The 576,716-nt window shown below is 38.6% G+C and overlaps 2 pseudogenes; both read right to left on the minus strand.

Annotated features, from left to right (window-relative positions):
* Positions 1-303,427: 303,427 nt before the first annotated feature.
* On the minus strand, positions 303,428-305,540 carry LOC123796414 (heat shock cognate 71 kDa protein pseudogene; annotated as a pseudogene).
* A 50,427-nt stretch (positions 305,541-355,967) lies between these two features.
* Positions 355,968-356,123, minus strand: LOC123796415 (small nucleolar RNA U3; annotated as a pseudogene).
* Positions 356,124-576,716: the final 220,593 nt, after the last annotated feature.

A 576,716-nucleotide genomic window follows, 5' to 3' on the forward strand; every position in this document is an offset into this window, starting at 1 on the left:
TCCTTTCTCTATTCTTTTGGATAAGCCTTGCCAGCAGTTTGTCAATTTTATTGATTCTCTCAAAGAACCAGCTTCTAGTTCTGTTGATCTGCTCTACTGTACTCCTGGTTTCTAATTCATTGATTTCTGCTCTAATGTTGGTCAACTGCTTCCTCGTGTGTGGATTAGGCCTGTCCCTCTGTTGCTGTTCCAGCTTCTTGAGGTGAGAATATAAAAACTGCATTTTAGATTTTTCTATTCTTTTGAGTGAGGCTTGGATGGCTATGTATTTCCCCCTTAGGACTGCCTTTGCAGTATCCCATAGGTTTTGGACCGTTGTGTTTTTATTCTCGTAGGTCTCCATAAATTGTTTAACTTGATTTTTGATTTCCTGGTTTATTGAATCATTCCTGAGCAGGATGGTTCTTAGTCTCCAAGTGTTAGAGTCTTCCAAATTTTTCCGTGTGGTTGAGTTCCAATTTCAGAGCGTTGTGGTCTGAGAATATGCAGGGAATAATTTCAGTCTTTTGGTATCGGTTGAGACCTGTTTTGTGTCCCAGCACATGGCCTATTCTTGAGAATGTTCCATGGGCATTAGAATAGAATGAGTATTCTTTGGTTCTGGGGTGTAGTGTTCTATATATATCTATGAGGTCCAACTCGTCAAGTAAGGCATTCAAAGCCTTTTTTTCCTTTCGAGTTTTTGCATGGGTGTTCTGACTATTTCTGATAGTGGGGTCTTGAGGTCCCCTACTATTAATGTATTTTTATCTATATGTCTCTTTATTCTGATTAAGGGTTAGCTTGTGTATCTTGCTGCTCCCCTTGTGGGGGCATAGATATTTATAATTGTCATATCCACTTGTTGGATACATCTTTTAAGAATAATATAGTGCCCTTCTGTGTCTCTAACTATAGTCTTTAGTTTAAAATCTAATCTATCTGATATAAGAATTGCTACCCCAGCTTTCTTTTGAGGTCCATTGGCAGGAAAGATTATATTCCATCCCTTTACTTTCAGTCTGAATGTATCCTTAGGTTCAAATGAGTCTCTTGTAGACAGCATATGGGTGGGTCATGTCTTTTTATCCAATCTGCAACCCTGTGTCATTGATGGAAGCATTTAGGCCATTTACATTGAGACTGAATATTGAGAGATATGATTTTAATGAAGCCATGTTGTCAGTAAAGTCTTTATTTCTATCGGTTGTGACTTTCTGTTCTGTATCACTCTTGGGGCCTTTTTACCTTTATAGAACCCCCCTTAATATCTTCTGTAGGGCTGGTTTCATGGTTATGAAATTGGTCAATGACTGGCGATTCTGGAAGGTCTTTATTTCTCCATCCATTCTGAATGACAGCCTTGCTGGATAAAGAATCCTTGGCTGCATGCTTTTCTCTGAAAGGGTTTTTAAAATGCCCCCCCCCCTTCTCTCATTCTAGGTCTGTGTAGACAGGTCTGACGTAATTCTGATACCTTTGCCTTGGTATGTGAGAAATTTCTTTCCCCTGGCTGTTTTCACTACTGTAATCTTGGATCTAATATTTGTGAATTGCACTATGACATGACGTGGCATAGGTTTGTCGTAGTTGAGCTTGGGAGGGGTCCTCTCTCCCTGTTGGACATGAATGTTTGTTTCCCTTGCTAGATTGGGGAAGTTTCTAGCTACAATTTGTTCAAATATCTCTTCTAGACCTGTTTTTCTCCACCCCCTCAGGGATGCTGATGATTCTGACATTGGAACGTTTCATTGAGTCAATAATCTCCTGTAACCTACATTCTCGAGATTGGATTCTTTTAAGTCCAGATTCTATTTTAGCTTTTTCTTCTACTAACCCATCCTCCAAATCACTGATATGTTCTTCTTCCTCATTCACCCTGGCCGTCAGAGCCTCTAGTTTTGACCACATTTGGCTCATAGAATTTTTAATTTCTGCCAGATTCACTCTCATTTCTGCCCTTAGAGATTCTATATTCTCATTAACATTTTAATTAATACTTTTTTCAAGTCTGCACATCATCTTGACCATTGTTACTCTGAATTCCATTTCTGATAATTTGGTTATATCCATATCCATGAGTTCTGTGGCAGAGGCCACAGACTCATTGTCTTTTCTTTGTTGGGGTGAGGGATTTCCCCTCATCATTCTGATGAGGAGAGGTTGCGGGGTTTTCCAAAACCCAAATTATTGACCAGGACCGAGGCCGTGCACCCTTGTTTTATAGGGACCTTAGGAGTGTGGGTTTCTTGATTTTTCAGCCTGCCTTCTGGGGGGGGGGCTGTCATGCCGATACTCAGGCAACCCTGTTTTGGTAGAGTCTCCATGTCCCCTGCGGGGGGGGATGGGGATGGGCACACTGTGAGCTGGTATTTCCAGGCGTTTGTTCTCTGACAGCTTTCCCTGGCAGTTTCTCTGCCTCTTCTGAGAGTCAGAGCAGCAGTGGCCAAATCTCAGCCTCTGTCTCAGAACAGAGGTATCGTGGACCATTCTCCACTGATGTTCTGGCCACTTTAACTCTGTTTCTGTTTATGCTGCTCAACCCTGCAGCATCCCGGGATGTGCGCCCCACACCTGGCGTCCCAGCCCTCACTTCCAGGGCCGGTGCATCTCTGTCCTTTGTGTTTCTAACACTGCCAGCCGCCAGCCACCAGCTGCCGCTGTGCACTCCTGGAGCTCCTGGTCTCAGTCTGGTTCCAGTGAGCGCACCAGAGTTCCATTTCAGTCTGGTGGCACGCATTCCCAGGCTCACTGTCTCAGTCTGCTCTCTCGCGTGTGCTGGTCTGTGAGTCTGCCCGCTCCCCTGTGCAGGTGGCTACTGCTTCCTGGTGCCTGAACACAGCAGCTCCCTCCCCCTTCCATTTATCTTCCGATATCTGTGCGTGGTTTCAGGGCTTCCTGCTTCATAACTCAATACTCAGCGCTGGAGATGTTCATTTGTAGAGATCCAGATGTATCTTCCTGCATCTCAGGCTGATTCTGTGGATGTTCAGGCTGGTCTGGTACCTATCCAACTTGACTCAGGGGCCCAGCTGTAGAAGGGGTCCCCTACTCCTCCACCATCTTAACCACCAATCCATTTTCATCTATTTAATTGCTCAAAAATTTGATTGCTTATTATAATGATGAGAGTATAGGAAAATCCATATTCCTTAAACTTTTAGTGAGAATAAAAGTTCTTATAACCCATTTTGAAAAAAAAAAAGGATAATATTTGTATCCTACATTGTTAGTTCTAAGAATTTTTCTACAGGTACATATATGTGAAAATATATGTATAAAATATTAATTTAAACAATGTTTAGGAGCAAAAATTGGAAACAAAAATAAATAAGATAGTCTTTTTTGTTTTAAAGAGATTTTATTTGACAGAAAGAAATAGAGAGCACACAAGCAAGGGGAGCAGCAGAGGGAGAGACAGAAGCAATCTCCCCACAGAGCAGGGGGAGTCCTATGTGGGACTCGATCCCAGGACCCTGGGATGATGACCTGAGCCAAAGGCAGATGCTTAACTGACTGAGTCACCCAGGTGCCCCAATAAGATATTCTTATAACAGAATATCATGCAGATATTAAAAAGAATAAAGTGAAGTTTTATGTATCCTCATAAATATAACAAAATCAAAATGCAGATCAATGAGAATATCATGGAACTAATAATGGAGGAAAAGGGAAAAAGTGAGATAGAAAGAGAGAGAATCTAGTATCTATCTTTGGAAGAACATAAAAAGTTGGTCGTGGTGGTCATTTTTATGGAAGAGAATAGGGAAATTGGGATTAGGGATAGGAAATCATCTTAATAGGAACACACTAAATTCCATTACACATTTGATTTTTTTGACTTATGCATGGATTACCTTAACATTTTTAATTGGAAAAAAATAGAGATTCAAGTATTGTATGGAAACATGGGTTGGCATCACTGGTGTGCCAAAAAAATTTCTTAATTTGTAAAATTCCAATGTGAATTAGTAGAGTACTGTGATTGCTAAAAATAGACAAAATTTAAATTTCTTTAACAGCAATTACACTTCCATACATATTAGACCATGGGAGGAAGTTTCTTGGCTTCCTTTTGTTAAGAGAGCTATGTTCATTTCTGGCATTTTATATGACAGATGTGGGAAACAAAGGCAAAAGAAAAATCTAAATTTCCTTACTACTTACAGTCCATTCCTTGAAACAGGCAGAGTAGCATTCCTATATGAGCGTGGCTGCCTCAATGTTAATACTTTGTTAAGGGCAAAACGCAATCTTAATCAGAACCCCAAGATCCTGTAAGTCTACTTAAAATAAAAAAAATTCCTTTGGAAACTTCCTTTATCTCTACCTTGCTAAAATACATGTTGGAAATCATCCCCCAAGCATACATCCCACCAATATACATCTGAAGGGGCTCATGACTAAGGTTTTATTAGACAGTAATAAATGACCTTTCCGTAACAATAGCTAGCCCCTCAAGGTCCAAGATGCCTAGCTCCCAAAATTCCTTAGAAACTGATGTTATCCCTAACCCCCTCCCAACTTAAAAGTATGTAACGAGCCACTCCTCATGACCCCAGTGCAGCAATTTCTGCCTATGGGTCATGTCCCCATGTTTTAATATAACCACCCTTTCACACCAAAGACAACACAAGAATTCTTTCTTGGCCAGCAGTTTCAAATCCTAACATCTTTCCTACATCATAATGAGAGTATAACAATTATTAAGCCTGGAAACTCAGGAAGAGCTACTTATGCATTTTCTCATTTAATCTACCCAACACCTCTAGTGGTGGGTACTATTATTTTGATTTTTAAAATGTAGAAATTTGTCACTGAAAATTTATTTATTTTTTTTAAAGATTTTATTTATTTATTTGACAGAGAGAGAGACAGCCAGCGAGAGAGGGAACACAAGCAGGGGAGTGGGAGAGGAAGAAGCAGGCTCCCAGCAGAGAAGCCTGATGTGGGGCTCGATCCCAGAATCCCGGGATCACGCCCTGAGCCGAAGGCAGACACTTAACAACTGCGCCACCCAGGGGCCCCTGTCACTGAAAATTTAAACAACTTGCTCAAAGTCACAAAGCTCAGTAGTAGGACAGGATTGCAGCCCACATCTTCCTGGAGCCAGAGCATGAGGGCTTCTAACCACTTTGCCACATTATATCCACAGTGGTACTGGCAAATGCTAGTTTTCCAGGTGATTGTGCTAGAAATAGTGAGGACCTGGAACCCAGAAGTGGTAGTGATGTCACAAAGACCTCCTTTTTAGCATTTAAAAGGTCATCTTTGATAATTGGGCTACATATGCTCTACTAGATCAAGGGGACAGAATTGGAGCTCATGGGGCCCCTAGATATTTTTCTGATAGAGGGCCCCTGGATTTTTGTCAGATTTATTCCCCACCCTCTGACATACAAATATCTTACCAATAAATCAAGAGCAGTAGCTACTCTGGTCACTAGGTCCATTGAGCATAATGTCATTAATGTAATGGACTAAGTTGATATCATGTGGGAGAGAAAGGTAATCAAGATTCCTGCAGACTAAATTATGGCAAAGGGCTAAAGAGTTGATATACCCCTGACATAAGACAGTAAAGGTGTATTTCTAGTTTTGGCAGCTAAAAGCAAAATGCTTCTGGTGGTCTATATTAACAGGTATGGAGGAAAAAAAGCATTTGTCAGAAATAATAGCTGCATACCAAGTACCAGGGGATGTGTTAATTTGCTCAAGCCATGAAAACACACCTGGTACAGCAGTTGCAATTGAATCATCACCTGGTTAAGCTTATGACAACCCACTTTCATTCTCTAAGATCTATTTGTTTTCTGCATGGGTCACACGGGGGGGGGTGAATGGGAATGTGGTGGGAATTAACATTCCTGCATCCTTTAAATCCTTGATGGTGGCATAATCTCCGAATCCCTCCAGAAATGCAGTATTGCATTTGGTTTATTATTCTCCTAGGTAGAGAGAGTTCTAGCAGCTTCAACTTTTTTTTTTTTTAATCTTAATAGTCCTCACAGGTTATATAACCAAAACAGGGATTCTGCTGGTTGCTAAGTATGTCCGGTCCAATCAGACATTCTGGAATTGGGGAAATAACCACAGGATGGGTTTGAGGACCTTTGGTCATGTGAAATGGACCTGAGTTAAAATTTCATTGATCATATGACCTCCAAAAACCCATTCTCTGACTGGTGGACCATGGTAACATTTTTAGTCTCCTAAAATTAGTGTCAGTATAGAGCCAGTGTCTGTAATACCCCCAAAGTGTGGTTATTTCATTTACCTCAATGCGGTCACCCTGGAAAAAGGCTGTAATCCACTGGGGAAAGGCTGAAAGAAAGATTAGCAGTAGACATTTCTGGCAGTGTCCCAGGATCCTTCTTTAAGGGGACCAGACTCCCTTTATTCAGGGGGTTCTTGACCTGCAAACTGTCACAATTCTGGGAATAGGTTGAGGGGTGGTGACTTTGCTTTTATAATTCAAGTTAGATTTTAGTTCTCTTGACCTAGACCTCTTCTACTTACATGGATTAAGTAAGAATTTACTAGACTGCCATAATTTTTACTTCTGAGGACACTATGATCATCTAGCCAATGCCACAAGTCTCTGTGAATCAGACTATTCTGAATACTATTTTAAATCTGCTATCCATTATAGTAACTGTGCCCACCTTTTCTTTAAGTGCCATCACTTGGTCCCTGCCACCCTGAGATCCAATTATCTCCATTATGTCTAGGTTTCTCGATTCAATAGCAGCAATTCTCATAATAATTTCTAGCCTATGGACAAGCACAGCCACAGAACTCTTCAAAGATTCTAGGACTCCCCTCACAATTTTATTTCTAACAGTCATGATGCAAGGTGTGTCCTCTGGACCCCTTTGGGGTGAGTGAGCATGTCTTAAATAATAAATCCATTCTATCATTCCACTATTCAAGACTTTGAATCCTTTTCTTTACTTTATACCAAGGCAAGTCACCACTTCTACTTCATTTAGTGTAGGCCACCTTTTGGTCCATGTTTCCATCAACCAATCAAGTGATTAGATATTTTCTAACCCCCCAAACTGCAGCATTAATCTAGAATCTCTGCTTAGTGGGCTCATTTATGCAAATTAGGCCTGATCTAACTTTATGTTCCTTTTGCTATTCCCCCACACTCTTTTTTTGTAAGTTTTTTTTAGTATAGTTGATACAATGTGGCATTAATTTCAGGTATGCAGCATAGTGATTCAACATCTCTATACGTTATGCTCACCACAAGTGTAGCTACTATCTGTCACCATAAAATACCATATGATATCACTGATTATGCTGCCCTTTTTATTCCTGTGACTTATCCATTCCCAAACTGGAAACCTGTACCTCTCACACTCATTTTGCCTGTCCTCCCACCCCCTTTTCTCTGGCAACCATTAATTTGTTCTCTGTATTTGTGGGTCTGATTCTGCTTTTTGTTTATTTCTTTTTTGGATTCTAACATATGAGTATATGTATTTCATGTGGTATTTGTTTTTTTCTGTCTAACTTATTTTAGTTAGCATAATACCCTCTAGGTCCATCCATTTGCAAATGGCAAGAACTCATCCTTTTTTATAGCTGTGCAATATTCCATCTCTCTCTCTCCCTCCCTCTCTCTTACACACACACACACACACACACACACACACACACACACACACACACACCTTTATCCACTCATCTATCAAAAGGTGCTTAGGTTGCTTTCATATTTTAGTTATTGTAAATACTCCTGCAAAACGTGGGAAAGCCTGTATCTTTTTGAACTACTGTTTTCACTTTCTTGGGTAAAGTGGAATTAATCAATCATATAGTGTTTATATTTTTAATTTTTTGAGGAACCTAAATACTGTTTTCCACACTGGCTGTACCAGTTTACATTTTCAATAGTGTATGAAAGATACTTTTCCCACACATCCTCACCACACCTGTCTTTGTGATTTTAGCCATTCTGACAGGTGTAAGGTCATGTCTCATTGTGGTTTTGATTTGCATTTCCCTGATGATAATTGATGTTGAGTATCTTTTCATGTGTCTATTGACCATTTGTATGTCTTGTTTGGAAAAAATTTCTATTCAGGGCCTCTACCCATTTTTTAAATTGGATATGTATGTGTGAGTGTGAGTGTGTTTGTGTTGAGTTGTGTAAGTTCTTTATATATTTTGGTTATTAAACTCTTATTGTATATATCACTTATAAATATCTCCTCTCACTCAATAGTTTGCCTTTTTGTTTTATTGATGGTTTCCTTTGCTGTGTAAAAGCTTTTTAATATTAAAATTTGTACGGAACCACAAAATACCCTGAATAGCCAAAACAATCTTGAGAAAGAAAAACAAATTGGAGGTATCACAATCTCAGATTTCATTATATGCTACAAACATTTAGTAATCAAAACAGTATGGGACTGGACCAAATACACATAGATCAATGGTATAAAGTAGAGAGTCCAGAAATAAACCCAGGCTTATATGGTCAATTAATCTATGACAAAGGAGGCAAGAATATACAATGCAGAAAAGTCTCTTTAATAAATGGTACTGGGAAAACTGGACAGCTACATGCAAAAAAATGAAGCTTTCTAACATCAAATAGAAAAATAAACTCAAAACGGATTAAAGGCTTAAATGTGAGACATGAAGCCATAAAAATCCTAGCAGAAAACATAGGCAGTAATCTCTTTGATATCAGTCATAGCAACATTTTTCTAGATATGTCTCCTAAGGCGAGAGAAACAAAAGCAAAAATTAGGACTACATTAACCCACAGTTTTAATAGTCATTCTCACATATTCCCCATATTTCTGCTGGTATAAATTGGAAACACCATGTAGTTCTTAAGGAGTGTGGTGTATCTCCTCATTGACCACACTTTTTACCTCATCTTTTAGAGCTTGCTAGGACTTAAGTCTAGTCTTGGATGTAGATCCAAAAATGAGAGGGAGTGGATGGGTTCTGAGGAAAGCCATCAGTGTCTTGGAAGACAAATATCTTAAAGGAGGCATTACAGTTTCCTCAGGCAAAGCAGGCTTAATCTCATACAGGGGTGGAGATGATGCTCTTACTGTCAAAGAAGACTCATTAGAATTTACACACTCCATGTCTCTAGCTTCATCAGTTTTCCTGCATTTCCTCATTCCAAGTTTCAGGATTCCATTCCTTCCCAATTAATGTACTCACTTTAAGACCAGATATCCAGAGTTGGGAGTTCAATTTGTGTTATAATTTAGCCATTTGCAGGATTAGACTCTCAGTTTGGTTTTCAGCAATGCCATCTCTGCAGCTGCAGGAGATGAGTTTCTTTCAGGGCATACATAGAAGCTTTCAGGTCATTTATGTGGTGCTTCAGCTGGGAATTGGAATCCCTGAGCTCATACTGTTTTTTTCCTCATTATGTTAGTATTCATTATGCTTGTTAATCTCATTATGCTTGTTAATTTGACAAAAAATGTTCTAAGTTATCAAATACATAGTTACTCAAAGTCTTGCTTCTCAAGAGTATTTGATTAGGATTATCCAATGGTGGTATTTTGTTCATTTCCTTTTCTAGAATTTCTATTTCCTTTATATATTTTAATGAAGATGTTACTTGAAAGAAGTTTATTTTGACACAGTGTAGTTTTAATGAGGTAAGCTTAAATCTTTCTCCATGCTTCTTTTTTTTTTTTCTCCAAATTTTTATTTAAACTCCAGTTAGTTAACATGCAGTGTAATGTTGGTTTCTGGTATAGAATTTAGTGATTCATCACTTACATATAACACCCAGTGCTCATCATGACAAGTATACGCCTTAATTCCCATTATCTATTTAACCCACTATTCCACCCATCTCCCCTCTAGGAACCATCAGTTTATTCTCCATAAGTAAGGGTCTGTTTCTTGGTTTGCCTCTCCTTCTTTTCCCCCTGTATGTTGATTTGTTTTGTTTCTTACATCCCACATATGAATGAAATCATATGGTATTTGTCTTTTTCTGACAGACATTTAGCTTCACACAATATTCTCCAGCTTCACCTATGTCATTGCAATTGTACTAATAGGCATTTAACAAAAGGATACAAATCACTAATTTGAAGGGACACAGGCACTCTGATGTTTACAGTAGCATTATCAACAATAGCCAAATTACGGAAAGAGCCCAAATGTCCATCAACAGATAAAAGGATAAAGAAGATGTGGTGTATTTTATATATATATATATATATATATAATTTTTATATAATATATATATAAAATACTATTCAGCCATAAAAAAAGAGTGAAATCTTGTCATGAACTACTTTTCATCTTTATGGTCCATACTCAGTATAAAAAAAGTGATGATCTATTATTTCTCCATGGAATTTTTTTCCCTAAAAAATCATTTCCCCCCAGTTTTATTGAGAAATAACTGACATACCTTACTGTATAAATTTAAGGCACCCCGGAACCATGGTTTGATTTACATACATTGTGAAATAATTACAATAGGTTCAACTAACACTTATCTTCTCATATGGATACAATAGAAAGAAAAGAAAGAAGAAAATAATAAAGAAAAATGTTTTCCCCTCATGATGAGAACTTTTGGGATTCACTGTCTTAACAACTTCCCTATATATCACATAGTAGTGTTTGCTGCATTCATCATGTTTTACATTACATTCATAGCGCTTATTTATCTTATAACTGAAAGTTTGTACTTTTGATCATTTTCCCCTAATTCCTCCTTTCCTTATCCACTCCTATGGTAACCACAAATCTGATCTCCTTTTCTTAGAGTTGTTTTATCTTCTCCAAGATTCCATATGTAAGTTAGATGATTGAGTATTTGTCTTTCTCTGACAAATTTATCTGACTTATTTCTCTTAGCATAATGCATTCAAGGTCCATTCATGTCACAAATTGCAGGATTTCTTTGTTTTTTTTTTAATTGCTGAATAATATTACACTGTATATGTATATACCAAGGTTTCCTTATCCATTCATCCATTAGTGGACACTTGGATTGCTTTCATATCTGGCTATTGTACATAATGCTGTCGTGAAATGTGGGTGCACATTTCCTTTGGGTTGATGTTTTGTTTTGCTTTCCTTTGGATAAATACTCAGAAATGGAGTTGCTGTATGTTAGTTCTCTTTTCTTTGTTTAATAAGAATGGTGAGAGTGGGCACCCTTATCTTGTTCCTGATCATAGAGGAAAATTTTCATTCTTTCACCACTGAGTATAATGTTGGCTGTGGACTTGTCGTATATGGCTCTATTATATTGTGATATGTTCCTTTTATGCTTAATTTGTTAAGACTTTTATCATGAATGGATGTTGAATTTTGCCCAATGCTTTTTAAAAAGATATGAAGATGATTGTATAATTCTTTTCATTCTATTAATGTGATGTATTACATTGATTTATTTGCATATGTTAAACCACACTTGCATCCCAAGAATGAATTCTACTTGATCATGGTGAATGATCCTTTTAATGTGCTGCTGAATTTGGTTTGCTAGTATTTTATCAAGAGTTTTTGCATCTATATTTATCAGGATATTGGCCTGTAGTTTTCTTTACTAGTATTTTACTTTTCTGATTTTTTTTTTAAATCAGGATATACCTGGCCTAATAAAGTGAGTTTGAAAGTATTCCTTCCTCTTTGATTTTTTTGGGAGAGTTTGAGAATGATTGGTGTTAATTCTTTAAATATTTGGTAAAATCACCCATGAAACTATATGGCCCGGGGCTTTTCTTCATTGGGGGATTTTTCATTATTTTTCATTACTGACTCAATCTCCTTATAGTAACTGATCTGTTCAGATTTTATTATTCTTCCTGAGTTAGTCTTGGTAAGTTGTATGTTTCTAACAATTTTTCTATTTTGCTGCTCCCTTAACAATTTTCTGGGTATCTATCCATTATTGAGAGTGGTGTATTAAAGTTCCCAATGACTATTTTATTATTGTTTATTTCACCTTTTAGCTCCATTTGTTTTTGCTTATATATTTGAGTGTTCAATGTTGGTAACATAAATATTCATATTTGTTATATCTTCTTGATGGATTGACCCCTTTATCATTAAATAATGACTTGTGTCTCTTTACCATTTTAGTTTAAAGTCTATTTTTTTCTGCAATAAGTAGCTCTCCTCCTCTTCCTCCTCCACCTCACTCCTCCCCTCCCTCCCCCCCTTCTCCTCCCCCCCTGCCCTCCTCCCCCTCCACCTCCCACTCCTCCTTCTCCTCATCTTCTTCTTTTTCTTCTTCGCCTTCTCCTTCCTCTTCTGGGAGTTACTATTTACTTAAAATGTCTTTTTCCATCCCTTCACTCTCAGTTTATGAGTGTCCTTAAAACTAAAGTGAGTCTCTTGTACTTGGAATTTTGTTGGATCTTGTTTGTATTTATTCCTTCAGTCATTCTATGACTTTTGATTGAAATATTTAATCCATTTATATTTAAAGTAACTATTGATAACTAAGCACTTACTATTGCAATTTAGTTAATTGTTTTCTGGTTATTTTGTATATCCATTTTTCCTTATTTCTTATCCTACTCTTTTTGGGTTTTAAATGTCTTTTGGTATCAGTATGTTTTAGGTTATTTATCATGTTGTTTTGTGTAATTACTACAAGTTTTTCCCTTGTGGTTACCATGAGGCTTACATTAAATATTTTAAACTTATAATACCTTATTTTAAATTGATAAAAACAACTCAATAGAATTCACATGCTTTATACTTTTACTTATTTCCCTCCTCACGTTTAGGTTATTACTGTTACAATTTCATTTTTTAATCTTGTATAACTAGTAACAAATTGTTGTATTTGTAGTTACTTTTGTTACATTATTTTTTTAACTTTTAAAATAAAGTTAAGTATGCTATATACCCCTCTTATCATATTGTCTAATCTAACTATGACTATTTATTTACCATTACCACTGAGATTTACTCTACCTTTTTATGTTCTTACTATGATAATTAGTGTTCCTTAATTTCCATTCAAAGAACTTCTTTTGTATCTTGTAAGGAAGGTCTGGTGGTAATGAACTCCTTCAGCTTCTGTTTGTTCAGAAAAGTTTATTTCTCCATTTTTGAAGGACAACTTCACTGAGTATAGAATTCTTGGTTGATTCCCCCCCTCAATATTTTGAATATGTTATCCTGTTGATTCTTGGCCTGAAAAGTTTCTGTTAAGAAATCTGCCAATTATCTTGTGGGGTTTCCCTTGTATGCTATTTCTTTTCTCTTGGTGCTCTTAAAATTCTTTTTTTGTCTTTGACTTTTGATAATTTAATTATAATGTGTCTTGATGTAGCCCTATTTGGGTTCAATCTATTTTGAATCCTTTGTATGTCCTGGATCTTGATTTCCATTTTTCTCCCCGGGTTCAGGAAGTTTTCAGCTGTTATTACTTAATTATCTATATCTATCTATCTATCTATCTATCTATCTATCTATCTATCTATCATCTATCTATCTATCATCTATCTATCTATTATCTATCTATCTATCATCTATCAATCATCTATCTATCTATCTATCTATCATCTATCATCTATCATCATCTATCATCTATCTATCTATCTATTTATCTATCTATCTATCTATCATCTATCATCTGAGATAGAGAGCGTGGATATAGGGGCATAGGGAGAGGGAGAGAGAGAATTTTAAGCAGGCTCCACTCCCAGTGCAGAGTCTAATGTGGGGCTCGATCTAATAAATCTGAGGTCACAACCTGAGCCAAAATCTACAGTCAGATGCTCAACTGACTGAGCCACCCAGGCACCCCCACTGTTATTGTTTCAAATATGCCTTTTCTGCTTTTCTCTTTCTCTACTGTCTGGAATTCCCATATGAATAGCATTTCTTTTCATTGTGTCTCAGAATTTCTGGAGGCTTTCTTTGCTCTTTTCATTCTTTTTTCTTTTTGTTTTTCTGACTGAATAACTCCTTCAGGTCACTGATTCTTTTGCATGGTCAAATCTATTTTTGAAACTCTCTATTGAATTCTTTAGTTCAGTTATTATATTTTTCAACTCTAGAATTTCTGTTTGGTTTTATTTGATGGTTTCTATTTTCTTGTCAAATATTGTTCTTGTTCAGATATTGTTTTCCTAATTTTGTTTAGTTGTCTTCCTTGTTTCCTCATAGTTCCCTAACTTCCTTAAGATAATTATTCTGAATTCTTTTCTAACAGTTCATAGAGCTCCACTTCTTTAGCATCAGTTAATAGAGCTTTTTTGGTTTCATTTGGTGGTGTCATATTAACCTGTTTTTTGTGCTCTTTGATTCCTTATGTTGGTATATGTACATTTGAATAATAGGTCCTTTTCCAGACTTTGCAGATTTCTTTGGCAGAGACAGCTCTTTACCAGTCAGATCATTTTGGGTTTCTGAGTGTGTCTGCTGGAAATTTCGTTAGGGAGGTGAGGCCTGCTATTATGGTCTATTTTAGGGTAAGGCAACTGTTTGAGCTCTGAGGATGGTGATGAGAAGTGTTCCACTGGCTGAGACTAGTTGGATCAGACTGCTGGCTTGGTTCCCTACCCATGTGAGACTGTAGCATGGGTTTCATGGTTGTGTGAATTCTCTGGTTAGGCTTACTGGGTGTTCTGGTTTGGGTACTATTTTCAGTAATAGATGGGGATATTAATTAGCTTCCCTACCCTGGCAGGGTGGCAGTCCAAAACCCAGGGCCTGCAAGCTCATTGTTTGGGGGCCCAAATAGGTCTGAGTGTCCATTAAATTTTTTGGTCAGGAAAGGCCACCAATTTTTCTCTGTAGCTGGGGGAAGCCATGAGCTATGATCTCTGTTCAATTGCCGTTGTACGTAGAACTGTTGAATGGGCTATACATCTTCCTGTGTACTCTGCTTAGATTCTCTGGTCATACAGGCTGAAGGTTGTGTTTAGCAATGATAGGAATTACAAAATAGATTCACTGCCCAGACAGTGGAAAAACAATTCTAAAACCAGTAAAGCTCTTTGTTGTCTTAACCCAAGCCAAAACACACTCCAACTTACTTGGCTAACCAGAGTCATTGGCTTTCCTCTGAAAACTATCTGCTATGTCTACTTTTCTCTGAGCTCAAACACTGCGGGTCCACACAACTTTGAGATGTTTTCACCAGCCTTTGTAGTAAGATAGGGCTAGAAGACACTCTCCACAGCAGGCAGAGGTATATCTCAACTACCTTGCCTAACATAGAGGAAGAGTGACCACTCAAGGCTACTCTCAATTTTACAAATAGGCTTTCCAGTTTGGAGTGGCTGGGAGCTACCCTTGGTCTTGTTTATAAATTAATCTCCTTTTCTGTGCATAGCATGGAAAGCCTCCACATCAAGTACTGATTTTATTCTAGGGACAATCAGCTCTGCCTTCCAACATTTTTGCTCAAGCAACACTGAGGCACGCTGCTTCCAGGAGTTGTTGCCAGCCCTTCTGGTCAGATGGGGCTGGAAGGCATTCTCTATAGTGGGTGGGGTTATGACTCAGCACCTTGCCTAGGCATGAGCAAGCTGGGGTCTAGAGCCAGCAAAACTCCTTGAGGATTCCAGTCAGACAGATCTGTACTCCACTGAGTTCACTGGTCAGAGTATGCCCCTGACTTCATTCTGTAGATGAGCAAAACCACTGGTTGGGATTACTACTTTAGTACCATAGGTATGAAGTTGGTCTTTTAGGATCTGTATGCTGGTTGTTGCAAGTTTCCCCCCACTACTCTGTTATAGAAAGATTCCTAGTGCCTGGGTACTATAGATTCCCCTGTAGTACCTGTGATGCAAGATTAGAGGAGGGGCTCCCACAAAGTGACACACATTTCTGGAGGAGACTGGTTTCCCCCCTAGGGTTCTCCTTTCCCATTGGGGAAATCAGAGACTCAGAGGAGGTATATCCACATGGTGCTACACTAGTTTAGGTACGGGCAATGTAGTAAACATTTAGCTGCTTCTCTTACCCTTCTAATGCAGTCTGTTTTGGTCTCTGTGGTGCAGAAAGGTGCTTCTGCATTACCCTGGTGTTCTAGGATCCCTCTCTTCCTTTTTTCTTGAATAGATGTTACTTATTCTTGTGAGGAGGAGTGAAGTTAGGAATAACCTATGTTATCATCTTGGTGGCATCACTTTATTTTGTGCATTTCTATTGCCACATTACACTGTAAGCTATTAGTGCTCTCTTTACTACTGGAAATAGATTAATTGATCTCTTTAAATCTAATCAAATTAGATAACCAACTCCAGTAGCCCTGGAACCAACTGAGACAATTCAGCCTTAAGATTCTCTTCTTCCAGAACCATTCCCAGTATCAAAATTTGTAGTAGTTGGATTCTCCAGAAAAACAGAACCAAAAGGGGATATATATGTATATGTATTTATATATCTCCTTTTGCTTCTCTCTCTCTCTTTTTTAAGGAATTTTCTCATGCAATTGTGGGAAATGACAAATCTAAAATCCATAGGGCAGGTCCATGGGCTAGAGATTTAGGTAAGAGTTGATGTTTTAGTTTTTAATCTAAATTCCAGAGGGCAGGAATCTGGAAAATCATGCAGGTCTTCTATGTTGCAATCTTGAGGATAACTTCTCCAGGAAGCCTCAGTCTTTGCCCTTAAGCTCTCCAAGTAATTAAATGAGACCCACGCACATTATGAAGGATAATCTGTTTACTCAGTTTACCAATGTAAATTTAATCACATATTAAAAATACCTTTACAGTAATATTTGGACTGATATTTGACCTGACAACTGGGCACAATAGACTAGTCAATTTGATACATAAAATTAACCACCACAAATAGGAAAATATATGTTTGTTATCTTTTCACTCAAAAAGTGTCTAGATGTAGTAGATATGAAAGAAATCTTCATTGTTAATTAATAAATAATCTGTTGCTTATCAATTTCATTAGAACATTGTAAAACAGACCAGGTATTTTCTGTTGCAATACTTCATTTCTGTAATTATGAAATGAGAACTAAAACACATTTAAAAATTATTTTTTAAGATTAATTTTATTTATTTTAGAGAGAGTCTGCAGTGGGGTGGGGCAGAGGGAGAGGGAAAGAGAAACACAAGCAGCTCTGTGCTGAGCACAGGGCTCAATCTCATGACCCTGAGATCAGGCCTGAGCCAAAACCAAGAGTCAGATGCTCAACTGACTGTGCCACCCAGGCACCCCATAGCTTAAGCACATTTTATCTTTAGAAAAAGTTTGTGACCACTGGTAACTAGATTATAAAGAACTTCTTTTCTTTATGGGATATGATAGTGCTGCTTCCCCCTCCCCCCTTCATTCCATATGTGCCAAAAACTTAAAAATTTTTATTAGAAAAGAGTATGAAGGAAGATGAAATAAGCAAATTTAGAAGCTAATGACAAGTTGATCTCAAGCCCCTCACCTGTCTAACTTCTTTTCTTAAGCAATCATATATGTTCCCTGTGGGAGCATATGCATGCAGTGTATGTCTTTTTCTTTCCCTGTACTTTATTTGAAAATCTGTCCAGAAGGAATGTTGGAATAGCAATGAGGAAGGAGCTGCCAAGTTTGGTGATTCATTTCTATGTAGCCTGAGGCCATTAGTATCTCCAGGAACCCCCATCATTTATGGCTGTTTTTTCATTTCTGTGCAGCTCTTTCTCCAGGAAACAGAGCCAGGGAAAATTTGGTGGAAAAGGTAATATGGAAAGGTAAGATTATAAGGAAAGCAAAGGGTCTCCTTTCTCTTCCTCCTCAAAAAACAAAACAAAACAAACAAACAAACAAACAAAATCCCACAACAACCCACTACATTCTGGTAAAGCAAGTCAGTTATTATAGGTTTTGTGAAAACTCTTGTAATCATGAAAACTTTTGTAGGCCCAAATTCCCCAATAAATACCAAAGGAGGCTGACAAGACAGCTTGTAACTGTGTGACTGGAAGACGGAGAGAAATATAAACACACAGATCAAAGACTTCCTTGGCTGGTTTGAAGGGAGGGGAAAATTCTCTTGTCTGTGTGTTCTGAGGAAGAATGAGTTGGCTACCATCAGGAAGTTGAATGGTGAGATTTAAGAGCTTATTAGCAGAAAGATAGAGAAGACATGGAAGTATATAAAAGTTATATCCTCTAGAATCATGTTTTCCAAACAGAATTGACATCTAATTTTGAATCCCAGGTCCCCTTCCCATCTAACTTCTTTTTTTTTTTTAACTTCTTGATCATGAAGTGGACTATGGGAAACATCCATGGGCTGAAAGTCCATGTGACTGGTTTCTAATTTGAGTTCTGACAGGAAAGTACTGTGAAACATGGCAAGATGGGAAGAACAAGTGGGAATGATTTTTGGCTCTCTGATCCTGAAAAAATTAGTGTCTTTCTATGCTGCAGCTTTTTCAGTTCCAAAGTTAGTAGTTAAGACCACATGAGTTTCAAGACTCCATGACCAGATCTCATCTATATGTATGATTCAACATTTGGAAGGGTCAGGCATCAGGGTGCTGGGCATTGTGTGTTGGTCCTTCAGGCCCATTCTCTATCCTTTTCTACTCTTCTTCAGTGGGTTGGACAAATCCTTGGGTGATCCCAAATAATTCTAACTTACTGTGCCCATGCCTTTGTGTTATTTCTTCCCTTTGATGTAGGTTTAACCTGTGACTTGCTTCTAACAAAAAGAGTATGGTAAATGTGATGGATTCTTCCTTCCATGAGTAGGTTGTGTTGTATAAGACTCCACATTAGCAGAATGGAGATAGAAACTCTCCTTTGCTAATGTTGGAGAAATAAGTTGCCATGTGATGGGAGGCTTGTGAAAGGTCATATGTGAGAGAACTCTAGTACTTGAGAAAGGACACTGTCCAACATCCAACAACACCCAGGGAAAGTAATTCAGCCAACAATCTGAAGGAAGTAAATATTTCTCTAGTCAAACCTTTGATGACAGCCCAGCCCTGGCTGACAGCTAAATGGCAGCCTGATGAGACCCTGAACCAGAGAATCCAGCTAACCTATGCCAAGGCTTGTGACCTGAAGAAAGTGTAAGTTAACAAATATATATTGTTTTAAGCTATTGGTGTGTGTTAGTTTATTATATAGCAAGACATTCAATACAGTCAGTTTTCTTTGTGCCTCACTTGGAATGGGCTCCTTTCTTTCTGGCTTCCAATTGGTTCAGTCAATGGGAGGCACCATGATCGCAGAAGATGATAGGTGAGTGAAGTTGGGGTGTTCATTCTCATTCATTCACTCCTCCCTTTTTTCACACAGAGCAAGCTGCCCTCAGGCTCCCCTCTTGGAGTCAGGAACCATTTACTACCTTTGCCCTGTCGGGTTCACCTGACTATTATTACTATCCCCCAGGGTATCTTACAATCCCTTGTGCTTTCCCTATACCATGACAACAATTTTGTAAATAGTCCCTTTACTAACTCTTTCCAAATAACCCAAATAGATAAGCCATCTGCTTCCTGATGTGTCTGACTGGTGTACAAAAACTTCAAGAACAACCATTCATGGGATTCCTTTCCTGTTCCCAACAAATACAATGAGGAAAAATGAAATTAAAGTATCCATAAGTATCCATGACAGATACCCATTGTGCTTATAGAATGGTGAATAATAAACTACTTTTTATGGACAACTCTGAAAAATTTCCTTGGGATTTGAAAATAGAGGCCCATGTCTTCCTGGAAAGGAGACTAAATTGGGCCATTCCACAAAAGAATCAATGACATAGAAACTTCTAAGTTAATGTGCCATTTACACTTGTGTAGTGAAAACTGGATACATGAGAGGTTTACACGACTTCCAGAAAAAGAGAAAAAGGGAAGAAGCTGACACTCATGGATTCTGTTTGGTGCTCTGTGGAAAATGAGCTCATTCAATGCCTGCCATTGTGTTGGGATGTCTCGTATTGTATTATCTTGGTTACTGCTGTCACTTATTGAGCAATTATGCATTCATAGTATGACACTACAGTACCTGTTTCATCCTCACATAGGTCTGTAGAGATGAGGTGGTTGAGATTCAGAGACGTGATTCAAGTTCACGAAGTGCATATTTGACAAAACCTCAATTTGAACTTACTTGTCTGACTCACACTTTGTGTTCAGTACCCTGAACCAACTTACATTGTTACAGATTTCATCCAAAGAAAGTGAGAGCTTAAATTAGGGCTTGAATCATATGGAAGATTATTATTTATTCATAAAGGCAATGGTCTAAATCCCAGCAGAAGCTAATTGAAAAAATAAAGTTCCTTTGCTAGAGAAGTATAAATAGGACCTTGGTTTATAAATAGGAACATACGCATCATTCTTTCCTGTTGCCTGAAATAAGCTAAGATCTGTGTGTCCTTTAGGCCTGTCATGTATATGAACAAAAAACATGCATTGAGCTCATTTTGTGTCCTTTTATTATGAGGCTTATTGACTCAAGGAGGAAATACTGCCTATTAAAAGTTTTACATTAATTAGAAACCCAATAACCCATTAAGAAATTATTTAGTTTTGCCACTGATTCCAATGGCAGAGTGTTTTGCTGTTATTTTGCTAATTTGTTTTTTATTTTTTTCTCCAATTGGATATCTACAATGAAACAAATGCTCTGAACTCTTTCATATGAAGTCTGAGAAAGACATAGCCCATACATCACAAGCACTCTGATATTTAAGTCATATGCTTAACTGTAGTGGCAAAAAGTTAATCCTACATTCATTCTAAATCCAGGAGTGATAATGTTTGTTTCTCTGTTATGCTTCCCACCTTCCCTTCTGTATCCCCAAAGAATGAGGCCCAATGGCATTGGTGTCATTTTTGGCATGCATGCCTGATGTTTACTCTATCATATTTGTTTGTCCCAACATGTATCAATGGATCCTGGAAGAATCTATGACACAGCTCTCTGGGAAAAGGGTATTTTGACTCCTGGCTCCCAGGAAAATTTCATCTAGGAATTTAGGGGCTCTGTTTTCCCTGAACACTGAGGACAAAGATAACACATACAGGCTTCCCTATAATATTTATAGTACGGCTTGAGGTAAAGGGTACAAGAGGTTAATTTATCAAAAAACTTCCCTCGATTTCCAGGGAAGATGACAGAGTTGGAAGAGCCTAGGCTCACCTCATCTCATGGACACAACAAGAGAACACTCAGGCAATGACCTGAAGACTGGCTGAATAAACCCCACAATTAAATATAGAGAAGAGGCCACAATGAAAAGGGTAGGAAGGGCATAGGCATGGTTGAGACCTAAATGGACTGACAGGACTGTCTACATGTAGGAGGGACACTCTGGGCATGGAAAGGGAGAGAAAGAGACTCCCACACCATGACGCCCACAAGGAGAAGATGAATCCCCCTAATGTTTGGCTCTGAAAACCAGAGGGGTCTGATTTTATGAGTTATTATAACCAGCAGGATGTAAAACCTGGAATTTATAAAAATCAATGGGCTCAGCTCTGGGAGAGCCAGTGGGTGAGAGGAAACTGAGTTTCCACCCATAAAAAGATAGCATAAAAAACAGCCCATGGAAATATAGCATATAAACAGCAGTCTGAAAGGTACCTGGGGCATACTGGGAAAGAGAGTTATTTACTAGCTCAGAGCGTATCCCAGAGGGACAGAAATCCCTGGGGAAACTCTTCCAGGAACAAAGGAACTGGCAGGCACCATTTCCTTTCCCTGCCTCCCAGCTTAAACATGACACCTAAGGGATGGCTACCTACTTGTTAACACTGCTGCACCACCCTCACAAGCTTCCTGATCCACCCCACTGGATATCCTGCCTCAGTTCCCTGTGGCAAGGTGCCTCCAGTGGAGGACTAACTGTGCTTCAGTCCTGGTGCTACAGGACTCCTCCAGAGGACCTGGGGTGTGCAAAGCTTGCTAGCACTGCCAACCCTCCCCACCCCATACTGTGCTTCCGAGGATCTACCCTTTAGATGGTGCCTCAGTCCCTGTGCTGCAGGGACCCAATCTTAGCACCCAAAGCTTGCTAGAACTGTTGCCCCTCTGCACCACCACTGCATCACTGTGCTTTGGGGGATCAACCCTTTCTAATACATCTTTGGCCTGAGCCCATGCAGGGCAGTGCTGTAGGCCTGGCAGTGTGCTAGCAGCTCCTACAGTGGCCAGCACCACTCCTTTCTCAGAGAGAGAGAAAGATAACCACACACACACCAGTCAGATAGAAGACCCAACAATGGGCTGGAAGCAGTCAACTGGTCTGACTGCAGGCCCCACCCACCAATGAAAGCTTCTCAGGGGACAACACAGGGAAAGCACCCTGCAGGTTGGTGTAACTGCATCTCTGGCAAATGCCTGGTCTGACTCATCTTAAGTCCCAGGTATTCCCAAACTGGCCCACTAACACCATGGGGACCAAACACTGCCCACAAAAGGCAAAAAGAGCCATTGTGGACCACTGGACTGAAGGAAAAAGCAGTTCAGTCACAGTAGCAGGGAGCATGCATCACACATGACAGACACCCCTGAGGTATTAGTTCTGGTGAAAAGGGGACACTACACATCAGGGCACTATAGGACTTCTTCTTCATAAGGCCACTATCTTCCAGTGCATGCAACATAGCTGTCTTTCCTGACACACAGAAGCAGACACAGAGAGATAGATAAAATGAGGAGATAGAGGAATATGTTCCAAATGAAAGAACAACAAAACAACATCAAGGGACCTAAGTGAGACGGATATAAGTAATATACCTGATAGAGAATTTAAAATAATGATCGAAAAGATACTGGATTTGAGAAAAGAGTGAAGGACATCAGTAAGACCCTTAACAGATGAAAAACATAAAAAAGAACCAATTAGAGATGAAGAACTCAATAAATGAAATTAATAATACACATTCCTTTCAAGTACAAATAGAATATTCTCTAGAATAGATCACATATTAGGCCACAACACAAGTCTCAACAAATTTAAAAAGATCAAGTTCATATCATACATCATCCATCTTTTCTGACCACAATGCTATGAAACTGGAAATCGATGACAAGAAAAAATTGAGAAAGAACACAAATACATAGAGATTAAATAACATGCTACTAAACAATAAATGGATCAGCCAAGGAATCAAAGAAGAAATAAAAAATACATGAAAACACAACAATTTAAGTCTGTGGAATGCAGCAAAAGTGGTTTGAAGAGGAAAGTTTATAGCAATATAGGCTTACTTCAAGAAGCAAGAAAAATCTCAAATAAACAACCTAGCTTTGCACCTAAAGAGCTAGAAAGAGAACAACAACAACAACAACAAAAAAAACTCAAACCAGAAAAAAGGAAATAATAAAGATTAGAGTAGAAATAAATGATATAGAGGCACCTTGGTGGCTCAGTCATTTGGGCATCTGACTCTTGATTTTGGCTCAGGTAATGATCTCAGAGTTGTGAGATTAACCCCTCATTGGGCTCTGCCCTCTGTATGGAGTCTGCTTGAGAATCTCTTTCTGCTCCGCCCCCTGCTTGTGCAGTCCCTCATTCTCTTTCACAAAAAAAAAAAAAAAAAAGAAAGAAAGAAAGAAAGAAAGAAAGAAAAGAAAAGAAAAGAAAAAAAGAAAGGATATAGAAAATAACAAAACAAAACAAAACAAACCCCCAGTAGAATAGATCAATGAAACCAGCAGGTGGTTCTCTGAAAAACTCAACAAAATTGATAAACCTCTAGACAGACTCATGAAGAAAAAAACATAAAGAGGAAGGAATCAAATAAACATAATCACGAATGAGAGCAGAGAAATAACAACAAACATCACAGAAATAGGAATAATTATAAAAGAATAATTAGAATACTAATATCATATTAATTAAAATTAATTCATAAAAATTATATGCCAACAAATTGGACAACCTAGAAGAAATGGATAAATTCCTAGAAACATATAATCTACAAAATTGAAGCAAGAAGAAATACAAAGTTTGAACAGACCTATTACTAGCAAGGGAATTGAATCAGTATTAAAGAAACACCCAACAAACAAAAGTCCAGGACCAGATGGCGTCACAGAAGAATTCTACCGAACATTCAAAGAAAATTTAATACCTATTCTTCAAACTATTCCAAAAATAGACAAGGAAGAAAAACCTTCAAATTCATTTTCTGAGGCCAGCAGTTAATGCTTTACCAAAACCAGATAAAGACAGTACAAAAAGAGAACTAAAGGGTAATATCTCTGATGAATATAGATGCAAAGATCCTCAACAAAATACTAGCAAACTGAATTCAACAATACATTAAACAACAACAACATTCACCAGAAGCAAGTGGAATTTCTTTTTTTAAAAATGATTTTTATTTTGTTATATTAGTCACCACACAGTACATTCCCAGTTTTTGATGCGATGTTCCATGATTCACTATTTGCATATAACAAACAGTGCACTATGCAATATGTGCCCTCCTTAATACCCATCACCCGCCTAGCCCAATCCCCCATGACCATACTCTCTTAAGCACTCAGTTCGTTTCCCAGAGTCCATTGTCTCTCATGGTTCATTCCCCCTTCTGTTTGCACCCCCTTCATTCTTCCCTTCCTTCTCCTATGGATCTTCCTATTTCTTATGTTCCATACATGAGTGAAACCATATGATAATTGTCTTTCTCTGCTTATTTCACTTAGCATAATCGCCACCAGTCCTGTCCATGTTGCTGCAAAAGTTAGGTAATCTTTCTTTCTGATAGCTGAGTAATATTCCATTGTATATATGGACCAAATCTTCTTCTTTTTTTTTTAAATGTTTTTTTTATTATATTATGTTAGTCACCATACAGTACATTCCTGGTTTTTGATGTAATTACCCATCACCATCCTATCCCATTCCCCCACTCCCCACCCCTCTGAAGCCCTCAGTTTGTTTCTCAGAGTCCATAGACTCTCATGCTTCATTCCCCCTTCTGATTACCCCCCTTTTCTTTTTCCCTTTCTTCCCCTACCAATCTTCCTAGTTCTTATGTTCCATAGATGAGAGAAACCATATGATAATTGTCTTTTTCTGCTTGACTTATTTCACTTAGCATTATCTCCTCCAGTGCCGTCCATGTTGCAGCAAATGTTGAGAACTCATTCTTTTTGATAGCTGAGTTATATTCCATTGTATATATGGACCATGACTTCTTAATCCAGTCATCTGTTGAAGGGCATCTCGGCTCATTCCATGATTTAGCTATTGTGGACAATGCTGCTATGAACTTTGGGGTGCATATGGCCCTTATCCTCACTGTGTCTGTATCTTAGTGGTAAATACCCAGTAGTGCAATGGCTGGATTAGAGGGTAGCTCAATTTTTAACTTTTTAAGGAACCTCCACACTGTTTTCCAAAGTGGCTGTACCAACTTGCATTCCCACCAACAGTGTAAGAGGGATCCCCTTTCTCCACATCCGCTCCAAAATTTGTTGTTTCCTGCCTTGTCAATTTTTGCCATTCTAATTAGTGTAAGGTGGTATCTCAGGGTGGTTTTGATTTGAATTTCCCTGATGGCTAATGATTTTGAATATTTTTTCATGTGTCTGTTAGCCATTTGTATGTCTTCATTGGAAAAGTGTCTGTTCATATCTTCTGCCCATTTTTTTTATTTGATCATTTTTTAAATGATTTTTTATTATATTATGTTAGTCACCATACAGTACATCCCCGGTTTCTGATATAAAGTTCGATGACTCATTAGTTGCGTGTAACACCTAGTGCAATACATGCCCTCCTTATTACCCATCACCGGTCTATCCCATATCCCCAACCCCCTCCCCTCTGAAGCCCTCAGTTTATTTCTCAGAGTCCATAGTCTCTCATGTTTAACTCCCCCTTCTGATTACCCCCCTTTCTTTATCCCTTTCTTCCCCTACTGATCATCTTATTTCTTATGTTCCATAGATGAGAGAAATCATATGATAATTGTCTTTCCCTGCTTGACTTATTTCACTTAGCATTATCTCTTCCAGTGCCGTCCATGTTGCAGCAAATGCTGAGAATTCGTTCTTTCTGATAGCTGAGTAATATTCCATTGTATATATGGACCCCAGCTTCTTAATCCAGTCATCTGTTGAAGGGCATCTCGGTTTCTTCCACAATTTAGCTATTGTGGACAATGCTGCAATGAACATTGGGGTGCATGTGGCCCTTCTCTTCACTACGTCTGTATCATTGGGGTAAATACCCAGTAGTGTGATGGCTGGGTCATAGGGTAGTTCAATTTATAACTTTTTAAGGGACATCCACACTGTTTTCCAAAGTGGCTGTACCAACTTGCATTCCCCCCAACAATGTAGGAGGGATCCCCTTTCTCCACATCCTCTCCAACAATTGTTGTTTCTTGCCTTGTCAATTTTTGCCATTCTTACTAGCGTAAGGTGGTATCTCAGGGTGGTTTTGATTTGAATTTCCCTGATGGCTAATGTTTTTGAACATTTTTTCATGTGTCTGTTAGCCATTTGTATGTCTTCATTGGAAAAGTGTCTGTTCATATCTTCTGCCTATAAACTACCAAGACTGAAAAAGGAAGAAATTGATTTCTTAAACAGGCCAATTAATTATGAAGAGATTGAGTCAGTGATTTGATTATTTGTTTCACGTGTACTGAGTTTGAGAAGTTCTTTGTAGATCTTGGATACCAGTCTTTTATCTGTAGAGTCATTTGCAAATATCTTCTCCCATTCAGTGGGCTACCTCTTAGTTTTTTTTGATGGTTTACTTGGCTGTGCAAAAGCTTTTTATCTTGATGAAGTCCCACAAGTTCATTTTTTCTTTTGCTTCTCTTGCCTTTGGAGATGTGTCATGAAAGAAGTTGCTGTGGCCGATGTCAAAGGGGTTCCAGCCTATGTTCTCCTCTAGGATTTTGGTGGATTCCTGTCTCACATTGAGGTCTTTCAACCATTTTGGGTTTATCTTTCTGTACTCTGTGAGAGAGTGGTCTAGTTTCATTCTTTGGCATATAGCTGTCCAATTTTCTCAGCACCATTTATTGAAGAGACTATATTTTTTCCACTGGATGTTTTTTTCTGCTTTGTCAAAGATTAGTTGCCCAAAGAGCCAAGGGTCCATTTCTGGAGTCTCTATTCTGTTCCATTGGTCTATGTGTCCTTTTTTTGTGCCAGTACCATGCTGTCTTTGTGATCACAGCTTTGTAGCAAAGCTTGAAATCTGTTAACGTGATGCCCCCACCTTTGTTTTTCCTTTTCAATAATTCCTTGGCAATTTGCGGTCTTTTCTGGTTCCACACAAATTTAAGGACTATTTGTTCTAGTTCTTTGAAAAATGTCATTGGTATTTTGATCAGGATGGCATTGAAAGTGTACATTGCTCTAGGTATCATAGACATTTTAACTATGATTATTCTTCCAATCCATGAGCATGGACTTTTTTTCCCCATCTTTTTTGTGTCTTCTTCAATGTCTTTGAAGAGTGATTTGTAATTTTTAGAATATAGATCCTTTACGTCTCTTGTTAATTCTGAGATAACGTATGATTTTTGGTGCTATTGGAAATAGAATGGATTCCCTAATTTCTCTTTCTTCAGTCTCATTGTTCGTGTACAGAAAGGCAACTGATATCTGAGCATTGATTTTGTATCCCGCCACATTACTGAATTGCTCTATAACTTCTAGTAGTTTGGGAGTCGATTCTTTTGGGTTTTCCATATAGAGTATCATGTCACCTGCGAAGAGAGACAGTTTGACTTCTTCTTTGCTGATTTGGATAACTTTTATCCCTTTTTGTTGTCTGATTGCAGTTGCAAGGAAGTCTAGTACTATGCTGAATAATAGTGGCGAGAGTGGGCATTCTTGTCGTGTTCCTGATATTAAGGGAAACACTTTCAGCTTTTCCCTTTTGAGAATGATATTCACTGTAGGCTTTTCATAAATGGTTTTTGTGAAATTGAGGTATGTACCCTCTATCCCTACACTCTGAAGTATTTTAATCAGGAAAGGATGCTTTATTTTGTCAAATACTTTTTCTGTATTGGTTGAGAGGATCATATGGTTCTTGACACTTGTCTTGTTGATGTGATCTATCACACTGATAAATTTGCGTAAGTTGAACTACCCTTGCGTCCCAGGGGTGAAACCCACTTGGTCTTGATGGATAATCCTTTTAATGTACTTTTGGTTCCTATTAGCTAGGATCTTGTTGAGAATTTTAGCATCCATATTTATGAGGGAAATAATTCTGTAATTCTTTTTGATGGGGTCTTTGCCTGGTTTGGGGATCAAGGTAATACTGGCCTCATCGAATGAGTTTGGTAGTTTTCCTACTGTTTCTATTTTTGGAAACAGCTTCAGGAGAATAGGTATTATTTCTTCTTTGAATGTTTGGTAGAATTCCCCGGGGAATCCGTCAGGCCCTGGACTCTTGTTTTTGAGGAGGTTTTTGATCACTGCTTCAATCTCTTCATAATTAATTGGTCTGTTTAAATAATCAATTTCTTCTTCTTTCATTCTTGGTTGTTTATAGGTTTCCAAGAAGGCATCCATTTCTTCCAGGTTGTTTAATTTATTGGCATAAGGCTGTTGATAAAAGTTTCTAATGATCCTTCCTATTTCATTGGTGTTGGTTGATTTGCTCTACTGTGCTCCTCGTTTCTAATTCATTGATCACTGCTCTAATCTTGATCAACTGCTTTCTTATGAGTGGTTTAGGCTGTTCTTCAGTTCCAGCCCAGCTTCTTGAGTTCAGAATATAAAAACTGCATTTTAGATTTTTCTATTCTTTTGAGTGATTCTTGGGTGGCTATGTATTTACCCTTAGGACAGCCTTTGCAGTTTCCCACAAGTTTTGGAACAATGTGTTTTCATTCTCATTGGTCTCCAGGAATTGTTTTAATTGATTTTTAATTTCCTGGTTTACCCAATCATTCTCGAGTGGGATGGTTCTTAGTTTCAAAGTGTTTGAATTTCTTCCAAATTTTTCCTTGTGATTGAGTTCCAGTTTAAAGAATTATGGTCTGAGAATATGCAGGGAATGATCTCAGTCTTTTGGTATTAGTTGAGACCTGTTTTGTGATCCAGTTTATGGTGTATTCTGGAGAAAGTTCCATGTGCATTAGAAAAGAATGTGTATTCTGTTGTTCTGGGGTGTAGTCTTCCATATATACTTATGAGGTCCATCTGGTTCAGTATGTCATTCAACACTCTTGTTTCTTTGTTGATTTTCTGCTTAGGTGATCTGTCTATTGCTGAGAGTGGAGTGTTGAGGTCCCCTGCTATTAACGTATTATTATCTATATGTCTTTTTATTCTGGTTAAGATTTGGCTTATGTATCTAGCTGCTCCTCTGTTGGGGACATAGATATTTATAATTTTCATATCCACTTGCTGGATACGTCCTTTAAGAATAATATAGTGTCCTTCTGTATCTCTAACTATAGTCTTTAGTTTAAAATCTAATCTGTCTGATATGAGATTTGCTATCCCAGCTTTCTTTTGAGGTCCCTTGGCATGAATAATGGTTTTCCATCCCTTTACTTTCAGTCTGGATGTATCTTTAGGTTCAAAATGAGTCTCTTGTAGACAGCAAATGGATGGGTCATGTCTTTTTATCCAATCTGCAAACCTGTGGTATTTTATGGGAGCATTTAGGCCATTCACATTGAGAGTGATTATTGAAAGAGATGATTTTAATGATGTCATGTTTCCTGTTAAGTCTTTGTTTCTATAGATTGTAAATTTCAGTTCTGTAACTATTGGGGCCTTTTTACTTTTATAGAACCCACCTTAATATCTCCTATAGAGCTGGTTTGGTGGTTATGAGTTCCTTCAGTTTCTGCCAATCCTGGAAGATCCTTATCTCTCCATCAATTCTGAAATACAGTCTTGCTGGATAAATGATCCTGGGCTCCATGTTCTTCTCAGATAGAGCTTTGAAAATACCCTGCCAACCCTTCCTAGCCTGCCAGGTCTTTGTAGACAGGTCTGATGTTATTCTGATATTTTTTCCCTCTGTACGTAAGGATTTTCTTCCCCCTGGCCACTTTCAATACTGTATCCTTGGATCTAATATTTCCAATTTACACTATGACGTGACGTGGTGTAGGTCTGTTCTCATTGACCTTGGGAGGGGTTCTCTCTGCTTCTTGGATACAAATGCTTGTTTCCTTTGTAGGGAAGTTCTCAGCTACATTTTGTTCAAATATCTCTTCTAGACCTCTCTCTTTCTCCACCCCCTCAGGGATGCCAATGATTTTGACACTGGAATGTTTCATTGAGTCAGTAATCTCCCGTAATCTACATTCTTGTGATTGGAATTTTTGAGCCAAGTTTCTGGTTTAACTTTCTCTTCTACCACCCATCCTCCAATTCACTAATTCATTCTTTTGCCTCATTTACCCTGACTGTCAGAGTGTCTAGTTTAGACTGCCTTTGATTCATGACATTTTTAATTTCTGCCAGACTTGCTCTCATTTCTGCCCTTAGAGATTCTATATTCTCATTAATATTTTCATTAATAGTTTTTTCAAGCCTACACATCATCTTTTTTTTAAGGTTTTACTTATTTGTTTTAGTTTTAGTTTTAATTTTTATTTTTTTGATGTAAAGTTCAATGATTCATTAGTTGCATATAACACCCAGTGCACCATGCAATACATGCCCTCCTTACTACCCACCACCTGCCTATCCCATTCTCCCATCCCCCTCCCCTCTGATGCCCTCAGTTTGTTTCTCAGTGTCCATAGTCTCTCAAGCCTACACATCGTGTTGACCATGGTTACTCTGAACTCCATTTCTGACAATTTGGTTATATCCATATCCATCGGTTCTGTGGTAGAGGCCACAGACTCGTTATCTTTTTTATTGTTGGGGGGAGGATTTCTCCTCCTCGTCATTCTGATGAGGAGAGGTTGCGGGCATGCCCAGAGACCAAATTATTGACCAGGACACAGGCAGTGTTCACTTGTTTTATCAGGACCTTAGGGATGTGGGCTTCTTGATTTTTCAGCCTGCCTTCTGGGGGAGAGGCCTGCCGTGCTGATATTCAGGCAACCCTGTTTGGATAGAATTGCTCCATCCCCTGTGAGAAGCGATTGGGATGGGCACAATGTGAGCTGGTGTTTCCAGGCTTTTGTTCTCCGGTGGCTTTCCCTGGCAGTTTTCTGTGCCTCTTCTGAGAGTCACAGCAGCAGTGGCTGTATGCTAGCCTCTGTCTCAGAACAGAGAGATCACTGTCCACTCTCCACTGAGCTCTTTTGGCCACTTTTACTCTGTTTCTGTCGATGCTGCTAAAAACCCTGCAGCATCCCGGGATGTGCACTCTACAGCAAGTGTCCCAGCCCTCACTTCCAGGGTTGGCCCATCTCTGTCCTTTGTGCTTCTAACACTGCCAGCCATCCCTGGTTCCTGTGCACGCTCCCGAGCTCCCTGTTTCAGTTTTGTTTGTGCACGCCCTGGAGCACCGGTTTTCAGTCTGGTCGTGCGCGCACACTCCCGAGCTCTCAGTTTCAGTCTAGTTTGAGTGTGTGCTCCGGAGCTCAGGTTTTCAGTTTGGACACGTATGCACTCCTGAGCTCCTGGTTTTAGTCTGGTACCAGTGAGCGCTCCGGAGCTCCAGTTTTCAGTCTGGTCACGTGCATTCCCAGGCTCTCGGTCTCAGTCGGCTCTCTCGCGGGTGCCGGTCCTCGAGTCTGGCCCGCTCCCCAGCGGAAGTGGCTACTGCTTCCTGGCGCCCAAGGCTGTGGGCTCCCTCCCCCTTCTGTTTATCTTCCAATATCTGTGCATGGATTCACAGCTCCCCTTTCGTACCTCAATATTCAGTGCTGGGGAAGTTCGTTTGTAGAGATCCAGGTGTATCTTCCTGCATCCCAGTCTGATTCTGTGGGTTTTCAGAATGGTAGGGTAGATATCCAGCTCAATTCAGGGGACCAGCTGAGAAAGGGTCTCCTACTCCTCCGCCATCTTTTCTCCTCCTTGCAGAAAGTGGTCGCTTTTCTGTTCATAGAGTTTCTGCTACTCTTTTCTTCATTCTCCAGTTGTGTTCATAGGTACTCAGAATGGTTTGTTAGCTCTCTAGCTGAATTCCTGGGACCAGATGAACTTTAGGTCTCCTGCTCCTCCACCATCTTGGAACTGCAAGTGGGATTTCTCTCCAAGATACAAAGGTGGTTCAAAATTTGCAAATAAATCAATGTGATACATCACATCAATAAGAAAAAGGATAAAAACCCTATGATCACTTCAATAGATGCAAAAAAAATCATTTGACAAAGTACAACATTCATTCATGCTAAAACTCAACAAAGTAGGTTTAGAGGGAACATATCTCAACATAATAAAGTTCACATATGAAAAAAACACAGCTAACATCATCCTAAATGAGGAAAACCTGAGACTTTTTTCCCTAAGGTCAGGAACAAGAGAAGGATATCCACTTTCAACACTTTTATTCAACAAAGCACTGGAAGTCCTAGTCACAGCAATCAGACAACAAAAAGAAAGAAAAGGCATCCAAATTGGTAATGAAGAAGTAAAATTTCTATTTGCAGATGACATGATAATATGTACAGAAACCCTAAAAATGTCACCAAAAATCTAAAACTGATAAATGAATTCAGTAAAGTTGCAAGATACAAAATAACTACAGAAATCTGTTGAATTTCTATACACCAGTAAAAATCAATTCCATTTACAATTGCACTAAAAATAATAAAGTACCTAGGAATATAGTACTTAACCAAAGAGGTGAAAGGCTCATACTCTGAAGACTGTAAAACACTGATGAAGGAAATTGAAAAAGATATAAGGAAATTGAAAGAACAAATATTGTTAAAATGTCTACACTACCCAAAGCAATCTACACATTCAATTCCCTCTCAATTGAAGTACCAAGAGCATTTTTCACAGAACTAGAAAAATAATCCTGAAATTTGCATGGAACCACACACACACACACACAAAACCACACAAAAAACCAACCCTGAATGGCAGAAGAAATCTTGAGAAAGAAAAACAAACCTGGAGGTATCACAATCCCAGTCTTCAAGTTAATTTACAAAACTGCAATAATTAAAACAGTATGTCACTGGCACAAAAATAGACACATAGATTAATGGAACAGAATAGAAAACCCAGAAATAAACCCACAATTACATGGTCAATCAGTCTTTGACAAAAGGGGGGAAATAGTCAATGGGAAAAAGTCAGTCTCTTCAATGAATTGTGTTGGGAAAACTGGACCACTTTCTTACAGTAAAAACAAAAATAAATTCAATATACATTAAAGACCTAAATATGAGACCTGAAACCCAAAAAATCCTAGAAGAGAGCACAGGAACTAATTTCTCTGACGTTGGTATTACCAAAATTTTTCTAGATATGTCTCCTAAGGCAAGGAAAACAAAACCAAAAATAAACTATTGGGACTACATCAAAATAAAAAGCTTCTGCACAGCAAAGGAAACAAAACTAAAGGCAACCTACTGAAAGGGAGTTTATATTTGCAAATGTCATATCTGATAAAGGGTTAGTATCCAAAATATATCAGGAACTTCTGCAACTCAATACCCCAAAACCAAATAATCCAATTAAAAATGGGACAGAAGACATAAACAGATATTTTTCCAAAGACATACAGATGGCCAACAGATACATGAAAAGATGCCCATTATTAATTATCATCAGGAAAATGCAAATCAAAACTACAATGAGATTGTTACTTATACCTGTCATAATGGCTAAAATTAAAAACACAAGAAACAACAAATGTTGGTGAGGATGTGGAAGAAGGAACCCTCGTGCACTATTAGTAGGAATGAAAACTGGTGCAGCCACTCTAGAAAACACTATGGAGTTTCCTTAAAATAGAACTACCTAAACTATCCTAAAAATAGAACTACCCTGTGATCCATTATTCATAATACTGGGTATTTATCCCCCAAATAAAAAAAACAACACTAATTCAGATGAGCTGAATGGGTGATGGGTATTAAGGAAGGCACTTCTGTTGAGTACTGGGTGTTATATGCAGTGATGAATCACTAAATTCTACTCCTGAAACCAGTATTACACTATATGTTAACTAACTAGAATTTAAATAAAAATTTGAAAAATAAACAGCAAAAAAAAAAAAAAAACCAAAAACACTAATTCAAAGGGATACATGCACTTCAATGTTTATAGCAGCATTATTTACAGTAGCTAAATTATGGACGCAGCCTGAGTGCCTGTTGATAGATAACTAGATAAAGAAGAGTTGTATATATATACAACGGAATATTATTCAGCCACAAAAGTGAATGAAATCTTGTCATTTGCAATTATACAGATGGAGCTAGAGAGCATTATGCTAAGCAACATAAATCAGTCAGAGAAAGTCAAATACCATATGAATTCATTCATGTGGAATTTAAGAAACAAAACAAATAAGCAAATGGAAAAAAAGAGAGGCATACCAAGAAACACTCTAAACTATAGAGAACAAAGCAATGGTTACCAGAAGGGATGTTGGTGGGGGGAATGGGTGAAATAGGTGATAGAGTTTAAGAAATGCACTTGTGATGAGAACTGAGTTATGTGTGGAATTATTGAATCACTATATGGTACACCTGAAACAAATATAACACTCTGTTAACTCTATCTGAATTAAAATAAAAACTTGAGTTAGAGTTTCTGACAATAAACAGAAAACACCTGCAAACCAAAACAACCAAACAAAATCAATCCATAAAATAGGAAATTCATCATATTCACAAACTCTACCAGTATTCTATGCAGCTTTGTTCATTTAACTATTTATGAAGTTAACAGGAACTCCCATTGTATGGATTGGTAAAATCCAATGGGGTGGGGGTGCTAAGGCCCCAGAGTGTGTGCACATACATTGTTCTCCCTTCACTCCATTTTTCACATTTCTGTCCCATCCCCTGTCCCTAAGTTTCCCTTGTCTGGCTCTCAGTTCCCTTTTTTATCCCTAAATTTCCCCTCTTTCTGTCATTTATACACTTCTCTCACTATTTGATTCTCATGATCTCCTTTCCCCTCATTATCAGTTATTTCCTAGAGTATAGTGTAGACTAGTGTAGGCATCTTAGTAGTACATAGGAATCCCTTTTATAGACCTACTTTGGAAAATAGATTTGATTTGGCCTTTGTGCTAATATTCATGCAAAAGTCTCAACATAATTAAGGGCTTCCTTGTTGCATTCAAAATTATACTTGGAAGGGGGATGTTTGACCTACAGTCTTAGTAAAATCATGAATAATAAGCAGAGGGATAGACTGGAGTATTTCTAATATTAGACAGAATGATTTATAGCAATTATGAAAAAAGGACTTTTATCTTATTAAAACATTTATTAAGTAGGATGATTTGAGCTCTGAGGAATAGAAATGTTTGATGACCTTGACTGCTTTAATAAGTACTGGTCAGGTATTTTGTATAATGTCCCTAAACTGGGAATTGTCTGGTGTGTGTGTGTGTGTGTGTGTGTGTGTGTGTGTGTGTGTGGTTAGACTGGTGTTGCAAGTTTGGGGAGGGAACCACAGAGGGAATGCCATTTTCATTACATCGTATCAAAGATACATGTTATCATGTGACTTATCACTGTGGATATTAACCTTGGTCACTTTACTGAAGTAGTGTTTGTTTGATTTCTCCACAATATTCCCCCTTTCTGCACTACACCTTCTGGAAGAAATTTACTGTATGTAGCCCACACTTAAAGAGCGGGGATATAGTCAACATCCTAGGGAACAGAGTATCTTCATAAGTTGTTTGGAATTCTGTTGTATGGGAGATTTTTTTAATTGTCACTATTTCATTCTGTTGGACTGAATTGTGCCCCCTATTCATATGTTGGAGACTTCATATCTAATGTGGTAGCATTTAGAGATGGGGTCTTTGGGAGGTAATTGGGTTTAGATGGGTCATGAAGATGGGGCTATCATGATAACATTTGTGTTCCTAATGGAATATTACTCAGCTATCAAAAAGAACGAATTCTCAACATTTGCTGCAACATGGACGGCACTGGAGGAGATAACGCTAAGTGAAATAAGTCAAGCAGAGGAAGACAATTATCATATGATTTCTCTCATCTGTGGAACATAAGAACTAGGAAGATCGGTAGGGGAAGAAAGGGATAAAGAAAGGGGGGTAATCAGAAGGGGGAATGAAGCATGAGAGACTATGGACTCTGAGAAACAAACTGAGGGCTTCAGAGGGGAGGGGAGGGGGGAATGGGATAGGCTGGTGATGGGTAGTAAGGAGGGCACGTATTGCATGGTGCACTGGGTGTTATACGCAACTAATGAATCATCGAACTTTACATCAAAAACCAGGGATGTACTGTATGGTGACTAACATAATATAATAATAATAATAAAAAGAAAGAACACCCAAAAAGATTTCTCTGCCATCTAAGAACATAGCAAGAAGGTGTCCATTTCCAAACCAGGGAGAGATCTTATCAGAACCGGACTCTGCTGGCATGCTGACCTTCAACTTCCCAGCATCAGAACTGTAAGAAATAAGCTTCTGTTGCTCAAGGACCCAGTTTACAGTATTTTGTTATGGCATCTTGAGTTGACTAAGACCTTTATATAAGAAGGGGTTCATAGGCTGGTGATGGGTATTAAGGAGGGCACGTATTGCATGGTGCACTGGGTGTTATATGCAAGTAATGAATCATGGAACTTTACATCAAAAACTAGGGATGTACTGTATGGTGACTAACATAATATAATAAAAAATAAATAAATAAAATAAAACTGTGAAAAAAAGAGGTTCATGAATATGTATTTTATATTTTACATTATAATCCAGTAATATTTTATTTATTTTATTCTTCACTTTGTTCCGGCTTTAGTCATTGGGCACTTTAATTTGGTTCATTTGTCCCCTTGATGTATTCCCATACTGTGTGTGTGCACACTTCCTCACTTCCTGACACTACAAGGTGCTCCAGGTTCCTGTTCCAGTCCTATAATCAGCCATTTCTACAAGGAACTTGGTTTCTTTTATTGGAGAATATTAGGAACCAAGATTTGGACATTAAGGGTGTTTGTTGCTATTCTTGAGATTTGTCATCAGTTTTAGTCTCTCTCAGCTAATAGAGCAAAGAAATACATACATGTATGTTACCCTACATATATGTATGCACTTATACATATCTATAAATATTTTAGGTGTATTCATCTGTGTCTATGTTAAGCTAGACACAACTTCATATCAATTTTCTAAACCTAATCCATTACCTGATACATGATTCTATTCCTCTCTGTTGATTATCTTAAAGCATCCACTCTAACAATGAGAAACCTGGCTCTAATCATCAGCCATTCCTTTACTTAACTGTTTAATTTTACTATACATACATAGCAGTTTCAGAATTGTTAAGCCGTGTCTTCACTGGAAACTATTTTTCTTTTTTTTTTAATGTTTTTTTATTATATTATGTTAGTCACCATACAGTACATCCTGGTTTCTGATGTAAAGTTCGATGATTCATTACTTGCGTATAACACCCAATGCACCATGCAATACGTGCCCTCCTTACTACCCATCACCAGCCTATCCCATTCCTCCACCCCCTCCCCTCTGAAGCCCTCAGTTTGTTTCTCAGAGTCCATATTTTCATACTAGATCAGGTGCTATGTTCAGTTTCTTTTGTCTATAATCTTACATATTCCATTCATACCCAAGTCAACATTTTATAACACCCTCCACAGTAAGGATGTTTTAAATATATGCAATGAAATTAGAGTCCTTTGTTACAGTTCTCATTACATCCTGGGAACCCTAGATTTCCAAAATATGGTTTTTTAAAAATGATATTATTTATTTATTTATTTATTTACTTATTTATTTATTTGAGAGAGAGAGAGAGTGAGGGTGGGCAGAGGGAGAGGGAGAATCTCAAGTAGACTCCACACTGAGCACAGAGCCCCATGCAGGGCTTGATCTCACAGCTCTGAGACCATGACCTGAACTGAAATCAAGAGTCAAACACTCAACAGACTGAGCATGAGGATTGCCCCCAAAATGCTTTTCTTCCCCCTTTAATTTGCCTACATTAAAGTTCATTCTTTCTGCTTTAACATTTTATGGATTTTGACAGTTGCAGTCATATAGAAAACTTTTCATTAAAATGTCATACAGAATACTTTCAGTGCTTGGAAAATTCTCCTGTGTTTACATATTTATCCCCATCCCCTGAACTGTAGCAACCACTGATCTGTTTACTGTCTGTATAGTTTTGTGTTTTCCAGACTGTCATATCACTAGAATCATGCAGCTTTTTTAGACTAGCTTCTTTCACTTAAAAATATATATTTTAGTCCACATCTTTGTACATTTTGACAGCTAATTCCTTTTCACTACTGAATAGTATTCCATTTTGCTTATTTATTTACCTGTTGAAGGACATCTCTATTTCTTCAAGTTTTTAGCAATAATAAAGCTGCTATAAATATTTACATGCAAGACTTTTTGTGGGGACATATTTTTTAAATCAGTGGGTGCATAACCAGTAGTGCTGGGTAGTATGGTAACACTATGCTTAGCTTTGAGAGAAACTATAAAACTATCTTTTGAAGTGGTTGTACATATTTGCATTCCCACCAGAAAGAGAGAGTTCCTATTGCACTACAACCTCACCAGCAATTGGTTTGGTCAGGTTTTAAAATTTTAGCCATTCTAATACGTGTGTAGTGGTATATACATGAGAAATGATGTTTAATATCTTTAATATGATTATTTGTCATGTGTAACATCCTCTTTGGTGAGGTATCTGTTTAGATCTGCTGTAAATTTTTAATCTGGTTGTTCATTTTCTCACCATTAAGTTTTAAGATTTTTTTTTTAGGTATAACTGATATACAACATTTTATTAGTTTCAAATGTGCAACATAATTATTCAATATTTGTGTGTATTATGAAATAATCACCACAATAAGTCTAATTAACATCTGTCACAATACATAGTTATATAATTTTTTTCTTGTGATGAGAACTTTTAAAATTTACTCTATTTTTTTTCTGGTATATTTATTGTGTCATATATTTATGTTAAAATTTATTTTGTTATTAATATTTTTTCATTATTTTTTATTTTTTTCTCTATGTTAATATCATTATCTTTTAATTTAAATTCAATTAATTAACATATAGTGCAATTGCTGGGTCATAGGGTAGTTCTATTTTCAACTTTTTGAGGAGCCTCCATGCCGTTTTCCAGAGTGGCTGCGCCAGCTTGCATTCCCTCCAACAGTGTAAGAGGGTTCCCCTTTCTCCGCATCTTCACCAACACCTGTTGTTTCCTCAAAATGGATGAAAGACCTAAATGTAAGAAAGGAATCCATCAAAATCCTAGAGGAGAACCCAAGTGGCAATCTCTGTGACCTCAGCCACAGCAACTTCTTCCTAGACATGTCTCCAAAGGCAAGGGAAACAAAGGCAAAAGAGAACTCTTGGAACTTCATCAAGATAAAAACTTTTGCACTGCAAAGGAAATAGTCCACAAAACCAAAAAACAACCAACAGTACAGGAGAAGGTATTTGCAAATATCTTACCAGATAAAAGGCTAGTATCCAAAATCTATAAAGAACTTAGCAAACAATCCAAATAAGAGCAAATAATCCAATCAAGAAATGGGCAGAAGACACGAACAGATATTTCTTCAAAGAAGACATCCAAATGGCCAACAAATACATGAAAAGATGCTCACCATCACTTGACATCAGGGAAATACAAGTCAAAACCACAATGAGATACCACCTCATACTGGTCAGAATGGCTAAAAATAAGAAGTCCTAACAACTTTCTAATATGAAGTATTATTAAATATAGTCACCACATTGTATATTACATCCCCATGGCTTATTTCATAACTGAAACTTTATAACTTTTGACCCTCTTCGCCCATTTCATCTACCCTAAATTCCATACTGCTATTTTATTGCCATTAATTACTCCCTTTATAGCTCTTAATATTTGCTTTATATGTTTAGGTGCTTCCATTGGGTGCATAGATATTTGCAAATGTTATATCCTGTTGTTGGATTGACTCCTTTATCATTATGCAATGCTTGTTTTTGTCTTTTATTACATTTTTTCTTTTAAAACCTATTTTGACTGATATGGGTATTACTTTCTTTCAGTTTCCATTTGCATGGAACATCTTTGCCCATTCCTTCGCTTTTAGTCTCTGTGTGTGATCTGCTGAAGTGAGTCTCTTGGAGGCAGCATATAGATGGGTCTTGTATTTTTATACACTCAGCCATTATATATTTTTGATTGGGAAATTTAGTCCATTTGAAAGTAAAATAAATATTGATAGGTATATACTTAATGCCATTTTGTTACTTGTTTTCTGTTTTGTACTTCCTCTGTCCCTTTCTTCCCTTGGTCTCTTCCCTCGGGGTTAGATGACTTTCTCTGGTGTGATGCTTAGATTCCATTCTCATTATCTTTTGAGTATGTACTATAGATTTTTGCTTTGTGGTTGCCATGAGGCTTACATATAAGAATTTACATTTATAACCATCTATGTTAAGTTGATCACAACATAAGTTTGAACATATTCTAAAGTTTGACATTTTTACTCTCCCCAACCATGTCTTATGTTTTTGATGTTGCATTTTACATCATTTCATCTTGTGTATCCCTTAAATAATTATTGTTGTTACAATGATTTTTTTTACTACATTTGTCTTAACCTTCATACTAGCTTAAAAAGTGATTAATCCACTACCTTTACTATATATTTGTCTTTATCAGGGACATTCATACTTTCATATATTTTCTTGTTACTAATTAGTGCCCTTATTTTCAGCTTAAAGAAGTCTCTTTAACATTTCTTGAAAGGCTAGTTTAGTAATGGTTAACTCCTTTAACTCTTGCTTGTCTGGAAAAACTATCTTTCCTTCAATTCTGAAGGATAACTTTGCTAGATAGAGTATTCTTCGTTGGAAGCGTTTTTTTTTTTCCCCCCAGCACTTGGAATATATTATACCATTCTCTTCTGACCTGCATAGTTCCTGCTAAAGAAAAAGAAAAATTCTATTCATAGTCTTATGCAGTTCTCTTGTATGCAACTGGTTGTTTTCCTCTTGATGCTTTAAAGATTCTCTCCTTGCCTTTAACTCTTTTTCACTTGACTTATAATGTGTGTTGGTGTGAGTCTCTTTGGGTTCATCTTATTTGGAACTGTATGGACTTCCTGGATCTGAATGTCTGTTTCCTTTCCAAGGTTAGGAAAGTTTTCAGCCACTATTTCTTCAAATAAGTTCTCTGCCCCTTTCTTTCTTTTCTCTCTGGGACTCTTATAAGGTGAATGTTGGTCTATTTGATGTTGTCCCATAAGTCATTTCAACCATTTTCACTTTGTTTTCATTTACTTCTAATTTTGCTACTCTGGTAGGGTGACTTTCTTTTTCATGTCTTTGTGTTAACTGATCCTTTTTTCTGTTTCATCTAGTCTGCTATTGAATCCCTCTTGTGTATTTTTCAGTTCAGTTACCTTATTCAACTCTGACTTTTGTTTGGTACTTTCCTATATTTTTTAATCTCTTTAGCGAAGTTCTAACTGCATTTATTCTTTCTTCTCCTGAACTTGGTGAGCATCTTTATGACTATTACTTTGAACTTTTTGTCATGGAAATTACTTATCTCTGTTTCATTAATTTTTCCCCCTGAGGTTTTATCTTATTCTTTCATTTGGAGTATATTCAGATGTTTCCTTATATCACTTGACTCTGTAATGATTTCTATGCATTAGATGAAATAGCCACCTCTCCTAGTCTTAAATGGCTGGCCTTGTGTAGGAGATGAATCTTATTGTTCAACACTGCCCTAGCTGTTGATTATCTCTCAGACCTTTATGGTTGTCCAAGCAGCCTATTTTATTTTTAATAACTCCTAGTCATTGAAAGTGTGCTAAGACCAGTTAGTGTTTCAAAAAGGAAGATTTAATAAAAAATTATGTTATGTTAGTCACCATACAGTACATCATTAGTTTTTGATGTAGTGTTCTATGATTCATTGTTTGCATAAAACACCCAGTGTTCCATGCAATATGTGCCCTTCTTAATACCCATCACCAGGCTAACCCATCCCCACCTCCCCTCTGAAGCCCTCAGTTTGTTTTCCAGAGTCCATAGTCTCTTGTGGTTCATTCCCCCTTCTGTTTAACCCCCCCTTCATTATTCCCTTCCTTCTCCTACCAATCTCCCTGCTATTACTTATGTTCCACAAATGAGTGAAACTATATGATAATTGTCTTTCTCTGCTTGACTTATCAAAAAGGAAGATTTGATTCTGCACATAGATGCAGGCTGATTAGAAGCCAGACCCTCAGGAAGCACCTTTAAAAAAAATACAAACATGTGCAGTCTTGTGGTGCAACAAATGTAAGTCCTATTGTCCATTAGAGCCAGAAAATCTGCATGTGTCCCTGGGTGGCAGTCATAAAAATCAGGGCTCCAGAAGAGTGTATATGCTCCTTCTGGGAGATGTGAATGAGCTATCATGAGGCAGAGGGAAAGTACAAAGATGGCATTTCCAGGCCCACATTCCTGAGAGAACTTCTGTAGACTGTAGATGTGTGCCAGATCTGAAGCCTGACCCTGAGGCCAAAGCTCCAGGGTTAGCAAGTAGACCTCTGTCAGAGAAAGGCTGGGGTGTGTTTCAGTCTGCTGTCTCTGCAGTGCTCTGGGCGTGCTGGCTTCCCAAGAACTGTCTATTTGATTGTTGTAATCCCATGGAACTCAAGAATTCAAGACCCCTTGACCACCAGAGCCAGGTGATCAAAAAAATAGAATATCAGATGTAAAAACTGGGATACTAAACATGTATAAATGCCTTCCTCTGAAAGATGCTGGTGCTCCAGTGCATGGCAGAGGGATAGAGCAAAGATAGTCCCCACCCTCTGAGGTCTCACAAAAGGCCAGACCTGAGATATGTGTTTAATTAAAAACCTGCCACTCAGGCTGCAGTTACGATGATAAGTTAATAGGTTCTTTCATGGAAAAATTGAGCTTCTGGGTCTGTTGCCTCTTGCTTTGCCCTAAGGGTGTAGCTATTTGAGAACTCTTTCTTCATTGGATATAGCCCTGTGGGACCCATGAACATAAGCCTGACAGGCCACAAGAACCAGGTGATATGGAGGTGTCCCTTCCAAAGTTGCTACAGAAATCAGGGCATGAGGCAAGGATATAGGCTCCTTTTTGGAAGATACCATTGAGCTGGAGCAGGCAGATGGATACACAAAGATTGCATTCACTGGTGTCCATTACCTGAAATCACCTTCTTAAGCTCTTACCTTCTTTGTCAAGCCAGATGCTTGCCCCTCAGGCCAAGCTCCTGGACAAGGAAATAGGACTCTTTGTCAGAAAGACTGGGAGTGTTTTGCTCTCTGCTGCCTGTGTAGTGCCCTGGGGATGGTAGTCTGCCAAGAACTGTCTTTCTACTGTTACAGTCTCAGGGGACCCAGCAACACAACATTCCTGGCCGCCAGGTAGACAAGGGTGTCCCCTAAATGGCAGCAACAAAAACCACGTTACCAGATATAAAAACCAGGCATTGAATGAATATATTAACTGCCCTCCAGGAGATACTAGCACTCTGGCACATGGCAGATGGAAAGCATGAAGATGTGCACACTGGTTGGAGGGAAGCAGAAGAGGTGCACAGGTGGCACCCTCCAGAGAGGGGGGGGGGGAGAGAGGGAGAGAGAGAGAAAGAAAAGAAAAAAGAATAAAAATTAAAAAAGAAAGAAAGAAAAAGATGGTGGTGCTGGTCCCTACTCCTCATACCAATGCTTTAAAATTAGCAAATAAATCTTTTTCATATAAATCCTGGGCAATTTTCAAAGGATTTCTTCTGTCCTGGGACTTAGGATCAGTGAGTCTGCATGCAGACCTCTTAAGATTTGTTCCTCAGTTTGCTACAGGCCTGTGGGCCTCATGGTGCAAGTCCTGTTGCTCTTCAAGGACAGATGTTTGGGGGGACTTATATTTTAGATGCTATTCTCAATTGTTGGGGTGCCCAATGTGGAGAATAAACCCTTTGCTCTTCAAAGAGAAGCTCAAATCTTTGACTTCTCTCTCAGTTGGGGGTCTCAGTTCTGGGGGTGATTTTTATGGTAAGATTTTTCTTAGCCTCTTCTATGCACTTCCATGGGTGTCCCCCTCATTTTATTTCTTTTCTCCCCCTCTCATTTTCTTGATGTGAGGGGGTAACTCTGTCTGACTTTTTTTTTTTTCCGGAGAAAATTGTTCATACAGAGCTGTAGGTTTGGTCTGTCCATGGGAGGAGATGAGTTCAGGATCTTTCTACATTGTCATCTTGAACTGGTACCAAAATATTTTTAACTAATTTTGGATACAAGTTCTTTATATGAGCTTTATAATTATCTTTATCCATGACTTGTCTTTTAGTTCTCCCTTTTTTTCATTTTTATAGTAATTTTTTATTATGTTATGTTAGTCACCATACAGTATATCCTTAGTTTTTGATGTAATGTTCCATGATTCATTATTTCATTCTCTTTTAGCAGTATCTTTCTCAATGCAGAAGTATTTTGTTAGTCCAGATTATCAATTTTTGTTTTTCGTTTTTGGGTGGTAATTTTCATGTTCTATTTGAAAACTAATTATCAAACTCAGGGTCACCTAGATTTTTCTCCTATATTTTCTTCTAAAATGTTTGTAAATTTGCATTTTATATTTAGACCTATGACCATTTTGAGTTAATTTTTATGTAAAGTGTCAGGGTCTAGGTACATTTAAAAAAAATATGGATCTCCAATTGCCTTACCAACGTTTGTTGAAAGACTCTCTTTTATCCATCTAATTGACTTTGTGCCATTGTCATCAATCAGTTGACTAATTTTGTGGGATTTCTGGGCTCTCTATTCTATTCCATTAGTATATGTGTTCCTTCTTTAACTAATACTACACTGTCTTTATTACTCAAGCTTTATAGAAAGCCTTGAAGTAGGCTAGTAAGTCTTCGAAGTTTATTTTTTATAGTAATTTGTTGACTATTATAAGACCTTTGTTTTCCATATATATTTAAACTAAGAGGCAGTCCACAGAATGGGAGAAGATATTTGCAAATGACACTACAGATAAAAGACTAGTATCCAAGATCTACAAAGCACTCCTCAAACTCAATACACGAGAAACAAATTATCAAATCAAAAAATTGGCAGAAGATAGGAACAGACACTTTTCCAATAAAGACATACAAATGGCTAATAGACACATGAAAAAATGTTCAAAATCATTAGCCATCAGGGAAATTCAAATCAAAACCACATTGAGATATCATCTTACACCAGTTAGAATGGCAAAAAATTGACAAGGCAGGAAACAACAAATGTTGGGGAGCATGTGGGGAAAGGGGATCCCTCCTACATTGTTGGTGGAAATGCAAGTAGGTATAGCCACTTTGGAAAACAGTGTGGAGGTCCCTTAAAAAGTTAAAAATTGAGCTGTCCTATGATCCAGCAATTGCACTACTGGGTATTTACCCCAAAGATACAGACGTAGTGAAGACAAGGGCCATATGCACCCCAATGTTCATAGCAGCATTTTCCACAATAGCTAAATTGTGGAAGGAGCTGAGATGCCCTTCAACAGATGACTGGATTAAGAAGATGTGGTCCATATATACAATGGAATATTACTCAGTCATCAGAAAGAACGATTACCCAACATTTGCAGCAACATGGACGGGACTGGAGGAGATAATGCTAAGTGAAATAAGTCAAGCAGAGAAAGACAATTATCATATGGTTTCACTCATTTATGGAACACAAGAAATAGGAAAATAGGTAGGAGAATGAAGGGAAGAATGAAGGGGGGGAAACCAAAGGGGGAATGAACCATGAGAGAGGGTGGACTCTGGGAAACAAACTGAGGACTTCAGAGGGGAGGGGAGTAGGGGACTAGTATAGGTCGGTGATGGGTATTAAGGAAGGCATTTATTGCATGGTGCACTGGGTGTCATATGCAAATAATGAATCATGGAACATTACATCAAAAACTAAGGATATACTGTATGGTGACTAACATAACAAAATAATTATTATTGTAAAAAAAGCTACATAAAGTTTATAATCAGGTAAACTAAAAATATAGCATATTTGTAAAAAAGTGGTTCAAGACAATAATCTGACCAGAATTTAAACCAGTTTGAAAGAATATGTACTTTATGTAACCTAAATAATATCTAAGAATTTAATATATAAAAATATTAATCATACATGGAGTATTTCTATACAATGGAGTTAAAACAGCTCCTTATGATTTAAAAAATTTAATTTAGGGGCGCCTGGGTGGCACAGCGGTTAAGCGTCTGCCTTCGGCTCAGGGCGTGATCCCGGTGATCTGGGATCGAGCCCCACATCAGGCTCTTCGGCTATGAGCCTGCTTCTTCCTCTCCCACTCCCCCTGCTTGTGTTCCCTCTCTCGATGCCTGTCTCTATCTCTGTCAAATAAATAAATAAAATCTTTAAAAAAAAATAAAAAAAAATAAAAAATAAAAAATTTAATTTGTAGATCTACTCTCAGCAGATTTTTAAGTGTACAATACAGTATTGCTAACCACAGGCATGATGTTGTACAGCATATCTCTAGAACTTATTCATCTTGAATAACTGAATCTTCATACCCATTGACTGGCACCTCCCCATTTCCCCCTTCCCCCAGTCCCTGGAAACCACCATTCTACTTTCTGTTTATGAGTTTGACTATTTTAGATAATTCCTATAAATAAAATCATGCAGTATATGTTCTTCAGTAACTGGCTTATTTCACTTAGCATAATGTCATCAAGTTTCATCCACGTTGTATATTGCAGGATTTCCTTCTTTTTAAGTAATTAATAATATTCTATTATCTGTATATAGATGCATTTTCTTTATCCATTCATCTGTTGATAAATATTTAGGTCGTTTCATCTTGGTTTTTGTAAATAGTGCTGAAAATGGACATAAGGGCTCTAATATTTCCTTGGGATCATGATTTCAATTATTTTGTGTAAATATCCAGAGGTGGGATGCTGTATCATATTCATATGGTATATATATATATATATATATATATATATATATATATATATATCCCATATATCTGTTTATATGTATATGGTGTGTGTATATCTATTTATTGTTTGGTTTGGTAGTTTGGTTTAAAGTTGTTTGGTTTAAAGATTTTATTTATTTATTTGAGAGAGACAGAGAGAGACCAAGAGAGCACAAGCAGGGGGAGAGGCAGAGGGAGAGGGAGAAGCAGACTGCCCGCTGAGCTGGGATCCCAACAAGGGGCTCAGTCCCAGGACCTGGAGACCATGACCTGTGCCACAGGCAGACTTAACCATTTGAGCCACCCAGACATCCCTGGCAGTTATTTTTTTTTTTTTAAGATTTTATTTATTTGACAGAGAGAGACAGCCGGAGAGAGAGGGAACACAAGCAGGGGGAGTGGGAGAGGAAGAAGCAGGCTCCCAGGAGAGGAGCCTGACATGGGGCTTGATCCCGGGATTCTGGGATCACGCCCTGAGCCGAAGGCAGACGCTTAACGACTGCACCACCCAGGTGCCCCATGGCAGTTATATTTTTAATTTTGGGGTAATTGCCATACTTCCCACAGTTGCTGCACTATTTTATATTACTGCCAATTCTATACAAGGATTTCAATTTCCCCATATACTTGACAATAATTTTTTTTTTAAAACTAATAGCCATCCTAGCTCGTGTGAGGTGATATCTCATTGTAGTTTTGATTTGTATTTCCTTGATTATTAGTAACATTCAGCATCTTTTTATATACTTGTTGGCTATTTGTATATCTTCTTTGGAGAAATGTCTATTGAAGTCTGTAGCTCATTTTTCAATCAGGATATTAACTGTTGTTTTTATTGTTTTGCTATTGATTTGTAGGAGTTCCTTACATATGTTGGAAATTAACCCCTTATCAGATATATCGCAAATATTTTCTCCTAGATGATAGGTTGCATTTTCACACTGTTAATTTTTTCCTTAACTATGCAGAACCTTATTAGTTTGTCTGTTTTTATTTTATTTGCTTGTGTTTTTGGTTTAATATCCATGAAGTCATTGCTCAGACCAATGTCATGAAGCTTTTCCCCTATGTCTTTTTCTTTCTTATTTTTAAGATTTTATTTATTCATTTGAAGGAGAAAGTGAAAGAAAGAGACAGAGTCAGAGAGAGCACAAGTGGGGGGAGAGGCAAAGGGAGAGGAAGAAGCAGACTTCCTGCTGAGCTGGGAGCTCAACATGAGGCTCGATCCCAGAACCTGGAGATTATGACCTGAGCTGAAGACAGATGCTTAACCATCTGAGCCACCCAGGTGCCCCACCCCTATGTTCTTTTCTAGTAGTTTTATAGTTTTAGGTATTATGATGAAATCTTCATTTGTGTTGATTTTTTGTGCTTGGTGTAGCAAAGAGGTCCAATTTCATCTTTTGTATGTGGATATTCAGTTTTCTCAACTCTATTTGTTGATGAGCCCATCCTTTTTCTATTGTGTATTTTTAGCAATATTGTTAAAGATCAGTTGATTGTACATGTGTGAATTCCCCCCCTTTTTTGGGGATTTTCTTCTGCTGCATTGGTTTATATGTTTGTCTTTATACCAATACCGTATTGTTTTAATTATTGCAGCTTTGTAATATATTTTGAAATCAGGAATTGTGATGCCTCCAGGTTTGTTATTATTTCTAAAAATGTTTTGTCACTTATTCTCAATACTAAGGGAAGCATGATAACAGAACTGTGTGGTTTCAAAGCCCTTGATTTTAACCTTGGGCTCTAGCCACATTAGTAGATATTAGTGTGTTCCTATGGAATACTTGCACATATCAGAGTCAAAACCCTTTGCTAAGAGCATTGAATCTGAGCAACAGTAGGCAAGGGGCATAGTCAAGTTCACTCATTCAAAATGTTTATAGAGTGATGAGCATCATACCAGGTGCTGAGCAAGCAGCAGTGAATAAGACATGCCCTTGCTCTCAACAAGTTTACAGTCTAGGGATGCCTTTGGGGAATGAAATGAAGGAAGAAACTAGGCTGATTTTCCCAGGATTTCAGTTTGGGTGGCTTTGGATGGAAGTGTCATTCACCAACACAGACAATCCTAGAGCAATTTGATTTTAAATATGTGGGATGTGAGGTGCTCGTGGGATACTGAAATATGAAAGCAAGGTTCCCCAAAATATTAGGTCATGATGGGAGCAATGTGGGCATTGTTGGTATAAGACAGGTCATTGAGGCTATGAGAGTAGATTGCAATAAGGCAGTGTTTCATGGATGACACAAAGAAAAACTGAATTAGGAATATGCCCCCTAAGTAGTCCAAGACATTGTATCGATAGAGGAACAGGCTTTGAAAAGAATTAAAGCAAAACAAACTGCCAAGAACGCAACATGGGTGTTTAATGGGCAGACCTGGAGAAAGAAAATTAGAAACACTCTGAACTTCTTTATTAGCTCCCATAATATGTGTGTGTGTGTGTGTGTGTGTGTGTGTGTGTGTGTGTGTGTGTATTCCATGGGATTTTCTATTAATAAGATCATGTAATCTATAAATACAGACAATTTTACTTTTTCATTCTAAATTTGATGTATTATTTTTCTTTCTTACCAACTACTCTGGCTAGACCTCCAGTATAATGTTGAATAGAAATGATGAGAGGGGACACTATCGCTTTGTTTCCATTCTTAGCTCTAGGTTTTTCTAGCCCTTTTTTAGATTGAGGAAGTTCCTTTCTATTTCTGGTTTGTTGAATTTTGTTGTTGTTGTTAAATCTCAAAAGGATGTTAGATTTTGTCAAATGTTTTCACATGTCTATTGAGATAAACATATGGATTATGTCCTTTATTCTATCAATATCATTTTTTACATTAATTAATTTTCAGATGCTATACTAATCTGCATTTCTTGGATACATTGCACTTTTTAAATTATTGAAATATAGTTAACATACTTACATCCAATGTTACATCAGTTTCAGGTGTGCAACAAAGTGATTCAATAAGTCTATACATTATGTTATGCTCACCATCTGACACGACAGAACATGATTACAATACCATTGACTATATTCCTTTTATCATTGTGATTTATTTATTTCATAACTGGAAGCCTGTATCTTCCACTTCCTTGCACCCATTTTGCCCATCTCCCATCCCCATCCTCTGGCAACCATCAGTTTGTTCTCTTTATTTATGGGTCTGTTTCTGCTTTTTGTTTATTAATTTTTTTTTTTAGATTTCACATTTAAGTGAAATCATATAATATTTATCTTTTTCTGTCTGACTTATTTCAGTTAGCATAATACCTTCTAGGTCCATCCACATAGTCACAAATAGCAAGATCTTATCCTTTTTTGTGGTTGAGTAATATTCCTTCATCCATTCATTTATCAAAGTACACTTGGGTTGCTTCCATATCTTGGCCATTGTAAATAATGCTGCAATAAACATAGGGGGGCATATAGATTTTTGAATTGGTGTGTTTTGTTTTGTTTTTGTTTTTGTTTTGGATGGGGTCAAGGCCCAGTATTAGAATTACTGGATCATAGTATTTCTATCCTTAATTTTTTAAAAAGGAACCTCCATACTATTTTCCACAGTGGCTATACCAATTGAAATTCCCACCAACAGTGCATGAGGGTTTTCTTTTCACCACATGTTGCCAACACTTGTTATTACTTCTCTTTTTAGATTCCAGACATTTTGAAAATTGTAAGATGATATTTCATTGTGGTTTTGGTTTGTATCTCCTAATGTTAGTGATATTGAGCATCTCTTCACATGTCTATTGACTATATATATATGTCTTCTTTGGAAAATGTCTATTCAGGTCTTCTGCTCATTCTTAATCAGATTATTTATTATTATTATTATTATTATTACTTTATTATTTTGTGTGTTGAATTGTATAAGTCCTTTATATGTTTTGCATATTAGCTCCTTATTAGATATATCATTTGTGAATATCTGGTCCCATTCATGTGTTTCCTTTTTGTTTTATTGATGGTTTCCTTTGTTGACATTGCACTTGGTTAGTTTTTTTAATAATAATTTTTTATTATGTTATGTAGTCACCAAACAGTATATCCTTATTTCTAATGTAGTGTTCCATGATTCATTATTTGCATATAACACCCACTGCACCATGCAATATGTGCCCTCCTTAATGTCTATCACTGGCCTATCCCAATCCCCCAACCTCCTCCCCTATGAAGCCCTCAGTTTGTTTCCCAGAGTGCAAAGTCTCTCATGGTTCATTCCCCCTTCGGTTTACCCCCCATTCATTCCTCCCTTCATTCTACTATCAATCTTCCTATTTCTTGTTTTCCATAAATGAGTGAAACCATATGAAAATTGTCTTTCTCTGCTTGACTTATTTCACTTAACATTATCTCCTCTGGTCCCGTCCATGTTGCTGCAAATGTTGGGTAATCATTCTTTCTGATGACCGAGTAATATTCCATTGTATAAATGGACCACATCTTCTTAATCCAGTCATCTGTTGAAGTGCATCTCGGCTCCTTCCACAATTTAGCTATTGTGGACAATGCTGCTGTGAACATTGGGGTGCATATGGCCCTTGTCTTCACTACATCTGTATCTTTGGGGTAAATAACCAGTAATTCAATGGCTGGGTCATAGGGTAGCTCAATTTTTAAGTTTTTAAGGGACCTCCACACTGTTTTCCAGAGTGGCTGTACCAACTTGCATTCGCACCGGTAGTGTAAGAGGGATCCCCTTTCTCCACATCCTCTCCAACATTTGTTGTTTCCTGCCTTGTCCATTTTTGCCATTCTAACTGGCATAAGGTGGTATCTCAGTGTGGTTTTGATTTGAATTTCCCTGATAGCTAACGATTTTGAACATTTATTCATGTGTCTGTTAGTCATTTGTATGTCTTCATTGGAAAAGTGTCCGTTCATATCTTCTGTCCATTTTTTCATCTGATAATTTGTTTCATGTGTATTGAGTTTGAGAAGTTCTTTGTAGATATTAGATACTAGTCTTTTATCTGTAGTGTCATTTGCAAATATCTTTTCCCATTCCAAGGGCTACCTTTTAGTTTTTTTGACTATTTCCTTGGCTGTGTAGAAGCTTTTTGATACTCTATATGGAAACCCCAAAAGACTCCACCCCCAAACTACTAGAACTTACAGAGCAATTCAATAATGTGGCAGGATACAATATCAATGCTCAGAAATCAGTTGCATTTCCATACACAAACAATGAGACTGCAGAAAGAGAAATTAGGGAACCCATTCCATTTACACTAGCACCAAAAATCACAGGTTATCTTGGAATTAACTTAAGCAGAGACGTAAAGGATCTATATTCCAGAAACTACAAATCACTCTTGAAAGACATTGAAGAAGACACAAAAAGATGGAAAAATACTTCATGCTCATGGATCAGAAGAATAAACATAGTTAAAATGTCTATGCTACCCAAACTCATTCTATGAGGCCAATAGTACCATGATCCCCAAACCAGGCAAAGACCCCAACAAAAAGGAGAATTATAGACCGATTTCCCTAGTGAATATGGACGCCAAAACCCTCAACAAGATCCTGGCTAATAGAATGCAACTGTACATTAAAAGGATTATCCATCATGACCAAGTGGGATTCATTCCTGGGATGCAAGGGTGGTACAACATTTACAAATCTATAAGTGTCTTAGATTTTATCCAGAAACAAATTTGAGAAATCATATGATTCTCTCAACAGATGCAGAAAAAGCATTTGACAAAATATAGCATCCTTTCCTGATTAAAACCCTTCACAGTGTAGGAATAGAGGGTACATTTCTCAAGCTCATAAAAGCCAGCTATGAAAAGCTTACAGCAAATATTATTCTCAACAGGGAAAAGCTGGAAGCCTTTCCCTTAAGATCAGGAACACAACAAGGATGCCCACTCTCGCCACTATTATTCAACATAGTACTAGAAGTCCTTGCAACAGCAATCAGACAACAAAAAGAGATAAAATGTATCCAAATCAGCAGAGAAGAAGGCAAACTGTCTCTCTTTGCAGATAACATGAAACTCTATATGGAAAACCCAAAAGAATCCACTCCCAAACTATTAGAAGTTATAGAGCAATTCAGGAATGTGACAGGATACAAAATCAACGCTCAGAAATCAGTTGCATTTCTATACACAAATAAAGAGACTGAAGAAAGAGAAATTAGGGAATCCATCCCATTTACACTAGCACCAAAAACCATACATTACCTTGGAATTAACTTAACCGGAGATGTAAAGGATCTATATTCTAGAAACTATAAATCACTCTTGAAAGACATTGAGGAAGACACAAAAAGATGTAAAATATTCCATGCTCATGGATCAGAAGAATTAACATAGTTAAAATGTCCATGCTACCCAGAGCAATCTACACTTTCAATGCTATCATGATCAAAATACTGATGACATTTTTCAAGGAACTGGAACAAATAGTCCTTGAATTTGTATGGAACCAGAAAAGGCCCCAAATCTCCAAGGAACTGTTGAAAAGGAAAAACAAAGCTGGGGCATCACAAAGCCGGATTTCGAGCTGTACTACAAAGCTGTGATCACAAAGACAGCATGGTACTGGCACAAAAACAGACACATAGACAAATGGAACAGAATAGAGAACCCAGAAATGGACCCTCGGCTCTTTGGGCAACTAATCTTTGAGAAAGCAGGAAAAAATATCCAGTGCAAGCAGACAGTCTTTCAATAAATGGTGCTGTGAAAACTGGACAGCTACATGCAAAAGAATGAAACTTGACCACTCTCTCACACCATACACAAAGATAAACTCCAAATGGATGAAATACCTTGATGTGAGACAGGAAGCCATCAAAATCCTAGAGGAGAACATAGGCAGCAACCTCTACGACATCGGCAAAAGCAACATTTTTCATGACACATCTCCAAAGGCAAGAGAAACAAAAGAAAAAATGATCTTGTGGGGCTTCATCAAGATCAAAAGCTTCTGCACAGCCAAGGAAACAGTCCAAAAAACTAAGAGGCAGCCCATGGAATGGGAGAAGATATTGGCAAATGATGCTACACAGAAAAGACTGGTATCCAAGATCTACAAAGAACTTCTCAAACTCAATACACGAGAAACAAATAAACAAATCATAAAATGGCAGAAGATAAAAACAGACACTTTTCCAATGATGACATACAAATGGCCAACAGACACATGAAAAAATGTTCAAAATCATTAGCCGTCAGGGAAATTCAAATCAAAACCACACTAAGATACCACCTTACGCCAGTTAGAATGGCAAAAATTAACAAGGCAGGAAACAGCAATTGCTGGAGAGGATGTGGAGAAAGGTGATCCCTCCTACATTGTTGGTTGGAATGCAGGTTGGTGCAGCCACTCTGCGAAACAGTGTGGAGGTCCCTTAAAAACTTAAAAATTGAGCTACCCTATACCCCAGCCATTGAACTACTGGGTATTTACCCCAAAGATACAGACGTAGTGAAGACAAGGGCCATATGCACCCCAATGTTCATAGCAGCAATGTCCACAATAGCTAAATCGTGGAAGGAACCGAGATGCCCTTCAACAGATGACTGGATTAAGAAGTTGTGGTCCATATATACAATGGAATATTACTCAGCTATCAGAAAGAACGAGTTCTCAACATTTGCTACAACATGGATGGCACTGGAGGAGATAATGCTAAGTGAAATAAGTCAAGCAGAGAAAGACAATTATCATATGATTTCTCTCATCTATGGAACATAAGAACTAGGAAGATCGGTAGGGGAAGAAAGAGATAAAGAAAGGGGGGTAATCAGAAGGGGGAATGAAGCATGAGAGACTATAGACTCTGCCAAACAAACTGAGGGCTTCAGAGAGTAGAGGGGTGGGGGAATGGTATAGACTGGTTATGGGTAGTATTGCATGGTGCAGTGGGTGTTATACGCAACTAATGAATCATCGAACTTTACATCAGAAACCAGGGATGTACTGTATTATGACTAACATAATATAATAAAAAAACAATAAAAAATGTTTATGCTACCCAGAGCAATCTACACTTTCAATGCCATCCCAATCAAAATACCAATGACATTTTTCAAAGAACTGGTACAAACAGCCCTTATATTTTTGTGGAACTAGAAAAGGCTCTGAATTGCAAAGGAGTTGTTGAAAAGGAAAAAAAGAAGCCGGGGGCACCACGTTGCCGGATTTCAAGCTATACTACAAAGCTGGGATCACAAAGACAGCATGGTACTGGTACAAAAACGGACACACAGACCAATGGAACAGAATAGAGAACCCAGAAATGGACCCTCAGCTCTTTGGGCAACTAATCTTTGAGAAAGCAGGAAAAAACATCCAGTGGAAAAAATATAGTCTCTTCAATAAATGGTGCTGGGAAAATTGGACAGCTACATGCAAAAGAATGAAACTTGACCAATCTCTCACGTCATACACAAGGATAAACTCCAAATGGATGAAAGACCTCGATGTGAGACAGGAATCCATCAAAATCCTAGAGGAGAACATAGGCTGCAACCTCTTTGACATCGGCCACAGCAACTTTTTTCATGACACATCTCCAAAGGCAAGAGAAACAAAAGAAAAATGAACTTGTGGTTTTGATATATAATTCTTTTTATATATTGATGGACTTACTTTGCTACTATTTTCTTGAGGATATCTGCATTTGTATTTATAAGAGATATTATGTATAGTTTTCTGGTGACCTCTTTGTCTTGTTTTCATTTCAATTCTGGTCTTATTTTCTCCCTACTCTCATGTGTTATTATTGTTATACAACTCACATCTTTATAGAGCGTAAGTCAATCAATACAACAGTTTAATAATTGCCTCATGCTGAAATCTTCCAGCTTCTGCTGAGTTGCTCTCTGTGACTGTTGTATCACATATGAAACACTAAGATGGTTACAACTCTTTTGTTGTTCCCTATTTTGTTGTTCCCTAATTTCTCTTTCTTCAGTCTCATTGTTCGTGTATAGAAATGCAACTGCTTTCTGAGCATTGATGTTGTATCCCGCCACATCACTGAATTGCTCTATAAGTTCTAGCAGTTTGGGGGTGGAGTCTTTTGGGTTTTCTATATAGAGTATCATGTCATCTGCGAAGAAAGACAGTTTGACTTCTTCTTTGCCGATTTGGATACCTTTTATTCCTTTTTTTTTTGTCTGATTGCTGTTGCAAGGACTTCTAGTACTATGTTGAATAATAATGGCGAAAGCGGGCATCCTTGTCCTGTTCTGATCTTAACAGAAAGGCTTTCAGCTTTTCCCTGTTGGGAATGATATTCGCTGTAGCCTTTCCATAGATAGTTTTTATGAAATCGAGGAATATACCCTCTATCCCTATACTCTGAATCAGGAAGGGATGCTGTATTTTGTCAAAATGGACTTGTGGCACTTCGTCAAGATAAAAAGCTTCTGCACAGCCAAGGGAACAGTCAAAAACACTAAGAAGCAGCCCACAGAATGGGAGAAGATATTTGCAAATGACACTACAGATAAAAGACTAGTATCTAATGTCTACAAAGAACTTCTCAAACTCAATACACATGAAACAAATTATCAAATGAAAAAAAATGGGCAGAAGATATGAACAGACACTTTTCCAATAAAGACATACAAATGGCTAACAGACACATGAATAAATGTTCAAAATCGTTAGCCATCAGGGAAATTCAAATCAAAACCACATTGAGATACCACCTTATGCCAGTTAGAATGGCAAAAATGGACAAGGCAGGAAAGAACAAATGTTGGAGAGGATGTGGAGAAAGGGGATCCCTCTTACACTGTTGGTGGGAATGCAAGTTGGTACAGCCACTCTGGAAAACAGTGTGGAGGTCCCTTAAAAACTTAAAAATTGAGCTATCGTATGACCCAGACATTGCACTACTGGGTATTTACCCCAAAGATGCAGACACAATGAAGAGAGGGGCCATATGCACCCCAATGTTCACAGCAGCATTGTCCACAATAGCTAAATTGTGGAAGGAGCCTAGATGCCCTTCAGCAGATGACTGGATTAAGAAGATGTGGTCCATATATACAATGGAATATTACTCAGTCATCAGAAAGAACGATTACCCAACATTTGCAGCAACATGGACGGGACTGGAGGAGATAATGCTAAGTGAAATAAGTCAAGCAGAGAAAGACAATTATCATATGGTTTCACTCATTTATGGAACACAAGAAATAGGAAGATTTGTAGGAGAAGGAAGGGAGGAATGAAGGGGGGGTAAACTGAAGGGGGAATGAACCATGAGAGACTGTGGACTCTGGGAAACAAACTGAGGCCTTCAGAGGGTAGGAGGGATGGGGAATTGGGCTAGGCCAGTGATGGGTATTAAGGAGGGCACATATTGCGTGGTGCACTGGGTGTTATATGCAAATAATGAATCCTGTAACATTACATCAAAAACTAAGGATATACTGTATGGTGACTAACATAACAAAATAAAAATTAGTATAAGGAAAAATAAAGATAGTTTACAGCTCTACCTTAGCAATAGGTGAAAGATTAGGATCTTTCTCAGCTCCTACTCAGGCATGTTCACAGCCTTACTGAATCCTCAGGAATATATCATAACTCCTCAAAGCATATTTCACTTGCCTCCTGGTATCTTGTTTCTCAGATCATCTTTTTAATGTTTTGGCTAGGGTTTCATTTGCCCCAACTGGTATTGCAGCCTCAAGCAGTTGCGACATTAAGCAATTGTTATTAATGTTTTGATAAATGCTTTAGGAATGGGTTTTTTTTCATAGAGCTGTGGGATAGACCAAATAGTGACAATGCTCTGAGAATGGAACTTTTTCAGACACTCCAAATCCAATTTTACTCTAATAGTTCTGATGCTGCTGTTTTTCACTACAATTATAGTTGTGAAGCTCCTGGTTTTGGGGCTGCCCCTGAGCTCAGGAGAGGAGGATGAGGGTGTTACAAATCGCAAACCATAAGCCCCACTGTTTTTACTGAGGTTCATCAGTTTTTCTTGAAGAAATTCTCTTCAGATTGTTACAAGCTTTGGATTATTTCTGAGGTTCTGAAAAAGTTTATTCACATGATTTTCGATAATGCTTTTGTTGCTTTTATGGGAGGTTAGATTTACATAGGCTCCCAGTGTATCACCCCAGAATTCATGCTTTTTCTACATTGCTTTCTTTTCACTGCAACAGTGTTAGGTTCATCTAACCTAATGTTGTTGTTGATGAACATATTATGCCCCAAAGTGTGCTCAAGATCACACACCTAATGAATGACCTGGCTTTCAGCTGCCTGTCTTTCCTCCTTAAAACAAATGATCTGCCCTTCACAGACCAGGAGAATCCTGTGTCCTTTATCCAAGAGTCACAGACATCCCTTTAGATCCCTAATTCATTTCTGCCTGCTTTGGTGGTTTTGGTGACTATTAATCATGGGAAACCTCAGAAGCAGCATCACTGGCTCTTCCACTAATTCCATTCATGCTTTCTGGCTTGTTCTAGTGTTTTGGGTGACTTTTCTTATTTTTTTCCAATTGCTGAAAATGATGAAGTCAGCAGTCTAGCACAGCCATGCCTACAGCTAAAGGTGTAGAAATATTACCCACAACTCATCTAGTAAACACATATTTCATTTCACATCTGACCTTTAACTCCCAGGGAACAAAGTTTTAGTGATGCCATATTGCATATTCAGTGGAGTTCTGAGCTGTTCTCAGAGCATGCCTGCTTTTTACCAATAAGATTTGTGAAACTGACTGTATTTGTGGTATTCTTTAGGGAAGCTGCTCTGGATCCCTGCACTTAGGGGACTTTCCTGAACTCTAGTTGGTGTTTTTTTTTTTTTTTTTTTTTTTTTTTTTTTTTTTTTTTTGGTGGCAAGACAGACACCTGTGAGCTTGACTTGGGATTTTAACTCAGTGAGAAGACCAGAAGTTCCCTGACAAAACATGATTGTGATTTTTGTGGAGGCACAGATCAGGGCCACACTAAGTATGAACAGGATGTTGGGAAGTGATTTGTTTGGGATCCAGGAGGGTCAGGCTGACCTCTCTGCATCCATAGCTCAGTTTGTCTTTGCTGTTTTCTCCTCATTGTCAGGTGTGTTTGCATTCTGCTGATATTAAGTTTTATTTCAGTGGGCAGTGAGATTGGTATCATCTTTAGCCATGTCTGAGAATGAAGGGACTTGTGGGGATTTGGGCACCTATCCCTCTCAGCCTTTATAAGTTCTGTTCTTTTATGGTAATCTGATCAATGACAGTAGACTGAACTTCCCTTGTTTTATTTTATTTTATATTTTATTTATTTTATTCTAGTGCAGTTAACATAGTGTCTCATATATATATATATATATATATATATATACACACACATATATATATACACACACATATATATATACACACACATACATATACATTATATATATATAATCTTTAAAAGTATATATATATACTTATATATATATACTTATATGTATATATATTAAAAGTATATATATATATATATACTTTTAAAGATTTTACTTATTTATTTATTTGAGAGAAAGACAGAGCACAAACAGGGGGAGGGGCAGAGGGAGAAGGAGAAGCAGACTCCATGCTGAGCAGGGAGCCTGACGCAGGGTTTGATCCCAGGACCCTGGGATCGTGACTTGAGCCGAAAGCAGACATTTAACTGACTGAGCTACCCTGGTGCCCCAGTATCAGGCATTTTAGTAAGATGTGTTGCCCTGCTCCCTTCCTCCCTGTTTTTCTCTCTGTCTCCCTCTCCTCTTCCTTCCCTTCCTCTGTCTTTGAATTTTGAGTAATCACTGATCTGTGCAGGTCACTCTGCTTAATAATCAGGACACAAAGAACAGCAAAGGGATTGACATTAAGGAACTCTTTAGTCTCAGGGGAGAGAGGAGCAGGAAAACAGTTAATGGCAATGCAGTGGGGCGGAGACATGAGCACCATGAGGGCGGCCTGGGGTGAGACAGTACATGGAAGGGGGACCACACCTCATAGTCAGGGACAGAGGGTGTGGAGCCTTGGGAAAGACCTTGAGGTGGACCTGTAAGAAGGAACAGAGCCCATCATACAGACAAGAGGATAAGCAAGAATTAAGGCAGAGAGGACAGTGAAGTTCCAAAGAAGTGAGAACATGAGTTTAGGGAGATAGTAAGGTGACAAGGTGACCCAAGGTGGGCCTGGTGGGGAGAGAGGTCAAGATAAGACCTGAGACAATGAGACAATCACAGGCTGAAGAGTGTGTATTTCACCTGAGATCCAGAGGGGTCTCTGCATGGTGGAATGATCACTCCTTGTCAGTATGTGGGGTTATGGGAAGAGTTGCACATACAGGTGCTGAAATCAAAGGAGCTATGCCAGCACAGTACTGTGGATGCTAGAGACATCATTCAGCCAAGCAGGTGGCATGGGTCTCTTCAGTTTTCATCTGTTGCAATAATCCCCTCACTGGACTGAGAGCCAGTCTGCGGGCCTCGTGAGGGCAGGATGACCCCTGGTGAGCTTTGGTTTAGGGTGTGTGGGTATGGAGTAGAAAGGCCAACTGCCCAAGTAAGGAGGGATACAATGTGTTTCCCTCCTGATTGGAGTGGCTGCTTATGTTTTCCTTTATATCTGACCTGGGAATCTAGCATTCATTACCCAGGCTCTGCTCTGCTCTGTCTTTTCTCATAGGCCTCAGGTTCTACAAGGGCTTTTCTCTGGGAGGATTTATCACTTTGTTTAGAAAACAGTACTGGGGTTTTGAATTCAAACACTACCCATCCCTGAGGCTCAGTGAATGCAAGGGAGAAGGGTTCCAGCCTCTGTTTCAGAAAATGCCTATATGCACTGGAGGAGATAATGCTAAGTGAAATAAGTCAAGCAGAGAAAGACAACTATCATATGATTTCTCTCATCTATGGAACATAAGAACTAGGATGATCAGTAGGGGAAGAAAGGGATAAAGAAAGGGGGGGTAATCAGAAGGGGGAATGAAACATGAGAGACTATGGACTATGAGAAACAAACTGAGGACTACAGAGGGGAGGGGGGTGGGGGAATGGGATAGACCGGTGATGGGTAGTAAGGAGGGCACGTATTGCATGGTGCACTGGGTGTTATACACAACTAATGAATCATCGAGCCTTGCATCGGAAACCAGGGATGTACTGTATGGTGACTAACATAATATAATAAAAAATCATCAAAAAAAAAAAAAAAAAGAAAATGCCTATATGAAATAGAATAACCTAAACATGCCGAGGGAAAAATTAAACATGTCCATCTCTGTGGCTTAACAAAACAATAGCTTATTTGTCATTCATTTAAATTCTGATGGTTGACCAGGCAATATCACAGGCAAGCTGTCCTCCACACAGCTACGTAGAGACATAGTCTGTTCCATCATGTGGCCCTGCCGTGTTGACACACTACTTCTTTGTGGCAACAGTGGAAGAGAGTACAGGGACTCACTCCTACTGTGCTCCGTCTCTGCCTAGAGGTTGAAATTATTTTTCTTCCCAGTCTACTGGATAGAAGTCGCACAGCCCCATCTTGCAGCACAGCTAGCAGGACTAGTCTCTTCATGTGTTGAGGAAAGAGAGGTAAGCAGATATGGGTTAGCACAGAAGCTTTACCACACCCTTCATGGTTGCCCATAGCCTGGTCCCCTTTGCATTCAGCTCAGAATAACCATGGGGTTTAGCGTTACTTTTGCATTAGTTTTCCCCTGGGCATATTTTAGGCTATGTCAGATTTTTTTCCCTTCTTATTTCTTTATCAGTAAGATCATTTCTGCTTAGTATCTTCCAGGAATCTTAAAACAATTTGGTTTGCTAATGATTCCCTTATTTTTTGAGCAGTGTTATTGATCCAAGTAAAGTCAGCTGAGGGTCTTTTCTCTATTTTCTCATTTATGTTCTTAATTTTCAAGTGATTTGGACAGAAAGGGGAAGGAGTTCATTATGTTCTATAATTGTGTTTTTATTTTGAGGATTGCTAGGTGCCTTTGTTCTACCAAATTTTTAAGCTCCTAAGTGCATGGACCATGTCCATTTGGCTCAACATTTAAATAGGGCCTGACACAGGACCTGGAGCACAGCAGGTGCATGATGTCTATCAGCTGAATGACAGCTACTTGTGTCAGGAGCATTCTGGAAAGTTTCCTGAAAGAGACTGAGGAACTACACATGAGAGCTCTTTGTGCATTTGATTCCTCAGTGCTTCATTGCTAAAATTATGAACTCTTTTTACTTAAATAGACAGCTATGCACATATGTGGTCCTGTGCGCAAAAAAACTTGGGTAGTCAACCTACAAAGGGTTGGAGTTAAGAAGGAGTGACTGCATGGCAAATTGGACAAGGCCCAGGCCCCAGTTTTGCCTCACTTGTCATGTGGCCTTGAGGAACTCACCTGATTTCTTTGTATTCCATTTTCCTATTTGTGTAATAATTTCCTACTAATACCTCTCTATCTATCCTCACATGGGTGTTCTGATTATCAAAAACTGCACGTATTTGAGCAAGTTCCTTTACAAGCTAGAGTCTCTGAAAATCCAAGGCATTGCAGGGTACGTAGGTCTCTGCAAATATTAAGTCCCTATTCATGTTGGTTTGGGGGGAAATATTTTGTCACCAGCTCAACCTGCTGTCTGTCTAAACTGCTGTCTGAATCAGAAAAGTAAAAAGGTGTTTCTACAAAATTAGAATGAACTAGAATTAGCTGGTTTAGTTGTCAGTTCAGTTTCATTTAAGCTCAGTTGAATGAAGCTTTTAATGAAATTAATTCCTATAGTCTTAATGTCCCCTATGGGCACTTAAAGAGTATTATTATTCCAAGCAGAACCACTTGGAATGAAGAATAGACTGATGGCATTTTGGAATTGTGGGGAATAACTAGCATTGGAGACACTGAAAGAAAGTCAGAGTAAACCCAGGCAGAGTATCCTGGCTGGGCTGAGAAGGGAGAGAGAATTATGATGTTCTCAAAAGTTTGACAGCTCCAGGCCTAGGGAGTGGTTGTGACAGTGAGAGAGGTCAGGACTATTAGTCTCCAGGTCATAATAGTCTCCTTGTCTTATGTAGTAAACTAGAAACAAGGGGTTACTGAAAGGGCTTACTATCCATTATGCCATTCAGCTGGGCCTGAGCAGGGGTGGTTTTGGGGTGGCCAGGGGAGGATGAGTCCAGGTGCCATTTCCTTCACATTCACTAGACAGCTGGGGGACTCTATACACACAGAGGAGGTTCCCACCTCCTCTGCAGGCCCAGTGTGTATAGAGTCCCCCAGCTGAGCCTCTGGAGGGTTCTGGAATGTGTCTGCCACTTCATTGTCTGCTCAGCAAGGAGCCCCCACCCTCACTGGGTGATCCACTGGGAACCTTCTTTTCTTTTAAGGCCTGTCTCAGCCATCCTGTTCCCTGCAAATGCTCCCCCAAGTTCCCTAGGCAGAGGGCCACCGTGTTCTCTGTCATTCCATAGATGAGGAGATTGTGTCTTGAAGAAAGGAAGTAACTTTTCACCATCTCAAAGCTCATTCTCACGGAGCCAGCATTTATACTACCCAAACTCTAATGGACTCTAAAATCTGTAATCTTGGCTATAGACCTGGACAAGGGCTGCCCTCTTGCCCTTTTCCTTTGAGGATCCCACTTTGGCTTTGTTCCAGTTGTGCCCTCCCTATGGGTCTAAGGGCCTGTAGTCTGTTAAAAACAACAGATTAGGTCCCAAATGGAGTTGTTTGCATTAAGCCTTGTGTCACCAAGTTGTGACTTCACTTAATTACAGTGTGAGCTCTTCCAGAAATAGAATCTTAAAGCCAGTCAGTCAGTAATAACCTGATTAGCACTAGTTAGATAATCTGCCTGATAGACCCCTGCCCTCCATTAAAGGAAACTAACAGCAATAATCAGCCCACTCTTTTGCCAGTATAACTTCCTTGTTCCTGCTCCTTTCTGCCTATAAAAGTTTTTTACTTTGCACAGCTCCTTAGAGCTCCTTTCTATCTGCTAGATTGGATGCTACCTAATACAAATTGATTTTTGCTCAAATAAACTCTTAAAAATTTTGATATGCCTCAGTTTATCATTTAGTGGTTACAAGTTCATAAGACCATTTGGTATATCCTTCCTTCCAGATGTAGACTCAACACTTCTCTGCCCAAACAACTTTTGACCCCTTCCTAGATTGGGTATTTCTATTTCATATACTTTAAAAGGCTTTTCTTATATTACATTCTTAGGTCCCTGAGCACAAATGCCTGGTTTGCTGTGTATCCTCGCAACCAAGTCTGTTCTTGCTAGGTGTGGATGCTCCATACATTGTTTTACTACATGGAATAAGGCTTATGAGGGCCACAAGGCAGGGATTTTTGCTCTCTATCTTATGAGAATAATAAATAAAGAATGGAGCTCTTAAATATTCGCCTATGACCATGGGAGGAAAAATGACTTTGGATGGAAAAAAATGAAAAAGCCTGAGTTCTCAGAAGGTCCTTGACTTAAGCAAGCATGACCTCAGGCAGACATGGCTTGAAAGGGATGAGGCTGCACACCCTTGGTTAAAACAGATGTCCCATAGAACCTACTGCCTTTGGATATTTATGTACATACTTCCTTGAGCCCTGGTTTCCAGGTTTCCCCTTTGCCTCCAGACCCTCTGATGTTTAGGAAAGTGGTATCACCATTTCTCCCTGCCTGAACCAGAATGCAGAGCAGAACCCCACCCACTCTGGACAGCCCATGAGTCTGGCAGAGCTCACTGAAATGGTTGTGAAGTGGTTATGAGGAAGACTTTTGCTGCCCAGTGTTCTATTCCACCTTCTTCCTCATAATATTCATGCCTTCTGGATTGTCCAAATGACTTCAAATTACCCTCCTTCTCCATCTCCTCTGTCCACGCTTACACACCTGGCCCAGCTGCTCAAGGCCTTCCATGTAATCAGCTCCATCCTCTGCTGAAGGAGCTCTGGCTATAGACAGAAGATCTGTATCCTTTGTCTAACAAAGGTATGCTCATGGGACATCAAGCACTCAAAGGCACACTTGGGTGGCACTTGAAGGGAAGCAAAATATGGCACCCCAAAATATACCTTTTTGGCATAAAGATTATTGAGCTCATTATTTTTTAAACAGTAGACATAGGATGAGCTCTGAAAACTGACTAAAAGTTACCATTATCTAAGGGGAGCTTACATTTATGAGAAAATCTCCACTTGTAAGGGTGTTTCCCTTTCTGTACCAGGAATATTGTCAGGTGAACTGGGGAGACCCTGGGCCCTGGGGCCTTGACCCAGCCAGACCCTAAGGAGTCCCTGAAGAATCTCAGTCTTATCATGAGAAAGAACTCAAGGACAGACACGCAGCTGAATGGATGAGTAACAGAAGTGGGAAAGTTTATTAAAGTGAAAAATACACTTTCAAGGTATGAGAGCAGTGAGCTCAGACGAGAGCTGCACACCCTGGGACTGGGTTTCTATGTTTTATTGACAGTTATTAACTTGGGGAGATATTTATCACCTGGGGAAGGAAGCAGGGTTTCCCACTTCTTCTTCCTAAGTTGGTCAGGGGTTTCCTATCATGGTACCAGCCATCTTGGGACTGCCTGGTTTGATTCAGCTTTTTGTGGAGTGCTGCCAGGACAGGCCTCTGACTTTCCTGATAACTGGTCATGACTTCCTCGTTGCTGAACTCCAGGTATCGTGTTAGAGCCTAACTAACTGTCTATTCTAACAGGAAGACAAGGATGACTAAATCTCTAGAAACTCTGATCAATGGAAAAGGCAAGATCTCAAATCTATATAACAACTATATCTTTGTATTTCTGCTTTTCCTGGTAATCTTTCATAACTGGCTTTCCCTACACTTCCCCAACTCCTTTCTTTTGCTTTTAGCAGAGGTGGTAATTAGGAGATAGCTTAGGCCATTTTAGACAGTTGCTCAGTCTTCCTGGGTCTCTCCCACAGATATAGGAGACATACATGTTAAACTTCTGTTTGTTTTTCTCCCTTTAATCTTTTATTACAGGATGGCGGGGTCTCAGCCAAGAACCTAGAAGGGTGGAGGTGTTGTTGAAAACTGACCTCCATGCTTTGGAGCCAAAACACAATGTGAAGACAGAGTTTGGGATAAAAAGGATCAATAGCTTTATGCTTCGCTGGGCAAAGGAAGTTGTGGCAAGCCTGCCTGGAGGAAGGGACTGGGGGGGTTTATAGGGAAATAACAGAATCTAGCTGGTTTTAACAGGAATTATATATGTGCTACCAGTCTCATTAATCATGTTTTCAGTGATACCAGTTTCCTGAAACAAAAGGCCAAGAAAGGAGAAGGGGAAGCTTCCGGAAGAGAGGAAAAAATGTTACTTTAAAATCCGACTTCACTGAAGCATTAGTGTAGCCATTTTGATTTTTGTTCAACTTTATGCTTGTAAGTGGTTTCAGAGGAAAATCCATTTTTATTTTCCTACACACTTCTTGGCAGTTTTTCCCGTCTATATTTGTCACATAAATTTTGTGTTTATTGCATGTATCACAACACACTTTTACTCTGTTTCATGCCCAGTGCTGAGAACTTCACATCAATTACTGAATTTCATTTCCACAACAATCCTATAAGATATGTTCTACCATTACCCCCATATTGTAGGAGGAAAAACAGAGTCTCAGAAAGGTTAAAGAATATCACCTAAAGTTACCATAATTAATAAAAGGTGGGGCCAAGATTCAAGTGAATCCACACTTTTAATTACTGCCATACTGTGATATTGTGATTTATAAGAAATATGTATTTGGTCATTCAGATGATGAAATATATATTTCCCATATATATCTGGTCTTCCTCCATAGTTCCTTGCTCATAGCTCCCCAAACCCTTAGAATTTCCTGAATGACAAGAGCAATGGGAGCATCTTTTGTTATAATATGTAGTCTCTTGTCCTCAGTTCCTGAAAAGCTTCAGAGACATGAAGGTGAAATGGGTATCTTGTTATTCATAACAAGTCCCTTTCAAACACAACTGGACTTATGTTAATGAGGTGTCTTTTGGACAACCCCTGTGAGATGGGAGCTGGTTGCCAGGGAAACCAACCTTGAACAGATGGTTGAAATTTTCATTCCCACCCCCTGATATTGGGGAGAGAAAAGGGGCTGGAGACTGAGTCACCAATGGCCAATAGTTTAGTCATGTTTGTGTAACAAAGCCTCTATAAAAACTCAAAAGAAGGGGTTTGGGGGAGTTTTAGGTTAGTGGACACAGGGAGATTGGGAAAAAATGGCACCTGGAGTAGGCATGAAAGCCCTTCCCATACCACATCCTCTGCATGTCTCCCATCTGTCTGTTCCTGAGTTGTATCCTTCTATAATAAACCATTATCCTAAGTAAAATGTTCCTCTGAGTTCTGTCAGCCACTCTAGCAAATTAACCAAATCTAAGGAGAGGTTGTAGGAACGTGTGTATCTACCTGGTCAGAAGTATAGGTGATAACCCAGGCTTGTGACTGGCATTTGAAATATGTGTATTTTGAAAGGATTTCAACCTAGAATGAAACTGGAGGATATGAAATGGAAGATCTCATGCATGTGCCCTCAGAAGATAAAAACTTAATGAGAGACTGATTACCAATAAATGCCTGATTTATAGAAGACTGAGACTTATCTTCTGACAATCAAAAATCCACCAAAAATCTCCTCAAGCCAATGAATTTACTGCTTAGAATCTGCTGGATTTCCCCTTCTTCGTGCCTTTTTTTTTTTTTTAAGATTTTATCTATTTATTTATTTATTTGACAGAGAGAAGGACAGCCAGTGAGAGAGGGAACACAAGCAGGGGGAGCAGGAGAGGAAGAAGCAGGCTCCCAGCAGAGCAGGGAGCCTGACGTGGGGCTCGATCCCAGGATTCTGGGATCATGCCCTGAGATGGAGGCAGACGCTTAACGACTGAGCCCTTTGTGCTTCTTGCCTGTAAATACAGCCTGCCCCAAACCCTTAGTGGATTCACCTACAACTTGCTACAGCATCTGTTTCCCAAATTTCAGTTCCTCTGCTATTTCCAAATAAATTTAATTTCTGGCAATCTGGGCTTGCCTTGGCTTACCTCTCTATTTAAGTTGATAGTATGTGTGGGGAAAGCAGACTTATGAGACTGAGCTCTTAACCTGTGGAATCTGGTGCTATTTCCAGGTAGATAGTGCCAAAATTGAGTTGAATTGTAGGACACCAGAGTCATGTGAGAAGCCTCAAACTAACATACACATTTGAATTGGGTGCAGAATCATTAACTAGTGTCAGGACATTTACACACCTTGCCTTGAGTTCTCTTGAACTTTTTCTTTCTATTAATTCTCATATTTCAATTATAAATGAATTCTTGAAGTCTATACCTCTTGGAAGCTCATGTTAATTCCTCTCCCTTATCATATAGAAAATCAAAAATATTTGATTTGTTTTTATTTTTATTTTATTGTGTTAACAACTAATAGGTTAAAGGTATTTTTGATGACATAGTGGTACAAGAGGAAGAAATCTTCCAGCTACTTAGCTGCTATTTTGGGGTACATATGCATTTATCTGCCTCTCAAAAACACTGATGGAGATCATAGTGTAGTGAAGCTTTGTTGCAGGGATGCTCCCATGACCCTCAAGGACCTCCCAGGTTGGTGGATAAAGTACGTGTGCAATCAAACAAGGAAAAGTCATTCATGTTGATAAACAGCCCATTTAAAAGAAGGCTCCTGCTGCTGCCTCAGATGGATCTGTACTTGACAAAACTCTGCCTCTTGATGGCTATTTGACAATGGACAGGATTTTTAACCTTTTACTGATTTCATCCTCTCAAAAGACCATCATAAAACCTACTGTTCAGGCAATGCTAAGTTTATTAAACCTATTGTAAGAAGGGAGAACACAAGCTTGTGTGAATCTCAGCAGTCTCAGAAAGGGGAAGATTGGAGGAGGGTCCAGGCTGAGTCTCAAAAGGCAGGAAACTGTTTGGGATCAGGCAGAGTTAATGACATGGTAGCTTTGCATTGGTGTTAAGGGCCTGGATGACAAGCGAGCTCCCAGTTCTTGTTCCAGGAGTCAGCATTTCCTGGAACAAGTAGCTCAGTGACTTTTGCTTGTTTTCAGTACAGTTTCACAGAGGAACAAGGAAGATGCTCTGTATAGTTTAAGACAGAAAGTTCTTACTTTCTAAAATTTGCTCACTTAACAAAGAACCCTGCACATAGCAAGCTTGTGGTCAGGGGTGCCTATCATAGGTCATTACAATGCAAGGCATCATGTGTGACATACAAGCAGTGAAAGTGGACCATGGTGCACTTTAGGAGTGGGGCAGGTGGTAGAGTTTAGAGGTGTGTTCTGAGTGCACACCCTAGGTGGCGGGTATTGTGAGGGGCCATACTTCATAGTCTGAGAGGTGTGAGCTGTAGAAAAGGTGCAGAGTATCAAAAAATGAATTACTGACCAAGATTTTGAAAGACTTTTCCAGGTGGAAAAGAGGAAGAAAGACATACAAGACAGGAGGAATGGTTTGCTCAAAAGCACAGAGTGAAAACTAGGCTACTATGTATGGAAAGGATATTCTGACTAAATATAGCAAAAGGGCAGGCCAAGAATGTTGGCTTCTTACAATAGCTGTCAATCTTCACCTGTGGTCACTGGTGTGGCCTAAGCTGTTGAATCCAGAAGGCTTTTGCTGACATGCAGAAGTATAATATAGGAAAGGTAAGAAGCACATTTCTCCATTAGTACCCTTGGTGAGGACAGCCTTGCTCTTGAAGCCACTAGAACCCCCTGAGAGGACAGGACCCAGGGAGGGGAGGCTCAGCCCCATGTGCTCCCAGGGACTAAAGGAATGCTCTTAACCACACATGGGAAGGAGTAGAGATGAGGCAACAGCAAACTCTTCATGTGGAAACATCCTACAGGACCATATATTTTAGGATGGTCTGGTATGTTGAGGTATGTTCCCTCTATACACACTTTTGTTCAGAGCTTTTGTTATAAGTGGATATTAAATTTTGTCAAATGCTTTTTCTGCATCTGTTGATATATATATATATATATATATATATATATATATATATATATATATATATATATATATTTTAGGGAGAGAGAGAGAAAAAGCATGAGTGGGGGGAATGACAGAGGGAGAGGGGGAGAGCATCTTAAGCAGTCTCCATGCTCAGCATGGAGCCCATGTGGGGCTCAATCTCATGACCCTGAGATTGTGACCTGAGCCAAAATCAAGAGTTGATTGCTTAACTGACTGAGCCACCTGGGTGCCATTTATTCTTCATTTTGTTAATGTGATATATCACATTGATTTGTGGATGTTGAACCATCCTTGCAGCCCTGGAATAAGTTCCACTTGATCATACTCTATTATCCTTTTAGTATATTGTTGAATTTAGTTTGCTAATAATTAATGGAGATTTTTGCATCTATGTTCACCATAGATAGTGGACTGTAATATTCTTTTCTTGTGGTGTCCTTTTCTGGTTTGAAATTGAAGTAATTAGGATCTCATAAAATGAGATTGGAAGTGTTTTCTCCTCTTCTGTTTTTTTTGGAAGAGTTTGAGAAGTATTGGTATTAATATTAAACATTCTTGGAATGATTGGTAGAACTCTCAGGTGAAGCCTTCTTGTCCTGGACTTTTGTTTCTTCAGAAGTTTTTGATTACTGACTCAGTCTCCATACTAGTAGTTGGTCTATTCATATTTTTAATTTATTCATGGTTCAGTCTTGGTAGGTCGTATGTTTCTAAGAATTTATCCATTTCCTCTAGGTTGTCTGATTTGTTGGTGTATAATTTTTTTTTTAAAGATTTTATTTATTTTATTCGACAGAGAGAGACAGCGAGAGAGGGAACACAAGCAGGGGGAGTGGGAGAGGAAGAAGCAGGCTCATAGCTGAGGAGCCTGATGTGGGGCTCGATCCCGTAACGCCGGGATCACGCCCTGAGCCGGAGGCAGACGCTTTAACCGCTGTGCCACCCAGGCGCCCCTGTTGGTGTATAATTATTCATAGTAGTCTTTTATGATCCTTTGTGTTTTTGTGGTGTTGTAATATCATCTCTTTCATTTCTGATTTTATTTATTTGAGTCCTCTCTCTTTCTTTCTTGGTGAGTCTACCTAAGGGTTTGTCTAGGAAGCTGTCACATGAAATGAACAATAATAGGAAAGAACCAGGTCTGGTCAAACTGTCTCCTCCTGGGGGAAAGTTTAGGGGGTATCCGAGGACTTGAGCTAGGCAAAAGGATGAGGTATCAAAACAGTGACTGGGAGAAATAAAACAAAGAAGTGATCTTGAGCCTAAGAACTCAATACCTGCTCAGTTATTGACAACCTATTGTGTTTCCAACTGTTCAGTAGTGGTCAGAGTGAACAGTCTATGTGCTTAGGAACGCATGATCTGCCTATCCTACCTGATGAACAGCATTAAATGGAAGGAAACTCAGCACTGGAGATGGCAGACTCCACCTCTCAGGCTAGATAGAGAGAAGTTGTTTTTAAATGAAAGGCTTTGATTTGCAAGAGCTAGGATATTTTAGTTCCAAAATTCTAAGAATCAGAACATTAAGTCTGGCTTAACAGCATTCAGTAAATGCTGAGACAGTTTCCTTTGCTCAAAAAGATGCAATCATTCTAGCCTGAGAGACGTTTCTGGAGAGAAAAGACAGAGAGTGGAAGGGTTTCTGAAAAGGGCACCATCTCCATCAGAGGTTGAGACTCTGAGGCAGAGAAGTGAAATAACACAACTCCAGCAATTATTGGGATCTGTGAGTAAAGAAGCCCCGCATGGTGGCAATGTCTACATAGAAGCCCCTCAACCAGGGAAACACCATCTGAATGTTAGAAAGAACTGTCTACAAATACCTGTAGTACAAAGTCTCCATGTATCCCAGAGCCTGGGACATATAGGGCATTTTGGCTGTGGTGCATGTCCTTTTAGTGAGATTGATAATTCCCCTCATGTAAAAGTGGTAACTCTTTGTAGTTGCTTTCTTTGCTTGTTGCAAATCTATAAGAAGGAGAAAGCATTTACTAGCAAGGTCTGGAGGAAAGGAGAAAGATTGACTATAAATGCAGAGACTTTATTTAGGGCAGGGCTCAAAGGAGGAATGAAGGCCCATTATTGAATGGAGACCATTTGAGGGGATCCAGAAAATATCTGTGATGGGTATGTGCCTGATTCAGTGGCCAACATTGAGTGTGAGAAAGTTGTTAAGACTGTGGTGTGTTTTAGTCTACTGTCCTCCTCAGATAGCCTTTACTGTTTCTGGAAGCATTAATTTTGATGGGTGGGCCCCTTGGGACCCTCATCCTTACTGCTGTTCTCTGAGGTTTCCTTCAATGGAGACACAAAGAAGCCCAGACAAAGAACCCTGGGACATTGGTCTTTCCTCTTCTTTTTTTGTTGGAAGATAGAGAATAGCCTTGATTTAGGAACCCTAAGGGAGAGGAGGAAGCTCCATCTCAGGGGCCAGCAACCCCACATGTTGCTACAAAGATTCTTCCAAATGCTTCAGGCCCATGCCTAGACACTGCCCCATAGACATGATAAACATCAAACTCACTCTCCAATTCCCATCTTCATGGTGGGCTCCACAGGAAATTTGCAGCACAGCATGTGGGGACTTAGTTACATGCCCACATGCCCGTTGTTGCTGTTAATGGAAATGGCACAGCCAAATTTTCAGGTACCACTTTGAAACTAGCCTCCCTGGTGTTATGATAACATTATTTTCCATTACTTCTTAATGAGTACAGCAGAATGTCAAAGGAGGTAGGAGACTCCAGGAAGAGAGGTCTTTGCCTCTTCAAAAAAAAAAAAAAAGTGTTCACTTCGCATTGCCATAAACTCTTATATCTGATTTAATAAGCCTAAGTTGATTATGTACAGGCACACAAGATTTTTTAAAAAGTGCTGGAAATTATGATAGATAATACTGCTCATGACAATAAAACTTCCCTTCCTATCCCCTACTTTTACTTTCAAACCTGGAGGAGGGTGATGTCCCTGTTTTGGAAGGCAGCTTTTTGTTTTAATGCTGCTCCTTGGGGACAGTAATAACAGAAAGTTTGTTTCAAAAGCACCCTGCGGGTTCCTTCCTTCTTAATGAGTCTTGAAAGGAAAGGGTTCCAAATGGACTGGAGGATTGTGTGCCAATCAAAGGGCAGAGTTTCAAAAATGGCACAGGTGTGAGTTTGGGCAAATCCTTAAAAATGTCTTCTCTTCAAGAAAAAGCTAGTGGCATCATTTCTTTGGCCACAGAGTAGAAATTATTCAAGAGGCTGACATAGAGAGCCTTCTTTAGCAATAATTCTGCTATCCTATCAGGCTTGAGGAAAGAAGGAACTTTTCATATGGCCAGACTGTAGCTTGATGGGGTCTCTTATCCCTGGGAACTTCATATGGCTTCTTCCTGTAGCAATGTGTCTTGGAATGAGATGCTCTGTAGATTTCTCTGCTATAGTATCAGAGATGCCAAAACAGCATATGCAGTGAAGAAGCCAATCTGGTACAAAGCTATTTGCACCTTGTAGTGCTGTCTGACAACCCATAGGTCATGATCAATGAACTCTCAGTACTCTGTATCAGGCTCAAGCTCCTGAAAGGTACAGGACTTCCCCTACGCTGCCTTCCAACAGCCAGTAGCCAGTCTCTGAGAACCTGGTGTGGGAGTGCAAAGGTGAATGAATCAGAGTCTTTAAGACACTGAAACTAAAATTCACAGCCTGATGGAGAGTGTGCTATAATAGAGGTATGCATAAACATGTAGGGAGGGAAGGAGCAGATTGTGCTGGAAATGGCTACCAAAGGAATTGAAACTTGTTGTATTTCTCCTAAAATTATGATGATGAAACATTTATGTTTAGAAATCCCTTCTTAGTGTCTTTGCATTATTAAGGTTCAGGAAATGATTGAAGGGAAAATGTATTTTAGACAAGACAACATTTGGCATCTTATGTCTATCCCGGGGGTTTCACTTGGGCTCAGAATTGCTGCATTTGGAAAAGGCTCATTTGAATTCAGGAGAAACACTGAACATCTTGTGCCCATGTGCCACTGTGCCATCCTGTGCCCTTTCCCATGAGCTGTGTCTCATGTTTTTGGGGGAGGTAACATGATTAAACTGTGAGACCAGGACAATATCCATCCTTCACTTCTTTTTAAGGGGTAGGAATTTCTCCTGAACCTCTACCCCTTTGCAGTTGACCGGATCCAGGCCACCCTCAGAAGCTATGGGATCAGTTGTTGCCAGCATGTCGTCAGGGAATCTAACTCCAGTGCACCTATGTCATTATTACTCCATATCTTAGCTATAATTAAAATTACTTGAGATGCTCTGGGACAATGTATTTAAAATGAAAGTTGTATATTTCAGGGACATGAGAAGGTATGAGATGAAGAAACTATTACCAATCCACCTGTCCGTTTTGACATACGCGGTGAGTCTGAGACAGTAGTGGTGCTACTGGCAGAGCTGCAAAGGTAGAAGAGGAGAGGCCAAAATACTGGGAAATCCTATGTATTCCTGGTTTCATATGTTTGTTGATGGTTTTTATGTGGTTTCATCTTTAAATCTAGAATAAACATTCTAGTTTTGTGGATGTAACCAAACTGCACACAGATGTATTTAAGTAAATCTTTTACTTTAAGATAGTTTTCGATTTATAAAAAAGTGGCAAAAAATTTCCATATACCCTGCACCCAGCTTCCCTCATTAACATCACACATTAGTGGTAGTTTAGTCACAATTAGTGAACCAGTACAGATACGTTATTATCAGCTAGAGTACTTATTTTATTCAAGCTTCCCTAGTTTTAATTTAATGTCCTTTTTCTGTTTCAGAATCTCATTCAGGATGTAACATTTTGTTCTCATCTTGGCTACTCTGTGAAAATTTCTCATCTTTTCCTTATTTTTGATGATCTTAACAGTTTTGAGAAGTACTGGTCAGATATTTTATAGAATGTCCTTCAAATGGCATTTTTCTAAATTCTTTTCATGTTTAAACTGAGTGATGCATTTTGGGAAGAAAATCACAGAAGTAAATTGTAATTCTCATCGCATCATATCAAAAGAAAATACTACAGTAACATGACTTTAATGATGAGGTACTCTTCGACAGGATTTTTCACTGTAAAGTTCCTTTTATTCAACCATTTGCATACTGGCACTCTTTAAAAGGAAGTCCCTATCTAGAAACCACATGTAAGTGTTTGGGATTCATATCTATGTCTTTGAGCGGGAGTATCTATATAAATTATTTGGAATTATCTTGAATGGGAGATTTGTAAATAGTCACATATTTTTTTTATAATAATATTTTTGTATTATATTATGTTAGTCACCATTCAGTATATCCTTGGTTTTTGATGTAGTGTTCCATGATTAATTATTTGCATATAACACCCAGTGCACCATGCAATATGTGCCCTCCTTAATACCAATCACCAGCCTATCCCAGTCCCCCACTTCCTACCCTCTGAAGCTCTCAGTTTGTTTCCCAGAGTCCATAGTTTCTCATGGTTCATTCCCCCTTCTGTTTACCCCTCCTTCATTCTCCCCTTTCTTCTCCTAAGGATCTTCCTACTTCTTATGTTCCATAAATGAGTGAAATCATATGATAATTGTCTTTTTCTGCTTGACTTATTTCACTTAGCATTATCTCCTCCAGTCCCGTCCATGTTGCTGCAAATGTTGGGTAAGAATCATTTCTGATGGCTGAGTAATATTCCATTGTATATATGGACCACACCATCTTGGCTCCTTCCACAATTTAGCTATGGTGGACAATGCTGCTATGAACATTGGGGTGCATATGGCCCTTCTCTTCACTACATCTGTATCTTTGGAGCAAATACCCAGGAGTGCAATTGCTGGATCATAGGGTAGCTAAATTTTTATCTTTTTGAGGGACCTCCACACTGTTTTCCAAAGTGGCTGTACCAACTTGCATTCCTACCAACAGTGTAAGAACGATCCCCTTTCTCCACGTCCTCTCCAACATTTGTTGTTCCCTGCCTTGTCAATTTTCACTATTCTAAGTGGTGTAAGGTGGTATCTCAGGGTGGTTTTGATTTGAATTTCTCTGATGGCTAATGATTTCGAATATTTTTTCATGTCTGTTAGCCACTTGTATGTCTTCATTGGAAAAGTGTCTGTTCACATCTTCTGCCCATTTTTTGATATGATAATTTGTTTCATGTGTATTGAGTTTAAGAAGTAATTTGTACATCTTGGATACTAGTCTTTTATCTGTACTGTCATTTGCAAATATCTTCTCCCACTCTGTGGGCTTCCTCTATGTTTCTTTGACTGTTTCCTTGGCTGTGAAGAAGCTTTTTATCTTTTTTAATTTTTTATTTTATTTTATTTTAATGTTTTTTTTATTATATTATGTTAGTCACCATACAGTACCTCCCTGGTTTTTTCTGTAAATTTTGAAGATTCATTAGTTGCATATAAAACCCAGTGCACCATGCAATACGTGCCCTCCTTACTACCCATCACCAGCCTATCCCATTCCCCCACCCCCCTCCCCTCTGAGGCCCTCAGTTTGTTTCTCATAGTCCATAGTCTCTCATGTTTCATTCCCCCTTCTGATTACCCCTCCTTTCTTCATCCCTTTCTTCCCCTACTGATCATCCTAGTTCTCATGTTCCATAGATGAGAGAAATCATATGATAGTTGTCTTTCTCTGCTTGACTTATTTCACGTAGCGTTATCTCTCCAGTGCCGTCCATGTTGCAGCAAATGCTGAGAACTCGTTCTTTCTGATAGCTGAGTAATATTCCATTGTATATATGGACCACAACTTCTTAATCCAGTCATCTGTTGAAGGGCATCTCGGCTCCTTCCACGATTTAGCTATTGTGGACAATGCTGCTATGAACATTGGGGTGCATATGGCCCTTGTCTTCACTACGTCTGTATCTTTGGAGTAAATACCCAGGAGTGCAATGGCTGGGTCATAGGGTAGCTCAATTTTTATCTTTTTAAGGGACATCACACTTTTCCAGAGTGGCTGTACCAACTTGCATTCCCACCAACAATGTAGGAGGGATCCCCTTTCTCCACATACTCTCCAACAATTGTTGTTTCTTGCCTTGTCAATTTTTGCCGTTCTAAGTGGCGTAAGGTGGTATCTTAGTGTGGTTTTGATTTGAATTTCCCTGATGGCTAATGATTTTGAACATTTTTTGATGTGTCTGTTAGCCATTTGTATGTCTTCATTAGAAAAGTGTCTGTTCATATCTTCTGCCCATTTTATGATTTATTTGTTTCTCGTGCATTGAGTTTGAGAAGTTCTTTGTAGATCTTGGATACCAGTCTTTTATCTGTACTATCATTTGCAAATATATTCCCCCTTTCCGTGGGCTGCCTCTTAAATTTTTTTGACTGTTTCCTTGGCTGTGCAGAAGCTTTTTATCTTGATGAAGTCCCACAAGTTCATTTTATCTTTTGTTTCTCTTGCCTTTGGAGATGTGTCATGAAAAAAGTTGCTTTTGCTGATGTCTTAGAGTTTGCAGCCTATGTTCTCCTCTACGATTTTGATGGCTTCCTGTCTCACATCGAGGTCTTTCATCCATTTGGAGTTTATCTTTGCATATGGTGTGAGAGAGTGGTAAAGTTTCATTCTTTTGCATGTAGCTGTACAATGTTCCCAGCACCATTTATTGAAGAGACTGTCTTTTTTCCACTGGATGTTATTTCTTGCTTTCAAGGATTATTGCCCAAAGAGCTGAGGGTCCATTTCTGGGTTCTCTATTCTGTTCCATTGGTCTATGTGTCTGTTTTTGTGCCAGTACCATGCTGTATTTTGATCACAGCTTTGTAGTACAGCTTGAAATCCGGCATTGTGATGCCCCCAGCTTTGTTTTTACTTTCAACAATTCCTTGGCGATTCAGGGCCTTTTCTGGTTACACACCAATTTAAGGGCTGTTTTTTCCAGTTTTTTTAAATGTCATTGGTATTTTGATTGGGATGGCATTGAAAGTGTAGATTGCTCTGAGTAGCATGGACATTTTAACTATGTTAATTCTTCCGATCCATGAGCATGGAATTTTTTCCCATCTTTTTGTGTCTTCTTCAATGTCTTTCAAGAGTGAGTTGTAGTTTCTAGAATATAGATCATTTACATCTCTGGTTAAGTTAATTCCAAGGTAACGTATAATTTTTGGTGCTATTGTAATGGGATGGATTCCCTAATTTCTCTTAATTCAGTTTCATTGTTCGTGTATAGAAATGCAACTGATGTCTGAGCATTGATTTTGTATCCTGCCACATTACTGAATTGCTCTATAACTTCTAGTAGTTTTGGCGTCGATTCTTTTGGGTTTTCCATATACAGTATCATGTCATTTGTGAAGAGAGACAGTTTGACTTCTTCCTTGCAATTTGGATACTTTTATCCCTTCTTGTTGTCTGATTGCTGTTGCAAGGACTTCTAGTACTTTGTTGAGTAATAATGGCGAGAGTGGGCATCCTTGTTGTGTTCCTGATCTTAAGGGAAAGGCTTCCAGCTTTTCCCCATTGAGAATGATATTTGCTGTAGGCCTTTCATACATGGTTTTTATGAAATTGAGAAATATATCTTCTATCCCTAAAACTCTGAAGGGTTTTAATCAGGAAAGGATGCTGTATTTTGTCAAATGCTTTTTCTGTTACAATTGAGAGGATCATATGGTTCTTCTCTCTTTTCTTGTTGATATGATCTATCACACTGATTGATTTGTGAATGTTGAACCACCCTTGCATCCCAGGGATGAATCTCACTTGGTTATGATGGATAATCCTTTTAATGTACTGTTGGATTCTATTAGCAAGGATCTTGTTGAGAATTTTTGCGTCCATATTCATCAGGGAAATCTGTCTGTAATTCTCCTTTTTGATGGGTTCTTTGCCTAGTTTGGGGATCAAGGTGATATTGGCCTCATAGAATGAGTTTGGTAGCTTTCCTTCTGTTTCTATTTTTTGAAATAGCTTTAGGAGAATAGGTATTATTTCTTCTTTGTATGTTTGGTAGAATTACCTGGGAAATCCATCAGGCCCTGGCATTTTGTTTTTTGGAAGGTTTTTAATCACTGTTTTAATCTCTCCATAATTAATTGGTCTGTTTAAAAAATCAATTTCTTCCTGTTTCAGTCTTGGTAGTTTATACGTTTCCAGAAGTCCTCCATCTCTTCCAAATTGCTTAATTTATTGGCATAAAGCTGTTGATAAAAGTTTCTAATAATCCTTCCAATTTCATTGGTGTTGGTTGTGACCTCTCCCTTTTCATTCATAATTTTATTAATTTGGGTCCTTTCTCTATTCTTTTGAATAAGTCTTGACAGTCATTTGTCAATATTATTTATTCTTTCAAAGAACCAGCTTCTAGTTCTGTTGATCTGCTCTACTGTGCTCCTGGTTTCTAATTCATTGATCTCTGCTCTAATCTTGATCAACTGCTGTCTCGTGCATGGATTAGGCCTGTTCCTCTGTTGCTGTTCCAGCTTCTTGAGGTGAGAATATAAAAATGCATTTTAGATTTTTCTATTCTTTTGAGTGAGGCTTCGATAGCTATGTATTTCCCCCTTAGGACTGCCTTTGCAGTGTCCCATAGGTTTTGGACTGTTGTGTTTTCATTCTCGTTGGTCTCCATAAATTGTTTAAATTGATTTTTGATTTCCTGGTTTATCAAATCATTCTTGAGCAGGAGGGTTTTTAGTCTCCACGTGTTTGAGTTTCTTCCAAATTTTTCCTTGTGGTTGAGTTCCAATTTAAAGCGTGTGGTCTGAGAATATGCAGGCAATAATTTCAGTCTTTTGGTATCAGTTGAGACCTGTTTTGTGACCCAGAACATGGTCTATTCTTGAGAATGTTCCATGGGCATTAGAGTAGAATGACTATTCTTTGGTTCTGGGGTGTAGTGTTCTATATATATCTATGAGGTCTTTCTTTCTTCAATCATTTCCTTCTATCTGCCTGGATTCTTGGATTTTTGTTTAACACTTTGAGTTACAATCCAGTGCTACTTTATATTCTTGCTTAAACTCTTCCAGCTTTGACCATTCAGAGTTTTTTCAATTGACTCGTGGGTCCATTTGACATACTCCCATCATCGTTTTTTTTTCTTTTTCTTTTTCTTTTTTAAACTTCCTTACTTTCTGCCACTTCAAGATGACTGAGGCTCACTGCCCCCATCTCAGATTCAGCTGTTTCTCCAAAGATTCCTGTTAGAAACCAAGATCTAGTCACAAAGTGTACTGGTTGCTACTGGTATCTAGTTGCTTCTAGGCCTTCTCAGTTGCCAGAGCAAGGAAATATATGTATGTATATTGACCCACTTATATACATAACAGCAAATATTTCTAAATGTATCCATTTCTTTCTACACTAAGCTAAATGAGAGATCACATTCATGTCTCCATTACCATATGGTTCATTCTGGCTTTCCTCTTTGCTGTAACCTTTCCCACCAGTATTAACAAACTGAGCTCCCACCATCCATCAACCATTTATATGATAGTTTAATTCCAGTAGGTATGCATATAAATTTCAGAACTATTAACCTATAACCCTGTTAGCCTATACCCCATGTAAAAAATGTTATCAACAAGAGCATAGGGCTTATACATAGTGTCTTTTGCATTTAACCTCACAATGTCTACTCATTTCCAAAGTTACTTAGGTCAGAATCTTTTTTTTCCTCACCCCCTTTAGTAAGGTTATTTCATACACTTATAATAGCTTTTTTTGGTCATAGTCTACATTCCATACTGGGATTCCCTGACCTCCTGAGTAATATTTTTAAAAAATTGCATACATTATGGTTTCACTCATTTGTGGAACATAAGGAAGAGCAGGGAGATCGGTAGGAGAAAGAAGGGAATAATGGGGGGGGGGTAAATAGAAGGCGAAATGAACCACGAGAGCTATGGACTCTGGGAAACAAACTGAGGGTTTTAGAGGGGAGGGGGGTTGGGGGATGGGCTAGCCCAGTGATGGGTATTAAGGAGGGCACGTATTGCATGGAGCACTGGGTGTTATTGGCAAACAATGAATCATGGAACACTACATCAAGAACTAATGATGTACTGTAGCGGTTCAATAAAGTTGCAAAGGATTTTTAAAAAATTGCATACATTTTCACTCTTGTTCTGCAAGTTCTAGTTCAAAAACTTCAAACTTCTAAGGTTTTTGACAAATATATGTATATAAGCAATTTTGCATCATACAAAATAGTTGCACTGTCCTAAAAACCCCCCTGTGCTTTGGGGCATCTGGATGGCTCAGTCAGTTCAGCACCTGACTTTGACTTAGGTTGTGATCTCAGGGTCCTGGGATGGAATCCCCTGTTGGGCTCCATGTTCAGTGGGGAGTCCACTAGTCCTTGTCCCTCTGGCACTCCCTCTTGCTCATGCTCTCTCTCTGTCTCAAATAAATAAATAAAATATTTTTTAAAAACTCCCCTGTGCTTCACCTAGTCAACCCTCCCTTCTCCCCAAACCATGGCACTACTTATCTGTTTACTGCTTCTATAGTTTAGCCTTTTTTAGATTGTCATATAAATTGAATCATAAACTAAGTAGTCTTTTCAGAGACTAGTTTCTTTCACTTAACAACATGTATTTAGCATATATCCACGTCTTGGTATAGCTTTGGCTAGCTCATTCCTTTTTGTTGCTGTCTAGTACTCATTTATGAATGGAACCACATGTACAGATGTATCACAATTTGATTATCCATTCATCTGTTGAATTGTGGTGCTTTAAGTTATTGCAATTATTAATGATGCTACTGTAAATATTTACATACAAGTTTTTGGTGGACATAAGTTTTTAAATCATTTGGGTGAGTACTTCGTAGTGTGATTTTTGGATTTTATAGTAAGGAATTGTTTAGCTTTGCAAAAATGTACCAAACTGTCCTCCATTAAAGCTTGGAAATTTTGGAGGCTCATGGGTGGCTCAGTTGGCTAAGCATCCAACTCTATTTCTGCTCCAGTCATTGTCTCTGAGTGGTGGGATCAAACCTCCTGTCAGGCTCTCTGCTCAGTGTGAAGTCTGCTTGAATTTCTTTCTTTCAGACCGATCCCCTGCTCACGTGTGCTCTCCCTCTCTAAAATAAATAAATCTTAAAAAAAGAGAAAAGTTTGCAAATTTTGTATTCCCACATCAGTGATGAAAAAGAGTTTCTGTTACTTTGCATCCTTACCAGCAATTGATATTGCCAATTTAAACAATGATAACAATTTTCAAAATCAGTGAACAATACTAAACATGTTTTTCTCAAGTGCATATGAAATGTTCTCCAGGATAAACCAGATGCTAGGTCACAAAAAGGTAAATTTGAATAGATTAAAATAATATAAATAATAAATATCACTGTCTTTTTTTAATGTTTTTTTTATTATATTATGTTAGTCACCATACAGTACATCCCTGGTTTTTGATGTAAAGTTCGATGATTCATTAGTTGTGTATAACACCCAGTGCACCATGCAATACATGCCCTCCTTACTACCCATCATCAGCCTATCCCATTCCCCTACCCCCCTCCCCGGTGAAGCCCTCAGTTTGTTTCTCAGAGTCCATAGTCTCTCATGCTTCATTCCCCCTTCCGATTATCCCCCTTTCTTTATCCCTTTCTTCCCCTACCAATCTTCCTAGTTCTTATGTTCCATAGATGAGAGAAATCATATGATAATTGTCTTTCTCTGCTTGACTTATTTCACTTAGCATTATCTCCTCCAGTGCCATCCATGTTGCAGCAAATGTTGAGAATTCGTTCTTTTTGATAGCTGAGTAATATTCCATTGTATATATGGACCAGAACTTCTTAATCCAGTCAACTGTTGAAGGGCACCTCGGTTCCTTCCACGATTTAGCTATTGTGGACAATGCTGCTATGAACATTGGGGTGCATATGGCCCTTCTCTTCACTACGTCTGTATCTTTGGGTTAAATACCCAGTAGTGCAATGGCTGGGTCATAGGGTATCTCAATTTTCAACTTTTTAAGGGACCTCCATACTGTTTTACAAAGTGGCTGTACCAACTTGCATTCCCACCAACAATGTAGGAAGGATCCCCTTTCTCCATATCCTCTCCAGCAATTGTTGTTTCTTGCCTTGTCAATTTTTGCCATTCTAAGTGGCGTAAGGTGGTATCTTAGTGTGGTTTTGATTTGAATTTCCCTGATGGCAAATGATAAATATCACTGTCTTTAAAAAAATCCCCAAAGAAAATTTCCAATCTGAAGAATGAAACTAGATATCAGTCACTGAAGGAATCTGAAAATTCAGAATTTTCCAGAAATTAAACAACTCTTTTAAAAATAAAAATTGTAAATCCAAACAAACAAACCAAGAAAAAAAGAGACAAACACACGCACACACACACAAAGCCCAGACTCTTAAATACAGAAAACAAACTGCTGGTTATCCGAGGGTCGGAGGGGAGAGGGGTGGGGAATTGGGTACAATAGATCAAGGGGATCAAGAGTACATTTATCCTAATGAGCACTGAGAAAGGTATAAAATTGTTGAATCATTATATTGTACATCTGAAACTAATATAACACTGTATGTTAATTATACTTGAATAAAATTTTAAAAATAAAAAATGTTTAACATAAAATGAGTCATGAAATAAAAAAATAAAAATCATATATATTTAAAGTGTACATGTTTGGATATACATACATATGACAAAATGATTACACAATCTAATTAACATATCCATCACCTCACATAGTTACCACTCTTTCTTTGTCATGAGAGCACATGAAATCTATTCTTCTTTGCAAATTTCCAGTAAAATACGTTATAATATTAGCTATAGTCATCATGCTGTGCATTACCTAGAATTAGTCATCTTCTGTAATTGTAATTTTGTACTCTTTGACCAACATCTGCCCATTTCCCCCACTTTTCTTCCCTTGGTAACCACTGTTCTGTTCTATACTTCTAAAACAACACAACTTATTAAAAAATAATTATGTATTCATTTGAGAGAGAGACAGAGAGCATGAGCAGGGGAGAGAAGCAGAGGCAGAGAGAGGAGCTGGGAGCCTGATGTGGGGCTCAATCCCAGGACCCTGGAATCACAACCTGAGCTGAAGACAGACACTTAATAATCTGAGCCACCCAAAAATAACACACTTTTTAACAAACAACAAATCTAAGAAGAAATCACAAGGGTAATTAGAAAATAGCGAGAGACAAATGAAAATTAAAACAATAAAATCTTGTGGGATATAGTACAAGCAGTGTTAAGAAGGAAATTTACAGCTGTGAAGACATACACTTAAAAAAGGGGAAAGATCATAATCGCCTTCATCTAGAGTACACTTATTGAGATGGACACTGTGTAATGCATAAAATTTTTGAATCACTATATTGTATACCTGAAACCAATCAATATAGCACTGTATATTAATTATACTTTAATAACAGCACAAAAATAAACTAAATAAAATAAAGAAAGAAAGATGTTAAGTCAATGACCTAACTTTACATTTTAGGGAACTAGAAAAAGAAGAGCAAGCTAGACCACAAAACAAACAGAAGGAAGGAAATAATAGAGATTAGGGCAGAGATAAATAAAATAGAAATAGAAAAACAATAGAGAAAATCAATAAAATTAATAATTGGTGATTAGAGAAGCACAAGGTTGACAGACATTATACTGACTAAGGTAAAAAGAGAGCACTCAAATTACGAAAATCAGAAATGAAAGTGGGGTTGTTGCTAACAATATTACAGAATCAAAGATGATTATAAGAAAGTACTATAAACAGTGTACAACAAAACATTGGCTATCCTCAGCATTGTCCACAATAGCTAAATCATGGAAGGAACCGAGATGCCCTTCAACAGTTGACTGGATTAAGAAGTTGTGGTCCATATATACAATGGAATATTAGTCAGCTATCAGAAAGAACAAGTTCTCAACATTTGCTGCAACATGGATGGGACTGGAGGAGATAATGCTAAGTGAAATAAGTCAAGCAGAGAAAGACAATTATCATATGATTTCTCTCTATGGAACATAAGAACTAGGAAGATCGGTAGGGGAAAAAAGGGATAAAGAAATGGGGGGTAATCAGAAGGGGGAATGAAGCATGAGAGACTATGGACTATGAGAAACAAACTGAGGGCCTCAGAGGGGAGGGGGGTAGGGGAATGGGATAGGCTGGTGATGGGTAGTAAGGAGGGCATGTATTGCATGGTGCACTGGGTGTTATGTGCAACTAATGAATCATGGAACTTTACATCAGAAACCAGGGATGTACTGTATGGTGACTAACATAACATAATAAAAGAAATTTAAAAAAAATTGGCTATCCTATATGAAATGTGCAAATTCATAGAAACACACAACCTACCAACATTGAATCATGAAGTAGAAGATATGACTAAAACGATAACTAGTCAGGAGATTGATTCAGTAATAAAAATACAAACAAACAACTCCCAACAATAACAAAAAGCCCTGAAGAAGATGGCTTTGCTGGTAAATTCTACCAAATCAAAACTGCAGTGAGATACTGTTTCATACCCATTAACATGGCTTTAATTAATTAATTAATTAATTAGAGAATGTGGAGAAATTTGAACACTGGTTCATTTAATGTAAAATGGTGCAGCCATTGTGGAAAGCAGTTTGGCTGTTCCTCAAAAATTTCAACATAGAATTACCATATGAGCCAGTGATTTCATTGTTAGGTGTATACCCAAGATAACTGGAAGGAAGGTTTCAACCAGATACTTATATACCAATGTTCACAGTAGCATTATTCACAATGGCCAATAGCCAAAATGTGGAAACAACCCAAATACCCTTCAACAGTAGAATGGATAAACAAAATTTAGTATATACATACAATGGACTATTATTATTCAGCCTTAAAAAGGAATGCAATTCTGATAAATAAGACACATGGAAGAACCCTGAAAACATTATGCTAAGTAAAATAAGCAAGATACAAAAGGACAACACAGAGGTACCTAGAATAAGCAAATTTATACAGATAGGAAGTAAAATAGAGGTTACCAGAGTCTAGAAGGAGGGAGAATGGGGAGTTCCTATTATAATTACAGTTTCTGTAGAGAATGATGAAAAAGTTCTGGACATGGATAGTGATGATGGATGATTGCACAACATTGTGAATATACTTAATGCTGCTAAACTGAAAATGGTTAAAAGACTAATTTTTATGTTATGTATATTGAACACAATAAAAAAAATTGAGGGGAAGACCTTTAACTCCCCTAGGTGATGCTGAAGTGCACAAGGGCTGGTAACCTTGACCTTAGCTACCACTCCACCAGTAAGGAACACCCCTTGAAATGAGCCTCTTCACATTCCACCCTCAGGCTGGTGGTATAAATGCAGGCTTTAAATGAGCCCATGCACCTTGTATTTTATGCCGATGTACCTTGGGCACACTCCTTAACTTCCCTCCTCAATTCTCTCATCTGTAAAATCTGGATGTTCCACAAGTTGTGGGCTCCCCACCCCAACCTTTTTTTTTTTTTTAAATTAAGCAGGATACTTCATAGAGAGGACTTAGAATGGCATATGGTTCACATGGTGGTGATAACTATGATCACGATGATGGAGTTTTCCTAAGTCAAAATTTGGGGATGTGTGGGTAAAAATGGGTTAAAAACTGGATTCTCACATTTGAGCAGCATCAGAATCACATAGAGGGCTTGCTAAAATACATACTCATGTCTGTATCAGGGCCAGGGAATTTGCATTTCTAACAAGTAATGATCTCAGGTAATACTAATGTTGCTGGTCCAGGAGCCACACTTTGAGAACCATGAACTTAGAGCTATCAGTAAGATCGCTACCCACTGGACGTTCCAATGCTTTCTGGAAGTCCTTTGCTTCTAGAATATAATTTTTAAAAGGGTATCCTATCTAATAAGAGGCAATATTTCCTGGCCTACCAGACATATATAATCCTAACATTTATAATTCTCCAACCGTCTCAAAAATGCATATGTATTTTAAACAAAGTAGATAGGCTCTAAATTGTTTGAAACTGTACTAGATAAATTCACAATGGAGTTTCTGAAAACCTGGAGGATGATTTAGGCATATTTCAGGGAGAACAAGCCAGTAAGAAACCACATCTGAAAACTCTGGGTCTTGCTTTTGCTATTGGAATCTCTGCTACCTTTGATGCAGAGTGGGCATCTGCATTAGACTTTCTAACAGATGTCCTTCTCACAGCTTTCTGTCACACCAGCTTGGACTTTGAGAAATGCAATAAAACAAGCATGTATAGATGTGTTGGCATCAGAAACCACTGGGTAGAAGGACTCAAGCTCCTTCCTTGTAAAAGACAGAAGGAAAGTGTACTTGGGATTTGAAGCCTGGAATTCCTGCTTATGTACTGTAGGTACATTGACAAGTAATTTGATCTTTCATGGCATTTGTAGTCTCACATATAAGACGGGGAGAATAATTACTGTTTACTTTGAAGGGTTGGTATTCTACTTGGCACATGGTAGAAACCCAGGAAATGACTGTTGGTACTGTTATTAGTCGTTGTTGTTTGATGATCCCAAGAGTAGAGATTTAGTCTGAGCCTCCATGCTTGCTGGTCATGAAACAATAACACTGATTCCACTTTTCTTTCTCCTCTTCCTTCTCTTCCTGTTCCTTTGTCTCTTCTTCCTGCCTCCTTCTCTCTCATATTTCCAGGGAACAAACTTCTGTAGGAAAGTTTCCCAGCAGTTTTCTAGAGTGTGCTTGTATATTGCCCCCTCCTGCATTTCCCTTCCCTTATACCCAATTGAGAAAGACAGCATTCTAAAGAGTTTTCTGATTCCACTTGAGTATCTCCAAAATCATCTAAGCTGAGGCAAGATGAATCCTATGCAGCCTCATTGGTATGCCATTCCACTCAAGAGTGCTGGGCACTGGGGCGCCTGGGTGGCACAGCGGTTAAGCGTCTGCCTTCGGCTCAGGGCGTGATCCCGGCGTTATGGGATCGAGCCCCACATCAGGCTCCTCTGCTATGAGCCTGCTTCTTCCTCTCCCACTCCCCCTGCTTGTGTTCCCTCTCTCGCTGGCTGTCTCTGTCTCTGTCGAATAAATAAATAAAATCTTTAAAAAAAAAAGAGTGCTGGGCACTGTAAATGACACATGAATTATGTATCCTGGGGCTCAGTATAACATTTAGCATGCCTGAAGCACCATTTGCATTTTGAGAGAAGGTCATTTTGATTTTGTGATGTATTACACATCCACGTGCCTTGCAGGAGTCAGGGCCCTCATGCTGGTGTCTGAGAGCTTGCTGGCGTGAGCCCAGGGTATGGCTGCAGCTCCTCTTTTCCAGGTCCTGCGATCAGTGCACTCAAATCCTTGGCCCATGTGTTCCTCCCTCTGTGTCAGATCTTTAGATTTTAATCCTTTCTTTTGCCCTGAAGTGTGCTAACTTCTCAAGCTGTAAGCTGAAGTTCAATTAAATCTAGCTTCTCCCTCTATGCCTCCTGGTAAATGTCATCTTCACACGTCACTTTGCTCTGTGCACCACAGGGCTGAGACTGTCTCCAGTCCATCAGCAATGTCACTGCTACTCTGGGAGGGAATCCTCCTCTGCTCATGTGACCAAGCTTGTCTGCACAGGTGGGGACTTCAGTAGGGAACGTATCTGCAGACATGAACCAAGTCACTTCTGGATGACCTGTAACCCTGAGCACACCAAAGCACCCACTTGTGTACACACTTGTCCCTTTGCCAGGAATGCCATCTCTTCCCTGCATTACCTGAGAAAGCTTGGGCATTCTTTTCAGAGTCCATTTCAGATGAATCCTCTGTTAAGCTTTTCCTACTTCTCCTATCTCTCCTGCTCCCACGGCCACCACTCCAACGCCTCCCCAAAAGAGAAACACACAAAACAAAAACAACATCTCAGGTGCACATCCACCCTGCTTGGTAAGAACCAATTGTTGCACATACCACATTTCATTGTCATTGTTTTTCTCCCACTGCAGTACTAGTTTCTTGAGGCACAGAACTATGATCCCTTTTCATCTTTCATCAATAAGCCTCTAGCATCATGCCTGCTGCTAGGAAGTTGCACGGTAAACTATCATCTTGATTTTGTGAAAATGTGATCTATTCAAGAGATAATGCTTGCAAAAGTGGTGCACGGCTGGAGGCCATGGAAAGAACACAGACTTAAAATTTGAACATCTCAGGTTTAGTGCTGACTTTGTTAATGCTCTTACCAGATGAATTAACTTTGACAGCTGAACCCAAGCCCACCTGGCTTCCTTGGCCACAGAAAGGACCAAGTCAACATAGTTTAGGACATGAGACTCGCTTAATCCACAGAGTATATGTGAAGGGTTTGAACAGTCCACGTGTGTTACTTGAAAGAGTAGATTTACTTTCCAAAATATTTTTATTTGCTATTTCGTTTTAAGTGCCATAAGAATAGTTCTCAAAAAGTTAGATATAGTACCTGAGAACTACAATCAACAGGCTTCCTGCCTCCTGTGCTAAACAGTATTGGACCAAGCAAACATACCTTTGGAAAACACTTGCTCCTGGAAGGTAAGACTGAGGGTCACATAAAATAGCTTCCTTATCAAAACTAAATGCTTGACACAGCAATACTCACTTTAAGACCTTGACCTGTCTGTGACCACTGATCCTAATCCATTATGCAAAATCCTTTTCAGTTCCTACCAGTTCTTTTCCTTGAAAGGCCTGATTTAAAGTGATCTGGCTCATACCCTAAAAACCAATAACTACATTTTCCAGAGTCCCCTTTCTAAGATGCTATTAGAATTCTGTCAATTTGGTGTTCTTCTTTACTGTGGTAATTTAATAAACTGAGTTTTGCTTCATCAGAAGTTTTTCTAGAGGTCTTTTGTGGTGCTGTCGACCTATGGCCCAAATGCACAACAATGTCATACTCATTTGGATATCACAGGATCTGCTCAGCTCCCTGGAAAACAATGAAAATCAAAATGGTAACAACAACAACAACAACAAAACACCTCTAAGTAGAAAAAGCATTATAAGCTACATGCATCACATTTCATGTATTTTATTCACCATTTAGAGAATATCTTCATTCCTCCTCAAGACATTTGTTCTTGCATTCAATGTAATTCTGACAGCTTTCGTTGCCTAATACCTCAGGCTATATCAAATCAAAAACTGCTGAGTTTTTAAGAAACTGTGGAAATAGAGTCTCTGTTCAGAACCAGAGAGCAAGGGGCTGTATGCCTTGCATCTGGCCTTAGTGACCATCTGCACACTTCTGCGTGTGTCTGTGAGGGTGCCCCTGGAAGAGATTAGCATTGGAATCCTCAGACTGAGTAAAGAAGATCATCTCCACTAATGTGGCTGGACATCATCCAATCTGTTGAGGGCCCAAATAGAACAAAAAGCTAATTCCCTGTCTCTCTTGTTGATGTCCATCTTTTCCTGCCCTTGGACACTGGAACTCCTGTTTCTGTGGCCTTTGGTCTGGGACTGAATTACACCATCCGCAGCTAGAATTGCACTCTGTGCTAGAGGATGAAACATTAGCACCTGTGGTCACCCCATCCCAGGGCCCTCCAGGTCCCCATGCTCCTGCTGGGCCACACTGTCTGTACATCCTCAAACACTGAGATCATCACTTTCTCTTAATGTCTATTTTCTCTTTCCTTTTTTCCAACCTCACCATCTGTTAGATGTAGATCTGCTTCTGTGAGTGAAAGTTAAGCAAAAGGTCTCCTTCTCGGTAGTTTTTTTTGGTCCCTTTTTGGTATAGTGGACATGTTCCTCCCATGTTCCAGCCACATGTGTCAGATTTTGTTGTGGGCTCACCTGGGACACTAGAGGATATTTACCTGCTTCATGTGTCCAGCACATGATTGAGAGCCAGCTCCTTGTCAGGCCAGTACCAGTAATGACTGCCTGTTGTAGAAATGGTTGTCTAGTAAGGAAGATAGAAATTATGAAAAAAACAAAAAAAAATTGAGTGCAGTGTGCAAGGAAGGAAAGAAGCACCAGCAGTGCTCTGATTGAGAATGGGAGGGGTTATCTATGTAGGTGTGCTGTTTTCAGTGTTGCTGCAATGTTCCCCCAAACATTCAGGCAAGTGAAGAGACCAGGTTTGGTGGAAGCCAGGAGAGGAGATTCCTTTGTAGGTTGGCTGAAGGGACTCGTGAGGACCAGGGACCTAACACAGGTTTCAGAATAGTATCCAGCCTTAATTCTTGCATGATACCCAGCTATTTGGCTTTAATACCTTGTGTACTCAAGCTGTTTGGTGGAAAGCAGCAAAGAGCTGCTGTATGTTACCTCTTGACTGATGTAGTAGAAACAGTCACATACCTAAGGGTACCCAGGTGGCCTTGAAAACACCATGCCCTGGGCCAGGAAATCATGAAAAGGGCTCTAGCCCCACAGAGACTGGAGTGGGGCAGGTGGCATATTAGTGTCACTTGGTGCTCTGAAGACATCTGCACTTCCTCCACCATCGGGCTTGGTATGAACTCCAGGGCTGGGAGCACTGGCTGATGCCAAGTCACTGAAACCCTTATTTTACTTTTCATGCACATACCCTGTCTTTGTGTCTAGGTTGAACCCAGTGCGACACTTCTCCCACCTGTTCCAGGGCATGTCCCCAGCCAGATGGACCTCACAGAAGTCCACACAATCCAGCCCAAAGTCTGTCCCAGACGAGGAGGAGGCTCAGCCAGATTCTTTGTAGCCTGTGTCAAGTATGTCTTGTAGTTGAAGTAAGTGGCCAGAAGGAACAGCTGTTAGAATAGTGAGGTAAAACCTTTGATGTCAACCTGGCAATGGCACACAGACCAGTCTGTCTCTGGAAAGCTGCTTTCCCCACAAAGTGAATAGTCAGGCATCATTGAAATGTCATATTGACCACTGTATTCATCCCAGGAGGTCACGAGAGGGTAAATGTCTTTAGCAGATTAAATAATAGTCTACATGAGGAAATGAGGCCTTGGCCTGCCAGCATGAGTATGTTGAAAGAAGGGGGCCTCCCCACAGTCCTGGAGCTTTCAACCCCAACCTTGGCCCTGTGCTGCTGTGATGGGGCAGGCTACACATCTCCCTGATGGTCATGTTAGGTGGTCTTAGAAATTCAGTGAATGTGTAATTTTTTTGAAAACGAAAGAAGGCACGACTGATTTCTGGATCATTCTGCACATTCTGGAAAGAAGAAATAGCATGTGTCCACCTTCAATGATGGTGTCTTTGCTTCCACTCTTCAGGGAGGTGGTATGCATGGGTAAGGGGAGGGCAGGGGGAGCCCAAGGTGGCTGGTCCCTTGGGACAGTGTGAACATATCAGTAGAAACTTCTGTCTCAGCTTCAGGGCTAATTATGGACACTTGAGGCTGGCTGAGCCTGTATGCAGGGAGGACCTGAGTCAGGCTGGTAGAAGCCTACCCCATAATGTGAAAAGGGAGTGGCAGAAATTTGGAGGAGAGGGGAAAGACTGGCTAGGAAGGGGAAACTGGAGGGCTGGATGGCAGGCAGGTGTGTACTAGGAGACTGTGGGTGTGGAAGTAGGTAGAAAAGGCCAGAGATAGAAGAAACCCAGAGTGTGAACAGAGGAAGCAGCAAGAAGTGAAGAAGATGAATCAAACAATTCACACAGTGTGGCCTTAAGGAGGAGTTCGAGGGACACAGCTGCAAAGGGAGGGCAGCGGCTCCTCCAACCCAGTGTGGCTTCCTGGTACACTGATGCATGGGGGGGGGGGGCTAATGAAGCCCTTCTGGATGTGCTTGTTCTACCTGCCTATGAAAGTCTGAGCCCCAGTCTCTGGATGCCATGGGGAACTTCCTAGCCCTCAAGGTCTGCTCTCTTGTCATCTTGCTTCTCCAAGCCCTTCTGTCTCCCAGGCTCTATAGGCACATTTGGTCTGAACTTCTCCATGTGTAACTACAGCCTTCCTGAGATGACACCTGCATTTGGGCTTTCAGAATGGGTTGTACACCCCGTGTTGATTTTTCATCAAAGTCAGATGCCCAGAGTACTTCCAGTCTGATACCATTCATAGAACCTTGAAAAGTCCTATGTTCAGAGCATAAATGACCTGGAGATGCATAAAATATGGGAAACTATCCAACACAGAAATGAATATTCTCCTTTCTATGCCCCTCAGGAATGCATATTTTTCTTGGTCACAAGGGTAGACCATAAAAATCCCCAATGTGCTAAATGATTGAGGTATGCAACCTATTTATTCATCTATTCATTCATTTTACCAACATTACTAAATATCTATTACACATAGGAAAAGAAGTTGTCATTCTGGGTGACACGACAGTGATACCATCATGGACTCTGTCCCAAGGGCACTAACTAGTCAGAACCTGGGTGTTAACCTCTGTGACCTAGGGTTCAGCAGGAGGCACTTGGAGGGCTCCCTGGGAAAGCTTGTTGATGAATATCATCCTCTTTGAGGCCCTGAGACCTGAAGAACCTGTCTGACATATTGCTCTCCTTTTTACTTTTTCACGAATGATTAATAATACACCCATGTTGGAATGCCTCAAACCACTATGAAAGTTGCTAATTTCAATAACCAAACTGCCACACTATTTGCCAATGACAAGAGGGTGATAGCTGTTATGGGCAGTTTTTCTTTTTCCTTTAAATCATGCCATTCATAGCTGCTTTTTGTATGAACTGGTCAGTAATCTTTTGTATAATTAGCTTCTGGTTTAGACTATCAATAATCCAGAGAATAGGTAAGGTGGACCTGTTGATAGTGTTCCAGAATTCACCCAGTGTCACATGGATAGAAAGCCACTCCTAGACTGTCATCACTGTGGCAGTGCCCAGATCAGGGGAGGAAGCCTGAGGCTCTGGTGCCCATGATGTTTGGTTGCAGCACGTGCTCTGCAGGCTGCTACCCAACCTCCTCCTTTGTCCTGACATCATCAGAGAGTTAGGGACTCTGAATGAACAAGTTAGGGGTGTTGTCAGCATGGCTCTAGGACACAGGATGCAGGTTTCTTCAGTACTAGAATTTAGTCTGTTTATCATTACATTCCCAGACCACAACACAGAGCTTGGCACATGGAAGGGCCTAGAAACACAAATCAATCAATGAAGTACTTTGAGTCCTTTGAAGTCTATTGAAAAGTCCCTAGTACTACTCCTCAGAAGAGAATCAACCATGCAAGTCATTGAGGGTTAGGCTAATATCAACAATGACGCAATTGTTCTATGACTCCAAATTTGCATCAGACAAAACCAGGGAAATATGCCTGTGCTGTGGTCAGCGAGATGTTTCAGCTCTCTAATTTAATGTATAGAAGTTTGTTTGCAACTGTAAAACTTAGATTGAAGTAAATAAGTATCTTACCTTAGGTTTCTAAAAAGGAGAGTCTGAAACAAAAGTCTGAATGCACGTAGTTATTTGGGAAGGGAATTCATGCAGCAAGAGAGAGAAGCAGGAGGAGGCCAATGGGGGAATGCCAACATAAGGAAACACTATAAATTTGGCTATGGCCACCATCAACTTGGGCTCATTCCTGCACGTTTACTGAGTAAATGTACATTGTAACTGTCCCTGTGGGGGGACCACAAAGGGTCCATTGGTTCCCATCCCCCATTGGTGAGTATTCCAAGATACGTGAGTGCCACAGTACAAGAGCTTAAAGCTTGAATTCAAATTCTTCTTTTGAAAAATGACTTCAAATTCTTTATTCTCCACAATTTACTATCAACTCAGATGAGTTATTTAAAAGCTCTGTGTGTCCATTTCTTCATAGACAAATAGGCAGAATAATAGTATCTATTGATTTGATATGGAGATAAGACATAACCATGGTATAGAGCACTTGGAACCCTGCCCAGTAGGAGCTAAAGGCTTTTTTCCCTATTGAACTTGTCTGGTTGGTGTTTCCTGACCTTTCCTGAATACTCACCTGAGAGCTTGTTAGAAATTTAGATTCCTAGGCCTCTACCCTACTGAGGCCTTGAGATGGAAAGGCTCCTTAGAGCTATCTTTGCAGCCTTGCTTGGAAAGAGCTTGCTGTGGTGTGAGCATGTGTGTGACTTGCTGCTTTATCCTGAAGAGGGGAGGAGAAAACCCTTCAGGGAGGTTGAGATTGCCAGGATGTATTCATTCTGGTTTTTCAAAGTTCATCTATAATTCTTTCTCCAAGTAACACCTTCAGGAGGAACCCCAAGGTATAGAATGCCCAGGAATTTGGTCTCCAAAGCCAAGGGGGTCAGGAAGTGATGAATAAAATGTCAGGAAGTGATGGGTAATGGAAGAAGGAGAGGCTCAGCTGATGGGCAAAGTCAAAAGGATGAAAATGAAAGTAAATGTCTATCTGTTCCCAAATGAGGTGGTCTGGATAAGCACAGAGCCAATCTAGAACAAAAGATAACAGTTGAGGAAGAAATGACAGTGAATCACCAGGCATGTCCCTTCTCATGGGGATGGATGGGAACAGAGAGTGATTTCTCCTTGCCCCACATCTCCATGGTCAGCTCTGCCTGGTTTCTGGAGATCATAGATATGTTTCTTGATGTCTCCTCACCATGCCTAGAAAAGCCAGCACTTTTTTGGGAGGAATTTTTGAGAGAATGTGTAATTCCAACTGAAATGGTTGGGCAGCCTTCTGGATGTCTCAGGACCCCAAAGAAAAATAAGGCAGGACAGGCACCTGCAGAGGATGACCCTGTCCCAGGAAGGGAGGACAGGCTGTCCTCCCCTGAAGGACCTCAGTCCATTTTACACGGGTGGTGGGCAGGGAGCCGGGATGCAGGAGGCTGCTCCTTCCTCACTCATTTATAGCTCAAATAGTGGATGTGTCTCTTGCATCTATCCCTGCCTGAATCTTTCTTTCTTAAGTGTGCTCGTTGTCCTCCCCCACCTCCTCTGAACCTCCACACCTCCTCTGTCTCTTTCCCTCTCCTCCTCCTCAAATGTTCTTCCCATTCATCCTGCAGTGGGTACCTTGCTCCAACACCTTTCTCCTCACTGATACCCTTCTCAGGTCCACTGCGATCAACTCACACAGCCCTCCTTACCTGGGGAGCTCTCAGCTTAGCCTATGTTACTTACCTTGACCACCCACCCCTCCCAGGTCAGCTCCTTCTGATGTCTCCTGCCCAACTTGACCTGGACCTCATTCCTGAGCACATCTCTTTTCTAAGGAAGGTGGAGTGCCGGCATCCCCTTGGAGGATGTTGGGCTCACACGGGAGAACTGTAGGGCACATAGGAGCTGGGCTGGGCACACGAGCACCACTACAAGATGCTGGCAGTTCAAGTTACTGAATCAACAGGCCCCAGAACACATGGGAGTTGCCAAGGAGGCTGTCAGCCTCATGTGGAATAAAGCTTGCCATGTGTTCCCTAGAATAGGACTGGTAGAAATTGGACCCTGGGTCAGAGTGGGGGCTGCCAGACAGGACAGGTAAAATATAGAAGGCCTAGTTAAATTTGCATTTCATGTAAGCAGTGGATAAATTCTGGCATAATTATGCTTCATGCAATATTTGGGATATACTTATTGTGTATGATAGGCAGAATAAACCTCCTAAGGGAATGTCTTAATCCCAGAAACTATGAATGTATCACCTTATGTGGCAAAGGAGAATTAAGGCTGCTAATGAATCTAAGATAAGAGCATTGTCTGGATTATTTGAGTGAGTCCAATGGAATCAAAGGAATTTCAGTGTGGAAAAAGGAGCCTAATAGTATCAGAAGAATGCGGGATGAGAAAGACTGGCCAGTGCCTTGAAGATGAAGAAGGGGCCATGGGCCAAGGAATGGGGCTACATCTAGAATTTGGAAGGGAGCTGGACATGAATCCTGCCCTGGGGCCTCCAGAAAAGAATTTACACCTGCTGACACCTTCACTGTAGCCCAGTGAGGCCCTTTTCAGACTTCTGACCTCCAGAATTATGAGAATACATATGTACTGCTTTAAGCCACTAAGTCTGTGGTAACGTGGTACAGTAGCAATAGGAAACTGAGACACACACTTTTAAATAAGAGTTGTTCATTTGAAATGTAAATTTAGTTCAGTGACCTGCATTTTATCTGGCAACTTTAATCAAAGCCAAACTGAATTAGGGCCAGAAAACTGGTCAGAACTCCTTTCAGGGATACTAAGTTTGTGCAGCGGGGGCTAGGCAGGGGTCCCTGCATTCTTTTCTTGGTTTGCCTATGCTGCCTCATAGGTGTGGTGTGAGTATCCACTACAATAAATATTAGATCACCAGCACAGTTTCTGGCATGCAGTGAGTAGAAGAAATTGTTTGGTTCCTATGCCCTGTTAATGGTGAGAAGGGTCCTAATACCTGCCCAGGGCTTGGTTCTCTAGCATTTTCAGATGGGCACGGCCTGGTGGGATGCTAACAGGAGGCAGAGTGTGCTATGGGGGGTTACGGCATTTCTCTGAGTGTATCAGGCTGTGGGTACACCTCATATACAGAATTCTGTCAGGAGTAAATTATAGGCCATGCAGAACACCGTTATAGATCTTGAAGTATAAGACCTTGAGCCACAGCAGAGGCACAGGTGTGACTTCCGCCACTGAGGCTCACCTGACTCTGTGCTGTGGGCACACTGCCCTCAGAGCTCTTGCTGACTTTCTCTGAACCACATTTAGGAGGCCAAAGACTACCCATAGGCTGAGAGCACATCTGCTCCTAAACTTGCAATGGGCTTTGCAGGAAAGTGAGATTCCTTTGCCACAGATCCTACTGCTAGGAGACTTCTGAATGCAGAAACTAGAAACAGCTGCAGGCAAATGCTATCAAGGAACCATAAATAACATGCAGGAGGGAAAGGGGGCTTCTGGTTGTTGACTGGACTTCTGCTCTGCGGCAGTGAAGCTGGGCCACACTGCAAAGCACCTCTCCCTGCCCTCTGTCCTTGGGTCCCTGTGGTAATGGGTAGGGAATGGAGGCTGGACATATATACAAAATGGCTATTACAGCAAGAGCCGACTCTGGAAATCTAGCAGTGGTTTCAGGACACCACCTTAATGTGCCTGGGAGCAAATCTTCTTCACATAATTGAATGTAGGAGAGCCAGGCTGGCCCAGGGCCTCACACACCTGCTTGGAAACACTTAGAAGCCCTCCCCAGGCCTCCTCCATTAGCTTAGATTCCTCCAGACATAATAAAACAGATGCTAACACATTAAACAGAGGTGTTAATCTAATCCTGTCACTTTCAAGCTTAAAAGCTTTCCAAGGCTTCCACTGACCTTAATAAAGTGCCAGGATTCCTAATGCACCACGTTCAGGTGTCTGCCCCTCTCCTAGGTGCATCTCCTCCCTTCCCTGCACATGATCGCTCTGGCCTCACAAGCATGCCATCCCCTTTCTACCTGAGTGAGTGTGTGCAGCCGGTTCCCCCTGCTATGTACCTGGAATGCAGGTGTTTGCCCACTCCCAACCTCTCCCTGGCCCAGATTTTGCTCTGAGCTATGCTTCCTTCTGTTCATTTTTTTGGTCCTGACTGAGCTTTCAGGGATTCTGGGAAAAGGGGGCCTGTTCCTGTGGTCTCAGTTTTAGCACTGATCACCCCTTAGTGGGCTGGCATATTTCCTTGTTTGCCTGTTTCCTCTCCTCCCCCAACAATAAGCCGTTTGGGGTAAAGTATGCTCACTGCTGGTTCTCAGTTGAAGTCATATAGAATCACTGGAAGATTGCTCCTTCTGGTGGAACACGCCACCCCCAGAGGCCCAGAAAGGAAGGGGTGATCATTTAGACCACATGGAGTATCTGGCAAGTAAGGAGGATGATGTCCTTCTACAAAAAGTTGGTAAGTAGATGGTATGTAACATGACATCAGAGGCCTAGCTCATTGTTGTCTTTGGTCATCAGGTCTACCTCTGTTTGAAAATCCTCCAAATGAGGGCCACCAGGCACAGGTCCAGGGAGAGGAGCAGCAGTAACTGCATGCCCCACTCCGGGACCTCCAGCTTGACCTACCACAACCCATGCAGCCACAGGTATGCCCCCTGCCCTTTGTGACCTGCCTTTCCCAAGTTGCCCTCTCAGGACAGGGCTATCATCCCCTCCCCAACCCACTAGCCAAATACAAGGCCTAAAGCCATGCGTTGAAAGCCATGGGTTGGAAGGAATAAATGTAGAAAGAGCGTCCCATTACCCTGACATTTAGAGCTCAGAAAGAAGAGGGGAATGGACACAGGAAGCAGAGGAGGGGAGGGGACGGTGGGTGTTATGGGCTGAATTGTGTCCCCCCCAAGTTCATATGTTGAAGCTCTAACCTCAGAGTGTGACTACATTGGAGATAGGGCCTTTACAAAGGTGATTAAGGTTAAATGGGGTCACTTAACCTTAATAGGGCCCTGACCTAACCCTAACCCTAACCTTAGAAGGCTTAAGAAGAGGAGATTGGGACACACACTTGCACAGAGGAAAAGGCCATGTGAAGTCACAGGGAGAAGGTGGCCATCTGCAAGCCAGGGAGAGGGGCCTCAGGAAAAATCAACCTGCCAGCACCTTGATCTGGACTCCCAGCCTCTAGAACTGTGAGAAATACCTTTTTGTTGTTTAAGCTGCCCAGTCTGTGGTATTTGTTCTGGCAGCCTGAGCTGACTAATATGGATGGGGAGATGTGAAAAGGGGTGCAGCAGTCAACGGAGTAAAGGGGGCTTCACTTCACAGAGGAGGCAGTGGTTGGTACAAATCCCATGTGGGTCAGATATTACTAGTGAACCCCAAGGCATTCCCCTTTTCAGTGCCTACTTTCTCTTCCATTACACATTCTGTCCCTCCTCTTCACTCTTCGGTGTGTAGCAGGCAGCTATTAATCATTCCCACTGAGCAGCTGAGGGAACTGCGGCTCCTGGATTGTGTGACTAGCCTGTAATTTATAAACATTTAGGGCAAGTCTCCTGAACCTTCATCTTAAATCCCACATAGCAATTCTGCCAGACCACTCAACTCTAACTGCAGAGTTACTCTGGAACTTCAGAATCATTACAGGAGCTTGTCTGCAGCTGCTGCATTCATTGGGCCTGCGGGAAGCAAAGCCAAGTACAGGCTAGTGTCACAAACAGACACATGATCTTGTCTGCAGCTGGCTTGGCAATCCCTGCTGGCAAGTGCCTCTGATAAGTCCACTGAGGATGGCAGCATTAGGATGGAGCTCTGGTTCCTGGTGGTGAAAGCTGCTTCCCTGCCAACATGTCCTGGAGGCTAAGGAGAATAGGGTCCTCAGGAGAACCCAAGTGACTGAAGGAAGTTCATTACCCACAGGGTGTTGGTCCCTTGGCTGATGGGGAAAGCCCCTCAGCTTCCTTCTCCACCGAACCTTCAACAATTTGTGTATGACTCTCCAAAGTTTGGAACAACTGGGGTGTGTGTGTTTGTGTGTGTGTGTGTGTGTGTGTGTGTGTGTGTGTGGGCATGGTGCACCCGTGTTTAGAGGGAGGGATCCTGTAGCTGTCTGCCAAGCCCTTTCTTGGTGAAGACAGTGTCTTGGGGAGTCCGTTGACTCATGGGTGAGATCTGGGTTGAAACTTTTAAGTGAGTGGATGAGGAGGGCAAGAGTGTTTTGTGTGTGTTGGTTGGAGGTGGGGGGGTAGGTGGGTGACCACCTAGCCAGGGCATAGATGCACTGTTTGGGGACAACATTTTAATGACACAAACCCACTGACTCTGAAAGATGGCAATTTAAACGCATTATATTTGAAAAGAGAATATGTGCAAAAATAAGATAAGGACTTGAACCAGAAACAGGAAGAATTCTATGGGAGTTTTTCCTTCCAGAATTACCTATATAAACAATCTTTTTTTTTATATTACAAACTAGCATGGACACACAGCAACTTAATCGCGTATTTGTTATGACAAAGTGATTTCCATGACTGATAGAACTGCAGAGTTTAATTGGGGAGGGAGTATTGCACGGCAGCTGTGTCAAGCTGAATGAACACCCACTACAAATGCATGCCTCTGCCTAGGGAGAAGCTGCACTTCCAGCATTTAGCCTGAGGCTGGGTCACTGAGCCAGCAGAGCTCCCTCCTTCTTTCCTTCCAGCTGGCCCAAACCTCTGCCTGCTTTCCCCACACATGATGAGTGGAGGTCCTCCTCTTAGGCCCCAGTTCTGAAGCCTATCTGTAATGCTCCTTTGGGCTCTTCAAACTCTCCACACACTTTTCTAGACTTTTCTAGATTTTCTTCAGCTTCACCTACCTCTCTGGGGAGATATGACTAGCAGGGGGGCAGAGAGAGGGGCCTGCAGGCTCTTGCACTAGAATCCATACTTAACCACCTTGGGCAACATCAATTAACCTCATTTGCCCATCTCTAAAATGTGAAGAATAATGCTCATTCTAAGAGGTGATTTTAGTTTTAAATGAGTTTTATTTATTTTTATTTTTTATTGAATTTTGTAAGCTCTTTTATTTTTTATTTTTTTATTTTTTTTAATTTTGATTTTTTAATTTTTTAATAATATTTTTTATTATGTTAGTCACCATGCAGTACATCCCTAGTTTCTGATGTAAAGTTCCATGATTCATCAGTTGCGTATAACACCCAGTGCACCATGCAATACGTGCCCTCCTTACTACCCATCACCAGCCTATCCCATTCCCCCACCCCCCTCCCCTCTGAGGCCCTCAGTTTGTTTTTCATAGTCCATAGTCTCTCATGGTTTGTTCCCCCTTCTGATTACCCCCCCTTTCTTTACCCTTTCTTCCCCTACCGATCTTCCTAGTTCTTATGTTCCATAAATGAGAGAAACCATATGATAATGGTCTTTCTCTGCTTGACTTATTTTACTTAGCATTATCTCCTCCAGCACCGTCCAAGTTGCAGCAAATGTTGAGAAATCGTTCTTTTTGATGGCTGAGTAATATTCCATAAATAACAAAGTTCCTGGTGTGTAGACATCCATTCTTTTTATATAGCATTTGTGTTCATGTGCCGTATCATATCACTTATCCATTATTCAACACATTTATTTCATGTCTCCTGTTGGAAAGGCATGGTACTAGAGGCTAAATTGAAATGAGCTTATACATTTCTTTTTCTCCTTATGTATCCTCACAACACCAGAGGTCTTATTGTCCAGTTGATTTTAGTAGGCCTGGGCTAGCCATCCCATATAATTCCTCAATCCTCTTTAGACACGGCCTCACCCATCACTTAGCTTTGAGAAGCATTTGTTCTCTCTTATATATTGACCTCAGCATAGTGGGTTTACATGATGGATCCTAAAGCACACTTAACCTTCACCAGAGTGAATGCGAGTTCTTGACTTTGTGGGTGTCACAATCCAGGTATTTCCACGGTGGTCCTGGCTGGGTTTCTGGGGAGTGGGAAAGAAGTGACCCACCCTCCCTGAAGTTTTCTTGCTCATTCATTTGGCCTACAGCAAACATTTATGGATATTTAAAAATGCTAATCTCAGGTAAGTTAAACCCCTGGGTTGGCTGCAAGGAGCCCTGGGTCCTCACTGACTCACCACCTCCCCTCTGATGAGTATCTGCTTGTATACCATCCTGTGTACATTCCTTCTTATTCCTTAAAATGCTTCCTGTGAAATGAGGATGTCATTGTGCTCCCAAGGTGACTCTTTGTGCAAACCTTACCCTGTCTCAGTTTACTTAAACAGGACAAATGATCTGTGCTTTCCTCTAGACAAACATGGATTTTTCCTTCATGTATTTTGGTGACTTGTTTATTCCAAAGATATCCGTCCATATTTTTCCCCAAAAAACTTCAGATTTTACTTTCCTCGTGTATGTCTGATATTTGCCAACTATCCTAGCTTCATCTGCTGACCCAGCCCCATTCCATGGATTTGTAATAACACTACTGCTATATATCAAGTTTTTATATGTGTGAAAATCTATTTTTGGCCTCTCTATTTTATGCCACTGTTGCTTTTTCCAACTTTTACTACAATATTTTGTTTTAATGACTATTGCCATGTAATAAATCCTGAAACAAATATGGTGTGCAATATCATCTTATTCTTTTGTAAAAAAACTTCTTTGATATTCTTGGGCCTTTAAAATTCAGTATATATATATATTTTTTTAATAATAATTTTTTATTATGTTATGTTAGTCACCGTACAGTATATCATTAGTTTTTGATGTATGTTCCATGACTCATTATTTGCATGTAACACCCAGTGCACCATGCAATACATGCCCTCTTTAATACCCATCACCGTCCTATCCCAATCCCCCACCCCCCTCCCCTCTTAAGCCCTCAGTTTGTTTCCTGAAGTCCACAGTCTCTCATGGTTCATTCCCCCTTTGGTTAATCCCCCTTCCTTCTTCCCTTCCTTCTCCTAATCTTCCTATTTCTTATGTTCCATAAATGAGTGAAACCATATGATAATTGTCTTTCTCTGCTTGACTTATTTCACTTAGCATAATCTCCTCCAGTCTCGTCAAAGTTGCTGCAAATGTTGGGTAAGAATCATTTCTGATGGCTGAGTAATATTCCATTGTATATATGGACCACACCTTCTTAACCCAGTCATCTGTTGAACGGCATCTCAGCTCCTTCCACAATTTAGCTATGGTAGACGATGCTGCTATGAACATTGGGGTGCATATGGCCATTCTGTTCACTACGTCTGCATCTTTGGGGTAAATACCCAGGAGTGCAATTGCTGGATCATAGGGTAGCCCAATTTTTAACTTTTTAAGGGACCTCCACACTGTTTTCCAAAGTGGCTATACCAACTTGCATTCCCATCAACAGTGTAAGAGGGACCAACGTTCTCCACATGCTCTCCAACATTTGTTGTTTCCTGCGTTGTCCATTTTTGCCATTCTAACTGTCGTAAGATGGTATCTCAATGTGGTTTTGATTTGAATTTCCCTGATGGCTAATGATTTTGAATATTTTCTCATGTGTCTGTTAGGCATTTGCATGTCTTCATTGGAAAAGTGTCTGTTCATATCTTCTGCCCATTTTTTTGATTTGATTATTTGTTTCTCATGTATTGAGTTTGAGAAGTTCTTTGTAGATCTTGGGTACTAGTCTTTTATCTGTAGTGTCATTTGCAAATATCTTCTCCCATTCCATGGGCTGCCTCTTAGTTTCTCTGTTTCCTTGGCTGTGCAGAAGCTTTTTATCTTTTTTTTAAAGATTTTATTTATTTATTTGACAGAGAGAGACAGCCAGCGAGAGAGGGGGAACACAAGCAGGGGCAGTGGGAGAGGAAGAAGCAGGCTCTTAGTGGAGGAGCCTGATGTGGGGCTCGAACCCAGAATGCTGGGATCACACCCTGAGCTGAAGGCAGATGCTTAACCACTTTGCTACCCAGATGCCCCCAGAAGCTTTTTATCTTGATGAAGTCCCACAAGTTCATTTTTTCCTTTGCTTCTCTTGCCTTTGGAGATGTGTCATGAAAAAAGTTGCTGTGGCCAATGTCAAAGAGGTTGCTGCCTATGTTCTCCTCTAGGATTTTGATGGATTCCTGTCTCACATCGAGGTCTTTCATTCATTTGCAGTTTTTCTTTGTGTATGGTGTGAGAGAGTGGTCACTTTTCATTCTTTTGCATATAGCTGTCCAACTTTCCCAGCACTATTTATTGAAGAGATTGTCTTTTTTCCACTGGAGGTTTTTTCTGCTTTATCAAAGATTTGTTGCCCAAAGAGCCAAGGGTCCATTTCTGGGTTCTCTGTTCTGTTCCATTGCTCTATGTGTTTGTTTTTGTGCCAGTACCATGCTGTCTTTCTGATCACAGCTTTGTAGTACAGCTTGAAATCTGGCAACGTGATGCCCCCATCTTTATTTTTCCTTTCAACAATTCCTTGGTGATTCGGGGCCTTTTCTGGTTACACACCAATTTAAGGACTGTTTGTTCCAGTTCTTTGAAAAATGTCATTGGTATTTTGATCGGGATGGCATTGAAAGTGTAGATTGCTCTGGATAGCATAGACATTTTAACTACGTTAATTCTTCTGATCCATGATCATGGAATTTTTTTCCATCTTTTTGTGTCTTCTTCAATGTCTTTCAAGAGTGATCTGTAGTTTTTAGAATATAGATCATTTACATCTCTGCTTAAGTTAATTCCAAGATAACATATGATTTTTGGTTCTATTGAAAATGGAATGGGTTTCCTAATTTCTCTTTCTTCAGTCTCATTGTTTGTGTATAGTATTGCAATTGATTTCTGAGCATTGATGTTGGATCCCGCCACATTACTGAATTGCTCTATAACTTCTAATAGTTTGGGGGTGGAGTCTTTTGGATTTTCCATATAGAGTATCATGTCATCTCCAAAGAGAGAGAGTTTAACTTCTTCTTCGCCTATTTGGATACCTTTTATCCTTATTTGTTGTCTGATTGTTGTTGCAAGGACTTCTAGTATTATGTTGAATAATAATGGCAAGAGTGGGCATCCTTGTCGTGACCTGATCTTAAGGGAAAGGCTTTCAATTTTTCTCTATTGAGAATGATATTTGCTGTAGGCTTTTCATAGATGGTTTTTATGAAATTGAGGAATGTACCTTCTAACCCTACACTCTGAAGTGTTTTAATCAGGAAAGGATGATGTATTTTGTCAATTTTTTTCCCACAAATTGAGAGGGTCATATGGTTCTTGACTCTTTTCTTGTTGATATGATCTATCACACTGATTGATTTTTGAATGTGGAACCACCTTTGCATCCCAGGGATGAATCCCATCTGGTTTTGATGGATAATCCTTTAATGTACTCTTAGATCCTATTAGCTGGGACCTTGTTGAGTATTTTGGCCTCCATATTCATCAGGGAAATTGGTCTGTAATTCTCCTTTCTGATGGGTTCTTTGCCTGGATTGGGGATCTAGGTAATACTGGCGTCATAGAATGAGTTTGGTAGTTTTCTTTCTGTTTCTATTTTTTTAAACAGCTTCAGGAGAATAGGTATTATTTCTTCTTTGAATTTTTGGTAGAATTCCCCAAGGAATCCATCAGGCCCTGGACTCCTGTTTTGGGGGAGCTTTTTTTTTTTTAATCACTGCTTCAATCTCTTCATATTAATATTCCGTTTAAGTAATCAATTTCTTCCTGTTTCAGACTTGGTAGTTTATAGGGTTCTAGGAAGGCATCCATTTCTTCCAGATTATTTAATCTATTGACATATATCCATGGATAAAAATTTCTAATGATCCTTCCTATTTCATTGGTGTTGGTTCTGATATCTCCCCTTTCATTGATAATTTTATTAATTTGGGTCCTTAATTTGGATCCTTTATTCTTCTGAATAAGTCTGGCCTATGGCTTATCAATCTTATTTATTCTTTCAAAGAACCAGCTTCTAGTTCTGTTGATCTGCTCTGCTGTGCTTCTGGTTTCTAAATCATTGATCTCTGCTCTAATCTTGCTCAACTGCCTTCTCATGCATGGGTTAGGCCTGTTCTTCTGTTCTAGCTCCAGCTTCTTGAGAAGAGAATATAAGAACTGCTTTTAGATTTTTCTGTCCTTTTGAGTGAAGCTTTGATGGCTATATGTTTTCCCCTTAGGACTGCCTTTGCAGTGTCCCATAGGTTTTGGACCAATGTGTTTTCATTCTCATTGGACTCCAAAAATTGTTTAAATCGATTTTTAACTTCCTTGTTTACCCAATCATTCTCGAGTGGGATGGTTCTTAGCTTCCAAGTGTTTGAGTTTCTTCTAAATTTTTCTTGTGATTGAGTTCCAGTTTCAAAGCATTATAGTCTGAGAATATGCAGGGAATAATCTCAGTCTTTTGGTATTGGTTGAGACCTGTTTTGTGACCCAGTATATGGTCTATTCTGGAGAAAGTTCCATGTGCATGCAAAAAGAATGAGTATTCTGTTGTTCTGGGGTATAGTGCTTTATATATATTTATGAGGTCCATCTGGTCCAGTATGTTATTCAAAGCTCTTGTTTCCTCGTTGATTTTCTGCTTAGGTGATCATTCTATTCCTGAGAGCAGAGTGTTGAGGTCCCCTACTATTAACATATTATTATCTATATGTCTCTTTATTCTGGTTACAAGTTGGCTTGTGTATCTTGCTGCTCCCCTGTTGGGGGCATAGATATTTATAATTGTCATATCCACTTGTTGGATACATCCTTTAAGAATAATATAGTGTCCTTCTGTATCTCTAACCACAGTCTTTAGTTTAAAGTCTAATCTGTCTGATATGAGAATTGCTACCCCAGCTTTCTTTTGAGGTCCCTTGGCATGAAAAATGGTTTTCCATCCCTTCACTTTCAGTCTGGATGTATCTTTAGGTTCAAAATGAGTCTCTTGTAGACAGCAAATGGATGGGTCATGTCTTTTTATCCAATATGCAACCCTGTGGTATTTTATGGGAGCATTTAGGCCATTCACATTGAAAATGATTATTGAGACATATGATTTTAATGATGTCATGCTGCCTCTGAACTCTTTTTTCTATAGATTGTAAATTTCTGTTCTGTATCACTCTTGGGGCCTTTTTACTTTTACAGAACCCCCCTTAATATCTCCTGTAGGGCTGGTTTGGTGGTTATGAATTCCTTCAGTTTCTGCCGATTCTGGAAGGCCCTTATCTCTTCATCAATTCTGAATGACAGCCTTGCTGGATAAAGGATACTTGGTGGCATGTTTTTCTCAGATAAAGCTTTGAAAATACCCTGCCAAACCTTCCCGGCCTGCCAGGTCTCTGTAGACAGGTCTGATGTTATTCTGATGTTATTCCCTCTGTACATAAGGAGTTTCTTCCCCCTGGCCACTTTTAATACTGTATCCTCGGATCTAATATTTGCGAATTGCACTATGACGTGATATGGTGTAGGTCTGTTCTTATTGAACTCCAAATCCTCTTAGACACAAAGGCTGTTTCCTTTGCCAGATTAGGGAAGTTCTCAGATACAATTTGTTCAAATATCTCTTCTAGACCTCTCTCTTTTTCCACCCCTTCAGGGATGCCAATGATTCTGACACTGGAACTTTTCATTGAGTCAGTAATCTCCCGTAATCTACATTCTTGAGATTGGATTTTTTTGAGGCAACTTTCTGCTTTAACTTTCTCTTCTACCAACCCATCCTACAATTCACTAATTCATTCTTCTGCCTCATTTACCCTGGGCATCAGAGCATCTAGTTTAGACTGCATTTGATTCATAGCATTTTTAATTTCTACCAGATTCACTCTCATTTCTGCCCTTAGAGATTCTATATTCTCATTAATATTTTCACTAATATTTTTTTCAAGCCTACACATCATCTTGACCATTTTTACTCTGAACTCCATTTCTGACAATTTGATTATATCCATATCCATGAGTTTTGTGGCAAAGGCACAGATTCTGTTTCTTTTCTTTGTTGGGGGGGATTTCTCCTACTCGTCATTCTGACAAGGAGAGTTTGTGGGGATGGCCAGAGCCCAAATTATTGACCAGCACCCAGGCAGCGTGCACTTGTTTTATAGGGACCTTAGGGATGTGGGCTTTGGGACACTGCAAAGGCGGTCCTAAGGGGAAAATACATAGCCATCCAAGCCATCCAAAAACAGGCCTAACCCACCATGAGAAGGCAGGTGATCAAGATTAGGGCAGAGATCAATGAATTAGAAATCAGGAGTACAGAAGATGACATCAATAGAACTAGAAGGTTGTTCTTTAAAAGAATAAATCAGATCAATAAGCCACTGGTCAGACTTATTCAAAAGAATAGAGAAAGGATCCAAATTAATAAAATTATGAATGAAAAGGGAGAAGTCACAACCAATACCAATGAAATAGGAAGGATCATTAGAAACTTTTGTCAACAGCTTTATGCCAATAAATTTAACAACCTGGAAGAATTGGATGCCTTCCTGGAAACCTGTAAACTACCAAGACTGCAACAGGAAAAAATTGATGATTTAAACAGAGTGATTAATTATGAAGAGATTGAAGCAGTGATCAAAAGCCTCCCCAAAACAAGAGTCCAGGGCCTGATAGATTCCCTGGGGAATTCTACCAAGCATTCAAAGAAGAAATAATAGATATTCTCCTGAAGCTGTTTCCAAAAATAGAAACAGAAGGAAAACAACCAAGCTCCTTGTATGAGGCCACTATTACCTTGATCTCCAAACCAGAAAAAGACACCGAATTGCCAAGGAATTGCGGAAAAGGAAAAACAAAGCTCAGGGCATCACGTTGCCAGACTTCAAGCTATACTACAAAGCTGTGATCACAAAGACAGCATGGTACTGGCACAAAAACAGACACATCGACCAATGGAACAAAATAGAGGACCCAGAAGTGGACCCTCCCCTCTTTAGGCAACTAATCTTTGATAAAGCAGAAAATACATCCAGTGGAAAAAAGACAATCTCTTCAATATATGGTGCTGGGAAAGTTGGACAGCTATGTGCAAAAGAATGAAACATGACCACTCTCTCACACCATACACAAAGATAAACTGCAAATGGATGAAAGACCTCGATGTGAGACAGGAATCCATCAAAATCCTAGAGGAGAACATAGGCAGCAACCTCTTTGACATTGGCCACAGCAACTTTTTTCATGACACATCTCCAAAGGCAAGAGAAGCAAAGGAAAAAATGAACTTGTGGGACTTCATCAAGGTAAAAAGCTTCTGCACAGCCAAGGAAACAGTCAAAGAAAATAAGAGGCAGCCCATGGAATGGGAAAAGATATTTGCAAATGACACTACAGATAAAAGACTAGTACCCAAGATCTACAAAAAAACTTTTCAAACTCAATACACGAAAAAAAAAAAATCAAATAAAAAAAATGGGCAGAAGATATGAGCAGACACTTTTCCAATGAAGACATACAAATGGCTAACAGACACATGAAAAAATGTTCATAATCATTAGTCATCAGGGAAATTCAAAGTCACCTTTAGATACCACCTTATACCATTTAGAATGGCAAAAATGGACAAGGCAGGAAACAACAAATGTTGGAGAGCATGTGGAGAAAGGTGGTCCCTCTTACACTGTTGGTGGGAATGCAAGTTGGTACAGCCACTTTGGAAAACAGTGTGGAGGTCCCTTAAAAAGTTAAAAATTGGGCTACCCTATGATCCAGCAATTGCACTCCTGGGTATTTACCCCAAAGATGCAGACGTAGTGAACAGAATGGCCATATGCACCCCAATGTTCATAGCAGCATTGTCCACAATAGCTAGGTTGTAGAATGAGCCAAGATGCCCTTCAGCAGATGACTGGATTAATAAGATGTGGCCCATATATAAAATGGAATATTACTCAGCCATCAGAAATGATTGTTATCCAACATTTGCAGCAACATGGACGGGACTGGAGGAGGTTATGCTAAGTGAAATAAGTCAAGCAGAGAAACAGAATTATCATATGGTTTCACTCATTTATGGAACATAAGAAATAGGAAGTTTGGTAGGAGAAGGAAGGGAAGAATGAAGGGTGGGTAAACAGAAGGGGGAATGAACCATGAGAGACTGTGGATGGTGGGAAACAAACTGAGGGCTTCACAGGGGAGAGTGTGGGGCTTGGGATAGGCCGGTGATGGGTATCAAGGAGGGCAGATATTGCGTGGTGCACTGGGTGTTATATGCAAATAATGGATTATGGAACATTGCATCAAAAACTGGGGATATACTGTATGGTGACTAATATAAGAAGATAAAAATCATTTAAAAAATCCCCCAAGAAAGATAATGATTAGGTTTTATTCTTTTGCGTTAAATTTCATTCTTTTGAAAACTGTCCAGTTTTCTAATCACCATAATTTGAAGAGATTGTTCTTTCCTCGGTGTATATTTTTGGCTCTTTTGCCATAAATTAATTGAACATATATGCGTGGGTTTATTTCTAGGTTATTTTATTCCATTGATCTGTGTTAATTTTTGTGCTAATACCATACTCTGTTAATTACTATAGCTTTTTAATATTGTTTGTAATAAGGGAGCAGGGTGCCTTTGTTTAGAAATTCGTTTAGAAACAAATTTCTAAAATTTGTTTTGGTTATTTGGAGTCCTCTGTGATTCCACACAAATTTTAGGATTTTTTTTCTATTTTTGTGAAAAATGTCAATGGAATTTGATAAAGATTGCACTGAATATGTATATTGCTTTGGGTACTATGCACATTTTAATAATATTAATTCTTCCAATCCATGAGCATGAAATATCTGTGCATTTTTTTTTCTGTCTTCTTTATTTTTTCATCAATGTCTTAAAGTTTCCTATGTACATTCACCTCTTTGGTTAAATTTATCCCTAAGTATTTTATTTTTCTTACTCTTTTTTATACAATTGAAAATACAATTATTTTCTTAATTTCTATCTATTAAAAAAGACTTTTATTTATTTATTTATTTGAGAGAGAGCATGAGCTGGGGGGAGCGGTGGAAGGAGAGGGAAAAGCAGACTCCCTGCTGAGCAGGGAGCCCGATGTGGGGCTCAATCCCAGGACCCTGAGATCATGACCTGAGCTAAAAGCAGATGCTTAACCTACTGAACCACCTAGGCACTCCTTAATTTCATACACACACACACACACACACACACACACACACACACACACACAAATATATTCTTTTCCTTCTTGATTTGGATGAATTTTGTTTCTTTTTCTCGCCTTATTGCTCTGGCTAAAACTTCTAATACTATGTTGAATAAATGTGGCAAGAATGGGCATTCTTGTTTTGCTTCTGATCTTAGAGGAAAAGCTTTCAGCTTTTTATCATTGAGTATGATGTTAGCTGTGTACTTTTTACATATGGCCTTATCATGTGAAGTATGTTCTCTCTATACTTACTTTGTTCAGAGTTTTTCTTTTATCATAAATAGATATTGAATTTTATCAAATGTTTTTTTCTCTGCATCTATTGGGATGAATAAATTATTTTTATCCTCCATTTTGTTAATGTGGCATATGACATTGATTGATTTGTGGATGCTGACCTGTCTTTGCATCCCTGGAAGAAACTCTGCCCTCTCTTAATGTATTGTTGAATTCAGTTTCTAATGTTTTGTCGAAGATTTCTTTATCTGTGTTCATCAGGGATATTGGCCTATACATTGTGTGTGTGTGTGTGTGTGTGTGTGTGTGTGTGTGTGTGTGGTGTTCTTGTCTGGTTTTGATATCAGGGTAATACTGGCCTTGTGAAATGAGTTTGGCTTTATTCCCTCCTCTTCTATTTTTTTGAAAAGTTTGAGAAGGATTGGTATTAATGCTTTGAATGTTTGGAAGGATTTGCCAATGAAGTATTTGGTCCTGGACTTTTGTTTGTTGGGAGATTTTTGATTACTGATTGAATCTCCTCATGAGTTCTTGGTCTGTTCATATTTTCTATTTCTTCATGATTCAGTCTGTAAGAATTTATCTATTTCTTCTAGGTTGCCCGAATTGTTGTTGTATAATTATTTATAGTAGTCTCTTTGGATACTTTATTATTTCTGTAGTATCTGTTGTAATGTCTCCTCTTCTGTTTCTAATTTTATTTGGTTGAGTTCTCTCTTCTTGGTGAGTTTAGCTAAAGTCTTTGTCAGTTTCACTTGTCTTTTCAAAAAACCAACTATCCATTTCATATCTTCTGTTATTTTAGTCTATTTCATTTATTTCTGCTCTGATTTTTGTTATTCTCATACTTTTACTAACTTTGGGCTTTGTTCTTCTTTTTCTAGTTCCTTGAGTTGTAAAATTTCTTTGGAATATATTCTGTTTCTTTATTTTGCTTAACTTTCTGCGTAGTTTACTATGTATTATATAAAGCAGCAACCTCTCCGAACCTTGAAGGATTGATCTATGTAGAAGATGAATCTTATCGCCCAGTCCTGCTCTAGCTCTGGCTGTCTCTCAAACCTTTGTGATCATCTAAAGAGTCTTTTTTTTAGTGGTTTCCAGTAATTGAAGATGTACCAAGAACTGTCAGTGTCTCAAAGATGAGGATCTCAACACCAGTATTAAGTCTGAGTGGAAGTAAGACCCTCAGGCAGCAGCTTTGAAAGAGTGCAAATACATATAGCCCCGTGGGACCACAGATGTAAGTTACAGTGACTGCCAAAGGCAGGCAATCTAGGGGTGTCCTATGGGTGGCAGTCACCAAAATTAGGGCACCATACATAGGTACAATTTTCTTCCTGGTAGATGCCAGTGGCATGGAGTGAGGAAGAAAGAGAACATAAAGATGACATCAACTCATGTTCATTCCCAGGGTACATCTCAGTAGGCCTCTAGATGGGTACCAAACCAGATGCTTACTCCTCAGGCCAATGGTCCAGGACAAGCAAATAAGTGTCTTTCAAAGAAGATTGGATGTGTGATTCAGTCTGCTGTCTGCACAATGCACTGGGAGTGGTAGCTGGCCAAGAATTGTTACAGCCCCATGGGACACAAGAACACAAGCATTCTTGGCCACCAGAGTCAGGTGATCAAGGGGGTGTCTCCTGGGCAGTAAGCCACAAAACAACTGGATCATAAGACATAAAAAAAAAAAAAACAGACACATGTAAAAGCTCCCCTCTGGGAGATACTGGTGGTTTGGAATGTGGCAGAGGGAGAGCACAAAACAGTGCCTGACTTCTGAGGTCTCTGGAAAGAATTATAGTCAGCCTTTAGATGTGTGTTTAATTAGAAGCCTGCCTCTCAGGGTGCAGCTACGAAGATAAGCTAATAGGTCTTTTCCACAGTAAGATTGACCCGCTGGGTCAGTTGTGTCTTGCCCTACCCTGGGTTGGTAGCCACTTAAGAACTCTTTCTCCATTGATTATGGTACTGTAGGACCCATAAACATAAGTCCCACTGGTCTCCAGAGCCAGGCAATTTAATGGTTTTTCCTGGCAATAGCTGCCCAAATCAGAGAACCAGAGAACGGTAGAGACTATTTTCTGGGAGATACCAGTGAGCTGGTTAGAAGCAGAGGAGAGCACAAAGATTATGTCCACTAGCCTCTGTTCCTTGACAACACCTCCATATGTCTCTAAATGTGCCAAACCAGAGAGCTGCCCCTCAGGCCTGCCCTTGGACAAATAAACAGGTCTATTTCATAGAAAGACTGTGGACATGTTTTAGTCTGCTTTCTGTGCAGTGCCCTGTGGTAACCTGCCAAAAACCAGTTTATTGAATTGTTACAGTCTATGGGATACAGAAATGCAAACACCCTGGACACCAGAGTCAGGTGATCAAGAGGTTTCCCTGGGTAGTAGCCACAAAAACTGTGAAACCACCACCACATTCAGGAAACCTGACAGTTAACATCACTAAGCTACTCCTTCCTGCTATACGTTTAGGGACACACCTGCCCTAGTAATCCCCATCCCTAAGAAGTGACAACCACTACTCTGTTTACTATTGCCACAATTTTATTATTCTGGGATTGTTATATAAGTGGAATCATACAGTATGTGACATTTTGAGATTGGTTGTTCTTCCTCAGTGGAATTTCCTTGAGGTTCCTCCATGTAGTTGTGTGTATAAATAGTTCATCCCTTATTTTACTTTATTTTATTTTATTTTATTATTTTATTTATTTAATTTATTTCTATATAGTTTACCATGGTATAAATGTATCAAATTTGTTTAACCATGTATCCCTTGAAGAACATTTGAATTGTCAACAATTTTTGGCTATTATGAATAACACTGTTCTGAATATTCATGTAAAGGTTTTTGTGTGAATATGTTTTCACTTTTCTGGGATAAATGCCAAGGAATAAAGTTACATGACAGGTGCATGTTTAGTTTTTTAAAAATACTGCCAAACAATTTTCTGGGGTTTCTGTACTATTTGGCATTCCCTCCAGAAATGTATGAGTAGTCCAGTTTCTCTGCATGCTCACCAGCATTTGGTGTTCTCATTTTTTTAAGACACTGTGATTGATATGAAGAGATATCTCATTGTGGTTTTAATTTGCATTTCACTAATGGCTGATGATGCTGAACATCTTTTCATGTGCTTATTAGCCATCTGCATATCCTCTTTAGAGAGATGTCTCATCCTGTATTTATTCATTTTCTAGTTTTTCTTATTGGATTTTTTTCATTGTTTGGTTTTAAAAATTGTTTATATTGTCAATATACAAGACCTTTTCTGGGATATATGGCCTGAAAATATTTTCTCCCAGTCTGTAGCTTGTCTTTCATTACCATTACAAGTCCATTTAGAGACCAAATGTTTTTAAATTTGGAGAGATCCAATTTAACAATTTTTCTTTTAGTGTCAAATTTATTAACTCTAACCAGCCATAAGTCCCAAAGATTTCTTTTCTTTTTCTAAGAGAGTTTAGTTTCATGTATTATATTTAAACACATGTTCCCCCCATTCCCACCTCCCACCACATGTGCCTAATTTCTCTAGCACCATTTGCTGGAAAATCTATTTTTCCTCCATTTAACTGTACTTGAAATGTTATAAAAAAATTATGTGTGTACATTTGTATCTGCCTATTTCTGTTATTTGATTTGGGTCCATTAACCTATATGTATATCTCTCTTTCAATACCATACTTTCTTTTTTTTTTATGATGCCTACAAGAGACTCATTTTATTAGTTTTTATAAAGATTTTAATTAATTATTTTTATTTATTTAATATTTTTTATTATATTATGTTAGATATCATACAGTACATTGCTAGTTTTTGATGTAAAGTTCCATGATTCATTAATTGTCTATAACACCCAGTGCACCATGCAATACATGCCCTCCTTACTACCCACCACCAGCCTATCCCATTCCCCCACCCCTCTCCTCTCTGAAGCCCTCAGTTTGTTTCCCATAGTCCATAGTCTCTCACGGTTCATTCCCCCTTCTGTTTAACCCCCCCTTTTCTTCCCTTCCTTCTCCTACCAATCTTCCTACTTCTTATGTTCCATAAATGAGTGAAGCCATATGATAATTGTCTTTCTCTGCTTGACTTATTTCGCTTAGCATTATCTCCTCCAGTCCTGTCCACATTGCAGCAAATGTTGAGAAATCGTTCTTTTTGATTGCTGAGCAATATTCCATTGTATATGAACCACATCTTCTTAATCCAGTCATCTGTTGAAGGGCATCTCCACTCCCTTCACAATTTAGCTATGGTGGACAATGCTGCTATGAACATTTGGGGTGCATATAGCCCTTCTCTTCATTGTGTCTGTATCTTTGGGGTAAATACCCAGTAGTGCAATTGCTAGATTATAGGGTAGCTCAATTTTTAACTTTCTAAGGAACCTCCACACTGTTTTCCAAAGTGGCTGTACTAACTTGCATTCCCACCAACAGTGTAAGAGGGACCACCTTTCTCCACATGCTCTCCAACATTTATTGTTTCCTGCCTTGTCCATTTTAGCCATTCTAACTGGCGTAAGGTGGTATCTCAGGGTGGTTTTGATTTGAATTTCCCTGATGGCTAATGATTTTGAATATTTTTTCACGTGTCTGTTAGCCTTTTGTATGTCTTCATTGAAAAAGTGACTGTTCATATCTTCTGCCCATTTTTTGATTTGATTATTTGTTTCACATGTATTGAGTTTGAGAAGTTCTTTGTAGATCTTGGATACTAGTCTTTTATCTGTAGTGTCACTTGCAAATATCTTCTCCCATTCCATGGACTGCCTCTTAGTTTCTTTTTTTTTTTTTAAGATTTTATTTATTTATTTGACAGAGATAGAGATAGCCAGCGAGAGAGGGAACACAAGCAGGGGGAGTGGGAGAGGAAGAAGCAGGCTCATAGCAGAAGAGCCTGATGTGGGGCTCAATCCCATAACGCCGGGATCATGCCCTGAGATGAAGGCAGACGCTTAACTGCTGTGCCACCCAGGCGCCCCTGACTCTTAATTTCTTTGACTGTTTCCTTGGCTGTGCAGAAGCTTTTTATCTTGATGAAGTCCCAGTTCATTTTTTCTTTTGTTTCTCTTGCCTTTGGAGATGTGTCATGAAAGAAGTTGCTGTGGCCGATGTCAAAGAGGTTGCAACCTATGTTCTTCTCTAGGATTTTGATGGATTCCCATCTCACATCGAGGTCTTTCATCCATTTGGAGCTTATCTTTGTGTATGGTGTGAGAGAGTGGTCATGTTTCATTCTTTTGGATGTAGCTGTCCAATTTTCCCAGCATCCTTTATTGAAGGGACTGTCTTTTTTTCCACTGGATGTTTTTTCCTGCTTTGTCAAAGATTAGTTGCCCAAAGAGCTGAGGGTCCATTTCTGGGTTCTCTATTCTGTTCCATTGGTCTATGTGTCTGTTTTTGTGCCAGTACCATGTTATCTTTGTGATCACAGCTTTGTAGTACAGCTCGAAATCCGGCATTGTGATGCCCCCAGCTTTGTTTTTCCTTTTCAACAATACCCAAAAGACTCCACCCCCAAACTACTAGAACTTATAGAGCAATTCAGTAATGTGGCGGGATACAAAATCAATGCTCAGAAATCAGTTGCATTTTTATATACGAACAATGAGACTGAAGAAAGAGAAATTAGGGAATCCATTCCATTTACAATAGCACCAAAAATCATATGTTATCTCGGAATTAACTTAACCAGAGTCATAAAGGATCTATATTCTACAAACTACAAATCACTCTTGAAAGACATTGAAGAAGACACAAAAAGATGGAACAATATTCCATGCTCATGGATTGGAAGAATTAACATAGTTAAAATGTCTATGCTACCCACAGCACTGTACACTTTCAATACCATCCCAATCAAAATACCAAGGACATTTTTCAATGAACTAGAACAAACAGCCCTTAAATTTGTGTGAAACCAGAAAAGACCCCGAATCGCCAAGGAATACCATACTTTCTTGATTACTGTCACTATAAAGGAAGATTTAATATTGGCTTGGGAAACTCCTCCAATTTTATTCTTCTTTTTAAAAATGTTTTAACTATCATAGTTCCTTTTCATATGCATATAGTAATAAGCTTGTGTATGTCTACAAAAACCTTTGTGAGATTTCATAGGGATTTGTTGGATCTATAGGTCAACTTGTGATAATTGACATCTATAGTAAATTGATTTTCTAATCCATGAACATGGTATGTCTCCTCATTTATGTAGGTTATATAAATCTTATCTGATTTCCTTTTTAAACATTTAATAATTTCAGTATACTAATCTTGTTTTCAATTTTATTGATTTTGCTTCTATTATAGCATGTCATTCTTTCTACTTATCGTGGATTTATTTTGCTTTCCTTTTCTGATTTGTTCAAATGAGAATTTAGATTCTCAATTTGGACCTTTCCCATTTTCTACTACAAACATTTACTGTTATAAATTTCCCTTTCAGCATGGCATTAGCTGAATCCTCCAAATTGGCTATGTTATGTTTTGATTTTCATTTAGTTTTATGTATTTTTAAATTTCTTTTCATGGTTCATTGCCCATGAACCATGAGAGACTATAGACTCTGGGAAAAAACTGAGGGCTTCAGAGGGGAGAGGGGTGGGGGAATGGGATAGGCTGGTGATGGGTAGTAAGGAGGGCATGTATTGCATGGAGCACTGGGTGTTATACACAAGTAAAGAATCATGGAACTTTACATCAAAAACTTGGGATGTACTGTATGGTGGCTAACATAATATAATAAAAAATTATTAAAAAAAATAAATTTTTTTTCAGACTTCCTCTATCCAAGTGTTACATTTAAGTATGTCATTTAATTTTCAAGTGTTTAGAAAATTTCCTGTTATCTTCTCATTGTTGATTTGAGTTTGATTCCATTATGTTCAGAGAATATAATTTTTCAATTCTTTTAGGTTTTTTGAGGTTTGTTTTATGATCCAGAATGTGGCTTATCTTGGTGAATATTTCTTTGGTCATTAAAATGAACTTTACATCAAAAACTTGGGATGTACTGTATGGTGACTAACATAACATAATAAAAAATTATTATTAAAAAAACAAAGAATAAAAAAAGAGCACTGTTGTTGAATGAATGTTCTATAAATATCAATTAGATCCTATTGCTGATAATGCTTCTCTGTCATTTATCTTTGCTGAATTTTTATTAAGTTGATTTATTATTTTCTGAACATGAGACATTGAAGTCCTTAAGAATAATTGTGGTTTCCTTTATTTCTCTTTACATTTCTATCAGTTTTTGCTTCATATACTTTGAACCTCTATTTATGTATACATATTTAGGATTTTTTTTTGATCCTTTAATCACTGTAGAATGCCCATCTTTGTTTCTAGTAATTTTTTCCCTGAAATCTATTTTACATGATTTTAATATGGTCTCTATTTTTATTAATATTTAAATAATGTATTCTTCCATTATGTTACTTATGTATTAATGATTTTATGTTTGACATGAGTTGTACTGTAGATAAAATATATTTGAGTCATGCTTTTCATGCACTGCTAATCTGCCTTTGAATCAATGTATTTGGACCATTTACATTTAAGCTATTTATTAAGATATGATGGCTTATATCTACCATTTTCTTATTTGTTTTAGTTTATTTATTTTGTTTATCTTTCTTTTATTTAATGTTTCTTATTATTCTGTGGGTTTCTTGAATATATATTCATATATTCATAAATTCATATATATATGACTCATGTTGACATGTTTATAGTCCTTTTGAGTAAATCGTTTTGTGTAGTTTTCACTGTGTTTTCTGTAGGTATTACAGTCCATGTATATAAATTATTATAGTCTATTGGTTTTGATATTTTCCTCCTTCAAATGGAAGAAAGAAAGCTTAATCCAAGTTAGGTCTTTTCTGCTTCCCACTTTTTGTATGGAGAGTTTTCTTTAGTAATTTTTTAATGGATTTTTTTTCTAGCAACAAATTCTCTTCCTTTTCCTTTTTCTGAGACCATCTTTATGTCCTCTTCATGTATTTTTCTCTATTGTTTATTATTTTTGATATACTATCAATTCCACAATGAATTCCATTTTAAATTGTAAAAGCCAGTGTGTTTTTAAGTATATTCATGGATGCCCTTCACCAGAAGACTGGATTAAGAAGTTGTGGTCCATATATACAATGGAATATTACTCAGCTATCAAAAAGAACAATTTCTCAACATTTGCTGCAACATGGACGGCACTGGAGGAGATAATGCTAAGTGAAATAAGTCAAGCAGAGAAAGACCATTATCATATGGTTCCCCTCATCTATGGAACGTAAGAACTAGGAAGATCGGTAGGGGAAGAAAGGGATAAAGAAAGGGGGGTAATCAGAAGGGGGAATGAAGCATGAGAGACTATGGACTCTGAGAAACAAATTGAGGGCTTCAGAGGGGAGGGGGGTGGGGGAATGGGATAGGCTGGCGATGGGTGGTGGGGAGGGCACGTATTGCATGGTGCACTGGGTGTTATACGCAACTAATGAATCATCGAACTTTACATCAAAAACCAGGGATGTACTGTATGGTGACTAACATAATGTAATAAAAAAAATTAAAAAAAAAAGTATATTCATGGAGTTGCACAACCTCATCACTATCTAATTCCAGAATATTTTCATCACTTTCAAAAGAAACTCCCTAAACTTTATCAGTCACTACTCATTCCACCTTCTGCCCAGCCCCTGACAATCATTAATTCACATTCTAAAGATTGCGTTATTTTGACATTAAATACCATTGGAATTATAACGTGTGGCCTTTTTTATTTGACTTCTTTCACTTGACATATTTTTCAAGATTCTATCATGATTTATCATGTATCAGTAATATATTCCTTTTTTATGTCTGATTAATAGCCATTATATGAATAAAACACATTTTGTTTATCCATTCTTTAGTTGATGAACATTGGATTGTTTCCACTGTTTGTTTATTATAAATAATGATCCTATCATGTTTTTATATTAATATATATTCTCAGTTCTCTCAGTTTTATATCTAAGAGTGCAACTGATAGATCATATGGTAACTCTATATTTAACTTTTTGAGTAATGGTCAAAATGTTTTCCAAAGCATTTTACTTTCCTGCCTGCCATATATAAGGACTATAATTTCTCTATATTTTTACCAAGACTTATCTATTTATTTATTTTTAAGTTATACAAATGTTAAGGAATAAGAACTGATATCTCATGACTTTCATTTACATATTTCTAAGAACTAATGATGTTGAAAATGTTTTTCATGTGATTATTGACATTTGCATATTACCATTGGAGATGGTAATTTTATTATTTTATTGAAGTATATTTAGCATACAGTATGATATCAGTTTCAGGGTACAATATAATGATTCAACCATTTTATATGTTACTCAATGTTGATCACAATAAGTGCACTCTTAATCCCCTTTATCTCAACTATCCCCCTACCTACCTTCCCTCTGGCAACCACCAGTATGTTCTCTATATCTAAGATTCTGTTTTTTTGTCTCTTTTTTCTTAGTAAGTTCATTTTTTTTGTTTCTTAAGCTCTGCATGAATAAAATAATATGGTATTTGTCTTTCTCTGACTGATCTCACTTAGCATTACACTCTCTAGGTCTATGCATGTTGTTGAAAATGGCAAGATTTAATTCCTTGTTTATAGCTGAGTAATATTTATATAAACATGTATAATCACAACTCCTTTATCCATTCACTATGGATCCATATCTTGGCTATTGTAAATAATGCTGCAACAAAGATAGGGGTGCATATACCTTTTTTGAATACATGCTTTCATTTTCTTTGGGAAATACTTACTAGGGAATTAATGGATCATATGGTACTTCTATTTTTAATTTTTTCAAGACCCTCCCATACTGTTTTCCGTAGTGGCTGTACCACTGCATTCCTACCAACAGTGCACAAATGTTCCTTTTTCTCCACATTTTCACCAACACTTGTGATTTCTTGTCTTTTTGATTTTAGCCATTTTGAAAGGTGTGAAGTGATATCTCACGGTGGTTTAAATTTACATTTCCCTGAAAATTAGTCATGCTGAACATCTTTTTATCTGTCTGTTGGCCATCAATAGTACTCCTTGGAAAAAATGTCTATTCAAGTCCTCTCACACTTTTTATTGGGTTATTTGTTTGTTTGGTGTCGAATTGTATATGTTCTTTGTATATTTTTATGTTAACCCCTTGTTGGGTATATATTTACAAGTAATCTTCTCCCATCAGTAGGTTGCCTTTTTATTTTGTTGATAGTGGTTTTCTTTGGTGGTTTAAAAAGCTATGCAAATGCTCTTTATTTAGTTGTAGCCTCAATAGTTTAATTTTGCTTTTGTTTTCCTTTCCTGAGGAGACACATCTATAAAAGTGTTTCTATGGCCAATGTCAAAAAAATTACTGCATTTTTTCTTTTAGAAATATTATGATTTCAGGTCTCACATTTAAGTCTTTAATCTACTTTAAGTTAATTTTAATGTATGGTTTAAGAAAGTAGTCTAGCTTGGAAGGAGGAGAAAAATGGCAGAGGAGTAGGAGACCCTTTCTCAGCTGGTCCTGAGTCGAGCTGGATATTTACCAGACCATCCTGAAAACCCATGGAATTAGCCTGAGATGCAGGAAGATACATCTGGATCTCTACAAACGAACATCTCCAGTGCTGAATATTGAGGTATGAAATGGGGAGCTGTGAATCCGTGCACAGATATCAGAAGATAAATGGAAGAGGGAGGGAGCTGATACGCTTGGGCACCAGGAAGCAGTAGCCACTTGGACTGGGGAGTGGGCCTGACTCGAGGACAAACACCTGTGAGAAAGCAGACTGAGAACGTGGGTGAGCCTGGGAACACATGCGACCAGACTGAAAACTGGAGCTCCAGAGCGCTCACTGGAACCGGACTGATACTGGGATCTCAGGAGCATGCGCAGGAACTGGGGGCAGCTGGCGGTGTTAGAAGCACAAAGACGGAGATGTGCCAGCCCTACAAGTGAGGGCTGGGACACCAGCTGTGAGGTGCACATCCCGGGTGCTGCAGGGTTTTTTAGCTGCACTGAGACAAATGGAGTTAAAGTGGCCAAGAGAGCTCAGTGGAGAGCGGACTGCGATCTCTCTGTTCTGAGACAGAGGCTAGGATATGGCCACTGCTGCTCTGACTCTCAGAAGAGGAACAGAAAACCGCCAGGGAAAGCCACCAGAGAACAAAAGCCTGGAAATACCAGCTCATATTGTGCCCTTCCCCAACCCCCCTGGCAGGGGACACAGAGACTCTACCTAAACAGGGTTGCCTGAAGCAATGTCCACAATAGCTAAATCGTGGAAGGAGCCGAGATGCCCTTCAACAGATGACTGGATTAAGAAGTTGTGGTCCATATATACAATGGAATATTACTCAGCTATCAGAAAGAACGAGTTCTCAACATTTGCTACAACATGGACGGCACTGGAGGAGATAATGCTAAGTGAAATAAGTCAAGCAGAGAAAGACAACTATCATGATTTCTCTCATCTATGGAACATAAGAACTAGGATGATCAGTAGGGGAAGAAAGGGATAAAGAAAGGGGGAGTAATCAGAAGGGGGAATGAAACATGAGAGACTATGGACTATGAGAAACAAACTGAGGACTTTAGAGGGGAGGGGGTTGGGGGAATGGGATAGACCGGTGATGGGTAGTAAGGAGGGCATGTATTGCATGGTGCACTGGGTGTTATACACAACTAATGAATCATCGAGCCTTACATCGGAAACTGGGGATGTACTGTATGGTGACTAACATAATATAATAAAAAAATCATTAAAAAAAAAAACAAACAGGGTTGCCTGAGTATCAGTGTGGCAGGCCCCTCCCCAGAAGGCAGGCTGAAAAATCAAGAAGCCCACATCCCTAAGGTCCTATAAAACAAGAGCACACTGCCTGTGTCTTTGTCAATAATTTGGGCTCTGGGCATCCCCGCAAACTCTACTCATCAGAAGGCCGAGGAGGAGAAATGCCCTCCCCAGCAAAGAAAAGATAATGAATCTGTGGCCTCTGCCACAGAACTGATGGCTATGGATATAACCAAATTATCAGAAATGGAGTTCAGAGTAACAATGGTCAAGATGATGTGTAGGCTTGAAAAAAATATTAATGAAAATATTAATGAGAATATAGAATCTCTAAGGGCAGAAATGAGAGCGAGTATGGCAGAAATTAAAAATGCTATGAATCAAATGCAGTCTAAACTAGACACTCTGACAGCCAGGTAAATGAGGCAGAAGAACAAATTAGTGAATTGGAGGATGGGATAGTAGAAGAGAAAGTTAAACCAGAAACTTGCCTCAAAAAAAATTCCAATCTAAAGAATGTAGATTAAGGAGATTACTGACTCAATGAAACATTCCAATGTCAGAATCATCAGAACCCTCGAGGGAGTGGAGAAAGAGAGAGGTCTAGAAAAGATATTTGAACAAATTGTGGCTGAGAATTTCCCTAATCTGGCAAAGGAAACAAGCATTTGTGTCCAAGAAGCAGAGAGAACCCCTCCCAAGGTCAATGAGAACAGACCTACACCACGTCACATCATAGTGCAATTTGCAAATATTAGATCCAAGGATACAGTATTGAAAGAGGCCAGGGGGAAGAAAATCCTTATGTACAGAGGGAAAAATATCAGAAAAAATCAGACCTGTCTATAGAGACCTGGCAGGCTAGGAAGGGTTTGGCACGGTATTTTCAAATCTCTATCTGAGAAGAACATGCACCCAAGGACCCATTATCCAGCAAGGCTGTCATTCAGAATTGATGAAGAGATAAGGGCCTTCCAGAATCGGCAGAAACTGAAGGAATTCATAACCACCAAACCAGCCCTACAGGAGATATTAAGGGGGGTTCTATAAAAGTAAAAAGGCCCCAAGAGTGATACAGAACAGAAATTTACAATCTATAGAAACAAAGACTTCACAGGGAACATGACATCCTTAAAATCATATGTCTCAATAATCACTCTCAATGTGAAGGGCCTAAATGTTCCCATAATATACCACAGGGTTGCAGATTGGATAAAAAGACATGACCCATCCATTTGCTGTCTACAAGAGACTCATTTTGTACCTAAAGATACATCCAAAATGAAAGTGAAGGGATGGAAAACCATTTTTCATGCCAAGGGACCTCAAAAGAAAGCTGGGGTAGCAATTCTCATATCAGACAGATTAGATTTTAAACTAAAGACTGTGGTTAGAGATACAGAAGGACACTATATTATTCTTAAAGGATGTATCCAACAGGTGGATATGACAATTATAAATATCTATGTCCCCAACAGGGGAGCAGATAGATACACAAGCCAACTAGTAACCAGAATAAAGAGACATATAGATAATAATATGTTAATAGTAGGAGACCTCAACACTCCGCTCTCAGCAATAGACAGATCACCTAAGCAGAAAATCAACAAAGAAACAAGAGCTTTAAATAACTTACTGGACCAGATGGACCTCATAGATTATATATAAACACTATAACCCAGAAAAACAGAATACACATTCTTTTCGAATGCGCATGGAACTTTCTCCAGAATAGACCATAAACTGGGTCACAAAACAGGTCTCAACTGATACCAAAAGACTGAGGTTATTCCCTGCATATTCTCAGACCACAATGCTTTGAAACTGGAACTCAATCACAAGGAAAAATTTGGAAGAAACTCAAACACTTGGAAACTAAAAACCATCCTGCTCAAGAATGGGTAAACCAGGGAATTAAAAATCAGTTTAAACAATTTCTGGAGACCAATGAAAATGAAAACACATCGGTCCAAAACCTATGGGACACTGCAAAGGCAGTCTTAAGGGGAAAATACATAGCCATCCAAGCCTCACTCAAAAGAATAGAAAAATCTAAAATGCAGTTTTTGTATTCTCACCTTAAGAATCTGGAGCTGGAACAGAAGAACAGGCCTAACCCACAGACAAGAAGGCAGGTGATCAAGATTAGATCAGAGATCAATGAATTAGAAACCAGGAGCACAGTACAGCAGATCAACAGAACTAGAAGCTGGTTCTTTGAAAGAATAAATAAGATCTATAAGCCACTGGCCAGACTTACTCAAAAGAATAGAGAAAGGACCCAAATTAATAAAATTATGAATGAAAGGGGAGAGATACGACCAATACCAAGGGAATAGAAACGATCATTAGAAACTATTATCAACAACTAATACCAATAAATTAAACAACCTGGAAGAAACTGATGCCTTCCTGGAAACCTATAAATTACCAAGACTGAAATAGGAAGAATTTGATGATTTAAACAGACGAATTAATTATTAAGAATGAAGGAGGGATCAAAAACGTCCCTAAAAACAAGAGTCCAGGGCCTGACGTATTTCCTGGGGAATTCTTTTTTTTTTTTTTTTTTTTTTTTAACATGTCAACAGACTTTATTGAAGGCTTCAGGATAGCCCCTGGGAATTCTACCAAACATTCAAAGAAGAAATAATACCTGTTCTCCTGAAGCTGTTCAAAACATAGAAACAGACGGAAAACTACCAAACTCATTCTATGAGGCCAGTATTACCAAACCAGACAAAGACCCCATAAAAAAGGAGAATTACAGACCGATTTCCCTGATGAATATGGATGCCAAAATTCTCAACAAGATCCTAGCTAATAGGATCCAACAGTACATTAAAAGGATCATCCATCACAACCAAATGGGATTAATTCCTGGGATGCAAGGGTGGTTCAACATTCGCAAATTGATCAGTGTGATAGATCATATTAACAAGAAGAGTCAAGAACCATGTGATCCACTCAACTGATGCGGAAAAAGCATTTGACAAAATACAGCATCCTTTCCTGATTAAAACCATTCAGAGTGTAGGGATAGAGGGTACATTCCTACGTTTCATAGAAACCATGCATGAAAAGCCTACAGCGAATATCATTCTCAATGGGGAAAAGCTGAAAGGCTTTCCCTTATGATCAGGAACATGACAAGGATGCCCAGTCTCCACATTATTATTCAACATAGTACTAGAAATCCTTGCAACAACAATCAGACAAAAAAAGGGATAAAATGTATCCAAATCGGCAAAGATGACAAACTGTCTCTCTTTGCAGATGACATGATACTCTATATAGAAAACCCAAAAGACTCCACTCCCAAACTACTAGAACTTATAGAGCAATTCAGTAATCTGGCGGGGTACAAAAGCAATGCTCAGAAATCAGTTGCATTTCTATACACGAACAATGAGACTGAAGAAAGAGAAATTAGGGAATCCATTCCATTTACAATAGCACCAAAAATCATACGTTATATCAGAATTAACTTAATCAGAGACGTAAAGGACCTATATTCTAGAAACTACAAATCGCTCTTGAAAGACATTGAAGAAGACACATAAAGATGAAAAATTATTCCATGCTCATGAATCAGAAGAATAAACATAGTTAAAACGTCTATGCTATCCAGAGAAATCTACACTTTCAATGCCATCCCGATCAAAATACCAATGACATTTTTCAAAGAACTGGAACAAATAGCCCTTAAATTTGTGTGGAACTAGAAAAGACCCCGAATCGCCAAGGAATTGCTGAAAAGGAAAAACAAAACTGGCGGCATCACGTTGCCGGACTTCAAGCTTTACTACAAAGCTGTGATCACAAAGACAGCATGGTACTGGTACAAAAACAGACACATTGACCAATGGAACAGAATAGAGAACCCAGAAATGGACCCTCAGCTCTTTGGGCAACTAATCTTTGACAAAGCAGGAAAAAGCATCCAGTGGAAAAAAGACAGTCTCTTCGATAAATGGTGCTGGGAAAATTGGACAGCTACATGCAAAAGAATGATACTTGACCACTATCTCACACCATACACAAAGATAAACTCCAAATGGATGAAAGACCTCGATGTGAGACAGGAATCCATCAAAATCCTAGAGGAGAACATAGGCTGCAACCTCTTTGACATCAGCCACAGCAATTTTTTTCATGACACATCTCCAAAGGCAAGAGAAACAGAAAAAATGAACTTGTGGGACTTCATCAAGATAAAAAGCTTCTGCACAGCCAAGGAAACAGTCAAAAAAACCTTAGAGGCAGTCCACGAATGGGAGATGATATTTGCAAATGACACTACAGATAAAGGACTGGTATCCAAGATCTACAAAGAACTTCTCAAACTCAATACACATGAAAAAAAATAAATCAAATATGGACAGAAGATATGAACAGACACTTTTCCAATGAAGACATACACATGGCTAACAAACACATGAGAAAATATTCAAAATCATTAGCCATCAGGGAAATTCAAATCAAAACCACCCTGAGATACCACCTTACACCAGTTAGAATGGCAAAAATGGACAAGGCAGGAAACAACAAATGTTGGAGAGGACGTGGAGAAAGGGGATCTCTCTTACACTGTTGGTGAGAATGCAAGTTGGTACAGCCACTTTGGAAAACAGTGTGGAGGTCCCTTAAAAAGTTAAAAATTGGGCTACCCTATGATCCAGCAATTGCATTCCTAGGTATTTATCCCAAAGATACAGATGTAGTGAAGAGGAGGGCCATATGCACCCAATGATCATAGCAGCATTGTCCACCATAGCTAAATTGTGGAAGGAGCCAAGATGCCGTTCAACAGATGACTGGATTAAGAAGGTGTGGTCCATATATACAATGGAATATTACTCAGCCATCAGAAATAATGATTACCCAACTTTTGCAACAACATGGACAGGACTGGAGGAGATAATGCTAAGTGAAATAATTCAAGCAGAGAAAGTCAATTATCATATGGTTTCACTCATTTATGGAACATAAGAAATAGGAAGATACGTAGGAGAAGGAAGGGAAGAATGAAGTGGGGTAAACAGAAGGGGGAATGAACCATGAGTGACTGTGGATGCTGGAAAACAAACTGAGGTCTTCAGAGGGGAGGGGATGGGGGATTGGGATAGGCTAGTGATGGGTATTAAGGAGGGCACATATTGCACTGTGCACTGGTTTTTGTACACAAATAATGAATCATAGTACATTGCATCAAAACTGGGGATGTACTGTATGGTGACTAATTTAACATAATAAAAAGTATATATATTAAAAAGAATAGTCTAGCTTAATTCTTTTGCAAGTGGCTGCCCAGTTTTCTCAGCACCGTTTGTTGAAGAGACTGTCTTTTCCTCATTGTATATTCTTGCCTCCTTTGTCAAAGATTAATTGACTATGGAAATGTGTATTTATTACTGGACTCTCCAGTCTGTTCCATAGATCTTTGTGGCAATTTTTGTGACACTACTATACTATTTTTATTATTACAAAAAGCTTTGAGATTGTGATACCTCCAGCTTTGTTCTTCTTTTAAAAGATTTCTTTGGCTATTTGGGGTCTTTTGTGGTTCCATACACGTTTTAGAATTGTTTGCTCTAGCTCTGTAAAAAATGGTGTTTGTATTTTGGTAAGTATTGCATTAAACCAGTAGATTGCTTTGGGTAGTATAGACATTTTAATTATATTGGTTCTTCCAATCCACGAGTATAGAATATCTTTCCATTTGTTTGCATCCTCTTCAGTTTCTTTCATCATTATTTTATATTTTTGGGAGTATAGGTCTTTTACCTCCTTGGTTATGTTTATTCCTAGATATTTTATCATTTTTGGTGTAATTGTAAATGGGGTTTTCTTAATTTTTCTTCCTGCTACTTTCAACAGAAAGAAATGTTAATTGAAATTATTTTAATTTATGTGTTTATTGTCGCATTGTTAGAGATATTACATATTCTTACACTAAACTCTTCAAAAAATTTGCTCATAGTTTCTTCTATATCATGGGTTTTATAATTTTTTAAATTTATTTATTTATTTATTTAAAGATTTTATTTATTTATTTGAGAGAGAGAGAGAATGAGCATGGGGAGGGGCAGAGAGAGAGGGAGAAACAGACTCCTGTTGAGCAGGGAGCCTGACGTGGGTCTTGATTCCAGGACCCTGGGATCATGACCTGAGCCAAAGGCAGATGCTTAACCGACTGAGCCAGCCAGGCATCCCTGTAATCATTATTTTTTGGTGCTATTTTAGATGCACATTTTTTTCAATATTAGTGAAACCCTATTCATCCAGTTTTCTGCTTACTTGTATATTCATTGTAATATCTAAGAACCTGCTACATACATCAAGATTACAATGATTTATGCCTTATTTTGAGTGGTTTTATAATTTCAGTTCTTACATCTAGGACTTTGTTACAACTTGAGTTAATTTTTGAATATTTTGCAGTGTTGGGGTACAAATTCATTCTTTAGCATGTGGATATTCGGTTGTACCAGCACTATTTAAGGAAAAAATTACTCTTCCCTTTGAATAGTTGCGGCATACTTGTCAGTATCAATTGACCATAGTCATATGGATTTATTCGTGGGTACTTGATAACTTTATATTGATCTATATTTCCATCCTTATGCCAGCATCATATTTTCTATATTACTGTGGCTTTATAGGTTTTTAAATTGTGAAGTGTGATTCCTCCAACTTTGTTTTCCTTTTTCAAGATTGTTTTAATTATTATGGTTGTTTCCTTTCTCTTCCCTGGCTATTTTGTTATTCTCTTGCAATCTTATTTGAATTTTAGGAGTAGCTTTCCATTTTTTGTAAAAATAGTAGTTGAAATTTTAATAGCTATTGTGTCAGATCTTGATCAATTTGAGGAATATTAACAATTTTAAGTCTTTTAGTCTAGTGCATAAAAAATCATTGCATTTTTTTTTAGGTCTTGGTTAATTTCATTCAGAAATGTTTTGCAGTTTTTGGTGCACAAATCTTGCCTTTTTTTCTGAATCTGTCCCTAATTGTATCTTAAAAAATGTATTATGTATGAAATATTTTTCCAAATTTAATTTTTTGATTTTTTTTTATTGCTGATGCATGGAAATAAAAATGATTACATATGTTGATCTTGGGTCTTATAATCTCATTAAATTCACTTTTTAGCTTTATATTTTGGGGATACTTTAAAGGATTTTCTCTATAATCTCATGTCATTATAAATACAGATAGCCTCACCTTTTTTTCTCTTTACATTCTTAACAAATTTTATTTATTTTCTTGTTCAATAGGCCTGATTAGTATATGTCCCATAGATGTGGCCACAGTGGATATCGTTTACATTTTCTTAAATTTAGGGGAAATTTTTCAGTCCCTCATCATTATGTATGATATTAGTTGTGTTTTCTTCATGGATGCTCCTTTTCGGGTTGAGAAAGTTCCCTTCTACTTTTGCTTTTTTTTTTTTTTTTAAAGATTTTATTTATTTATTCGACAGAGATAGAGACAGCCAGCGAGAGAGGGAACACAAGCAGGGGGAGTGGGAGAGAAGGAAGCAGGCTCATAGCGGAAGAGCCTGATGTGGGGCTCGATCCCGTAACGCCGGGATCACGCCCTGAGCCGAAGGCAGACGCTTAACCGCTGGGCCACCCAGGCGCCCCTAGCTTTTTTTTTTTTTTTTGTATTTTTATTATTAAAGGATGCTGGGTTTTGTCAAATGACTTTTCTTTGTCTATTGAGATGATCCTGTGTTATTTTTCTTTATTCTATTAATGTAGTATATAACATTGATTGATTTTTATAAATTGTACCAACCTCGCATTCCTGGAGTTAATCCTAATTGGTCAAGGTGTATCAGTGTTTTTATATACTGCTAGATTTGACTTGATAATACTCTTTTAAGAATTTTATGTCACATGTATTGCATGGAGCACTGGGTGTTATATGTAAACAGTGAATCATGAACACTACATCAAAAACTAATGATGTACCATATGGTGACTAACATCATAATTTTAAAAAAAAGAATTTTATGTTGATATTCATAAGGGCTATTGGTCTATAGTTGTATTTTCTTTTTTTAAATTCTGTTATTATTTTTAAAGGTTTTATTTATTTATTTGAGAGAGAGCAAGACAGCAAGAGACTGAGAGTGACAGAGAGACATTATGAGTGGAGGGACAGAGGGAGAGGAAGAAGCAGACTCCCCACTGAGCAGAGAGCCTGGTGTGGGACTTGATCCCAGGACCCTGGGATCACAACCTGAGCCAAAGGCATATGCTTAACCAACTGAACCACTCAGGCACCCTATAGTTGTATTTTCTAAAGATATCTTTGGCTTTTTTGGTTATCAGAGTAATACTGACATTATAAATGGCATTAAGAAGTACTTCCTTCTCTCATTTTGTTTCAACTGAGGGCCTCAGAGGGGAGGGGGTGGGGGATTGGGATAGACCGGTGATGGGTAGTAAGGAGGGCACGTATTGTATGGTGCACTGGGTGTTATACGCAACTAATGAGTCATCGAACTTTACATCGGAAACCGGGGATGTACTGTATGGTGACTAACATAATATAATAAAAAATCATTTAAAAAAACATTAAAAAAATAAATAATAAAAATTCTTCCCTTAAAAAAAATAAGTACTTCCTTCTCTTTCATTTTTGGAAGAGTTTGTGAAAGATTGGAGTTATTTTTTCCCTTTATTCTTTAATAATGTATTGCATTTATTTTTTTAAATTTAAGTTTAATTAACATACAGTATTAGTTTCAGGTGTGCAATACAACGACTCAATAATTCTATATATTTCTCAGTGATTGTCGAGATAATTGTACTCTTAATCCCCTTTATCTTCTTTATTTTTTAAATTTTTTTAAAGATCTTATTTATTTGTTTGACAGAGGGAGATAGAGATAGCAAGAGAGAGAGCACAAGCAGGGGAACCTGCCAGCAGAGGGAGAGGCAGGCTCTCTGCTGAGCAAGGAGCCAGATGCTGGGCTTGATCCCAGGACCCCAGGATCCCAGGACCCCAGGATCATGACCTGAGCTGAGGGCAGACACTTAACCCACTGAGCTACCCCCCCCCCCCCATCTTCTTTAAATGTTTGTTAGAATTCTCCAGTGAGGTCGTCTTGTCTTGGGCTTTTACATGTGAGAAAATTTTTTGTTACTGATTCAATGTATGTTTGTTATAGATCTCTTTAGATTTTCTATGTCTCCCTGAATCATTTTTTGACAATGTGTGTCTTTCTAGAAATTTATCTATTTTATCTCAGTTATCTAAGTGGTTGTATTACTATTGTTCACAGTATTGTTTTGCAATTTCTGTAAAAATTATTTATTTCTGTAAGATTGGCAATATTGCCTCCTTTGTATCCTTCAAAAACTCATGGCTTATCAATTTTTTGATTTTTCCAAATAACTATTTTTGATTTTACTTGCTTCTCTACTGTTTTTTACTTCTATGTTGTTTATTTCTACTCTAATTTTTATTATTTCCTTCCTTTTGATTACCTCTGGGTTAGTTTGCTTTTCATTTTTTAGTTTTTTAAGATGGAAGGGTAGGCTAGTAATTGGAGATCTTTATTTTTGCTTCTCAATTCTTGAAAGATATTTTTGAGAATGTAGAATTCACAGTAAACAGTTCTTTGCTATAAACATTCGACAACTAACAAATATCATGCCACTTCATTGTGGCCTCCATGCTTTCAGATAAAATTAAATTAGTCACTTAAATTAGTGTTCTCTCATAGTAGGTAATTTATTTATGGCTCCTGCCATGATTTTTAAAATCCTTCGGTTTTCAGAATTTTAATTATGATATGTTTTGACATAGATTTTTTGTTCACATATGTGTTTATCCAATTTGGGGTTTGCTCAGGTAAAGCTATGGTAAATGTTCTCATGTTGGAAGGCGTTTTCAGAGTTTAAAACTTCCCCTGGACCCAGAAGGATCAGCTAGAATTTCTTGTCAGTTTTCCTAGTTGTGATGAACATAAGGAAGAAAGAGAGGTGGGCTTGCAAGATGTTAACAGTTAAACATCAAAAAAATGAAGTTAGACTTTTATTATAGCTATGGTGTGTTTTGTAACACTGAATGTGGTCTACCTTGGTGAAAGCTTAATGTGAGCTTGAGAGATATGTGAATTCTGTTATTGTTGAATGGTATAGCTTATACATTTTAATTAGATCCAGCTGATTGACTGTTTTAAGGCCAAGTTAATGTTTACTGATTTTCCGCCCTCAATCACTGAAAAAAGAGTGGTTGAAATCTCCAGCTGTAATAGTGAATTTGTCTCTTTCTGTTTGCAGTTCTATCAACATTTGCCTCATATATTTTGACACTCTGTTTTTAAGTGTACATATGGTAATGATTATAAGATCTTCTTAGAGAACTGACCCTTTTATAATGAAATGTTCCATTTTAAAACTAATAATGCTCCTTGTACCAAAGTCTGCCTTGTCTTAAATTAATATATCTACTTCAGCTTCCTTTTATTAGTGTTAGTGTGGTATATATTTCTCCACTCTTACTTTTAAACTATCTGTGCCTTTATTTTTAAAGGACTTTTCTTTTTATACACTACACATAGTTCTTTTACTTTTTTAATAATTTTTTATTATATTATGTTAGTCGCCATACTGTACATCCCCAGTTTTTGATGTAAAGTTCCATGATTCATTACTTGCGTATAACACCCAGCACACCAGATATAGTTCTTTTAAAAATGTTCTCTGACTTTCACTTTCTGTTCTTCAATTTGTGTATTTAGACTGTTCATATTTAAAGTACTTATTGATTTAGGTTAAATTAATATCTACTGTGTTGTAATCATTTTCTTCCCTGTCAGCTTTTAATCAAGTGTTTTATATGATTCCCTTTTCTTTTTTCTCTTAGAATATAAGTTATATTTCCATTAAGCATTGTTTTAGTGGTTGCCTTAGAATTTACAGTACATATACGTAGAGTTAAGCTAAGTCTACTTTCTATAATACCATTCTGTTTTATGGATAGTGTAGGTACCTTAAAACAAATTATTTTCAATTCTTCCCTCCTGTCCTTTACATCATTGCTATTATTTATTGATCTATATGAAGTGTTATGGGTTGAATTATGTTTCCCCTAAAAAGGTATGTTGAAGTCCTAACTAGGCCCACAATACGACCTTATTTGGAAATAGGGCCATTGCAGATTTATTGGTTAAGATGAGATCATACTGGTTTAGGGGAGGCCCTAAATCCAAAGTGAGTGGAGTTTTTATAAGAATATGACCTTGTGAAGACAGAAACACGGAGGAAGAATGACATGTGATGACAAAAGCAGAGACTGGAGTGTTGCACCTGCAAGCAGAAGAACACCAAAGACTTTGGCAAACCACCAAAAACTAGGAAGAGGCACAGATTTCCCTACAGGTTTCAGAGGGAGTATGGCCATGCAGACACCTTGATTTTGGACCTGTAGCTTCCAAAGTTGTGAGAGAATAAATTTCTGTTGTTTAAGCCACAGAGTTGTGGTACTTCATTACAGCAGCCTGAAGAGACTAATACATATCATAATTACATACTACATTGTTATTATTATTACTTTGAAGACACAGTTATATCTTATGCTAAGAATAAAGATTTTATTTTGTCTTTAGTTATTTGTTCTCTGATACTTTTTCTTTCTTTTGTAGATATGAGGTTATGACATATATAATTGTCCATCCCCTGAAGAACTTACTTTAACATTATTGCAGAACCAAATTTCTAGTGATAAATTCTCTAATTTTTGTTTGTTTGGGGATACTTTTGACTTCTCCTTCACTTTTGAAAAATACTTTTGTTCAATATAGAATTCGAGGTTTTTAAAAAAAAATTTTAAATTTTATCTTCAATCTCTATGTTTGTGATTTTTAGAAAGTTCACTGTAATCCTTTCTTCTTTCTTTCTTTCTTTCTTTCTTTCTTTCTTTCTTTCTTTCTTTCTTTCTTTCTTTCTCTTTCTTTCTTTCTTTCTTTCTTTCTTTCTCTCTCTCTCTTTCTTTCTTTCTTTCTTTCTTTCTTTTTCTTTCTATTTATTTATTGATTCACTCATTCATTCATTTGTTTGTTCATTTGTTTATTTTTAAAAGTAGGCTCCACAGCCCAGTGTTGAAAGCCTGAACTCAGGACCCTGCAATCAAGATCTGAGCTGAGATTAAGAATCAGACGCTTAACTGACTGAGCCACCCAGGCACTCTAAATTCACTGTAAAATTCTTAACTGTTATTCTCCATAGGTAAGGATCTTCATGGACTCCCTCTTCCAAATGATCTATCTAAAGTTTGAATAGGATATGCTTATATGTCTGTTTTTGTGCCAGTACCATGCTGTCTTTGTGATCACAGCTTTGTATTATAGCTTGAAATCCAGCAACGGGATGCCCCAGCTTTGTTTTTCCTTTTCAACAATTCCTTGTTGACTTGGGGCCTTTTCTGGTCCCACACAAATTTAAGGGCTGTTTGTTCCAGCTCATTGAAAAATGTCATTGATATTTTGATCAGGATGGCATTGAAAGTGTAGATTGCTCTGGATAGCATAGACATTTTAACTATGTTAATTCTTCCAAACCATGAGCATGGAATATTTTTCCATCTTTCTGTGTCTTCTTCAATGTGTTTCAAGAGTGATCTGTAGTTTCTAGAATATAGAACCTTTATGTCTCTGGTTAAGTTAATTCCGAGATAACATGATTTTTGGTGCTATTGTAAATGGAATGGTTTCCCTAATTTCTCTTAATTCAGTCTCATTGTTCGTGTATAGAAATGCAAATAATTTCTGAGCATTGATTTTGTATCCCGCCACATTACTGAATTGCTCTGTAAGTTCTAGTAATTTGGGCATGGAGTCTTTTGGGTTTTCCATATAGAGTATCATGTCATCTGTGAAGAGAGACAGTTTGACTCCTTCTTTGCCAATTCGGATACCTTTCATCCTCTTTTGTTGTCTGATTGCTGTTGCAAGGACTTCTAGTCCTTAGATCTAGTCCTAGATCTTAAGGGAAAGGCTTTCAGCTTTTCCCCATTGAGAATGATATTCGCTGTAGGCTTTCCATAGATGGTTTTTATGAAATTGAGGACTGTACCCTCTATCCCTACACTCTGAAGGATTTTAATCAGGAAAGGATACAGACAGGAAGTTCTGAAGATGGCGGAGGAGTAGGGGACCCCTTTTTCAGCCAGTCCCCTGAGTTGAGCTGGATAGGTACCAGACCAGTCTAAATAACCACGGAATCAGCCTGAGACGCAGGAAGATACATCTGGATCTATACAAATGAACATCTCCAGCGCTGAGTATTGAGGTACAAAGAGGGGAGCTGTAAAACCGCGCACAGATATCGGAAGATAAACGGAAGGGGGAGGGAGCCGCCGCGTTTGGGCGCCGGGAAGCAGCAGCCACCTGCACGGGGGAGTGAGCGGACTCATGGATGGCACCTCGAGAGAGCGGACTGAGACTGGTGAGCCGTGAACACGCGCCACCAGGCTTCTCACAGAACACCGGAATCCTGGTGTGCTCACGGGATCCAGACTGAGACTGGGAGCTCCCGGAGCGTGCGCGGGGCGGCTGGTGGCTGGCGGGCCACCTGCACGGGGGAGCGGGCGGACTCGCGGTCAGCACCCACGAAATAGCAGACTGAGACCCTGAACCGGGTGCGTGTGCCACCAGGCTTCTCACGGAACTCCGGAATGGCGGTGTGCTCACCGGGCATAGACTGAGACCGGGAGACCCGGGAGCGCGCAGGGCAGCCCATGGCTGGCGGCGTTAGAAACACAAAGGACAGAGACGCTCCCGCCATGGAAGTGAGGGCAGGGACACCGGGTGTGGGGCGCACATCCCGGGACGCTGCAGGGTTGAGCAGCACCAACAGTAACAGAGTTAAAGTGGCCAGAACATCAGTGGAGAACGGGCCGCAATCCCTCTGTTCTGTGACAATGCAGCCTCTGCTGCTCTGACTCTCAGAAGAGGCATAGCCGACCGCCAGGGAAAGCCGCCAGAGAACAAAAGCCTGGAAATACCAGCTCACAGCGTGCCCATCCCCAACCCCCCTCGCAGGGGACGCCGAGACTCTACCCAAACAGGGCTGCCTGAGTATCAGCGCGGCAGGCCCCTCCCCCAGAACACAGAAGGCAGGCTGAAAAATCAAGAAGCCCACAACCCGGGGTGCCTGGGTGGCGCAGTCATTGAGCGCCTTTCTCCGGCTTAGGGCGTGATCCCGGCATTCCGGAAAGGAGTCCCTCATCGGGCTCCTCTGCTGGGAGCCTGCTTCTTCCTCTCCCACTCCCCTGCTTCTGTTCCCGTTCTTGCTGACTGTCTGTCTCTCTCTCTCAGATAAATAAATAAATAAAATCTTTAAAGAAGAAGCCCACATCCCTAAGATCCCTATAAAACAAGGGGCACGGCCTGGGACCAAGTTAATAATTTGGGCTCTGGACAACCCCGCAACCTCTCCTCATCAGAATGACAAGAAGGAGAAGCCCCCCCCCCCCAGCAAAGAAAAGACAGTGAGTCTGTGGCCTCTGCCACAGAAATAATGGATATGGATGTAACCAAAGTATCAGAAATAGAATTCAGAGTAACGATGGTCAAAATGATGAGCAGAATTGAAAAAAGTATGAACGAAAAGGTTACTGAGAATATAGAATCTCTAAGGACAGAAATGAGAGTGAATTTGACAGAAATTAAAAATTCTATGAGCCAAATGCAGGCAAAACTAGAGGCTCTGACGGCCTGGGTCACCGAAGCAGAGGAAACGGTTAGTGAATTGGAGGATGGGTTAATAGAGGAAAAAATGAAAATAGAAGATGGTCTTAAAAAAATCCACGCCCACGAATGTAGGTTACGGGAGATTACTGACTCAATGAAATGATCCAATGTTAGAATCATTGGCATCCCCGAGGGGGTGGAGAAAAACAGAGGTCTAGAAGAGATATTTGAACAAATTGTAGTTGAAAACTTCCCTAATCTAGCAAGGGAAACAAACATTCATGTCCAAGAGGGAGAGAGGACCCCTCCCAAGCTCAACCTCGACAAACCTATGCCACGTCACATCATAGTGCATTTCGCAAATATTAGATCCAAGGATACAGTATTGAAAGTGGCCAGGGCAAAGAAATTTCTCACATATCAAGGCAAAGGCATCAGAATTATGTCAGACCTGTCTACACAGACCTGGAATGAGAGAAAGGGTTGGGGGAGCATATTTAAAGCTCTTTCAGAGAAAAACATGCAGCCAAGGATCCTTTATCCAGCAAGGCTGTCATTCAGAATTGATGGAGAAATAAAGACATTTCAGAATCGCCAGTCACTAACCAATTTCGTAACCATGAAACCAGCCCTACAGGAGATATTACGGGGGGTTCTGTAAAAGTAAAAAGGCCCCAAGAGTGATACAACACAGAAAGTCACAGCCAATACAAACAAAGACGTTACTGGCAACATGGCTTCATTAAAAGCATATCTCTCAGTACTCAGTCTTAATATTAATGGCTTAAATTCTCCCATAAATGCCACAGGGTTGCAGATTGGATAAAAAGAAATGACCCATCCATTTGCTGTCTACAAGAGACTCATTTCGAACCCAAAGATGCATTCAGACTGAGAGTAAGGGGATGGAGTACGATCTTTCATGCAAATGGACCTCAAAAGAAAGCTGGGGTAGCAATTCTCATATCAGATAAATTGGATTTTAAACTACAGACTATAGTTAGAGATGCAGAAGGGCACTATATTATTCTTAAAGGAAGTATTCAACAAGTGGATATGACAATTATAAATATATATGCCCCCAACAGGGGAGCAGCAAGATACACAAGCCAGCTCTTAACCAGAATAAAGAGACATATAAATAAAAATACATTAATAGTAGGGGACCTCAACACTCCACTCTCAGAAATAGACAGAACACCCTGGCAAAAACTAAGCAAAGAATCAAAGGCTTTAAATGCCATACTTGACAAGTTGGATCTCATAGATATATATAGAACACTACACCCCAGAACCAAAGAATACTCATTCTATTCTAATGCCCATGGAACATTCTCAAGAATAGACCATGTGCTGGGACACAAAACAGGTCTCAACCGATACCAAAAGATTGAAATATCCCCTGCATATTCTCAGACCACAACGCTCTGAAATTGGAACTCAACCACAAGGAAAAATTTGGAAGTAACTCAAACACTTGGAGACTAAGAACCATCCTGCTCAGGAATGACTCGATAAACCAGGAAATCAAAAAACAAATTAAACAATTTATGGAGACCAATGAGAATGAAAATACAACAGTCCAAAACCTATGGGATACTGCAAAGGCAGTCCTAAGGGGGAAATACATAGCCATCCAAGCCTCACTCAAAAGAATAGAAAAATCTAAAATGCAGTTTTTATATTCTCACCTCAAGAAGCTGGAACAGCAACAGAAGGACAGGTCTAATCCACGCACGAGGAAGCAGTTGACCAAAATTAGAGCTGAAATCAATCAAGCAGAAACTAGAAGTACAGTAGAGCAGATCAACAGGACTAGAAGCTGGTTCTTGAAGAGAATCAATAAAATTGACAGACCACTGGCAAGAGTTATCCAAAAGAAAAGAGAAAGGACCCAGATTATTAAAATTATGAATGAAAAAGGAGAGGTCACGACGAACACCATTGAAATTGGAAGGATTATTAGAAATTTTTATCAACAGCTATATGCCAATAAACTAAGCAATCTGGAAGAGATGGAATCCTTCCTGGAAACCTATAAACTACCAAGATTGAAACAGGAAGAAATTGATTCCTTAAACAGGCCAATTAATTATGAAGAAATTGAGTCAGTGATAAACAACCTTCCAAATAACAAAACTCCAGGCCCAGACGGTTTTCCTGGGGAATTCGACCAAACATTCAAAGAAGAAATAATACCTATTCTCCTAAAGCTATTTCAAAAAATAGAAACAGAAGGAAAGCTACCAAACTCACTCTATGAGGCCAATATTACCTTGATCCCCAAACCAGGCAAAGACCCCCTCAAAAAGGAGAATTACAGACCGATTTCCCTAATGAATATGGACGCCAAAATCCTCAACAAGATACTTGCTAATAAAATCCAATAGTTCATTAAAAGGATTATCCATCACGATCAAGTGGGATTCATACCTGGGATGCAAGCGTGGTTCAATATTCGCATATCAATCAGCGTGATACATCATATCAACAAGAAAAGACTCAGGAACCATATGATCCTCTCAATCGATGCCGAAAAAGCATTTGACAAAATACAGCATCCTTTCCTGATTAAAACTCTTCAGAGTGTAGGAATAGAAGGTACATTTCTCAATCTCATAAAAGCCATCTATGAAAAGCCTACTGCAAATATTATTCTCAATGGGGAAAAGCTGGAAGCCTTTCCCTTAAGATCAGGATCTCGACAAGGATGTCCACTCTCGCCACTATTATTCAACATAGTACTAGAAGTCCTTGCAACAGCAATCAGACAACAAAAAGGGATCAAAGGTATTCAAATTGAAAAGAAGAAGTCAAAATGTCTCTCTTCGCAGATGACATGATACTCTATATGGAAAACCCAAAAGAAGCCACTCCCAAACTATTAGAAGTTATAGAGCAATTCAGTAACGTGGCGGGATACAAAATCAATGCTCAGAAATCAGTTGCATTTCTGTACACGAGTAACGAGACCGAAGAAAGAGAAATTAGGGAATCCATCCCATTTACAATAGCACCAAAAGCCATACGTTACTTTGGAATTAACTTAACGAGAGACGTAAAGGACCTATATTCTAGAAGCTATAAATCACTCTTAAAAGACATTGAGGAAGATATAAAAAGATGGAAAGATATTCCATGCTCATAGATCGGAAGAATTAACATCGTTAAAATGTCAATGCTACCCAGAGCAATCTACACTTTCAATGCTATCCCGATCAAAATACCGAGGACATTTTTCAAAGAACTGGAACAAATAGTCCTTAAATTTATATGGAACCAAAAAAGGCCTCGAATCTCCAAGGAACTGTTGAAAAGGAAAAACAAAGCTGGGGGCATCACAATGCCGGATTTTGAGCTGTACTACAAAGCTGTGATCACAAAGACATCATGGTACTGGCACAAAAACAGACACATAGACCAATGGAACAGAATAGAGAGCCCAGAAATGGACCCTTGGCTCTTTGGGCAACTAATATTTGATAAAGCAGGAAAAAACATCCGGTGGGAAAAAGACAGTCTCTTCAATAAATGGTGCTGGGAAAATTGGACAGCTACATGCAAAAGAATGAAACTTGACCACTATCTCACACCATACACAAAAATAAACTCCAAATCTATGAAAGACCTCGATGTGAGACAGGAATCCATCAAAATTCTAGAGGAGAACATAGGCAGCAACCTCTACGACATTGGCCAAAGCAACCTTTTTCATGATACATCCCCAAAGGCAAGAGAAACAAAAGATAAAATGAATTTATGGGACTTCATCAAGATTAAAAGTTTCTGCACAGCCAAGGAAACAGTCAGAAAAACTAAGAGGCAGCCCACGGAATGGGAGAAGATATTTGCAAATGACACTACAGATAAAGGACTGGTATCCAAGATCTACAAAGAACTTCTCAAACTCAATACACGAGAAACAAATAAACAAATCAAAAAATGGGCAGAAGAAATGAACAGACACTTTTCCAATGAAGACATACAAATGGCTAACAGACACATGAAAAAATGTTCAATCATTAGCCATCAAGGAAATTCAAATCAAAACCACACTGAGATACCACCTTACGCCAGTTAGAATGGCAAAAATAGACAAGGCAAGAGACAACAATTGTTGGAGAGGATGTGGAGAAAGGGGATCCCTCCTACATTGTTGGTGGGAATGCAAGTTGGTACAGCCACTCTGGAAAACAGTGTGGAGGTCCCTTAAATGTTAAAAATTGAACTACCCTATGATCCAGCCATTGCACTACTGGATGTTTACCCCAAAGATACAGACGTAGTAAAGAGAAGTGCCATATGCACCCCAATGTTCATAGCAGCAATGTCCACAATAGCTAAATCATGGAAGGAGCCGAGATGCCCTTCAACAGATGACTGGATTAAGAAATTGTGGTCCATATATACAATGGAATATTACTCAGCTATCAGAAAGAACGAGTTCTCAACATTTGCTACAACATGGACGGCACTGGAGGAGATAATGCTAAGTGAAATAAGTCAAGCAGAGAAAGACAATTATATGATCTCTCTCATCTATGGAATATAAGAACTAGGATGATCGGTAGGGGAAGAAAGGGATAAAGAAAGGGGGGGTAATCAAAAGGGGGAATGAAACATGAGAGACTATGAACTATGAGAAACAAACTGAGGGCCTCAGAGGAGAGGGGGGTGAGGGAATGGAATAGGCCGGTGATGGGTAGTAAGAAAGGCACGTATTGCATGGTGCACTGGGTGTTATACACAACTAATGAATCATCGAGCCTTACATTGGAAACCGGGGATGTACTGTATGGTGACTAACATAATAAAATAAAAAATCATTATTAAAAAATAAAAAAAGGAAAGGATGTAGAAACATAGACAAATGGAACAGAATAGAGAACCCAGAAACGGACCCTTGGCTCTTTGGGCAACTAATTTTTGACAAAGCAGTTAAAAACATCCAGTGGAAAAAGGACAGTCCCTTCAATAAATGGTGCTGGGACCACTGGACAGCTGAATGCAAAAGAATGAAACATGACCACTCTCTCACACCATACGCAAAGATAAACTCCAAATGGGTGAAAGACCTCGATGTGAGATAGGAATCCATCAAAATCCTAGAGGAGAACATAGGCTACAACCTCTTTGACATCAGCCACAGCAACTTTTTTCATGACACATCTCCAAGGTCAAGAGAAACAAAAGAAAAAATGAACCTGTGGGACTTCATCAAGCTAAAAACCTTCTGCACAGCCAAGGAAACAGTCAAAGAAAATAAGAGGCAGCCCATGGAATGGGAGAAGATATTTGCAATTGACACTACAGATAAAAGACTAGTATCCAAGATCTACAAAGAACTTCTCAAACTCAATACATGTGAAACAAATTATCAAATCAAAAAATTGGCAGAAGATAGGAACAGACACTTTTCCAATAAAAACATACAAATGGCTAACAGACACATGAAAAAATGTTCAAAATCATTAGCCATCAGGGAAATTCAAATCAAAACCACCCTGAGATACCACCTTACACCACTTAGAATGGCAAAAATGGACAAGGCAGGAAACAACAAGTGTTGGAGAGGATGTGGAGAAAGGGGATCCCTCTTACACTGTTGGTGGGAATGCAAGTTGGTTCACCACTGTGGAAAACAGTGTGGAGGTCCCTTAAAAAATTAAAAATTTAGCTACCCTATGATCCAGCAATTGCGCTCCTGGGTATTTACCCCAAAGATACAGACGTAGTGAAGAGAATGGCCATATGCACCCCAATGTTCATAGCAGCATTATCCACCATAGCTAAATTGTGGAAGGAGCCAAGATGCCCTTCAACAGATGACTGGATTAAGAAGATGTGGCCCATATATACAGTGGAATATTACTCCGCCATCTGAAAGAACGATTACCCAACTTTTGCAGCAACATGGACGGGACTGGAGGGGATTATGCTAAGTGCAGTAAGTCAAGCAGAGAAAGACAATTATCATGTGTTTTCACTCATTTATGGAACATAAGAAATAGGAAGATAGGTAGGAGAAGGAAGGGATGAATGAGGGGGGTGGTAAACAGAAGGGGGAATGAACCATGAGAGACTTTGGACTCTGGGAAACAAACTGAGGGCTTCAGCCGGGAGAGGGGTGGGGCATTGGGATAGGCCGGTGATGGGTATTAAGGAGGGCACATATTCCATGGTGCACTGCGTGTTATATGCAAGTAATGAATCATGGAACATTGCATAAAGAACTGGGGTTGTACTGTATGGTGACTAATATAGCAAAATAAATATTATTTTAAAAAAGTTATAAATGAGTGAAACGATGAACTTCTGGCATGATTATTCCAGAATCATTATGGTGATTATATCTCCTGTCATCCCTGCCACCAGCCTAGCTCAGAAATTTTTCTGGATTGCAACAATCCCAGATTCTTTAGTTGACCATTGGAAATCTATCAGAACTTAGCCAAAACCTGTATTAAAAAACTTAACTTTTTACTTGCTAGTTTTTCAAAAAAAAACTTTTAATGTATCTACAGGAATCCTTGGCACCTTGCTAGATATTTGAGTCCAATTAGTTCAAGTTGACAGTGTTGCAACCATTTCAGAGCTCACTGCTTTATTCTCTATATATCTATGGCCAAATAGGACTATTCCTCTTCTCTTCGCACTTCTTCATTTAGCCTCTGTGTTGTTTTCCCCCATCCCTTACAAATCTCAACACTTCAATCACCTACTTCATAGAATGTTGAACTGGAATTGCTTCTAATATTCTATCTGAAGGGTGAGGAAATGGAGACTGTGTTAGGGAAAAAGAATGGTTTATGCTGATTAGTGCTAGCTTCAAGTTGCACCTTGCCATCATGTAGTCTTTCTCCCAAGGCCTGATATCTCCTCCAGACTTCCCTCCTGTTCTGTGTCTACATCCAACCTACTCTTCACTTTCTAGTTTGGATCCTATGTCTTCAATAATTTTTTTTTCTATTGCCATGATCTAAAGCACTTGCTCCATTCTCTAATCTCATCTAGTGACCACTGCCTGTAGTACAAAAAGTATGCCTTTCTTTACTGTCCTTTGTCACTAGCAAGCTTCTATTGTGTAATTGTATGTGGGTTTGTGAACTGTTTTCCAAGGATGCTGTAAGCTGCTCAAATTAGGAACAGCCTTCTCTACCCCTCCATATTCATATGTGTCCTGTAGGCACTAGATCACTATTTACCTTTTCATAGGTTCCTGCCTTGTCTTCTGCTTCTCACAGTGAGCTTTTGGGGAGCAGAGAGAGGAAAAGTCTTGGGTCTGGTTGTATTTTCCTAGCTCCTAGGTTAGCAGTCTGGACCTAGAAGTTGTGGCTACAGTAAATGTTTGTTGATTTGAGGAGCTAGGGCTATCCATTTCTTTCCTTTTCCTCCACTTCTGCATATAAACTGCTCTCTCTTCCCAAGGCACCTTATCTTCATTATGACTAGCATTTCACAGAAATGCTGCTCTTTCTATACCAATAGGACACAAAGACTTAGGGAAACCACATCAGGGATGAATATACCCAGTGACACTTCAAAATTGCTGTCTAAAATGTTTTAAACATTCTCCAAATTATTTATCAAGGATTGTAATTTTTTCATGCTTTACTTTCAATCGCCCACATAAACTGTATCCTTTCCTTAGTTGCTACTGAAGAAGTCTTCCCTGGTTCATTTGTGAGTCTGACATGCTTTGCATAGAAAATTGAGAGCTGGAGGTTTCTAAATAGTAGTCAAAATTAGAACTGTGTTTTACCATTTTCTTCCTTCCTCCTCTCCTGGCTTGAGTCATTTTGCCTTTTCCTCCAGCTCTGGAACTATACAAGCCTCTCCAAATGTAGCATCTGAATTATTAATGCTGCTCAGGCCATCAACCGTGCTCATGAAGCTTGTGCACAGCTCAATCTGAAAGGATGCACCAAATCATTAATTGCTGGCTTTCCAGTATAAACTCTAGGACCAAACCTGTCTAGACATGTTAATTTACTAAATTATTTCCCTACTGCCAGTTTTTAGATTACTTCAAGCTTGGTTCAATTAAGTTTATTTTAACACACATTTGTTAACCACCTACACTGTCCCAGGAGACCAAGTCAGCAGTTGTTTCTCAGCAGATCTCATAAATTGGTGTGGGAGAAACACACAAACAACAAGACTGGTGGAGGCACAAGTGGTATCAAATCAGAGGCAGGATCATTACCTCAGAGTATGGGTAGAGAAGACTCCACTGAGGAGAAAGAATTTTGTCCCATCCCTGAAAGATGAGGACTCAGAGAATGGTGGAGAAGGGTTGGACTAGAGGGCATTCAGAATAAGGGAAGGACATAAACAATGTAGTCCATGTGAGAACAATGAGGAAGATTAAACACGATACACAAAGTTACCAGGACAAGAGGGACATTTAATAGTGCAACACAGGACATAACATATTATTCTTTCCACCAGAAAGTGGATTCTCAGCTCAGAGCCATGAAGGGGGTTCCTTTAAATGTAAGAAAGTGACCAGGGTAAATACTTGCTTGCCACCATGAAAGACAAAACCGAATGTACAAGTAGGAAAACTCAGGACAAGAAACACTAGGATAAGTCAGGGCTGAGCACTCTAAAAGCAGCAAATATCCAGTTGTGGAGCTGTTTCTCAAGAGTGGTAGATGATGGACACAAGTCAGTCTTATTTCTGCAAGAGTCTGGGAAAAAGTAAAATATTGGCAACACAAGTATACACTTGAGAATTACTCTAAACTTAGATAACATTTATGACAGGAGACCAAGAAAAAAATATTTATATGTCTTACAAGAACTGTGTAAAATGGAAATGAAAACTCAATGGGGAGCTATGGGGAACAGCAGAACTGATGATACAAGAAGAAAAAGAACCAGAGCAGAGCCAGGCAGATCCTCCCTTAAGAGATACTTGGCTAAGAGCTTGTACCAATTTTTCCCTGAGGAGTGTTGGGAAGTGTTCATTAAAACACACTCTATGTCTTTGTCTTCAAAGCTTGGTTTTGAAAATCCCACTCAAACTGGATTGACTTCATTTGCTAGAATAACTGAAGAATCCAAAGTCAAGGCCTTGTTGTGTCTGGATAGGGCTCTATGACGGGTCAGGAAGTGTCCTCTTACCTGCCAGTTTCACTCTCCTGCAGTCCTCCCACCTTCCCCCAGAACTCCAGGTTGACATCCTCCCTTGTGCACATCCAGAAGAAAGAGAAGGTCTCTATTTCCAGTGATATCAGCATGAAGCCTAGGCATCATTCTCACTGGCCCTGATTGGGATGTGTGCCCACCCCAGCACCAACCACTGTGGTGAATGAAATGGACTGATGGGATAAAAGGGGGTTCTCAAGAGAAATTATTGTGTTTGGAGGGAAGAGAAGTGCTGGATTTCATGAACTCACCCAAGCAATGTATACTTACCAATGACATTGTCAGACCCAATTCAAATTTTACCTTATCTGAGAAAACTTCTCTGCCTTACTCAGTGTCTGCTTGTCCTGTAGCATTTCCCTCTCCATTTGTTACAATCCTACTTCCACAAACTCTGCACTCTTTCAGTGTCTGTATCCCATTTTGACAGGGCACCAAAAACAAGAAAGTTGTGCTGAGGCACAAATGAACAGGAATGGGGTGCAAACAGACATATTATAGACCTACAGAGACATGCATTATTGGTGATATTGCTGCATCAATTCTTTTTTTTTTCTTGAGGTATAATTGACATATTACATTATGTTAGTTGCAGATATACAACATAATGATTCAATATTTGTACCAGCATTGATTCTTTTGGGGTAAATATATAAACACTTCAATATTTTTACCAATATTTGTAATTTAGCTACAATTTATTGCAGGTAATATCATTTAATGAAAGTTCTTGAATCATAGAAGGTGCTCAATGAATAGTTTTTGGATGAATGAGTGAATAGCTGAGTGCAAGCCTCACATAATAATATTAATTAAGATAATAACTAATATTTACTTATTATCTGCTCAGTTCCAGCTACTATGGAAAGAGCTTTTTCTCTCTCATTTGTCACAAAAACTGCAAGATAGCCAGTATTTGCCTTATTTTCCAGCTAAGAAGAGTGAGGTTCTGGGAGGCTGCTTGATGTATGCTTGATGTCATGCAAGCCCATACCATAAATGGATAAGGGAGTTGAAATTCAAGCAAGTTTATCTGTGTCCAAAGTCAATTCTTTTGTCATTAAGCCAATGACAAGTATTCTGAGGTGCAATAACCTTTCTTAAATTCCAGCCTCATGTAGAACAGTTGAGGTCAAATGTGTTCTGGTTGGAGTAGCAGCATGGAGAGAGAGAAAGAGAGAGTGTGTCTATGTATGTCTGTGTGTGGTGGGGAGCCAGGGTGGGTTTTGGAGCCCCCATCCCTATAGCCATGCAGAGGTGCTCCGTAGAATAACCAGAGCTCTCTGAGACTGCTTGCAAGTCATGCCCACCTTCAAGCTGCTGCTGGCCTGATTTGAGGCCAGTCTCTTTGACTGCTAGTCTCTATACCATCCCCAGTTGTTGGTTATTTAGGCAGTTGTGGGTAGCTGGCTGGAAGAAAGAAGCAACACTCACCAGTTTCCTGGCTTTCCTAAAGGAAGCCTCACCTGCTTATCCTAGATCTCATAAGCTGGATCTTAGTGCCTCAGTGACTGAGGAGGGTGAGTTGCCTCTAGGACCTGGTGCACACCCACGCAAGTTATACCAAGGCATTGGGAGGCTTTACTTGTGGCAGTCCAGACAAGAAACCTAGATTAGTTGGGATCTTGATGCTCTTGGCCTGGTTATTTCATAATAAGAAATATTTCTAGTTAATATAATAATAATAATTAAAAAATAAAAGAGGAGTCGCATGTGTGCAGAGGACTGTGCCCATCTTTAAAATACTGTTGGACCTGGAGTTGGGAGCACATTGTTAAAAACCTTATCAGTGCAAATGTTGTGTAATTGTTCTTTCTGATGGCTGAGTAATATTCCATTGTATATATGGACCACATCTTCTTAATCCAGTCATCTGTTGAAGGGCATCTCAGCTCCTTCCACAATTTAGCTATTGTGGACGATGCTGCTATGAACACTGGGGTGCATACAGTAACATGGATGGGACTGGAGGAGATAATGCTAAGTGAAATAAGTCAAGCAGAGAAACACAATTATATGGTTTCACTCACTTATGGAACATGAGAAATAGCAGGAAGATGGGTAGGAAAAGGAAGGGAAGAATGAAGAGGGGGTAAACAGAAGGGGGAATGAACCATGAGAGATTGTGGATTCTGGGAAACAAACTGAGGGCTTCAGAGGGGAGAGGGTGGGGGATTGGGATAGGCCAGTTAAAAAAAAAACAACACCTTATCATTGAAGCCCACTGAGTACATAGCTGATGTGAATTATCAGAACATGTTTGATATTATAATCCCACACTATTCAGAATATATGCCCTCCTTGTCAGGGCAAAAACTGAGAAAATGCCTCTCTTAAAAGAAGAGGAACTGCCACAAGGAGTTCATATTCTTTCTTAAGGTGAGAGGAACACAATTAATAGAAGACCATGTTTTCAGATGGAAAACTGTGTTTTATTCTTACTTCTTTCTGCTCAGAGTATATGGGGCAAATTCATTACCAGGCAAACATATTTCTTTTCTAGAATTTTTGATGAATCATCAGATAAAGAGTGGGGTTCCTCGAAGGGTTCCACACCTCCAGCAGAGGGCTTGGCCTTGGGAAATGGAAATCTACTCTTGGCTCAGTTGTGTGCCTCTTTGTTCAATAAGCTAATGTTTTGGGTGCACACACCAGTTCTGAACTGAACATAAGTGGAAGTGGGGAGTGGTATTCTGGCCACTGGCTGGGACCCTGATATGAGACAAGGTCATTCATTTGGAACATCACTGCAGGAGAGCACAAAGGTGCTGGGCACAGCACCTTAAGTCTTGACAGATGATGGGGTGGAGAAGGCCCACATCAAGGGCAGAGGGGAAGCCATTGACTCATTATGTGTCCCCCCCCCACCTCTTTGACTATCTTTGAGCCTCCCAGGGTCTGGGTGAGGGTAAAGGGAGAGAACAAAATGCCAAGTGACAAGCTTTTCTCCTGACTGAGGAGGCTGGAGGCCAGCCTCCAAAAGAGCCTGAAGGATTTACATCAAATAACGTTTTCTGACATCTTGTGTTTAAATATAAAATTTTCTATGAAGTTTTTTCCACCACATGCTTGTATTAATAAAAAAGTTCTCTTAGAGCTAAGCAAAATTGACATGTCCCAGTAGCTCTGGGCCCATAGTGTATACTTGGAGGAAGGAAAACAACATATGATGAAAGGTGGGCTTATTTGAACTTCTTAGAAAGTTGTGGGATTGGGACACCAGAAAGATGCATTTGTCTCAGCCAGAGATGGATGCAACTTATCAAGGGAGCCCTCGTGGTCCATCCTATTCTGTACTGAGTCTCAACTGACCTTATTGCTCCCATCTTCTGTTTCTATAAAGCACACTGTACCTGTGTCTGGGAAGGCAGTTGTTTTTCCCTCCCAGAGCCTTTCCCCTTGTCATTTTCCACCATGACCATCCTTACATTACGCACTCACAAGACTTCAAACCTCACTTCCTCTCAGAAGCCTTCCTGGACTGTATTATACCATGTTGAGCCATGTAGCATTTATTATCTGAAGAACTGAATGTATTGCTTCATTATACACTGCTTTATTCTATAGCCACCTTACTCAGGGCTCATAAGCAGCAAGTGATAGACCAGATTCAAATCTGGATATGCCTGGCTGAGAGCCCATGCTTATTTTCTGTAGAGAGAAAGCCCCCACCTGTAACCTTCCTGTCTTACCTGGATGTCTGATCATCTCCTCAGCAAGTCTTCAGGTGCCCATGGCAATATTCTGTTATTTGTGGGTCTGGTCCTTAGAGGATATTCAGAAATACTCAAGAATTCATGGAATGGGCCTCCGAGACAATCTGATCTGACTTCCTGCTTTCAGAGAGGATACCAGGCACCACAGTGGGCCACAATATGAGCAGTGGCAGAGCTGGATGATAGCCCCATTTCCTTGCCTATGTTTCATGTTCAAGTGAGCCACAGAATCTCATGATGTAGTGAGGGCAGGGGTAGGGGAGACAAAGAAGGTCAGTGTTACAGGCAGCATGTCTCCCTCCATCCACTACTTTCAGAGAGTGGTAAGGCTTTCCCTGAGTCTTGCCTGCTGAGTCCTGCTCCATGTCCAAACACTGGCTTTGTGTCTTCCAGAAATTCAGTCCTCCCATTGACATGGTTTCTGGGCAGACACTCTTGACTTTATCTGCTCAAAATAACATGGTTAATTTAGTTCCATTTCCAAGTGCTCTTGAGAAAATGTCATTACTTCTGGTACACTGATAATGGTGACATCTGCACACTGATGAGGTTTGGCATCTTCCTTCCAGTACCCATTCCTGCTCCTAGCCTCCTCGTTTCTGCCTCATTCAGGGGTCAGCTCCTCTCAAGGTCCCCCACACCCATTCCCTCATCTTTTCTTCCTCCTGTTCCTCTGGACTCTCATTCTACCTGGATGTAGGATCATCTCCCAATTGCCCACCTCACTCAGTTCTCCTGAAACCCTTCACGCTGCGCACCAAAGTGAGGCCAACCATCATAAGACACAATTTTTATTTTATCATTTAATCTTCTTTATCAAAAATATTCAGGGGACACCTGGGTTGCTCAGTCAGTTAAGCTTGTTAAGCTTGGGTCATGATCCCAGGGTCCTAGGATCGAGTCCCATGTCTGGCTCCCTGCTCAGCAGGTAGCCTGCCTCTCCCTCTCCCTCTGCCTTTCCCCCATATTCTTGCCCTCTGTCTCTCTCTCTCTTTCTCATTCTCTCTCTCAAATAAATAGATAAATAAAAATTGTAAAAAAGATATTCAACTATTCTTTGTCATCTAAACTACGAAGTCCATCTTCCTAGCTTCCTACTTCTCACATATGCAGCATGGTGCAGTCCAGTTTGGATTCCGAGGGCCTGCCACTTGGGCTTCCTCCTGCAAGGTTGGGGTGGGGGGCCACAGGCTTTGGGGTAGGAATGCCTGCTTTGCTTCATTCATGCATGTGACCTGTGCAGGTCCCTTACATTTCTGGACCCTGTCTTCTTCTGCAACACTGCCCTTCTCACACAGTTGGTGGCTCTGAAGTGCCAGCATAGAGCTCTCACACACAGACAGCTCACCCCATAGCCATGAGGCTTCTCACTTCCCAACACAAAGTCTCTCTCTTTGCCCTTCCTCCATCCTCCGCCTTCACTTGCAGGTACCTCTTAGTTTTGTACTTTTTGGTTTGTTAGGCTGACTGTCTTAGTCTCCTATCTGAAACCTCTCACACACCAACTTCCATGTCCATGCATGTGTCCACCCTTGGTCACCCCAGGCCACAGGGGGTGACCTGCCAAGGTCCTGAAGGTAACACTCTCTGCCTCACCTCAAGGGATATGCCAGACTTACAACATCCTTGCTTAGGTTGCAAGTGCTAACATCAGCCTTGTCTTATCTCCCAAATCAGGAGTAGTGCCTCATTCATAAACAGGGGTAACCATTATCCCCACAGTGTGAGAACTCTGAAAGGAGAGGGTGCTCTGGTTTACATATATCCCCATGTCCGAGATGGTGCCTGGAGTACAGCGAATGCTCACTTGATGCATGATGAGTGAGCAGCATGTGGGTCAGTGGAAGGAGCCTGGGACTTTACAGACAGTGACTACAAACTCACCCTGTTTCCCCCAGCTGCAGATCATGGCAGGCTGTTAGGCAGCGCTTTGTGCCCCATTTGCCCCTTTCAAACAATAAGGAACTTTGCTATTATTTGGACTTCTGGGGAAGGGAGAAGGTGGATAATGAAATGACGTAAGCACTGAGCCCTGACAGCAACTCCTTTTCCCTTCAGGTTCTGCAGCTAGGTGGTCCTAGCCAAGTGGGGGTTCATGGAAAGGTCTGGGATATAGAGAAAGCTGGAGTGGTAATATGTGTGTTCGGAACCTGTATGTTCATTTCCTTCTAGAATAACAGCTTTGTAACAATACAGAATGGTGATGTTTTGTGGTTCTCCTCCTGGAGAGAGTGAAGGGGAGTCCCAGAAAGGCTCTGTCAGTGAGCATTCACTCCTGCTTTGCATCTGGGTCTCCAGTTTTGTGGTCTTGCCTTCCACAATGTCAGAACAAATTGCCCTGTTAACGACTTATGGGGAGGAGGGCCAAGATGGAAACTTGGTAGAGGAGACTGACAAAGAGATAGAAATTATTCACTTGCAACTAGTTGCTTTGGCATTTTGTAGACATAGCCTCGGGCTCATTCCCAGTATTGCAATCCACACCAGTCCATTAAGGAAGGGGATTTTTTGTGTAGATTATTAAATATTGATTGTCCATCTTCCTTAATATTTTAATTGCATTTCAGGGAACACTGAGCTGCAGTAAATGTGGAGCAGCCTGGTTTCCCTTTACCCCTAGGGGAACAGAGAATCTGGAGAAGCAAGAATGGAGAAAGCAACCTTATAAATAAACCAGAGGAATCATAGTGAGGACAGCTACACATGGCCTGATTGGCAGCAACAGTGTAAATCTGATTATGAAGAAATCTGGTTTCTTGGGTGTAGGAGAAAAAAAATCAAATCAGCTTTCTGGTGTGAAAATTCAAGGCATGTCTGAGCACTAAAGCTCAGTTTTGGCCAACCTAAAGATTTCTGCACTGCCAAATGCTATCCAGCCACTTCCTGCTGCTCTACCTGAACATAGGGTGGGTGGTAGTCTTGGATCCCAGGAGTTAGAGGTGGGATAGAACCCTTGAGAACTGGTCCCAGGATAATGGGGAAGCATACAAAGCATTTCTTTACTGTTGGGAGAAATTTGCTGGTGTGTGGGGAAATGGGGTTCACAGCCTATTCATCTGATAGGAGAGAAGAAGAATGCACTATGATCATGGAGACCTGAAGGCCAGGTGCAGACAGAGCTGGCTGTGCCTGCGTCCAGGAGCCCCTTCCATTCTTACACTATGTCAGTGCTATCCCTGGAGCTCAAAGGTCCTGGCTCAAAAAGGACTGCATTGATCCAGCAGAATGAGACTTGGCTTGTAAATTAAATAAAACTAAATGAAGCTCTTCCAGAAGCTTCCCCAAGACACCTTGCATTTAGAATGCTTCCCCAGCCCCTTCCAGGCTCTAGCTAAGAGCTGGAATTGCTGGCTCCATTTACTACTCATCTATGATTTTCTGCTTTGTGATTTATTTCCTGCTGGTATCTTAAATAGTTAACTTTTCATGAGTTGCACGTTTCATCTTTCTATCTGTGTGGCAAGTGCCTCAAAGTAGTGACTGCACCATATGCTTCAGAATGAACATTTGATCTCAATTCTGAAATATGCTCTTCTGCCCAAACTTAACTTTGCTGATGAAGAAATACCCTAATAGTTTAGATGAATCCCCAAGGCTACCTGGGGCATGAGGCCGGGCTGGGGCTGGACTGCAGAATCCCAATGACCGAGGGCAAAGATGAAGTGCCACTTGTCAACACTGGGCTGCAGGGGCACATCCAGCCTGGTTGCCACATGAAGTATACCATTTCTTTCCTTCCTCTGCTCAACAGAATTACTATCATTAATGATACTGTCATAGCCAGTGATACTATTTTCTTGAGTAGATTCAATTTTAAATATAGTATTATTTCAATAAAAGTATTTTATGTATGAAATAAATCTTTCACTTATCAAACAAAAGATATTATACCTTGCAATCTCTACTGTTTCACCATTTTAAAATTTCAACACAATGGAAACTCGATGGGGTCAGACAGAATTACAGAGTTGAAAGGACTCTAGTTTTGCGTGTTTGCCTTTATGCTACCACTGACGACTTTGAATGTATTGTTTAAATACAAGAATATGAGTACTTTCAGGGATGGAGTTGCAAACTGCACCCGAGGAGATGAAATTGTGATGAAAGTTTGAATGATTCCCACCTTATTGAATAAACACAGATAACGGAGTTGGTTGAGTTGGTGTGTGTTGGGGCATACTGTATAAAGGGAGGTCTCCGAATCACCTTCCATGTAGAATATAATCTTTACTTAAGGATAAGTCATAAAAATGTGCTAATTTGAGGCTAACATTTATATTATTAAAACTTAATAGCAAATAATGAATCATGAAACACTACATCAAAAACTAAGGATATATACTGTATGGTGACTAACATAACATAACAAAAATTATTATTAAAAAAATAAAACTCAATAGAAATCACAGCAATTGTTTAGAACTTAAGCCAACATAAGATTTTTCAGAGGAGAAGCATGTTATTACTGACATCTTCAGACTGGTGATAATAAAAAGCAGATCAATTTTGAGTAAGCTTTATTATTGTTTTAATCGTGTTTTAATATTTAATATTGTCCTCTACTGACGATGTACTAACTATTGCCTATACCCAGGTGGGCTGAGCCCCTACCCCACCCTTGGTTTGGTACTGTTGTTGATGACAACCATACTTTGCCAGAGCCATGGGTCCCAAAACATTCACTTTTTTCCTGGTCTAGCTATATTTACCCACCAGGGTCCATACAGAAGGGAACAGTTAGCAAATGAACACTTGCTTTGGGCTGTGGTCTAATACCCTCAATGGAATCACAGAGAGTATGGTTGGGCCACCTAGAGGCTTTCTGCCTAGAGCAGAGGGGCTCTAGATCCTAGAATGAGACTAGCTGAAAAAAGCAGTCTTTCAACTTGGCGCCAACTGGACATGTGTTACTCTAAGTTCTACCTGCAAGGAATATGTTGACATAAGCCAAGTAGTTCAGCTGTTGAGAAGAGTAAAAAATCAAAGAGAGGGAGATTACTAATCTGTTTGTGTATGGCAGCCCCGATTCCCAGATAACGCAGGTCACTGTGGCATCAGTGAACCACCAGATGCTGCCACCAGCATTGAAGAGGAGGTTGAAACAGAGAAGATAATAGGATAGCAACTGAGAGCTGGGGTGATATGAATGGAAAATATTTGTGAAATCTCTTACTCAAAGGTTGCAAATGTCACTGCTGTGAAAATATTCTTTACTTAAAAAAATGCTGTTTATTCAAGAAGAGGAAAAGTGGGAGACTTCTTTCTTCTTCACACAGTAACCAGTTGTTCTCAACCCCATATACACTGGATTCACTTCTTGGTAGACTCTGAGAAAAGCTAAACATCTGAACCAACTCCAGCTCAATTATATCAAATGCATGGCCTAGAGGCTGAGCGTCTATGTTTTTAAAGCACTCCTCAGGTGGTCTTAATGTGTAGTCTGGGTAGATATCCCTACTAGGCCCAACAGACCGTGGCCTCAGAAAACAGACAGCTTTTAGGGCCATTCCTGCATTCACTCCCACCACATGCACAACACGTTACTGAGGGGCTGGGTGTGTGGGCCATGTGCTTGAGGCAATTGTCAAGTTTCTACTTCCAAAGTCATCAACTAAATTCCTGCTTGTGGGCAAACAAATTAATAAATGATTGCAATTTCAGATAGTTTTAACAAGTCCAAGGCCATAAGAAGTCATACAGAGTGCTCAGCACCAAGTGAACCACACCAGCATGGGAGAGGCCCAGTTTGGAACATGGCCCATGATGGCATTAGTGGTGCTCCCAACAGTAGAGAAAACATCCTGCAATCACCGAGGCTATATCCTTTTTGGCAAATATACAGAAGTGAAGGTGATAGTATTACGCACTCTTTCAAACAGAGAATACATCTTGATTTATTTTTCTCATGTTGCAGAATATGGTTGATTCTAAATGAACCAGCTCTTGTCCTTTAATCTTCTGTTGAGATCACATGAAGCAAATCTTTTGATGCTGTAGGGGGATCACAAGGTTCACCATTTTTCTTGTGATCTCTTTAAAATCCCTGAAAGTCACTCGTAGCCGGGACGATTTGATTAATCACTTAAAGGAGACTTGCTTTTATGCCTTCTGCGATGCGTTGCAAGGTTTATGGAATTTAACAAGAACCTGCCTATGAGGCTCTGGCTTCTTCTTGTTCCCATGTTATTTTTGTGATTTCTGAGTACACAGACATCAACAGATGTTCCACTAATGTTTGAGGCATCTTTCCTTGGCACATAAATATACAACCCAGCAGGATACTTATGACAAAGGTGTATGATCAAACCTGTTTGATCTGACAGATGGCACTGCTTGCATTGTCCTGGTGAAAATAATCAGTAGCTTTTATGGTTAAAAATTGGAATTTGGAAATAACAGGTCACGGCAGGAGTCTTCATTGAGTTCTGTTCATCACCATCTTGCAAGAGATACAAAAATGATGAAAGCATGTTTAGCTTTATTTCTTCAACAGGGACAGAAAACCTCAGACAGTCTGTAATCATGACAGTAACCATCACAAGCTATATCCACGTTATCAGAACCACAGCTCTAACACATTTTCATTTGCATGTATGTGGAGAAACAGTTCCTCATGATAGTACCAATTCTGCTAGGAACATGCCATTCCAGGAAGCAGCTCTTATGTCTGGCTGGGCTCCACACATGAGCAGCACATGGTACCCACCAGCAGACATAGAACTATTTATTCTGTATTCTAAAATAAAAAGCATGCACAAACTATCTGCAGCCTGTAGTGTGAGGAAACCACAGCATGCAGTGTGACACACACTGGCCATTAGGCACCTGTGAGTGTACAGTGCTTTCCTTCGGTTGGGCTGTCATAGACCTACATGTGTGTGTGCCACATTTTCACTCTAAACCATGCTGCAAGATCATAGCTCCAGAAAAGATATCTTTCATTTTGTAAGCTACTGCCTCAGAGGTTGAGTAAAGACAAGGAGACAGGCTGGGAAGAAATAAAAGTAGGATCAGGCTGATGAGCACAGGACTTTGAAACCATGGGAATGAAAGCAGACTAGAGGAAAGCCTCATTCCATAAGATCCACTAACAGGAAATTCTGCATGCATCAATCAAGTGGAAAGTGCCAGCCTTCTTGGTGCGTATGTCTGGATGAAATTTGATTCCAGAGGAGACTGGCTTCCCTCCGGGGCTGTTGGCCGCTGTGAGTGATGTCACCATTTGGTTGGCAGTGAGGTGACAGTGTAAATCAGCTGCTAAACAGCAAGGACAAGCAGAGGCCAAGGATTAACCATGGGGATAAAAAAAGAGAGCTCAACCTGGGAGGCAGAGTGGGGAGGGGCAGCTGAGTCCTAGGAAGCAGATGGTGGACAGAGCCTTTGGCCACAGGGAGATTTCAACACAGTAGTATGGTGATACAGCTCCGTGCCTGGGACCACTTTGTGAAGAGAAGGGTCTGGAGAACCAGCCCTCTGCTCCATAGTTCCTCCTGCCCCTGGATGTTTTTTCATGAAGGCAAATCATGGGTTTTGGCCCTAAGGTGGTAGAAGATAATTTTGGTCTCATTCTTCTCAAATCTATTCTCTGCATCCTCCAGGTGGTAAAATGCCATTTCCCAGTGTGTGATACCTGAAAACTGACAGCAGACCTCAAACCTTACTTTGGTGCTGGAGCTCTCAGTAGCACAGCCCCTGCTCACCTCTTTGGCCTCCCCTCCAGCCCCTCTGCTCATCACACAATGATCGTTCATTCCCTTTCTATTTCTCTGGGTCCATGGGAGGCTTTTCCTCCCAAGCTCAGCTCTGTTTTCCCCTTGTATACCCCACTGCTATCCATTCCTCAACTCTGCTCAGCCCTTGGCCACTACACAAAGCTTTCCTTGACTTACTTGCCAGGGCCCTACCATCGAATTCTGGCTCTGGCTTCTCTCACCCTGTGGCCCCCAGACTATGAGATCCTGAGGAGAAGGTTAAGGTTTTGTTTTCTCATTTTCTCTAGCCCTTAGCATGTTTCATTGATGTTTAAATGTTTTCTTGTGACTCATGATCAAATTTAAGCTATATTTTTTTGGCAATTTGTTTTCCCTTTGTAGTGTGTGAGTCACTAAAAAAGGATCCTAGAGCCATTCATTGATCAGAGCACTAGCCACAAAGAAAAGTAGGAAAATGTGCCCACTGTGGCCTGTTATCAATACCAGCAGAAAAGTTGGAGCATTCTCTCTGCAGTTGTCATTTCTTCGTCTTCTAATCCTCAGTTTCACTTAGGACCGAGTTGGATGACATCCCTACAGGCATTAAAAAGTGTATGTGATACAAACATAGGTCCTCCAGGCTTCTATTCCAGGTGTGCAGCTGAGCTGAACAAAGAGATCCAACAAACTGTTCTGGAATCCATAAGCCAGGCCCCGGAAGTCAGTTTCTTCATTTCTGAAGGAACAAGGAAGAAGAGAGGGATGCTTTATTATTTATTGGTTGCATTCCTACACCTGGCTCACAGTCAGATTCAGGCATGGAGGGTAGCTAAGTTTTGCATTATAATTTATTGTTGCTTATTATAACCTTGGCATGGAATCCAGGCCTGGGAAGTAGAAGCTTTCCTTAGACTACAGGATGCAGGATTGATGCAGAGTTCTGGCCCTCTCCTTAGATGTGGACTAGAAATCTGCCTGCTCCCAACTTTTACAAGTGATGATGTGGAAAAAGAAGGTGCTTGAATTCACAATTACTTCTTCTTTGGCATTGATTACCTAATTATAGAGCTTGCCACATTCTCCTGGTGGGATGTATGTTTCCATCTAATTTGTCTCATCTGTTAGAATAAAGACAGGGGATGTATCTTATTCATCACTCTGTTCCTTTCCAATAGCAAAGGGTAGGTGTCTGAGAAATGGCAACTACATGAATGAATAAGTTAGATCATCCTCAATGATTTTTCAGGAATTCAATGCATAGTGATTATAGTTAAATGGCTGGCATTTGTGGGATAAAGTACAAAGTGTCTTACAAATGTCACTTTTACAACAGGAAGGAGGTATATTATTACCCCATTTCACAAATGAGGGCACATAAGGGGGCACACAACAGCATGTGGTGGGGTAGTGCTTTGTGTCCAGGCCAGGCCTGTCTGTGTGCTCATTATCCTCCTCCAAGCCTTGATTAACTCTTGTCTCCAGAGAAAATAGTCTGATTTTAGTATGCATGAAGACACTCATTCATACACTTATATATTCATAAGGTTGCACATCGCAGTGCATTGTGACTCATGGGTCTTGCTAGGTGGTGAGATCTTTGAAGACAGACCTGCTTCTACAGCTCCCGAATGGTCCTGGGTCAGCTCTGATTAGGGGACACGGGTAGGCTGGAGTTCCAGATGGAAGGGATTGCGGGTCCTGGAACTGTGGTCAGAAAGGAACACAGGAAGAACAGCGATGTGTGGGGATCTGGGAGTCTGGAATGGTCCTCAGGAGTGTGAACCTCAACAGGGAGAGGAGACAGAGCAACTCATATAGGCCACAATGTCTCAGAGACAAGATTGGCAGTGCTTGTTAAACAGTGACACAGTTCAGTTGGTCTCTCCAGGAAGTTTTATGAATCCTTGGCTTCTGGTGACAAAAGGTTTTACTTTCTACTTGCGGGAGGAGGGATTTTGTGACCAATCATAAAAATAATTTTGGAATTTGAAAAGCAGTGGGAGACATATAACTTTGAATAGAATTCCATGTAGCAAAAATGATTTGGTGGGAAACTGAGAATGACCAATTATGAGATTCACATCTTTAAACTGAAGACATTACTCTTGTGCAGTATGGCTAGTTTGTTTATTCAACATGAGTACAGAGAGTATCTCCTATTTGTGTAGTCCTGTTATACAAAAAAGTTATTAATAAAATTGTTCCTGAATATAGAAGACATTTTATAAGCATTATTTCTAGTTATTACTCAATCCTTGATCAATATTATCACCATTTGACAGCAAAAGAATCAGAGGCTGAACAAGGTTGCGTAACTTGCCTAGGTATCACAGAAAAGTGCACATACAATATATTTAAATTCAAGTCATTCTAAAGGTCAAACTCTAAACCTGTCTGCAATTTATGAAAGGAAGGAAAGGAGGGAGGGAGAGAGGGAAGAAGGAAGGAAGGAAGGAAGGAAGGAAGGAAGGAAGGAAGGAAGGAAGGAAAAAGAAAGAGAAGAAAGAAAAGAGAAAAGAAAAGAAAAGAAAAAGAAAAAAAGAAAGAAAGAAAGAAAGAAAGAAAGAAAGAAAGAAAGAAAGAAAGAGAAAAAGAAAAAAGGAAGGAAGGAGAACAACGTCAATGGACTTGGCATTCTGACTGAAGAGACAAAAATGAATATACTGCTAAGGCTCACCAGCAATGAGTCTGAGACCGGTGAAACTTGCTGTTGGGTAGAAAGCTATTTGAGCAGCCAGCACAGCGTGAGGACAAAGCCAGGGTATCTATGCAGTGATCCTAAGGAACATCTTGGAAGCCTTTAGAACCACACAGGGCCAAATCTGAGGAAACTCTATAAAGCCTCTCTTCTATCTGGTGGGGGCTGGGCCAGCACAGGGGGGCCTGGAAGTTGTGTTGGGGCTCAGGATGGGCCCTGGACCAAGCCTCAAGGGCCTGAAGTTGTAACAGATGAAAATAACATGTAGATGCCAGAGAGGCTCATGGGGAAAGCCACATGGTATGCCTTCCTTTTAAAGGATGAGCATAGTGGAGAAGCTAAGAAATAGATAATGAACGACAGAAATTGAATGGATAAAGGCAGATGGAAGGAGGCCTAGAAAGATTCTAGAGATGATATTGAGAATATTTATAGTATTTCACAGGAACAATGAGTAGGTCTGCTGGGGATGGTCTTTCAGATATAGAAGCTTGGACCATTCTGGACTTGGCAGGAGAGTCAGACACGAGCTCCTTTGAAATATAAAGCAGTGGAATGCACTTGACAGCTTTAGAGCAATCCTCGCCCCAGGCTCTCAGATGCATGGGGGAATGGGGAATGACTCTAGACACCAGATAGATGAGCATCTTGTAGGAGTGGGCTGCAGTTCTCATAGGTGCCTCAGGAATGTAGCTTCTACATTCAAGCAACCACGTGAAAACCACTGCTTTCCTTGTTTCTGTTTTCTTAAAATAATAATTAAAACAATGTAGTTGTTACTATTACCACTATATAAGAGATGCATCAACACAGAGTTACCTGTAAGATCTTTAAAAGAAATAAACCTGAAGTCCTTCAGGATCAAGATGGTATCCTAAGTGATAATGTTTAACATTTAAAGTTTAACATTTAAACATTTAACATTTAAACATTTCCTCTACCAATTTCCTGCAAAATAACTGAACTAATATAAAAGGCAAAATTCTACATCACAGTCAGTAGCCATGAAAAATTGAACACTGACCTGCAAAATCTCTGACAGAGCTCATCTTAACTCTCAGTATGAATGAAGCATGTGAATGTTTGCAAAGAGCAAGATCACAGAACCTAGGAAAACTATAATTCTCTAAGAACAGCACCAGTGCGAGCATTTAAAGCAAATGGTTTCCTGTCAAATAAAGTTTCCCCAGGAAGGAGAAATGAACAGTAAAAATGAACAGTAAAAAGAGAGAGGCAAGTGCTTCAACAATAACCACTCAAATTCTGACTCATATTTTTGAGAGATACAGGAAAGTTGGTTAATTGATGGAGCAGCAGTAGTTATGAAAAGCAGCAATCTCAAAAGGAGTTAAAAGATATTTAAAAAGAGGTGTGACTACTGAAAGAAGCAGCACATTGGAAATTAAGGAAAAGCAAACTACAATTAGAAAGGGATTCTCCTGCAACTCAATGAAAGAGATAAACAAAGGGAATATATGAGTCATAAAGAGAAGTAGAAAAGACTTTCAAGAGTCTTGATATATGTACATTAGGAATTCCAGAAGACAGGACTGAGCAGATGGAAGAGAGACCAAAACAATAGTTTCTCTGAACTAAAATAAAATAAAATAAAATAAATACATAAATAATGAATCTAAAATAAATATTATTAAATAGCAAAACATGCAAAAGTTAGGGTAATTTTGTATTACTGCCTTTAACATTCTTGTGAACCTTAATGCAGATGTTAGGAAAGAATTCTAAATTAGGTGTTAATTCAGGTGTTTACTATAGATAACATAATCTGTGGATTAAAATATACGTCTATAATAATTATTATTTTTATGATTACATTTTTGAAGTATTTATTTAAATTCCAATAAGTTAACATACAGAGTAATAATTTGTTTCAGGTGTATGAATAGTGATTCAACACTTCCGTACATCACCTGGTGCTCATCACAAGTGCACTTCTTAATCCCTAACACCTATTTCACCAATCCCCCCCCCCACCTTCCTTCTGGTAACCATCAATTTGTTCTCTGTAGTTAGGAATCCGTTTCTTGCTCTGCCTCTCTTTTCCTCTTTGCTCATTTGTTTTGTTCCTTAAATTCCACATGTGAGTGAAATCATATGGTATTTTTCTTTCTCTGACTGATTTATTTTGCTTAACATACTATCTAGCACCATCCACATCATTGCAAATAGCAAGATTTCATTCTTTTTATGGTTGAGTAATATTCCATTATACCACATCTTTATTCATTTGTCAGTCAAAGGACACTTGGGCTGTTTCCATAATTTGGCTATTGTAGATAATACTGCTATAAACATAGGGATGCATGTATCCTTTTGAATTAGTGTTTTTGTATTCTTTGTGTAAATACCTAGTAGTGCAATTGCTGGATCATAAGGCAGTATTTTTTTAAAGATTTTTATTTATTTATTTGAGAGAGAGAGGGCACAAGTGGAGTGGGGGAGGGGCAGAGGAAGAGGAGAAGGAGACACCCTGTTGAGCAGGGAGCCTGATGCAGGGCTCTATCCCAGGACCTGGAGAGCATGACTTGAGCCCAAGACAGATGCTTAACTGACTGAGCCACCCAGGTGCCCTGTGGGTAGTTTTATTTTTAACATTTTGAGGAGCCTCCATACTGTTTTCCAGAGTGGCTGTGATAGTTTGCATTCCCACCAATGGTGCAGGAGGGTTCCCCTTTCTCCAACCTCTTGTGTTGTTGATTTGAGCTACTCTGACAGGTGTGAGGTGATATCTCATTATAGTTTTGATATGCATTTCCCTGATGATGAGGGATATTGAACATCTTTTTGTGTGCCTGTTGGTCATCTGTATGTCTTCTTTGGAAGATTGTGTATTCATGTCTTTGGCTCATTTTTTTAAATTGGATTATTCGTTTTTTGGGTATTGAGTTTTATGTTATTTGTATATTTTGGATACTAACCCTTTATCAGATATGTCATTTGCAAATATCGTCTTTCATTCTGTAGGTTGCCTTTTAGTTTTGTTGTTTCCTTCACTGTGCAGAAGCTTTTTATTTTAATGTATTCCCAATAGTCTATTTTTGTTTTTGTTTCCCTTGCCTCGGGAGACATATCTAGAAAGAAGTTGCCATGACCAACGTCAGAGAAATTACTGCCTGTGCTCTCTTCTAGGATTTTTATGGTTTCAGGTCTCACCTTTAGGTCTTTAATGTATTTTGAATTTATTTTTGTGTATGGTGTAAAAAAAGTGGTCCAGTTTCATACTTTGCATATTGTTGTTCACTTTCCCAACACCATTTGTTGAAGAGATTGTCTTTTTCCCTTTGGATATTCTTCCCCGCTCTGTCAGAGATTAATTGGTCATATAGTTGTGGGTACATTTCTGGGTTTTCTATTCTGTTCTATTGATCTATGTGGCTATTTTTGTGCCAGTACCATATTGTTTTGACTACTACAACTTTGTAATATAACTTGAAGTCCAGAATTGTGATGCCTCCAGCTTTGCTTTTCTTTTTCAAGATTGCTTTGGCTATTCTGGGTCTTTTGTGGCTCTACACAAACTTTAGGATTGTTTGTTCTAGTTCTGTGAAAAATGCTGTTGGTATTTTTATAGGGATTGTGACAAATGTGTAGATTGCTTTGGGTAGAGTAGATATTTTAACAATATTTGTTCTTCTGATCTATAAATATAGAATGTCTTTCCACTTCTTTATGTCCCCTTCAATTCTTTCATAAGTGTTTTTTAGTTTTCAGAGCACAGGTCTTTCACCTCTTTGGTGAGGTTTAATTCCCAGGTATCTTGTTTTTGGTGCAATTGTAAATGGGACTGATTCCTTGATTTCTCTTTCTGCTACTTCATTATTGGTGTATAGAAATGCAACAGGTTTCCATACATTGATTTTGTATCCTGCAACTTTTCTGAGTTCATTGATCAGTCCTAACAGTTTTTTGGTGGAGCTTTCAAGTTTTCTATATGTAGTATCATGCTATCTATAAATAATGAAAGTTTGACTTCTTCCTTGTCAATCTGGATGCCTTTTATTTCTCTTTGTCTCTGATTGCTATGGCTAGGATTTCCAGTGCTATGTTAAATAACAGTGATGAGAGTGTACATCCCTGTCTTATTCTTGACTGCAGAGGAAAAGCTCTTAGTTTTTCCCCATTGAGGATGATATTAGTTGTGGGTTTTTCATAGATGGCCTTTATTATGTTGAAGTATGTTCCCTTTTTTTTTTTTTTAAAGATTTTATTTATTTATTTAACAGAGACAGAGACAGCCAGTGAGAGAGGGAACACAAGCAGGGGAGTGGGAGAGGAAGAAGCAGGCTCATAGCAGAGGAGCCTGATGTGGGGCTCGAACCCAGAACGCTGGGATCACGCCCTGAGCCGAAGGCAGACGCTTAACCGCTGTGCCACCCAGGCGCCCCTGAAGTATGTTCCCTTTAAGCCTACTTTCTTGAGAGCTTTTATCATGAATGGATGTTGTACTTTGTCAAATACTTTTTCTGCATCTATTGAAGTGATCATATGGTTCTTATCCTTTCTTTTATTAATGTGATACATCATGTTAATTGATTTGCTAATATTGAACAAACTTTGCAACCCAAGAATAAAACCACTTGATACTAGTGAATGATTTTTCTTTTTAATGTACTGTTGGATTCAATTTGCTAGTATTTCACTGAGAATTTTTGCATCTATGTTCATCAGGGATATTGGCCTATAGTTCTTTTTTTTTTTTTTAGTGGGGTCTTTAACTCATTTTGGTATCAGGGTAATGCTGGCCTCATAGAGTGACTTTGGGAGTTTTCCTTCCTTTTCTATTTTTTGGGGGACAGTTTTAGAAGAATAGGTACTAACTTTTAAAAATTTTGGTAGAATTCCCCTGGGAAGCCATCTGGCCCTGGACTTGTTGGGAGATTTTTTATTACTGATTTGATTTCTTTACTGGTTTTGGCTCCGCTCAAATTTTCTATTTCTTCCTTTTCCAGTTTTGGTAGTTTACATGTTTCTAGGAATTTATCCATTTCTTCCAGATTGTCCAATTTGTTATCATATAGTTTTTCATAATATTTTCTTATACTTGTCTGTATCTCTGTGGGGTTCATTGTTATTTCTCCCTTTCACTTATTATTTTATTTATTTGGGTCCTTTCTCTTTTCTTTTTGGTAACTCTGGTGAAAGGTTTATCATTCTATTAATTTTTTTTTTCAAAGAAGCAGCCACTGGTTTTATTGATCTGTTTTTTGTTTGTTTGTTTCTATATCATTTATTACTGTTCTAATCTTTATTATTTCTTTCCTTCTGCTGGCCTTAGGGTTCATTTATTATTTTTTTTCTAGCTCCCTCAGGTGTACGGGTAGGTTGTTTACTTGAGATTTTTCTTGCTTCTTGAGGTAGGCCTGTACTGCTATATACTTCCCTCTTATGACCACATAGGCTGTGTCCTATGTTTTGGACCCTTGTGCTTTCATTTTCATTTGTTTCCATGTATTTTTAAAAATTTCTTCTTTGAATTCCTGTTTGACCTATTCATTGTTTATTATTTTTTGAACCATTCATATTCATATATTCATAGCATATTGTTTAACCTCCATGTATTTATGGACTTCCCAGGTTTTTTCTTGTGGTTGACCTCTAGTTTCAAAGTGTTATTGTCAGAAAAGGTGCATGGTATGACTTCAATCTTCTTGCATTTGTTGAGACTTGTTTTGTGACCTAATGTGTGATCTATTCAAGAGATGTTGCATGTGCATTTGAAAAGAATATGCATTCTGCCACTTTAGGATGGAATGTTCTGAATATATCTGTTAAATCCATCCGGTCCAGTGTGTCATTCAAAGCCATTTTTCCCTACTCATTTTCTGTTTGGATGATCTATCAGTGGATAGATGTGTTAAAGTCCCCTATTATTATTGCATTACTATCAATTAGTCCTTTTATGTTTGTTATTAAGTGGTTTATGTATTTGGGTACTCCTATGTTGGGTGCCTTAATATTTAGAATTGTTATATCTTCTTGTTGGATTGTCCCATTTATATAGTGCCCTTCTTTGTCTCTTGTTATATATTTTATTTTAAAAGCAGTTTGTCTGAAAGAAGTATTGCCTCTCTGGCTTTCTTTTGACATCCATTTGCATGATATATGTTTCTCCAACCCCTTACTTTCAATCTGTAGGTGTCTTTAGGTCTATGAGTCTCTTATAGATGGGTCTTCTTATTTAATCCATTCTGACACACTATGTCTTTTTTTAAAATAAGATTTTATTTATTTATTTGAAAGTGAAGAGAGAGAGAGAGAGAGAGAGAGAGAGAGAGAGAGAGAGAGAGACTCTGCTGAGCAGGAAGCCAGATGTGGGGCTCTATCTCAGGACTTGGAGATCATGACCTAAGTTGGCAAATGCCTAACCGACTGAGCCACCCAGGCCCCCTACCCTATGTCTTTTGATTGGAGTATTTAGTTCATTTACATATAAACTAATTATTGATAGGTATGTATTTATTGCCATATTTTGTCATTGTTTCTGAAAGTTTTCTCTGATCTTTTCTTGTCTTTGCAAGATACTTATGATTGAAAGAACTCACTAAATGTTGATCAAGGTAATTTAAGACAGTACTAATAATTAGGCAGCTTCTCTTGACATTTCTAAATCTCACCTACACAGAAAAATGTTCTTTAACTAGTCAAAAGGGGGAAAGATTAATTAAAAATAATCTTCATGTGTCTGTTGGTCATTTGTATGATTCTTTTGAAAGAAATGTCTATTCAGATTTTCTCTCCATTTTTTAATTTGATTTTTTTTTGTTTGGTGTTGAGTTGTATATGTTTTTTTTTATATTTTGAATACTAAACACTTATCTAATATATCATTTACAATTATCTTTTCCCATTCAGTAGGTTATGTTTTTGTTTTGTTGATGATTTTCTCTGCTGCGCAAAAGCATTTTATTTTGATGTAGTCCAATAGTGTTTTGTTGTTGTTGTTGTTGTTGTGTTGCTTTTGTTTCCCTTGCCTTAGGAGACATATCTAACAAAAAAAAAGTTTCTACAGTTTATGTCAGAGAAATTACTGTCTGTGTTTTCTTCTAGGATTTTTATGGTTTCAAGTCTTACATTTAAGTCTTTTATTTATTTTGAGTTTGTTATTGTGTAAAGTGTTAAAAAGTGGTACAGCCACTGTGGAAAACTATATCAAGATTCCTAAAAAAATAGAAACACTGTATGATCCAATAATTCCAGCCCTGCATATTTTCCCAATGGAAATGAAAACACTAATTCAAAAAGGCATATGCAACCTTATATATTTTTGCAGGATTATTTACAATAACCAGAATATGGAAGCAGACCTTCTTTTGATAAATGAATGGATAGGAAAGATGTCAAATATCTATCTATCATCTATCTATCTATCTATCTATCTATCATCTATCTATCTATCATCTATCTATATTTATACACAATGGAATATTATGCATCCATAGGAAATCATGAAATTATACCATTGGCAACAACATGAATGGACGTAAGGGAAATAAGTCAATGCTAAGTGAAATAAGTCAGACTGAAAAAGACAAATACCATATGATTTTATTCATATGTGGAATCTAAAAAAAATTAATAAAAAATGAACAAAAAGCAGAATCAGACCTATAAATACAAACCGGTAGTCACCAGAGGGGAGGGAGATGGTCAAAATGGGTGAGGAGGAGTAGTTGGTATAGGCTTCCAGTTATGGAATGAATAAGTCATGGAAATAAAAGGCATGGCATAAGGAATATAGTAAATAGTATTGCAATAGCACTGCATGGTGACAGATGATGGCTACACCTGTGTTGAGCATAGCATGATATATAGAGAAATTGAATCACTGTGTTGTGCACCTGACACTAATGTGAAATTGTGTGTCAACTATAGTGAAGTAAAATTTTTTATAGTAAAAACAAACAAACCTCCCCAATATAACCATGCAATCTAGGAAGGAGCAATCATTCAATGGAGATGATGCCTTTCCTAACTAAAAGAAGAGAATGTGATAGTATTTACAGAGGTTTGAATGAAAATTATTAAGGGCTTGGAATTCTTTACTATTTATCACATATAAGGAAAAAACAATATTTACTGAGATGCAGTCTTAGAAAACTTCTTACCACTTGTCTATTTGTCTGGGTTGGGGATAGCAAATTCTCAAAGAAATCAGGCAAATGGAAATCAACATAGAATAGCTGAAAATAGGAAAAGATATTGTGTGGAACTGAGTTTCCCAAAGTGAGGTACTCATACTACTGGAAAACACAATAAAAATTTAAATTGTGGAGAGCGAAATATTTTTATTTTCTTAGCAATACATTTTTGCATGAATTCAAAAAAAAAGTTTCCAAACCCATTATTTCATAAGATGAAGCAAAATAAAAGAGGAACTTAACTTGAAGTAGATATAGAAAACAATACTTCACAATGACATGCGAATGTGGCAAACTGAAGTGTAAGAATCATTAGCATGAAATGAATAATGCTAAATAACAAAACCAGGAAGAGTTGGAGTAATATTAAATTACTGGTTTTAATGTTTTTGTGTAACTTGATGCAAATGTTAAGAAAGAATTCTCAAATCAAGTGTTGATTAAGGTCTTGCTTGTAAGCAACATAATCCAAAGGTTAAATGAAGTTAGAAATAGAGCTACCCTATGACCCAGCAATTACACTACTGGGTATTTACCCCAAAGATACAGATGTAGTGAAAAGAAAGGCCATATGCATCCCGATGTTCATAGCAGCAATGTCCACAATAGCTAAACTGTGGAATGAGCTGAGATGTCCTTTAACAGACAAATGGATAAAGAAGATGTGGTCCATATATACAATGGAATATTAGCCATCAGAAAGGTTGATTATACAACATTTGCATCAACATGGGTGGAACTGGAGATTATACTAAGTGAAATAAGTCAAGCAATGATTGATAAGTCAAGCAATGATTGATTTTTGAATGTTGAACCAGTTTTGCATTTCCATAATATGTGTCACTTAGTTGAGTATAATTCTCTTTTACATTGTTGGATTCAATTCACTAATAATTTTTTGAGGATTTTAACATGTGAGATATTGGTCTGTAGCTTTCTTTCCTTATATATTACCCAATTTTGGTATTAAAGTAATGTCAGCCTTATAGAATGAGTAGGCAATGATTCCTCTGCTTCTGTTTTATGGACATGATTATCAGGATTTGGTGATATTTCTTAAATGTTTGGCAGAATTCACCAGTGAAACCATCTTAGTTTGACAGCTGAACATAATAATTAATTAATTAATTAAAAAAATCAATCACTGCAAGCTGGGTGCTATCAGCAAGATGGCAGAGTAAGAAACACCAGCCTTTGTCCCTCTACCACAAAACAAACAAACAAACAAACAAATAAATGAACATCCAAAATATCCATGAACAAAACTTGTCCTGGGAAGGCCCAAGAGTCCAATTAAGAACATATAGCAATGTAGTGGAGAAAAAGAGAATAACCACAAAGAAAGAATCACTGGGGAGATTGACATAACTGAGATGTCTAAAGATGACCGATAAAAACATATGTGAGCACTATCTGTATCAGGCATGCAGCAGATGCCAATACAACCCACCTCTTTGGAGGATATTGGCAGCCTTTGCCAAGGACTTCAACAACTCCCATAACAGCTGTGGAGAATTCACAGCTTTCAAAGTAAAGAACCAGGTAGTTTTTATCAGTGTGTATCCCAGCAACTTATGCCATGAAACACACCAGCAGCTTTTACCCCTAGTAAAAAACAGCCTAAACTCCAGAGTTGGCTCAGCAGTGGCTCTGTACATACCCATGTTCCAATATTGAGCTCTATGGCTGCTCCATATGAACCTGTGTCTTGGATATGACTGATGCCATTTCTGCAGGCTATCCAATGTCCCAAATACCAAAGCCACTATCTCTCCATATGTAACAGGAGTTTGGACACTGCCTTTGACTGCTCAGTGTGCACCCTCATCACACAAGGATCCTTTTAGCCACAATATCTCCCATGGGAGGCAAAGAGATAAAGTGATTCCCAGGAGCCTTTGCCACTGAAGATGACAATAACCCTTACCAACACCATAGCCTATCTGCAGTTTTGGTCATTGAGGATCCCTGAAATATTTGTCAAAGCTGATTTCAGCTTATGAAGTGGCATGCAGACTATGCTGTTGGGTCTTCCTTGGGACTGTGAGTGCCACACTTCACCCAAACATTACCTTCACATACATCCACAGGTGAAAGCCTTTCCCTATAAAAGCCAGCCTGTAAAGACAGGAAGAGTTGTCTGTTCCATTATATGCATAGGCATCAATGAAAGGTTATAAGAAACATGAAAAATCAAGAGAACAAGACACCACTGAAGAAATACAATAACAAAGTAACAAACCCTAAAGGAATAAAGATTATGAGTTGTCAGACAAAGAATTCAAAATGATTGCTTTAAGGAAGCTCAGCAAGCTATAAGAAAACACAGATAGAACAACTCAACAAAATCAGGAAAACAATGAACAAAATGAGAAGTTCAACTAAGAAATAAAAATAATAAAAGAAATGAACAATGTCATAGAAAGCATTAACAGCAAAATTGATTGAGCAGAAAGAGAATCTGTGAACACAAAGACAAGTAATTTGAAATTATCCAGTCAGAGGAGAAAAAGAAAAACATTAAATAGTTTAAAGAAAGGCTACATGAATTGTGGGGTACCAACAAATAAAATAATATTTAAATTATAGGAGTCCCAAAAGTCAAAGAGGAGAAGGGGACAGAAAACTTATTTAAAGAAATAATGGCAGAGAGCACCTTAGTGGCTCAGTAAGTCAAGCATCTGCTTGGGCTCATGTCATGATCTCAGGGTCCTGGAATTGAACCCCGCATCAGGCTCCTTGCTCAGCAGGGAGTCTGCTTCTCCCTCTCCCTCTGCTCCTCCCCCCGTTTGTGTTCTCTCTCACTCTCTGTTTTTCAAATAAATAAGTAAAATCTTTAAAAGAGGAAGAAAGAATGGCTGTGGGGTGTGTGGGTGGCTCAGTTGGTTAGGCGTCCAACTCTTGATTTTGGCTCAGGTCATGATCTCGGGATCATGAAATTGAGCCCTGCATCAGGCTTTGCACTGGGCATGGAGTCTGCTTGGGATTCTCTCTGTCCTTCTGTCTCTCCCCCACCTCTCTAAAACTATACAAAATAAAACAAAAAAGAAAGAATGGCTGAACTGCCCAAATCTGGGAGGAGATATAGATTCCAGGTACATGAAGTTTATAGGTCCCCAAACAGATTCAACCCAAAGACATCACCAAGACACATTATAATCAAACTGACAAAAATCAAAGACAAAGAGAATGTCTTGAAAGCAGCAAGAGAAAAAAATCATCTCATACAAGAGAACTCTATAAAGCCATCAGTGGATTTCTCAGCAGAAATTTCCAGGCAAGAAGAGAGTAAGCTGATATATTCAAAGTGCCAAAAGAGTGAAAACAAACAAACAAACAACAAAACAAAACAAAACAAAAAATCCTGCCAACCTACGATACTTTACCCAGGAAAGTTCTCCTTCAAAAATGAAGAAAAGATAAATACATTCCCAGACAAACCAAAGCCAAGGGAATTCATCACTATTTGACCTGTTTTACCAGAAAAACTAAAAAGAGTTCTTCAAGTTAAAGCAAAAGGACACTAATTAGTAACAAGAAAACATTAAAGTATGAAACTCATTGATGGGTATATAGTCAAACTCAAGATTTTCTAATAGTATAATGGTAGTATGTAAACCACTTAACTCTAGTATAAAAGTTAAAAAACAAAAATTTTAAAACTAAGTATAGCTTCAACATTTGTTGATAGCTAAACAATATAAAAGGATGTGAATTTTGACATCAAAAACATAAAATATGGACAGAGAATAAAAGGGTGCAGTCTTTATATATAGTTGAAATTATCTGCTTAAAATAGATTTTTATAAGACAGTTTATGTAACTTTCATGGTAATAACAAAGCAAAAACCTGTGGTAGATACACAAAAGATAAAGAAAAGGAATCAAAGCATATCACTATAGAAATAATCAAATCACACACACACACACACACACACACACACACACAAAGACAGCAAAAGAGGAAAAAAGAAAGGAACTATGAAATAGAAAACAATTAATATGGGGGAATGAGTACTCACCTATCAATAATTACATTAAGTCAAATAGTTTAAATTATCCAATCAAAAGACTTAGCATGGGTGAGTGGAATTTTTTAAAAAGTCTCAACTACATGTTGCTTACAAGAGACTCACTTCAACTTTAGGGGCCCAACTTGAAGGGATGTAAATAATATTTCAAGCAAATGAAAACAAAATGAGAACAGGAGTGGCTATACTTATATTAGACAACATGAAATTTAAATTAAAAAATGAGACAAAAATATTATGATATAATGATAAAGATATCAAATCATCAAGAACTAAACAATTCTAAGTATGTATGCACTGAACATCACAGAACTTAAAGATATTAAGCAAATAACAATTTGAAGGAAGAAAAAGAAAACAACACAATAACAGGGAATCAATACCCCACTTTTGATGATTGGTAGATAATCCAGATAGAATATCAATGAGGAAATATTAGGTTTGGATATATTGGACAAAGTAATGGACTATACAGAACATTCCACATAACAGCAGCAGAATACACACTCTTCTCTTCCGTCTCCTACCAATCTCCCTGCTATTTCTTATGTTCCATAAATGAGTGAAACCATATGATAATTGTCTTTCTCTGCTTGACTTATTTCACTTAGCATAATCTCCTCCAGTCCTGTCCATGTTGCTGCAAATGTTGGGTTATCATTCTTTCTGATGGCTGAGTAATATTCCATTGTTATATGGACTACATCTTCTTTATCCATTTGTCTGTTAAAGGACATCTCGGCTCATTTCACAGTTTGACTATTTTGGACATTGCTGCTATGAACATCGGGATGCATATGGCCTTTCTTTTCACTACATCTGTATCTTTGGGGTAAATACCCAGTAGTGTAATTGCTGGGTCATAGGGTAGCTATTTTTAACTTCATATAACCTTTGGATTATGTTGCTTACAAGCAAGACCTTAATCAACACTTGATTTGAGAATTCTTTCTTAACACTTGCATCAAGTTACACAAAAACATTAAAACCAGTAATTTAATATTACTCCAACTCTTCCTGGTTTTGTTATTTAGCATTATTCATTTCATGCTAATGATTCTTACACTTCAGTTTGCCACATTCGCATGTCATTGTGAAGTATTGTTTTCTATATCTACTTCAAGTTAAGTTCCTCTTTTATTTTGCTTCATCTTATGAAATAATGGGTTTGGAAACTTTTTTTTTGAATTCATGCAAAAATGTATTGCTAAGAAAATAAAAATATTTCTCTCTCCACAATTTAAATTTCTCTTGTATTTTTAATGTACTGTTGGATCCTATTAGCTAGGATCTTGTTGAGAATTTTGGCATCCTTATTCATCAGGGATATTGGTCTGTAATTCTCCTTTTTTTTTTTAAATTATATTATGCTAGTCACCATACAGTACATCCCTGGTTTTTGATGTAAAGTTTGGTGATTCATTAGTTGCGTATAACACCAAGTGCACCATGCAATATGTGCCCTCCTTACTACCCATCACCAGCCTAATAATTCTCCTTTTTGATGGGGTCTTTGCCTGGTTTGGGGATCAAGGTAATACTGGCTTTATAGAATGAGTTTGGTAGTTTTCCTTCTGTTTCTATTTTTGGAAACAGCTTTGGGAAAATAGGTATTATTTCTTCTTTGAATGTTTGGTAGAATTCTCTAGGGAATCCAATAGGCCCTGGACTCTTGTTTTGGGGGAGGTTTTTGATCACTGCTTCAATCTCTTCATAATTAATTGGTCTGTTTAAATAATCAATTTCTTCCTGTTTAAGACTTGGTAGTTTATAGGTTTCCTGGAAGAGGCCAGAATAGAAGGGTTTGTGTAGTGAAGGCATGTTGAGAGATTGAGAACTCAATAAAAGTCTGCATGAAGATTGCTTTGGTCTCTTTGTTATAAGAACCTAACCAGTGACTTAAGGCATGATGAAATTATTCCTAATGGTCTTTTATGAGGAAGAGAAAAATCAGTTCCAATTATCCCTCTTTTCTGGATTGTTCTCTTGGATTGTTTAAGAGTGGTGCAGCATAATTGAATTATATGTCCTTCAGAATTAAATAACATCCCTTGAAAGTTACTTGGAAACTTCTAAAAGATGAATGTTCCTTCCTTGAGTCATGTATAATGAAGAAAAATTGGTCACACCAGTCTCCCAGCTCTGAAATTTCAGTTACCTAGTTCAAGAGATCTGGTGATGTCCACTAATTGTAATGACAATGTAATTCTCCCCGCTGTTCCTTTCTATGTAATGTTTCTTTTTCTTTAATCTGATTTTTAGATATCCTTAGTTTGAGCAGCAGTTTGACTAAGTTTTCCTTATCCTTCTCCAAGGATGGAAGTCTTCACTGATTCCCTTACATCAGAAAGAATGTATCTTTCTCTAGCACTTAAATGTAGGAGATTTTCCTGTCCCTCCCCCAGTATCCTAACCTAAGGTTTTTGCTTTGCAAGAGAAAAGTCAGTGTTTCATATGTCCCAGCAACAGCCAACCATCTACCACCTCCCTCCTATTCCACTAAAGAATGCTTTTTCTGGTCTCCTACCTGGCTTTCAATCTTTTCTGTGAGCCTGATGGAGGTTTTTTGAGAAGAAGAAAAAAAAAAAACTTGCAAGTAATTGAGAACTTCCATTGTGTCTAAGATTCTAATTATTTCAACTATTATGTTAATACATAGTTAAACTTTAAAACTGTTAAGATTTTTAGCTGAATGTTTTCTAACTCATTGTTATGGCAGCTACTTTTTCCTAATTTGTTTTGCCCAATATGAAAGAGTTCATGCGTCCTGTCTATTCTTGGAAACACTTTTCATTTCCTTAAAATCCAGTTCAGCTAATTGCCTTGTGTTTTCAGTCCTCTCTTGGGTCAAAAAGGTTATGATTTAATAGATTATACATCTTTGTCATGTTGCTAGGATCAGGGTGGCATTATCTTTTATTTTTTTCCTATTTTCAGCAGAAGTAGGACTTTCTTAACTGTAAGTTAGGTCAGAATAAAATATATGGAATAAAGGATTAATATTAAAAATATGTGGAAAACACAAAAGAGAGGGTAAAAAGCTAGGAGATACAATATGGTGGTATAAGTGTAATATAAGTTTTACCAGAAAAGTCAAGTGAGAATAGAGAAGAACAAAATTTGAAGATTATGGCTGTAAACATTTTCAAAACTAATAAATGGTACACTTGATATAATGAGCACTGGGTGTTATATGCAACTGATGAATCATTAAATTCTACCCCTGAAACTAATAATACTGTATATGTTAACTAAATTGAATTTAAATAAATTTTTTTCTTTTTTTTTAAGATTTTATTTATTCATTCGACAGACAGAGAGACAGCCAGCAAGAGAGGGAACGCAAGCAGGGGGAGTGGGAGAGGAAGAAGCAGGCTCCCAGCAGAAGAGCCCCATGTGGAGCTCAATTCCAGAACGCTGGGATCATGCCCTGAGCAGAAGGCAGATGCTTAACGACTGAGCCACCCAGGCACCCCAAAATAAAAAATTTTTTAAAGAAAAAAACACTAATAAATGGTAACAAGGCAAAAATTCAAAGTTCCGTACACTAAAGTAGAATAAAGTAAATCTAAGCTATTAAAAACAAAATAAAATGGAAAATATTAAAAGCTCTAAGAAACAAACTGAGGGCTTCAGAGGGGGGAGGTGGGGGAATGGGATAGGCTGGTGATGGGTAGTAAGGAGGGCATGTATTGCATGGTGAACTGGGTGTTCTATGCAACTAATGAAAAATCAGGTATGTACTGTATGGTGACTAACGTAATATAATAAAAAATATTATTATAATAAAAAAATACAAAGAACCAGAAAAAAAAAACTACTGGGGATGCATATTAACTTCAAAAAGAGAAATATTTAATTGCCCAAAGAGCCGAGGGTCCATTTCTGGGTTCTCTATTCTGTTCCATTGGTCTATGTGTCTGTTTTTGTGCCAGTACCATGCTGTTTTTGTGATCACAGCTTGAAATAGCTTGATGCCCCCCGCTTTGTTTTTCCTTTTCAACAATTCTGTGGCAATTCAGAGCCTTCCTATGGTTCCACACAAATTTTAGGGCTGTTAGTTCCAGCTCTTTGAAAAATATCACTGATATTTTGATCGGGATGTCATTGTAAGTGTAGATGGTTCTGGGTAGCATGGACATTTTACCTATGTTTATTCTTCTGATCCATGAGCATGGAATATTGTTCCATCTTTTTGTGTCTTCTTCAATGTCTTTCAAGAGTGATTTGTAGTTTCTAGGATATAGACACTTTACATCTCTGGTTAAGGTAATTCCGAGATAATGTATGATTTTTGGTACTATTGTAAATGGAATGGATTCCCTAATTTCTCTTTCTTCAGTCTTATTTTTGTGTATAGAAATGCAACTGATTTCTGAGCATTGATCTTCTATCCCACCACATTACTGAATTGCTCTATAAGTTCTAGTAGTTTGGGGATAGAGTCTTTTGGGTTTCCATAGAGAGTATCATGTCATCTGCTCTTTGGGTGACTAATCTTTGATAAAGCAGGAAAAAACATCTGCTGGAAAAAAGACATCTCTTCAATAAGTGGTGCTGGGAAAATTGGACAGCTACATGGAAAAGAATGAAACTTGACCACTCTCTCACACCATACACAAAGATAAACTCCAAATGGATGAAAGACCTCAGTGTGAGACAGGAATCCATCAAAATCCTAAAGGAGAACATAGGTTGCAACCTCTTTGACATCGGCCACAGCAACTTTTTTCATGACACATCTCTAAAGGCAAGAGAAACAAAAGATAAAATGAACTTGTGGGACTTCATCAAGATAAAAATCTTTTGCACAGCCCGGAAAACAGTCAAAAAAACTAAGAAGCAGCCCACAGAATGGGAGAAGATATTTGCAAATGACACTACAGATAAAAGACTAGTATCCAAGATCTACAAAGAACTTCTCAAATTCAATACACAAGAAACAAATAAACAAATAAAAAAATGGGCAGAAGATATGAACAGACACTTTTCCAATGAAGACATACAAATGGCTAACAGACACATGAAAAATATTCAAAATCATTAGCCATCAGGGAAATTCAAATCAAAACCACCCTGAGATACCACCTTACACCAGTTAGAATGGCAAAAATGGACAAGGCAGGAAACAATAAATGTTGGAGAGGATGTGGAGAAAGGGGATCCCTCTTTCATTGTTGGTGGGAATACAAGTTGGTACAGCCACTCTGGAAAACAGTGTGGAGGTCCCTTAAAAAGTTAAAAATTGAGCTACCCTATGATGCAGCAATTGCACTACTGGGTATTTACTCCAAAGATACAGATGTAGCGAAGACAAGACCATATGCACCCTAATGTTCATAGCGGCATTGTCCACCATAGCTAAATTGTGGAAGGAGCCGAGATGCCCTTTAACAGATGACTGGATTAAGAAGATGTGGTTCCTAGGGGCGCCTGGGTGGCACAGCGGTTAAGCGTCTGCCTTCGGCTCAGGGCGTGATCCTGGCGTTCTGGGATCGAGCCCCACATCAGGCTCCTCCACTGTGAGCCTGCTTCTTCCTCTCCCACTCTCCCTGCTTGTGTTCCCTCTCTCACTGGCTGTCTCTATCTCTGTCAAATAAATAAATAAAATCTTAAAAAAAAAAAAAAGAAGATGTGGTTCCTAAATACAATGGAATATTACTGAGCCATCAGAAAGAACGATTGCACAACATTTCAGCAACATGGATGGGACTGGAGGAGATAATGCTAAGCAATATAAGTCAAGGAAAGAAAGACAATTATCATATGGTTTCACTCATTTATGGAACATAAGAAGTAGGAAGATTGGTAGGAGAAGAAAGGGAAGAAGGAGGGGGGGTAAACAGAAGGGGGAATGAACCATGAGAGATTATGGACTCTGGGAAACAAACTGAGGGCTTTAGAGGGGGGGAGAGTGGGGGTTTGGGATAGGCCGGTGATGGGTATTAAGGAGGGCACTTATTGCATTGTGCACTGGGTGTTATATGCAAGTAATGAATCATGGAACTTTACATTAAAAACTTGAGATGTACTGTATGATGACCAGCATAGCATAATAAAAAATTATGATTAAAAAAATAAATAATTAGATTGTCAGTTGACTTCTCAACAAAAATGAGGGAATCCAAAAGAAAGTGGAGTGAGACTTTCAAAATAGTGAAATGTAGTAAATATTTTTCTATAATACAAAATCAAGGGGAAAAACCCTAAAAATAAAGATGAGATAAACTTCCAGTGGAAAGCAGGTCATGATAACAGGAGATTTATTGAATATTTAAAAATCAATTCCAAACAAATATAATGACGCCAGTGAAAATGGTGGAATAAGGACTTCCAAAAATTCACACTTCTATAAATTACATTTTTTAAATGGCAGAAATTGTCTCAATCAACTTATGAAGAGCTGTGGAAATTTACCTATAGCTTCTTATTTAAGAAAAACAGCTATCAGTAAGAACAGTGGTGTTTTAACATTCTCTAGCTCAGTGATACTCTTGAAAAATAAGAGCCCACGTTTCTGTGGAAGTTTCACAGACACTGCCGGAATAGTGTAACTGTTTCAAAACCTCATTCTTACAGAGTTGTCATTGGTTTCAACAAAGACCTGATTTCAGAAGGTGGCTCAAATGTCACCCAGTGTGAACAGCTATTTACTTGGGGGCTTCTGTTAAAGGATATTACAGGTAAGCGTTTTAACTTGGCAGCTGCCAGAAGTGATGGATAAGATTTGGGGAAAGCAATAGACTAACTAAAAAGCTTTATTTATTTATTTATTATTTATTTATTTATTTATTTATTTATTTATTTACATATAATGTATTATTTGTTTCAGGGGTACAGGTCTGTGATTCATCAGTCTTATAAAACCCAGTGCTCACCACAACATATACTGTTTTCAGTGTCTATCACCCAGCCACCCCATCCTCCCACCCTCTCCCCTCCAGCAGCCCTCAGTTTTCCACAATTAAGAGTCTTTTATGGTTTGCCTCCCTCTCTGATTTCATCTTGTTTCATTTTTTCCTCTCTTCCCCTATGATCCTCTGCCTTGTTTCTTAAATTCTGCATATCAGTGCAATCATATGATAATTGTCTTTCTCCGATTGACTTATTTCACTTAACATAATATCCTCTAGTTCCATCCACATCATTGCAAATGGCAAGATTTCATTTTTTTAATGGTGACTAACCAAAAAGCTTTTTAAAAAGTTGAAGAATGAGCTGTTCATAGGTCCTTTGAAAATCTCTGACATATTCTGAGATTCTGTTAGAACACACACATGGGTGGGGCTCTGTTCAAGCTCAGGAAAGATCTAAGAATGTCCTAAACTCATGTCTCTGAGCTTGAGACTCCACACCAGCAGGAAATGAAAGCTAAAGTGGAGGTGTAAATTGCTCAGTTGAGTGTTGAAAGCACACACAGAACACCTAGGCAAAAACGGGAAGATTTATTAGTTTTACGAACCCAAGAGATCTCTGTTCAATCTTTAGCTAAGCACTAAGCTAAGTACAGACTTCAAAGGACATGTGCAAAAAAAAAAAAAAAAAAAAGTACAGACTTTACAGAATTAGTTCTGAAAATTCACTAAACAAGCAAATCACAGCTGGAGTGAACAGCATCAATAACAAACCCTGGGGAGAGGAGAGAATTTTATTTCTGGAATTGGTGGATTAAAATGTATTCAATAACAAAGAATCATGAGACATGCAAATAAAAGGGAAGTATGACCCAGAGCCAGCGGGGGGCGGGGGGGATGAATGGAAATTGTCTCTGAGGAAGTCCAGCTATTACTCTTGCTAGACTTTAAAAATGTTATTTTTATCTATTTATTTGAGAGGGAGAGAGGGAGAGAGAGGACAGTGGGACTGGAAGAGGAACAGAAAGAGAGGGACAAGCAGATTCTGCACTGAGCATGGAGTGTGACATGGGACAGGATCTGATGACCCTGAGATCATGACCTGAGCTGAAATCAAGAGTCAGATGTTTAACCAACTGAGCCATCCAGGTGCCCCTCTTACTAGACTTTAAATTAGCTGTTTTAAATATGTTCAAATGACTAAGGGAAAGTGTGGGAATTATGTCTTACCAAATAGAGAATATCAATAAATAAATCAAAATTATAAAAGGGAAATTCTGGACTTGAAAGTACAATAATAGTTCTGCAGGAGAAATATATTTTTAAAGATTTTATTTATTTATTTATTATTGATTGATTGATTGATTGATCTATCTATCAGAGAGAGAGAGAGAGTGCACAAGCAGGAGTAACAGCAGGCAGAGGGAGAAGCAGGCTCCTTGCTGAGCAGGGAGTCTGCTGTGGGACTTGATCCCAGGACCCTGGGATCATGACCTGAGCTGAAGGCACATGCTAAACTGACTGAACCACCCAGGCATCCCTGAATGAGAAATATTAAAGGAAGTCATTCAGGCTTAAGTAAACGAACACAAGACACATTAAAAAAACAAAGAACCCCAGTAAAAATAACCACATAGGTAAATATGATAGATGGTATTAACACACAGTTTTCTGTTTTAAATCAAATAATTTAAAAGGTAACTACACAAATAATTACTGATTTATTTTAATGAGCACGTAATGAATAAAGTGGTATTAATTTGAAAATAACAGCATAAAGAGGGAGAAGGGATCTATATATGAGTAAAGTTATTATATACTACTGAAATTAAGTTGATACTAATCTGAATTAGATTATTACGAATTAAGATATTAGTTTCAATCCTCAAGGCACTGGTAAGAAATTAATCTAAAAATACAGAGTGAAAAAAAAAGGGATAAAAATGGTACAATAGAGAACATCTATTTAACACCAAATGACAATAATGGAGGTAGAGTAACAAAAATTACTTTATGGATAGAAAATAAATAGAGTACCAGATGTAAATCATATGTTATCACTAATTTCATTAAAAAAACTGGATTAAATTATCTATTTAAAAGGTATGGAATAGCAAAATGGATAGAAACATGTTAAAGTATATACTGTATACAAGAGACATACTTTAGTTTCAAAGACATAAATAGGTTGGAAGTAAAAGGATAGAGACATATATACCATGCCAGCAGCAACCAGAAGTGACCTAAAGTGTCCATGCTAACATTTGTCAAAATATACTTTAAGACTCATTAGTTGCATATATTTTGACAGATGTTAGCATGGAACTTTACATCAAAAACCAGGTATGTACTGTATGGTGACTAACATAATATAATAAAAAATACTATTATAACTAGAAGATATATACTTTAAGACAAAAATTCTTCCTAAGACAAAAAAAAAAAAGAAATGATAACGGGTTAGCATATCAAGATATAATGATTGAATGTATGTATTGTCTTCCTAGCAACAGGACATCAAAATACATGAAGCAAAAACTGACAGAATTTAAGGAGGAAGTAGACCATTCAAATAATAGTTGGAGACTTCAATAACACACTTTTGATAATGGATAGACAAACAAGAAATTTTATCATCAGGCAAATTGAATGCTTTAACAACAATATAAGCCAACTGGACATTAAAAGGCTACTTTATAGTACTACATCAAACAAGAGTAGAATATACATTCTTCTCAAGTTTACATGAAAAAATTCTCTGAAATAGATCAAACACCATGCAATAAAACAAGACTCAATAAATGTAAAATAACAACAATGGTATAAAATTAGAAAGCAATAAAAGGAGAACAATTGGTAAATTCACAAACATGTAGAAATTGAACAACACAGCCCTAAATAACCAATTGGTCAAAGAAGAAATCACAAACCTGGTTAGAAAACACTTCAAAAAAATGAAAACTGGAACACAATAGGCCAAAATTTACAGGATGCAGCAAAAGGAGTACTCATAGGGAAACTGATAGCTGTAAACACATATACTAAAAAGAAAAGACCTCAAGTCAATACCCTAACCTTCCACTTAAAGAAACTAGAAAAAAAGAGCAAAGCAAACTCAAAGCAACTAGAAGAAAAGAAATAGAGATTAGAGAGTTAAAAGGTAAACTGAAGCACATTATAATTTTCAAGTTTATTTGAACATATATTGATGTGGAAGCAAAGCCACAGATTAATTGTTTATAGCTTAAGCGACTATTTTTTGGGGAGGAAGCCTAGTTGGCTGTTTATAGTTGGTTATTCTTAGGTTTCATTTTTCTCAGATTTCATCACATTGACTCTAGCTTAGGTTTTGTTTATATAAGGAACATTACAGGGCATTAATGCCACCCCACCTCATTTAATCCTTTAACAATTTATCCTTTTTGATCATCCTTTCATACATAAGAGATTGACCAAAAATTCAGTATTAGCACCACTTTCAAGCACCATTAGGTTAAAATGTTCTTATCTTGTCATGAAACTCATTTGTCATGATGTTATATATGTAGAAGAATTATTTCTGCTGTTCATCTCATTGTTTATTTTGTTTCTGTTTCTCCAAGCACAGTGAGACCATCTGATATACTGCTGTTGGCTGCAGACACATACTTAAGACCCTTGAGAGAACCCAATGCACTAGGGAGAATGCAATGATGACTCTCAGGAGAACAATACCAAGAGACTGAAGTATGGTTCTTAGCCAGGGCCCCCATGAACCAAACCAATTGGTACCAAATAATCCCAAGAATGTACCTGACAAAGTATCAACCTGTTTTAGTCAAATGACTTGTTTGTTAAATTTTGTATATAAGTTTCTATAATACCAAATCCAGGTACAGCAGGAAGCAATTGCTATGGCACAGAATTCTCCTTGTATAGCCAACAAGTAATCTAAATTCTATTTTCTAAAACCAATTTATCAGCTCAAAACAATCCTTATGCTAAAGAGGCATATTTTGGGATGGCATATTTTGCTACCCTTTGTTCCCTGCCTGAAATTTCTTTAAGAAGTTTTATAGTCTAAGAAGTTGAATTAGCAGATTACTCCAAATAATTGAACCAGTTTCTTAGTCTTGAAAGTAGTTTTGGCACCATAAGAGGCTGGGGAAGTTAAGATGGCAGAGGAGTAGGGGACCCCTTTTTCAGCCGGTCCCCTGAGTCGAGCTGGATAGGTACCAGACCAGCCTAAATAACCACGGAATCAGCCTGAGATGCAGGATGATGCATTTGGATCTCTACAAATGAACATCTCCAGCGCTGAGTATTGAGGTACGAAGAGGGGAGCTGTAAACCGTGCACAGATATTGGAAGATAAACGGAAGGGGGAGGGAGCCGCCCCGTTTGGGCGCTGGGAAGCGGCTGTCACCTGCACGGGGGAGCTGGCGGACTCGCGGTCGGCACCCGCAAAACAGCAGACTGAGACCCTGAACCGGGTGCGCACGCCACCAGGCTTCTCACAAAACTCCGGAATCGAGGTGTGCTCACCGGGCATAGACTGAGACCGGGAGACCCGGGAGCGCGTGGGGCGGCCGGTGGCTGGCGGCATTAGAAACACAAAGGACAGAGACGCGCCGGCCCTGGAAGTGAGGGCAGGGATGCCGAATTGGTGCGCACATCCCGGGACGCTGCAGGGTTGAGCAGCACCAACAGTAACAGAGTTAAAGTGGCCAGAACATCAGTGGAGAACGGGCCGCAATCCCTCTGTTCTGTGACAATGCAGCCTCTGCTGCTCTGACCCTCAGAAGAGGCATAGCCGGCCGCCAGGGAAAGCCGCCAGAGAACAAAAGCCTGGAAATACCGGCTCAGAGAGTGCCCATCCCCATTCCCCCTCGCAGGGGACACGGAGACTCTAACCAAACAGGGTTGCCTGAGTATGGGCGCGGCAGGCCCCTCCCCCAGAACACAGAAGGCAGGCTGAAAAATCAAGAAGCCCACAACCCGAGGCGCCTGGGTGGCACAGTCATTGAGCGCCTGTCTCCGGCTTAGGGCGTGATCCCAGCGTTCCGGAAAGGAACCCCTCATTGGGCTCCTCCACTGGGAGCCTGCTTCTTCCTCTCTCACTCCCCTGCTTCTGTTCCATTCTTGCTGACTGTCTGTCTCCCTCTCTCAGATAAGTAAATAAATAAAATCTTTAAAGAAGAAGCCCACATCTCTAAGATCCCTATAAAACAAGGGGCAAGGCCAGGGACCCAGTCAATAATTTTGGGCTCTGGACAACCCCACAACCTCTCCTCATTAGAATGACAAGAAGGAGAAGCCCCCCCCCCCCCAGCAAAGAAAAAACAGTGAGTCTGTGGCCTCCGCCACAGAAGTAACGGATATGGATGTAACCAAATTATCAGAAATGGAATTCAGAGTAACAATGGTCAAGATAATGAGTAGACTTGAAAAAAGTATTCAGGAAAATGTTACCGAGAATATAGAATCCCTAAGGGCGGAAATGAGAGCGAATTTGACAGAAATTAAAAATTCTATGAGCCAAATGCAGGCAAAACTAGAGGCTCTGACAGCCAGGGTCACGGAAGCAGAGGAAAGGGTTAGTGAATTGGAGGATGGGTTAATAGAGGAAAAAATAAAAATAGAAGATGGTCTTAAAAAAATCCACACCCACGAATGTTGGCTACGGGAGATTACTGACTCAACGAAACGATCCAATGTTAGAATCATCGGCATCCCCGAGGAAGTGGAGAAAAACAGAGGTCTAGAAGAGATATTTGAACAAATCGTAGCTGAAAACTTCCCTAATCTAGCAAGGGAAACAAACATTCGTGTCCAAGAGGCAGAGAGGACCCCTCCCAAGCTCAACCATGACAGACCTACACCACGTCACGTCATAGTGCAACTCGCAAATATGAGATCCAAGGATACAGTATTGAAAGCGGCCAGGGCAAAGAAATTTCTCATGTACCAAGCAAAGGCATCAGAATTACGTCAGACCTGTCTACACAGACCTGGAATGAGAGAAAGGGTTGGGGGAGCATTTTTAAAGCTCTTTCAGAGAAAAACATGCAGCCAAGGATCCTTTAACCAGCAAGGCTGTCATTCAGAATTGATGGAGAAATAAAGACATTTCAGAATCGACAGTCACTAGCCAATTTCTTAACCACGAAACCAGCCCTACAGGAGGTATTACAGGGGGTTCTATAAAAGTAAAAAGGCCCCAAGAGTGATACAAGACAGAAAGTCACAGCCAATACAAACAAAGACTTTACTGACAACATGGCAGAATTAAAAGCATATCTCTCAGTACTCAGCCTTAACATTAATGGTTTAAATTCTTGCTTTAAACGCCACAGGGTTGCAGATTGGATAAAAAGAAATGACCCATCCATTTGCTGTCTACAAGAGACTCATTTCGAACCCAAAGATGCATTCAGACTGAGAGTAAAGGGATTGAGTACCATCTTTCACGCAAATGGACCTCAAAAGAAAGCTGGGGTAGCAATTCTCATATCAGATAAATTGGATTTTAAACTACAGACTATAGTTAGAGACGCAGAAGGGCACTATATTATTCTTAAAGGAAGTATTCAACAAGTGGATATGACAATTATAAATATATATGCCCCCAACAGGGGAGCAACAAGATACACAAGCCAACTCTTAACCAGAATAAAGAGACATATAAATAAAAATACATTAATAGTAGGGGACCTCAACACTCCACTCTCAGAAATAGACAGAACACCCTGGAAAAAACTAAGCAAAGAATCAAAGGCTTTGAATGCCATACTCGCCGAGTTGGACCTCTTAGATATATATAGAACACTACACCCCAGAACCAAAGAATACTCATTCTATTCTAATGCCCATGGCACATTTTCAAGAATAGACCATGTTCTGGGTCACAAAACAGGTCTCAACCGATACCAAAAGATTGAAATTATCCCCTGCATATTCTCAGACCACAACGCTCTGAAATTGGAACTCAACCACAAGGAAACATTTGGAAGAAACTCAAACACTTGGAGACTAAGAACCATCCTGCTCAGGAATGACTCGATAAACCAGGAAATCAAAAATCAAATTAAACAATTTATGGAGACCAATGAGAATGAAAATACAACAGTCCAAAACCTATGGGATACTGCAAAGGCAGTCCTAAGGGGGAAATACATAGCCATCCAAGCCTCACTCAAAAGAATAGAAAAATCTAAAATGCAGTTTTTATATTCTCACCTCAAGAAGCTGGAACAGCAACAGAGGGACAGGCCTAATCCACGCACGAGGAAGCAGTTGACCAAAATTAAAGCTGAAATCAATCAAGCAGAAACCAGAAGTACAGTAGAGCAGATCAACAGGACTAGAAGCTGGTTCTTGGAGAGAATCAATAAAATTGACAGACCACTGGCAAGACTTATCCAAAAGAAAAGAGAAAGGACCCAGATTATTAAAATTATGAATGAAAAAGGAAAGGTCACGACGAACACCATTGAAATTGGAAGGATTATTAGAAATTTTTATCAACAGCTATATGCCAATAAACTAAGCAATCTGGAAGAGATGGAATCCTTCCTGGAAACCTATAAACTACCAAGATTGAAACAGGAAGAAATTGATTTCTTAAACAGGCCAATTAATGATGAAGAAATTGAGTCAGTGATAAACAACCTTCCAAATAACAAAACTCCAGGCCCGGACGGTTTTCCTGGGGAATTCGACCAAACATTCAAAGAAGAAATAATACCTATTCTCCTAAAGCTATTTCAAAAAATAGAAACAGAAGGAAAGCTACCAAACTCATTCTATGAGGCCAATATTACCTTGATCCCCAAACCAGGCAAAGACCCCCTCAAAAAGGAGAACTACAGACGGATTTCCCAAATGAATATGGACGCCAAAATCCTCAACAAGATACTTGCTAATAGAATCCAACAGTTCATTAAAAGGATTATCCATCACGATCAAGTGGGATTCATACCTGGGATGCAAGCGTGGTTCAATATTCGCATATCAATCAGCGTGATACATCATATCAACAAGAAAAGACTCAGGAACCATATGATCCTCTCAATCGATGCCGAAAAAGCATTTGACAAAATACAGCATCCTTTCCTGATTAAAACCCTTCAGAGTGTAGGAATAGAAGGTACATTTCTCAATCTCATAAAAGCCATCTATGAAAAGCCTACTGCAAATATTATTCTCAATGGGGAAAAGCTGGAAGCCTTTCCCTTAAGATCAGGAACACGACAAGGATGCCCACTCTCGCCACTATTATTCAACATAGTACTAGAAGTCCTTGCAACAGCAATCAGACAACAAAAAGGGATCAAAGGTATTCAAATTGAAAAGAAGAAGTCAAAATGTCTCTCTTCGCAGATGACATGATATTCTATATGGAAAACCCAAAAGAAGCCACTCCCAAACTATTAGAAGTTATAGAGCAATTCAGTAACGTGGCGGGATACAAAATCAATGCTCAGAAATCAGTTGCATTTCTGTACACGAATAACGAGACCGAAGAAAGAGAAATTAGGGAATCCATCCCATTTACAATAGCACCAAAAACCATACGTTACCTTGGAATTAACTTAACCAGAGACGTAAAGGACCTTTATTCTAGAAACTATAAATCACTCTTAAAAGACATTGAGGAAGACATAAAAAGATGGAAAGATATTCCATGCTCATGGATCGGAAGAATTAACATCGTTAAAATGTCCATGCTACCCAGAGCAATCTACACTTTCAATGCTATCCCGATCAAAATACCGAGAACGTTTTTCAAAGAACTGGAACAAATAGTCCCTAAATTTGTATGGAACCAGAAAAGACCCCGAATCTCCAAGGAACTGTTGAAAAGGAAAAACAAAGCTGGGGGCATCACAATGCCGGACTTCGAGCTGTACTACAAAGCTGTGATCACAAAGACATCATGGTACTGGCACAAAAACAGATACATAGACCAATGGAACAGAATAGAGAGCCCAGAAATGGACCCTCAGCTCTTTGGGCAACTAATATTTGATAAAGCAGGAAAAAACATCCGGTGGGAAAAAGACAGTCTCTTCAATAAATGGTGCTGGGAAAATTGGACAGCTACATGCAAAAGAATGAAACTTGACCACTCTCTCACACCATACACAAAAATAAACTCCAAATCTATGAAAGACCTCGATGTGAGACAGGAATCCATCAAAATTCTAGAGGAGAGCATAGGCAGCAACCTCTACGACATCAGCCAAAGCAACCTTTTTCATGATACATCCCCAAAGGCAAGAGAAACAAAAGATAAAATGAATTTATGGGACTTCATCAAGATTAAAAGTTTCTGCACAGCCAAGGAAACAGTCAGAAAAACTAAGAGGCAGCCCACGGAATGGGAGAAGATATTTGCAAATGACACTACAGATAAAGGACTGGTATCCAAGATCTACAAAGAACTTCTCAAACTCAATACACGAGAAACAAATAAACAAATCAAAAAATGGGCAGAAGAAATGAACAGACATTTTTCCAATGAAGACATACAAATGGCTAACAGACACATGAAAAAATGTTCAAAATCATTAGCCATCAAGGAAATTCAAATCAAAACCACACTGAGATACCACCTTACGCCAGTTAGAATGGCAAAAATAGACAAGGCAAGAAACAACAATTGTTGGAGAGGATGTGGAGAAAGGGGATCCCTCCTACATTGTTGGTGGGAATGCAAGTTGGTACAGCCACTCTGGAAAACCGTGTGGAGGTCCCTTAAAAAGTTAAAAATTGAGCTACCCTATGATCCAGCCATTGCACTACTGGGTGTTTACCCCAAAGATACAGACGTAGTGAAGAGAAGGGCCATATGCACCCCAATGTTCATAGCAGCAATGTCCACAATAGCTAAATCATGGAAGGAACCGAGATGCCCTGCAACAGATGACTGGATTAAGAAGTTGTGGTCCATATATACAATGGAATATTACTCAGCAATCAGAAAGAATGAGTTCTCAACATTTGCTACAACATGGACGGCACTGGAGGAGATAATGCTAAGTGAAATAAGTCAAGCAGAGAAAGACAATTATCATATGATTTCTCTCATCTATGGAACATAAGAACTAGAATGATCAGTAGGGGAAGAAAGGGATAAAGAAAGGGGGGGTAATCAGAAGGGGGAATGAAACATGAGAGACTATGGACTATGAGAAACAAACTGAGGGCTACAGAGGGGAGGGGGGTGGGGGAATGGGATAGGCTGGTGATGGGTAGTAAGGAGGGCGCATATTGCATGGTGCACTGGGTGTTATACACAACTAATGAATCATCGAGCCTTACATCGAAAACCGGGGATGTACTGTATGGTGACTAACATAATATAATAAAAAATCATTATAAAAAAAAAAAAGAAAGTAGTTTTGGTCAGTTAAACAGTTGTTTCTCATTTCAGGAGATGGTGTTGCAGGTGGCTCCCAAAGTTAAGCCTGTATGGTGCAAGCAATCAGATATTTATTAAGAGGCATTGCTATGGAAACAAAATATATATGATTATGATTCTTATCCCTTACAAACTTTAATTTCCAGTGAAATCTAAGTAAAAAATTGTAGATTGTCCCAGTAGCATTCTGTAGATTGGCAACTTTGTGAATACATTTCATAATTTCTGGAAGTATACCCTTTCTCATAGTAAAATTTTCAATGTGTCACAAAACACGTTTATTAACAAACCTAAATATTTTTACTTTCTCTGTAATAAGAAGGCTAAAGTAGAGAAACCTATGATCAGTCATTAATGTTCTAATATTTTATCTTATTTAGAAACGTTGGAAATGCAGTTTTATGTATGCAGTCCTACAATCCCCACTCAACCATACTAGAATGGACCTTGGGTCTGGACTGCTTTCCCACCAGTCAAGATAGAGCCCACTCAGCCTGGGCCAGGATTATCACTTTGTGCGGGATTATCCCTCTCTGCATTAACTCTCTGAGTATTCCTTTGTTTCTTTCTAAAAAAAATTACTTATTTGAGAGAAAGAGAACACAGGAGTGGAGGCAGGGGCAGAGAGAGAGGGAGAGAAATCTTCAAACAGATTCCCCACAGAGTGAGGAATCCCAGGATCCTAAGATCATGACCTGAACCAAAACCAAAAACCAGACACTCAACTGACTGAGCCACCCAGGCACCCCTCCTTTGTTTCTTTATTAAGTATACACATCAGGTGACATTTGAGCAACCCACTGTTATACCTGCCCTCCGCTAGGAGAGGATGGGTTTCTCCACTGAATCAAGAAAAAGATGTAGTAACCCAATTGCCCTATGTTGACTGTTAAAAAAAGACTCAATGGCCAAGAGGGACCAATGCTTACTGTAAAAGCTAGCCTTGTTCTCTCTTTTAATGTAAATGCAAAATGTTCCATCCATTGTTTATGCTGTGTTTTTCTCGGTTATTCTGCTACCAAGATGCTGTGCGAATAAGGATTCAGAGTCCTTCCCTGGGATTGGCAACCGGTGAATGACATTTTATTCCATTGGGATTAGTAAAAAGAAGAAGTGGGCTTTGAATTGCTCCTACAGTCATATTTTTGCTCTTATAAAAACTTGATTTGTAAGACAAGAACAGTTGTTTTTAATTCCTCAGATAGGTTGCACCCTAAATGATATCAAGAGGCTGATTCACCTGTTCAACTACATTATCTTCTATTTGCCTTTTTATATCAGAAAGATTTCCAACTTAGATGGAAATCAAAAGATTGCTATGTTGTAGATTCAGAGCTATGGGGTTTTGGAATGCTATGGTGAATTGTTCCACAAAGGCTTTAGAATGTTCTCTTTACTCCTAGGTGCCTAGGAAAGGACTTAAAAATTTTCCCTATCAGGTTCTGAATATTAGTCTATAATTTGTCCAGGTTTTGAGCACAGAGCTTCTTTTAAAGAAAAAAAAATCTTTTTAAGTATTTTATTGTCAGATTTCAGCTGGGATAAGCAATATTCTTGGCAGTATTAAAGACTTAAAGAGAAAACTTTTGATTCATTTAGTCTTAGAAACTGCTGTATACCAATAAAATATGCATCTCCTTGCTTTTGGGAAGTTCAGGGCTCTTTTTTCTCTAGGCACCCATAAATGGGTAAGTTTATCTAGGTTAAAAGTTCCCCACCGTGGTCACTGTAATTCAAGATTATTTTTGGTAAAGTTAGCCCATTTGTTCAAACAAACATGGGTTTTGGAGCCATAAATTTTATACATATAGTTAGCCAGAGTCCTAAATGGAAGAGTCCAAGACTCTTTAGACTCAGAGGAGCCCACTTTCTTTTTTCTCCCCTTAAAATTTTACCTACCGGAGGCCTTAAACCAGATCCAGTCTAGTTTAAGTTGGATCTGTCCATTTTAAGTCAGACTGAGTCCAGACAAGAAAATGCTCAAATGAAGTCAGAGAACTCATAACTTAAAAGCTTCAAGACATTCAAGACAGACTTATAAACAACCTTTTGAATCAACAAAAAAGCAGTGAACACAAGGGATCACTGGGTACACGTGACTGGTTGCTCATTGCTCTTGTGGCTATCAGCGGTGTCCTTCCATTTCCGCTTCTGACACCTAAACTGCTAAAAGGTAAACTGAAGTTCATTAAAATGGACAAGAGTTTATTTGAACATGCATCAATTCAAATTGGGCAACACCAAACAAACAAACAAACAAACAAACAAACAAACAAAAAGGATTAAAAGCACTCCACTGGCAGGAGCTGGAGGAAAGATTTTTATGGGCAAGACATTGAAGTAAAGTAATTAGTCGATTGTTTATAGTTTAAGTGGTTGCTTTATTTAGAAAAGCCTGGTTGGCTATTTGTGGTTGGTTGTTCTTAAATTTTATTTTCTCAGTTTCAAGTGCAATGATTCTAGGTTAATTTTTGGTTTGCTTATGTAGGTTGCCAAAGCATTAGAGTCAGGCTAATGGCCTCCTTGTTTAGTTATTTTAACAAGCAGACATAAATTGAATAGATAACAGAAAACAATAGATAAAGTCAAGATAAAGTCAATGAAATAAAATTTCGATTCATGGAAGCACTGGGTGTTGTATGCAACTAAATTCTACCTCTGGAATTAATAATACAGTATATATTAGTTAAATTGAACTTAAATTAAAAACAAACAAACAAAAAGTACTGACTGACTCTGTAAAAAATGGATTTGTTGAAAGATCAACAAAGTAGACAAAACTTGAGCTAGACTGACAAAGGAAAGGGGGAAAATCAGAAATTACTAAAATCAGAAATAAAAAAGGAAATGCTTCCGTAGACTTTACAAAAAGAAAATAGGTCAAACAAGAATTTGTGACATTTATACATACAAAACTAGTAAGGCCAATAAAAGAGTCTTAAAAAGTTGCAGGTTATAAAACCAATATTCACAAATCAGTTGTATTTCCATACACTAACAATGAACAATCTGAGAACAAAATTAAGGAAACAACTATTTGCAATATCGTCAAAAAGAATCACATACTTAGGAATAGATTTGATACAATTCATGCATTACTTGTACACTGAACACAATAAAACAGTTTACTACAGTGGAATTAAATCATATATAAATAACAAAAAGCAATTTGGGAAATCCACAAAAAGGTGGGGAAATATGGAAACTAAATACCCTATTCTTAAATAACTAAGGGGTCAGAGCAGAAGTTACTTGGGAAATTAAAAAAAAAATACTTTGAGTTAAGTGAAAAACATACAACATACCAAAATTTAGGGGATGCAGCTAAAGCAGCACTTAAAAGGAATACTATGCAAAACTAAAAGGCAACTTATGGAATGGGAGAAGATATTTGAAAATGACATATTGGGGACACTGGGTGGCTCAGTCAGTTAAGCATCTGCCTTTGGTTCAGGCCACGATCCCAAGGTCCTGGGATCAAGCTCCACATCAGGTTCCTTGCTCAGTGGAGAGCTTGCTTCTCCCTCTCCCTCTGCCTGCTGCTCCCCGTGCTTGTGCAAATGAATGTATAAAATCTTTTTTTTTTTAAGAAAATGACATATTGGGAAAAGGGCTAGTATCCAAAACCTATAAATAACTTATCAAATTCAAAACCCCAAAATAAACAATCCAGTTAAGAAATGGGCAGAAATGAGGAGCCTGGGTGGCTTGGCCAGTGAAGCATCTGTCCTTAGCTCATGTAGTGATCCTGGAGTTCCACATAGGGCTCCTGCTCAGCGGAAAGCCTCTCTCTCTCTACCCCTCCCCACAATGTGTTCTTTCTCTCTCTCATACTCTCTCTCTCTCAAGTAAATAAATAAAATCTTTTAAAAAAAAAGAAATGGGCAGAAGACATGAACAGACATTTCTCCAAAGACATACAAATGGCCAACAGACACATGAAAAAATACTCAATATCAATCACGATCAGGGAAATATGAATTAAAACCACAGGAGATAGATACCACCTCACACAGGTCAGATGGCTAAAATGGACAATTCAGGTTGTTGGGGAGGATGCAGAGAAAACGGAATCCTCTTACACTGTTGGTGGAATGCAAACTGGGGCAATCACTCTGGAAAACAGTATGGAGATTCCTCAGAAAGTTAAGAATAAAGCTACCCTATGACCCAGCAATTGCACTACTAGGTATTTATCCAAAGGATACAAAAATACTGATTTGAAGGGGCACATGCACCCCAATGTTTATAGCAGCACTATCAACAATAGCCAAATTATAGAAAAAGCCAGCTCAACAGATGAATAAATAAAGAAGATGTGGTATATATACACAATGTAGTATTACTCAGCTTTCAAAAGAATGAAATTTTGCCATTTACAATGATGTGAATGGAACTAGTGTGTATTATGCTAAGCAAAATAAGTCAGAAAAAAAAACATCATATAATTTCACTCATATATGAAATTTAAGAAACAAAACAAAGGATCACCGGGGAAGGGATGGAAGAATAGGATAAGATAAAAACAGAGAAGGAGAAAAACCATAAGAGACTCTTAGATATCAAGAACAAACTGAGGGTTGCTAGAGGGGAGGTGGGTGGGGGATGGGCTAAATGGGTGATGGGTATTGAGGAGGGCACTTGTTGTGATGAGCACTAGGTGTTAAATGTGTTATATGTAAGTGATGAATCACTAAATTCTACTCCTGAAACCAGTACTGCATTATATATTAAGTAATCTGAATTTAAATTGGGAGAAAAAAGGGGAATACTATGAAAAATTTTAAGGCAACAATTTAGATTATCACAATGAAATGGACACGTTCCATGAAAGACACCAAGCGCAAACTTTGACTCAAGAAGAAAAAAAAATCTGAATGCCTATAAGAAGTAACGAGATTGAATTAGTAACTGAAAATCCATTGAAAAGGAAATCCCAGCTGCAGATAATTTCACTGGTGAATTCTACTAAGCTTTTTAAAGTAGAAATAACACTAATTTGTTACATTCCCCCCAAAAATAGAAGAGAGAATAATTCCCAACCTATTCTCTACAGACAGTATTACCCTGATACTAAAACTGAATAAAGGCATCAAAAGAAAATAAATTACAGACCAGTATAAACCACGTATGCAAAATAAATGTAAAAATTTCAACAAAATACTAGCAAATTGAGAACAGCAACACATTAAAAAGGTTATACACTATGAGTAAGTGGAATTTATTCTATACGTGCAAGTTTGATTTAATTTAGCAAAATCAATCAATTTTATATACTGTAATTATAGGACAAAAACGTACGATCATCTCAATAGACACAAAGCATTTTACAAACTCCCTCCATAATTAAAAAAAATTTAAATTAGAAATAGAGGGGTATTTCTTTAGCCTAGTGAAAGGAATGTACAAAAACTCCATAACTATCATCTAATGGTGAGACTCTGAATATTTCCCCCCTAAGATCAGGAACAAGACAAAGCTGTCTCCCCTCATGACTTGGAGTTTCTATCCAGGGTCGTTTGGGCAGAAAGTAAATAAATGGCATTCAGATTGGAAAAGGGAGTAAAACTCTCTATCAACCAAATACATAATACTGTTATATATAAAACTATAAGGAATCCACAAAAACAGTAGAACTAATAAAGAAGTCTAGCAAGGTTGTAGGGTAAAAGATTAATATGCAAAAATCAGTTGTATGCTATACACTATAAATAAAGGATCCAAAAATTAAATTAAGAAAACTATTTCACTTAAATTATTATAAAAAATAACAATTATGAATAAATTTAACAAAGATTGCAAGAGTTTTATACTCAAAAGTTGTAAAACATCATTAAAGGAAATTAAAGATCTAAATAAATAGAATGAAATACTAAGTCCATGGATATGAAATGCAATATTAATATGGAAATATACCCCAAATTGATCTAGAATTTAGTGTTGTAATCCTTAAGTTTTTGTGTTTGCGGAAATTAGGAAGTTTGTCCTAAAACCCATACAGCAGAAATGCAAAGGATCTAGAACAGCCATACAATTTTGAAATAGATAAATTTGCAGGAGTCACACATTCCTGATCTCAAAACTGACAATAAATCTACAGTTACTGAGACACTGCATTACTGGCAGAAGGACAGAAACAAAAATCAGTGTAGTAGACTTTAGAATTCAGAAATCCTTACATTATTGTCAATTGTTTTTTGACAAGAATGAAATAAGAAATGTGGAAAGAAGAGTCTTTTCAACAAATGGTGCTGGGATAAGTGGAAACACAAGCATAGAATGAATTTGAATCCCTACCTCACATTGAAAAAAAAAAAGCAAACAACCACAAATTAATCTTATACCTATAGTTCAGATCTTAAAGTATACAACTCTTAGAATAACATATAGAATTAAATCTTCATAACCTTGGGTTTGACATTTAAATTTTGATAAAACACCAAAGCAAAGGAAAAAAATTAAAAATGAGACTTCAACAAAACAAAACACTTTATGCTTCGATGGACACCACTAAAGGTTTGAAAAGATAACAAAAAGCATGGGGAAAATATCAACAAATTATACCTGACATAAGACTTCTGAAATATAATTCAATGATAATTTTCTGCTAATCATCAGTAACAAACCAAGACATTTTCTATGAAGGAGGGAAAACAAGCCATGGAGTGGAAGCCAAAGAGTGCTCAAAAGCTAAAGTCTTCCACATTGGCCACAGCAACTTCTTTCATGACACATCTTCAAAGGCAAGGGAAACAAAAGCAAAAATGAACCTTTGGGACTTCATCAAGATAAAAAACTTGGGCACAGCAAAGGAAGAAATCAACAAAACAAAGAGGTAACGCATGGAATGGGAGAAGATTTGCAAATGACACTACAGATAAAGGGCTGGTATCCAAGATCTATAAAGACCTTCTCAAACTCAACACCCAAAAAACAAATGATCAAATCAAAAAATGGGCAGAAGATAGGAACAGACACTTTTCCAATGAAGACATACAAATGGCTAACAGGCACATGGAAAAATGTTCAAAATCATTAGCCATCAGGAAAATTCAAATCAAAACCACATTGAGATACCACCTTACACCAGTTAGAAAGGTAAAAATGGACAAGGCAAGAAACAACAAATGTTGGAGAGGATGTGGAGAAAGGGGAACCCTCTTACACTCTTGGTGGGAATCCAAGTTGGTACAGCTACTTTGGAAAACAGTGTGGAGGTTCCTCAAAAAGTTAAAAATAGAGCTACCCTATAACCCAGCAATTGCACTACTGGGTATTTACCCCAAAGACAGATGTAGTGAAAAGAAGGGGCACATGCACCCCGATATTCATAGCAGCAATGTCCACAATAGCCAAACTGTGGAAGGAGCGAGATGCCCTTCAACAGATGAATGGAAAAAGAAGATGTGGTCCATATATACAAAGGAATATTACTCAGCCATCAGAAAGAATGATTACCCAACATTTGCATCAGCATGGATGGAAATGGAAGAGATCACGCTAAGTGAAATAAGTCAAGCAGAGAAAGATAATTATCATATGGTTTCACTTATTTGTGAAACATAAGGAATAGCAGGGAGAACATTTGGAGAAGGAAGGGAAAAATGGGGCTTCTGCTCCTTGAAGTTGAGCTCTCACAGCCAAGTGCAGGCAACTTCTATTAACCTTTTATATAATCAGCACTTTTTATTTAATTTTGCTGTAAATATACAAATTTTAAAAATTTGCAAATATTCGAATACACCTTTCTCCAAAACAGGTATACAAATGGTCAATAAGCATATGAAAAAATGATAATCATAATTAGTTGTCAGAGAAATGCAAATCAAAAACATGAGATTCTACTTGCATGTGCTAGGGTGGCTAAAATTAAAAAGGCAGATTATAACAAGTTTTGACAAGGATGTGGAGAAATTAGAGCACTCATGCACTGCTTTATGGAATTTAAAATGGTGCATTTATTTTGGAAAATAGTTTGGTAGTTCCTCAAAATATTAAAGATTGAATTACCGTATGACCCAGCAGTTCAAGTCCTGCATATATACCTGAAGGAAATAAAAGCATATGTCTACAAAAAATCTACACAAGTGTTTATAGCAACATTATTATAGCCCAAAATAGGGGAAAAAAAAAAAACTCCATCCACTGATCAATGGGTAAATAAAATGTGGCATATCCGTACTAAAAGTTTTGATTCTCCACACCACAAAGCAATGCTTCTATACCAGCTGGGTGTCCTACCACTCCACTCAATTCTGACACTTTATTTATTTTTATTTTTAAAAATTCTGACACTTTAGAAATAGCATAAGATCCCACAGGTTAAGGTCTTTGTCTAACAAGACTGCCCTTCACTTCAGATGCCAGTTACAAATCCAAGTAGTCACCTGTGCTTTTGATCAACCTGCTCTAGATTGGAAATTTCAATGACCTTCCCCTTTGGGTTCAATTAGTTTGCTAAAGCACATCACAGAATTCAGAGAAATGTTTTATGTACTAGACTATAAGTTTATTATAAAAGGATATAACTGAGAAACAACCAGATGGAAGAGATACATAGGGCAAGTCATATGGGAAGGACATGAACCTTCCATGCTCACTCTGAATGCACTACTCTTCCTAAATGTCCCTAAGTCCACCAACCTAGAGGCTCTCCAGACCTAGCCTTTAAAACAATTTTTTTTAAATGGAGGTTTCATTACATAAGCATGATTGATGAAATTATTGGCAATTTAACTCAATCTCTAGCCCCACTTAAGCCCTACTCATTCTTTAACCCCATTACATTCCCTGGAGGTCAGGGATATGGGACAAAAAGTACCAAGCCTCCAATTGCATGGTTGGTTTTCCCAGCAACCATCCTGAGATGTTTTCCAAAAGTCCCCTGAGTAACATAAAAAAAGACATCTTTATTGCTCTCATAACTTGGGAAATTCCAAAGACTTTAGGAGCTCTGTGCCAGAAATGGGCACAAAGACCAAATATATGTTTTGTATTATAAATCATAATATTATACATGCAATGAAACACTATCTGGCAAGGCAAGGGCATACAGTCCTCATGCATGCTATAACATGGATGAATCTCGAGAACATTATAATAAGTGAAAGAAGCCAGTTACAATAGAACACATATAGTATGAATTTGTTTACATGAATTTTATGTAATAGGCAAATCCATAAAGAAAAAAAAAAGTAGATTAGTGGTTTTCCTGGGCTAGAGAGAGAGAGATTTATAGGATATTTGCTGATGGGTTCAGAGTTTCCATACATCAAGGTGATGAGCCTCTTAATTATCTTCATCATTAAGTAGTGGTGACTTTGCACAATTCTGTATGCTAAAACCCACTAAGATGTACACTTTAAAATGGAGCATTTTGGCATATAAATACAGCTGCCATTTAAAAACATTGTCAATTTTTGGCATTTTTTTTGGTAATCTTTTTTATAGTAATTTTTTATTATGTTATGTTAGTCACCATACAGTATATCCTTAGTTTTTGACGTAATGTTCCATGATTCATTATTTGCATATAACACCCAGTGCACCATGCAGTATGTGCCCTCCTTAATACCCATCACTGGCCTATCCCAATCCGGGAAACAAATAATCAAATCAAAAAATGGGCAGAAGATATGAACAGACACTTTTCCAATGAAGACATACAAATGGCTAAGAGACACATGGAAAAATGTTCTAAATCATTAGCCATCAGGGAAATTCAAATCAAAACCACCCTGAGATACCGCCTTACACCAGTTAGAATGGCAAAAATGGACAAGGCAGGAAAGAACAAATGTTGGAGAGGATGTGGAGAAAGGGGATCCCTCTTACACTGTTGGTGGGAATGCAAGTTGGTACAGCCACTCTGGAAAACAGTGTGGAGGTCCTTTAAAAAGTTAAAAATTGGGCTACCCTATGATCCAGCAATTGCACTACTGGGTATTTACCCCAAAGATACAGACATAGTGAAGACAAGGGTCATATGCACCCCAATGTTCATAGCAGCATTGTCCACAATAGCTAAATCGTGGAAGGAGCCAAGATGCCCTTCAACAGATGATTGGATTAAGAAGATGTGGTCCATATATACAATGGAATATTACTCAGCCATCAGGAAGAGCGATTACACAACATTTGCAGCAACACGGATGGGACTGGAGGAGATTATGTTAATTGAAATAAGTCAAGCAGTGAAAGACAATGATCATTTTTGGCATTTAAATTCAATTTAAAATAAAGCCCAGGAAGACCCCCAAAATCATGACTTGAGGCTAGAGTCTGTCAAATGATCACCATTTTGTATCCTCTGGTAGATGATTATGGTTGTGGCCTTAATCTCAGAGACAGGTCTCTCCTAGGTGGCCTATCCTAGACTCTTAAGATCTACAAAGGCAGGGACCATGTCTTTTATATTTGCCATCCTGTACCTAGCACCTAGTGTAGTGTGAGGCACACAGAAGGTAGTCATATATATTTATTAAATAAATGATTTATCTCTCTCTCTCTCTATGCTGACCAATAGCAATCAGAATCATTTACCACACGGGTGAAAACAAACAAACAAATAAACTGAACCCCAGGGTGAAAGCCAGAGATAGTTTGGGAAACAAACTGAGGACTTCAGAGGGGAGGAGGGTGGGGGAATGTGATAGGCTGGTGATGGGTAGTAAGGAGGGCACGTACTGCATGGTGCACTGGGTGTTATACGCAAGCAATGAATCATGGAACTTTACATCGAAATCTAGGGATGTACTATATGGTGACAAACATAATATAATAAGAAATTATTTAAAAAAAAAGAGAGAAAGAAAGTAGAATGGTGGTTTCCAGGGGTGAGGAAAAGGGGAGAAAAGGGGATTACTGTTTAATGGGGACAGAGTTTTAGTTTTGCAAAATAAAAAGTTGTGCAGATGAAAAAAAAAAGAAGAAAAGAAAAAAAGAAATCTAAAGTCCTTTGGTGAGCCTTAGACCAAAGCAGGAGGAATGAGTCATAGATGAATTTATAGTGACTTTTGGTCCCTAGATTTGAACTACAGCAGCCAACCTAGGCCACTTCCATTAGCCCTTCATATAATCAGCACTTTTTACTTTATTTTGCTTTAAATATGCATATAAAGGCTGTTGCTTTGTGCTAGGTAAAGAAGGGAACTTACTTTTCCCTCTAGGCACTAAATAGTACCTGTTCATCCTTCCTGGGAAGAAGCAATTTAACATCCACTGGAAAGCCTTTTAATATCTGGTGCTGAGTTTTATTTTAACACCAATTAAGTTGCCAATTTATACTGCCAACAGTATTTTCAATCTCTTCAATTCTTGGACCAAATCAAACTGGGAGAAATTATCAATCTGACTCATTTGAGATACCAGTTGATATAGTTATTGTATTTTGTCAGTGCCCAGAATGTAAATAAAGAAGAACACATAAAATTGGCTCCTTGCAGTAAGTCCGCTGTTACTTATTACAGTAAAGAAAATGTAAGGAGGGTAACACAGAAGGAAGACATGGCAACATGGGAGGCTAAATGGGCAGTTCCTTAGCCCTGAAGCTTGCAGATATTTGGAGGAGGGGACATCCACTACCCGCTTTCCTGGAACCTCTCACATGCCCAGAGGTCCCCTTGGGGAAGGCCCGTCTTGGGTGTTTTGGGATACCTCACTTGCACAGCTACTCATATGGCTGTTATACATGGTGCTCAGCTTTCTTCCTCCCTCACCCTATTCTAATTCAGCTGTGTCCTAGCTTTCCCAAAGCACTTGTGGATGGCAGGTCTTTGTCTTTCTTCAAGAAAACCATCACATTTTATAGACGAGAACTCTTGTTGGGGTGCCTGGGTGGCTCAGTCATTAAGCGTCTGCCTTCGGCTCAGGGCGTGATCCCGGAGTCCTGGGATCGAGCCCCACCTCAGGCTCCTCTGCTGGAAGCCTGCTTCTTCCTCTCCCACTCCCCCTGCCTGTGTTCCCTCTCTCGCTGGCTGTCCCTCTCTCTGTCAAATAAATGAATAAAAAAAAACACTTAAAAAAAAAAACAACTATGGACGGTTATCAGAGGGAAGGCCTTAGCCCATTAAAAAAAAAAAAGAAAGAAAGAAAGAAAAAGAGAATTCTGTCACCTCTGACCACTGGGTGACTGTGTCGTAGCACTTGATGCCAACAGGATTTTGAGGGCCCGTTTGGAAAAGAAATGTGATTAATTAGTACTGTCTCTAAAGAGTGCTGGGATGTGAGGAATGTTTCATGTTCATCATCTCTGATGCAGTCCATCCCTCTCATTTAAAGCTGAGGGCATTTTAAACAGGTGGAGCCCCTTCACACACACCCCACCAGTCACAGTGGTACCTGTGGATTTGTAGACTGCTTTTCAGGCATCCAAGCAGCTCCTCGAAGACTGCAAGCACACTCTCAACCCAAGATTTTGCCCCGATGAGCCTCCTGCTTGCCCTTCTTTGTTCAAATATTAATTTTCAGTGAGGCCTTCCCTGCTGAATTGATTTGAAATGACATTATCTCTTCTTTTCCCTGCTTACTTCTTCTCCATAGTACTTATCATCAATAGATCCAACACACTACTGATTTAGTGATGTTGATGCTGTCATTCTACTGAGTGTGCCAACATTTCGAAGGCAGACATTTCCTACCCAGTGTGCCAACGTTTTGAGGACAGAGATGTGCCTTATTCTCTGCTATTTCTACAGTGCAGAATATTGTCTGCACAGAGAGGGTCCTTGACTGTCAAATTAGCTATCTTTTATGAAGTCCTTACCTTTATTTATTTGTTTTCTTATTTGGGGGTCTAATTTTTTTTTCAGTGACTTTTTTTGGGTTTCCTTTCCTTCTGCTTTTCTGACTTCTTGGGCCTTACTGATGTCTGTTACAGCAGGTACATTAACGGAATTGTCAGAATGTTTCCTATCCACATTCCCAAGGAGTACTGGTAGAACACTTCATAGAATGCCCTCAGTTGAACTTGTCTGATGTTTTCCTCATAATCGGACTGGAGAGTGATACTCCACATACTTGAGGAGGACAATTTACACGCAATTTTTTGGAATTTTTCTGCACGGGGTATTGGTCTCTCCTCCTGTGTGTTTATTCAAGAACTTATTTATGTGGGTAGGGACACATGGATATTTATTTTATACTTTGGACTAAAATCTTTCACTGCATTATTTATCGAGCTGCTCAAATATTCCAGCTTGGCCATTGAGAGATCTTTCAGTTGACTCCTGACTCCTGGTGCCCCTTTGACATACACCAAACAATGTGAGTTTACTTTTTTTTTTTTTTGAGTTCTTTCTTACTTCTGTCACTACAAGTTGTTTCAGGCATATTTTGTATATTCCCGCTTCAGCCCTAAAATCAGTCATTTCTCTGAAGAGTCCTGGTTTCTTTTAGTGGAGAATAACAGTACAGTAAATATCTGGACACTGAACGTGTTCATACAAATGGGGTAATGGCTGCTTCTAGGCTCTCTCAGCTGATATAGTAAGGCTTATATGTGCATATACTATTCCATGTATGTATGTATATCTATAATTTTCCTACAGGCACACATATGTACCTATATCAAGCTAAACATAAGTTGATACTGATATATTCAACTCCACTCAAGTGCCACACTAATGATTATAGTCCCTTGCTTATTTGTAACCTCCCACTCCAGCAGTGAGAAAACCAGCTCTCACCTCTGTCACTCATTTACTTTGTTTTTGTTTTTTAATAATATTTTTTATTATGTTAGTCACCATACAGTACATCCCCAGTTCTTGATGCAATGTTCCATGATTCATTATTTGTGTGTAACACCCAGTGCTCCATGCAATACATGCCCTCCTTACTACCCATCACCAGCCTATCCCATTCCCCCACCCCCTCCCCTCTGGAGCCCTCAGTTTGTTTCCCAGAGCCCATAGTCTCTCGTGGTTTGTTCCCCTTTCTGTTTACCCCCCTTCATTCTTCCCTTTGTTTTCCTACCAATCTCCCTGCTATTTCTTATGTTCCATAAATGAGTGAAACCGTATGATAATTGTCTTTCTCTGCTTGACTTATTTCACTGAGCATAATCTCCCCCGGTCCCCTCCATGTTGCTGCAAATGTTGGGTAATCATTCTTTCTGATGGCTGAGTAATATTCCATTGTATATATGGACCACATCTTCTTAATCCAGTCATCTGCTGAAGGGCATCTTGGCTCCTTCCACGATTTAGCTATTCTGGACAATGCTGCTATGAACATTTGGGGTGCATACGGCCCTTCTCTTCACTACGTCTGTATCTTTGCAGTAAATACCCAGTAGTGCAATTGCTGTATCATAGGGTAGCTCAATTTTTAACTTTTTAAGGGACCTCCACACTGTTTTCCAGAGTGGCTGTACCAACTTGCATTCCCACCAACTCATTTACTTTGATTCCAGTACGTATAGTAAAATGGTTCTGCTCTCAATTTCCAGTGTGTGTGTGTGTTCCCCCAGACCACTAAGTAATGCTGTAGACACCAGCTAGGTATTCTAGAATTCATCTCAATCCTAACACTATCTATCCAGAGACAGCATCAGATCCCAAAGGTTAAGGGCTCAGTCCTACAAGATTATCCCCTCTTTGACTTCAGATACCAAATGCAAGTCTAAGTTGTCCCCTGTGCTTCTCACCCACCCACTATACATTGGAGGTTCCAACAAACCCTTCCTTGGATTTAATTAATTTGTTACAGCAGCTCACAGAACTCAAAGAAACATTGCACTTACTAGGTGGCTGGTTTATTTTAAAAGAATATGGGAGAGATGCCTAGGGCGAAGTCTGTGGGAAGGTGTGGAGTTTCATGCCTTCTTCAGGTACTAATTTTGCAGAATCTCCACATGTTCATCAACACAGAAGCTCTACAAACACCATCCTTTGGGTTTGTATAGAGGTCTCATTACCATGCATGATTGATTAAATCATTGGACATTAGTGATTGAACTCAATCTTCCAACTCCTCTCCCCTCCCAGGAGGTTGGGCACGGGACTGACAGGTCCAACTCTCTAATCACATGCTGGTTCCAAAAATGGGCACAAGGACCAGATATGATTCTTATCCTAAATCACAATATCACACATGGTTAGAGGTTTCAGAATTGTTTACCTGTAGTCCAGGGGGAATCAACTTTACCAACTACAGTAGAGCACTTTATTGTACTGTGCCTTTCACCTTTGATATTACAGTGTCCATTTATTACTAAGTTATTTTTGTCAATACCTGTTCCTAAACTCCCTTCAATGAGAATATAGCACAGTTAGATTCTCTAGTCACTATCTGTATTCTGTCCTGGAACACCACAAACTCAAAAGTGATTTTTAAAAATTTGTATACATCAAGGTTCATTTTCTATGCTGCAACTTCTATGGGATTTAGCTACTGTATATTGTCATGCATTTATCCCCACAGTCTCATGCAGAATCATGCAGTATTATATTGTACAGTGCCAGACAGATGCTATGCAGATAGATATATGTGTTTTCTAAGTGTTTCTCCCAAGGAGTTACTTGTCCTACTTTAGCATCATTTTTTTTTAGCATTACATTTTAATTTTAATAATGTACAACCTATCTATCTATTATTTCATGGATCATGCTCTTAGAGTCTTATCTAAAAAACTCATTACCAAACCCTAAGTCACATAGATTTTTTTTTCCTATGTTTTATTCAAGACATTTTATAGTTTTGCATTTTGCTTTTAGGTTTATGATCCATTTTGATTCTATTTTTGCATAAAATTTCAGGTCTGGTCTAGGTGTATTTTACTGGGGTTTGTTTCCAGTTTTCTGTATATAGATCCCATGCATATTTTGCTAGATTTGTACTTGAGGTTTTTTTTTCCATTATTGTAAAATATACTCGTTGCTTGATTTCAAATTCCAGTTGTTTAATGTAGGTATATGGGGAAGTTATTAAATTTTGTATATTGACTTTGTACCCTACAATTTTGCTATACTCTCTTATTATTTCTGGGAATATAATAATATATTCATTTTGTCAGTTTCAGGAAAAGCCCTTCTAATCCTAGGTTTTTTAGAGTGTTTTTTATTATTATTTTTATTATGAATGCATGTTGAATTATGTTGCAGACTTTTCCTGCATCTATTGATATGATAATATGTTTGTGTCTTATTCAGTCTTTTAATAATATAATGGATCAGGCTGTTTTTTGATTTACAAGTATTGAAATAAACTTATATTCCTGGAATGAATCACACTTGGTCATGATGTATTTTATATATGTGTATGTATGTATATATGTGTGTGTGTGTGTGTGTGTGTGTGTGTGTGTGTGTGTGTGTGTATAGACTTTCCTTTCTTCAGAGTGTTTATGCTTTGTTCACTTTTCTCTGATTTCCTAATGTTGAAGCTCAGGTAATTGATGTTAGATCTTTCTCTTTCTTTCTTTCTTTCTCTTTCTTTCTTTCTTTCTTTCTTTCTTTCTTTCTTTCTTTCTTTCTTTCTTTCTTTCTTTCTTTCTTCTTTCTTTCTTTCTTTCTTATTATGTCCAGTTAGGCAACATATAGTAAATCATTAGTTTTTCATGTAGTGCTCAACAATTCTTTAGTTGTGTATAACACCCAGATATTTCTTTTTAAAAAACATATGCACTTAATGGTAAAAATATTCTTCTAAGCATTGCTTGAGCAGTTTAGCCATTTTGATAAATTGCATTTTCATTTTATTTCATTCACAATTTTAGCTTTCTCTGCAATATCTAGATTTTTCTTTTTGTTTAATGTTTGAGGTGTGTCACATAATCTCCAAGAACTGGGGAAATTTCCAGCTATATTTCTGCTATTGACTTCCAATTTATTTCCATTTCATCTAAGAATACACTTTTTATGATTTCTATTATTTAAATTTGTGTGTTTTTTATGGCCCAAAGTATGGTCTATCCTGGTGAATGTTCCATATTAGCTAGACAAGAATGTGCATTTTTCTGTAGATGTATGGACTATTCTGGTAAGTGTCCATTAGATTAATTGATTTACAGTGCTCTTCATCTACCCTTAATTTTTGCCTGTTTAACCTGTAAGTTATTGACAGAAGCTTGTTGAAATCATCAACTATTACAGTCAATTTGTTTGGTTCTCCTTTCACTTCTCTCAGTGATTGTTCACAACTTTTATGCTTTTTCTGTTAGATCTATACCCTTTATAATCAAGTAATGTCCCTTCTTTAACCCCAATAAGCCTCCTTGTTCTCAAGTCCACTTGCCTTGAATTAATGCAGCAACTTTCTCTTTATTTGTGTTAACAGGGCATACGCCTCACTATACCTTTATTTTTAAACTGGGTCCTTATATTTAAAATGGGATTCTTATAGTCAACATGTAATTGGGTGTCGTTTTTTAATCCATTCTGACAATCTCTATATTTTACTTGGTGTATTTAGATCATTCACATTTTAAATGATTATTGTTGTAGCTAGACTAATATCTTCCATCTTGCAACTATTTTTTTGGTCTATTGCATTTGTTCTTTGTTTCTTTTTTCCCCTCATTTTCTGCCTTCTTTTGTTTTAATTGAGCGTTTAATGTGAATCTGCTTTATCTCTTCTCAGCATATTATTTATACTTAAAAATAGTGATTGTTACAGAGTTTACTTTTTGTGTTTTTAACTAATCTAAACCCACTTTCAAATAGTACTATACTACTAAATATTTACTGTAGGTATCTTATATTCATAAATTTCCCCTCCCATCTCTTGTAATGTTATTGTCATTTATTTCACTTATTTATAGACTATAATCATCTAGTACATTATCATTATTATTACATTAAGCAATCAGTTATCTTTTAGATCAGTTAAGAACAATAAAATATTTTATTTTACCTTTATTCCTTCTCTGATGCTCTTTGTTTTATGTAGATCCAAAATCTGGTCTATATCATTTTAGAAAAGCTTATTAAATATTTTTTTCACACAACATCTGCCCTCTATGATTTTTTTCAGTTATCATTTGCTGAGAAAATATATTTTTCTCCTTCACTTTTGAAATATAATTTCACTGGATATAGAATCCTAGGATGGTATATCCCTCCTCCCCCACCCCCAGCATTTATTATTTATTTATTTATTTATTTATTTATTTATTTATTTATTTTTAAGTTTTTATTTAAATTCTAGTTCATTAACATACAATGTAATATCAGTTTTAGGTGTACAATATAGTGACTCAACACTTCATACAACACCCAGTGCTCATCACAAGTGTACTCCTTTATATTTTACTCCACTCTCTTCTTACTTATGTAGTTTCTTATGAGAAGTCTGATGTAATTTTTGCCCTTGTTTCTATAAAAATTTTTTTTCAGGCTTCTTTTGAGATTTCTCTGGGTTGTTAGAGTTCTCTGAGCTCCTGAACATGTATTTTAGTGTCTGTCATTAATTCTGGAAAATTCTTAGTCATCGTTATTTCAAGTGGCCTCCTTATGGCCTTCTTATGCCCCCTGTCTCTTCTCCATCTGGTATTTCAATTACATGAATTAACATTCATGTTACCTTTTAATATCATCCCAGAGTTCTTGGATTTCTCAGGGTTATTTTTTTATTCTTTTATATCATCGTGTTTAAGTTGGAAAGTTGCTATTGATTTTTCGTAAAATATGCTGATTCTTTTTGCTGAGTCTACTGACGAACCTATAAAAGGCATTCTTCATTATTGCTTCTGTGACTTTGATGCCAATGATTTTTTCCTTTTTTAAAAACATTTTATTTGTTATTTATTTATTTATTTACTTACTTATTTTAGAGAGAGAGAGAGAGAGCACGCACTAGGGGAGGGGCAGAGGTAGAGAGAGAATCTTAAGCATATCTTAACCAATGTAGGGTTCTATCTCATGACCCTGCAATCATGACCTGAGCTGAAACGAAGAGTCGGATACTTAACCTACTGAGCCATTCAGGCACTCCCAATGATTTCCTTTTGATTATTTTTTTTATAATTTCCATTTCCCTGCTGATATTTCTTCATATCTGATCTTGCATATTTTGTACTTTCTGCATTAGAGTCCTTAGCATGTTAATCATAATTATTTTACATTCCCTGATAATTTCAACATCTGTGTCACATGTGAATATGGCTTTGATACTTGCTTTGTCTCTTCAAACTGTTTGTTCTTGTTTTGGTGTGCTTTGTGATTTTTTGTTGCAAACAGACATGTTACCATGGGTAACTGATACTAAGGTAGCCTTCAGTGTGAGAATTTGTGCTGTTATTTCTAGGAGATAGATTGTGTTTAATTCTTGCTGTGGTTGTCAGTACCAGTGTCTTCAAAGTTCCATCTCTCATCTTGGCTTAGTGCTTTCCTATAAATGACTTCTCAAAGAAAAGTCTTGGAGCTCTTTCTGATGTAATTCACTGTTATGTTAGAGACTTAATGTGGGGATGGGAGCATTGTAGAATCTTTTGATGAAGACTCAGTCTTTAATTGGGCCTTCTCTCAAGCAGTGGACCTCAAACATCTCTCTCTCACTTCCCCCTCCCTCTGACTGTCCTCCCTGACTTCACCATTGCTGGCATCCAGCTGACTTTGTTTTTTTCTCTTCTTGTGTGAGAGAAGAAGGGTAGAGGGCACTGGAGTCAGGAAGAATACCATTTCCAGCTTGAATAAGGCTTCAGAATTCTGCCTTGGTAAAATCATTTCCCCTCGGAGGTAAGAGGAAGTAGGGGTTCTGGGTATGTTTCACAATTATTAATATTTCCTTTCCCCAACCAGTGGATTTTTCACAGTTCCTTATCATAAGAACGTTGTAAGAGAAAGAGCTTTGGAGGTGTGAGGGTCCCTAATACAGCAGCCTCCAGGGAATTTCTCATTCAGTTAGTCCATATTCAACCTATAGCAAGTTCTCAAAATGACTGTTTAAGTGTTTCTAGAAGTTTATGACTCCAGGGGATTAACTCCTATAAGCAACTCCAGGTAAGTAACTCTTGAGGTCTGGATCTCTCTGGATATGTGTCTCTCCAGATTTCAGGGTAGTTGTTTGCCCTGTGACCTCAGTTCTATGATGGGTTCAAGTTTATTCAGCTTTTCCTGGTAAGGATGGTAGTGATAACGAGATGAACATTGTTTCTTTTTAATGTTTTCTGTCTTACTACTCTGCCTTGAATTTTGGCTGGTATCTTAAGATGTTTATAGTACTATGATACTTAATCCCACTATTGTCTTTTGAATTCAGTAAAAATACATGTATATTTAAAACAAAAAACAACAAAAAAGAAAATATATATGTATTTTAGTTTTTAAAAGTTTTATTTAGTTTTTGTTTAAATCTTCCTGTTTAATGAACACTGCCTTTTCCTTATGATCTATAGTTATTCTTTTATCCCCTTTAATAGTTTTAAATATCCTTAAATTTAATTATATTGTTCTCCCTCTTCCTTGAGCATACACTCTGAGATGTGAACAGCAGGAGAGTGAGAAAGTGTAGTTCAGAGACTCCGCTCCAGACTGACCTGGTTCAAAATCCTCTTACCAGCACCTGCTAGTGGTGGTGTGATCTTGGGCAAGTTGCTTTGCCCCAAAATACAGTTGTCTCAGTTGTGAAATTGTAATAGTAATAATTGAGAATTTTATGGCAATGGAAAGTCTACTTCAGTGTCTAGCATACTTATTATAGACATGTTAATGCTGTTTACTTTCATATCTGCAATCATTGATGTTGTCTAGCTTATCAAGGATGACCCAATTCCCTAAGAAATAGATCCATAGGGCCCTTAGGCCCTTAATCCTTTCTTTAAGTATTCCTCTCAGCCTCAGAGATAGTGCTAATGGAAATGCTGGGATGGATGGTGCTCTTCCCACTGCCCCTGGGCTCTGATCCCCCTCTTGCAACAGTCATGTCCTTGTGTCAGTCCACTGGACTGCATCATTATCAATCTTTCCTCCCTCTTTCACATTTTTAGCTGAACCTGGATGCCGCCCATGGCAGCTGAGTGTTGATTTGCCTGGAATAGGCATTGCCAGTGATGACTGGAGGGAACTCAACTTCTGTGTTTGAGATACATTTCTAGATGCCAAGGGTACAGTAGATAGATGAGGGCCTTATACCCATATGGCTTATGTGCCAATAGGGGAAGTAGAACAGAGACACCTAAACCAGTTCATATACCAGATAACAAGAACCACCACTAAGAAGGTAAAGCTGGGCTATGTGGAGAGAGTGGTGAGTGGAATATTCTTTGGGTGGGTGGGGACAGTGTGAACCTGAGACTTGCAATATCAGACTCCGTTATCTTCTTCCCTTCTCTCCTCCATCCACACTTTCTCACCCTTCTGACCTCATTTTGCTTTGTTGTTTCCCAGGGACCTGCAGTGTAGAGCCCCATGAAGTACTAGTTGTTTTTCTTTTATTAAACCTCACAGACTCCAGCTGGATATAACTATCATGGCTAAATAAACTATCTTTACCACAATGTTAATGACTAAAAGTTGCAAACATGTTTCACTATAAGGGAGAATAACTTAAGAGACCCAGATATCAGTTCAAGGGAAAAATCATTATCTAATTCCAGACATTGCAAGGCAGGGTTGGAGAAAGATTTTGGTCATTATTATAGATAGGTAACCTTCCTCTTGCCTTTTCTCAAGAAATAGAAAATGTATGGGGTTTTTATTTGAGTCCAGTGACTAAATGAAAATGTCACTTATTTCCACACACTTGGTCACATTTTATTCACCTTTATGAAAGGCAAAGGATATTTCTGCCCAGTTCCAGAACAAGATGGTATAGATTAACTTTTTCTGACAGGTGATCTTGTCTGCTCTTCCTTACAAACACAACTAAATCTTGGAAATTATACAATAAACAACAAGATGGCTCTGAAAGCTAAAGAGAAGAAGGTAAAAGTCTAGGGACTTTAGGGCTTGAGTATAATAGTGCTGTGAGTTACCAGTGCTTCCTTTTTATCTCCCACATACTCTTGAAGCTAGGCATCATGGAGGCCTGAAACTCAATATCCTCCCTTAGCCTCAAGAAAAGACAAATGAAAAGTCTGCTCTCTCTGTCCATAAGATTGGGGAAGGAGTAGCCCAACCAGAACCAAGTGTGGAATCCCATTACTGCTTCACAAGGGGAGCTCCAGTGGGTGGTCATATCTGCCTTGCTCATTTCCCTTCATTCCATAACTAAGGCCCAAGGGCCCAATCCATACCAACATCAGCAAAGCTCTGGTTATCCCAGCCCACACCACACAACCAGTTCACTGGCAGGAGGACCAATCTACCCACAGTGACAGCAGGAAGAAAGCCTTGCACTCAGGGGCATAAGGAAACCCATGCCCAGTGGCTTCTGACCTTCCTTTTCCCCAGATTGTCATAGTGACAGTAGGTTGCCCAGGGACATGCCTTCCACCACTGCAGATGGCGTTGCAGGGAATGGGAGGAGAACCAGCAGCTGTTGAAGAATGAAGCAGAGAGGAACAAACTGGACAACTATCTACTAAAATAGAAGATTTAAATAGGATCAAAAGTCTTTTAATATAATAAACAAAATATATAGAATGCAATAAAAAATTACATGTCATAGAAAGAACTGGGAAACCACAAGTGGAATGAGAAAAGATAACCAAATCAAATATTGCCAATCTCAGAAAGAATCAGACGTTGAAATTATCTGGCAGGGATTTTAAAGATGCCATCATAAATATGCTTGAACAATCAATTAAAATCTCTTAAAACAGAAAAACCCAGAAAATATATAGATTTTATTAAAAAGAACCAAATGGAAATTATGAAACTGAAAATAAAATAACTAAAAAAAAATATGCTGGATGGAAAATACCACAGTCAAGGTAAAGACAAAAGAAACAGCAAGCTTGAAGATAGATCAGTAATATTCATTCAATTTCAACAACAGAGAGAAAATCAACCAAGAAAAATTAAATAGAGCCTCAATAACATGTGGAATAATTTAATAATAATAATAGTATCTAATATTTGTATCATCAGAGTTGCAGAAAGGGTACAAATTCATGGCTGAAAAGTATTTAATTAAATAATAATTTAAAAGAATCTCCAAATATGGCATCAGGCATAAACCTACAGATCTAAGTTGCTGAGAGAATTCAAAATAAGATAAACTCAAAAAAATGCCATGATACATCATATTTAAACTTCTGCAAACTGAAGACAAAGAAAAATATTCTAAAAGCAATGCTTTTCTTATAGGTGAAAACAATTTGAATGGTAGAAAATTTCTCATCTTAAACCATGGAGGTCGGAGGAAGTGATATAACATTTTTCAAGTGCTTAAAAGAAAGAACTATCACTCTTGACTCCTATACCAATGAAAACACCCTTTAGGAATGAAGAGAAATGAGGATATTCTCAGATGAAGAAAAGCTAAGAGAACTTGTTGAGAGCTGAGATCCTTAAAGAAGGACTGAAGGAAGAGTTCCCAAAAAAGCAGCAGCCTGGAAAATTCACGAAGGAAAAGATGAATAATTAAATGTGTAAAAGTAGAAGTAAACATAATAGTCTTTCTCCTTACGAGCTTTTTTTAATAATATAAGTTTGAGGCAAAAATTGAGACATCATCTGATGGAATACTCAATGAACAGAAAAGACTTAGGTAATTATATTTAACGAGTAGTGAGATAAAGGAGCCTAATGTAAGCAAAGTTTCTACACTTCATACAAAGTGGTAAAATGTGAACACCAGTAAGCTGTGATATTTTACATTTGTATATGGTAATATCTAAAGCAAACATTAAAAGCTATACAAAGCACTGTGCTCAAAATCATTGCAAATAACTCAAAATAAAATTCTCAAAATGTTCAAGTAACAGAAGCAAGAAAAAAAAGAGGTATGAGCAACAGAAGGATTAAACAAAATAATAAAATAGCAAAATAAAATAAAATAAAATAAATGTCTAAATATCAATAATTACTTCAAATATAAATGGTCTAAAAACAATTTAAAGAGATTGGATTAAAAAAAAAACAGGACTCAACTATACACTGTATATGAGAAATTTAAGACTTAACACCAATGCCTTAGATAGTTTGAGAGCAAAAGAATGGAAAAAAATATATAATGCAAATATTAATAAAAAATAACGGATGTGGCTGTACTTATATCAAATAAGATTTAAGATAAAAAAAAGATGTTCCTAAGGAGAAAGATGGACATTGCATCATAATAAAACTGACCAATCCACCAATAATATATAATAATGCTAAATGCATATGCACCAATAATGTCAGGAGACATAAATCCACGTCCATAGATGAGTACTTCAATACTGCACTGTCAGAAATTGTAGAACTTCTAGGGGTGCCTGGATGGCTCAGTTGTTCAAGCGTCTGCCTTGGCTCAGGTCATGATCCCAGGGTCCTGGGATTGAGCCCCGCATTAGGCTCGCTGTTCAGTGGGAAGCCTGCTTCTCCTTCTCCTGCTTCCCATGGTTGTGCTTGCTTTCTTTCTTCTCTCTTTCTCTCTCTGTCAAATAAATAAAATCATTTAAAAAAGAGAGAAAATTGTAGAACTTCTAGAGAGAACACCAGCAAGTACAGAAGGACTGAATGAACAACACTGAATCATCAAGACTGAATCAACATTTGGAGAGCCACAAAACAGCTATATAAGTTTCTGTTTCAAGATTAGAAGAAGAGAAAAAAAAGATGGCACAGGAATAGGGGACTTTTTTCAGCTGGTCCCCCAAATCGAGCTGGATATCTACAAGATCATCCTGAACACCCATGAAGTCAGCCTGAGAGGTAGGTAGATACATCTGGATCTCTACAAATGAGCATCTCTGGTGCTGAGTATTAAGGTATGAAGTGGGGAACCATGAATCTATGCACAGATATTGGAAGATAAACGAAATGGAGAGTGAGCTGCCATGCTCGGGCGCTGGGAAGCAGTAGCCACCTGCACTGGGGAGTAGGCCGGATGTGCAGACTGGTACCAGTGAGAAAGCAGACTGAGACTGGGAGCCCAGGATCACATGTGCGACCAGACTGAAAACCAAAGTTCCAGAGTGTGCACTCTATGAAACGGGGAGCTCAGGAGCGAGCGTGGGAACTGGGGGCGGCTGGCAGTGTTAGAAGCACAAAGGATAGAGTTGTGCTGGCCCTGGGAGTGAGGACTGGGAGAGTGGCTGTGGGGCACACAACCCTGGATGCTGTGGGGTTTTTAGCAGCACCGACAGAAACAGAGTTAAAGTGGCCAGGAGAGCTCAGTGGAGAGCAGTCTGCAATCTTTCTGCTCTGAGACAGAGGCTAGGATACAGCCACTGCAGCTCTGACTCTCAGAAGAGGCACAGAAAACCGCCAGGGAAAGCTGCCAAAGAACAAAAGCCTGGAAATACGGCTTTGCCTTGTGCCCATCCCCACCGCTTCTCACAGAGGATGGGGCAACTCCACCCAAACAGGGTTGCTTGAGTATCAGCATGGCAGGCCCCTCCCCCAGAAGGCAGGCTGAAAAATCAAAAAGCCCACATCCCTAAGGTCCCTATAAAACAAGTGCACTTTGCCTGGGTCCTGGTCAATAATTTGGGCTCTGTACATCCCCACGACCTCTCGTCATCAGAATGATAAGGGAGAGGAATCCCCAACAAAGAAAAGAAACAGAGACTGTGGCCTCTGCCACAGAACTAATGGATATGGATATAACCAAATTGTCAAAAATGGAGTTCAGAGTAACAATGGTAAAGATTATGTGCAGGCTTGAAAAAAAATATTAATGAATATATTAAAAAGAATATATAATCTCTAAGGGCAGAAATGAGAACAAAACTGGCAGAAATTAAAAATGCTATGAATCAAATGAAGTCTAAACTGGATGCTCTGACAGCCAGGGTAAATGAGGCAGAAGAATAAATTAGTGAATTGGAAGATGGGATGATAGAAAAGAAGGAAGAAATGGGAATTTGGCTCAAAAAAATCCAATCTCAAGAATGTAGATTATGGGAGATTACGGATTCAATGAAACGTTCCAATGTCAGAATCATCATCATCCCCGAGGGGGTGGAGAAAGAGAGAGGTCTAGAAGAGATATTTGAACAAATTGTAGCTGAGAACTTCCCTAATCTGGCAAAGGAAACAAGCATTTGTGTCCAAGAGGCAGAGAGGACCCCTCACAAGATCAATGAGAACAGACCAACACCACATTACATAATAGTACATTTTTCAAATCTTAGATCCAAAGATACAATCTTGAAAGCGGCCAGGTGGAAGAGAGAATCCTCACCTACAGAGGGAGGAATATCAGAATACCGTCAGACCTATCTACAGAGACCTGGCAAGCCAGAAAAAGCTGGCAATACATATTCAGAGCACTAAGGGAGAAGAACATGCAGCCAAGGATCCTTTATCCAGCAAGGCTCTCATTCAGAATTGATGGAGAGACAGACCTTCAAAGACCGGCAGAAACTGAAAGAATATGTTACCACCAAGCCAGCCCTACAAGAAATATTAAGGGGGTTCTATAAAAGTAAAAAGACACCAAGAGTGATACAGAAAAGAAATTTACAATCTATACAAACAAAGACTTCACAGGGAACATGACATCATTAAAATCATATCTCTCAATGTGAATGGCCTAAATGCTCCCATAAAATGCCACAGGGTTGCAGATTGGATAAAAAGACATGACCCATCCATATGCTGTCTACAAGAGACTCATTTTGAACCTAAAGATACATCCAAACTGAAAGTGAAGGGATGGGAAACCATTTTTCATGCCAAGGGACCTCAAAAGAAAGCTGGGGTAGCAATTCTCATACCAGACAGATTAGATTTTAAACTAAAGACTGTGGTTAGAGATACAGAAGGACACTATATTATTCTTAAAGGATGTATCCAACAAGTGGATATAACAATTATAAATACCTATGCCCCCAATAGGGGAGCAGCTAGATACACAAGCCAACTCTTAACCAGAATAAAGAAACATATAGATAATAATACGTTAATAGTAGGGGAACTCAGTGCTCCGCTCTCAGCAATAGACAGATCACCTAAACAGAAAATCAACAAAGAAACAAGAGCTTTGAATAACATACTGGACCAGATGGACCTCATAGATATATAAAGAACACTACACCCCAGAACAACAGAATACTCACTCTTTTCTAATGCACATGGAACTTTCTCCAGAATAGACCATATACTCAGTTACAAAACAGGTCTCAACTGATACCAAAAGACTGAGCTTATTCCCTGCATATTCTCAGACCACAATGCATTGAAACTGGAACCCAATCAGAAGGAAAAATTTGGAAGAAACTCAAACACTTGGAAACTAAGAGACATCCTGCTTAAGAATGATAGGGTAAACCAGGGAATTAAAGAAGAGCTTAGCAATTTATGGAAACCAATGAGAATGAAAACACATTGGTTCAAAACCTATGGGACACTGCAAAGGGAATCCTAAGGGGGAAATACATAGCCGTCCAAGCCTCACTCAAAAGAATAGAAAAATCTAAAGTGCAGTTTTTATATTCTCAATTCAAGAAGCTGGAGCTGGAACAGAAGAATAGGCCTAACCCATGCATGAGAAGGCAGTTGATTAATATTAGAGAAGAGATCAATGAATTAGAAACCAGCACAGTAGAGCAGATCAACAAAACTAGAAGCTGGTTCTTTGAAAGAATAAATTATATTGATAAGCCACCGGCCAGACTTATTCAAAATAATAGAGAAAGGACCCAGATTAATAAAATTATGAATGAAAGGGGAGAGATCACGACCAACACCAAGGAAATAGGAAGAATCATTAGAAACTATTATCAACAAATATATGCCAATACATTAAACTACCTGGAAGAAATGGATGCCTTCCTGAAAACCTATAAACTACCAAGTCTGAAACAGGAAGAAATTGATTATTTAAACACACCCATTAATTATGAAGAGATTGAAGCGGTGATCAAAACACTCCCACAAAACAAGATTCTAGGGCCTGATGGATTCCCCAGGGAATTCTACCAAACATTCAAAGAAGAAATAATACCTATTTTCCTGAAGCTGTTTCAAAAAAATAGAAACTACCAAACTCATTCTATGAGGCCAGTATTACCTTGATACCAAAACCAGCAAAGATCCCATCAAAAAGGAGAATTACAGACTGAAATCCCTGATGAATATGGATGCCAAAATTCTCAACAAGATACTACCTAATAGGATCCAACAGTAAAATAAAAGGATTATCCATCATGACCAAGTGGGATTCATCCCTGGGATGCAAGTGTAGTTCAACATTCACAAACTGATCAGTGTGATAGATAATATCAATAAGAAAAGAGTCAAGAACGATATGACCCTCTCAACCGATACAGAAAAAGCATTTGACAAAATACAGCATCCTTTCCTGATTAAAACCCTTCAGAGTGTAGGGATAGAGGGTACATTCCTCAATCTCATAAGAACCATCTATGAAAAGCCTAAAGCGAATGTCATTCTCAATGGGGAAAAGCTGGAAGCCTTTCCTTTAAGATCAGGAACACGACAAGGATGCCCACTCTTGCCATTATTGTTCAACATAGTGCTAGACGTCCTAGCAACAGCAATCAGACAACAAAAAGGAATAAAAGTTATGCAATTTGGCAAAGAAGAAGTTAAACTGTGTCTCTTCACAGATGACATGATACTCTGTATGGAAAACCCAAAAGACTCCACCCCAAATTACTAGAACTCATAGAACAATTCAGTACTGTGGTGGGATACAAAATCAATGCTCAGAAATCTGTTGCATTTCTGTACACGAACAATGAGACTGAAGAAAGAGAAATTAGGGTATCCATTCCATTTACAATAGCACCAAAAATCATACGATATCTCGGAATTAACTTAACCAGAGACGTACGGGATCTATATTCTAGAAACTACAGATCACTCTTGAAAGACATTGAAGAAGACACAAAAAGATGGAAGAACATTCCATGCTCATGTATTGGAAGAATCAACATAGTTAAGATGCCTATGCTACCCAGAGCAATATACATTTTCAACACCATCCCGATCAAATTACCAATGACATTTTTCAAAGAACTGGAACAAACAGCCCTTAAATTTGTGTGGAACCAGAAAAGGCCCCGAATCACCAAGGAAATGTTGAACAGGAAAAACAAAGCTGGGGGCATCACGTTGCCAGATTTCAAGCTATACTACAAAGCTGTGATCACAAAGACAGTATGGAACTAGCACAAAAACAGACACATAGACCAATGGAACAGAATAGAGACTCCAGAAATGGACCTTTGGCTCTGTGGTCAACTAATCTTTGACAAAGCAGGAAAAAACATCCAGTGGAAAAAAGTCTCTTCAATAAATGGTGCTGGGAAAATTGGACAGCTACATGCAAAATAATGAAACGTGACCACTTTCTTGAACCATACACAAAGATAAACTCCCAATGGATGAAAGACCTCGAAATGAGACAGGAATCCATCAAAATCCTAAAGGAGAACATAGGCTGCAACCTCTTTGACATAGGCCACAGCAACTTTTTTCATGACACATCTCCAAAGGCAAGAGAAACAAAAGAAAAAATGAACTTGTGGGTCTTCATCAAGATAAAAATCTTCTGCACAGCCCAGGAAACAGTAAAAAAAACTAAGAGGCAGCCCACAGAATGGGAGAAGATATTTGAAAATGACACTAAAGGTAAAAGACTGGTATCCAAGATCTACAAGGAACTTCTCAAACTCAATACACAAGAAACAAATAACCAAATAAAAAAATGGGCAGAAGATATGAACAGACAATTTTTGGGGAAATATTTTTTAAATCCAGTTTGTCCCTGAACTCACAGCTCAAAGAAGGCATCCCAAGAGAGCAGCAGGTATGAATAGACCCATGAGCTGGCAGTCCTCTGTCCTCACACGTCCCACCTTAGCCACCTCTTACTCTGTCTCCAGGTGTCTGAATCATCTGCAATGGGTAGATAACTGAGAACACAGAGGAAAAAAAATCAAGAATGTTTGCCATGGGGAAACCATAAAAGAGTTAACTTCAGAACTCGTTGAGAATTATTATGACAACCCACAGGGCAGGTGATTCTAGCTCTATTTTATAACTGAAAAGACTGATTTTTGGAAACACTAAGGTCACATAGCCAATAAAGGTCACACAGCAAAGTTGGGGCAGAGCTTGTCCACTCTGAAGTTCCTTTTTTTCCCCATAATGCTTCAGTGAGCCCATTATGGAACTTTACCTGTGTTCTGTAAGGCAAAGCTGGACATGTGGTCCTGAGATGTGTGAGTGGATGACATGTTTTCATTACACTCATAACATATGCAAACACTTTCTATTAAGTAAAGACAAAGAAGGATTTCTTTAGTCTATATAACAGGAAAGTAAATTTGCTCAACTTGTAGACCAAAGGATAAAAGATGGCACCATGCTTCTTAAAAGCAGGTACAGATGAGCAGAATGATATGGAATATAAAGGATAAATCCTTGGAAGCACAGTGACGTCCAATGATTAGATGCACACAGATCTTTGCATCTTACATGAGAAGAGCACACAGAAGTCCAGTATATTGTCACCAAATTAGGATCATCAAAGCCACCCAATGTTCACAATGTCAAGAAGCATAATGCTGCAGAACACATACGTCCTTTCAGCTTCCTTCTAACTCTGTGTTGGGAATGTGTGCCTCCTGCTGCACGTCTGACCCAGCTCTCACTAGAGTGACAGGCACATGGTGGATTTAATATTAGGATGAACTGGTGGTTAGGGTTCTCCTCTGCTCTGGCTCCAACTTCCTGCTAGCCACCTGACATCATTGCCCTCTTTATGATACTTCTTCTCTTCTGGGACATGAAGCTTTGCACCATTTCCTTAGATATAATTATTTTTTTGGTGATATAAATTGTTGCTAATTACCAATAACATAATTGCTATTTTGGGGGCACCTGGGTGGCTCAGTCGGTTAAGTATCTGCCTTCAGCTCAGGTCATGATCCCTGGGTCCCGGGATAGAGTCCCACACTGGGCTTCCTCCTCAGCAGGGAGTCTGCTTTTCCCTCTGCCCCACCCCTGTGCATGGTTGCTCACTCTCTCTCAAAAATAAAAAAAATAATAAAATCTTTAAAAATATTGCTATTTTTGCTTATGAGAGGCATAACTCTTATCCTTCCACTTTGTATTAGTCAGCTCGGGCTGCTATAACAAAATACCATAGACTAAGAGACTTAAAAAACAGAAATTTGTTTGTTAGTTCTGTAGGCTGGTAAGTCCAAGAAGAAGATGCTGACAGCTTCCAGTGAGGCCTCTATTCTTGGCTTGCAGCTGGCTTCTTTTTCACTGTATCATCAAGTGGTAGAGAGAAACAGAACAGGTTCTCTGGTGTCTCCTCTTATAAAGAAACTAAGGCTCCACCCTTATGACCTCATCTAATCTTAATTTTTTCTTAGGGTCCTATGCCTAAATACAGCCATACTGGGGGTTATGGCTTCATCAAATGAATTTTGGGGGTCATACAAATATTTAGTCCATAACACACTTTTTAAAAAATATTTTTTATTATATTATGTTAGTCACCATACAGTACATCCCTGTTTTTTTTTTTAAGATTTTATTTATTTATTTGACAGAGAGATAGCCAGTGAGAGAGGGAACACAGCAGGGGGAGTGGGAGAGGAAGAAGCAGGCTCCCAGTGGAGGAGCCCAATGTGGGACTCGATCCCGCAACGCCGGGATCACGCCCTGAGCCGAAGGCAGACGCTTAACGACTGTGCTACCCAGGCGCCCCCATCCCTGGTTTTTGATGTAAAGTTCGATGATTCATTAGTTGCGTATAACACCCAGTGAACCATGCGATGACACACTTTGGAGCACAGAGTCAGGAGCTCCATGGTTTGGTTTGAATTCCATCTCTTCCTCTTAAAGCTGGTGACCTTGGGCAAATCACTTAATTTTTGTAACCCTCAGTTTCTTATACTTGAGATGAGGATACTAGTAGTCCTACTTCTAGGATTGTTATGAGGAATAAGCTATTTAATTTATGCATAGTGTTTAGAATGGACCTGGCATATATGTTAGCTATTAGTATTATTCTTTATAATTGCATGTTATAAAATGCTATAAAATTATTAATGTGGGATTTATTCATCTACTATGGAACATTAATTAATAATACATATTAACTAAGAGAAATAATTTGGGGGCAATTATGATGACAATTAACAGTTGGTGAGGGTGCTGTGTGCTGACATCCTGGTGCTGCATCCTTAGTCATGATCCCACTTAATCTGCACAGCTTCTTAGATCCTATTCTTAGCTTTGTCTGACAGATGTGACAGCTGCAGTTAGAGTGGGCCAAGTGATTCCTTCAGCTGAAAAGGGAAAGATTTCTGATAAAATTCCCCTAAACCCATGCTTTTTGCTATGTCACTATGTTGTAATACAGTATAAGATTTGTTTTTTGTACAAAAAAGCTAATTTCAGTTCTTCCTGGTGAAAATTATGTCTGGTTTGTACCTACCCCTAGTCCCTAGTGTACTGTGTGGACATGCTCAGGTCAGGTACATTCTGGAGAGATCAGTGGAACCACAGAGTTACAAAGTGCCAAAGGCTCCAGAGAGTGAACTCCCTGTGGGTGTGAAGGACATAGGAGGCTATGTGGGGAGGGTCACTCTGACTGAGCCACAAAGAATATTTTGACCAGGATTGCTGAAGGGAGGCATTTGGAGGAAGCACTAGAACAGATGCTTTAGATGCATTATATGTTCTTTCTGTAGTACTTAATTCACTTAACATATGTTTTTAGTGCATCAGCCACATGCCAGGTAGTGTGCTAGATGTTGACAGTAAAACACAGACATGAGAAGATAGTCCACACAACTTTAGGAAAGGATAGTCCAGGGGGGAAGTAAACAGGTGGGCGTGATTAAAATATAAGGTGGGTGTAAATTGGGCCTGCCCCCAGGGCAGCCTGGAGGTGCCCACAGGCTTTAGACTTTTTGCTGAGCTGATTCTAGAGGGGGTAATGGGAGAGAGATGAGGAGGGACACAGGATGGGTACTTTCCAGGAAAGGATAACTAGGCTAGAGGTGGTTCACTGCTGAGCACATGGGGAAATCCCAGGGACTTTTGTGAGTATTTATTGTCTAGAGAAGAGAAGACCAGGACTGTGACCAGACATGGGAGAGGTACAGTACACCTGCATCTGTTTTTCAGCTTTGGTGGCTGAGAAGTGGCACCTGTCCCAAGAGCAGGAACACCAGGAAGGCCATCCGGGTGAAGCTACCAAAAATCAACTTCAGACAGGTTGTAGTTAGTTTTGTTAGGCATTTGAAAAGTTGAGATTGTAGAAATTATTTCAACTCAGAACTGTTTAGGCTTGTGTCCATTTCTTCGGGCTGCTGATAACCCTGTGGGTTTGGTATTGCATGGTGGACACTGACAGCTTAGCTCCTACCCTATGCAACCAGCTTCCACAAAAGTGGACATTTTAGGACATAGCCTGTCCCATGCTGCCCCACCTCCACCTGCCTCCACACCCTGCCTGCTGTAGCCAGTTGCTCCAAACACAAGGACCTGACCACAAATCCCTGTCTTGGCAGTTTGGACTTGAGAACCTGAAAGCCAGATCAATCCTCCCCTGAAGTGGAAACTGTGAGATATAACCTGGTGTTGTTAGCAGCTCTGTTTTTATATGTTTGGCCACGTGGAGAAAGGTGATCTCAAGTAAATGAAAATTAGGATGACATCCACAGACAGCAAAGAGGAGAGGCAGAACTGGAACATAACAATGTTTGTCCTAAGCTGAGACCTTAGGCTTGTCATCTCCCAGTGGAAAGCCCTCCCTGCTCTTTTTATGGCTTCCTTTTTGATGCTTCTTGGATTTTGTGAGCCAATTCCTCCCCTTTTCAGCTGAAGTTAATTAATGTGCCTTCTTTGTCTACTTATATATTATGTTCACAAATACGTATCATAATCCTGGTTGTATAGGCTCATAGGTGGTAAGTAGCTTGCCCAGGATCAAAGATAACATGGAAGAGACCAGATTCCGATTCAGATCAATCTGATCATATATTCACCAGCTTTGTTGTCACAGCTGTTGTAGCAGCCTACACATCTCCATGATTAATATCATAAAGTTGCTTTCTCACTCATGCAAAGTCCGATACGGGTGCTCCTAGACAGATAGCCCCTGCTCCTGGCTGCCTCCTCTGAGGACTCACCATTTTGTGATTTCTCTTGGCACCATCCAGCTGCTGGATGAGGAAGGCAGGATAGGACAGAGAATCTTTCACTCAATACTTAACAACTGCAGCCTGAGAATAATTCATAGGATTTCCACTGGCATTGCATTAGTAAGAACTAGTGATATGATCATACCTCAATGAAGACAGTTGGGAGGTCAGAGCTTGGCCAAGCAACCCTAGCCTTGCCATTGGAGGGGGGGGGCAATGATCCTTGGAATCGTTCCTGTCCCTGCCACAGATTCCAAGGCCCAGACCCTCTTGACTCCACCAAGGATCAAAAGAAAAATATAGGGGCTGTGGTACAAGTCTGAGTGACATCTGGTCATCATGTAGAAAGGAAAAAGCTGAACCCTATTACACTATAAGCATCTGGCCATAGACAAAGATGCTCTTTTCCATACACATGATCTTGGTTTTCATGGAGGACTAGTTGACAAGAATGTGGGGGCCACTGCACACCTTTGAGCACAGCCTAATTCCATGCTTTTTCCCTGCTGAAGTGAGTCAGGAAAGAAGCAATGAGAAGCAAATATTGGAAGAAACCAGTTACATGAACTCATAGAGCCCCTGCTCTATACAATGAAATATAAATTCTGCTCCAAAACCTGAGAGTGAGAATAAGAGGTCAGGGGTTGTTCTTTAATCTTCTGGCTTGTTGGCCCCTGTGATATCACCATAATGAAGCATGACTTTTTTTTTCCAATTAGAAACCTGCTTTATCTCATTTGTGGGACCTTAGAAGTGCTGTAGGAGCTCAGGGGAGTCATTGTAGGTATGACAGCAGCACAGGCTCTGCTATAAGCCTTCCAAGGCGGGATTAAATGGACTCACATAACCTTCAGAGAAGTCTTCCAAGACCTGGCACCTGCCCCCATCACACCCACTCACACATGTGAGTCCACATGTAAGCACTCTGCTGTCTGCTTTGGACCTCTGTAGATAGAACATCCTTGGCTCCTCGTGTCATAAAGATGCACCATAATATATGTGAAACTGAAATTAGTTTGCAAGGGCTTCTCTGAAAGGCTCATTTACTTTTTCATGCACAGAAGAATGGAGTGAATCCTGCTCTGATGATCTCTGAACAGTTCCTTTACCCTGAAACATTAAAGTCACTACTTTCTGAGAATCTTGGAGTCTGTTTACAATATAATTAGCATGATAATCAAAAGCAGTTAATGAAACATAAAAAACAATTATCTGTGGCTTTAAACTGTTTGTCATTAAATAATAAAACTATAGAAACAATGACAAATCCTGTTTTTCTAGTGAATTCTCAGGGACACTATCTTTTCTGAGGCTTTGAAGTAAGAAAAAAAATAATCAATTAATCTCTGTCTGAAACCTTAGCTTATACAACATCTGTTGATGGTGCAAAGCCAAGACTGCTATTACAAGGTTTCCACTAAAGCAAAGGCATTTTTCATGCTATTCCCAAGGAAGAAAGGTTGATTTATTTATTTCCGGGGTAAAGATCTATAATATATATATATATATATATATATATATATATATATATATATATATATATATATATATATATATATATATTTTTTTTTTTTCTTTCTGCCAGAGTTTAGCTTCTGAAGTGTTGTTCATAAAAATAACTGGCAGCATCCAGTTGAGAGGTGGTGGGGGTCTGTCTCTAGTGTCTCTGCAAGTGCTGGCTCTGGAGTGTGGACCAGGAAGGCATGACAGGTACGGGTGAGTAGCCAAAGCCTCTGCTGGTCCAGAGCTTCCATCATGGTGGGGCTAACAGGGTGGGTGAGCATATCTAGAACTACTCCTGCACAGGGTCATGAAGGGGCATGCAGGCTAATAAGGTAGGATGAGTGCACATGGCACTCACTCAGCTCTATGAAAAAAGGTAATGGCACCCATTTTTAAGCCTTGCTGTATGCTTCTCTCTGGAGAAAGTAGAATTGCTTTCAATTTTCAGATGAGAAGATACCCTCAGAGTGGTGAAGTGGGTTGCTAATGTAAAGTAAGATACTGACTGTACATACCATGCTCTTTCCACTGCACCAAGTACCCTCTGGAATGTGATCTGAGAATGCTGTTCTCCAAGATCGTTACCTTCTGGAGAACAGAGGCTGTCAACAATTCACCTCCATAGATAGCATTCATACCAAGAAAAATGTAACTCAAAAGTCTCTCTTTCACATGTGAGCCATCAAAGGATGGCAGTCACCATTTCCTAGTTTTAATTTTGATTTATCTACATTATTCCCCCCTTTTTGGATTAACTGTTCTAGTGTCCCCAAGCTCATCCCTTTTTAATACTATAGATGGAAGCCTCACTTGTAGTCAAGTTCATCATTCTACTGGCCATTTTCTGCTTTCCCACCTATAATGCAACATCCATGCTACTCTAAGAATATCATAATTACATCAACACCAATCACTTATTACTGAGCACTGGTTTTGTAAATGGAAGTGTTGGAGATAGGTAATCCAGATTTCCTGCTGTTCCTTCCACCAAAAAGATTGCCTACCTTATACCAGCACATCCAGCTTCACTGCATTAACACAACTCAGAGCTTGCATTTGCATTAATTTTAATTTACAAATTTAAACATACTATCTATATTCAACCATGGTAAACCAGAGATGGCTTTCCTTCCCTCACCCTGGAAAATAAAAACAAAATAAAATAGAAATTTCAATGATATTAGAAAGTACATTTTACGTGTATAAAGACAAATGGTTTTATTTTAAACTATTATCCTTAAGAAACTGGATGCATTGGAGAACTACATGCAAAAGAGTGAAATTGCACCACTTTATTGTGCCATATACAAAAATAAACTCAATGTGAAGTAAGGAATTTCATGTAAAACTAGAATCCATAAAATCCCTGGAAGAAAACAGAGGCAGTAGACTCTTGGACATGTTTTAGCAGTATTATTATGGATCTGTCGTCTCAGGTAAGGGCAACAAACGCACACTAAAACAAAACAAAACAAATGGACTACATCAAACTAAAAACTTTTGCACAGCAAAGGAAACCATCAACAAAATGAAAAGGACCCCTACTGAATGAGACAGGAGATTTGCAAAAGATATATCCAATAAGTGGTTATTATTCAAAATATATAAAGAACTCACACAACTGAATATAAAAAAAATCTAATTAAAAATGGGCAGAGGACCTGAATAGGTATTTCTTCAAAGAGGGCCAACATACACGTGAGAAGATGTACAATATCATTACTCATCAGTGGAGTTTCCCCAGAAAATTAAAAAATGGAACTACTGTATGATTCAGCAATTTCACCTCTGGGTATTCAACCAAATAAAATAAGAACACTAATTCAAAGTGATAAATACATACCTACATTCATTGCACCAGCATTTACAACAGTCAAGATATGAAAGCAGCTTAAGTGTCAATTCATAGATAAATGGATAAAGAAAATGCGGTATACATACACTGGAATATTATTTGGCTATTAAAAGGATGAGTTCTTGCCATTTGTGATGAGATGGTTGGACCTAGAGGGTAGTATGCCAAATGAAATAAGTCAAAGAAAGACAAATACCATGTGATTTCACTGATATGTGTAATCTAAAAACAACAAAGTAAGCAAACAAAACAAAACAAAAAAAGACTCAAAGATACAGAGAATAATCTGGTGGCTACCAGAGGTGAAGGTGGTGGGGCCATAGGTGAAATAGGGAAGGGGAATAAATGGTACAAACTTCTAGTTATAAAATAAATAAGACAGGGGATGCAATGTACAACACAGGGAATATAGTTAATAATATTGCAATGACTCTGTATGGTGATGGATGGTAGCTAGGTTTATTTTGGTGATTACTTCATAATATACGTAAGTGTTGAATCACATTCTCTCCACAATAATCCTATTAGTAGGTATTATTATTGAGGCACATGAGATATAGATGCTCAGAAAATTTAAAGACCACTTCAGTGTCATTCTCATTAAGTGTTGGTGAAAATTTAGGTGAAAAATGAGATATTTCCATGATCTACAAAATCCGTTTTTTCTGTCATATACTGAAGTTTAAAGCATAAAGCACAGGTCCTAGAACACAACAGGTACTTGGTCATTGCAAGTTTTAACAGTACTATTAGTCAATCTACTTGGCTGTGAAAGAATGTAAATATACCCATAAATCTCACTCTCATGTTCTCCCTAACTTGGTCCTCCCAAATTCCTTTTACTCTTTTGGTCTTAATCCTGAAATTCAGAAGTTTTTGAAAGAGCCTCCTCACACATCTCCTCATGTTTACCTATATCAGAGTGACAAAATACTACTGCTCTCTACCTTTTGTTAATATATGTTATTTCCTTCCTTAATCTATTCCCAAACACTTCTGGACACAGGTGTGCATGGGCTTTTATCCTGAACAAAGGGACATTCATCCTTTCTCTGATTTGGCAGCCCTGTGTATTCTTTTTTATTTTTTTTAACTTACATTTAACATTTATTTATTTTTATTTTTTTATAATTTTTTAAATTATGTTATGTTAGTCACCATACAGTATATCCTTAGTTTTTGTTGTAATGTTCCACGATTCATTATTTGTGTATAACACCCAGTGCACCATGCAATATGTGCCCTTCTTAATACCCATCACCAGCCTATCCCAATCCTCTACCTCCCCACCCCTGAAGCCCTCAGTTTGTGTATTCTTAATAAACTCAGTTTTATTTTCTTTTTCCCAAACCATTATGGTGAATGTGTTCATTATGTGGTGAGACAGAATGGCCTAGAGGGCAGTTTGTGTTTCACTTAATGAGGATAGAGGCAGACAAGAGTGCTCAGAAATTTATTCTCTGATTACTAAGGCAAAAAGGGTGCTTCTTCTGTCCAAAAGAGCAGGATAAGAGCAGAACAGCTAAAGGGGCTTAGAAGAACAATAAATGTGTATGTACCAAATAACAAGCTCTGAAATATATGAAGCAAAAACCGACAGCTGAAAGAAGAGATCAGCTAATGCATACTTGTAGCTGGGGGTTAAATACTGCTCTCTCTGCCGTCTATAGAACTACTAGAAAAAACCACAACAGCATTGCACAAAAGGGGCTAATTAGTATTTACAGAATATTCTAAATAACTATAGCAGAATCTACATTCTATTCAAGTGCTTATAGATCATGGGATTGTTCCCAGAGAAAGAAAAACTTATTTTCGTATAAAACTTTACACAAATATTTGTAGAAGTTTTATTAATAATGTAATACATCCCGAGTCATAAAACAAACCTTAACTAACTTAAAATAATGGAAATCATGTAGAGTATGTTTTATAAACAGAATGGAAACAAACTAGAAGTCTATCAAAGAAAGACAACAGAGACATCTTCAAACACATGGAATTTAAACAGCACAATTCTTTCTAAGTAATCCTTGGGTCAAAGAGAGTCTCAAAGGAGATAAACAAAAATATCTGACAGCTTTGTTCATAGAAGCCAAAACTGGAAATGATTCAGTTGTCCTTCATTGGGTACATGGTTAAGCAAACTGTATCTGAGATGCTTTTCAGCCACAAAAACAAGAAACTATTGATATGCAACTACTTGCATGAACTTCAAGGAATAATGTTAAGTGAAAAAAGCTAATCTCAAAAGTTATGTGCTGTATTATTGAGTTGATACACTATTTTTTAAAAAATTTCTTTGAAGTAGGCTCTATGCCCAGTGTGGAGCCCGATGCAGGACTTGAACGAATAACTCCGAGATCAAGACCTGAGCAGGGATCAAGAGTTGATGCTTAACCAACTGAGCCACCCAGCCATCCTCATACACTATTTTTTGAAATAACTAAATTATAGAGAAGAAAAGTAAATTAGTAGTTGTAGTATGTGCCAAAAGGGAGCTGTGGCCTCCCATCATACTTGTCTCTGTGTGCCCCTGGCCTGGCCCTGTGGTGAGTGCCTGGGAGCCATTTAGCAATGTTTGGCCCACCATCTGTGTTTGCTCCCGTGGAAATACCAGATTTGAGCATAGCGGAGACACAGCAAGGGGGCAAGGAGAAGAAGAGATGTATTTCCTTTAGAATGGGGAAAACATTTTATTGGAATGACTTATAGCCTTCTATTGTTCCTCCTAAGGACTCAAACTTTGTATGGTTGGCCTAAATTAATTTCATCTTTCCTTTGATTTCCATAGCGATGTACTTCATACCTCCTCTCATATTGCCAGAAGCAATTCTCTTAATGTTATATTTACCAAGTAATTTGTAAATATTTCCTGTCATTTTTTTTTTCTGGTCATATCTGGTCATATCAAAGAATACCACCACGTTGCAAAAAGAAAGGGTACATGGAACACATTCAGTGTTCAATGACTCCATGTGCATGTGGTTAATCAATGAGTAAATATGCAAATTCAAGCTCTATCTTCCTTATTCTTCTCCCCAAACATCATATAATTTAAGTTAAAAATCATACAACCAGCTCCTATAAGAAGATCCTTTGGGGACGTCTGGGTGGTTCAGTCGTTAAGCGTCTGCCTTTGGCCCAGGACGTGATCCCAGGGTCCTGGGATTGAGCCCCACATCTGGCTTCCTGATCTGCTGGGAGCCTGTTTCTCCCTCTCCCACTCCCCCTGCTTGTGTTCACTCTCTCGCTGGCTGTCTCTCTCTCTCTCTCTGTGTCAAATAAATAAATAAAATCTTTTTTTTTAAAAGAAGAAGATCCTTGTGGTATGTATGGATTTACAGAAATGCACAGGGAAGAGTGTGCATGTCCTTATAATCTGGATTGCATCCTTATAAGCTCTGCCAGAGAAACACACGGATGGCAAGCACAGAGAAGGGATATATTAGCCTGAGCAAGGAATGCTGTGTGTGTGTGTGTGTGTGTGTGTGTGTGTGTGTGTGTGTGTGTGTGTCATTTTGGGTTCCTGGACTCAATTCCAATGTGTGGGTGGGGGAGTTTCCCCACACAATCAAGTAATTCTTGGGACACCAGCTTTGTTTCCTAAAATTCAACTCAATTTTGACACTATTCACCTAGTTATAGCATCGGATTCTACAGTTGAGGGCTCAGTCCCACAAGACTGCCCTCCTCCCAATTCAGATGATGGTCGTAAGCCCCAGTTGTTACCTGTGCTTCTGACCTACATGTTACAGATCAGAGGCTCCCATTATACGTCTCCTTGGGTTTAACTGATTTTCTAGAAGGGCTTACAGAACTCAGAACATTTTGCTTACTAGATCACCAGATTATAATGCAAGGATATAACTCAGGAACAGCCAGATGGAAGATGAGTAGAGTGAGGTTGGGGAAAAGGGCATGGAACTTCCATGCCCTCCAGGTGCTGTACTCACTGAGCACCAACACATGGTCACCAAAACAGAAGCTCTCTGAACACAGTTGTTTTGGGTTTTTATAGAAGCTTCATTATATAGTATGAATGATTAAATCACTGGCCATTTGTCTCTGAACTCAATCTCAGACCCTCTCACTGCTCCTGAGGTAAGGTTGGGACTGAAGTTTTCAACTCTTTAATCACAGGGTTGGCTCTCCTGGGACCAGCACTCAACCAGTTCCAAAAGTCACTATTAACATAAGAAAAGACACCTTAGTCATTTTCAGCCCTTAGAAAATTCCGAGGGTTTTAGGAGCTCTGGGCCAGGAAGAGGATGAAGACTGAATGTATATTTCTTATTACAAATCACAATATCACTCGTGTGTGTGTGTGTGTGTGTGTGTGTGTGTAACTTGTTTGTGTGCTATGTGTGTGGTACGTATGTATAGTGTGTGTTGTGTGTGTATGTATAGCATGTGTGTGCATGTTATATGTGCATAGCATGTGTATGTGTGGTGTATAGTGTGTGCATGGATATAACACATGGTGTGTGAGTGGTGTGCATAGCATGTGTGGGGTATGTGTATGTAGCATATTTGTGGGATATGTGTGTATGTGTATCTGTGTGTTTGTGTGTAGAAAATAGCACAAGTCAAAAGGCAGGAGGCTGGGGGCAGTGGTTTCTCCTGGCCAGGGCAGTCCACATTCCTCATAGGGATGGGAGCTCATAGGTAGGTAACAGTTCTTCTGACCATGAGTCCAGCTACTCCTGTGACAGTAGAAAGGGCAAATGGGTTTGAGCTCTTCCTGTGTGCCGGGCATTCCTCCTAGCCTTGTACTTACATTCTCACTCTTTTTTTTTTTTTTTTTTTAAGATTTTATTTATTTATTTGACAGAGATAGAGACAGCCAGCGAGAGAGGGAACACAAGCAGGGGGAATGGGAGAGGAAGAAGCAGGCTCCTAGCGGAGGAGCCTGATGTGGGGCTCGATCCCATAACGCCGGGATCACGCCCTGAGCCGAAGGCAGACGCTTAACCGCTGTGCCACCCAGGCGCCCCTTACATTCTCACTCTTAACCTTGAGTGAAGCACTTCACCTCTCTGTTTCTTCATCTAAGATAACAATAGCTTCACTTCAGAGGCTCTGCTGAGGTGAAAGAGTTCATCTACGAAGAGCCCCGAGAGCGTGTCCAGCAAGAGCAAGCACCTGGAAAATGTTAACAGGTACGGTGCTAAGGTTGAGCATGAACATCCTTGGGAAACTGACATAGGAATGTTTATATAACCTACCTGAGAAACACAGATGATCATACTGGGGAGGCAGAGCCCCGAGTCTCCAAAGAGCTAAATGTGCAGCTGTGTGTATCTTAAATCCTCCTGCTTTCCTGAGAGCCAGACTATTGACGAGACAGCTCTGACCTCTCCCAGGTATTATCAGTAATAATAACTGCTGTTCACATTTATTTAGTACTTACAGTTTACACAGCACTTCCACATGTACTGCTGTCATGCTCATCCAATGGGAGTTGTTGGGTATTTCTGAATGGATGCCAAGGGGGTATTCAATAAAATACCCAATGCTGCTGTCCTAACCTCCAAGCTCAAGGCTGTAAATCTGGTCACATTCACTGGCATTAAGATCACCTGATGCATCCAGGTAAATAAGAGGAGTGGCAGGGTGGACTTTCTCTGCACGGCCCTCCACTGGCTCCAGGTGGCAGTGTCCAATATGCTACCAGAGGCGCAGTGAGATGCCCCAGGAGGGGTGGGGGTAGGACCACCTCATGTCTGTTCTTCCAGTACCTCCCTAGGCTCTGAAGTTGGAATAGATAACTGTTTTTATTCCCTTTCCTTTTTAAAAAGACATGATAAAGATTCTTGAGGAAATTGGTAGCCAAATACATTAATAAATAAAATAAACAATTCTAATTTTATAAAAACAGTAGGAAAGTCTGCTGAATAAGGGCCTTCATCCTTTATTCTCTGTTAAGAAATTATTCCTATGAAAAGCTAGCAGCTTGCATGGGAGGATGGGTGAATGTTCAGAGCCCTAGGGCTTTAGGGGAGGGATAGTACCCCTTATGCCTTTGTCTGAGATTCAAAGCAACTGACATGTGTTGGGAAGAGTCTGAAGGCCTGGGGTCACCCTGGGCAAATTCCAAGTGCATGGAGGTAAAAGAGCCCCCTGAAATAAAATCTTTGAGGTTTGAAAGAGATGAGAAGTTAGGCAGACTGCAGAGCTGGTCCAGAATCAAGAAGAACCAGCAGTGAGTCTGAGTCTGGGGTCTAGGTACTCATCATCATCTGTTTCCAGGGGACAGTCTACTCCTTGAAGCAGTGCCTCTGAGTGATTTAAAGAGTGGTGACACTGTGAGCAATCTTACTTGAACATCAAAGCTAGGCATGGGTGGATGTTAGTCTTTCTGGAGCTCTTGGGGCCTGGAGAGGCCATCATGTGGTGTGGCCACAAGAGGTGGAGGTCAGGTCTGGCTGTGTTGAAGGCCTCCTCATACTGCCTGAACTGGAGCTCCAAACCCAGCTTGCACAGACTCCAGCATTGTGGCAGTTGTGGCTCCTGGGGTGGAACACAGGAGTGACTGGAGTGCACTCCACTGTCCCAGCGGCAGTGGTCTCCATTGACCAGCAGAAGTTTCCTGGCACTGCCTGTGCTTTGTAACATGGTGAGTGGTGAGGGACTCTCCCCCATGTGTGCAGAGCGCTGGTCACTGCTGGGCAGTGAGGTTCCCTGACTGCAGTGATGTGACTGAGTTCTGACCCTTGAAACATTTGGAAGTTTGAAGAGCGCAGGGACTTACTGGGTGAGATCAGTTGGGGACAAGAAGGGTGTAACAGAGAGAAAGTTACTGAGGACTCACATATTTCACTTTGAGATGTTATAAGGAGTGCATTAATTATATCCAGAACTGAAAGTTGTACACTCCAGTTATGTGAGTTACCTTATTCATACATTCATTATTTGTTACCCACAAAAACTATATAAAGGACCTTTGGCAGCATGTATAATGTGGATTTAAAGATCAATTAGAGGGGCTCCTGGGTGGCTCAGTCGGTTAAGTATCTGCCTTCCGCTCAGGTCATGATCCCAGGGTCCTGGGATTGAGCCCGAATCAGGCTTCCTGCTCAGTGGGGAGCCTGCTTCTCCTTCTCCTGCTCCCCCTGCTTGTTCTCGCCTTCATTTGCTTTGTCTCTCTGTCAAATAAACAAAATCTTAAAAAAAATAAAAATCAATTAGACATGGTAGGATTCTAAAGGATCATACCACATATTAGGATTAACAATACATATTAATTCTATTTATTTAGTGTTTATACATACACTTTACTATAAAATTTATTCATTTGTTTGTTTACAGAACAGCTGTCCATAATCCCAATATCACTTGGGCACGCAGGGTAGGAATAATCACCTTTGCCTGCTTAATAATGCTGAAAGGAGCTCTGACATGAATCCAGTCAAACCCAGCACCACACCCTCTCTTTTCTCTCTCTCTTTTTTTAAAGATTTTATTTATTTCTTTGACAGAGATAGAGACAGCCAGCGAGAGAGGGAACACAAGCAGGGGGAGTGGGAGAGGAAGAAGCAGGCTCATAGCAGAAGAGCCAGATGTGGGGCTCGATCCCATAACGCCGGGATCACGCCCTGAGCCGAAGGCAGACGCTTAACCGCTGTGCCACCCAGGCGCTTCCCCCCCCTTTCTCTTAGTAGAATGTTAAATAAATTGCTTTCATTAACAGCTGTTTAATCTTCAAAGTTGAGAAGTCTACTGTGATACCCAGAACCTTCACATAGGTTCATAGGTAACACCTTGTCACATTGTTCCAGAGTGATCCTGACCTAACATTTCATGTTTGTGTACTCATTTCCTCATCCCTTGTTAATGTGACTTGTCCTAGTCTGGGGAGTCTATGAGGGCAGGTTCTGGGTCTCACTTAGTCACTGTCACGTTCCTAGGTATAGAACATGCCTGGCATGGTGTAGGCAGGTGGCACTGTTGAGTGAAGACAGAATAATGAACAACAAGTATCCTATGAGAACATTTAAGAGAAGCTGGTTGGGGAGGAGAAGCCTGCTGGATGCAGGAATCTCTATGCTGCAATCTGGTGAGGCCTGGATTTCCTCCCAGCAGGTATCATGATAATTATTCCTCCTAAAAGCCATCTGCTTCATTGCTGACAGTGGGCTCTTAACACTTAGGCTGAAGTTTTCTGCTTCTCCTATGCACCCACACTGGCCCTCCAGCACTCAGCAGAGCCCCCACTGGAGTTGCTCAGCTTCCAGCCATTCTTCCCCTCGAGGTTGCTCCTGCCCACACCATCGTTGTCCTTCCTGACTTCTGTGTCAGGCCATAGGGCATCACAGCCGTTCCCTGCACGCCGTAGGGACCACACTGCTGCCTCACTCCATCCGTGTTCCTCAGGCACTTATTTGTCTACAAAGTCTTTCACATAAAGACCAAAGTGAGTGTCACAGGTACATGATGACCAAAACCCAATATGCTCTATCTTTTTATAAACCCTGGTGTTCTCAGAGTCTCTTTCTCGATATAAACCATTTTACTTGCCAAGAACACTAAATGACCCAGTGAAGAGAAATGGCTAGAATGCTCCAGATTTCCACAACTTTTTCCCTTGGCTGCCACTGTCCCTGCCAGTTTCCTGAGGGTGGGTGGATAACGACCTACACATAACAACCTAGATACATAAGTATAAATGCAGATAGGTCACCAAACACACTTTAGAAAATGCACATTTGGATGGCCTCTTTAAATCGTGGGTCGGACTTCAAACTTTTTCCCCCAAAAACCCAGGCCCATGAACCTGTTTCCGCCTTCTCCGTATACCTCCATCTTAGTATTAGCCTATGGATTATATCTTTTCTTTTGTAAAGAAATACAGAAAGAAAGTAACAGAGAAACCACAAAACTCTTCTTTCCCAGCCCCCAATTCCGTCTCATTTTCCTTTCTTTCCAGGCTGGTCCTACTCCCTGCCACATCCTAGGAAGAATGCCTCACAGACAGGGCCTCTCTTGACCCATCAGTGCCTGCTATGTGAAGGATCCTGCACTTCCGGGGCAAAAGTGAAGGGTCAACCTTTTCAGACACCCTGATGGCTAGGAGGAGTGGAAGGATGTCTTAATAATCGATGGTGTTTCTATCAGGTTGAATTCTGAAACTATAATATTTAAATAATGATCCCCACCCAGGACATCCTGGGTAAAACACAACTTTACTTCTCTATAAAACCATTTTGTGTATAGAAAGATTACCAAGTATATTGTCCTCCAAATAAAACAGCAAGCCCCCTACCAGTCTGAGTAGTGCGTGATAATGGGAGCTGCTGGAAAACTGTTTTAACTATCCAAACACTAAATTCTTCAGGGCCACTTTATGGGGTTTTTTGGATGGCAATTGTAAAGTCATTAAAGATCTCCAACCCAAATCAAGCTGCATAACTTAGATGACTTATTTCAGGGATTCATTGATGCTGTGAAATACTGCAGCATGTGTGTGTGTGTGTCCCCAAATGCCACAAGGCTCACACATTTGTGTCACTGGCTGTCACTAGTAGCAATCCCCATGACAGCAACACCTAACAAGCAAAGAGGCCCAGAGTTTCAGAAGCATGCTTATCAAGGCACTGTCCCACATCAGTCTCCATGCTGGTGGGGACAAAACCAGACCAAGACGCAGAAGCAGAAAAACTGCTATGATGCCTACCCTTCTCCCTGCAGAGGTGTCTCCAGCTATGACATAATTTCCCCTGAACCCAGGCCATGCTGCCCTTTCCTGGTACTTTTTCCTCAACCCTATAACTAGGATGTCTTTGCCCACAGACCTCTCTTCACTTGGGTCTCAAGGTTACTCTCCTGCTGGTGGGTCCTCTCTTCTTTCCTGGGACATTCTCTCCCTTTTGCCCCACTGATTCCCAGAGGTAGTTCTCATGCACTCCTCCTCCAAGGCAGCTGGCACAGCAGCTGCAGTCCTTCAAGTGGGCTTCAGAAGAAGGACTGAGAGCTTCCTGCCTGCCTTCTCATATAACCAGGAATGTCACAAGCAAGACTCCCAGGTAAGCCCACTGCACAGGGGACATATGAGATACTCATAAATCCTACAAAGTCACTGTCATTGGCTGTGGTTGGTGGCCACCCCATAAATACTTCCTAGAGTAGTGCTATGGCAGAACACACTGTAGACACAGAGGGAATAACACAGGAATGCCCATGAACTCCTGGATGAGAGGGAAGAATGTCACCACCACTGCACTGCCATAACAGGGTTCTGGAGCTTGGGTTTTCCACAGTATAACCTCCCCTCAGGGAAGAGATGAAGGGTATAGGACCTGAATTAAAGCACATGCAGACCAAGCAGGACTGTTTAATTTATTGTTCTTTATAGTATGTGGTTCCAACAGATGTTTCTGTTTCTGTGTGTTCTTGGGAGTATATACAGAATCTAGATGGGGTCCACAACTGTGTTAAGAAGGTATCTATATAACAGTATTCCAAGCTAGATCCTAAAAGGATGACATGGATGAGCCAAGAGGAATCTATTGTCACAGTGACTGAGGTTGCTGGGGGAAGGAAGAAAGGGTCAGGGCACTGGGGGACAGTTCATGGGACAGGAATGCAGTACGTTAGATATCACCTGCCCATGCTCTCTGTGGACCTATATTTGGGTCTCATGTAGTGTGGCATCTGGATTAAAATTCATAAGGACATCAGGCCCTAAACAGTGAGACTCAGACCCTGCTGACAGAGGGAGAAATGTTCACCTCAGTACACTGAAGGCAACTCTGGATAGAAGACTGTGGTGCTTTGGGGTGAATGACATGCAAGCACATGTGAGACTCCTCCAGGGGACTCCTAGTGCTACATGAAGAGTGAGTGAAGGAAAAGTGAAGAGCAGTGAGCCTGGCCAACGCATGTGCGCAGTCTTCTTTGTGATGGTTAACAAATGACTAGTCCTTGAGAGGATTTTAGTGAACAGAACACAAACTTTCGATTATATAAACATGGTGCTTGATACCCCCTGCCATTTATTTAACTCTTTAGTTTCTTCATCTTTGAAAACAAAGATAATGATGAGGTACAGGTGAATATACGTGAGGTTCAGTGGGGTGGGGTCCGGAGCCACTGACCGAGAAAGAATTCTTGAGACATCTTTGGTGCAAAATGGTGGTTTATTAAAGCACGGGGACAGGACCCGTGGGCAGAAAGAGCTGCTGCCCTGGGGTTGTGAGGAATGGCCTATTATATACACTCAAGTGGAGAAGGGGTTAAGGATAGCTTAAGTCTCTAAGAAATTTTGGAAGCAAGGTTTCCAGGACCTTGAGGGGGCTAGCTGTTGTTGGGAAAAGGCCATTTATTACCGTCTAATAAAACCTTAGTCATGAGACCCTTCAGATGTATATCAGTGGGCCATAGGCTTGGGGGATGATTGACAATACGTATCTTGTGGGGGGCGGTTAGAGATAAAGGAAGTTTCCAAAGGAATTTTTATAGTTAAAGTAGACTTACAGGGTCTTGGTGGAGGGGAGGGGATCAGGCCAGGACTGCCTTTTGCCCTTAGCAAAGTATTAACATCGAGGCAGCTGAGTTCCTAGAGGAATGTCACCATGCCTGTTTCAAGGACTTGTCAATGGGCTGTAGGTAGTAAGGACTGTTTCTTTGTCCTTTAGCGCAACCAGGAGTGCCTGAGGAATGTTGCATACATTCCATGGGGGGGGGTTTGCAGGGTTTCAGCTTCTGCTTTGTCCTCAGCTTGCCTTCCCTTCCCTCATCAGATAACATCTGCCTTTCAAGGTAATTATAAGGAATGCAGGGTTCATGTACATGCAGCATTTAGCCCATCCCTTGACACTCATCATGTATTGAGTGAATGTTTATGGAAAATATATGAACACATCATGACCACATACTGACAAAATCTGTATTCTTTGAGGGACCTTATTTGCTTTACTAGGATTGATCTTGTTCATTTTGTACTGATATTACTATAATAAGACTCATGAACCTGACTTGGTCTCTGGGTATCAGGAAGTAAAATATCCTTATGGTCATTGTGAAGGGCCTCTTGATAATGCTTAGTTAGTTCAGAGTGGTAAGTCTCTGCCTAGAAGAGCTTTTCAGTGTACCTCCAATCACAGGTGGATGGCAGATACCTCTCAGATAGGTCATAAAACATAGTTACCTTTTATTAATTAAGATCATTTACATAAGGTTATCTCAACCATGATTTATCTGCCTGTCAGACCGTGTCAAAATTTCAGCTTAGGCAGTGAGCCATGCAGGATTTATTCTTGTATCTGATAGTTACTTATTGGTACTAATTTTGTACTGGGGATTGTAATGGTAGCTAGAGGTTGTGTGTTGAGTAAGCACCATTCTTGTCCTTTCTTCAAATGGTGGAGGCAGACAATTATACTACAGTGAGATGAATTCTATGATAGAGGGAATCACTGTGTGCTGATTCCAAACTACAGTCACAGTAGACTTCAAGAAGGGGGATGATACTTGAGGTCAGAAGGACAAGTAGGAATTAGCCATATGGAAAAAAGGGAGAGTGGAAAGTCTTCATTTGATAATTGTTAATTTGGTACCTCCTGTGCTGTCCTGTGCTCTGATTATAGAAGGATGAATAAAATAGAAGCTTTGACTAAGGAGGCAGTAAACATGGAGTAATAATTGTTTCCAGAGGGCTGGTGGAAATTGCTGAGGGGTAACCTTAATCTCTCTAACTTGGTGGACAGAGGCACAGTGGCTTGGATCAGGAAAGGCTGAAGGTGGGACTTGAATGCTTGGCAAGAGTTAGGTGGTATTGGACGGAAGAACATTTCAGAGAGAGGAAAAAGCATATGTGAAGCATCAGGCATTAGAAAAATTTGGGGACTTCCAAGGAAGTAAAAGAATGTTAATCTGTATAAAGCATGGATAGTGGAAGGAGAGATGAAAGTGGAGAGGTGAGAAGAGCCTGGTCATGCCAGCCATGTAACTGAGGTTACATTGTATGAGCAGTTGGAAGCATTTTAAAGATGGCCATGGCATTTAGATTTTTGATTTAGACGAACAATGCTTTTGGTTTCAGTATGGGGAATGAATTGAAGGTGAGGCTGGAATTAACTCTACTGCCTAGAACAGATCCGGTGGACCAAGGGAGCTGAGAATCCACTTAAGAGTCCACTTCAGTAATTCAGAGGATGGTGGTCTGAACATCAGTGGAGGAAGAGGAAACTGTAATTATGGGTGGATTATGGAGACAGTATGGCAGATGGCAACTGAAACATGCATATCAAAACTTCTTTTTCTTTCTTTTTTTTTTTTGGTGCAAAATTGGTGGTTTATTAAAGCATGGGGACAGGGGACAGGACCCCTGGGCAGAAAGAGCTGCTGCAACTGGGTTGTGAGGGGTGGCTGATTATTTACCATGGGGTTGGGGGAGGTAAGGAAAAAGGGAGGTTGAGAAAATACTTTCATATGTTAAAGAAGATTCACAGGATACCAGAGGCCTTGCCATTGTCAAGTAAAGGTTGTTTTTCCCTCTAGCAAGGTATTAACATTAAGATGGGAACATCCTTGAAACTTCTTTCTGATGGAAAGGGATAACCTTTTTTGATTTAACAGATTGCTTAATCCCAGGCTCTTGCAGAAAGAAGAGTGGCTGGTTTATCAGTCTTCCTGGACAAAGCAGGTAACAGTGGCACCAAATTGCCCACCCAGCACTTTTCCTGTCAATCCTGCTTCCATTGTAAGACTTTTCAGAGGCCTTAGATTTGTCCCTCAGCATGGTTGTAATCGTCAGTGGATGGTCTTAGACACAACTGTACTTGGCACCAGGTTTTAGTGGTGAGTTTCACAGAGCTCATAAGAAGTTAAATTATCTTCAAATACCATATGAGCTGTCAAAAGGTCCAACAAATCAGGTTTCTGTGTGGTTCTCTTTCCAGCTCCTGATAATCAGAAGAAGACTAGCACACCCGGATATCATATTCCAGAAGCTGCGGCAGCAAAAGCAAAGCTCATCCGTCTCTGCTTCATTTCTTTCTAAACCTTTGTCAAAGGAACAGAGAACCACAGTTTTATCTTATTAAAGATGATCAAATTTAATTAATGTTTAAATTTTTTTTGTTGTTTTTGTTTAGGACTTGATCAACTTAGACTTCTTTCTAATTAGTGTGTATCTTAAACCAAAACATATTTCTTACTCTGATGGAGACTGTTGGCACAACCAAATGTTCATTTCCCAGCCTCTATGGCAATTATCTGGGGCTGCATAACTGCGTTGTGGGCAGTGGTTTGTTGTTGCACATGATGTAAGCCACTTCCAGGTCTGGGCCTTAACTGTACCCTCTGAAACTCTAGGCCTCTCTTCTTCTTCTGTGATGATGAACCACCCTGGGATCCCTTTTTTGGGTGGCAGAGCTACAAAAAACAAGAATACCACCCAACTCCCTTGGACTTTCCTTGAGTGAGACAAAATCTTCCCTTTGTTAAAACAGTGGAATTGTGGCATTTATTTATTAATGTAGCATAACATAGCATATTTAGAGTAATGCACCTTGTAATTCTAAGTAGTATAAATCCTACTGCTTTTCCAAGGCAAAATAACACCATATTTGAAGATGCCCATATTCACGCTGCATCTGCTCTCTTTGCCTCATCGCAAAGGGCATGAGTATGAAGAAAACTGCGTAAACCCCTATAGGGGGCACCTGGGTGGCACAGTCATTAAGCGTCTGCCTTCAGCTCGGGGCGTGATCCCGGCATTCTGGGATCGAGTCCCACATCAGGCTCCTCCACTAGGAGCCTGCTTCTTCCTCTCCCACTCCCCCTGCTTGTGTTCCCTCTCTCGCTGGCTGTCTCTATCTCTGTCTAATAAATAAATAAAATCTTAAAAAAAAAATAAAACAAACCCCTATAGAACATTAAGAAGTACAGCAACAGTAGTTGATTTTTTTAATAATATTTTTTTATTATGTTATGTTAGTCACCATACTATATCCTTAGTTTTTGACGTAAAGTTCCATGATTCATTAGTTGTGTATAACACGCAGTGCTCCATGCAATATATACCCTCCTTAAACCCATCACCAGCCTATCCTAATCCCCCACCCCTTCTCCCCTCTGAAGCCCTCAGTTTGTTTCCCAGGGTTCATAGTCTCTCATGGTTCATTCCCCTTCTGTTTACCCCCCCTTTCTTCTTCCCTTTCGTCTCCTACCGATCTTCTTAATTCTTATGTTCCATAAATGAGTGAAACCATGTGATAATTGTCTTTCTCTGCTAGACTTATTTCACTTAGCATGATTTTTTTTTTTTAAGATGTGGGGATGGACACAGGCAGAGACAGTGGGAAGCTGCTAGATGGTAGTGTCTTCCCTGGAATGAGAGAAATCTGGAGGAAGAGTGCATTGTATTCTGATCTGCTTTGTTTTGCAGGAAGTGAGAAGAGATGATCAATGCCATTTTGGAACTGCTGATTATTATTATTTTTTAATCTAGATATAGGTACTTTATTTACAAATATTTAGATTAATAGTATTTTGTCACATCAAATGAAGACTATGACAATCTGAATATACCCTGTCCCAAAAACAATAAGACCCACCGTAACTAACTTTGGGAATCAAGGTATTGTACCTGAACAAGCCAAAATCTTTAGTTTGAGATTTCTACCTTGTATCCCAGTGGGTAGTTTGTTTTGTTTTGTAAATATATATACACCAGCAGGTCATGGTTCCTAAGTGAGTCCCCTGTGAGGCAACACTGCTAGGAAAATGATCACTCTAAGTCATTAACAGAATATACAAATCTATTCCAGGAAACTTGTTTTTTTAAAAAAAATGAACAGAGAGAAGTAAAAATGAGTTCACAAGTTAACCAAATCCTATAATCTGCACATTCCAGTTTTGGTTTTTATTTAACATTGACTACATAATACTCCAGTACTACCCATGTTTACAACCCATGTTTAAGGTTACCTGTGGACATCCAGGTTGAGAATCCAGGGAAATGTTGGATATATAGGATGGAACCATGTAAGAAAAATCTGTACTGGAACTCTAGATGTTTGAGTTATCACTGTAAATTAAAGCCATCATTACTCTTCATTTTTAAAATAATATTTTTATTATATTTAATAATATTTTTAATAATAATATTATTATTATATTATGTTAGTCACCATACCTAGTTTTTGATGTAAAGTTCCATGATTCATTACTTGCGCACAATTCCCTGTGCACCATGCAATACGTGCCCTCCTTAATACCTATCACCAGCCTATCCCATTCCCCACCTCCCTCCCCTCTGAAGCCTTCAGTTTGTTTCCCAGAGTCCATAGTCTCTCATGGGTCATTTCCCCTTCTCTTAACCCCCCCATCTTCTTCCCTTTCTTCTACTGATCTTCCTACTTCTTATGTTCCATAAATGAGTGAAACCATATGATAATTGTCTTTCTCTGCTTGACTTATTTCACTTAGCATTATCTCCTCCAGTCCTGTCCATGTTGCAGCAAATGTTGAGAAATTGTTCTTTTTGATGGCTGAGTAATATTCCATTGTATATATGGACCACATCTTCTTAATCCAGTCATCTGCTGAAGGGCATCTTGGCTCCTTCCACAATTTAGCTACTGTGGACAATGTTGCTATGCTTTATTACTACAACATAACAATGTTGATATGAACATTGGGGTGCATATGGACCATGTCTTCACAATGTAGGAGGGATCCCCTTTCTCCACATCCTCTCCAACATTTGCTGTTTCTTGCCTTGTGCGATTTTGGCATTCTAACTGGCGTAAGGTGGTATCTCAATGTGGTTTTGATTTGAATTTCCCTGACGGTTAATGATTTTGAACATTTTTTCATGTGTCTGTTAGCCATTTGTATGTCTTCATTGGAAAAGTGTCTGTTTAGATCTTCTGCCCATTTTTTAAAAATTTGTTTATTTGTTTCTTGTGTATTGAGTTTGAGAAGTTCTTTGTAGATCTTGGATACCAGTCTTTTATCTGTAGTGTCATTTGCAAATATCTTCTCCCATTCCATGGTCTGCTTCTTAGAATGTACTCACCCAGAGACAAGGTGAGAAGAAGAAAGACAAAATCCTAAGTCCCCACAGGGATACTCACATTGAGAAACAAGGTTCTATACAGAGGCTGTGAAGGGGGCAGAATGTGTGTGTGGAGAAACAAGCTGGTATAGTATCAAGGGCGGCATGGATAGTGGTGCTGACTAATGCTAAAGACTTGCTAGCATAGAGCCCAGAGATGTCTGTCAAACCTGGAAGTGAAGAAGCCAGCAGAACCCTGCTGATAAGCCACCTAAGCATAGTGATGGGGTGGATGGCCTGTGTTGAGGATGATTGGGAGGACATTAAGTGCACACAATGAGTGTGGAGAATCCCATGAGTTTGGGAAAGGAGCAAAAGGATCTATGACTGAGGTAGATTTTTTTTTTTTAACATAAGGTGAGTTAGGTTAACATCATGCTGGGAAAAAGTCAGAAGGAGGAGAAAGGAAGGATAATAGAGGACTGTTCCTGAAAATAAGCAAAAGGGGCACAGCAGAGGCCTCTTGTCTTAGGTTGGAGCAGGTCAAGGCTCTCATCTTACACACATCTATGATGAGTGTAGGAAGTTTGGGCAATTCCCTGTGAGTGGAGTGCGACTCTAGTGAAGAAGGAAATCTGCTGGGAGAGGGGATGAGATGAAAAGGGAACTATAGAAATTTGGTGAAGACTCTGTGGGGAATTGGGGAAGGCCTCTTTTAGGGAAATATAGGAGGCCTGTTCTCATGGCTTAGGTTGGATATCATGAATTTGTAGTGGCAGTGATCTGTAGAGTTTTCTGTTTTTTGTTTTGTTTTGTTTTATTTTGTTTTGTTTTTCCAAATGATGCTTAGTAACATGTTTGCAAAAGTGAACAATGGGAGACACTGAAGTGATCTAGGGTTGGAATTTTATAGAGTGGGTGTGATCGGTGTAAAGAAAGATAAGAAAGAACGAAGTTTCTGTAAAAATGCCTATGTATTTATTTTATTATGTATTGTTTACAGTGATGATCTCAGAGTCCAGGAAAGATAGAGAAGGGATTAAATATATGATTTTGCAAATAGATAGAAGGGAAATAGGGTAAGTGGTCTTAGTCTGTCAGCAGAGATGGGGGTCTTGGAAGGCAGTGCCTGACACTTTGAGTGCTGGTGGGCACGGCAGTCCAAGACAAAACTGGGCTGGGTGTTTTAGTTCTAAGTGACACCATCTCTTTCTCCCAAGATCTCACATTTGCAGCAGTCATTGGGTTCTTTGTTTCCTTTCTGATAAGAATTAAGCAGAATGATTTCTTTTTTCCCCTTCCTTATGGTTTAAGAGACAAATTTGATGTAATTAAAAAGTAAAATTCTTGAGAATCTCTGTTTTAATGGAAATTAGACTCTGACCCATTATCTGCCCATGCATTCATCTATCGATCCTTAATCCATCCTTAACATGACAGACTACCCTTCCTTCTTTAACCCCTAAGAGACTAGACATAAAGACCATGGGCCATGTGTTCTCCTGATGTTGTTACTGACTGTTTCTGGCCTCTGCTCTCTGGCCACACTAGTGTAGCATAACACTTATTGTCAAATGCCTGATTAGCCTCCAACACCCTTCCACAGTCACATGGCTTCACCTCCTCTTCCTCTCTGCATGTGTATATGTGTTTTTCACCACTTTTTATAAAGTCTGACTTTATAATGTCAAGTGGCTGCTAACAATCATTAGCAGATATTCTACATCAAATCATAGATAACATACTTTGTGATCAGTTGGTTTCTCCATAAAAATAAGCTCTCAATTAAAACAATGGAGCCTAAAGTTAAGTTTCTGCAAGAGTGCAGGGACATGTCTATTTTGTTGTATTCTGGCCAGTGGACCTGCACTGTGTTGATTACATGATAGGGAGCTACTCAATAAATATCTATAGGATAAATAGCTCATGGTTCACAACTATGGCTTATTCAAAAGACTTTAGAAGTGTCCAGAGTACTACACATAGACACATAAAATAGCAAGTTCCACAGTTTATAGTAATAAAGCATAACTAAATGAGTAGAAGATTGATTGGATCAGAAAGACTTTAAGATTCCTTGCAAATCTGGGGTTTTATGATTCTAGGATATCAGAGCAGGGTAAGATGGGAATAAGGGCAGGGATACTTGGATTTTGCATAGATTACTTAGGAAGCTCAAATAGGTACACATAGACAGCACTGCTGAACAACCTCTATTAGGGACTTTATGGGATATATTCCTCATAGCAAGCATAGAGTTCCATACTCCCGACTGTTGCTAGAAAGGCTGATGAGAAGTGAGGGTCTTTCTGTGATCAGAATCTAACCTCCTGACCTGGACACAGAGACACAGACTTGAATGACGCATTGTGGAAAACACACATTCTAGAGCTGCTGAGTTAGCTCATTTGGAAATCTACATTTACACCAAGACAACCTCTATACATGCTAGCATTTTAACCAATTGGTAGCTGCAGTATCACTGAGATCCTTCAGTGAGATGAGGAAGACCTGAGATTTGGGATCAGCTTGGTCATACCCACATGTGTGTGGTTTGGAATTTATCACCTAACTCCATTGAGACTTCTTTTATCTAGAGGACAATAAATATTGCTCTAACTTCTTATTCAGGATCTTTGGACTAATGAGGTAGAACATATGAAGGAATATTGAAAATTGGAGACTGTTGCTAAAATAACAAACCCCAGGTTAGGAGTAAGCCTTTGGTTGAGGTAAACAGGTGACTCTTTGTCCAAAATTTGAGGTAAATCTTTAGTTGGTATTGGGGATATCTAATGGCCAACTAACTTTCATGGCAACAAGGCCACTGCTAAGAAGCTTAAAGTGAGCTCCATCATTACAGTTTAGTGTTAGGGCTTTGGGGAAACAGCATTGCTACGCCAAGCAGTGAGTGGCCTGCCCCAGAGTAGAACCAGCTTCTGGGAGACTGAGACTCTTCCCTCACTGGATTAGTTAAGGCAGAGAGTAAACAATCTTCCTCAGGAAAGCTTGGAGGATTCTGGCTTTGCTTTGAAAGTCAGGCTGATGACGTCCAAGTTCCCCTCTAGTTTTATACGTTATCATTTTATGATCCTATAACTAAGCTAACCAGCCACAGACTGAGGCTGTTACTTTATATTATAATTTGCCATAAATACTTCAATGATAACCTCAGTGCATTAAAGAACTCTTAAACCATTCTTTAAATACAAATTCTACTGAGAATCACTAAGTTATAAGTTTTTATAGAGTCAAAAGGGGGGAAAAAGATGTTACCCTGAAAAACATGTAGTTTTCCTTTTAAGTCTTTTTGAAGAAGCTAATGTGACATTTCAAATCTGAGCCTTTTGTTTCCCCAAGACAGTTCCTGACATAGTACTCTGGATGATGGGAAGCCAGCAGTTCCAGCCTCACAGCAGACACCTACCAAAGAAGAGCAAAGTGGGGACAGGACTGGTGTAACAAGTCTAAATGAAGGTGTGGTCAGATCCATCAAGTTCTAGAGCTTGGCGATGTTGGAAGTTGTCTGGTCCTGTTGCAGAAGCCACTGGGGCCCAGAGATGAGAAGGGATAAGGTTTCAGTGACAGACCTGGTTGTTCAGTGTCTCTACATGGCCCCCTCTCATGAGAACCATGGAGGGACCCAGTGTGTTTCAAAGGTGACCATAAAGTGATTCTACCAAATTCAATATTCACCATTCATATCACAGCTGAAAGGACCTTCACTTTGCTTTGGAAATAAACAAGCCAATAAATTCAGGAAAAAAATGTTGGCTGTGCAGGAGGTATTGATCTTTCATATGCACCTGAAGCTTCATATCTAGTAGACAAAGAAAAAATGTGTTCCTGAAGGTGTATTTTGTGGTTCACTAAATCTGTGGAATATCGTAAGTGAAAAGTGAAGTTTCACAATCAAGTATATTTGGCAGAATTATTAGGGATTCTTTCTTGGAGAGTTTCTCATAACCTTTAATATGATAATGTAAAATAGGTCTTTGCAAGAAGAATAAGGGTACTTACCCAGTACTCTTTGGCTACACATCTCAAAGGATTAATGTTCTTTAGAATACGCTTTCTAACTTAGAGAAAAATACCAAGAAAAAAAACACTGAAATTCACTGAGATGTGACAGTGAGTAAACAGAAAGAATACATCTACCATATTTAATAAAACAACTTTCTTCAATACTTTAATCCAGGATAATAAAAGAAAATGAAAACCAAAAAATAAGTTGGTAATTTAAGTAATTCACTAGAATTTACTAAGCCTGAAGTTTTGTGTAATAATGGAACTTTGGAGGCATTTTGATATATACACAAAGAATCACAAAGAATAGAGTTCTTAGAATAGATTTCTTGCTGACAAAGAAAACCAAATTGATTTACTGGAAAACTAGGAATAGAGGAAAACTTGCCTCCCTTGACTGTATATATATCTATATATATAATATCATACTTATTGATGAGAAAATTTCCCCCAAATTAGGAACAAAGCAAGGATGTTCCTTCTTACCACTCCTATTCAGCATTGTACTGGAAGTCATAGCTAACACAATAGCAAAAGGAAATAAAAGACATATAGATTGAGAAGAGATAAATAAAACTGTACTTGTTCCCAGATGACATTATTTTTTTTTAAAGATTTTATTTATTTATTCAACAGGATAGAGACAGCCAGCAAGAGAGGGAACACAAGCAGGGGGAGTGGGAGAGGAAGAAGCAGGCTCATAGCGGAGGAGCCTGATGTGGGGCTCGATCCCACAATCCTGGGATCACGCCCTGAGCCGAAGGCAGATGCTTAACCGCTGTGCCACCCAGGCGCCCCCCAGATGACATTATTGTCTATGTAGAAAATAGAAAAACAAAACAAAACAAAAAATTTCCATAATTAATAAGTGGTTATACAGAGTTATAGGAGACAAGATTAATTTGCTTTCTTATATACCAGCAATGAATAATTGGAATTTGAAATTAAAAATATAAAAATATAATTACATATATTAGCACCAAAATGTGAAATACTAGGTATAACTATAACAACACACATAGAAGATCTATATGAGGAAAACTACAAAATTCTGATGAAAGAAATAAAAAAACTTGAATAAATGAAGAGGTAGTCCATGTTCATGGTTAGGAAGATTCCATATTGTCAAGATGTATTTTCTTCCCGTCCTGATCTACAGATTCAGTGAGATCCCAACCAAAATCTTAGCAAGTCATTTTGTGGGTATTAACAAACTTGTGGAGAAGCAAAACACCCAAAATGCCAACACAATACTGAAGGAGAATAGTTAGAGGACTGACACTACCTAACAACAATCAAGGCAGTGTGGTATTAGCAGAAGAATAGACAATAGATAAACGGAACAGATTAGAAAACCCAGAAATAGACCCACACAAAAATAGTCAACTGGTCTTTGACAAAGAAATAAAGGTAATGCAGGGATGCCTGGGTAGCGCAGTCGTTAAGCATCTGCCTTCGGCTCAGGGCGTGATCCCGGCGTTCTGGGATTGAGTCCCACATCCGGCTCCTTCGCTGGGAGCCTGCTTCTTCCTCTCCCACTCCCCTTGCTTGTGTTACCTTTCTCGCTGGCTATCTCTGTCAAATAAATAAATAAAAAATCTTTAAAAAAAAAAGAAAGAAATAAAGGTAATTCAATGGAGAAAAAAGTGTTTTCAATGAAAGGTGCTACAACAACTGGGAATCCCCATGCGGGGGAACAAAAAGAAAAAAAGAAAAGAAAAAAAGAAAGAAAGAAAGAAAGAAAGAAAGAAAGAAAGAAAGAAAGAAAGAAAGAAAAAAGAATCAGAGACAGAGTTTTTAATTTTCCCCAGAATGAACTCAGAATGGATCATGGATAGACCTAAATGTAGAACATACAACTACAAAGTCTAACATAGGAGATAAAATCTAGGTGATCTTGGGGTTGGTGATGACTTTTTAGATATAAAACCAAATCCATGAAAGAATAAAATGGATAATTTGGACACAACTAAAATTCAAAACTCCTAGTTGGCTGTTTGACATTTTTTCTGGGATATGAGTCAATTTATAGGAATTGATTCTGGCTTAGGTTTCAATTTGCTTAGGTAAGCTACCAAGACATTAGAGCTATTTACACTTAAGCTGGTGTGAACAGATAATTTCCCAGCTTTTCTTCTGCTCTGAGAAAGCCTTTCCCATCACTTCTGTCAGAGATGCACTCTTTATCATTTTCAGTTTGGTGCTGCCATATTTGAATCAATATTGCCTCAAACAAACTCTTGAAAAAAAAATGTTAAAAAACTCCTGATCTGTGAAAGAGATTGTTAAGAGGATGATCTGATAAAGGACTGGTACCCAAACATACAAACAACTCTTAAAACTCAATAATAAAACAAACAACCCAATTATAGAATGAGCAAATGATCTGGACAGACACTTCACCAAAGATAACCACACAGCAAGTAAACACATGGAGAGATGCTCAACATCATCTGTCATCAGAAAATTGCAAATTAAAATGATAATTTCATATTACTACACACCTATTAGATAGCTAAAATCCAAAATACTCCAACCCCAAATCCTGACAAGGATGTAGAGCAACAGTAACTTTGATTTATTACTGATGGGAATGAAAAATGGTATAGACACTTGGGAAGACAGTTTGTCAGGTTCCTAGAAAACTAAAGATACTCTTACCACATGATTGAGAAATTGAACTTTTTGGAACTTACCCAAGTAAGAGTAAAAAAAAGAAAAGAAAAACAACAACAACAAAAAGAAAAACACTCAGGTCTACAGAAAACATAAATGTTTATAGGGGCTCTATTCATAGCCAAGACATGGAATCACCCAAGATATCCTTCAATAGGTGAAGTGATAAACTGTGGAATATCCCAGCAATGGAATATTACTCAATGATAAAAAGAAATAAGCTATAAAGCCAGGAAAAGACATGGAGGAAACTTAAATGCAAGAAATGAAAGAAGCTAATCTGAAAATGTAGCATACTGATTCATGATTTCAAATACATGACATTTTGAAAAAGGTAAAAACAAGGTTTGGGGGAGGGAGGAAAAGATGAATAGTTGGAGAATAGGTGACTTTTAATGCAGTGAAACTATTCTGTGTGATACTGTAATGGTGGATACATATCATCATTCGTCAAATCCTATAGAATGTGCAAGATGAAGAGTGAACCCTAATGTAGCCTATGGGCTTTACTTAAAGATTATATATCAGTAGTAGCTTGTTGATTATACAAATGTACAATGCAAGATGTTGATAACGGAAGTCATGTGTTGGGGGTGACAAGATATATGGGAACTTTGTACTTTCTACTTAATTTCTGTCAACCTAAAACTGCTCTGAAAAACTCTGTTAATTAAACACATACAAGGAAAAAATATTGAAATTCACTGAGATGCAACAGGGAGTAAACAACATTTTTTCCCCCACATTTAATAGGTTGTAATTAGTGCTTCAATCAAAGAGGATAAAAACCAGAAAATAACTGGTAACTTGAGTAATTTGCTAGAATTTATCAAGCCCTAACTTTTGTGTAATGGATTTTGGGGGCATTTTGATACATACAGAATCACGGAAATAATGTAAGTTCATAAAATGGTTTGCCTACTAATTCATCAGTACTTAATACTTTAATTGGCCCTAAGTACTGTCATTTATGGAGGTCCTACTTCACAGCATACCTAAATAATTAAATATATTTTCTGTGGTAAAAACAAATAAATAAATTAAAAATAAATTTAAAAAAAAGACAAGATTAATTCAAATGGTTAAGTATGTTGACAAATATGTTCCCAGCATAGTGCTAACAAAGGGGCAGGCAGTTTGTGGTCCATGCTAAAAGTGGAATACAAAATGGATATAATAAGAATACAGAGAACTAAGACTGCATTGCAGTCTGAATTATTCAGGATTAGATTAAAGTTTGAGGTAATACTAAAACAAACAAAAAAGAAAATCTGATAGGAAAATAAAATAATTACAGGCAAAACCAAGGAGGGGCAATAACAGAGGGGTAGGAAGAAATATGTCATGAAAAGCAATGTGGAAGTATATCCCTCTTGGTTCTAGATCAGAAACATGGAGAGTTCTTGCCAAAAAAGGCAATAGTTCCAAGGAGCTCTCAACAATAAGATTCACGGATACGAATCAAGCAAGACCACCAGATGGAACAGAAGCAAGAGTGACCTGGAGAAAAGCAGGGCGGGGTTGGGAGGGTGGTTTAACAGTTCTTGTCTCCCAGCTGTCAGACGTGTAAGTGCATGGTAGTGACAGAACAGTGACTCAAAAGACAGTTGGGACTTCAAGGGAGACTAAACTTTTCAATACAGCCATCCCCTAAAGTTTTAAACACAGAAATAATAGTCAAAGTTTCTTCTTGGTAAATTTTATGATGTAGCCTGAAGGACATTTCCTAAGTTAAGAACAAAATGAGCAATAGTACATAAGTGTTAGGACATTACAGCAATTTCTTTATTTGGCAGTGTAAAATGACTTGAATAGCACTGCTGTTTTCATGGAAACTGTTTTTTTTTTTTAACAGCTTTAATAAAATACAATCCACATACCATAAAATTCATCCATTTAAAATACACAAGTCAATGATATTTTTACAGTATATTCATAGAGTTGTGCAAATGTCATGGAAATAAAATTTGGGGACATTTTCATCACCTCCAAAAGAAACCCTGTTCCATCAGCAGTCACTGCTCTTCACTCCAACCCCCAACCTAGGCAACCTCTAATCTACAGCATTTTATTCCTTTTTATTGCCAAATAATATCCAGCTGTGTGGATATACCACATTGTTTATGAGTTCTTAATTTGATGCACATTTGAGTTATTTCCAATTTTGTCTATTATGAATAGTGCTGTGATAAACATTCACTCCAAGTTTTTGTGTGAATATATGTTTTCATTTCTTTGGTATATACCTAGGAGAGAAATTTCTGGGTAATGTAGTTAATCTGTATTTAACTTTTGGAAGTTAAACCTTTCCAAGTGGCTGCACCATTATGCATCTATTTCTGAAATTCATCAGAATTCTGATTTCTCTACATCCTTGACAACAATTGTTACTGATCTTCATTGGATTACTCTCGATTTCGTATCTACAACACCATGTCATATGTAAGTAGAATAGTTTTACTTTCTCCTTTCCAATCTGAATGTTTTTTTTTTCCTTCCTGACTAAAGTCCCCAGAACAATGACAAATAAAAGAGTCCAGAGCAAAAATTATGTTCTCCTTGATCATAGATAGAAGGTATTCAACATTTCCCTATTAAATATGGCGTTGGATGTGGGTTTTTGTAGATGCCCTTTATCAGTTTGAGGAAATTTCATTCTTTTCCTAGATTTTTGTCATGAAAAGATGTTGGATGTTATAATTTTTCTGCATCTACAGAGATGGTCATTTTTTAAAATTTTATTTTATTTACATTGCATATAACGTTAATTAACTTTTGGATGAGAAATCAACCATGCATTCCTGGAAAGAATTCCATTTGGTCATGTCACATAAAAATGTTTATATGTTGCTGGTTTGTTAAATTTTTAAAAAGAATATCCATAAGAAATATTGCTCTACAGGGGCTTTTTTGTTAAACTTTAGAAATTTGATTTGAATTGAATTGCCATATAAAAGTAAGGGGCAGTAGGAGGCATGTTTCAAACACTATCATACCACTATGACAAAAAGAAAAACAAACAAAAACAAAAAAACAACTGATTAACAGGGAAGAAAACTATGACTATGCCTTTTTAAAATTAAGATAATTATGTATTCACATGCAGTTTTAAGAAATAATGCAGGGAGATTCCTTATAAACTGTGTCCAGATTGCCCAAAAGCAAAATTTTGCAAAACTATAGTATAATAACACAACCAAGATATTTACTTAGATTTAATTCACTGATATTATTCAGATTTCCCAGTCTTACTGCACTTGTGTGTGTACGTATGTATGCACGTGTGTATTTGTGTGTATTAAATACTTGTGTGTGCATGTGTGTATTAAATACTTTAATTTTACCACCTACATATGTTTGTATATCCATTACTACAGTCAAGATACGGAAGGGTTCCAATACCACAGTGGTCCCTCTTCTTGGATTTTTATAAACACACCTACCTCTGTCTCCATCCCTAGGCCATGACAATCACTAATTTATCCTCCCTTCTAAGAGCTTGTCATTTCAAAGGTATGTAAATTTTTATCACACATCATGTATCTTTTGGGAATTTTTTTTTCATTCAGCACAATCCATTGAATATTAGTCCATGTTATTCAATGTTATTTATAGTATCTTTTAACTGATGAGTGGTAGTTCATGTGTGTTTCACAGTTTGTGTGAATATCTACACGTTTAAAGACATCTGAGCTACTTCCAGGCTTTGGCTATTAAATATAAAGCTGCAATGAACATTTATGTGCAGCTTCATTTGTGGGAATATAAGATTTCATTTCTCTGGGATACATGCCCAGTAGTATAATTGCTTAGTTATATGGTAGTTTTGCAATTTTTTAAAAAAGATTTTATTGATTTATTTGACAGAGAGAGAGAGAGACAGCCAGCGAGAGAGGGAACACAAGCAAGGGGAGTGGGAGAGGAAGAAGCAGGCTCATAGTGGAAGAGCCTGATGTGGGGTTCGATGCCAGGACCCTAGGATCATGACCCAGGGTGAAGGCAGATGCTTAATGACTGAGCCACCCAGGTGCCCCTGATTGCCTCTTGATTTCTTTTCTGAAAAAAAAAAGTCTATTTGGGTCCTTTGCTCAATTTAAAATTTAAATTTATTATTATTATTAATTATTATTACAGTTATTTGCTACTGAGTTGAATGAATTTCTTATATTTTGTGGATATTAAGTCCTTATCAGATAGATGGTTTGCTCTCATTTCTCTCATTTCATGAGTTGCCTGTTTCGTTGATTGTTTCTTTTGCTATTCAGCCCCTTCTAAGTGATGTAGTCTAGTCATTAATTATTACTTTTGTTGTCATACCCAAAAAATTATTTCCAAAACCAATGTCAAGGATATTTTTCCTTATGTTTTTTTCTAGAATTTTTACAGTTTCAGGTCTCACATTTAAGTTCTTAACCCAGTCCTAGTTAACTTTTGTGAATGGTGTAAAATAGGGCTCAGTATTATTCTTTTGCTTATAAATATCCAGTTTTCCCAACACTACTTTTTAAAAACACTATTTTTTCCCCACAGCACATTCTTGGCTGTCGTGTAAAATATTAGTTACCCATATATTTATGGGTTTATATTGGGTCTCTCAATTCTATTTCCATTGGTCTATGTGCCTGTTTTTTTATGCCAGATTACTATAGTTTTTTTTATAATAATTTTTATTATGTTATGTTAGTCACCATACAGTATATCCTTAGTTTTTGATGTAGTGTCCCATGATTCATTATTTGCGTATAACACCCAGTGCACCATGCAATATGTGCCCTCCATAATACCCATCATAGGCCTATCCCAATCCCCCACCCCCCTCCCCTCTGAAGCCCTCAGTTTCCCAGAGTCCATAGTCTCTCATGGTTCATTCCCCCTTCTGTTTACTCCCCTTTCATTCTTCCCTTCCTTCTCCTACTGATCTTCCTGCTATTTCTTATGTCCCATAAATGAGGGAAACCATATGATAATTGTGTTTCTCTGCTTGACTTATTTCACTTAGCATAATCTCCTCCAGTCCCATTTATGTTGCAGCAAATGTTGAGAACTCGTTCCTTCTGATAGCTGAGTAATATTCCATTGTATATATGGACCACATCTTCTTAATCCAGTCATCTGATGAAGGGCATCTTGGCTCCCTCCACAATTTAGCTTGTGGACATTGCTGCTATGAACATTGGTGTGCATATGGCCCTTCTCTTCACTACGTCTGTATCTTTGGGGTAAATACTCAGTAGTGCAATTGCTGGATCATAGGGTAGCTCAATTTTTAACTTTTTTTTTTTACTTGTGACCTAAATGTTTATTTCAGAAGGTTTTATTTTTTATATTTTTTAATTTTTTATTAATAATATTTTTATTATATTATGTTAGTCATCATACACTACATCACTAGTTTTTGATGTAAAGTTCCATGATTCATTACTTGCGTATAACATCCACTGCACAATGCAATACGTGCCCTCCTTAATACATATCCATCACCAGCCTATCCCGTTCCCCCACCCCCATCCCCTTTGAAGCCCTCAGTTTGTTTCCCAGTGTCCATAGTCTCTCATGGATTGGAAGAATTAACATAGTTAAAATGTCTATGCTACCCAGAGCAATCTACACTTTCAATGCCATCCAGATCAAAATACCGATGACATTTTTCAAAGAACTGGAAGAAACAGCCTTTAAACTTGTGGGGAACCAGAAAAGGCCCCAAATCACCAAGGAATTATCGAAAAGGAAAAACAAAGCTGGGGCATCAAAAAGCCAGATTTTAAGATGTACTACAAAGCTGTGATCACAAAGACAGCATGGTACTGTCACAAAAACAGACACATAGACCAATGGAACCGGATAGAGAAACCAGAAATGGACCCTCGGCTCTTTGGGTGACTAATCTTTGACAAAGCAGGAAGAAACATCCAGTGAAAAAAAGGCAGTCTCTTCAATAAATGGTTCTGGGAAAATTGGACAGCTACATGCAAAAGAATGAAACTTGACCACTCTCTCACACCATACACAAAGATAAACTCCAAATGGACGAAAGACCTTGATGTGAGACAGGAATCCATCAAAATCATAGAGGAAATCATAGGCAGCAGCCTCTATGACACCAGCCAAAGCAACCTTTTTCATGACACATCTTCAAAAGGAAACAAAAGAAAAAATGAACTTGTGGGACTTCATCAAGATAAAAAGCTTCTGCACAGCTTCTACACAGCCAAGGAAATGGTTAAAAAAAACTAAGAGGCAGCCCACGGAATGGGGGAAGATATTTGCGAATGATACTACAGATAAAAGACTGGTATCCAAGATCTACAAAGAACTTCTCAAACTCAATACACAAGAAACAAATAAACAAATTTTAAAAAATGGGCAGAAGATCTGAACAGACATTTTTCCAATGAAGACATACAAATGGCTAACAGACACATGAAAAAATGTTCAAAATCATTAACCGTCAGGAAAATTCAAATCAAAACCACATTGAGATACCGCCTTACGCCAGTTAGAATGCCAAAAATGGACAAGTCAAGAAACAACAAATGTTGGAGAGGATGTGGAGAAAGGGGATCCCTCCTACATTGTTGGTGGGAATGCAAGTTGGTACAGCCACTCTGGAAAACAGTGTGGAGGTTCCTTAAAAAGTTAAAAATTGAGCTACCCTATGACCCAGCCATTGCACTACTGGGTATTTACCCCAAAGATACAGACGTAGTAAAGAGAAGGGCCATATGCACACCAATGTTCATAGCAGCATTGTCCACAATAGCTAAATCGTGGAAGGAACCGAGATGCCCTTCAACAGATGACTGGATTAAGAAGTTGTGGTCCATATATACAATGGAATATTACTCAGCTATCAGAAGGAACGAGTTCTCAACATTTGCTGCAACATGGGCGGCGTTGGAGGAGATTATGCTAAGTGAAATAAGTCAAGCAGAGAAAGACAATTACCATATTGATTTCTCTCATCTATGGCACATGAGAACTAGGAAGATCGGTAGGGGAAGAAAGGGATAAAGAAAGGGGGGTAATCAGAAGGGGGAATGAAGCATGAGAGACTATGGACTCTGAGAAAAAAATTGAGGGCTTCAGAGGGGAGGGGAGTAGGGGAATGGGATAGGCTGGTGATGGGAAGTAAGGAGGGCACATATTGCATGGTGCACTGGGTGTTATACGCAACTGATGAATCATCGAACTTTACATCAAAAACCAGGGATGTACTGTATGGTGACTAACATAATATAATAAAAAAAAACATTAAAAAAAAGTTAAAAATTGGGCTACCTTATGATCCAGTAATTGTAGTACTCAGTATTTACCCCAGAGATACAGAAGCAGTGAAGAGAAGGGCCATATGCACCCCAATGTTCATAGCAGCATTGTCCACAATAGCTGAATTGTGGAAGGAGCCGAGATGCCCTTCAACAGATGACTGGATTAAGAATATGTGGTCCATATATACAATGGAATATTACTCAGCCATCAAAATGAACTATTTCTCAACATTTGCTGCAACATGGACGGGACTGGAGGAGATAATGCTAAGCAAAATAAGTCAAGCAGAGTAAGGCAATTATCAATTTTTAACAACTTTTTAAGGGACCTCCACACTGTTTTCCAAAGTGGCTGTACCAACTTGCATTCCCACCAACAGTGTAAGAGGGATCCCCTTTTTCCACATCCTCTACAACATTCTTTGTTTCTTGCCTTATCCATTTTTGCCATTCTAACTGGTGTAAGGTGGAATCTCAATGTAGTATTGAATTGTAGTTTGAGATCAGAAAATATGATGCCTCTGACTTTGATTTTCTTTCTCAGAATTGCTTTGGCTATTTCAGTTTTTTTGTGGTTTCATACAAATTTGAGGGCATTTTTGCTATTTTTGTGAAAAATATCTTTGGAGTTTTGATAGTGATTGCATTGAGTCTATAGATGGCTTTGTATAGTATGTACATTTTAACAATATTAATTCTTCTAATCCACAAACATGGATATTATTTATTTATTTATTTGTGTCATATTTCTTTCATGAATGTCTTATAGTTTCCACTGTATAGATCTTTTACCTATTTGATTAAGTTTTTCCTTAGTATTTTGTTGTTTCTGATGCTATTATAAATGAGATTGTTATCCTTATTTCTCCTTTAGATATTTTGTTGTGGATGTATAGAAATGTAACTATTTTTGTATGTCTATTTTGTATTTGGTAACTTTACTGAGTTCATTTATTAGTTCAAACAGTTTTTTGGTGGAGTCTGTAGGATTTTCTTTTCTATTATTGTTATTATAATTTTTTTTGAAGAGAGAGAGAGCAAGTGGGGTGTCGGAGGACAGGAAGAGGAAGAGAAAGAATCTTAAGCAGGCTTCATGCTCAGTGCAGAGCCTGACACAGAGCTCAATCTCACAACCCTGAGATCATGACCTGAGCTGAAATCAAGAGTCAGACCCTTAATCGACTGAGTCATAGGTGCCCACATTCTGTAGGAATTTCTATAATCAAGATCATGTCATCATCAAACAGAAGCACTTTTACTTCTTCCTTTCTGATTTGGATGCCTTTTAGTTGTTTTTATTACCTAATTGTTCTGTCTAGTCCTTCTAGTACTATGTTAAATAGGAGTGGTGAGATTGGGCACCCTTGTCTTCATAATTTCTGAAAAAGTTTTCAGCTTTTTATTGTTGAATATAAAATTAGCTGTAGATTTGTCATATGTGGCCTTTATTTTGTTAAGGTATGTTAATTTTATACCCAATTTTTATCATGAAAAGGGATGGATTTTATCAAGTGCTTTTTCTGCATCTATTGAGAGAATCATGTAATTTTTATCTCTCATTCTGTTGGTGTTGTGTATCACATTTGTTGTTTTGTATATGTTGTTCAACATATTTGTATATGCTGTTCAACATTATTGCATCCCAGGGTTAAATCCCACTTGATCACAGTGTATGATCCTTTTAATGTGTTGCTGAATTTGGTTTACAGCATTTTGTTGAGAGTTTTGGCATTCATATTCTTAGGGCTATTGGCCTGTAGTACCCCACCCCCTTATAGTATCCTTACCTGGTTTTGATATCAGGATAACGCTGGTCTCATAAAATAAGTTTAAGTGTATTCCTTTCTCTTTAATTATTTGGAGAGTTTAAGCAGGATTGGCATTAATTCTTTAGATGTTTGGTAGAATTCAGGAGTGAATCAATCTGAGCCTGGATTTTTTTTTTTTTGTCAGAAAGTTTTTTAATTACTGCTTCAATCTCCTTAGTTGTTATTGGTCTGTTCAGATTTTTTAATTTCTTCATGATTTAGTCTTGGTGGGTTGTATTGCATTGTTCTAAAAATATGTCCATTTCTTCTAGGTTATCCAATTTGTTGGTGTATAATTGTTCATAGTCTTTTATGATCACTTGTATTTTTTTTGCTAAATTATAGGTACATTATAGTTATAATGTATCTTCTTTCATTTACAATTTTATTTGAATCTTTACTCATTTCTCTTGGTACATCTAGCTAAAGGTTCATCAATTTTTTTTATCTTTTCCAAAAGAGCAACTATTCATTTTTTAAAAAACCTTTTCCTATTTTGTTTTAGTCTTTATTTCATTTCTTTCTGCTCCAGTATTTGTTATTTTCTCCTCTTAACTTTGGCCTTAGTTTTTTCTTCTTTTTCTAATCCATTGAAGTGTAATGTTAGGTTGTTGAGATTTTTTTTTTTTAGAACTGCTTTTGCTGCATCCTGTAAGTTTTGCTATGTTGTGTTTTCATTTTTGTTTGTCTCAAGAAATTTTTTCATTTCCTTTTTATTTCTTTTTTGATCCATTGTTTGTTCAGGATAATGTTGTTTATTTTTCATATATTTTATATATTTGTGAATTTTAAAATTTTCTATTACTGATGTCTATTTTCATATTGTTCCAGTCAGAAAAAGATACTATATGATTTCAATCTTCTTAAATATGTTAAGGCTTGCTTAGTGGTCCAACATATGATCTATTCTGGAGAATGTTCCCTGTGCACCTGAAAAGAATGTGTATTCTGTGCATGCGCTGTTCTGTGTATATCTGTTAGGTCCATTTGGTCTATAGTATTATTCAGATTTGCAGTTTTTTAATTAGTTTTCTTTCTGGATGATCTATCTAAGTTTGAAAGTGGGATATTGAAGTTATCTACAATAATTTGTATTGCTGTCTATTTCTCCCTTCAGTTCTGTTAATATTCGCTTTAAATATTTAGTTACTCTAATGTTCGATATCCTCTTACAGTTCTATATACTCTTGATGAATTGACCCCTTTATAGTGACCTTCTGTGTCTCTTGTGATCAATTTTGACTGAGAGTCTATTTTATCTGCTACAAGTATAGCCACTCCTTCTCTCCTTTGATTACCATTTCATGGACTATCTTCACTTTCAAGCTATGTATGTATTTTAAATGAAAGTGGATCTCTTACGGAGAGCATATTGCTGGATCTTTTATTTTTTTAATGTATTTAGCCACTTTGTGTCTTTTAACTAGTTAATATAGTCTATTTACATTTAAAATAGTCGTTGATGGACAAGGAGTTACTGTTGCCATTTTATTCATTGTTTTATGACTTTTTTTTTAAGTTTCCTTCTTTCTCTCTTCCTTTGTGTTCATTTTTTTGTAGTGGTATGTCTTAATTCCTTTCTCTTTAACTTTTATATACCTATTATAGGTATTTTTTTCCTTTGTGGTTGCCATTAGGCTAACATAAAACATCTTACAGATATAACAGTCTGTGTTAAGCTTATAACAATTTCCTTCTATTATTTGTAAAAACTCTAGTTTTATTTATCTTCCACTCAAAATTTTCTGCTATCAATATCGCACATTACATCTTTTTATATTTTGAACCATCAACAAAATACTGTAACTGTAGTTATTTTAACATATACTTTTAACTTTTATACTAGTGATAAAAATGATTTCCATGGCACCATTACAGTATTAGAGTACTGTGAGTTTTACTTATATTTACCTTTATCAACGAGTTTTCTATTTGTTTTCATGTTATTACTGAGCATCCTTTCATTTCAACTTGAAGAATTCCTTAAGTACGTCTTGTAAGACAATTCTAATGGTTATAAACTACTTTAGCTCTTGCTTATCTGGGAATGTCTTTATCTTTCCTTCAGTATTGAAGGATAGTAAACTCTCAGTCTTAATAATGAGTTATTTCTCTCTTTGTTGGTCAATCTAACTAAAGGTTTGTCAATGTTGTTGATCTTTATAATGAATTAGCTTTTTATTTCATTGATAGTCACTCTTGTTTTTCAATTTTCTACTCCAGTTATTTCCATTTCCCTTTATTATTACCTTTTATGTGCTTTAATCAGGTTTTGTTTGCTCTTCTTTCCTAGTTTCTTAAGGTGAAAAGTTAGTTGAATGATTTGAAATCTTTCTTCCATTTATTTATTTTTTAAAGATGTATTTGTTTTAGAGAGAGAGAGAAAGAGAGCACACAAGCAGTGGGAGGGGCAGAAGGAGAGGGAGAGAATCTCAAGCAGACTCCCTGATGAGCATGGAGCCTGACACCAGGCTCAATCTCACAGCCCGAGATCATGACCTGAGCCTAAATCGAGTTGGCTGCTTAACCAACTGAGTCACCCAGGTGTCCATCTTTCTTCCTTTTTAATAAAGTCATTTGTAGTTGGAAGTTTCCCTGAAAGCACTGATTTATCTACATCCCATACATTTTGGTAAGTTGCATTTTAGTTTTTTTTTTTTATCTCTAAGTATTTTCTAATTTCCCTATAATTTCTTAATTGACCCATTGGTTATTTTTAAATAAGTTATTTAATGTCTACTAAGTTGTGAATTTCTCAAATTCCCTTTTGTTATTTATTTCTAATTCAAACCCATCAAGTTAGAAAACACATCTTATATGATTTCATCTTTTACAAGTATTGTTTTGTGGTAAATTACATGGTCTATCCTAGAAAATGCACCATGCGTACTTAGAAGGATATGCATTCTATTGCTATTGGATGGAGTTTTCTGTAGATATCTATTAGGTATAATTAGCTTATAGTATTGTACAATTCTTTTGTACCCTTGCTGATCTTCTGCCTAGTTATTCTAATCATTAATGAGTCTCATGATGAAGTCTCTGAGCATTAATGTTGAGTTATATATTCTTCCCTTTAATTTGGTCAGTTTTGTGGACTCTATTGTTGAATGCATGTATATTTTTCTGTTTTATTGAGAAAAATTGACATACATCACTGCAAGTTTGTCTTGCAGCATGATGGTTTGACTTATATATACATTGTAAAATGATCATTGCAATAAGTTTAGCTATCATTCATCATTTCATATGGGTACAATAAAAAGAAAAAAAGAAAGAAAATGAACAAACTTCTCCTTGTGATGGAACTCTTGGATTTACTCTCTTAATAACGTTCCTATATATCATACAGCAGTGTTAGCTGTAGTCATCATGTTTTACATTATATCCCTAGTACTCATTTAACTTACAACTGAAAATTCGTAACTTTTAACCACCTTTCTCCAATTTCTCTTCTCACCCTCCACCTTTCAAAAGCACATGTCTGATCTCTTTTTCTGTGAGTTTTTTTTTTTAATCCACAAATATGTGAGATCATATACCATTTGTCCTTCTCTGTCTGGCTTATTTCACTTCATATAATACTTTCAGGGTCCATCCATGTTATCATAAGTGGTAGGATTTTCTCTTTTTATGGCTGAATTAAATATATCTATATCTATATATCTACCATCTATCGTCTACCTATCATCTATCTATCTATCTATCTATCTATCTATCTATCATCTATCTATCTATCATCTATCTGTCTATCATCTATCATCTATCTATCATCTATCATCTATCTATCATCTATCTATCATTTATCATCTATCTAATCTATCTATCTAATTATAACTTCCTTATCCATATATTCATTGATGAACACTTAGGATATTTCTATGTCTTGGCTATTGTAAACAATGCTGTTATAAATGTGGAAGCACATATCCTTTTGAGTTAGTGTTTTCATTTCCTTTCAATAAATTACCAGAAGTGGTATTGCTGTATCATATGGTAGTGCTATTTTTAATTTTTTGAAGATCCTCTATATGGCTTTCCATAGTGTTTGTACTTAGTCCTAATCCCATCGAGAGTGTAAAGGGTTCCTCCTTTTCCACATTCGTGCCAGCATTTTTTGTCTCTTGTCTTTTTGACAGTAATCATTTTAGCAGGTCTGAAGTGATACTTCATTTGGCTTTACTTTGCATTTCCCTAATGACTAGTAATACTGAGCATTTTTTAATGTACCTGTTAGTCTTTCATATATCTTCTTTGGAGAAATGTCTATGCAGGTACTCTGCCGTTTTTTAAATTGGGTTATATGTTTTTTGTTTTTTTTGTATTGAGTTATATGAGTTCTTTATATATTTTAGATATTAACCCCTTATCAGATACATGGTTTGCAATTTTTTTTCCCATTCCACACATTGTCTTTTCGACTTGTTGATGATTTCTTTTGCTATACAGAAGCTTTCTGGCTTAAGGTAGTCCCACTTGTTAATTTTTTATTTTGTTGCTTGTGTTTATGATGCCATATCAATAAAATAATTAACAAGGTCCATGTCAAGGAAATTTGTACCTCTGCTTTCTTCTAAGAATTTCATGGTTTCAGCTGTTACATTTAAGTCTTATCCATTTCAATTTAATTTTTGTGAATAGTGTGAGAGGTTAAATTTAATTCTTTTACATATGAATATCCAATTATCTGTACACCTTTTATTGAAGAGACTATCTTTTCTCCATTGAGTATACTTGGCTCTCCTGTCAAGTATTACTGCAAATATATGTGATAGTTTATTTTTGGGCTCTCAATTCTGTTTCATTATTCTATTTGTCTGTTTTTATGTCATTAAAACACTGTTTTATACTATAGCTTTATGGTATAGCTTGAAACCAAGGAATGTGATGCCTCCTGCTTATTTTCTTTTTTTTTCAGGATTTCATTGGCTCTTCAGGGTCTTTTGTGGTTTCATATACATTTTAGAAGTATTTTTTTCTACTTCTGTAAATGCCATTAAAGTCTTGATAGGGATTGCATTGAATCTATAAATGGCTTTTGGAAATATTGACATTTTAATGGTATTATCAATGCATATGTCTCTATAATTTTTATCTTCCTGATGTATTTATTATCATTAATTGTCCTTCTTTACATGTAGTAACATTTCTTATTTGTTTTAAAGTCTATTTTCCCCTATATTTCTACAGCCACTTCAGCTCTCTTATGGTTACTATTTGGATGATATTTGTTTTCCCACCCTTTAATTTTTGCCTTATTTGTATATTTTAATCTAAAGTGTGTCTCCTACACAAATCGATGAAACAGAATAGAGAACTCAGAAATGAACCCTCAAATCTATAGTCAAATAATCTTGGACAAAGCAGGAAAGAATATTCAATGGAAAAAAGGTAGTTTCTTCAACAAATGGTGTTGGGGAAATTGGACAGCCACATGCAGAAGAATGAAACTAGACCACTTTCTTACACTATACACAAAAATAAACTCAAAATGGATGAAAGACTTAAATGTGAGACATGAATCCATCAAAATCCCAGAAGAGAACACAGGCAGCAACCTCTTTGACCTTGGCTGCAGCAAATTCTTGCTAGACATGTCTTCAAAGGCAAGGGAAACAAAAGCAAAAATCAACTGTTAGGACTTCATTAAGAAAAAAAAAGCTTTTGCACAGCAAAGGAAAGAGTTGACAAAAACAAAAGACACCTACTGAATGGGAGAAGATATTTGCAAATGTCTTATCAGATAAAAAGCTAGTATCTAAAATCTATAAATAACTTCTCAAAATCAACACCCTCCCCAGAAAAAAATCTAGTCAAGAAATGGGCAGAAGACATGAACGGATATTTATTCAAAGAAGACACACAAATGGCCAACAGACACATGAAAAAATGTTCCACATCCCTCAGCATCAGGAAAATACAAATCAAAACCACAATGAGATACCACTTCACACCAGTCTGAATGGCTAAAATGAACGACTCAGGAAATGACAGATGTTGTTAAGGATGTGGAGAAAGGGGAACCCTCTTACACTGTTGTTGAGAATGAAAGCTGGTACAGCCACTCTGGAAAACAGTACGGAGGCTCCTCAAGACTTTATAAACAGAGCTACCCTACAACCCAGCAGTTGTACTACTAGGTATTTACGCAAAGGATACAAACATAGTGATGTGAAGGGGAACCTGCACCCCAATATTTATAGCAGCAATGTCCACAATAGCCAAACAATGGAAAGAACCCAAATGTCCATCCACAGATGAATGTATATCTATCAGAGATAGATATAGATATATATATACATATTCAATGAACTAATACTCAGCCATCAAGAAGAATGAAATCTTGCCATTTGCAATGATGTGGATAGAACTAGAGGATATTATGCTAAGCGAAATGAGTCAATCAGAGAAAGATAATTATCACATGATTTCACTCATATGTTGAATTTAAGAAATAAAACAGGATCATAGGGGAAGGGAGCGAAAAAATAAAATGAATTCAGAGAAGGAGATAAACCATAAGAGACTCTTAACTGTAGGAAACAAACTGAGGGCTGCTGGAGGGGAGGTGGGTGGGATATGGGGTAACTGGGTGATGGGCATTAAGGAGAGCACTTGATGTAATGAGCACTGGGTGTTATCTGCAACTGATGAATCTCTAAATTCTACCTTTGAAACTAAAACAAAACAAAACAAAAGAAAAACAAAAATAAGAACACCCAAAGAGCCCCTATAAATCAATAAAGAAAAATACAAACAATATACCAGAAAAATAGGCAAATAATACAAATATGCAATTCACAGCAAAGGAAAGCTATTTTGCCTATAAACATTTGAAAACATGTTCAACCTCATTAGTAGAGAATAAATAAATATAATTTGCACTAAAAAAAATAAAGGATGTTTCCTGTGGACAGCATGTGGTTTGATCTTGTTTGTTAGCCTAGTCTGAAACTCTCTGTTTTTTATTGATTTTTCAATCCATTTACATTCAATGTTATCACCCATATGATTGCCTTTGCATATGCCATTTTGTTGTTTGCTTTCTATATGATTCATATATTTTTAAAATTCCTGTCCTCCTTTATTGCCTTATTTTGCATTAAGTGAATATTTTCTTGTGTAACACTTAAACTTCTTAATAAATTTTTACGTTAAAATTTTTAGTAATTTTTTAACAGTTGTACTAAGGCTTATGAGATATATCTTAACTAATCAGAATCTACCTCCAATTTCCATTAATTTAATTTCAGTTATTTAAAAAAACAAATTTTACTCTTATATAGCTCTATTAACTTTCTCCTTTTTTGTTCCTTTCTTGCTTAATCACTTTGTCTAATATATGTTATAAACTATTTAATACATAGTTATAATTATTATTGAATTTAATTTTATGTCTTTTAAAAGAAGGTGAGGAAATAAAAATAGATAGCAGATAGATACAACAGATAGATAGAGAACTCGTACTATTCTTTTCATTTCTTAATTAGGATTTGTGTTACATTTTCCTGGCTTTTCCTTCCTTCAATATACGTTTGGTCCCATCCCTCTTTTGTGTTGTTATTATCTAATATATTGTATTACTATATGATGTAGATACACAATGCAATAATATATATGTAGCTATATAAAGTTTTTTAAGATGTTAAGAAACAAAGGAGAAATATGAAATTATAATGAATTTTATAATTTTCTTCATAATAATCTTAAATGGCACTCTTTGCTTTTTGTTTGTTTTTTGTGGATTCAAATCACTCTCTTGTATCACTTGCTTTCAGCCTGAATAATTTTCTCTGTATTTCTCGTAAGGCACATATGTTAGCAACAAATCCTCTTGGAATTTGTTTACCTGGGGTATTAGTCATCTTGGTCTGCCATAACAAAATACCACAGACTGGGTGGCTAAAACAACAGCAATTTATTTTCTTACCTTTCTGGAGCCTAGAAGTCCCAGACCAAAGTCCAGCAGTATTGATTTCTGGTGATAACTTTCTGGCTTGCAGATGGTCACATTCTCACTGTGTCCTCACAAGGCAGAGAGACAGAAAGAGCTCTTAGGTGTCTCTTCTCATAAAGACACTAATCCTATAGATTTGGGGCCCAACCCTTATGACCTCATTTAACCTGAATTGTCTCCATAAATGTTATTGCCATATACAGTCACATTGGAGTTTGGGGAAAACACTGAATTTATAACATCTGGGAATGTCTTTATTTTGACATCATTTTAAAATGTAGTTTTCATGGATATAAGAGATTTGGTTGAGAGTTTTCTGTGCTCTGTTTTGTCTTGCTTTTTGCACTTTGCTATGTCACCATACTTCTTTCTGACCTCCATTGTGTCTGATTTGAAGTTAGCTGTTAATTGTACTGGGATTTTCTTGTTCATGATTCGCCATTTTCTCTTGGAGCTTTCAAGATGTCTCTTTGACTGTCGTGTGTCTTATGTTGATTTCTTTGTGTTGAGCTTTTTGAATGCATTAATTAATTGAATTTGTCATTTTCTTAGCAATTATTTCTTTGAACATTTTTAATTCTCTTTTCTTTTGTGTTCTGGTAGTCCATTATTTGTATGTTGTTATGCTTAATTATAACCAATATTTTGCTGAGTATCTGTTCATTTTCCTCCATTCTTATTTCTTTCTTGCATAATTTTTATAGCTTAGTCTTCAAATACTTTAATTCTTTATCTGCCAGCCCAAATCTAATGTTGAACCTCTCCAGTGAAATTCTTGTTATATTTTTCAACTGCAGAATTTCTATTTTTTTCTTCTATAGTTATATCTCTTTATTGACATCCTTTATTTGATAAGACACTGTCATCATAATTTCATTTAATTCATTATACATCGCTTTCTTTAATTCTCTGAATATAATTATGAAAATTACTTCTAAATCCTCTAGTGTGTGTTTTTTTTTCTTCTTCTTCTTCTTGTGTAGGAGCCACATTTTCTTCTTTTGTGTGTCTTGTAAGTTTTTGTTGAAAACAAAACTTTAAGAAATAAAGTACAGCAAGTTCAGATACCTATCTCTTCTTTCCAGCTTATTAATATGTTGCACTTCATTATATGATAATGATTCGGCTGTAGTACTGTGAAGTCTATTTTCTCTCAAGTGTTCTGACCGATGTTCTGCTCAAAGTTTTGCTCTTTTTTAAAAATCTTAAGCCTAGGGTCCTGGGGTCTGCCACTTGGTTAACACTGTTTATGCCAGCCACTGGTTTGTCAGAGGTTGTACTTAATGCCTTTGAACTAGCAAGGTTTATTTATTTTTTCCTTTTAACATTAGATCTGCAAGTGGCTTCAGGACTTATTTTGTTTTTGAGGGAGACTATGAGTTTTCTGCACATTATTCTAGAGACTTTTTTTCTCAAAAGTTCCCTTTCAGTCACTCCTTAGATGAAAGATCTTTGAATATACATAGCCTTCCTGACTGGCAGGGATGAGTAATTTGGGGGTTCTCTGACTCTCTTCCCTGATCTCCTGGATAAGTTTCTATTGGTATCACCTGTAGTTGTTAGGCTCCACTAATTGCTACCTGACTTTAGCAATACTCTGGGATACAGTGTGGTCCATAGTTGGATCCACTTAAGTCAGTCCTCCTACTAATAGAGGTGGGCTGTTGACAGTCTTGAGTATTGTTCTGACACTTTTCTGGGTGAAACCTCAGGTGCAACTTGCATAGGGCAGGTGCATTATGAGTGTATGTTATGAGTTATGGTGTACGTGTGCCAGGGGGAGGTGGAAACAGGTGTTAGCACTGAGATCCACCCGCTATGGATGTTCTGTAACTCCAGAATAAGATTTGGTGGTTTTTCAGCTTCCTAATCTATCCAAAATAGCTTTTTCATCTGAGGAAACTGGGGACAGATATTTGCCATTTTTCTGTCAACTTTGCTTGACAGAAGTTCTCCCATAATATAAAGCTATATGGACAAGGGGACAGAGCTCTTCACAAATTGCCATATCCAGATCCTCCCTACTTGTGGGAATTGGGGGTGGAAAAATGGTCATTACCACCTGAATGCTACCACACACTCAGTGTAGGCCTTTTGCAGCATGGACCTGTGGAAAATGTGATCTCTTCATGCTCACTGGCTTCTAGAGAGCTGCAGGGAGGAGATAAACGGCTACTTGGCTGTGAAGCCCACTGTCACAACTCATTGCCATGGAAGAGCTGGGGAAGGAGGTGAGTGTAGTCTTTAGCATGAATGCCATTGCCATCCACTGTTATGACTAAGTTGTCATAGATTTTGTTGAGTAAATATTTCTCAGTTTGCTGTAAGGCCTTTGATCAATCTTCAAAGACTTCGAATGATTGTCTTTCCTAATTTTTATGAGCTTAGTAGGTACCTCTCCCGGGCAGAATTTTCCCTGAGTTCTTTTTACCACCGTTTGGGATGCCTTCCTGCCATGAGGCTTCGAGCACTGTTCCATCTTACAAAATTAGAGAAAACAATATTTTATCTCCATGTATTATTGTGACTGTTACATTAAATTATTTTTCACAATCAGAACTTTTATCTTTATTTAACTATTATGCCAATATATTGATTTTTAGCACCAAATTTACTTTAACAAAAATCATTGTCAATAGGTAGAAACAGCAATTTCCGGTGACTTTGATCTTTGGCAATGCTGTAACTGGTCTACATGATACAACCAATTCATTGTATGTTATTTTATATGACAAACTTTATTCATTTTTCCCTCTTTCAATTCAATTATCATAAAGCTTTTGATGGAAAGCATATCAATATTCTGGAAATGTTAATATAAAAATGCCCTAGCTACTGGAGAAGCTGTTAAAAAAGCAATGCAGAATGTAAGCATGGTAGACATTGTCAGGATGGCAGCTTGGTAGGATGACAAAGGTTAGCTGAGAATCAGGAGCTTGCCTTGGTTTCGTTCCCCTTGCTCTGAGACCTAGAAATATTATTCAATCCCTGTGCCTAACTGTACCTTCCAGGTATCCAAGTAAAACCTTATATAATGATGGGATTTAGTGAGATCACCAAGGACCTGTTTAAATATATTCTTCTGGGTCAAGAAAGTTGGAATCAGAAGGAAGGGGTCACAAGAATAACAGAGGATAGATGATCAAAATAATGGGGTCTGAAAAATAGAAGAAATAATGATCATCTAGCACATTAGATTTCCAAATTTTCAACAGCAGTAACATGTTTTGAAAAGAAGAACTTAAGAAGATTCAGCTTCAATATACAAACATCAGTTCCCTAGTGGAAGTGGGGTTGGAGCAAGTCCTGCTGCAGTAACTTGTTCATATCTCCATCAGTGGGCCTGGACCCAATATTGCCAATTTCTGTTGGAATCCAGTGTGAAACTTGATCTGATCCCATCTTTCCTCTGTAACAATAAAATCTCATATGGTGGGGAGCACTAAAACTCATGAGGTAGCCCTAATGAAGATCATGTGGTAGAAGATACTCCATTCATTCTTAAGGTTTTATTGAGTCTTCCTAACTAAGGAGTCAGCTCCAGGACAAAACTCAATTTGTGATATTTCAGCCTTTAGCAGAGGAAGTCAAAAAGGCTTTACATAGGCCATTCTTTATCGATATATGAGAATTAGAAATTGAGCCTTTTGCTAGCATTCACATAGGTTATAGTCGGCTACATACCTCCTCTCCTGATACTTGAAAATCTAATTAGCTCTTAAAGAGGATGAGGTGTGTTAGAACATGAGAAGAGTCTCTTGGACGCATCTTTAAGCTCTGAGAGACTTTTAGCTGCCCTTTGCAAAGCTGGGGTACAGCCAAAGAAAGGGAGTACACCATGGTCTTACCATGTGTCCTCTGAATTTGCTGTAGCCCTCTCTCTGAAATACAACCATGTCTTGCTGTGGGATCCACTGAAGCTGAGGATTTGACCCTGCAGCAGAAGCTGGAGAGTGGTTCACCAAGGCAGCAAGCTGGAAGGAGGGGCTGGTGAGAAGTTGAAGTCTACAGCGGGTGAATACCCAGATGGAGCCAAAACAGCTAGGGAGACCCTTTTGGAGCACTATCTTGGCAGAGAAGTAGTCCACAAGTACACCCAGCTATAGCTGTATCATCAAAATTTATCAGGTCATACCAGGAAGAGGAGAACAAGGCATATCACTTAGAGACCATTTATCCCTTCCCCTTCCTCTTATCACCATGAAGATGTAGAAGTTCCCTGCCTTATAAACCTGAATACTTTCTCAGAGAAAGATTCACGAGGAGGGGAGAGGAACTGAGAGACTGAACATTTGTATTAAGAAAAATTAGACAGTCAGAGGGATAGCATAAATTAGCATGTTGCACTCAACCGTAAGTGGTGAGAAACTAAAAGTAACAGACATTTTATTAACTGGAAGGCTAACTGGAAGGCAGAGGCTTGTACTTTGGCCAGTAGAGGAGATGTCTGTCTTCAGAGCAGCCACACCTGTTCTGGCAAAGCAGTCAGGCCAGGGCCTGAGGCTCAGTGAGCATTGAGCAGGTATAGGCTAGGTAGGAAGACATTTGTAAAGCAGTGCTGCTGCCATCTCCATAAGGAAGTCAACCCAGTGAAGGCTAGAATCTCGTCAAGTTCCATGCTTATTCTTCTCACCCCATCCCACATTAGTTCAGAACTTTTTCTTGATGGAAAATCTGTGGAACAAATATGAAAGAGATTAAAGGCTGACATTTAAATAGTCAGTCAATATCTGTCTTCTTTCATCTTGTTCAGGGTAAATCTCTACCTTATGGAATGGTTCTCAGGAGTTGAAAACAGGGCCAAAAGCTTTTAAGTTTGAGAAGGATCCATTGGGCAGACTGAGCTAAAAGGGTCTAAATAGACAAAGAGACCCCACACCTTCAAGACATATAGATAAAGTCAAGTAACTGGGTCTAGGTCACATACTCAGTGGTAGATGGATACATGAATTATATTGTTATATTATCTTATCTTTGCCAACTGTCTGGACCCCGAGAATGAGAATATTCATTGAATACCTAAAACATGTCACTATCCTGTATCCATTTTTAAAAAATATTTTATTTTTGTATTTGAGAGAGAAATATATATATAGAGGGAGAGAGAGAGAGAGAGAGCGCTCACTAGCAAAGGGGAGAGGAGAAGCAGGCTTCCCGCTGAGCAGGGAACCTGATGCAGGGCTAGATCCCTGGGATAATGACCTGAACCAAAGGCAAATGCTTAACCAACTGAGCCAGTCAGGAGCCCCTGTATCCACTTTTTTTTTTAAGATTTTATTTATTTATGTGACAGAGAGACAGCCAGCGAGAGAGGGAACACAAGCAGGGGGAGTGGGAGAGGAAGAAGCAGGCTCATAGCGGAGGAGCCTGATGTGGGGCTCAAACCCGGAACGCCGGGATCATGCCCTGAGCCGAAGGCAGACGCCTAATGACTGCACTACCCAGGCGCCCCTTGTATCCACTTTTATAGATGAGAAAACTGAGGCTCAGAGACAAGAGCTCAATAGCCCAGGATGACAAGAGTGCAAGTAGCAGAGTTAAAATCATTGAGTTCTAGAAATGTTAACAGCGTGTCCTTTATATGATACAGTGTTAAACAAAACAGATGTGATCTTGCCCTTCATAAAAATTAGTGAAAATTAATATTACATTCAACTCTATTATGTCAGTGAAGCTTAATCTCATGAATTATTTAATTTATTTTAAGTGGATCAAGGAAGATGAATAAAGGCAGGAAATCATTCTTAAAAAAAAAAAAAAAAAAGGAAAAGAGACCAGCCTATGTAAAGGACATAACACAGCTTCTAACACAGTAATCTAAGAAGCAATGTTTGTTCTTTCCATTCTGTTCTAACGTTCACATAGGTTCTTTTTCAGTTATTTACTGTTTTATACCATGTGCTTTAATCCCCATTAGTTGTGCTTGTCCATGTAGTCGTTACCAGTGGGCCAGATAGCATACCTCTTTTTCATCCCTGTGGAATGTGGCACTAATCACTGCCGTTTTAACCAAAGTCATTTTATTGTGGTGGCTGAAGAGGATCTTTCCTAGACAAGTTGACTGGAATGAGACTAATCTATTTTTCTCTGCTTTTTTCCCTCAAAAATGGGGAAAATCCCACCAGGACCATCACAGATGACTTAAGAGAAGAGTCACTAGTAGTGCAAAAAAGCTGCACCTCCCAATTAAGCCAACACTGATTAGGAAGGAAACAGAACAGCAATAGGAGCTTGCCTTCACTAACTGATTTTTGTCTCAAGGTTTCCAAGGTGGTGATAAAAGTGGGAAGTGCAGGTTTTGAAATAAGACAGGTTTTGATTATTAATAGTAACTCTTCCCTTTAGTCTTTTGGCTTCTTCTATAGTTATAAAGTCTTCATATTAAAACAGTGAGTAACAATATGTACCTTATAGGTTACTGCAAGGATTGAGGTAATGCACCCAGCACAGTGCCTGGTTCCTGGTCAGGACCTGGTGATCTGGGGTCATTAACATTTAGCTGTGCCTTCCCTCTGTCCCTGCAGCCTCACCAGCCTTGGCGTCTTACCTCCATGGAACAGGAACACAGAGCTTGACCCTCACTTGTGCAGCAACTTCTGCTCCCTGTGCCTGTGCCATTTGAGTCTGTGCCACAAGACTGGCACACTGCTGGGTAGTTCCAGGTTCAGGTAGATGCTTTACTTCCTCATTAGCAAAGGCAGAGCTCTTGCTAAATCACTGGCAGAATGTCTCATTGCCTTTTATTCATTACTGGCTACTAATTATTTTAAATTGTTTCTTAATTAGATTCTGTCCACTGGAAAATGGATGTGAAATGAGCAGGACACAGGATGGACCTGCAGGGTGAAACAAACAGTGCATGGTTCCTCAAAGATGGTCATTGCCACCAGGAGAGGATACTTTACTTAAGGCTCCATTTCCTTGCCAGACTCTCCCAGGCCCACTTTTCCAGCCTTTGAGGAAAATATCTTCTCTCCAGGGCTCTCAGTAAGGACAGCCTATAGTCTGTCAGGAACAAATGTTTGCAGCAGACTTCAAGTCTTGAGTAGTAGGTCTCCCTTAAGGAAAGGTGAATAAAACCAGACGGAATCTGCCCTGGCAGTTTTGTCTCCTTGGCTATTCTCTGTTCCCATGGATCTGCTCCCAACCCCTCTGCAATCCAGAGCCTTCATCTTTCCTCCTCCCCTACCAGGCTATGACCCGAGAAAAGGCATTGCCCTTGGTTTCTTATCCTTCCCTTTATGTTACTGATTCTATTCTTGCCGGGGGACTAAAGATGCTTCTTATAAAGTCTCATCTCCAGCTGTAAATGAGTTATTTCTCTTACAGAAAGGCAAGCTATCAATTTGATAGTATGCAACAAAGATTTCAAAGTTTACAGTCTTTATTTCTGCTTTCAATAAATTAATCTAAGAAAATAATCACAAATGAAGACATAGCTCAAGCTGAAGGATGGTGTTATAGATTGAATGGTGTCCTTCCAAAGTTCATATGTTGGAGTCCTAACCCTCAGTACCAAGTACCTGACCTTGATTGGAGATAAGGTTTTTATAGAGGTAATTAAGTTAAAATGAGGTAATTAAGTGGGCCCCAACCCAAAGTAACTGAAGTCATTATGAAAAGGGGAAAGTTGGACAGAACTGTGTATAGAGAGAAGATGATGTGAAGACACTGGTAGAAGATGGCCATCTACAACTCAGGGAGAGAGGCCTGCAACAGAGTCTCCCTCACAACCTCGGAAGGAACCAACTCTGCCCACACCTTCATCTCAGACTTCCAACCTCCAGAACTGTGACAATGCCTTTCTGTTAAGTTGCCCAGTTTATGGCACTTTGTTATAGCGGTCCTATCAAACTAAAGCAGATGGACAAAGAGATATTGATAGCACGGAAAAAATAATCTAAGTGAGAAATAGGCTTAAAATTCACAGGCAGGAAGGTTACATACATATAAACCAGACAAAAAAAAACCCACGTAGAAAGGTCATTGAAGAAAATGTTCAATCATACTAGTAACCAAAGAGTGAAACTTTAAACAACAAAGAAATATATCTTTTTCCAACCAAACTGGATTTTTAAAATCAAACTATTTAATTCTGAGAAGGTCCAGAGAGATGTGTTTTCTCATATGCTGCTGAAGTGAGTGTGTGTTGGTATAACTTTCCTGGAAACCAAGTTGCCTAAAAATTGGAGAACTTTAACATTTTTTGTGCTTTATGGGCTAATATTTCAATTTCTAGGCATGTATTCTTAGAAAATAATCATGGTTTTGAAGAAAGGTTAAGATATAAAGATGATGCAGCATGATTCATAATAGGAAAACAAATAGAAGTAACAAAAATTCCCATAGTAAGAACCAATATGTAACTTCTGATATACTTGTGAAATTATGTATTATGAAGCAAAAGTGTTTGTAAGAATGTGTTTCATACTGTGAGAATGTGTTACCTGCTTTGTAAAATTAAAACCACTAAATGTATTTTTGAAAAAGTGACTAAGATTTTATACAAATTATCTTTCATCATAGGAGTGTGTGTTATTTCAAAATTATTTTATTATTCCATATATAATATAAAATTAAAATACATAATTATTTATGTATTTTGAATAATTTAATACTCTTTTTGAAAAAGAATTAAAAAGCATCATCAAGAAGATGTAATAATGTATAAGGAATCACTGGGTGTTATACGCAACTAATGAATCATGGAACTTTACATCAGAAACCAGGGAGGTACTGTATGGTGACTAACATAATATAATAAAAAAACATTAAATAAAAAAAAAGAAAAGCCGGACAAAACTAGCACAAAATGTAAATAACAAAAAAAATGTATAAGGAATGGGTGTGGACATGAAGTTTTCCAGTATTCCTAAAATCAGTTATGTACTTGACTGCATTTTATTGACCTTTCTGGACCCCAAGCAGAGATAAATAGTTAAGCAGTAAAACGACAGAGGTTTCACAGGGGGAAAAAGATTCTCAGGCAGGAGAGGCAAGACTATGTGATGGAGTGTAAACCCGGAAAGAGCAATGTGCTAATTGACCATGCTGGTGAGGCAGTAGGCAGACCGTGTCAATCAAAGACACACAGACAGCAGGTGGGCAGGCATCAGCTGTCAGGTTAGAACCAAAGTGTGGGACACAGCACTTGGACTAGGTAGATGGTAACTTCTCAGCACGTGGGAACAAACACTGCCAGCTCACTTTCAAGGAGGAATTAAAACAATTCTTCAAAGAAGCAGTTCTAAAGCTTTGGTCATAGGTTGCCTTCACTCCTTCAAAATTCCTGAGCACACCAAAGATCTTGTCTATCCATATTTGCTGTATTAGGATTATGTCTGACATATATCAATATACTTATTATTTATTTAGAAATAAGAAAAACCCATTTGATAGTAAAATAAATTCTGTTTTATAAAAATTAACTAAAATGTTCTTCAAAGAAAAAATGTAGTGAGAAAATTGGTATCAATTTGCTATTTTGCAAACCTCTTTAATGTGTAGCTTACTAGAAGGTGGATGAATTTCACTTGTTCTGCATGCAATCTATTGTGATATCACATGACAGCCTCTAGAAGACCCTACTGGACAGTTGTGAGAGAATGGCAGTGAAAAAAATGTATATATATATTTAAAAACACCTCTTCAGCATTATCATAAAAACGATTTTGAATTCTGGTTCCATGGAAAGTATTTGGGGGACCTTAAAGTTTCCTGGACCAAGCTTTGATAAACAATAGATACTGCCAGAGACAGGATAATAAGTAAATAGGAAACTGCCCAAAGACCAGACCTACATTGCACAGATGCTATTCAGCCATCCTTAAGAAAGCCTTCCTTCCTTTTTCCCAGCACTTGGAACCATTGAATCAGTGAGACCCCTGGAAAACAAAAAGCTGCTGCTGGCAAACAAGACATGAAAAACAGGACACAAATTGTATCTTACATATCAAAACATGCGTAAGAATCTAATTCCAACGTGCGAACACTGAGCAACTACCACAGAAGTGACAGAGATTATGGCTTAGAGCCAGTGACAGTGGTAAGTAGGAGGTAGGACAGATACCCTGAGAGTGTCTAGCTAGGTAGCTGGCATCCTCTGTAGAGAACCTGGGGACCACTGCAATTGCTCCACAGAACACTGAGATGTTGTGTGTGGGTTTGGTGAGTCAAGATTGTGGCTCGGGTAGGTGGTATCAACCCTGACATCAGGGGAGTCCCCACACCCAACAGAAAGCCTTCTGGCTGCCCTTGTCCAGCCTGTATATGCCTGCCAAACAATATCTGAAGACAGCGTGTTGCAGAGGGAACTGGTAAGTAAACACCGATGCTCAAATGCAAAGACCAACAGATATTCAAGAATCATCCAGCATTTGCATGAAACCATTCGAAGAAGCCAAATCTCCAAAGACAACCAGAAGTATTCATTTGTTCAACAAATACCTATCGATCAGCAATCAGGTGCCAATATGGATATAGTATGATTTATTTAACCATTCTTTCATGATAAGCAGATTTTAATTTTGTTGATTACTATAATCCCCATTAAAATTAACATGTTTGAAAAAATAAATATAGTAATTAACAAAGTATATTTGCAAAATCAGCCATTTTTTCAAATTGTTATACACATTTTCATTTATTTAAGTCTCATGGCTTTCTTTGATGTTGGTTTTATTATCAGTTATACATATTTGTGTAAATATATCTGTAAGGATCCTTGCTGTAAGCAGAAATGTTGTGAGTAAGAGACATGCAAATTTTAAGTTTTGATCAATTTGGCAAATTGTCTTCAAGTATTTGTATAAATTTACTCTTGTACAGAGTACATCACTTTTAACTTAAATCTACACTTCTGCCAAAAATAGGTAATAGCTCCAATTTTCCTGCCAATACTAAATTGGTATTACTATTCTTTTTGGTTTTTGCCTTTTGGGTCAAGAAAAAAATCCCGTTGCAGTTTAAATTTTTATTTAGATATTATTTAATTTAATTTAATTTAATAAAACTTAAATTTTATTTTTTTATAAAGTTGTATATTTTTAAATGTTTATTGATGATTTGTATTTGTAATATGTAAATTGCTCATTAATAGCCACTACCAAATCTTCTATTAATTTTTCTTTTTTCATTGCTATATAGGCACTTCCTACACACTATGAATACTCTTTGTCCATCACATAAATTTTCACTATTTTCCCCCACGTTGTCACTTAACAATTTATATGATGCCTTTGACAGTAGCCAAATTCTTTTTTTTTTTTTAATAATGATTTTTTATTATATTATGTTAGTCACCATACAGTACATCCCCGGTTTTCGATGTAAGGCTCGATGATTCATTAGTTGTGTATAACACCCAGTGCACCATGCAATATGTGCCCTCCTTACTACCCATCACCGGTATCCCATTCCCCCACCCCCCTCCCCTCTGTAGCCCTCAGTTTGTTTCTCATAGTCCATAGTCTCTCATGTTTCATTCCCCCTTCTGATTACCCCCCCTTTCTTTATCCCTTTCTTCCCCTACTGATCATTCTAGTTCTTATGTTCCATAGATGAGAGAAATCATATGATAGTTGTCTTTATCTGCTTGACTTATTTCACTAAGCATTATCTCCTCCAGTGCCGTCCATGTTGTAGCAAATGTTGAGAACTCGTTCTTTCTGATTGCTGAGTAATATTCCATTGTATATATGGACCACAACTTCTTAATCCAGTCATCTGTTGAAGGGCATCTCGGCTCCTTCCACGATTTAGCTATTGTGGACATTGCTGCTATGAACATTGGGGTGCATATGGCTTTATCTTCACTACGTCTGTATCTTTGGGGTAAACACCCAGTAGTGCAATGGCTGGATCATAGGGTAGCTCAATTTTTAACTTTTTAAGGGACCTCCACACGGTTTTCCAGAGTGGCTGTACCAACTTGCATTCCCACCAACAATGTAGGAGGGATCCCCTTTCTCCACATCCTCTCCAACAATTGTTGTTTCTTGCCTTGTCTATTTTTGCCATTCTAACTGGTGTAAGGTGGTATCTCAGTGTGGTTTTGATTTGAATTTCCTTGATGGCTAATGATTTTGAACATTTTTTCATGTGTCTGTTAGCCATTTGTATGTCTTCATTGGAAAAGTGTCTGTTCATTTCTTCTGCCCATTTTTTGATTTGTTTATTTGTTTCTCGTGTATTGAGTTTGAGAAGTTCTTTGTAGATCTTGGATACCAGTCCTTTATCTGTAGTGTCATTTGCAAATATCTTCTCCCATTCCGTGGGCTGCCTCTTAGTTTTTCTGACTGTTTCCTTGGCTGTGCAGAAACTTTTAATCTTGATGAAGTCCCATAAGTTCATTTTATCTTTTGTTTCTCTTGCCTTTGGGGATGTGTCATGAAAAAGGTTGCTTTGGCCGATGTCGTAGAGGTTGCTGCCTATGTTCTCCTCTAGAATTCTGATGGATTCCTGTCTCACATCGAGGTCTTTCATCCATTTGGAGTTTATTTTTGTGTATGGTGTGAGATAGTGGTCAAGTTTCATTCTTTTGCATGTAGCTGTCCAATTTTCCCAGCACCATTTATTGAAGAGACTGTCTTTTTCCCACCGGATGTTTTTTCCTGCTTTATCAAATATTAGTTGCCCAAAGAGCCGAGGGTCCATTTCTGGGCTCTCTATTCTGTTCCATTGGTCTATGTGTCTGTTTTTGTGCCAGTACCATGCTGTCTTTGTGATCACAGCTTTGTAGTACAGCTCGAAGTCCGGCATTGTGATGCCCCCAGCTTTGTTTTTCCTTTTCAACAGTTCCTTGGAGATTCGGGGTCTTTTCTGGTTCCATACAAATTTAAGGACTATTTGTTCCAGTTCTTTGAAAAACGTTCTCGGTATTTTGATCGGGATAGCATTGAAAGTGTAGATTGCTCTGGGTAGCATGGACATTTTAACGATGTTAATTCTTCCGATCCATGAGCATGGAATATCTTTCCATCTTTTTATGTCTTCCTCAATGTCTTTTAAGAGTGATTTATAGTTTCTAGAAAAAGGTCCTTTACGTCTCTGGTTAAGTTAATTCCAAGGTAACGTATGGTTTTTGGTGCTATTGTAAATGGGATGGATTCCCTAATTTCTCTTTCTTCGGTCTCGTTATTCGTGTACAGAAATGCAACTGATTTCTGAGCATTGATTTTGTATCCCACCACGTTAGTGAATTGCTCTATAACTTCTAATAGTTTGGGAGTGGCTTCTTTTGGGTTTTCCATATACAGTATCATGTCATCTGCGAAGAGAGACATTTTGACTTCTTCTTTGCCGATTTGAATACTTTTGATCCCTTTTTGTTGTCTGATTGCTGTTGCAAGGACTTCTAGTACTATGTTGAATAATAGTAGCGAGAGTGGGCATCCTTGTCGTGTTCCTGATCTTAAGGGAAAGGCTTCCAGCTTTTCCCCATTGAGAATAATATTTGCAGTAGGCTTTTCATAGATGGCTTTTATGAGATTGAGAAATGTACCTTCTATTCCTACACTCTGAAGGGTTTTAATCAGGAAAGGATGCTGTATTTTGTCAAATGCTTTTTCGGCATCGATTGAGAGGATCATATGGTTCTTGAGTCTTTTCTTGTTGATATGGTGTATCACGCTGATTGATTTGCGAATATTGAACCACGCTTGCATCTCAGGTATGAATCCCACTTGATCGTGGTGGATAATCCTTTTAATGAACTGTTGGATTCTATTAGCAAGTATCTTGTTGAGGATTTTGGCGTCCATATTCATTAGGGAAATCGGTCTGTAATTCTCCTTTTTGAGGGGGTCTTTGCCTGGTTTGGGGATCAAGGTAATATTGGCCTCATAGAATGAGTTTGGTAGCTTTCCTTCTGTTTCTATTTTTTGAAATAGCTTTAGGAGAATAGGTATTATTTCTTCTTTGAATGTTTGGTCGAATTCCCCAGGAAAACCGTCCGGGCCTGGAGTTTTGTTATTTGGAAGGTTGTTTATCACTGACTCAATTTCTTCATCATTAATTGGCCTGTTTAAGAAATCAACTTCTTCCTGTTTCAATCTTGGTAGTTTATAGGTTTCCAGGAAGGATTCCATCTCTTCCAGATTGCTTAGTTTATTGGCATATAGCTGTTGATAAAAATTTCTAATAATCCTTCCAATTCCAATGTTGTTCGTCGTGACCTTTCCTTTTTCATTCATAATTTTAATAATCTGGGTCCTTTCTCTTTTCTTTTGGATAAGTCTTGCCAGTGGTCTGTCAATTTTATTGATTCTCTCCAAGAACCAGCTTCTAGTCCTGTTGATCTGCTCTACTGTACTTCTGGTTTCTGCTTGATTGATTTCAGCTTTAATTTTGGTCAACTGCTTCCTTGTGCGTGGATTAGGCCTGTCCCTCTGTTGCTGTTCCAGCTTCTTGAGGTGAGAATATAAAAACTGCATTTTAGATTTTTCTATTCTTTTGAGTGAGGCTTGGATGGCTATGTATTTCCCCCTTAGGACTGCCTTTGCAGTATCCCATAGGTTTTGGACTGTTGTATTTTCATTCTCATTGGTCTCCATAAATTGTTTAATTTGATTTTTGATTTCCTGGTTTATCGAGTCATTCCTGAGCAGGATGGTTCTTAGTCTCCAAGTGTTTGAGTTTCTTCCAAATGTTTCCTTGTAGTTGAGTTCCAATTTCAGAGCGTTGTGGTCTGAGAATATGCAGGGGATAATTTCAATCTTTTGGTATCGGCTGAGACCTGTTTTGTGACCCAGAACATGGTCTATTCTTGAAAATGTTCCATGGGCATTAGAATAGAATGAGTATTCTTTGGTTCTGGGGTGTAGTGTTCTATATATATCTAAGAGGTCCAACTCGGCGAGTATGGCATTCAAAGCCTTTGATTCTTTGCTTAGTTTTTTCCAGGGTGTTCTGTCTATTTCTGAGAGTGGAGTGTTGAGGTCCCCTACTATTAATGTATTTTTATCTATATGTCTCTTTATTCTGGTTAAGAGCTGGCTTGTGTATCTTGCTGCTCCCCTGTTGGAGGCATAGATATTTATAATTGTCATATCCACTTGTTGAATACTTCCTTTAAGAATAATATAGTGCCCTTCTGCATCTCTAACTATAGTCTGTAGTTTAAAATCCAGTTTATCTGATATGAGAATTGCTACCCCAGCTTTCTTTTGAGGTCCATTTGCATGAAAGATCGTACTCCATCCCCTTACTCTCAGTCTGAATGCATCTTTGGGTTTGAAATGAGTCTCTTGTAGACAGCAAATGGATGGGTCATTTCTTTTTATCCAATCTGCAACCCTGGGGCGTTTAAAGCAAGAATTTAAGCCATTAATGTTAAGGCTGAGTACTGAGAGATATGCTTTTAATTCTGCCATGTTGTCAGTAAAGTCTTTGTATTGGCTGTGACTTTCTGCTCTGTATCACTCTTGGGGCCTTTTTACTTTTATAGAACCCCCTGTAATACCTCCTGTAGGGCTGGTTTCGTGGTTATGAAATTGGTTAGTGACTGTCGATTCTGAAATATCTTTATTTCTCCATCAATTCTGAATGACAGCCTTGCTGGATAAAGGATCCTTGGCTGCATGTTTTTCTCTGAAAGAGCTTTAAAAATGCTCCCCCAACCCTTTCTCTCATTCCAGGTCTGTGTAGACAGGTCTGACGTAATTCTGATGCCTTTGCCTTGGTACGTGAGAAATTTCTTTGCCCTGGCCGCTTTCAATACTGTATCTTTGGATCTCATATTTGCGAGTTGCACTATGACGTGACGTGGTGTAGGTCTGTCATGGTTGAGCTTGGGAGGGGTCCTCTCTGCCTCTTGGACACGAATTTTTGTTTCCCTTGCTAGATTAGGGAAGTTTTCAGCTACAATTTGTTCAAATATCTCTTCTAGACCTCTGTTTTTCTCCACCCCCTTGGGGATGCCAATGATTCTAACATTGGATCATTTCATTGAGTCAGTAATCTCCCGTAGCCAACATTCGTGGGCGTGGATTTTTTTAAGACCATCTTCTATTTTTATTTTTTCCTCTATTAACCCATCCTCCAATTCACTAACCCTTTCCTCTGCTTCGGTGACCCTGGCCGTCAGAGCCTCTAGTTTTGCCTGCATTTGGCTCATAGAATTTTTAATTTCTGTCAAATTCGCTCTCATTTCCGCCCTTAGGGATTCTATATTCTCAGTAACATTTTCCTGAATACTTTTTTCAAGTCTACTCATTATCTTGACCATTGTTACTCTGAATTCCATTTCTGATAATTTGGTTACATCCATATCCGTTACTTCTGTGGCAGTCGCCACTGACTCACTGTCCTTTCTTTGCTGGGGGGGGCTTCTCCTTCTTGTCATTCTGATGAGGGGAGGTTGGGGGGTTGTCCAGAGCCCAAAATTATTGACTGGGACCCAGGCCGTGCCCCTTGTTTTATAGGGATCTTAGAGATGTGGGCTTCTTCTTTAAAGATTTTATTTATTTACTTATCTGAGAGAGGGAGACAGACAGTCAGCAAGAACGGAACAGAAGCAGGGGAGTGAGAGAGGAAGAAGCAGGCTCCCAGCGGAGGAGCCCGATGAGGGACTCCTTTCCGGAACGCTGGGATCACGCCCTAAGCCGGAGACAGGCGCTCAATGACTGTGCCACCAAGGCACCTCTGGTTGTGGTCTTCTTGATTTTTCAGCCTGCCTTCTGGGGGAGGGGCCTGCCGCGCCCATACTCAGGCAACCCTGTTTGGTTTGAGTCTCCGTGTCCCCTGCGAGGGAGGATGGGGATGGGCGCTCTCTGGGCCGGTATTTCCAGGCTTTTTTTCTCTGGTGGCTTTCCCTGGCAGTCGGCTATGCCTCTTCTGAGGGTCAGAGCAGCAGAGGCTGCATTGTCACAGAACAGAGGTATTGCGGCCCGTTCTCCACTGATGTTCTGGCCACTTTAACTCTATTACTGTTGGTGCTGCTCAACCCTGCAGCGTCCCGGGATGTGCGCACCAACTCGGCGTCCCTGCCCTCACTTCCAGGGCCGGCGCGTCTCTGTCCTTTGTGTTTCTAATGCCGCCAGCCACCGGCCGACCCGCACGCTCCCGGGTCTCCCGGTCTCAGTCTATGCCCGGTGAGCACACCTCGATTCCGGAGTTTGTGAGAAGCCTGGTGGTGCACGCACCCGGTTCAGGGTCTCAGTCTGATATTTCGCGGGTGCTGACCGCGAGTCCGCCCGCTCCCCCGAGCAGGTGGCCCGCCAGCCGCCAGCCGCCCCGCGCGCGATCCAGGAGCTCCCGGTCTCAGTCTGGATCCCGTGAGCACACCGGGATTCCAGTGTTCCACGAGATGCCTGGTGGCGCGCGTTCACGGCTCACCGGTCTCAGTCCACTCTCTCGTGGGTGCGCTCTGTGAGTCCACCCACTCCCCCGTGCAGGTGGCTGCCGCTTCCTGGCACCCAAACGCGGCGGCTCCCTCCCCCTTCCGTTTATCTTCCGATATCTGTGCACGGTTTACAGCTCCCCTCTTGGTACCTCAATACTCAGCACTGGAGATGTTCATTTGTAGAGATCCAGATGCATCATCCTGCGTCTCAGGCTGATTCCGTGGTTATTTAGGCTGGTCTGGTACCTATCCAGCTCGACTCAGGGGACCGGCTGAAAAAGGGGTCCCCTACTCCTCCGCCATCTTAACTCCCTCCCTTCTGACAGTAGCCAAATTCTTCATATTTATTAAATTAAACCTTGAAGACTTTTTCCTCAATGGCTTCTGACTAGGGTCTATTTCATGTTTAGATTTTTGACATTGGAATTAATTTTAATTTTAATTTTTCCTTTTCTACAAAAAATAAGTCAGTGTTGTTTATAGCTGGAAAAATCCATAATTTAAACATTCACATGCCCAGATTCAGTGGGCCAAAATCATAGATCTCTTATATCAATAAGTCAGCCACCCATTGGACGAATAACTTCATGAGTCCATTGACAGCCCTTAAGAATCCTTTTTGTTGAAGATTGCCAGGCACAAAATGTTGGTTATACACCTATCCTTCTTCCACATAGCTGCTAGGAGAAAGGGCAGGGGTTCCCCAACCTCAGGTAAACACTATTATCTCCAAAGAAACATAATAAAGTATGGAGCAAAAACGTCTCTGCTCTTCTTCTCCTGCTCATGAGGGACTGTGTATTGGGGCAGAGGAGCACAGTTTGTGAACACATTATTCAAATTTCCCTCTAGCAGGGACTTGAGGAAAGATACTGAATTTAAGGTTCCATAGGCTCTAGGTATGATCCAGCCCAGAGCACTAGAGGAGACCGGTCAAGGTACCCCTGTGGGCATAATTCTTGAGAAACCAAGTGGAGGCTTTGGAATTGTGGCTAGCATTTTTTTTCCGTCAAAATGAATATAGTTTTGTTGTGTACTCATTGCTCTTACTGAAGGTATAGTGCATTTTCCCAGCCTTCACCTGGCCTTTTGAGACTTCCTGCACTTCCCATTATGGGACAGATAGCTCTTCAGCTAGAGGAACTTAGTGCCTCTCATAAGTCAGGAGATCTCATTGTTCAGCCTGTTCACAAATGGTATCATCAGGAGAAAATTCAAAGCAACTTAAGCCATTCCACCAAATGAGATTCCATTCTCAGAGGGCCTGCAGCATCAGCTAGGCATTTGGAAAGACAGTGAAATTTGGGATAAATGGACGTAATTTGCTTCCAAGAGATTTCCATCAACTGTACTGGAGTTAGAGGAAACTTTGCCCAAGTTATTTGTCTTAGCCTGAGGTCTGGAAATTTTATCATCTTGTTTACCTAGCAAGTGAGGCTGTTGTGGAACTGCAATAAAATACAGAACCAGAAGCCAATCAAAGTATAAGCTGAATTATGAATTTGGACCAGCAAAAGGTACCAGAAATATAGGGCCAGGGAAAAGATGTGGAGGTAAGGAGCATATTGAGAGAGAGAAAGATTAAATAGGGGGAATGGACCATGAGAGACTGTGGACTCTGTGGACTGAGGGCTTCGGAGGGCAGGGGGGTGGGGGACTGGGATAGGCTGGTGATGGGTTGTAAGGAGGGCACGTACTGCATGGTGCGCTGGGTGTTATACGCAAGTAATGAGTCATGGAACTTTACATCAGAAACCAGGATTGTGCTGTATGGTGACTAACATAATATAATAAAAAATATTATTAAAAAATAAAAAATAAAGATAGTTAAGACAGTAAATTAAAAAAATAGTGTTCTCTACCATTAATTTGCAATCAGTAGTCACTAGCTTACTTGTTTTTTCATTGTTTAACGTTATTTTATAATAATTTTGGATCTGCAGAAGAGTTGTGAAGGTAGCACAGGCAGTCCCTCTATGCCCTTCCTTCCCTTGCATCAGTGTCCTACCTAACTGTGGTACAGTTATCAGAACTAATAAACGCATACCACTATAACACTATAAGCTGAACTATAGACTTATTCAGATTTTACCAATTTTTGCACTGATATATATTTTTCTGTTACATGATCCAATCCAAGATACTGTTACATTTATTCATTATGTCTCCTAAGTTTTCTCTAATCTGTGATTTTTATCCCTCATTTTTTTCTTGTTTTTCACAACCTTGCCACTTTTGAAGAGTGCTTGTCAGATATATTTGCAGAAGCTACCTCAATTTGGGTTTGTCTGATACTTTCTAATATTAGACTGCCTTTCTCATCTCATCATATCAGGAAGTATCTGATGTCAACACAATTTGTCACTAGTGATATTAATGTTGATTGCTGAGTTCCAGTGGTTTTTGCCAGGTTTTCCCCTTTCTATACTCCATCTCAATGGTTCTCAACCAGTGGTGGTTTTGTGCCCTAGGAAATACTCAGGAATGTCTGGGGACATGTTTGTTTTTTACAGGTGAGAGAGGACTGTACTACTGGCATCTAGTGGGTGGAGGTGAGAGATGCTTCTGAGCATCTTCTATTGCACAGAGAAGCCCCTATAACAGAGAAGAGGGAGGGCCGAGAGACCCCGTTCTACCCATTAGTGGCCACAAACTGCCTTCAGCCCATACTCAACAGGAAGTGAAATGAGCTTTACCCTGTAGAAGGAGTAGCATCAAATAATTTATAAATCTATGTGAAAGCCAGCACAGTAATTAAATATTTTGCAGGAGATACTTTGAGGCTATGCAAACTCCTGTTTCTCCTTAATGTACCACCCACTAATTTTAGCATTCATCAATTGCCTGGAGCAATTATTACTATGCTATTCTAATGGTAATTTTCTATTTCCCTCATTGCTTTTGCATTTATTATTTCTGCCTTGCTTTTTAAATTAGCTTTTCATGTAACTATAATTTGAGTATAAAGAATTACATTTATTTCCTGTGTCACTAGTAGAATTGACCCCAAATATATTTTCCTGCCTTATTCACTTACATCCTCATTTATTTACCTATTCTTCTATTTATTCAACAAATATTTATTGAGCATTTACTGCATCCTGTGCATTGCTGTTCTAGGCCTTGAACATATAGTAGAAAATGAAATAAGCTTAATCCTTGTCATGTGGAACCTACCCTCAAACGAGGGAAGACACTGAAGTAGTGCAGAGGTCAGGGAAATGCTTTTGTGGAGGCAAATAATAATAAGTGTCTGTGCATCAGCCTCCAGAGATGCAAATCAGACAGCGAGGAGTGGAGAATGGGTCTGGGGGTGAGGAGAGGCAAATAGAAAAGCCAGAACAATCACGACAAAGGGGCACTAGCTGCAAGTGGCTTAACTAAGGCCTATGTGTAGGTGATTTTAGCTCTGAGGGACAGAGCTAACTACTCTAACATCGTAACCACTGAACCTCAGTCTGAGTGCTAAGGGATATCCCAGCCTTCTTAATCCCAGCCCTCTGGGCTGGGCATCATCCCTCAGGGCCAGTGCAGAAAGAACTCCTGCTTAAAATCAGATGGTTTCTAGACCCCTTTGTCTCTGAGTGGGTAGGGGTCTGAGGTTGCATCTCTCACTGAATAATGGATGGACTGTCTTGGGTAAGGGGCCTCCATAATCCCACATTTCAGAGAACCGTTGGGCATGATTCATGTAGAAAAGCACACACACACATCTCAAGCAATGGGATTCACTGGGTATGTGATTTTTTTTTCTATTTAATTCCTTATGAAAAATGCCTCTATGTGTGGCACAAGAGTACTCTTTAAAAATATATGTAACCATACTCTTGTTTTCTTTTTTTTTTTTTTAAAGATTTTATTTATTTTTGTGACAGAGAGACAGCCAGCGAGAGAGGGAACACAAGCAGGGGGAGTGGGAGAGGAAGAAGCAGGCTCCCAGCGGAGGAGCCTGATGTGGGACTCGATCCTGGTACTCTGGGATCACGCCCTGAGCCGAAGGCAGACGCTTTAACGACTGCGCTACCCAGGCGCCCCCATACTCTTGTTTTCTAACAGGAAACAAAAGATTGGGGATTCAAGCATCATCAATATTAAGGTCAATTATTTCACTCTTCTGTAAATACTGCGGGTTGTCTTGTTTTGGGGGAAAGCCCTGAAATGTTGCTTTCCTGAGAAACCAATTGATGTGATCTGGTTCTCTGCTTACTTGCCTCCCATTTCAGGCAGTGGGTTATCTCTTGTTTTATCAATGTATCTACTACGGTATGCAGGAAAAATAATTATGTCTGTATCTTTCTTTTTAATTTCCTCTTCATCCCTTTCCTTCTCCCTTACCCTCTCTTTCTTCACCCTCTCTCCTATCCTTGCTTATACTATTCCGAAACATGAAGTAAAAGGAGGCACTCATGAGATGATGCAGTTATCCAGTCACTAGATTCTGTTGGTTCAGAGCCTGCAACATCAGCACATAAGAGAATGTGTTCTCAGGTTTATGTTGCCCAGACCTGGAGGCATGGATTAGCCAGCCTCTGCTAGGTAGAGTTTATTAGGCATTCTCCAAATAAACTATTTTTACCAACATTTTAGCAAAATTGTATCAATATGGCAGACTCTGAATTAAAGTATACCAGTCCCTATGTATAGTTTTTGTTATTTTTTCTTAAAGTCTCTCCTAGATATGATATATGGAGTAAAATACATTTCAATCACATCTTGATTAATTATGCATGTGCTCTGGGGGAGGGAGTGACCAGTTCCCAGATGAAGGCAGAATGTTTCCTCTCCACAGAAAGTTCCCTCATGCCTCTTCCCGTCAATACTCACTGCCACCCTCCCTCTACAGTATGGATTATTACTTTCCAGCTTCCATCACACTGTACTTGTTGATATAAAAGTTTATAATTCATACATACTTTATATAAAAGGAATCAGTGTGCATGACCTCTTGGGTCTGGCTTATTTTGCTCTATTACAATACTCCCCCCTTAACCACGGTTTCGCTTTCCATTGTTTCAGTTACCTGAGGTCAACCATGGTCCAGAAACAGAGGATCCTTTCTGATGTGTTGTCAGAAGGTCAATAGTGGCTTCGCTGTACTTCAATGCCTGTGTAATTCACCTCACCTCATTTCATCACACAGGTATTTTATTATCTTGCATAATCACAGGAAGAAGTATGACTACAAGACAATAAGATATTTTGACAGAGAGAGACCACATTCATGTAACTTTTATTGCAGTGCCTAATTTATAAATTAAAATTTATCATAGGCTATACTATATACTATCATATAGTATATACAGGGTTTGGTACTATCTGCAGTTTCAGGCATCCATTGGAGGTCTTTGTCTTGGGAAGAAGGGGTTATGTATAACGTTTCTGAGATTCAGCCCTATTGTTAAGTGTAGTAATTGTTTTGTTTTGTTGTTTTAATCATTTGATATTCCATTGTATAAATGTATGACACTTTGTTGGTCCATTCTTTGTTGGACATTTGGTTTATTTTCAGTTTGGACTATTACGGATCAAACTGCTAGGAACAGGCTTATATGTGACTTGGTGAGCATAAGCATTCACTTCGTTGGGTGTTGCTATGGCTTGAATTGTGTTTTCCAAAATTCATATTGTTGAAGTCCTAACCTCCAGTATTTCAGAATTTGTCCTTATTTGGAATGGGGTTGTTGCATTTATAATTTGTTTAGATGAGGTCATAACTGGAGCAGGGTGGTGCCTACTCCTGTATGTCTGGTGTTCTTATAAAAATAGGGAGGGTTGGACATAGGTGCACAAATAGGGAGAAAGACACAAGACGCCTGAAGAGCTGCCGCAAGCCAAGGATCTACCAAACACTAGGACAGAGGCCTAAAGAGCTCCTTCCATTCTGCCTTCAGAGGGAGCATAGTTCTGCTAATAGCTTGGTCTTAGACTCCTAGCATCTGGGGCTCTGAAACAATACATTCTTGTTTATGCCACCCAATTTATCATATTTTGTTACGGCAGCTCCAGAAAACGAATATAGGTATTTGTCTAGCAGTAGAATTGTGGGAAGATAGGGTAAGAATTGGTTAAAGTTTATTTGAAACTGTCAATTTCCCAATGTTATTACACATTTTACAATCTGAAAAGCAGTATATGAGAGAGGTTCATTTGACTCATTGCCAGTATTTGGATTATTTAATTTTGGTCATTCCAATGAATGTGTAGTGATATACCATAATGTATTTTTTCTTTTGTTTTATTTTTCTTTCCTTTCTCTGATAATTATTATTTTTTTTAATAATGATTTTTTATTATATTATGTTAGTCACCATAGCGTACATCCCCGGTTTTCGATGTAAGGCTCGATGATTCATTAGTTGTGTATAACACCCAGTGCACCATGCAATATGTGCCCTCCTTATTACCCATCACCGGTCTATCCCATTCCCCCACCCCCCTCCCCTCTGTAGCCCTCAGTTTGTTTCTCATAGTCCATAGTCTCTCATGTTTCATTCCCCCTTCTGATTACCCCCCCTTTCTTTATCCCTTTCTTCCCCTACTGATCATTCTAGTTCTTATGTTCCATAGATGAGAGAAATCATATGATAGTTGTCTTTCTCTGCTTGACTTATTTCACTAAGCATTATCTCCTCCAGTGCTGTCCATGTTGTAGCAAATGTTGAGAACTCGTTCTTTCTGATTGCTGAGTAATATTCCATTGTATATATGGACCACAACTTCTTAATCCAGTCATCTGTTGAAGGGCATCTCGGCTCCTTCCACGATTTAGCTATTGTGGACATTGCTGCTGTGAACATTGGGGTGCATATGGCCCTTCTCTTCACTATGTCTGTATCTTTGGGGTAAACACCCAGTAGTGCAATGGCTGGATCATAGGGTAGCTCAATTTTTAACTTTTTAAGGGACCTCCACACTGTTTTCCAGAGTGGCTGTACCAACTTGCATTCCCACCAACAATGTAGGAGGGATCCCCTTTCTCCACATCCTCTCCAACAATTGTTGTTTCTTGCCTTGTCTATTTTTGCCACTCTAACTGGCGTAAGGTGGTATCTCAGTGTGGTTTTGATTTGAATTTCCTTGATGGCTAATGATTTTGAACATTTTTTCATGTGTCTGTTAGCCATTTGTATGTCTTCATTGGAAAAGTGTCTGTTCATTTCTTCTGCCCATTTTTTGATTTGTTTATTTGTTTCTCGTGTATTGAGTTTGAGAAGTTCTTTGTAGATCTTGGATACCAGTCCTTTATCTGTAGTGTCATTTGCAAATATCTTCTCCCATTCCGTGGGCTGCCTCTTAGTTTTTCTGACTGTTTCCTTGGCTGTGCAGAAACTTTTAATCTTGATGAAGTCCCATAAATTCATTTTATCTTTTGTTTCTCTTGCCTTTGGGGATGTATCATGAAAAAGGTTGCTTTGGCCGATGTCGGAGAGGTTGCTGCCTATGCTCTCCTCTAGAATTTTGATGGATTCCTGTCTCACATCGAGGTCTTTCATCCATTTGGAGTTTATTTTTGTGTATGGTGTGAGATAGTGGTCAAGTTTCATTCTTTTGCATGTAGCTGTCCAATTTTCCCAGCCCCATTTATTGAAGAGACTGTCTTTTTCCCACCGGATGTTTTTTCCTGCTTTATCAAATATTAGTTGCCCAAAGAGCCGAGGGTCCATTTCTGGGCTCTCTATTCTGTTCCATTGGTCTATGTGTCTGTTTTTGTGCCAGTACCATGCTGTCTTTGTGATCACAGCTTTGTAGTACAGCTCGAAGTCCGGCATTGTGATGCCCCCAGCTTTGTTTTTCCTTTTCAACAGTTCCTTGGAGATTCGGGGTCTTTTCTGGTTCCATACAAATTTAAGGACTATTTGTTCCAGTTCTTTGAAAAACGTTCTCAGTATTTTGATCGGGATAGCATTGAAAGTGTAGATTGCTCTGGGTAGCATGGACATTTAACGATGTTAATTCTTCCGATCCATGAGCATGGAATATCTTTCCATCTTTTTATGTCTTCCTCAATGTCTTTTAAGAGTGATTTATAGTTTCTAGAATAAAGGTCCTTTACGTCTCTGGTTAAGTTAATTCCAAGGTAACGTATGGTTTTTGGTGCTATTGTGAATGGGATGGATTCCCTAATTTCTCTTTCTTCGTTCTCGTTATTCGTGTACAGAAATGCAACTGATTTCTGAGCATTGATTTTGTATCCCGCCACGTTAGTGAATTGCTCTATAACTTCTAATAGTTTGGGAGTGGCTTCTTTTGGGTTTTCCATATAGAGTATCATGTCATCTGCGAAGAGAGACATTTTGACTTCTTCTTTGCCAATTTGAATACCTTTGATCCCTTTTTGTTGTCTGATTGCTGTTGCAAGGACTTCTAGTACTATGTTGAATAATAGTGGCGAGAGTGGGCATCCTTGTCGTGTTCCTGATCTTAAGGGAAAGGCTTCCAGCTTTTCCCCATTGAGAATAATATTTGCAGTAGGCTTTTCATAGATGGCTTTTATGAGATTGAGAAATGTACCTTCTATTCCTACACTCTGAAGGGTTTTAATCAGGAAAGGATGCTGTATTTTGTCAAATGCTTTTTCGGCATCGATTGAGAGGATCATATGGTTCTTGAGTCTTTTCTTGTTGATATGATGTATCACGCTGATTGATTTGCGAATATTGAACCACGCTTGCATCCCAGGTATGAATCCCACTTGATCGTGGTGGATAATCCTTTTAATGAACTGTTGGATTCTATTAGCAAGTATCTTGTTGAGGATTTTGGCGTCCATATTCATTAGGGAAATCGGTCTGTAATTCTCCTTTTTGAGGGGGTCTTTGCCTGGTTTGGGGATCAAGGTAATATTGGCCTCATAGAATGAGTTTGGTAGCTTTCCTTCTGTTTCTATTTTTTGAAATAGCTTTAGGAGAATAGGTATTATTTCTTCTTTGAATGTTTGGTCGAATTCCCCAGGAAAACCGTCCGGGCCTGGAGTTTTGTTATTTGGAAGGTTGTTTATCACTGACTCAATTTCTTCATCATTAATTGGCCTGTTTAAGAAATCAACTTCTTCCTGTTTCAATCTTGGTAGTTTATAGGTTTCCAGGAAGGATTCCATCTCTTCCAGATTGCTTAGTTTATTGGCATATAGCTGTTGATAAAAATTTCTAATAATCCTTCCAATTCCAATGTTGTTCGTCGTGACCTTTCCTTTTTCATTCATAATTTTAATAATCTGTGTCCTTTCTCTTTTCTTTTGGATAAGTCTTGCCAGTGGTCTGTCAATTTTATTGATTCTCTCCAAGAACCAGCTTCTAGTCCTGTTGATCTGCTCTACTGTACTTCTGGTTTCTGCTTGATTGATTTCAGCTTTAATTTTGGTCAACTGCTTCCTCGTGCGTGGATTAGGCCTGTCCCTCTGTTGCTGTTCCAGCTTCTTGAGGTGAGAATATAAAAACTGCATTTTAGATTTTTCTATTCTTTTGAGTGAGGCTTGGATGGCTATGTATTTCCCCCTTAGGACTGCCTTTGCAGTATCCCATAGGTTTTGGACTGTTGTATTTTCATTCTCATTGGTCTCCATAAATTGTTTAATTTGATTTTTGATTTCCTGGTTTATCGAGTCATTCCTGAGCAGGATGGTTCTTAGTCTCCAAGTGTTTGAGTTTCTTCCAAATGTTTCCTTGTGGTTGAGTTCCAATTTCAGAGCGTTGTGGTCTGAGAATATGCAGGGGATAATTTCAATCTTTTGGTATCGGCTGAGACCTGTTTTGTGACCCAGAACATGGCCTATTCTTGAAAATGTTCCATGGGCATTAGAATAGAATGAGTATTCTTTGGTTCTGGGGTGTAGTGTTCTATATATATCTAAGAGGTCCAACTCGGCGAGTATGGCATTCAAAGCCTTTGATTCTTTGCTTAGTTTTTTCCAGGGTGTTCTGTCTATTTCTGAGAGTGGAGTGTTGAGGTCCCCTACTATTAATGTATTTTTATCTATATGTCTCTTTATTCTGGTTAAGAGCTGGCTTGTGTATCTTGCTGCTCCCCTGTTGGAGGCATAGATATTTATAATTGTCATATCCACTTGTTGAATACTTCCTTTAAGAATAATATAGTGCCCTTCTGCATCTCTAACTATAGTCTGTAGTTTAAAATCCAGTTTATCTGATATGAGAATTGCTACCCCAGCTTTCTTTTGAGGTCCATTTGCATGAAAGATCGTACTCCATCCCCTTACTCTCAGTCTGAATGCATCTTTGGGTTTGAAATGAGTCTCTTGTAGACAGCAAACGGATGGGTCATTTCTTTTTATCCAATCTGCAACCCTGGGGCATTTAAAGCAAGAATTTAAGCCATTAATGTTAAGGCTGAGTACTGAGAGATATGCTTTTAATTCTGCCATGTTGTCAGTAAAGTCTTTGTTTGTATTGGCTGTGACTTTCTGTCTTGTATCACTCTTGGGGCCTTTTTACCTTTATAGAACCCCCTGTAATACCTCCTGTAGGGCTGGTTTCGTGGTTATGAAATTGGCTAGTGACTGTCGATTCTGAAATATCTTTATTTATCCATCAATTCTGAATGACAGCCTTGCTGGATAAAGGATCCTTGACTGCATGTTTTTCTCTGAAAGAGCTTTAAAAATGCTCCCCCAACCCTTTCTCTCATTCTAGGTCTGTGTAGACAGGTCTGATGTAATTCTGATGCCTTTGCCTTGGTACGTGAGAAATTTCTTTGCCCTGGCCGCTTTCAATACTGTATCTTTGGATCTCATATTTGCGAGTTGCACTATGACGTGACGTGGTGTAGGTCTGTCATGGTTGAGCTTGGGAGGGGTCCTCTCTGCCTCTTGGACACGAATTTTTGTTTCCCTTGCTAGATTAGGGAAGTTTTCAGCTACAATTTGTTCAAATATCTCTTCTAGACCTCTGTTTTTCTCCACCCCCTCGGGGATGCCAATGATTCTAACATTGGATCATTTCATTGAGTCAGTAATCTCCTGTAGCCAACATTCGTGGGCGTGGATTTTTTTAAGACCATCTTCTATTTTTATTTTTTCCTCTATTAACCCATCCTCCAATTCACTAACCCTTTCCTCTGCTTCGGTGACCCTGGCCGTCAGAGCCTCTAGTTTTGCCTGCATTTGGCTCATAGAATTTTTAATTTCTGTCAAATTCGCTCTCATTTCCGCCCTTAGAGATTCTATATTCTCAGTAACATTTTCCTGAATACTTTTTTCTAGTCTACTCATTATCTTGACCATTGTTACTCTGAATTCCATTTCTGATAATTTGGTTACATCCATATCCGTTACTTCTGTGGCAGAGGCCACTGACTCACTGTCTTTTTTTTGCTGGGGGGGGCTTCTCCTTCTTGTCATTCTAATGAGGGGAGGTTGCGGGGTTGTCCAGAGCCCAAAATTATTGACTGGGTCCCAGGCCGTGCCCCTTGTTTTATAGGGATCTTAGAGATGTGGGCTTCTTCTTTAAAGATTTTATTTATTTACTTATCTGAGAGAGGGAGACAGACAGTCAGCAAGAACGGAACAGAAGCAGGGGAGTGAGAGAGGAAGAAGCAGGCTCCCAGCGGAGGAGCCCGATGAGGGACTCCTTTCCGGAACACTGGGATCACGCCCTAAGCCGGAGACAGGCGCTCAATGACTGCGCCACCCAGGCGCCTCCGGTTGTGGGCTTCTTGATTTTTCAGCCTGCCTTCTGTGTTCTGGGGGAGGGGCCTGCCGCGCCCATACTCAGGCAACCCTGTTTGGTTAGAATCTCCGTGTCCCCTGCGAGGGAGGATGGGGATGGGCACTCTCTGAGCCGGTATTTCCAGGCTTTTGTTCTCTGGTGGCTTTCCCTGGCAGTCGGCTATGCCTCTTCTGAGGGTCAGAGCAACAGAGGCTGCATTGTCACAGAACAGAGGTATTGCGGCCCGTTCTCCACTGATGTTCTGGTCACTTTAACTCTATTACTGTTGGTGCTGCTCAACCCTGCAGCGTCCCGGGATGTGCGCACCAACCCGGCGTCCCTGCCCTCACTTCCAGGGCCGGCGCGTCTCTGTCCTTTGTGTTTCTAATGCTGCCAGCCACCGGCCGACCCGCACGCTCCCGGGTCTCCCGGTCTCAGTCTATGCCCGGTGAGCACACCTCGATTCCGGAGTTTGTGAGAAGCCTGGTGGTGCACGCACCCGGTTCAGGGTCTCAGTCTGCTGTTTCGCGGGTGCCGACCGCGAGTCCGCCCGCTCCCCCGAGCAGGTGGCCCGCCAGCCGCCAGCCGCCCTGCGCGCGATCCAGGAGCTCCCGGTCTCAGTCTGGATCCCGTGAGCACACCGGGATTCCAGTGTTCCACGAGATGCCTGGTGGCGCGTGTTCACGGCTCACCGGTCTCAGTCCGCTCTCTTGCGGGTGCCCACTGTGAGTCTGCCCACTCCCCCGTGCAGGTGGCTGCCGTTTCCTGGCGCCCAAACGCGGCGGCTCCCTCCCCCTTCCGTTTATCTTCCGATATCTGTGCACGGTTTATAGCTCCCCTCTTGGTACCTCAATACTTAGCGCTGGAGATGTTCATTTGTAGAGATCCAGATGCATCATCCTGCGTCTCAGGCTGATTCCGTGGTTATTTAGGCTGGTCTGGTACCTATCCAGCTCGACTCGGGGGACCGGCTGAAAAAGGGGCCCCCTACTCCTCCGCCATCTTCACTCCCTCCCTCCTTTCTCTGATAATTAATTCATGTGAACATCTAATTGTATATTTATTAACCTTACAGATATTTTCTTCTGTGAAGTGTCTGTTCAAGTTCTTTGTTAATTTTGGTATTCAGTTTTATGTTTTCATTGATTGTTGTACATTTTTACATATTATATATTTTTAAGATTTTATTTATTTATTTGAGAGTGAGAGCATGAGTTGCAGGAGGGGCACACGGAAAGGGAGAAGTGGACTCCCTGCTGATCAGGGAGCCCAACACTTGGGGCTCGATCCCAGGACTCTGGGATCATGACCTGAGCCAAAGGCAGATGCTTAACCAACTGAGACATCCAGGAGCACTCATATTTACATATTCTGAATAAAAGTTTTGTTAGATGTATTTATTGCAAACATTTTTTTCCTCAGTATATGCTTGTCTTTTTGCTTTTTTAATGGTGTATTTGACAAGTCAAATTTTAAATTTTGATGAAGTAAATTTTATTTTATTTATTTATTTATTTATTTATTTATTTATTTATTTATTTTTATAATGATTTTTTATTATATTATGTTAGTCACCATACAGTACATCCCCGGTTTTCGATGTAAGGCTCGATGATTCATTAGTTGTGTATAACACCCAGTGCACCATGCAATATGTGCCTTCCTTACTACCCATCACCGGTCTATCCCATTCCCCCACCTCCCTCCCCTCTGTAGCCCTCAGTTTGTTTCTCATAGTCCATAGTCTCTCATGTTTCATTCCCCCTTCTGATTACCCCCCCTTTCTTTATCCCTTTCTTCCCCTACTGATCATTCTAGTTCTTATGTTCCATAGATGAGAGAAATCATATGATAGTTGTCTTTCTCTGTTTGACTTATTTCACTAAGCATTATCTCCTCCAGTGCCGTCCATGTTGTAGCAAATGTTGAGAACTCATTCTTTCTGATTGCTGAGTAATATTCCATTGTATATATGGACCACAACTTCTTAATCCAGTCATCTGTTGCAGGGCATCTCGGTTCCTTCCATGATTTAGCTATTGTGGACATTGCTGCTATGAACATTGGGGTGCATATGGCCCTTCTCTTCACTACGTCTGTATCTTTGGGGTAAACACCCAGTAGTGCAATGGCTGGATCATAGGGTAGCTCAATTTTTAACTTTTTAAGGGACCTCCACACGGTTTTCCAGAGTGGCTGTACCAACTTGCATTCCCACCAACAATGATGAAGTAAATTTTATTTTTTCTTCTTTGATTAATGTTTTCCACACTTTTTCTAAGAAATTTTTGCCTACTCCCAAGACCATGAAGACATTTTCTTATGTCTATTTACAGAACTATGGTTTAACTTACTCAAAGATAACTTTAAAGTTAACTTCTGAGGATGGTTGAAGTGTCAAAGTTAGTATTTTTTGACATGAATATCCAGAGACATGAACAGCTGCCATTTAGCCAGGTTGGGTGACCTTGGGCTTGGCGAAAATACAGAAGGGCTTAGAGGGAGGGTGGAAGTGAATTAGGGGTTCTAAATCTGAGTTCCACTCAGAAGATCCACTTAAATTTAACCAAATGGGGGATGCAGAAATCAAGCTTATTTTAAAATCAGTGGCAGAGCATCAGTGCCACGTTCGGAACCACTTGAAGCATGTGGCTGGGCACACCTACATGTCCTTACTCTTGGCCACTCCTAGTGCCTCCACCCCCAACTCAGGGTGCACATCCTGCTGCAGCACACACACCCTGCCCTATCCATCCTTCTAGGTTGGAATTGAAATCATGAAGTAGTGAGAATCTGCATCTAAATTACCAGATGAAAACAGCCATCTGGGGAAGGTGTGTTAGCCATGCAGCTGCATGTGTGCATGGGGGCCAACGTGTGTGCATGCATGCATGTGGCTATGGGTACATATGTGCATGCACACATGAGGATGTGCATGCATGTGTGCATGTGCATGTGTGCTGTGTGTTCATGTGCACATGCACTCTCTAGAATGTGGATCTGGCCATAGTGTAGACTATACTCCCTGACAACTCCAGAACTTCTCTAGAAAAATGAACTATGTGTCCACCATGCATCCTCAAATTTGACATTTTCTTATGTATTTTATCTCCTCTTTTTTCAACAGTTTGTTTACTTTCCTTCATTTTATCTTTCAACTTTTTTGGGGGGTGGGGTGGGTGGGAAACTTCATTTAGAAACAAATCTCGAGTTCCTTCCTTCCATTCCTCCTTCCCTTCCTCTTCCTGTCTTCCTTCCTTTCTTTCTGTCTGCCTTTCTCTCTCTCTCTTCCTTTCTAGCTCACTCTCTTTCTCCCTCCCTCCCTTTCCATCCATCTTCCTTCCTCCCTCCTTCCCTTCCTCCCTTCTTTCCCTCCCTCCTTCTTTCTTTCCTCCTTCCTTTTGTTTATCTTACTTCTTTAATAGCCTGTTGCTGTTTTATGAGATGAATATCATTCCAAACCTCACCAAGGATACTATACTTCTTGTTTTATATGTTAATTTATTTTTCACTTCTTGAATTACATTTCCTCCACTGTCAGTTTTTGTTACTTTTCTTTCAGCCAGTCACTTATTTAGCAAATGTTCATTGAACATTTTCTACTGCAACCATGGTTTTCTGTCCCTTGGGGTACATCAGTGGTCTTTCCTTAAATGTCTGGTTTCCTTGGTTGTCATGTTTCATTCATATTTAAGAGTGTAAGCCTGGTTGGAAGTATGTGCACAGAAATAGGGATTGTCCACAGAAGGCCTTTACCTTGAAATGAGCTGGTTGGGGCTCAGTCAGCTTTATTGGGTGGAGAAGACAGCAGGGCCAGGTCATTGCATGCTTTTCTCAGGCCTTCTAACAGCTTCATAGGCACTCTAGTGCTGCCCCAGATTGTTCAAATTCTTTATATTCTTTATATTCTTTTCACCTTTCTGCCTGGAGAGAGCAGGTCTGTCTACTGAGACTCCTGTGTGTCTCTGTTGCTTATGGGTGGTGGTGTGGTGATGAGAACCTCTACTCCACACACAGAACTTAATTCTCTATTTTCCCTCCGTTAGACCTATAGCCACCAAATCCAAGACCTTTTGGTGTTGAGCAGGGCAGACTGGCACAATTTAGCAGTTCCATGTCTCTCCCAAGCTGTGAACATTCTTCTATCTTCCCTCTGTCTTGAACTTAGTTAAATTCTCTCTTTTTGCCAGTGTCTTCTTGCATCTTCTTACTTTGTTATCGTTTAAATGAAATCTTGAGAAGGAAAAGATATAAATGCATTTACTCATTCTACTATTTGAAACTAAAAGTCTGATTGGGATTTTCTGAATATGTGGGTTAAGTGGAGGAGAACCAATATTTTCATAATGTAGAGTTTTCCAGTCAAAATCATAGTATGACTTTCTGTTTGTTCAGATTATTTAATATTTGGTACATTTTTAAAAATTATCTTGATAGATGTATGAGGTTTGTTTTTCACATGTCTTTGTTTTTGCTTGTGTGAATGGGGAATATTTTTTTCTAGAGAAATTTATTATTGGTTTGTGCTGTTGCATCATAATTTTTATTATTAGTTTTTGATAATTTTGATTTAACCTCTTTAATTAAACTCATGTTCATTCATTAATTTTTCAACTGAATACCTTGTATGTTTAAAATAAACTGCCTACTATCTGCAAAAAAAAAAAGACAGTTTTGATTTTTCCTTTCTGATATTAAATTTTGGTTAGTTGCCTGGATATATTAGCAAGAGTTTTCAGTACAATAAGAATTATTAGCAATGAATGAATGAGTAGAAGAACAAATTCTTATCTTAAAACTGTCTCATGGGAATGCCCTGATATTTGGTCACTAATTATGATGTTTCCTTAGATTTCTTGGAGAAATTGTTTATAAGTTTATTCCTGGCTTACCTGCAGTTTAGGGTTTGTTGTTTTTTTCAGAAATGTAGGTTGAATTTTGGTAGTTATTTTTCACCCTCCATCATATGCTTGTGTTTTCTCTTTTTATTTTTTTTTTCAATTTTAAATACAGTTTTATTTAAGACATTACATTCCACTTACAATACAGTGCTTTTAAGTGCAATGTGTATTTCCTTTCCCTGTGCACATACATCATATTAAAATATCAACAATGTCCAGTTTTTTACTATAGCAGCTCAACTTTAAAACTTCCATGGAATTTGCTACAAATTTGGGTCCTTCAAATGTTTTGTGTGGAGAATGTTAGACCTATTCTCAGGTTGGTTTATTCAACCTTTTCAGTGGTGGGCCCAGAAGAGGCACCACCAGATGGAGGAGCTTCACCACCAGGGAAGTTCCCAGGCATCCTTCCTGACATGCCTCCTGCACTCTGGTACAGCTTGGTGATACTGGGGCTTCAGACTTTCTCCAGCTCTTTCTGCTCATGTTCAAATTCTTCCTTCTCTGCAGTCTGTCAAGTCAGTTGATGATTTCATTACACTTGTCAAGAAGCTTTTGATTGCCTTCATTGTTTTTTTGCCCTGAAGTTTTTCATCTTCAACATCTGCTTTTATGTTGGATGCATAAGATTCAAGTGAATTCTTGGAAGGCACCTTGTCCCACTGCTTCTCATTTTCAAGTTTGTAGTTCTCAGTTTCCTCAACCATCCCTCAATGTCTTCCTTGCTCAAGTGACCCTTGTCATTAGTGATGGTAATCTTGTTCTCTTTTCCTGAACTCTTATCCACAGCAGAGACCTTGAGAATGGAATTAGAATAAATATCAAAGTGACTTCAATCTGAGAAATGCCTTGCTAAGTAGGTTGTTATCCTTGGTCATGCCATGCTCACCTTCATAAACCTGATGAGCACACCAGGCTGGCTGTCAGAATGGGTAGTGAAGGTTTGCATCTGTTTGGTAGGAATGGTAGTATTGTACTGGATAAAGACAGTCATGACTCCTCCAGCAGTTTCAAAGCCGAGAGAAAATGAAGTGACATCCAACAGCAGCAAGTCTTGAACATTTTCAGATTTGTCTCCAGAAAGGATGGTGCCTGGATAGCTGCACCATTAGCAATAGCCTCATAAGGGTTGATGCTCTTATTTAGTTCCTTTTCACTGAAGAAGTCTTACAGAAGTTTCTGAATCTTAGCAATATGGGTAGAACCACCCACCAGGACAACACTGTGGATTTGACATTTGTATAGCTTGGCATCCTGAAGGGCTTTCTCTATGGGGTACAGGGTGCCATGGCACAGGTCAGCATTTAATTCTTCAAATTGGTCGTGAGTAATGAGGTATAGAAGTTGATTCCTTCATACAGAGAATCAATCTCAATACTGGCCTGGGTGCTGGAAGAAAGTGTATGCTTAGCATGTTCACAAGCAAACAGTACAGAGGTGTTGGACTGCCTTCTTGTTCTCTCAATGTCCTTCTTCTGGTGCACTTGAACTCTGCAATAGAATGGTTGATCATTAAGTCATCAAAGTCTTCTCCACCTAAGTTTGTATATCCAGGTGTAGATTTGACCTCAAAGATCCCATCTTTTTTTTTTAAGATTTTATTTTTTTATTTGACAGAGACAGACAGCAAGAGAGGGAACACAAGCAAAGGGAGTGTGAGAGGGAGAAGCAGGCCTCCCACTAAGCAGGGAGCCTGATGCGGGGCTCGATCCCAGGACCCTGGGATCATGACCTAAGCCAAAGGCAGACGCTTAATGGCTGAGCCACCCAGGTGCCCCAAGATCCCATCTTTAATAGTGAAGATTGACACATCAAAAGTGCCACATCCTAAGTCAAAAATCAACACATTCCTTTCAGCTCCAACTTTTTGTCTAACTCATAAGCAACAGAAGCAGCAGTTGGCTCAGTGGTGATTCTAAGTACATTTAGACTGCAATAATTCCAGCATCTTTGGTAGGCGGATGCTGAGAGTCATTAAAGTAAGCAGGTACTATGACAACTACATTGGTAGTAGTCTTCCCAAGGTAAGCCTCTGTGATTTCCTTCATCTTTGTCAAAACCATAGGGGACACCTCTGGATAGAAACTTTTTGTTTCTCCCTTGTATTCTACTTAAACTTTGGGTCTGCCATCATCACTCACACTATGAAGGGCCAAAGCTTCATATCAGATTGGACAACAGCATTGTCAAATCTACATCCATTCCGGCATTTGGCATCAAAACCTGTGTTGGTGGGGTTCATTGCAACGTGGTTCTTTGCAGTATCACTGATCAAGTGTTCAGTTTCAAAGGAGACATAACTTGGGGTGGTTCAGTTTCCCTCATCATTGGCAATTATTTTCACTTTCCTGTGCTGGAAAACACCCACATGAGTAGGTGGTGCCAAAATCAATGCCAACCGCAGGTCCTTTAGACAGTTGCTTCCATGTTCCATGCATGACTGCATGCTCAGCTTACAAAGAAACAGCAATCTGGAGAGCTAGTGCTGTGTTCAGTGAGTATTTTTTCTTTTTAATTTGCTGAATTGTACTTCTAGCCTATCTTTACAGTATCTTCAAAGTTAAATATTTAAATTTAGTCTTTCTTCTCAATCTTATTGGATCCCAATTGCTAATTTCATTTTCTTGATCTTCACAGAACCAGATTTTGGTTTTATTGATCAAATAGTATTATTTTTCTATTATTTGTTTTTTACTTTATTAAATTATGCTTGTTTACCGTTGAATAATTTATTAGTTTCTGGTGTGTCTTAGTTATTTTACTTTTGGTCTTCTTGTTTTCCCCTGGGTATTCCTTTAAGGAAGCTTGCAGGTTCTGACCTTCCCAACAGGACCTAACGAGGGAGCCCCAGGCTTTCTCACCAGATTTGGGGCAGAAGGCAAAAGGGGGGGGGGAAGCAGCACCATTTGGAAGCTGTCATCGCAGAGTTGGGCTCCTTAGTATACATGTGTAGATATTTATGTCTCAGGGATAAATGCCAAGTAGGGCAGTTGTTTATTATGTTTAGTTTTTTTAAGACGCTAAATATAAACTTTTTCAGAGTAGCTATAACATTTCAAATTCCAACCAACAGTATATGAGAAATATAGTTTCCTCACAGCCTCACCAGTATTTGTTATTGCCACTATGTTTTATTTTGACTGTTCTAATGGATGTTTACTGACATGTCATTGTGATCTTAATTTGCATTTCCCTAATGGTTAATGAGGTTGAACATCTTTTCCTGTGCTTATTTGTCATCTGAATATTCCCTTTAGTGAAATGTCTTTATGTATTTTTTGCCCATTTTCTAATTGGATAGGTTGTTTCTTTAATGTTGAGTTTTTTCATATATTTTCAATCTAAATCCTTTGCCAGATATGTGCTTTGCAAATATTCTCACCTAGTCTGTAGCTGGTCTTTTTTATCCTTTTAGTGACATTGTTCACAGTGGAAAAGTTTTAATTTTGAAGAAGTACAATTATTTGATATGAACAAAGACATCCCTATTTATTTTGATTTTGTTTGTATTTTTCACCAACATTTTATAATTTTCAGGATACAAGTCCTGCCTATGTTTTGATAGACTTACACCTAAATATTTCTTTCTTTTTTAAATCAAGTATAAATTATATTTTAAATTTTAGTTTCAATATGTTAATTTCAAATTTAAAAAATATAGTCAAAGTCTTAAAAGTTTTTATTTAAATTCCAGTTAGTTATTAGTTTCAGGTGCACAATGCAGTAATTCAACATTTCCATTTTTCACCCAGTGCTCACCAGAGCAAGTGCACTCCTTAATCCCCATCACCTATTTCACCCATCCCTCACCCACCTCCCCTGTGGTAACCATCAGTGTGTTTTCTATAGTTAAGAGTTTGTTTCTTCATTTGCATCTCTCTTTTTTCCCCTTTGCTTGTTTCATTTCTTAAATTCCACATATGAGGAAAATCATATGGTATTTGTATTTCTCTGACTTATTTCCCATTGTACGGAACCACAAAAGACCCTGAATAGCCAAAGCAATCTTGAAAAGGAAAAACAAAGATGAAGCATCACAATTCCAGACTTCAAGTAATATTACGAAGCTGTAACTATCAAAACAGTATGGTAGTGGCACAAAAAACAGACACATAGATCAATAGAACAGAATAGAAAACCCAGAAATAAACTCACAAGTATATGGTCTTTTAATCTTTGACCAAGCAGGAAACAATATCCAGTGAAAACAAGATAGTGTCTTCAACAAACGGTACTGAGAAAACTGGACCACAACATGCAAAAGAACTATGTATTTCTTACACATAGATAAAAATAAATTCAAAATTGATGAAAGACCTAAATGTCAGACAGGATACCATCAGAATCCTAGAAAGGAACATAGACATTAACTTCTTTGACATTGGCCATCGCAACTTCTTTCTAGGAATATTTCCTTAGGCAAGAGTAACAAAATCAAAAATAAACTATTGGAACTTCATCAAAATATAGTTAATTTTTATATGTTAATCTTGTGTTCTAACAACTTTTTGAGCTCATTTATTAGTTTCAATTTTGTTTGTTTGTAGAATCATTGGGATATTCTGTGTAGACCATCTTGTCATCTGCAAATAGAAACGGTTTAATTTTATTTTCTTTCCAAACTATATGTCTTTCATTTCCTTTTCCTGTCTTGTGCTGTTTGGAACTCCCAGTCCTGTGTTGAATTACAGTGGTGAGAGAAGGGATCCTTGCCTTGTTCTCAATTTAAGGGTGAAAGCACATTCAGTCTTTCACCATTAAATATGATGTAAGTTGTAGTTTTTCTACAGATGATCTTCATTAAGTTGAGGATGTTTCCCCCCTACTTCTAGTTTGCTGAGAATTTAAAAATCATAAATGGTTGTTAGATTTTGTAAAATATGCTCTTATTCACCAATTGATATTATTAAATAATTTCTCTTTAGCTTGTTAACATGGGGGATTGCATTGCTTGATTTTTGAGTCTTGAACCAGCTTCATATACTTCGAATAAAACCCAGCTCACATATTATATATATATTATAATAAAACCCAGTTCACATATTATATTTCTCACACGTGTTGGATTGGTTTTCTAATATTTTGTTGAAGAATTTTGCACATGAGTTCAAGAGAAATATTGGTGTGTGTTTTTCTTTTTCTTTCTTTCTCTCTTTTTTTTTCTTTCTTTCTTTCTTTCTTTCTTTCTTTCTTTCTTTCTTTCTTTCTTTCTTTCTTTCTTTCTTTCTCTTTCTTCTTTCTTTCTTTCTTCTGTCTGTCAGTTGGGAAGTGATATGTCTTATTCTCTTTTCAAAAAGGGATTTATCTTAAAATTAGTGTTAATAGTTTAGATGTTTGGTATACTTGGCCTTATAAAACCATAAAGGTCAAGAGTGGGTTTTTTTTACCCCCCCTAGAAAAATATTTTTGCTATAATTTCAGTTTTATTGATAGCTTCAAAGCTATATAGATTATTTCATTTTGGATGAATTGTGATCGTTTGAGTTAGATTTTGAGGAATTGGTCCATTTCACCTAAATTGTCAAATTTATGTGTATAGAATTCTTCATAGTATTCCCTGATTATCATTTTGAAGTCTTCAGAATCTTTAGAAATACCACCAGTTTCATTCCTGATATTGGTAATCAATGTGTTTTCTTTTTCTTTTTTTTTTTAATTGTTATGCTTGCTAGAAGTTTGTCAATTTTATTGATCCTTTTAAAGAACCAAACTTTAGGGGCTCCTTGGTGGTGCAGTCATTAAGCATCTGCTTTCGGCTCAGGGCGTGATCCCGGCATTTTGGGATTGAGCCCCAAATCAGGCTCCTCCGCTAGGAGCCTGCTTCTTCCTCTCACACTCCCCCTCCTGTGTTCCCTCTCTCACTGGATGTCTGTCAAATAAATAAAATCTTAAAAAAAAAATAAAGAACCAAACTTTAATCCATTGATTCTCTATTGTTTGCTTGCTTTAATTTTAATTGATGTGCTTTTACCTTTATCATTTCCTTTCTTCTCCTTGTTTTAGGTTTGCTTTGCTCTTTTTCTTCTAATGTCTAAGGAGATCAGTTCCTTGTTACTAACTTATGTATGATTTTCCAGGCCCAACCACAGGCAATTAAAAAGGCTTTACCTGCTCTCCCTACAGCAGACTTGGTGCATAACAAGTGCAGTGCATTCCCTAAAGGGAGTTGCATTCAGGACTCAGGGCCCCTAGGGGGCTGTGCTCTTACACACAGCTGCATTGCTAGCCTGCGGGCACTTCCACTCAGAGGCCTTTTGATCCGGGCCTTCAGCCAATGCCTTCCTCAAGTGCCACTTCTGAAACCTCCTTATCAGTGGAAGGAGAAAAAGAATTTTGAAGACACTTTTTCTCCACTCTAGCTCAGTACTTTTCCACTCCTAAGTGCCCCTTCAATCTTCCTTAGGCCCTTTGGTTTTGTAAAATGCAGAAGACTTTTGTTCAGGGCTCCCTTAGCAGTGAGAAACAAACTGAGGGCTTCAGAGGGGAGGGGGGTGGGGGGATGGGATAGGCTGGTGATGGGTAGTAAGGAGGGCACGTATTGCATGGTGCACTGGGTGTTATACGCAACTAATGAATCATCGAACTTTACATCAAAAAAAATTAAATTAAATTAAATTTTAAAAAAAGTAAATATTAAGCACTGTAAGTTTCTCTCTTAGCACTGCTTTATCTGTGATCTTCAAATTTTTATATGTTGTCTTTTTGTTTTCATTCAGCTCAATGTATTTTTGTATTTCTCTTGATACTCTATGAGCCATGAATTATCTAAAAGTGTGGTTTTCAGTTTCTAATCAGTTGGAGATTTTTCTCTTATTGTTCTCTTATTGATTTCTAGATCTATTGTCAGAAAACTTTATGATTTCAATTTTTTTACTTATTGAGTTTTGTTTTATGGCCAAAAATACTGTACACATTTATTAAATGTTCAGTGTATTATTTAAAAGAGTTTATTCTGCTTCTGGAGGATATCTTGTTCAATAAATGTTGATTAGTTCCTTTTGGTTGATGGTGTTACTGAGTTCATTTTTTTACTTGTAGATTTTCTCTCAATTGTTGAGAGGAAGGTGTTGAAGGTGATGGGTATTAAGGAGGGCACATATTGCATGGAGCACTGGGTGTTGTATGCAAACAGTGAATCATGGAACACATCAAAAACTAGGGATGTACTCTATGGTGACTAACATAACATAATAAAAAATTTAAAAAAAAAGAAGTCTCAAATTGTAATTGGGAATTTGCCTATTTCTTCTTTTATGTCTCAGTTTTTTTTTTCTTTGCATAATTTTCATCTTCATTATTTGGTGCATTTACTTTTAGGTTTACTATGACTTCTTAGTGTATTGATCTTCATCATTAGGTAATGCCACTTTCTGTGCATTTTTTTTGCTCTGAAATCAAAATTATATATTAATATTATCTCTCCTACTTTGACCGATGTTTGCATGGTAGCTTTTCCATCCTTTCAACCTACTGATATGTCTTGTAGGCAGCATACAAATAAATCATATTTTTGCTCTTGACACTCTATGTCTTTTAATTACTATATGTAGGCCATTTATATTTAATGTAATTATTGCCTTTTTTTAAAAATTTTATTTATTTATTTGACAAAGAGAGAGACAGCTAGCGAGAGACTAAGAGAGAGGAACACAAGCAGGGGGAGTGGGAGAGGAAGAAGCAGGCTCCCAGCAGAGCAGGGAGCCCGATGCAGGGCTCAATCCCAGGACCCTGGGATCATGCCCTGAGCTGAAGGCAGACACTTAACGATCGAGCCACCCAGGTGCCCCTAATTATTGCCATTTTAAGGCATACATATATCATTGAATTTTTTCTTTTGTTTGTTCTTAATGTTTTTTGCTCTATTTTCTTTTGTTGCCATCTTGTAGTTTATTTAAATATTTTTAAAAACAAAATTTTCATTTATGTACAGTGGTTTTAAGTGGTTTAAGTATGTCTCATAAATTTCTTTTTTATAAATGTATGTATATTGGTATTGTATTATAGATACATAACTTGTCAGAGTCTACTAATATTGACATTTTACCAGCTCAAATGGATTAGATGAAATTTATGTTCCTTTAAACCTCCCCCATTATAATATAGTCATATTAAATATTCTCTGTAAATATATTGAGAACCCATCAGATGATGTTAAAATTTTTCTTCAAACATCTAACACAATTTATAAAATTCAAGAAGGAAATTCAAAGAGAAAAAAAGTCTATTGTATTTACCCCTATCTTTACTCTTACTATCTTCCTTTTCTGATATGCTCATATTCCTGGTTTTTATCACTTCTTTTCTGTTTTGAGATCTTTCCTTAGCTATGCTTTTACAGTAGGTCTTCTCATGATAAGTTCTCTTATTCTCCCTTCATCTCATGATGTCTTGATGTCCCTTTCATTCCTGAAGCACATTTTTACTGAATATAGAAATCTGGATAGACAGTTTTCTTTTTTTTTTTTTTAAGTTTTTTTTTTTTTTTTTTTTTTTTTTTTAGAGAGAGACCACAAGCAGAGGGAGGGGCAGAGAAAGAGGGAGAAGCAGACTCCTCGCTGAGCAGGGAGCCCAGTGCAGGACTCAATCCCAGGACTCCAGGATCATGACCTGAGTTGAAGACAGACACTGAGCCACCCAGGCACCTCGACAGTTTTCTTTTAGTACTTGAAAACTGTGCCATTTCTGTGGTTCCTAATGAGAAATGTACTGTCATTTAAATTGGTTTTCCTTTCCAGGTAATGTTTATGTTTTCTTTTGCTGCTTTCAAGACTTTTTCTTGTCTGCAGTTTTCAGATGTTTTAATAGGATGTGCCTTAGTGGAGATTTCTTTTGGTTTAGACTGTTTGAAGTATGTTCAGTTTCTTGAATCTGTATGCTTATATTTTAGTCAAATTTAGGACATATTTAGCCATTATTTATTCAAATACTTTTCAGTCCTACTCTCTTTCTTCTTTCTTTCTGGGACTCTAATGATAAAAAAATAAGATCTTTTGTTATAGCCTTACAGGCCCCAGAAGTTCTGTTCATTTTGCACAGGCTATTTTTAAGTGGTTGTATAGATTGAGTAATGTCTATTGTTCTATCTCTAAGTTTCTCTTGTATTTTCCTTTCTGATGCTTATGCCCTCCTTTGGGGTTTTAGTTCAGTTATGGCCTATTTCAAGTCTACAGATTGAATTTGGTTCTCCTTCCTATCTTCTATTTATTTGCTGAGATTTTTTATTTTATTTCTGAGGATTTCTGCTTTTTTATTTGTTCCAAGTATGTTCTCAATTGCTAACAAGTGTTTTTTTCATAATGGCTACTTTAATTTTTGTCAGAGAATTTTAACAGCTGTGCTCTTTTAATGTTGACATCTGTTGATTCAGTTTGGGATCTCATTTCTTGGTATGATGAGTGATTTTCAACTATAATCTGTGCATTTTGGATGTACAAGTCTATGGATATTATTTAAATCTTAAGTTTTAGCAGGCCTCCTGTGATGCAGCTCCTTCAGATGAAGGGGTTGCTTCCGTGTTACAGCCATATAGGATGGAAGTCCCAGTTCTCTGCTCAGTTTTCCCCTGCTAGTCCTGATCCTGTTAGATCCTGAGGTATCTAACAGTTGTCCTTCTACCCTATGCTTTTCAGAGTATTTTTATGTTTGTTTTATACAGACTGTAGGTTTTTTGGTTGTAATTGAAAATATAAGGATAAGTACGTAGTTTATCTTTCCAATATTTATAGTCAATAATTTGTTTATAATTTAAATGCTTTGAATTTCATTGTCAGGTAATAAGATCAATGGCTCATATCTTCTTGGTGACACTTGGCCCTAAACACATTGTCTGATAGTAATATTGAGAGATTCTGCCTTTTTGTTTCTATTTGTCAATAAATCTATGTTCCTTTCTTACAAACTGTCTTGTATCCTTTTCCTTTGTTCTGCTCTTACTGTATTTGTTTTGCAAATACAAGTTTCTATGTCTCTATAAAGGCAGTTCTAGTCAGCTTTATTTTTATAATTTATACGATTCAATGTATCATTTCAGAGCTGCCATATGTAATAATCTGTTTGTTTTTCTTACTTTTCCCCCTTCCTTTTGTTAAATTTACCTTTTTTTCTCCAAATATTTTATTTATTTGTTTATTTGACACAGAAAGAGAGAGCACAAGCAGGGGGAGTGGCAGGCAGAGGGAGAGGGAGAAGCAGACTCCCCACAGAGAAGGGGAAGCCTGATGTGGACCTCAGTCTCAGGACCCCGGGGTCATGACCTGAGCCAAAGGCAGTTGCTTAACCAACTGAGCCACCCAGGAGCCCTAAATTGACCCTTTTAAAAAAAGAATTATTGCTTGCTGTCTTGTAATTTGGCAGTGTTCCTATCTTGTCTTATTTTACTAGTATTTATCTTATTGCTTTGTTTTAGATTAACAACTTTATCATTTGGGTGAAAATTCCAGCAACAAAAAAAAAGTGAAAAGACAACCAAAAACATGAACTTGGGTGCCACCAGTCAACCATTAGTTTTAGTTAATGTTTATTTAAACATTATTCCAGCTATTACCCAATGAAATTAGCTGAAATATATGTAAATATACATAATATTGTATATAATATATATTATATATATATATAATATACAAATACTAATACTATATGTTACACAATAATATTATACACGTATATATGTATGTATATATGTGTATATATGTATATACATGTGTATATATGCACATATATATATATATATATATATATATATATATATATATATGGACTTATACTGAAAATAGAGTTGAATCAAACATTAAATGGAAGACATTGTTGATCATTGCCTTCACCACAGGAGATATGAGATTCAAAGACGTTCTTCTTAAGTTAAAGAGAGGAAAAAGCTAATGTGGAAAAAAAAGTGGTTATTTATTGCCACTCTGTAATTTGAAAATAATTTCATTTTTACACCAGTCTGTGCTTGCTCTCCAGTTAGTGATGAAATCAACAGCTTATCCACACTTGTTCTTTTTCCCCTCAACACTTCTGGTGGGTCTCTGGAGGTCCCAGCCCCCATTTTCCTTTCAACCACAGAAGTATCTTAGAACAGGGTGGAAGTGGGACCACTCCTGCCTCATCTTTATGCCCTTCCCCAGTGTGTGAGGAAGAGCAGTGTGGGGGGCCCTGCCCTGGTAAAGAAAGTCAGAATGCATCCTCTGTGAGCTTTCCAATGGGCCAACACTTCAGTTTAATGCTTGTTCCATCATCAACTGTGCAAGTTCTTTCAGGAATCTAAACTCTCTGGATATCCATCCTGCTCCCCAGGCATTTTCTAGTAAAATGGTGTTTGCAAAAGGAATTTGTAAAGAGCAGAGTTTGATGCACATATTTAAGATGATCACTCTTTTCAATATTTCTCTAGCCTTCCGTCTATTTTTAAATAATAGGCAACTCTTAAATAGCAGGCAGCTCTGCCTTTCTCTCTTTCCCAAGATCCTTATAATCACAACACTTTGATCTGTCTGCTCTCTTTCTCTCCCACTTTTAATCATTAAATAATAAAGTACTTTCAGATTTTACCCCCTTTTATTCTACCCTCAGCCTACAGTCCCTCAGTACCTCCTTTTTGCAGCAGCCTTGGGACCTTCGACACAAAGCTCCTGTCACCCATACTTTTGTAAGAGAAGTCATTATTTATGTTTGTTTGTTTATTTATTTTAGAGAAATCCTTTTGTATTTCAACCTGATAATTATAGTGTGTGCCTTTTTGGCACCTTTGAGCACAAGAGTTCTCAAACTGTAGTCATTCCTTCTAGGAATGACATTATATAAGAATCATTAGTGAGGCTGATGCTTCAATTTGGTGAAGGAGAATGTGTAGGCAATGAGCTTTAATCATTTGCTCAGGGTCATATCCTGACTCAAGGGCAGAAATGGAGATATATATAAGCAAATTTTTAAAGTTTCTAAGTCTTCAGGAATAAAACCACTCTGAGAATATTGTTGAGAATGTATGACATTATTGATCTTTGCTATTTTCTCTCCATTTCTAACCATTTTAGGACACTTCCTAGGAATTTACCCTGTAGCCTACTGTTTATTCACAGCCGCCATTCTGAGACTATATATTCAAGAATTGTAACCTGGTTCTAAGTTATTTCTCAGCTTTTTCACATCTTCACCTGTACCACAGATTGTTATATAAACACAAAACTTTGTTTTTTTCCAGGATAAGTGCCCAACAGTGGATTTGCTGGGTTATATGATAATTGCAGCATTGAGTTGTTTATAGGAAACTCCCAAACGTTTTTCAAGTGACTGTGCCATTTTATATTCCTACCAACACTATGTGAGTGATCCAGTTTCTCTTCATTCTTGCCAATATTTGGTGTTGTCACTATATATTTTTAAATATTCTGATACATGTATAATGATATTCCATTGTGGTTTTAATTTTTTATTTCCCCGATGCCTAATGAGGGTGGATATCTTTTCATTTGTTTATTTTCCATCTGTATATCCACTATGATAAAATATCTCTTCATGGTTTTTTGCCCATCTTTAGAAAGATTATTGGATTGGATGGATTATTTCTTTAAACTTGGGTTTGGTGGGGAGATACACACAGATATCGAGATATAAACTCAGATATATCTCTATATAATATATTATCTATACATATTAATAAATTAAAATTTTATGTTTAAGTATGTGATACATTATATAATTTCATATAAGGTGTGAAGTTTAGGTTAAAGTTCATTTTTCTTTGCTTATGATGCCCTGTTGCTTTGACTGCATTTGTTGAAAAGGATATTTTTTCTCTATTGAATTTTTTTCATCTATGTAAATCAAAGACAAAAAAAAAAAAAAGAAAAGAACCTGAACAGCATGACTAATCAGTGTTATATAACTGACATTTATAAAATATTCCATATAGCAACATACACATTCTTCTAAAGTTGACATGAAACATTCACTGATATACCCCACTCTAACCGTATAACATATTTTTAAAAGGTAGAAAGCAACGTATGTACTCAGATCATAATGTAATTAAGCTAGAAATTAATAACTAAGAATTAAAAATGGTGCAAATATTTGGAAACTAAGCAGTACACTTCTAAGGCACATGTGGATCAAATAATACTCTCCGTGCCTATCCCTCTGTCAATATCACATAGTCTTGACACTGTCACATTGTATAAGAAGATTTGACATCAGATAGATTGATTCTTTCCACTCTGCTTTTATTTTCAAAATTCTTTTAGCTATTTTCATTCTTTTATCTTTAAATACAAATTCTAGAATAATCTTGTCTGTATCTACAAAAAAACCTTAGTTTTGATAAGAAATTGTCTTTAACTTGTGTATCTCTCTGGGGAGAATTGCCGTCTTTCACATTCAGTCTTCTAATTCATGATCATGATACGGCTCTCCATTTTGCTGAGATTACTGCTAGTTCATCGGTATTTCGTAGTTTTCAGGATACAAGTGCTGTGCATGTTTTGTTAAATTTATATCTAAACATTTCACATTTTTTTGTTAAAGATTTTATTTATTTATTTGAGATAGAGCAAGAGAGAGAGCACAAGCTCGCGGGGGGAGAGGGAGAAGCAGGCTCCCCAGTGAGGAGGGAGCCCAATGTAGGGCTGGATCCCAGGACCCCAGGGTCATGACCTGAGCCAAAGGCAGATGGTTAGCTGACTGAGTCATCAAGGTGCCCCAACATTTCATATTTTCAAATGACTGTAAGTGATGTTTTATTTTATTTTATTTTTTTTATAATATTTTTAAATTATATTATGTTCGTCACCATATAGTGCATCCCTGGTTTTTTATGTAAAGTTCCATAATTCATTAGTTGTGTATAACACCCAGTGCACCATGCAATACATGCCCTCCTTACTACCCATCACCAGCCTATCCCATTCCCCCACCCCCCTCCCCTCTGAAGCCCTCAGTTTGTTTCCCAGAGTCCATAGTCTCTCATGCTTCATTCCCCCTTCTGTTTACCCCCCTCTTTAGTCTCTATGTGTTCATTGTTAATATGTGTGCATATATATGATTATGTTTTCTGTTATCTAGTAAACTGCAACTTCACTGAAATTGCTTATTAATTCTAATTTTTTTTCAGATTCCTTGTGATTTTTTACATAAACAATCATGACGATTGCAAATATGGATAATTTTATTTATGTCTTTGCAATCTGGTGGCATTTTATTTTCATTTATTGCTTTATTGCATTCACTAGAACATGAAGCACAGTGTTAAATAAGAGTTATAGGAGTGGGCATCCTTGCCTTGTTTCTGATCCAACAAGAAAAACTTTCAGTCTCTCACCATTAACTATGATGTTAGCTATAGATTGTTTGTACATGCTGTTAATCAGTTGAGGAAGTTTCCTTCTATTCTTATTTTCTGAGAATTTTTATCATCAGTCATTGTTGAATTTTGTCAAATGCTTTCTCTGCGTCAATTAATATGACTCTTTCTCCTTTAGCATGTTAATATGTGGATTACATTGATTAATTGTCAAATACCTTATGTCTCACATCTCTGGAATAAACCACACTTCTCACAGTGTGTAAATTTTTTATTAATGCTGCTTCCTATATTTTGTGAAGAATTTTTGCATCTATGTTCATGAGTGATTTTTTCTCCTTTATGTTATCTTTTTTCTCTTATCAATTTAAATATTTTCTTTCTTGCTTTTCATTGAAATTTTACTATGATCTATCTTGGTGTAGATTTCCTTAATTTAATTCTGCTTGGAATCAGTCAGCCTCATGAATCTATAGGTTTATGTCTCTCTTTCCAAATTTGGGAAGTTTTCATTAATATTTAAAGTACATTTTCAACCTCACCTTCTTCCCCTCTCCTTCTGCAACTCCTATGAAATGATTAGATATTTTGTTATACTCCTACAAGTTCCTTAGGCTTTCACTGATGTTCCCCTGACAAGAAGAGGTAGGAATTCCAGTTTACTGCTCCCCATGTTGCCCCCACTGACACTGGGAAGGTGTATGGCCTTGTTACCACTGAGTGGTTGTGAAAGTCTTGACTCTCTCCCAGGCCTCCTCTGACTAACCCAGTGGAGGTGGGGGTAGGGAAGTAAAACCTCCTAGCTTCTGGGTGTTTATGGAAGTCCAGTCTTCTCCTTGGTCTCCACTGCCACCGTGGCAAAAGAAGACCCATCACTGCTCAATGGGGACCAAATCCTGACCCCCTACTTGGCCTTGGCTGATACTAGCATGGCACCAGGAAAGCCTGTTTGGTGACTCAGTATAGTTGGCAAGGGTGGACATTTAGAGTCCCCCTTGACCTTTGCTGGCCTGAGTTGAGGTGGGGTCACATTTATTTTTGTGTTTGGCCTGAGTAGAGTAGTTATCATCTGAAAGGTTTCTGTCGTGCTGGGCTGAGTAGTGTGCTTTGGGTAGAGTAAGCCCGTTTGTGTGTGTGTGTATGTGTGTGCATGTTTTTTGGTTTTTTGTTTTTGTTTTCTTCTTTAATCTGTATCTCCTTTCATTTCTGGGTCATTGGCTTCTTCAGCTCCAACTCTGGGACATATAATGCAAAAGGAACTCAGGGAACTTATTAATGTGTTGTTCTTTATGTCCTGAAAATTCCTAGTTGGTTTGCTTTATTCTCTTCACTTTTCAAATTTTTCTTATGTTTGTTTTCTATATAAAATGTCCAGGGTTTTTACTTGTACTTAGTGGGAGGGAAACATGCATATATTCTATCTTCTCAGCAGCTGATATCGTTTTGATATGGGAGAAGACAAACATTAAAAATATTGTCAGTTTTTTCAGATCCCCAGGTAATTGCAGAAATGAAACTGGAAAGGTTTTTTTTTTTTTTTCCATTTTCCTTTAAATCCTGTGTTATTTCCAACACATTATGCTAGTAGTGTGTATTTGAGCTCGAATAAACTGGCACATTGTTGTCTAATCATTTCATGCGTTTAACTTTGCTACATTAAAAAAAATAACCAAAAATCCTGTCGTCTATTTGCTAATCAACAGGTGAATGCATAAACAAATTCTGGTATATCCATACAATAAAACACTATTCCACAGTGAAAATCAATGAATTACTGAGACATGCAGCAACATATATTAATCTCAAAAACATTACATTAAATGAAGGAATATATACTATAAAACACAATTTATACAATGCTCTAGAATTGGCAAAACTAAGATATGGTTAAAGAAATCAGATTAGTGACTGACTAGTGGGGGAATTGCTTGTAAAAGAGCATGAAAGAATTTTCTGGGGTTATAAAAAATTTCTATACCTTGGTCAGGATGTGGATTAGACAGGAGTATACATTTGTTAATTATTAAATTAAACACTTAAAACCTGCTAATTTTATTGTATGTAAATTCAACTTCAATAAAATTAACATGTGGCAAAAAAAAAAAAAAAAAAAGGTTGGCTAACCACATATTCTGTTTCTGTGGTTTCCAAGGCATGGTAATGGTACTTAAGTGTAACATAATGAAGTGGAAGTGGATTTTCATCCTAGATGAAGAGTCTAGGAAAGAGAGTAGCCAGAGTGTTGGAGACCATAGAATCTATCCCACTGGTGCTCAGCAATAAATGAATAGTTGGAAGATAATTCTTTCATGCACTAGAGAACCCCACTTGCCCTATGAATGATTTAGGATGGTAGGAGCAGACTGTGCCAAAAATAAAGGCGAGGATAAAAGCAAGGATACATGATTTCCGTGTAGTCGAGTATCACGTATCAGCCTCCCCTATAACAGTTTCATAGGACACAAATGAGTCAGATGCGATATAACCTAGTGTGAAAAGGGCAATATCCTATTTCTTCATAGAAGTGGAAGGTGAGCTGACATAATATCATGAATCAAACTCTAAATAGGTAAGTGTCCTGTCTCAGGATGCACATTGTTTGATAGTAGAGACTCTTCATTGAGATATTTAATTCACAGCCCTGGACTTGTCTGCTAAGGGAAATTTGGGAAGGTCTCTTTGTACTAAGGGTGGCAGGACTATGTACATTACAGGACAGAAACTGAACTAGGGGTGGCCAAACTGGGGGTAATGGCCTCATTACCATTGTTTGTGTGTGTTTCCGAGTTCCCGCAGACTGAAAATCATGCTTTGTGTCTAGATTAGATGTCCTACAAATGTCAAGTTAGGATTAGAGGTGGCATTTAATTGTTTTATTCATTAATGCCTGTGAGATTCTCCACTAGCTTGGGAGGGGAGTGGTAAGAATGGAAGAGCAATAAGCATGTGAAAATTGAATCAAAAAGGTAGAGGAAAAAATGCAACAGTGAGAAGTCACCCAGATTTGTCATTAACTGAGTGGAATTCCTAGTCTATGCTCTCTGTGCCAAGGAATTTTATCCCATTGAGCCATAGCTCACTGATATATCTAGCAGCATTTTGGATTAAAAAAAAAAACAACAACAAAAACTTTAACATGGTTGACTTCTTTTTTTTTTATTTTAATTTTTTTATTATATTATGTTAGTCACCATACAGTACATCCCTGGTTTCTGATGTAAAGTTCACTGGTTCATTAGTTGCGTATAACACCCAGTGCACCATGCAATACGTGCCCTCCTTACTACTCATCACCGGTCTATCCCATTCCCCCATCCCCCTCCCCTCTGAAGCCCTCAGTTTGTTTCTCAGAGTCCACAGTCTCTCGTGCTTCATTCCCCCTTCTGATTACCCCCTGTTTCTTTATCCCTTTCTTCCCCTACCGATCTTCTTTAGAAAATAATTCTATTCCTGGAGCCACTGTTGATAGAGGTACTGCTGCATAATAATGCCATATGGCTATGCTCCAATTTCAAATCACACCCTGAGGTTAAGAAATGTCCTGATTATTCATGAAGCAATATCATATCAGAAAAACTAATTTGCAATTTCATCCTTGCCCAACAAGGTCATGCCATTGCTTTCTGACTCTCCAGGTGGATGCATGCACAACACAGACACATATGCACACTCAGGCAAAGGAGCACCCACTCACTCAGCTATAATGACATCACTCCTGGTTACAGTCTCTGTCTGTAAATGTACAGAAGCCTGGCACCTTTGGTTCCAATTTGCCTCATTCACCCTGACCTCCTCTGGCAAGAGGCGATGACACTGAGCAAAACTTCCAGTGAGCTGATGTGTGAGGCTCACTGTGAGTCTCCTGTCTTCTCTCTCACTTTCTGCCCCTCTGCCTGATAGAATCCACTTCTCATTGCGTCTCTGAGGAAGACCAAGAAAGTTGATCTTGCTTCCTACCCCTTACAGGATTCCACTGCACTTACAACATTTGAAAGCCAATGTTTCCAATGTTTTTGATAATATTTTCCTTCAGTAAACTCCCAGTCATGATATCTTATCCTTCCTGTTTGGCAGGGCACATGAAGGTGGTCTTTTTTGCTGCCATTAAGGGAAAGGGATGGCCATTCCCACCGAGGACAAGGAGACCCCACCTGCCTGGCCCTTCAGGAAAACCCTCTGCAGAGAGTTGCTCTGGACTGGTTCTTAAAGTATGAATTGGAAATAGCAAGGATGGAGCATGGAGTCTGTAGGAGAGGGACTCAGGAACTCCCTGCTCCCAAAGCCCTTCCCACCTAAAGGTGTATCCAAGACCCAGCTGGCCAGGTAGACAGAGGATGAACCCCTTGGCACTGGCTTACATTCTTAAGGAGAAAATATTTCTCCTGAGTTCATGAGAAAGCTGTTTCCTACATGGTGGAGTGAGTCAGTCAGGAGAACCTACTAGGTAAAGATAAATAGCATAGGTTAACTGCTACCCTAAACAGTTAGGTTTATTTCTAAAACAAGATTACAGAACATCTGAAATAGGCTCAAGAACCTTTTCAGGATAAACAACAGTCTTTAGATGACTCAGATGCCTGGTCTTACCAATTCCATTTATTCACTTTTTTCTGCAGAAAGAAATGAGGTCTCATTGCAGTGTGGATGTTTTGTTTGTTTGTTTCGGCTTCTTTTGCATTTCTGGGGGTAGGGGAGTTTGTGACAATTCACATTTATCCCATACAGTCTCTGGTAGGACGCCAACTCATATCTCAGCTGTGAGATGACATTTGGTGTATAGTATTCTATATTTAATAAGAGCTCAACATGGATAAACTGAATTTAAAAATACCACAAATTACAAGGGAGAACACCCACAGCTGATACAGAATATGTTATTTATTATTGAACCATTTATGTATAAACAAATAACAGCATAAATATCATTATATAATTTATAATCAGATATAATTGATTACATAACTTTGAATCCACAAGAATACCATTTAATAAACAAATGACTTTGAGTTAAAAAGCCTACAAATAATAAAATTGATGAATCAAATTACTTCTCTCAGGATTTGAGACAATTACGCTGTCAGTTTTATTCCATTTTATGTCCATGGTACAAGACCCCTCAGTAATTCTCCCTGCTCTAATAATTGGCTTCAATTAAAGCAGTTAATAGTAATTAATTGTAATGAGGTGGACGTGTGCTTTGTCTGATCTAGGTATTATACAGTGAGCTCTAGGGGCCAGCTAGCTGTGATCAGGAAGTCATGGCTTTAAGGACCATACCTGCTTTATTTATTCTTTTTGCTGTATCTTGTGGTACATGCCACTAACAATTGCTTGCAGGACAGGATGTATTCAGTCAAATCAAAGTTTTGGTGCAACTCTAAGAAAGGAACAAGCAGGAGTCTTGTTGAGCAAAAACAGACTCAGGAAGAATCAATAGGAGTAATCATAAAACATCATGGCTGGGCCAAGCCTTCTTGCCCAATTTCTCAGGCCCCTGAAAAAGAAGGACCAAGGCCTAAGTTTTAATAGACTCTCAAGAAATATCTGTGGAGTGAATACATGCTTTTATGAACTTGTCACATCTTATTCATTCATTTCCCTACCTTTGACATTTAGGTTTCAAAGATATGACTCCTTTACCTGCACATGTACTAGAGTGTCTCTAGAATATATTCCTAGATGAGGAATTCAAGGCTGAAGATTATGCACGTTTTTAACATTAATAGATACAAATTATTCTCCAAAGTTGGGTTCCAGTGTTTCTTCATGATGATAGTATAGGATGGTTCCTTTTTCCTAGAACATTTGCCAAATGACACCTGAATTTAGGATGGTTGGGTACCAGGTCTACTCAATTCCTTTTAATGTCATTAAAGCAGTGTGTCAGACCTGATAACTACCTTGCACATACCCATTCTTCACTGCCCCCTTCTTTTACAAAGGAACTTGAATGTCATACATGGTCTCTAGCAACATCCTTAGCTTTGAATTCCCAACTTCCTCTATGGTAGGTGAAAGTTCCAACAAATAATATGTTGGCAGAAATCCCTTAGAAGGGCACATATTCATGAATGAAAAGGTCCAGCCTTGTTGGAAAAATATTTCTCTGCCCATTTGTACCTTTAGAATCTGCCTGAAGAGGATATGAAACTAAGAGACACAGCAGCCACCTTGTGACCATTAAATGACATGTATGAGGATGAAATTTTGCCAACTGTAGTGGATTCTGGGGGGTTCTGCCAAGAACCCCTCTTGAGGGTCCCACACATCTGTCCTCCAGTTACTGAGAATGATAGCTGAAAACACAACTGCATCTCTTGTAGGAAATTTCCCTTGACCTAAGGGAACCACCTTGCCCATAGTTAACCCTCCCAGGGCAAGGTGATGGCAATGATGGACTGATGTGAAGTTATGGAGGCCCCACTGCTGTATCTACATTTGGGATGACTCCAAAGGGTATCTCAGTCCCAGAGCTCTAGTAAGATTGACTGAGTCATCAGTTGAAACTGGTGTTCAGCTTTTTCCTTTGGCCAGACCTGCCTTCTTCATGTTCTTATTGCAGTATCTCTTTAAAGCTCGACCCAGTGAACCCTCTGTAGGCAATGCATGATTTCAGGGTCTGTTTCCAGAGTACCTAATCAAAGACACTCAGAAGGCATAGCAGAGCATAAATGTTGAGAAATTCTGATGTCACTGCTCAGATATTACACGTGTTCTGAACTTCTTCCATATGTTTTGTAATATATGATAAATAAAACTCTAAATATTTAAGCTACTGCAACTTGAATTTCTTTTCCTTATAGCTGGATATAATCTTAACTGATAACTGCAACTTCACATGCTTGGAAAGGGGTCAAATTCCTGTCAAACATGAGAACATTAGGAGTTATGATGCTTTCTTTTACATTATGGGGGTTATGCAAATAAGAAGGTGAAAATGATTCTATGGTCTTCAGCTTTCTCTCCTTTTCAGTTCTCCAAAACTACTTCTATTTTATACTTCAGTGATATGGAAGTACCTATCAGATTGTGTTTTCTTCCTCTTTGGCACATGCTGCTATTTCAATCTAAGAAGTTTCCCATGCAGTCAGAAAACACATCATCTTCTACAGCCCAGTGCTGGCTCATCACTGTCCATCCCTGGATGTCCTAGGTTTTCATTATTCTTCTGTGGCAGACATGGCTTTTTGCCTGAACAATGTCCATTATCCCCTTTATCCTGATTAGATGGTTTTGAAATATGTCAACCTAGCTAAATTGAAACTACCTTTCCCAATTTTTTTTCTGTATAGTTTTGGATAAGGGTTTACCAGAAAATAAAACAATTTGTGTAAGATTTGCATGGCAGAGATGAAGCAGCAGGAATTGTTTATGCTCTGAAGTTCCTGTAGGGCACCAGGTGCTGCTGCCCTCATGTGTGTTGTCTCTGCCTTGTTGGCTCACCTTGTTGGCTCATGGCTCCTGCAGTTCTACCAGATTGCTTCCTTCAGCTGCTCTGAATCCTGGGAAGAATGAATACATCACTTCTTGGCAAGTGGCACCAAGTTTTCCCTCAGGTCACCCATGTCATTAAGGTTGGAGGCAGTGAGAGACAGATGTAGGTTTCACTTTATCTGTATAGGTTGCAGTTTGTCCTCATGGGCTCCAGTGTGACTGAATCCTGACTGATACACTTAATAACAAATACCTGCTTTATTCAGAGTGTCAGTATACTCAGCTAAAAGACTATCCCACATTCCACTACAGTAAGACTGGCCAATGAGATGTAAGTAGATATAACTGGAGAGGGCTTCTGGGAATGGAGGAGAAGTGTTCTTTTTGCTCATTGACCTTCTCTTACTTCCTTTCTGGAACTCAAGTATAAGGTCAGAGCTCCAGCAGCCATATTGTGATCTTGAAGAAGGAACAAACCAAGATGGTAAAGCAGAAAGAATGAGGGAGCCCGGGTCTTTGGTGACTTCTTAGAGCTTGTATCACAGCCTTGGACAGCCAACTTTGGACTTCTTTATGTAAACAAAGTAGCCTACAATTTATAAAACAAACAAAACAAAACAAAACAAAACACTTCTGGAGTTTGGAGTTTGTTGTCGCCAAACACAATTTCTAATTGATTTAGCTTTTCTTCCCTCCTTCCCTTCCTTCTTTCCTCCCTGGCTTTCTGAAGTCACTTGTCCTGTAAAGCATATTTAATTATATATGTATCCCTCTGACTAAGGAGTTGAACGCAGTGGAAGTTTCATTCCTCATTGGTAACCTCAGCACCTGGTATTGCAGCCAGCACATAACAGGCATGCAGTCTATTAACTGTGATTGAACTGAAGATTGACATGGTTATTAATTTCCCTTGAAGAAATTGAAGTCCACTGAAAGAAGAAGCATTTTGCAAATCTCACACTAATGCAGCACATCATGAGTCCTGTTCTTCCCCATTCATTTTCCCTGTACCTATCTATCCTAGAAGTTTCCAAGGACTGGTGCTCCATAGAATGATTTTCATATCATAGGATATATCTATTTCCTTTTTGAATGATCAAATAAAAAGCTCTTGAGATTTTTAAAAAATATAATTGTTTAATATTGAGATATAAAGACTTCAATATATTTATTAATTATTTTAGAAATGATCTTTCTTTAAAAAACATGTTATTTGAGGTTTTAAGAATTAGTATATTATTGTGTCTATTAGACTCATAATTTTTTACTGTCCTCTGAAGTTTATTTCTGTTGCAGTTAGAAATAAAATCAAAGAAGCAGAAAGACTATGAGTTATATGAGTGGGATATTCAGTTAAGGACTAGACGTCACCCCATTGTTAGTGTCTGTGGAGAAGTGTTTACTGTTGTCTGTATGTGGCACTGCAGCTGATCAGCTAGGCTAGCAGTTGAGAAGAAAGGATGGCAATGCTCTAGTTCATGGGTAGGATGACATAGACCCTGCTTCTCTCCTCTCAAGACAAATACACTGGAAATAATGCAACAAGCAATTACAAAAGGAATCTCAAAGGTGAGAAGAGGAAGATCAACTGTTAACAATTTAAGGATTTGAAGAATGACACTGCAATCAGTCTGCTGGGCTTTAATTTTATCTCCTATATAAGCCAGATTGGATGACAGAAAATCCTACAACCCAGTATCACCGGCCATGGACAGGAAAGAAGAAAAAAAAAAAAAGGAAAGAGAACAAGAAAAGCTTGATTTCTTAGCAAAGGAACCAGCAAATGGAAAATGCAGTGGTGATGTGGTGGGAAAACCTATCCCCAGAAGTAGTGACAGCTCATACGTCCACAAGAGCATTTCAAACAGAACTTGGCAGGCCAAGTTTTCCCAGCCTCCAAGCCATACGCTACAGCTGGCCTGATCTGCTCAGAAGGGGGAAGTCAGCAGAACAAGAGAGGGCCTCAAGAACCTGCATGCTAAACTTAAACAAGGTAACTGACTGCTAAAATAGAAGATTTAAACAGGATCCAGATAATATGTAAAATATCCAGAATACAATTTAAAAAAATCACTAATCATACCAAGAACTTGAAAATCATGACTTAAATGAAGAAGACAATCAAAAGACCCTACACTGAAATGAACTTGAGAAGAAGTTGGATTTGTTTGACAAAGATATTAGAGCACTTAAACAAGTAGTTATGAATTTTCTTGGAAGAAATTAAATTAAACAACAACAACAACAACAACAACAACAACAGATGAACTCTGCAAAGACACAGAAGTTATGAAAAAGGAGCCAGGTAGACATATAGAACCGAAAAATACAATAACCAAAATAAAGAGCTTGCTGGAAGTATTCAGTAGTAGAGTGAATATGACAGAATACAGAATTTATGAACTTGAAGCAGGTAATAGAATGTACTCAATCTCAACAACAGAGAACAGACAGACTGCAAAGAACAACAGCAACACCACCACCACAGAAACAGCCTCAGCCTGTGAAACTATAACAAGAGACCTAATATTTGTATCTTAGGGCCCAGAAAGAGTGGACAAAGAATTAGGGGTTGAAAATATATTTGAAGAACTAATAGTTTAAAACATCCCAAATTTGGTAAAATACAAACTCAGAGGGTCAGAATATTGAGCATACCCCAATGGGATAAACCCAGAGAAATTTCATGCCAATACACACCATATTTAAACTTCTGAAAACTAGGGGCACCTGGGTGGCTCAGTTGGTTAAGTGTCTGCCTTCAGCTCAGGTCGTGATCCCGGGATCAAGTCCCACATTGTGCTCCCTGCTCAGTGAGGAGCCTGCTTCTCCCTCTTCCTCTGCGGTTCCCCCACTGCTCTGCTCTCTTACTCTCTCTCTCCAATAAGTAAATAAAAAAATAAAATCTTAAAAAAAATAACTTCTGAAAACTAAAGAAATTATCCTAAAAGCCAACAGAGAGAAACAACGCATTCCCTACGGGACACCACTTCAAATAATGGCAGTTTTCACATCTGATGATGTGGAGGACAGAAGAAAGTGGTATCCCACTTTCATGTGCTGAAGGACATGGCTATTACTGGATAATCTTATATTTTTAAGACTTTTTTTGAGGAAAAATTACTTCAGTTATATTCATTCTATCTTATTTAATAGTGAGAGGATCCCTGGACTTAAATTATCTTGTAAATACAGCTTTGACTTTGTACTATGTTTTTTTTTTTTAATGTAATCACCTAATTTATTTTTATTTATTTATTTATTTATTTATTTATTTATTTATTTATTTGTTTGTTTGTTTATTTATTTATTTATTTATATTATGTTAGTCACCATACAGTACATCCCCGGTTTCCGATGTAAGGCTCGATGATTCATTAGTTGTGTATAACACCCAGTGCACCATGCAATACGTGCCCTCCTTACTACCCATCACCAGTCTATCCCAATCCCCCACCCCCTCCCCTCTGAGGCCCTCAGTTTGTTTCTCAGAGTCCATAGTCTCTCATGCTTCATTCCCCCTTCTGATATATAATGATTCCTCTTTTTTTACTATTATCTAAGCAGCCTATGCCTTTTTTTATTTGTTCTTCATCTAAAATTCTTTAAAAATATCCTTGTTGAAGATTTAGTTATTAATTTATAGTTTAATTTTTATTTATCATAGTTTATGTTATTTTCAAGTCTATGATCAATTTTCTTAATAATTGATATATTATTGAAAACTCTTTGTATATTCTATGGGTAAGTAAAATGATTTATTTCTATAGAAAAATGCCTGTTAGAGAATCAGTTTGTGCTTTTTCAACTTATTTGGCCACCCCTGGAAGGATGAGTCGCTCAAGAGAAACAGAATGTGTTTCTATATATGATTCTAGTAAATAATGGCTCTCTTTGGTCTAATGTACCTGGATTATTTGGAGTTGGTCAAACTCTATTATTAAGGAATTATTAAGTACATTAAGGCTCAATAGATTTCAGCTCTAAGATGTAAAGATATGTTAAAGAGCTTATCACTCTTACCTTTAGTACAAGAAACAAGCTGGACAAACTGCAAATTAATAACTTTTCTTGAGCCAGAGAACTGAGGTCATAAGGCAGATAGTTAACCTGAGACCTGCAGAGAGAGATAGTACTCTGCAAGGAGACAAAGCCAGATAATTTTCCTGGGACAGAAACTGTGGAATGCCTCACATGCCAGTAAGTGATATAACTCAGAGAAAGATAATCATATGGTTTCACCCATATGTGGAATATAAGAAACAGCACAGAGGGTCATAGGGGAAGGGAGGGAAAACTGAATGGGAAGTCATTAGAGGAGATAGAACCATGAGAGACTCTTAACTATAGGAAAAAAACTGAGGGTTGCTGGAGGGTAGGGGGGTTGGGGGACGGGGTAATTGGGTGATGGGCATTAAGGAGGGCACGTGATGTGTTGAGCACTGGGTATTATACACAACTGAGGGATTATTGAACTCTACATCTGAAACTAATGATGTACTGTATGTTGGTTAATTGAATTTAAATAAAAAAAATTAAAAGTAAAAATAGGAAATTAAAGTAGAAAGTTTCAACCATTTTCTAAAGGCTAATAGTGGACTGGCATGAGTGTGAAAGACTCTAGGGCCTGAGACCATAGGGATTGTAACATCCTTTTGTGGGGCCTTTCTCCAGGGGCTCCTCAGGCTCCATCTGGCTGTGGTGACTTTGAAGACCCCAGAGAAGGCTTCCCCTGTGGTTTGATTGAGGGAGGGGAATAGAAACCCCAGTTAAATCTCCCCAAACCCATCACTACTACAGACAAATAGGCTTAAACTTCAGGGGAAAAAATAAACTGTAGCTTAAGGATACTCACATCAACTCACTTCACCTGGGAAGGGTAAGGGAGATTGGGGAAGGGCACAAAGTTCTTCCACTGAGGGAAGAGCAGGGGTGCATGCTAGGCCCAGAATTCATCTGGTGTGGTCAATCTCACTAGTGAAGGCCACACCCCAAGACAGGTTTACACTGCCTGCTTAAGACTGAGGCTTAAGGAAAGCATCAAAAACATACACACTCCCCTGTCCACTCTCCACAAGCATGTCAACAAGTGCTAAGTTAAAATAACAGCTAGAAAAGCTGAGAGAGGAAGACAGTCTCTGGAGAACAGTATAATAAGAAGACCCTAAACCAGGAGAGACAAATGTAGGGAGTCCAGTGATTTGAACCTTCAGTGCACTAAGAGTAACAATAAATTTTAAACCCAGCCTCCAAACTGGCTTTAAACTTAAATAACACACACATCTATACCAAACGCCTAGCTGAAGAGAAGTTGCACTCATACTTACCTCAATATATATACAGTCCTGTACAAGTCTGGATTTCAACAAACATGGAGGAGAGATGCAAAGCAGCAGTGATTGCAGCCAGACTCAGATACGACACAGGTGCTAGAGCTCTACGGCAGGTATTTAAAATAACTACAATTACACGGAAAAGGTAGAAAACGTGCAAGATCAGTCTAGCAATAGTAGCAACAGATGGCAGCTGTGAGAATCACTTGGGAGTGTGAGCAGTCAGAAGCACAGAGGATTTTTCTTTTCTTAAATTAAACTTTTAATTTAAGTTCAATTTAATTAACATATAGTGTATTGTTACTTTCAGAGGTAGAAATTAGTGATTCATCACTTGCATATAACACCCAGTGCTCATGACATCAAGTGCCCTCCTTAATGCCCATCACCCAGTTACCCCGTCCCCCCACCCACCTCCCCTCCAGCAACCCTGTTTGTTTCCTAGAGTTAAGAGTCTCTCATGGTTTGCCTCCCTCTCTGTTTTTATCTTATTTTTAGTTTTCCTTCCCTTCCCCTATGTTCCTCTCTTTTGTTTCTGAAATGCCATATATGAGGAAATCATATGATATTTGTCTTTCTCTGAGTGACTTATTTCACTTAGCACACTACCCTTTAGTTCCATCCACGTTGTTGCAAATGGCGAGATTTCATTATTTCATGGCTGAGTAATATTCCATTGTATATATATACCACTTCTTCTTGATCCATTCATCTGTTGATGAACATCTGGGCTCTTTGCATAATTTGGCTATTGTGGACATTGCTCCTTTTTTTTTATTTTTTTTAATTTTTTTAAAGATTTTATTTATTTATGTGACAGAGAGACAGCCAGCGAGAGAGGGAACACAGCAGGGGGAGTGGGAGAGGAAGAAGGAGGCTCCCAGCGGAGAAGCCCGATGTGGGACTCGATCCCAGAACGCCGGGGTCATGCCCTGAGCCGAAGGCAGACGCTTAACGACTGCGCCACCCAGGTGCCCCATGTTTTTTGTTTTTTTCTTAACTTAATTTTTTATTATGTTATGTTAGTCACTATACAGTACATCCTTAGTTTTTGATGTAGTGTTCCATGATTCATTATTTGCATATAACACCAGTGCACCATGCAATACATGCCCTCCTTAATACCCATCACAGGCCTATCCCAATCCCCCACCCCCCTCCCCTCTGAAGCCCTCAATTTGTTTCCCAGAGTCCACAGTCTCCCATGGTTCATTCCCTTCTGTTTACCCCCTTCATTCTTCCCTTCCTTCTCCTACCGATCTTCCTGCTATTTCTTAGGTTCCATAAATGAATGAAACCATATGATAATTGTCTTTCTCTGCTTGACTTATTTCACTTAGCGTAATCTCCTCCAGTCCCGTCCATGTTGCTGCAAATGTTGTATAATCATTCTTTCTGAAGGCTCAGTAATATTCTATTGTATATATGGACCACATCTTCTTAATCCAGTCATCTGTTGAAGGGCATCTTGGGTCCTTCCATGATTTAGCTATTGTGGACAATGCTGCTATGAACATTGGGGTGCATATGGCCCTTCTCTTCACTATGTCTGTATCTTTGGGGTAAATACCAAGTAGTGCAATGGCTGGGTCAGAGGGTAGCTCAATTTCTTTTAAAGATTTTATTTATTTGACAGAGAGAGAGAGACAGCCAGCGAGAGAGGGAACACAAGCAGGGGGAGTGGGAGAGGAAGAAGCAGGCTCATAGCGGAGGAGCCTGATGTGGGGCTCGACCCACAATGCCGGGACCACGCCCTGAGCCAAAGGCAGACGCTTAACCGCTGTGCCACCCAGGCGCCCCTCAATTTTTAACTTTTTAAGAGACCTCCACACTGTTTTCCAGAGTGGCTGTACCAACTTGAATTCCCACCAACAATGTAGGAGGAATCCCCTTTCTCCACATCCTCTCCAGCAATTGTTGTTTCTTGCCTTGTCCATTTTTGCCATTCTAACTGGCGTAAGGTGATATCTTAGTGTGGTTTTGATTTGAATTTCCCTGATGGCTAATGATTTTGAACACTTTTCATGTGTCTGTTAGCCACTTGTATGTCTTCATTGGAAAAGTGTCTGTTCATATCTTCTGCCCATTTTATGATTTGTTTATTTGTTTCTTGTGTATTGAGTTTGAGAAGTTCTTTGTGGATCTTGGATACCAGTCTTTTATCTGTAATGTCATTTGCAAATATCTTCTCCCATTCCGTGGGCTGCCTCTTAGTTTTTTCGACTGTTTCCTTGGCTGTGCAGAAGCTTTTTATCTTGATGAAGTCCCACAAGTTCATTTTTTCTTTTGTTTCTCTTGCCTTTGGAGATGTGTCATGAAAAAGGTTGCTTTCGCCAATGTTGTAGAGGTTGCTGCCTAGGCTCTCCTCTAGGATTTTGATGGATTCCTGTCTCACATCGAGGTCTTTCATCCATTTGGAGTTTATTTTTGTGTATGGCGTGAGAGAGTGGTCAAGTTTCATTCTTTTGCATGCAGTTGTCCAATTTTCCCAGCACTATTTATTGAAGAGCCTGTCTTTTTTCCACTGGATGTTGTTTCCTGCTTTGCCAAAGATTAGTTGCCCAAAGAGCCAAGGGTCCATTTCTGGGCTCTCTATTCTGTTCCATTGGTCTATGTGTCTGTTTTTGTGCCAGTACCATGCTGTCTTTGTGATCACAGCTTTGTAGTATAGCTTGAAATCTGGCAACATGATGCCCCTAGCTTTGTTTTTCCTTTTCAATAATTCCTTGGCGATTTGGGGCCTTTTCTGGTTCCACACAAATTTAAGGGCTGTTTGTTCCAGTTCTTTGCAAAATGTCATTGATATTTTGATCGGGATGGCATTGAAAGTGTAGATTGCTCTGGGTAGCATAGACATTTTAACTATGTTAATTCTTCTGATCCATGAGCATGGAATATTTTTCCATCTTTTTGTGTCTTCTTCAATGTCTTTCAAAAGTGATCTGTAGTTTCTGGACATTGCTCCTAGAAACAGTGGGGCTCATGTGCTCCTTCAAATCACTGTTTATATCCTTTGGATAAATACCTAAGTATTGTAATTTCTAGGTCATACGGTAATTCTATTTTTAACTTTTTGAAGAACCTCCGTACTGATTTCCAGCATAGCTATACCAGTTTACATTGCTACCAACAGTATAAGATGGTTTCCCTTTCTCTGCATCCTCACCAACAACTGTTGTTTCTTGAGTTGTTAGTTTTAGCCATTCTGACTGGTGTGAGGTGATATCTCATTGTGGTTTTGATTTGTATTTCCCTGATGCGGAACAATGTTGAGAATTTTTTCATGTGTGTATTGGCCATTTGTATGCCTTCTTGGGAAAAATGTCTGTTCATGTCTTCTTCCCATTTCTTGACTGTTTTTTTTGGGGGAAGGGGGTGTTGAGTTTGATAAGTTATTCATAGATTTTTAGAGACTAGCCCTTTATCTGATAAGACCTTTGCAAATATCTTCTCCAAGTCCATAAGTTGCCTTTTAGATTTGTCAATTACATCCTTACTGTGCAAAAACTTTTTATCTTGATGAAATCCCAATAGTTCATTTTTGCTTTGGTTTTCCTTGCTTTTAGAGACGTGTCTTGAAAGAAGTTGCTGTAGCTGAGGTTGAAGAGGTTGTTGCCTGTGTTCTCCTCTAAGATTTTGATGGATTCATGTCTCACATTTAGGTCTTCCATTCATTTTGAGTTTATTTTTGTGTATGGTGTAAGAAAGTGGTCTAGTTTCATTCTTCCGCATGTGGCTGTCCAATTTTCTCAACACCATTTGTTGAGGGGACTGTCTTTTTTCCATTGGATATTCTTTCTTGATTTGTTGAAGATTAGTTGACCATAGAGTTGAAGGTCCATTTCTGGGTTCTCTATTCTGTTCCATTGATCTGTGTGTCTGTGGCACATGTGTTTGTGGCAGTGTCATACTGTCTTGATGATTACAGCTTTGTAATACAGCTTGAAGTCTGGAATTGTGATGCTTCCTGCTTTGGTTTTCTTTTTTAACATCCCTTTGGCTATTCAGGGTCTTCTCTGGTTCCATATAAATTTTAGGATTGTTTGTTCCAGCTCTGTGAAAAATGTTGATGGTATTTTGATAGGGATTATTTTGAATGTGTAGGCTGCTTTGGGCAACATGAGACATTTTAACAATATTTGTTCTTCCAATCCATGACATGGAATGTTTTTCCATTTCTTTGTATCTTCCTCAATTTCTTTCATAAGTGTTTTATAGTTTTTAGAGTACAGATCCATTACATCTTTGGTTAAATTCATTTCTTAGTATCTTATGGTTTCAGTGCAATTGTAAATGGGATCGATTTCTTGAATTCTCTTTCTTCTACCTCATCATTAGTGTATAGAAATGCCATGAATTTCTGTGCACTGATTTTATATCCTGTGACTGATGAATTCCTACATGAGTTCTAGTAATTTTTGGGTGGAGTCTTTTGGGTTTTCTACATAGAGTATCATGTCATCAGAAGCACAGATGATTTCTATGAAGAATGTCTTCAGTGGTCTGACTCAGCAGGAGACTTAATATAGTTAAAAAATAATCAAAGAACTTGAAGACAGGTCAATAGAAATTACCCAAACTGAAGTACAAAGAGGAATGAAGTGAAAAACAAAAACAAAAACAAAAACAAAAGTGGGATAAATCACCAAGAGCTGGGGGCAATATCAAATGGTCTTACTAAATTAGAATTCCAGAAAGAGAAAAGAATAGGTCTAAAGACATATTTGGGGAAATAACACTGAAAATGTTCCAAAATTAGTGACATACACCAATCAATCAATCCCTGAACACCAGAAGTCAGAAACAACCAAATAATTTAAAACTAAAAATAAAAAATAAACACCTGACCATAGGCATAACATATTTCACACTTCTGAAAACCAAAGATAAAGAGGAAATTGTGAAGGCAGCCAATGATCCAATAGGTATATGTCAGAAACCTCGTTTCCCATTCTCACCAGTACTTAGAACAACACATACAAAGGCCTTTATGTTCCAATAGTGGACACCCTCCAGAAGACATTCTGGGGAGTGAAGAATCTAGATAAGGGCTATTTAAAAATCTTCAGGGAGTCTCCAGAACTCCAGGGAGAAAAGTTGTGTGTTACTTTGGGTCCACTGCGTAAGGATCACCTACTTTCTGAGATATCTGAGACCACACATCCAACACTCTTTTTTCAATAATAAAACATTTCCTACCCTTTGCATTTTCAGTTTTTTATTTCCTTTCTTCTTATTAATACATATTTTTAACTTGGAGTTTAATACATAAGAAAATTATGTAAGATATAAGGCTTATAGTATTATCACAAAGAGAACACACCCATGTAACTAATACAGAAAACAATATCACCAGCATCCCAGAAGCCCTTTTTTTGCCCCATCAGTAGCCCTTCATCCTATCGATGGGAAACAATGTCCTGATCAGACACCATACATTAGCTAACCTAATTTTGAATTTTATATAAATGCAATAATTCAGTATTAACTCCTTTGTGTTTGTCTGCTTTCAAGGAATGTTGTCTGTGAAACTCACCTGTATTGTAGAAGGTAGTTTTATTTTATTCATTTTCCTTGATAAATAATATTTCATTGTATAGAAATACCACAATTTATTTATCCATCTTTTTAGAGTTTTTTCCACTTTGGGACATTTTTTAAAGATTTTATTTATTTATTAGAGAGAGAGAGAAGGAGAGAGCGTGCACAAGTGGGGGAGGGGCAAAGGAAGAGGGAGAGGGAGAAGCAGACTCCCCACTGATCAGGGAGCCCATCACAGGCTAAATCCCAGAACCTTGGGATCATGACCTGAGCCAAAGGCAGATCCTTAAGACACTGAGCCACCCAGGCACCCCAGCACATGTTTGAATATATCTTTTAATGACACAAGTATCCACTTCTGTTGAGTACATATTAAGGGTGAAATTTCTGTGTCATACGTTATGCAGACACATAGCTTCAGTGGAGAGTGCCAAACAGTTTTACAAAGCGACTACATCAATTTTAGTTCCAATCAGCAATGAAAAACTTTTCCACTTTTTCTGAAAAACATGCTCCCATGTTAAAATTTTTAATTTCAGTTATTCTGGTAGTTGCACAGTGATAGCTCATATTTTGTCATATTTTCCTGGTAACTAAAAGGTTGAAAAGTTGTCTAGCATATGTGAACGGTTTAAAGAATGTTTATCAAATGAATGACTAAAGAACATAATTGAATGAATTATAAGAAAAATCATGGGTTCTGTTAAAATCATGCATTCACTGCATTGTGGTGGAAGAGTGCCTTCAATCTTTGAGTGCCATGTTCCCAGGGACATAGAGGTGGATTATTAATGGGGCTCAGTTCTGTCTGAACTCTCCATTCATCATTCAGAGTCCCAACTATCAGTCCTTCTCCTTTGTGTGGGTGTGAGAACACCAGGCCCCAGACTTCTTACATATTGTGAGTTCTTTATCTCTGCCCTGTGGTAGACACTTACTTGTTTGGTTGATTGATGATAAACATGACATAGGAACTAACCCCCTTTCCCCATCTCTGCAATGCTAGCATGTGCGTTCCAAGTGAGCATTCTCCTGGAGGTCTACTGTGTAACCCCAGTAAGGTCCAATAGAGGCAGCCAACAGTGAAGAATGTCAGGGACCAACTTAATAAACCAATGTTTTGGGGGAACACCCAATGTCATAACTAGAGAACTCAGTGTGACTATCAGTTTCAAAGGGCATGTGTATAGAGAGTATGGAAGTCAGGCATTCCAGGGATATTAGCAGAACTGTAGACAGAGAATATTTGGTATGCTCGGTGGCAAGTGGGCAGACAAGGGAGGGGAGAAAACTCCTTTGTGCTGCTATCCTCTACAGAGTCTTGCACTGATGAAGCTCATTGTCTCCCACTTATGGTCCCACTTACTATATGTATGATCATATCATCATGATGAAAGTGTTTTATGTCCCCCCTTATGCTTGGTGAGGCTGATTATTAGCTAACCTAATTTTGAATTTTATATAAATGCAATAATTCAGTATTAACTCCTTTGTGTTTGTCTGCTTTCAAGGAATGTTGTTTCAAGGAATTATGAGTTATATTATTTCCTTTGGAACAGAAAAAAAAATGTGTCCTCAGAAAATAATCACTAATATCAGAATAGTATAGGCATACATACTAGTATAGTTGACATACATACATCACTACCTTACACCTAAATGTTGCATTTCTTTATTCTTGCTCTAAATTGGCATGCTGTAGATATCAAGTAACAATTAATAATTTAGTTATTCTAAGTTATACCTAAGTGGAAGAACAATACTTATTTTCTGGTTTATAATTGTAATGATGACTACATGAAAACTAGGATTCTCTTTTATTCCTTTTTTTCCTGTCTTTGTCCACAAGAGACAACTCAGTGATGGAAAAGATATAAACTCCACCATTAATCACACCTGGCCTAGAATATTTGCTCTTAATAAACTACTTAATAAACTACTTAAACTACTAGACTTACCATCTTGCTTAATTTAAGTGAAATCTTAATTTCTTTATCTGTTGATAGATATTATAATACCCATGTTCTAACATCGAGGAATTAAATGAGATTTAAAGCAATCAACATAGAATTAAAAAGAGTACTTATTTCTGCTTTGGGGCCTTACTCACATTTCCTGTTTTAGATTGAACCATTCTTGATGAAACATCTCTCTAAATTAAAGAATTCAGCCAGGATGAAGACCCCAGGAGGAAGTCCATCCAATACAATAAGAACTGTCCATAGTTTTTTTTTTTTTTAAGATTTTATTTATTTATTTGACAGAGAGAGAGACAGCCAGCTAGAGAGGGAACACAAGCAGGGGGAGTGGGAGAGGAAGAAGCAGGCTCCCAGTGGAGGAGCCTGATGTAGGGCTCGATCCCAGACGCCGGGATCATGCCCTGAGCCGAAGGCAGGTGCTTAACTGCTGTGCCACCCAGGCGCCCCGAACTGTCTGTAGTTTTAATGTGGCTTTCTACCTCCCAGGTAAACTCAGCACTGTTGGCAGGGTAATATGATTGGCAGGTGAAAGTCTTTACCACTGAAAGGGCTGATGATCGAATAGTAGAATTGTAGACACTTGCAGAGAACTTCTGGAGTCCAATCTGTTCATATCAGATGAGCCCCAGTCTGCAGATTTTTATTCTATTACAAAACTTTTAGTCAGTAGTGAAATTTAAAAATACAAAGCAAATCCAATATCAGAGAAAAAGTGACTTCTTAATTTTGTAGCCTCACTCTTGGACAATTATGGCTTCCAACGTGTGGCCCTGCCTTCAGACTCGCCCTCCATCTTGCCCTCCATCCTATCCTCACACCTCTTCCAGATTAATCTTCTTCCAATTTTACTGTCATAGTTCCACTTCTTGCTCCCAATCATTCAACAGCTCACTGTGCCTAAGGATCAACGTTCTAATCCTTTCACTTGCCACGTGATACTATTCTAATTTGGTCAACTTAACTTTCCAACTTGACACACCATCATCTGTTTTATTCAGATATTCTGTTATTTCAGGAATTAAAACTCTGATTTGTGACCACACATGCAATGTTCCTGTCTCACTGTCTTTGCTAATATATGTAACAGATCCTGAAATTTCAACATTCCACAGACAGTCCTTCCCATCTGGTTTTGATCCTGCTAGTCATCAGAGATACAGAAGTGCTTATTTATAACAGTAGATGGCAAATCGGTCCTTGGGTTAAGAATATTTGCTGATAATGACTTAGCATTAAAAAAAAGGTAACTATTATACAGTTAATAGTGATTAATAGAAACTTAGAGTTCCTTCCACTTGGCATTTAGTGGTAATCACTTATCACTATGACAATTACCTCTTTACTCCTATCTGGACCTTTTTCTCCACGTATTTATCCCATTCTGCTGAAACTCTTCTAGGAGTCCTTGGTGACTACAAATCTTCACTGCCATTGTCTTGGCATTTTGTCTGGTTAGAATTTATATTTTAACAGATTTTATATTTTAACAACAAATAACATTAACAATGTTTGTTTATTTAAACAAACAACATATATTTAAACAAACAACATTAACAAGGTTTGTTTAACAACAAACATTAATAATAAATTAATGGTTGCATTAAAATAACTGAGGTTGGGTTCTGTAAACCTGATTATTATTTCTGCCACAGTTTCAGGGTTTGAACAAAATGCATCTGTGCAATGTGTGTATGCAAAGTATATGTAGTAAAAGATTTTTCCAATTGAACATGCGATTAAAACTAAAACCACTGGCAACAACCTGTGCCTGTTTTTGTTCATCCTTTCCAGGCCATAACCAACACCTCCTTTTTTGAGGGCAGTATGCAGAAAGCTTGCTGACAAAATGAGTTGAGTTGGCAAGAGACTGTTAATTTCCTGCAGTCTCTATGGTGGGAGGAGAGGTATTTAAAGCTGCTGTTCCAGACAGTCTCTTAGATGTGTCACAGTATTCGGCAGCCTGGGAGGTGCACAGACCTCCAGGTTTGCCAGTCAGTAGGCTCTGTGGAAACAGATGTAACAATATGTTGAATGCATCTCTAATATGATAAAAAATAATAGATATGGATGAGACTTGCCACTGAGGATGTAGACAGTGGTCTGAAGGCTCTTCCTATTTTTTTTTTTTTTTTGCATCTTCTGAATCTACTTCTTAATTATATTGCTTGGTAATACTTTCAGAAGAAAATTAAGGAGCAAAAACTCTTGCAGGAACAATGAGCTCAAAACATCAAAATAAATGTTTAATGACAAAGTAAGTGCTGAAATTAATTTCTCAAGAATATTAATAAACTTATACAAAATGCTGACATAACAATGATTAGGGCCATAGTGTTATTAATGACCACATAAAAACCAGAAGACAAAAGTCAGCAGAAGATGCATCAATACCTATTTCAAAAGTTAGTGATTATTTTAAGAAGACCGCACTTGAAGATGATGTATTAACTAGTGTATCTGAAGAAGGAACATTTACATGTTACTCAGTAAAGCACAACTTTTCATTTAGGCCAATTGACTCATTTTCTAAAATAATCTAATTTTTAATTCCAATATTTCTTGCATGCATTCTGAAAGTAAAGTGATAGCTAAAAATGAATTGGCTCCATTATGAGAAAAACTATTCTATCAGTTAAATTATATTAAACACTGAGAGAATTTCTTGCTAACAGAACTGTTCCCAAAAAAAGAGACAAATTCAAATGAAGACTTTTTTTAAGCACAAGAAAAATGAATCCACAGGAATTACAAGGAAAAAAAAATACAAAGAGCAATAGAAGAAAAATATCTATATCATCTATATCTATATGTCTATTTATCTATATGTGAAAACATTGATGCATATTAATATTGATTGTATATTGGCTGCACAAACAACAGTGGTGATGTAGCATGAGCCTATAACACATAAGAATTAAAACTCTTGAGAGCAATAGCATAAAAATAGGGGCTGGTAAACATAAGTAAAGTGTTTTGAGGTTTCAGAATTATTGGAGAAAAAATGAAATAACTAATTTTAGTTAGCAATAAGTCAAGAATTCATTTAGAGTATAGAGGATAAATTCTTTTCTTTCAAATTTAAATTCAGTTAGCCAACATATAGTACATCATTAGTTTTTTTTAATAATATTTTTTATTATGTTATGTTAGTCACCATACAGTACATCCTTAGTTCTTGATGTAGTGTCCCATGATTCATTGTTTGTGTATAACACCCAGTGCTCCATGCAATACGTACCCTCCTTACTACCCATCACCAGCCTATCCCAGTCCCCCACCCCCCTCCCCTCTGAAGCCCTCAGTTTGTTTCCCAGAGTCCATAGTCTCATTCCCCCTTCTGTTTACTCCCCCTTCATTCTTCCCTTCCTTCTCCTACCGATCTTCCTGCTATTTCTTATGTTCCGTAAATAAGTGAAACCATATGATAAACAGAGAAAGACAATCATCATTTGTTTTTGATGTAGTGTTGAATGATTCATTAGTTGCATATAGCACCCAGTGATTATCAGATCACGTGCCCTCCTTAATGCCCATCACCCAGTTACTCTATCCCCTGAACCCCCTTCCACAATCCTCAGTTTGTTTCCTGGAGTTAAGAGTCTCTCATGGGGCACCTGAGTGGCTCAGTGGGTTAAGCATCTGCCTTTGGCTCAGGTCATGATACCAGGGTCCTGGGATGCAGGCATGTCTTGGGCCCCCTGCTCAGTAGGCAGTCTGCTTCTCCTTCTCCCTTTGTTCCTCCCCCCTGCTCCTGCTCTCTCCCTCTCTCTCTTTCAAATAAATAAATAGAGGATAAATTCTGAAAGAAAAATTAAAGAATGCACGAGTAGCAAGTTTATAAAAAAGAAAGAATAATAAAAAATGCCTAATTAATCTAAGGTAAACATTAGATTAACATTAAAAAACTGGATAATACAGAAAATGAGTAGTAAGATGACAGACCAAACATGTCCATATTTGTATTAAATATAAATTGATTTAATAGTACAAACAAATAGCACAATTTCTAGAGATGATTAAAGAAGGAAAATTTGGCAAATTGGCCATCATCAATATAAAAAACCTCAAAAACTTGTGCTCTGCAAAAGCCTGTATAAAAAGGATGAAAGACCAATTACAGACTGGATGAAATTATTTGCAAACTACATATCCAACAAAAGACTAATATCTAGATTATATAATGAACTACTAAAATTTAACAGGTTAAAAAAATCAGAAAGGGTGCAAAAGACATGCACAGAAATTTCACAGAGAGGACATACAGATGGCAGACACGCTCATGCAGTCACGCTCAGGGTGATTAGCCAGCAAGGGAACGCAAACTAAAACCACAATGAGGTATCAATACAAACATACCAGAGAGGCTAAAAGTTAAAAAAAAATGTGGCAGGGGCACCTGGGTGGCGCAGTTGTTAGGCAGCTGCCTTTGGCTCAGGGCGTGATCCCGGCGTTCCAGGATCGAGTCCCACATCAGGCTCCTCCACTAAGAGCCTGCTTCTTCCTCTCCCACTCCCCCTGCTTGTGTTCCCTCTCTCGCTGGCTGTCTCTCTGTCACATAAATAAATAAAATCTTTAAAAAAAAATGTGACAATATCCAAAAAATGGTGAGAATGGGAAGCAACTAGATTCCCCCCCACATTGCTGTTTGGGATATAATATGACCCAGTCACTCTAGAAAATTGTTTCTCAGTTTCTTAAATTAAACATGTAATCGTCATGCAACCCCACAGTTGTACCTTTTGAAATGAAATGGAATGAAAACTTAGGTTTATACAAAAATAATGTACAGAAGTGTTCATAGGAGTTTTAGCCATAATAGCCAACAACTGCAAACAGTCAAGATGTCCTTAAACAGGTGAATAGTTAAACAAAATGTGTTACATGCATACCATTAAATACTGCCCCCAAATAAAAAGGAATGGACTATTGATAGATGCAACAGTCTGCCATGTAATTTTGCTGGGTAAAACAAGGGCTAATTTGAAAATTTTGTATATTGTGTGATTCCATTTATATAACTTTTGGAAATGATATCATTTTTTTGAAGTTTTTATTTAAACCACGGTTAGTTAAGATACAGTGTAATATTCATTTCAGGTGTAGAATATAGCACTTCAACTCTTCCATACAACACCTGGTGCTCATCACAAGTGCCCTCTTTAATCCCCATCACCTATTTAACCCATGCCCCAGCCACCTCCCCTTTTGTAATCATCAGTGTGTTCTCTATGTTTAAGAGTCTGCTTCTTGGTTTGCCACTCTCTCTTTCTCTTTCCCCCATGATTGTTTTATTTCTTAAATTCTGCATATGAGTGAAATCACATGGTATTTGTTTTTCTCTGGCTGACTTACTTTGCTCAGCATAATACTCTCTAGTTTCATCGACATGATCACAAACGGCAAGATTTTTAAATGATGTTATTTTATAAATGAAGAGCAGATTTGCTAATACCAGGGTTTAGGGACAGGGAGGTGAATGGTCATGAAGAAAGGTGGATTTGGTTATACACAGGGAACACAAGGGATCCTTGTGGTGATGGAGCTGATACATATTGACTGTGACAGTATGTACAAACCCATAATTATGATAAAATTGTGTAGAACTCAATACACACACCTACACAAAAGAGTACAAGTAACACTGGGGAAATACTAATAAGATCAATAGACTGTATCTTGGTTGTGATATTATACTATAATTTTGTAAAGTGTTGCCTTTGAGGGGAACTTTATTAATTATAGACAGGATCACTCTATTGTCATTTCTTGCAACTGCATGTAATTCTACAATAATCTCATAAAATTTAATTAAAAATGAAATAATTAGAAATAAGTGTCATGAAAAATGTTCAACACCTCTACACTAAGGACTATATAATATTATTAACTATAAATTAAAAACAAACAATATAGATGGAGGGAAAGATGAATGATATACATGGAGGGATATATCATGTTTCTGGGCTGGAGGAATTGATATTGCATAGATGCCATTTTCTCCCAGAATATTCTATGCAATGCAATCTCAGTCAAAATCCCAGCTGGTGGTTTTCAGGAAATTGACACACTAACTCTAAAATGTTTAGGGACATCAAAGAACCAGGAATAACTGGAACAATCTTCAAGGGCAGAGGACTATTCTGGAGGACTTGCAGATATAAGTATCGGATACTGAGACTTATAAAAATACAATAAATAAGATTTTGTCATAGTGGTGCAAGAATAGACAAATAATTGGGAAAATGGAGGGTCCACAAATAGACACACATATACAGCCACCTACAGTATAGCAAAGGTGACACTCTGACACAGTATATAAATACATTGCATTGAATTGGTAACATTGGTTATCATATGGAAAATATAATGAATTTTGACTCTACTTACCAGTTTACACAAAAATCAATTTTGTGGATCATTCATGTAAATATACAACTTTAAGAATAAAATATAAAATATATCTTCATACATTTTGGTAGGCAAGTATTTCTCAAATAGGAAAGAAAAGTGTAATTTTAAAAAAGGGTTGCTAATTATGAGTACGTTAAAATTAATAATTTACATGTATTAGAGGACACTATTAAGAGTTAAAAGGCCAGTGCAAAGAGCGTAGATTACATACAACAGAAATATCTAACAAAAGGCATTTGTCCAAAATATATATTACAAAGCTCCAATGGATAGAAGACTTAAACAGGCACTTAACAAAAGAGAGTATGGGCTGCTTAACACACACACACACACACACACACACACACACACACACACACACACAACACACACACACACACACAAGGCACTTAACAAAAGAGGGTAAGTGGTGTGGTGGGCCTCCATAGTACTCTGCTGTCACTCTGAGAAGCAACCCAGACTTGCCTCCTTGAGGATGAGAAAACAGCTTGGCTGTTGAACTTCAGACATGTGAGTGGGGCCACTCTTGACTCAGTTTGCCTCCTGAGAACTGCAGCAGTATGAGTGTCTCCTGGAAAGACTGGCAACAGCATGCCGGGCTGACCCCGGGCTAAACTACTGACACATGTAATTGTCCCATGTAGTAAAATAGTGGTTATTTTAAGCCTCTAAGTTTTGGTGTCTTTTCTTACACAGCAATATCTAACTGAAACAATTATACAACGGTCTACACCCATAAGAGTAGCTAAAATGAAAAGTAGAGAAAATACCAAATGTTAACCCCAAATTAGATCATCTAGAACCCTTATACCCAGGTGGTGGAGATGTAAACAGGTACATTTTGAGCACCATTTGGAAATATCTATCAAAGTTGAATTGTCCACATACTCTAATACCTAGCTATTGTACTCCTTAGGTATGTACCCAAGACAAATGCACCTAAAACACATGTAAGGCTGTTAATTGTAGAATTTTTCATGAAAGATAAAAACTGGAAACAACCCAAATATCCCTCTAATGTAGAATGTATAAAAAAGTAATTTGTGACATATTTCTGCATTATATAGTCATGAAAACAAACAAACTCCACACAACCACATGGACCCGTATCACAAACACGATGCCATGAAAAAGACGCATGATTGCATATTATGTGATGTTCACAACTGAGCACAAATAGTCTCTGGAGTTAGCAGCAGGGAGAACTGTCGCATGGAATGCTGAAGACAGCCAAGAAGGCTTTGGGATGTTGATGACATGTTTCTTCTTGATGCGAACGCTGGTTGTGTGGATGTATTTATTTTGTGAGAATTCACCAAACTATATACTTATGATCTGTGCAATTGTTTTTGCATTTTTAATAGGAGAAAGTTTATTTGTGAGGAATAAATCTATTTTACAGCAGGTAACCATTATCTTGGCTCTTAATATTTTGAAGGTGTGACTTTAATACATTTCATCTTACATGGTTTTAAGTAGCGTGCAGTGACAGTTGGCATTTTAAGAATCATCACTGTGTTAATCTTTTAACACTGGTTAGTGGTATTTTCTTATACATTCTTATAAAAACTTGGTAGTGGCCTGGTTTCATTATTATTATTATTAATTATTATTAAGTTTTAACTTAAATTCCAGTTAGTTAACATGCAGTATATTATTTTCAGGTGTACAATTTTTGTGTCTGTACATTATACTTCAGAAAAACTTACAAAATAACATAAAACCCATAATGAAAGAAAATATGTTCTTCAGAAAAATGCTACTGACTTGGTATTAGAGATATGACTAAAACATTGGTTAAGCTACATACAAATACAAACCAAGAATAAATATTTAAGATATGCTATTTTTTAAATCTAATAACCATTTTATCTTTTATTTTTTTTATTTTGTCGGTTAACTGAACATAAGATATACTATTTTTTTAAAGATTTTATTTTTATTTATTTATTCAAAAGACAGTGACAGAGATAATGACAGTGAGCACAAGCAGGGAAGAGAGGGAGAAGCAGGCTCCGTGCAGAGCAGGGAGCAGGAGGCAGGGCTTGATCTGAGGACTCTGGGATCATGACCTGAGCCAAAGGCAGAGGCTTAACCAACTAAGCCACCCAGCGTCCCTAAGATATACTATTTTTAAGTGCCCAGCTAATTAATGTAGAAATGTTTTCCAATTTTGCTTTAGTGTTAATTTATATTGATTACATTTTTGGAAATTTTTTATTTTTATTTTTTTAAATTATTTATTTTTTAAAGGTTTTATTTATTTATTTTAGAGAGAGTGAGAGAGAGCACGAGCAGGAGGGATAGAGGGAGAGGGAGAGAGAATCTCAAGCAGACTCAGTGCTCAGCATGGAGGCAGATGTGAGGCTCGATCTTATGTTCCCTGAGATGATGACCGGAGCCGAAACCAAGAGCTGGTCACTCAACTGACTGAGCCACCCAGGACCCCTGGAAAGTTTTTTTTTTTTTTTAAGATTTTATTTATTTATTTGACAGAGATAGAGACAGCCAGCGAGAGAGGGAACACAAGCAGGGGGAGTGGGAGAGGAAGAAGCAGGCTCATAGCAAGCCTGATGTGGGGCTTGATCCCATAACGCCGGGATCACGCCCTGGGCTGAAGGCAGGCGCTTAACCGCTGTGCCACCCAGGCACCCCGGAAAGTTTTATTTTTAAAATAGGTTTAAATAGGACAATTTTGTGGCTCCAACAATATAACACAACTCATTTGTAACCAATAAAAAAAGCTATCAGGTTTTACTTCTTTTTTAATGTTTCCTCTCTCTCTGTCTCTCTGTCTAGCAGAAGTTTCCTAGTTTGGACCAAACATTACATGCTCACCCACACGTCATGCTCCACCTGTTTTTTCATATACTAACATGTGAAGCTTTATTTCTATTTGTAATGGTTGCTCAAGGTTTACCCTAAGTTCAGTCTGTGATAATTTTTTATGAATATTTACTCAGCCTTTATGGATCTTTTGTAGCTACTTTCTCCACTTGCTAAATCCAGATGGTGTTGGGGTGTCTGGTCTTAGGGCTCTCCTTTTGACTCACTGGTTAACTTCTCAGAATCCAAGCCTCTCTTGGAAATCTCCCGAAGACTTTCGCCTCTCCCCAGAGAGGGGCAGGTCCTCCCCCCTGCCACACACGCAATCTTCTCTTGCAGTGTTCGGGACCATGAGGAACCCCCGGTCTGAGAGAATCCTCAGGTGGGTCTCAGACCTAAGTGCTCTTAGTGCAACCATTTCCTTGGCTGGGAAGATCTGCAACCTGAGCAGAGAAGGGGGCAATAGGAGGGCATGCTTGCTTCTTGCGTGTCCAGTGACCTTCCAGTAGGCCCTCCTGGCAGCACTGGGCACGGGAGGCACCGCCCCCCTCCAGCCACACCCAGTGGCATCATCATCACTTCCACCCACACGGCTTGCTCTGCACCTCATCACTTTTGTCTGTCTGGTTCCCACTGTCACTGGAGGGTCTGCAGAAACCTCACCAGCACCTTGAACTCTTCCTTGGCCAACACGGAGTGCTCTTTACCTCCTCAGAATGTCTGAGAAGACATTCTCTGCCACTTGGCCTATTTACTGCTTTGGTTTTCACTTATTTTTATCTGCAAGTTTCTTATCTTACCAAGTAAATTGTATATATTCCAGGTTAATGATGCCCTTTAAGATAAACTAATTTCAACAGGATAATCACAATACCAAAAAGAATAACTGTTCATATTTAATGTTTAATGGATACCAGAGAGTATATTCGATTTTAAAAATTAATCCTTATACTAACTCCTACTACGTTGATATTGTGCTACTGGTTACAGACAAGGAACATTACGAATACAGAGGTTCCATTGCTTGCCTCTGATCTCTTGGCCGCCTGTAGCAGAGCTGAAATATGTACTCTAGTCAGATTCCGGCATACCCCCTTTTGTCCCACTCTGCCTTTTCTTGGGCCATGGCTGTGCCTAGCATTGACTGCGTTGAAAGTAGTTTTTCTTCTTATATTGGCTCCTTGTTTTTCTCAATCCACCACTGTGAGCAACTGTTTGACACCATATTCAAAACTTTTTAATTCCCGGAGACCATAGTCTCTCGTGGTTCTCTGGGAAACAAACTGAGGGTTTTAGAGGGGAGGGGTGTGGGGGGGATGGGCTAGCCAGGTGAAGGGTAGCAAGGAGGGCACGTATTGCATGGAGCACTGGGTGTTATACGCAAGTAATGAATCAGGGAACTTTACATCAGAAACTAAGGATGTACTGTATGGTGACTAACATAATATAAACAAACAAAAAAACCCTTTTTAATCCCTAGCTTTACTTGGTACCTTTTTCAACCCAGATGAAATACAATGAACCAATTATCTCTTATAAAATTAATTAACAAAAATATATTTAAAAGCCAAAGGTATGTGTGTAGATACTGCTGCGTATGAGAGGGGGCCTTTAAAAACTTCTGTGGCTCCTGCCCCAAACCTCTCAAGCACGCTGTCCAGATGCAGACTCCGAGTGTGCACTGTGCAGTGAGATGTGGAAGAACAGACAAGGGGAGGGTCTCATGGCAGACTTCCTGCATCGTTTCTTAGGATGAAATATTTCAAACACAGGAAGAAATTAATCCTAGTCCCATAGAGGTGGGTTACAGGAGCCTCTTCTTTTCTAGATATTTTTAATGTTTGCTTTCCTTGTCCCCCCCCCCCCCCCATATTGGGAGAACACTCTGCAGAGAAAAAGCAGCTGCTAGGAAGATATTTAGAAAAAGCTGTGCTTCAGACATCCCCTCCCTCATCAAACATATATTAATTATGGTGCAATGTTCCAACCTCATGGAGAGACTGTGCAACAATACTGAAACTAATTTTCTTTTTTCTCAATGAACTCTGCAGAAAATTCTGTGGGATTACATAGAGAAGCAAAATAATGCAGAAATCAGGCTTATGCGTTCAACATTGAACATAGAAGTGAGTTATAGAGGTCCTAAAAAGGTATCTAGACATCAGGTACGGAGAACCCAGGAAAGTTCTGGGCTTGTTTTTGAAGAGAAATACCAGGTGCAGGGAAGGGCAACTGCGAGACAGCTGAGGAACAGCATTAACACACGCTGGCGTCTGGGAGCGCACCTGCTGCGAGTCCGATGAACAGAAGTGGGGGAACCCACAGAGATCAAATGGCCCAGGCGAGTGGGAGACAGCCACCTGTGGTCAGAGGCAAAGGACCATGCTCTGTAGGACACTAGGATTCTGCTGCCACGGTCTGTTTTCCTGGTGAAGTTGTGCAGAACTTTTCCTCCAAGGGCCAGATGAAGCAGCAGGTACAAGTGCACACTTTGGCACTAGAATGAGTCCTGGCTGTGTGACACAGCTAGTCATGATACCTCTCTGTTCTTTTCTCTGTGACATCTGGATGCTAATGGCACCTATTTTGTGGGGTTATGAAAGGATTGGACAAGAAGAGATGCAGTCTGCTATAGCAGAGAGCCTGGTGCACAGTTAGGGTTCAGTAAACAGTAACTCTCAGAGAGTCACTATGTGCTGGCATCTCTGAACACAGTTTTTGACAGTGGATCGAAGGTGCTGTACCATACCAGAAGCTCCTACAGTTCCTCCAGAGGGGCTTCTCAGGCCAAGGCCCAAAGGTTGGATGTAAGCATAGGGCACAGAAATTGACCCCCCAGGTTGAAAGCTCCTCTCTGCCCCAGGCACATTTACATTAGAATTCCTAAGTTGTACACTGTTTTCTGAGGATCATCATAATTTAAATTTTAATAATCTTCTTGTTGAAAAACAAATCAGGAAATTAATAAAAAAGTGAGCTGAAGATATTGCATTTCTCTGGAAGGCTACCACTAATTAAGATGTTGAAAGCAATTTTAACACCATTTCTCACCACTGTGACAAATCTGACAGGTTTACAAATTAGCATTCTGGGACTCTCACACTGGATGTCCATGTTTTGTCAGATTCTGTGACAGATCACAAACGTGCATGGTAATTGCTACAAGTGATATAATACCTTGCGAAAAAATAAAGCACACTCGCAGGTGATTCCAGAAAACTGGCCTTTTCATTTGCATTAAAAACTATTGTTTTTGGCAGTTATGAGAAAAAGCTAATAACATTTTATGGTAAGGCTAAGTTACCAATTTCCCCATTAGATAAATTTCAGGTGAGGAATGATTAGATCACCAATCTCTGTGCTGGCTCTCCAAGCCACACGGTCTGCTTGTTAGGTTCTTTCCAGGATATTTAGGGTCCAAGACGTAGATGAAAAATATCTCACATAACACAGGGTGGCTCCAAACCAGTACTTTCCCAGCAAATAAGCTAGTTAGGATAATTTCTCATTTTATTATGTATTGCAGCTGCTACTGGGCTCACTGAATCCCCATTTCCCACAGGAGAGGAATAATTCCAGAAGCTGTTCTGAAAGGTCATTCTTGCCAGGAAATTTTGATAAATCAGCAGACACAGACTCAGAGTTAGACAACAATATTTGTCTTTCTTCTCTTTCTCTTTCATTTTCTTTTCTTCTCTCCCCCCACCCGTTCTCACCCTCCTTTTTTCCTCCTTCTTCATATAAAACTATCTGCATTGGTAGATATAGCGTGTAGATAAAAACTGAAAAGGGAGAGAAAGATTCAGGTTGAACTTCCATAACTTCCCTTGTTGGAGGGTAGGCTTCAAAACATTTTAGAAAGAGAAAACAGAGGTAGAAACACACCTTTTCTAGCTATTGGCCCTTTCCCATGTGTACAGCATTCTTCCTCTTGTGCCCTCAGGTAAAGACATATGATCTCAGTACTCACAATAACACTGACATCTAGCATACACTGGATCACAACTATGACCTGGGAAATTATATTCATTAACTCAATTACTGTCATCAACCACCCAGTCAATAGTTTAGTCCTATATTTCACAGGAATATAAAGAGGCTCAAAGAAGTTAAGTGACTCGTTCAAGGTAACATTGTCAGCAATAAACCAGACATCCCAAGCCTGTGTGCATCTGCTCCTATTCCCTTAGTCCCATCCTGTTTCTCCATAACAACAGCTATCTGTATCTGATGGTGTCTGTTGAAAGCATCAATCATGTCTTTGCTCCAGACCATAAGTGCCTGTGCAGTGCGCCTGCAATAGATACTCAACATGGGTTTATTGAAAATAGGAAAAAAAACAAATGAATAAGCAAATGAGCAAGTGAAGCTGCTATTGCCTCAATCAATAACTTACTCAATGTCTTTTGAATATCTATCATGAACTAGGCCAGTGTCCCTAGAAGGGAACCCTGAGACAGAGACTCATGTGCAATTGATAGATTGAGAGAGTGATCTCAAGAGAAAGAGGATGGAGGAAGAAGGATAGAGCAGGGCAAGGAGTTGAAAAAAGATGTGGTCTCAGGTGGAGTCTAACTTCAGCCTGATCCCACAGGGAGATCTGGAGTGGGAATTGTTGACCACAGAATGCAATTAGGCCAGGAGCCAGACTTTTATCAGTCATTAGCTGTGAGCCATCCATAGGGGAGGGACCTTAAACTCTCAACCACACAGCTTCTACAAGCCAAAGGGGATGCTCTAGAGAAAAGACAGTTGTGAGCCATTAGTAGCCAACACACAGGGGAGCTAGGGATGGGTATACTAGGGGGGTAAAGGGAATCAGGAGGAACCATCTCCTAAAGCATACACCATTATAGTTCTATAGATATGTTTCTAATTAGTGTGCATGTTTAATGCCTACAGCTCACTCCATCATTGTCCTTCAGAGCCCATCCATCTTAAGACCAACCTCCCTCATAGACTTCCCTAGACTACTCCAACTCACATGTACTTCTCTTTTTCAGAAATCCTAGTACTCCTCTGAACCAAATGTTTATGTAGTTAATAATTGCCTATCCATGTCTTCAGATTATTATACATGCATATAATTGTATCCTTATTAAGACTGAAAGCTCCTCTAAGACATGGATTGTAGCATGGAATAGTGATCTTTAGTAACCTTGGTGCACTTAGCCAGTGCTAGATGGTGTCAGGAATGCAGCAGAAGGCATTAATCCTGCATAGTAATAAATAATAATAATACTGCACATTTTGAAGTGTTTCCTATTGGCCAGGCTATGCGCCAGCCCACCACTCAAGAAGCATTATTTCAATATAATCTCCATACCACTCCTGTTATATAGTTTATTATTGAAAATGCTGTCAGCATCAGGAGAGAGAAGACCTTGATACAGAGTGGCCTAAAAAAATTAGAGATATTTTCATCCTATACCCAGGAAACCTGAAGATAGAGTATTGCTGTAATTGGTTTCATGGGTCTGTGTGCTTCTTTTGGTCTTGTTCCCCCATGGTCACATGATGGCTGGTGTTGTTTCCCTAGGCATCACGTTTGATTCAAGACGAGAAGAAATAACAGTTATCAGTTACATCTGTCTTTTTTATTAGACACAGTAAAAGCCTTTCAGAAGACACCAAGAAACTCCCGCTTCCACATTTGGCCAGGTTATAGTCAAAACTATGTTATAGGGTTATCCCTTTTAGCAAGAAGAGTTGGCAAAACATGTTTTTTTTCTCAGATGCTAGAGTACAGTGAGGTGGGTTGCAATAAGAACAGGAATTAGGAATGTCAGGTTAGCTCACAGATATTGCCTGTCACATGCAACTACTAAATTCATCTCCATTTCGTAGATGAGAAAACTGAGGCAATTAACTAAATGCTCCAAAACTGATAAGCAGTGAATTTAGTATTCAGACTCAATTCTGACTGTACAGTCTACACTTATGGTTACTTTGCTATATTATTTCTTTAGTTACTGCACCTTAGTACTCATTTGTATCTCAAAAATAATAGAGATAAGTTAGAGCACTACCATAGACCATTCACCATGAACAATGGGACAAAAAAAATCTAAATCCTGGGTTGCTATCTATTTCCAGAGGCGACAGATGTGAGTAATCTGGGTTTAGGTTAATCAAGGAGAAGTCATCATAATGTGAGTACAAAAAGGATGACTGACCATTGTCAAACAGACATACCTCCTTTGACCACTGTTATTTCACTTGATATTAGAATGCCTACGTAAGTTTTGAACATTGCCATTTTCATAGTTCAAACAGTCCTGGCTGCAGCAATTCATTTAATTTTGTTGTTGTTTTCTAAATCTCTGCTACAAATAAGACATATAATTAGAACTCTTGGTGGAAGGTAAATGTGAAGTTCATGGAATGTGGAAATCCAAGCCACCCACTTTTAATTTGGAGGTAAAAGCAACACCCTAGGACACAAGTAGAGACAATACAGACAAGATGGTACACTGGCAGGTTCTAGGTTGTACACTGTGGTGTGCTTGAGTTGGCTAATGCTGACTCACCAGGGCTGATTGCTAGCATTTCTTCCCAACTCTGTTCAGTGGTATCACACTGACAGCCTGAAGTCATCTCTCGTGAAAGTACTGACACCACAGACATTGGCAAACACTACAAACAAGAGCTCTTTTTTTTTTCTCTGAGAGCCTGTTGTTAAACATTTACTAGCACACCACTTCTTGAGCAGCCCATCTGAGTAAAATCATGTTTTTAAACACAAAAAGAAGAGGAAGAGCATTTGAACAAAACAATATCAGGTTAGTATAGGATTTGGGGAACTCCTCAGATGTAAACTCAAAATTGCTGAGCTCACCGGTTTATTATTAACATGCAAAAAGTATCTTGTTTCATATGTGTCCTAAGCCTCTGGGGAATACTTTGTGGGCAACTGGCCTTGGTTCCTTTAATCAATATTTGTCTGTTTCTTGCTATGCACACCTGTTATTGGTTATCAGAAATCCAATGGCAAATATATATGCTTATATATGTTTGTTATGTACTATATATTTATATATATTTATTATCTATTTTAGATATATATAATAAGTTCTTTAGTACTTTAATACTTTGGGGCAATTTTATATAATCAAGTTCTTGGAGGCAAGCTTACAAACCCACATTGTCTTGCATTTGAGGGCTCAGTTATCCCATTTATCATCCCTCTGATGCAATGTCCTTTCACAGCTAATCAACAGCTAAACTGATAAATGGGAAGGCTCCTTAAAAATCCATTGCTCGATTGCTGAGACGGGATGTTTTATTCATTGACAGGTGTGATTTATCATTCCACGGCAAGGAGGAGAACATTTGCTCCAGCTGTTCTCACCAACATTGCCCAGCAGTGGGGGCTTCAACCTGTTTTCAAGGAGCAGACCAAGCTTTCAGTTAGGGAGCTGCAGCTATATTTAGCATGTTAGGTCATTAGCTATCTGTAAACAATCCAGATGCATTATCCTTCCCATTGTTCATAATTAAACTCCTCATCATGGGAATTGTGCAGAGTCTTTGATCTTGCTTTCAGATTCCAAAAACTGTGAAGTATTTCTGCCCATGTGGAAACCCCTAGCAGGATTAAATCCAGATTCCTAATGACAAAGCTGTAGCTGCAGTTATTGAGAACTTACTATATGCTAGGCATCAGGTTAGATCTTCACATGCATTACATATTTTTAATCTTTGCAGTAACTATGAACAATTCTTTATCGGTAATGCCCCTCGGATTCTTCATAGAGGTATATGGTGACAAAGAACACTAGTCAGAGCTCAACCTGAGAAGGAGAACTACTAGAAGTGATGTTAAGTAAGGAATTTATTACAGATGGGAGCTTGATCTGGTGCCGTTGTGGAGGCTGGTTGACAGCTTATATATGGCTATTTATCTCACACCTGTTGCACCTGCAGTCAGCAGAGCTGCAGCCAGCAGTACGGAAGGGAAGATGGACATAAATTTGGAAAGGAAGGACAGAAACTAGTAGGGACTGGCAGGAACCCATGAGGGTAAACTAGAAGCCACCACCAAGCTTCCAACTTCAATGATGGGGAACAAAGAGCTGGTGCTCTTATTTATGGAGCTAGGCATGAATCTGTCCCAGGAGTCCAAGAAGTTGAATGGAGACACTTGGTAGGAGCTGGCAGAGCTGCAAGCCCAGCTGTGGCCCCAAAAGTGGGAGTAGCTTAGGGAAGACAGCTGATAGGGACCAGGATGCTGGCTGCTGATGGTTGGCCAGCAGACAAGCAATAGGATATGTGAGCTGCAACACAGACTGTGCTTTGGAAGTTTGCTTCTGAACTGACTTCTACTGACTTCCAGTTGTTTGTATGTTGATAGTCTCATCCTCATGATGACAAGTAATAAGCCTCTCTAGCTCCTGCTACCCACCCCTTCCGGAGAGGCTCTTCCTGAATTGGGCCACAGAAGCCATCTGGCCTGCAGGTACAAGGGAGTTCAAAAGTCCTGATTCAAGACACAGACTTTGGAGCCCAAACAGGTTTGAATCTCACTTAAAGTCCTTGTAATGATCTCAGATGCTTGTTAAACTCTCCGAGCTCCATTGCTTCAAATGAAAAATACAACGTACAATATTACACTTTGGTTTGTATGAGGATTTGGTGAGAAAAGATTTGCAAGTCAGCCAGTGTGTTATTTGTAGTGCAACACATAATACCAATTAACAATGCTGGTTCCTTTCTCTTTCCTCTGTATCCAGCACCTTTGGTCCCTGTCTGGCCACTCCTAAATTTGCCTCACTGCTCGCTTGTAAGGGCCTTCCCCTCTTACCAGTGTCTGCTTGATTTGGAGCACAGACCTCTCCACGAACATGTTGAAGCATGCACCTGCGTTGATGAGACCCTTGCCTTCTTGGAACTCTAAGTGTAAGTTCTTCCAGTGCTCCCATCAGTGACACACCCTGCCCGTAACCCCAATAACCCTGCCATAAACCCTCAAGGCTGCCTCTGGTCTGTTATCACCATGAATCTCTGCAGAGAGCCCCGCATCCTCTTGGCACCTGAATCCAGCTAGCTCTGACCCTACCACCAACCCCACTCCAGGGCAAGGTCCTGTTTCAGAGTCTAGACCCTCTCAGTCTTCGCTCTTGGTGTTCATCAGACCAAGCCTGTTCCTCTCCTATATTTATAGTAACAAACTATAGAAATGATCCCTGAAAGTATAGTCTCTCCTCTCCTATGTTTATAAAAGATAATCAGTTAATACTTGGGGATTTGCTGGTTAAGAAATATTTTATCTAATTTTGTTTACTCATGAATTGTACAAAGTTCCAGAAAGTGAGCCCAAATTGGATATGGCTGTGCTTCCCCTTCCCCCTGCTTATTTGTTGCTTCTTGAGTGCAGTCATTCCCATCCCAGTTAATTTTTCTGTAGCATGATAACTGAGATCTCCTCAATCCTGGGTCAGTTGCCTCTTTGACTACCTCTCCTCAGCCACATGGACCCACCTCCCATAATCAGGCAATGTGCTAAAGATTAATCAAAGGTTTCCCTGGAAGCCTCACCCCTTCTTACTGTCTTTGTTCTCAGTAGATATGAAGAGAAGAAACTCCTTCAGTACCATGAGATCTCCTTTCATAGGTGTCTATGATGCTCCTTGTCACCTTCAATGCTGTTAGGGAATAAAAGTAAAGTTTTGAAGCATTTGGATGTTGTTCCACTAAGAGAATTTATGTTTCATTGTCCCTTTTCCTAAAACTCCTTAGAGAGATTCTTTCAAGACACAAAGACACAAGGGTAGCAGTGGTGGGTTAATTACAGGTTGGTTCCAAATGCCCACTGTAGGCTCTCAGCCAGGGCCGCCTGGATCACAGCATTTAGACTCTAGTTGGGTTTCTTGCTCCTCCTGCTGAAATCTTACCTCTCATGGACCCTAATCCCAGAGAGATGCCTGATGTTACCACAGTGTTGCAGGCTAGAGGAAGTAAAGAAGATTGCTAGCCTTGTTTAAATGGGAGAGAGGGAGAGAGAGAGAGAGAGGAGAAGAAGGTGGTGGAGGAGGAGAAGGATGATGAGAAGAAGAACAAGAAAAAGGAGGAGGAGAAGAAGGAGGAGGGGGGGAGGAGGAGGAGAAGAAGAAGGAGGAGAAAGAGAAGGAGAAGAAGTAGAAGGAGAGGAAGAAGAGGGGATGGGAAGGGAAAAGGGAGGAGGAGGAGGAAGAGAAGGAAGAAGAAGGAAAAAAAGAAAAAGGAGCAGCAGCAGCAGTGGCAGCAGAGAAGGGGGAGGGGGAAGCAGGGGAGAGGGAAGAAAGGAGGAAGGAAAAGAGGACTCAACCTCTTCACTTGTTCACTAAATCTAAGATGTTTCTTTAATAGTATTTCTTTTAAAATGCCCCTGAAGGTAGAAAATTTGAGTGTAAATGGTTGTCTACCAAAATGTGAGTGGCATAAAGAAAAGAAAGACAAAAAAGAGAGAGAAACTTAAAGAGTAAGAGGAGGGAGGAGGAAGGAAAAGGTAAGGAAAGAGAAGTAAGTGGTAGGGAAGGGAAGGGGAAAGGAAGGGAGGGGTGGGAGAGATGGAAGGGGAAGAGCTGCAGCTGGAGCCTGACAAGCTGCTAGGTACTGGGGGTGGAGGTGTATAGGAGGCATGTGCCCTATAATTGGAACTTACTGTCTAGTGAAAGTAATCACCGACATTAGCTTCTGACATTGTCATTTTCCTCTTTGGCCTACTCTTTGTGTACACCTCTGTTAGCGTTCCTATTCTAGAACAGAGAATATGTCTGTGATCCCTATGCCCAGCAGAGTTCCTGTAAGAGAGAAGGGGCTTATATGGGTAAAGGAAAGAATGGATGAATTTTTCTCAATATCTAAAGTGAAAGACTGACAACCACAGATCCATATTGTTTAAGCCTTCTCTGATAAAAGGCTGCTTGTGTTCTCTGGTTGACATTAAACTCTAGTATGTAAAGGTAGGAGCCCATGTCAGTAAGAGGTCATTTCATCCTGCTGAAGACCATATCCTTGATAACATTGGTGAGAAGAGCTGAGACCCACCCCTGGAAAGCCACTTTCAAAACTCCTTACCCCACGTAGATTCTTTAGCCAATGCAGATCAGATTAGAGCAGCATCACACTCCTGGGTTCCAGCTAGATTTTTCATGTTCAAAAAGGAAAAGGAATGAATTGGTCTTAATGCCAACTTCTCTTTGTCTCTTGAGCATTATGGTAGGTTTGGGGTTCAGGCCTCTGAACTTTTCTTACTCCCTAAGACTCTCAGGGCACCATGACTCCAACCTCCCTCCTGGTCTCACACCTGAGCATCTCTGGGTCATGTACTTACAAGGGTATTTGCAAGGTCTGCAGAGGCTCCTTATGCCTCTTGGCACTCATTTCCAATCTAACTTACTATGTAAGATCCAAACTCCTCTTCTGTTAATAACATCACACTGACATCCTTCCAAGGAATAAGGCAAAGAGTTGATTTAAAATGTGAATATTTCTAATATCTGGTAACTCAATAAATGGCAAAACACATTTATTTCTTCTTTATTTTTGTGGGCCACATTTATGGACCATCCTATCCTGCTGTCAGTTGTGAGACTTTCTCCAAAGAGAGTTGCCCTGGCCAATACAGCATGTATCTGTGCCAGGCATGTGCACACTTACACACATCAGTTTGTTTAGCCCTCATAACAGACATTAGGAGGGATGTATCATTCACCCCTTTTACAGTTTAAGAAAACTGAGACACGGAGAAACCAAGCAGCTCACAGCATCTAGCAAGCAAGGGCCAGAGCTGGGATGAAGCAAAGCTTTGGTGCAATTCTAGAGACCATACTCTGCTTATGGGTTGTGCCCTCCATCTCTTATGTTACTGGCCAGTGTCCTTTCCACTTGCAGTCAGTGTGAGTCTGTGTTCTTATCTTCAGAGTTTCTAGAATGCACAGTGATGCTCTTACTCAGATTAGTATTTTTATTTTTATTCAGATGGCATACATTTGGAAAAGAAATCTTTCAAAGAAAACCCTAAAGGTGTCCTTTTGGGGATTTTCAAGGAAATTCTACATCTCATTCTTAAGTTTCAAATCCTAAAAATGCCTCTTGTTACCTTACCATTAACTTACTATAAAACTGCATCCAGAATTGAAGAAAATTGGAGTGAGCACTCACATTGAATGAGAAGGATGCTCAGACCTGCAGTTTAAAGATAAAAAGCATGGTGCATAGATTCTGTAACGTTCTTTTTGGCCTGCAGTGGTTACACACAGAATAAATAATTAGTGGAATGAAACCCATCCAGTGAATGTGGGTCATGTGGGAAAAGAAGTGTGTTATTGATGCAAAATCTCTAAACTACAGTGGTTTCCTCTGTTAGTTTCTCATTAATTGAGTAGTTCTGGTTTAATTAGTTCCCATTTTATACCCTTTCTGTGCACAAGATAAATTACTGCAGGCTTGAAAAGTGGAGAACCTAAGAATATATTGAGTGTAAAGAGAGAGCTGACAAAATACAGCTGGAGTGGGCCTGGCGGGCTGTGGGCAGCAGCAATCAACATGCCTTCATGAGAAGGCTGCCTCCGTGACTTGGCACGTGCATTACCTTCCAGTTCACTGTTCAGCCTGTGCTGTACAGTCCATGTGCAAATAAATTAAATAAACAAATAGCCATGAAGCCAAGTTCCTAACTGGGAGTTTGCTGTTGGACTTCAGTGGGTACGTGCTGGCTACCAGTTAAACTGTTACTACAGAGAGACCCACCCCAGAATACTTAGAGTATGTAGGCTAGAAGGGATTTTCAGTAAGTAAGAACACTGAAGCTAAAACAGGAAAGGTAAGGTTTGTCCAAATTCCCAAGGTGATTATCGGTGAGGCCAGGGCTACAGTTCCGGTCTCTTGGTCACCTTCTCCTCTTTCTCCTTCACGACGTGACCCCAGCACCAATGTTAGATGACCTTGCTGGCCTCGGCTTATAGTGTTGGATGTGTGTGGAGAGCTCCGATCTGATTTGGGGGAAGTAATAGTCCAGAGACTACTTAGTGCCTCCTAGGAATCAGTGCCTAGAGATGAGGTGAGCTTTCCTCAGGGGACTTTGGTGCGTTATTCTCCTCCCACCTCGATTCCATAGGCCCGATGACCTGAAACAGACCCAACAGACTTCAGACACCAGGATACAATTAGGTCTTGTCCCTACTAATTTCTAGATATTGTTAATCATTGCTAACATAGTTTTGGTATCAAAATATGTTGGAACAGCTTTAAATCACTTTAAATTCATCCCATGAAGGGAATCTGGATCAGGTTCCAGACTCTTGGAAAAGGTGGCTGCTGAAAACCCACTTGGAAACATTCTATTACCTTTGTTCCCTCTTGGGAAGTGTAATACTAGCTGACTATAATTCCTCAGGTATAGGCCACCTGTTCACTTCCAATTCTGCCTGTTTTATCCTCATTTAAAGGAAAGAGAAGAGCACGAAACATGAAGAGAGAAGTTTTTTTGTTTTTTGTTTTTTGTGTTTCTTTTTATATTTTTTATTATATTATGTTAGTCACCATACAGTACATCCCTGTTTTTTTTTTTTTAAAGATTTTATTTATTTATTTATTCGACAGAGATAGAGACAGCCAGCGAGAGAGGGAACACAAGCAGGGGGAGTGGGAGAGGAAGAAGCAGGCTCCTAGCGGAGGAGCCTGATGTGGGGCTCGATCCCATAACGCCGGGATCACGCCCTGAGCTGAAGGCAGGCGCTTAACCGCTGTGCCACCCAGGCGCCCTACATCCCTGGTTTTTTGATGTAAAGTTCGATGATTCATTAGTTGTGTATAACACCCAGTGCACCATGCAATACGTGCCCTCCTTACTACCCATCACCAGCCTATCCCATTCCCCTACCCTCTCTCCCCTCTGAAGCTCTCAGTTTGTTTCCCAGAGTCCATAGTCTCTCATGCTTCATTTCCCCTTCTGATTAACCCCTTCTTTATCCCTTTCCTCTCCTACCGATCTTCCTAGTTCTTATGTTCCATAGTTGAGAGAAACCATATAATAATTTTCTTTCTCTGCTTGACTTATTTCACTTAGCATTATCTCCTCCAGTGCCGTCCATGTTGCAGCAAATGTTGAGAACTCGTTCCTTCTGATAGCTGAGTAATATTCCATTGTATATATGGACCACAACTTCTTAATCCAGTCATCTGTTGAAGGGCATCTCGGTTCCTTCCACGATTTAGCTATTGTGGACAATACTACTATGAACATTGGGGTGCATATGGCCTTTCTCTTCACTACGACTGTATCTTTGGGGTAAATACCCAGTAGTGCAATGGCTGGGTCATAGGGTAGCTCAATTTTTAACTTTTTAAGGCCCTCCACACTGTTTTCCAGAGTGGCTGTACCAACTTGCATTCCCACCAACAATGTAGGAGGGATCCCCTTTCTCCACAAACTCTCCAACAATTGTTGTTTCTTGCCTTGTCAATTTTTGCCATTCTAACTGGTGTAAGGTGGTATCTTAGTGTGGTTTTGATTTGAATTTCCCTGATGGCTAATGATGTTGAACATTTTTTCATGTGTCTGTTAGCCATTCCCAGCACCATTTATTGAAGAGACTGACTTTTTTGCACTGGATGTTTTTTCCTGCTTTATCAAAGACTAGTTGCCCAAAGAGCCGAGGGTCCATTTCTGGGCTCTCTATTCTGTTCCATTGGTCTATGTATCTGTTTTTGTGCCAGTACCATGCTATCGTTGTGATCACAGCTTTGTAGTATAGCTCGAAATCTGGCATTGTGATGCCCCCAGCTTTGCTTTTCCTTTTCAACAATTCCTTGGCGATTTGGGGCCTTTTCTGCTTCCACACAAATTTAAGGGCTGTTTGTTCCAGTTCTTTGAAAAATGTCATTGTTATTTTGATCGGGATGGCATTGAAAGTGTAGATTGCTCTGGGTAGCATGGACATTTTAACAATGTTAATTCTTCCGATCCATGAGCATGGAATATTTTTCCATCTTTTTGTGTCTTCTTCAATGTCTCTCAAGAGTGATTTGTAGTTTCTAGAATATAGATCCTTTACGTCTGGTTAAGTTAATTCCAAGGTAATATATGATTTTTGGTGCTATTGTAAATGGGATGGATTCCCTAATTTCTTTTTCTTCAGTCTCATTATTCGTGTATAGAAATGCAACAGATTTCTGAACATGATTTTGTATCCCACCACATTACTGAATTGCTCTATAACTTCTAATAGTTTGGGAGTGGCTTCTTTTGGGTTTTCCATATAGAGTATCATGTCATCTGCGAAGAGAGACAGCTTGACTTCCTCTTTGCTGATTTGGATACCTTTTATCCCTTTTTGTTGTCTGATTGCTTTTGTAAAGACTTCTAGTACTATGTTGAATAATAGTGGCGAGAGTGGGCATCCTTGTCGTGTTCCTGATCCTAACGGAAAAGCTTCCAGCTTTTCCATATTGAGAATCATATTTGCTGTAGTCTTTTCATAGATGGCTTTTATGAGCTTGAGAAATGTACCCTCTATTCCTACACTGTGAAGGGTTTTAATCAGGAAAGGATGCTGTATTTTGTCAAATGCTTTTTCTGCATCAATTGAGAGGATCATATGATTTTTGGCTTTCTTCTTGTTGATAAAATCTATGACACTGATCGATTTGTGAATGTTGAACCACCCTTGCATCCCAGGTATGAACCCCACTTGGTCATGATGAATAATCCTTTTAATGTACTGTTGGATTCTATTAGCAAGGATCTTGTTGAGAATTTTGGCATCCATATTCATTAGGGAAATCGGTCTGTAATTCTCCTTTTTGAAGGGGTCTTTGCCTGGTTTGGGGATCAAGGTAATATTGGCCTCATAGAATGAGTTTGGTAGCTTTCCTTCTGTTTCCATTTTTTGATATAGCTTTAAGAGAATAGGTATTATTTCTTCTTTGAATGTGTGGTAGAATTCCCCAGGAAATCCATCAGGCCCTTGAGTTTTGTTTTTTGGAAGGTTTTTAATAACTGTTTCAATCTCTGTATAATTAATTAGTCTGTTTAAAAAAATCAATGTCTTCCTGTTTCAGTCTTGGTAGTTTTTAGTTTTCCAGCAAGGCCTCCATCTTTTCCAGATTGCTTAAGTTTTTGGCATAAAGCTCTTGATAAAAGTTTCTAATAATCCTTCCAATTTCATTGGTGTTGGTTGTGGCCCCTCCCTTTTCATTCATAATTTTATTAATTTGGGTACTTTCTCTATTCTTTTGGATAAGTCTTGCCAGTGGTTTGTCAATTTTATTTATTCTTTCAAAGAACCAGCTCTAATTCTGTTGATCTGCTCTACTGTGCTCCTGGTTTCTAATTCATTGATCTCTGCTCTAATCTTCATCAACTGCTTCCTCGTGCATGGATTAGGCCTATTCCTCTGTTGCTGTTCCAGCTTTTTGAGGTGAGAATATAAAAACTGCATTTTAGGTTTTTCTATTCTTTTGAGTGAGGCTTGGATGGCTCTGTATTTTCCCTTTAGGACTGCCTTTGCAGTGTCCCATAGGTTTTGGACTGTTGTGTTTTCATTCTTGTTAGTCTCTATAAATTGTTTAAACTGATTTTTTATTTCCTGGTTTATCGAATCATTCTTGAGCAGGATGGTTTTTAGTCTCCAAGTGCTTGAGTTTCTTCCAAATTTTTCCTTGTGGTTGAGTTCCAATTTCAAAGCATTGTGGTCTCAGAATATGTAGGGAATAATTTCAGTCTTTTGGTATCGGTTGAGACCTGTTTTGTGACCCAGAACATGGTCTATTCTTGAGAATGTTCCATGGGCATTAGAATAGAATGAGTATTCTTTGGTTCTGGGATGTAGTGTTCTATATATATCTATGAGGTCCAACTCATCGAGTATGGCATTCAAAGCTCTTGTTTCTCTGTTGATTTTCTGCTTAGGTGATCTGTCTATTGCTGATAGAGGAGTGTTGAGGTCCCCTACTATTAATGTATTTTCATCTCTATGTCTCTTTATTCTGGTTAAGAGTTGGCTTGTGTATCTTGCTGCTCCCCTATTGGGGTCATACATATTTATAATTGTCATATCCACTTGTTGGATAAATCCTTTAAGAATAATATAGTGTCCTTCTGTATCCTAACTATACTCTTTAGTTTAAAATCCTATCTGTCTGATATGAGAATTGCTACCCAGCTTTCTTTTGAGGTCCATTGGCGTGAAAGATGGTATTCCATCCCTTTACTTTCAGTCTGGATGTATCTTTAGGTTAAAATTGAGTCTCTTGTAGACAGCAAATGGATGGGTCATGTCTTTTTATCCAATCTGCAACCCTGTGGCTTTATGGGAGCATTTAAGCCATTTACATTGAGACTGATTATTGAGAGATATGATTTTAATGATGTCATGTTGCCTGTAAAGTCCTTGTTTCTATAGTTTGTGACTTTCTGTTCTGTATCGCTCTTGGAGCATTTTTTACTTTTATAGAACCCCCCTTAATATCTCCTGTAGAGCTGGTTTCGTGGTTACGAAATTGGTCAGTGACTGGTGATTCTGGAAGGTCTTTATCTCTCCATCAATTCTGAATGCCAGCCTTGCTGGATAAAGGATACTTGGCTGCATGTTTTTCTCTGAAAGATCTTTAAAAATGCCCCCCAACCCTTTTTCTCATTCCAGGTCTGTGTAGACAGGTCTGACGTAATTCTTTTTTTTTTTAATGATTTTTTATTATATTATGTTAGTCACCATACAGTACATCCCCAGTTTCCGATGTAAGGCTCGATGATTCATTAGTTGTGTATAACACCCAGTGCACCATGCAATACATGCCCTTCTTACTACCCATCACCGGTCTATCCCATTCCCCCACCCCCTCCCCTCTGTAGCCCTCAGTTTGTTTCTCATAGTCCATAGTCTCTCATGTTTCATTCCCCCTTCTGATTACCCCCCCTTTCTTTATCCCTTTCTTCCCCTACTGATCATCCTAGTTCTTATGTTCCATAGATGAGAGAAATCATATGACAGTTGTCTTTCTCTGCTTGACTTATTTCACTTAGCATTATCTCCTTCAGTGCCATCCATGTTGTAGCAAAGGTTGAGAACTCGTTCCTTCTGATAGCTGAGTAATATTCCATTGCATATATGGACCACAACATCTTAATCCAGTCATCTGTTGCAGGGCATCTCGGTTCCTTCCACGATTTAGCTATTGTGGACATTGCTGCTATGAACATTGGGGTGCATATGGCCCTTCTCTTCACTACGTCTGTATCTTTGGGGTAAACACCCAGTAGTGCAATGGCTGGATCATAGGGTAGCTCAATTTTTAACTTTTTAAGGGACCTCCACACTGTTTTCCAGAGTGGCTGTACCAACTTGCATTCCCACCAACAATGTAGGAAGGATCCCCTTTCTCCACATCCTCTCCAAAATTGTTGTTTCTTGCCTTGTCTATTTTTGCCATTCTAACTGGCGTAAGGTGGTATCTCAGTGTGGTTTTGATTTGAATTTCCTTGATGGCTAATGATTTTGAACATTTTTTCATGTGTCTGTTAGCCATTTGTATATCTTCATTGGAAAAGTGTCTGTTCATATCTTCTGCCCATTTTTTGATTTGTTTATTTGTTTCTCGTGTATTGAGTTTGAGAAGTTCTTTGTAGATCTTGGATACCAGTCCTTTATCTGTAGTGTCATTTGCAAATATCTTCTCCCATTCCGTGGGCTGCCTCTTAGTTTTTCTGACTGTTTCCTTGGCTGTGCAGAAACTTTTAATCTTGATGAAGTCCCATAAATTCATTTTATCTTTTGTTTCTCTTGCCTTTGGGGATGTGTCATGAAAAAGTTTGCTTTGGCCAATGTCGTAGAGGTTGCTGCCTATGTTCTCCTCTAGAATTTTGATGGATTCCTGTCTCACATTGAGGTCTTTCATCCATTTGGAGTTTATTTTTGTGTATGGTGTGAGATAGTGGTCAAGTTTCATTCTTTTGCATGTAGCTGTCCAATTTTCCCAGCACCATTTATTGAAGAGACTCTCTTTTTCCCACCGGAAGTTTTTTCCTGCTTTATCAAATATTAGTTGCCCAAAGAGCTGAGGGTCCATTTCTGGGCTCTCTATTCTGTTCCAGTGGTCTATGTGTCTGTTTTTGTGCCAGTACCATGATGTCTTTGTGATCACAGCTTTGTAGTACAGCTCGAAATCCGGCATTGTGATGCCCCCAGCTTTGTTTTTCCTTTTCAACAGTTCCTTCGAGATTCGGGGCCTTTTCTATTTCCATACAAATTTAAGGACTATTTGTTCCAGTTCTTTGAAAAATGTCCTCGGTATTTTGATCGGGATAGCATTGAAAGTGTAGATTGCTCTGGGTAGCATGTACATTTTAACTGTGTTAATTCTTCCGATCCATGAGCAAGGAATATCTTTCCGTCTTTTTATGTCCTCCTCAATGTCTTTCAAGAGTGATTTACAGTTTCTAGAATATAGGTCCTTTATGTCTCTGGTTAAGTTAATTCCAAGGTAACGTATGGTTTTTGGTGCTATTGTAAATTGGATGGATTCCCTAATTTCTCTTTCTTCGGTCTCGTTATTCGTGTACAGAAATGCAACTGATTTCTGAGCATTGATTTTGTATCCCGCCCCGTTACTGAATTGCTCTATAACTTCTAATAGTTTGGGAGTGGCTTCTTTTGGGTTTTCCATATAGAGTATCATGTCATCTGCGAAGAGAGACATTTTGACTTCTTCTTTTCAATTTGAATACCTTTGATCCCTTTTTGTTGTCTGATTGCTGTTGCAAGGACTTCTAGTACTATGTTGAATAATAGTGGCGAGAGTGGGCATCCTTGTCGAGTTCCTGATCTTAAGGGAAAGACTTCCAGCTTTTTCCCATTGAGAATGATATTTGCAGTAGGCTTTTCATAGATAGCATTTATGAGATTGAGAAATATACCTTCTATTCCTACACTCTGAAGGGTTTTAATCAGGAAAGGATGCTGTATTTTGTCAAATGCTTTTTCGGCATCGATTGAGAGGATCATATGGTTTCTGAGTCTTTTCTTGTTGATATGATGTATCACGCTGATTGATTTGCGAATATTGAACCACGCTTGCATCTCAGGTATGAATCCCACTTGGTCATGATGGATAATCCTTTTAATGTACTGTTGGATTCTATTAGCAAGTATCTTGTTGAGGATTTTGGCGTCCATATTCATTAGGGAAATCGGTCTGTAATTCTCCTTTTTGAGGGGGTCTTTGCCTGGTTTGGGGATCAAGGTAATATTGGCCTCATTGAATGAGTTTGGTAGCTTTCCTTCTGTTTCTATTTTTTGAAATAGCTTTAGGAGAATAGGTATTATTTCTTCTTTGAATGTTTGGTAGAATTCCCCAGGAAAACCGTCCGGGCCTGGAGTTTTGTTATTTGGAAGGTTGTTTATCACTGACTCAATTTCTTCATCATTAATTGGCCTGTTTAAGGAATCAGTTTCTTCCTGTTTCAATCTTGGTAGTTTATAGGTTTCCAGGAAGGATTCCATCTCTTCCAGATTGCTTAGTTTATTGGCATATAGCTGTTGATAAAAATTTCTAATAATCCTTCCAATTTCAATGGTGTTCGTCGTGACCTCTCCTTTTTCATTCATAATTTTAATAATCTGGGTCCTTTCTCTTTTCTTTTGGATAAGTCTTGCCAGTGGTCTGTCAATTTTATTGATTCTCTCCAAGAACCAGCTTCTAGTCCTGTTGATCTGCTCTACTGTACTTCTGGTTTCTGCTTGATTGATTTCAGCTCTAATTTTGGTCAACTGCTTCCTCGTGTGTGGATTAGGCCTGTCCCTCTGATGCTGTTCCAGCTTCTTGAGGTGAGAATATAAAAGCTGCATTTTAGATTTTTCTATTCTTTTGAGTGAGGCTTGGATGGCTATGTATTTCCCCCTTAGGACTGCCTTTGCAGTATCCCATAGGTTTTGGACTGTTGTATTTTCATTCTCATAGGTCTCCATAAGTTGTTTAATTTGATTTTCGATTTCCTGGTTTATCGAGTCATTCCTGAGCAGGATGGTTCTTAGTCTCCAAGTGTTTGAGTTTCTTCCAAATGTTTCCTTGTGGTTGAGTTCCAATTTCAGAGCGTTGTGGTCTGAGAATATGCAGGGGATAATTTCAATCTTTTGGTATCAGTTGAGACCTGTTTTTTGACCCAGAACATGGTCTATTCTTGAGAATGTTCCATGGGCATTAGAATAGAATGAGTATTCTTTGGCTCTGGGGTGTAGTGTTCTATATATATCTATGAGGTCCAGCTCGTTGAGTATGGCATTCAAAGCCTTTGATTCTTTGCTTAGTTTTTGCCAGGGTGTTCTGTCTATTTCTGAGAGTGGAGTGTTGAGGTCCCCTACTATTAATGTGTTTTTATCTATATGTCTCTTTATTCTGGTTAAGAGTTGGCTTGTGTATCTTGCTGCTCCCCTGTTGGGGGCATATATATTTTTAATTGTCATATCCACTTGTTGAATACTTCCTTTAAGAATAATATAGTGCCCTTCTGTGTCTCTAACTATAGTCTGTAGTTTAAAATCCAATTTATCTGATATGAGAATTGCTACCCCAGCTTTCTTTTGAGGTCCATTTGCGTGAAAGATGGTACTCCATCCCCTTACTCTCAGTCTGAATGCATCTTTGGGTTCGAAATGATTTTGTAGACAGCAAATGGATGGGTCATTTCTTTTTATCCAATCTGCAACCCTGTGGAATTTTATGGGAGCATTAAGCCATTAACATTAAGACTGAGTACTGAGACATATGATTTTAATGATGCCATGTTGCCAGTAAGTCTTTGTTTGTATTGGCTGTGACTTTCTGCTCTGTATCACTCTTGGGGCCTTTTTACTTTTATAGAACTCCCCGTAATATGTCCTGTAGGGCTGGTTTTGTGGTTACGAAATTGGTCAGTGACTGGCGATTCTGAAATGTCTTTATTTCTCCATCAATTTCGAATGACAGCCTTGCTGGATAAAGGATCCTTGGCTGCATGTTTTTCTCTGAAAGAGCTTTAAATATGCTCCCCCAACCCTTTCTCTCATTCCAGGTCTGTGTAGACAGGTCTGACGTAATTCTGATGTCTTTGCCTTGGTACGTGACATATTTCTTTGCCCTGGCCGCTTTCAATACTGTATCCTTGGATCTAATATTTGCGAATTACACTATGACGTGATGTGGCGTAGGTTTGTCGTGGTTGAGCTTGGGAGGGGTCCTCTCTGCCTCTTGGACACGAATGTTTGTTTCCCTCACTAGATTAGGGAAGTTTTCAACTAGAATTTGTTCAAATATCTCTTCTAGACCTCTGTTTTTCTCCACCCCCTCGGGGATGCCGATGATTCTAACATTGGATCATTTCATTGAGTCAGTAATCTCCCGTAACCTACATTCGTGGGCTTGGATATTTTTAAGAGCACCTTCTATTTTGGTTTTTTCCTCTATTAACGCATCCTCCAATTCACTAACCCTTTCCTCTGCTTCGGTGACCCTGGCTGTCAGAGCCTCTAGTTTTGCCTGCATTTGGCTCATAGAATTTTTAATTTCTGTCAAATTCGCTCTCATTTCTGTCCTTAGGGATTCTATATTCTCAGTAACCTTTTCGTTAATACTTTTTTCAATTCTTCTCATCATTTTGACCATCGTTACTCTGAATTCCATTTCTGATAATTTGGTTACATCCATATCCATTATTTCTGTGGTAGAGGCCACATACTCACTGTCTTTTCTTTGCTGGGGTGGGGGGGCTTCTCCTTCTTGTCATTCTGATGAGGAGAGGTTACGGGGTTGTCCAGAGCCCAAATTATTGACTGGGTCCCAGGCCATGCCCCTTGTTTTATAGGGATCTTAGGTATGTGGGCTTCTTCTTTAAAGATTTTATTTATTTATTTATTTGGCAGCCAACCAGCGAGAGAGGGAACAGAAGCAGGGGAGTGGGAAAGGAAGAAGGAGGCTCCCAGTGGAGGAGCCCGATGAGGGACTCCTTTCTGGAATGCCGGGATCATGCCCTAATCCGAAGACAGGCGCTCAATGACTGCACCACCCAGGCGCCCGGGTTGCGGGCTTCTTGATTTTTCAGCCTGCCTTCTGTGTTCTGGGGGAGGAGCCTGCCCCGCCAATACTCAGGCAACCCTGTTTGGGTAGAGTCTACATGTCCCCCGAGCGGGGGGATGGGGATGGGCACTCTCTGAGCCGGTATTTCCAGGCTTTTGTTCTCAGGCGGCTTTCCCTGGCAGTTTGCTGTGCCTCTTCTGAAAGAGCAGCAGCGGCCAAATTTCAGCCTCTGTCACAGAACAGAGGGATTGCGGCCCATTCTCTACTAATGTTCTGGCCACTTTAACTCTGTTACTGTTGGGGCTGCTCAACCCTGCAGCGCCCCGGGATGTGCCCCCACACCCGGCGTCCCAGCCCTCACTTCCAGGGCCTACACGTCTTTGTGTTTCTAACATCGACAGCCGCCAGCCGCCCCGCATGTGCCTGGAAGCTCCCGGTCTCAGTCTGGATCCAGTGAGCGCACTGGGATTCCGGTGATCCGGAGATGCCTGGTGGCGCGCGCACCTGGCTCATGGTCTCAGTCTGCTGTTTTGTGGGTGCCGTCTGCGAGCCCAGCCCGCTCTCCCGTGCAAGTGGCTACCGCTTCCCGGTGCCTGAACGCGGGGGCTCCCTCCCCCTTCCGTTTATCTTCCGATATCTGTGCATGGTTTCATGGCTCCCCACTTCATACCTCAATACTCAGCGCTGGAGATGTTCATTTGTAGAGATCCAGATGCATCTTCCTGCGTCTTAGGCTGGTTCCATGGTTGTTTAGGCTGGTCTGGTACCTATCCAACTCGACTCAGGCGACCGGCTGAAAAAGGGGTCCCCTACTCCTCTGCCATCTTAACTCCTCTCAGGTCTGACGTAATTCTGAGACTTTTCCTTGGTACGTGAGAAATTTCTTTGCCCTGGCTGCTTTCAATACTGTATCCTTGGATCTAATATTTGCAAAATGCACTATGACGTGACATGGCATAGGTTTGTCGTGTTCGAGCTTGGAAGGGGTCCTCTCTGCCTTTTGGACATGAAAGCTCGTTTCCTTTGTTAGATTAGGGAAGTTTTCAGCTACAATTTGTTCAAATATCTCTTTTGACCTCTTTTTTTCTCCACCCCCTTGGGGATGCTGATGATTCTGACATTGGATCGTTTCATTGAGTCAGTAATCTCCCGTAACCTACATTCTTGAAATTTTGAGCATAAACCTGGAAAAGCTTAGATGATGCTGTAATAAGCAACATCCACCAGACCTATCTCAGACTGCACAACAAAAGTTTATGTCTTACACATGCAAAGTCCATTCTAGAATGGAAGCAGCTCTCTGGGGTTGCTTTTACTGCCTCTGCCCAGGAGTGACACCTGGGACTAATGTTCACATGCCATTGGCCAGAACTAGTCCCTGGCTCCCTCACACTGCAAGGTGTAGGACTGTCACCCACCCCCATGTGCCTGGTTGAGGGCAAGAGGACAGGACACTGTGAGCACAGAAGTGCAGGTTTGCCCTGGCACTTAACTCCCGAACTATTCAATTTCCCAGCAAAGTTGTTACTGGTGATAGAAGACATTTTAGCAAAGATGGCAGCTGGAATACATGCATTTACCTATCTGCATCTTATTTTAGCTCTTAGCCTCACCAAACACATACACAAATAAAAGGGAATCTCCACATTATCACTAGAAACCAGAGAAGACTCTGGTCACATTCTCAAATCTCCAAAGAATAGCTTCATGATATGGGGCTGGATTTGGGGAAATGTTGATAGTTAACAAAGTGCCTCATGAATGAATAAATTGTTATGAATCTAAATGGGGAAAAAGTCCCTCACAATTCCAATAATGTGCACTGATGCCTAGCAGAACAGGCCCAGAGGTAAGGATAGTCCAGTGGTGAGACACTGGCCCTTACCACTTGCAGTGCAGAAACCTTATACACCAGAAGTCACAGCAACAGGAGATCCAAGAACAAAAATCCTTCCCATCAGATTATGCCTCCCCTAAGCGCCCTGCAGGCAAAGGAAAGGAGTGCCCAGTAGAGGGCTCTCAATGGCTATTTCTCAAGACTCAAAAGCTCTCGACTGTAACATTTTTTCTTTTAAACTAAGATACAACTGACATATAACATCATATTAGTTTCCTTGTATAACAACATGCTAGTTTGATATTTGTATATATTGCACAAGGATAACCACAGTCAGTCTAGTTAATATTCATCACCACACAAAGTTACAATTTTTTTTCATGTAAAGAGAACTTATAAAGTCTTTCTAATGCACATAGGATATTGAACCTTTTATCTGAGGAAGTAATGTTAGAATAACTTGAGACTCTTCCCTAAGAAATTCAAATAGGGACCAACACAACCCCTGACAGAACCTTATACTCAATTGAAAAACAAACAGTAAACATATGTGAGTGTGTTTGGGTGTGCATAGCACACTAATGTGGGAAAAATATTCAACAGACTTGACAGATGGATTATTGTCATTATTATATTAAGAGTTATTGCAAATCACAAAGAAAAATATAAACATCTCAAGAAAAAGCAGGTGAAGGATATGCATAGCTAGGTCATGCATGGAGACATGCAAATGACTAACGCATAAATAAAGAAAAAGGACTATCATTTGAATCACTTGAGAAATAAGACAATAAAAGCAGGTTTATGGGATAGGTGGGGTGAAGGACCCAGCCATACTAAGAGCTAGAGAAGACTTGTTGTCTCCCACTGCTGAGTCTAAAACAAGGGAGGGCTCATCTGAGGTCAAGTCTAGACACCATCACATTCATCCAGGTCACTGCCTTGCATGGGCCCAAGTAGAGAAGGTAAGATAGAAAACGGTCAACTCTTTTCTCCACTGACTCTACCTAACAGAAATTTGAGCACAAAGTTATCACCTACCAAAAACTAACTCCTTGCACTTCCAGGAAAGTAGTAAATAGTAGACAGGAACAAGTGTACTTAGAGAAAAGTCTTCTTTAATAGAAATCAGAAGGGTGGGATAATGGAGAGGCCTTCAAAATATATTCAACTTTCTGGAATAAAAATATATAAATTAATACAACTGTACAATTCCCTCTTTTCCATCTTAATATCCTAAGGTTATGGTGATGATAATGAGGTATCATTATCATCATATAACAGCAATGATGATAACAATAAATCTATGCCAACAGTGTTTACAAAAATAGGTAATCTCATATACTGTTGAGGACAGTATACATTAATGAGATCTTTCTGGAAGAAAATTTAGCAGTACCCATCAAAAATATCAACACTGTGTATAATATTTGACTGAGTATTTTTACCTCTAGAAATTTACCACCGGGGAATATTAAAGGATTTCTTTTTAAGAAAGGTAAAATCATGACTTTCTTGTGAATATAAAATGAATATATATCAAGATTTTATTCATCCCATTATTAATGAGGAAATAAATAAGATGTTACAACTGGTTCAAAAGAGAATGCAGAGAACACACATAATCAGGGCATCAAAAAAGCTGAAATTAATTTACAAAGAGATGCAAAACTGGTCAGTTTCCACAGTCAACCGCATTCCACAAATTCATTTTTGTTACTATGGAAAAAATTTATTTTCATTATTAATGCTTTTCTACAACTTACACAGTTATAAAATAGCTCAGGTCTAACAAAGGACAGAGATGAGTTTGAAGAGTGCTCTAGACAGGAGGCCCTGCAAACTTTATTGCCTATTCCTGACTTTCAGGAATAAGAAGGACACAGGTGTATCAAGAAAGATTCTCATCAAATGCTGAGAGTAATAGGAGAAAAAAAGGAAAACAATTTTACATACAAAAATAAATCACTGCTAAATTTAACTTTGGTACAGGTATATGAAAGAATGCTGTACAATCATTAAAAATTACATAATTAGGAATATGTAATTCCATGGGCAAGGGGCACAGGGAGCATACTTTTGTGTTAACACTGTTGCCAAGATATTAAGAAAATCCTCATACTGCTGAGATTTTGCTGTGTTTCAGTCATTGGTTTATATGTGTGCATATATGCGCCTCGTTGTTCAGCATTATGTTCAGACCTGAGCCTTGTTTGGAGTTGGAGGCAAAGGAATATATGTCTCTTCATTATAAAGAACAGGAATATACTTGTTGTTTCTTGCAGCCAATAGGAAAGAAGGATAAAGCTTTCTAGACAGAGATCAACCAAAGTGGTGGCAGTGAGTCAAGTTTGGGGGCAGGTTGAGAGAGCAGACCAGGAGCCAGACAAATTGCCTGTTGCTGAAGCAATACTCACAATGCTGCTCGCATGCTGCTGCCTATGCCAGCTGCTGCTTATGCCAGCTGATTAAGGAATCCTTCTTCAGGTCCCCAGGAAACCTGCTGCATATTGCAGTCTTGGGATAATGATGTTGTGGATAATCAAGGAATAGCATAAGGCCCATGGTAGGGCAAACATGGAAAAATAGGACAGAAACTGCAGGGAGAGAAGAGAACAGGATCAGCAGTATGACAGAAGTGGGGAATTGGGGTGAAGGGCAAAGGTAACCCAATAATGCTTGTATCTATTTATTTAACGAAATGTTGGTTTTCCTATAACATGTGATCTGAGTGATCAAACCATCTTTGTTGAGGGTGAGAAGACTGTGGAGACCTAAGGACACTTGAAGACAGACTCCTGGTGTCTGAGAGAAAACTGCATAGAGAAAACTTCTGGGATAACAAACATCAAAACATTAATAGTGTCCACCTTTGAATTAAAATTATTTAGATATTAATCTACTTTTTTTTTCTATTTTGTGTATATTCTTCAGTAAAAACCTAAGACCTGAGCTCTGACCCAGAGAGCCTACTGCCCTCTGCAATTCTCCACATGGATGTACAAGAAATACCCCCAACTCAACTGATCCTGAAACCAGCTCATAGTCCTGGCCCCCAGAACTGTTCCTCGTCTTGCACGACCAGTCTTGGTGATTGTTGCCTCATTCTAGCTTTCTGAAAGAGTTGAACTTGTCCTCAGATCTTACTGCTCCCCTCTGCTAGGAAAACTGGCCCTGTCTGTTCGGCTGCTTATGAGCTTTGGTATACATCTTTTGTCCTTAATTGGTAATGAATCCTCATTATGTGTTGGCTAGATCATACCTATTTTGTTCATGTTCTTTCCAGTCTATCCTCTATTCTGCAGCAATGACACATTTTGTTATTTTTTAAAATTGAAGCAGAACACACAGTGTTATATTAGTTTCAGGTATACAATAGTGGTTCAACAATTCTATACATTGCTCAGTGCTCATCATGAGAAGTGTGCTCTTAATCATCCATCCACACACCCAACTCCCCTGCGGCAACTGCTAGTTTATTCTTTGTGTTTAGGAGTCTGGCTTTTTGTTGATCTTCTGGTTGTTTGTTTGTTTGTTTTATTTCTTAAATTTCACACATGAGTGAATTCAAATGGTATTTGTCTTTCTCCATCTGACTTATTTCACTTAATATAGATTTTAAGTACAAATCTGATCTTGTTTTTCAACTTGTCAAAGCCCTTTAGAGAAACCCCATAGCCTTTAAGCTCCTTTTCAAACTCCTTAGAGCAGCTCACTAGTCCTCTGTCACATTCCTTTCATGACCCAATCTCGTTTCCCCCTACTCCCCATCTAGCCCTTTAGACCTGGGCAAGCGGAGTGAGTTGCAGGTGTGAAAACACCTTGAAGACCTCTATGCCTTTATACACACCTTCTCTACTTTCCAAAGTCCTCCTCATCCATTCTTTACCTCATCCTTCAATATCCAGCTCACATAGCCACACTTTTTGAAGACTTCCTGCGGCCCTACACTGAAGCAGGTGCTCCACCTCTGTGACCCTTTCTGTGACTCACTGTTATGGATTTACCAACCTATATTTTAATTATTACTTTAATTCCTGTTTCTTCAGTCACCTGAGGGAGATGCCTTGAAGGCAGGGGCTGTGACGGACAGCTGTGTGTCTCCAGGACCAGGCATAAGGCTTGACACATGGTGGGAACTCAGTAAATGGCTGTGGCCTGAAAGTCTCTGGTACACCTTCCATGAAAAGGAGTGAGACTTTTGAGCACTACCAGCCCTCACCATGTTTGTGTGCATGTGTATAAACTGTTTATGTACAAGTACCTATGTATAATTAATATTCTTCTAAACTTTCATTTTATTTGTTTAAACTGTCTAAGTTATTATGAGATGTCTGTTAAGAAAGCATCTCCAGTATGGTGCTTATGGAATAAGGAAAGAGAATGCCTATCAAACCTTGTGTTTGACCAGGAAGAGGTTAGAGAAATGCCCTCCAAGAAGCTGTTGGGCCCACTGCTGTTGCTGGGCAATTGAAACTTGTTGGGGTTGTTCATGAAAAACTTTGATCAACTTGGGAATTATTTCATTCCCTGCCTGGATTTTAGGTCTGTGTTCATATCTAGGAAAGTTCCTACAGTGAAGGAGTTAGAAAAGTTATCTAGTCAGAGATTTTCTGTGGTCTGCTCTGGACTAAGGTGTGGCAAGGACAGCTGACAAGACAACAGTGCTTCACCTAGGAGAGGGTGGGAATATGAATGAATTGGCACCCTCTCCAGCCAGAAGCCCCCTTTGTGGAGGAACTGGGCTTGCTAAGCAGAAGCAGCCACAGCTCCGGTCATCATATCTGTGTATCAAGCTTTCTGGCATCACCTCACTGGGTAATAGTACCAGTGAAGATTGCTGTGCCGCCATCTGACTGGCTGTATCACAGTCGTTGTTCCAAGGCAAGGTAGGGCTCACACCTGCACAAATCACAGAAGCCACATGCTCACACTTTGTCTTGGAGCAGGAAGCTGAGTGTCTCCCTTCTGGTGTGTGAGATCTCAGAAAGTCATCTGACTTCCAGAATTCTGGTGTGGGCTTCTGCAAAATGAGGACAACCCATCAACCCCTCTTCTGCCCCATTCTCTCACCAAACATGGAGATTTCTAATGTTGGTCCTTTGGAAGGGTCTGAGAGATTGCGTTCTAGACCTTTAATTTTGTAGATAATGAAATAGAGGCCCTGATGGGAATCATCAAATCTGTGAGGGGTCATTCCTACCTAGAAAGCACTGGTCACATGCTGCTCTCTCCAGGGGGAAAGAGATCCTAGTTCTTTCTCCCACTTCCAGCCTTCTCAGGCCAGGAAGACCTGTTCCAGCCAGTCTCTCCGACCATCTTTCACCTCCTATCCCTCTGTCACTATTTTATTTTAATTTAATTTTATTTTTATTTATTATTTTTTATTTAAATTCAATTAGTCAACATATAGCACATCATTCATTTCAGATGTAGAGTTCAGTATATGCCATTCCTTTTATTTATTTTTATTTTTATTTTTTGTGGGTATAGAGATATTCATAGTATTCCTTTATTATTCTTTTAATGTCCCAGGGGAAATAAAATAAAGTATAATTTTAAAAAAATGCCCAAGGGGACTATATTGATGTCCATTCTTTCATTTCTTTTTTTTTTTAAGATTTTATTTATTTATTTGACACAGAGAGACAGCCAGCGAGAGAGGGAACACAAGCAGAGGGAGTGGGAGAGGAAGAAGCAGGCTCCCAGGGGAGAAGCCTGATGTGGGGCTTGATCCCAGAACGCCGGGATCATGCCCCGAGCCAAAAGCAGACGCTTAACGACTGGGCCACCCAGACGCCCCATCATTTCTGATGATAGTAATGTGTGTCCTCCCTCTTTATGCCACTCCTTTTAAACATGGCATTTCCCAGGTAAGGTGCCATCCCTCTGCCTCCAGCCATAGTCTCAGGCCTTTATTAGCCTTGCTCTCTCTCCTCCTCGCTGGGCACTGGCTCTCACTTCAGGCTCTGCTCTTGCCTTGCCCTGCTCTGCCCCTGCTCCTCATGATGTGCTGCTGCCCACCTGCCCTGTCTCTCACCTGCGGGAAGCCGCTCTCTGCGGGCCATCAAGTCTGATTCATCTCTGCCTCCCACAGAGTCCTCAGTCAACATCCTGTCCTGAGAGGGCCAAGCTCAATGGTGATGGCCAGCTCAGTAGTGAGGGAACAGGTGAAAGCCTATGTGGGTGGTTGGGGTGGTGGGTGAGGGGCAACCGTCAGAGCCAAGTTGTGTAGGTGTGTTAGCGAGGTGGTGGGTAGTGCGAGTGCATGCTGTGTAAGTGTACGAGTGTACAAGAACAAGTGGTGAGTGGGCAAGAGTGGATGGAGGCAAGGGTACTCAGGGGAGTGGCTGAGTGAGTGGGTAGGCAGACAGTGGGCTGGATATGGAAGGTGAAAGGACAGTGAAATGGAGGAGAGAGCAATGCCACGGGCTCCAAGCTGGAACCTGAGCCTTCTCCTCCCAGCCAGGTGGTCTTTTCAGTGCCCCATGCTACCCCAGCCCTCCTGCTGAGCGCTGGCTTATGTCACTCTGCACCTCATTTGCCCCTCAGTTTACTCCAACATGTGCCACAGGCTCATGTGGAAGCAGAAGGTACCAACATGCAAACCTAATGAGGCTCCTTTAGGCCTCTCCAAATCCAAGGCTGGTGGGAGGAAGGCAGCTCCTGCTGGATCCCAGCTCTCAACTTGGGCAGGGGAGAGGATCTGGGACTAGGGGCAGGCATCCTGTGTCTGCTAGAAGCCCTTCACACTCAGTTGTGACACCAAAGGAGAGCTACAGATAGCAGGGGTACACACATAACCAGGTTCAATAACAGTGTACATGAATATTCTGAAATCAGAGGTGGCATCCAAGCCATCAGTAAATCTATGGACTTAGCTCATAGCGGGCAAAGGGGGGAAGTGGAGACTGTAAAATGGAGGTTGAAGGAAGCAGCCTGCCAAAGTCTGAAAATCCACTGGAAAAAGTAACCACCTCTCCTGATGTAATGCTCTCACCCACGTGCTGAAAACCCTGTAGGGACCTAGCACTGTAATTACCTTCAGTTTTGGAAAACAAATTGTAACTGAAAAACTGAGGGCATTAAAAAGAGTTATAACAAGTTGGGTGGTGTTTGGAGTCTCAGCTCATAATAAGACTGAATTCACAAACAGCATCAGTGTGTGAGAATGGCTATTTCCCCAAAGGTGGAGCCTTAAGAAAAACACATTTTGAAAGTTAATAGGTAGGAAAAGAGGCAAAAAGAAACTCAATTTGTTTAAAAAAGAAAAAAAAACATGGCAGAAAAAATTCTCAACAGCTTCCCATGCAGTATTAGTAATGCTGATTGTCTGATATTTACGTGACAAGGACAGACCACTGACCGCTTAAGCTTGTCCTAAATTTATGAAATCACATTTATGGGCAGTTACAAATTTCACTGCTTTTATTAACTGCTTGAAATGTTATTTACTTGATTGAATTACAGTTCTGGCCATTAACACTTTGGAATAAATGCCCAGTTAATTAACATGGAATTACAGTGACAATGCCATGCCGATCCATAGGAGGGCCATGTCAGCATGGATGAGCTCATGGCGATGGATGTGCTCACAGTAAATGAGATTGAGCCGTATTGGAGCATATTTAAATGGCTTACACACCTTAGCCTGTGGACTTCTCACTAATCCATTTTCTGTGTAAGGAAAGAAACAGTGTCCCTCAGGGCTGCCCTGCACCCCTTCAGTGGAGTCCAGGTCTAAAGGAGGAACTCAATGTTGGACACCTGATGGCAACAGGTGGCTTAAGTAAGATATCTCATTTAATCTGGTTAGTGGAGGATGAATTTTTCTAGCCCATATGCACCACTGAGAAAACAGGAGAATGACTGGGCCTTGCTCACATCTTGCAGCCTGTAAATGGTAGAGTGCAGTTGGACTCACATCATTCTGGCCAACCAACCACCATGCCTGTCATCAGCTACCCTTTCCAGAGCTTTCTGAAGCATTGAAATTGGAAGCTAAGGAATCTGAGATGGGTCAGTGTGTTTTTCATTTCCACAGTGTGGCAGTGTCTCTCTCCAACCCTATGGCTTATGCCCCCAGCCAAGTGGCCATGGGGATCTGTGGGCATGTTTTGGACCACATATCAAACTATCAGACTCCTCACAAGGAAAATGCCCTCTGGTGTAGAGCCAAGCCCTGGGTTGCCTTCATGAGCTCTGCCTCTCTCCTGATGAACAGCTTCTGCTACAGTCACCTCTAGATTTTTTTTTTTCCTTTTACAAGAAAGACACACAGTGTCATAGCCATCTGGACCCTTTATTTCTCTGTGGAGCTGTGTGTGTTCAGCACTGACCTCACTGGCCTTGCTCTTGGCTAGAAGCAATCCTCTTATTAAATCAGAAACCAAAAAAGCACCCCTGCCCCTTACCCCTGACCAAGACAAGCCTGAGGCTGACCTCATCCTGACATCACCAGGCTGTCTGGCATTTAAATGCCAACATCTCTCCATAGAGCTGTGATGAAGGTAGTAGGATGTGCACAACTTTTTATACTTCATTTTCCATTTACAGGAAGAAAAGAAAAGGGAAAATGTCAGAGAAAATACTGTTCTGACACATAGGGCAGATTTCTGGTTGGGCAGAGAGGGCAACTGTCAATGGGATGGGACTTCAGAAATCTCTGGAGAGGTTGCAGTGTCTTCCAAGTCACCTCCATGTCCTCAGACTGCTGCCTACAATCTCAACCATCAGAAGGGCTGGTCTTTGCGAGTATCTGCTGTGTGCCAAGGACAGTGTTTGACCTTTTGCATGCCCTGTCCCAATTCCTCAATTCTCATACCCATAAATCTGAGAATCAGATGGTGTAGCAAAATAAGAAAGGCTTGGCAAAGTGGAGAGAAGCCTTGCTGCCCATCAGACATGTGGCCTTGGCTTGGTGAATTCCCCACTGTCCAGAGCCTGGTGATCAGCCTGCAATTTCAGAACTTGAGTCCAATGAGTGGAACATTCATTCATTCATTCATTCATTCATTCATTCATTCAACAAATGTTTGTTGAGTAACCCTATGGCAAGTTACTATATAAGTTCTGAGGATTCATTGGTGAATAATGAAGTGTTGCCTTCATGGTGGAGTTTCAGCAGTGAGTACAAAGATAGATTTAAAAGGGCATTTCAAACAACACTTGCCATCAAAACAGTAGAATAACTGACAGAGAGATGGTGGGTGGGATGAGGAAGGTAGGCTTCATTATTCAGCTAATGAAATTGATGAGGTTGTGGAATATAGGTGAGGTTCAGTGGGGTGGAGTCCAGAGCCGATGACCAAGAAAGAATTCTCGAGGCACCTTTGGTGCAAAATTGGTGGTTTATTAAAGCACAGGGACAGGACCCGTGGGCAGAAAGACCTGCTGCCCTGGGTTGTGAAAGGTGGCTGATTATATACTATGGGGTTAGGGGAGGTGAGGAAAAAGGGAGGCTGAGAAAGCACTTTCATATGTCAAAGAAGACTCTCAGGATATTGGAGGCCCTGCCATCCTCAAGCCAAGACTGTCCACACTATCACTGTGTCCTTATTAATGAGCTGTGGGTACCTACATATGGGTCTTTCAGGGCTGTGATCTCTGTCAGTTAACCATTTGTTTTTTTCCTTTCCTTAGTTTTAGGGCAGCCAGGAGTGCTGAGGAACGTTGCATACATTGGGGTGGGGGGGGATTTGCAGGGTGTCAGCTCTGCTTTGTCTTCAGCCAGCCTTGTGTTCCCTCATCAAAATGACATCCGGAATATCAGTTGATAAATCCGCCATGAGAACCAAGTGCAAATGGGCCTCGACCTTGCACTGTGACATGTGCTTTTTCTGTCTTAGTCCATGGAATGCAACACAGTGCTGAGAAAGTGCTTGGCCAGCTGGAATTCATACAGGCAATTCAGGACGGGAATAGTATACCCACAGTGGCCTGAGCTGAGCTATCCTGGAGTCTATGTAACCAATCTGAAATATTTGGATTTCCCCAGGACCATACTGGCATGTGCACTCCCTGCGCTGATCTCCACTACTCTGGTTTTGTGATTCCTTGACATCCATGCCCCCTATAGACTGACCCAGCCTTTCTGTAAGAACAGCTGACCCTTTAAAAATATGGGTTGGAACTCCATGAGTCTATTTCCATGTGGATTTTTTTCAATAATTACAGTATAGTATTATAAATGTATTTCCTTATCATTTTCTTAATAACATCTTTCTCTCTAGCTTACTTTATTATAAGAATACACACAGTATGTGATACATAAAACATAAAATATGTGTTAATTCTCTGTTTATAATAGCAGTAAGGCTTCTCTGATCAACCATAGACTATTAGTAGTTACACTTTGGGGGAGTCAAAAGTTATAGGTGGATTTTCAACTGTGTAGGGATCAACACTTTGCTCAAGGGTCAGCCATACTTTTGCCTCCTGTTTCCCTGGCTTGGTTTCTCAGGAAGGCAGGGGCTATAAATGCAGTCTTGCGTGCCGGCAGGTTATTTAGGACATGATCCTGGAGGCCAGGAGTGGGAAAAGAGAAGGTAGGGGAATGTCTCAGAGAAGAAAAGAAAGACAAGACAAAGATGGGTATGGGATTGATAATCACTAGTACAGGATCCCAGGGAAATATTTATTTTCAGCTCTTCAATCCTCTTGAGGAAGGGTGGCCCAAAGAGGCATCTCTGGTTTGCGCTAACACCACGAATGAGATGCATATATGCCCTCAGCTGTGAAGCTGTGATACCAGAAAATCCCAAGACAGGAAGGGAAAGATCCAAAACAAGAGGTTGCAGGTATGGAGCTGTCAAGTAGCATCTGTGTGAAGCTGCCCTAAGGTGCACACCCCCAATCACTGCAGTAGTGGCTGGGATAGGATAGGGCTAAGATAACTTGAATGGTGCACACAGGGTCTACACATGTTATTAAACCCTTCATTTTTAAGTCAAGGTGTTAAATTGGGATTTGACCCATATCCTACTTTAATCAGTTACTCTTTAATTGAGTTTTATTTGCTTGGTGGCTGTTCTATTTCTTAAGACTGATTTGTCCTATCTCTGCTCTTATGCATACAGACGTAGCAGTTTATTCCTACTAGGAAAGTCAGAGTCTCCAATTTAGATATGCCTCACTGTAACAGATAAATACAATGGAGCTCAGAAACATGAAGGAGTTGGCCTCAACTCTCTGACCCACAGATGCTGAGTTCAAACCCAGCGTTTATTATTTTTTCTACCATGTCACTCTGTCTCCTGGCCTGTTTAAGTCAGAAATTTCACGTGTTTTTTGTTTGGATTGCCTCAAAAAGCTTTCTTTTATCATTTGTCTTGATCTATTCAAAATTGCCTTCTTATTAGTCTTAATAAGGCTTCTGGTGACTCCTCATTGCCTGCAGAAGAGGCTACAAACACCTTATAAGGGTTTTCACAGTTCTCCAAGATGTTCTTGCCCGATCATCTGCTTTCTGATGGACCTTCCATTGAATGGTGTGAAACAGTTGACAGTCCTTGGAAGACTTCAAGACCTTCATAGACCCCTGGTTTTTCTGTTTCTGGTACTTGACATTCCTTTGACTTCTGTATCTCTCCAAATGGTGGAAGTGGTTTTGGAAACCGGCAGTGGGTGGAGGCTGGATGAATTTTGAGAAGCATGATTGAAAAATCCTAGGTTATTTCGAAAAGTGTTACATATGGACACTGCTGAAATAAATGGGGGGGGGGGGTTTAACGTCCTTCCTCATCTTAGAAAAAGCTAAATTGCAGTGAACAGACTATTAGTAGAGATCCGTATTTGGAGGATACTACAGGTGAGGGCCCAGAAGACAAGGGACATGTTATTGGAAACTGGAATATGGGGAATCCTTGTTATGTAGGGCATAAATCGTAGCAACATTGTATCTTGCACAATCTCAGATTTAAAGGGTGAGGGGGATGAGCTGAGCTGGGGCTTGTTTGAAGATGTAGGGAACAGTAAGATGGGAATTCCGTTTGATTCAAAGAGTTGTAAGAGAATCCCAACTGATAGCCCCCAGGAACTGGAGACCTCAGCTCTACAGCCACAAGGGACTGAATTCTACAGACAACTTAATGCCAACACCTGGATTTCAGCCTTGTGAGACTAAGCAGAGGAACCAGGTGACTTCGCCTGGACTTCCAGCCTGCAGAATTATGAGATGATAAATGTGAGCTGTTTGAAGCCATTGGTTTCATGGTAATTTGCTACAGCAGCAATGAATTCATAGCCCTTCTTAAATCTGTCGTATTTTTCATCTGTTTCGGAAAATTCTCAGCCATTCCCTCATACATTTCTTCTATCCCATTCTCACTGTCCTCCCCGTCTGGCCCTTTAATTGGATGCATGTTAGATATTTTCACTGTAATTCTTAGGTTTCTGGTGGTTTCCTTTTAAGTGTATGTTCGTATAGAATTTATTCTACCTGCCTGTCTTCCAGTTCATCAATCCTAACTTCAGCTTTGCCCAACCTACTGAGTTTTCAATTTCATTTTTTATCCAACAATTTTAGAAATTTCATTTGATTTGTTTTGCTATAGTTGAGTTCTCTAGTGAATTCCCCATCTTATCTATTTTCTTTTTTTATAACAATTTTTTATTATGTTGTTACTCACCATATAGTATGGTGACTAATCCTTAGTTTTTGATGTAGTGCTCCATGATTTATTATTTGCATATAACACCCATCTTATCTATTTTTTTGGCTATATTATAGGGTTAGGGCTAAGGTTATATTATATTTTTTGGTATATTGTCCATTGCTATATCCCCATTGTTGGCTTTTACTTGGTCTGTTCTTCTTTTTGTTTGTTTGTCTGTTTGATTGATCTTTTGGTCTCATAGTGTTAAACTAAAAGCCAGTTACTATGTTTCAAAAATGTAAAAGACTGTAGATGATGTTATCCTTCCTCAGGTGTAGCTCAGCCTGTCCTCTGACAAGTGGTTAGAGTAGAGGCAGATCACTTCAATCCAGTAGATGCCTGAGCATACATGAGCCTGGCTTTCAGTCTGTGGAAGGCCTCGTTTTCCAGTTTACCCTCACTGGGTAGGATAAATTCCACCGAGGGTTCCAACTCAGATTCTTCAATTTTTTGACTCTTCTGTTTTTCACTATTTTCTGCAAACCTTCTTAACTTCTTATATTACAGCTTAAGAATCACTAAATTCCTTAGATGCAGTCTCTGTACTTCCATGCTTTTTAGGGTCTTGGTTTCTTTGGCAAATTTTGGCTCTAATTTCCCCCCCCCCTTCTCAGAAGTCTCCAAAGAGTCTTCTGAGTCACTGATTTTTGCTTGACTTTCTCCTAGGCTACTCCTCCTTCCACCCAGTGCCACTTAAAGGACATAATCTCCAGGCTGTCAGACTAATCTTAAAGAGCTTGCCTCCCTTCAAGATGTTGGATCCTGAAGTCCGGTCTCCCCTTACTCTATTGCCATATCAGTTCCGTTTACTTAGGCACCTTTTATTCCACCATGCAGATAAGGAAACATTGTGTAGATAAGAAAATTCTCATATGAGAATTCAATGGGTCAAACCCAGAGGTACCGCATGTCACTCTGTTCATAATCCATTGGCTAAACTTTAGTCACATGATCCCCTCAACCACAAGAAAGGCGTACAATGTCATGGTCTAGATTTGATAAGCATTGGTGACTTTATAACAATGGAAATGTGGAAGATGAACCAGATGACCTCTGCAGGTACCTTAGCCTCGTGATCCCTGCTCAGTTCCTGAACGTGGTTTATTTAAGAATTTCCTGTAGTATGCTGATACACAGAAAACATAAGAAGACAAAGGCATTCAGTTCATCCTTTTAGGAATCAAATGCTGCATTCACAATATCATTGAATTTTCTTGTCTGAAGTGCCAAGATAATCCTTATGACTTAGAATTTACAATGGGCTCTCTTAAAAATATCATTCCTACACAAAGTAATTCAGTGAGTTCTCTGGATATTCAGCTTTAATGAGCTGGAATAAATGTTCACTAGGTATTGGATAACTCAAAAGTTTCACCCAGCATAAGGCTAAAATGCCTTTGTATCCAAGGAGAATATGAGCTTATTCCAAATTTTTATTATTGTTAAATTATGGCTTAAGTCTTAACTCCATGCGTTCAGCTCCTTAGGACTTTTAATAGGTATTTGGGGAGTTTCAAGAAAAGCAAAATCAACATATCTTTCCTTAAAGATATCTTACTCTAGCTAATGAAACTTGAGCAAAGAAAATAATGATAGAATAATACAGTGGGAAAACATCAACATTTGGTTTTGAATACAAGAATTATGAAATGAGGGGCGCCTGGGTGGCACAGCGGTTAAGCGTCTGCCTTCGGCTCAGGGCGTGATCCCGGCGTTCTGGGATCAAGCCCCACATCAGGCTCCTCCGCTATGAGCCTGCTTCTTCCTCTCCCACTCCCCCTGCTTGTGTTCCCTCTCTCGCTGGCTGTCTCTATCTCTGTCTAATAAATAAATAAAATCTTAAAAAAAAAAAGAATTATGAAATGAGGACTATTATTACTGATTTTTCTTTAAAAAAAGTAATAGACTTTATCTTTTTTTTAAGATTTTTTAAATTTATTTGACAGAGAGAGACACAGCGAGAAAGGGAACACAAGCAGGGGGAGTGGGAGAGGGAGAAGCAGGGAGCCCAATGCGGGGCTCAAACCCAGGACCCTGGGATTGTGACCCGAACGGAAGGCAGACGCTTAATGACTGAGCCACCCAGGTGCCCCTAGACTTTATCTTTTTAAGGGCAATTTGAGGTTTACAGCAAAAACTGAGCAGTTTTTTGTTTTGCTTTCTTTTTTGTTTTTTGCTTTTTTTACTGAGCTCCCATTTATCCCTCCTCCCCCAGTTTCCACTATTATTAACATCTTGTATTAGTAGAGTACATTTCTTACGATTGATGAACAGAATAGTAATATATTATTATTACCTAAAGTCTATAGTTTGCATTAAGGTTCACTCTTTGTGTTTTATTTTTAACTTTTCATTTGAACTCCAGTTAGTTAACATGCAATGTTATATTAGTTTCAGGTGTACCATATAGTGATTCAATGCTTCTGTACAACACCTGGTGCTCATCACAAGTGCACTCCTTAATCCCCATCACCTATTTGTGTTTTATAGCTATACAGTTATAGGTTTTGACAAGTGTATAATGTCATGTATGCACCATTTACAATGTTAAAAACCTTAAAAACCCTAATCCCTAATCCCTAAACTGGTCTAAAAATCCGGGATGCCCGCAGTTGGTTAAGCGTCTGCCTTCAGCTCAGGGCATGATCCCCAGGTTCTGGGATCAAGTCCCACATCAGGCTCCCTGCTCAGTGGGGAGTCTGCTTCTCCCTCTGCCTGATGCTCCTCCTGCTTGTGCTCTGTCTCTCTCTGACAAATAAATAAAATCTCTAAAATAAATGTTCTAAAAATCCTCTGTGCTACACCTATTTATCTTTCCCTCCTTCCTTTTGAAACCCTGGTGATCACTATTTTTTTTTATTCTTATACTTTGTCTTTTCAGTAATGTCATATAGTTGGAATCATACACTGTTTAGGCTTTTCAGACTGGCTTTTCTCATTTGCCAATATGTATTAAAATTTCCTTCTTGTCTTTTCATGGTTTGGTAGCTCATTTATTTTTACTGTTGAATAATCTGTTGTATGGATGTACCACAATTTGTTTATCCATCTGCATGTTGAAGGGCATTTTGGCTGCTACCAAGTTTTGGCAATAATGAATAAAGCTGGCATAAAAATTTATTTGCAGGTTTTTGTGTGAATATGTCTTCAACTCTTTTGGGTAAATACCAAGGAGTGCAGTTACTGAATGGCAAGACTACGTTCAGTTTTGTTTTGTGATCGACTGTGGAAACATGATGTACGTGAGAAAAGAATGTTTCCTGAAGGACTTAACTGCTATATGCTGCTGAGTAAAGTGTGGGACTATGTGGTCAGGGAGGAGTCTGCTGTTTCCACCTTTCAAGTCATCTGTAGCCTTGAGAACAGCAGCTTTTTTAGGTGGAGGCAGAAGAAGGGTGGTTGGAAAAGAATAAAGAGTGGATTGAAGACTTGCATGTAAAGAGAGTTTGCTTAAATATATATAAATAAGAAATATGCCATAAAGAGAAAATAAAGAGCAAGAGAGAAGCAGTAGCTAGATGAGGATGAGAGGCTTAGAAGATTTTTGTCTTTTTTTTTTTTTAAGATTTTATTTATTTATTTGACAGAGAGAGAGAGACAGCCAGTGAGAGAGGGAACACAAGCAGGGGGAGTGGGAGAGGAAGAATCAGGCTCCCAGCAGAGGAGCCTGATGTGGGGCTCAATCCCATACCGGCAGGATCACGCCCTGAGCTGAAGGCAGACACTTAACCACTGTGCCACCCAGGCGCCCCGATTTTTGTCTTTTAAGATGGAAGTTAAAAGAATGTTTTGTGAAGTCATGCACAGAACTAGAAAACTTTGTTTTTCTTATATATTGGTCCATAGCTCAATTGTATTGTTATATTATAAATTTACTACTCAAGTGTTCTAAGTACAGTTTATGTTGAAATATATATTAACCATGAATTTGAACATTTTGTTTTGTTTTGTTAAATTATGTTCAATTAGCCAACATATAGTACATCATTAGTTTTTGATGTAGTGTTCAATGATTCATCAGTTGCATATAACATCCAGTGCTTATCACCACATGTGCCCTCCTTAATACCCATCACTCAGTTACCCCATTCCCCCCACCCCCCTCCTTTCTGTAACCCTCAGTTTGTTTCCCAGAGTCCAGGAGTCTCTCATGGTTTGTCTGTCTCCCTCTCTGATTTCTTCCCATTCAGCTTTCCCTCCCTTCCCCTGGGGTCCTCCGAGCTATTTATAGTTCTGTGCATGACTTCACGAAGAGTACTTAATGTGCTATTGTGCAACATATGTCACCCATGTACATTTTTTATACTAAATTTGGGAGAAAGAAGTAAATTATGGAAGTGTGTTCATATCGTTTCTGAACAATGACATTATATTTTAAAAAATACATTGCTATTTTCTGTCCAAAAAAAATTTTTTTTTTGTTTTCTAATGGGTACATTCCTTTCAAGCACCCACAGCAACCTGTGGCTGTCCTCCCGAGTTTCATTACAGGTGATTTATTACAAAGTGTCAAGCCTCTGCTAGAGCAGCTAGCACAAAACATACTCTCTGTGTTTGCCATTGGAAGAGGAAGAGCACCTGAGGGTCAGGCCTCAGGGGGCAAGGTTGGAAGACTACAGAATGCAGTGAGGGGGCATTTTCAGGGAAAGGGGTGCAGGGTCTCATGATCATGCGAAGAAGCCAGGAGCCTGGGTTGCTGCTAGATGGGGTCACTGTATGCTCAAGACATGGCTCTGATAGGCAATTCAGGATGGTTGTTCAGTCTTCAGAGGAAACTATGTGACTACGGCACACCTGTCGGTTTCTTTCTAAAGGCAATCTTTACATTCTTGTTCATAGAACCCCAGTGTTTTGAAGCACCATTATGTCTGGACTCAGAATTTTGCTAGATTTGTTCACTCTTACCTCCTTGCAGCTAGGACTGGGCCATATGACTGAGCTCTGCTCTGGCCAGTGATGTATAAGAGGAAATCTACTCTGAGGCTTTGGGAATGTTTTATTTCCTGATAGAAGAAGAGACCGTTGTGTCTTTATTTACATCCTTGGTGCCTAAGGTTCTGGTATGAAAATGTAGTGCATGGATCTTGAGATATTAAAGTGACAGAGATGAGGACAAAAAGCCAACATTCCTGAAAGAGATTGAGTAGTTGATGAAATTATTGAATAAACCCTGAAATTTCCCATCAGGTAACACTATTAAGCAAACAATTGATATCCCAAAAGCTCAAGATGCTTGGTTTTCTGTTTCTTTGCAGTTGAACACGTTATAATTGATCTAATGAAATGTCTTACCCTGGCTCTTATCTCAATATCACCTGTTTTTGTTTTCTCAGAGGGTTTATAATTAACAAGAAGAAGGGTATTAGAAATGAGAGTAAAAAGCAGGCTCAAACATTGCTCGCTGGGTAGCTTTGGCAATTTGATTAATTTCCTTAAAATTTTAATAAAAAATATGAAAGGAAAAAATAAAATTCAGATGTTCCAGTAATTTGGGAAAATTGATTTTTCACTAGTAATTTCTTTAAAAATGAGATTTTAGATTGTATTTGTGTGTGTATATGTGTACTTATTTCTATGTATTTATGTGCATTTATTTTATAAATATTTACATATAAAATATATACAAATAAATATATAAATATTGTCTATTGTTATGCACTTGTAGCTGAGGCATGCTAGTTGATAAGGTTAAATTTATAAAATAAACTCCAGATTTTTTCCTGAACATATAGAGCAGGTCAATCAGGGTAATTAAGTACTTCAGATTAAGCACAGTCTAAGCTTCCAAACTGAATCAGGTTCAGAAATATGGACAGTTCTGCCAGCCAGGGGCAGGAAGTGCTTTTATTCTGAAATAAGAGTCAGAGGTATATCTTAGTCAAACTTGAATATGAGCTTATTTCAACTTTTTTTTTTTTTTAAGGAAGCAAGAACTCAATTAAGGGAGTTCCTGATTGAGCAAGCATAGGTTTTCCCTTCAATTCCCAATTCTCCTTTAGCTTGCTGTTGGCAGCATCTGATGGACCACTCATCTCACTGCAAAACTTTCCTGCTTGTCCTTCAAACACTTTGTTCACTCTCACCAGCCTCTCCTCAAGCTCCTGTTCTTCCCTCTCTTCTCTCTAACTTCTCACCATGGGGCACCTCAAAAATTGTCTGTTGAACTGCTTCCCTTCCCTATCTCCAATTGGTCATCTCATGCTTTGCATGTCTTAAAATACCACCTCCGACCTGATACAACCACATTGTATCTCCAGTTGGATCAGTCCCAGGTCCCAGACTCTTATCTGCTCCATATGGATGTCTAAGAAACATCTCAAGCCTAACCTGCCACAACCTAAGCCTCTGATCATCCCCCACCCCCATTTACCTATAGATTTCCAATCTCAGTTCATGACAACCCCACCCTTCTAGATGCCCAGGCCCTAAACCTGGAATCTTTATGGATTATTATCTTTCTCACATATTCTATAACCAATCTTCAGAATGTCTGTTGGGTACTCTTTCAAAATATATCCAGAATTTTATCATTGTGTTGACTGCTAGTATCCTGGTCTAAGCTACCAGCCTCTCTTTCTTAACTGACTGCCTGTTTCTGTCTTGCTACTTTCACTTTCCCACCCTTTATAGTCAATATTCATTGAAACTTGAGTCTCATTGCTCCTTTGCTCAAAATCTCCAATGGTTCTTTATTTTGCTTAAAGTAAAAACTAAAAGCCTTACAATGGGCCACAAGAATTTAAAGAATCTCCCCCTTCCCATTCCTTCTTTGGTCTCCCAAGCTGGTCCTCAAATGTGGCAGACATTGTCCCACCTTTGCAGGCCTTAGCACCTGCTGTTCCCGCTGGTTGGAATGATCTTTGCCTATATTTAGCTCACCTTCATACTTCCTTCAAATCTGTGCCCAAATATCACAACCACATACTCCGATCTCCTGAACCCAGAGCTCCCATTACCCTTGCTCTACTACATTGTTTCTCCATGATACTTATCACCTAACAAGGGACATGGAGGTCCTTGGGTCAGTAGAACACAGGCTCTGGATAGCAGGAGTTTGTCTGTCTTTCCCTCCTGAATCCTCAGCACCCACAGCAAGACACCTGTCTCAGTGGGCACCTAATTAACATTTATTAAATGAGTAAAATAATGAATAATCATAAAATATTTTAAATAATGTTATATAAAAATACGTGGGATACCACTGAATAGCACCTAGAAGGAAATTGTCTTAAATGCTATATTAGCAATGAAGCATATAAATAAACTAAAGACCAAAACTCGAGAAGTGATAAAAACAACAGATTAAACTAAGAGAAAAAGTGAAAGGAATGAAATAAAAGTTAAAAGACAAGAGATGGATAGAATGAGGAGATCAAGAAAAACAGAAGTTAGTTCTTTGAAAAGCACTATCCAGTAGTACCATCAGCAATGTGAAAATGTTCTGTGCTATTTCTTATGATAGCCACTAGCCACATGAGGCTATTGAGCACTTTACATGTGGCTGTTAGTTTGACCAAGGATCTGGATTTTTTGTTTTATTTGATTTTAATTAATTTAACTAGCCTTATGAATCTTCTAATGCTGCATTGGATATCACAGTTCTGGAATAATCTTGTATAATGTCTCCCAGTTGACTATATAAAAATTTTTATGAAAGCAGAATGGGAGATAATTACATATACCCTAAATGCATCAGTATTAAAATATATAAATAAGATATGATATGCCAATACATACATAAATATAATACAATATAAAGTTATTTAAAATTAATTAACTAGAGCTATTTGTTTGAGCTATATGCAAATGCCAGTATTCTGTTTTAAGCCTACAAAAATGGGAATTTTAAAGATTTCAACCTAATATATCTATGAATATATTTAAAATTATTATGTATTCAAAAATGTCCTAGTAAGTATAAAAAGTAAATAATAGAGTATCATACTATATATTTAAATTTTTTAATGTTTTTTATTATATTATGTTAGTCACCATACAGTAAATCCCTGGTTTCTGATGTAAAGTTCAATGATTCATTAGTTGCGATAACACCTAGTGCACCATGCAATACGTGCCTTCCTTACTACCCATCACCAGTCTATCCCATTCCCCCATCCCCCTACCCTCTGAAGCCCTCAGTTTGTTTCTCATAGTCCATAGACTCTCATGCTTCATTCCCCCTTCTGATTACCCCCCCTTCTTTATCCCTTTCTTCCCCTACCGATCTTCCTAGTTCTTATGTTCCATAGATGAGAGAAACCATATGATAATTGTCTTTCTCTGCTTGACTTATTTCACTTAGCATTATCTCCTCTTTTTAACTACAAACTAGCGCTTCGTGTTTTCAGGATAGTAATACATGCAGGAAAGTTGTTTTTTGCTATTTGAAACTAACACTACATTCACAAAGGTTACTATACATCAGGTAGGGGTATGCATGTCCCCAAATAATTTCTTAAAAATCTGAAGATAATAGGCAACATAATGAAACTTACTGAAGCTGGTGGTGAATAAATGATGCCCATTATATCATTCTCTACAGTTTCTTGTATGACTGCAATGTTTTATAATAAAAAAGAGAAAACAATTATGAGAAGGAATATGAATATAAATACTAAATTCTCTAATGTTCTATTTTCAAAACCTCTAAAGTAGAACCTTCTGGAACACCTGATTGCAGGATTGAAGCTCCTGGTGAGCATGTCACTAATGACCATGCCTTGAAGATGCATCAGATACAGCAGCCTGAAGAGCACATCTTACTCTTTTATTGAGTAGAATCCTTTGGAGGGTCTGGAGGTGCAAGAAGAAGCAGCAGAATAAGTATGGACCAGCAGGATGCCTCCTGGATGTCTGCCCTTGGTGTTTGCTGGGAGATCACTGTGAGGATTTCACCTCATCTAGCTGAATTTCACATGGCAGTGAACCTGGCAAATGCCTGCTGCCAACATGGAGAAAATTACCTCCATCATAATTGGCTTGGAATCATCAACTTATATAATATATTCACCATTCAGCAAAGCTCAACCCAAATCCTGTTTGTTTTATGAAATCATTTTTTATTTTTTTGCCCTGCAAGCCTCTTCCTTCTCCAAAGTCTCCAAAGTCTCTGCTCCATCCCCACCTGTCAAGGGCAACTAGCTCTCACCCATCTGCTTAGGGACCGTGGCAAAGCCAGTTCAGTGCCATACCTTACCTATGACAGGGACCCCAACACCATTCTGCTTGGCCCTTTGGTACAGAGTTCCTCAGTTCTGTTTTCTCTGGAAAGGGGGATGACTCATAATTAGAGGGAAGCCACGCACGGTGGTAGAGCTGGTGGTGAGGACCATCCTCCCACAGCACTCCAGCTGGAAGGCTCCCTTTGTGCCCCAGAACTTATGCCTGGGAACCGATAACATCAAGGGACAAAGCCAAATGAGGGCACTTGCAGGTGGGCAGATCCCAGGAGGTAAGAAGGAGAGAGTAACTGAAGCACACGTGCCCAGTTCTTACTCCCAAATCTAATTCACTTCTTTCCTTGCAGAGAGAGAGCGTGGGGGTAGAGAGGAGCTAACCTGTAACTCAGTGCAAGGAAGCACCAGCAAGTGAATGGTGATTAGCACAGTGTAAAGATTCAATAGCGATAGGAGTTGTTTTTATTGTTGCTGTTATCTAATAGGGCCAAGAAATGTGCTAAGAAACTTGCGTTCACTCCTCCTTTCACTTTCTCTTCAGTGGCATGAGATAAAGTTTCCTTCCCCCAATAGAGATGACAGCAATAGTGTGTGGCAGAACTGTGACTGGAAAACAAGTCCAACTCAGAGCCAGAGCTGCTGCCAGTGAGCAGGCAGCCCCCCGGGATTGCAGGTGTGCAGTGGGTTGTCAAGCCCCAACGGAAGTGATGTAGCTGTGAGTAGGCCTGCATTGAGAACCCTGAACGTGGCAGCAGAGGTGAGGGGGGATGGGAAAGGGAGGCAGACTGGTCAGCAGAGCCCAGTGTGGGATCCTTGCCCCACTCCAGTCTCTCTGGAGACAGGTCAACACTGGCAGGTTCCGGGATTGAACTAATGTGCTCCTGTTTCCACAGTCAATTACACTGAGGGTCGGTTGTTCTGGTGAAGCGACTGTGTGCCCAGAGCCTAAGATAAATTATCACACAACAAGTCTGTTTAATGAGCATAGACATTTGGTTTAGAGCATAATGAAAATAAATCTCTGCAAAGCATTTTCAGCTGATTTCCCCATTTAGGTTCTGTTATATTAACATGGCTTACTGGTTTACAAAATAAGCCTACGTGAAGGCACAGTTAGAACCTCCTGAAAAATCTTTTTTACCTCCCTTGTTGATTTCAAAATATGGCTTTTCCTTCTTCATCAGCACCCTGGCATAGAATGCACATGTGTTCTATGGACTTCGTATCTTTTACTCAGCTCATTAAGGATGTTTGGAAATGAGAGTCTAGGCTCTGCCAGCTCCTGAGCAGGGTACAGAAGATAGTATTGGCGTGATCCCGAGTGTGCAGCCACTGGCTTCAAATACCTGTGTGTGGATAAAGAAGCCACTTGTCTAATTAGGAAGCTAGATACACAAAAAGAAAACACACATCTCACTCCACAGATGAACACATACTTACAAGGGACTCAGAAATCTGACAGTTATGCACAAAGTGTCTTCCCTTCTTAGAAATCTTTTTAAAGTGTTTATTTCCATAAATTATGCCAGAGATAGGGGAAATAAAAACATGCCAGGTGTAGGTGGCTGGCTCAAGGTCTTGACTTTTGGCCCCACATTGGGTTACAGATTACTTAAAAAAATATATTAAAAAAAGAAACATGTGAAGGTTATGCTCTCCCACCCCATTTTCCAATTTTTATTACAAAAATTTTAATATAGAAAAGTTGAAAGAATCTTATAGTGAATACCCGTGTGCCCATCACCTAAATTCCACAATTAACATTTTGCTTTATTGATTTTAATAAATTTCTTTCCAACTATCCATTCATTAAGCCATCTTATTTTTTTATTCTTTTCAAAGTAAGTTCAGATATCCTGATAGGTCATCCCAGAAGCTTCACTGTGTTGATGATTAACAAGGGCTGTATATTTGCTTATGGTTCTTTTTTTGTAGTTAAAATTTACATAGAGTGGAATGCACGGACTTTAAGGGTGCTGTTCTTTAAGTGTTTGCAAGTGCACACAGTCCTGTAATGCAAGTTCTCATCAGGATATAGAACATCACTCCATCCTCCTGCCCTTCACGTCCCTCTCCACCCTGTCCACACAGAGGCAACCACTGTTCCGATTTTTGTCAGAACGAAGAGTGTTTTGCCTGTTCCAGAATTTGCATAATAGGTTTACACTGTATGTAGCCTTCTATATAAGACATCTTTCATTTAACACCGTGTTTTTGAGAATAATTCATATTGTAGCATATATCAGTACCTTGTTCCTTTTTATTTCTGAGTAGTATTTCACTGTATAAATATACCAGTTTGCTTATCCACATTTGCGTTCATAGATATTGGTGCTATTTCCATTTTTGTGCTACTTTGAATAAAGTTAACATGAAAATTTTTGTATGAGAACTTTAGTGTGTGGGAAGGCCATGTTTTTATTTTCCTTGGATAAAGTTAGAGTTTCCAGATATAGCATATAAAAATATAAAACTGTTATATTTGAATTTCAGATAAACAATAACATTTTTTTAGTATAAACATGCCCCCATGAAATATTTTACTGGGACATACACTAAAACAAAAGCAAAACAACTTTTTCCCCCCCGAAATTCAAAATTAACTCAGCATCCTGTACTGTAGCTGCCAACCCTACCAGGAAGAGAACTGCTGGGCTGAGTAGGTAATATTTAACTCAATGAGAAACAGCAGTTTCTCCTTCCTCCTCTCCTTCTCCTCCTTCTTCTTCTTCTTCTTCTTCTTCTTCTTCTTCTTCTTCTTCTTCTTCTTCTTCTTCTTCTTCTTCTTCTTCTTCTTCTTCTTCTTCTTCTTCTTCTTCTTCTTCTTCTTCTTCTTCTTCTTCTTCTTCTTCTTCTTCTTCTTCTTCTTCTTCTTCTTCTTCTTCTTCTTCTTCTTCTTCTTCTTCTTCTTCTTCTTCTTCTTCTTCTTCTTCTTCTTCTTCTTCTTCTTCTTCTTCTTCTTCTTCTTCTTCTTCTTCTTCTTCTTCTTCTTCTTCTTCTTCTTCTTCTTCTTCTTCTTCTTCTTCTTCTTCTTTCTTTCTTCTTCTTCTTCTTCTTCTTCTTCTTCTTCTTCTTCTTCTTCTTCTTCTTCTTCTTCTTCTTCTTCTTCTCTCCTTCTCCTTCTTGTTCTTCTTCTTCTTTAATACAAAGTGGCTATACCATTTTACACTTCCCCTGAAAATACAGGAGTGATGTGGTTTCTGCACATCTTCACCATTCTGTGGAGGTGTAGTGGTGGTATGTCATAATAGTCTCAGAGTGTCGCCCATTCTACTGAAGGGAACAATGCATACAAGAGAGTCCCAAGGCATTCTGGAAGTTAGGAATAAAACTGAAAAATTTGTAGCCATTACTCTATCAAAGGTATAAATGGAAAAATGAAACACTGGAAAGTCATAGGGGTAAAGGGGAGCTGAGGATGTTGCTCACTCCAGGCAAGAAAGGAGAAGATAAATAAGATGAAACCAACTGTAGTCTTCCATGAGGCAGCAGAGGGAGAAGGTAGCAGAGAGCATAGGGGGAGGCAAAAGAAACCTGTTTCTCCCAAGTGCAACACTAGGGTAAGAGGTTTAAGATTGATATGTGGTGGGGATGCTAGAGAGTGGAGATGCTTTAAGCCAGTGGTTCTGAGTGTGGTTCCCAAATCATCATCAGCGCAGCACTTTGGAATATGTTACAAATGCACATTCCCAGGCCTCTCCCCAGACCCAGTGGTACTGTCGGGTGAGGCCAGTGTCTGTGTTTTCACAAGCTCTCCAGGTGATTCAGATGCAGGCTCAAGGCTGAGAACTCCTGCCTCAAGCCTAAATCCTTCCCACCTTAGGTAATTTAATCTTTTGTTAGCCTATGCCATCAAATCTAAGATATTGCTAATCATAAAGTTATTTTGTGTATAAGTCTGAAAATAAAAGGTGATTAAAGAAGTTGTTAATTGCAAGGTGTCTCTCCATTTCAGAGCTGTTATGTGTGGGGGAAATGTGCATATGAGAATCAATTACATACGGCATTCCTGATTTACTAGGACAGAGATGTCAGGTTCAAAGGGAGAAGAGGAAAGGTAAGGGTGAACCTCAAAGAAGAGGGCCCTTGTTCACATGGCAAGTTCACTTCCTGTAGTAAAGATTTCAACTTGAAATATTTCAAGTTCACTGGGAAGCATGGGTGGAGGTAGAAGAGCCCATCTGGTCTGGAACACTGAAGCATAAAAGTCTAGCATGACAGCAGAGGTCAGGGTCAGGTAGTAGAGCATTTTGGTTTACAGACCATCTACTGACAGCCCTTCTGGTCTTATATCTGAGTCCCAGGGAAAGAAGCCTAGCAGCAAAGTTCATTCTCAGACTGATATCTCCAAAAGGCACAGAGTGCACAAAATAACACATTTCTGTGGCCTCTATGAAGATCCCACAACTGAGTGTGAAGTGCGACACTTTTTCTGATCCCGGGGTCATGGTGCTGTGGGTAGTTAGAATCACTTTCACTCTAACCCGTGAAGACCTGAAACCTCATTCTGGCAGTCTGAGCAGTGGGAAGGGCATCCACCAGATGTCTGGGGGTGAGAGGACAGACACCAGCATGAAGTAATCAGAAGGGATCCCTCCTCTGACCACCACTCGAAGACACTCAGAACAAAGAGTTAGGAGCAGCTGGAGTCAGAGCCTGAGCTTTCAGATTGAGGGAATTCCTGATGTTCCCTGTAATCTGAGCCAGGAAGCTCACTGGTGGTATGCCATTCTGGATACACAGCCAACATCAGGCAGTGGGCCTCACCCACGACACCCAGTGTGATCTGGAAGGTTTCTTACCCAAAGAAAATAATGCCACCATAAGTCAGTCCAGAGGGTAAGGTGTTAGGTCCCAGGCCAGGTTTTTGATCCATTCTCCCCCAAATGACCATGTGGGTTCAAATAAGACTAACCAACTGCATTCAACCGTAGCTAAATTATTTCATTTATTAGAATACTCAATACACAAGTAGTGCACATATCAGTGCATGCACCTCCAGCCACCCGAACCCCAAACACGCCTTTTTCTAACACTGTACTTTGAACTTAGTGGCTTGGAAAACTAATTATCTGTGAACTGACTAGGCAAGGTGGGTGGTTCTCAGGGTTTCTTAAGCAGGTGACGTCAGATGGTTCCTGAGCTGGAGTCATCTTAAAGGCTTCGTCACTCACTCACATGTCTAGAGATGATCTTAGAATTCAGGGGGATGCTGTTGCCCAGAAACCTTCGCATGACCTTTCTGTGTGGCAAGGGCTTTCTCAGAGCATGGCAGCTGGATTTCATGAGTGAGTATCGAAAAAGAGAGAGCCAAGTGGATGTTACACCTTCTCTTTTGACCCAGCACCAGATGTTACCCAGCATCATCAAATTCTGTTCAGTTGAAGTACAGCACTTGAGGACAGCCCACATTAAATGGGAGGGGATTTAGGCTCCGCCTCATGTAGGGAGATGTGTGAAATGATTTTAAGACATGGTTGAAAGTCACCACAGTTTTTAAAAAGCCCTGTGCACTGTGCCTCCATAAGGATAACACAATGGGGCTGGGGGTTAAGGCTGTGCTGCCCAGAATGCACCTATTCAGAGAGTCTGACTTGCAGATATCACCAGATCTGTGTTTTCTACAAGATTCTACAGAATGGAAAGGCTGCCATTAAACACGACCATTGTCCCTCACTTTGGTCTGTTTGGGCACATGTTATGGTCACTTTCTTAGTCATTAATAAAGCCAAAGAAATGTGTATCACTGACTATTTGCCATATGTTGCACAGTAACAGGAAGTGGGCAAAATGTTGGTGTCCTTGGCAAGGTCAATGATAGGGCTGAGATGTGCTAAGTGGCTAAATGGGCTTTGGGAGATGAGATTCTGTATAACCCTTACAGAACCAAAGGTCATGGCTGGAGGCATCTCTGTGCAGGACAGGTATCGAATCTAAAGGAACGTATGCTTACCCACTGCCACTTTTGACATCCCCTAACTTTCTAACCCTAAATCTGATTCACGAAGCAGGGGTTTCCCTGGTAAGAGGAGACACTTTCTAGGACAGTGACAGCAAATATTTGTCTCCTGTGTTTTTGCCGCACCCCCTTCCCTTACCCATCTGAATCTTTGGCAAACAGTGCTGGGCAGGTTTTTGTTTGTTTTTTTTTTTCTGTGCCCCAGTATGTGTGTGTGTGTGTGTGTGTGTGTGTGTGTGTGTGAGAGAGAGAGAGAGAGAGAGAGAGAGAGAGAGAGAGAAGAAGCAGAAGCAATGGGGGAGGTGTGGGGATAGAGAAGAAGGAAGGGAAAGGGGATGGATTGATGGAGAGGAGCAGCCATGAACAGAAAATTCAATGGGAACAAACTGAGAGCTTCAGAGGGGAGGGGGATGGGGGAATGGGATAGACTGGTGATGGGTAGTAAGGAGGGCACATATTGCATGGTGCACTGGGTGTTATATGCAACTAATGAATCATCGAACTTTACATCAAAAACCAGGGATGTACTGTACGGTGACTAACATAATATAATAAAAAAAAAAACATTAAAAAAAAGAAAATTCAATGGGAAAAAGGAAAATACACTTTGAGCAAGTAACTTAACTTTTTGGAATCCCAGTTTACTTACCTGAAGGAAAAAAAAAAAAAAAGACCAGAATGCCTACATACCTGTATACTTCCTGTGTGAATTAAATGAATGGCTGGAGATTTGGTTTGGAAGTAGGAACTATTGATGTTATTTGCTACCAGCACTGCCCCTGAGAGGGGGGCAGTGGAAGCCCCACGACACAGAGGCTTTCCATAAAGGAAGCTGCTGGCTAAGGGATCCCAGTGTAGAAACAGCTGGCACTTTTCATCCTCTGGGGAGATTCAGATCCACTGAAAACATCCAAGGCTGAGCTTCCAGCCCCTCTGTCTATCTCTCAACTGAATAAATGCTGTTCTATCCTTAATTACCTCCCTGGGGCTTGAGCATGCCAATTCTCAAGCTAAAAGGCCAGAGAACTGAAAATGGGAATTTTAATGAAAAAGCAACCCAGTCTTTGAGTGGTATTTTTTCATAATGCTAAGGACTTTATGCATGCCCTTAACCTGTTTATAACTCCTGTCCCTGCCCTACTCTCCTCACAGTATCTTTTTAGGGGTTTTGTTGAAAAACATTTTTTACAGAAGCAGAACTGAGAAAGCAACAGGGAATTGATGAATCCATTGTTTTTATTGTTTTGTTATTTTGTTTCCCTAGTTGGGTAGGGTTGCAGGAAGAGGACAGAGATGGGCAGAAGGAAGTCTGCCAAGGTCCAGGCTTTTAACTAACATGGCCGAGAAAATGCCAGGCCCAGCTTGGCAGCCAGAGGAGGCAGGACCAGGCAGGATTCTTGATTCCAGGGAGGCACCCAGCTGTGACCCCCTTACTTGCAAAACCTGTCTGGTCTGGACCCCAGTGAACAATGATGAAAATTTTCTCTTTGACCAAACTCTGCTCAGGTCCCCTTGAAATTTTCAACTAGGCCTTGACTTTTGGACTTCCATGTTCATCTCTGCATTGTCAAATTGTTTTTAGCTAGGATTCTCCATCCCACCATATCTGATTACCTTTGATGTCTAGTCACGTTCCTCATACTCCACCATCCCCTAAGTGAGGTCCAATCACAGTGGCCTGTCTTCAGCAAGAGTTCTGTTAGGTCAGTTTAGCCAGAACCCGCCCGCTGCCGCACCCCGCCCCCACCCCCCCTTGATGTTTTCTTATAGAAATTTTCCATCCTCTGACCCCCACCCTAATCCTAGGTTATAAATCCCCAGTTGTCCAGGTTGTTTTTAGGGTTGCCCCACTGTAAGACCCCATTGCTATTGTCCCTGAACCTACCACAAAGGAATCCCTTGAATAAAGTCTACCTTATTGTGCTTTAATAAATGCTATGAAAAGTTTCTTTCTTTAACAGTTGGATTATTATTTTTTCTTTAATGGAAGTGGAAGGACCCTTAGAAATGCTTTAAAACATCAAATCCAAAGGCTGTTAACAAACACAGAACCCAGGGTTTAGAGTAGGGAAAGGTAAACCCAAGATTTCTTGCTGCTTAGATGAGGCCCTTGGTTTGGAAAACATCCCTAGGCTCCAAACGTAGGAAAGATGCTTGAAGACAATAAAAGTAACTAACATTTTAAAAACATTCACTTTTGCCCATGTGTAGATGCTAGAAAGTAAGGAAGCCGGGAATACTCCAGCGGTTTGTGCCAGAACTTGCATTTGTATCCCGTGTACTGTAATGATAGTTATTACAGCTACTATTGCTGATATCTTGCAGTATGGCAGGCTGTATACCAGGGTCTTCTGCATGCCATCTCATTCAGTCTTTACATCAGCTCTGTAACATGCATCTTTTACAATTGAGAAAAATAGAAACTCAAAATTTTAAATCCAAGACCTTCTTCCACTTACATCTGATGCTCCTAAAGGCACAATACCCCGGGATGGCAATGACACCTACCTGCATCACTTTTTTCGTTTGTTCATGCTTTTCTTGTCTCTTTGTTCTCAGTTGTACATGGATATCTTTGTTCCACAAACACCCCTTTGAGTTGTTTTCAGTCTCGTGGGATCAAGGAAAATAAAGTTTTTAAAAATGTATCACTAACCATCTAATGTTTAGCTAGTTTAAGTTCTTTTTAGATTTGGCTTAAAATACCAGGCAGAATAATCATAGCTTATTCAGAATATCAAGAAATGAGATAAAGATACTGAACAGAGTAAGAAAAGAAATATTCCATTTTATAATAAAGAATTTTACCTTTGTCTTCAGTTCCTGAGAGGTATCTTCTAAGTCCTTGGAATTACATGAATGATAGGAGTTTGTGTTATTCATGGTGGTCCCCTCAGACCCTGGGTACCTGTGTTAATGCTAATGGGGTGGTTCTTGGTGGGCCCTTAGATAGTTTCAGGATGGGGCTCGTCACACCAGAAAGACCAGCCATGTGATTGACGGGTTGGGGCTTTGAGTCACTGACATCAGCCCTACCTGGGAGAGGAGAGGGGCTGGAGATTGAGTTCAGTCCTATAGGCAATGACTCAATCAATCATGCCTATGTAACAAAGCCCCAGTAAATATTCTGGACACCAGGACCCAGGTGAGCTTCTCTGATTGATGGAATGCATTAGTTTCAGGAGGATGACACATCTTGAGGACACAGAAGCTTTGTGTTTGTGACCCTCCCAGACCTTGCACTGTGTATCTGTCCTTTTTTCTGTTACAGATTGGTATCTCTTTATTGTAATGAAACCATAATTGTAAGTAGAGTACTTCCCTGAGTTTTGTGAGTTGTTCTACCATATTATCAAACCTGAGGAGGTAGTAAGAACCATGCATTTGTAGCCAGTTAGTCAGAAGTGTGAGCTTGAGGCTAGTGTCTGTGGTCAGAGGAGTCTTGTGGAAGAGTGAGCCTTTAACCTGTGAAGTCTGGTCTCACTGTGGGTAGTTAGTGTCAGAAATGCATAACACCATCGTTTACTCCCAAAGTAGAAGTGGGAAGGAGCTTCTCAGGACAAAGGGCAAAGCCTGAAAGCACTTTCTTTGTCTCCTGGAGACACTATCTCCACAATAACAATAAGGCTGTGAAGAACTGCCTTGCAAGCTGATAGGCAAATTAATGTGGATAATAAATGCTATATGCCTAATAAATTGCTTACCACATGGTAGTCAATTAATAAAATATTCAAGTAAGAAAACATTGCTCATCTCTCATGCCATAGTGAACATAAATTCTCCTAAAATTCTGCTTGTTAAAGACCTCTGTTTAAGCTTTTTTTCACTCTGGAGCCCAGAAAGATCAGTCCCTAAGAGAGAGAAAGAGGGAGAGAGAGAGGTAAAGATTCAGTGTCTGTTAGAGAGAATGGGATATGGGAATCAAGAGGTTCTTTATTACACAATGGGGTGCAACAAGAGTGTTGAGGTTGTAGTTAAGAGTATGAGCAACTCCCTTCAACCCTTGACTGAAAAGAGAGCACAAAGGTAGGAGGGTGGTTTGACACAGGAGGGAAATCACATCTTAGTTCAAATACTTTCAACACAAAAAAATACTGACTGGATCCCACTATACTGTATTCAAGTGATTTCCACAATTGACTTTAAAAATTCCCAAAATTGTTTTTCTATGAGAAGACACAGTCCTAATTTACTTTCCAGCAAGGAGATGCAATTCTAGCTTGATACAAAGCTGAAGCATCCATGCCTAGAATTTTTTGCTCAAGTCCCAAGGAAGAAATGGAATCCCAGTAAATGGCAATTATTGGTCACTTGTCACATGCCAGATGTCTTATATGCTTTATGTCATTAGGTAATGACAACAGCTTTTCCAGGCAAGAATTACTAGTCTGATTTTACAGGTGGTATTCCTGAGGTTTGGACAGTCCCTTTATATGCTCTCAATGACAAAGGCAGTTAGTGGAAGGGTCTGTTAAATTTCTTTCCAAATTTCCAGTACATCACCATATTTCTCTAGAGTTGGTAGGAGGAGATTTTCGTGCCTGAACGATAAATTCAGATTCTTCAGCCCACGAGGATGGAAGAAAAAAGAGGTTTATAGAATTGATTAAAACATGAAAAAGGAAGACATGGGCTTGTTCCAAATCTTAGTGATCCTATTGGTAATTATGAACCTGCTAAAATTACTATATCCAAGAAATAGCAAACACCTGAAACCACTAAGAGATTTAAGCTATTTTTATAAACAAATTGATAACGGAGTTATCCACAATTATGAAGAGAGATGTTTGTGTTTGAGCTAGACTCCTGAACGTTTGCATGAGTCATGAGTATCTACATGAGGCCTTATGTAAACCATTCCTCTGCCCCACACACAGATGGGATTTTTAACTGACAGGATCAGTTACTTGAAGGTAGTCCAAACTCAGTATAATTATATGCAGCTAAATGTTCTGGTCTTTGTATTTAAGACTTACAGAAAATTAAGTATGAGAGAATATTTAGTACTTTTCGTATCTGATGCCAACTTTCCAGTAAACTTTTTACTTTCTCATACCTGTTTTGGGGGACTTGGCTAGTATGTTCCATTTTAATCATCCCCAAGATGTTGTCCAGCCATGGGGGTTTGGTTCTGAGGTGGTCTGAGTGGGAAGAGACTACACACAGAAGCTGTAGGAGGTCTCAAAGGCTACATGCAAGAGTAGGAGCAGGACTGTGAATCTGAGAGGTCTAAAGCCTTGGGAAGGACATGGACCCCAACTGGTCAGGTTAGGCTGGTCCAGGCAGAAGCACCTCAGATGGCTGCTTCCAGTGCATGGGTGTAGGATCTAGAGTCATGCACATCCAGCTTCATAACTTGCATCTCTCTCACACCTGCTGAGTGACTAGAGTTACATTGCCTAACCTATAGTATTTCATCCATTTGGACACTATCTCCCTCTTTTTAACATTTCTAAATTTGGGATGCATCTCACTACTATAATAACCAGGATTTATGTTTCTTATTCATTCATTAAAAAAATGCCTTAAAATTGTTGGTCTCAATTTCAATGAATAGGGGATCTTAACCCCAATTTCCTTATATATAAAATGGGAGAGAGGATACTTAGCTCACAGAATCCCTAAGAGAAAAAAAGATAACATACGAGATGACACACATGCCAAAAACAAAAAGACATAGATATTATCATTAAGTATTCAATATCATAATCATTGAAGTGGATGCAATTGACATGACAGACTAGCTTAAAGGCCCTAATGTTGAGAGGAAGAGTTCTAACAATTTTACTGTTAACCTAAATTTTTTCTTTGTCACCCTGAACATAGTCAGTTGTCCATCAGGTTTCAGATGCAGTCTCCATCCGTCCATCCATCCTTCCAGTCACTGTATTAATATTTGTTGGTTTCTCTTTTTCACTTTCTTTTTATATTTAATCTCAAAACATACCTCTTCACCCAAAGCCAGTCCTCACAAGTCCATTTCAATTTCCTAATGAGAACAAGCATCCCCTTCCTTGTCTAACCTCTCTTGGCCCTTATAGTCATTTTATCACACTTCTTCTTTGTCACCTTCCGGAATAAATGAGGCTCTTTCTGTCACCTTCTCAGAGAAGTCTTCTCTCACAGATTATTTCTCATTTTAAGAAATAAGCCCTTGGAGTAAAGGTGAGGAGAAGTAATATCAGTGGCAGCTCTTCAATGGAAAGAGGCACCGCTTGCCTGACACCTGGTCCATCCAGAGTTCCTTCCTGAGATGAAAGAGGTGCTCAGCAGGAATGTTCGTAGGTTAATAGCTTGGCAGAGGAGGCAGCAGAGTAACTCATCTGGGAGTGTTACTACCCGGGGAAATGAAAAGAAATTAAAGAGATCCCATTTCACCCTGACTCTTAGATTTTGAAAATGCCCAAGACAGAGAGCCTCCATGGTGGGAAAATACTTGTAAGATGCATTTGACATTTGCCCGGGAGGACATCCCCCCTCTTTCAAAAATCACCAATTAAGCATTGCCTCCAGGGACCCTTCTTGCATTTTAACTTTGAAAGTATTAAATATGCTCTGTTCCTTACTTGTAAGGACATTTCCAGAGGTAAAAGAGGAAGGAGAGAAGCTGTTATATTAGCTATTTCCTCTGTCACTACAGCCCCAGCAGATGGTTTGCAGCCACATTGGGTATTAGAGGCTTGCTTGGGTTAGGCAGTCCATTGGAGAGCCTAATCCAGAGTTTTGTAGTTCGTGGCTCTTTGTCACACAGCTCTGTGGAGTGATTGTATGCTCCATATCAAGTAAGTGAAGAGATGTTGAGACAAGTATAATTCCACAGGCATTTTCATTGCATAAATTTCCAGAGTTTTTAGCCTGCCATTGTGCATTTTAAACCTCTAGGGAGAAAATATAAAACATTCATTTTGTAAACTTATTTGAACATTGGCCACTTTTGGCAGGCCCATTGGCACCCTCTAGAAACAACATGGAAAATGCTATATAAACCAGTCCTGCACTTTTTTAGATGAAGAAGCTGAGACCTGACTTTTGAGAAAGTACATTAGCTCACCAAGTTCGTACAGGTAGAACCATAATGAAAATACAACTGTTACCACACTCTACTCATTGGATAATCTGCTTTTTGTCAAATATATTATCAATACACTTTATTTTTAAGACACAAAAAAATGAGAGGAATAGGAATAACACCCTAGAGCTACAGTCAAGAAAATAAAGATATGAGGAGAATAATAAAAAAAAAAAAATAAGGAATGATGCCCTGAGTCTCCCTATGCTGAAGACTGTGAAGTCTTCTTTCTGTTCTTTGTCTTTTCTGCTGCCCAAACCCAAAGTACAGATCTCTTCCAATGGAACTTAGACGTAATGTCTTAGTTGGTTTATTTGCTTTAAATTTTCCTCTTTCTAGTTATTCCTGTGCACAATAACAATAATAGGTAGCATTTATTGAGCACTTACTACTTATAGAACTATTCCAAGAACTTTACATGCATGATCTCAATTAGCCTTCACAACTGCCCCTTGAAGGAGGTGTTTTTATTAGTTTCATTTTACTTATCAGTATAAGGAGGTACACAGTTTAAGTAATTTGCCCAAGTTCACAAGGATAGTAAGAGGTAGAGCGGGGATCAAATATAAACAGTCTAGTGCTCTTGATCATGAAGTATCTAATATCAATCTCCATCTAGCTTGGTTTCCTAATGGCTCTTCTCTGCTGAAGAACTCTCCATGGTTCCCTACTGCCTAAAGGATGTCTCACTGTAGTCCTCAAAGTTCTCCACAACCTGAGCCAACCATTGTTTCCCCACTTGGCTCCATTTACGAGTTGAAAGCCTCACTATTACCAGGCTCCTGTCCTATTGTGGTGCAGCATAGCCACATTCCCTACTCCAGACCATCACTGTTGCTGGCTTTTTCACAACCTAGTTTGTTTCCTCCCTGTCTTGGCAGGCAGTTTGGGTTTGCCTCCTCCTTGAAGTGATCTCTGACAGCCCCAGCCCATGTTAACATCATCCTTCTCTGAAATCCCTTGTGCCTGGAAAAAATGATAATTCCTTCCAATTTGCCCTCATGATATAATATTCATTCATCCCAGTAACCTGGCCACTTATTTTTTCATATCTATCTTGGCCAAACTGGACTCCACCCATCATGTGTTTGGTAGAGAATTGGAAGTCAGAAAATGTTTCCTGAAAAAAATCAATGAACTACTGTGGGATGTGTCATCATATAGTCATATGACATCACATTGTATCATCTACATGAATTGACATGATGACAGTACCACCAGACAGTAGTGATGGTGACAATAATAAGTAGCAGCACTTACCTTTTATTATGAGTGTCTCCATGTGCCATGTCTAGGATACACACAGAGATAATATCAGTATTACGGATAATGATACTGAGCCTGTGAGATTGTGCTTGACTTGTGTCAATTAGCAGAGCCAAAGCTTAAACACCAAGTCATCTAAATGTCAGTCTGTTGCTTATTTATCTGTGTTCTTCCACTTCTCATGGGTAAAACATTGTTCAACAATATACTGTCACATTTTGAGGGAGAGGAAGGAGTGAAATGCATTTAATATAAAATTTACCATTCTAAAAAAAAGAAAGAAAAAAGTCATTCTAAAAAAATCTTTCTAACTGTGATAAAATATACATAAGATAACATTTTCCATTTTAACCATTTTAAGTGTAAAATTTTATGGCATTAAGTACATTCACGTTGGAACACCTGGGTGGCTTGCTTGGTTAAGCATCTACCTTTGGCTCAGGTCATGATCCTAGGGTCCTGGGATTGAGCCCCACATTGGGCTCCTTGCTCAGCAGGAGTCTGTTTCTCCTTCTCTCCCTTCTCCTCCCATGATTGCTCTCTCTCTCTCAAATAAATAAATAAAATCTTTAAATAAATAAATAAACAAAATAATTATATAACCCATGATATAGAAGAAACTATGAGGATATTATTTATTTGAAAAGGGTTTAGTGTAAGAATGTATAAGATCACTTACAATGCAACAATAAGCACACACAATAATTAAAATTAAATTAATTAAAATAATTTCCATTAACATTTCTCTCTGTTGAATTTTTATACAGTAACAATAAAGTAGCAGAAGGAAATAAATTAAGAAAATCCCATTTACGATTGTGCCAAAATAATAAAATACCTAAATAAACTTAATCCAGGAGGTAAAAGACCTATACCAAAATCTCATTTCTTGAAAAGATTAGCAAACATCACAGATCTTTAGTTTGAATGACAAAGAAAAAAAAAGAGAGAGAGAGAGAACAGATACAAATATATAAAATCAGAAATGAAAGATGAGGAAATTACTACCAATGGTACAGAAAAAAAATATATATATAAATACTGTAAACAATTGTACAGCAACAAATTGGATGAGCTGGAGGAAATTGGCAAACTCCTAGTAATAATCAAATTACCATAAATGACTCAGGAAGAAATATAAAATTTGAACACACCTACAGCAAGTTTGTCATTTGTAATAAAAAACTTCCAACAAAAAAAATCCTGGACTAGATGCCTGCATGGGTTGATTGTGCCAAACACTTAAAGGAAAATTAAAACCAATCCTTCACAAACATTTCATATATATATATCTATATATATATCTCCAAAAAGTCCCTAACAAAATACTAGCAAATTGAATCCAACAACATATTAAAATAATTTTACACTATGAATAAGTGGGATTTATTCCAGGAATACGAGGGTCATTTATCATAAGAAAATCATGTTAATAGAGTAAAGGAAAAAAAATGATCATCTCAATTGACACAGAAAAAGCATTTGACAAATGCTTTGACAGCAACCTTTAATGATAAAAACATTCAGAAAACAAGGAAAAGAACATCCTCAACATGATTAAGGGTGCTTATGATGAGTTCATAGCTAATATCTTACTTAATGGTAAAGACTTAAGACTTTCTGCCTAAGATCAGAAACAATATACGGATACCCAATTTCACCACAGATATTCAACATTATACTAAGATTTTTCACCAGAGTAATTAGAAAAGAAAAAAAAAAGACATTCAAATTGGAAAGGAACAAGTAAAATTTTCTTTATTCAGAGATAACATGATATATATGTAGATATATATATATACAGATAGATAGATAGATATATTCTTAAAGAATTCACAAAATATTAGAGCTAATAAAGAATTCAGTAAAGTTACATGATACAAAATGAAACTACTCAAAATAATTCTGTGTCTATACAACAAATATGAACAACCTGAAAATGAGACAAAGGAAATAATTTCATTTGCAATAACATTCAAACAAATGAAATATCTAGTAATAAATTTAACCAAGGAGACTTTTATACTAAAACTTACAAAATAGTACTCAAAGAAATTAAAGAAGACTTAAATTAACAAAGAGCTTGATCATTGGTTGAAAATCAATGTTGTTAAGTGACAATCATGTCCAAAGAATCTACAGATTCTATTAAAATCCTACCATAATCCCAATGACCTTTATTTTTTTTTAAAGTTTGACCTTCAAACTCATATGAAATTGCAAGGAAACTTTAATAGCTAAAACAATCTTTAAAAAATAAGAAAACTGGAGACTCTCACTTCGCAATTTCAAAGCTTACTACAAAGTTACAGTAATCAAAACAATGGAGTGTTGACAAAAGGATAGACATATACATATAATAGAACAAAATTGAGAATCCAGAAATAAACCCATGTACTTATAACCAATTGATTTTTGACAAGAGTACCAAGATTCTTCACTGTGGGAAAGAACAGCTTTTCAACAATTTATGCTGGGACAACTGGATATCTACCTGTAGAAGAAATGGAATTGAACTCCTATTTTACACCATACACAAATTTTAAGTCAAAATAGATCAACAACCTAACTATAAGAACTATTACCATAAAGCTCTTAAAAGAAAACATAGGAACAAATCTTTATAACCTGGGATAACATGTATATGAATTCATAGATATGGCAAAAAAGCATGAGCACCAAAACAAAAATAGATAAATATGACATCATCAAAATTAAAATTTTGTGCTTTTAGGACATTATTGAGAAAGTGAAAAAGACAACCAACAGATTGGAGTAAAACATTTGCAAATAATATATCTGGAAAGGGCCTAGCATCCACGATATATAACAGACTCTTACAACTCAACAACAAAGACAAACAATGCAATTGAAAATGGGCAAATTTTTCTAACTGGCGTGATGGGTAGTAAGGAGGGCACGTATTGCATGGTGCACTGAGTGTTATACACAACTAATGAATCATCAAATTTTACATCAGAAACCAGGGATGTACTTTATGTTGAATAACATAATAAAATAAAAACATTATTATTAAAATGGGCAAAGAACTTGAGTAGATAGTTCTCTGGAGAAAATACACAAATAGACAACAAGCACATAAAGACATGTCTAACATCATGTATCATTAAGGAAATGCAAATTAAAACCACAGCGAGAAAAATAAATAAATAAAACTACAGTGAGATACCACTTTACACCCACTAGGATGACTATTTAAAACATGAAAATAACCAGAGATAGGAGGAGTTAAGATGGTGGAGGAGTAGGGGACCTCTTTTTCAGCCGGTCCACTGAGCCAAGTAGGATAGGTATCAGAACAGGCTGAACATCCACGGAATCAGCCGGAGACGCAGGAAGATACATCTGGATCTCTACTAATGAATATTTCCAGCGCTGAGTATTGAGGTACGAAGTGGGGAGCTATGAAACCGCGCACAGATTTGGGAAGATAAACGGAAGGGGGAGGGAGCCGCCACGTTCACGCCGGGAAGCGGTAGCCACCTACGTGGCGGGGGGGGCGGGGAGCGGGCAGACTCACGGACTGGCACCCCGCGAGAGAACAGCCTGAGACTGTGAGGCGGGGAATGTGCAGGACCAGACTGAAACGGAGCTCTGGTGTGCTCAATGGAACCAGACTGAGACCAGGAGCTCCAGGAGCGGGCGGGGGTGGCTGGCGGCTGGGGGCTGGCAGTGTTAGAAACACAAAGGACAGACACGTGCCGGCCCTGGAAGTGAGAGCTGGGATGCCGGGTGTGGGGCACATATCCCGGGATGCTGCAGGGTTGAGCAGCACCAACAGAAACAGAGTTAAAGTGGCCAAAACATCAGCGGAGAACGGTCCACGATCCCTCTGTTCAGAGACAGAGACTGAGATTCAGCCACTGCTGCTCTGACTCTCAGAAGAGGAACAGCAAACCACCAGGGAAAGCCTCCAGAGAACAAAAGCCTGGAAATACCAGCTCACAGTGTGCCCATCCCCATCCCCCCTCGAGGGGACATGGAGACTCTACCCAAACAGGGTTGCCTGAGTATCGGCATGGCAGGCCCCTACCCCAGAAGGCAGGCTGAAAAATCAAGAAGACCACATCCCTAAGATTCCTATAAAACAAGGGTGCATGGCCTGGGTCCTGGTCAATAATTTGGGCTCTGGACAACCCCGCAACCTCTCCTCATCCGAATGACGAGAAGGAGAAATCCCCCCCAGCAAAGAAAAGACAATGAGTCTGAGGCCTCTGCCACAGAACTAATGGATATGGATATAACCAAATTATCAGAAATGGAATTCAGAGTAACAATGGTCAAGATGATGTGTAGAGTTGAAAAAAGTATTAATGGAAATTTTAATGAGAATATAGAATCTCTAAGGGCGGAAATGAGAGTGAGTCTGGCAGAAATTAAAAATGCTGTGAATCGATGCAGTCAAAACTAGATACTCTGTCGGCCAGGGTGAATGAGGCAGAAGAACGTATCAGCAAATTGGAGGATGGGTTAGTAGAAGAAAAAGCTAAAATAGAATCTGGACTCAAAAAAATCCACAACCAGGAATGTAGGTTAAAGGAGATTACTGACTCAATGAAACATTCCAATGTCAGAATCATCGGCATCCCCGAGGGGGTGGGGAAAAACAGAGGTCTAGAAGAGATATTTGAACAAATTGTAGCTGAAAAGTTCCATAATATATCAAGGGAAACAAACATTCGTATCCAAGAGGCAGAGAGGACCCTTCCCAAGCTCAACCATGACTAACCTACACCACGTCACGTCATAGTGCATTTCGCAAATATTAGATCCAAGGATGCAGTATTGAAAGCAGCCAGGGCAAAGAAATTTCTCACGTACAAAGGCAAAGGTATCAGAATTACGTCAGACCTGTCTACACAGACCTGTAATGAGAGAAACGGTTGAGGGGGGGCATTTTTAAAGCTCTTTCAGAGAAAAACATGCAGCCACAGACTCTTTATACAGCAAGGCTATAATTCAGAATGGATGGAGAAATAAAGACCTTCCAGAATCGCCAGTCATTGACCAATTTCGTAACCACGAAACGAGCCCTACAGGAGATATTAAGGGGGGTTCTATAAAAGTAAAAAGGCCCAAGAGTGATACAGAAAAGAAAGTCACAACTGATACAAACAAAGACATTACTGGCAACATGGCATCATTAAAATCATATCTCTCAATACTCAGTCTCAATGTAAATGGCCTAAATGCTCCCATAATGCCACAGGGTTGCAGATTGGATAAAGACATGACCCATCGATTTGCTGTCTACAAGAGACTCATTTTTAACCTAAAGATACATTCAGACTGAAAGTAAAGGGATGGAATACCATCTTTCACGCCAATGGACCTCAAAAGAAAGCTGGGGTAGCAATTCTCATATCAGACAGATTGGATTTTAACCTAAGACTATAGTTAGAGACACAGAAGGGCACTATATTATTCTTAAAGGATGTATCCAACAAGTGGATAAGACAATTATAAATATCTATGCTGCCAACAGGGGAGCAGCAAGATACACAAGCCATATCTTAACCACAATAAAGAGACATATAGATAAAAATATCCTTATAGTAGGGGACCTCAACACTCCACTATCAGCAATAGACAGATCACCTACGCAAGTAATCAGCAAAGAAACAAGAGCTTTGAATGCCATACTCGACGAGTTGGACCTCATAGATATATATTGAACAACACACCCCAGAACCAAAGAATACTCATTCTATTCTAATGCCCATGGAACATTCTCAAGAATAGACCATGTTCTGGGTCACAAAACAGGTCTTCAACTGATACCAAAAGACTGAAATTATCCCCTGCATATTCTCAGACCACAAATCTCTGAAACTGGAACTCAACGACAAGGTAAAATTTGGAAGAAACTCAAACACTTGGAAACTAAGAACCATCCTGCTCAGGAATGACTCGATAAACCAGGAAATCAAAAATCAAATTAAACAATTTATGGAGACCACTGAGAATGAAAATACAACAGTCCAAAACATATGGGATACTGCAAAGGCAGTCCTGAGGGTGAAATACATAGCCATCCAAGCCTCACTCAAAAGAATAGAAAAATCTAAAATAGAGTTTTTATATTCTCACCTCAAGAAGCTGGAACAGCAACAGAGGGACAGGCCTAATCCACTCACAAGGAAGCAGTTGACCAAGATTAGAGCAGAAATCAATGAATTAGAAACCAGTAGTACAGTAGACCAGATGAACAGGACTAGAAGCTGGTCCTTTGAGAGAATCAATAAAATTGACAGACCACTGGCAAGACTTATCCAAAAGAAAAGAGAAAGGACCCAAATTAATAAAATTATGAAAGAAAAAGGAGAGGTCACAACCAACACCAATGAAATTGGAAGGATTATTAGAAACTTTTATCAACAGTTATATGACAATAAATTAAGCAATCTGGAAGAGATGGATGAATTCCTGGAAACCTATAAACTACCAAGACTGAAACAGGAAGAAATTGGTTTTTTTAAACAGGCCAATTAATTATGAAGAGATTGAGTCAGTGATAAACAACCTTCCAAATAACAAAACGCCTGGCCCGGACGGTTTTCCTAGGAAATTTTACCAAACATTCAAAGAAGAAATAATACCTATTCTCCTAAAGCTATTTCAAAAAATAGAAACAGAAGGAAAGCTACCAAACTCATTCAATGAGGCCAATATTACCTTGATCCTCAAATCAGGCAAAGACCCCATCAAAAAAGAGAATTACAGACTGATTTCCCTAATGAATATGGACTCCAAAATCCTCAACAAGATCCTGGCTAATAGAATCCAACAGTACATTAAAAGGATTATCCATCACGACCAAGTGGGATTCATCCCTGGGATGCAAGCATGGTTCAACATTCGCCAATCGATCAGCCTGATACATCATATCAACGAGAAAAGACTCAGGAACCATATGATCCTCTCATTGATGCAGAGAAAGCATTTGACAAAATACAGCATCCTTTCCTGATTAAAACCCTTCAGAGTGTAGGCATAGAGGGTACTTTCCTCAATCTCATAAAAGCCATCTATGAAAAGCTTACAGCAAATATCATTCTCAATGGGGAAAAGCTGGAAGCCTTTCCCTTAAGATCAGGAACATGACAAGGATGCCCACTCTCACCACTATTATTCAACATAGTACTAGAAGTCCTTGCAACAGCAATCAGACAACAAAAAGGGATAAAAGGTATCCAAATCGGGAAAGAAGAAGTCAAAATGTCTCTCTTCCCAGATGACATGATATGGAAAACCCAAAAGAATCCACTCCCAAACTATTAGAAGTTATAGAGTAATTCAGTAATGTGTCGGGATACAAAATCATGCTCAGAACTCAGTTGCATTTCTATACACGAATAATGAGACTGAAGAAAGAGAAATTAGGGAATCCATCCCATTTACAATAGCACCAAAAACCATACATTACCTTGGAATTAATTTAACTAGAGACATAAATGATGTATATTCCAAAAACTATAAATCACTGTTGAAAGACATTGAGGAAGACACAAAATGATGGAAAAATATTCCGTGCTCATGGATCGGAAGAATTAACATAGTTAAAATGTCCATGCTACCCAGAGCAATCTACACTTTCAATGCTATCCTGATCAAAATACCGAGGACATTTTTCAAAGAACTGGAACAAATAGTCCTTAAATTTGTATGGAACCAGAAAAGGCCCCGAATCACCAAGGAACTGTTGAAAAGGAAAAACAAAGCTGGGAGTATCACAATGCCGGATTTCGAGCTGTACTACAAAGTTGTGACCACAAAGACAGCGTGGTACTGGCACAAAAACAGACATATAGACCAATGGAACAAAATAGAGAACCCAGAAATGGACCCTCGGCTCTTTGGGCAACTAATCTTTGATAAAGCAGGAAAAAACTTCATGTGGAAAAAAGACAGTCTCTTCAATAAATGGTGCTGGGAAAATTGGATAGCTACATGCAAAAGAATGAAACTTGACCACTGTCTCACGCCATACACAAAGATAAACTCCAAATGGACGAAAGGCCTCGATGTGAGACAGGAAGCCATGAAAATCCTAGAGGAGAACATAGGCGGCAACCTCTACAACATCGGCCAAAGCAACCTTTCTCATGACATATCTCCAAAGGCAAGAGAAAGTAAAGATAAAATGAACTTGTGGGACTTCATCAAGATTAAAAGTTTCTGCACAGCCAAGGAAACAGTCAAAAAAACTAAGAGGCAGCCCACGGAATGGGAGAAGATATTTGCAAATGATGCTACAGATAAAAAACTGGTATCCAAGATCTACAAAGAACTTCTCAAACTCAATACATGAGAAACAAATAAAGAAATCATAAAATGGGCAGAAGATATGAACAGACATTTTTCCAATGATGACATACAAATGGCTAGCAGACACATGAAAAAATGTTCAAAATCGTTAGCCATCAGGGAATTTCAAATCAAAACCACACTAAGATACCACCTTACGCCAGTTAGAATGGCAAAAATTGACAAGGCAAGAAACAACAATTGTTGGAGAGGATGTGGAGAAAGGGGATCCCTCCTACATTGTTGGTGGGAATACAGGTTGGTACAGCCACTCTGGAAAACAGTGTGGAGGTCCCTTAAAAAGTTAAAAATTGAGCTACCCTATGACCCAGCCATTGCACTACTGGGTATTTACCTCAAAGATACAGACATAGTGAAGAGAAGGGCCATATGCACCCCAATGTTCATAGCAGCAATGTCCACAATAGCTAAATCGTGGAAGGAGCCGAGATGCCCTTCAACAGATGACTGGATTAGGAAGTTGTGGTCCATATATACAATGGGATATTACTCCGCTATCAGAAAGTACGAGTTCTCAACATTTGCTGCAACATGGACGGCACTGGAGGAGATAATGCTAAGTGAAATAAGTCAAGCAGAGAAAGACAATTATCATATGATTTCTCTCATCTATGGAACATAAGAACTAGGAAGATCGGTAGGGGAAGAAAGGGATAAAGAAAGGGGGGGTAATCAGAAGGGGTAATGAAGCATGAGAGACTATGGACTCTGAGAAATAAACTGAGGGCTTCAGAGGGGAGGGTAGTGGGGGAATGGGATAAGCTGGTGATGGGTAGTAAGGAGGGCACGTATTGCATTGTGCCCTGGGTGTTATACGCAACTAATAAATCATCGAACTTTACATCAGAAACCAGGGATTTACTGTATGGTGACTAACATAATATAATAAAAAAACATTTTAAAAAAGTTAAAAAAATGAAAATAACCAGCATTGTGGAGAACAGAGAAAAATTGAAACCCTCATATATTGTTGGCAGAAATATAAATTAGTTCAGCCACTGTAGAAACTTTTTCACAGTTCCTCAAAAAGCTAAACATAAAATTACTATATGGCACAGCATAGATATGTACCTAAATGAACTGAAAACAGGTATTCAAATAAATGTAGGTACACACTTGTTCGTAGCAGCAATTCTCACATAGTCAAAAGGAGGAAATAGCACAATATCCATTAATGTGTGAATGGATAAAGCAGATTGATATATATGCATACAACAGAATGTGATTTCATCTTAAAAAGAAATGAAACACTGATGCATGTTACAGTGAACCTTGGAAACATTGTGCTAATTGAAACAAGCCAGATGCAAAAGGTCACCTATTGAATGATTCTATTAATGTGAAATATCTAGAATAGGCAAATCTATAGAGATGGAACACATGTTGGTTTCCAGGGGTTGATGAGAGGGAGAGAAGGAGCAACTATTTAATGGTAGAGGGTATGTGATGATAAAAAAATTTGAAACTAGATAGAGGTGGTGATTGCATAACATTATGAATATGTTAAATGTCGCTGAATTATTCAATAAAGTGCTTAATTTAATGGTATTTGAATTTCACCTCATAAAACATAAAATAAGATTAAAAAGTTTAAAGAAATTATCCAAGTTCCTATTTTTATGGGTAGTAGAATCAAAAATCAGATGCAAGCCTGCTTCATGTTAAATCTGTCTTTTTCCTATGCTGAGCTGTCTTCATTGCTTAACACAGAAGACTGCTTAAATTATGAAATGTGGTATAAAAAAGGCCAGGATCTCCACATACTCTGGTGTGTAAGTGAGACTTGCACAAGAATAAACAAGATCAAATTTCCTCTGGCGAAGAGCTTTAAGAATTTGTTCTTGGCAAAAGTTTCAGGTCATATTTGGTTGTAATTTCGTATTAGAATACATGAAATATGTGCCCTCCTTAATACCCATCACCGGCCTATTCCAATCCCCCTACTGCATGGTGCACTGGGTGTTATACGCAAGTAATAAATCATGGAACTTTACATCAAACACTAGGGATGTACTGTATGGTGACTAACATAACATAATAAAAAATTATTATAAAAAATGAAATAAAAAGAATACATGAGTTGCAAATATTTTTTTCCCAATCTATGAGATGCCTTTTCATTTTGTTAATGGTTTCCTTTGCTGTTGAGAAGATTTTTAGTTTCATGGAGTTCCACGTATTTATTTTTACTTTTGTTGTCTGAACTTTTGGTGGCATCTACAGAAATCATTGTCTACACCAATGTAAAAGAGGTTTTTCCCTGTTTTCTTCTAGGAGTTTTGTGATTTCAGGTCTTATGTTTAAGTCTTTAATATAATTTGGATTTACTTATCCTATGGTGTAAGATAAGGGTTCAGTTTCATTATCTTGCACATGGATATCCAGTTTTCTCAACACTACCTATTGAAGAAACTTATCTTTCCCCACCATGTATTCTTGATGCTCAAAAATTAGTTGGCCATGTATGTTTCAGTTTATTTCTTGACTCTTTATTTTGTTGCATTGGTCTATGCATCTGTTTTTATGTCAACACCATACAGTACTGATTACTATAGCTTTGTAATATAATGTGAAATGAGGAAATGTGATGCTACCAACTCTGTTGTTCTTTCTCAAGATTTCTTCAGCTATTGTGGGTCTTTTGTTGTTCCATTTGGATTTTAGGCTTTCTATGTGTGTGATAAATGCCATTGGAATTTTGATAGGGATTGCATTGAGTCTATTCGTAATTTGGGGAAGTATGGATATTTTAACAATATTAATTTTTCCAATCCATGAATATGAGATATTTTTCTATTTATTTGTGTCTTCATCAAATTATTTCACCAATGTTTTACTTTTCAGTGTACAGAAATTTTATCTCCCTTGTTAAATTTGTTTCTAAGGCAAGTGATGGATTGGGAGAAAATATTTACAAACCATATATTTACAAATGATAAAGGGTTAATATCCACATACATAAAGAACTCATATAACTTGATAATATAAAACCAAACAATCTTATTTAAAAATTAACAAAGTCCCTTTTCAAAAGAAAACATAAAAATAACTGACAGGTATATGAAAAGTGCTCAACATCAGTAATCATGAAGGAAATGCAACTCAAAATCACAATGGAATGTTGGCTTACTGAACATAATAAAAATCAATCAATCAATCAAAAAAATAATACACACAATTGGATAACACCTTATACCTGTTAAGATGGGATATCATGGGGCACCCAGGTGGCTCAATGGTTTAAGCAGCTGGCTCTTGATTTAGGCTCAGGTCATTATCTCAGGGTTGTGAGATTGAGCCCCACATTGGGCTCTGTGCTGGGTGTGGAGCCTGCTAAGATTCTCTCTCTCTCTCTTTTTCTCTCTCTTTCCTTCTGCCCCTCCCCCCAACTCACACATGCATGCTCACTTTCTCTCTCTCTCTCAAAAAGAATTCAAGAGGCAGCTAGTATAAAAAAAATTAGGATGTAAGTGTTGTAGAGAATGTGGAGAATAAAGAATCCTTGTACACTGCTTGTGGGAATATAAATTGGTGAAGTCACTATGGAAAACAGTATGAAAATTCTTCAAAAAAAAAAAAAACCAATAGTAGAACTACTGTATGATACAACAATTCCTATTCAGGGTATGCACCCAAAGGAAAAAAATCAGTGCTTCAAAGAGATATCTGAACTTCCACAATCATCATTATTCACAATAAGAAGATAAGGAAACAATCTCAGTATCTGTTGTAAATGAATGGATAAAAAATTGTGAGATCTATCATCTATCATCTATCTACCTATTGAACATCTATCTATATATCTATCATCATCCATATATCTATCATCTATCTACCATCTAATCTCACAATTTATTTACTATATATATAGTATTATGCATACTATGTGTATGTGTGTATGTATGCATCTGTATCTATATCTATCTATAACTATATCTATATCTATATATATAGTAAAAATATAGCTGAATATTATTTAGACTTAAAAAAAGAAGGTCCTGACATTTGCAACAACATGGATAAAACTAGAGGACATTTTGCTAAGTGAAATAAGTCAGATACACAAATAAAAAGAAAACTGAATGATCTCACATATACATGAATTATAAAAATGTCAAATATATAGAAGCATAGAGTAGAACAGTGGTTATCAGGGACTAGGAGGTGGGGGAAATGGGGAAACATTGGTTAAAGGGTACTAAATTGAAATTATGTAGGAAGAATAAGTCTAGAGATGCAATGTACTGCATGATGACTAGAGTTAATGCTACTGTATTGAATACAGGAAGTTTGCTAAAAATTTCAGGTGCTCTCAAGCACACATACACAAAGTAATTATGTGAGATGATACATTAATTAGCTTGACTGAAGTAATTATTTCATTATGTATGTCAAATTATCAAGCTGTGTACCTTAAACACATACAGCTTTTATTAAAACTATGTGAATGATTTTTATTTGGGATATCACCATATCAGGAAACAATGACCAGCCAGAGGGCTTAGACTGTAAGGGTCCTTAGATAAATGCCTTTCATTATCTTGCCCAGCACATGCTGTCATATGAAACCCATGGAGGAAGAGGAGGATTTGCCTTGGCATAATTTTGGCAATCCAAAGATTGTCTTCCCTTAAACAGTCATTTTTAATGGGGTACATTTTAAAAAAGAGTCTAAGTACACATTTTATTATCTTTAAATGTAATTTACTTAAGTGTCACAAAAATAAGGATCTACTACCACTGGGGCACATTTTAAACCCAAGCATTTAAAAAAAATATTTTGTCTCTATAATTCTAATTTTTTAAATTTGTAATAAGAAAATAAATTAATGAGAACAAATGTAACCCATAATAAGGTACTGATTGATTCATTTATGATTATATATTTGATGAAATAGAATGCATTCATTACAATCCGTGTTTTTGAAAACATATTTAATGGGATGGGAAAACTATTAATGATATAAATACTAAATAATAATGCAAGATTTCGATCTTGTTACACACATATGAGAGAGGGAGAAATTGAAAGAGAGGAAGGGAAGGAAAGGGATACATTACTGTGCTTGCAGTACTTCAAGATTAGCTATAAACAGATACAGCAAGTAGGCAGGTGTGAGGTGTCTTTGAATAGGCCAGATAGAATATATGGACCTCAGAAAAATTTTTAAGAAAGAGAAAAAATAAAACTTACCTGACAGTTCTCTACCATGCTTGGCTTTCAATTGGTCCGAGTTTTCCCATGGGCAGCTATGTTGTTAATTGAACCTAAACTTGCTGAGGTCAGAAGTGGTGACATTAGTGGAGTTCTCTGGCCTCAGAGGTGAAGTGATATGGCTCACAACTACTCCAACATTACAGTGGAACTGACTGGAGCAATCAGCCTAGACTTCAGAGGGACATGTGAGACAAGGAGAATCTGAGAAGTCTGTGATGCATCACTGACAATATCAGTTCACCTCAGACCTTGAAGTACTTCCTGCCCATTTTCATAGCACTGCTGGCAACCAGCTATGTTATCATGTACTGAATGCTATTGGTTGGAGAGGGTTGCCAGCAAGTTGGTACATTGCCTCTCAGAGCCCCAGAAAGAAAAGTGGTCAGAGATTCTACTCTTTTTGATTCTCCAAACCAAGCAGGAATTCCATATTCCTTAAGCTAATGTGGAACTTTTTTAGAACTAAACTAGCATTTTTCTTTTCTTACTTTCTAGCCAAGAGGAAAATGTTATCTTCTTCCTTATTAGAGGTTATATCTGAACAGTGACCTTACAGGTGATTTTTAAAAATAGCTTTATTAATATATAATTCATATAATGTGTGACTCATTAATTTAAGTGTACTGTTTTTAAGTTTTATTTAAATTCCAGTTAACATATGGTGCAATATTAGTTTCAGGTGTAAAATACAGTGATTCGATACTTACATACAACATCTGGTGATCATCATAAGGGCCCTCCTTAATACATATCACCTGTTTAACCCATCCCCCAACCACCTCCCCTCTGGTAACCATCAGTTTGTTTTCTATAGTCAAGAGTCTGTTTCTTGGTTTACCTCTCTCTTTCTTCTTTCCCCTAACTCATTTGTTTTGTTTCTTAAATTCTACATATGAGTGAAATCATATGGTATTTATTTTTCTGTAACTGGCTTATTTTGCTTAGCATAATACTTTCTAGCTCCATCTATGTCATTGCAAATGGCAAGATTTCATTCTTTTTTATAGTTGAGTAATATTCCTGTGTGTGTGTGTGTGTGTGTGTGTGTGTGTGTGTACACCACTTCTTTATCCATTCATCAGTTGATGGATATTTGGGGTCTTTCCATAGTTTGACTATTGTAGATAATGCTGCTATAAACATCAGGATGCATGTGTCCCTTCGAATTAATATTTTTGTATTGGGGGGGTAAATACCTAGTAGTTCAATTGTAAGATTGCAGGCTAGTTCTACCTCTAACATTTTTGAGGAACCTACATCTGTTTTACAGAGTGGTAAATGAGTCAGTAATTAGTGAATTGGAGGATGGGATGTTAGAAGAGAAAGTGAAAACAGAAACGTGGTTCAAAAAAATCCAATCTCAAGAATGTAGGTTACAGGAGATTACTGACTAAATGAAACGTTCCAATGTCAGAATCATCTGCATCCCCTAGGGGCTGGAGAAAGAGAGAAGTCTAGAAAAGATATTTGAACAAATTGTAGCTGAGAACTTCCCTAATCTGGCAAAGGAAACAAGCATTCATGTCCAAGAAACAGAGAAGACCCCTCCCAAGTTCAATGAGAACAGACCTACACCACGTCACATCATAGTGCATTTCACAAATATTAGATCCAAGGATACAGTATTGAAAGTGGCCAGTGGGAAGAAAATCCTTATGTACAGAGGGAAAAATATCAGAATAACGTCAGACCTGTCTACAGAGACCTGACAGGATAGGAAGCGTTGGCAGGGTATTTTCAAAGTTCTATGTGAGAAGAACATGCAACCAAGGATCCTTTATCCAGCAAGGTTGTCATTCAGAATTGATGATAAGATAAGGACCTTCCAGGATCGGCAGAAACTGAAGGAATTCGCAACCACCAAACCAGCCCTACAGGAGATATTAAGGGGGGTTCTATAAAAGTAAAAAGGCCCCAAGAGTGATACAGAACAGAAATTTACAATCTATAGAAACAAAGACTTCACAGGGAACATGACATGATTAAAATCATATCTCTCAATACTCACTCTCAATGTGAATGGACTAAATGCTCTCATAAAAAGCCACAGGATTGCAGATTGGATAAAAAGACATGACCCATCCATTTGCTGTCTACAAGAGACTCATTTTGAACCTAAAGATACATTCAGACTGAAAGTGAAGGGATGGAAAACCATTTTTCATGCCAACGGACCTCAAAAGAAAGCTGGGGTAGCAATTCTTATATCAGACATATTAGATTTTAAACTAAAGACTGTAGTTAGAGATACAGAAGGACACTATATTATTCTTTTTTTTTAAAGATTTTATTTATTTATTGGACAGAGATAGAGACAGCCAGCGAGAGAGGGAACACAAGCAGGGGGAGTGGGAGAGGAAGAAGCAGGCTCGTAGCGGAGGAGTCTGATGAGGGGCTCGATCCCATAATGCCGGGATCACGCCCTGAGCCGAAGGCAGACGCTTAACTGCTGTGCCACCCAGGCACCCCAACACTATATTATTCTTAAAGGATGTAACCAACAAGTGGATATGACAATTATAAATATCTATGCTGCCAACAGGGGATGAGCAAGATACACAAGCCAACACTTAACCAGAATAAAGAGACATATAGATAATAATACGTTAATAGTAGGGGACCTCAACACTTCACTCTCAGCAATAGACAGATCACCTAAGCAGAAAATCAACAAAGAAACAAGAGCTTTGAATGACATACTGGACCAGATGGACGTCATTGACATATATAGAACACTACACCCCAGAACAACAGAAAGCTCATTCTTTTCAAATGCACATGGAACTTTCTCCAGAATAGACCATATAAGGGGTCACAAAACAGGTCTCAACTGATACCAAAAGACTGAGATTATCCCCTGCATATTCTCAGACCACAATGCTTTGAAACAGGAACTCAACCACAAGGAAAAATTTGGAAGAAACTCAAACACTTGGAAACTAAGAATGACCCCGCTCAAGAATGATTAGGTAAACCAGGAAATCAAAAATCAATTTAAACAATTTATGGAGACCAACAAGAATGAAAACACATCGATCCAAATCCTACAGGACACTGCAAAGGCAGCCCTAAGGGGAAAATACATAGCCATCCAAGCCTCACTCAAAAGAATAGAAAAATATAAAATGCAGTTTTTATATTCTCACCTCAAGAAGCTGGAGCCGAAACAGTAGAACGGGCCTAACCCATGCACGAGAACAAAGGTAATCAATATTAGAGCAACAATCAATGAATTAGAAACCAGGAGCACAGTAGAGCAGATCAACAGAACTAGAAGCTGGTTCTTTGAAAGAGTAAATAAGATCAATAAGCCACTGGCCACACTTATTCAAAAGAATAGAGAATGGACCCAATTTAATAAAATTATGAATGAAAGGGGAGAAATGACAACCAACACCAATGAAATAGGAAGGATCATTAGATACTTTTATCAACAGCTTTATGCCAATAAATCACAAAACCTAGAAGAAATGGATGCCTTCCTGGAAACCTAAAAACTACCAAGACTGAAACAGGAAGATATTGGTTTTTCTAAACAGACCGATTAAGGATGAAGGGATTGAAGCAGTGATCAAAAACTCCCCCAAAACAAGAGTCCAGGGACTGATGGATTCCCCAGGGAATTCTACCAAACATTCAAAGAAGAAATAATACCTATTCTCCTGAAGCTGTTTCCAAAAATAGAAACAGAAAGAAAACTACCAAACTCATTCTATGAGACCAATATTACCTTGATTCCCAAACCAGGCAATGACCCCATCAAAAAGGAGAATTACAGACTGATGTCCCTGATGAATATGGATGCCAAAATTCTCAACAAGATCCTAGCTAATAGGATCCAACAGTATATTAAAAGGATTATCTATCAAGACCAAGTGGGATTCATCCCTGGGATGCAAGCATAGTTCAACATTTGCAAATCGATCAGTGTGATAGATCATATGAACAAGAAAAGGGTCAAGAACCATATGATCCTCTCAATTGATGCAGGAAAAGCATTTGAAAAAATACAGCATTCTTTCCTGGTTAAAACCCTTCAGAGTGTATGGATACAGGGTACATTCCTCAATCCAATAAAAACCATCTATGAAAAGCCTACAGCAATCATCATTCTCAGTGGGAAAGCTGAAAGCCTTTCCCTTAAGATCAGGAAGAGGACAAGGATGCCCACTCTCACCATTATGATTCAACATAGTATTAGAAATCCTTGCAACAGCAATCAGACAACCAAAAGGGATAAAAGGTATCCAAATCGGCAAAGAAGAAGTCAAAATGTCTCTCTTCCCAGATGACATGATACTCTATATACAAAACCCAAAGACTCCACCCCCCCCCCAAACTACTAGAACTTATAGAGCAATTCAGTAATGTGGCGGGATACAAAATCAATGCTCAGAAATCAGTTGCATTTCTATACACAATCAATGAGACTGAAGAAAGAGAATTTAGGGAATCCATTCCATTTACAATAGCACCAAAAATCATACGTTATCTTGGAATTAACTTAACCAGACATAAAGGATCTATATTCTAGAAACTACAAATCACTCTTGAAAGACATTGAAGAAGACACAAAAAGATGGAAAAATATTCCATGCTCATGGATTGGAAGAATACACATCGTTAAAATGTCTATGCTACCCAGATCAATCTACACTTTCAATGCCATCCCAATCAAAATACCAATGATATTTTGCAAATAACTGAAACAAACAGCCCTTAAATTTGTGTGGAACCAGAAAAGGCCCTGAATCACCAAGGAATTGTTGAAAAGGAAAAACAAAGCTGGGGGCATCACAATGCCATATTTCAAGCTGTACTACAAAGCTGTGATCACAAAGACAGCATGGTACTGGCAAATCAACTTACACATTGATCAATGGAAGAGGATAGAGAACCCAGAAATACAGCCTCTGCTCTTTGGGTGACTAATCTTTGGCAAACCAGGAAAAAACATCCAGTGGAAAAAAGACAGTCTCTTCAATAAATGGTGCTGGGAAAAGTGGACATCTATATGCAAAAGAATGAAACTTGACCACTCTCTCACACGATACACAAAAATAAATTCCAAATGGTTGAAAGACCTCATGGTGAGAGAGGAATCCATCAAAATCCTAGAGGAGAACATAGGCTGCAACCTCTTTGACATTGACCAGAGCAACTTTTTCAATGACACATCTCCAAAGGCAAGAGAAACAAAAGAAAAAATGAACTTGTGGGACTTCATCAAGATAAAAAGCATCTGCACAGCCAAGGAAACAGTCAAAAAAACTAAGAGGCAGCCCACGGAATGGGAGAAGATATTTGCGAATGACACTACAGATAAATGACTGGTATCCAAAATCTACAAAGAACTTCTCAAACTCAATACACATGAAACAAATAATCAAATAAAAAAAATGGACAGAGGATATGAACGGACACTTTTTCAATGAAGACATACAAATGGCTAACAGACACATGAAAAAATGATCAAAATCATTAACCATCAGAGAAATTCACATCAAAACCACATTGAGATACCACCTTACACCAGTTAGAATGGCAAAAATTGACAAGGTAGGAAACAACAAATGTTGGAGAGCATGTGGAGAAAGAGGATCCCTCTTACACTGTTGGTGGGAATGCAAGTTGGTACAGCCACTCTGGAAAACAGTGTGGAGGTCCTTTAAAAAGTTAAAAATTGGGCTACCCTATGATCCAGCAATTGCGCTACTGGGTATTTACCCCAAAGATACAAATGTAGTGAAAACAAGGGTAATATGCACCCCAATATTCATAGCAGCATTGTCCACAATTGCTAAATTGTGGAAGGAGCTGAGATGCCCTTCAACAGATGACTGGACTAAGAAGTCGTGGTCCATATATACAATGAAATATTACTCAGCCATCAGAAAGAACTATTACACAACATTCGCAGCATCATGGACGGGACCAGAGGAGATTATGCTAAGTGAAATAAGTCAATCTGAGAAAGACAATTATAATTTGGTTTCACTCATTTATGGAACATAAGAAATAGGAAGATTAGTAGGAGAAGGAAGGGAAGAATGAAGGCGGGGTAAACAGAAGGGGGAATGAAGCATGAGAGACTGTGGACTCTGGGAAACCATCTGAGGGCATCGGGGGCGGGGGTTGGGATGGGCTAGTGATAGGTATTAAGGAGGGTACATATTGCATGGTGCACTGGGTGTTATATGCAAATAATGAATCATGGAACATTGCATCAAAAACTGGGGATGTACTGTATGGTGACTAACATAACAAAATAAAAATTAAAAAAAAAAGAAATTGAAGAAGATCTAAAGGAATGGAAAGACATTCCATGCTCATGGGTTGGAAGAACAAATATTATTAAATGGTCTTTACTACCTAAAGGAATCTACACTTGAATGCAATCCATATCAAAATACCAGTCAACAATCCCAAAATTTGTATGGAACCACAAAAGACCCCAAATAGCCAAAGCAACCTTGAAAAAAACTGAGGGCTTTAGAGGGAAGGTGGTAGGGGATTGGGATAGGCCTGTGATGGGTATTAAGGAGGGCACATATTTTATGGTGCCCTGGGTGTTATACACAAGTAATGAATCATGGAACTTTACATCAAAAACTTGGGATGTACTGTAAGGTGACTAACATAACATAATAAAAAATTATTATTATAAAATAAATAAATAAATAATGAAAAAAAAAAAGAAAGGCAAAGCTGGAAGCATCACAATTCTGGACTTCAAGTTATATATTACAAATCTCTAATGATCAAAATAATATGATACTGGCACAAAATAGACACATAGATCAATAGAACAGAATAGAAAACCCAGTAATGATCCCACAACTATATGGTCAGTTAATCTTTGACAAAACAGGAAAGGATATCCAATGGGAAAAATACAGTCTCTTCATCAAATGGTGTTGGGAAAACCGGACAGCAACATGCAAAAAAGGAAGAAACTAGACCACTTTCTTCTACAATATGCAAAAATAAATTCAAAACAGAGGAAGTACCTAAATGTGAGACATGAAACTAACAATCCAAGAGAAGTACACAGGTAATAACGTCTTTGACATCGGTCTTAACAACTTCTTACTAAATATGTCTTCTGAGTCAAGGGAATAAAAAGCAAAAATGAACTATTGGGACTTCATCAAGATAAAATCTTCTGCACAGTGGAGGAAACAATCAACAAAACTAAAAGGCAACCTACAGAATGAGAGAACATATTTGCAAATAGTATATATCATAAGGCTCAGTATCCAAAATATATAAAGAACTTTTAAAATTCAACACCCAAAAAAGGAATAATCCAAATAAGTGAACTATTTAATTTTTTATTATATTCAGAGTTGTACAACTATAATTACAATTGGTTTTAGAATATTTTCATCATTTCTAAAGCAATATTATACCCATTGGCATTTATTCTTCATTTGCCCACAACTCCTCAGCCTTAGGCAACTACTAACCTACTTTTGCTATGGATTTAACTATTTGGGACATTTCATAGAAATGGAATCATATAACATGTGGTCTTCTGTGACTAGTGTCTTTCCATTTAGAGAATGTTTTCAAAATTCACCAATTTTGTAGCATGTATCAATACATTATTCTTTTATTCATTCATTCATGGGTTGATGGACATTTGAGTTTCTTTCAGTTTTTGGCTATTATGAAGAATGAAAAATGTTCTTTACAAGTTTGGTGAAGACATGTGCTTTCATTTCTTTTGAGTATGTACCTAGGAGTGAAATTGCTGGGACATATGGTAAATATATATTTAGCATCTAAAAATGGCTACACCATTTTACAATTGCACCATAGGAGGGTCCAGATTTCTCCAACCTTTGTCAACACTTGGTCTCGTATATCTTTCTCATTTTAGCCTTTCTAGTGGATGTAAAGTAGTATTTCATTGTGGTTTTGATTAGCATGTCCCTAATTAATGATAGTAAACATCATTTCATATGCTTATTGGCCACTTATATATCTTCTATAGAGAAATATTGATTCAGATACCTTGCCCATTATTGGATTATTTGATTGAGTTTTAAGTATTCTTTACATATTATGAGTAGAAGTCTTTTAAGAGACATTTGATTTTCAAGTACTACTTGCATTCTGTTCATTGCTTTTAACTTTCTTTGATGGTATAATTTGCATTATAATTTTTAAAAATTTTGATGGATTCCAAAATTTGAGGTAGCCCCCTGACAAGTTAGGACATATATATATATATATATATATATATATATATATATATATATCATAATTTGCAAAGAAGGCCTGTGTTTTTCCATCTGGTTTGAAGGAGGGAACTGGGAATAGGTCTGTCAGTGTTCAAGACCATAGTTGCCCTGGGAAGGGAAAGAGGGAAGGGTGAATAAAAGATCACAAAACTTTCCTATGATTTTGGACATGGCTTCTTGATTGTGCGTTTTGCTGTAAACTTTTTTAAGTGCTTTCCAAAAATCCTACTAAGTTTGTTCAGATGGCTTCTTTGTGCAGGAGAACTTCCTACTCTCCCATTTGCTGAAGTATGAGTGCTCCACTTTTTTGTTGTTATTGTTAACTTTATTTTATTTTTTATTGAAGATAATTAAGATACAGTGTTATGTTAGTTTCAGGTATAGAACATACAGATTCAACAGTTCTATCCATCACTTAGTGCTCACCATGATAGGTATAGTCACCACCTGTCATCTTAGAACATTATTAGAATATTATTGACTATATTGCCTATGCTATACTTCTCATCTCTGTGACTTATTTATTTTATAACTGGAATTCTATATCTTTTAGTCTTTTTCATCTATTTCACCCAGCCCCCCACCCACCTCCTCTTTGGCAAACACCAGTTTGTTCTCTGTATTTGTCTGGGTTTTTGTTTGGTTTGGTTGTTTATTTGTTCATTTGTTTGTTTTTTAGTTTTCAATATGAGTGAAACCATATGGTATTTGTTTTTCTCTGTCTTATCTAGTTCACTTCATATAACATCCTCTAGGTCCATCCCTGTTGTTGCAAATGGCAAGATCTTATGCTATTTTTTTTATGGTTCAGTAATATCCCGTTGTATATGTATGCCATATCTTCTTTATCCATTCATCTGTCAATGGATACTTTTGATATCCTGTTTTTAGAGATTGTTTTGACTACTGGGTGCCCTTGACTTTCCATATGCATTTTAGAATCATTGTGTCAACTTCTGAAGAAAAAAAAAGCTAGCTGGTATTTTGTTTTGAATCTATAGATCAACTTGAGGGAGGGTAGTAATTGTAATTGTTTAGATAGCAAAACTATCTAAAATCCTATAATCCATGAATATTAGATGGGTCTCATTTAATTTGGTCTGTAATTTCTTTCAGTAATGTTTTAAGCTTTTAGTATGCAAGCTTTATACTTATTTTGGTAACTTTATCCCCAAATATTTTGTTCCTTTTGATACTATCATAAATGGAATTGTTTTCTTAACTTCAGTTTTAAATTGTTCATTATTAATGTATAGAAGTATAATCAATTTTGCATTAATTGATGAACTTGCTGAACTTGTTTGTTATTTCTTTCCCAAACTTATTATTTCTAGTAATGGTCTAGTGCATTATTTATGATTTTCTATATACAAGAAATTTTGCTGAACTCATTCATTATTTCTAATAGTTTTATGTGGGTTATTCAATATTTTCTGTATACAATATTATGTCATGTATAGATACAGTTTTACTTCTTTCTTTTCAATCTGGATGCATTTTATTTCTTTTTATTGCATAGTTTCTCTGTCTAGAACTTCCAGTAAAATGTAGAATAGAAGTGGTAAAAGTGGACATCCTCATCTTTTTCCTGATAATAAAAAACATTCAGTGTTTCACCACTAAATATGATGGTAGTTCTGGGCTTTTTATTGATCCTTCTTATAAGGTAAAGAAAGGTCATTTCTATACTTAGTTTGTTGAGTTCTTTTTTTTTTTTAAGGATGCTTTTTCCCTATATCTATTGAGATAATAATTGAGATAATGATTTTGCTCTTTATTCTATTTACACAGGGTATTACATTAATTGAATTTTATATTGAAAAGAAACTTTGCATTCCTGGGGTAAGTCCCATTTGATAATCATGTATGTTCCTGGAATTTTTATATGTTGCTATAAACTGTATATGTTGCTGGAATTGCTTTGCTAGTATTATGTTGAGGATGTTTGTGTCTATATTCATAAAGGTATTGGGCTGTAGTTTTCTTTTACTGTTACACCTTCTCTGGTTTTGATGTTGGCATAATATTGGCTTCAGAGAATTAAGTGTGAAGTATTCCATCATCTTTCATGATTTGGAACATGTTGTGAAGGATTTCATTAATTTTTCTTTAAATAATTGGTAGAAATCACTAGTAAATCTATGTGTGCCTGAAATTCTCTTTGTGGCGACTTTAAAAAAATAATATTGCAAATCAGTTTCTTTCCCTAAATTAATTCAAATTTTCTACTTCTTGAGTTATTTTTGACTCTGTATCAATACTATTATTGTCAAATATATGAAATTTCTTGTATTTTATGAACACAATAATCATTGTTTTTTAAATCATTGAGACAAACAAGGAAAGGAAACATCCAATTATGCTGTCTTTTGTATTTACCTTTCCTGGTATTCTTTTTTTTTTTTTTAATAGAGTTAAAATTACTCTCGGTTACTTATTTCTGTTTTGAACAATATTTATTATTTCTGTAAGGCACATCTGCTAGCAATGACTTATCTCAGTTTTTATTTTTGAATGTATTTATTTTGTCTTCATTTTTTACAAATAAATTCAATGGATATAAGATTCTTGGTAGACAGGTTGTTTCCCCGGCACTTTATTTTTTTAATAATATGTTTTATTATATTATGTTAGTTACCATAAAGTTCCATGATTTTTTACTTGCATATAACACCCAGTGCACCATGCGATATGTGCCCTCCTTAATACCCATCACCAGCCTATCCCATTCCCCCACTCCCCTCCCCTCTGAAGCCCTCAGTTTGTTTCTCAGAGTCCATAGTCTCTCATGTTTCATTCCCATTCTGTTTACCCCCCCTTTCTTCTTCCCTTTCTTCTCCTACCAATCCTCTTACATCTTATGTTCCATAAATGAGTGAAACCATATGATAATTGTCTTTCTCTGCTTGACTTATTACACTTAGCATCATCTCCTCCAGTCCCATCCATGTTGCTGCAAATGTGAGAACTCGTTCTTTCTGATTGCTGAGTAATATTCCATTGAATATATGGACCACATCTTCTTAATCCACTCATCAGTTGAACGGCATCTCGGCTCCTTCCACGATTTAGCTATTGTGGACAATGCTGCTATGAACATTGGGGTGCATATGGCCCTTCTCTTCACTACATCTGTATCTTTGGGGTAAATACCCAGGAGTGCAATTGCTGGATCATACAGTAGCTCAATTTTTAACTTTTTAAGGGACCTCCACACTGTTTTCCAGAGTGGCTGTACCAACTTGCATTCCCACCAACAATGTAGGAGGGATCCCCTTTCTCCACATCATCTCCAGCAATTGTTGTTTCTTCCCTTGTCAATTTTTGCCATTCTAACTGGCGTAAGGTGGTATCTCAATGTGGTTTTGATTTGAATTTCCCTGATGGCTAATGATTTTGAACATTTTTTCATGTGTCTGTTAGCCATTTGTATGTCTTCGTTGGAAAAGTGTCTGCTCATATCTTCTGCCCATTTTATGATTTGTTTATTTGTTTCTTGAGTATTGAGTTTGAGAAGTTCTTTGTAGATCTTGGATACCAGTCTTTTTTTTAAAAGATTTATTTATTTATTTATTCAACAGAGATAGAGACAGCCAATGAGAGAGGGAACACAAGCAGGGGGAGTGGGAGAGGAAGAAGCAGGCTCATAGCAAAGGAGCCTGATGTGGGGCTCGATCCCATAACACCGGGATCACGCCCTGAGCCGAAGGCAGACGCTTAACCGCTGTGCCACCCAGGAGCCCCTGGATACCAGCCTTTTATCTGTAATGTCATTTGCAAATATATTCTCCCATTCCGTGGGCTGCCTCTTAGTTTTTTTGACTTTTTCCTTGGCTGCGCAGAAGCTTTTTATCTTGATGAAGTCCCACAAGTTCATTTTTTCATTTGTGTCTCTTGCTTTTGGAGATGCATCATGAAAAAAGTTGCTGTGGCCGACCTCAAAGTGGTTGTAGCCTATGTTCTCCTCCAGGATTTTGATGGATTCCTCTCTCACCTCCGGGTCTTTCAATCATTTAGAGTTTATCTTTGTGTATGGTGTGAGAGAGTGGTCACATTTCATTCTTTTGCATGTAGCTGTTCAATTTTCTCAGCACCATTTATTGAAGAGACTGTCTTTTTTCCATCGGATGTTTTTCCCTGCTTTGTCAAAGATTAGTTGCCCAAAGAGCAGAGGGTCCATTTCTGGGTTCTCTATTCTGTTCCATTGGTCTATGTGTCTGCTTTTGTGCCAGTACCATGCTGCCTTAAATTTGTGTGGAACCAGAAAATGCCCTGAATCGCCAAGGAATTGTTGAAAAAGAAAAACAAAGCTGAGGGCATCACATTGCTAGATTTCAAGCTGTACTCCAAAGCTGTGATCCCTGGCACTTTAAATATGCCACCTCATTGCCTTCTGTCCTCCATTGATTCGGAGGAAATGTCAACTGTAATATTATTAGGTTTCTCCTGTGTATGGCAATTAAATTTTCTCTTTCTACTTTCACAATTTTCTCTTTGCTTATGTGTTTCAATATTTTTACTATGATGTCTCTGGGTGTGAATTTCTTTAGTTCATCTTACTTCATATTAGTTGAATTTTCCAAACATTATTTCTTTGACTTTTTTTTTTCTTTCCTGTCACTTCAATTTTTCTGGTACTTCTGTATATTAGTGCATTTATCACATCCCATATTTCTTTCAGGCTCTGTTCATTCTTCTTTTAGTCCTCTCTCTCAGTTATTCCAATTGCAAATTCTCTATTGATATATGTTGAAATTTGATTCTTTTTTTTAATTTTAATGTTTTTTATTATATTATGTTAGTCACCATACAGTACATCCCTGGTTTCTGATGTAAAGTTCAATTATTCATTAGTTGTGTATACCACCCAGTGCACCATGCAATATGTGCCCTCCTTACTACCCATCACCAGTCTATCCCATTCCCCCACCCCTCTCCCCTCTGAAGCCCTCAGTTTGTTTCTCAGAGTCCATAGTTTCTCATGCTTCATTCCCCCTTCTGATTACCCCCCTTTCTTTATCCCTTTCTTCCCCTACCAATCTTCCTAGTTCTTATGTTCCATAGATGAGAGAAATCATATGATAATTGTCATTCTCTGCCTGACTTATTTCACTTAGCATTATCTCCTCCAGTGCCATCCATGTTGCAGCAAATGTTGAGAACTTGTTCTTTCTGATAGCTGAGTAATATTCCATCGTATATATGGACCACAACTTCTTAATCCAGTCATCTGTTGAAGGGCATCTCGGTTCCTTCCACAATTTACCTATTGTGGACAATGTTGCTATGAACATTGGGGTGCATATGGCCCTTCTCTTCACTACATCTGTATCTTTGGGGTAAATACTCAGGAGTGCAATTGCTGGGTCATAGGGTAGCTCAATTTTTAACTTTTTATAGGACCTCCATACTGTTTTCCAGAGTGGCTGTACCAACTTGCATTCCCACCAACAATGTAGGAGGGATCCCCTTTCTCCACATCCTCTCCAGCAATTGTTGTTTCTTGCCTTGTCAATTTTAGCCATTCTAACTGGGGTAAGGTGGTATCTTAGTGTGGTTTTGATTTGAATTTCCCTGATGGCTAATGATTTTGAACATTTTTTCATGTGTCTGTTAGCCATTTGTATTTCTTCATTGGAAAGGTGTCTGTTCATATCTTCTGCCCATTTTATGATTTGTTTGTTTCTCGTGTATTGAGTTTGAGAAGTTCTTTGTAGATCTTGGATACTAGTCTTGTATCTGTAGCATCATTTGCAAATATCTTCTCCCATTCCGTGGGCTGCCTCTTAGTTTTTTTGACTGTTTCCTTGGCTGTGCAGAAGCTTTTTATCTTGATGAAGTCCCACAAGTTCATTTTATCTTTTGTTTCTCTTGCTTTTGGAGATGTGTCATGAAAAAGGTTGCTGTGGCTGATGTCAAAGAGGTTGCTGCCTATGTTCTCCTCTAGGATTTTGATGGATTCCTGCCTCACATCGAGGTCTTTCATCCATTAGGAGTTTATCTTTGTGTATGGTGTGAGAGAGTGGTCAAGTTTCATTCTTTTGCATGTAGCTGTCCAATTATCCCAGCCCCATTTATTGAAGAGACTGTCTTTTTTCCACTGGATGTTTTTTCCTGCTTTATCAAAGATTAGTTGCCCAAAATTTGATTCTTTAAAAAAATGTTTGAGTATAGCCGATACAGAATATTACATTAATTTTAGGGATATAACATAGTGATTTTAAAAGTTTATACATTATACTATGCTCACCACAAGTTCAGCTACCATCTGTCACCATACAACACTATTACAAAATCTTTGATTATATTCCCTATGCTGTGCCTTTTGTCCCATGACTTAATCATTTCATAACTGGAAACCTGTGTCTCCCACTCCCCTTCACCCATTTTCCCCATACCCCACCCACTTCCCCTCTGGCAACCATGAGTTTGTTCTCTGTATTTATATATCTTATTTCAATTTTTTAAAGATTTTATTTATTTATTTGACAGAGAGAGAGGCAGCCAGCAAGAGAGGGAACACCAGCAGGGAGAGTGGGAGAGGAAGAAGCAGGCTCCCTGTCAAGGAGCCCAATGTGGGGCTTGATCCCAGGATTCTGGGATCACACCCTGAGCCGAAGGCAGATGCTTAAGTAATGAGCCACCCAGGTGCCCTCACTTCTTTTGTTTATTCATTTTGTTTGTTTGTTTTTGATTCCACATGTAAGTGAAATAATAGGCATTTGTTTTTGTCTGACATTTCTTTTTTTTTAAGATTTTATTTATTTATATATTTGACAGAGAGAGAGAATGTATAAGCAGGGGGAGCAGTAGAGGCAGAGGGAGAAACAGGCTCCCCACTGAGAAGGGAGCCCGATGTGGTACTTGATCCAGGACCCTGGGATCATGACCTGAGCCAAAGTCAGATGCTTAACCAACTGAGGCACCCAGGTGCCCCATCTGTCTTACTTCACTTAACATAATAATCTCTTAGGCCCATCTATGTTGTCCCAAATGAGCAAAAGCTCATCCCTTTTTATGGCTGCATAATATCCCTCTGTGTATTTGTGTGTGTGTGTGTGTGTGTGTGTGTGTGTGTGTGTGTGTGTGTGTATAAATCTTTCTTATCCATTTGTCTGTTGATGGACACTTAGGTTGCTTCCATATTTTGGCTATTGTAAATAATGCTGCAATAAGCATACCGATGTATATATCTTTTCAAATTAGTGTTTTGTTTTCTTTGGCTTGTAAATACTTGGTAGTAGAATTAATTAATCATATGGTATTTCTATTTGTAATTTTTTGAGGAATCTTCAAACTGTTTTCCACAGTGGCTGTACCAATTTACATTCCCGCCAGCCGTGTACAAGGGCTTTGTTTTTTTTTCCCCCTCCACATCCTTGCCAATACTTGTTATTTCTTGTCTTTTTGATTTTAGCCATTCTGACAGGTGTAGTATGATATCTCACTGTGGTTTTGATTTACAATCTCTGATAATTCCTGTATGTTGGACATCTTTATGTCTTTTTGTTTTTGTGTTTTTTTGCAAAATGTCTATTCAGATACTCTGCCCATTTTAAATCAGATTATTTGTTGTTGCTGTTTTTTTGTTTTGTTTGTTTGTTTTTTAGATGTCGAGTTGCATACTTTATATATTTTGGATATTAATCCCTTTTCAAATATATCATTTGCAAATATCTTCTTCCATTCTGTGGATGTCCTTGTCATTTTGCTCATGGTTTCCTTCACAGTGAAAAAGCTTTTTATTTTGATGTAATCTTTTTTTTTTTATTTTTATCATATATGTTCAGTTAGCCACTGTGTAGTACATCATTAGTTTTTGATGTAGTGTTCAATGATTCATTAGTTATGTATAACACCCAGATGTGATCTCAATAATTTAATTTTGCTTTTGTTTCCTTTGTCTCAGGAGACATATCTAGAAAAATGTTGCTATAACCAATGTCAGAGAAATTACTGCCTGTGTTCTCTTCCAGGATTATTATAGTTTCAGGTATCACATTTAGGTCTTCAGTCCATTTTGATACATGTATCTCTCCAGTTTTCTTTCTTTTTTTGAATATCTATCTATCTATCTATCTATCTATCATCTATCTATCTATCTATCTATCATCTATCTATCTATCTGTCTATCTATCTATCTATCTATCTATCTATCTATCTATCTATCATCTATCATCATCTATCTGTCATCTATCATCATCATCATCTATCTATCATTTTAAGTTTTTATTCAAATTCCAGTTAGTTGACATAAAGTGAAATATTAGTTTCAGGTATACAATATAGTGATTCAACAGTTTCATACAACACCCATTTGCTGTGCAACACCCAGTTGGTGTTCCTCACCACAGGTACACTCCTTAATCCCCATCACCTATTCCACTCATCCCCCCTCCCCTCTGGTAACCATCAGTTTGTTCTCTATAGATAAGAGCCTTTCTTGGTTTGCCTCTGTCTCTCTCTTTCTTTTTGCTTCCCTTTGCTCATTTGTTTTGTTTCTTTCTTAATGCCAGATCATGTCTGTTCTTAAGCTCCTCTAGTGAATTTTTGCTTATATTATTATATGTTGCAACTCTCAAATTTTTACTTTTGAATATTTTCTATGTTATTATTTATTTTATGTGTATAAGACATTGTCATCATACCTTCTTCATATTTGAATATTGTTTTTTTGGTTCTTTGAATACATTTTTAACAGCTTATTTGAGTCTTTCTTTCCTGACCCCAATATCTGGGTCCTCTCATAGGCATTTTCTGTTGCCTTCTTTCAGTTCCCTGTTTTCGGTCACCCATTCCTATTTCTTTCCATGTCTCATAGGTTTTAGTGGAAAACTGGATATTTCAGATAATATATTGTAGCCAGTCCAAATATTGATCTCTTCTGCCCATTAGTTATCTTGCTACTTGCTTTTTATTTCCTTAGTGTTTTCACTGGACTATTTCAATAAGATCTATTTCCTGCATAGTCTGTGGTCTCTAATGTCTATTATCTTCAGAGTCTTTAGCCTTGGCATATGTACAATCACCCTGTCATAACAGTGTTTTTTTTTTAAGATTTATTTATTTATTTGAGAGAGAGTAGAGAGGAGGTTGAAAGTGGGGGTGGGACAGAGGGGGAGGGAGAGAGTCAAGCTGAGCAAGGAGTTTGATGCAGGGTTTGATTTCATAACCTTGAGATCATGACTTGAGCCAAAACCAAGAATCAGATGCTTAACCAACTGTGCCACCCAGGTGCCCCAACAATGGTTTTTGTAGGTCTTTTTTTTTATTATCTCTTTATCTGATCTTTTTGTTAAACTACCTCTGATTGTATCACACACAGATTTTTGTCTACACTAATCATTGGCTAATTGTTCTATTATTTTTGACAATGACCTGGGACATCTATTGCTCTACAGTATAATCCTACTAAATTTGAACCCCTTTGTTGGAGTTATATCTGAGTTTAGTCTTTGGATCTTATTTTTAATGAATTTAGTCTTTGAGAGCCCTACTTAGCTGCCCTTTTCCTGGTTCTTGCTGTAAAACCTTTATCTTGAATATGATTTAGCTTATTGAAGACTCCTCTGCCAAGATATTGGTTTTTGACCCTGCGTTTGGGCTTGAAATTCTCCATGCTCTGTCTCAAGTAAGTCACTTTCTTTGGGAAGAGCTACTGAGCTTTTTGCTCTTATTGCCTCCCTGTCCCCCCTCAAATCCTCTGTGCCACTGTTCCTGTGCTTAGAGTGTGAACAATGGCCCACTTCTATAAAAGTGACACCCCTTCTTTACCAGCAGGGAACTGGAGAGAAGCAGTAACCTCTGGTCTTCCCAGCTTGCCATTTCTGGCATATAAACTCTGCCCTATTAGGAAATTGGGACAAGATAGAGTGATGCCCTGGATTCTCAGTATCCTTTTTGGAGGTAGAGTTTTCACCCTCCCATTGGGACCTAGGTAGATGAAGAGATCTTCAGATATTCTGGCAGCTCTTGTTTGAAATACAGCTTCTGAAACATGGAACTAGAGTGGATAATTGCATCTCGCAGGAAGATGATATTATCCTAGATTTGGAGCTGGGGACAGGGAGCCTTGTGTTCTTGGCTGCATCCTCCTGAGACAGAACTTCTGTAACATTGAACTGATCGGGTCAGAGTGGGTCACAACTCAAATGCCACAGACTTTTATTCTTCTTAATGAGTCCTACAATTTTTTCTTCAATGAATGTTTCTCAATTTCCTGTATGTGCTCAGGACAATTTCCACAGATTTTAAATATCTTTTAAAAAATACGGGCACCTAGTTGGCTCAGTTGGTTGAGTGTCTGACTCTTGGTTTTGGCTCAGATCCATGATCTCAAGGTAGTGGGATTGAGTGCTATGTCAAGCCCCATCTTGAGCTCTGCCCCACCTCCATTCTCATAAATAAATAAATAAATAAATAAATAAATAAATAAATAAATAAATGCTTTAAAAATATTTTTCACCATTTATGGTTATTTTACTGAGGAGGCCATCCACAGAGATCCTCATCATGTCATTCAGGAAGCTCATCTACACCCCTACAATTCACTTTTGATTCATTACTTATACTTCATTTTTTTTAAATACTTCTTTTTTTTCTTATGATGAGGACTTTTTTTAAAAAAAATATTTTATTTATTTATTTGACAGAGAGACAGCCAGTGAGAGAGGGAACACAAGCAGGGGGAGTGGGAGAGGAAGAAGCAACTCCCAATGGAGGAGCCCGATGTGGGGCTCGATCCCGGAACACTAGGACCATGCCCTGAGCCAAAGGCAGATGCTTAATGACCGCACTACCCAGGCGCCCCTGATTCATTACTTACACTTTAAAAATAATTCCTAACTTTTCTACAAGTAGAATTTCTTTTTGAAACAAAATCCCAATAAATGAGCATCAGAAAGATAAAAATCTAGCATTTTCTGTGGAGAAAGTCCACAAGATAAGCATAGACTCTGTACCCAAGTCATCAAAAGGATGGAGCTGGAGGAAAGACATAGACTCCTCTAATGATAACATTTCCATCAATTACAACAACATGAAAAGTGAAGGGTCTAGTCAGTGTACAATTATGGCTACCACAAAAATGGTTAAGAGAAGGTTTCTGGTCCTGAAATTCTTATACCATATGAATTTAGAGTTTACTTAAACAATAATCTATAGCAATTTACTCATTTCATAGGTGAAAATGCTGTGCAACACACAAGTGAGGTTGTCAGAGCTAAGACCAGGCCCCTATATTCCAAGTTCTTGGTATTTACAATGTGAAAATCATTGGATCTACTGTTAGTCTTACCCCTAAAAGACAAAATTCTCCAAGGAAGCACATTAATTTTGCAAAGACTTATGTTTGCATCTATACGCTGGCACCTAGTAGCTGAGTGAACTTGATGAGTCACTCTTCTGAGTTGGAAAAATACCCAATTTTTAGTATCCTAAGGCTCAAAAATAGACTATTAAGATAGGAAATAACTTTATAAACTCCAAAGTACTTGTCTACTTCAGGATTTCTAGCCATAGACAACAGAACTCAGGCTGGCTAACTTAGAAAAGTGGTTGATCACAGTAAGATTGCATAGCTTAAAGGATGAGTAGGAAGGCTTGGGAAGGTGGCCTAGCAAACAACCAGGCACAGGTAGAGACAGGCCCAACCAAGAACTGATGATATCACAGTCTGGAGACCAGTCAGCTTACAATGACACCCCCCCAAACACACATACCCAACCACTCACTGCCACATTCTGCTCTCTTCATGATCCTGTTGATCATTATCTCTGCCTTCCCTAAACTCTGACCTGTCCCCCAAGATTTCAAGCATCAGTCCTGGGTCTTCCAGGGCAAGAGGGTAGGGGCACCTAGCCACTCCATCCTCCATGGTAGAGGAGGTGGTATCTAGATGCTGATTACCCCAAAATGACAAATGCCTTCTGCAACAATTATTGCTACTATGATCCATCTGATCCATCCTCACCCCTTAAAAGCTTTCCAGAAAGTTCCACCCTGATTTGAAATACTGAGACTATCAAGACCAAGTGTCTTGCCCAGACCACACTGCCAGAGGCTCAGGGAGCAAATCCAGGAGCACAGTGACCTTGGTGTTCCTTCCCGCAAATAACAGACCACAGTCTCACCTGCTAACTCTGCTTTCCCTTCCATTTTGAAATCCATGTAAATCCATGTAGCCTCTGAGACAGATGGTGAAATGCATGCTGTGCATTGTGCAGACAGATATTTCAGTGTGTAACTAACCCCACATTTGAAGGCATTATCACAGTTCTTTATAGGCCATAATTTCACTCAGTTTTATAGTATCTTCATTGGTGTAGGACAGTGAGCAGGTGACAAATTTACCAAGACAAATCACACTCCAAGGAAGCCAAGAGGAAGTCCTGGGTCTGAGGGAGATGGGACTGCTATCATTGGACACAGATCTTCATCATTCTCCTAAGGTTTTACTTGGTGTTTCCTAGGAATCCAGCATTGGGATTCACAAGCTGAGGGAAAAGAGAGACAGAAAATATGACCCTTCTACTATAGGGGCTCAGTCTTTGGGAAAATACAACCTAGATAAAAAAAATACATGAATAATTTCAATGGTTAATGAGAACCCTCAGCTCAATAAGAAATAATAATAAAAAAAAGTTTCCTTGAATTCATTTTCTCTTATATTCTTTTTAGCATTTTTACCTATTAAAATGAACATTTAACTGACTTAAAACCTCAATGTTTTTTTTTAAGTGTTTTTTTTTTTAATTTAAAATTTCAGGTCTTTAAAATACAAAGATTTAGGTTGCATTTGATCTTAGGTAGCATCTTTTGTTTCTAAAGTTGGATAACTCCTGCATTTCATCTACCACCCTGATGAATCAATCCTTTTTTGGAGACTTAAATGTTATCAATTTTTTTTATATCTTCCCTAAGTCAAAGTAGCTAGATTTGATACAAGTTCAATGTCATTTCCTTCAAGATTTAATTCATCTTTTTGGGCTTGAAGTTCTGAACAAAACACACCTGACTTTCTTCAAAATGAAAACATATTTTACTCACAAGAAAATTTGGATTTTGATAAAAGACTTACTCTGCTGAAAAAGGATGTAGTTGCAGCAATGAGCAAGCCCAGCATTGCCTCCAGGTCATGTTGGCAAACAGTGCAAAAGTACAGCCATCTCCTTTCTGTTTCCCCACTGTTTGTTGACCCAAGGCTTCTTTCTTTCTTTCTTTCTTTCTTTCTTTCTTTCTTTCTTTCTTTCTTTCTTTCTTTCTTTCTTTCTTTCTTTCTTTCCTTCCTTCCTTCCTTCCTTCCTTCCTTCCTTCCTTCCTTCCTTCCTTCCTTCTTTCTTTCTTTCTTTCTTTCTTTCTTTCTTTCTTTCTTTCTTTCTTTCTTTCTTTCTTTCTTCTTTTTTTCAAAGAGACTGTGTTCCACACTGATGTGGTGGAAGGCCTGCCATAGGGTTCCTCTGGGGCCCTTCACAATGACTGTGCACCAATTCAGATTGATGTTGATATGCTCTGGGATGGCTTCTAAGATGATTTTTATTTTCACAGTATATGTGGCAAAGAGCTCAACGTTATTTTGATTTTTAAGTTTCTCTCCATTCCACCTCATCAAATGCCATTACTGTGGTTACATGTTTTTCTCTTTTTTCTTGGATCTAAGCCCTCTGGAAAAGGAACTGTGAGTAAAGGAAACCAGCTCTTGCTGTGTAATTTGCTGCTGGTATTGGTGGAAAGCCATTTGGTCTTCTTTGAGTAATCTGGTTTGGTGTCATATTGACCATTCCCTATATAAATGTTGTGTGAGATTACTCTGATGATACTGCTGTATGTTATCTCAGCCCCCTCTGTCACTGAAGCACACCTTTAGTCTTAGAAAAGCCTGGGGAAGTACCAGGTCCCAATTTAGATCATGACTACTTAGTATGTCTCTGTTTTCTACTGTGGGTCTTGATCACCAAATGCAGAGAAAATACCCACTCAGCATCCTTACACAGATGTATACATTGTGATAGATGATTTATTTTTTATTATAACTGTTGTAGACTCTCAGAGAAAAGGAAGCTGTTTGGGCTCTGATGCTCAGTCAAAGTTTCTTAGAGAGGTTGAAAAGACTATAGAGGTAGAAGCTGATTTCATATTGCTGGAATAACCACATAAGTAAGAAACTTAATCAAATATCTAGACATATGAGAGACATTAGAACTTATAGACTGTTAGCAAGTGTTGAATCTGCAACCTAAAATTGTTTTGTTACCAGGCTTACAGTATGGCAGTCTTTATTCCTCTGACTCATAAATTTGATGAATTAATGTATAATGAATATGACATATAAAAATACCTTGTTTATTAGGAAGCACTTCCAGAATGGTGCAGTTAGGATCAGTGAAAATCTGTTCCTCCATAAAAGCCATGAGAACACTGGCAAAAAATTTCAAAAGCAACTTTTTCAGAACTCTGGAAATTAACCAGGACTTTCCATATCTGGGGATAATGGCTGAATATGAGTAATGACAGAGAGCTTTGTGTGATTTAAATTTACCATATTTCCATTCCACTCTCCCCGGTTTTGTGGTAAACTTGGAAACTGACAGACTCACAGTCACAGTAGCCTTGGAAAACATCAGCCTACTAGCCACTAGACAGGATAGATGTGGAGTTCCACCAAAAGCCCCATTTGCCTAGAATTATTATTTTAAAAATCTGGCAGTTCCTTGGAAAACTCCACTCACAGGTTTTGTTTTTAACTTGACATACCCAGAGTACTTCACTTCAAACAGCTTTTTCCCAAGGTCATCTATCAAAGCAATCAGTGAAATTTGTTTAACATTGCAGCTACTTGATATGATAATAACAGTTGGGGATAACACAAAGCCTCCAAAAAAATGAAAAAGAAAAGCTGGGAAATGAGATGTCCATAAGGACTCAGAAAAACTCAAACAGATTTGTGGGGATCTAGAAGTTATGCATTTGCAGGTCTGCATGCCCAGGAAAATTCTGCAACACCCCTAGTCTCTCCCTTGGGCTGACCTTGAGGTTCTGCATAAGCAGGAAGTGAAGGGTAAGGTAGGGTTGTCAACTGCCTGGTTGGATGTTAACCTGCACAGGAAGCCACTTGGTAAAGGCTCAGATACTTGTCAGATCAAGGTATTTAAGGAGTTACCTGTATAATCTTTAGCAGACCACTAAGATAACCGAGCACAAACGTCAGTGGCTAAAAATAAGAAGATATACTTCACAGAATTAGTTCAGGAAAGTCACTTAACAAACAACTGTAACAACAATGGGGTGGTACTAGCATAAGGATAGAAATATTGGTCAATTGATTGTTATCAAGAGTCCATAAATAAACCCTTACATTTATGTTCAATTAATTTTTAATGAGGGTGCCAAAATAATTAAATGGGAAAAATAGCGTTTCAACAAATTTTGTTAGGACAACTAGACATAGACAGCAAGAGAATGAACTTGAACTCTTACTTCTCCCCATATGACCTACTCTATTTTGTCTAAATACTCCTTTCCCTCCACATTATTCTGGAAAAAAATTTCCATATATTGTTACTTCATCCAGACATTTGTATTAAAATATGGCCAGAATACAATTAGTACACTTTTCATTAAAAAACAAAAACAGAACAGGAGTTAAGATGGCGGAGGAGTAGGAGACACCGTTTTCAGCCAGTCTTCCGAGTTGAGCTGGATAGGTACCAGACCAGCCTAAACAACCACGGAACCAGCCTGAGACGCAGGAAGACGCATCTGGATCTCCACAAATGAACATCTCCAGCGCTGAGTATTGAGGTACGAAGCGGGGAGCCATGAAACTGTGCACAGATATCGGAAGATAAACGGAAGGGGGAGGGAGCCGCCGCGTTCGGGTGCCGGGAAGCGGTAGCCACTTGCACAGGAGAGCAGGCGGGGCTCGCGGACGGCACCCGCAAAACAGCAGACTGAGACCGTGAGCCGGGTGCGCACGCCACCAGGCATCTCGCGGAACACGGGAATCCTGGTGCGCTCACTGGATCCAGACTGAGACCGGGAGATCTGGGAGCGCGCGCAGGGCAGCTGGCGGCTGGCGGCATTAGAAACACAAAGGACAGAGACACGCCGGCCCTGGAAGTGAGGGCTGGGACGCCGGGTGTGGGGCACACATCCCGGGACGCTGCAGGGTTGAGCAGCACCAACAGAAACAGAGTTAAAGTGGCCAGAACATTAGTAGAGAACGGGCCACAATCCTTCTGTTCCGTGACAGAGGCTGAAATTTGGCCGCTGCTGCTCTGACTCTCAGAAGAGGCACAGCAGACCTCCAGGGAAAGCCGCCAGAGAACAAAAGCCTGGAAATACCAGCTCAGGGAGTGCCCATCCCCATCCCCCCTCGCAGGGGACGCCGAGACTCTACCCAAACAGGGCTGCCTGAGTATCGGTGCGGCAGGCCCCTCCCCCAGAACACAGAAGGCAGGCTGAAAAATCAAGAAGCCCACAACCCGGGCGCCTGGGTGGCGCAGTCATTGAGCGCCTGCCTTCGGCTTAGGGCGTGATCCCGGCATTCCAGAAAGGAGTCCCTCATCGGGCTCCTCCGCTGGGAGCCTGCTTCTTCCTCTCCCACTCCCCTGCTTCTGTTCCCTCTCTCGCTGGTTGGCTGCCAAATAAATAAATAAATAAAATCTTTAAAGAAGAAGCCCACATCCCTAAGATCCCTATAAAACAAGGGGCACGGCCTGGGACCCAGTCAATAATTTGGGCTCTGGAAACCCCGCAACCTCTCTTCATCAGAATGACAAGAAGGAGAAGCCCCCCCCCCCCCCCAGCAAAGAAAAGACAGTGAGTCTGTGGCCTCTGCCACAGAAATAATGGATATGGATGTAACCAAATTATCAGAAATGGAATTCAGAGTAACGATGGTCAAAATGATGAGTAGAATTGAAAAAACTATTAACGAAAAGGTTACTGAGAATATAGAATCCGTAAGGACAGAAATGAGAGCGAATCTGACAGAAATTAAAAATTCTATGAGCCAAATGCAGGCAAAACTAGAGGCTCTGACGGCCAGGGTCAGAGAAGCAGAGGAACGGGTTACTGAATTGGAGGATGGGTTAATAGAGGAAAAAATGAAAATAGAAGATGGTCTTAAAAAAATCCACGCCCACGAATGTAGGTTACGGGAGATTACTGACTCAATGAAACGATCCAATGTTAGAATCATCGGCATCCCCGAGGGGGTGGAGAAAAACAGAGGTCTAGAAGAGATATTTGAAAAAATTGTAGCTGAAAACTTACCTAATCTAGCAAGGGAAACAAACATTCGTGTCCAAGAGGCAGAGAGGACCCCTCCCAAGCTCAACCATGACAAACCTACGCCACATCACGTCATAGTGCATTTCGCAAATATTAGATGCAAGGATACAGTATCGAAAGCGGCCAGGGCAAAGAAATTTCTCACGTACCAAGGCAAAAGCATCAGAATTACGTCAGACCTGTCTACACAGACCTGGAATGAGAGAAAGGGTTGGGGGAGCATATTTAAAGCTCTTTCAGAGAAAAACATGCAGCCAAGGATCCTTTATCCAGCAAGGCTGTCATTCAGAATTGATGGAGAAATAAAGACATTTCAGAATCGCCAGTCACTAACCAATTTCGTAACCACGAAACCAGCCCTACAGGAGATATTACGGGGGGTTCTATAAAAGTAAAAAGGCCCCAAGAGTGATACAGAACAGAAAGTCACAGCCAATACAAACAAAGACTTTACTGGCAACATGGCAACATTAAAATCATATCTCTCAGTAATCAGTCTTAATGTAAATGGTTTGAACCATCCCATAAAACGTCACAGGGCTGCAGATTGGATAAAAAGAAATGAGACATCCATTTGCTGTCTACAAGAGACTCATTTCAAACCCAAAGATGCATTCAGACTGAGAGTAAGGGGATGGAATACCATCTTTCACGCAAATGGACCTCAAAAGAAAGCTGGGGTAGCAATTCTCATATCAGATAAATTGGATTTTAAACTACAGACTATAGTTAGAGATGCAGAAGGGCACTATATTATTCTTAAGGGAAGTATTCAACAAGTGGATATGACAATTATAAATATATATGCCCCCAACAGGGGAGCAGCAAGATACACAAGCCAACTCTTAACCAGAATAAAGAGACATATAAATAAAAATACATTAATAGTAGGGGACCTCAACACTCCACTCTCAGAAATAGACAGAACACCCTGGCAAAAACTAAGCAAAGAATCAAAGGCTTTGAATGCCATACTCGACGAGTTGGACCTCATAGATATATATAGAACACTACACCCCAGAACCAAAGAATACTCATTCTATTCTAATGCCCATGGAACATTCTCAAGAATAGACCATGTTCTAGGACACAAAACAGGTCTCAACCGATACCAAAAGATTGAAATTATACCCTGCATATTCTCAGACCACAACGCTCTCAAATTGGAACTTAACCACAAGGAAAAATTTGGAAGAAACTCAAACACTTGGAGACTAAGAACCATCCTGCTCAGGAATGACTTGATAAACCAGGAAATCAAAAATCAAATTAAACAATTTATGGAGACCAATGAGAATGAAAATACAACAGTCCAAAACCTATGGGATACTGCAAAGGCAGTCCTAAGGGGGAAATACATAGCCATCCAAGCCTCACTCAAAAGAATAGAAAAATCTAAAATGCAGTTTTTATATTCTCACCTCAAGAAGCTGGAACAGCAACAGAGGGACAGGCCTAATCCATGCACGAGGAAGCAGTTGACCAAAATTAAAGCTGAAATCAATCAAGCAGAAACCAGAAGTACAGTAGAGCAGATCAACAGGACTAGAAGCTGGTTCTTGGAGAGAATCAATAAAATTGACAGACCACTGGCAAGACTTATCCAAAAGAAAAGAGAAAGGACCCAGATTATTAAAATTATGAATGAAAAAGGAGAGGTCACGACGAGCACCATTGAAATTGGAAGGATTATTAGAAATTTTTATCAACAGCTATATGCCAATAAACTAAGCAATCTGGAAGAGATGGAATCCTTCCTGGAAACCTATAAACTACCAAGATTGAAACCGGAAGAAATTGATTCCTTAAACAGGCCAATTAATGATGAAGAAATTGAGTCAGTGATAAACAACCTTCCAAATAACAAAACTCCAGGCCCGGACGGTTTTCCTGGGGAATTCTACCAAACATTCAAAGAAGAAATAATACCTATTCTCCTAAAGCTATTTCAAAAAATAGAAACAGAAGGAAAGCTACCAAACTCATTCTATGAGGCCAATATTACCTTGATCCCCAAACCAGGCAAAGACTCCCTCAAAGAGGAGAATTACAGACCGATTTCCCTAATGAATATGGACGCCAAAATCCTCAACAAGATACTTACTAATAGAATCCAACAGTACATTAAAAGGATTATCCATCACGATCAAGTGGGATTCATACCTGGGATGCAAGCGTGGTTCAATATTCGCAAATCAATCAGCGTGATACATCATATCAACAAGAAAAGACTCAGGAACCATATGATCCTCTCAATCGATGCCGAAAAAGCATTTGACAAAATACAGCATCCTTTCCTGATTAAAACCCTTCAGAGTGTAGGAATAGAAGGTACATTTCTCAATCTCATAAAAGCCGTCTATGAAAAGCCTACTGCAAATATTATTCTCAATGGGGAAAAGCTGGAAGCCTTTCCCTTAAGATAAGGAACTTGACAAGGATGCCCACTCTCGCCACTATTATTCAACATAGTACTAGAAGTCCTTGCAACAGCAATCAGACGACAAAAAGGGATCAAAGGTATTCAAATTGGCAAAGAAGAAGTCAAAATGTCTCTCTTTGCAGATGACATGATACTCTATATGGAAAACCCAAAAGAAGCCACTCCCAAACTATTAGAAGTTATAGAGCAATTCAGTAACGTGGCAGGATACAAAATAAATGCTCAGAAATCAGTTGCATTTCTATACACGAATAACGAGACCGAAGAAAGAGAAATTAGGGAATCCATCCCATTTACAATAGCACCAAAAACCATACCTTACCTTGGAATTAACTTAACCAGAGACGTAAAGGACCTATATTCTAGAAACTATAAATCACTCTTGAAAGACATTGAGGAAGACATAAAAAGATGGAAAGATATTCCATGCTCATGGATCGGAAGAATTAACATAGTTAAAATGTCCATGCTACACAGAGCAATCTACACTTTCAATGCTATCCCGATCAAAATACCGAGGACATTATTCAAAGAACTGGAACAAACAGTACTTAAATTTGTATGGAACCAGAAAAGACCCCGAATCTCCAAGGAACTGTTGAAAAGGAAAAACAAAGCTGGGGGCATCACAATGCCGGATTTCGAGCTGTACTACAAAGCTGTGATCACAAAGACAGCATGGTACTGGCACAAAAACAGACACATAGACCAATGGAACAGAATAGAGAGCCCAGAAATGGACCCTCGGCTCTTTGGCCAACTAATGTTTGATAAAGCAGGAAAAAACATCCGGTGGGAAAAAGACAGTCTCTTCAATAAATGGTGCTGGGAAAATTGGACAGCTACATGCAAGAGAATGAAACTTGACCACTCTCTCACATCATACACAAAGATAAACTCCAAATGGATGAAAGACCTCGAGGTGAGACAGGAATCCATCAAAATTCTAGAGGAGAACATAGGCAACAACCTCTACGACATCGGCCAAAGCAACCTTTTTCATGACACATCCCCAAAGGCAAGAGAAACAAAAGATAAAATGAATTTATGGGACTTCATCAAGATTAAAAGTTTCTGCACAGCCAAGGAAACAGTCAGAAAAACTAAGAGGCAGCCCACGGAATGGGAGAAGATATTTGCAAATGACACTACAGATAAAGGACTGGTATCCAAGATCTACAAAGAACTTCTCAAACTCAATACACGAGAAACAAATAAACAAATCAAAAAATGGGTAGAAGATATGAGCAGACACTTTCCCAATGAAGACATACAAATGGCTAACAGACACATGAAAAAATGTTCAAAATCATTAGCCATCAAGGAAATTCAAATCAAAACCACACTGAGATACCACCTTACGCCAGTTAGAGTGGCAAAAATAGACAAGGCAAGAAACAGCAATTGTTGGAGAGGATGTGGAGAAAGGGGATCCCTCCTACATTGTTGGTGGGAATGCAAGTTGCTACAGCCACTCTGGAAAACAGTGTGGAGGTCCCTTAAAAAGTTAAAAATTGAGCTACCCTATGATCCAGCCATTGCACTACTGGGTATTTACCCCAAAGATACAGACGTAGTGAAGAGAAGGGCCATATGCACCCCAATGTTCATAGCAGCAATGTCCACAATAGCTAAATTGTGGAAGGAGCCGAGATGCCCTTCAACAGATGACTGGATTAAGAAGTTGTGGTCCACATATACAATGGAATATTACTCAGCTATCAGAAAGAATGAGTTCTCAACATTTGCTACAACATGGATGGCACTGGAGGAGATAATGCTAAGTGAAATAAGTCAAGCAGAGAAAGACAACTATCATATGATTTCTCTCATCTATGGAACATAAGAACTAGGATGATCGGTAGGGGAAGAAAGGGATAAAGAAAGGGGGGTAATCAGATGGGGGAATGAATCATGAGAGACTATGGACTATGAGAAACAAACTGAGGACTTCAGAGGGGAGGGGGGTGGGGGAATGGGATAGACCGGTGATGGGTAGTAAGGAGGGCACGTACTGCATGGTGCACTGGGTGTTATACACAACTAATGAATCATCGAGCCTTACATCGGAAACCGGGGATGTACTGTATGGTGACTAACATAATATAATAAAAAATCATTAAAAACAAAAACAAAAACAAAAAAAAACAAAAAAAACAAAAACAAAAACAAAAACAAAAAAAACAAAAAACCTCTTAAAAAAAAACACAGAACACTAGTCAGTGTTTAAATTTTTCCTGCTTACTTATAAATATACTTTTACAATAGAATTTGAATCAGATTCCACATTTTGCATCTTATTGATACATAGGATCCTCTCTCCAATTCCTATTCTTTTTTCCTTGCAATTTGCTTATTCAAGAAAGTAGGCAGGTAATCCTATTGAACTTCCCACATTCTGGATTTTGTTGATTGCATTCCTATAATGCCATTGATCATGTTTATTTATTAACTGAATTTTCTGTAAACTAAAAGTTAAATATAATGATTTGCTTTGATACACATTCCACAATGTGTTGTGATATTGTGTGTTTCCATCTGAATCTTTGGATGTAGCCCAAATAATTCTTAATGACTTCCCTGCTTTTATTTGCTTTCTTATGGCCTATTTCTTTCTTTTTTTCTTGTACTTAAATGCTATGCTTATTAGACTTATAGAAATTGCTCCACAGATCCCTGTCTCTATTTATTTTATCCATATTTTTTTCTTTCTGTTATTTAGGTGTGATAATTGTTATTCAAGCTTCTTTCCCCTGTCATGTCCATTCTGCTCTGGAGCCCATCCAGCATTTTTTTTTTCAGATACTGTAGTTCCAACCTCTGATATTTCTTTTATTTCATTTTTATAGTTTCTTTTCCGAGAAAGCTTTTTTTTTTTTGTTAATTTCAAGGTTTTTTTCTTTTACCACATGAAGTAAAATTAGTACATCTGCCTTATTTTTTGCCTTTATTTCAGCATCTGGGGCATTTCAGGGTTTGTATCTGTGTCTTTTCATGCGATAATTAACCAAATTCCTCTAGTTGTTTGTTGCTTACATGTTGTAAAATTTTGAATTGTATCCCGGATATTGTTATTGTTTCATTTTGTGGACTCTAGGTTCTGTTATGAATGTCGGATGTATTTTTCCAACTTTGTTAATATATAATTGATATGACATTGTGTAAGTTAAAGGCATACAATGTATTGACTTGATGTATATTGCAAGATAATCACTACCATAGGGTTAGCTAACAAACCGTCATATTAGATAATTGCTATCCTTTGTTTGCAGTGAGAACTTGTAAGATCTACTCTCTTAGCAACTTTCAGTTATATAACACAGTCTTAATAACTAAAATCACCATGCCATACATTAGATCCTAGAAGATATCCATCTTATAAATTAAAATGTATAACCTTTGAAAAACATCTCCCAGTTTTCCCCAGTCCTATTCTATTCTCTATTTCTATGAATTTGTCTTTGTCTGATTTATATCACTTAGCATAATGCCCTCAAGGTCCATCATGTTGTCCCAATGACAGAATTTCCTTCTTTTTATGGCTAAATAATATTTTATTTTGTGTGTATATATACATATATATATCAATACACTGATATAATTTATACATACAGACACACACTTTCACTTTATCTATTCATCCATTGATGAACACTTAAGTTGTTTCTAGCTCTTGTCTATTGTAAATAATCCTACAATGAACATTGGCGTGTGGATATCTCTTCAGGATCCTTAGTTTTCTTTTCTTTGGATATATCTAGAAACATGATTGCTGAATCATATGGTAGTTCTATTTTTCATTTTTGGAAAAACCTCCACATTGTTTTTTAATGGTTGCACCAATTTACATTCCCAAGAATAGTGCACAGGGTTCTCTTTTCTCCACATGCTTTCCAATACTTGTTATTTTTTGTCTTTTTGATAACAGCCATTCTAACAAGTATGAGGTGATATCTCATTGTAGGTTTGATTTTTATTTCCCTGATGATGAGTGGTGTTGAGCACCTTTTCCTGTGTCTGTTGGCCATCTGTATGTCTTCTTTGGAAAAAATTATTATTATTTCCTCTACCCATGTTTTAATTGGATAGGTTGCTGTGTTGTTATTGAGTTGTATGAGATCTTAATATATTTTGTATATTAACTCCTTAGCAGATACATGATTTACAAATATTTTCTCTCATTTTATAGGATGCCTTTTAATTTTGTTGATGGTTTCCTTTGGTGTGCAGAAGCTTTTTGGTTTGGTATAGTCCCACTTGTTTACTTTTGCTGTTGTTGTCTTTGATTTTGTTGTCAAATGCAAAAAAAAAAAAAAAAAACCCACAAGATTGATGCCAAGGAGTTTACTGCCTATGTTTTCTTCTAGGAGTTTAATGGTTTCATGTCTTACATTCAAGTCTTTAATCCATTTGAGTTGCTCCACTCATCCTTTACTGGTGAGGAGACTTCTTTCTAACTGGGGAATTCCCTTTGGCAACAAGCAATGCCAACTTGGAGTTGGGATGGTGCAGGAAAAAAGCAGCTGTCTTCCTTCTTTTTTTTTGAACAGTTGTTCTTTCATGCTGTTATTGTTCCACTGTGTTGCTGAAATTTCTTAAGTAAACTGCAAAGCTCTCCCAGAGCTGTGTTTGTAGAAAGCTGTTTAATCATTGACCATTGTGGAGAGTTGGAGGCTGGGTTTCATATACTACCATCTTGATGATGTCACTCCAATGATGAGATGTATTTTTTTTTCTCTTTCAGAAGTTAGATTTGGACCACAGCTGTTTTATATGATCTGTGTTTAGTTTTCAAAGCTTTTGCTTTGTTACTGTGAGTCTGTCCCATATCCATACCACTGATGGTATAGTCTGATTTGTACTGTGGTTTAAAACCATAAAAAGTTCTTAAAACCTTTGCTATGCTGGTTTAGTCTGTACCATGTGTGTGTAGTTCAGGGGTGACACTGAGGCTTGCATGGATTTCTACAAAGCACAGACATTGTTGGGTTCCTTTCTCAATATTTTCCTGTCTGGGATAACAGTACCAAACCTCTCCAGACTGTAGGAGTTTCTGTTTGAGTTTTAATCACTCACACCGCTTGACTCTCTCAAGACTGACCCTGTCCTTGAACCAGTTGTGAGAAAAAATGTCATCCTCAACTCCATGAAGTTTACTTCTCTACGTTTTGACTCCCTTCCACATTTTGCCTGCTTTAGTTTACAAGTTCTTAGGTAGCCGCTTTATGTAGTTTGTCTTGAGATTTTAGTCTAATAAGCAACAAAGATAGGTTGTAGTATGTTTATACTGTCACAGCAAACCTGGAAAATTCCTGATTGCTACTGAAATATTCTCTTTGCTATTGGTTTTCAGCAATATTTCTATGAGTACATTTCTTTCTACTTAGTTTAATGTTTAGAACATAAGGCTTCTTAAATATGTGTGTTTATGTCATTCATCAGTTTTGGAATATTCATACACAGAATGCCTTCAATTTTGCTTTCCCCTCATTTATTTGTCTTATGAGAAACCAACAACATATATTTTAGATTTTTTCCCTGCATCCTCTGCTGTTGACCATTTCTTCTCTATTTTTATTACTATTTTCCTCTTTATGCTTCATTCTAGATAATTTTTATTTCTTTCTTCAGTTGTGTCTAACTATTTATTAAATCAATCACTGGGGGCCTGGGTGGTTCAGTCGTTAAGCATCTGCCTTTGGCTCAGGGCGTGATCCTCGAGTCCTGGGATAAGCCCTGCATCGGGCTCCCTGCTCCGCAGGAAGCCTGCTTCTTCAGACCTCTCCCACTCCCCCTGCTTGTGTTCCCTCTCTCGCTGGCTGTCTCTCTCTTTCTGTCAAATACATAAATAAAATCTTTTAAATAAATAAATAAATAAATAAATAAATAAATAAATAAACAAATCCACTGAGTTCTTTATTTCAGTTATTCCATTTTTATTTCTCAAATTTCTATTTGGTCCTTTTTATAGTTTCTAATTCTGTGCTTAAATTTTAAAGCATTGCTATTTTTACTTATTTGAACAAATAAAGTATATTTTAAAGTTGCCATTTGATTTATTCACATTGCTTGTCTCTTTACTTGTGTGATGTGTATTTTGTTAGTTCATTTCTAAAAATAATTTGAGGCCTAGAATGGTGTTACATTATTATGGAAGAAGATTTGCATCTTTTATATACCAAATAATAGGGGTACACCTCAATCTAATTTTGGGGTTTGAGATTGCTTAAATCTGAGCTTCAAAATCCAACTTGCTTTTAGTTCATCCTTATTGCTAGGGGGCATTTCATTGGTGTTCCAACACAAACTGAATGAGGTTTATCATGGCCTTATATTGCATGACTATAAAAATAACTCTACAAGCCACCTCTTCAAAATGAAGAAACGATCCCTGGGAAAAAGAAGGCCTAAATTCTGTTTACTTCCTTGGGTCTCCATATTCTCTAAGACTACTGCCTGGTAGTTATTTACTATTTTAGTTATTTACTCTTCAATGTATTTGAGCAGTCTTTAAATGTAGTGTCTTTAGCTTTTATAATTTTCCTTAATTACGAATTACAGGGAATTGGTTAGTATAGTTTAGTGCACCATTGCTGTAGTAATCTCCAAGATGAATATCTAAACTTTCAGGTCCGTGTGTATAATAAAAAACATTGAAGATACATCTGAAAACCAACTCTTTGCTGTTTTATTCAGGTATCAATAATGGTTAAATTTTCCCTTCTTTCTTTAGCACTAAGTGTTCCAGATTTTATGCAGACAGCTAAAATAGGTATTTCCCCATTGCTTTTTTTTTTAAGATTTTATTTATTTATTTGAGATAGAGAAAGAGAGCAGGGGAGGGGTAAGAGGCACAGGGAGAGGAAGAGGGATAAGCAGACTCCCCACGGAGTGTGGAGAGTGATGTAGGGCTCAATCCCAGGACCCTGAGATCATGACCAGAGCCAAAATCAGACTTTTAACCAACAGAGCCACCCAGGTGCCCCTCCCCATTGCTTTTCAACTACAAATCCCCAGAAGTGATGTGTGAAATTTATGGTTTATTTCTTTTTTTTTCTTTCTTTCTTTTTTTCTTTTTTAACTGAAAAACAGTTGAGAGGCTCCTGGGTGGCTCATTTGGTTAAGCGTCTGCCTTCTGCTCAAGTCATGATCCCAGGGTCCTGGGTCCAGTCCTGAATTGGGCTCCTTGCTCAGCGGGGACCCTGCTTCTCCCTCTCCCTCTGCCTGTTGCTCCCCTTGCTTGTGTACTCTCTCACTCTCTTTCTCTCCCTGTCTCTCTGCCAAATAAATAAACAAAATTAAAAAAAAAAAGAAGGACAGTTGACATGCTATGTTATGTTAGTTTCAGGTATACAACATAGCAGTTCAACAACCTATACATAACTCCATGTTCTAAGTCATTTCATTTACATGGTAAATTTCATTATGCCAGAAGATCATTTGGTGAAACTATCTTGCAGAACCTTGCACAGGAAACTGTGTTGTAACAGGCCTGATGACTGTATGCAGAATGTCGTTGATGTGTTTTTGGCTGCTTCTTGATGTCCTCACCAAAGCCTTCAAAGAAGACAAAGTTGAGCTTTGAAGAAATGTCTCTGAGAAAGTGGGCTTGTCAGTAGATAGAATGTGGCTTCCAGCCATTATGTAGCAGTTCCTGTTAAGAACCCCCAGCTAAACAATGTGACTATCACTGCAGCATAAATCAGATAAGAGATGTGAATTCCCATCCAAGCCTATGGTTTCAAATGGCTTCAAGACAGCTATAATTAACTGAGAGAGAAAGAGGTTGAATAACACAGAAGGCATTAAACCAACACCAAAGTTTTGAAAGTAGAAACTATATAGCTCTCCTTGGCTGGAGATGAGAATATACTGGATACACAATAATTGCTTTCTGAAGCAATTCCAAGTCTGGCCTTGGGACACTAGAACTCTAACATTCACTTCTAGGATACTGCTTGTGAATGGTTAAGAAGTCCTTATACACAAACAATGACTCATGGAACACTACATCAAAAGCTAATGATGTACTGTATGGTGACTAACATATCATAAATAAATAAATAAATAAATAAATAAATAAATAAATAAATAAAATAATTCCTCCAGAATGGTCTTACATCCAATGTCCATTCCAACTAAGGTGTGAAGAATAAAGATAACTTCTAGGAGGACAAAACATGGGGTGGCAAATGGACATTTGATGGAACACACTCCACTGCTGAAACAGCAAGTGTTTGTAATTCCTGAAAACTGGGATCCTGCGGTAACTGGATGGGGATTTGTGTTATGTTCTTTGCAGAAGGGATGAGTATTGGACTGGGACAAGGGTACTCATGGATATCTGAGTTTTCAAAGATGTGGAATGATCTCAAAATCCACAACAGAATTCTTGATTTCCCTGAGCCTATGGCTGCCCTTGCAGCCACAAACACAATTTTGCTCGATCATGAGAATATCCCTGTCCTTTCCTTCCTCTGTTCCGCACTCTCCCGTGGCTGGCATGTGGATATGGTTCTGAGTCACCACAGGCTTTGTGAATGAGTATAAAACGTTGGGATTGGCAGAGATCCAGGTGGAAGAAGCTTTGTATTCAGCCCTACTGATCCATCACACTTGCCTCGGACTGTCTCCACTGCTACTTCAGAGAAAAATAAACTTCTGCCTTGTATAAGCAACTCGATTTGGAAGTGAATATTTACAAATCAACATATATTTCCTGCTTTTCACTTGGTAATAAATAAAATAGTTAAATTTGAGAACACATCAAATTGTAACCACTAAATGTATGTTTTTATTTAACATCCTCTTCCAAGAAAGGGGCAATGAGTATAAAATTCTGCTCTTCTGCATGAAAGTATTCTGGTTATCTGGAAGAAAGTTGTTTATATGACTTTTTAGAATGAAGACTGAGATAAAAAGATAACTCTTTCAAATATTGAAAATGTCAGCAAAAGCCATTTATATGATTTCAAGAAGCTTGCTCAGGTGCTATATCACATCAATAGATTGAGTGGCTCAAAAAACCTTGAACTATTTTAGAGCTGAGGAAATCTTTAAAGCTCAAGAAAATCAGTTTTTGTAAAAAAGACTAAAACGTGGTCTAAGCTGCTCAATCATTGAGTTTGACTCGTTGTCACCTCTTAATGTTTCCTTTACTTTCCTCTTCTGATAAAGATATTGAGGATGTCTTATAGGAAATATTTAAAAACTACGTCCTATTCCTAAAGCAAGTCATAGGAAATGAAATCTATAGCTTAATGTAATCAAATAGGGGGAGTAGGAGTTAATTTGCTACTCTATTTCAACCTTCTTGTCTCCTGTTTAGTGTCCGATGAAGCTCTTAAAGTAATTTCTAAAAATAATTTTTACTTAATGTTGAGCTTATAGAAATTATGTGTTGTGAGTGTGTGTGTAAGAAGTCACTAACTTACGTAACCCAATTACAGAAGTGACACCTTATCATCCATCCCCTTTAAAGCAAGCCCTGTCCTAAATTTTATATTTAAATTTTCCTTATTGGAGCACCTAGGTGGCTCAGTTGGTTAAGCATCCAAGTCTTGATTTCAGCTCAGGTTCATGAGATTGAACTCTGCATCAGGCTCTGTGCTCAGTATGGAGTCTGCTTGAGATTCTCTCTCTCCCTCTCTCTGCCTCTCCCTCTGCTATCTATCTCTCTCAAATAAATAAATAAAATCTTTAAAAATGTTTTCATTATTTTTTAAATATTTTTAAAAAAATGCTTGTACTCTATGTAATATATTGCTTTGCTTCACAAGTCAAGTTTTAAATTTTGTATAAATCAAAGCATACTGCATGGAACAATAACTTCTCTGACTTGCTTTAAAAAAAAATATATATATATATACACATATATAAACATACATATAAATAGCATATACATATAATAGTATATATATAAATATATAAATATATTTATATATAAATATGAATGAATGAATGAATGAATAAATAAATAAATAATAAAATATATCCCTGACATTTGTATATGCTATTATATGTCACTGGATCCATTTCTTTACACTGCTGAATACAATTCTACATATGAGTGTATCACTACTTAATTGTGACATATTGACCAATATTTGGTTTATTTCAACTTGTTTACTATATCAAATGGTGAATTTGTACAGTGCTTTATACCTCCTGGTACATGTTTCAAGGGTTTCTCCAGGAAGTAAAATTGACGGCTCATAGAGAGTGTACATTGTTAACACTAAGAGATTATGACAGGTTGTAGACTGAGCAATTCATACATCCATCAGCAATATATGAGAATTCCACATATATTTGGCAAAATTTCATAGACTTTTCAATTTTGTTTCTAAGTTGGTAGAGATTAAAAGGCATCTCATTGTGGTTTTAATTTACATCTACTGATGGGGGTTCTGATTATTGGGCAATTGCTTTTTACCTTGAAGTCCTTGCATTTGTTTGTTCTTATGTTATGTTAGTCACCATACAGTACACCATTAGTTTTTGATGTAGTGTTCCATGATTCATTGTTTGTGTATAACACCCAGGGCTCATTACAATACATGCCCTCCTTAATACCCATCACTGGGCTAACCCATCCTCACATCCCCCTCCCCTCTGAAATCCTCAGGTTGTTTCCTAGAGTTCATAGTCTCTCTCTCTCTCTCTCTCTCTCTCTCTCTCTCTCTCTCTCTCTCAGATTTTATTTATTTATTTAACAGAGAGAGAGAGAGAGAGAGAGAGACAGCCAGCAAGAGAGGGAACACAAGCAGGGGGAGTGGGAGAGGAAGAAGCAGGCTCCCAGCGGAAGAGCCTGATGTGGGGCTCGATCCCAGGACTCTGGGATCACGCCCTGAGACAAAGGCAGATGCTTAATGACTGAGCCACCCAAGTGCCCCTAGAGTTCATAGTCTCTCATGGTTCATCTCCCCCTCTCTTTCCCCGCCTTCAGTTTTCCCTTCCTTCCCCTATGGTCCTCCTTCCTGTTGCTTATGATTCGCATATGAGTGAAACCATATGATAATTGTCTTTCTTTGCTTGACTTATTTCACTTAGCGTAATCCCCTCCAGTCCCATCCATGTCAATGCAAATAGTGGATATTCATCCTTTCTGATGTCTGAGTAATATTCCATTGTATATATGAACCGCATCTTCTTTATCCATTTGTCTGTTGAAGGGCATCTCAGCTCCTTCCTGTTTAGTTACTGTGAACATTGCTGCTATGAACACTGGGGTGCAGGTGCCCCTTGTTTTCACTATATCTCTATCTTTGCGGTAAGTACCCAGTAGTGCAATTGCTGGGTCATAGGCTACTTTAGTTCTTATTTAAGAAATTCACACACTCCTAGGGTGCCTGAGTGGCTCAGTCATTAAACATCTGCCTTTGGCTCAGGGCATGATCCCAGGGTCCTGGGATCGAGCCCCACATTGGGCTCCCTGATCTGCTGGGAGCCTGCTTCTTCCTCTCCCACTCCCCCTGCTTGTGTTCCATCTCTTGCTGGCTGTCTCTCTCTCTGTCAAATAAATAAATAAAATCTTTAAAAAAAAAGAAATTCCCATGCTCCTACTCCAAGTTGAAAATAATCTTTCTCTATACAATCTTTCAAATGTTTGTGTATTGCCTTTCATATGAAAGTCTCTTATCCATCTGGAATTGTGCAGATGGTGTGGCATGGAGGGAGGGCGTGTCACGTGATGTGGGATCTAATTTATTTTTCTATCTGAATAACAAAATGGATTATCACCTTTTATTAAGAACCCCATCTGAGGTGCCTGGGTGGCTCAGTTGGTTAAGTGTTCAACTCTTAATTTTGGCTCAGGCCCTCATCTCAGGGTCATGGGATTGAGCCCACTGTGGGGCTCTGTGTTCAGTGGGGAGTCTGCTTGAGATTCTCTCTCTCCATCTCCCTCTGTCCCTCCCTCTATGCTCTCTCTCCCTCAAAAGAATAAATCTTTCGAAAAAAGAACTCCATCTTTTCTCCACAATTCTCTCATAAATCAGGTTTTGCTATGTCATAGGGTCTGCTCAGTTTGTTCAGTTGTCTATCCTTGTTCTAATATAATTTTGTTTAAATTATTCTATTATTTGAGTAAGTCTTGATATCGTATAAGACAAGTTACCTGAATATGTTATTCCTCTGCAATTCCGAGACTATTAGAATCCTGTGTTTTTATGTAAATTTTAGAACTAGTTTTTAAAGGAATATGTGTATACACACACACACACACACACACACACACACACACACACACACACTCACCCCAACGTCAGCATGTTGGTTGGAGTCATCTTGAATTTGTTTGTTAATTTAAGGATGATTAACATTATTTGAAGCTGAGTTTTTTTTTATTTTAAAACACAACATAAATTTCCACTTATTCAGAATAAAATCTTAATATCTTTTAGTAAAAGTACATAATCTTTTCCATAACATCTTATACTTCTTTTGTTAGATTTTTTAACTGGTATTTTTTTCAAAGATTTTATTTAATTATTCAACAGAGAGAGCAAGAGAGCACAAGCAGGGAATGCAGTAGAGAGAGAGGAAGAAACAGGCTCCCTGGCAAGCAGGGAGCCCGATGTGGGGCTGGATCCCAGGACCCTGAGATCATGACCCAAGCCAAAGGCAGATGCTTAACCATCTGAGCAACCCCTTTACTTGGTAAATTGAAACTCTTTTCACTATGCAGTGCCATCTTTACTTCAAGGAACCCTTTCAATTCTTAAAATCTATGAAGTTTTATGTAACTAGAGCTGAAACAACTTTCTTTTGTGCCTATTTTTTTGGATACTATTGTAATCAGGTATTTTAAAAAAATATATATTTCTACCTGTTCTTGCTTGGATAAAAATGCAACTGATTTTGTTTATTGATTTTGAATCTAGCAACATAGCTAAAAAAAACTATTCTAATATTTTATTTTAGAATAATCAGGGTTTTCTATATGGACAATCACAAAATAGGTACATAATGAGAGTTTTGTTACTTTTACAATGTGAGAATATTTTTTCATCTATTTTTACTTTACTCAATGGCCAGGAAATTTAGTAAGCTTTTAAAAAATAAAACAGTGATAATGAAAACCTACTTTCTGATCATCAAGAACTTTCACACTTTTACTGTAAGGTGTTTGTTATATATGTTCTAAATGAACTTTTGATTTAAAATAGTTTAAGATTCACAGAAAAAAAAATTGTGAAGATAGCACAAAAACTTATCATATATCCCATACCCAGTTTCTTCCATTATTAACATCTTATATTAGTCTCATTTATATAAGTTCTTCAGGCTTTGTTTTTTGTTATGTGGACATTTTTGAGGAGGATTGGTCAGATATTTTCTAGAATGTCCTTCTTTTGGGATTTGCCTGATAATTTTCTCACAGTTAGACTGAAAGTAAGGATTTTTGGAAGGAAAACCATAGAGGCAAAGTGCTACTCTCATAACATCATGTAAAGAGTACGATCAATATAATTGATCACCAGAACTTATCATTGTTGATGCTAACCTTGATAAAACTGGCTGAGGTAGTGTTTGGCCAGCTTCTCCACTGTAAAGTTACTCTTTTCCAACCCTTTTCCAAGCTGTACTCCTTGCAAAGAAGTCTCTATGCACAGCCTGCACATAGGAACTGGGGAGACATGCTCCACCTCCTTGAGATAAGAGTATTTACATAAATTATTTGGATGGAATTTTTCCGCAAAGTTGATTTTTCTATTATCCCTCATGTATTCATTCTATGATTTATTTATGTCAATACAGACTCATGGATATTTTATATTCCGCCCTACAAACCACAACTACTTTTTAAATATTGTTTAAGAGTCTTTGTTCCTTTATTGGGTAATGATATTAGAAACCAAAATGTGAGCCCTAGACGTGCTCATTGTTACTGTGGAGTTGTGTCATTGTTTCTAGGCACTCAGCTGACAGAGCAAGTCATGGGTATATACTAACCCATGTCTATAAATATATGGAAATTTACTTGTATCTATAAATAAGATGATATATACCCATGGATACAGATACCAATCTCTATCTATGGGTATATGTCAATTCATACCGATTTCTCCAACTCTTATTCATTACCACATGAATTATTCTATTATTGTGATTATTCCACTCCTCCCTTGGTTATTTGTAACTTCCCACCCAAAGAATGAGACACCTGGCTCCCACCACCTGCCACGCATTTTCTAAACTGGTCAGTCCCATCGAGTGGTTTCAGAATTGCTAATCCATGCCTACACGGGAAACAGTTTTATCAAGTTGTACAGTTTCTTTTATCTTTGATCTTAGAGACTCCACTCATTTCTAAGTTAACTCAGTACCTTCACCTGTCACTCTCTTCCGTGAGGCTGTTTCTTCCATTTGTAATACAGTTATTTGTAACACAATTGCATTGTCCTGTTGCATTCTGCATTCTACCTTGGATGCATCCATTTTGTTTAATTTTTATACATTCATTTGTTGTGATATAAAATTCTACAGGTTTTGACAAATGTAGGGTTATATGCCCACATTACAATATCATACAAAATAGTTTCACCTTTCAAAACATCTCTTATGCTTCATATATTCAATCCCACTTCTCCACCCCAAAATAAAACAAAGCAAAACCTGGAAACTACTCATCTGTTTGTCATCTCTATAATTTGTTTGTTCCTGAATGTAGTGTAAATGGAATCATACACTATAGAACCTTTTCATTTGACACGACACATTTAAAATTAATCTCTCTTGAATATTTTGTAGCTTACTCCTTCTAAAATAAATTTGAGTATTCCACTGTATGTCTGCACCATACATTGATTTTTCATTTGCTTATTGAAAGATATCTTAGTTGTTTCCAGGCTTTGGTAAGACTACTATAAAACTTTGCCTGCTGGCTTTATGTGAATATAAGTTTTAACTAAATTGGATAATAGATAAAATACAATTGCTGGGGATGCCTGGGTAGCTCAGTTGGTTAAGTGTCTGCCTTTGGCTCAGTTAATGATCCCAGGGTTCTGAGACTGAGTCCCACATTGGGCTCCCTGCTCAGCAGAGAGCTTGCTTCTTCCTCTGTCTGCCGCTCCCCCAGCTTGTGCACTCTCTCTCTCTCTCTGACAAATAAATAAATAAAATCTTTTAAAAAATACAATTGTTGAATTCTATAGTAAGGCTATATTTTTGTAAGAAATTGCCAAATTATCTTCCTGAGTGTCACACAATCTTACACTCCCACAACAACAAATGAGACTCCTGTTGCTGTACATTCTTGCCAATAATTAGGAGTCAGACAATTTGCTTTCTGTATTTTGACCATGCTAGTAGATGAGTAGTGATATTTCATTGTTGTTATAACACTCATACCCCTAATTATAAATGATGCTGAAAAATTTTTCATATGCATAATTATCATCTAAAAAACCTTGGTGATGTATCTGTTGAGATCTTTTGCCCCTTTTTTCAATTAGATTGTATTCAAGAATCTTATTCTATAGATCTTTAATAGATTCCTTTAGATGAAGGAATTTTCCTTTGTTCTGCTAGTAATTTTTATAATAAATAGATTTTAAGATTTATCAAAGGTTTTCATGGTTTTGTAAACCAGAGTTGATTATATAATCAATTTTCCTTCAATCTGATAATGTAATAGGTTATAGTAATTGATTTGTTAATGAAAAATAAAATTGCATTTCTGGAATAATTGTAACTTGATGTATTACCTTTCTTAAGCATTGCTGAATTTGGTTCAGTTATGTTTGTTTGGATGTTTTGAATATATTTTCATTAGAAAAATTAGTATATCTGCTGGTTATAGATCTACTGGTTATATCAAAAACTAAGGATATACTGTATGGTGACTAACATAACATAATAAAAATTATTTTTAAAAAAGATTTACTGGTCATAGTATATCTACTGGTTATAGATTTTTAGATTTTTTTTGTATCCTTTGTCAATTTTGGTAACATAATTCTGGAATTTTGTCAATTTCTTCTAGGTTAAACATTATAAATAGTTATATGAAATGTTTTAAAATACCATTTTCTTATCTTTTTTGTGTATTTATTGTTTATGCTTATTTCCTCTTTTTTATTGCTATTATCATTTATGTGTTCTGTTTTCTTTTTCCTTGGTCAGACTGTTAAACCACGAGTTTAACGATTTGTCTGATTATTTTCAAAGAACACATTTTTGACTCTTGATTCTATTGTATGTTTTCTTTTTATATAATTAATTTATGCTCTACTATTTATATTTGCTTCCCTCTAATTTGTATCATTTTTGTTATTTCTCTAAGCTTTAAACTAGACATTTATTTTATTGTTATATTATTTTATTTTCTCCTTTTTACACTATAAACATTTAAGTTTAAAATAACTTCTTTAACTATCTCCTGTGAGATTTGAAAAATAATGTTTTGTAAAATTTATGTCTAAATATTCCTAATTCTGGGGCGCCTGGGTGGCGCAGTCGTTAAGCATCTGCCTTCAGCTCAGGGCGTGATCCCAACATTCTGGGATCGAGTCCCACATCGGGCTCCTCAGCTGGGAGCCTGCTTCTTCCTCTCCCACTCCCCCTGCTTGTGTTCTCTCTCTCGCTGGCTGTCTGTCTCTGTCAAATAAATAAATAAAATCTTTAAAAAAAAATTCCTAATTCCTATTATCAGTTTCATTTGACTTATAAGTTCTTTAAATGTATGTTTCTTAATTTACAAATGTATGGGATTTTAAAGCTACTTTTAATATATACTTCTGACATATTCATTTTGATCTGAGTGCATGCTTATTATGCATAGGAGTTATCTATGACAAAATAATGCTGTATGATAAATCTTTACAAAATGAAGTGGCTTATCTTCCTGCTATTCCTTATGTTCCACAAATGAGTAAAACCATATGATTATTGTCTTTCTCTGCTTGACTTATTTCACTTAGCATAATAATCTCCTCCAGTCCCATTCATGTTGCTGCAAATGTTGGGTAATGGTTCTTTCTGATAGCTGAGTAATATTCCATTGTATGTATGGACCACAGCTTCTTAATCCAGTCATCTGTTGAAGGGCATCTTGGCTCCTTCAGGGAGATTGGTAGGAGAAGAAAGGGAAGAATGAAAGGGGGGGTAAACAGAAGGGGGAATGAACCCCAAGAGACTATGGACTCTGGGAAACAAACTGAGGGCTTCAGAGGGGAGGGGGTGGGGGATTGGGCTAAACTAGTAATGGGTATTAAGGAGGGCATGTATTGCATGGAGCACTGGGTGTTATATGCAAACAATGAATCATGGAACACTACATCAAAAATTTATGATGTACTGTATGGTGACTAACATAACATAATAAAAAAATTTTAAAAAACTAAGTGGCTTAAAACAAAACAAAACAAAACTAAAACAAACAATCAAACAAACAAAAAACTAAGTGGCTTATAATAATAAGCTTTTATTTAGCTCATGTGTCTTGACTGGCTTTCTCACATTTCTGGAGGTAGCTAGTTAACATTTTATTTAGAATTACCTTCATTAGGATGATAAGCCTGACTCAACTCTAGCCCACATATTTTTCATCTTCTGGCAAGTTCTTATGATCTTGGCAATGAGGAAGAGAGAAAATGGAAACATACCAAAGCAAGACATAATTTCAGTCCAGATTAAAATATGAGTGAACTGGAGTTTACCTCTTTACTGAGAGGAATAACAAAGGATAGAGGAAGAACTAAAGTACTGGGCTATTAATGCAATCAATCTACTCAGCAAGTTACCGGTCTTATAAATATTTTTGAAGCTTGCTTATAAGTGAGTAAGTGATCAATTTCTACAAATGACTTGCAAATTTTAGAAGACTAAATTATCTTTATTTGAAAGATGTACAAAATTCAGAAATACCTACCATGTCAAACTCTTAAAATTTTAAGAAACATTTAGATCTAGGTTTATTTACTATTACTTAGTTACTTAATTTATTTTCCAGTTTGATTGAGATGTAATTGAACATAACATTGTATTTTAGGTGTACAAATAATTTGATATATGTATATGTTGTAAAATGATTAGTGCATCACCTTACATAGCTACGTTTTTTTTTCTTGTGATAACTTAAGATCTGCTCCCTTAACAACTTTCTGATACACAATGCAGTGTTGTTAATAATCATCACCAATGCTGCAAATTACAGTCCCATGACTTAGTTATTTTAAAACTGGAAATTTGTGAAAACAAAAAACAAAAAACTGGAAATTTGTATATTTGATGCATTTCATTCATTTTGGTCATCACCTATCCTTCACCTCTGGTTTTTTGTGTTTTGTGTTTTGTTTTGTTTTGTGTTTTGTTTATTTGTTTTTTTGTTTTAGATTTCACATACAGTGAGATCATAAGGTATTGGTCTTTTTCTACCTGACTTATTTGACTTAGCATAATGCCCTAAAAGTTTATTTATGTTGTCCCAAGTGACAGGATTTCCATCTTTTCTATAACTGAGTAATAACCCATTGCGTGTATACACACACACACACATACACACATGCATATTGTCACATTTTATATCTTTTACATATTTACATTTTATATCTATCTCTATCTCATCTATCATCTATCTATCTATCTATCTATCTATCTATCTATCATCTATCTATCTATCTATCATCTATCTATCTATCATCTATCTGTCAGAGAGAGATAGTGCACAAGCAGGGGGAGCAACAGGCACAGGGAGAAGCAGACTCCCTGCTGATCAAGGAGCTCAATGCAGGACTCTATTCCAGGACCCTGGGATCATGACCTGAGCCAAAGGCAGACACTTAACCAACTGAGCCACCCAAGTATCTCTTCCATTTTATATTCTTGCTTCTTCTGTTATAGATGAATTAATTATATAAGTGTGGTATTATTTATGGGCTTTCAATTCTCTTCTATTGATCTATACATCCATTTTTTTGTGGCAATATCACATTGTTTTGATTACTATCGATCTGTAAGATAACTTAAAATCTGGGATTGTGATCCTTTCATCTTTGTTCTTCTATCTCAAGATTTCTTTGACTATTTGGGGTCTTGGTAATTTCACAAAAAATTTGGAACTATTTCTCTAGTTCTATGAAAAATGCTATTGTTATTTTGATAGAAATTGAATTAAAACTGTACATTGCTTTGGGTAATAAAACATTTAAAACATATTAATTCTTGCAATCCATAAGCATGAGGTTTCCATTTATTTGTGTCACCTTTAATTTCTTTCATTAATATCTTACAACTTTCAGAATACAGGTTTTTCACCTCCTTGGTTAAATTTATTCTTAGTCATTTTATACTTTTTGATGCAATTTTAAATGGGATTAACAATTTTTCTCTTTCTGCTGCTTTGTTATTAGTATAAAAATGCAGCAGATTTCTGTATACTAATTCTTTTAATTACAAATTTACTAAATTTATTTATTATTTCTAATAGTTTTTTTAAGATTTATTTATATACTACTATGTCATATGGAAATACTGATGGTTTTATTTATTTATTCTTTACCAGTTTGGATATCATTTACTTCTTTTTCTTTTCTGATTGCTATGGCTAGGACTTCCAGTACTATGTTGAATAAAAGTTTTAAGTGAGAACATCCTTGCTTTGTTCCTGATTTTAGACTAAAAGCTTTTAGCTTGTCACCATTGAGTATGATGTTAGCTGTGGATTCCTCACATATTGTCTTTAATATGTTGAGATATCCTTCATCTCAATCCACTTCACTGAGAGTTTTTATAAGGAACAGATGTTAATTTTGTCAAATAATTTTTCTTCATCTATTCAGATGATCATATGATTTTTATCCTTCATTTTGTTAATATGGTGCATCATATTCATTGATTTGCAAATATTGAACGATCCTCACATCCCTGGAACAAATCCCACTTGATTGTGGTGAACAACCTTTTTAATGTATTACTAAATTTTATTTGCTAATATTTTGTTGAGGATCTTTGAATCTATGTTCATTGGTCTGTAAGTATTTTTCACACTGTCTTTGGTTTTGGTATCAGAATAATCCTGGCCTTGTAGAATGTATTTGAAAGCATTTCTCTTACTTATATTTTTGGGAATAGTTTGAAAAAAATAGGTATTAAGTCTGTTTTAATGTTTTTTGGAATTCACCCATGAATCTATCTGGTCCTGGACTTTTGTTTGTTGGAAGTTTTTGGGGTACTGATTTAAGTTTTTTACTAGCAATCAGTCTATTCAGATTTTCTACTTCTTGATTTAGACTTGGAAGATTACATGTTTCTAGGAATTTATTCATTTGTTTCTTTCATTTATTTATCTTTTTAGGTTTCTTTTTAAGTTTTAATCTAAATTCCAGTTCGTTAATTACAGCATAATGCTAGTTCAGGTGTACAATATAGTGATTCAACACTTCCATATATCACCTGGTTCTCATCACAAGTGCCCTCTTTAATTCCCATCACCTATTTAACACATCCCCACCTACTTCACTTTTGGCAACTATCAGTTAATTCCCTATAGTTAAGAGTCTGTTTCTTGGTTTGCCTCTCTGTCTCTTTTTCCTTTTGCTCATTTGTTTTGTTTCTTGAATTCCACATATGAGTGATATCATATTGTATTTACCTTTCTCTGACTGACTTGTTTCACTTAGCATAATAGTCTGTAGCTCTAAAGACCCAAATGTGAGAGAGGAAACCATAAAAATCCTAGGCAAGAATACAGGCAGTAACCTCTTTGATGTGGGCTATAGCAACTTATTTCTAGATATGTCTCCTGGGCCAGGGAAACAAAAGCAAAAATAAACTATTGGGATTACACCAAAATGAAAAGCTTCTGCACAGTGAAGGAAACAATTGACAAAACTAAAAGGCAACCAATGGAGTGGGAGAAGATATTTGCAAATGACATATCTGATAAAAGGTTAGTATCCAAAATACATAAAAAGTTTATAAAACTCAACACCCCCAAAAATGAATAATCCAATTAAAAAATGGGCAGAACACATGAATAGACATTTTCCAAAGAAGACATATGGATGGTGAAGAGACACATGAAAAGATGCTCAACATCACTCATCATCAGGGAAATGCAAATCAAAACTACAATGAGATATTGCCTCACACCTGTCAGAATGGGTAAAAATCAACAACAGAAGAAGCAACAGGTGTTGGTGAGGATGTGGAGAAAGGGGAACCCTCTTGCACTATTGGTAGGAATGCAAACTAGTGCAACCACTCTGGAAAACAGTATGTAGGTCCTTCAAAAAGTTAAAAAAATAGAAATATCCTATGCTCCAACAATTACACTACTAAGTATTTACCCAAAGGATAAAAAAGTACTAATTCAAAGGGATACATGCACCCTGATGTTTATAGCAGCGTTGTCTACAATAGTCATATTATGGAAACAGCCCAAGTATCCATCAAATGATAGATGGATAAAAATGTTTCTTTTAATTTTTTTAACTAGAATTGTAAGTAAATTATGCACCACCATTTCAATTTGACTCTATTTACCATTAGCTATGAGTCTTAAAATACATTATAGTGTCTGTATGATATTAATTAGCATCCTTTCATTATCATGTGAAAATGCCCTTAATATTTTTTGTAAGGCATATCTAGTTGTGATAAACTCAGAAAACTTTTTATTTAGGAAAATATTTCTCAAATATAGATACTTTACCTCTCTGGTTAAGTTAATTCTGAGATAATGTATGATTTTTGGTGGTATAGTGAATGGAATGGATTCCCTAATTTCTCTTTCTTCAGTCTCATTGTTCGTATATAAAAATGCAACTGATTTCTGAGCATTGATTTTGTATCCCGCCACATTACTGAATTGCTCTATAAGTTCTAGTAATTTGGGGGTGGAGTCTTTTGGGTTTTCCATATAGAGGATCATGTCATCTGCGAAGAGAGACTGTTTCACTTCTTTGCCAATTTGGATACCTTTTATCCTTATTTGTTGTCTGATTGCTGTTGCAAGGACTTCTAGTACTATGTTGAATAATAATGGCGAGAGTGGGCATTCTTATCGTATTCCTGATCTTAAGGGAAAGGCTTCCAGCTTTTCCCCATTGGGAATGATATTTGCTGTAGTCTTTTCATAGACGGTTTTTATGAAATTGAGGACTGTGCCCTCTATCCCTACACTCTGAAGGGTTTTAATCATGAAAGGATGCTGTAATTTGTCAAATAAATTCTAGAAACTACAGATCACTCTTGAAAGACATTGAAGAAGACACAAAAAGATGGAAAAATATTCCATGCTCATGGATTGGAAGAATACACATAGTTAAAATGTCCATGCTACCCAGAGTAATCTACACTTTCAATGCCATCCAAATCAAAATACCAATGACATTTTGCAAAGAACTGGAACAAACAGCCCTTAAATTTGTGTGGAACCCCGAATCACCAAGGAATAGTTGAAAAGGAAAAACAAAGCTGGGGGCATCACAATGCCAGATTTCAAGCTATACTACGAAGCTGCTATCACAAAGACAGCATGGTACTGGCACAAAAACAGACACATAGACCAATGGAACAGAATAGAGAACCCAGAAATGGACCCTTGGCTCTTTGGGCTACAAATCTTTGACAAAGCAGGAAAAACCATCTAGTGGAAAATAGTCTCTTCAATAAATGGGTCTGGGAAAATTGGACAGCTGTATGCAAAAGAATGAAACTTGACCACTCTCTCACACCATACACAAAGATAAACTCCAAATGATTGAAAGACCTGTAGGTGAGAGAGGAATCCATCAAAATCCTAGAGGAGAGCATAAGCAGCAACCTCTTTGACATTGGCCACAGCAACTTTTTTCATGACACATCACCAAAGACAAGAGAAACAAAAGAAAAAATGAACTTGTGAGACTTCATCAAGATAAAAAGCTTCTGGACAGCTAAGGAAACAGTCCAAAAAACTAAGAGGCAGCCCACGGAATGGAAGAAGTTATTTGCAAATGACACTACAGATAAAAGACTGGTATCCAAGATCTACAAAGAACTTCTCAAAGTCTATACACAGAAACAAATTATCAAATCAAAAAATGGGCTGAAGATATGAACAGACACTTTTCCAATGAAGACATACAAATGGCTAACAGACACATGAAAAAATGTTCAACATCATTATCCATCAGGGAAATTCAAATCAAAACCACATTGAGATACCACCTTACGCCAGTTAGAATGGCAAGTTGACAAGGCAAGAAACAACAAGTGTTGGAGAGGATGTGGAGAAAGGGATCCCTCTTATACTGTTGGTGGGAATGCAAGTTGGTACAGCCGCTTTGGAAATCAGTGTAGAGGTCCCTTAAAAAGTTAAAAATTGAGCTACTCTATGATCCAACAATTGTACTACTGGGTATTTACCCCAAAGATACAGATGTATATTTGAAGAGAAGGGCCATATGCACCCCAATGTTCATAGCAGCATTGTCCACAATAGCTAAACTGTGGAAGGAGCTGAGATGCCCTTCAACAGATGACTGGATTAAGAAGATGTGGTCCATATATATACAATGGAATATTACTCAGCCATCAGAAAGAACGAGTTCTCAACATTTGCAGCAACATGGACGGCACTGGAGGAGATTATGTTAAGTGAAATAAGTGAAGCAGAGAAAGACAATTATCATACGGTTTCACTCATTTATGGAACATAAGAAATAGCCGGAAGATTTGTAGGAGAAGGAAAGGAAAAATGAAGGGGGGTAAACAAAAGGGGGAATGAACCATGAGAGACTATGGACTCTGGGAAACAAACTGAGGGCTTCAGAGGGGAGGGGGGTGGGGGATTGGGATAGGCTGGTGATGGGTATTAAGGGGGGCACATAGTGCATGGAGCACTGGCTGTTATATGCAAATAATGAATCATGGAACACTACGTCAAAAATTTATGACGTACTGTATGGTGAGTAACATAACATAATAAATTTTTATAAAAAATATTTCTCTCACTTTCTTTTCTGAAGAACAGTTTTTCCAGTATGTTATTCTTAATTGATAGTGTTATTCTTTCAATATTTTGAGCATATTATCTCATTTCTTCTGGCCTGCAAAACACCTGTTGAGAAATCTCTCTGTAGTCTTATGGGTGGGCAGGAGAATGGGTTTTCTTATTTGTCACAGTTGCTTTTCTCCTACTGCTTTCAAATTGCTCTTTGTATTTGACTTTGACAATTTTAATATAATGTGGTCAGTTCAGCCAATATATATGTCTAATGGGAATTCTAGAAAGAAAGGAGAAGAATGATAGTGAAAATATTTAAATAGACAAAATAAGATTTGTTTTTATTTGAGAAATGAGTGAAACTCACTTCAGATTCAAGAATCTTAATAAATATGCAGCAGAATACAAAATAATCCCCTGATGCATTATGATAAATCTGTAGAAAAGAAAAGCAAAAAAGATTTTAAAGGAGGCAGAGAGGAAAGCAGATTACTTCAAATTGGTAGCAATTAGACACTCAACAGCAATAAGAAAGCCTGAAGATGGTGGAATCATCAGGTATTTTGCTGGAAATTTTTCTCTGCCATTCTTTTTCTTTCTTTCTAGAACTTCTGTTAGACATATATTAGATTTCAACCATTTCTCTTAAACTCCAGTTCATTTTTCTTATTTCTTGGTCTCTCTTTTCATTATTCTATATAATTTCTTCATATTCAACTTCCAGTTTAAGAAATTACTCTTTATTTCTAATGTTGTTGAACATTTCCATTGATTTTTAAAAATTATCTCATTTCTTATTTCCTTGATTTCTATTTGGTTTTCTTTTCCTTTATGCTAGCTTATTCATATAAAATATAATATATAAGTACAATAAATAGAATTTATAAATATAATATAAAATATAATTTCTTATTTTTACTGATATTTTTAATCTTCCACTACACTTATTTTAAAACACGAATTAAACTTAGTTTTAATTATTATCTTTCTGTTTATTGCAATGTCTGCATTCTCTCATTTCTGATTCATGTGGCTATTGTTTTTGCTTGTTTTGCCATATGCCTTTTTTCCTTAAATGTTTTATCAGTTTTATCAAAATTTTATATAATATAATATTTTTCGATATTTGATTTTAATTTTTAAAATCGTGGCTAATTTTTAAAGACTGATTTTTTCTTCCCATGGGTTCTTCTAAAGAAGATTTGTGTCATTAGCTTCTGCCAGGCACATGGACACTACCAACTTTAGATCACTTTAAACCAAATGAAAGAGGAAGAAAGAAAGAAAGAAAGAAAGAAAGAAAGAAAGAAAGAAAGAGAGAGAAAGAAAGAAAGAAAGAGAGAAAGAGAGAAAGAAAAGAAGGGAGGAAGGAAGGAAGGAAGGAAGGAAGGAAGGAAGGAAGGAAAGAAGGAAGGAAGGAAGGAAGGAAGGAAGGAAGGAAGGAAGGAAGGAAAAAGAAAGACCATTACTCTGCTATAGGATTTTCTTTTTTTTTTTTTAAAGATTTTATTTATTTATTTGACAGAGATAGAGACAGCCAGCAAGAGGGAACACAAGCAGGGGGAGTGGGAGAGGAAGAAGCAGGCTCATAGCAGAGGAGCCTGATGTGGGGCTTGATCCCGTAATGCCAGGATCACGCCCTGAGCCGAAGGCAGACGCTTAACTGCTGTGCCACCCAGGCACCCCTGCTATAGGATTTTCTAATTCCATGAAAGTAGAGTAAGGAAAGAAACCACCAGCACTTCAGCTGGGGTCTTAAATCCCAAAGGGTTAGCCTGGAAGATGTGTGGCATCATTGTCTTTTGGGTTAAAGTTTGAACAGCAGAGCAAGAACATGATAAATAGCATCTCTGTGGAAGCATAAAATCAGAACAGGAAATAACACCCATGGTTTTCAGTGTGAGGTCATAAAGGATACAAAAATACAGGTTAAGTGAGAATGAAGAGGCAGATAGTGGGAAAGGTTTGCAGCCAGCTGCTTGCCACCTGGTCAGAAGAATTTCCTAAGCCAATGAGTAAGAACAGAGCTAGTAAGGAATAGAGGCCTCCTAATGCCAGCACTACTGCTTCTAAATACCACAATGCTTCACATTATGGAGAATGGTAGAAAATTGCAAATTTTCCATAGCATACTATGTGATTTCTAAAAAACCTTGCATTCTGCAAAATCACACATGTAAAGGGGAAAATGTATTTGGCCAAACCACTGAAAACCTATGCTATTTTTAACCAGACCCATAAAAACTAACAACAGTCTGAATTAAAATCCTAACCTCCTTTCAAAGACATATTAACTCTCTAATGAAAAGAACTATAATCAATAAAAACTTACGTGAAAAGAGCTCATGAAGGTAGTTTGGTGGAAGCAGGTGAAAGAAACAGTCAAGGCTGTGTGGAGTAATGAAGATAAAGGCAAAGACATATCCTCATTATCAGGAGATTCAAGTGGCAAAGCAGCTGCTGGCTTTGCACACCGTGTAACCATCCAGAGGTGGGTGGCCCTGGCTCATTGATCCATGTTGGATTCCTAGAGCACTATAAGCACAGCTAAGACAAAGCACATGGCCAAATTCAGCTAGAAGGGGGATTTCAGGAAACAGCTACTCCATAGAGTATATATTCCCACCACAGTTTGCTATGTTTCTGAGTGTTCTTAATGGTTAACTGCTATTAGTTGATGGTATAAAACATTAAAGTGCTCAAGAAAATCACATGTGATGGTAGTGTAGGGTATGCTGGTGTCTCCCTGCAAAGTGTAATTCAACAGGTGCCTGTATTTGTAGAGCACCTACTATTGGGCATGTGGTAATGTACACCCCACTATCTATAATTCCCAACACGGATGTTCAAGTTATAGAGGAGGAAATTGAGGCTTAAAGAGAAGCAAAGTTGTTTGCACTGTGTCCCATTGTGGCTGTACCCCTCTGATATCTGCCTGGCCACAAAGCCTCACGGGCTTCATTCCCAACCTGGAATCATTCCTAAGATACCTTTAGTTTCCCTGTCAGTGATCAAAAGATCATTTAATAAGGGGCCACAGAAATATTTTAAAGAGAGAGAAAAATACCATATAGTAAAAAGAAAACAAACTACAAAGAAAAGAGTGGGTTTGACTTCCATACTTTCTTTCAAACATATTCCTCCCAGACTTATAAGATGAGCAAGAGGAAACCATGGAAGGAAACAATAATATCCCTTTTGGAGCAGAGGTTTGAACAAATTTACATATACATGTAAACGTATATATTTGCATATGTATAATTTATATGTGTATTATTTATGAGTGTGAATACATGTATGTAAACAATTATGCAGTATATGCACATTGGTTATATACGTAAGTGCATATGTATATTTATATAACATACATGTAAATTTTTCAAGCCTTTACTCAAGGGGGATATTGTTTCTTTTCCATGGGTTCCCCTTGCTCATTCCCATAAATAATTTCTTAAGCCAAAATACACCCCCAAACCTTCCTATTCCTGAGCAGATGCTCCTTGATCTCTACTACAATGTCTCCCTGGAGACATCCACTTTGCCACGCTCCCATGAGCCTCCCAGTGCTGCATTGTTACATCCTGGCACATGTCTGGTTCCCATGTTTATTTTAGAAAACATAATTGATATCACTGACAACAATCACACTATGTAGCATAGAAATGGAAGTAAACTGGGTCTATAGGGATTCATCTGCTCCTTTTTCACAATTTCCCAGTTGGCTGAATCACAGTAATAACTCAAGCTTTTTTTGTTTTGTTTTGTGTGTTTGTTTTTCAATTAAGAGTCCAAAATAGTAAGATTCACTATTCATGATGTGTTTGTTTAAAGCAATGTTCAAATATAATATCGTGATAGAATTGGCAAATCATAAACTCTAACCCAAGTCTAAATTGACAACATGTGAAGAGAAATGAAAGGTGAGAGATGGGCTCATGAACAGCACTGCAGATTTCCTTTATTGAAAGTTTGACATTGTTCAGTTGGAAAAAGGGAAGCTCTTCCACCTGTTATTAACAGTTCTCACCTGAACTGATGATGTTGAATCATGCTTAGTGACATTTTGCAGGATTTTGGTGCCAGTTTGGAAACACTATAATGCTATCTACTGGAAAGGCAATCAATAATGGTCATAGTGGAATTTTATTTCAATAAGGCACCAAAGTTATAAAAAGTTACCAAAGTCATAGTATTTTCTTATAATTATGCTGACTTCCCAAGCCCTTTCTCACTGGCCACATTATCCATTGACATAGGGATAAAATGTGAATCAGAGATAACTAGTGAAACCAAATATGTCAGGAGATGTATTCCTTATTTTGAGGTCCAGCAGGGAACTAGCCATGAAGGTGTGTCCCATCTAGACCACTTACATGGGGTTGTGCACACAGATCAGCTAATGCCCATGTAAGGTTCCAGTCTTCCCAACATTGTTTCACATTTATTAGTTTTACACCTTAAGGTATAATTCTCCCCCTTTTCTTTCAGTTCCTCTAGTGACCCACCTTCTCTCTCTCCTTCATGCCTTTAACATGCATTCTTTCCTGTGCCTGGAATTCTCTCTGCGTACACTTTTCCTTACAACCTCTACAGCAGTAAGCTTTCTCCTGGAAGTTGTCATTCCCTCTGGAGTTTATTTCCTGGCCTCCCGATTTGGATCTTCAGCATTTCTCCTGTGGTGTCCCAATGCTCGGTCCATCTTTTAACGCATTCCCGAGTCCTTCATTACCAAGGACTCCTGTAACAAAATACTACAAACTTAGTGGGTTGGAACAACAGAAATCTATTCTCACGATTCTGGAGGCTAGAAGTCTAAAATCAAGGTATTGATTGAACCATCGTTTTTTTTTTTTTTTTTTTTTTTTTTGTTTTTGAATTCTGAAGGCTCTAGGGAAGAGAGGATTCTTTCTTGTCTCTTTCAAGTTCTGGTGGTAGATGGCATTCCTTGACCTTTAGACATGTCACTCCAATCTCTGCCTCTATCATCTCATGGAGTTCACTGTGTCTTCATTCTTTTCCCTCTGTGTGCATCTCTGTGTCCAAACTTCCTTTTTCTTATAAGGACACCAGTCATTGGATTAGGGTCCACACTAATCCAATAAAACTACATCTCAACTTGAGTACATCTGCAAAAGCTCTATTTCCAAATAAGATCACATTCTCAGGCTCTGAGTAGACATGAATATTGGGGTGACAGTACTCAATTCAGTACACTGTCAGTTATATTGTATTTCCTTATTCACATGTGCTACTCTACCAGACCATACTCTTTGCCAGGGTGAGTTTCGGGTTTGTTACATTTTACTGCAGTAACTGGTGTGCTTACAATTCTTGGTACATCCTATGTGCTCAGTTGATAGTGACTGAATGAATAAATAAATGGATTCCAATCCAAGGCAATGTCCCTAAATAGAATGTTATCACACACTGGATCTTGAAACACATAATTCAGTGATTGTGGTGAGGTGACCTACATACAAATCCCAGGTTCATCAGGGGTGGATGAGCATAAGGGAATGTAGCAATGATTAGGGCTCAGGTGAGAATTGGATCAAAATAGGAATTCCGGAGTTTGCACCAATGACTTAGCTCAATAGGCATTGTTGTTTAAACCACACATGTCCCAAAGAAAGGCCTATCCAGGATTGTCCCTTGATTACCTTGACAGTCCTAGGAGATAACCTCTGAGCCCTTGGAATATGCTGTCTAATAAGAGCATTTTATATGCCTGAAATCCTGAGCCATTGCTGTATGTTTACTTCTGCTAGAGCTGAAAACTGCTAAGGTCAATAAGATTAGTCTTTGGAGCACTGCATGTCCATGTGAACAAAGAGCTTCAACACCAAGGCTGGGGTGAGTTTCCCTGGGGTTATGTATCATTGGAATTATATATAATTGCTGAGATAACTAAGTATGTCCCTGTGTGACTCCACTGAGAAAGTCTAGAACCTTGTGTTTGGTTTCTCCTGGAATTTGCCCATATACATTTCCCCTTTGTGAATTTTAACCTGTTTCCTTTCACAGTAAAAAATAAACATAATAAATAATAAAAATAATCATGAGTAAAATGGTTTTCTTAGTCCTGTAAATTTAAGCAAAGTTTGGAGCCTTAGGATGGTCTTGGGGACTTCCAACACAGTAATAACCAAGTATGCCTAGGGTAGATGATTGTAAGGAGCATGATGTTTGTCACATAGTAACTGCTGAATAAAGTATTAGTTGAATAAGTGAATATTTGTGGTGCATTCATAGGTCAGCTTACCTGATATTGGGGGATGGCTCAAAGTTTTCTCAAGTTGATATCAAAGTCTGGACTCAGGGATACCTTTGCCCCTTCTTTTCTCCAGGCTGAGATAGGCACCTCCTGATGTATTCTTTCCTGTGCCTCTTATCTTCAAAAACTCTTGCTTACACTTTCAAGCTTCTTGAGAACAGGAGCCATGATACATTCTGCTAGATCCAGTTAGTGCCGCATTTAGCACAGAGTGGAATTCTACTGGAAGCCAGACATTACCTGCCTGCCTTCAGATCTGTTTTTTACTTTTCTCCTAATTCATTTTTATTGGAGCGGGTGTCTCCTTGTGTACAGACAGCCAGGGAAAGGGAAACAAGAGGGTGTGTCTGCTGTCTACCTTTTATAGGCAGTGCCTTTGGCAGAAGTAGCTTTAGGTGTTGAGGTGACCCTGACCACTGGGCACCAGCAACATACCTCCTTCTTTGTTCCTTCAGGCTAGCAGTGGAGAAAGTTTCCTGCTTTGAAAATCTCTGGGTTGCCTTGCCTCTGGTTGCAAGAGTTTCAGAACTCAGAGTGATTCTCTTTTACTCTTGTGGGCCTGGACTGACACACATCTATTTCTTGGCCTTGAGCATCTCTGGATTTCCCAAAAGGTGGGCTATAGATAGCAGGGAAACAGCAGGGTCAGCGCTCATGAGTTACATTACTCAGGAAAGGGGGTGTGTGATCAGTCAGGGGTAGATTTCAAACCAGATGATATGGAGGTGAGCAAGGACAACTTTTTATCAATTCCTATCATTTTAATGACTATTGCTGAGCATTCCAGCCATAAACAAAGACATGGAAGTGAAAAGGCATAAGGGCAACCTGAGAACCTGGATCATGTATGGTGGCTTTGATCTGTCCCAACTTAACTAAGCTGGGAGTGAAACCCCCAGTTTCTATTTCTAGTATGATTCCCAATTAGTATTGGCCTCAAGGGGCATTTTGCAGACATATTTTTATTCTCTATAGGTAAGGACTGGGTGTGTAATTCATGCATGCTGTCACTGATCTGCTGGTTTACCTGGTTGGCATGGGGTAACACTGAGATCCACATGACATATATGGTTCCTAGAGGGTCTCTTCCTTCAACTTCTCCAAGGCCTAGTCTAGATACAGGGGCAACTCCTTGGCAAAGGGAGCCAGGTTCTCCTGCAGGTCACCTACAGCATTAAGATTGTAGGTGGTATAGGCAGACGTGTTCCCATGCTCTTCCTGATGTAGTTGTCCTTAACTCTTGACTTGGTCTACACCCAGTTTCTTGTTTTTTCACCACTGCCTTGCTTGTCTGATCCATAGGTGGGTAGTCTCAGGGTCAATACCTGATGCAGAGGCAGTAGCCTGTTCAGACTACCCCACCAGCTCTAATCCTTATAACTAATTCCAAATTGTACATCACATGTGGTGTTTTTTGCTTTTCCGATGGAAGCCTCTCTGATACAGGATGGATAATTGTTTAAATAGGCAAGAGTGGAAGAGTGTACATAGAAAAAGAAGAAGTAATCAGATCTAGGCCCAGGATAGTCATGTCTACCTATTGCCCCTGCTGCCCAGGGATCTGCACAGTGAGAACTGTAATAACATTGACTCTTACATTTCATTTCATGCTCTGATCCAGAACACAAGGCTACTTCTCCAGAGAACTCCCTGGGAGTGTCAGATTCCATGGCTGCAACAGCATCAGGACGGGCTGTTATTCACAACTGACCTACGCTTAAACAGGGCTCAGAAGATGGAATCACAATTAAAGAAGGGTTATCACAGAGTCAGAGCCTTCAGCCCATAAGTTCTACTTAAGCTCAGAAATAACTTGGAGCCCAATAGGGACCTATACTTGATGAGCTCTGTCAGCCCGTATGTTTTCCCACTGAAAATGGGCTCCACTTGGAAAGGTTGATTTATTTGTGTTTTACGGCTTATTTTGTGGTGAAGGAAAATCAATAAAGCCATTCATTTTTACATTTTAAATGTGCCAGGCAAAATCAAAGCATTATCAAATGTATGCTTTATGCTCTTCATTTCCAAAGGTGAATGGGTATAAATGAATTAAACTTTGATTTGAAAATTACCCAAAGGCTTTTTCCCTTCTCAAGTTCTGCTTCTTTAAGAGAAGCAGACTAAAGAGAGGCTGGGTATGCACTCCGTAGAGTACTGCCTGCCTATATCAATCACTAGAGCTGTGTGTTCTATAGCCTCTGGAACCCTGCTTACCCTTTGCCACTGTTGCCCAGATGCAGAGAGCAGGAGAGAGGGCTTATTACTGGACTCTGCCCAAGTGTGAACCTGGACATGAAGACAACGGGACCAGCAGCACATTTAAGCCTGGCAGGAGATGGTGTGATGCTCATAGGCAGAACGCAGGATGTCGGGACGAGGAGAACTTTTATCTAACTTTTACCTTAGCCTACCTGAGACATGAGGAGGCCCAACTAGGGCAGTTGAAATGGAGGGTAGAGAAAAGAAGATGAGAATTCAGAGGTCCTTCAGATTCCAAATACTCAGGACATGCATTTGGAAGCAAGAAGGACAGATAAGTCTGAGAAACCTCAGAGACTTCCTGGTGGAACTAGGTGGGTGGTATAAAAAATTAACTGTATGTTCAATTAGAGTTACAAAGGACTTTCTCATGCATTATTTAATGTAATTATCAAAATCTCTTTATAACTTAAGTATTAGAGGAAAAGTAAACTGTAGACACTCAGAAGAAACAGGACATTGGGGTCTACTAATTAGATGTCCAGGTAGTCCATCAAAAGCCTCATGTCAGGATCTGAATGTTTGGGTCAGAGGCTTGGGCTAGAGATTATGTTTAGGGTTGTAAGTTTCTAAGTAATGTAGAAGTCGTGGACATACCTGACCTCACCCAGAGAAAGGTTGCCAAGGGACAAGAAATTAGTAAAACCGGAACCTTAGATTCAATGTCCATTTGAGCAAGATAAAAGAGAGCAACACAGAAGAAATCTGAGGAAGAATTAAGACAGAGGGACTGCGAAAAGAGAAATTTCAGATGACAACATTCTGAGTACATTACCTGTATCTGCCTGAGTCAGAAGGCATACCAAGTTACTGAGAGCTTCCTGGTACTTTTCTGCTTTGTCTGGAGAGAGATGTGTTCCAGGCTTAGCCAGAGGAGAAAGCCAACCCCACAAGGGTGGAGGACATCAACAATACCACAAGTTGGATATTAGTGTTATATTCATATGTTGGAGAAACACAGGGATCCAGAACACAACACCTCACAATACTGAAAATTAACCATTGCCCAACCTGTGAGTGATCTATCTATGACTGATGGAGTTGATCTGAGTGTTCTCACTGAAACACATGGCTCACCATCTGCAGCAAGATAAATGTCATTCCTGACCCTTGGCTAAGATTTGCAGGATTTGTGCATATGGCAAAACTGAGTAGATATCCCTACCGAACAGGTGCTGCATTTTACATCACACAAAGAATGGCTCCAGTCCTCATCAAGTCTTCATTCACCACCACCATCCCCACTCCATTACTATTTATACCTCTCTTTCATTACTTACTCTGAGGTGTCCAACCCATTCACCAAAAAGAAAGAGTAGGGGATGATCAGTCATGGCACATTGCTTTCTGGGGAAAAAAATATCAAATAGAAATCTGTAGGCTGAGATAAGGAGGTTCTGATGTGTCTGTATGTTGGGCATGCAGCTTTTCGGGTATTCTACTGGTTCAGAAAACAAGACCATGAGGCCAGGAAAATATACTCTCTTAATCACATAGGACCTTTTCCATGACATCCTGGGATTGGGCCAGGAGAAATGCATATCAACTCTGCCCTTGACTCAACTAGTGGGAAGAGATTTTGAGAGCATTGAGGCAAACAAGAGAAAAGATGGGGCATACCACACAACTTGGTTGTTAAATTGGCTAGATCACTTCAAATTTAAGAACTGATAAGTTACTCAAGCAGTGTAGCTCCTAAAATGACAAATTAGGGATACAGGAAATGTATAAACTTGTACATTTTAAGAACATGCTCAGCTCTTTAGTAGGGTGAAAGAAGAAAGATTCTGTGGCTGTGAACAAAATGCTCTTAAAAGAGAACAGGTTGACCTTTTTAAAACAAGATAAGGTGAAAGGGAAGATAGGTAGAGTCCTTAGGATTGCAAAGCAATGAACATGTGTTATCAAAGAATCTACTTTTGAAGGGGCATAAAGCAAGCTTAGCACTGGGGAAATGTGATGTAGAATACAAACCTAGGTAGCCATTTCATAAGGAAGAGTTAGAGGACATATACCTAGAAATGATTAGGAAGAACATGAGTGCCAAGTCGGGCAGAGGACAGAGATCTGACCCAGCAGTCAGAACTTGTCCCAGGAGTGATCATGATAACAAGACCAGCATCAGTTTTCCAAAGTGACAAAAGCCTGAACATGAAAACTGAAAAGATCATTTTAATTTTAGACCCTGAACACATCTGATAACACATTTGTAGTAAAGATGTTTAGGGAAAAAAAAGGAAAATATTTTAGTCACTTAGGCAGAAAGAAGAAAACAGACAATATGCAAGGCTGTGAGGCTGGCTACAACCTTTCTTGCACAAGAAGGCTGGAGGGAAGGCAGCAACAGCCACTAGGTCTTGTGCTGGTTCCAGGAGACAAAGCCATAGCTAGTCTGGCTAGCTTTCATTCGAAAGGCACTCTCAGACATACAGGAGGTCAAAATTATACTACCCAGATCTCTTTTTTAAAAAGTTATCAGAAGACAAACCCCAGCTGAATAAGAGATAAATAAATTAAAAAAGAGTTAATTCTGAATCATCAGGATGAATATTGTTGTTATGTAATACAATGGCAAAATATTATTCTTGGAAAAGCACATATTTAATGTAAGAAAAATTAATACTGGCATCTTAGGGCTAACATACTACATTTGTCAATAAAGACCACAAACCAGAGAGAAATTTAGATGAATAAAATTCTACTAAATATCCTGTCTTACATTGGGATACAAAAAAAAAGTATTTGATTTTTGTACTTGATATGTATAGAATTACAATCAAAAATATTTTTGATAACTTGATAAGTCATGACTAATATATATGAATATATACATGTTCCAAATCTCAGAAGGAAATAACAAAAATTCCATTATTCATTTATCAAAAATACAAAACAACTGATAGAAGACCAAATACTTTAGTTTTTACAATAAACATAAATGAAATTAATTCTCTGAGTTAAAGATATGCTCTCAAATTGGCATGGCCAACTAAAAATCCAATGTTATTCATCTTAAGAAGCATGATTAAAACAATATGAAAAAATATTAAACATAAAATTGGATAGTATGTTAGCACTAAAACACAAAATAATAGAAGTAGTGTTAAGCTAAAAGAAGTACAGGAAATATAAAGGCAAAAAATATTTGAGAAACACAAGAGTCTATTTATACTAAGAAAAGGTGCAAGTCACAGAGAATTTTTTAAATTTTTAAAAATCTTTTTATTAATATATAATGTATTATTTGTTTCAGGGGTACAGTTCTGTGATTCATCAGTCTTACACAATTCACAGAACTTACCATAGCACATATCCTGCCCAATGTCCATAACATAGCCATCCCATCCCTCCAACACCCCTCCACTCTAGCAAACCTGTTTCCTGAGATTAAGAGTCTCTTATGGTTTGTCTCCCTCTCTGATTTCATCTTGTTTCATTTTTTTTCTCTCTTCCCCTATGATCCTCTGCCTTGTTTCTCAAATTCCACACATCACTGAGATCACATGATAGTTGCCTTTCTCAGATTGACTTATTTCGCTTAGCATAATACCCTCTAGTTCCACCCACGTCATTGCAAATGGCAAGTTTTCATTTTTTGATGGCTGCATAATATTTCATTGTGTGTGTGTGTGTGTGTGTGTGTGTGTGTGTGTGTGTACCACATCTTCTTTACCCATTCATCTGTTGATAGACATCTAGGTTCTTTCCATAGTTTTGCTATTGTGGACATTGTTGCTATAAACATTGAGGTACATGTGCCCCTTTGGATCACTACATTTGTATCCTTGGGGTAAATACCCAGTAGTGCAATTGCTGGGTCATAGGGTATCTCTATTTACAACTTTTTGAGGAATTTCTGTATTGTTTTCCAGAGTGGCTGCACCACCTTGCATTCCCACATTCTCCACATCCTCACTAACATCTGTCTTTTCCTGACTTGTTAATTTTAACCATTCTGACTGGTGTGAGGTGACAACTCATTGTGGGTTTGATCTGTATTTCCCTGATTCCAAGTAATGTTGAACACTTTCATGTGTCTGTTGGCCATTTGATGTCTTTGCAGAAGTGTCTGTTCATGTCTTCTACCCATTTCTTGATTTCTTCTTTGGGTGTTGAGTTTGATAAGTACTTTAAAGATTTTGGATACTATTTTTAATGTCATTTGCAAATATCTCCTCCCATTCCATGGGTTTCCTTTTAGCTTTGTTGACTGTTTCCTTTGCTGTGCAAAAGCTTTTTATCTTGATGAAGTCCCAATAGTTCATTTTTGCCATTCCTTCCCTTGCCTCTGGCAATCGATGTGTCTAGGAAGAAGTTGTAGCAGCTGAGGTTGAAGAGGTTACTGCCTGTGTTCTCCTTAAGGATTTTGATGGATTCCCATCTCACATTGAGGTCTTTCATCCATTTTGAGTATATTTTTGTATGTGGTGTAAAGAAATGGTCCAGTTTCATTCTTCTGCATGTGGTTGTCCAATTTTCCTAACACTATTTGTTGAACAGACTGTCTTTTCTCCATTGAACATTCTTTCCTGCTTTGTCGAAGATTAGTTGACCATAGACTTGAGGGTCCATTTCTGGGCTTTCTATTCTGTTCCACTGATCTTTGTGTCTGTTTTTGTGCCAGTATGGTACTGGCACAAGTCACAGAGAATTTTAACAGAATTTAAATTTAGTGGCCCAAACATAGCTTTGCATTTCAGTTTCAGTACTTAGGCATCAAATCACATTATTTGTCTTGGATTAATAATAACCTATGCTAGCACAATCACTTCACCACATACTTATATTTGACCATCTTTTCCAGTGCCTAGAATGAGATTGATTTTGCTCTGAGTAATGCCTGGTATTTGGGGGCCAAAATAAATAATATAGCAGATACGATCAACATACTGGATGTGCCAATTATCCATTTTTGCTGACCCACTTGAAAGAATCTGGTCCAGAAGAGACCTACAAAATGAGAGAACATGCAGAGTGCTGTGACTGGTTTCACATTTCCAGGCTCCATAACAGAAACTCAAGAAGGGCTTCGAAATGATAAGCAAGTCAGAGATTGAAAACTAGAAGTCTGGAAGTAAATTATGTTTTCCTCACATGGCCTTCACCCTTCCCCATCCTCCTCTTCCTCTCCCTCCTCTTCCTTTCACTTAATTTCCCCCCTTCTTTTTCTCTCCCTCCTCTTCCTTTCCCTGCTTTCTTCTTCCTCTCCTTTCTCCCCCTCCTCTCCCTCATCTTCCTCTCCCACCTCTTTCCCTCTCCTCTACTATTTTTTCCACTGCCTTCTCTGTTCTTCTTTCTTCTCCTTTCTCTCCTCTATCTTCTTCATCTTTTCCCTTTTTCTTCTTTTTCCTTTCATAATAATTTTTTATTATATTATGTTAGTCACCATACAGTACATCCCTGGTCATTGATGTAAAGTTACATGATTCATTACTTGCATATAACACCCAGGGCACCATGCAATACGTGCCCTCCTTACTACCCATTACCAGCCTATCACATTCCCCCACCTCCCTCCCCTCTGAAGCCCTCAGTTTGTTTCTCAGAGTCCATAGTCTCTCATGTTTCATTCCCCCTTCTGATTACCCCCCTTTCTTTATCTCTTTCTTCTCCTACCAATCTTCCTACTCCTTATGTTCCATATGAGTGAAACCATATGATAATTGTCTTTCTCTGCTTGACTTATTTCACTTAGTATTATCCCCTCCAGTGCCGTCCATGTTGCAGCAAATGTTGAGAAATTGTTCTTTTTGATGGCTGAGTAATATTCCATTGTATATATGGACCACTTCTTCTTAATCCAGTCATCTGTTGAAGGGCATCTTGGCTCCTTCCATGATTTAGCTATTGTGGACAATGCTGCTCTGAGCATTGGAGTGCATGTGGCTCTTCTCTTCACTATGTCTGTATCTTTGGGGTAATTACCCAGTAGTGCAATGGCTGGGTCATAGGGTAGCTCAATTTTTAACTATTTAAGGGACCTCCACACTGTTTTCCAGAGTGGCTGTACCAACTTGATTTCTCACTAAGAATGTAGGTGGGATCCCCTTTCTCCACATCCTCTCCAACAATTGTTGTTTCTTGCCTTGTCTATTTTTGCCATTCTAACTGGCATAAGGTGGTATCTTAGTGTGGTTTTGATTTGAATTTCCCTGATGGCTAACAATTTTGAACATTTTTTCATGTGTCTGTTAGCCATTTGTATGTCTTCATTGGAAAAGTGTCTGTTCATATCTTCTGCCCATTTTATGATTTGTTTATTTGTTTCTCGCCTATTGAGTTTGAGAAGTTCTTTGTAGATCTTGGATACCAGTCCTTTATCTGTAGTGTCATTTGCAAATATCTTCTCCCATTCCACGGGCTGTCTCTTTGTTTTTTTGACTGTTTCCTTGGCTGTGCAGAAGCTTTTTATCTTGAAGAAGTCCCAGAATTTCATTTTATCTTTTGTTTCTCTTGCCTTTGAAGATGTATCATGAAAAAGGTTGCTGTGGCCGATGTCATAGAGGTTGCTGCCTATGTTCTCCTCTAGGATTTTGATGGATTCCTGTCTCACACTGAGGTCTTTCATCCATTTGGAGTTTATCTTTGTGTATGGTGTGAGAGAGTGGTCAAGTTTCATTCTTTTGCATGTAGCTGTCCAATTTTCCCAGCACCATTTATTGAAGAGACTGTCTTTTTTCCACCAGATGTTTTGAACTGCTTTATCAAAGACTAGTTGCCCAAAGAGCCGAGGGTCCATTTCTGGGTTCTCTATCCTGTTCCATTGGTGTATGTGTCTGTTTTTGTGCTAGTACCATGCTTTCCTTGTGATCACAGCTTTGTAGTACAGCTCGAAATCTGGCATTGTGATGCCCCCAGCTTTGTTTATCCTTTTCAACAATTCCTTGGCTATTTGGGGCCTTTTCTGGTTCCACACAAATTTAAGCTCTGTTTGTTCCAGTTCTTTGTAAAATGTCATTGGTATTTTGATCGGGATAGCATTGAAAGTGTAGATTGCTCTGGGTAGCACGGTCATTTTAGCTATGTTAATTCTTCCGATCCATGAGCATGGAATATTTTTCCATCTTTTTGTGTCTTCAATGGCTTTCAAGAGTGATTTGTAGTTTCTAGAATATAGATCCTTTATGTCTCTGGTTAAGTTAATTCCAAGATAACATATGATTTTTGGTGCTATTGTAAATTAAATGGATTCCCTAATTTCTCTTTCATCAGTCTCATTATTTGTGTATAGAAATGCACTGATTTCTGAGCATTGATTTTGTAATCCACCACATTCCTGTATTGCTCTATAAGTTCTCGTAGTTTAGGGGTGGAGTCTTTTGGGTTTTCCATATAGAGTATCATGTCATCTGCGAAGAGAGACAGTTTGACTTCTTATTTGCCAATTTGGATACCTTTGATCCCTTTTAGTTGTCTGATTGCTGTTGCAAGGACTTCTAGTACTATGTCGAATAATAATGGTGAGAGTGGGCATCCTTGTTGTGTTCCTGATCTTAACGGAAAGGCTTTCTGTTTTTCCCCATTGAGAATGATATTTGCTGTAGTCTTTTCATAGATGGTTTTTATGAAATTGAGGACTGTACCCTCTATCCCTACACTCTGAAGGGTTTTAATCAGGAAAGGATGCTGTATTTTATCAGATGCTTTTCTGCATCTATTGAGAGGATCATATGATTCTTGACTTTTTTCTTGTTGATATAACCTATCACACTGATAGATTTGTGAATGTTGAACCACCCTTGCATCCCAGGGATGAATCCAACTTGGTCATGATGGATAATCCTTTTAATTTACTGTTGGATCCTATTAGCTAGGATCTTGTTGAGAATTTTGCCGTCCATATTCATCAGGGATTTCGGTCTGTAATTCCCCTTTTTGATGGGGTCTTTGCCTGGTTTGGGGATAAAGGTAATATTGGCCTCATAGAATGAGTTTGGTAGTTTTCCTTCTGTTTCTATTTCTTGAAATAGCTTTAGGAGAATAGGTATTATGTCTTCTGAGAATGTTTGGTAGAATTCCCTGGAGAATCCATTAGGTACTGGAGTTTTGGTTTTGGAAGGTTTTTAATCACTGCTTCAATTTCTTCATAATAATTTGGTCTGATTAAAAAATCAATTTCTTCCTGTTTCAGTCTTGGTAGTTTAATGGTTTTCCAGGAAGGCCTCCATCTCTTCAAGGTTGCTTAATTTATTGGCATCAAGCTGTGGATAAAAGTTTGTATTGATCCTTCTTATTTCATTGCTGTTGTTTGTGACCTCTCCCTTTTCATTCATAATTTTATTAATTTGGGTCTTTTCTCTATTCTTTTGTATAATTCTTGCCAGTGGCTTATCTATTTTATTATTGTTCCAGCTTCTAGAGGTGAGAATATAAAAACTTCAGTTTAGATTTTTCTATTCTTTTGAGTGAGGCTTGGATGGCTATGTATTTCCCCCATAGGACTGCCTTTGCAGTGTCCCACAGGTTTTGGACCATTGTGTTTTCATTCTCGTTGACCTCCATAAATTGTTTAAATTGATTTTTGATTTCCTGGTTTATTGAATCATTCTGGAGCAGGATGATTCTTAGTTTCCAAGTGTTTGAGTTTCTTCCAAATGTTTCCTTGTGGTTGCGTTCCAATTTCAAAGCATTGTGGTCTGAGAATATGCAGGGAATAATTTTAGTCTTTTGGTATTGCTTGAGACCTGTTTTGTGACCCAGAACATGGTCTATGCTTTAGAATGTTCCATGGGCATTAGAATAGAATGAGTATTCTTTTGTTCTGGGCTGTAGTGTTCTATATATATCTATGAGGTCTATACGGTCTAGTATGACATTCAAAGCTCTTGTTTCTTTGTCGATTTTCTGCTTAGGTGATTTATCTATTGCTGATAGTGGAGTGTTGAGGGCCCCTATTATTAACGTATTTTTATCTATATGTCTCCTTATTGTGGTTAAGAGTTGGCTTGTGTATCTTGCTGTTCCCCTGTTGGGGGCACAGATATTTATAATATCATATCCACTTGTTGGATACATCCTTTTAGAATAATATAGTGCCCTTCTGTATCTCTAACTATAGTCTTTAGTTTAAAATCCAATCTGTCTGATATGAGAATTGGTACCCCATCTTTCTTTTGAGGTCCATTGGCATGAAAGATGGTTTTCCATCCCTTTACTTTTAGTCTGGATGTATCTTTAGGTTCAGAAAGAGTCTCTTAGTAGACAGCAAATGGATAGGTCATGTCTTTTTATCCAATCTGCAACCCTGTGGCATTTATGGGAGCATTTAGGCCATTCACATTGACAGTGATTTTTGAGAGATATGATTTTAATGATGCCATGTTGCCAGTAAAGTCTTTGTTTCTATAGATTGTGACTTTCTGCTCTGTATCACTCTTGGGGCCATTTTACTTTTGTAGAACCCTCCTTAATATCTCTTGTAGGGCTGGTTTCATGGTTAGAAAATTGGTCAGTGACTGGCAATTCTGGAAGGTCCTTATCTCTCCATCAATTCTGAATGACAGCCTTGCTGGATAAAGGATTCTTGGCTGCATGTTTTTCTCTGAAAGAGCTTTAAAAATGCCCCCTCAGGATCCGGGAGTTAAGATGGCGGAGGAGTAGGAGACAACGTTTTCAGCCAGTCCCCCGAGTCGAGCTGGATAGGTACCAGACCATCCTAAAACCACGGAACCAGCCTGAGACGCAGGAAGACGCATCTGGATCTCTACAAATGAACATCTCCAGCGCTGAAACTGTGCACAGATATCGGAAGATAAACGGAAGGGGGAGGGAGCCGCCACGTTCGGGTGCCGGGAAGCGGTAGCCACTTGCACGGGAGAGCGGGCGGGGCTCGTGGACGGCACCCGCAAAACCGCAGACTGAGACCATGAGCCGGGTGCGCGTGCCACCAGGCATCTCGCGGAACACCAGAATCCCGGAATCCTGGCGCGCTCATTGGATCCAGACTGAGACCGGGAGATCCGGGAGCGCGCGCGCGGGGCGGCTGGCGGCATTAGAAACACAAAGGACAGAGACGCGCTGGCCCTGGAAGTGAGGGCTGGGACTCCGGGTGTGGGGCGCACATCCCGGGACGCTGCAGGGTTGAGCAGCACCAACAGAAACAGAGTTAAAGTGGCCAGAACATTAGTAGAGAAAGGTCCGCAATCCTTCTGTTCCATGACAGAGGCTGAAATTTGGCCGCTGCTGCTCTGACTCTCAGAAGAGGCACAGCAAACCGCCAGGGAAAGCCGCCAGAGAACAAAAGCCTGGAAATACCGGCTCAGAGAGTGCCCATCCCCATCCCCTCTCACAGGGGACAAGGAGACTCTACCCAAACAGGGTTGCCTGAGTATTGGCGGGTAGGCCCCTCCCCCAGAACACAGAAGGCAGGCTGAAAAATCAAGAAGCCCGCAACCCGGGCGCCTGGGTGGTGCAGTCATTGAGCGCCTGTCTTCGGCTTAGGGCGTGATCCCGGCGTTCCGGAAAGGAGTCCCTCATCAGGCTCCTCCGCTGGGAGCCTGCTTCTTCCTCTCCCACTCCCCTGCTTCTGTTCCCTCTCTCGCTGGTTGGCTGCCAAATAAATAAATAAATAAAATCTTTAAAGAAGAAGCCCACATACCTAAGATCCCTATAAAACAAGGGGCACGGCCTGGGACCCAGTCAAATTTGGGCTCTGGAAACCCCGCAACCTCTCTTCATCAGAATGAGAAGAAGGAGAAGCCCCCCCCCCCTGCAAAGTAAAGACAGTGAGTCTGTGGCCTCTGCCATAGAAATAATGGATATGGATGTAACCAAATTATCAGAAATGGAATTCAGAGTAACGATGGTCAAAATGATCAGTAGAATTGAAAAAACTATTAACGAAAAGGTTACTGAGAATATAGAATCCGTAAGGACAGAAATGAGAGCGAATCTGAAAGAAATTAAAAATTCTATGAGCCAAATGCAGGCAAAACTAGAGGCTCTGACGGCCAGGGTCACAGAAGCAGAGGAACGGGTTACTGAATTGGAGGATGGGTTAATAGAGGAAAAAATGAAAATAGAAGATGGTCTTAAAAAAATCCACGCCCACGAATGTAGGTTACGGGAGATTACTGACTCAATGAAACGATCCAATGTTAGAATCATCGGCATCCCCGAGGGGGTGGAGAAAAACAGAGGTCTAGAAGAGATATTTGAAAAAATTGTAGCTGAAAACTTACCTAATCTAGCAAGGGAAACAAACATTCGTGTCCAAGAGGCAGAGAGGACCCCTCCCAAGCTCAACCACGACAAACCTACGCCACGTCACGTCATAGTGCAATTCGCAAATATTAGATGCAAGGATACAGTATTGAAAGCGGCCAGGGCAAAGAAATTTCTCACGTACCAAGGCAAAAGCATCAGAATTACGTCAGACCTGTCTACACAGACCTGGAATGAGAGAAAGGGTTGGGGGAGCATATTTAAAGCTCTTTCAGAGAAAAACATGCAGCCAAGGATCCTTTATCCAGCAAGGCTGTCATTCAGAATTGATGGAGAAATAAAGACATTTCAGAATCGCCAGTCACTAACCAATTTCGTAACCACGAAACCAGCCCTACAGGAGATATTACGGGGGGTTCTGTAAAAGTAAAAAGGCCCCAAGAGTGATACAACACAGAAAGTCACAGCCAATACAAACAAAGACTTTACTGGCAACATGGCAACATTAAAATCATATCTCTCAGTAATCAGTCTTAATGTAAATGGTTTGAACCATCCCATAAAACGTCACAGGGCTGCAGATTGGATAAAAAGAAATGACCCATCCATTTGCTGTCTACAAGAGACTCATTTCGAACCCAAAGATGCATTCAGACTGAGAGTAAGGGGATGGAGTACCATCTTTCATGCAAATGGTCCTCAAAAGAAAGCTGGGGTAGCAATTCTCATATCAGATAAATTGGATTTTAAACTACAGACTATATTTAGAGACGCAGAAGGGCACTATATTATTCTTAAGGGAAGTATTCAACAAGTGGATATGACAATTATAAATATATATGCCCCCAACAGGGGAGCAACAAGATACACAAGCCAACTCTTAACCAGAATAAAGAGACATACAGATAAAAATACATTAATAGTAGGGGACCTCAACACTCCACTCTCAGAAATAGACAGAACACCCTAGCAAAAACTAAGCAAAGAATCAAAGGCTTTGAATGCCATACTCGATGAGTTGGACCTCATAGATATATATAGAACACTACACCCCAGAACCAAAGAATACTCATTCTATTCTAATGCCCATGGGACATTCTCAAGAATAGACCATGTTCTGGGTCAAAAAACAGGTCTCAGCCGATACCAAAAGATTGAAATTATCCCCTGCATATTCTCAGACCACAATGCTCTGAAATTGGAACTCAACCACAAGGTAACATTTGGAAGAAACTCAAACACTTGGAGACTAAGAACCATCCTGCTCAGGAATGACTCGATAAACCAGGAAATCAAAAATCAAATTAAACAATTTATGGAGACCAATGAGAATGAAAATACAACAGTCCAAAACCTATGGGATACTGCAAAGGCGGTCCTAAGGGGGAAATACATAGCCATCCAAGCCTCACTCAAAAGAATAGAAAAATCTAAAATGCAGTTTTTATATTCTCACCTCAAGAAGCTGGAACAGCAACAGAGGGACAGGCCTAATCCATGCACGAGGAAGCAGTTGACCAAAATTGGAGCTGAAATCAATCAGGCAGAAACCAGAAGTACAGTAGAGCAGATCAACAGGACTAGAAGCTGGTTCTTTGAGAGAATCAATAAAATTGACAGACCACTGGCAAGACTTATCCAAAAGAAAAGAGAAAGGAACCAGATTATTAAAATTATGAATGAAAAAGGAGAGGTCACAACGAGCACCATTGAAATTGGAAGGATTATTAGAAATTTTTATCAACAGCTATATGCCAATTAACGAACCAATTTGGAAGAGATGGAATCCTTCCTGGAAACCTATAAACTACCAAGATTGAAACCGGAAGAAATTGATTCCTTAAACAGGCCAATTAATTATGAAGAAATTGAGTCAGTGATAAACAACCTTCCAAATAACAAAACTCCAGGCCCGGACGGTTTTCCTGGGGAATTCTACCAAACATTCAAAGAAGAAATAATACCTATTCTCCTAAAGCTATTTCAAAAAATAGAAACAGAAGGAAAGCTACCAAACTCATTCTATGAGGCCAATATTACCTTGATCCCCAAACCAGGCAAAGACCCCCTCAAAGAGGAGAATTACAGACCGATTTCCCTAATGAATATGGACGCCAAAATCCTCAACAAGATACTTGCTAATAGAATCCAAAAGTACATTAAAAGGATTATCCATCACGATCAAGTGGGATTCATACCTGGGATGCAAGTGTGGTTCAATATTCGCAAATCAATCAGTGTGATACATCATATCAACAAGAAAAGACTCAGGAACCATATGATCCTCTCAATCGATGCCGAAAAAGCATTTGACAAAATACAGCATCCTTTCCTGATTAAAACCCTTCAGAGTGTAGGAATAGAAGGTACATTTCTCAATCTCATAAAAGCCATCTATGAAAAGCCTACTGCAAATATTATTCTCAATGGGGAAAAGCTGGAAGCCTTTCCTTTAAGATCAGGAACTCGACAAGGATGCCCACTCTCGCCACTATTATTCAACATAGTACTAGAAGTCCTTGCAACAGCAATCAGACGACAAAAAGGGATCAAAGGTATTCAAATTGGCAAAGAAGAAGTCAAAATGTCTCTCTTTGCAGATGACATGATACTCTATATGGAAAACCCAAAAGAAGCCACTCCCAAACTATTAGAAGTTATAGAGCAATTCAGTAACGTGGCAGGATACAAAATAAATGCTCAGAATTCAGTTGCATTTCTATACACGAATAACGAGACCGAAGAAAGAGAAATTAGGGAATCCATCCCATTTACAATAGCACCAAAAACCATACCTTACCTTGGAATTAACTTAACCAGAGACGTAAAGGACCTATATTCTAGAAACTATAAATCGCTCTTGAAAGACATTGAGGAAGACATAAAAAGATGGAAAGATATTCCATGCGCATGGGTCGGAAGAATTAACATAGTTAAAATGTCCATGCTACCCAGAGCAATCTACACTTTCAATGCTATCCCGATCAAAATACCAAGGACATTTTTCAAAGAACTGGAACAAGCAGTCCTTAAATTTGTATGGAACCAGAAAAGGCCCCGAATCTCCAAGGAACTGTTGAAAAGGAAAAACAAAGCTGGGGGCATCACAATGCCGGATTTCGAGCTGTACTACAAAGCTGTGATCACAAAGACAGCATAGTACTGGCACAAAAACAGACACATAGACCAATGGAACAGAATAGAGAGCCTAGAAATGGACCCTCGGCTCTTTGGCCAACTAATATTTGATAAAGCAGGAAAAAACATCCGGTGGGAAAAAGACAGTCTCTTCAATAAATGGTGCTGGGAAAATTGGTCAGCTACATGCAAAAGAATGTAACTTGACCACTATCTCACATCATACACAAAAATAAACTCCAAATGGATGAAAGACCTCGATGTGAGACCGGAATCCATCGAAATTCTAGAGGAGAACATAGGCAACAACCTCTACGACATCGGCCAAAGCAACCTTTTTCATGACACATCTCCAAAGGCAAGAGAAACAAAAGATAAAATGAATTTATGGGACTTCATCAAGATTAAAAGTTTCTGCACAGCCAAGGAAACAGTCAGAAAAACTAAGAGGCAGCCCACGGAATGGGAGAAGATATTTGCAAATGACACTACAGATAAAGGACTGGTATCCAAGATCTACAAAGAACTTCTCAAACTCAATACACGAGAAACAAATAAACAAATCAAAAAATGGGCAGAAGATATGAACAGACACTTTTCCAATGAAGACATACAAATGCCTAACAGACACATGAAAAAATGTTCAAAATCATTAGCCATCAATGAAATTTAAATCAAAACCACACTGAGATACCACCTTACGCCAGTTAGAATGGCAAAAATAGACAAGGCAAGAAACAACAATTGTTGGAGCGGATGTGGAGAAAGGGGATCCCTCCTACATTGTTGGTGGGAATGCAAGTTGGTACAGCCACTCTGGAAAACAGTGTGGAGGTCCCTTAAAAAGTTAAAAATTGAGCTACCCTATGACCCAGCCATTGCACTACTGGGTATTTACCCCAAAGATACAGACGTAGTGAAGAGAAGGGCCATATGCACCCCAATGTTCATAGCAGCAATGTCCACAATAGCTAAATTGTGGAAGGAGCCGAGATGCCCTTCAACAGATGACTGGATTAAGAAGTTGTGGTCCATATATACAATGGAATATTACTCAGCTATCAGAAAGAACGAGTTCTCAACATTTCCTACAACATGGATGGCACTGGAGGAGATAATGCTAAGTGAAATAAGTCAAGCAGAGAAAGACAACTATCATATGATTTCTCTCATCTATGGAACATAAGAACTAGGATGATCGGTAGGGGAAGAAAGGGATAAAGAAAGGGGGGGTAATCAGAAGGGTGAATGAAACATGAGAGACTATGGACTATGAGAAACAAACTGAGGACTTCAGAGGGGAGGGGGGTGGGGGAATGGGATAGACCAGTGATGGGTAGTAAGGAGGGCACGTATTGCATGGTGCACTGGGTGTTATACACAACTAATGAATCATCGAGCCTTACATTGGAAACCGGGGATATACTGTATGGTGACTAACATAATATAATAAAAAATCATTAAAAAAAATAAAAATAAAAAAAAAATAAAAATGCCCCCTCAACACTTTCTCTCATTCCAAGTTTGTGTAGACAGGTCTGACCTAATCCTGATACTTTTGCCTTGGTACGTGAGAAATTTCTTTGCCCTGGCTGCTTTTAATACTTTATCCCTGGATCTAAAGTTTGCAACTTGCACTATGACGTGACGTGGTGTAGGTTTGTCGTGGTTGAGCTTGGGAGGGGTCCTCTCTGCCTCTTGGACACGAATGCTTGTTTCCTTTGCTAGATTAGGGAATTTTCAGCTACAGTTTCTTCAAATATCTCTTCTAGACCTCTCTTTCTCTTCACTCCCTTGGGGATGCTGATGATTCTGACATTGGAACATTTCATGGAGTCAGTAATCTTCTGTAACCTACATTCTTGAGATTGGATTTTTTGAGCCAGGTTTCTGTTTTAGCTTTCTCTTCTACCAACCCATCCTCCAATTCATTGATTCGTTCTTCTGCCTCATTTACTCTGGCCGTCAGAGCCTCTAGTTTTGACTGCATTTGATTCATGGCATTTTTAATTTCTGCCAGGTTCTCTCTCATTTCCACCCTTAGAGATTCTATATTGTCGTTAAAATTTTCATTAATACTTTTTTCAAGTGTACACATCATCTTGACCATTGTTTCTGAACTCTAGTTCTGATAATTTGGTTATATCCATATCCATGAGTTCTGTGGCAGAGGCCACAGACCCATTATCGTTTCTTTGCTGGGGGAGATTTCTCCTTCTCATCATTCTGATGAGGAGAGGTTGTGGGGTTGTCCAGAGCCCAAATAATTGACCAGGACCCACACAGTGTACACTTGTTTTATAGGGACCTTAGTGATGTGAGCTTCTTGATTTTTCAGCCTGCCTTCTGGGGGAGGGGCCTGACGCTCTGACACTCAGGCATCCCTATTTGTGTAGAGTCTCCCAGTCCCCTGCGAGGGGGGATGGGGATGGGCACAATGTGCGTTGGTATTTCCGGGCTTTTGTTCTCTGACAACTTTCCCTGGTGGTTTGCTGTGCCTCTTCTGAGAGTCAGAGCAGCAGTGGCTGAATCCTAGCCTCTGTCTCAGAACAGAGAGGTCACAGTCCACTCTCCACTGAGCTCTTCTGGCCACTTTAACTGTTTCTGTTGGTGCTGCTAAAAACGCTACAGCATCCCAGGATGTGCGCCACACAGCCGGCATTCCAGCCCTCACTTCTGGAGCCAGCATTTCTCTGTCCTTTGTGTTTCTAACACCACCAGCCACCAACCACTCCCACGCGCTCTGGAGCTCCATTTCAGTGTGGTTTGTGCGCACTCCAGAGCTCCAGTTTTAGACTGGTTGCGCGCATTCCCAGGCTCATGGTCTCAGTTTGCTCTCTCGCCGGTACCTGTCCATGAGTCTGCCCACTCCCCAGTGCAGGTGACTACCGCTTCCCAGCGCCTGAGGAGGAGGCTCCCTCCCCCTTCCGTTTATCTTCCAATATCTGTGTGGGGATTCATGGCTCCCCGCTTCTTACCTCAATACTCTTCACTGGAGATATTCATTTGTAGAGATCCAGATATATATATCTTCCTGCATCTCAGGCTGTATCTGTGGGTGTTCAGGATGGTCTGGTACCTATCCAGCTCGACTCAGGGGACCACTGAAAAAGGGGACCCCTACTCCTCTGCCATCTTAACCCCTCCCCCTCTCCCTTTTTCTTCTTTAATTATAATATGTATTTTTCAAGAAACTTCTCTATACAGTCTGAAGGGGTCATGAATGAATGAGAGGACTGTGAGGTTTCTGTGGAATTGACAATTTTCTGTACCTTAACTGGGTTCTGGTAACACTGGTATATTCAGTTTGTTTCTTTTTAAATTTACTAATTGTATATTCACTTTCCTATATTTATATTATTCCACCATTAAAATGAAAAAAGCAAAGCAGCTTCCAAGATTTAGAAAATGAGATATTTTACATAGAAACTAGGACTTCCAAAAAGTGAAGGGAAGTGGGAGATATAGGCTTCTGTCTATAGAATGAAAGGTCCAGCATAGGGAATATCATCAATTACATTGTAATAGTGTTGTTTGGTGACAGATGGCAGCTACTCTTGTGGTGAGCATAGCATAACATAGAGAAGTTGAATCACTATATTATAGACCTGACATGAATGTAACATCATGTGTCAAATATACTTAAAAAAAAAATGGAACCTCTCTTCATTCTGAATAAAATGGCAGGTTTGTTGAGCTGAGTTGGAGCTTTAAGTAGCTTCTAATGGTACAAGGAACATGGGCTCACTGGCTCAACTGAAGCCCAGTTGGTAAACATTATTCATTTATGTCCCCATGTGACCTCTGGAGGATAAACAATGTTGTACCTCTGTGGTCAGCAGAGGTCCATCTCAGCACCACCCCCTCCCTCCCTACCTTTTTACACAATATCTGTAATTGTTTCCTTTATCTTAAAAAAATATGCCTTAGTAAACAAAGACTCTGTTTCCATGTTCAGAACAGTTTTTGCCAATTTGTTTAACACATGTCCCTTGTGATTTTTATTTATATTTGTCCCGACCATAGTTTTGTGTATCTTTATTCTTCTAGAGTTGAATGTATAAAAATGAAATAGATTTTCCCACTGTAGTCTCCCAATATAATAAATAATCCCAGTCTGTCTCCCTGAACATGACAAATTTGATTCGTCAGTCCAGGTGGGCCTGAACCCTTCTTCCAGGCCATTCAAAATTACCACTTTAGAAATAGCCTGGAAAGTGTCAATGTGCTAAATGAGCAGGATTTTCATCACCTTTTATCTTCATGATATAACCTCTACTCGACACCTGGGCCACCTTATGAACTGACCATATCATAAGGGAAGCTAGTCTCAGACATTACACATTGCCAAGTCCAGAAAGACATCTCATTATATCAGCCACTCTCGCCAGGACCAGTATTGAGAGGCACAGCCACAACACTGCACAGATCACCCAATGGGTGAAGAGGGCAGAGGCACTTTGATCTACTTCTCTTAATTTTGCAGAACTTTCCTTCCAGGTTCAATGTTCAGGAGTGTTGTGTGTGCTAGTTTCCAGGCCAGCTAAGCCTGCCTCCATTCCTTTCTCTGAATGCCCTTGATGGTCTGACATCAGGAGGACTGGGTGGGTGCCTGTGCAACAGTCTGAGGGTTTGGAGGAGTCTGGTAAACTTACCAGGAAAATGAGGCTGTCTGACACATTGCTCACACAGATAGTCTCGGTGATAAAAGAGCCTTTGGGCCTAAATGAATAACTCTCCTCTTGTTTAAGCAACAGGCATTTGGATTAGTTTCCTTCTATTTTAACACCCTAAATGAGAGAAAAAAAGTAAAAACACCTCATCCAGGTGAGTTGAACAAATCTCTGAATGGGAATTTCCCAAATGGCCATGGCTGGAATTATCACTTAAGGGTGGAGAAAGAAATGCATTTTGGCCAAATGCCACTAGCTTTCTTGGTTAAATAAAGCCACCTCATGAATATGATTTAAAAATATGTCACCAGTGGAGGAGAAGGACTACCTGCCAATGTTAAGAAATATGCATCCTGTCTTACTACAGTCTTTGGTTTAAAATCTAATTTGTCTGATATGAGAATTGCTACCCTAGCTTTCTTTTGGAGTTCTCCATCCCCTCACTTTTGATCTGAAGGTGTCTTTAGGTGCAAAATGAGTCTCTTGTAAACAGCATATGTATGGGTCCTGCTTTTTTATTCAATCTGAAACCCTGTGTCTCTCTTGATGGGGAGAATTCAGCCTGTTCACATTGACAGTAACTATTGAAGGTATGAATTAGATGCCATTGTATTGCCTGTAAAGTCCCTGTTTCTATAGATCATCTCTGTTAATTTCTGGTCCATATTACTTTCAAGGTTTCTCTTCGCTTACAGGATCTTCTTTAATATTTCTTGCAGGGCTGGCTTAGTGGTCGCATATTCCTTCAGTTTCTGCCAGTTCTGGAAGCTCTTTATCTCCCCTTCTGTTCTGATTGACAGCCTTGCTGGATACAGTATTCTTGGCTGCATGTTCTTCTCATTTAATACCCTTTAATATATCTTGCCAGCCCTTTCTGGCTTGCCAGGTCTCTGTCAACAGGTCTGATGTTATTCTGATGTTCCTCCCTCCATATGTAAACCACTTCCCCCAAGCTGCTCTCAGGGCAGCTTCCTTGGCTCTAAGATTTGCAAGCTTCACTGTTATATGTCTGGGTATTGATCTATCTTTATTGATTTTGGGAGGGGTCCTCTCTGCCTCTTGGATATGAATTCTTGATTCCTTCCCCAGATTAAGGAAGTTCTCAGCTATGATTTGCTCAAATATACTTGGTCCCCTCTCTTCACACCCTCGGGGATCCCAGTAATTCTGACACTGGAATGTTTCATGGTGTCATTTATCCCTCTAAGTCTATTCTCATGGGCTACTAGCTGCCTATCTCTAGCTTCCTCAGCTTCCTTCCTTTCTATCAGCTTTTCTTCTAGATCACTAATTTGTTCTGCCTCATTTACCCTGGCTGTTAGAGTATTCCATTTAGACTGCATCTCATTCATAGCATTTTAAAATTATTATTATGTTCAGTTAGCCAATGTATAGTAGCATTTTTAAGCTCATCCTGATTAGATCTGATTTCTGCCCTTAGTGATTCTATACTGTCATTAATGCTTTTCTCAAGCTTAGCTATTGACTTCATGATTGCTACCCTGAAGTCTATCTCTGACATCTTGCTTATATCCATATCCATTAGATCTGTGGCAGAGGGCATTATCTCTGGTTCTTTTCTTTTTTGAGAGTTCCTCCTCCTAATCATTCTGTTGAGGGATGGTTGAGGAAATGGACAGAGTCCAAAATATCAACCACAACCCAAGCAAAATGCACTTTAGAAAAAATCCGAGGTGGTCAAAAGCCACCAAAGATATGCCACCAAAGCCAAGATGATCCAAAACAAGAAAAAAGAAAGAAAAAAAAGGAAAGAAAGAAAAAAAGAAAGTGGGGAGGTGGGCAGAGAGATTATAATCTCTCAGGGTGGAAAAAGCAGGGTGATCTTCCTGCTCCTGCTTGATTTTTGGTTTGTGTGTTAGAAGATGCTATATCCTAAAATTGCAAAGAAATTGGAATGAACATTTTGAAAATATCTATTCTGCCCAGAGCAATCTACACATTCAGTGCAATCCCTATCAAAATACCATTGACATTTTTCACAGAGCTGGAATAAACAATCAAAAAATGTGTATGGAACTGGAAAAGACCCCAAATCACCAGGGGATTGTTAAAAGAGAAAACCAAAGCTAGGGTCATCACAATTATGGTCTTCAAGCTACATTAGAAGCTATGATCATCAAGATAGCATGGTATTGGCACATAAACAGACACGTAGATCAATGGAACAGAATAGAGAGTCCAAGATACGGATGTAGTGAAAAGAAGGGGCACATGCACCCTGATGTTCATAGCAGCAATGTCCACAATAGCCAAACAGTGGAAGGAGTCAAGATGTCCTTTGACAGTGAATGGATAAAGAATATGGGGTTCATATGTACAATGAAATATTACTTAGTCATCAGAAAAGACTACTCTCAACCATTTGCATTGACATGGATGAAACTGGAGGGGATTATGCTAAGTGAAATAAGTCAAGCAGAGAAAGACAATTATCATATGGTTTCACTTATATGTGGAATATAAGGAATAGCACAGAGGACCATAGGTGAAGGGAGGGAAAACTGAATGGGAAGTAATCAGAGAAGGAGATAAACTATGAGAGACTCTGGACTCCAGGAACAAGGGTTACAGAATTGAGTAGGTAGGGAGATGGGGGCAAACACGTGATGGATATTAAGGAGAGCATGTCTGGTGATGAGCACTGGGTATTATAGACAACTAATGAATCACTGAACATTACATGAAAAACTAAAAAAAAAAAGAAAAGAAAAAAAGAAATATGTATTATGTGTCACACAAAAATACATTTTATATAATAAACTCTCAATTTGCCTTGAAAATTTATAGAAATAAGGTAATATATGTAATATGTTAAGTGTTAATCCTAGATGACAACACATTCAATGTGGTAGAGAAACATACTTTTTTACAGACTACGTTATGCTAGGTACCGGGCTTTACACTTATGACCATATTTTTCTAAAGTATTTTTAATATATTCCTGTCAACAACACTTACCCATCTATAAAATAATGATAATTTCTATTATTGTTATTAATCTCTAGATCTAGAAATTGAGCTAGGTATTTTAAATAAAAATTCCTAAGGACACAAGCCTAATACAGGTCCATTCAAGACTGGAATTTGGGTTTGTCTTTAGAGCAATATTAAAAAGCACAAGAATACTAAACTTAAAAATATTTGGGGGGCTTCTGCTTCTACTGTTTCACACAGGTCAATTAGTAAACTGGAAACAGATGAGAAAAAATTTCTAGTTCCTGAACAGACAACACAAAAGTGAGATTACCAAGACAAGGGAAAAATGACATCTACAATTTTTGCACTTTTCTTCATAGAGACACTTTGTAATAGCGTAGAGCAGGCACCACAAGCAGAATACTGGGGTCTAACTCCATTGAAGAAATAAGAAATGGAATTGTGAAGTTAAAGTAGCTAAAAATTATAGGGGAAAGTAAAGGACAGAATTCCTTTTGGTTTATTTTTGAACAAACACCAAGCTAATACATGGGTTGGATAAGGCTAGTCAAAGAACTGCCATGGTGATAAAGTCTGAACGGTTCCTAGAACTCACACACTGCTGAAAGAATTCAAATTTTAAAGAGCCAAAGTGGAGTTGCCTTGCAAGCCATTCAAGACCAACCTTAGCAGTCAGAATAAACTCTAGCTATAATAGAACCTACTTTAGACCTGACCCAACAAAACTTTAAAACATGCCTCAAAAAGTTTGTCATGGAACAAACTGATACTCAAATAAATTAACAGTTGGGGGGGAGATTAAAGTCAACAAACTTTTATTTTCAAAAAAAATATTTATTTATTTATTTATTTATTTATTTATTTATTTATTTATTTATCAGAGAGAGAGAGAGAGAGAGAGCCAGCAAGAGAGAGCACAAGCAGGAGGAGTGGCAGGCAGAGGGAGAAGCGGGCTCCTTGCCAAGCAAGGAACCCGATGCAGGACTCGATCCCAGGACCCTGCAATCATGACCTAAGCCAAAGGCAGATGCTTAAGCGACTGAGCCACCCAGGCATCCCTCAGCAAACTTTTAAAAAAAGTTTGAGCATCTGAACTGCAGATGCTCAACATTATAACAGTCTCAATGTTTAGCATCCAACAACAACAAAAAATACTAGACATAGAAAGAAGCAGGAAAAATGTTAGTCATAACGAGCAGAAATATCAGTCAATAGAAGCAGCCTCAAAACTGGCAGAGATGATGGAATTAGAAGACATCCATTATATACATGCTGAACTGTTTAAAGTAAGACAAAAACATAATGAGGAAAGAAATGGAAAATATTTAAAAAATCAAACGAAACTTCCATAAATGATAAAAATATACTATATATAAAGCGAAAAAATTAGCAGATAAGTTTAACACAAGACTAGACACTGTGTAAGAGTAGAAAATATCCAAACGAATAGAAACTATTCAGCTGAAGCACACAGGAAAAATAAAGTTAAAAATAAACAAAGAATCAGTGACTCTGGGACAATTTCAAGTAGTCTGACAGATATGTAATTAGAGCTCCAGAGGAAGTAGGGGAAGAAAAAAAAAATGCCTCCATTAATAAAAGACAAAACGTTTCCAATTTGATGCAAACTATAAACCCACAAATCAAAGAAGATTAATGAAATTCAAGTAGGCCAAACACAAAGAAAACTACACAAAAAGGATATCATAATACAATTGCTGAAAAACAGTGCTAAATAGAAAGTCTTAAAGCATCCAGAGGAAAAATGGGCATTACATATATGGGGACAAAACAGGAATGATGAAAGCCTTCTTTCAAAGAACCAATGCAAGTCAGAGGACAATATAATTACATATTTATAGTGCCATTTAAAAAAAATGTTGTCCTGGAATTTTATTTACAATGAAAATACCCTTAAAAATGATGATAAAAAAAAGTTTTCAAAAAAACTATATACTGAGAGGATAGAATTTTCAGCTAGCAACCTGCACTTTAAAAACACTAAAGGAGGTTTTCAGACTTAAAGAAAAAATACCAAAAAGAAATTAAAATATTAAGGATCAATAATGAGTGTCATAAATGCTAAATATGTACATAATAAAACGACATATTCATGTAAGCATAAAAGATATAAAGGACAAAACATTTCCTAAGGTTCACTAAAAATATATAATTGGCTGCTTAAAGCAAAAATAATGACCACATTTTGCTAGACATATATGTTGAAATAAAAATTTGACAACAATTCACAAAGTTTAGAAGAAGGGATATAAATTTTCTTATATATAAATGGGTATATCATTTGAAGGAAAACTGACAAATTTAAGATGTGTATTATAAATCCTTGGGCAAATACATGAAAACAATTTAATAAACAAAGCAGTTAAGCTAACAAGTCACTAATACAGATACAAAGAAATAGTAAACATATTCAATACAAAATAGGAAAGGAAAGAGAGAGAACAGAACAAAAAGCAGATAATAGAAAACAAATACCAAGATAGTATTGATAGTATATAAAGTAAATTATTGAAATATCAGAATAAATGTAGGAGATTATTAGATTGTGTATTATGACAAGATCAACTATTTTCTGTATAAAATATTATACTTTTAATATAAAGATACAGACTAAATAAAGAATTAAACCAGATACAGTAGGCAGAGACTAATGATAAGGACTATGGGGGGCCAATAACATTAATGTCAGACAAAGAAAACTACTAAATAAGGAATATTACTAGGGAAAAAGAGGAAGATTTTATAAAATAAAATATCCAATTCATCAAGAAGATATAACAACTTAAATGTATAGGCATCAAACGGCAAATGAAGACATGAAGCAAAACCTGACACAACTTCAAGCACACATAGACACTGTAGCCGGACATGTTAACACTACATTTTCAGTATTTAGTAGGCAGAAAGTAAGGAAGAAGATAAGAGACTTGAATAACAGTGCCCACCAAATTGGTCTACTTGACATTTATAGAATATGCTTCAAACAGCTGAAGAATACATATTTTTTAGAGAATAACTAAATTTGTTTGTAATTGAAACATTCATTGAGCTAGACATAACCTAAGATTTAAAACAAGTCTCATATAAGTTAAAAAAGAAAATCATACAAAGAATACTCTGATCATAACAATATTAAATTGAAGGCAATAACAGAAATATATATGTAAAATTATCAAATATTTGGAAATTAAACATCATATTTCTAAAAATGCAAGGAACAAATAAGGAGTTACATGGTAAAATTAAAAGTTATTTTTAACTGAATGAAAATGAAAACACAGCATATAAAATTAAAATTCAGGTCAGTCAGGACTTAGTGGGAAATATCTAGCTTTAAATGCCTATTTTAGAAATGAAAAAAAGATATAAAGAGAATGATTACCCAACATTTGCAGCAACATGGACGGAACTGGAGGAAATCGTGCTAAGTGAAATAAGTAAAGCAGAGAAAGACAATTATCATATGGTTTCACTCATTTATGGAACATAAGAAATAGCAGGGAGATTGGTAGGAGAAGGAAGGGAAGAATGAAGGAGGGGTAAGCAGAAGGGGGAATGAACCATGAAAGACTATGGACTCTGGGAAACAAACTGAGGGCTTCAGAGGGAAGGGGGTTTGGAGATTGGGATAGGCTGGTGATGGGTATTAAGGAGGGCATATATTGCATGGAGCACTGGGTGTTATATGCAAACAATGAATCATGGAACACTACATCAAAAACTAAGGATGTACTGTATGGTGCCTAACATAACATAATAGAAAATTTTTAAAAAGTCAACAATCTAAGCTTCTACCTTAATAAATTAGAAAAATAGCAAATGAAACATAAAGAAAAGGAAATAATAAAAACAAAAACAGAAAATGATTAGAAAACAGAAAACTATAGTGCAAATCAATGATGCTAACAAGTGTTTCCTTTTAAATAGAAATAAAACTGATGAACTTATAGCTAGACTGATCAAGGAAAAGTGAAAGAAGATGAAAATTACTATATGAGGAATAAAAAAGAACTTCACTAAATATTCCTCAGGCACTAAAGGGATAATAAGTAAATATTATTAGTAACTTTATGCCAACAAGTTTGACAATATATATGAAATGGTCAAATACTAGAAAAATATTACTTACAAAAATATGAAACAGAAAATCTGAAGACATATTTTAAGTAGAAAATTGTAATTAAAAATTTTTCCACAAAGAAAACTATAGGCTGAGATAACTTCATCTACAAGCTATATACCAAACTTTTAAAGAAGAAATAATATCAATCCTAAATAATGTCTTTTTAAAAATTTTATTTAAATTCTAGTTAGTTAACATATAGTGTAGTATTGATTCCAAGAGTAGAATTTAGTGATAATGTCTTTTTAGAAAAATGAGAAAACTCTTATTGACTTATTTTATGAGTACATTATTACCCTGATACTCAAAGCAAAAACAGTTGAAGATAAGAATATCAAATACCAATATCTCTTATAAACATATACATGAAAATACTTTTAAAAATTAGCAAGTGGAGGCACGTAGGTGACTCAGTTGGTTAAGAGTCTGCCTTAGGCTCAGGTCAAGATCTTAGGGTCCTGGCTCAGCAGGAAGCCTGCTTCTCCCTCTCCCTCTGCCTGCAGCTCCCCCTGCTTGTGCTCTCTCTCTCTCTGTCAAATAAATAAATAAAATATTTTTATTAAAAAATTAGCAAATGAAATTCATGATATATCATGAGCAATTTGAGTTTATCCAAGGAATGCAAGATCAGTTTAATGTTTGAAAATCAATCATCATAATTCACTGTATTGGTAGAATAAAAAGCAAATCTCTACTTCAACAAATGCAAAAAAAAAATCTAAAAATTTCAACACCAATTCATGATGAAAATTTTCAGAATACGTAGAATAGAAAAGACTTTCACAACTCAATGAAGAGCATCTTCAAAAAACCTTTAATTAACATTGTATTTAATGATGAAGGGCTCAAGAGTATTATCTGAAAGTTGGCACTACATGCAAAAATGTCTATAATCAGCATAAGTATTCAATGTTGTAATCCTTATCAAAATTCCAGGAGGCTTTCTGTAGAAACTGACAAGTTTTCCAAAATTTATAAAGAAATTCAAAGTCTTAGCATATCTAAAACTGTCTTTAAAAAAAAAAAGTGAAATGACTATAGCATTTAATCTCAGGCTTACTTTAAAGCAATAAGATAAAGACAGTGTCACTTTTGTATAAAGACAGACAAAATTCAGTGAGCCATGACTTATTTTTTACTAAAGTTTAAAGTAATTAAATGGAAAAATAATAGCCTTTTCAGAAAAATGATGCTTGGAATATGGGGTACCTATATGCAAGAAAAGAAAGTATACTTATAACATATACAATACATACTTTTTAAGGTTCTTAAATATAAGTTGAAGGCTAAAACTATTAACTTCTAGGAGAAAATGTCAGAGAAAATCTTTCAACCCTTGGGTCAGGCCAAGTTTTCTTAAATAAGATCCCCAAAATACAAACCTAAAAGGAAAAGAATGATAGAATGTAATTCATCAAAATTGAAAACTCCCAGAAAACTCAAATCATGATGAGATACCACTACAAATATATTATTATGGCTCAATGAAAGAAAAAGAAATGGAAAATATCAAATACTGGTAAGAATGCATAAAAACAGGAACACCCTTTAATTTTTGATGGGAATGTGAAATAGGACAATTACTGTGGAAACATTTTTGACAGATTCTTAGGAGTCTAAACATAAAGTCATTACACAACACAGAAATTCCTTTTCTTGTTATTAACAAAGGTGAGTTAAAATATATATGTATACACAAAAACCAGTCCACCAATATTTATAGCAGTTTTATTCATAATTTCCAGAAACTGGAAATAACGAGGATGTCCTCCAAAAGGAGACTAACCTGTGGTACCTCCACAAAATATAATAATACTGAACCACTAAAAGGGACAAGCTAATGATTCATAGAATACCATGCATGAACATGAAATGCATTCTTTAAGTGAAAACAGTAATATCTAAAGGCTACATATTGAAATTACACTTATATGGCATTCTCAAAAAAAAAAGGCAATACAATGGGTGGGAAACACATCAGTGGTTGCCAAGGATTAGAGAAAGAAAGGTTGTAATGTTGTAGACTACAAAGGGGCTACATAAAGATATCCCTGGTGATGGAACTATGCTGTATGGTACAATGAGGGTGGATGCATGATGTTATGAATTTATAAAAAAGCCCCAAAATGATAAATAAAACTGTCTCTATTTTCAGGTGACATGATTGTCTATGTAGAAAATCATGAAGAGCTACAAACAAATAACAAAACAAAACCTTCCTAAAACTAATGAGAGTTCAGCACTCACAGGATAGAAAATTAATAAAGACTAATATACAAATATCAATCGTATTTCTATATTCCATCAAAGTATGCATGGCAAGAAATTAAAACACAACACCAATGAAACTGTAATTCTGACTGTAAATCTGAAAATCTAACACAAATGAAATACTTGAGCATTTATCTAACAAGACATATGGAAGACTTATATGATGGACACCATAAAACACGAATGAAAGAAATTACAGAAGATCTAAATAGACATTGTATCAAAAACTAATGATGTACTATACATTGGATAAATGAATTTAAATAAAAATAGATCTAAATAAATGAAGATAAATATGTTCATGAATTGTAGGAGTCAGCACAGCAATGTATTGGTTCTTCCACCAATTCTTATCAAAATCACAGAATGATATTTTTGTAGATATAGTTCAGGTTATTCTAAAATATTTATGCAAAGAAAAAAGAGCTTGAATAGCTAAAAATAATTTTGAAAGAAGAATAAAGTGGAAGGAATTGATCTACCCAATTTCAGCACTTACATAGTTTCAGAAGTTGAGTCTGTGTGGTATTGAGGAAGAGCTATACACAAAGGTCGATAAAATAGAATAAAGAACACAAATATACCCAATTTTTTCAAATATGTAAAGGAATTCAGTGAAGGAAAGCTAGTCCTTTCAACACAAGGGGTTGGGGCAATTGGATATTCATTGGTAAAAAACAAAGAAACAAGAAACAAAAAACAAAACAAAACCTAGACCTAAGTCTTACACCTATACAAAAATGAACTCAAATTTGATCATATACTTAAAATATAAAGCTATATAACGTTAAGGAAAAATTGGCAAAAAAAAATCTTTATGATCTAAGGCTAGGGAGAATGTTCTTTGAATTGGCAATGAAAGCATGATCCACAAAAGAAGACAAACTTCATCAAAATAAAAACTTTTTTCTCCAAGTTGTTATTTAAATTCCAGCTAGCTAATATACACTGCAATACTAGTTTCAGGTGTAAATAATACCTGGTGTTTATCACCACAAGTTCCCTCCTTAATACCGATTACCTGTTAAACCCACCCCCCAGCTCTCTTCCCCACAGGTAACCATCAGTTTGTTCTCTATAGTTAAGAGTCTGTTTCTTGGTTTGCTCTCTCTCTGCCTCCTAAGTCCATCTGTTTTGTTTCTTAAATTCCACATATGAGTGAAATCATATGGTATTTGTCTTTCTCTGACTGACATATTTTGCTTAGTATAATACTCTCTAGCTCCATCAGCTCATTGCAAAAGGTAAGATTCCATTCTTTTCTATGGCTGAATAATATTCCATTGTATAGATAGATAGATGATAGATGATAGATAGATAGATAGATAGATAGATAGATAGATAGATGATAGATAGATAATAGATAGATAGATAGATAGATGATAGATAGATGATAGATAGATAGATAGATAGATAGATAGATAGATAGATAGATAGATAGATAGATGATAGATAGATGACAGATAATAGATGAGAGAGAAAGAGAGAGAGATAATAGATAGCTATAGATAGTGGATATTTGGGCTTTTTTCATAATTTGGCTATTGTTGATAATGCTGCTCTAAACACTGGGGTGCATGTATCCCTTCAAATCAGTATTTTTTTTATCCTTTGGGTAAATACAATTGCTGGATCATTGGGTACATCTATTTTTAAGTTTTTGAGGAACCGCCATACTGTTTTCCAGAGTGGCTGCACCAGTTTGCCTTCCCATATCTGTGTTTCATGTGTTTTTTGGGTGTTGAGTTGTGTAAGTTCTTTATATATTTTGGATACTAATCCTACATCAGATATGTTATTTGCAAATATCATCTCCCATTCTGTAGGTTGCTTTTTAGTTTTGTCAATTGTTTCCTTTGCTGTGCAGAAGCTTTTTACCTTGATAAAGTGCAAATATTTCATTATTGCCTTTGTTGCCCTTGCCTCCAGAGATGTGTCTAATAAGAAGTTTCTGTGGCCAGTGGGGTCAAAAAGGTTACTGCCTGTGTTCTCCTCTAGGATTTTGATGGTTTCCTGTCTCACATTTAGGTCTTTCATCCATTTTCAATTTATTTTTGTGTATGCTGTAAGAAGTGGTCCAGGTTCATTCTTTTACATGTTGCTGTCCAGTTTTCCCAACAGCGTGTGTTGAGGAGACTTTTTTTCCATTGGAAATTCTCCCTTACTTTGTTGAAGACTAATTGAGCATATAGTTGTGGGTTTATTTCTGGGTTTTCTATTTTGTTCCATTGATCTGTGTGTGTGTGTGTGTGTGTGTGTGTGTGTGTGTGTGTGTGTGTGTGTTAAGATTTTATTTATTTATTTGAGAGAGAGAGAGAGCACAAGCAGGAGGAGGGGCAGAGGAACAAGCAGGCTCCCTGCTCAGCCCTGATGTGGGGCTCCATTGCGGGACCTTGAGATCATAACCTGAACCAAGGTCAGACACTTAACCAATGGAGTCACCTGGTGCCCCATGTGTCTGTTTTTGTGCCAGTACCATACTGGCTTGATTACTACACCTTTGTAATATAACTTGATGCCCAGAATTGTGATGCCTCCAGCTTTGCCTTTCTTTTTCAAGGTTGCTTTGGCTATTCATGGTTTTTTGTGGTTCCATACAAATTTTAGGATTGTTTATTCTACTTCTGTGAAAAATTCTGGCGCTATTTTTATAGGGATTGCCTTAAATATGTACATTGTTTTGGATAGAATAGACATTTTAACAATATTTCTTCTTCCAATCCAGAAGCATGGACTGTTTTGACATTTCTTTGTGTCATCTTCCATTTCTTTCGTAACCGTTCTATAGTTTCCAGAGTACAGATCTTTTACCTCTTTGGTTAGGTTTATTCCTAGGTATCTTACGGTTTTGGCTGCAATTGTAAATGGTATTGATGCCTTGATTTCTCTTTGTACTGCTTCATTATTGGTGTATAGAAATGTAGCAGATTTTGTATCTTGTAACTTTAGTGAATTTTTGTATCAGTTCTAGCATTTTTGGGGTGGAGTCTTTTGGGTTTTCTCTATAGAGTAACATGTCATCTGCCAATAGTGGAAGTTTGACTTCTTCCTTGCTGATTTGGATGCCTTTCCTTTCTTTTTGTTGTCTGACTGCTGAGGCTAGGACTTCCAGTACTATGTTAAATAACAGTGAGAATGGATATCCTTGTCTTGTTTTTGATAATAGAGGAAGAGCTCTCAGTTTTTCCCCATATTAACTGTGGGTTTTTCATATATGCCCTTTATTATGTTGAGGTATGTTCCCTCTAACCTTAACTTTCTTGAAGGTTGTTATCATGAATAAATGTACTTTGTCAAATGCTTTTTTTGCATCTATTGAAAGGATCACATGGTTCTTCTCCTTTCTTTTGTTAATGTGTTGTATCATGATGATTGATTTGTGATATTGCACCACCATTGCAACCCAAGAATAAATCTCACTTGATCATGGTGAATGATTCTTTTAATGTACTGTTGGATTTGATTTGCTAGCATTTTGTTGAGAATTTTTGCATCTATGTTCAGGGATACTGAACTGTAGTTCTCCTTTTCAGTGGTCTTTGTCTCCTTCTGGAATCACTCTTTACATGTTTAGTAGAATTCCCTGTGAAATCATCTGGCTCTAGACTTTTGGGGTTTTTTTTTTTAGGAGATTTTTGACTACTGATTCAATTTCTTTGATGGTTATTAGTCTGTTACAGTTTTCTATTTCTTCCTGTTCTAGTTTTGATATATAATATGCTTCTAGGAATTTATCCATTTCTTCCAGATTGTCCATTTCATTTACAAATATTCTTTTATAATTGTTTCTATTTCTGTGGTGTCAGGTGTAATCTGTCCCCTTAGAATCATGATTTTATTTATTTGGGTCCTTTCTCTTTTCTTTTTGATAACTCTGGCTTAATTTTTTAAGTATTTATTAATTTTTTCAAAGAATCAAATCCTGGTTTCATTGATCTGTTCTGTTTTTTAAGTTTATATATCATTTATTTCTGCTTTAATCTCTATTATTTCCCTTCTGCTGGCGTTAGGCCTCATTGTTTTTGTTTTTGTTTTTTTGTTTTGTTTTGTTTTTCCTAGATCCTTTATGTGTAAGTTTAAGTTACTTATTTGAGATTCTTCCTGCTTCTTGAATTAGGCCTTTATTACTACATATTTCCATCTTATGGCCACTTTTGATGTATCTCAAAGGTTTTGAACTGTCATGTTTTCATTTTCATTTGTCTTCATGTATTTTTTTTTCATTTTTTCTTTAATTTCCTGGTTAACCCATTCATTCTTAAGTCGCATGTTGTCTGACTTCCATGTATTTGTGATTGTTCCAAACTTTTTCTTGTGGTTGACTTCAAGTTTCATAGTGTTGTGGTCAGAAAATATGCATGGTATGATCTCAATCTTTTTGTACTTGTTGAGGGCTGATATGTGACCTAGTGTGTGATTTATTCTGGAGAATGTCATATACACTTGAAAGGTATGTATATTCTGCTGCTTTAGGATGAAATATTCTGATTATATCTGTTAAGTCCATCTTTTCCAGTATACCATTCAAAAACATTGTTTCCTAGACTTTATGCTTAGATGATATGTCCATTGATGTAAGTGGGGTGTTAACATCCCCTACCATTATTGTATTATTATCAATGCATTCCCTTACATTTGTTATTAGTTATTTTATATATTTGGGTGCTGCCACGTTGTTAAATTTTCTTGATGAATTGTCCCTTTATTATGATATAGTGTCCTTCTTCACTTCTTGTTACAGTCTCTGGTTTAAAATATAGTTTGTGTGACATAAGAATTGCTAATTCAGCTTTATTTTTAATGTATTTATTATTCAATGAATTGAGGCATTCATATCTTCAAAATGACATGAAAAAAAGGTGGGAGAAACATGAATTATACAGGTTCAATTTTTTAAGGTATCATTTGGTAATCCTTTTATGTTATGGCTGTTTAAAAAAATCTGTATTTGTTAATGATACTGTCCTAGAATATGTTTGATTCGCTTTTTTAATTTTTTATTTTCTATTTTTTAATTTAAATTCAATTAGCCAACATATAGTACATCATTAGTTTTTGCTGTAGTGTTCAATGATTCACTAGTTGTGTAACACCCAGTACTCATCAGATCATGTGCCCTCCATAATGCCCATCACCCAGTTGCCACATCCCCCAACCCCCTTCCTTCTGCAACCATCAGTTTGTTTCCCAGAGTCAACTGTCTCACATTATTTGTCTCCCTCTATGATTTCTTCCCATTCGGTTTTCCCTCCCTTCACCTATGGTCCTCTGTGCTATTCTTTATATTCCACATATAAGTGAAACCACATAATAATTGTCTCTCTCTGCTTGACTTATTTCACTTAGCATAATCCCCTCCAGTTCCATCCATGTCAATGCAAATGGTAGGTAGTAATCCTTTCTGATGGCTAAGTAATATTCCATTGTATATAAGAAACAAATGTTCTTTATCCATTCTTCTGTCAAAGGACATCTCTGCTCCTACAACAATTTGGCTATTGTGGACAATGCTGATATGAACATTGGTTGCAGGTGCCCTTTATTTTCATTATGTCTCTATCTTTGGGGTAAATACCCAGTAGTGCAATTTCTGGGTTGTAGGAAAGTTCTATTTTTAATGTGTTGAGGAACCTCCACATGTTTTCCAGAGTGGTTGTACCAGCTTGCATTCCCACCAACAGTGTAAGGGGGTTCCCCTTTCTCCACGTGCTCAACAACATTTGTTGTTCCCTGTCTTGTTAATTTTAGCCATTATAACTGGTGTTAGATGGTGTTTCATTGTGGTTTGGTTTGTGTTTCCCTGATGGCAACTGATGTGGAGCATTTTTTCAAGTGTCTTTGGCCATTTGTATGTCTTCTTTGGAGAAGGGTCTGTTCCTGTCTTCTGCTCATTTATTGACTGGATTATTTGTTTTTTGGATATTGAGGTTGATAAGTTCCTTATAGATTTTGGATACCAGCCCTTTATCTTTAATATGTACCCTCTATCCCTACACTCAGAAGGGTTTTAACCAGGAAAGGATGCTGTATTTTATCAAATGCTTTTTCTGTATCAATTGAGAGGATCATATGGTTCTTGACTCTTTTGTTGTTGATATGATCTATGCACTGATTGATTTGCAAAGGTTGAACCACCTTTGCATCCCAGGGACATATCGCACTTGGTCATGATGGCTGATCCTTTTAATGTACTATTGGATCCTATTAGCTAGAACCTTGTTGAGTATTTTGGCATCCATATTCGTCAGGGAAATCGGTCTGTAATTCTCCTTTTTGATGGGGTCTTTGACTGGTTTGGGGATCAAGGTAATATTGGCCTCATAGAATGAGTTTGGTAGTTTTCCTTCTGTTTCCATTTTTGGAAACAGCTTCAGGAGAATAGGTATTATTTCTTCTTTGAATGTTTGGTAGAATTCCCCGGGGAATCCGTCAGGCCCTGGACTCTTGTTTTTGGGGATGTTTTTGATCACTGCTTCAATCTCTTCATAATTAATCAGTCTGTTTAAATCATCAGTTTCTTCCTGTTGCAGTCTTGGTAGTTTATAGGTTTCCAGGAAAGCGTCCATTTCTTCCAAGTTGTTTAATTTAATGGAATAAAGTGTTGATAAAAGTTTCTAATGATCCTTCCTATTTCATTGGTGTTGGTTGTGATCTCTCCCCTTTCATTCATAATTTTATTAATTTGGGTCCTTTCTCTATTGTTTGGAATAAGTCTGGCCATTGGCTTATCAATCTTATTTATTCTTTCAAAGAACCAGCTTCTAGTTCTGTTGATCTGCTCTACTGTGCTCCTGGTTTCTAATTCATTGATCGCTGCTCTAATCTTGATCACCTGACTTCTTGCGTGGGTTACACCTGTTCTTCTCTTCCAGCTCCAGCTTCTTGAGGTGAGAATATAAAAACTGCATTTTAGATTTTTCTATTCTTTTGAGTGAGGCTTCAATGGCTATGTATTTTCCCCTTAGGACTGCCTCTGCATTGCCCAATAGGTTTTGGACTGATGTGTTTTCATTCTTGTTGGCCTCCATAAGTTGTTTAAATTTATTTTTAATTTCCTGGTTTACCCAATCATTCTTGAGCAGGATGATTCTTAGTTTCCAAGTGTTTGAGTTTCTTCCAAATTTCGCCTTGTGACTGAGTTCCAGTTTCAAAACATTGTGGTCTGAGAATATGCAGGGAATAATTTCAGTCTTTTGGTATCAGTTGAGGCCTCTTTTGTATCCCAGTATATGGTCTATTCTGGAGAAAGTTCCTTGTGCATTTGAAAAGAATGAGTATTCTATTGTTTTAGGGTGTATTGTTCTCTCTGTCTCAGAACAGAGAGATCACAGCCCATTCTCCAGTGAGCTCTCTTGGCCACTTTAACTCTGTTTCTGTGGGTGCTGCCAAAAACCCCTGCAGCATCCCGGGTTGTGCGCCCCACAGTCGCTCTCCCAGCCCTCACTTCCAGGGCCAGCATGTCTCTGTCCTTTGTGCTTCTAACACTTCCAGCCACCCCCAGTTTCCATGTGTGCTCCCAAGCTCCCTGTTTCAGTGTGGTTCACACGTGCTCCGGAGTGCCGGTTTTCAGTCTGGTTGCACATGCTCCCAAGCTCTTGGTTTCATCTATGAGGTCCATCTGGTCCAGTATGTCATTCAAAGTTTTTGTTTCTTTGTTGATTTTCTGCTTCGGTGATCTGTCTATTGCTGAGAGTGGAGTGTTGAGGTCCCCTACTATTAATGTATTATTACCTATATGTCTTTTTATTCTGCTTAAGAGTTGGCTTGTGTATCTTGATGCTCCCCTGTTGGGGGCATAGATATTTATAATTGTCATATCCATTTTTTGGATACAACCTTTAAGAATAATATAGTGTCCTTCTGTATGTCTAACTACAGTGTTTAGTTTAAAATCTAATCTGTCTGATATGAGAATTGCTACCTCAGCTTTCTTTTGAGGTCCCTTGGCATGAAAAATGGTTTCCCATCCCTTCACTTTCAGTCTGGATGTATCTTTAGGTTCAAAATGAGTCTCTTGTAGACAGCAAATGGATGGGTCATGTCTTTTTATCAATTCTGCAACCCTGTGTCATTTTATGAGAGCATTTAGGCCATTCACATTGAGAGTGATTATTGAGACATATGATTTTAATGATGTCATGTTCCCTGTGAAGTCTTTGTTTCTATAGATTGTGACCTTCTGTTCTGTATCACTCTTGGAGCCTTTTTACTTTTATAGAACCCCCCTTAATATCTCCTGTAGGGCTGGTTTGGTGGTTATGGATTCCTTGAGTTTCTGCCGATCCTGGAAGGTCCTTATCTCTCCATTAATTCTGAATAACAGCCTTGCTGGATAAAGGATCCCTGGCTGCATGTTTTTCTCAGATAGAGCTTTGAAAATACCCCATCAACCCTTCCTAGCCTGCCAGGTCTCTGTAGACAGGTCTGACGTTATTCTGATATTTTTTCCTCGGTACATAAGGATTTTCTTCCCCCTGGCCTCTTTCAATACTGTATCCTTGGATCTAATGTTTGCGAAATGCACTATGACATGACGTGGTGTAGGTCTGTTCTCATTGACCTTGGGAGGGGTCCTCTCTGCCTGTTGGACAGGAATGCTTGTTTCCTTTGCCAGATTAGGGAAGGTCTCAGCTACAATTTGTTCAAATATCTCTTCTAGACCTCTTCATCCTCCACCCCCTCGTGGATGCCGATGATTCTGACATTGGAACGTTTCATTGAGTCAGTAATCTCTCATAATCTACATTCTTGAGATTGGATTATTTTGAATCAAGTTTCTGGTTTAACTTTCTCTTCTACCATTCCATCCTCTGGTTCACTAATTTGTTCTGCCTCATTTACCCTGGCCGTCAGAGCGTCTAGTTAGACTGCATTTGATTCATAGCATTTTTAATTTCTGCCAGACTTGCTCTCATTTCTGCCCTTAGATATTCTATATTCTCGTTAATATTCATTAATATTTTTTTCAAGCCTACACATCATCTTGACCATTGTTACTCTGAACTCCATTTCTGACAATTTGTTTATATCCATATTCATCAGTTCTGTGTCAGAGGCCACAGTCTCATTATCTTTTCTTTGCTAGGGGGAATTTCTCCTTCTCGTTATTCTGATGAGGAGAGGTTACGGGATGCCCAGAGCCCAAATAATGACCAGGTCCCATGCAGTGTGCACTTGTTTTATAGGGACCTTAGGGATGTGGGCTTCTTGATTTTTCAGCCTGCCTTCTGGGGGAGGCACCTGCCACACTGATACTCAGGCAACCCTGTTTGGGTAGAGTCACCCTGTCCCCTGCAAGGGGTGATGGGGATGGGCACAATGTGAGCTGGTATTTCTGGGCTTTTGTTCTCCGGTGACTTTCCCTGGCGGTTTTCTGTGCCTGATCTAAGAGAGCAGCAGTGGCTGTATCCTAGCCTCTGTCTCAGAACAGAGAGATCACAGCCCGCTCTCCAGTGAGCTCCCTTCGCCACTTTAACTCTGTTTCTGTGGGTGCTGCTAAAAACCCCTGCAGCATCCCGGGTTGTGCGCCCCACAGTCACTCTCCCAGCCCTCACTTCCAGGGCCAGCATGTCTCTGTCCTTTGTGCTTCTAACACTTCCAGCCACCCCCAGTTTTCATGCGTGCTCCCAAGCTCCCTGTTTCAGTGTGGTTCGCGTGTGCTCCGGAGTGCCGGTTTTCAGTCTGGTTGCATGTGCTCCCAAGCTCTCGGTTTCAGTCTAGTTCAAGTGTGTGCTCCGGAGCTCCCATTTTCACTTTGGAGGCCCGCTCACTTCTGAGCTCCTGATTTTAGTCTGGGTCCCGTGAGCAGTCTGGAGCTCTGGTTTTCGGTCTCTTCGCGTGCGCTCTGGAGCTCTCAGTTTCAATCTCATTCAAGTGTGTGCTCTGGAGCTCCGGTTTTCAGTCTGGTCACACACGCGTTCCCGGGCTCATGGTCTCAGTCTGCTTTCCTACGGGTGCCAGTCCACGAGTCCAGCCCACTCCCTAGTGCAAGTGGCTACTGCTTCCCTGCACCCGAGCATGTCGGCTCCCTCCCCCTTTCATTTATCTTCTGATATTTGTGCGCAGATTCATGGCTCCCCAATTTGTACCTCAATATTCAGTGCTGGAGATGTTTGTTCATAGAGATCCAGATGTATCTTCCTCTATTTCTGTTTTTTGAAACAGCTTCAGTAGAATAGGTATTATTCGTTCTTTAAATGTTTGGTAGAATTCCCCTAGGAAGCCATCTGGCCCTGGACTTTTGTTTTTTGAGAGGTTTTGCTTCAATTTCCTAGCTGGTTATTGGTCTGTTCAGATTTTATACTCTTTCTGTTTCACTCTTGGTAATTTATAAATTTCCAGGAATACATCCATTTTTTCCAGATTGCCTCATTTTTGGCATATAGTTGCTCATAATATGTTCTTACAATTGTCTGTATTTCCTTGGTGTTGTTTGTGATCTCTCCCCTTTCATTCATGATTTTATTAATTTGGGTCATTACTCTTACCTTTTGGATAAGTCTGGTCATAGTTTCATCAATCTTATTAATTCTTTCAAAGAACAATCTTCTAGTTTTGTTGTTTTGTTCTACTGTTTTTCTGGTTTCTATATCACTGACTTCTGCTTTAATCTTTATTGTTTCTCTTCTGCTTGGTTTAGGCTTTATTTGCCCTTCTTTCTTCATATCTTTTAAGTGTAAGATTAGCTTGGGCATTTAGGATTTTTTTCTAATTTTTTGAGAGACTCTTGTACTGCTATGTACTTTCCTCTTAGGACCACCTTTGCTGTATCCTATAGGTTTTGAACCGATGTGTTTCCATTCTCATTAGTTTCCAGAAATTTTTCTTTATTATCCTGGTTGACCCATTCATTCTTTAGCAGGATGCTCTTTAACCTCCAAGTGTTTGAGTTCCTTCCAAATATTTTCTTGTAATTGAATTCCAGTTTCAAAGCATTGTGGTCTGAAAACATGCAGGGAAAACTCTCAATCTTTTGGCATTGTTTGAGACCTGATTTTTTACCCAGTATGTGATGTATTCTGGAGAAAGTTCAATGTGCATTTGAGAAAAATGAGCATTCTGTTGTTTTAAGGTGGAATGTTCTTTATATATCTGTGAAGTCCATCTGGTCCAGTGTGTCATTCAAAGCCCTTCTTTCTTTGTTGATCTTCTACTTAGATGATATGTCCATTGCTGTGAGTGGGGTATTGAAGTCCCCTACTATTAGTGTATTATTATCAATATGTTTCTTTACTTTGGTTATTAATTGATTTATATAATTGTATAATGCCCCCATGTTGAGGGCATAGATATTCACGATTGTTAGATCTTCTTGTTGTATAGACCCTTTAAGTATGATATAGTGTCCCTCTACATCTCTCACCACAGTCTCTGGTTTTCTTTTTCTTTTCTTTTCTTTTTTTTTTATTATGTTCAATTAGCCACCATATAGTACATCATTAGTTTTTGATGTAGTGTTCAGTGATTCAGTAGTTGTGTATAACGTGCTGTGCTCATCACAACACGTGCCCTCTTTAATACCCATCACCCGCCTACCCCATCTTCCCACCTCCCACCCCTCTGAAGAGCTCAGTTTGTTTCCTGGAGTCCATAGTCTCTCATGGTTTGTCTCCCAATCTGAATTCCCCCCTTTGGTTTTCCCTCCCCTCCCCTCCCCTTTGGTCTTCCATTCTATTCCTTATGTTCCAAATATGAGTGAAACCACATGATAATTGTCTTTCTTTGCTTGACTTATTTCACTTAGCGTAATCCCCTCCAGTTCCATCCATGTCAATGAGAATGGCTTGTTTTTCCTCTAAGATTTGCAAGTTTCAGTATTATATGTCAGGGTGTTGATCTATTTTTATCGATTTTTGAGAGGAGTCCCTTCTGCCTCTTGGACATGAATGCTTATTTCCTTCCCCAGATTAGGGAAGTTCTCAGCTATGTTTTCCAAAAATATACCTTCTAGACCTCTCTATCTCTCTCTCTACCTCCTCTGGGACTCCAATAATTCTGACATTGGTTCGTCTCAAGGCATCATTAAATTCTCAAAGCCTTTCTTCAGGAGCTATTAGTTGTCTTTCTCTCTTTTCCTCAACTTCCTTCCTTTCCATCAGCCTGTCCTCTAGATCACTTATTCTCTCTTCTGCCTCATTGACTCTAGCTGCATCCAATTTAGACTACATCTCATTCATAGCATTTTTAAGTTCTGCCTGATTAGATCTTATTTCCTCCGTTAGAGATTCTGTACTGTCACTAGCTATTAACTTTATAATTACTATCCTGAATTCTGTATCTGACATCTTACATATATCCATATTGATTAGCTCTAGGGCAGGGAATATTGCCTCTGGTTCTTTCTTTTATTGTGAATTCCTCCTTCTAGTCATTATGCCCAGAGAAGGATGGGTGAGCGAATAAGCAGAGTCCAAACTACCAACAACAACCCAAGTAAAATACACCTTAGACAAATCTGAAGCAGTTGGAAGCCACAACAGAAAAAGCAAACAAAACCAAAATGAAACAAAACAAGAAAAAGGGGTGGGGAGAGACTATAATCTCACAGGGTGGACAAAGCAGGGTGACCCACTTGTTCCTGATTGAATATTTGGTCTGTATATTAGAAGACACTACATTCCAAAATTGCAAAGAAAGCAAAATATATATAAAATTGAATAGAGTGAAGAAAAACTAAAATGAATCATATATCTATAAAATGTAGGTGTAAAAAAATAAAAGTTAAAAAGTGACTTAAAAACATGTTGGTAAATAAGAATCTAGTTGAAATGGGAAAAAGGTTAAAAAAATGGAAAAAAATTAGACTGAAAGATAAATGAGTGGTGAGGAAACACCTGAAGCTCAATATACTTTTTTTTTTCTTTTGGCACTGGAGTTTTACAGTCTTGTGGGATCTATACAGTTGTAGTCCCCCTGTTCTTCTAGTCTGTATTCTGGGGGAGGGGCTTGCTGTGTTGTTTCTCAGGTATCTTTGCCTGGGTAGAGTTGCCCCACCCCTTGTCAGGCAGATGGGCTCAATGTAAGTTGGTCTTCCATGTGGCTTTTGTTCCCTGGTCTTTTTTTACCTCTTCAGAGGTTTGGAGCAAAAATGGCTGTGCCCAGATCTCCACTCCAGAGTCACAAGTTCATGGTCCCCCCTTTTCAATAAACCCTCTGGGTCAAACAGTCTTCACTTTTGTGTGCACCAAACTCCACAGATTCCCACCGTGTGTGCCCACTGCAATCCTTCCTGGGGGAGTCCCCGGGTCCCACCAGCACCACTGTTCTTTATGTATTTGGGGCCATGAGCAGTCGTGGGATCATGCTTGCACCCTGCTTCACTGTTTCTGGGTCATGGCTGGATGCTGCCCTACTGTCCTTTCCAGGGCCACTACCCCTTTGAGAGCTTTTGCTTGGTTGTGGGTGCAGCTGTTTCATCTCTCCCAGGGGATGGTAAACAGCTCACATGTTCTGGTCCTTTTCAGTGTGTTCAGGCAAAGAGTGGTCTCCTGACTGGCAGGGTCATGGTTTATGGCAATTAGAGCTGAGAGTCCCTCCAGGGCTCATTGACCATAACCATTCCCTGCTCCACTCCTTGGGTACTTTAGCAGTTCAGACAACCCCATTCATCCTGTGTCTCCTGGGTTCCTGAGACCACAATGACCTACCTAGAATTCTGCCCTTTTCATCCACTGAGCCCCTTTCAGAAAGAGATATCTCTCACTGGAGCAGATTTCTAAGGGTTCTGATTTCACACTCCAGTGTTATTTCACTTTCCCATGGCCAGCTTATTGAGACTCCCTCCCCCCTCCATTTACCTTCCGATATTTCCCTGCAGATTCACAACTCTGCACTTCCTACCTTGCAAAAAGCAGTCACTTTTCTGCTTACAAAGTTCCAGATATATTTTCTTACATTCCAGGCTGATTTTGTGGATGTTCGGAATGGTTTCATAGATATCCAGCTAAATTTGAGGGACCAGATGAAATGAGGTCCCCTACTCTTCTTCCATCTTGCCTCCCCTCCAGCTTTCTTTTGATGTCCATTAGCATGATAAATGTTCTCCATCCTCTCATTTTCAATCTGCAGGTGTCTTTAAGTCTGAAAGTAGTCTCTTGTAGGCAGCATATAGATGGGTCTTTTTTTTTTTTATCCATTCTGACACTCTAAGTCTTTTGATTGGAGTGTTTGGAGTGTTTAGTCCATTTACATTCAGATTAATTATTAATAGATATATATTTGGTGTTATTTTATTCCTTGTCTTGTCATTTCTGGAGATTGTCTCTGTTCTTTCCTAGTATTTATTCCTTTTAGTCTTTCCTTTCTACTCAGAGTCCCCTCTAATATTCCTTGCAGGGCTGGTTTAGTAGTCGTGAATGCTTTTAGTTTTGTTTGTCTGGGAAACTCTTTACCTCCTTCTATTCTGAATGATAGCCTTGCTGGATAGAGTATTCTTGGCTAAAGATATTTCCCACTCAACATATTGAATATATCATGCCACTTTCTCCTGGCCTGCCAAGTTTCTATTGAGAGATCTGCAGCTAGCCTTATGGGTCTTCCTTTGTGTGTTAGGGACTTCTTTTGTCTTGCTGCTTTTAGGATTTTTCTTTATTGCTCTATTTTGCAAATTTAACTACAATATGTCTTGGTGTTGGCCTGCTTTTATTGATTTTGCTGGGAGCTCTTTGTCCTTCCTGGATTTGAATGTCCATTTCCTTCCCCAGATGAAGGAAGATTTCAGCTATTATTTCTTCAAATAAATTTTCTGCCCCCTTTTCTCTCTCATCTCTTCTGGGGCTCCTCTGATACAAATGTTATTACATTAACATAAACTTTTGACCCATAAAAGACCTAGTTAAGAGAATGAAATAGAAGCTACACACTGGGAGAAAATCTTTGAAAACCACATATTTAACAAAGGATTAGTATCTAAACCATATAAATAACCCTCAAAAGCCAACAGTGAAATAACAGACAATCCAGTTTGAAAATGGACAAAAGGCATGTCTAGGCATTTCATCAAATAGGATATTCAGATGGCAAATGCACATATAAATAGATGTTCAGCATCATTAGATGACCTGTGAAATGAAAATTAAAACCATATTGAGTATACATTTATCAGAATAACTAACATAAAAACAGTGACAATACAAAATCTTAAAAAAGTGTTCTTTCACTTATGCATTGTTATTTGAAATGTAAAACGTGCTCCACTCTGGAAAACAGTTTGGCAGTTTCTTGAACAACTAATGCACAACTATTAATAACAATTACCCTCTTAATGGGATAGACTGGTGATGGGTAGTAAGGAGGGCACATATTGCATGGTGCACTGGGTCTTATACGCAACTAATGAATCATTGAACTTTACATCAGAAACCAGGGATGTACTGTATGGTGACTAACATAATATAATAAAAAAACATTAAAATCAAACAAACAAACAAAAAAAACCCCAATCACCTTCTTGAATATTTATCCCAGAGAAATTAAAACATGTTCACACAAAAGCCTGTATATCAATATTTTCTGCAGCTTTATTATTAATAGCCAAAAACTAGAATGAAGCCAGATGCCCTTTGAAAGGTAAATAAATAATCTTTACTCCATACATATAATGGAATACTCAGAAATAAAAAAGACAAAATATTGATACATGCAGTAACTTGAACTTCCAGAGAATTATCCTAGAGGAAAAACAGCCATTCTCAATATATTTCATATTACATGATTCCATTTACATAACATTCTTGAATAATAAATTACATAAGCAGAGACTAGATTAGGGATCCCCAGTGTTACCAAGTGAAAGGGAGCAGGAGGGAAGTGGGTGTGGTTGTGAAAGGACAATGTGAGTGATACTTCTGGTAGTAGAGATATTCCATATCTTGACTATCTATGTCAATATCATGGTTCTAATTTTGTGTGATAGTTTTGCAAGATACTACCATTGAAGGAAACTGTGTAAAGTGTACATAGGAATTAACTGTATTATATCTCACAAGTTCCCATGAATCTGCAATTATTTCAAAATAAAAAAGGCTCATTTTAAAAATCTGAATGGCAGGAAAAATATAAAATTGTGGGCCAGAATGAATTTTACTGTACACAAATTGGGAAGAAAAAATATTAACCAAGATGTTAGGAAATTCCCAGATGAAATGCATACTACAACAGATGAATCTAACTGTATTAGAAATGTGATATAATCTCACTCAAGGAGTTGAGGATAAAGGACCCAACCTAAGTAATTTTGGAAAATTATGTTTTGACTAGCTACTTTAAGTTTAAAGACAAGATGGGGCGCCTGGGTAGCACAGTCATTAAGCATCTGCCTTTGGTTCAGGGCGTGATCCCGGCGTTCCGGGATCGAGTCCCACATTGGGCTCTTCTGCTGGGAGTCTGCTTCTTCCTCTCCCACTCCCCTGCTGTGTTCCCTCTCTCGCTGGCTGTCTCTCTGTCACATAAATAAATAAAATCTTAAAAAAAATAAAGACAGGAAAAAAAAAACTTACATAAGCACTGCACTTTAGTTGATAAATATGTTTCTCATACCAGTATAGGTTAGCAACTCTGAAACTCTTTTATGTATATACTAGAGTTTAAAATAGCCAAATTTCTGCATGTTAGGAACAAGAAGTTACAAGTTAGAAAGGGATGGGAAGGCTAGAATGAATCCTATGGGCTTGATTACAGTCATGGATATTAGTATTAACTTATATTAATACACATAACTAGATCTATATATCTATCATTATATAGCATATATACATATATACATATGTACATACATATACATATATATATAGTGTACATATATATTTCCTAGCTGTGTCCACTGAGAGGGCCTCAAAGCAATGACACCTCAGTAACAATGGAGCACTCTTGGAATCGAGATCTTGATTTCTAAGTACTATATTCCAGTAAAAGTAAGGAAGCCTTCTTGGAGAAATGGAGTATTCTATGGCTGGGACATAAGAAATAGAATATGAGTCTGGGACATCCAATGCCAAAAATTAATGATGCGCTTAAAGAAAGAGGAATAGGTGCTAATCTGAAAGAATTCAAAGACCAAATTTGAAACAATATAAGCAACAAAAATAAATAATGTAGTTATGGATTATAGTTGAAAGTAGAAAATAAATATATGTAAGTCCATGCTAATTTAAGTACATGATTGAATATATAAACTGGGAGAAGAACAAATCTTCCTTACAGAAGAATTCCAAGTAATACATGTATAAGGAATCAGGCAAGTAGAAAAATTACCATTAGAACAGTAATAACCGCTGCAGGCAACATCCACTAATGAATTCTGAAATTAGAAAGCTTAACATTAAGGGGAAATAGGTTATTTGCATGGCTTCAAAGTATTAAAATATATTTATTAATTACTCCAGTGGTCTTATCATATATCTGTGAATTATCTGATATGCCTCCCTGCAAGAGGTGAAGCTCTTCTTGAGTGTGGACTGATCTTAATGATTTATTTACAACAAATGAAGCATGGAAAAGAGGAAAGTAGTAACTTTACAGTAGAGAAAACCGACAGATAACACCTTAGCCAAGTGATCAAGATTAACATCACCAGTAATGTCATGTTGGTATCATATATCCCTTGATGTGATGAGATGTGAAGGATACTTCACCTCTGTACTATTCTTTCCTAGCTCTAGAAGCCCAGTGGAAACATGAGAAAATATCAGACATACACAAATTGAAACACATACTATAAAATACCTGACACTTCAAATATGCCAAAATCACAAAAAAACACAAAGACTGAGAAACAGCCACAGATAGAAAAAGACTAAGGGTACGTTATCACCAAATGCAACATCTTGTCCTGAATTAGATCCTGAAACAGATAATATTTATATATTTATGTATATTTTTTCCATGTATATATTACAAAATATAAAGAGATTAAAGTTTAGTTGATAAGTTTTTAACTAATGTTTTACTTTGCTTTGCTTTTGTTTTTGCTTTATTTTGTTTAGTTTTATAAATTGGACTTCACCAAATAAAGACTTCTGATGTTGGAAAGATAAGTTGGAAAAGACAAACTATAGAGTGGGGAAAATATGTTTCTCAATACATACATTTTGCAAAGAACTTAAAACCAAGAATATGTTGAGAATTCTTGAGCTCAATGGTAAGAAGATAAAAAATAAACTCTTCCCATTTTTGTATATTAAAAGAAAAGTATTCCATGTTTCCTTTGGAAAGACATTTTTTCTGGATAAACATTTCTTGGTTGAAAAGGGCTGTTTTATTTTTGTGTGTGGTTTTGTTTTGCTTTGTTCAGTACTACAAAGCTGTTACTTCTCTGTTTTCTAGATTACAATATTTCCAGTGACAAATCTGCTGTCATCTTTATCTTAGTTCCACTTTTCACTGTACACACAAGATGTGTGTGTTGTTTTTCCCTAGTTGCTTTAATATTTTTTAATCACTTGTTTAAAGTTATTTGATTATAACGTGTTTTGGTGCATTTTTTTTCATGTTTCTTATGCTTGTATCACTAAGATTGTGACTGCATGGACTTATAGTTTGCATTAATTTATAAATTTCAGTCATCATTTATTCACATATTTTTCGGCCTCTGCTGCCCCCTTGGTAATTTCAGTTGTATATATTTGGCCCCTTGGACTATCCCCACAATTCAGTGATAGTCTGCTCCCTTTGCTCATTTTTCCTTCGCTCTGCATTTCATTTTTTATAGTTTTGATTGCTCTACCTTCAAGTTTATTAATAATTTCCTCTGCAATATCTAATCTGCTGTTAATCTCACCTAGTGTCTGTTTTATTTCACACATCATCATTTTTAATCACTAGTTTGATTTTGGGCTTTTTTGTATCTTCTTGTCCAAATTTATCTCTAGTTTATATTCAATAAACTAGAATTATTTTTCTAATAGTTGTGTGTATTACAGTTATAACAATTCATTTAATGTCCTTTTTACTGAATTCTATGATTGTTATTCCTAAGTCACTTTTTTTTCTCTTCCATTCTGAGACTTTATTTAAAATCATTTTAGATTTGCAGAAAGTGACATATATAGCAGAGAGGTCCTATAATCTCTTTACCCAGTTTTCCCCAATCTATGTAACTCCTATAACATGCATAAATTACATATATAGTATACATTTTACATAACTATAACATAATATCAAGGCAAAAAACTTGGTATTGATTCAATGCCATTTTGTCATATGTGAATATTCCTCTGAGCACAATAACAGTCAAGGTGCAGAACAGATGAGTTCCCTATGTTGTCCTTATATAATCATACTCCCCTATTTCTCCACCACCCCCACCCTTAGAAACCACTTTGTTTTCCATCTCTGTAACATTGTAATTTTGAGAAGGGAATAATATGCTATGTGACCTTTTGAGATTGACTTTTGACTCACAACAAAAATTCTCTTGAGATTCATTGAAGGTTGTTGTATAAATCAATATTGTGTTCATTCTTATTGCTGAGCACTATTCCATGATATAGTTTCATCAATTTTCAAAAATCATTTACCAATTGAGAAACATTTTGGTTGTTTCTAGATTGGGCTATTAAAAATAAAGCTGCTATGACCATTTGTGTATAGGTTGTTGTGTTAATATGTTGCCTCTTTGGAGTAAATGCTCAGAGTACAACCACAGGGTTTTATGACAGTTTCATGTTTAGTTGTTTAAGAAATTACCAAAGTGGTTTTCAGAGTGGCTGCACCATTTTATATTCCCACAAGCAGTGTATGAATAATCTAGTCTGTCTGAACCCTCTCCAGTGTTTGGTGGTGTCAGTATTTTTTAAGTCAGCCATTCTGACAGGTGTATAGAGATATTTAATTGTGATTTTAATTTGCATTTTCTCAATCACCTAACAATGTTGAACATCTTTTTGTGTGTTTACTTGCCATATGTATATCCTCTTTGACGAAATGCCTCTTCATGTCTTTTTTTCCACTTTGTAATTGGATGTTTTTTACTGTTTAGTTTTGAGAATTATTTATATATTTGACTTGTTTGCCACGTATATGGTTTTCAAATGTTTTCTCCCAGAATGTAGTTTGTCTTTTTTATCCTCTTATCAGTCTTTCACAGAGCAAAAGTTTTCAACCTTAAGTCGAATTTCTTTTTTCTTTTGTAAATCATCCATTTGGCATCATATTTAAGAATGCTTAACCAAGTCCTAGGTTTCAGATTGTTTTCCCTCTGTTTTCTTCTATAAGTTTCATGTTTTCACATTTTATACTTGAAAGTGTGGCCTATTTGGGGTTAATTTTTGTATTGTTTAAGATTCCTTTTGTCTTTTGCCTATGGACTTCCAATCTTTCTCTCTGCAGTTTATTTTAAATAGTTTTTATTGGTATAGTCTTTATCCAGCACCATTTGTTGTCCTTCCTCCTTTGAATTGCTTTCACACCTATGTCAAAAATAAATTGCACATAGTAGTGAGTCTGTTTCTGGGTTCTCTGTTCTGTTCTACTGATGTCAATAACTATCTCCCCACAAATACCATGCAGGCTTGACTATTATAGCTACATAATAAATCTGGAAATCAAGTATGCTGATTTCTCCTATTTTATTCTTTTTCAAAGTTGTTTTATTGAGTTTAGTTCCTTAGCCCTTGCAAATACATTTTAGTATAATCTTGCCTGTATCCAACAAAAAGAAAAAAAAAACGGGGCACCTGAGTGGCTCAGTTGGTTAATTGTCTGCATTCCGCTCAGGTCGTGGTGCTGGAGTCCTGGGATATAGTCTTATGTCAGGCTTCTGCTTTGCAGAGAGCCTGCTTCTCCCTCTGCTCCTCTCCCTCTGCTCCTACCCTCACTCATGCTTGTGTGCGCTCTCTCTCTCTCTATCAAATAAATAAAATATTTTTAAAAAGGAAAGATAAAGATTTTGATAGAATTTGCATTAAATCTGAATATTAATTTTGAGAACATTGACACGTTTTCTGTTGAATCCTCCACTTCATGAAAATAATGTATCTTTCCACTTACATAGTTCCTCTTAGATTATATATAGATTTAATATATAAATCCTATAAATATTTGTTAGATTTATATCTACTTCACTTCATTAGTGATTTTTTAGAGGCAAATATGATTTTTTTATGTAAAGTTCGATGATTCATTAGTTGCGTATAACACCCACTGCACCATGCAATATATGCCCTCCTTTCTACCCACCATCCCCCATTTCCATTCCCCCACCCCTGTCCCCTCTGACGCCCTCAGTTTGTTTCTCAGAGTCCATAGTCTGTCATGCTTCATTCCCCTTTCTGATTACCCCCCTTTCTTTACCCTTTCTTTTCCTACCGATCTTCCTAGTTCTTATGTTCCATAGATGAGAGAAATCATATGATAATTGTCTTTCTCTGGTTGATTTATTTCACTTAGCATTATCTCTTCCAGTGCCATCCATGTTGCACCAAATGTTGAGAATTTCTTTTTGATGGCTGAAAAATATACAGTTGTATATATGGACCACACCTTCTTAATCCAGTCATCTGTTGAAGGGCATCTTGGCTTCTTCCATGATTTAGATATTGTGGACAATGCTGCTATGAACATTGGGGTGCATATGGCCGTTCACTTCACTATGTCTGTATCTTTGGGGTAAATACCTAGTAATGCAATGGCTGGGTCATAGGGTAGCTCAATTTTCAAATTTTTAAGGGACTTCCAAACTGTTTTCCAAAGTGGCTGTACCAACTTGCATTCTCACCAGCAATGTAGGAGGGATCCCCTTTCTCCACATCCTCTCCAACAATTGTTGTTTCTTGCCTTGTCAATTTTTGCCATTCTCACTGGTATAAGGTGGTATCTTAGTGTGGTTTTGATTTGCATTTCCCTGAGAGCTAATGATTTTTAACGTTTTTTCATGTATCTGTTAGTAATTTGTATGTCTTAATTGGAAAAGTGTCTGTTCATATCTTGTGCCCATTTTATGATTTTTTTATTTGTTTCTCGTGTATTGAGTTTGAGAAGTTCTTTGTAGATCTTGGATACCAGTCTTTTATCTGTAGTATCATTTGCAAATATCTTCTCCCATTCCGTGGGCTGCCTCTTAGAATTTTTGACTGCTTCCTTGGCTGGGCAGAAGCTTTTTATCTTAATGAAGTCCCACAAGTTCATTTTATCTTTTGTTTCTCTTGCCTTTGAGGACATGTCATGAAAAAGGTTGCTTTGGCCGATGACATAGAGGTTGCTGCCTATGTTTTCCTCTAGGATTTTGATGGATTCCTGTCTCACCTCGAGGTTTTTCATCCATTTGGAGCTTATCTTTGTGTATGGCGTGAGAGGGTGGTCAAGTTTCATTCTTTTACATGTAGCTGTCCAATTTTCTCAGCACCATTTATTGAAGAGACTGTCTTTTCTCCACTGCATGTTTTTTCCTGCTTTATCAAAGATTAGTTGCGCAAAGAGCCAAGAGTTCATTTCTGGGCTCTCTATTCTGTTCCATTGGTCTATGTCTCTGTTTTTGGGCCAGTACCATGCTGTCTTTGTGAACACAGCTTTGTAGTACAGCTTGAAATCTGGCAACGGGATGCCCCCAGCTTTGTTTTTCCTTTTCAACAGTTCCTTGGAGATTCGGGGCCTTTTCTGGTTCCATACAAATTTAAGGACTATTTGTTCCACTTCACTGAAAAATGTTATCGGTATTTTGATCGGGATAGCATTGAAAGTGTAGATTGCTCTGGGTAGCATGGACATTTTAACTATGTTAATTCTTCCCATCCATAAGCATGGAATATTTTTCCATCTTTCTGTGTCTTCAATGTCTTTCAAGAGTGATTTGTAGTTTCTAGAATATAGGTCCTTTACGTCTCTGGTTAATTCCAAGGTAACGTATGATTGTTGGTGCTATTGTAAGTGGGATGGATTACCCAATTTCTCTTTCTTCAGTCTCATGATTTGTGTATAGAAATGCAACTGAGTTCTGAGCATTGATTTTGTAACCCGCCACATTACTGAATTGCTCTATAACTTCTAATAGTTTGGGAGTGGATTCTTTTGGGTTTTCCATATAGAGTATCATGTCATCTGCGAAGAGAGACAGTTTGACTTCTTCTTTGCCAATTTGGATAACTTTTATCCCTTTTTGTGTGTGATTGCTGTTGCAAGGACTTCTAGTACTATTTTGAATAATAATGGCGAGATGGCCATCCTTGTCATGTTCCTGATCTTAAGGGAAAGGCTTCCAGCTTTTCCACATTGAGAATGATATTTGCTGTAGTCTTTTCATAGATGGTTTTTATGAGATTGAGGAATGTACCCTGTATCCCTACACTCTGAAGGGTTTTAATCAAGAAACGATGCTGTATTTTGTGAAATGCTTTTTCTGCATCTATTGAGAGGATCATATGATTTTTTGGTTTTTCCTTGTTGATAAAATCTATGCCACTGATAGATTTGCAAATGTTGAACCACCCTTGCATTCCAGGGATGAATCCCACTTGGTCATGATGGATAATCCTTTTAATGTTCTGTTGGATTCTGTTAGCAAGGATCTTGTTGAGAATTTTGGCGTCCATATTCATTAGGGAAATCGGTCTGTAATTCTCATTTTTGAAGGGGTCTTTGCCTGGTTTGGGGATCAAGGTAATATTGGCCTCATAGAATGAGTTTGGTAGCTTTCCTTCTGTTTCTATTTTTTGAAATAGCTTTAGGAGAATAGGTATTATTTCTTCCTTGAATGTTTGGTAGAATTCCCTGGGAAAACCATCAGGCCCTGGTGTTTTGTTTTTTGGAAGCTTTTTAATCATTGCTTCAATCTTCTCATAATTAATAGGCCTGTTTAAAAAATCAGTTTCTTCCTGTTTCAGTCTTGATAGTTTATAGGTTTCAAGGAAGGCCTCCATCTCTTCCAGATTGCTTAATTTATTGGCATAAAGCTGTTGATAAAAGTTTCTAATAATCCTTCCAATTTCATTGGTGTTGGTTGTGACCTCTCCCTTTTCATTCATAATTTTAATAATTTGGGTCCTTTCTCTATTCTTTTGAATAAGTCTTGCCAGTGGTTTGTCAATTTTATTTATTCCTTCAAAAAACCAGCTTCTAGTTCTGTTGATCTGCTCTACTGTGCTCCTGGTTTCTAATTCATTCATCTCTGCTCTAATCTTGATCAACTGCTCTAATCTTGATCTTGATGATTTCTCGTGCTTAGGTCTTTTCCTTTGTTGCTGTTCCAGCTTCTTGAGGTGAGAATATAAAAACTGCATTTTAGATTTTTCTATTCTTTTGAGTGAGGCTTGGATGGCTATGTATTTTCCCTTAGGACTGCCTTTGCAGTGTCCCATAGGTTTTGGACCTTGGTGTTTTCATTCTCGTGGATCTCCATCAATTTTTAAAACTGATTTTTGATTTCCTGGTTTACCCAATCATTCTTGAGCAGTATGGTTCTTAGTCTCCAAGTGTTTGAGTTTCTTCCAAATTTTTCCTTGTGGTTGAGTTCCCATTTCAAAGCATTGTGCTCTCAGAATATGCAGGGAATAATTTCAGTCTTTTGGTATCGGTTGAGACCTGTTTTGTGACCCAGAACATGGTCTATTCTTTAGAATGTTCCATGGGCCTTAGAATAGAATGAGTATTCTTTGGTTCTGGGGTGTAGTGTTCTATATATATCTATGAGGTCTAACTCGTCGAGTATGGCATTCAAAGCTCTTGTTTCTTTGTTGATTTTCTGCTTAGGTGATCTATCTATTGCTGATAGTGGAGTGTTGAGGTCCCCTACTATTAACGTATTTTTATCTATATGTCTCTTTATTCTGATTAAGAGTTGGCTTGTGTATCTTGCTGTTCCCCTGTTGGCGGCATAGATATTTATAATTGTCATATCCACTTGTTGGATACATCCTTTAAGAATAATATAGTGTCCTTCTGTATCTCTAACTATAGTCTTTAGTTTAAAATCCAATCTGTCTGATATGAGAATTGGTACCCCATCTTTCTTTTGGGGTCCATTGGCATGAAAGATGGTATTCCATCCCTTTACTTTCAGTCTGGATGTATCTTTAGGTTCAAAATGAGTCTCTTGTAGACAGCAAATGGATGGGTGATGTCTTTTTATCCAATCTGCAACCCTGTGGTGTTTTATGGGAGCATTAGTCCACTTACATTGAGACTGAATATTGAGAGATATTATTTTAATGATTCCATGTTGCCTGTAAAGTCTTTTTTTCTATAGATTGTGACTTTCTGTTCTGTATCACTCTTGGGGCCTTTTTCCTTTTATAGAACCCCCCTTAATATCTCCTGTAGGGCTGGTTTCATGGTTACGAAATTCATCAATGACTGGCGATTCTGGAAGGCCTTTATCTCTCCATCAATTCTGAATGATAGCCTTGCTGGATAAAGGATCCTTGGCTGCATGTTTTTCTCTGAAAGAGCTTTAAAAATGCTCCTCCAACACTTTCTCTAATTCCAGGTCTGTGTAGACAGGTCTGATGTAATTCTGATACCTTTGTCTTGGTACGTGAAAAATTTCTTTGCCCTGGCTGCTTTCAATACTGTATCCTTGGATCTGTTATTTGCGAATTGCACTATGACGTGATGTGGCGTAGGTTTGTCCTGGTTGAGCTTGGGAGGGTCTTCTCTGCCTCTTGGACATGAATGCTTGTTTCCTTTGCTAGATTAGGGAAGTTTTCAGCTACAATTTGTTCAAATATCTCTTCTAGACCTCTGTTTTTCTCCACCGCCTCAGGGATGCCGATGATTCTGACATTCGAATGTTTCATTGAGTCAGTAATCTTCTGTAACCTACATTTTTGGGATTGGATTTTTTGAGCCAAGTTTCTATTTTAGCTTTCTCTTCTACTATCCCATCCTTCAATTCGCTGATACATTCTTCTGCCTCTTTCACCCTGGCCGACAGAGCATCTAGTTTTGACTGCATTCGATTCACAGCATTTTTAATTTCTGCCAGACTCACTCTCATTTCCGCCCTTAGAGATTCTATATTCTCATTAACATTTTTGTTAATACTTTTTTCAAGTCTACACATCATCTTGACCATTGTTTCTGAACTCCAGTTCTGATAATTTGGGTATATCCATATCCATGAGTTCTGTGGCAGAGGCCACAGACTCATTGTCTTTTCTTTGCTGGGGGGGATTTCTCCTTCTCATCATTCTGATGAGGAGAGGTTGTGGGGTTGTCCAGAGCCCACAATATTGACCAGGACCCAGGCAGTGCGCACTTGTTTTATAGGTACCTTAGGGATGTGGGCTTCTTGATTTTTCAGCCTGCCTTCTGGGGGAGGGGCCTGCCGCACCGATACTCAGGCAACCGTGTTTGGGTAGAGTCTTCCTGTCCCCTGCGAGGGGGGATGGGGATGGGTACACTGAGCCGGTATTTCCAGGCTTTTGTTCTCTAGCGGCTTTCCCTGGCAGTTTGCTGTGCCTCTTCTGAGAGTCAGAGCAGCAGTAGCTGAATCCCATCCTCTGTCTCAGAACAGAGGGATTGCAGACCACTCTCCACTGATGTTCTGGCCACTTTAACTCTGTTTCTGTTGGTTCTGCTCAACCCTGCAGTGTCTCTGGATGTGTGCCCCATAGCTGGCGTCCCAGCCCTCACTTCCAGGCCCAGCACGTCTCTGTCCTTTGTGTTTCTAACACCACCAGCCACCCCTGCACACTCCAGAGCTCCGTTTCAGTGTGGTTCATGTGCACTCCTGAGCTCTGGAGCTCCAGTTTTCAGACTGGTTGCGTGCGTTCCCAGGCTCACAGTCTCAGTCTGCTCTCTCATGGGTGCCGGTCCTCGAGTCTGCCCGCTTCCCAGTGCAGGTGGCTACCGCTTCCCAGCACCAGAACACAGCGGCTCCCTCCCCCTTCCATGTGCTGCTTCACGGCTCCCTGCTTCGTACCTCAATACTCATCGCTGGAGATTTTCATTTGTAGAGATCCAGCTGTATCTTCCTGTGTCTCAGGCTGATTCCGTGGATGTTCAGGATGCTCTGGTACCTATCCAGCTCGACTCAGGGGACCAGCTGAAAAAGCGGACCCCTACTCCTCCGCCATCTTAACTCCACCATTTTATTAGTGATTTTAAATGTTACTGTATTTTTAAATTTCATTTCCATACATTCATTGCTAGTGAACAGAAATTAATTTTTTAAATAAATTACATATCTTGTGACTTTCTTAAACTCATTTATGAGGTTTCCTTTCCTTTCTTTTCTTTTCTTTCTTTCTTTCTTTCTTTTTTTTTTTTTTTAGATTCCTGAAGATATCCTACATAGACTATTATGTCATATACAGAGAAGGACAATTTTATATCCTCCATTATGATCTCTGTGTTTTATCCCCTTGTCTTCTTTATTTTGCTGTCTGGGACTTCTAATACTTGGATGAATAGTAGTGGTGAATGCAGAGATCCTTACCTTCTTTCCAGTCTTACGGAAAACCATTCAGTCTTTTGCCACTTAGAATGATGTTAGCTGAAGGTCTTTTGTAGTTGTGCATTATCAAGTTGAGGATGTTTCCCTCAATTCCTATTTTTCTGTGGTTTATTTTTTATCAGAATAGGTGTTGAGGAAAATGTCTAGGGAGTTTGGGGAGATGGCAGAGTGGAAAACCCTGATCTCACCTCATTCCACATTTACAACCTGATATCCTTCACATCCAACTCAATAAACTGGAAAGTGATCCAAAGACTGGTAGAACAAAATCCACAAGTAAATATAGAGAAGAGGTTGCATCTGATAGGTTAAAAAGGTCAGAAAGGTGAAGGGAGGCTGTCTGCAGGAGGGAAGGAGCTGTGTATGTAAATAGGGCAGAGAAGCAGACTTGCACACCAGGGAGCTCACACAGGGAAGACTAATACCCATAACATTTTCCTTTAAAAACCAAAAAGATGGAAAAATATTCCATGTTCATGGATCGGAAAAATTAATATAGTTAAAATGTCCATGCTACCCAGAGCAATCTACACTTTCAATGCTATCCCGAACAAAATACCGATGACATTTTTCAAAGAACTGGAATAAATAGTCCTTAAATTTGTATGGAAACAGAAAAGGCCCCGAATCTCCAAGGAACTGTTGAAAAGGAAAAACAAAACTGGGGGCATCACAATGCCAGATTTCGAGCTGTACTACAAAGCTGTGATCACAAAGACAGCATGGTACTGGCACAAAAACAGACACATAGACCAATGGAACCGGATAGAGAAACCAGAAATGGACCCTCGGCTCTTTGGGCAACTAATCTTTGATAAAGCAGGAAAAAACATGCAGTGGAAAAAAGACAGTCCCTTCAATAAATGGTGCTGGGAAAATTGGATAGCTACAGGCAAAAGAATGAAACTTGACCACTCTCTCACACCATACACAAAGATAAGCTCCAAATGGATGAAAAACCTCGAGGTGAGACAGGAATCCATCAAAATCCTAGAGGAGAACATAGGCAGCAACCTCTACGACATCGGCCAAAGCAACCTTTTTCATGACACATCTCCAAAGGCAAGAGAAACAAAAGATAAAATGAACTTGTGGAACTTCATTAAGATAAAAAGCTTCTACACAGCTAAGGAAACAGTCTAAAAACTAGGAGGCAGCCCAAAAAATGGGAGAATATATTTGCAAATGATGCTACAGATAAAAGACTGGTATCCAAGATCTACAAAGAACTTCTCAAACTCAATACGCGAGAAACAAATAAACAAATCATAAAATGGGCACAAGATATGAACAGACACTTTTCCAATGAAGAGATACAAATGGCTAACAGACACATGAAAAAATGTTCAAAATCATTAGCCATCAAGGAAATTCAAATCAAAACCACACTAAGATACCATCTTACACAGTTAGAATGGCAAAAATAGACAAGGCAAGAAACAACAATTGCTGGAGAGGATGTGGAGAAAGGGGATCTCTCCTACATTGTTTGTGGGAATGCAAGTTGGTACAGCCACTCTGGAAAACAGTATGGAAGTCCCTTAAAAAGTTAAAAATTGAGCTACCCTATGATCCAGCCATTGCACTACTGGATATTTACCCCAAAGATACAGACATATTGAAGAGAAGGGCCATATGCACCCCTATGTTCATAGCAGCATTGTCCACAATAACTAAATTGCAGAAGGAACCAAGATGCCCTTCAACAGATGACTGGATTAGGAAGTTGTGGTCTATATATACAATGGAATATTACTCAGCTATCAGAAAGAATGAGTTTTCAACATTTGCTGCAACATGGATGGCACTGGAGGAGATAATGCTAAGTGAAATAAGTCAGGCAGAGAATGACAATTATCATATGATTTCTCTCATCTATGGAACATAAGAACTAGGAAGATCGGTAGGGGAAGAAAGGGATTAAGAAAGGGGGGGGGTAATCAGGAGGAATGAAGCATGACAGACTATGGACTCTGAGAAACAAACTGAGGGCTTCAGAGGGGAGAGGGGTGGGGGAATGGGATAAACTGGTGATGGGTAGTAAGGAGGGCACGTATTGCATGGTGTAGTGGGTGTTATATGCAACTAATGAATCATCGAACTTTACATCAGAAACCAGGGATATACTGTATGGTGACTAACATAGTATAATAAAAAAATATTAAAATAAAAAAAAAAACAAAGGGGCTGAATTCTATGAGTTTTTAAAACAGTAGGACTTGGAGTCTGGAGCTTTAAAAGCCAGATGACTCAGCAGTGGGCAAGGCAGGAGGGTGATAGTTGGGTGTCCACCTTTAGAGAGAGAACAGGCTGTGTGGAAATGCAATATAAAAATGGAAGTTTAGGGGTGCCTGGGTAGCGTAGTCGTTAAGCGTCTGCCTTTGGCTCAGGGTGTGATCCCGGCGTTCTGGGATCAAGCCCTACATCAGGCTCCTCCACTGGGAGCCTGCTTCTTCCTCTCCAACTCCCCCTGATTGTGTTCCGTCTCTTGCTGGCTGTCTCTCTGTCATATAAATAAATAAGATCTTTAAAAAAAATGGAAGTTTACACAACACCAGGGCCAAATGGGAGACACATCTGCTTATACTAATTTCAGACAATGTTGGGGGACTTCTCCAAAAATGAAGGAGCTTGCAGGTTGCATTTTCTTCCCCCATCCCTGGCGTAAACACAGAACCACCTATGGGAGGTGAGACTGCACAGACACTGGTGGCTTTGGCCTAGGACTCAGGGCAAATTTTGTTAAAGCTGCATGCATGCCCTGACGAGTCACCAGGTAAAAAGTTGCTACCACACATTCCACCCAGCCATGCCTCTCCCAGGCATTCTCAAGCACCATACCCTGCTTTGGGCCCTTGTCACCCTGGTGTGTAACACCCAGTCACCACAGCACTTTAGGGGATCCAGCATAAGACTAGGGAACCAATGTAAGTTTTACTAACACCACCATCTGGTTCCCATTTTCCCATGTGGGCATGGTCCCTCAGAACTGACCTGCCTGGATTCCACTAAAACCTCAGAGAGCAAGCACAGCCCACAACAGGCAAAGAGTCAGTGCAGATGACTGCACTGAAAGGAAGAGTGACATAGATATACGAGCATGGCATAAGCAACACACAGAGGATACTCTACTGAAGTTCCATGTTCTGGTGAACGGGGGCCCTGCAGTGCAAGGCACTCTAGGACCTCTTCTTCATAAACAAACTACTTCAAGAGAAAAAACACACCTGACTTTCTTAGAACACGGCAACAGACACAGAGAGGTAGAAAAATTAGGAGACAGAGAAATGTATCCCAAATGGAAGAAGAAGACAAGGCCATAGCCAGAGATCCAAGGAAAACAGATATAAATAACATTCCTGACAGAGATTTTAAAGCAATGATCATAAGGATACTCACTGGGCTTGAGAAAAGAGTGAAAACATGAGTGAGACCATTAACACAGAGATAAGGAATAAGATAGTAAGGGCTCAATAAATGAAATGAGAAACATGCTGGATGAAATGAATAGCAGGATGGAAGAAGCAGAGGAGTGAATTAGTGACTTAGAAGACAGAGTGATGGAAAGTAGTCAAGCAGAACAAAAGAGAGAGAAAATAATTATACAAAAAGAGAATAGATTTGGGATGTCAGTGACTCCATAAAACATAAGAACATTCATATTATAGGAGTCCCAGAAATAGAAAAGAGAAAAGAGGGCAGAAAATTTATTTGAAGGAATAATAGCTGAAAACTTTCCTAATGTGGGGAAGGAAATGGATTTTCAGATCCAGGAGGCACAGAGAACTTCCTGCAAAATCAACAAAAACAGACCCAGACCAAGACATATTGTAATTAAATTTATAAAATATATTGATAAAGAAAAAAAATTAAAAGCAGCAAGACAAAGAACTCAGTAACATACAAAGGAACACATATTAGGCTAGCAGATTTTTTCAATGGAAACTTTACAAACCAGAAGAAAGTAGCATGTTATATTCCAAGTGTGGAAAAGGAAACATCTGCAGCCAAGAATCCTCTATGCAGCAAGGCTATCACTCAGAATAGAAGGAGAGATAAAGAGTTTCCCAAACAAAAACTAAAGGAGTTTGTGACTACTAAATCAGCCCTGCAAGAAATAGTAAGGGGACTCTGAGTGGAAAGAGAGACCAAAAGTGACAGAATAAAGGTAGGAAACATAAAAGCAGTAAAAATGAATATTTCTGTAAAAAATAAGTTTAGGAAATCACAAAAAAGGATACAAAGTATAATAACATACACCTAAAACTTGGGGAGGAAAGGAGAAAATAATGGGTTTAAACTTAAACAACCATCAATGTAATATAGACTGTTATATACAGAAGAGGTTATACACAAACCTAATGGTAAACATATATCAAAAACCACTAATAAACATGCAAAGTATAAAGAAAAGTAATCCAAATATATAACTAAAGAAAATCAGCAAATCATGGGAGAATGGCAAGAAAGAATCAGAGAATATCTTCAGAAACAGACACAAAACAAGTTATAAAATGGCAATGAGTACATATCTACCAATAATTAGTTTGAATGTAAATGGACTGAAAGCCCCAATCAAAATATACTGGGTGACTGAATGTATAAAAAGCAATACCCATCTATATGTTGCCAACAAAAGACTTATTTCAGACCCCAAGACACCTACAGATTGAAAGTGAGGGATGGAGAAACATCTATTATGCAAATGGATCAAAAGAAAGGCAGAGTAGCAATATTTATACCAGACAAAATGACTTTAAAACAAATACTGTAAGAAGAGGTCAAGAAAGACACTATATAATAATAAAAGGGTCAATCCAAAAAGAAGATATAAGAATTTTAAATATTTATGCACCAAACATAGGAGCACCCAAATATATAAAATAGTTAATAACAAATTTAAAGAAACTGATAATAATACAATAATAGTAAGGGACTTTAACACCACACTTACATCAATGGACAGGTCATCTAAACAGAACATCAAAAGAAAACAATGGCTTTGTAACAGATGGATTTAACAGATACATTCAGAACATTCCATCCTAAAAGAGTAGAGAACATAATTTTTTTCCCAAGTGTACGTGGACACTCTCCAGAATAGATCATGTATCAGCCCACAAACACACACAAAAGCCCTCAACAATTTCAAGATTGAAATCATACCATTCATCTCTCCTGACCACATTGCTATGAAACTATAAATCAACCACGAGAAAAAAAATCTGTAAAGACCACAGATATATGGAGGCTAAATAGCATGCTACTAAACAATGAGTGGGTGAACAAGGAAATAAAAAAATAAATTAAAAACGTACACGGAGACAAATTAAAATGAAAGCACAACAGTCCATAACCTTTGGGATGCAGGAAAAGCAATTCTAAGTGGGAAGCTTATACCAATACAGGCCTACTTCAAGAAGCAAGAAAAATCTCAAACAACGTAACCATATACCTGAAGGAGCTAGAAAAAGAGCAACAAACCAGCAGAAGGAAGGAAACCATAAAGATTGAGTTGAAATAAATGATATAGAAACTAAAAACAAAACAAAACAAAAAAACAAAAAACAAAACAACAAAACAACTCTTCCCCCAACCACATACACACACACAATAGAAGAGATCAATGAAACCAGGAACTGTTCTTTTGAAAAAAATCAATAAAATTGATAGACCTCTGGTCAGACTTATCAAGAAAGGAAAAAAAAAGGGAAAGGATTCAAATAAATAAAATCACAAATAAAAGGGGAGAAATAACAACCAACGCCACAGAAATAAAAACCATCATAAGAGAATATTATGAAAAACTATATGTCAACAAATTGGACAACCTAGGAATAATGGATAAATTCCTATAAACATATCAATTACCAAACTGAAACAGGAAGAAATAGGAAACTTGAACAGACTGATAATCAGCAAACAAATTGAATCAGTAATAATAGTAATAGCAATAATAATAATACTCCCAATAACAACAGTCCAGGACTAGATGGCTTCACAGGTGAGTTCTACTAAACTATTAAAGAGTTAATACCTATTCTACTCAAACTATTCCAAAAAATATAAAAGGAAGGAAAACTTCTAAATTCATTCTAAAGCCAGCATTACCCTGATACCAAAATTAGATAAAGACACCACTAAAAAAGAGAACTACAGGCCATTATCCCTGATGAACATAGATACAAAAATCCTCAAAAAATATTAGTCACCCAAATTCAACAATACTCGAAAAAATCATTCACCAGGATCAAGTGGAATTTATTTCTTGGTTGCAAGGGTGATTCAAAATTCCTAAATCAATCTGCATGATACATCACATCAACAAAAGAAAGATAGGCACCATATGATCATTTCAATAGACATAGAAAAAACATTTGAAAAGGCACAACATCCATTCATGACAAAAGCTCTTAACAAAATAGGTTTAAAAAGAACATGAATATGAATTCCCAACAGAATAAAGGCCATATATGAAAAACCCACAGCTAATATCATCCTAAATGGAGAAAAACTGAGAGCTTTCCCTGTAAGGTCAGTAACAAGACAGGTATGTCCACTCTTATCAGTTTTATTCAAGATAGTATGGAGGTCCTAGCTTCAGCAATCAGAGAACAAAAAGAAATAAAAGGAATCCAAATTGGAAAGGAAGAAGCCAAACTTTCACTCTTTGCAGATAAACAAATTTAGTAAAGTCACAAGATTAAAAAAAAATCAAGGTACAGAAATCTATTGCATTTCTAGACACCAAAAATGAAGCAACAGAAAGATGAATTAAGAAAACAATCCCATTTACTATTACATCAAAAATAATAAGAGTCATAGCAATACCTAATCAAAGAGGTGAAGCACCTTTACTCTGAAAACTAAAAAAACTTAAGAAATTTAAGTTGACACAAAGAAATAGAAAGATATTCCATCTTCGTGGGTTGGAAGAAAAAATATTGTTAAAATGTTTATATTCCCCAAAGCAATCTACACATTTAATGCAATCCCTATCAAAATACCAACAATATTTTTCATGTAGCTAAAACAAACCATCCTAAAATTTTTGTGGAATCAGATAAGACCCTGAATAACCAAAGTAACATTGAATAAAAACAAAGCAGAGCTGGAGGCATCAGAATTCTGGACTTTAATTTATATTACAAAGTATAATAATCAAAACAGTATAGGATTGGCACAAAAATAGACAGACGAATAGGACAGAATAGAAAACCCAGAAATGAACCCATAACTATATGGTCAAATAAGAATATCCACTGGGAAGAGAAGAGTCTCTTTAACAAATTGTGTTGGGAAAACTGGACAGCTACCTGCAAAAGAATGAAACTGGACCACATTCTTATACCTTACACTAAACAGATGAATGGATAAAGAAGATACACACACACACACACACACACACACACACACACACACACACACACAATGGACTATTACTCGGTCATCAAAAAATAATGAAATCTTTCCATTTGTAATAACATGGATGGAACTACAGGGTATTAGGGTAAGTGAAATAAGTCAGTTAGAGAAAGACAAATACCATATGATTTCACTCATGTGGAATTTAAGAAACAAAACAGATGAACATAGGGGAAGTGAAGGAAAAGTAAAATAAGATGAAAACAGGGAGGCAAACCATGAGACTCTTAACTATAGGAAACAAACCAAGGGTTGCTGGAGGGGAGGTGGGTGGGGAGATGGGATAATTAGGTGATGGGCATTAAGGACGGTACTTGATGAAATGAGCACTGGGTGTTATATGCAACTGATGAATCACTAAATTCTACCCCTGAAAAGAAAAATATAGTATATGTTAACTAAACTAAATTTAAATAAAAATTATAATAAAAAATTAAAAATCAAAATATATTAGACATTGTGAGACCTGAAATGTCTAAATGTGAGACATGAAATGTTAAAAATTCTGGAAGAGAACACAGGCAGTAATCTCTTTGACTTTGGCCATAGCAATTTTTTTCTTTACTTTTATTTATTTATTTGAGAGGAGAGAGAGAGCAAGAGTGAGAAAGCATGAGAAGGGGAGGGGCAGAGGTAGAGGGAGGAGACTCCCCACTGAACAGGGAGCCCAACACAGGGCTTGATCCCAGGACCTGACATCATGAACTGAGCTGAAGGCAGATGCTTACCTGATAGAGCCACCCAGGCGCCCTGCAACTTCTTTCTAGTTATGTCTCCTAAGGCAAGGGAAACAAAAGCGAAAGTGAATTATTGGGATGTCATCAAAATAAAATCTTCAGCAGAGTGAAGGAAACAATTGACAAAACTAAAAGGCAACTTATGGAATGGGAGAAGATATTTGCAAATGACTTATCTGGTGAAGTGTTAGTATCTAAAATATAAAAAGAACTTATAAAATGCAACACCCAGGGAATGAATAATCCAATTAAAATGGGCAAAGACATGAATAAACATTTCTCCAAAGAAGACAAGTAGATGACCAACAGACACATGAAAGCATACTCAACAGCAATTATCATTAGGGAAATGCAAATCAAAACTACAATGAAATATCACCTCATATCTGTCAGAACAGCTAAAATCAAGAACACAGGAAACAACAGGTGTTGGTGAGGATATGGAGAAAAGGGAACCCTCTTGCACTGTTGGTGGGAATACAAACTGGTGCAGCCACTCTGCAAAACAGTATGGAGTTTCCTCAAAAAGTTAAAACTAGAGCTATGCTATGGCCCAGCATTGCATTACTATGTATTTACCCAAAGAATACAGAAAGACTAATTTGAGGGGATACATTCACCCCAATGTTTATAGCATCATTACCTACAATAGCCAAATTATGGAAAGAGACCAAATGTCCACAGACTGATGAATGGATAAAGGATATATATATATATATATATATATATATATATATATATATATATATATATATAATGGAATATTACTCAGCCATAAAGAAGAATGAAAGCTTGCTGCTTGAAAAAACATAGATGGAGCTAGAGAGTATAATGCTAAGTGAAATAAGTCAGTCAGAGAAAGACAAATACCATATGATCTTACTCATGTGGAATTTAAGACAAAATGAAAAGAGAAAAAGAGAGAGAGAGAGTGGCAATTCACAGAAGACTCTTAACTATAGAAAACAAACTGATGGTTACCAGAGGGGAGGCGGGTGGGGGGATGGGTTAAATATGTGATGGGGATTAAGGAGTGCTGCTGTGGTGATGAGCACAAGGTGATGTATGGAATTGTTGACTCACTATATTGTACACCTGAATCTAGTATCACATTGTAGATTAACTGGAATGTAAATAAAAACCAAACCAAAACAAAACACAACAAAAAAACACACAAACAAACCAAAAAACAACTTATATTAAAAATTAAAAAAATAAAAAAATAACTAAATTATAAATTCAACTTTCTTAAAGTGATAGGACTATTCACATTATCCGTTATCTCTTTCATACTATGTATGTTCTGGTAATTTGTGCTTTTTGACAAATTGACTTATTTTCCTACATTTTTATATAGGTGTGAAGAATTTTTTATAGTATTTTCTCATTATCCTCTTAATGGCTGCAGTGTTTGTTACGATACCCCCTGTGTCATTCCTGATACTGGTAATTTGGTAATATGTGTGTTCTCTGTTCCTCTTGCCCATCTTTCTCCCTCTCTCCCCACCCTCTCACACACATACAGACACACTCTGGTTAGAGATTTTTCAGTTTTATTCATTTTCCAAACATATCAACTTTTTGTATAATTGATTAATTTTGTTTTTATGTTTTTGAATTTCTTGATTTTCTCTTTATTCTTGAAGGGGATTTCAGAAATTCAAAATAATTCTGGATTGACCATTTTTTCTTTCAGCACTTGAAAAAAAAAATATGTGCCACCTTCTTCTGGCCTCCATGGTTTTCTGATGAGAAACCTAGTGCTCTTCAATTTTTTCTCTCTTGCTGCTTAAATGCTTGTGTGTGTGTGTGTGAATATGTTTAGTTTTCAGACATTTGATTAGATGTTTCTTCACATGGATTTCTTTGGTTTTATACTGTTTTCATTTTATTTATCTTTTTGAGTAAGTAGACTAAAATTTTCAACAAATTTGGAAATTTTGCAACTATTATTTCTTTGTATTTTTTTTTTTTTAGCTCCACACTTTCTTTCCCCTCTCCTTCCTCCTTCTGTGGAACTAATGGTACAAAATTAGATCTTTCGTTATAATCTCACAGGTATTCGAGCTTCTGCTAACTTTTAAGCCTATTTTCCTTCTTTTATTCAGATTATAATTTCTGCTTTTCTATCTTCAAATTCCCTGATTTTTTTTGTGTCATCTCCATTCTCCTGTTGAACTCACTTAGTAAGACTTTTGTTATGACTATTTGTTTTTAAATTCTAAAATTTCCATTTTGTTCTCCTTTATATCTTCTTTTATCTTTTCTGAGACTTCTGTTTCATTTGTTTCCAGCATGTTCATAATTGTTTGCTAAAGAATTTTTATGACTGCTTTAAAATTTTTGTCAGACAATGTCAGCATCTGTGTCATCTTGGTGTTTGCATCTATTGATTGTCTTTTATCACTCAAGTTGAGATTTTCCTGGTTCTTGAGATTACAAGTGATTTCTGTTTGTATCCTGCAGACTTTGGATAGTATAATATGAAACTCTGGAGCTTATTTAAATCCATTAGCCATCTTCTAATGCCATACCAATGAGGAAAGGTGGTACTACCTGGGTCCTGCTTAGGTGGGGGTGAAATTCCAGGTTTTCTGTTCTGCCTACTCTAAACCCTCCCCCCACTCTGGGGCACAGTTAAGTTGGTTGATTATTCTATGACTTGTTTTTAGCTCCCACAGAGTGTTGTCTGCACCTAGTTTTTATCACTATTGAGACAAGAACCTTCTTAGTACTCTCACTCATACCCCATTAATCTCAAGATTTTTGTACCCTGATTCTTGGGAACAAACACTATATTGGACACTGTTTAAACTTCAGGCGCCCTCCCCCCTGATCTTTTCAATGGTTCTTCCCCAGGTCTTGGTTAGTTTCCTCAAATGCATGCATTCACTGATCATTATTCACTGAAAACTAGAAGCTAGCTTTGGAAGATCTGTATACTTCCCTTTATGTGTATCTTCTTTGGTGCATCGCCCTGTGAACTCAAGCTGCCTTACCTACTCTTGACTCTTAGTTCTGTTTAATCAATCAGGGAGGCCACCAGATTGTTTTTGTTTTCCTGTTCCTGCATTGTGGTCTAAACACTTTCTCCAGGCACAATCTGGGATAACCTTAGGGCTTGCATTGATTGCATTCCCCCCATCCCATTTCTCTGGAATCACTGTCCTTCAATGCCTTATTGCCCATTGTCTTGAAAGTAATTGTTCCATATATTTTCCTTGTATTTTTAAAAGATGTTTCAAGAAGGAAGATAAATTCAATCCCTGTTATTCTATCTTGGCAGAAGCAAGTCTGAAAGAAGGATTTTTAACCCTAGTTACAATAACGTCACTTAAATAATAATAGAACAGCAGGTGTCATAGTTACTTACAGGAAATTCAGAGTCTAGCATGTTTTCATATCTCTTCACACATCTGTGTTCTCACTGAAATGCATATCAAAACTCAAGCTAGTATATGGTAGGTCCGAAATTCTTGAGATTAGGATGTTAACTTTCTGACCATGTAAAGACAAGAAGAAGAAAAAAGAAAAAAAAACTCAGTGTATGTGTTTCAAGTTAAGGAATTTTTCCCCACAGAGTTATGTATCTTGGGCATTCAAACACAACTGGAGAATTGAGCTCGGTTGGAGCAGGTTTTAAAGGGATCAATTTATAGGGAAGTCTTTCTGAAGATGCTCCAAGACAGATACCAAAACTCAAACCCACACTTCTGACTTTCCTCCAAATCAAATAGGGAAAATAAAAAGAAATGTAATTAGGGAAGATAGGATGTGACATAGAAAAATAAAAATAGATTCATTCATTCATTCATTTATTCATTCATTCATTTATCATCCATGCACTTACAAGCTTATGGGATGATTCATCTATCGTATTCATCTATTATGGGGCAAGGTTTATACTACATGTTTGGTAGAGGAAGGGGAACCTCTTCTGTTATCACTCCAACTTTTCCCACTCCATGGTCACCAGACCTCTCCCCACAACATTTTACCCCCATCTTGTTTATACAACACTCCTATGATGGTCTCTGTACTACTACCACACTGCCACCTTCCCCAAGCATCTGGCCTACTAGGGGGGATATCGGCCTCCTAAAGTTCTAACAGCCACCTCTTAGGCCTAGGCCTGTGTAGTGATTTCATGACTGCGAAGCCAAGACCAGAGTGTGAAGGAGCTTTCCTGTAAATGGAAAGTGTGAGGAGTCAAGTGGGGAAGAGTCTAAACAGGACTCACAAAGACCGAATAATTGTTCTATCTCCAGAAAGCACGTTTTTCCCCCAAACTTGAAAGCTGCCTTGGATAAAATATTTCTTTCCAAAGAAGTTTGACTTAATTTGATTCTTCCAGATTTCTGTCTGTTCAGTTTCTTATTTGAGTGGGGGTGGGGGGGAAAGGAATAATAAATCCCAAACACAGGATCATTGTGAAAATTCAGTAAGCTAATCTATCTAAAACTCTTGGAAAATGGAAACCCACTATTTGCCCAGTTGGATTCTAGCCAAAGGAAAAAGTTGTATGAAAATACCAGTCTACATTTTCTTTTAAGATGAAAATTTTCCAAACCTATGAGACTTCTGTGACAATGGAAAGTAGTAATGAACTCACATGATGAACTTCCCATTTCTTTTGCTTTTGGAAAATTGGTAGGTACTATATAGTACACTGGTTATAGAACGCATTCAAACAAGGCACCTCTAACTTTCCAGCAAACTCTAAATCTTGGAGTAAAAGGAAGAAAAATTAAAGTTGCCACCTATCCCAAACCAGCTGTGCCTCCTCACTGCCAGATTATTCATATGGAAAGTGAAAAATATCACCAGGCTCCTGGGTGCTCCATCTGTCACCAGCCCAGCACATGCCTGTATGGAAGCTCCTGGCAGAGGCTGTGATTTTCTATACCTTTCCATTGAGATGACTCTCCTTTTCACCAATACCGTTGCTCTACTCCTGGGGATCTATACCCTAAACCTTCATGTACATCTTAGCCAATACTTTAAAGTAGCAGCTTAGAAAATCCAGAAAGTTCAAAAACTAGGCCATATATTATTTGTACAGGAAAGTGATTTGCATATGTTCCTATTTGATGTTTCTAGTTACTTCTATCCATACATTAACTTCACTTCAGTTGAACTCCTTTTGTGGCCCAAAGTTCACCCTTAACTATTATCTGCTCAATTCCATACTGCAGTGTGTGGAGACAGGCTTCTGCTCCTGCACCTGGGGCAGCAGGGAAGAGGCTCCACAGATCCACTGAGCAGCTTCCCACCCCTGCTCTCATTACAGACACAGCAGTGCAGGCTCTCCCACCCACATGCCATCCTGGCATGGCAGCCTTCTGTCACATTTATCTAGCCCTGTTTTGCCAGCTTTGGACATATAATGGGGTATACCTTGGTTTCATAAAGAGAACTCCTACCCTGGTTCTAGACACACCTGGGTTCAACCCAGTTTCAGCCTAAATAAATAATCCTGTCTAAATAACATATTCTCTCAAATCTTACTTTATATACCAGTTAAATAGGGATAATAAGATGAATTACGAAAGATTATTTTGAGGATTAAGTGAAAGAATATGTATAATGTGTACAATGCTCAATAATGTTCATTCCCCCTTCTTCTTTCCTCTGAACTAAGTATGGGAGTCAATTCCACTTTGTCTCAAAACTCCAACCATTGCTACCCAACTGCTTGGCTTTGTAGGATCCTCAGGCTGCCTTTGGATCCTTCAAGGAAAGAATGTACATTTGCATGGTCAAGGGTAGATGCAGGATGGCATGCTTGACATTTACTCAACATTCCTACATAAGACCATTCACTGAAGGCAGAGACCAGGGTTTATTTAACTTTGCACCTTACTACAGAGCAAATTGTAGTGACTTGTGTTGGTTGAATCCTTGAATGAGTGAATAATGTTTCAATGGTTGGGTGGACAGATGAGCAAATAATGGATCGATGAATTAATTATAATGCATGCTGTTGTTTCTTCCTGCCTGCCTCTGACACTTGGAATTTTTTGCACTGGTGGATTCTTGTCTCATAATGCCATTTCATGTCATAACCCAGATTCTTCTGAGGAAACTCTTCAGTGGCACCCTGGGTTGTGTCTTTCCAGGCAATGTCAGCTCAGGGCCTTATTTCCAGGACCAAAGGACCCTTATCAAAGATGGCATTTGGCAACAATAATCTTGATACTGATGATGACTAGTGGGACCGTTTCTTCAACTCTACCACATTCCTGCTCCATGTAGACTTTTTACCTCAATGATCTGCATATAAAAGGAAAATGATCAGACACTTCATTATTAGAGCTATCTCCAGACCCCAGCTGGACCAGCAGGAGAAAGTGAGTTTAGCTTAAATAATGCTGGCCCAGTGGCCCCCAACTCTAATCTCAACCAAGTTGGTGGATATTAGACCTACATGTGGGGCTTGTGAAAAGGAAGGCTTCCTTGGTCTCATCTATGAAGATTCTGATTCTCAGGATCTGTAAGTTCAATAAGCTCCTAAGTAACTCTGATGCATGACCAGCAACAGTAATTGTTCCATTTGTATCCACTGGCACCAAAAAACTAATTCTAGGATGGGAGAAGCTTCTTCCATGTACATGGGGTCTACTTAGATGGAAGTCCACAAGCAAATCCCTTGGGATAGCATGAAGGGGTAGGGCAATTCCTGGGCTTGGCCATTCTTGGTAAGCATCTGCCACAAGGTGTAATTCCTACACACTCTTATCCCCCAAGTAGGTTTGAGCCTGACTACCTTACTGTGCCTTGCTCTGGTCCTTACCTGTGGCACTCAGCCTGTGCTACTCAGGGGGATAAATTGCTCATACCTGAGACTCTATATTTATATGCTAATTTTCTCCTACAGAAGGGATCAAGTTTCCTGCATTTTCCTTCAATATGGATATTTCACTTTTGATGAATTCTTTCCCTGGGGACTTACTATCTTTTCTGCCTGTGCACATCTCAGAGACCCACAGTGGCAGAAACACACCCATAGAGAAAATAGTTTTACAAGCCCTGGGGCAGTAGCCATAATAAATTACCTCCTCTCCTATCACAGTTCAATATGAGACTATTCTCAGGACTATAATTTTTATATTCCTTTATTCAGCTAGACTGTAATAGGGCTCCACTTGGTATGTGCCTGGGGTGAAGCACATTTGGTACCCAAAAGAGATAGCAATGTGTCCAGGCAAAGATCAGCAAGTCCCAGGGTTCAGAGATGTGTGCAAGCTACTAAGTTCAAGAAGTGACATGGGTCAAAGCTAGGTCAGAGAATGGGTATAGTACGTGGAAACTTGCAAATTAGTAGAATCTAGGAATAGCAGTTATAGAGCTATTGGCTGCATGATTGCAGAGAGAGTGGGCTTCATATGATGAATGTAAATGAAGCCCTGGCATGGAGATCCATTGTGAATTGGTGATGGTGGCAAGATCAAAGTGGGGGCCTGGAGGTCCCAGCATGGGACAAAACATTAAGGTGAGTTATATCAACTACAGGCTGGAGTCTTTTAAGCTGCTGTAGACCTACAGAAATCAAGGTGGGGAAAATACAGCAAAGCTTGAGAAAGGGCAGGTCCAAGGGTAGGCAAGCAGGGCAAGGGGAGTAAGGGAGGAGTCTCAGTCTTGGGGATGACTTTTCTTGGGCAAGTGTTTTAGTCCAGGAGGGACTTGAAGCCTGAAACTGGACCCAAAGTGCGGGCAGCATTCCACCACAGAAGCATGGTGAAGAATCTGAATACAAAACCAGGAGTGAGCCATTCCTGGTTTCTCTCCTTTGGTATCAGCATACCATATCTTTGTTCATATATTTTCCTTTGATTTATTTCTGTCAGCCACAAGTAGCAGATAGTTGGGCTTTGATTTTTTAATTCCAATCTGCCCATCTCTGGCTTTTAATGTGGGTACTTGGACATTTCCATTTAATGCAATTGTTGATATGCTTAGCTTTAAATTTAACATGCTCTTATTTTTTTTTTCTTTTTGTTTCATCTATTTTTATTGTTATTTATTCACTTTTCCCTCTTTTTCTGCCTTCTTTTGGATTTAGTATTTTTATGATTCCATATTATTTTCTTTGTTGGCTCATCAGCTATAATGAGTTATTTTGTTACTTTAACAGCTGCTTTAGGGATTATAGTATAAATCTTTACTTCATCACAGTCTACCATTAAGTGATATTGTAACACTTCATGTGTGGTAATCAATAGCGTATTTCCATTTCTCACACCTGGACTTTGTGCTGTTTTTGTGATGCAGTTTACTTCTACATATGTTATTAATCCCCAAATGCATACATATTATTTTTGCTTTAACAGTTATATTTTAAAGAGATTTAAAAAACTGGAAAAAGAATCTCATATATTTACCCATGTAGTTACTACTTCCAGCATTCTTAATTTTTGTGTAGAGAGTTACACTGTTTTCTAGTATGATTCCCTTCTACCTGAAAGGCTTATTTGAACATTTCTTATGTAGTATCTGCTGGTAATGGATACTTTCTAGTTTCGTGTATCTGAAAAAGTTTTTACTTCACCTTAATTTTTACAAGATATTTTTGCTAGATATGTAATTATCTAAAGATATGTCTTCTTTTAGAATAAGCAATCCTAAAATTTGTATGGAACCACAAAAGACCCTGAATATTCAAAGCAATCTTGAAAAAGAAAAGTAAACCTGGAAGCATCACAACTCTGGACTTCAAGTTACATCACAAAGCTGTAGTGATCAAGACAGTCTGGTACTGGCACAAAAACAGACACCTAGATCAATGGAACAGAATAGAAATCCCAGAAATAAACTCACAACTATATGGTCAAATAATCTTTGACAAATCAGGAGAGAATAGCCAATGGGGGAAAAAAAACAGTTTCTTCAACAAATGGTGTTGGAAAAGCTGGAAAGCAACATGCAAAAGAATGAAACTGGACCACTTTTTCTAAACCGAACACAAAAATAAATTGAAAGTGGATGAAAGATCTAAATGTGAGATAGGAAACCATCAAAATCCTAGAGGAGAACACAGGCAGTAACCTCTTTGACATCACCCATAGCAACTTCTTACTAGCTATGTTTCCGGAGGCAGGGAAACAAAAGCAGAAATGAACTATTGGGACTACATCAAGATAATAAACTTTTGCACAGGTAAGGAAACAATCAACAAAAATAAAGGCAACCTATGGAATGGGAGAAGATGTTTGCAAATGGCACACATGATAAAGGGTTAGTATCCAAAATCTATAAAGAACTTATCAAACTCAACACCAAAACAAAACAAAACAAAACAAACAAACAAACAAAAAACAGAAAAAAACAAAAACCAAACAAAAAAAATAACATAGTTAAAAAAATAGGCAGAAGACATGAATAGACATTTTTGCAAAGAAGACATACATATGGCTAACAGACACATGAAAAGATGCTCAATATCATTGATCAAAAGGAAAATACAAACTGAGGGCTTCAGAGGGGAGGGGGTGGGGGAATGGGATAGACTGGTGATGGGTAGTAAGGAGGGCATGTATTGCATGGTGCACTGGGTGTTATACGCAACTAATGAATCATTGAATTTTACATCAGAAACCAGGGATGTACTGTATGGTGACTAACATAATATAATTAAAAAAAAGGAAATACAAATCAAAACTACAATGAGATATTATCTCATACCAGTTAGAATGGCTAAAATTAATAACACAGGAGACAACAGGTGTTGGCTAGAACACAGAGAAAGGAGAACCCTCTTATACTGCTGGTAGGGATGCAAAGTGGTGCAGCCACTCTGCAAAACAGTATGGAGGTTCCTCAAAAATTTAGGTATTTACCCAAGGAATACAAATACACGGATTTGAAGGGATACCTGAACCACAATGTTCATAGCAGCATTATCAACAACAGCCAAATTATGGAAAGAGCCCAAATGTCCATCGACCGATAAATGAATAAAGATGAGATATATACATACAATGGAATATTTCTCAGCTGTAAAAAAGAATGACATCTTGCCACTTGCAATAACATAGACAGCACTAGAGAATATTATGCTAAGGAAAATAAGTCAGTCAGAAAAAGACAAATACCATATGATTTGGCTCATATGTGGAATTTAAGAAAACAAACTGAGGGTTGCTGGAGGGGAGGTAGGTAGGGATGAGTTAAACAGGTGATAGAGATTAAGGAGGGCACTTGTGATGAGCATGGGTGTTGTATGTAAGTTATGAATCACTATATTGTACACCTAAAACTAATATTGCTCTGTATATTAATTAACTGGAATTTAAACAAAAACTTGAGAGAGAAAAAAAAAGAGGTATGTCTTCTTGATTGCATTCTCTCAGTGAGAAATCTGCTGCTAACCTTAGTATTTTTTTCTCTGAACATAAGGTGTTCCCCACTCCCATCTCAGTTGCTTTTAAGGTTTGTTGTTGTTGTTGTTGTTTTCATTGATCATTTTGAGCAATCAAATTATGATGTGCTTTCATGCAGTTTAGTTTTCATGTTCTTGTGGTTTATCGATCTTGGATATGTAGGTTGAAAGATTTTTATCAAATTTGGAAAATTTTGGCCATTCGCCCTTCAAATATTTCTATCCCTCCCCTTTTCCCATCACACATCATGTACATTCTCTCTTTGAGTGACTCCAATCCTGTGTATATTAGGGTGTTTGAAGCTGTCCCACAGTTCACTGACACCTTTTATATTCTTGAATTTTGTTTGCTTCAGTTTGCAGTTTCTATTACTATTCCTTCATGTTCAACGATCTTTTTTTTTCTGCCATATTTAATGCTATTACTCTCATCCAGTCTATTTTTCACTTTAAACATTGTAGTTTTAAATTCTAGAAATTTAATTTAGGTATTTGTAATATCTTCCATATCTCTACTTAACTTCTTTACCATATGAAATACAATTATGGTAACTGCTTGGTAAACTTGTTTGTTAATTCTAATATCCAAATCAGTTCTAGGTCAATTTTGCTCTGTTTATTTTTTTATCATTATCATAGGTTTGTATTTACTTGATTGTTTATATCCTGGATAATTTTTGATTGGATACCAGATATTATGGATTTTAAATTTTAGGGTGCTGAATATTTCTTTTATTTGTATAAGTATTCCTGACATTGCTGTTGCTGTTGCTGTTGCTGCTGCTGTTGTTGTTGTTGTTGTTTGTGTAAGTTACTTGGGAACAGTTCCCTTTTACTCTGTTTTTAAGAGTTGTTAGAACTGGAACACTGCTCTGTCTAGGGCTAAGACACCATCTTTCTGAGTGCTCTACTCATTAACCTATGAATTATGACTCTCCTAATTTGGCCAGTGGGGACAGACATTATTCTCTTGGTGATTGCTGGCACTGTGTCCTCTCATTTTTGTGGGTGGTTCTCTCACTGTTCTTGATTGGTTTCCTCACATGAAAATGTAGATTAGCATCTTGCTGAATAATCAAGCTGAACCCCCCACAGATATCCATGGTTCTCTTTCTGTACAGCTCTCTCCTCTGGCACACTGCCCCATGAACTTCAGCTGCCTTGGTCCCCCTGGACTCACAGAACTATCTCCTCATCTCAGGGAGAGCCCCCCACTTCACTCTACTCTTCCTTTCTCCCCTGACACCTGAAAACTCTCTCAAGGCAATAAACTAGAGCAATTGTAGGGCTCATCTCATTTGTTTTTCATTTGCCATGGGCCCCTGTCCTCTTATGCTTAGTGTCTTGCATCTTGAACGTGGTTACTTTTTGTATATTTGGTCCATTTCTTGCTGTTGTTTTTGATGTAAAGATAAAACTGGCTCCTGTTACTCTTCTTGGCTGGAGGCAGAAGTCCCAAAGCATCACTTCCATATTGTAATTCATGTATGTGTATGTGCCCATAGGACACTTCAGCTAAACTCCCACTGAAGTTGGTGTCTTACATCCAAGTGACAGCAGGGGTTAGCATTCACTTAGAACCTACTGTGATGGGCACTGGTGTATTCTTTCCAAATCGTATAGATGACTGTGATGTAAATGTTGTTATCCTCACTTTACTGATGAGAAAACAGCTCCTTACCTTCGTTAACAATGTGTCTTTAGTAGGAGTTAAGAGGTGGTTTACCTTGATCACATTAAGTTTCAAACTGGGTCTCCTCTCCTACCCTAGGTTGCCTAAGTTGTGAGAAAACAGTTTTCTGGATACTCTGTGCCCTGTGACAAGTGCATCAACTTTAAATCAAATTTCCATAGTCTCCAGGTGGACACCAAGACAAAGTCCAGGGTCTTCAAGAAAGACATGCTTAGACATACCCTTGGTATGGTGCAGACTGAAGCACTCCTATCCCCACTGACCTAAGACAACAGGAGCCAGACCCAGACACAGGTGCTTCTCTACAGGGTACAGGGATGCTTGGTAAGGTCTTTGATGCAGATACTAGCCTCCATGGCCCCCTGATGGGCCTGACTCTGTCAGATGAAAGTCAGCTGCCCTCAATGACTCGTGCATGTCACACTCCATGAGCTGAGCTGGCAAAGACCTATTAGCTTCTGCCACAGAATGGGATGTGTGAACCTAACAGGCCTCAGGGATGTTTATATGCAGGGAAAGTCCCTTCCCCTCATCTTGCTGTTTTCTGTGAGTTTATTGCCTGCAAGGACACTGACAAATTCTCCAGACAATTTCTGATGACAACAGATGATACCACCTCTATAGAAGAGCCACAGGACCTTGATGGAGAGGGCTCACCCTCTGGGTCGGAATTTCCTATCTGAATGTAATGGGGTAAGAGTGCCTGTCTTGCTTACTTTGTTCAATGGTCATGAAATTTAATGGTAAACATACGTACTCCTGCATTTATTATACAAATATTCAGTGAGTCCTATGGCTTTTTTAAGGCCTGTGAACACAGAGGAAAAAACAAATCCATGTCGCTGATCTGTGGAGACTCACAAATGAGTGAGGTAGGGAATCAAGATATCTACTATATTTTGCAGTGTGGTCTGAGTTACATTGTGGCTGTGTGACACGTTGCCAGCAGCATATAATGAACAATGGGAGACCCAGGAAGACCATGGTCATCCAGGGAGAACTGGGGGACGGGCACCACCAGAAGGTGACACTTGAGCTGACTGTGGAAGGAGTTAGAATTAGCATGATGGGGAAACTGAGGCAGAAGTATTAGGGCATGCAAAGCCCAGAGGTCCTCAAAAGCTGTGGTATGTGCATATATAGGAGCCCCTTTTCCTTCCCATCCTTCCTTCTATCCTCCTCATCATCTTAGCAGCAGTAGCATCTTCATCTTCCTCTTGATGTAGGACAAAGCTGCAAAGTCCTCAAAAGAAAAGAATATAGTTAATTCAAAATATAGGAACCTACAATCTGTCGTGGCTATTGTATCACCAGAGCTTGCTTACCAGCTGTTCCTGTGGCATTCCAGCCACTATTCATTTTGGTATTTGCCTTTCATTGTAGGATTTTGCTTTTTTTGGCTCACAGAATAAAGATATTTATAAGCAGAAGGGCCTGAGAAATCTTCTCTTTCCTCTTCTTCTTTGCAGGAATCTACCCTATAACATCCTTGCCAGACTGTCACACTGTCCCAGCTGGAGTCCCTCCCCCATTAAAGATGGAACTCACTATTTCATTGAACTACCTCCTGGTAAGAAAATTTGCCTTGTGGAACTACAATTCATTTGTCCTAGTTCTGTCTTTGGGGATCACAGGGATATTTTGGGTTGTTTTACTATATGACAATCTGGGAGACATCAACAGGATTTTGTTCAACAGCAATTTATCAAATGTCAACGACTCACCAGGTACTCTGCTGGGTGGGACAGGTATCCCCATAGGAGGCAGTGGTAGTGAGTGGAAGGCTGATCTTCATTATTTAGGGACTGCTAACTTTTCTGTTCAACCACTAGACAGACACTCTGGTGTCCCTGTCACACTCCTCAGAGCCTCACTGACTTCAGACACAGCTGCGGTAGATGGCTCCCTGGGAGCTCAAACTCACCTCCTGAATTATACTTCCTTCACTTTGTATCCAGGGTCTTTTTAAGATTTAGGGGCTCTCTTGGTCAGTGCGAAGTCAGTCCAGAGGAGGGAGCTACTACCACTGAGGTTTACATTCTACTCAGTGGGAGCCAGGCCAGTGATGTGTGCTTTTTGTCCTGGCTTCCACAGGAATGAAATCCAGGGGGCATTTCTGTGTGCTTCTCAAGGCTTCCAGTAAAATCATTCCTGCAGCCCTTAGCAACCACCTCACTAACACCCTCATGTTTCCTCTTCCTCCTGCATCTCACTCTCCCTTTCTGAGGTCACATCCCAAATAAACCATGTTTAACCATGTCTGTCTCAGGCTCTGGTTCCAAGGAACGTATGGAAGAAAGGGATGCAGGGGCTATATAAACACAGCATTTCCACACTCCGCCCCACCAAGGCCCCAACTACATATGTACCTGCCTTCAGGCCAGCTCAGGTCAGCCCTCATCATGAGTGTCTTCTGAGCTCCAGAGTACACAATGTTCTCTATTCCCCCTCAGAATCCAGAGTGCTTACTGTCAACAACCTGACTGAAATTATCTCATATAGGGTCTCATCACCAGGAGAGTTGTCACATCTTTCAGCCTTATTCTTGTGTTAGTTACTATTTTTACACATCTACAGTTTACACACACTCATAAAAAATAACTTATTAACAGTGTTACCATAAGGAACTATGTACTTCAGTGCCTCATCTGGAAAATAAGGCGACAAAAATTACCTGACAGGATTGTTATACGAGCCATACACATCTATAGCTGCTTAATGTGCCCAGCCCAGTGTCCGGTAATCCTCAGCACTCCTTTCCCACATATCCCTTTCCTCCTTTCATATTTGAGGCCTCGAATGATGTTTGTCAGCATATTGCCAAGAGTATCCCTTAGCAAAGTGTGTAATTACAGCAACTTCTTCATCATTTTCAGAAGCTAAAAGATCTATGGAAAAGGAGGAAACAAGGATATAAAAGTGTTTGAGGTTGGAAGCTTCCTATCAAAGGTCCTCTTTTGAGGTTTTCAAATCCTTGCTGGGTATTTCTAAATTAAAATAAGAACATTGTTGCCTTCATCTATTAAGTAGTAGTAAAAATAAATATTAAATATATCACAATGCCCGTGAAGATGAATTTCTATACTTATAAATGAGGAGCTGAGGCTCAGAGAAGTCAAGTCACTTGCTCAAACCAACACAACCTCTTGACCTACCTGCCTTTAAAGCCTGTCTTTTCTCCATCCTGAGTGTCTCTTGGGAGATCACTAAAGAGCAGAACTGGCCTTTTCACCTTCTGAATTTATTGCAGACCGTGGCATCATGGAGTCAACACTGAACAGAGAACTTCTGGCACTCCTTTTTCCATGTTGAGTGTGGTAGCATTTGATTTGCCCAATTTGGGAAACTGGTCATCTATGTTCCAGCTTTATGGGCTCCATCACTGATGGGTACCTGTGAGCTGGGTTCTCATCTCAGCTTCGTGGGCTCTACTCCATAAACGGAGGCCCTGGCGTATCTGTGTGTCATTTGAGGTGTGGGACTAAGCGTGCTAGAAGTGACTGCAGTGGGCTGGCTTTTGATGTAGAAGTGCTGCCTGGCAGGTTATTTATAGAGCAGGAGGAGTGGAGACATGACAAGTGTAAACCTAAAATAAAAATCTTTTCAGATTCACATAAATGAAGTAGTTAATCAAAGCCGGGAGTGACAACATGTCCAGAAATTTCCTTTATACCTCATGGTGTGTATATCTGAGTGTGGTTTGGGGGTGGGTATTTCACTTTCCTGGTTAAACAGGAGAGGATCTGATAGCACTACAGGCTACACATCCATTGCGAAATGCAGCTGTGTGATTTAACTTCTTTGTGCTCTTGGAAGAGCTGGAACCAACAAGTAGGGACTGTGACTCACTCTAGCATGGAGACCTTTCCTCACTCATTTCTAGTTCTCATCACTGGCTACTTCAATACAATTCAATCCCCCCCCCCAAAAAAAATGTTTTGAGCGATTATGTGGGAAGGCTACCCTGACAAATAAGAAAAGGTTTCTTTCCTCATGGAGATTAAAGGAGCAAGGGGTGGCGTTGGGGTGGGGGTGGGCAGCAAAAAGACCACTTGACCACAGCACATGAGAACTTTCAGAGGAGAGCTTCAGTTCACCTGGGCATGGCAGTTTTCACAGGGGATGTGGCATGGAGAGTATAATCGGAAAGATGGGTGTGACTTCAAGTCAAAGACAGGGAAAGATGGAGTAAACATTTCATTCTGCATTCTAGATGAAGGTGACAGCAAATGTTTAGAGATATAAATGTTCAAGGGATATTTCAGCAACAGGGATGGCTTTGGTATGACTACAAGCTGGGTCCAGATTCACCAACTTCAGTAAGGATCATCTGAAATGTTGCTGTCATTGCAGGGCTCAGACTCCCTTGTCAAATCGTCTGATCCAGACCAGGAGTCAGCCATGAATCTGTATTTCTAACAAAATCCCCAGTGGGCACTGCACAGTGGAAGGAACTGTACTTTAGAAAGAGTGAGTTTGAGTGCATCTGAAAAGTGAAGTAAGATGAAAGGGAGTGGAGCGTGGGGCCCGGACTGTGAACCTTAGTGATATTGGGTGGTGTTTTAACTCTATTATCTGTATAATTGGAAAATCACTGATGTTTTTAGAGCTAGATAGAAGTCTATGCATTAGCTTAGATAGAAGGTAAGAAGAGCCCTAAACTGAGTGGGGAAAGGACAGAAAGAATGCTAGGAAGAGAACCAAAGTTGAAATAAAAATACTTTAGTTCTGGAGTCCCAAGATCTCAGATCAAGTCTGCGAGTAACCATGTAGCTTTGAGCTGGCATGCAGCTTCTGATTCCCATGAACCTCAGCAATTAAGTGAAGATTGTACAGATAGATATGGGCTTTTTCTGATATTCCCCTCTAAATTGCGGAGACTTTCAAATGTGTGGCTCTTGAGTGAAGGCAGAGTCAGATTTTTTTCACCCTGTCCCCTCGAAACTAAGTGTGGGCATGTGACCGAGGCTTGGCCCTGCCAGTGCACCAGCTGGGTCTTTGAAGTTTGCAGGAATGATGCAAGTATGGAAGAGCTAAGACATTCCTCATTGCAACAGTGATGTGGAGAATCCATCAGAGCCTGTGACATGGAAGGCATAGTATCACTGGACGTTTGCAAAGTTCACCAGCATTGGTGTCAAATGTTCAGGGGGGCACCTGTTCTGAGTTGTGACCTAAGTTGGTTCACTGCTTTCCAGCCCACCTAATTTTCTGCTTCTCTTGCAAGCCTGGTTCTCCATCTTTCCCAGTGATTTTGTGAAGAGCTATCCAACAGCCTTTCTTTTCTTCATAATTCTTGTACAGACATTTACTGTTGCTTGTTGCAACTAAGGATTCCAACTAATGCAGAACATGAATGAGACAAATGTATTTTTCATGAAGTTATTTTATGAACTCTGGGCTATTTTCTGTGGGCTAAAGAGATGTTAAGCTTCTGAATCTGGACATTCAGAATAACAGTATTTATTTAATCTAAAAAAGGAAGTGTGGAAGAATTTCTGGAGAATTTGATAAAATTGGTTTCAGATGTGTAGGGAGTTTGAAGTACCACTGGGACAACCACTCAGGCAGATGGAAAAATTGGTGTACTAATCAGGATTGATTAAATTTGTTGTAATAACAAATAAACCTCAATGTCATGGTGCAACAAAATTTTATTTCTTGCCCATGGCAACAGGAGAATATAAAACATGGAAAATACTGGGCTGTGTGCCCTCAAGGAGGTGAAGAATAATTCTCCACTCGTTTATGTGGGTTACACATACTGACCTCTTCCCAAAGGGTACAGCATGAAAATAAAGGGAAAGAGGGCCTTTACAGTGGAAACCTGACAGACACCACCTTAGCTAGATGATCAAGGCCAACAACAGTGATGAGCCATCTGATAGCAAGTACTCTTGATATGGCGTGATGAGAATATCGCTCTACCCACCTCCCCAGACACACTATCCCAGTCCAATCATGAGAAAATCAACAGACAAATCCTAATTGAGGGACTGTCTTTGAAATATATGACTGGTACTTCTCAAACTGTCAAGGTTATTGAAAAATAAAGGAAAGTCTGAAAACCTGTCAGAGCCAAAGGAACCTGAGGAGACATATGACTAAATCTAATATTTTATCCTGGATGAATTCCTGAAGCAGGAAAAGGACATTAGGTAAAAACTAAGAAAATCTGAATAAACTATGGACTTTAGTTAATAATAATGTGTCAATATTGATTTATGAACTGTGACAAAGTTACTGTAATAATGAAAGATGTTAGTAATAGGGGAAATTAGGTATGAAGTATATGGGAACTCTGTGTACCAGCTTCAGAACTCTTTATAAAAATCTAAAACTTTTTAATTTTAAAGTATATTTTTTAAAGCTTGGATTTTAAATACTTTGGCCTAATAGTGAACGACATCACTTTTGCTCACATTGCCTTGGCCAGAACTAGTCACATGGTCCCACCTAACCACTAGGGGGCTGTAAATGTCTCTCTGTGGAGGGAGAGGAGACTGGGGAAGAGTGAGTACTGTAGGTGGGTGAGGAACAGTTCAATGTAGAAGAGCTACCTACAGAAAGGCAATGGTGTGTGGGTGTTCTCTCCAAGGTGAAATTGTAGAGGTACAGAAATGAGGACTGAGGAGCAATCCTTCAGGAATGATTGCTCAAGCTCAGCCAGAGGAGGAATATGCCAAGAGGTGGATCAAGAAGGTAAAGAGGAAATGAGGACCCTGCTCCATGGAATGAAAGAAAGCAGGTTAAGGACAAAGGAGAGGACATACACATATTAAGAAACAGAAAGCCACAGTCTCCTTTAGAAAGCCTAATTCAGTGAGTTGGAGAGTATGTGGGAGGAAAGGGAAGAAAGTGTGTAAGTATACATTAATATTTCAAAAAATATTAATAGGGGGAAAGAAAGTAGCCAAAGATGAAAAGATATCAAAATAAGAGTATCTTTGCCTGGAATTTTTTATAAAGGAATCTTGATTAAAAAAAACAAACACAAACACAAACAAACATACAAAACCCTGACTTTTTTCTATTTAGAATGACATTTACATTCTTGACCTTTCCTCTACTAACTTCCCTATAAATGATATTTCAAGAGCAAGATGATATAGAAACAACACTGAAAAATCAGTCTTTCTTGGGATGCCTGGGTGGCTCAGTCAGTTAAGTGTCAGCCTTCAGGTCAGGTCACTGGGTCCCGGGATCAAGCCCAGCATTTGGATCCCTGCTCAGTGGGGAGTCTGCTTCTCCCTCTTCCTCTGCCCTGCTTGTGCTCTCTCACGTGTGCTCTCACTCAAATAAATAAATAAAATCTTGAAAAAAAGAAGAAACCAGTCCTTTCTTTAGCCCCATCCCCAGTGAGAATCCATTAGGGATGCTAGATGTGGACTGTATCTCCTGAAAGACAACAAGCAAGGGTGGGACTCTGGGGCACTGCATCCAGGGAGGTGTAGTTCTCCATATCTGATGGCCATAGGTGTGACAATAAGTGGTGCAAAGATTTTACATTTTCCATGGGTTTAGGAAAGCAAGCCATAGAATTAAGGAAAGATTGTACTTACATCCAGAAGAAAGGGACCATATGAATGTCTTCTCGAAATGAGATCAGATGGGAGGAGTTAAGATGGTGGAGGAGTAGGGGACCCCTTTTTCAGCCAGTCCCCTGAGTCGAGCTGCATAGGTGACCAGCCTGAACATCCACGGATTCAGCCTGAGACGCAGGAAGATACATCTGGATCTCCACAAATGAACATCTCCAGAGCTGAATATTGAGGTACGAAGCGGGGATCCATGAAACCACACACAAATATCGGAAGATAAACGGAAGGGGGAGGGAGCCGCCACGTTCGGGCACCAGGAAGCAGTAGCCACCTGCACGGGAGAGTGGGCGGGCTCACAGACCAGCACCCTCTAGAGAACAGACTGAGACTGTGAGCCGGGAGCACACACCACCAGACTTCTCACGGAACTCCAGCGTGCTCACTGGAACCAGACTGAGACCGGGAGCTCTGGGAGGGGCGGGGGCGGCTGGCGGCTGGTGGTGTTAGAAACACAAAGGACAGAGATGCGCCAAGCCTGGAAGTGAGGGCTGGGACGCCGGGTGTGGGGCACACATCCCCGCACGCTGCAGGGTTGAGCAGCACTAACAGTAATGGAGTTAAAGTGGCCAGAACATCAGTGGAGAATGGTCCACAAACCCTCTGTTCTGAGACAGAGGCTGAGATTCGGCCACTGCTGCTCTGACTCTCAGAAGAGGCACAGCAAACTGCCAGGGAAAGCCTCCAGAGAACAAAAACCTGGAAATACCAGCTCAGAGTGTGCCCATCCCTATCCCCCCTTGCAGGGGACATGGAGACTCTACCCAAACAGGGTTGCCTGAGTATCGTCGCAGCAGGCCCCTCCCCAAGAAGACAGGCTGAAAAATCAAAAAGCCCACAGCCCGGGGCACCTGGGTGGTGCAGTCCTTAAGCTTATGTCTACGGCTAAGGGCTTGATCCTGGCATTCCAGAATCGAGTCCTTCATCAAGCTCCTCTGCTGGGAGCTTGCTTCTTCCTCTCCCACTCCCCTGCTTGTGTTCCCTCTCTCGCTGGCTGTCTCTCTGTCACATAAATAAATAAAATCTTTAAAAAAAAGAAGCCCACATCCCTAGGATCCCTATAAAAAAAGGGCACACGGTCTGCGTCCTGGTCAATAATTTGGGCTCTGGACAACCCCGCAACCTCTCCTCATCAGAATGACGAGAAGGAGAAATCCCCCCTAGCAAAGAAAAGACAATGAGTTCTGCCACAGAACTAATGGATATAGATATAACCAAATTATCAGAAATGGAATTCAGAGTAATAATAGTCAAGATGATGTGTAGACTTGAAAAAACTATTAAGGAAAATGTTAATGAGAATATAGAATCTCTAAGAGCAGAAATGAGAGTGAATCTGGCAGAAATTAAAAATTCTATGAGCTAAATGCAGTCAAAACTAGAGGCTCTGACGGCCAGGATGAATGAGGCAGAAGAACGTATCAGCGAATTGGAGGATGGGTTAGTAGAAGAAAAAGCTAAAATACAATCTGGACTCAAAAAAATCCACTCTCAGGAACGTAGGTTACGGGAGATTACCGACTCAATGAAATGTTCCAATGTCAGAATCATCAGCATCCCCTAGGGGGTGGAGAAAAACAGAGGTCTAGAAGAGATATTTGAACAAATTGTAGCTGAAAATTCCCTAATCTAGCAAAGGAAACAAGCATTCGTGTCCACGAGGCAGAGAGGACCCCTCCCAAGCTCAACCAAGACAAACCTACACCACGTTACGTCATAGTGCATTTCGCAAATATTAGATCCAAGGATACAGTATTGAAATCGGCCAGGGCAAAGAAATTTCTCACATACCAAGGCAAAGGTATGAGAATTACGTCAGGCCTGTCTACACAGACCTGGAATGAGAGAAAGGTTGGGGGGGGGCATTTTTAAAGCTCTTTCAGAGAAAAACATGCAGCCAAGGATCATTTATCCAACAAAGCTGTCATTCAGAATTGATGGAGAAATAAAGACCTTCCAGAATCGCCAGTCATTGACCAATTTCTTAACCATGAAACCAGCCCTACAGGAGATATTAAGGGGCGTTCTATAAAAGGAAAAAGGCTCCAAGAGTGATATAGAACAGAAAGTCACAATCTATAGAAACAAAGACTTTACTGGCAACATGGCATCATTAAAATCATATCTCTCAAAAATCAGTCTCAATGTGAATGACCTAAATGCTCCCATAAAACACCACAGGGTTGCAGATTGGATAAAAAGACATGACCCATCCATTTGCTGTCTACAAGAGACTCATTTTGAACCTAAAGATACATCCAGACTGAAAGTAGAGGGATGGAATACCATCTTGCATGCCAATGGGCCTCAAATGAAAGCTGGGCTAGCAATTCTCATAGCAGACAGATTGGATTTTAAACTAAAGACTATAGTTAGAGACACAGAAGGGCACTGTATTATTCTTAAAGGATGTAACCAACAAGTGGATATGACAATTATAAATATCTATGCCGCCAACAGGGGAACAGCAAGATACACAAGCCAACACTTAACCACAATAAAGAGACATATAGATAAAAATTCTTTAATAGTAGGGGACCTCAACACTCCACTATCAGCAAAAGACAGATCACCTACGCAAGAAATCAGCAAAGAAACAAGAGCTTTGAATGCCATACTTGACGAGCTGGACCTCACAGATATATATAGAACTCTACACCCCAGAACCAAAGAATACTCATTCTATTCTAATGTCCATGGAACATTCTCAAGAATAGACCATGTTCTGGGACACAAAACAGGTCTCAAACGACACCAAAAGATTGAAATTATCCCCTGCATATTCTCAGAACACAACGCTCTGAAATTAAAACTCAAACACAAGGAAAAATTTGGAAGAAATTCAAACACTTGGAGATTAAGAACCATCCTGCTCAGGAATGATTCGATAAACCAGGAAATCAAAAATCAATTTAAACAATTTATGGAGACCAACGAGAATGAAAACACAACGGTCCAAAACCTATGGGATACTGCAAGGCAGTCCTAAGGGGGATATGCATAGCCATCCAAGCCTCACTCAAAAGAATAGAAAAATCTAAACTGCAGTTTTTATATTCTCACCTCAAGAAGCTGAAACAACAACAGAGGGACAGGCCTAATCCATGCACGAGGAAGCAGTTGACCAAGATTAAAGCAGAAAACAATGAATTAGCAACCAGGAGTACAGGAGAGCACATCAACAGTACTAGAAGCTGGTTCTTTGAGAGAATCAATAAAACTGACAGACCGCTGGCAAGACTTATCCAAAAGAATAGAGAAAGGACCCAAATTAATAAAATTATGAATGAAAAGGGAGAGGTCACAACCAAGGATTATTAGAAACTTTTATCAACAGGTATATTAGAAACTTTTATCAACAGCTATATGCCAATAAATTAAGCAATCTGGAAGAGATGGAAGAATTCCTAGAAACCTATAAACTACCAAGACTGAAAGAGGAAGAAATTGATTTTTTAAACAGGCCAATTAAATATGAAGAGATTGAGTCAGTGATAAACAACCTTCCAAATAACAAAACTCCAGGCCCGGACGGTTTTCCTGGGGAATTCTACCAAACATTCAAAGAAGAAATAATACCTATTCTCCTAAACTATTTAAAAAAATAGAAACAGAAGGAAAGCTACCAAACTCATTCTATGAGGCCAATATTACCTTGATCCCCAAACCAGGCAATGACCCCATCAAAAAGGAGAAGTACAGACCTATTTCCCTAATGAATATGGACGCCAGTACATTAAAAGAATTATCCATCATGACCAACTGGGATTCATACCTGGGATGCAAGCGTGGTTCAACATTCACAAATCAATCAGCGTGATACATCATATCAACAAGAAAAGACTCAGGAACCATATGATCCTCTTAATTGATGCAGAAAAAGCATTTGACAAAATACAGCATTCTTTCCTGATTAAAACCCTTCAGAGTGTAGGGATGGGGGGACATTCCTCAATCTCATAAAAGCCATCTATGAAAAGCCTACTGCAAATATCATTCTCAATAGGGAAAAGCTGGAAGCCTTTCCCTTAAGATCAGGAACACGACAACGATGCCCATTCTCGCCACTATTATTCAGAATAGTACTAGAAGTCCTTGCAATAGCAATTAGACAACAAAAAGGGATAAAAGGTATCCAAATCGGCAAAGAAAAAATCAAAATGTCTCTCTTCACAGATGACATGATACTCTATATGGAAAACCCAAAAGAAGCCACTCCCAAACTATTAGAAGTTATAGAGCAATTCAGTAATGTGTCGGGATACAAAATCAATGCTCAGAAATCAGTTGCATATTTATACACGAATAATGAGACTGAAGAAAGACAAATTAGGGAATCCATCCCATTTACGATAGCACCAAAAACCATACTTTACCTTAGAATTAACTTAACCAGAGACGTAAGGGATCTATATTCTAGAAACTACAAATCACTCTTGAAATACATTGAAGAAGACCCAAAAATATGGGAAAATATTCCATGCTCATGGATTGGAAGAATTAACATAGTTAAAATATCCATGCTACCCAGAGCAATCTACACTTTCAATGCCACCCCGATCAAAATATCGACGACATTTTGCAAAGAACTGGAACAAATAGTCCTTAAATTGGTATGGAACCAGAAAAGGCCCCAAATCGCCAAAAAAATGTTGAAAAGGAAAGACAAAGCTGGGGGCATCACAATGCCAGATTTCGAGCTGTACTACAAAGCTTTGACCACAAAGATAGCATGGTACTGGCACAAGAAGAGACACATAGACCAATGGAACAGAATAGAGATCCCAGAAATGGACCCTTGGCTCTTTGAGCAACTAATCTTTGATAAAGCAGGAAAAAACATCCGGGGGAAAAAAGACAGTCTCTTCAATAAATGGGGCTGGGATAATTGGACAGCTACATGCAAAAGAATGAAACTTGACCACTCTCTCACACCATACACTAAGATAAACTTCAAATGGATGAAAGACCTTGATGTGAGACAGGAATCCATCAAAATCCCAGAGGAGAACATAGGCAGCAACCTCTATGACATCAGCCAAAGCAACCTTTTTCATGACACATCTCCAAAGGCAAGAGAAATAAAAAATAAAATGAACTTGTGGGACTTCATCAAGATAAAAAGCTTCTGCCAACCAAGGAAACAGTAAAAAAAACTAAGAGGCAGCCCATGGAATGGGAGAATATATTTGCAAATGGCGCTACAGATAAAAGACTGGTATCCAAGATCTACAAAGAACTTCTCAAACTCAATACATGAGAAACAAATAGATCATAAAATGGGCAGAAGATATGAATAGACACTTTTCCAATGATGACATACAAATGGCTTACAGACACATGAAAAAATGTTCAACATCATTAGCCATCAGGGAAATTCAAATCAAAACCACACTAAGATACCACCTTACACCAGTTAGAATGGCAAAAATTGACAAGGCAAGAAACAATTGTTGGAGAGGATATGGAGAAAGGGGATCCCTCCTACATTGTTGGTGGGAATGCAAATTGGTAAGCCACTCTGGAAAACAGTGTGGAGGTCCCTTAAAAAGTTAAAAATTGATCTACCCAATGACCCAGCCATTGCACTACTAGGTATTTACCCCATAGATACAGACGTAGTGAAGAGAAGGGTCATATGCACCCCAATGTTCATAGCAGCATTGTCCACAATAGCCAAATTGTGGAAAGAACCAAGATGTCCTTCAACAGATGAATGGATTAAGATGTTGTGGTCCATATATACAATGGAATATTACTCAGCTATCAGAAAGAATGAGTTCTCAACATTTGCTGCAACATGGACGGCACTGGAGGAGATAGTGCTAAGTGAAATAAGTCAAGCAGAGAAAGACAATTATATTATTTCTCTAATCCATGGAACATAAGAAATAGGAAGATCGGTAGGGGAAGAAAGTATAAAGAAAAGGGGGGTAATCATAAGGGGGAATGAAGCATGAGAGACTATGGACTCTGAGAAACAAACCGAGGGCTTCAGAGGGGAGGGGGCTGGGGGAATGGGATGGACTGGTGATGGGTAGTGAGGAGGGCACGTGTTGCATGGTGCACTGGGTGTTATACGCAACTAATGAAGCATAGATCTTTACATCGGAAACCAGGGATGTTCTGTATGGTGACTAACATAATATAAAAAAACATTAAAAAAATAAAATAAGTGCATTAAAAAAATGAGATCATACTGATAGTCATGTGCATAAATTTTCCTCCATTCCCCAGCTCTGAGAAAGTGGGTACTAACGACACTTGAATGGAGAGCAGGTATTTCCTGAGTTTAAAACTACAATGTTTGAAGTGAAAATGGGCTGGATGAGATTAACAACATTAAATATCACACACACACACACACACACACACACACACACAAGAATATTGAAAGTGAAGAGTTAGTACTAGAAATTGCAAAATGAAACAGAAACAAAATTCAAAAATTAAAAAAAAAGATGTCAGTGATCTGAGGAACAATTTCAAGCAGTCTTATCTATGAAGCATGGAGTCAACAAGAGAGAGGGGTGTGATGTGTGATAGGAAGAAGAAAAGTATTTGAAGGGAGAATGGCTGAAAATTTTCCAAATTTAATGAAATCTATCAACTCACAGATCCAAGAAGATCAATAAACCCAAAGAACATGAAAAATAAACTTCACAAAGGCACATCCTAAAATGAACCACTGTGAGAAATAGAAAGTTTAGACACTATCATTTGGTGACCTCAACAGGATGCAAGCAAGTAGCTTGCCAGAAGGTAAGTGGCCAGGGAAAACTGAATAAGAAAGAAGAGAGATAGTTGGAAGAATTCAAGGAAATTAAACATTGAACAGTAGAATTAAAAGATGCATTGGAAGCAGAAGAGTGCATAACTGACATTGTGAAAAAGTAAAATAAATCAAGAACAAAGTTGAAAGTAATTTCCAGAAGTAAAGGAAGAGCCAAACAGATTAAAGATGCCAGAGAAGATGCCAGAAGTTGAGAACCGAAAAGAGAGACTCAACCTAAGAAATGTGGAGTTCATAGGAATAACAGAAGGGATAAATACGGACATAATTGACTAAATGTCTTTTAAACATTTTTAACTTAAACCAAATCTGTTTAGTGGCTTGTATTCTTCTTGTTCCTGGAAGAAGTCATCCATTCAACCATGGAAATACTATGTGAGTGTTGCCTGTACCCAGCACACTCTAGACACTGTCTGGTCATGTGTCCTGCTCCAATGGATCTCATTGGAAATGGGTAGAGACAAGCAACAAGCAAGCAAAAGAACAAGATAATTACAGATAGTAGTAACCTACGGTAATAGCATAATAGTTACCATTCAGTGCAATATAAACAGAACCAATAAAAATGAAGGTCATGATCACTTAGAACAGATGTTGCCAAAAAAAAAAATCAGTTCACTGGTTCTAGTATATAGAAGCTGACTATAAGTGCTGGTTATCAGTGATAGAGAGGAAATAAGGCAATAAAGAGGGGTAGCAATGAGGGTGAAGCAGATGCTGGACAGAGGTCTCTGAAAAGGTGGCCTTGGAGCTTAATCCAGGTGTGGCTAACATCTTGGAGTTGAGATTGCAGAGGGAACAGGTAGACTCTATGGTGGCAAAAAGCCAACAGATCTACCCAGTGATTATGTTGACATAAGTCAGAGGGAGTGAGTTGGCAGGGAGGGCAGGAAAGGAGGTCAGAGAAGCCATCAGAAGCCAAAATGCATGGCATCTTACCAGATGTGGAGAGGAATGAGGATTCTATTCTAAATGCCATGGGAGATAATCACAAGTTTCTAAACAGACAGGTAACAAGGTAATTTATATTTTAATGAGACCCACTTGTCTAATATTTAAGAATGAGTAGTAGGGGAGTCAGAGTAGAGAAATTGAAGGAGATATATTTTTGAATTGCAATTATGAGGGTAAAAAATTTTATGAGCATCCAGAGATGAACAAGTCACAACTACATTCAAATTCAATTGCCCTTAGGCCTCTTCTCTGAAACATAAAAAGCAGGAGAAAATAGAGAAACTCAGAGTAGTTCAGGGGCTACTGAACAACTTTGTAGGAACTGGCAGTGCAGTGTCCTCTTCCTCCCCCTTCAGCTGCAATACCAGGCTTCCAGGCCACTTGCTCAGTACTGACTATGGTGGGACCTTGTATGGTTTGTGCCCTGTTTGTATCTGGCTCATCTTCCCAAACAGACTGGAGATGGACACTGTGTTCCCATAATTTTCTCACACTCAGAACTCCTAATAAAACACTCTGCAATTATTGGAACAATCAGGCTTTTTATGAAGGTTCCATTTTCTGACTAATTGAGATAATGAGGGATCACAGGGCCTGAGAAGACATGCTCCCGGAAGTGGAATAAAGGTTGAATTTTGCAATTGAAATTAATAATAAATAATAATAAAATAATAATAATAATAATAATAATAATAATAAAAGCAACTATGGATATCATGAAGTCAGGCCCTGTTCTGTTTGTCTTTTAAGCTATGGTATCAAGAGATATTCAAGGTAGATACTGAAATCCCCACATTTACAGAAGGAGAAACAGACTTAAAAAGGTGAACTAACTTCCTCAGGTGAGAATACAGGTTGACCATAGTTTACCTGATTCCAAAGCCTCTTTTCCAGTTGGTCTGGAGGAAGAGGAGGAGGGTTGTGATGTGAAGAAGCACCATTGGCTGATGTGTGCCATCCAAGAGAGCAAAGGATGAAGGGGAACCTTTCAATTTGTGAGCCGTGAATTCTATGCTGGACGTAAGAGTTCATTTTGGAAAAGTACTGTTTGAAGAGCCAGATGAAGATTTTAGTATTAGCACTGCCCAGACCGATTATGTTGAGGCTGCAGGAGGCCATCAACAATTACTACATGCGTAAATTACTCTAATTCACCAGTATTAGAAATGCGAATTTTTTTCTTTTTCTTTTTTTTTCCTGCCTATATACATCTTTTTTCAAAGTAAAAAAAAATCTTTTCCTCTCTGCTAAATAACATTTGTAAATGGTTTGTTTCCCTCAACATTGCACAGGTGGCTTCTGTTCCCTAAAAATTTGTGCTTTCCCCAGCGAGATGACCAGTGCCTGACCAATCAGATAATTGTTCCAGGGAAGCATGCTGCCTAGATCTTCAGAGGGAAGAATGATACAGATAAACTCTCAGTGGCATTGTATGCAAAGCTATGAACCTGAACTTGAACTAGCACAAAGATATATGAGAGAGGATCTTCCATGGATCTTTGGGGGAAAAAAAGAAAAATATTTTGTTTTTGTTTAAATCCTGCTCTGGACTTGTGTGTACTATATTCTGCCCTAAGAGAACCAGCCCTTGGTCCACACGCCAAGGAAATCTCGCCTGGCCAGCTCCATTTCACAGGGTCATGTGGCAATCTGTTGAGGAGAATGATTACATTTGTTTGTATTGTCCATGTCACTTACCAAGTCCAACAGAGCACTCTCCATGGGGTCAGCCATGAAACATCCCGGCACCCAGAAGCACACAGGCTTGAAGCAAATTTTGATGCAGAAATTGTGGGGAAAGACTAAAGTCCTTGAATGGCAAAAGCCAGTGATTCCCAGCAGATATATCTCAGTAGGTACACTCTTTATCCAGAGATAGAAATTATAAAATAATGGGATACCAAGGAAGGGGTTTTCTGAATGTAATCTAAATGAAGATCTTATGGAGTATCAGAGGTTCAATAAGCAGTAGCTTTTCCTCTTCTTTGGAGATGCCGGCTGGCAGCAATGACACATCTTTAGGTATTAAAGAAGTCATTAACCAAGGAAGTCAGCACAATGCAAAGAATTGCCACCTTGAATATATAAATTGTGCCCCCGAGTTTTGTGAAGTTCATAACTTGTAGAATTTTACCCAGTGGTCTGGGTAATGCAAGACAAAGAGATTCATAGCAAAACTTGGATTTGCCTCAATAAATGAGACAAAGGAAGAACATGAGGGTATATAGCCTGAGGATGTGCTAGTTGTCAATAAATGCAGTAATATTGTTACATAAATTAACAACAACAACAAAAAAAACAAAACTTAGTATGTCCAAATATCAATATTAATATTAATAATAAGCAGTATTTCCAAATATTTACACACATCCATACAGAATGAAGACAGGAAAATATAAGTCAAATGAAAGCAAGAGTATCTGGGGAGTAGGATTCCTAATGTATTTAATTTTCTTCCCTATACTTTTCAGAATATTCTAATTTTTTACAAATACCAAACCCCCTTTTAATAATCACAATAATAATTGTCATCAGTAAATAGTCTATTAAGTGGTAAAAAAACAGAAAAAGAAAATTAGAAAATCTTATATTGAAAAATATAGCTATTAAATTATTAATGGATAAAATAACATCTAACTTGGACACATTAAAGAAATTATGGATGACTCATCAAAACACCTATGTGAGAGATAAGAAAATAAAGAACAGGAAAGATATATGAAGATCCTCCAGTATATACTTAATAAGAATATCAGAAATAGGAACAATGAAGAAAGGTAGACCAACAATATTCTAAGCTGAAGGAAACTGACTCCTTGGACAATAAATTTGTGCTTAGCTCTTAAAAGATTGACAAAAATGAATAATAATCTATACAGATCAGAGTTAAAGTCATCACAGAAAGTTGAAAGAGAAAAAAGTAAATAGCACAAGAGTAAGGGGGGGTTAGTTCAAGATGGTAGTGTAGAAAGACACTAAACTCACCTCCCGTGGACCTATTTACAAAAATACAGCTACACATGGAAAAATTCCTACTAAAAAGAAATGAAAACTAGCCAAACAGCTTTCTTTACAATAAGGGATTAAAGGGCCACATTGAGATATGTAGGAGAGGCAGAGATGTAGTCTTACCAAAAAATCTACCCCATTGTGGTGTCATAAAGGAACTTCATAGGACCTTAGCCTCTCCCTACCAATAATTACTTTAAGTGTAAATGGGCTAAATTCTCTAATTAAAAAAATAGAGTAGCTAAACATTAAAAAAAAAATCTGTATGTTGCCTAGAAGAGACTCACTTCAAATCTAAAAACGTGACTGAAAGTGAAGGGATGGAAAGAGATTCTCCATTCAAATTAAAATGAAAAGATAGCTGGGTAGCTATATTCAAATCAGACAAAATAGACTTTAAAACAAAGACTATAATAAAAGATAAAGAGACACACATAATGATAAAGGAGTCAATCCAACAAG

The sequence above is a fragment of the Ursus americanus genome, chromosome 1, assembly GCF_024610735.1.
Source record: "Ursus americanus isolate L20-20 chromosome 1, mUrsAme1.1.p, whole genome shotgun sequence".
Lineage (NCBI taxonomy): Eukaryota > Metazoa > Chordata > Mammalia > Carnivora > Ursidae > Ursus > Ursus americanus.